We start from the raw sequence: 467,249 nt of genomic DNA, 5'->3' as shown, positions 1-467,249 counted from the left end.
TGTTTACCCATTATGAGAAGATATATGCCAGGCTAATGTATAGATGTATTTCAGCAGGTAGCACTAAGTTTAACATGTAATTGACATTTAATAAATGTTTGAGTAAATTCATACATATTACACAGTAGCAAATCAGAACATGGGGTACCACTGTCAAAAGCATACTAAATGTAACCAAAATTAAATGGAACTACTGAGGAGTATTATTTAAATGTATAGTGACCTATATCTTACGTTCACATACAGTACAAATCTGCCTCTCAGGCAGTAAGGCAAAGATTAAGCATCAATGCTACCTAGCCCTCTCTCTGAGAGACATGAAAATTATTGATCCTAATGAATCAGATTCCAGAGCATGAAAGTTGAAGTTCTTTAACAGACACACCATATCAATGGCAGTTGGGAAACAGAAGCAGGATGTTGTCACTTTTTCTTCAACTCAAAAAAGATTTATACATTGGTGTGCCTGATAAAATTTGACACTTAATGAAAGAAAGAAAATATCATGGCAGCCCATGTCATATATATGTCGGCATGGAACTATATCAATTTTCACCTGTAACCTGTCTTCTTCTATATCAAGTTTTGAGTAATCTAATTTTAAAAACATTGTGGAATGATGAGCTGTACATATGAGAAAAGAATAACACTTTAGGTTTAAATTCAAACAATCATTCTCAAACTCAACTACACATTAGTATCACCTGGATAGATTTTAAATCTCTGGGATGTTGTTCAGGCAGTGGCACTCTTTAAAGTTCTTCAGGTGATTTCAATTTAGAGTCAAGTTTGAAAGTATTGAGAGTAGTAGTTCTTAAACTTGGCTATACATTAAATACAACCGGGGAGATCTCCAGACGCTGGGTTGCAGACTTACATGGGAGTCTAAGATAACCGTGCCTGTGCCTAATGTGCAAACCCCGTGCTCCTGTGTTCCCTGTGTTTGGCCATTCGGCTCCAATCACATACTCATGTATTTTGGTAACTCCCGCAGGCTCACAAAATAGGTGAGCAGTGATGACACAGTATTCCAGATAAGAGGCCCACAGGAGATGATTCTGATATCCAAGAAGGTGGAATGAAATGGCAAAATTCTGGGTTTCATGACCCCTTTATTTGAAGAGCAGTCAAATGAACTTATAAAGTAGACAAGTAGAAGTATCAAGTATCATTGATTTGCTTTGATGGATGAGGGTTCCCTCAGGTACTAGGTTCCTGGTGTCCCAGGTCAGGCTAGTGACTTAGCCCAAATCTGTGACCAGAGAATATGAAAGACTTTACAGGACATTTCAAGCAGCCATCATTGTATGTCCAAATGATCCACTGCTTTGTCACGTCCACAAAACTCAAATTTCCACTGTCAAAATCAAGGAACACACCAATGAACAAGTAGTTCAGTTTCTCATAAGTAGGAACAGTGAAGTTTCATGTTGATTCACAAAACACTGCAAGGACACCGATTAACTAAATCAAAATACTCAAGTCAATCTCATCCCTTGCCACTGAAAACAGCACCCAGATGGCTCTACCACATCCAAAAATTCATGAACTCCCCCTTCTCAGAAGCCTTTCATTCCTCTTTCCTTCATTTGTTTTTGATTCTTCCAAAACTATATGAAAAGCCAAAACCACATTCCCTCAACCTACTTGCATCCACTTTATGAATTCCTGACACTAGTGAAAAGCTTGTCATTGATAATCTCTTTCAAACCCATCCTCTCACATCAGAAACTGGGCAAGCAATTGAAATGTATGAGTGATTCAAATCATGCAATATTCTGCTATGGGTTAGGTTAGGAAACTCACCTCCAGTCTCAAACCTCCCTCCTCCACAGCCTGACATTTCTCTCTTCAGGGCAATGTTGCATTTGACTCTCTGGTTTGGAGGCCACCAGAAAGGATCTTCCTAAAATTCTCACTACCTGCTTTCAAAATGGATGTCTGTCCTCTTAGCCCTATCTTCTGCTGTCCACCTTCGAAGAAGAAGGCCCTCCATATTCATTAAGGACATTAATCCTTACTCCACTGCATATTCCCTGCCGGGATTTAGGGTCTGTCTCTCATTCTGCATGTCAGCTTTTTCTTTTGCTTTTTTCCCTCATTTTTTAAGTTTTATTTTTAAACCTAACATTTTCTCCTATTTGACCTGTTGCATTCTCTACCTCCTACTGTTTTCACCATCAGGGGCACACTTGTTCAACTGCTGTTCATGTTTCCTTTTGATCCCCAGATCAAAGGTCCTCACTGGACTAATCAAATGGAAATACCTGCAGTTCCCAATGATACGCTCTTTAATACCTGGAGTGTATAAACGTAGAAATCTCTGCCTCAAATATCCAATGATTTTTCACATCTACTTGACCTTGAGAACTCAGATTGACCTTCAGCCTGAGGAATTTGTCCTGAGAGCCTGAATAATGGCTATTGAACTGATCTAGATCAGGCTCTGTGCCTCCATCTTAACACTTGTTGAACATTCTTCTCATAGTTCTTTTTTGGTAGTTACTGGGATAGTAGAGCCTAAAAATCCTAAGAGGCATGCTTGCTACCTTAGGTTTAATAGATGGCTGGATCATTTCTCCTGCTGTTCTGTGGCAGAATTGCATGACACATGATTTCAGCTGAAGTTCCTAATGGCACAGTTTCTAGGTCATCTGTCTCACCCTGATTCAGAGGGAAATACAGTCTCATACTTACCATCCAAGGTACATTCATACTGCCATATTTATGGAGGCTCTCTTGGATTCCTTGAATCTTCTTCCATAAATATCTCATCTGGTTTGAGAGCATATTCTGTAAAAGAACTATGGACTGTGGCAAATACATCCAAGTTTCAGAACTCCAATGGTGGGAAGGATGTAGGGATACTAGATACATATACTTCAGGGAGAGCAAAAGGATCATCACTTTTGCCTGTTTGCCCCCACTACTGATCAAAATTTAGGGGATTTCCAATTGCAGAACCATGCAATGTCAGGTTATCATTTGCCTGGTGAAACTGGTCAGCATCTTGCTTGGCAGGGTCAGTCTTCAGAACACATGGCATCTTCGATCCCAATATACTTCCAGTGATGCTTTTCCCCTAATTCCAATGCACTTTATCCCACCTGTGCCCACTGTTGGGGATATATGTAGCCTATAAGAAAACCTTTCTGCACTTTTGTAGTTTTCACAGCCAGTGGCTCTTTCTCAAGGGGAGGGCTTTATAGTACCTTGAGCATGATGACATCTGTCTCACCGATGGACTTCATGACCATTTACTTAATCACCCTGCCATGAGGAGCAGTAGACTGGTGTATTATTTTTTAAAGTCTATTTTGAGAAAGACAGAGAAGACATGATCAGGAAAGGGCAGATAAGGAGAGAGAGAATCCCAAGCAGGCTCTGCACTCTCAATGCAGAGCCCCGTGCAAAGTTTGATCTCACAACCTTGAGATCTGAGTCATGTTCAGTTAGATTTCTTGAGAAACTGAGCCAACCAGGCGCCCCCTGGTGTCCTGGTGTATTTCCTTCACAGCCTCCTCCTGGGTACCCAGTACCTGGCATTCATGAAGGAGGACTCAGGCACCCTCATACCCCTCATGTCCTTACTAAAATCCCACCTGTCAAAGTGTTCCCAGTGCCATCACTTACGTGCTGTTCCTCAGCAGCCTTGTCAACAGAGCAGTATTTGTGAGCCTCATGCTCTGGAGAGTCAGAACAGAGTAAACAGTGCAGACTCTGCTCCTCACTACAGAAAATCATCTTCGTCTCTTTTTGGCCCCACACATCTGCTCCTCAGAGCACAAGAATTCCCTTAGACTGGCTTTTCTGGCAATGGACAGCAGATTCTTCAGAACAATATTGGTTTTGTATTCTGTTTGGAGAGTTCACTGCACACCGGGCACCTGGAAGGGAATTCATCTCCCCTCTAGGAAAGGCAGAAACAGGACCAACAGAAGCTGTGCCCACAGGATATGGTGACTGGGTCTGTAAAGGAATTCAGGAAGAGTGGGCAGATGAGTTCTTTCATGATGGCGTCTGGGATATTGGACTCCAGGTTTCTGGGGGAAGAAAATCATATAGGTTATCTATTCTTCTTCCTTAGAGAAATAAAAGGTCCAAGCAAAATTTCACTCGGGGTGTTACTCTTATTACACTGGGTCTGGAGCATAATAGGTTTGATTTTGTAGAGGACACACAAATGGAAAACCAAGACTCAAGAGAGCTCTGAGATCTGTAGAAAACTGTCTTGGCTGCCTAGCCAAAACTATCCACTTCCAGCTCCCCTTCCTTTGCTCCTAAATTGAGAGAGGGACAGAGAAGAGGAGAGGGAGAGCACACACAGTAACCCCAGTCTTGCTGAGGTCTCATTTTTCACCAAAGAGATGGAACTGGAGGAGGTTGACATAATTTATAGCTCCAGTAAAGGGTCCCGAATGCTATTTAAAAAAAAAAAAAAATGGTAATGCTCATTACCAGTCATTGATTTAGTTCAGGGTATCTAAGCCTGCATTTCCATTACCTTATGTAATTGTCAGGCAATTCTCCTAGTATGCCCTTCTCTTAATTAGAACCCACGTGTCACATCTGTCTTTCCACAACAATTTCTGAATGTTAAGTTAATGAAGAGGAACTAAACATTGTTGAGTGGGGCCTGATCCTAAATACAGTCTACCTTCATAAATAGACTCACCATGTGAAATTTTCCACCCTCATATTTTTGTTATCTGTACCACTCTAATAAAACAAATGGAGAATTAAACAGAATGGCTATCTCTTCCAGGTCTTTAAGACTATTGCCAAACAGCCCTTCACATTGTGATAAGATATAATCTAAATGAAACAATAATCAGTACCAAAAACAAATCCTTCCCCATGAAATTTATTCTGCATAAAATTTGGGTCCTTCTGTCTATATCAGTCAAATACAGATGTTCTTCAAATTTCTCATATTTCTATATACTCACCAATATCACTTTTCTATTTACCCAATCCTTTCCTAACTTCTTGAACATCAAAGTCAAGAGAACTCATATGTTTCTTAAGAGACAAGCATTTACTTCACTTAAAAACAATATTCTCTTACAAATCATTGAATGCCCCATCTAGTCCCATATTATAGACTATTACCTCTCTTGTGAATCCAGGCATGCAGCAGAGTAGACCATCATAGGTACTCCATGTCTAATCAAACACTCCTAAAACCCTTTATAGCATCCACCCAAGTACAAAACTACAAGACAGGTACAGCTTGGCAACTACTTTCTTAGTCTTTCCAGTATGTATAAATGACTAACGGACGCATAAAATAACAGAACTAAAACTAATCATCATATTAACTCCATATTAACACCCATAATGAGGCTAATAGAACACGGATGGCTCTAAGTAGGCAAACATCACTTCACAGATACACCTCAGGTCCCTCATAGGAAAACAGGAAATCTGATTTGTTTTCCTTTGGGAAAGTCGCTGCAACCAGCCAACCCTCTTCTGCTACCTTGTGTACTCACTTATAGAGCATGCCTCTGATTTCACAGATGCTTGCTGTAGCAGTGCTGATAAGAAGTCAGCTTGAGGACCAGGGCTTCCAGGTGAGAGCTTTCAGAGGTCTCCACAGCCAGGTGAGCTCCAAACATATTCTCCTAGTTCTGGAGGAGAATGAGTCTGGCCCCTAGAATCTCCTTATAGTGAGTCTCTGAAGACCACCAATTTCTTCCAAGTGATAGCACTTCAGAGGTCTTCAGAGGGGTGTTCCTATGGATGATGGGATTTCTTCAAACCAGAGGAAAAAATGGATTTAACATCCTGGCTAATCTCCTCCTGGCTAATCTCCATAAACCCATCTCCCCAAATGTCATCTCACCAAGGGCCACCTGATTTCACAACAAGCCAACTGGTAAATGTGGTCTTCATATCTAAATTTCTGTACACCAATGGCTTTTGTTCTCAACTTGCAAAGAGAGAGGATTAGTTTCATCAGTTGGTGATTTCATCCAATGTCTTTGAAAACTGGTTTGAAATTGGTTTCGTGAGGTGTGTGCAAATATCTTCCTTTCCTCATGGAGGTAGTGCTTTGTTTCATTGATTGATTTACTGTTGTTGTTGTTTTTTAAGGTCAGACTTTCATGTAGAACATCTCTGGCCACCGCTCCAGGATGGATGTTTCTTCTGTCCCTTACACTCCAGATCAAGCCCCCCAAGGCCTCCCAGCTGCAGCAGGACAGGAGCACTCTGCCTAGTGCTCCCCAGTCCAGTTCAAGGGAGACAGTAAAGAATGGCCCCAGATCAGACACCCCCTTAGGTCAATTTCATTCATAACTTGCATTGCAACAGAACAGAAAAAACAACCAGGATGGATGGGAAAAGGACAGTAAAAAGAAATTTCTTCTTTTTTTTAAATGTTTGTTTATTTTTGAGAGGGAGAGACAGAGTGTGAGCAGGGGAGGGGCAGAGAGAGAGGCACAGAATCTGAAGCAGGCTCCAGGCTCCAAGCTGTCAGCGCAGAGCATGACCCAGTGCTCGAAGTCAGGAGCCCTGAGATCATGACCTGAGCCAAAGTTGGAGGCTTAATGGACTGAGCCACCCAGGTGCTCCAAGAAGAAATTTCTTTTTAAGGAATAACTGATAGCCCCACTCTATCAGAACTGGATCATTCAATCTGAAAACCTAGCTTTCCTGATGTATTTCCCACCTAACAATCAGCCCGGCGATGCATTTCTGGAAAGAGTGGCAACTATGACCCAGTCTTCAAGTCTTACAAAGTATATGTTTATATACATGTGAAGTGGATGATGCTCCAAAGTGTTCATATGCATGGTTTTTAAAAATCATCTTGAATTCCAAAAGCACATGCACTCTCTCACTGGGGCCCACTATTGTCAAAAGCACCCCTAAGGGCTTAATTTCTCACTGCTTCACCAATTTGACAGCGCCCTCCAGTGCTCCCGGCAGCATCGAAACATACGTCACTTAGGGCAATAATATCTCTTTACCCCAAATGGTCATAAAGTGTTGCCAGGAATGAGGATGTTAAAGGGATTTTGTTTTATTGTGGGTTCTTGCATGCTTCCCATGCTGGAAATGGTGGAGACACTGGGGGCGCCCACACTGGCCCAGGCACACCCCTGCAGAAACTGGCGCTGTGTGGGGAGGCACGGGGGTGCCACCAAAATCACTTGCCCTAGCCCTGCAGGTCCACAGAGAACATTAACCTTCTGCCCCTCAGGCAGCAGCTCTGCAGATCTGCTAGTTGAAACTCAGCAGTGTAACTGCAAATCTGCAGAATCCGTCAAGGTAGCCCTTACATTAGCAGCTGGATTCAATAACCAGGGGAAACTGGGTGTAGGTTAGGAAATGGCTGCCACCCTCTTTTCCCTCAGGGTAGTTTAGCCTAAGCCCCCTGGTATGTCAGAAAACCAGCATGATGTCCATGCCATTAAACCTGCAAAATATGAAAAGAGGACTCCTCCTTCTATTCCAGGTTGACCAGGCAGCAGCACCTACAGGGTGAATGCCCTGGATATATATTCTCTTTAATTCAACAGATTTCCATGTCAGTCAACATTTCAGATTCTCTGGTCAGAAATGGAAACTTTGGCCCTTAAGATCACTCACTGTGAACTTGAACTGAGGTCAGTGAATCTTTATTTTTCATGTTTTCTCAGTGGTGTGAATTGGCTTGGAGTGGTTTTGGGTTGTCAGGTGGAAGCATTTGTTTTTGAGTATTCATTGAATCCATAGCTAAGAACACACGAGATAGTGTGGGCCGAGTTTCTAATGACAGAATGTCATCACTTAATGAGTTGAACGATTTGTAGCCTATCTTATCAAATGATACCCCGAATTTCAGAACGTCTGTTTACTGTTTATTTATTTAGCCTTCGGAAATGCTCCACAGTACACCCTTGTGTGTATATCATTGTTTGTGAGAGAGATTGCTAGACGTGATGTTGCTCTGGTAAAGAACATGTGAATGCAAGATTTTGAGCGTTACCACTGCACTGTCTTCTTACGGAGTGGGATGGTCTGCTCGGCTGGATGGATAGGGATGGGGGACGCTGAGCAGGTTTCCTAAACCACCCGCTGAATGAGAAGTGTGTTGGGATGGACACAGCTCAGACCAGGGAAGGGGTGGGGCTACAGGGCTACTGAGGTTCTCTCACAGGGGCCCACTATTGTCCAAAGCAACCCCAAGGGCTTTATTTTCCTCCCAATGCTTCACAATTTCCCTGTTACCTCTGAGATTTTGGCATTTCCTCATTCTGCTCCTTTCTCAACTTTTTAAATAAGGTTCCTTTTTTTAACTATTGTCCCAGCCTTGCTCAATATGTATGTCATTCCCAATAAGGGAAGATTTTGGAAGGTTCTGGAAGGGAGTTCTGGCTGGTGATGTTTGAGAGTCAAAGGAAGCAAATGGTTCAAACCCCTTCACACACTATCATTAACTCCTTGCTTTTAAAGTGTGCAAACTACCCTCTTCCCTAGTTTCAGCAGCTTTCCTTAAATTGACTTGCCACACTTCCTAATGAATCCCTGTTGATGACTTTTGGGGTTCTCAAGTTCATTTGATAGCCTTGTTTCCTTCTTCTGTTTCCCCCTACACTGAATTTGGTACCCTACAGATCATGTAGAGGTCTTGGCTTGTCTGTACCAGTTCCTTCTGGACATCACTGCTCCTTCCCCTTTTCTTATGTAACACTTATTTTTAAGACCAAACTCTAGAATAATTTCCTTCCAGTAAATTTTTTACATTTTAAATAATGTGCTTCACTTCCTATCAAGTGCTTTGCAGCCAAGGACCTGTCCTGCTGTTATTACCTACAAGAATATATTAAAACAGAGCCAGGGGCGCCTGGGTGGCGCAGTCGGTTAAGCATCTGACTTCAGCCAGGTCACGATCTCGCGGTCCGTGAGTTCGAGCCCCGCATCGGGCTCTGGGCTGATGGCTCAGAGCCTGGAGCCTGTTTCCGATTCTGTGTCTCCCTCTCTCTCTCTGCCCCTCCCCCGTTCATGCTCTGTCTCTCTCTGTCCCAAAAATAAAAAATAAATAAAAAAATAAAAAAAAAAACAGAGCCAATGATATTAAAAAAAAATTGTTAGTGATATTTTGGGTGAAAGTTGCATCCAAATTCCAGCACGATTATAGACCTCTCTGATATATGCACTCTAATATATATATATATATATATATATATATATATATATATATATATATATTAGAGAGAGAGGGAAAGGGGCAGAGAGAGAGGGGGACAGAGAGAATCCCAAGCAGGCTCCATGCTGTCACTGCTGAGGGGCTCAAACTTACAAACCTCGAGATCATGACCAGTGCCAAAATCAGGAGGCTGACGCTTAACCAACTGAGCAACCCAGGTGCCCCTGATATGTACACTCTAGAGTAATTTTGTTAGTTGAACTTTTATTCATTTTAAAGTTATTAATTTTGTTATAAAAATTTCATTACATAAAGACTTTTTATTGGACTTAAAGAAAAATATAGCTGGGTGGAAAAAATAAAAGACAAAAATTAACCTACCATTATTCAAAAGTTCCTAGGAGGCATTTTATTTTTTTAATTTTATTATTATTTATTTTGTATACATGGTTCCACTTAATTATTTATTTATTTTTATTTATTTTCAGGAGTAGAATTTAGTGATTCATCACTTACATATAACACCCAGTGCTTATCCCAACAAGTGCCCTCCTTAATGCCTGTCACCCATTTAGCCCACCCCCACCCATCTCCCCTTCCAGCAACTCTCAGTTTGTTCTCTGTATTTAAGAGTCTCTTATGGTTTATCTTCCTCTTTGTGTTTTATCTTATTTTTGCTTCCCTTTCCCATGTTTATCTGTTGTGTTTCTTAAATTCCATATATGAGTGAAATCATATGATATTTGTCTTTCTCTGACTCACTTAACTTAGCACAATACACTCTAGTTCTATCCACATTGTTGCAAATGACAAGATTTCATTATTTTTTATCACCAAGTAGTATTCCATTGTGTATGTGTTTGTGTGTGTGTGTGTGTGTGTGTGTACATATACATACCACATCTTCTTTATCCATTCATCAGTTGATGGACATTTGGGCTTTTTCCATAATTTGGGCTATTATTCATTGCACTTCTATAAACATTGGTGTGTATGTGCCCCTTCAAATCAGCATTTTTGTATTCTTTGAATAAATACCTAGTAGTGCAAGTGCTGGGTCGTAGGGTAGTTCTATTTTTAATTTTTTGAGGAACCTCCATACTGTTTTCCAGAATGGCTGCACCAGTTTGCATTCCCACCAGCAGTGCAAAAAATGTTCCCCTTCCTCTGCATGCTGGCCAACATCTTTTGTTTCCTGAGTTGTTAATTTTAGCCATTCTGACAGGTATGAGGTGGTATCTCATTGTGGTTTTGGTTTGTATTTCCCTGATAATGAGTGATGTTGAGTATCTTTTCATGTGTCTATTAGCCATCTGGATGTCTTCTTTGGAAAAGTGTCTATTCATGTCTTCTGCCCATTTCTTCACTTGATTATTTGTTTATTGGGTGTTGAGTTTGATAAGTTCTTTATAAGTTTTGGATACTAGCCCTTTATCTGGTACATTATTTGCAAATATCTTCTCCCATTACATCAGTTGCCTTTTAGTTTTCTTGATTGTTTCCTTCACTGGGAGGCGTTTTATAAGTGCTAACTGCAATATTCACTTATAAGGTACATGAATGTATAAACAATGAAATGGATATGCAAAGAGATAATTGTCTTTTTGTTTTGTTTTTTGTTGTTTATTTGTTTGTTTTGAGAGAGAGAGGTAATCTCTCTGGAGAATCTAGCTGGAGCAGGGGAGGAGCAGAGGGAGAAGGAGAGAATCTTAAGCAGGCTCCATGCCCAGTGCCAAGCCCTGTGTGAGGCTCAATCTTATCACCATGAAATCATGACCTTAGCAGTAATCAATAGTTGGATGCCTAACTGATTGAGCCACCTTACATGCCCCAACAGGTAATTGTTTTAACTAGTGCCATCTTATTTTAGGAGAAAATTCAGAATTCCAGTCCACTTTTGTTGAAATCCAGCATTATTGCTTTTCTTGACCAAATTATGTAGCCTCTTGACATTTCCTGGTCAGTCTTTCCTGCTAGACTATGAGTGTCATGAAGTCAAGAATTGTAATTTTCATCTGTTACCCATGTAATTAGGACAAAGGTTAGAAAAAAGTATTAATTCAATTAATGTTAATACAAACTAGATTGTTATGAACTAAATATTAATTATAATCCCCAGGACACCACCAAGGGAAATAACTCAAACATATGTAGCAAAATAAACAACAAGGAAATTAAAATGGTACACTAGAAAACTTTTACCATCTGAATAGATGCAGTAAAATACATTTGACAAAATTCCGGAAACCATTAATGATAAGAACTTGTACCTGGCAAACTAGCAATAGAAAAGGAACTTCCTCAATGCAATAAAGGGAAACTTTAAAAAAACTACAGCTAACATAATAAAGATGAAATATTGAAGACTTTTCCTTGAAAAACAAGAATAAGACAAAGATGTAAGTTCTATTTTCTTTTTTTAGTTGGCTATACACCCAATGAGGGGCCTAAAGTCACAACCCCTAGTTCAAGAGTCACACACTCCACCAACTGAGCCAGCCAAGCACTCCAAAGGTGTAAGTTTTCACCACTTTTATTTAATAGCATACCAGATTTCCTAGACATTGAAAAAAGGAATAAAAGAAAAGAAACAAAGATAGAACAAAAATAAATCATTTTTAATTATAATTGGCATTATTGTATACATTGAAAATATAGAGTATTCAAAAAACTTACTAGAATTAGTGTATAAAGTCAATATATGTAAAAAAATTTTTTTCTCCCACTCTAACACAAAAATCATTTGTGTTTCTATAGACCAGCAGGAAAAATGGGGGAAAATGTAAAATTTTTAAAATAACATCAAAAAGCATGGAATACTTAGGAGTAAATGAAACAAAAGACATGTAGGCCCTCTACTTTTACACTAAAAATTATTAAACATTACTAAAAATAATCAACGAACATCTAAATTAATGGAGATACCATGTTCATGCTTTGGAATACTCAATGTTGTTGTCATTCTCCCCCAAAATAATCTATATGAATTCAATACAAATGTAGACAAAAATCTTGAAATCTTTATTGTACACATATATGTAAAAAAAATTGTGGGAGGGGTGCCTGGATGGCTCATTTGGTTAAGTGTCCAATTCTTGATTTCAGCTCAGGTCAGAATCTCATGATTCATGAGATCGAGCCCTGCATTAGGCTCTGTGCTGACAGTGTGGAGCCTGCTTGGGATACTCTTTCTCCCTCTCTCTTTCTGCCCCTCCGCCTCCCCTGCTCACTCTCACTCTCTCAAAAATAAATACATAAACTTTTTTTAAAAAATTCATTTACTGTGCTTGAGAAGAATTGTTGTGCCCTCCATAGATGCATTCTCGAAAAATTACTTTTTTATAAAAGCTTTTAGTAGACAGAAATGAGAGATAAACATTCTTAGGGCTTTGTTGCAGTAGTAAATCAAGAAGTTGGTTTGCAAAGAGAAGAGCTTCATTGTATCAATTTGGTCTTTGTATTAATATATTTTAGTGAAGTTGAATATCCATATAAATTAACTGACTGACGCTTATTACTTACCTCTGTGTAATTTTAAGCTTGATAATTATTTAAGATGAGAGTGTAGTGAACTGACATTTTCAGGAAGTTCTGTGAAAATAGGGTGCCATTCCTAATACACTCAAAATAATCACTCACTAAAATCATGTGTGATGCATTAATATGATTTGGTCTGTGATGCTATTAGGTACTTCTAGGCACAATGAAGTCTGATTATCACTGAGCCAGAGCACAAGGAGGGAGAAAACAAACTACATGTGGGGATGTCTCATCATTATCCAAGCCTTCCAACTTTGAGGTGAGTAAGGGATGTGTGGAGAATTTTATAGTATTTGTTCTCAAACTTGCTCAAATGTTGGAATCATCTGAGGACTCCTGGGAATGGTAATGCCTGAGTTTCTCTCTGAGAATTTTTGGTAAGTTGTTCTGGGTTATAATCTTAAATTGGGGAGTTTCAGGATCTCCCCAGATGCATCTAATTTGTAGTCAAGCTTAAGAACTACTACTCTAAACTAATACTGTTCAAACCAATACTTGACTCTACATTGAAATCACCTGAAGACCTTTAAAGAGTGCCACTATCTGAGCAGCATCCCAGAGATTTAAAATCTATCCAGGTGATTCTAATGTGTAGTTGAGTTTGACAGCCATTGCTTGAATTAAACCTAAAGTGTTCTTCTTTTCTCATATGCACAGTTCATCATTCCACACTGTTTTTAAAATTAGATTACTCAAAACTTCATATAGAAGAAAAAAGGTTACAGGTGAAAATGGAAACAGTTCCATGCTGACATATATATGACACGGGCTGCCATGATATTTTCTTTCTTTGATTAAGTGTCAAAAAATTTTTTGTAAGAATTTATTTATTAATTTACATCCAATTTAGTTAGCATATAGTGCAACAATGATTTCAGGAGTAGATTCCTTAATGCCTCTTACACATTTAGCCCATCCCCCCTCCCACATCCGCTCCAGCAACCCTCTGTTTGTTCTCCATATTTAAGAGTCTCTTCTGTTTTGTCCCCCTCCCTGTTTTTATATTATTTTTGCTTCCCTTCCCTTGTGTACATCTGTTTTGTCTCTTAAAGTCCTCATATGAGTGAAGTCATATGATATTTGTCTTTTTCTGACTAATTTCGCTTAGCATAACACCCTCTAGTTAATTCCACATAGTTGCAAATTGCAAGATTTCATTCTTTTTTATTGCCAAGTAATACTCCATTGTATACATATACCACATCTTCTTTATCCATTATCCATCGATGGACATATGGGCTCTTTCCATACTTTTGTTATTGTTGATAGTTCTGCTATAAACATTGGGGTGCATGTGCCCCTTTGAAACAGCACACCTGTATCCCTTGGGTAAATACCTAGTAGTACAATTGCTGGGTCACAGAGTAGTTCTATTTTCACCTTTTTGAGGAACCTCCATACTGTTTGCCAGAGTGGCTGCACCAGTTTGCATTCCCACCAGCAGTGCAAAAGAGATCCTCTTTTTCTGCATCCCCGCCAGCATCTGTTGTTGCCTGAATTCTTAGTATTAGCCATTCTGACAGCTGTGAGGTGGTATCTCATTGTGGTTTCAATTTGTATTTCCCTGATGATGAGTGATGTGGAGCATTTTTTCATGTGTTGGTTGGCCATCTGGATGTCTGCTTTGGAGAAGTGTCTATTCATGTCTTTTGCCCATTTCTTCACTGGATTATTTGTCTTTTGGGTGTTGAGTTTGGTAAGTTCTTTATAGATTTTGGATACTAACCCTTTATCTGATATGTCGTTTGCAAATATCTTCTCCCATTCTGTCAGTTGCCTTTTAGTTTTGCTGATTGTTTCCTTCGCTGTGCAGAAGCTTTTTATTTTGATGAGGTCCCAATAGTTCATTTTTGCTTTTGTTTCCCTGGCCTCTGGAGACATATTGAGTAAGAAATTGCTGCAGCCAATGTCAAAGAGGTTTTTGCCTGCTTTCTCCTTGAGGATTTTGATGGCTACCTGTCTTACATTGAGGTCTTTCATCCATTTTGAGTTTATTTTTGTGTATGCAGTAAGAAAGTGGTCCAGGTTGATTCTTCTGCCTGTTGCTGTCCAGTTTTCCCAGCACCACTTGTCTTTATTCTGTTGGATATTCTTCTTTGTTTCCAATTTTTAATACAGTTTTAAGACATTGCATTTTCCACTTAACAATACAGTGCTTATAAAGTGCAATGTTGTATTTCCTTTTCTTGTGCACATATTCCATATTCGAGTATCAAGAATGCCCAGTTTATTAACTATATCAGCTCAACTTCACTGCCATAGCATTTGTTACAAATTTGGGTCCTTCAAATGTTTTGTGTGGAACAATGCTAGACCTATTCTCAGGTTGGCCTAATCAACCTCTTCAATGGTGGGCCCAGAGGAGGCACCACCAGAGGGGGGAGCTTCACCACCAGGGAAACCTCCAGGCATTCCTCCAGGCATGCCTCCTGCACTCTGGTACAGCTTCATAATGATGGGATTGCAGAACTTCTCCAGCTCTTTCTGCTGATGTTCAAATTCTTTTTCTACAGTCTGGTTCTTATCCAGCCAGTTGATGATTTCATTACTCTTGTCCAGAATCTTCTGCTTGTCCTCATCATTGATTTTACCCTGAAGCTTTTCATCTTCAACAGTTGCTTTCATGTTGAATGCGTAAGATTCAAGTGAATTATTGGAGGACACCTTGTCTCACGGCTTCTCATCTTTAGCTTTGTATTTCTCAGCTTCCTGGACCATGCGCTCAATGTCTTCCTTGCTCAAGTGACCTTTGTCATTTGTGATGGTGATCTTGTTCTCTTTTCCTGTACTCTTATCCACAGCAGAGACATTGAGAATGCCATTAGCATCAATATCAAAGGTGACCTCAATCTGAGGAATGCCATGGGGGACAGGAGGTATGCCTGTGAGTTCAAACTTGCCAAGTAGGTTGTTACCCTTGGTCATGGCTCGCTCACCTTCATAAACCTGAATGAGCACACCAGGCTGGTTGTCAAAATAGGTAGTTAAAGTCTAGGTCTGTTTGGTAGGAATGGTAGTATTGCACTTGATGAAAACAGTCATGACTCCACCAGCAGTTTCAATGCCAAGAGAAAGGGGAGTGACATCCAACAGCAGCAAATCTTGAACATTTTCAGATTTGTCTCCAGAAAGGATGGCTGCCTGGACAGCTGCACCATAAGTGACAGCCTCATCAGGGTTAATGCTCTTATTCAGTTCCTTCCCATAGAAAAAGTCTTGTAGAAGTATTCCGTTGGATATTCTTTTCTGCTTTGTTAAAGATTAGTTGGCCACACATTTGTGGGTCCATTTCTGGTTTCTCTATTCTGTTCCGTTGATCTGAGTGTCTGTTCTTGTTCCAGTACCATACTGTCTTGATGATTACAGCTTTGTAATACAGCTTGAAGTTTGGGATTGTGATGCCTCCTGCTTTGGTTTTCTTTTTCAAGATTGCTTTGGCTATTCGCAGTCTTTTCTGGTTCCATACAAATTTTAGGATTGTTTGTTCTAGCTCTGTGAAGAATGCTGGTGTTATTTTGATAGGGATTGCATTGAATATGTAGATTCCTTTGGGTAGTTTTTAACAATATTTGTTCTTCCTATCCAGGAGCATAGAATATTTTTTCATTTTTTGGTGTCTTCTTCAACTTCTTTCATAAGCTTTCTATAGTTTTCAGTGTATAGATTTTTCAACTCTTTGGTTAGATTTATTCCTAGGTATTTTATGGGTATTGGTGCAATTGTAAATGGGATTGATTCCTTGATTTCTCTTTCTGTTGCTTCATTATTGCATTGATTTCTGTGCATTGATTTTATATCCTGTGACTTTGCTGAACTCATGGATCAGTTCTAGAAGTTTTTTGGTGGAATCGTTTGGGCTTTCTGTATACAGCATCATGTCATCTGTGAAGAGTGAAAGTTTGACCTCTTCCTGACCGATTTGGATGCCTTTCATTTATTTGTGTTGTCTGATTGCTGAGTCTAAGACTTCCAATACTATGTTGAATAATAGTGGTGACAGTGGACATCCCTGTCGCATTCTGGGCATTAGGGGGAAAGCTCTCAGTTTTTCCCCATTGAGGATGATATTAGAGTTGGGTCTTTCATACATGGCTTTTATGAACTCGAGGTATGATCCTTCTATCCCTATTTTCTTGAGGGTTTTTATCAAGAAAGGATACTGTGTTTTGTCAAATGCTTTCTCTGCATCTATTGAAAGAATCATGTGGTTCTTGTACTTTCTTTTATTGATGTACTGTATCACATTGATTGTTTTGCGGATATTGAACCCAACCCTGCATCCCAGGTATAAATCCCACTTGGTCGTGGTGAATAATTTTTTAAAATGTATTATTGAATCCGGTTGGCTAGGATCTTGTTGAGGATTTTTGCATCCGTGTTCATCAGAGAAATTGGTCTATAGTACTCCTTTTTAGTGGGGTCTTTGTCTGGTTTTGGAGTCAAGGTAATGCTGGCTTCATAGAAAGAGTTTGGAAGTTTTCCTTCCATTTCTATTTTTTGGAACAGCTTCAAGAGAATAGATGTTAACTCTTCTTTAAAAGTTTGGTAGAATTCTCCTAGAAAGCCATCTGGTCCTGGACTCCTTTTTGGGGAGATTTTTGATTATTAATTCAATTTCCTTACTGGTTATGGGTCTGTTCAAATTTTCTATTTCTTCCTGTTTCATTTGTGATAGTTTATATGTTTCTAGGAATTTTTCCATTTCTTCCATATTGCCCATTTTATTGGCATATAGTTGCTCATAATATTTTCTTATTATTGTTGGTATTTCTGCTGTGTTCATTGTGATCTCTGTCCTCTCTCATTCTTGATTTTATTTATTTGGGTCCTTTCCTCTTTCTTTTTGATCAAACTGGCTAGGGGTTTATCAATTTTGTTAATTCTTTGAAAGAATCAGCTTCTGGTTTCATTGATCTGTTCTACTGTTATTTTGGTTTCGATAGCATTTACTTCTGCTCTAATCTTTATTATTTCCTGTCGTCTGCTGGTTTTGGGTTTTATTTGCTGTCCTTTTTCCAGCTCTTTAAAGTGTAAGGATGGGTTTTGTATCTGAGACCTTTCTTCTTTAGAAAGGCTTGGATTGCTATATACTGCCCTCTTATAACCACCTTTGCTGCGTCCCAGAGGTTTTGGGCTGTGGTGGGTGATATCATTTTCCTTGCCTTCCATGTACTTTTTAATATCCTCTTTAACTTCTTGGTTAGCCCATTCATTCTTTAGTAGGATGGTCTTTAGCCTCCAAGTATTTTTTATCTTTCCACATTTTTTCTTGTGGTTGATTTTGAGTTCTATAGCATTGTGGTCTGAAAATATGCACGGTGTGATCTTGATCTTTTTTACTTGTTGAGAGCTGATTTTTGTCCCAGTCTGTGATCTATTGTGGAGAACATTCCATGTGCACTGGAGAAGAATGTGTATTCTGCTGCTTTAGGGTGAAATGTTCTGAATATATCTGTTAAGTCCGTCTGGTCCAGTGTGTCATTCAAAGCCATTGTTCCCTTGTTGATTTTCTGTTTAGATGATCTGTCCATTGTTGTAAGTGGGGTGTTGAAGTCCCCTACTATTATGGTGTTATCATCAGTGAATTTCTTTATGTTTGTAATTAATTGATTTATATATTTGAGTGTTTCACATTTGGAGCATAAATGTTTACAATTGTTAGGTCTTCTTGGTGGATAGACCCCTTAATTATGATATAATGCCCTTCTTAATCTCTTGCTACAGTCTTTATTTTAAAGTCTAGATTGTCTAATATAAGTATGACTACTCTGATTTCTTTTGTCGACCATTAGCATGGTAGATGGGTCTCCATCCCCTTAATTTCAATCTGAAGGTGTCTTTAGGTCTAAAGTGGGTGTCTTGCAAACAGCATATAGATGGATCTTGTTTTCTTATCCATTTTGTTACCCTATGTCTTTTGATTGGAGCATATAGTCCATTGATGTTTAGAGTGAGTACTGAAAGATATGAATTTATTGCCATTATGTTGCCTACAGAGATGAGTTTCTGGTGGTGTTCTCTGTCCTTTATAGTCTTTGTTGCTTTTGGTCTTTTTTTTTTTTTTTCATCTTTTCCCCCCTCAAAGAGTCCCCCTTAAAATTTCTTGCAGGGCTGGTTTAGTGGTCACAAAGTCCTTTAGTTTTTTGTTTGTCTGGGAAGTTTTATCTCTCCTTCTATTTTAAATGATAGCCTTGCTGGATAAAGAATTCTTGGATGCATATTTTTCCAATATACCACAGTGAATATATCCTGCCACTCTTAGAATTCTGGCCTGCCACGTTTCTGTGGATAGGTCTGCTGTGAACCTGATCTGTCTTCCCTTGTAAGTTAAGGACTTTTTTTCCTTTACTGCTTTCATGATTCTTTCCTTGCCACAGTATTTTGTGAATTTGACTATGATATGCCTTGTTGGTGGTCAGTTTTTGTTGAATCTGATGAGAGTTCTCTGTACTTCATGGATTTTGATGTCTGCCTTTCCCCAGGTTAGGAAAGTTTTCTGCTATGATTTGCTCACATAACCCTTCTGCCCCTTTTTCTCTCTCTTCTTCTTCTGGGATGTCTATGATTCTGATGTTGTTTCTTTTTAATGAGTCACTGATTTCTCCAATTCTTAAATTATGCTCTTTTGCCTTAGTCTCCCTCTTTTTTTCAGCTTCATATTTCTCCATAGGTTTGTCCTCTATATTGCTGATTCACAGCTCTGCCTCATCCATCCTTGCCATTGTCATCCATTTGAGATTGCAGTTCAGTTATAGCTGATATATATAGCTAATTATATATATATATATAAAATTACATATATATAATTTATATATAATTTATATATAATATATATAATATATATAATTTATATATTTTATATATAATATATATAATTTATATATAATTATATATATTTTATATAATTTATATATATAAATAATTATAAATATATATATAATTAGCTATATATATATATAATTATTTTTCATTTCATCCTGACTATATTTTACTTCTTTTATCTCTGCAGAAAAGGATTCTAATCTATTTTCAACCCCAACTAGTATTCTTATTATTGTGATTCTAAATTCTGGTTCAGACATCTTGGTTTAAGTCCCTGGCTGTCATTTTTTCCTGTTCTTTCTTTTGGGGTTAATTGCCTCATTTCATCATTTCCTTAATTTCATCATTTTGAAAGAAGAAAAGGAATTAATAAGGTAAAAAAATTAAAACTAAGAAATAAAAAACAACACACAAAAAACAAGTAAATGATGCTAGTTCCTAGTGTGTTTTGGTCTGCTTGCTGAAAAGAGCTTGATAGATTAGAGAAAAAAAGGTAAATATAAAAAAAGAAAAAAAGAAAAAAGAAAAAAAAGGAAAATGTTTGAAAATTTGAAAAAATAAATACAATGAAATAGAATAAAATAAAATGATGGAAGTAAAATAGAATTTGAGAATTTTACAAAACATATAGTAGAAAAAAATTAAAGAAACATATTTAATAAAAATGAAAAATAAAAATGAATATTTTATCTTTCTGTATTCAAGAATAGGGAAAGAAAAAGAAAAAGAAAAAAATTGAATAGATGGACCAGCAAACAGACTGAAATACGATTGAAATTATATCAGTTTCCCCTAGAAGTCAAACTATGAAGCACTTTATAGTCCATAAACTAAGCAGGCAGAGAGACTTATGGTGTTCCTGAAGAACGAGTTTGGCCCAGTTGTGTGGGGCTCAGTGTAACGGCTCCATTCTCCACTAGATGGTGCTGTTAGCTTACTGGGGTGGATTGTTGTGGCACTTGTAGGTGTGTATACACATGTGCGGGGGTTGGGGGGTTGTGAAAATGGCATCACCTAGCTTACCCAGTCTCTAGTATCAGAATTCTGTTCTCTCTGACCAGTAATTGCACTCCCCTCCTTTGTCTCCAGCTTCTGTTCACTCCCTGCTTTTACACTGTCCATGACCAAGCCGTCAGGTTGCAGGTGGCACCTCCCTCCTGAGTTTTATCTCAGATGGGGCTGTTTCCCAACCCCTCACTTCTGAGGGACTGTGGCTTTGACCTGTTCTGTCCCTCTGGGGGAGGGTCTCACCGAGCAATGGCCAGGTGCTGGCCGCACCCAGGAACATTCACGTGACTGTGCTGTTGCCGATGCCCAGAGACTGCAACTGGTTGCCAGCCCACCCCAGAAAATGTTCACACGATATTGCAGCAGCAGCATTTCAGGGATTATAGAAAATCACCACACACGTCTGGCACCAGGCTTCACCATAGTGAATGTGGTTGTTTTCCAGGGTCCACTGGGACCTTTGCCTGTGGGGTGGCCACACAGCCTCTACCAAATGTCCTCCCAGCAGGGGAACTGCCTCTTCCTGTGTGGCCCAAGGACCCCTTGGACCTTGCTCTCTGCTCTTGGGTATTCGCTCTTTCCACCAGAACACCACCAGGTATCTAGCTGTGGAGTTGCAGACTCTGCGCTCCCCCTGTTTATAGAGTCTTAATTGAATTTAGACCCTCTCCTTTCTCCTTTTTACTTTCTCCCTTTTTTTGTTCAGTCCCTTGTGTACTTTCTTTCCAGCTGCTTCTGGGCGGGGTGGGGGATGCTTTCCCATACTCCCCCTTCCCCCCACCACTCCATCTCCATCCTCTCTCCACAAGCAAAAACAGCTCCTTGTCCTCCGTGCCTCTCTCTCCCCTAGTTCACCTCTCCACACTGCATACCTGCCAAGTTCTGTGGTTCAGGTTGTGCAGATTGTTGTGTTAATCCTCAAATCAGTTTTCTAGGTGTGCAAGATGGTTTAGTGTTGATCTGGCTGTATTTCACAGACAAGAGAAGCAAAAAAACTTCCATGCTTTTCCACCGTGTTGGCCCTTCCAAGTACCAAAAAATTTTTAAAGTTTATTTATGTATTTTGAGAGAGAGAGAAAGATCATGCACAAGGTGGGTTGGGGCAGGGAGAGAGACAGAGAGTGAGAGAATCCCAAGCAGGCTCTGCACTGTCAGCACAGAGCCTGATGCAGGACTTGAACTCACCTGAGCTCAAATCGTATGCTTAACCAACTGAGTCATCCAGGCAGCTAATTTTATGTGTCAAATTTTATCAAGCATACCTATGTATTATTCTTTTTTGAGTTGAAGAAAATATGACAACATCCTGCTTCTGCTTCCAAATTGGCAATGACATGGTGTGTCTGTTAAAGGACTTCGACTTTTATGCTCTGGAATCTGACTCATTAGGTTCAATAATTTTCAAATCTCCCAGAGAGAGGAGTAGGTAGCATTGGTGTTTATAAGAGAAAATGGCTGCTTCTACATCAGAAAACATTTCTGCTCTCAGCTCAACTCCTGATAGAGGTGTGTTTTGGTCAAATTTCCTCATATCTCTTTGATTTTTTATTGCCCGTTTGAATAGAATTTTAAAAATATCTATGTCTTTGAGGTCTATGATTTTATAAGATTTAACTTTCAGTCACCAAATACATATTGGTCTTTGAGACTTCTAAACCTTTTGAGCTGTTAGGGGCTCTGAAACCTATGAGCAAGCTCTTTTGTTAAGGTGGGGAGGGAGTTTCAATTCAACATCTCCTTACTTGAGAAAATCTGAAAGGAAATATTAGTGAGAAACAAAATATGAGCAGAAAATCTAGGGAAATCTGGGAGAGGAGGGGCATGTACTTTGAATATGAAAAGGTAACAATGTAACAGTAACAGTGCTATGATTTCCTTCAATCCAATCATATTAGAAAGAAAAAGATCACTCCTTCACTCAGCATTTATCATGGCACTTGGAACTCTTCCTTTATGAGTCTTTCCCCTGACCTAAGTCCACTGCCAAAGGCATCTGGTAATCATGCATAACACTGCATTAGTCTAATCCTATGAAAAACAAAAATCACAGTCACAGAAAGAATGCAGCCTGCAAGAATCAAAAAGAATCAAGAAAAATCGTGTGATTTTTGTAGCCTTGTGCTTGGAAGATCTGTACAGTTTTGGAGAGCTAGGGTAGTCTAGGGATGCTCCTTATATGGAGGGAAGGGAACATTGCCTCATGAAGGTTCAGAGTAATCTGACACCCTTTCTCAATAAATTTGTACTAACATCATTCTTCAAATGATAGTAAGAACAAACTGTAGAGGCTATTATTTCTCTCTGGCATCCTATCGTTAAATACTGATATGTAATTCTGTATAGATCAACAAAAGTATCTTTTCCTAGAAAATGGGTACTAGACTATAGCTAATTTGTTCAAAATATTACCTATTCACTGGTATGCTTATATTTTCCAAAGCAAGTTTTCTATGGACTCTCTTTTATGTTACTCCCCCTTATATGTTCTAGATTTTAAACACCAGTTAGAATATCTAAACAATTTTAAAGATCTTATCCAATGTAATATATGTATGTGTATATATATATGTATATGTATATATATATATATATATATATATATATATATATAGTATGTATCCATATGTGTATATGTATATAGTTCCTAGTACAGTATTTCCGGCGGGGGGGGGGAGTTTTTCTTTCAGGGTACATTTGTTGATGTCTGGAAATATTTTTGGTTGTCACAGCTGGAGGTCACTACTAGCATTAGTGGGTAGAAGTGTCACAGATTCTTCAAACATCCTAAAAGACAAAGGACAGCCCCACCAGAATGAATGATCCCATTGCCAATGTTGATAGTTCTGATTTGAAAAATCCGTGGCTGGAGGATTAATAATAACACTTTTAACCATCCAGTAACTGGAGGCAACAGGCAACAAGTGGAAGTCATGCATAAATGGAAAGCTAAGAATGAAAATTAAATGCCATAGGCTTAAGGTTTCTCTAGGATTCCCTGATGTTATAGATGATTAATTTCGATTCCAATCTACGAGAGGACAATATTTTGACCTGGGATTATTGTCACTATGATTTGAGATGTCTGGTCTTTCAATGTGTAAATATATTTTCAATGCTGCAAATAATACATCTGAGGGCATTCTTGGATTACTTCATTGCTTATTTCCTTATTAACAGTTTGTTCTGGGTACAGAGGGGTAGCCAGGATGGAGACAGACTTCATTCCCACCCGCTGAAGGCTATCGTCAGGGAAGGAGGCACAGAACAGATAGCTACAGGAATTGTAGTTACAATTTGGGTTATGGCTATGAAGAAGAAAACAGGGGGAAGGACTAAGGGAATGGATAATGAAGGACAATCTAAGACTAGGGTGAGGAAGTGGCCTTGGAAGGCAGACTCCAAAGGGAATTAGGGTGTAGTGGGTGGAGATGCTAAAGTGGGAAGACTAGTGATAAATTCAAGTTACTAAATCCAGTGGGAGCAAGCAATAAACGTGGAATGAAGTAAGCAAGGAGCGGAAATTGAGGGTTTTTAGGTTTCAAAAAATATTGAGTGCATTTTCCTACCCGTTTCCCATTTTTTCCATTGGTTTGTTGGTATATAGCTTGTTTTTGTTAATACAATCTTCTCCTAAAGATCTCATTGTATGAACAGTTTTATTGTCTTCCTGCCAGTCCTATACTTTTGTGTTCTTCACTTCTCCCACCAATATGTTTATAAATTGTGTGGGCTAAGACTTCCATCTAATATTGTGTGGAAGTGGTGATAGTGACTATCTTTGTCCTTTTGTCTCATTTTAAAGAGAATGCTTCCAGGAATTCCCCCATTTACAATGGCATTGCTTATATTCATATAAAGAGTATGCTTTCTCAGATTAAAAATATTTCCTTTTAACCATGACTCTCTCCCTAATATTTTTATTGTGACAATACGTTGCATTATTTTTTACTTTCTTTAGGTCCTAGTGGTGTGTTTTGGAGTGTTGGGGTTCAGAGCCAATGGCGAAGAAAGATTTCTTGAGACATCTTCAGTGCAAAAAGATGGTTTTATTAAAGTACGGAGACAGGACCTGTGGGCAGAAAGAGCTGTACTGAGGTTGTGACAGGTGATTGATTATACATTTTCAGGTAGGGAGGGGGTTAGGGATAGCGTAAGTCTTCAAGGTATTTTGGAAGCAAGGTTTCCATGACCTTGAGGGGCTAGCTGTTAAGAAAGGTCATTTATGGGGCATTTATGGGACACCTGGGTGGCTCAGTTGATGAAGCATCTGACTCTTGATTTTGGCTCATGATCTCAGTTTTCATGAGTTTGAGCCCCCCATCGGCACTTCACGGGCTCTGTACTGACAGTGCGGAGCCTGCTTGGGATTCTTTCTCTCTCCTCTCTGCTTCTCCCTCGCTCTCTCTCGCTTGCTCAAAATAAAGCAATAAACTTTTTTTTTAAAAAAAGGAAGAAGTCATTAATTGCTTTTTTTTAATATGAAATTTATTGTCAAATTGGTTTCCATACAACACCCAGTGCTCATCCCAAAAGGTGCCCTCCTCAATACCCATCACCCACCCTCCCCTCCCTCCCACCCCCCATCAACCCTTAGCTTATTCTCAGTTTTTAAGAGTCGCTTATGTTTTGGCTCTCTCCCTCTCTAACCTCTTTTTTTTTTTTTTCCTTCCCCTCCCCCGTGGACTTCTGTTAAGTTTCTCAGGATCCACATAAGAGTGAAAACATATGGTATCTGTCTTTCTCTGTATGACTTATTTATTTCATTTAGCATAATACTCTCCAGTTCCATCCACGTTGCTACAAAAGGCCATATTTCATTTTTCTCATTGCCATGTAGTATCCCATTGTGTATATAAACCACAATTTCTTTATCCATTCGTCAGTTGATGGACATTTCAGCTCTTTCCATAATTTGGCTATTGTTGAGAGTGCTGCTATAAACATTGGGGTACAAGTGCCCCTATGCATCAGCACTCCTGTATCCCTTGGGTAAATTCCTAGCAGTGCTATTGCTGGGTCGTAGGGTAGATCTATTTTTAATTTTTTGAGGAAATTCCACACTGTTTTCCAGAGTGGCTGCACCAATTTGCATTCCCACCAACAGTGCAAGAGGATTCCCGTTTCTCCACATCCTTTCCAGCATCTATAGTCTCCTGATTTGTTCATTTTGGCTGCTCTGACTGGCGTGAGGTGGTATCTGAGTGTGGTTTTGATTTGTATTTCCCTGATGAGGAGCGACGCTGAGCATCTTTTCATGTGCCTGTTGGCCATCTGGATGTCTTCTTTAGAGAAGTATCTATTCATGTTTTCTGCCCATTTCTTCATTGGATTATTTGTTTTTTGGGTGTGGAGTTTGGTGAGCTCTTTATAGATTTTGGATACTAGCCCTTTGTCCTATATGTCATTTGCAAATATCTTTTCCCATTCCGTTGGTTGTCTTTTAGTTTTGTTGATTGTTTCCTTTGCTTTTTATCTTCATGAGGTCCCAATAGTTCATTTTTGCTTTTAATTCCCTTGCCCTTGGGGATGTGTCAAGTAAGAAATTTATTTCTTTTTAATAAAAACTCAGTCATGAGACCTGTGAGATGTATATCAGGGGACCATAAGCTTGGCGTATGATTGCCAACATATATCTTGGGGGGTGGGTGGTGATGGGGAGAGATAAATGAAGTTTACAAAGGAATTTTTACAGTTAAAGTAGACTTCCAAGATTGCAGCAGTTGGGATAATGTTAAGCTAAGATTGCCTTTTGCCCTGAGCAAAGTGTCATTGTCCAGGCAGCTGAGGTCCCAAAGGAAGCTCACTCTCAAGGACTTGTCAGTGAGCTGTAAGTTGTAAGGAAATTTAATTTTTCATTTGCCTTTGTTTCACACATCATTCTCCCCTGCACAATTTTGACCCTTAAATCTTCAAAGTTGCTGAGGGTGGAAGGTCTCTTTTTATGTAACTTCTTCCTGGTGATGAGGAGCATAGAGATGTCCCTAATTATGGGTCAACATTTGTCAGTGGGGGCTTATACTTGTAAGAGTTATGAAAGGCAGAAGCAGTTGAATCCCAGGGAGACTGAATGTATGTATCTTCCCGAGTAGAAAGCATTCTCTGTCAGTTTGAAGTTATGGCAGTGAAGGAGTCTCAGCACCAAGGGAGAGACATAGGAGAAAACAGCAAAACATAATTAGAATAAGAAAAAGAAAAGCCCAGATACAAGTCCTTTGATAGTTGACAAAAATTCTCTTCCAGTCCAGGAGTTTAACAAATCAATAAAGGAAAGAGAGGGGTGGTTTAGAGCTCTGATTTGAGTATTCATGTTGGATAGAAACCCAGAATTATTTCTGTGGTTGTCTGGAATGTACACACAGCATTCTGTGTTTATGAGGGCAAGTTCCACCTTATGCTGAAGCTAAAGCATCTAATGCCATTCTATTTTGTAAAACTGCTTTATGCATTTGTGTTACTTAGTGTTTATTAGGGAGATGTTATTTTGAGTGTCATCTAGGCCTTTGACTGTGTACAAATGAAGAGCTTCCTGTGCCAAACAACATCCTCTAATCCCAAAGAGGGAACAAAGATAGATACTAGGTGGTCATGCCAACGAAACACAGAACATGTCCATCGTTGTTTTAAGTGTGGAAGATTGGCTGGCTGATAATGGTTTTAATAACGCGTCTGTGCATCCAGGCAAAACCCAGAGGACAGCAGCCTATCCAGCCAGGGGGAGCTATGGCCACAAGTAAGAGCTGCATAGCCATTGGATCCCCTTAGGAGCCAGTCAATTAATTCTGGGCCTCCTTCACTGCAGTCAGGATATTGAAGGCCATTGGTTTTGGAGGGCCTCCTTTCCACGGGATTGTGGATGCCAGGCTGAATGCAAATAGTCATTAATTTTTAAGGCCCTATCTATTTGCTGAGTTATGTTTACAATAAAAAGATGGTCCATTGTCATTCTGTAGGGACCAAGGGAGATCAAATCTAGGGACAATTTTTCTTAGCAAGGTTTTTGTCACCTCAGTGGCCTTTTGGCTCAAATAAGTGAACTGGTATAAATCCTCTATTACCTTCCATTGGTTATTTTTTTGGGCATAAAGATTTTCCCCTCATTATTAACAAATCAGTCCTGTTCATTTTTTAATATCCTCATTCCTGCACTATGTGAATTTCTTGGTCTGAATAGACTGGAGTTATGGACTTTATTGGAGTTAAAACTGGTATAAGACTTAATATTTGCTATTTTGTGCTGTCTTCTGGGCTGCACAGTCTATAAAATATTGTTTCCTTTATATTCTAAGGTCATATTCTTTTGATGTCCTTTGAGGTGAACTATAGCTACCTCCTTAATTTGGTGTACAGCCACAAGAAGAGTGATAATTTTGGACCCATATTTGATTGGAGTGTTCAGGCTTGATTATAATCCCCTTTTCTTCCAAATTACCTCCTGGGCATGTAGGACTGGAAAGGCATATTTAGAGTCAGTACAGATATTAATTTTGAGGTCCTTTGCCAATTGTAAAGCACAAGTGGGTGTTATTAAGTCTGCTTTTGTGGGAGATATATTTTCTGGGAGGGCTTTGGCCTCAACTGTCTGAGTTAGACTGACTTTGGCATACCCAGAATTTCTAATCCCCTTTGGCCTAAACTATTGCCATCAGTAAACCAACTGTCATCTGCATTTTTAATAGGGGAGTCTTTTTAGTTTGGTTGCCTAGAATAAACAAGATCAGTAATCTCTGAGCAGTTATGTTCTAACATGGAATAATGATGGTCAGCCCCAGGCACAAGGGTAGCTGGATTTAAAGTTTGACAGTTTAATATTTAATTCAGGCATATATATAGGCATAGCCTGCTATTTAATAAGTCGGCCTCCTATCATCCATTGGTGGCCTTTAGTCTCTAAGACACTTTGGAACAGATGTGAACTCATTATTGTCAGGGACTGTCCCATAGAAATTTTTGAAGCTTCTTCTACGGGGGGGGGGGGGGCTGTTATACACTTGGCTAAGGCTTATATTTGCAATTGTACATCAATAGAGGTAGTTCGTGGGACAAATATGGCTAAGAGATAAAACCATCAAGAAGACCTCATTTTCGAGGCCTGACGCTAACAATATCCTAATTATAAGGAATCACTAGCAAATCACTTATCTCGAGAGACAAGGGCATCCCCAAGGCATCATCCCATCCAGTTATAAGGAAAGTGGGGTCACCCATTATCTCCACAAGTCCATAGTTAACCCAATGGAGTAGGGTATGCTCTGGCTTTTAAGGAACAAATTTATCATTCCAGCCACATAGAATTGGTCAAGGTGATAGTTGAATTATACAATTGTTGGAGAATACATCTCATTTTCCAGCTGTTCAAATAATCATATGTCCATAGGTCCTGTTAGTATCCCCACAGAATAACAAGCATGAAGATTGTCGATATATGAGCCTTTGTAGCAATTTCTCTGAAGTTGACCTCAAGTTGTCTAGCTTAGGCAAACAAGAAACACTCAAAGATAATCAGAACTAGAATTTAACATCGGCAAAGATGTGTTATTGAACCATAATTTTTCTCTCTATAAACACCATTATTTCCAGTGGTAGTCAAATCAAGACTAATTCATTTGTAAAATAAGTCCAGTTTTAGCAAACTTGGCCTAATTATTTACATAAGCTCAGCAAGAACACTGATTGGCCATATAGATCTTCTAAAATTTGCTTTGCTGGAATTTTTCATAAGGAATCTAGATTTAACTTTTAGTAGCTTCTCTAGGCCAGAAACCAAGCCAAGTACTTGCCACCAGACATGTCTGCAGTACCTGTAGATTTGGGCAAATTCCTCTTCACAAGGTCCCCATGATATTCAGACCTGCCAGGAAGTGACATTCTTTACTCACTTGGCATGGCTACTGGGTAAGCAACATATCAGGCCAACAATGGGGTTTTATGGCTCCATTTCATTAAGCCAACCTCAATTCCTTAAAGCTGTCTGCTCATATCTGGGTCTATGCATGTCTCTCTCAACTATGACATTACAGTCAAAGCCTTGGTAAAATAGTCCGTGTTTCCAGTGGTGTCCTGTTGCAAAGAGAACTGGTTATTATTAACTTATGCAAATAACTGTGATTGCCATGGAAGAAGAATACTCACTGAGACTTTTTGAATTTCAGAGCATTCAGGTAGAGAGAAAAGTTAAATGCTTCAGTTTGTTCACAAATATTTTGTCACATTTTTATAAGTCTTAGATATCCTAAGAGAAATTTCCTTAATCTGGATGAACAAACATTATAGAACCAGCAATGTTTCAAACAAAAGTCACAAAACTATAATCATATTCTGCAGTTCATTTAGTTCCATGTTACTAATTCCTGCTCAGTTTGAATGCAGCTTTTAGTTAGTTGTGGAAACTCTTACCCATTTCAGTTTTATGATCTTAAAGATATAAAAATAACTATAAATGATAAATAACTCAGAAATGGAGATAAGAGAGTTCATTATGATGCAGTTGACAAGGAAATTCAGTTATTTCTGTGACATTTAACATTTTATTTATTTAAAGTTTATTTATTTCAAGAGAGACACACTGCATGCAATCAAGGGAGGGGCAGAGACATAGGGGGACAGAGCATCCAAAACGAGCTCTGTGCTAACAGTGGAGAGCCCCATGTGGTGCTTGAACTCATTAACTGTGAGATTATGACCTGAGCCGAGGTCAGACACTTAACTGACTGAGCCACTCAGGAGCCTCTGTGACATAAAACATTTTAATAATCAGAATAGAGTGATGACCTTATACAAGAACATAACATACCAAATAAACAAGCCTAATTAGTCAGAGACTTCATTTGCAATCTAAATCTTGGGGAAGTTTGTTAAAATCTTGGAAAGTTTTAAAGCACATGCCTAAATAGGATTACAGATCATTGAAGACCTGATAACGTCACACCATAGAAACTGGTTTTTCTGGTCAAAGAAAACACAATTTTGTTTACATTTTCTTGCCAAGAGCAGACCAATGATCCAAGAGCTGATCCAATGATCCAAAGCAGAATTTTGAGCTCTTAGAAACCTTAATCTCCAATGAAAACTAAGTAGTAACCAATTGTGAACTGTTAAACCAGAATTCTTTGGAAGACAAATTTGTGAATCAATTAAGCGCAAAGCATGTTTTCCAATAGACCCAAATATCCTTAGTTTCTTTACAATAAGTCAAAAGTGCAAACCTATGTTCAGTAATCAATGCTTTAGCACTTTATCCTATTTGGAAAAGACCTAGAGGTCCAACTAATTCAATCCAATTTATTATCCAAGCAAAACTTTAAAGTTTCAGGTTATCAAAGACTATCTTAACAATCACCCATGAAAAATTTGAGAGAGGCAAAATTAGCCATTATTTTAAGTCATCATTTTGCTGACAAATTGCAAAAAAGATAACATGAGCTTATTTGACCTTCAGCAAACCTTGGTAGAATAAATGTTTCATTTAGATTAAATACCAAGATAGAATCCTTGAAGACGTATTTGGTGCAAAAAGGTGATTTTATTACGGCATAGGACCTGTGGGCAGAAAGAGCTGCACTGGGGTTGTGCAGAGTGACTGGTTATATACTGTGGAGTTGGGGGAGGTAAAGTCAAAAGGAAGTTTCTTAAAGGGATTTCCATATGCTAAAAAAGATTCACAGATTACTGGAGGCATAGCTATTGTCAGGCTAAGGTTGTTTTTCCCTCTAGCAAAGCATTATCATTAAGACAGAGAGTTTCTGAAGATTAGGCTATTGATAAGATTGCCATTTTCTTGTAATATTACTAAAATATTTGTAAACTGATGGAGATTCTATCAGTTTAACCCTTTGTTTTCTGTCCTCTCCTTTTTTCGTGGGCAGCAAGGAATGCCTGAGAAATGTCACAAATATCCCACCTGGGAGAAGGGGGTTGTGCTAGCTTATGCTTGGCCCTCAGCTTGCCTTATGGTCCCTCATCAAATCTGTTCCCATGTCAGTTTTACCTGGGGCACCTGTGAGGAAATCTGAAGTGTACAGTGTAAGTCCAAGAGGGTGTTTTTTGCTCCTTGACAGCAAGGGTAGAAGGAAGAGTCAATGGCACCAGTTACCAAGGATGGTATAGTAACTGGTGATAGGCCACACCAAAGGTGGTACAGAAAGAGGAGGAAAGAGAGGGGGAGGCAAAAGAGGCGAGGTGCCTCTAGAAGGCAGAGAAAGAGGGTTCCTGGTTCTAAACCTCACTGCTTGAACAGAGGAGCAGATGCCATTTGTTTTTTTCCACAAAATTGGAAATATGCAGTCCATGTTGAGCCAGAGAAAACAGGGAATTTCCCCAAAACAAAGGGAGTCTCAGCAGCTGCTTCACAATGTTGGCTAAAGTCCCTGTCCAAGGGAGACTAACCTCAGTTGGCTCCAGTTATAGCCATTCACCCAGGAAATGAATGAGGGAGAAGCCCCCACATCTAATAGAAGGAACAACAGTGAGAAAGTCAACATCCTTTTTGCTAGGAATGGCCTGTATTTCCTCCAGCAACCTGGCTTCTATCAGAAGGAGGCCTATTTAGATAATTATCATCCAATATATCGGGGGGGGGGGAGTTTACTGGTCTGGTTACTGACAAAATATATTCTGCAAGAGGCCCTTAGGTCCAGGTCCTGATTTACAGCCCTGAAGGCCTGGACCTAGGGAACCTCCATCCATTTGCCCTGTTTCCTACAGAAGAGATCCATTGATAGATCTTACAGAGGTCATGCAGTGTTGCAGAATATCAGTCTTTTTTTAAATTTTGCAATCTGAATTGTTTCCAGTGGTTTAAAAGACATTCTAAGGATGAGTACTCGAGAAATGAAGAAGAGAAGGTTCATTACCAAAAATCCCCTCCCCCCAACTCCTGGATGGTGTTCTGGCCTTCTGGAGGCACCTCACCTCATGCAAGATAGGAGCAGAGGTTCTGTGTGTCAAAAATGACCAAAGGTGTCCCTTGGATGAAAATCACTATTGATCACATTCTGCCATAAAGGCTCCATAGGAGGGATGCTAGAGTCTCCCCAAACTTCCCCATGGCATCCTAGGCCTGGTGGGTGCCTGGTGAGTGGAGTGAAATACCATTCGGTTCGTGTCTAAGCCTTTGCATGAAAGCTTCACTATTGCCTTGCTGTGAAGGTTATGCTGTTTTTTAACACATGGAAAACACTAGAAAAGTTTTACAAGGAAAAATTACTCAATTTTGTAGGGGACATTGACAGAAAACAGTAAAGATAGAAATCCATTTTGGTCTAAGTGACATTCCAGCACATGTAGTCTTTATAGCCAACTCCTTAGGAAACATTCCCCATTTGGGTTTTAATTGAATCAGATACTGGTTTTGGCTGGCTCCCAGTGGAGGTCTCTTGGCCAGAAGTAGCTAGACCAGAGATGTGGAGGTGATCACATTAGACCAATCAGGAGGACTCCTCACACAGGAGTCTTAAGATTGGCAGTTATGCTGGTGACTTAGGTGGCTGTCCCATGCCCAAGACAGACAACATTGTATAAGGACAGGAATAAAGAGAGGACATCAAGTTTCTGGATATTATTACCATTCCAGCCATGGAACTAACTTCCAGCCAACAGGCAGCCTTTCCTTTCTGTAGAGTAGCCAGGGCTAGAGGACTGCAGCCTGAGCAATGGAAATGAAAGTGTTCCAAGAAGACCATAGTCCTTGAAAAGCCCCTGAAATGAAAGTAAAGGAAGAGAAGAGAAAGCACTCACCAAGTTTGCACCAAGGCTCAGAGTCCAAATGAGAAGGCTCAACCCAACATTAGAATACCAAGTGATATTGTTGGAGTGTTGGAGTTCAGGGTTGACAGCCAAAAAAGAATTCTTGAGACATCTTTGGTGTGAAAAGGTAGTTTTATTAAAGCAGAGGACAGGACTCACAGGCAGAAAGAGCTGCACTGGGGTTGTGATGGGTGACTGATTATATACCTTCAGGTTTGGAGGGGGTTATGGATAGCTTAAGTCTCTAAGGTATTTTAGAAGCAAGGTTTCCAGGACCTGGAGGGGCAAGTTGCTGTTTGGAAAGGGTCATTTATTACTGTTTAGGAAAAGCTCATTCATGAGACCCATCAGACATATATCAGGGGGCCATAAGCTTGGAGTATGATTGCCAACATGTATCTTTGAACGGGGGGGTAGAGATAAAAGAAGTTTCTGAAGGAATTTTTATATGTTCAAGTATACTTACAGAATCCTGGGGTCAGGATAATGTTAAGCTAAGATTCCCTTTTGCTCTTAGCAAAGTGTCATCATTGAGGCAGCTGAGCTCCCAGGGGAAGGTTACTTTTTGTGTCCAAGGACTTGTCAATGGGCTTTAAGTTGAAAGGAAATTTAATTTTCCATTGTCCTTGTTTCCAACATCACTAGAAAATGACCAGCCTATGTTTGACAATAATGTGATTTGGTGTCTGATAATAAGCTTAATCTCATTAACTGAGTCCTTCAATTCCCTGACGTCCTTGCTGAACTTCCTGTGCACTTGACTTATCCATAGCTGAGATAAATGTTTACTGCTTCATGTAAATGTGTATATGTCAATTATCTCCAATGTTTCTTTTAATTCTGAAGCTTCCAGTTGTCTAAATGTTTAGATTTAGTACATATTATTGAACTGTTTTTTTTTTTCATTTTTGAGACAGACAGAAGCAGCCTGAGTGGGGGAGAGCCAGAGAGAGGGGGGAGAGAGAGAGAGAGAGAAAGAGAGAGAGAGAGAGAGAGAGAGAGAATCCTAAGCAGACTTTGCACTGTCAGCACAGTGCCCAACACAGGGCTTGAAATCCTGAAACCATGAGATCATGACCTGAGCCCAAACCAAGAGTTGGACTCTTAACTGACTGAGCCACCCAGGCACCCCTGAATTGGATTTTTTTTTTTTATTGTATATTGTCCCTCCAAACACACTGGAACTTTTCCCTTAACTTTTTGTTTGAGAACAAGCCAAGGTTTCTTTCACTGAGTGTTTTCTATTATTTCATTTTTTATTTTTTTATGATTATTTATCTTTGAGAAAGAGAGACAGAGTACAAGCAGGGGAGGGGCAGAGAGAGAGGGAGACGGAGAATATGAAGCAGGCTTCAGGTTCTGAGCTGTCAGCACAGAGCCCAACGCAGGGCTCAAACTCACGAACCATGAGATCATGGCCTGAGCCAAAGTCAGATGTTCAACTGACTGAATCACCCAGGCACCCCTCTATTATTTAATTTTCAAACTTCTCCTTGTCATTATTTACTAGTGTCTCTTCTAAATAATAGCCCCCATTTATCCTCTTTTTGTCTAAGATGAAATATGTATTTCATAACTGGTAAACTGAATCCATTGATGTTAATTCCAATTAACATAAGCCTTTTCAGATTGACTTCCCTCACTTAGTAATCTGCGTTTAAAGTCTCTGTCTACTGCCTGCTTGGCAGCGCATTTCATTTACTGTTAAGTAATAATGCTAATCCATTCGTGGTAGCCATTGATTTTAGGTGTGAAATCACAGGAAAGTATTTGAAGATATTTTCAGAGAACAGCTTTATTGTGTTAATCTAATCATTAGGGACAGCCTTCTCAGGACATCACAAAGAAATCCAGTGTCTTAGGGCTTTCCGAAGAAATGGGTGTGGGAATTTGTATTAAAAAAAAGATTGTAATCACTAGAAAGTTTACCAAAAAGTCATTCTTAAAAGAAACACTTTTCCAATTTTAATGGCCTTTTCAGATTCTTCAGATCAGGGTACTGTGAATCACAACAGCCTGTTGTCCTTCAGGGAGGCACAGCCTAAAGTGGCAAGACATGTGATGCCAACAAGGTTATTTCATTTTATTTTATTTTATTTTACTTTATTTTATTTTATTTTACTTTATTTTATTTTATTTTACTTTATTTTATTTTATTTTATTTATTTTTGCTTTAAATATTTATTTTTGCTTCAAATATTTATTTTTGAGAAAGAAAGAGAGAGAGAGCATGAGCGAGTGGGGGAGGGGTTGGAAGAGAGGGGGGCAGATGATCCAAAGTGGGCTGCACAATGACAGCAGTGAGCCCAATGCAGGGCTCGAACTCTCCATCATGAGATCATGACCTGAGCAAAAGTCGGATGCTCAACTGACTGAGCCACCCAAGCACACCTATTTTATTTTCAAGGTTATTTATTTGTTTTGAGAGAGAGAGAGAGAGAGCAGGGGAGGGGCAGAGGTTGAAAGAGAGAGAGAGAGAAAGAGAGAGAGAGAGAGAGAGGATCCCAAGGAGGCCCCACACTTTCAGCACAGAGCCTGACTTGGGGCTCAATCTCATTACCTGTGAGATCATGGCCTGAGCCAAAATCAAGAGTCAAATGCTTAACCAACTGAGCCACTCAGGAGCCCCAAAAAGGTCCTTTTAGAACAAAGTTTGCTGCAATAATTTTCAAAGCCCGTCTGGCAAGCACCAAAGTTAAATAAATAATAAAAATTTACTCACAACCACTTACAAATGTTCTGTCATCTAGAATCAGTGTCTGCTGCACATCTCCAGCATATTAAAAGCTTGCCTAAATGCCACTAGTTGAATTAATATTTTGAACAGAATTATTTGTTTTACTAATTCCAAGCACTGATTTTCGTAGCCTTTGCTTACTGTTTGCCATATGCTCCATTTCTTACCCTATGTTCTACTTGCACTCTAGATTGTGAGATTTGGGAAGTGGACTATCCAGGCATTTTTGGTTTGTTTGTTTGATTGATTGATTTTTTTATATTCCCTGAAAAATACCCTTCTCTCAATCACAAAATGTCATTTATCGTGGCATGTCTTGTTCTCTCCAATTTACTACCTACAAATGAAGTTTTAAAAGCCTTCTAAAAAAATGCTAAGAGATCATACAGTTTCTACTGAAGGCCATGCTTTGAAGGAAACACACATGAGATTTCCTGATTTATTTATTTATTTTTACTCTGGACTGTTTCATACTATTGAACTTTATCTACTTTCAAATAACTTGTTTCTTGAATTTCACTCATATGTGGAATTTAAGAAACAAAACAAACAAGCAAAGGGAGAAAAGAAAAGAGACAGAGAGGCAAACAAGAAACAGACTCTTCAGTATAGAGAATAAACTCATGGTTACCAGAGAGGGGGTGGGTGGAGGACGGGTCAAATTGGTGAATTTCTGGTTCTCCAATAAATTTATGTTGACATTTTAAGAAATGCAGAATTTCTTTTCCAAGGGTGCTGCATAGAAGCCATGTTGCACCCCTCCTAAGGCACTGGGGCCACATAGGCAAAAGGGCCTACATTTCCCTCCTCCCCCTTCTCCCCAACATAGACTTCAAGAAGCCACAGCAACAGATCCACAGCCTGAACTTCCATCCCTGTGCTTTCCGAGGTATACTCTAAAAGCATATTATTAATGAATATTGGCCTAAGTTAGAGGTTCTCAGACATCAATTACATTAAATCAGCACCAACACCAGCATCTTCCAACTCGTCAGACAGGCAAACTCTCCAGCCACACCCCAGACCTACTGAATCAAGAATCTCTGTGATGGAGGCCCAGAAGTCTGTGTTCTAACAAGCCCTACAGGTGATTCTGATCCACCTCCTAGGTTAAAGCGGTCTTGATGGTAATTGCCGAGAAGGGTTCTTGCCAGAAAGGAAACAGCACAGATGAGAAGGGAAGCTTCTCTTGCCCTCTCCCACCCAAATCCTCCTCTTCCTGAACCTGGACAGTTTAGGTAGAGATACAGAACATCGGTTCTGGGTGGTGGGGGCAGACAGGAACAGGCAAGGGAGCTTCCCGGAGGAGAAGACCGACAAGAAGGTGAGAAAAGTTGAGTTGTGTAACACAAGATTACCTTGCTTCTGGTTACTATTTGCTTCTCTTTCTGTGTAGTTTTCCTGAAGCCTTTAATCACACTTCTAGCCTCATCTCCACCCCCTGTTTGAAAAGAAATGGGACCAGCTTCAATAAGCATATTAATGTGGAACACACACACCCATGGTCACCTCAGTGGTGACAGTGGTGATCCCGAACGCCTTCAAAGAATAGAACCGGAGAACTACCTTCTGCACCTGGAGACCTGCCTCCAGAACACCTTGCCAGGTTCTGAGTTTCATTTCTGCTAATGAAGGAGGCTTCATATTAGTCCCGCAAAGGTCTATGAATACTGTAGAGATAGCGGTCTACCTTCTGTCTCCTAACACAACTGTGCACACATATTTTTGCTACTTGCAAAAAGTTCATAAAACATGCAACAAGAGGAAATCACATTAAATCACAGTAACCTACAATACACAAAGTTTTTAATAATTTTGTTAATATTTGTAAGTAATTTTTTAAATTTTGTGATCCATTGAGAGGAAATGTTATTAAGGAAATTAACCAAAAAATTGGGATTGGTTGGTAAGATTGTTTTTATATATATTGAGAGAGGGACTGAGGGGCACAGAGAGTGAGAGAATATCCCCATGCTGTGAAATCGGTTGCACTTTTTTGCTAGCCTCCTTGGGAAAATGCAGAATGACAAAAATTTCTAGGGGATAAATAATGTTTTGAAATATATTTCACTATTCCCTAATCACAGCAGTGTGTATTTCCTCTTGAAAAAGTCTGAGAGTGAGTGTGTGAGTGTGCGCATGCATGTGAGGAGAGAGAACAAAGACAGATATTCCCATCCCTCCCAAAAGATTTGTAATTTTTGAGGAGTTCTTGAACCTGGAGAAAAAAAGCAAGAAAAAGGCCATGTTTTTCAAGGCTGAATGAGATCCAGGGTTCTCTCTTTCTTACCTTTCATCATTGTGAGAAGCTGATTTGAAGTAAAGGCTGGGCTAAGCAGAAGTGAATATTGAAGAAAACTGTCCCTTAGTGGCTTTAAGAGGAACAGTACAGATGGTTATTTTGACTGTTACCTTTCACAGCTTTGGTTTATATAAATCAGTTGCTATAAGGGAGGCAATTCATCCCATTTCCTTTTGTTGCTGTTCCCTCCCTGCTTTTGAGAGGCTACTACTTCTCTCTGAGGGACAGAGGAGAGAAGTTCCCTCCCTAGAACCTTTGACCCTAGGAGGTTGCTTAAATGCCTATTTTCAGGAAAACTAAGATGGAGCCTGAGGGTGTATGATTAGTACTCCACTTAGGAATATTACACTCATGCTGTGGGGGCCGCATCTCCCAGAAAACGAGGAAGGGGGGGCAGGAACCTATGAGGAGCTCTGTTCTGTATGTCAGGTGCTTGCTCTCAAAGCTGGAACAGGGACTAATCTACATCCAGACCTCCCTAATCTAGGGAGCTATATTCCAAGGCACCTGACGAGCTATGGCTTCATTAAACAATGGGAACATTGAGTCCTGGATGTGTGCTTAACTGGGTGCTTGGTGATAAAGAGGATCCCAGGACTCATGAACTCACTTCTCCATGCTTTACGATGCCTAGAGTCCTCAGACAGCCCCATTAATTTTCCTGTCCTTCTGTGGCTCCACTATGAACCTGACAGGAGTACCTGATCTCAACTATATCTAAAGGCAGCTGACACCCTCTGTGACTCTTTTTAAAGGAGCCACAGGAAAGCTCCAGAGCATGAGGGAGCAATTATGGATTCATTCTAGGGGTTGTAGGAGCCCAAGGTAGCATTGTGCCCCAATCCACGCGTTGAGAGGTAAATGAAAGAGGTCACACTGTCTAAACCCCAGCTTTCAGATTGTGAGTTTGTTAGCTGAGACCTTTGCCCATTCTCTGCTGTGATTTTTGCCAGGTTGGGGTGCTGCAGGTAGTGACACTTGAGACGTGTTACTATTGTGGGACATGACCATGGTGGTGGGGGGTGGGGTGTCTTGGAACCCTGAGTGTGAGAAACGTATGAAATCTCCACCCTGGATTACATCCGATGTGTCTGTTTTCCAACATCAGTTTTCCCTTACCAATTTTAAAGTTAAAAAACCTTATAGGGTTTTTCCTGGCCCTTTCACTTACTACTGTCTCAAACGTGGATTTTCTCTCAATCTTATGCTAGATTTTTTTTGTTCCCTACTTAAGTCTCTACTTTCCTCTCATCCCTCTCTTTTAGCCCTTCTCTCAGATGCTCCCTCTCTCTTTTGTTGTCATCCTGTTCATGTAGTTAACAACAGTGCTAGTGAACACCTGTGCAAGGCCCTGGTCCAGTTTCTCCCCCAAGACAGACACTTTGTTTTGCAAACAAGGTAACTGAGGGGTCTCCAGGTGTCTGGGCTGGTAAGCAGTGGGTCTGGGACTCAAACTCATTAGCTGGGTCTCAGGAACTGCACTCTCCATGACAGCACTATATTACTCTCAACTGTCTTGTCCCCTTTGGGTCTTAATGAACAGCAGAAGCTTTGTGCCAATTCTATGAAATAGAATTTTATACCACCTGAGAGTAATTTTGAAATATACATGAAATGTTGTCTGTCGCTTCCTCTATCAGCATGCCATATCCTCTACAACTTGGCCACTGTTCCCCAAGGATTGTCTTCCTCCTGGATTCATGTGTACGTTCAGTTAAAGTAAGGGAAGTTTACTTTGTGTAGGCGCTGTTTGAACCTCTTTTTTTCTCTCTAGCTGCCCACAGTGTCACTGGAAGCCTTTTTGGCTCGAACTCCATTTCTCCTTGGCATTGCTTTCCCTAAGTTCCTCGCTAGTCCTGATGCTTCTCTTGTCCCACACTCAGTTTTATTTATTTACCTGGACATTACTTTCCTCTTCTTCTCTTCCTGTTAACACAATCCCACATACCTCCTGTCTTATTAGACATGATCTCCTTACATGTTTGTGGGATCAATCAAAACAGAAGAAACTTCATTCTAGTTATTTGCTTTTTTTTTAAGTTTATTTATTTTGAGAGAGAGAGAAAGAGAATGGGGTGGGGGCAGAGGGAGGGAGAGAGAATCTCAAGCAGGTTCCATGTTGTCAGCACAGATACTGATGCAGGGCTCAATTTCATAAACCGTGAGATCATGACCCAAGCTGAAATCAAAAGTCAGATGCTTAATACCCAGACACCCCACACTCTAGCTATTTTGAAATGAAGTCATGCCATAGGAATAGGACTGAACATTTTGAGAACCCTCACCTTTTGCCTTGTCCTCCTCCCCTTAAGATCTTACTTTTTTTTTTTATGTTTTTATTTATTTTTGAGTGAGAGCAAGACAAAGTGCAAGCACGGGAGGGACAGAGAGAGAGAGAGAGAGAGAGAGAGAATCTGAAGTAGCTTCCAGGCTCCAGGCTGTCAGCACAGAGCCTGATGTGGGGCTTGAACTCATGAACCACGAGATCATGACCTGAGCCAAAGTTGGATGCTTAACTGACTGAGCCACCCAGGCACCCCAGGATCTTACATTTTTATTGCTAGGTCTCACGCAAGAACAGCAGTTCCCATTTCTTATTATGGGATATTTAGATGATCAACTCATCTCATGTCATGAATGTGAAGAGCAAGAACAGAGCCCTGGAATGTGGGTAGAGACACTCCAGACATTTACACTGGGATCTGGACTGAAGGAGAAGGACTTCAGTGTGATTCTATCATCATGGTTCAGTAGAACAAGAAAGAGGAGAGGTGAATATAGGGACACAGCCAGTGGACCGTGGCAAGGACAGGGTCTTCTCCTTTAGAACAAACTCTTAATATAGACACTAGATGTTAGCAAATAAATGACATGTCTCTGAGCTAGCATCAAAAACCTTCATGATACAGGAGAGCTGGAGGTCACAGGAACTAACCTGATTGTCCCTTCAGTGTATGGGTGGCACAGGGACCATGAGAATAGAACACCACTGTCTGAGGGTGGGGCCAAATTTCTCTCTCTTCAGTCCACACTCACTGGTAAGGTCCAGAGTCCAGTAGTGTGATTTTTCCTCCATATCCTTGGCAGTGCCTGGCATGGGTCTGTTTTGTTGTTTTGGTTTGACTTTAATGTTAGCTATTCCCCTGCGTGTGTAGTTGGATCTCATTGTGGTTTTAATTTGCATTTCCTTAAATTTTTTTTTTCAACGTTTTTTTATTTTATTTTTGGGACAGAGAGAGACAGAGCATGAACGGGGGAGGGGCAGAGAGAGAGGGAGACACAGAATCGGAAACAGGCTCCAGGCTCCGAGCCATCAGCCCAGAGCCTGACGCGGGGCTCGAACTCACGGACCGCGAGATCATGACCTGGCTGAAGTCGGACGCTTAACCGACTGCGCCACCCAGGCGCCCCTGCATTTCCTTAATATGATGTTTAGCTAATGTAAACTAGATGTAAATTAGATGTAAACTAATGACGTTTAGCATCCTTTCCTATGCTTATCTGCCCATTGTGAATTTTCTGGGGTGAAGTGTCTGTTGAATCTTTTGCCTACATTTTAATTGGTTTGTTGCCAGATTATTCAGGTTTGAAATTTTTTAACAGATTTTTGGACAGAAATCCTTTATCAGGTATATAATTTACAAATATTTATTTTTATGGAACATGATGTTGGTGTTGTAGCTAAGAAATCTTTGTGTAAATCAGAGTCACAAGGATTTTTAATCTACATCTTCTAAAAACATTTAAAATAATTTTACATTTACATCTCTATGATTCATTTTGAATTAATTTTTACATAAGGGGTAAACTCAGTTGGAAGTTAAGTTTTTCTTGTATTTGCATGCTCCATTATTCCAACATCATTTGTTGCAAAAACCTATCTCCATTGAGTTGATTTTACACCCTTGTTTGAAAGTCAACCATCCATATTTGTGTGAGTCTATGGACTCCAGTTTATGGACTCTATTCTGTTCCATTGATCTATGTGTGTGTCTCTTTACCAACACTACATTGTCTTGATTATCATAGCTTTATAGTCAGTTTTAAAATTAGAAAGTATGAAAAAAATAAAATTAGAAAGTATGGTTCTAACTTTATTTTTTTTTCAAAAATTATTATTGCTTTTAGTTACTTTGTCTTTCCACATAAATTTTAATAGCAGCTTATCTAAACTACAAACATCCTACTGAGACTTTTGTAGGAATTGTGTCATATCTATCAATCAAATTGAAAGGAATTGACATGTTTCCTATGTTGAGTCTTCCAACTACACGCCCCCCCCCCAAAAAAAAAGATCTCTCTCTCCATTTATTTTGGTCTTCTTTGATTTCTTTCATTAGGACTTTATAGATTACACCATACAGATTTCGTATGTTTTGATCAATTTTCCTACATTTTTTTTTTCTTTCTCTTTCTTTCTTTCTTCTCCTTTAACATAGTGCAAGTGGTTACCTTTACTTTGGTTTTCAAATAATACACTGATGGCATATGGAAACGTGTTTTTGTTGTTGTTGTTTGTTGTTGTTGTTGTTGTTATTGTTTCTTTTATATAAACTTTTTATTTTGGACTTGAAGAAAAATTACATGGATACTTCTGAGAGCTCCTGTACACCCCTGAATTTGTTTTCTAGGGCTGGCATAGAAAAATATCACAAACTGAGGGGCTTAGAGCAAGAGAATCATATCGTCTTACACTTCTGGAGCAACTGAAATCAAGGTGTTCACAGGACCAAGCTACCTCTGAAACCTATAGGGAACAATTATTGGTTGCATCCTCCTACCTTCTGCTGTTGGCTGGCAATCTTTGGCATTCCTGGTGTGTAGATCCTTGCCTCAATCCTTGGTCTTCACATGGCTGACCTCCCCCTGTGCATGCTTGTCCCCTATCACATTTTACCTTTTTGTAAGGCCAGTATAATGTGGGGTGAGGACTTACCCTAATGACGTCTCTTTAACTTGATTTTCTCTGTAGAGACCCTATTTCCAAACGATCACATTCTGAGGTACTGAGGAATGGGATTTCAACATTGCTTCTTTAGAGGAGACACTTCAACCCAGAACAACCCAGCACCCAGGTGTCCCCATTGTTAGTGTTTTACATTGGCATGGTGCATGTGTCAAAACTAAGAAAAAACTGATGCTAGTACATTACTATCAATTATACTCCAGGCTTTATTTAGCTTTCATCAATTTCTCCATTAATATGCTTTATTTATTTTAGGATCCAATCCAGAGTACCATACCAAATTGAGATGTTAAGTCTCTCTATTGTCTTCTGATCTGTGGCATTTACTCAGTTTTTCCTTGTTTTGTTTTGCTTTTAAGTTTATTTATTTATTTTGAGGGGGCAGGGAAAGAGAATCCCAAGCAGCCTCTGTGCCATCAACATAGAGCCAACACAAGGCTCAATCTCACTAACCTTGAGATTATAAACTGAGCCAAATCAAGAGTCAGATGCTTAACTCACTCAGTCCCATCTTTCCTTGTTTTTAATGATCTTGACAATTTTGAGGTATGGTGGCCAGGTGTACTATAAGAGTGTCCTCACATTGGGGTTTGTCTGAGTTTTTATTTCATGATTAGGCTGTGGTTATGGGTTTGGGGAAAGAATACCACAGAGTTTAAGTTCCTTTTCATCTCATCATATAATGCTCTATATGATATCAACAGGCTTTTATCATTGATGAGTTAACTTTCATCACTTGGTGAAGGTAATTTTTACTTACTGTAGAGTTAGTTTTTCTCTTCCCCTACTCTATTCTTTGTAAGTAAATCACAGAGGGGAGGAAGGGAGGAGAGGAGGAGGGGAGGGAGAACTGCCAAATTGTCTTCCAAAGTAACTGGTACTGTTCATTCTCAACAGCACTAAATGGGAGTTCCTGTCACTCTGCATTGTCACCAGCATTTGGTGTTATCAGTTTTATTTTATTTTATTTTAGCCATTGTACTAGATACATAGTAATATGTAATTATGGTTTTAATTCCAATGTCTCTGATGATTACTGATTCAGAATATTTACATATGCTTATGTGCCATCCAGATATCTGCTTTGGTGAAATGTTTGTATCTTTTGCCCATTTTAAAAATTGGGTTAGTTACTTTCTTATTTTTGAGCTTTAAATGTTTTTTATGTGTATCTTCTGAACACAAATATTTTATCAGTTGTTTGCAAATATTTTCTCACAGGATGTGTCTTGGTTTATATTCTTACAATGATATCTTTCAGAAAGCAAAAGTTCTTATTTTGTATAAAGTCAGATTTAACAATTTCCTTTCATGAAGTGAGCTTTTTTTTTTTTTTTAAAGAGAGGTGACTTTATTTATTTATTTATACATGTTTGTTTATTTTGGGAGAGAAAGAGCATGAGGAGGGGAAGGACAGAGGGAGACAGAGAATCCCAAAGCAGCCTCCACACTGTCAGTGCGGAGTCCAACACAGGGCTCAGTCCCACAAACTGAACCCAGAGATCATGACCTGAGCCAAAATCAAGAGTAAGGCGTTTAACCGACTGAGCCACCCAGGTGCCCCAGAGCTTTCGGTGTTTTATCTAAAGTTGTTCTTTCTCCATCGAAGGGCCTTTATACTTTTGTGACAAATCAGCTGACCCTCCTGGGCAGGTCTCTGTTCCACCTTCTCTCTGGTTCTGATGATCCCTATGCCTATCGTTTTGTCAATACCACATTGTTATTGTCCTTCCCCTGACTACTGAGCAATTCTAGTGCTTCTTGAAATCTAATCATGTATTTGGATATTTTTATTTTTAAGATTGTTTCAAGCTATTCTATTGCTTTGGTGTACTATAATACACTTGATTTTTAAAAACTATTAAAATAAATTTTTCAGTAATATACTTTAGAGCCAGCTTATTTATAACTACAAAAGATTTTCTAGGGTTTTGTTAAAACTTACACTGAATTTATAGATCAAATTGAGAGAATTGTCATAACTGTATAGGTTGTCTATTCTATGAACATAGTTTATTTTTCCATTTGGATCTTATTCCTTTCCTCATTGCTTTATAGATTTCACTGTACTGATCTGCATATGTTTTAAGTTTATACCTAGTTAATGTATTTTCTTAAAAGTTAACAATTTTGTTTTTCTCTGCCTTATTTCTCTTAGCATAATACTCCATCCATGCTGTTGCAAATGATGATTTCATTCTTTTTTAGTGCTTGAGTAATATTCCGTTGTGTGTGTGTGTGTGTGTGTGTGTGTGTGTGTGTGTATACATATATATGTATACACACCATATTTTCTTTATCTGTTCATCAGTCAATGGACTTTTGGGCTCTTTTCATAATTTGACTATTGTTGACAATGCTGCTATAAATATCAGGGTGAATTTATCCCTTCAAATCTGTAGTTTTGTATCTTTCGAATAAATACCTAGTAGTGCAATTGCTGGATCATAAGGTAGTTCTATTTTTAACTTTTTGAAGAACCTCTATACTGTTTTCTGAAGTGGCTGCACCAGTTGGCATTCCCACCAACAGTGCAAGAGGGTTCCCCTTTCCCCACATCCTCACCAACACTTACTGTTTCTTGTGTTTTTAATTTTAGCTATTCTTGGGGTGCCTGGGTGGCTCAGTTGGTTAAGCATCCGACTTCGGCTCAGGTCATGATCTCGCCGTTCATGAGTTCAAGCCCTGCGATGGGCTCTTTGCTGACAGCTCAGAACCTGGAGCCTGTTTCAGATTCTGTGTCTCCATCTCTCTCTCTGACCGTCCCCTGTTCATGCTCTGTCTCTCTCTGTCTCAAAAATAAATAAACGTTTAAAAAAATTAAAAAAAAAATCTTAGCTATTCTGACAGGTGTGAGGTGACATCTCATTGTAGTTTTGATTTGCCTTTCCCTGATGATGAGTGATGTTGAGCATTTTTTCATGTGTCTGTTGGCCATCTGTATGGCTTCTTTAGGAAAATGTCTATTCATAATTCAGATGTCTTCTGCCCATTTTTTAATTTTTTGTGTTTTTGTTTTGTTTTGTTTTGTTTTTTGGTTGTTGAGTTGTATAAGTTCTTTATATATTTTGGATACTAATCCTTTATCAGATATGTCATTTCCAAATATCTTGTCCCATTCCATAGGTTGCCTTTTAGTTTTGTTGATTGTTTCCTTTGCTGTGCAGAAGCTTGTTATTTTGATGAAGTCCCAATAGTTTATTTTTTCTTTTGTTTTCCTTGCCTGAGGAGGCCTATCTTGTAAGAACTTGTTGCAGCCGATGTCAAAGAGGTTACTTCCTGTGTTATCCTCTAGGATTTTAATGGTTTCATGTCTCACATTCAGGTCTTTAATTCATTTTGAATATATTTGTGTGTATGGTATATAGCATATGATTTCACTCATATGTAGTGAAAGAAGTGAAAGAGAGAAACAAAACAAAGGCGCATAGGGGGGAAAAAGAGAGACAGACAGAGAGGCAAACCAGAAAACAGACTCTTAATTATAGAGAACAAACTGATGGTTATCAGAGGGGAGGTGGTTGAGAGATACATTAAATAGGTGATGGTGATTAAGGATTGCACTTATTTCAATGACCACTGAATATTTTATAGAAGTGTTGAATCACTAAATTGTACATCTGAAACCAATACTACATTGTATGTTAACTAACTGGAAAAAACGTTAATTTTATTGGGACATATCTGACATACAATAACCTATAAATACTAAAAATGTGCAATTTGAAGTTTTTCAAACAACTGATGACAACTGATATGAATTTGCAAACAACTGATAACAACTGATATGAAAGCTTCACCAAAATCATGGTAATGAATCTGTCCATCATCTGTGAAAGTTTCTTTTGCCGCTTGTTTTTGTTTTTGAGGTTTTTTTTTTTTCAACGTTTATTTATTTTTGGGACAGAGAGAGACAGAGCATGAACGGGGGAGGGGCAGAGAGAGGGAGACACAGAATCGGAAACAGGCTCCAGGCTCTGAGCCATCAGCCCAGAGCCTGACACGGGGCTCGAACTCCCGGACCGCGAGATCGTGACCTGGCTGAAGTCGGACGCTTAACCGACTGTGCCACCCAGGCACCCCTGTTTTTGAGTTTTGACTTTGGTAACAACTCTTAACATGAGATGTACCATTTTAACACATTTTAAGTATTGGTAATGATCTCTAGAATTTATGTGTCAAGTTAATTCACTTTTTGAAGCTTTTATAAATGAGGGCTTTTAACATTTTTCAAATACAAATTTTGAAGCTATAAATGGATTGTTAAAAAATTTTTCATACACAACTTTTTCACTGCAAATATGTAGGAATCAAGATGACTTTTATATATTGACCTTTTATCCTGCCACCTTGCCTAACTCACTTATGAGTTTCAGGATATTTTTAGTAAAGTCTTTGGGATTTCCTACACATAATCATGTCACCTGTGAACACATAAATTTTATTTTTTCCTTCCCAATGTTTTTCTTTTTTTCCCCCTCCAATCAGATTTATTGGACATAACAAAATTCTACATACAAAGTGACCTGGACCTGCTATTTCAAAACATGGTCCTTAAATATTTTGATAAATCCATCTATTGAGTGTTTCTATTCATTTCTCTAAAATGAATAGAAAAGTACTCAATGCAGATAATATACATGACCCGCCTACTGGAACTTTAATAGTTCTACAAGATAATTAATGTAGGTAAGATGCCGTCCCTATGACAAACTGTTGGAGAACTGACAGGAGATGTTAAGAGGCCATTTCACACACTGCCACTGTGATGCTGTCATGTTTCTTAATTGTAGTGCTCCCATTATCTGATTCCAGAGACACACCACAGGAATGTGGGGTATGAGGTTACCTTGCTGATTGCTAGGCTAGAACAGATATGACTCTAGCATGTGCATCTGATAGGGTCCCACAGAAGCCCAGATTAAGTCCTTGTGAATCTGTGCTCCAACAATGGAAGAGTTCTTCACTATGTCCTCCAAGTACTGTGCCAAGTATATTCCTCCATCCTGCCCACTGTCCTCTGGTCCAGGATCCCACAAGGTGTCCAATGTTTGTCATTTTGTTTTTTCTTGTTTTGCTGCACTACCTAGGACTTCCAGTATAATGTTGAATAGAAATTGTGAGAGGAGACATCTACTATCATCCTAAAATTAGAAGAGAAGAATTTGGATTCTCATTACTAAGAATGTTGTCAACTTGAGATTTTTCATAGAAACACTTCATTGAGTTAAGGAAGGTCCTTTCTGTTCCCAGGTTACTGGAACTTATTATCATGAATGGATGTTGTATTTTGTTGGATGCTTTTTCTGCTTCTATTAATGTTTTTCCTTCTTTAGCAAATTAATAAGGTAATTTACATGGATTATATTTGAAATGTTGAAGTAACCTCATGTTTTCTTGAATAAAGAAATTTCAACATGCTATATTATCTTTTTAAATATTGTTGGATTTGTTTTGAAAATGTTTTGTTGAGGATTTTTGCCTTTATGCTCAAGGGGGATATAAGAATTTACTTTTCTTTTGTTGTAAAGTTTTTGTTTGATTTTTGGATTCAATTATTTTCTCAGTTGTCTTTCTGTTTTCAACTTCACTCCTTTCTGCTGTAATTTTATTTGTTCCTTCTTTCTGTTTACTGTATGTATAACTTTTTCTCCCTCTAGTATCTTTTTTTTAATGTTTGTTTATTTTGAGAGAGAAAAGGGGAGCGTGAATAGGGGAGGGGGTACAGAGAGAGATCCCAGTCAGGTTCCACTGCAGAGCCTGATTCAGGGCTATATCTCATGACCGTGAGATCATGACCTGAGCCAAAATCAGGAGTCAGATGTTTAAATGACTGAGCCACTCATGTACTGCTAAAGAACTTCTTTTAACATTTTTCATGAGGTGGGGTTCCTGGTCCTATATCCTCTCAATTTCTTTTTATTCTTTCCATTGTATTTTAACCTGAGAAATTCTTTACTTCTCCTTTACTTTTAAAGAATCTTTCTAGGTCAGTGTTTATTTTCTCTCATGCTTTAAATATTTCATTCTACTCTTTTCTTGCCTACATGGCTCCTGATGAAAAGTCAGATGGATTTCTTGTCTTTGATTTTCTGTCAGCAAGGCATTTTTTCCTCTGACTTCCTTCAAGATTTTTTCTTTCTATTTGATTTTTTTAAAGTTTAAATATTATAATTTTAGTATTTATTCTACTTGGTGTTCTCTGAGTTTCCTGATGTGTGGTTTTGTGTCTAACATTTCTTTGGGGAAATTCTCCATCAGTATTCAAATATTGTTTGTTTCTTTCTTTCTTCTCCTTCTGGTATTCCCATTACATGTATATTATGCCTTTTGTACTTGTCCTACAGTTATTTGATATTCTAAGGGTGTTTTTTTTTCCTTTTTCTCCTTGTTTTTTAATTTTGATATTTCTATGGAGATATCCTCAAGCTCCAATTCCTCAACCATACCTAGTTTACTACGGAGCCCATCAAAGTCATTCTTAATTTGTTACTATATTTTTTTGGCTCTAGAATTTTTAGAAATACTTTCTTAGTATTTTCATCCCCCTGCTTCATTATGTGTCTGTTCTTGTATGTTGTCTACTGTTTCCATTAAACTCTTAGCATATTAATCATAGGTTTTAGAATTTAATTTTGTAATCTGATATTTCCACCATTCTTGCCATACGGGACTCTGATTCCAATGCTTCTTCCATCTCTTCAAGCTGTTTTATGCTAGTTTGTTAGTTGTAGTTTCTTGATGAAAAGCAAACATGATACACTGGACACAAGGGATTGCAGTAACTAGGCCTTCAGTAACGTGGTAGTAAGGGTGTGGGTGAAGAAGATGGATTCTGTAGCGCTATGATTAGGTCTGTCTTTTAGTGATCCTGTGTCCCTGGTCCCTGTGTCCCTGTGACCTGGAGGTCAGCAGTGCTTCTCAGTCCCCCACCTCTTGGATTTAACACAACAGTGTCTAGAGGGGCTGGAGTTAGGTTGTCCCTTTCCCAGGGAAGTTGGCTCTGGTTAAATAGTTTCTCCTTTTTAAGGAAGACAATCCTTTTTAAGGACAATCCTCTTTAAGAAGAACAGAATGCTCTGACATATTTCAAAATGATTAGTTTTCCCCTCCTCCTGCCAGAGCAGCAGCAATTTTTCCCCCCAATATTCACTGTGAGGACCTGGTAAAGTTCCTACAGGTGAAACTCATAAAACTGTCGTCCTTCCTATGAGTGAGTCCCCCTGGAGTTTTTAACTCTCAGACTTGTCCACACTGAGCCTCCAGCCATTCATCAACTACAGTACAGGTTTCCTACCCCAGCACCATGTCCCATGGACAATTCTGCTATGCTAAATTGAGACTCTCTGTATCTACCTATGCAACCCTCTCCAATTGGGGGGAGCAGCACTTTGCCCTCTGACCTCAGGGAAATTCTTTGATGAATTTAAGAGTTGTTGATATTTCAGTTTTTCAGATTTTTATTTGTTAGGACACAGTGTGGTTTCTGAGCTTCTCACATGTTGCACCAGAAACTGGAAGTCTATGCCTCTACTTTTCAAGTTTCATTTTATTTCTTCAAGTAACTCACTCATTATTTATACCTCTATTTTCATTATTTTTAGTGTCTTAGAGTTTAAAATACAGGCATACCTCATTTTATAGCGCTACACAGATACAGAGATTTTTTACAAATTGAAGGTTTGTGGCAACACTTTGTGGAGCAAGTCTATAGGAACCATTTTTCCAGTAGCATCTTCTCACCTCATGTCTCTATCACATTTTAGTAATTCTCAAAATGTTTCTAATTTTCTTATTACTATTATATTTGTTATGGTGATCTGTGATCAGAGAATATGACTCACTGCAAGGTCTGATAATGGTTAGCATTTTTCAGTAATAAAGTAGTTTTTAATTAAAGTATGTAGGTTTTGGGTGGCACCTGGGTTGCTCAGTTAGTTAAATGTCCGACTTCAGCTCAGGTCATGATCTCACATTTTGTGAGTTTGAGCCCCGTGTTGGGCTCCATGCTGACAGCTCAGAGCCTGGAGCCTACTTAGGGTTCTGTGTCTCCCTCTCTCTCTGCCCCTCCCCCTCTCATGCTCTGGCTTTCTTTCTCAAAGATAAATAAATATTTTTTAAAAATTTTAAAGAAGTATGTAGGTTTTTTTTAGACACAATACTATCACACACTTAACAGACTACAGTATAGTGTAAACCTAACTTTTATATGCACTGGAGAACTAAAAAATTCATTTGACTCAACTCTATTGCAATATTTGTTTTATGGCAGTGGTTCAGATCCAAACCTGCAATATTTCCAAGGTATTCCTACAGACATCTTTAAGTGATTTTATCCCCCCTTCAGTAATACTGTGACTCTTCAGATGTGATGTCAAAAGCTTATCATTGTCCTAATTTCTCTTTCCTGTGTCTTATGTCGTTGTCATTTCACTTTTACATATGTCATAAACACATAGTACGTTGTGGCTACTGTTTCTTTAAGCAGTTAGTTATCATTAAAGAAAATATGATAATACCTTACATTTCATCATTATTTATTGCATTTCCAGTGTCCTTCATTTCTTTGTGTAGATCCAAGTTCCCCCCCCCCATACACACACACACATGATCTGCTTTCCTCTGAAGAATTTTGTGTGTATTTTTTTTTTTTGTACATTTGATCCACTGGCCCCAAATTCCCTCTGTTTTTCTTTGTTTGGAATAGAAAATATCTTCTATTCTTGAAGGATATTTTCACTGGATATAGAATTGGGTGTTGACTCTTGTTTTCTTTCCATGCTTTAAAGATATCATTCCATTGTCTTCTTTGTTGCATAGTTTCTGGAAAACTTATTGTTATAATTCTTATTTTTTATTCCTCTGTATGCAATTTTTTCCCCTCCTAATACAGTGGCTGCCTTCAAGACTTTCTCCTTGTTATTAATTTCAATCAGTTTGAATAGGACTTGCCAAGGTGTGGGGTTTTGTGTTGGTTAGTTCAGTTTTTATTTTTTTCTGGTTGATATTTTCTGAATATCATGGATCTTTTTTTGATGACTTTAACAAATTTTGGAAATTTTTCTAAAATTATTTCTTTAAATGTTTCTTCTGCCATTTTCTTTCTCTTTGTCTTTCTGGGAATTCAATTACACATATATTATGTCTTTTAATATTGTCATACTGCTCTTTGCTCGTTCAGTTTTTATTTTCCACTCATGGTACTTCCTCTTTGTGTTTTCCTTGTGTGTTTGGTATTCGCCTATTTTTGTGGTCACTCATACTTTCCTTGACTGTATTACATGTACTATGAGGCCTGACAATGACATTTTCTACAGATTTTGTTCCTGGCTTATCTGAGTCTGCCTTAGAGTTTTTGTCTCTCCTGAAATTACCCATGATTCTTGCATGATGTCTACATATTTCATCAAAGACTTTAATATACTAATCATAGTTATTCTAAAGTCCTCATTTCATAGGTCTAACATCTGTGTTGTATCTAAGGCTGGCTATGAGGAGTGCTTTGTCAGTTCACGTGGATTTTTTTTTCCTTTTGATATGCCTCATCATTTTTTATTGAATACCTGATATATATGCAGGAGATACTGTGCTATGACAGTAGATACTGTAAGTCTTTTTCATGTTTTTTGGTGAGCACAGTTTCTTCTGCCAGGCCTTTAGTATGATGATTTGTGTTAATCTAGTCTATATTTGACATGGGTTTGAAGTTTGTTATGGCTATGGTTACCAAAGTAAGACTGTGTTAATGCTATGGGTTCCAGAGACCTCCAGTGCCTCTAATAGAGGTTTTCTCATCTTCACACAGTTAGCAAATTGGCTAACTCTTTGCTGTAAGAGTTATCTTTCTTGTGTTGTGCATTATGGGGTATTTAAAGGGATTTGTGGCCTCTACCCATTAAATGCCAGTGATATGCCTCAAGTTGTGACAACCAAAATTGTCTCTAGATAGTGCCAAATTTCCCCAGTTGAGTCAGGGGAGCCCTCAGTTGAGGAGTACTACTTGAAAGATATTCTGTTTACTTCTTGGTTTGGCTCTAGGTCCTCTTCCCAAAGAGACCCTATCTCTTTCATCTCTCTAGCTGTATTGCTCCCTACAAATATCTGTCTATGATCTTAAGGGGCTTTGCACACTTATCCTTGCTCACATTTGGTTTTTAGCAGCTAATTAAACTACTTTATCTTCACAGAGATTTCTATGGGCTCTGGTGGAATCTGCCCCAGATAAACATGAACAGGTCCTGTTTTGCTCTTTCCTTGTGCTCTTTATGCAGAATCTATCTTTGCTGTTTGACTCGCTACCTCAATTCTCTAACAGTTTCAACACAGGTCATTAATGTTTCATTTGTCTAGCATTTTTTCTTGTGGTAGGAGGGTGGCAACCAGCTTTCCAGCTCTCTACATTTCTAAGCTGAAATGGAAAGACCCCCTTATTTTTATCATGTCCCTGCATGTCCCAAAAATGTCCTTATTGGCTGGTAAGTTTTTTAATCTAGGAACGGGTCAAAGATGCCCCATCCTAGTTAATTTTCATATTTTAGTCACCTCCTGTATAATCATTTCGAAACATTTTCTCCTAAGAAACTAAGATTATTTGAATAATCCAGGATTGTTGTTTTGTGTAATTTCTCCTAAATGTATTTGTCTAACTTTCCGCCATGGTTACTTGCAGATTAAATGTTTCTGGGAGGGGTACTACAGGTGTGCCATAGTCCTTAAGTGGTCCACATCTATAAATGCATGAAATTCATGGCCATGGTTTGGTTACCTGGTTAATGTATCTGCTAAATATTTACCTTGAAAAGGTACTATTTTCTCTTTTGCATTTAGGAACAATATTTTTAGTAGAACTTTGTTGGTATACAAATACTCTCTTCCCAAAGTCTTAGTTATTTTAGCATCTTCTGATGATTCTTGCCAGATTCAATTATTGTTATGGTGTCTTTTTATTTTTTTGAGTTAATCTCTCCAGAAAAGGTAAGTAAGGGTTCAGTGCCATTCTTGCAAATCCAGAAGGTTTTTCCCATCCCCTTGTTAGGCTCGGAGTATTGGCTGTTGTACTTAAGCTAGTTCACTTTGATATCATAAAATGGGAATGCAAATGAGTACTGTATCCATATAATGTCCAGAAACAGAAAAAACAGATTTTTCTTCCATGTTTCTTCTAGAACAAGAAAACCTCTTATAGACTCTTCTGGGAGTCTTTCTTTCTCTTATTTCATTGGCCAGAATTGGAGCACATACCTGTGCTAACCAATCAAAGAAGAGAAAATAAGGGGAACCCATGATACCTTTGGACAAAAACAATGCCCCCTACTATGACTAGGGGTGAGCCAAAACCTCTGATGTCTTTGTAAGAGAGACAACATGGCTGACAAATCCTGAATTTCTAATGGAAGCTGAAAAGCAGGGCTGGAGGCCATGGCTGGAAAACAAGGACGCAGGCTCTCAGTCTGGAAGACTCTCCTTCCTCCTCACCGTCTTACTCCAAGCACCACCCATCCTGTTATCATGCATGTGTTTATTAGTGAGCAAAAGCTTATTTATTTTATTTCCGTTTATTTCCTCAGAAACATGGATTCTACTTTTGTGCGCTACGCCCCCAGTCTGCTTATCTGTTCCATCTGCAAGGACTATTTCACAGACCCTGTCACCATTAACTGTGGACACAGCTTTTGTACTCCGTGTCTCTGCCTCCTGTGGGAAGATGCACAGCATCCTACCCGCTGCCCTGTATGCAGGGCAGTATCTCCACGCATGGACTTCAAAAGCATTATTTCTGCTGAGGGACAAGCTCGTGCTAAAAAAGAATCAGTTGCCAAGAAGTTACCGAGGTCTGCCAGGCAGGTGTGTTGGATACACCAAGCACTGAAGAACATCTTCTGTCCAACTGACAAGAGCCTGCTGTGTTTGCAATGCTCTCATTCGCCAGGGCATACCACTCACATACACTGTCCAGTTTCACAGGTTGCTGAGCACTGCAGGGTAAGTACTGCCTCTGAATGCATGTGAAATGTGGAGGACTTGATATCTGATAGGCAATGAGCAAAAGTGATTTTATTTTTCTTCTCTTATGCCTTAAACAAGTAGAATTTGTAAACACCATCTGCCAGGCATGATTCTAAAACCTATGGATACAGCACCGAAGAAACTAAACAAACATCCTTGCTCCTCTGCAGTTTAAATTCTGTTAGGCTGGGGGAGAGGAATGATGATGACTTGAAGAGGGTGCTGGTGTTTCAGTGTAACTGGCCAGGTGGATAATCTCTAGTGGCAGTTGACAGTCATTGGCTACTTCTGCCATGATGACAATAAGGCTCTTCAATATGTTCTAATCATGCCATAGAAAACATGATGGCTATCATTTCAAAATTAATATGAATTAAGATCCATTTCTGAAAATGTTCCATGTTACGTATAATATCAGTACTAGATTCCTCGGATAATGGATTTCATTTCCAAATTCAGGAACTCTACTTTTGGTCAGCCTCCCAGTTTTGACTTACTTGCATTCCCAAAGAAACTCACTGACATCTCTGCTTCCTTTTTTATTTTTCTCATGTCTATCCCTTTATCACTTTTTGAGGTATCTGAAAATTACATATTTGTTTTTCTAGTGCTCAAATTTGTAGTTCTTTTACAGGAGAAACTTCTGATGCAAATGAAATCTATTTGGAAAAACAGGCAGAGAAATCAGAGAAATATAAACAAAGAGTACAACTTACTTAGAGTATGGCAGGTAAGTGGGAAGCCCTGTTTCCCATGGAACCAGCTTGGGACAGATACCATGGTAACTGACAGTGGAAGAACCTAAGTTAAATCATAATGTTCCCTGACCAGATGATCAGAAAAAGAGCTACATATAAGAACTGTATGAAAACATGACCTTCAGTGCAGGATTTCACATTGAGTCCATTGTATAACTAAAAGCCTTTTTCCTGATTTTTCTGGATAAAGCAATATGTGCCACTAATACATTATCAGGGACAAGAAAATGCACTCTCACAAGGCAGAATGCAATGATCAGTAGGATGGAGGTAAATACAGACTTCCGTAGGAACTTAGTAAACTTTGAATGTTAACAAAAGCTTCTCAAACCAGTAAAACATCAGTGTGATAAAATAAGTTATTAGAATTTAATTTCCTGGGTATTGATGGCAAAGAATTCTGAGGGACAAGAAAACTAAAGATGAGACAAGCCAGATAACCCATGGAATTGTTTGAGATCTCGGTGCTGGTCCTACTGATTAGTAGATAGGGTATGAAGCAGAACATAGTGAGAAGTGTGGCTAGAAATGTAATTGTAGCCAGGTCAAGAATACAAATGCCTAGGGGTGCCTGGGTGGCGCAGTCGGTTAAGCGTCCGACTTCAGCCAGGTCACGATCTTGCGGTCCGTGAGTTCGAGCCCCACGTCAGGCTCTGGGCTGATGGCTCGGAGCCTGGAGCCTGTTTCCGATTCTGTGTCTCCCTCTCTCTCTGACCCTCCCCCGTTCATGCTCTGTCTCTCTCTGTCCCAAAAATAAATAAACGTTGAAAAAAAAATTAAAACAAAAAAAAAATACAAATGCCTAGTTAAGGACTTTTGATTGTGTCATTTATTGATTCACAAAGAGGAACAGAGAACCTGATCTAAAGAAGAAAATGAAACCATTATTTTCAAAGAACTTGAGCAGTACTAGAGGAGACCTAGAGACCTATAAAAAGGCAATATTAGTGAATAATAATTCACTGAACAGGAATCTGTACATGGTGCTGTAGGAGTGCCAAAGAGTAATAAGAACATTAGCTTGATTGTTTAGGATGGATTTCTGATGAAACATTCATTCATATGAGGACCTATGGTATGTTGCTCACTGTTCTAGGCCAACAAAGAGATATATAACTGGACAAAAAGAGAAACAAATCACTGACCTCAGTAGTTTATAATCTAGTGAGAGAACTCAATCCAGAAATCTAAGAAGTAAAATTTAAGCTATATGACATTTATGAAGTCCTTGCAATAAAATGAAAGCAGAAAATGGGTATAAAGAGTGCAGGCTGGGATGTGCTGGTATAACCACTGCCAAGGTTACATCTGGGCAGAGATCTGAGTGGTTGTTAGAAGATGGTGGGAGATGAGCACCTGAGAATGCAGCTTCCCAGAGCAGAGGAGACAGAAGAGATTAGTAAAAGAAATGAGTAGTAAACAGGATCAAATGTGGAAAGAAGGTGAAGTACTATAAGAATGAATCATATTATTTCAATTTAGTAAAAATAGGCTCTTGGTTGGAACCTATTGTTGGAATGTGTGGTTCAGGAATGGGTAGGAGACAGAAGGGAAGACTCATTGCTTGGATGAATAGTTGAAAATTGCATCCCTGGGCACAGTGAGTTTGATCACATTTGGTCAATAAGTCTGGCTTTGATGGCAATGAAAGTGTTAGCATAGAAGCTGGATAAAGTCATTATAATAACGATATTTAGTTTTGACATTTCCAAAATAATTTGATAAATGTGTATATGTTTAAAAGCTGTGTGAAAAGAAAGGGAAAGAGAGTGTGAAAAAGTGTCTGAATGAGAGAATAAAATGGAGACAGGCTCATAGGACAAGGGAGAGAGAGACACAGAGACATGAAGGCAAGGCAAGAACTAGTATTGTGGGATAGTAATGTAGACCAGTAATATCTCCGAGAAGACAAGACAGGGGGACCAGTAAAGAGGAGGTGGGTTTAGCCCTGGTAGTAAGAGGCAGGCAGAGCCCAGCACTGGTGGAAGAGAGTGTGTAAGGAATGGAGGTAATTTAGAAAGATCACATGTGATGTCCTCTGTTTTCCTGAGGAAGCAAATTGTTGCTTTTTCCTAAGAGCAGATAGTCAGTTTGTAAGTACTAGCACTGAGAAGAATGGATTATGATTTTGAGATTGTTATGAATCCTGTAAAACAAAAAAATTTGATCTTAATTTTCTATTTTCACATGAAAATATGGAAGTTTGAGAGTAAGTAGTTGGAAGCAGTGGTGCAGGCAAACAAATAAATGAAAAGGAAGGAGGGAGGAAGGTAAGAAAGAAGCCAAATATGTGGTTTCTTAGAAGGAGAAAGACCTAAAAATGTATGTAGTACTTCTATGATCTGAATTGCTTCCTCCCCCAATTTGTATGTTCAGACTCTAACCCCCGTGATGGCAATAGGAGTGGGGGCTTTGTGAGGTGATTAGGTCACGAGACCACAGTCCTCAGTAATGAGACCAGTGCTCATCTAAAAGAGACCCTGGAAATGTCCCTTGTGCCATCTGCCATTTGAGAACACAACGAAACGATGGCTATCTAGGAAGTAGATTCTCACCAGATGCCAAATCTGCCAGCGTCAATCGTAGACTTCCCAGCACGCAGAACTGTGAGAAATAGTTTCTGTATCCATTAGGTACCCAGTCTGTGGCGTTTTTGTAAAAGCAGCCCAACAGACTAAGACCAGAACATTGGGCATAGCATGCAAACTGTAGATAATGAGAGAAGAGTAAAACTGTCCAGATACATGATCTAATGAAACCAATGTCACTTCAGGGTTTTGTAAATCTAAGGATGGTGATGATCAAGGCTGAATATCCTAAGGTGTACCAATACCTCCACAAAGAAAAGCAAAAACATTTAGAGAGCCTGGCAATTGAAGGCAAGATAATTTTTCATCGACTCCGGAGAAATGTAGCTAGAATGCTTCAAATGGGGAAACTCCTGAAAAGAATCTATGAGGAGCTGAAGGAAATGTGCCTCAAAGCAGATGTGCACCTGCTCCAGGTAAGGACTGAGGAAGGATGAACATGAGCCTGGCTGCAAATCATTTATATCCACTGAGATCCATATCCCTTTTGACCTCCATTATTTTTCTGGTTCCAAAGTTCAAATTCTGCCTCCTCTGTGCAATAGCAGGCTTTGCTCCTCCAGTATAACCCAGAGATCCAGGGTCACATCCACCTTATACAGGAAAAGGAAAACTATATAGAAATGTGAGGAACAGATCCAGAAAAAATCATCATCTCACTTTTTCTACTAAGAGTTTCTAACCAACTGCCACAAAGCAGCTTTTAAATACATAATTCAGTTTTGTATCTGGACTTGTCAGTATGTGGGATGTATCCATTCTTTCTCTTTTGAAATCGTAGACTTAGAGCCCACACACCCTTATAAGAACTTTGAAGAAACCCTTCGTGAATCTCAGTGTATATTACAACCAAAGAGCCATTGTTTGCTCTAAGAACATCTGCTTTAAATTTTATCATGATCATAATTTTATCATATAATAAATAGAAGACCATATAAATAGAAGACCAAATCTTATCTTTTTAAGGATAAGGAAAAGGGCAAATGATTTTACCAAGGAAGAAAGTGGAGATAGAGAATTTTCCTGTTCAGTCTCATAGCCTCAGACTAGACTAAACAGGGGAATATCTTGTGCTCAAAGCTAAGCCTTCCTCTTTCTCTTTACAGGATTTGGGAGACATCATGAAAAGGTAAGTTTGCCCCTCCATCCAAGTTATGGCATCAGTGACAGTGGTCAGGTTATTTCTGCTGAGATGGACCCACAACTTTTTATGACAAGTTTCTTTATGCCCTCATTTATTCCTTGTCTAAGACACTTCTCGGTTTTATATTGACCACTCTTAGGTAAAAGTGAGGGTTGAAGCAGGGTGTGGTTTCAGCTGCAAGGCTTAATGCAGAAGTTGCCAATATAACTGTTTTTCCTGCCTCTAATTTTCAAAATCCTAATTATTTGAGGATTATTCCACATATTCTATGGGAAAGGCAGATAAGCTCAGGGAGAGGTTCCTGGGTGGCTCAGTCTGACTTCGGCTCATGTCATGACCTCTCAACTTGAGGATTCAAGGGTTCAAGTTCTGCATTGTTTTCTGTGCTGACAGCTCAGAGCCTGGAGCCTGAGTCTGTCTCTTTCTGACCCTCCCTTACTTGTAGTCTGTAGTCTGTCTGTCTGTCTGTCTCTCTCTCTCTATCTCTCTCTCTCTCTCTCTCAAAATAAATAAACATTAAAAAAAAAAACAAATAAGCTCAGAGCGGCAGCAGGTGGAAGGATGATAAGAAGAGAGGGGAGGGAAAGAGATGAAAACCCCTACAGAGATTAAGCTCTATATATTAGGCCCTATTAAGCTCTATTTGACACCTATTGGGTTTCAGGAACTAAATGAGAACAGCTGTGTGCCTTCCATAGGGAAGGCGAAGGGAGAAAACACATTTGTGAGTGATCTATCTTACTGAGATTGAAGTGATAAGAGCACAGTAGCTAGTTATAAAATACAAGAACAACTACAACATCCCTCAGTTTGTGGAGTTAAACTCTGACCCTTTGCACCCAATTGTGAGGATTTTGAAGGAGCATCTTCAAGGGAGGCTTATGATAGGACTAGAGGGATCAGTAAGTGGTTCTGTTTCTTTGCAGGAGTCAGTTAGTGCAGGCGCACTTGCCCCAGCCTGTGGACCCACAGCTCAGTGAGTGGACAATCACCGGGATGTCTGAGAGGCTTAACAACTTCCGAGGTAAGAGGTGGCACCCTGGTGAGACCCCACTATTTCCTCCATGAGGAGATACACCTGGAGGACCTCTCCTCATTGCTCTATTAGTCTTTGCAGAGAACTGGGAAGCAGATAAATATGCAAACCCTTGTAACTAACCATATTTTATTGTTAGATACCTGAAGCCAGTCAAAAACAATTAAATATAACACTTATATGACAATTTACAGTGAGTTTAAAAAAATGAAGCACTGGACATATAAATAGTTATTTGTTGAGGGACGGGGAGAGAGAATCCTGAGCAGGCTCCACACTGTCAGTTTGATGTCAGCGCAGAGCCCGACATGGGGCTCCATCTGATGAACCGTAGGATCATGACCTGAGCTGAAATCAAGAGTCAAACGCTTAAACAACTGAGCCACCCAGGCACCCTGAAAGCACTTGACACATAAAACTGCATATTCATTCAGTGTATTTTAACTTATAGTTGTTAATTGTAGTTATACGTAGATGTTCAGATTCCTAGAAGCACCTTAAATTGTTATTTAAATGTTTATCTAAAAATTTAAGTTAGTGAATGTATTTGAAAAATCATTAGATTTTAGATTTAGAAAGGGATAAAAATGTTTATAAAAAACAGGTACAACCAGAAAACACATGGAACACATGATTTGCTGTGTGGATTCGTTGTCCCTAAGAAAGAAGTAGACAGTGAGCCTGGCTGACAGGAGAAGCAGGCATGGGATGGGATAGGTTGGATTCCAAGTCCATGATGCCTGAATTAGAAATTCAGTGAAAGGAACCACTTCTTAAAAAAAAAAAAAAAAAAAAAGGCAAATATGGATTTCCAATTTCTTTTCCCTTTGCTTGTTGACATGTTACATCTTTGTGTTTGGACAAAGTTATCACTATTTAAGACTAATAAGAATAACAGTATCATATTTTTGAAATGATATATAATATTTATTACTGTTACTATATTTATTTGATTTTGTGCAAGTTGATAAATGAGAAAGCTTAAGTGAGTGAAGGGCCATCTTGGTATTTACTTGGCATCAATGAGCAGGCTCCCAAATTTTCAATGAGCTAATGAGAATAAAACCAGATCCTGCCATCCTACATCTTTAAGTATTCTCAGAATTGTTTTTCATCTAGTTGTATGAATAGAGATTTACTTGCTTAGGCAAGAAGCCCCTTCTCCCGAATGGGTCTCTGGATTTCCAATGACACACACCCTGTACAGTCACTTGTGATAAAGGAGTGTTCTGGGGCAGTTAGTGTGGACTCTGCCATGAAAGATGTTACATGTTCCAGAATTTTACGAGGAATTACTAAGTGGTAAGTACCTTGAAACTGGCCATGGTGGTGTGGGAGTGTTCCCAGCAAACAAACCAGTTTTGTTTGGTTTTAGAGATTTGGTTGTTCAGCATTTGCTAGAACACTATTGCACTTGTCCCACAGAAATTTTAAACTCTGTTCTTTGACTTCACTGTTTTCATTTTACTTAAGTGTATATTACATTTGATGATAAGATAAGGAATTACCGTGTGCCTCTGTTTGAAGACCTGAGACGTTTGCAGTGCTGTCCCGACCATCAAGACCTGCCCCACAGTCCAGCGAGTTCACAGTATAAGCCGTCCTGGGCAGCTCAGACCTTCACCTGTGGCAAATATTACTGGGAGGTGGATGTGGGAAACTCTCAGAATTGGATTATAGGACTTTGCAGGGAATCCTGGACAAAACGCCATGACATGCTGCTCAACTCTGAAGGTATCTTTCTACTTCTGTGTGTCAACGTGGATGACCATTGCCGTCTCTTCTCTGCCTCCCCGCCACTGCGCCACTACATTCCAAGACCCCAGGGCTTGGTAGGGGTGTTTTTAGATTATGAATTTGGTATAGTAAGCTTTGTTAATGTTGCCAAAAGTTCCCTCATTTGTAATTTCCTTTCCTGTTCCTTCTCCTTCCCTCTCAGACCTTTCATTTGCTATGGACCCAAATGATCAGGAACAGCTCACAAACCTGACCAAGGTCTTAGCAATTTTAATAGCTGGGGAGGGTTCTATCCTGGTGACTTCTTGAGTGGGGAAAATCACTGATGCCTCATGGTCTTGAACTTCATTTTACCTTCAGGAGATACATTTGTTGTATTATTTTTTAAAGTGGTGACACTGTGAAGGATGTACATTTGTCTTTTCTATTTTATTGAAATAAAAGTACTCGATTTTATTATATTGTGTGGGATATGTTCACTTTTCATTTGCTATCTGGGCTTGCTAAAGGTGAAAGAATGCAATGATGTGGAAACTAGCTAAATGGATGAATGCAGAGCACAGAGGATTCTCCTTCCAGACAGTTCTTGTCAAAACTCAATATCATGTGGAATTCTCTTCTCCCTGAATTCATCTGGCTAACTTCCCCCTCCATAAGTTCTCAGTTTACTGGACTAGTTTAGGTCACATTATAACAAAGCTCAACAACAGCTTATCCCTTCCCTTTGTAAAACTCACAACAGAATTTGGATCTTCTTTTCTAATTTGCAAATCACTAGAAGGGACAGCCAATGTCACTCCTCTTCATAGCACATTCCAAGAAAGAAACACCAGTCTGGGGACATGAGAGATACAACAAAATATTTGGATAAATAAAGGAATGTGTCAGGGCACCTGGATGACTCAGTCGGTTGAACGTTGGACTTTGGCTCAGGTCATGATCTCATGATTTATGAGTTCAAGCCCTACATTGAGCTGGCTGCTATCAGCACAGAGCCTGCTTCAGATCCTGTCCTTCTCTCTCTGCCCCTCCCCAACTTGTACTCCCTCAAAAATAAATAAACATTAAAAAAGGAATATGTCAAAATTATTAAAAGCAAAGGCTATATATATAACCAACAAAGGTTAAGATAATGTAGACACAGTAAGATAGGAAGTGCTGAGAAATATTGTTGAATAAAGAAATGAATTATGTTACTGTTCAGATTCATGGGTCAGAAATGACTTTTAAGTGAAAAGATATAGATTGTATATAATTTGACTGCCTAGTGTTGCTGTAGGTCATTCTTGGTGATGAGCACAGTATTCCAGGAATGTAGACAATTTTTACCAGAGTTATACTTATACAGACAATAAGACCTAGAAGTTTGGATACTGCAGTATTTTTAAAGAAATTACATATAGTAAAAATATACATATATACATTTTGGAGGATGCATAAACCTCAATCAACCTCAGTTCTCAACCACATAAAATATCAAATGGCCAACAGTCAAATTTCACTTCAAAAAATGCTTCAGTCTTATATCTTAGAAGTTTGCAAAATAGCCAGACAGTAAAGTCAAACTCTCTAGGGATGTGAGGTACAAAATGATGACTATAGCTAACACTGCTGCACGGTATATGGGAAAGTAGTTAAGAGAGTAAATCCTAAGATTTCTCATCACAAGGAAAAAGGTTTTTTTTTTCTTTTGTGTAAAGAAGGAATTGATCTCTGTCTCTCCCCCTTCCTTTCTCCTTCTGTCCCTTCCTCTTCTCTCCCTACTCAAGATTCTTTTGGAAGAGAGGTAATATTCTGGCAATTAAATTCACTTCTGTGAAGATGTAGTAGTGAAGAAACTATCCTAAATTTCAAAGAATTGCCTAGGGATTATTTAAAGCAATATGATGATGCTCTCATCTCTTGGAAGTTTCCAAGAATTGCTGCATGCTTAACAGTTTGGTGTTGACCTCTGGCACTGGTCAAAATGGAATAAATCTCCAAAGTCTCACCCAGAGATAACAAGTAGACATGCTGAGCAGAGCACCAAAAATAAGGACTTTGTATGTGAGGACTCTGAGGCATTAAGAATAGAATGTGAAATGAGATGAGTTAACATTGGAATAATTAATTACCCATAATGGGGGTGAGTGTTAAGGAGTTCTTTTTCCTCTTCTCTTCCCTAGCATTGACTGGATGAAAGGAAGATCCACTTCTCTGAACTTCACAGCAGGAGCATATGGCAAAAGCCCCCAAAGAAACACCCCCTTCTAGCCAAAGGACCAGGAAGAGAGGCCCCTCATACATCAAAGTGTGGGAAAAAAAATCCTTTACTTCTTCCTTTTTCTCACCCAGCCCTGACGCAAGGTCAGCCCCAGTGACAAAGCTGCCATGAGTGGCAATAGGGGACCTTTGCCCGAAGAGAGAGCCTTTTTTTTTTCCTCTAGGGAAAGGGCCTCTGTTGTCCCAGTTCAGGGATTAAATCCCCTTTCTTGTTCTCTTTTCTGTTGCTTCTTTGACTTGAGGACATGCATAGGACCTGTCTGGGTGGTAGGATTAACTCTGGGAGAGGCTCCAGCTTTGAAGACTTGCTCTTAAACTGTGTAAGAAGTAGCCAGAGACTTCTAACATGGGCTGGATGTCCCCCACCACTGGCACAGTACTCTCCTGTGTATTCCACCAGGTCTCCCCCTAGTGTGTGGCTTGTCCTCTCGGGATGATGAGAACCATCTGCAGCCCTGACTGTGCACAGGTACTTCTCCATCAGCTCTCTGGGGAGGTTCTTTCCCTGACCTGCAGTGTTGTCCTCACAAGCATTCACTGCTCTGCACCCAGCTGTGGACTCCAGCAGTGGGGTCCTCCACGACCCTCTAGGGTCCTTCCTCTGTGCAGCTCTACCTTCCACAGTATTCAGTCTTGGGAACTCCAGCCACTTTGACATTCTTGACTTTCCAACCATCTCCTCAGTTCAGGGCGACCCCTGGGCTGTATGACCTCCTCCCCACTGTGCTACATCTGCAAATCTCCAGGGAGTGAAATGAGACCATCTTTGAGGTCTCCTCATTTGTTCCCTCTCTCTGTTTACTCTCCTCTGCTACTTATGAAACTTGGAAAAATGTTGTTTTATACCACATTTATGGCTTTTTCTTGTCTGGGGTAGAAGAGCAAATCCCATCCCTGCTACTCCATGTTTTCTTAAAACCCAAGTCAGAGGGGGAATTTATTAAACCACAGATTCACATTCTTTAATAGAGAACTATTAATTTTCTTTTATTTTTAGCTTCACTAGTGTGTATCTTTCATTGAATTTACTCATTTACTCTTGGCTGTCAGATTTGTTAACATTGGTGTTTGCTAGATATTTGTTTTGCTGAATAATCTTTGTAAGCCAGGTTTGGATGTTGTTGGGGTGAAGGGCTTCCACCTGAGTTTCTGGAGATAAGGCTCTCACCTTTTTTGTACTGCAAGGAGTGGACCCCATTAACAAGTGGTATGGGATGAGTGCCCCTCCATCACATCCCCATGGCAAGAAGTACCTAGTGGAAAGAAAACCTCTTCTGATGGGTTCTAAGTACAGATCTGACTCAAAAGAGACGGGAGCCCATGAGCTTTGGGGCAAACTGCTCAGTGATGGGCCAAGAAAGAAGAGAGGGTCAGGGAATTCCAGGATCATAGTCACAGTGGTCCATCCTGGCTCTGCTTTGCCTGGTGATCTCAGGTTTAGATCTTTTCACTCTGGGGCTGAGGATCCCTGTCTTCAGTCTCCTCCCACCTACCCTTTGTGTGTCGACTGTTTTAGAAGTGGCCAACCAGGACTGCCAGGCACTAACATAAGAGCCTTCCTGATTCCTTTGAGCCCTACCCATTCCTGGTGATGCACGAACGCTGCCCTATGCATGAAGAACCTTGAATGCCTCTCCCTGATATCACTGGCTTCTCTTCACTGTACTCTAAGTACAAGAAGCCAAATGCCCCTAGGCACTGTCCCTTTAAGAACAAATACAGCAAAAGCTTTCAAAACTCTCGGTGTCAGCCACCTTACCTCTCTGCACTGTCAGGCATTCCTTTCCTCACTGTGTTGGGCAGAAGAACCCATCTCCATGGCCCCAAATCCAGCACAGTGCTGGTCTACTGTGGGTGGTTAGGGCTTCAGGGACGTGCAATTCCTGGTCCCAAGGGAGTCAGGGAAAAGACACTGTCCTAACAGAAAATGAGGCTAGAACAGGAGAAAAAGTTTTTAAAAAGGTTATTGAGGGGCTTCCAACTCTTGATTTTGGCTCAGGTCATGATCTTGCGGTTCCTGGGATCAAGCTCCTCATTGGGTTGTGAGCTGACAGCACAGAGCCTACTTGAGATTCTCTCTCTCCCTCTCTCTCTCTGGTCCTCCCCTACCAGAGCTTCCTCTCTCTCTCTCTTTCTCTTTCTCTCTCTCTCTCTCTCTCTCTCTCTCTCTCAGAATAAATAAATAAACTTTAAAAAAATAAGTGATTGAAAAATTGAAGGATGGGAGCTAACTCCACCACCATCCCTGCTGTAGTTTCCTAAGTGTTTGGCAAGGGAAAGCAAAGCTGGGAAGCACATAATCTATATTGTACCATGTTTGACTGCAGCACCCTTGAAGGAACAAGTGGTCCTATGGCTCTGAACCAAAGTTGTGTCAGCACCAGAGGCATCTCCCTCTCCCCAGTGTGTACTACACCAGGAGCTGCAATGAACATGCAAGTGCTGATTATCTTTTCAAATTAATATTTTAATTTTCTTCAGACAAATACACAGAAGTGTAATTGCGGTGTCATGTGGTAGTTCTATTTTTAATTTTTTAAGGAACCTCCATACTGTTTTCCACAGTGGCTGTACCACTTTAACATTCCCAATAGCAGTCTACAGAGTTTCTTTTTCTCCATATCCTCCCCATCACATTATTAAATCTTGTCTTCTTGATGATAGCCATTCTAATATATGTGAGGTGCTATGTCATTGTGACTTTGGTTTGTATTTCCTTGATGATTAGTGATGTTGAGCATCATTTTGTATACCTGTTGGCCATGTATATGTCTTCTTTGGAAAAATGTCTATTCAGATATTTTGTCCCCTTTTTAAAAAGTTTTTTAAGTTTATTTATTTATTTTAAGAGAGAGAGGGAGGGAAGGAGAGAGCAGGGGAGGGTCAGAGAGAGAGGGAGAGAGAAAACCCAAAGCCAGCTCCTCACCATCAGCACAGAGCCCCAGGCAGGGCTCGAATTCATGGTCCGTGAGATCATGACCTGAGCTGAAACCAAGAGTCGGACGCTGAACTGACTGAGCCACCCAGGCTCTTCTGCCAATTTTTAGGTCAGATTGTTTTATTTGTTTGTTTGTTTATATATTTATTTGCTATTGAGTTGCATGTGTTCTTTATATATTTTGAACAATAGCCCATTCCCAGATATATTGTTTTTAAATACTTTCTCCCATTCAGTACATCGCCTTTTCATTTTATCAATGGTTTCCTTTGCTGTGCAGAACCTTTCAATTTGACGTAGTCTCATTTGTTTTCTTTTGCTTTGTTGCATTTGCTTTTGGTGTCAGACCCAAAAAATCATTTCTGAGACTGAGGTCAAGGAGCTTACTGCCTATGTTTTCTTCTAGTTTAAAATGGTTGCAGGTCTTATGTTCAAGTCCTCCATCCACTTTGAGTTTATGTTTGTACATGATGTAAGATGCTGGTATTGTTTCATTCTTTTGTATGTGGCTGTCCAGTTTTCTCAGCACCATTCACTGACGAAGATGTTTTTTTCTTTATATTCTTGGCTCCTGTGTTGTAACTTAGTTGGCCACGCATGGGTGGGTTTATTTTCATGCTCTCTATTCTGTTCTGTTGATCTCTGTGTCTATTTTCAACTCCATACCATCCTGTTTTCATCACAATAGCTTTGTGACATAGTCTGAAATCAGGGAGATGGATGCCTTTAGCTTTATTCTTTATTCTCAAGATTGCTTTGGCTATCCAAGGTCTTTTGTGGTTCCACACAAATTTTATTATTTGTTCTGTTTCTGTGAAAAATGCCATTGGAATTTGTATAGGTATTGCATTGAATCAGTAGATTGCTCTAGGTAGCATGGACACTTCAACAATATTCTTCCAATCTATAAGCATAGATTCTCTTTCCATTTATTTGCGTCTTCCTCAATTTCTTTCACCAATGGCTTATGGTTTTCTGTGTACAGATTTTTCACCTCCTGACTTAAATTTATTCCTAGGTATTTTATTCCTTTTGATGCACTGTAAATGAGATTATTTTCCTAATTTCTCTTTCTGATACTTCATTATTACTATATAGAAAGTACAGAATTTTCTTTTAATTTTATTTATTTATTTTGAGAGACAGAGAGAGCACAAGTGGGCGAGGGGAACAGAGAGAGGGAGAGACAGAGAGTCACAAGCAGGCTCTGCACTGTCAGCACAGAGTAGGACACGGGGCTCGAACCCACAAAACTGTGAGACCTGACCTGAGCCAAAACCAAGAGTTGGACAGTTAACCAACTGAGCCACAAAGGCGCCCCAGGAAGTTAACAGAATTTTGAAACTGATTTCATATCCTGCAACTTTACTGAATTTATTAGTTCTAACAGTTTTTTAGTAGTCTTCAGAGTTTCCTATGTATAATATCATTTGCGAATAATGACACTTTTCCTTTGTCCTTTTTAATTTAGGTACACTTTATTTCTCTTTCTTGAATAATTGCTGTGGCTAGAACTTCCAATACTATGTTGAATGAAAGGGTGGAGAGTGGGTTTCCTTGTCTTGTTCTTGATCTTAGAGGAAAAGATTTCAGCTTTTCACCATTGAGTATGTTACCGGCTTCAGCCTTCATAGATGGCCTTTATTATGTTGAGGTACATTCCATCTATACCTGATTTGTTGTGAGTTTTTATCAAGATTGGATGTTGAATTTTGTCACATGCTTTCTCTCCATATATTGAGATGGCCATATGATTTTTATCCTTCAGTTTGTTAATGTGGTATATATCACATTGATGAATTGTGGAATGTTGGACCATCCTTGTATCTCTGGAATAAATACCACCTGATCATAGTGTATGGTCCTCTTAATGAATTGTTGAATTCAGTTTGCTAATATTTTGTTACAGATTTTTGCATCTATGTTAAACACAGATATTTACTTGTATTTTTTTTTTTCTTGTAGCATCTTGTCTGGTTTTGGTATCGGGGTAATATTGGCCTCCTCATAAAATAAGTTGGGGAGAATTCCCTCCTCTACAATATTTAGGGAGGTAGAGGAAGATTGTTATTAGTTTTTCTTTAAATGTTTGGTAAAAATTACCATTGAAGCCATCTATCTGGTCCTGGACTTTTATTTATTGGGAGGTTTTTGATTATTGTTTCAATCTCTTTACTAATAATCTAGAAAGGATTAATCTAGTAATCTGGCATTCAGATTTTCTATTTTTTTATGATTCTGACTTGGTAGGTTGTATGTTTCTAAGAATTTATCTATTTCAGGGTTCCAGGTTATCATATTTGTTGGCATATAATTGTTCATATTATGATTAAACTCATTTCGTACTTCCTTCCTCATTATCCTCATCTGGAAATATAAATCGTTTCTCTTTATTCTACTTATAATTATTGTGAGGACTGAAAGAGTAATTAATTTAAGCTCCTGACATTCATGGAATTAATTTAAGCTCCTGCCTACACATGGAATGCTTTCTATAAATGCTGGTTGGTTTTTTATGATGTATCCTCACCAATATTTTGGTGAATTGTTAAATATTAAGAATTAATGTCAATTCATTTTAAGACACTTTCATAAAGTAATTCATGCTCAAGAACACATTCTTTCCTACTGATTTTCTGCAATATAAGGAAATGAAATACAAAATATTTACACGTCATTTCAATTTAGCTGGTTTTATTTATCTCTCTGCAATAAAAGTTTGCTACTCCTCCGTATTGTTGTATTTATCTTAATCTTTTTATGCTAATACACAATTAAACATATAAAATATAAGTGTGATTAAGTGTATGATGCTATTAAAACATATAGTACATTCATATGTATGCATATGTGTGTTCATATTGCTTCTGTCAAATGATCCATCATGCATCATCTGTCATTAAACTCCTGGGTGAGATTTACCACCCATGGGTGGGCTCAGTTATTCTCAGACTACCCTAGATATCCTCTCATTAACAAACACATTGCCAGACTTTTAATCAAACCTGTATATCTGAAATACTGATTCTATTTATTGTATCCTATAACTTCCAGTAAGTGAATTAAATGTAATAATATTCAGCATTATGTATATGATTCTGGATAAAAAATATAATAAAATACGTTTATTGTTATAATAGTTTAATATACCATTTCTTTCAATCTTTTATGATTTGATTAACTTTAGAACCATTTTTAATGAAATGGGTCTCTTCATTATTATCATTAGCAAAAACTTGCATGGGTACATATAAATTTAGGCTATCCGTAACTACAGGTATTTTCATTAAAATTATTAAAATTTCTAAAATATGCAGTCTTATTATCTCTGTCAAAGTTCTGTTTCAGTAAGTATTTTTGTGTCTAATTTGCTGAGCCTATCAATTTTAAAGGCAGCCTAATTCACATTTCTATTAAATAACACTCCTGAGTATTCTCATTTGATTTTGGGGGCGCCTGGGTGGCGCAGTCGGTTAAGCGTCCGACTTCAGCCAGGTCACGATCTCGCGGTCCGTGAGTACGAGCCCCGCGTCGGGCTCTGGGCTGATGGCTCAGAGCCTGGAGCCTGTTTCTGATTCTGTGTCTCCCTCTCTCTCTGCCCCTCCCCCGTTCATGCTCTGTCTCTCTCTGTCCCAAAAATAAATAAACGTTGAAAAAAAAATTTGATTTTGGTTACATTTAGTACGTTTTTTGACAGTGATAGAGCATATTCTTATTTGCTGCCTTTTAACATCTATGAATTTACTCATTTATTGAATGTCAATTACATGTTAAACTCAGTGCTACCTGCTGAAGTATATCTATACATTAGCCTGGCATATATCTTCTCATATAATGGGTAAACAAGAGGAGAGGGGCAATATTAGCTTGTGGACTTTACAGAGAGTATAAGGTCTTCTGAGTCCATACAATCAGGAGACCTCATTTAGTCCGGAAGCTTTAAAAAAGCGTTCCATGAAGAAGACATTTTAATGCTGAGACTTGGTGAAGAAACACACCTTAGCAGATGCAGAGCAAAGAGGAGAGAACTCCAGGTCTGCCAGTGAGAAGAAACCTGTGCTCTTGCTTTAACCCATGCAGCCGAGTAAACCAACTCAGGTATTCTTCGCCTCCAGCTACCTTAGAATCAAGTGAAAGGACACCACGTAGAATAAAGATAGCATCAACCTCTGAGAAAGATTGTTTTTATTTAAATACAATGGAAACAAATGTATACGCTTGTAATTATCAACCTTTAAAAATAGTCAATGGGTTGGATAAAGGGAGACATTGAAGACCATCAAGCAGGCACTTCGCTGAGCTGACGCTTGTGGTCACTTTCTGACATGTCCCTCCTCACGAGGGTGCAGAGCATAGAAAGGGTCGGAGAGGAAGACAGAAGGAACGTGAGAGGAAACTGCAGATGAGGGAGCAATTGGCCACGTTCACAAAGCTCACCACACCACACTCATAATCCAGGAACACCCCCACGTGGCCCAGAGGCCTTTCTACATATTGAGGCGACAGTGGGGAGGAGCTAAAGAGACGACACTGGTTGTCCTCTTTGATACAAAAGAGTAGAAAAATCCCCTCTGAGTCAAGCGCCATGTCATTCCTCATTGTCCAAGAATCATCGCAAAATCCAAGGGCCCAGTTCCGACAGTTCCCCACATCCACCTCCCAGTAATGCTGACCACAGGTAAATGTCTGGGCTCCCCATGCCAGAAAGTATTTTGATCTTGTTGCATTAGTGACAACGTCAGGATGATCGCGACTGAAGAGCCAACGTCTCAGATCTTCAAACAGCGGCATGTGACAGGTCGTTGTTTCATTTTCAAAAAAAATGGGCACTGCGGGAGGAAGGAAACAGTCCCATTAACATGGAGTGTTACCAATTCCTGATGGACGTGGGCTTTATAGCGTGTCTGGGTTTCTAGCTTTCCCTGGAAACAAGGGCCAGGGCAGTGAGGAAGCTCTAGAAATCTACTGTCTGCCAGGGCCTGTCTTCATAATGAGCAAATCATTAATGAGACAAAATAGAAGACATTTATGAATTTTCTTAAAATGTATAAAGAAGAGGGATATTGCTAAGCTCTGGTTTTTTTTCCTCTGAAACTTTTAAAATTGGGACATCATTAGTAATTGACAGTAACAGAAAGGAGTAGCCAACTTCTCTTCTCAGAAAATAAGAATAACTCTAAATAATAATAATTCCTAAAGAGTGGTCACTTTGCCTCGTATTTAAGTATCTTTTACCAATATATATCAAGATAAAATAACCGGAAAGAAAAATTCATGTCTTTTACAAGTAGAATGTTTGTGAGAATTTTCAGCAAATGTAATTTTTGAGAAGAAAATTATGCAATAAGTGGTTAGCTTACTTTGTGGGGTTGTGTAGAAGTATTCATTTTCTGTTCTCAACACTATTGATTTATACAAAGTATTTTTGTATTATGTGAATAAAGGATGTACTGTGTAAAGTGCGTTTATTGTGAAACATTCTAGAAAACAAAACTCTCTACTCACCTCACAGCCAGTAATCACCACATAACCCGAAACCTGGAATATACTGAATGTTCATGCAGATTTACATGTTTCATACAGTTAACACCAAACCTCAGCATGATGCACACATCAACTATCTTTTCCTATTGCTTACTTCCAGGTAGCTTATCATAAACTATTGTACTGGGGTTTTCTCCAGATATTATTTGTTGGTCCACATATATTATTTTTCCACAAAGGCAAACTGGGTTACAAAATGCCCAGATATGAAATCATCAGTCGTACAATGGAGCAACATAACCCATAGGCACTAGCTGAGGAGAACGTACGGCTATCCCACCAAAGGGCGGTCTATTACCAAGAAAATGGTTGAGTCTCTCTATCAGCCCCGTGATGGGCCATGAACTGAGCCGTGGATCCACAGGTTGGGGCATGTGCAGCTGCACTGACTCACTCCTGCAAAAAAGAACAGTCAGTTACTCTTTCTGAGTTCATTTTCATTACAATGGTTATATTTAATCTACGTCCCCATGAAGATGCTTCATTAAAATCCTCATAGTTAGCATCGTAAATGGTTATGAATGTAACTCCACAAACGAGGAAACTTAACAAATATCCATTTATTTTATGAAGAGCAAACTAAACCCAATTCTACCTCCTAACACTTTGATCCTGGCATAATATGTCAGGATCTGGTTCTTCACAGCCAAGCAGCGGTTCTGCAAAATGGCTGGAAACTGAGGACATTACAGAGGGCACTTTGATTTTTAATCCACACTGGTCACCACCGAGATGCTGTGTCCATATAAGCACAGCAAGGGGGTGAGGAGCTTAGCCCGGGCAGAGATTCTGCTCCCAGGTCCCAGCTTCCGTAAGTGCCACAGACAGCCTTTCCACGTGAAGCTGGAGTCAGCCACGTGCTGCGTGGGAGCCCAAACCCTACCTGGTCCTCCCCCTGCCCGCCCCGTGGCTTTCTCTCCCTTCTCCCACTTTATGCTTCTCGGAAACACCTATTTCTCCCACATAAGCCTGTCACAGCTTTGGGCCACATCCTCAATGTGTTCTTACGTTTCTAAGCATTAAAATCGCAAATGGCGCTTTGTCTACACGCAGCTTGTGCCCAGAACTGCCAACCGCACGCGCTTCCACAGAGCCCTGTCCAGCTCCACCTTACACAAAATGACAAACGCGTCTCTACCTTATGAGACATGGAAAAATAAATATATTATAAAATGGGTTCTATTATCATAATAAATTACGCTCCTATTTCAGCACCAATAGCCTGATTACTCTTAAACAATTCTCAAACTTTTAATATAGGCGTAAACTTACCTTTTTAAAGTGTTTTCAAAATGCTGCAAAGAGAAACAGAAAAAAAAAAAAAAACTCAGTATATGCCGCAAGATTCGCAGTAGAGACCTCATTACTTATTCCCAAGAGTGGGTAAGCCCCAATTCCAGCAAATTGTATCATGTACACGGAAACAGAAAGAGAAAATGAATTGTACAGAGTCTGAAATTTCTCATTTTTGCCAGGTCCACATACACATCCATAGTCTTCAAACAAGCTTCTCGGGGCTGTCCATCAGTAAGTGAATGTATATTGCAGCTTGAGAAGGAGGTATTCTCTAGGATTGTGTTTAACCTGCTTTTTCAGACTTGGGTTGCGACGTATGGCAAGAATACCCTTTGGACTTCTGCATCACCGAGACAGGTAAAACCCCTCCCACAGCATCACAAAGCATCACTGCCAACGCGTGACGGCAGACGAAGAGATTGTGGACGTTGTCCAGGCAGCCCCGTGACTCTCCTCAGCCCTTACCTGGAGCAGCTCCACGTCTGGTTTATGACACGTTTTCTTGAGGTCCTCATACATTCCTCTTAGGAGTTTTCCCTTTTGGTGCATGCTGTCCTCACTTGCTCTGAGTTGTTGTAAAATCTCGTTGCTTTCTTTTTCCATTCTCTCTAAATAACGTCTCTCTTCCTCGAAAAGCAAGTGGTACACCTTCCGATATTCAGCACGGATCATCTCCCTCCGCAGAGACACATAACCCTGCGGTGAGTGGATTGTTTAGATCACAGAGCAGGCTCTCCCTGTCTTATCATCTACTATTTCTCCTCTGACATTTAGCAATTGGGTACATTCTTGAAAACAGAAATTTAGGGACATCTTTCTGCCCCCTGATCCCCTTTTCTGCTCATTTGGTTATTTTTTGGCACTAGAAGCGAAAACTTGACTCTAACTCCTTCCCCCAAATATCTACGTTTTCTTAATAATAGGTACTTGTGATTTAATAATTGTCCTGCCTAATATGCTAAGAATCCTCATTACTAAATCCATTTCATCTCTTGTATGCCCAGATACTTCAGCTACAGACTAACTCGCTTTCTGAAAATAATAGCAAACATTACTTCCTAGAATAAGATAAGACCTTTCTAAAATGTTTGCTTCCACGTCCACAAACTGCAAGCAGACCAGAACCTTGTGTGTATGAGTGCAGCTTAACTCATCCTGCCCAAGGCTCTACACCCCCTTTCTTAGCTGACTTCCACATGTCCTTAGAGACATTGGTCAACAGACAACCACCTTCCAGTATTAATTCCTCTCTTCTCACTTTTTGTCACTGTATCTTTCCCTATTTTCCTCCCAACATTTAAACGTGGTTTGTTCATGCACATAGTTTTGAAATTAAAACAAACGTACTCGGTTGACCCGATGTCTTGGCTTTTGTGCTGTCATTTTTACTCCAAAAAAGCCTATTTCTTGTTCACAGGTATACATTCACTGGACTTGTTTATGGAACTCTCAATCATTCTTCCAATCAGTGAAATCTCTCTTTTATTCCTGTTTTAATGAGATTGCTCTTTATCTCCCCAGAACCTTCTTTGCTGAATCCACATGAGTTGTTACATGCATGTTACAAAGTTCTTTATATTTCATCAGTCCTTCTTGCTATAAGAAGGAGCCTGCATACCCTGGGCTTCAAGGAAATCCCTGTCTCCTGGTTTCTTTCTAACAATTTGCCTTCTCCAGCTACTCTTTCCCAGCTGGAGTTACTAATACAGGGATTTCCCAAGTTATCTTTCCATGTGAAGACTTTTTACTTTTCCTTCCAAAAATTCCCATGTGAAAACCCTCTGCTCCAATGCCTAAAATTTTCCAACAATTGTGAAATGCCCCTGTCCCATCCCAATCTTTCACGTAGACTCCAACCTTACACATCCAACTGCCTCCTGCACATTTCTTCTAGGATATCTCACAGGAACTTACAGTGGCACATTTCTCAAACTAACATTATCTTAACCCAAACCAGCCATGCCTCCTCCATTTCTAACCTTGGTGATGTTCCCATTTCAAATCAAAACCTGTCTCATTTTTAAATTTTACCCATTTAACATTCCACACTCACATCAGATTTTCTGGCATTTCTCTACCATAAAGGCTATCCCTTGAATCCCTCTACTTCCTGTTATCTGTGGTCAACTCTTTCCGGATCTTTCCTTTCAGGATTCCTGAACAGTCTCATATTTGCTTTCTTGATGTTCATTTTGAGGTCTTCCAGTCAGTATTGTCTTCACTTTGCAATCTAAATCAGCTTTCTAGAAAAGAATTGCGATAATACCTCTTCTTTGCCTAAACCCCTTCAGAAGCTTTTAATTGTATTCAATATGCTTCAACTTCTAAACGTATATTAGATGAACCTTCAACAAAATGGTACCTAATTATCTGTGCCTTTTTCTGTGTTTCACTTGTATCCTTCTCATTACACCAATCATATTGACCTTCTGTATTTTAAATGAGTTTTTTATTCATTTTACATGCAGCCCATCCACTTAACATGCTTACTTCAACTATGCTTCTCATAAATAGGTCACGCTTGATTTTTAGATCTGACTTCAAATATCTCTACTATCACTCACTTTCCTTGATTGTCTGCACAATGGAGAAGTACAAGCAGGTGTGGGGAAAACCTAAGTTTAGTTTGAGATGTGTATAATTACCTCTTCCTAAAAGCTATTTCCCTGAATAATCATATACCTTGATTTCTGACCTCATTTTCCCTGAATAATCATATACCTTGATTTCTGACCTCATTCAGGTATCTGCCCAAAGTGACCTTCCACATTGTCTTTTCTGATCATCATATTGAAAATTCAATTTTGTCAAAGCTACTTTCCTTATTTATTTTACTACTGTATTTTTCTTAAAAACACTTATCATGATGATTCATACTCTAAGTTTTCTATTTTGACTTGTTAAATACCTTTCCCGACTACCTCATGAGCTCCTTGAGTGCAAAGAAATCTGTTGCTTTCGTCTGTTTCTATATTGGCCTGGAACAGTTACTGAGATACAGTAGGCACTGAATATTTCAAAGAAAAAATATCCTTAAGGATACCTTGAAGTAATGAAGATAATTTTGCTATATCACCTTGTCATTCATACAGCTCCATTTTGATTCCTTCAAGGTTCTTTAATAGTGTTTGTTTATATTTCCATTAGGAAATCTTTACTTCCTCAGAAATATGGATAAACTTTGTTTCACGTCTCCTATTAGTAGGGTTTGATCCATATTTTTGAATCCACAAATGATAAATCTACCTTCCTCTCTCATTCATTAGGTCACATTTTGAAGTAACCAATGTTACATTTCCAGCCATCTCTCAACATTGCATCTCTTATTTGTTAACCAATATGAACTTTATAGGATCTCAACATCTTCAGGATTCTTCTAGTTCTAGGCTTCAACCTTCACATATTTATCTTCTTGATATCCTCATGAATTTACAATTTCAAATTGTCCAATCATTGGAATAATCAGATAATATCTTCTAGATAAAGATTTTTTTTTTTTACTTTTAAGAAACCCTGTATTTATCTCATGCACCAATTACTGTCTCTCATGATGATAGTGATTTTCCTATACCTGTTGATGTGTTATGGTGTTATCCAGGAAATAAAATCTTTTAGCTGGATGTTTTGATTTTAGGAAGAAAGGCTAACAAAATGACATACCTCCCTGTACGTGGTTAGGTGGAACTGGTTTGCTATTGATTACCCACTCATGGAAGACTATTAACATTATGATTTTAGCTCAAATTTTTATTGTATAATCACTGTGTGTTAAAATCAGGTACTAAAGGGAATCCCTTATTTATGTCCCCTGTTCTGAAGTTCCTGTTCTCTCTTTTTTGATTTCTCCAATTTTCTTGTGTCTTTTCCCACACGGACCTCATTTCTTACAGGAGCTTTTGCTACAAAAGGACCATGAATGTGAGCATAAGAAAAGCTGTTATTGAAATTTTCATCCCCTAACAGATGGAGAGGGGCAGGGAATGCAAGATACACGATTACTGAGAGGGTAAAGTACCAGTACCTTTCATTGCTAAGCCCAATGTCAAATATGGAGGACTTTTATAACCACAGAATAAAGCTACAGTTGGAAAGGGTGTCTCACCAGGGAGGAAACTGGCCCTCAAACTTTATGTCATCAATACAATTTTAATTAATTGAAAACTGTCTCAGATTTTAACTGTCCTGTTCCTAGTTATTATCTCCTAATATCCTATTATTTTAACGAAGAGACAGTGTTTCTAAGTCGACTCCATTAGTTGAGGCTTTGTACAATCATGGTTATCATGGACAATAATCATTCCTGAAACTAACATATTTGTCCACCTTGGTCTTACATTGAATTGTCACAGTTTCTGTTCAGTATGATGCACAAATAAAAATTATCTTTATTTCCTATCCTCTCAAATATCGGATCCCCCAGACTCTCAGCCATTACTTACCCAGTATTCCTCAGCGGTCCAGTCAGTGGAACAATGTCTGTGGGCCTCACGTTCCTTCAGCTTACAGCACAGCAAACAGAGCAAGTCCTTCATAACCTCACAGAAGAAGTTCTTTGTTTTCATGTGTATCTCACACATCTGTTTTGCAGAGCTCGGTAAGTGGTAAGGTCTTGCCCATCTGACAAGGAATACATGAGTATTCAAAACAATGTTGGTTTTAGAGTTCATTTGATGGGATGTTTCCCTGAACACAGGGTAGTAAGGAGGATGATAGGCTTCCTCCTGGAAGATAGAAAGATAAGGCATACAAAAGCTGTGCCCACAGCCTATAGTGACTGGGTCTATGAAGTACTTCACACATATGGAGCAAAGTAAATTAATTCTGGAAGATGTTGGAATCCATATTTATTAAGAGAGAAAAGAAAGAGAAAATTAGTTTGTCATGGGCTTTGAAAGAAGTGCATATTCAAAACTTTTAAAAATCCCAAGAGGCATAAGAATTATTTTCTTTGTGTATGTATGAATATCCTAGTATATACAGCAGGACATGCTATGTATTACATATACCAGATGATGAGGAACAGAGTCCTCATGATGTAACTTATTGATTTGTCAAACACGGCCTTCCTACCAGAGTTTCAACTCCCTTGTACAATTTCAGTTTTGTTTATTCATGTCCTCTTTTCTAAATGGACCTGAGAATGTAGTACAGATCCAATCACCAGCCACAGAGAGTGGGTCAGATTTCACCTAATGCAATCACCCTTATCCCTTTGCCAGGGATTCATTATAGGCCACTTGACTCTGTTTAGCTGATGAGATTTGAAGGAAATGCTATTAGGAGGATTTTGTAAAATGTTTATTGGCTCCTGAGAAGAAACATTAGGAAGAGTCAACTGTTTCATGTTCCTCTGGATGGTGTTTGAATGTGATGCATGCGCCTGTCATTTTGTGACCACAATGTGCACGTGCCTAGAGACCAAAGCATACACCCTGAGGATGACAGAGAAATGGAAGACCTGGGTGTGTGACAGTGTCATCAGGGCATGAAAGTAAGTAACTCTAGGATCGACCATCAATGCATGTAAGAAAAATTAAGGAAATAGAAAAATAACTTTACAGTCATCATAATTAATCACCTCTTCTGGAAAGAATCATAAATGGATATGAAAACCATTGGCTAAAGCAGTACTCATCCAAAGATTGTTTGTTAATAAGTTCCTCACTTTATTACCAACTAATATATTAAATCATTTATTGAAATTTTTAAAAGTATGTAATTTTAGTTACCATAAATTGTGACTAAATATTCAATTATATGGTTGCTGTTATCTTTCCCATCTGGAAGAATTTGAATGAGAGGGGCTGTATATATGGAAGGTTGAAAGCTTATTGTGGGTCCAAAATAGACATGAGGGGAGTTATTACTTTACTGAACAGTTATAAAACAAGCTTTACAATACCTCTTTTAAAAATAGGTAGCAATGAGACAGTGATGCCTACAGATATATTTATGAATAACAGTTTGTGGGAGGGGATTTATGGCTTTCTGTTTGATGAACACACAATTTTCAGTGACATGGAACATAAAGCCTTCCCTCAAACCCACCCATCTTGAGAAGATAGTTTGAGGGACAGGAAGAAAGTTGAAAGTTTAAATTTGCCCTGTGTAGAATGGCCTAGAAACTGGCCAAGAATCCATTCTAATATAATCATTTCTAGATGGATAACATTAATGATAATATTAAAGTGAATATTAAATGATAACATTAATGATAATATTAAAGTGAAATATTAAAGTAGAAGCTAATACTGTTTTCTAATTCTGGACATGACTCCTCTTACCTGGATTGCCTGTTTTAGTCTTCTTAACAATAGTAGTAACTTATTTTCTATTTTTACCAACACTTTACGAGGAAGTTGGACATAGCATGAGTAAAATAAGTTACTTGTCTAAAAGTCACACATTGAATAAATGATTGATCCCATACTCAAATATAGATCTTACTGACAGAAAATGAAAGAAAAAAAAAAACCCTACATTTTGGTGTCCAAGATGAACACTAAATCAAGAAACATTTACTCATCTCTGAACTGTACTGACAGTAATCTATTATAAGATATCATGATAGTGGAATTTAGGAAACAAAACAGATGAACCTATGGAAAGGGAAAACAAGAGAGAGAGAGTGAAACAAACCATAAGAGACAATAGAGAACAAACTGAGGGTTGATGGAGAAAGGTGGTGGGGGATGGGCTAGATGGGTGATGGGCATTAAGGAGGGGACTTGTGATGAGCACTGGCTGTCGTGTATAAGTGATGAATCACTGAAACCAATACTGCACTGTATGTTATCTAAATATAATTTAAATAAAATTTTAAAAAGAAAAGAAGATAAGATATCATGATAAAATACACAATATTCTGGCATTCAGTGGATCAGAGTTTAAAGGATGATATAAAACAAGTTTTTTTAAAACAGTAAATTCTTTTAATGAGAAATGTGTAATGTGCCATGGAAACAGAGAAAAGAGAACCATCTGATAGTTCACCTTTGGTGACACAACCATGCTGCACGCATTGATACTCAGTGCACACAAAGAAATGTACTTGTCTTAATGTCTAGCATATTTAAGAACATCCTCTCCTCACAGTCTACATCATTTTTATTTTCATTTATTTTTATTATTATTTTTTAATGCTTAGCCATTTTTGAGAGAGACAGACAGACAGAGGATGAACAAGGAAGGGGCAGACACAGAATCTGAAGCAGGTTCCAGGCTCCAAGCTGACAGCCCATAGCCCAACATGGGGCTCAAACTCATAAACCGCAAGATCACGACCTGAGCTGAAGTCAGACACTTAGACTGAGCCACCCAAGTGCCCCAACAGTCTACATTATTTTTAATAAAAAAAACTTGACCTACTTTATTATTTTTTAATTTATTTATTTTGGGAGAGAGAGAGAGAGAGACAGTTGGGGGGGGGGGCAGAAAGAGAGGGAGAGAGAATCCCAAGCAGGCTCTGTGCTATCAGTGCAGAGCCTGACATGGGGCTCCATCTCACAGACTGTGAGATCATGACCTGAGCCAAAATCAAGAGCCAGACGCTTAACCAACTGAGGCACCCAAGTGCCCTAAAGTTGACCTATTTTAAACTAAATGTTGTATAGTTTGTTTGGATCTTATCTACTACCTTCAATTTGAAAATTTCAAAGCAAGTCAATTTATCTACTCCATCAACCCTAAAACATTCAAGACATTAATGATTTTAAAAAGAGACTAATATTGTACTCATAATTCAATTGGACTTATTATCTAGAACTCCAGTTCTCTATTAAATGATATATACCTCAAGTCAACATGACTGTCAGCAGCAAATGATGACTGTGTTTTAAGATACAGATTTTTCTTGACTTACCATGGGGTTACATCTGAATAACGCCACTGTAAATTGAAAATATCATAAGTTGAAAACACATTTAATAACCCTAACCAGCTGAACATCATAGCTTAGCCTCACGTACCTATAAGTGCTCAGAGCACGTACATTTACAATTGGGCCAAATCAGCTAATACAAAAGTCCATTTTAGAATGAAGTGTTGGGGCGTCTCGGTGGCTCAGTTGGTTAAGCCTCCGACTTAGGCTCAGGTCATGATCTCACAGCTCGTGTGTTGGAGCCCCGCCTCAGGCTCTGTGCCAACAGCTCAGAGCCTGGAGCCTGCTTCAGATTCTGTGTCTCCCTCTTTCTCTCTCCCCCTCCCCCACTCACACTCTGTCTCTCTCTGTTTCTCGAAAATAAATAAACATTAAAAAAAAATTAGAAGAGGGGCGCCTGGGTGGCTCAGTCGGTTAAGCGTCCGACTTCAACTCAGGTCACGACCTCGCGGTCCGTGAGTTTGAGCCCCGCGTCGGGCTCGGGGCTGATGGCTCAGAGCTGATGGCTCAGAGTCTGGAGCCTGCTTCGGATTCTGTGTCTCCCTCTCTCTCTGCCCCTTCCCCATTCATGCTCTGTCTCTCTGTCTCAAAAATAAACGTTAAAAAAAATTTTTTTTAATTAGAATAAAGTGTCAAAAATCTGCTGTAATGTATTGAATACTGTACTGAAAGTGAGAAGCAGACAAATGGTTTAAGTGCATCAGAGGTCAATTGTCACGGTCACTGGCTGACTGGGAACTGCGGCTGCCTCTGCTGCTGCTCAACGTCACCAGAGAACCAATGTTAGGGCACATTGCTGGCCCGTGAAAAGACCAAAACACAAAACTTGAAGTTCAGTTTCTACTGGATGTGCAGCATTTTCTCATCACTGTGAAGTCAAAAAATCATTTGGTCCCACCATCTTAAGTTGGGGACTGTCCGTAAATTGATTTGGCTGCACTCAAGAATCCTTATTTTCATGTTCAGTGGATGCAGAGAACCTTCCCGTATCTAAACTTCCTCATAGGGAAAAGTAACAGTCTTCTCTAGGTCACTCCAGTTCCTAAACACTTGACAATCTCCCTCTGAAAACTGAAATCCAAGTCTGAAGCTGAGAACATTAAGAGACATTTTAAACACTCAACCTAACAATGAGTGTTTCTGGGATAATTCAGCACATTGAATCGACTGGCATTTTAAATAGACCTGAGATACAAACATGTACTTAAATATGCACATACACAGAGCATAACATGAACAGCTTGGTAGGCATGGATAGATGGCTTAGTATCTACAGAAAAATAATACAATTAGCATATATGTATTGCTTTACCTACCACACTGCAAGCTATCTGGTGCCAAATTATTTTCTGTACTTCACGATTATATATGAATAATCAACGCACACAAAAATAACAGAGGAAAAATAATCATGCTAACTCAAAAAATAAATACAAAGAGAAGAGGTTGCATCCTCATAATGGACTAAATTTAAAGTAATGAAACAATTTCTACTATTAAATTCTTTGGAAACAACCTAAACAGACAGGTGGATTATCATTCCTAATTTTAAGAGAAAATAACAGAAGTTGCTTTCATGAATATGAGTACTCACCCGTGGTTACTGGTAATGGTGATTTCCATTCTTGTTCAGTAAGTGATTCTGTTAAAGTCGGTTCAAGGATGAGGCGCTCATCTTTCAGTAGCAGTAAATTTCTGAAGCCAACTCCAACTCCAGCCAACTCCAAACACAAAGATTCTACGAAATAATGAACTCGGCCCTTTGCCTGATGTTTTATAGTCTTTGAAGACCAAGCCCATTTACTCAAAGTGCTTCAGTTATTGAATCTTGGGAAAGGTGTTGGGTTACATGATTCGATTTTTGCAGCCTGGTAAACACACCCTGAAGATTATGGCTGATTGGCAACCTTCTTAAACCAACTTATTCAAACTTCCACATTTGATCTCTAGTAAGAAGCCACACCTTGAGTTAACCTATGTGATCCATATGGGTCTGTTGTTTTTAAAATAAATGGATCCCCAAAATATATTCTTCCTATCTGCTTTTCAGAAACTATATTACAATCCTAATTGCACCAACCCATTACTACACACTGTATTTGGTTATCTGTGTGAATCTGTATGCATTCCTTTTTTTTATGTCAACAAGTAGTAGTTGTTTTTTGTTTTTTTCACTACTTTCCTGATATTTTTTCAGAAAGAAACTTTATCCACATTTGGTTTATCAGTACAGTGTGATCAAGCCCCTAGCCAATAATACCACTTGCTGGTCTGGCAGAACTATCCTTCTACTGTTTTATGGATCGTGTCAACCTCCACTGAACTAAAATTCTCTGAAATTTTATATTTTTCAGTGAGTCCTCCACAAAATTCTTCCCTTTAAAGGTTGTTTTCTTTTTGGAAACACAGTACTGTTTTTTTTGTTTTGGTCTAAAACTGCGCACACAATAGCTTTTGCTGGTTTTTCTTTAAGACTCTGCTTTTTTTCTTATTACCTCACATATTTTCTCATATACTCCTTTTAATATTCAATACATATGCATAATTGAAAGATTTATGATCTTTTGTGGATTTAATGATCACACAGTTGGTGTGCACTACATGATTGACTCCTAGAAGGCATCATACCCATTTTTTAAATGTTTATTTATTTATTTTGGGGAGAGAAAGAGAGAGCACAAGCAGGTGAGGGGCAGAGAGAGAGGAGAGTGAGATATAGAATCCGAAGCAGGCTCCAGGCTCTGAGCTATCAGCACAGAGCCCAACTCGGGGCTCAAACTCACGAACTGTGAGATCATGACTGACCTGAAGTCAGAAGTTTAACCAACTTAGCCACCCCAGGCACCCTAGGCATCATAAACATTTTTGTAAAAGAAATGCTATATTTTCTGGTAAGTTTAGGCAACTATCAAAGTTTTCTCCATCTTGACTAGACGTGCATCCTATTCAGTCTTTTAAAAACATTTTCATGTTTAGTCAATGATAGATCTTGGTGCTTCACCCAGGGAAGGATCTTAGAATGAAAACACTCTACTTTCACTACATCAAATGATCAGTTATCGCAAATCTGCTCTTCTAATGTAGGCCATGGCTAAAAAAGTGAATTATAGTCTTGAGATTCCAAAACGTTTTTCTTTAATATTATCTTCTCTTGGAAATTACATAAACACGTTTACCCTTGACACCCCTTCATTCTCTTGTCTACCCCTGCACATACAGCAGTATAGTAAATGCTTTTTACTTAAATGTAAGTTTCTTGAGGAAAAGATCGTGATCAACTTTTGCAGTGGTATTACCCAAAATATCACCAGGTCTATAGTGGGATGTGAAACCCTTTTTGTTGCCACAGTTCTATGGCCTGGGAGTGTGGAGGGGGGTTAACTCTGGGAGAAATCCTGCTTTCAAGGCTTTATTTTAAACAGTGTGAAGTAGGACCAGAGAAAAAAATTTCAAGTTTATTTATTTATTTTGAGAGTGGGAGAGAAAGAGAATGTGTATGCATGTGTGTGCAAGTGGGGGAGGGGCAGAGAGAGATGGGGAGAGAATCTCAAGCAGGCTCCGCACAGTCAGTACAGAGTCCCACGGGTGCTGGTTTGATCTCACAACCTATGAGCTCATGACCTGAGCCAAAATCAAGATTTGGATGCTTAACCAACTGAGCCACCCAGGTGCCCCAGGACCAGAGAAGTTTTTAATCTAGGCTGAATCTACCCCCCTGCAGTGGGACAATACCCTTCTGAGTACTCTACCCTATATCCTGAGTAGTGTAAGGACTTTCTGCTGTGGATGAGGGGAACATCAACTATTCCCAGCCCTGTGAGAGCTGCAGGTATTGTTTCGTGGGTTTTGTCATCTTTTCTTGATCAAGTATTTTCCTAATATGACTTAACTGATCTGCACTCAGCTATAGATTCTGGCTGTGTGCCCCTTTACAGATCTGTGTGTGTGTGTGTGTGTGTGTGTGTGTGTGTGTAGCTCTCCTTTCAACCAGTACTCAGTCCTGGGAACTCCAATCGCCTTGAACTCCCTGAACCCACAACTCCACTCAGGATTTCCTGTCTCAACACTGAGGTCTAGAAATCGCCAGGAGGTAGGCATGGATCTACACTGGATCACCTCATTTCTTTCTTCTTTCTCTGTGCTGCCTGTTGGCTAATGTCTGAAAGCTGTTGTTCTACAGCTTTTTGTGCTGTTAATGTTGTTATTAATTGAGATAAAATCGGAAAGAAATGTAAGTGATGAATCACTGAATTCTAATCCTGAAACCAACATTGCACTACTAAAATTTAAATATAAAAAAAGGAAAGAAAAACAAAACAAAACAAAAAACATTTTTTCAGAGAAAATAAATATAAAAATAGGAGAGGCAATAAGGTTCCCACTACTCCCTTTTGCTTAAACATAAGTCTGTGGGAAGACTTATAAACTAAAATTTCAAATTTTTTAATGGATATAGAGGGTTTATTTTTATAAAACATTTTTGAAAATGTATGTTTTTATCTTCAGTGAGTGTTGTTATTGTGTCTCTTTCCTTCTTTCTTTCTGTCTTTCTTTCTTTCTTTCTTCTTTCTTTTTCTTTTTAAGTGTTTTGATTTTTTGAGAGTGAAAGCACAAGAGGGGGAGGGGCAAAGGGAGAGAGAGAATCTTAAGCAGGCTCCACACCCTGCATGGAGCCAGAGGCAGAGCTCAATCTCACAACCGTGAGATCATGACCATGACGTCCTGACCTGAGCCAAAGTCGTGAGTCAGATGCTTACCTATCTGAGTCGCTTGACCCACGGAGCCACCCAGGCACCCCAGGTATTGTGTCTCTTTCATCAATATTGCCCATTTCATCTAAGCTGTCGAGTTAGTCGGCACAAATGTACTTCTAATATTACCTTCTTTTCATTAAGATGTCTGTTGATCTCCACCTCTTTTGATATGTTTTAGTGTCTTCTCTTTCCCTCTCCCCTCCCCCCTCCCCTCCCCACCAGGGTGTGTTTGTGTCTGTCTGTGTGCTTAGAGCTGCTAGGCTTGAGAAACAATGACTCCCTTTGATTTTTACTGTGTATTTATTCTCCTGAGTGAGTTAGGTAAGCAGGCTTTGGCAGTGGTGGAGTGGGGCTGGGGTCTTGCATAAGAGTTTCTGGAAACTAGGTTCTAGGCACTTACAGTGTTGTAAGCACTGGGCCCCACTACAAGGTGTCGGGGTATGTATGACAAGTATCTCCAATATACCCTTTATTAGGAAGTACCTGATGGGAAGAGAATCCAGTATGGGTCATCACTAAATACCAGATTCTACTCATAAGGGAAAGGAACAGGGAATGTACAGCTTTTTTAGGGTAAAAGGGGCAAATGTCAGGCCTTTCGAGAAGAGGAGGCCAGGAATCTCCAAGCTCTTGACCACAAAGGTCCATCATGACCCTGTCCCCTGTCTCATCTAGTGTCCCCTCAGGTGTGAGACCCTCCCATGCAGGGAAAGAGTACCCCTGGCACAAAGCCAGCTCCCACCTCCCTTGTCGGGGGCATCAGGAGCTCCAAATCAGACCTGTCAAGCATGTCAAGCAGGTACTGCCCAGAGCCTTTGGACAAGAGTTCTCAGATTCCTTTGAGTGCTGCCCATTCCTAGGGATTCCTGGGCCCTGTCTAAGGTGGGGGGGGGGGGGAGAGCTGGAAATACTCTCCCCAGATTTCACTGATCTTTCTTGGGTGTGGAACATCCCCCACTGTACCCCAAGTGCCAGGGGTCAGTCCCCCTAAGGAGAATTCATTCTGGAAATAAATGCGACCTAAGCCTTTAAAATCCTCAAAGGGCCGGCCACCTGATGTCTGCACTGTCACTACCAGACATGTGGCAAGGTAGGGACCCTGGTTTTGGCCCAAAGCCCAGCACAGCCCTTGGGTAAGGCCAGGGCCTGGGCTCCAGGAAGGTGCCATCCAGGGTCCCACGTGTGTCTAGAAGATGCAGAAGTTAGAGCCACTAAGGCCAGAACACGAGGGAAAAATCATTTTTCAAATAGGTAACAGCAGGGTGTGGCAGGAACTGCAAGCCACTTCTTCAGTCTCCCTGCTATAGCTTCTGGAATTGTTAAGAGAGCCTCCCTGCCTGTCCTGCTCAGTGCAGCGCCCTTGATGCCCTGTGGGGGGAGCGTGGCTCCGTGACTCCAGCACAGGCATGAGAGGCAGCCCTGGTCTCCAGCTTCTGGAATAGCCACCCTCTGGCCTCCAGCTCACCCTCTGCCTCCAGGCGAGGTTGGGGAAATGTTGGACCCAGAGCACCCAAACCTTGCCTAGAACCCCCCCCCCCACCACCATTGTAACCCCCCCAGACCAGTCCCCCCTCGTCCTGCAAATATCTCTCATCTCAGCCAGGAGAGTTGCTTCACCTCATTACCAAAACTTAATATATTAAGTTTTAAATGCTCATCTGATGGTAGTGATTGTCATTTTAATTTTATGTCTCTACGAATGAGGTTGAGAAGATCTTCACGTTTATTGCTTCTCCTCCTGTGAAGTAACAGTTTCAGATGTTTTTCCTAGGGGGAAGGCGCTGTCTCTATTTTTCTTCCAGATTGGAAGGAATCTTTACATATTTTGGATATTCATCCTTAACTAGTTTTATGTCTTACAGTATTTTTTTCTCATTTTTTTCACTTCCATTAGGGTGTCTTTTGAGAACAGATGTCCTTAAAAGTTTTGTAGTTAAATTGATCAGTAGTTACCTTGTTTAAATTGTGTTTTTTGTTTCTTCACCGGGAAATCCCTTTCTAACATAGAACCAAAAAGATATTTTCCTGTATTCACATCTTTTAAAATGATGAATTTGCTTTTTCATATTGAACGTACCTGGAATTAATTTTTGTGAAGTGTCACAGAATACTCACTGGGAAGTTTCTCTTTTTTAATCCATTGGCAATGCCTACCTATTCAGTCAAAAATCACACTTCCATATAACAAGTGAGTCTTAGGCTTCCTCTTTGGTTTCTGTGGGTTTCTTGTCCATCTCTGTACCAGTGTCTCACCTCTTAATTGTGTGTCGAGACCATAACATTTGTCACTGATATCTCAGAATGCCTAATGATGTTTTGACCCATAGAAGAATGCTGCTCTACTATTGCCAACATCCATATTTGTATAAAGTGTATATGCATAAGTATCTAGTATGTATTTGCATGTAATACATTGCGATCTTCTCATCACGTATTTCCAGAATTTGAAATACACCCAAAAAACAACATACCTAAAAATCTGATTACAGTGTCTTTTTTGAGTAATCTTCAGGAAAATAAATTAAACTCACTACTTTTTCAACTACATACATACAGTATTTTTTCAATGCTATGTGGTATCTGAATTTTCCAAGATAAAGAAAAAAAATTTTTCCTCTATTTAAGTAGTCAAGAATCCAGAAATATGACTATCCAACTTTGTTTTTGAAGTCCTCAACATTCTCTTCAGGATCTTAATCTCCACTATTATACTTTTTTCATTAAAGAACATTTAATCAATATTACTGAATCAAAGTGTGTCTAGTGATACTCTAGCTCTCAGGTGTAAGAAATTTACTCGGCCTTCGTATCTGTAAACCAGCCTCATTCAGTGTTTCCCAAAGTTTGGCATTCATCTGAATTACCTGGAATGACTGATAAACCACGATTTCATCCCCCCTCATGTAACATTTTTGATTCTGTAGGTCTTGGGTTTGAGCTCACAACTGGTATTTGAAACAAGGCTCGAGTGATTATGATGCTGAGGGAGCCGAATGAAATTTTGAGAACCGTGGACAGTCTCTTCTTCATTCCCTATTATCCTCAACATTTCATATCCTCTATTGATCTATGTCATTTTCAATGGTTGACAGAATTCCTTCTAATGGCTATTCTCAATTATTAGTCAGAAATGTGTGGAATCATATGTATTTCAGAACTACCTTTCAGATATGGACTATGGCAAACAGAGTATATAGTATGTAAACTGTAGCAATTATTGGGTAGTGTAGTGTAGTCAAATCCTGCTGCCAATAAGGCAATCATGTCACTCATTTATGAATTGGCTCACTCATCAAATATCTGTTAAATGCATGTTGTCTCCTAGACACTAGGTTACCTGCTGGGATAATGAACACTTTCTATATTTCTTGCAATTTCCACTACTAGAAAAGACACAGTCAAATATATTTGGAGTTCATATAAAGAAAGACCTATCTTGGTCCTGAGGGTCAGGGGAGATTTCCCCCTAAAACAGATTTTTATTTTTCTTCTGAGGGTGAAGTGAAGTGTAGGACATACTAGATTAAGAGATGGGAGAAGAAGTTTCAGAATGACATGGGCATTGTAGATAACCAAGTCTGTCTATGATGGGCAAACTCTGTGTTCCTACTTTACATGATTGAGCTGGAATCACACACTCGTGTATTTTTGTAACTCCAGCAAACTCCCAAACCAGGTGTGCAACCACAGCATGTATTCTAGATAAGTGGGCCACAGAGATGATTTTAATTTAAAGAAGTTGGAACAAAAAAAAAAGATGGAATCAAAAGTCAAGGAACATATACCAACTGGCCCAGAGATTTCTTTACTGACAAACACTGGGAAACTGGACAGGAGACTGTAACAATTATCCTTTCACACATAAAAGAAGAAATGTATCCTCAGATTCCATCAGTGGGCCATTCTTCCTTATCCAAGAATCCTTATAGACTCCTAGAGCTTACTCCCAACAGTGGCCCACATCCAGCTCTCAATATTGTTTTCCAGAGGTGAAGTCATCATCCATAATATGTCTTGATGTTCTCCACACAGGACAATAGTTAGATCTTTCAGAATTTAAAGATGCATCTTGACAGTCATGCCTACACCTCAAACTTCTCACACTATCAGTTTGATATCATGATCAGTTATTTCTTTATTGAAGGAAATCTCCACTATGGAAAGAAAAGAATATTCTAGTCAAAACCAGTTTAAAAATTCCCAGCCCATTTCTGAGTTGACTTAATATCTGAATTCATATAAACTATCTGTGATTTCAAAATTTAAAAGACAAAACATTCAAGCTTTTTGTTCTTGTGAAATATTTCTTCTCTTAGCACAAAATATTAATTTCTAAGTCATTTTGCTTCCAAGAATGCCCAGATCCAAGTTGACTCCACTTTAAAACCTAAAAAGGGGCACCTGGGTAGCTCAGTCAGCTACACATCTGACCCTTGGTTTTGGCTCAGGTCATGATCTCACGGTTCATGAAATCAAGACCTGCATTAGTCTCTTTTGTGCTCACAGTGTGGAGCCTACCTGGGATTTCTTTCTCCCTCTTTCTCTCTGCCCCTTCCCTGTTCTCTCTCTCTCTGAAAATAAATAAACTTTTTTAAAAACCACCCAATAAACCACCCAAAAAAAAAAAAAAACCCAATAGATTTTTAAAAATTAAAAAAATAATAATAATAAAACCAAAAGAAAAAAACCAAAGAACAGTTCTTAAAGGAATCAGGAAAAATACTAAGCAATTCTTCTACATATCAACAGTATTAATATGAGTCTATTACTAAAATGCCCCCCTCAAATTTAAACAACGATATTTTTCCCCTTGCAATTTCTCTTACAAATAAATCTAAATGATTGAGAACAGAAAGTTGTTAGTCTTACTTGATGGTGAAGTCATAGGTTATTCTGATAGAAAAATGTACATCATGTTTTAGTAAACTGTGTTTGTTACTGTTGAGATAAGTGTCAATTTTTGGTTACCTGTAACCCTAACTTTAACACTCCCAAATTTTACTTACTATTTTAATTTTTATATTGTGAAGGTGCTAATAAGTGCATCCGCTCTAATGAAGTATCAGTTTTGTTTAAAATCAGTTGATAGTAGGGGCACCTGGGTGGCTCAGTCGGCTCAGCGTCTGACTCTTGATTTCTGCTCAGGTCATGGTCTCATGGTTCATTTTCTGGGATCAAGCCCTGTGCGCTGACAGTGCAGAGCATGCTTAGGATTCTCGCTCTGTCTCTCTCTCTCTCTCTCTCTCTCTCTGCCCCTTCCCCACTTGCACGTGCGTGCACACATTCTCTCTCCCTGTCTCTCAAAACAAATAAATAAATATTTTTTAAAATAAAAAATAAAATCACTTGATAGTAAAAACAATAAAATGGATAAAGAAGACTAAGATATAGGACAAAAAAATAAGCTATAGTAGATGACAGGCATGAACGTATATTTATATACACATATAAGATTTCTGTGCATGTTTTGGTCTTAATATTTGTGGACTATTTATGTCACTTCATAAAGAGGGGCTCTTTGCAATAAGGCAAGAGGAACATATTCATTTTCCAAAAAAGGGGAGTGAGGGTTTTCCATTCAGTTCAGTAATTCGTTCCAAAATCCTGTTCAAGAAAGCACTCCTGCTATGTGCAAACTAGCCTTATATTGATAAAAAGAGAATATCTCCTCTACTTTGATACTCTCGGGGCACCTGGGTGGCTCAGTTGGTTAAGCATCTGACTTCAACTTAGGTCATGATCTCATAGTTAATGAGTTTGAGCCCCGAGTGGGGCTCTCAGCTGTCAGCACAGAGCCCACTTCAGATCCTCTATACTCTCTCCTCTCTGCCCCTCCCCCGGTCTCTGTCTCAAAAATAAACGTTAAAAAAGAAAAGGAAAAGAAAGTTGTTTTAGTAACAAGATACTTTAGTCAGAAAGGCACAGATTACAAGAATTCCATGGTTTTAAGTATGTTGATAAAATTATTTGTTTTAATATTATTAAAGTTTTTGTAGATAAATAATTGAAAGCAATTACCGTAACTAAATATATACTAGGCAACTAAAACCTAACTTCTATTGCAGCTGCTTATACATTGACCCAATGGTGACCTAATTATCACATTAATTACCTTACTAGTTAAATCCATGCTTGCTAGTGATATCAGTTCCAGTTGCCAAATATATTTGTATACTTGCAATAAATAAATAAAATTCCTGTAAGAAAGCTTTGTTGCATAACCAACAGGCATAGGCCTTTCCAACCCTCTTCCTCCTGTATGAAAGGGTTTTGGTGAGGATTGTTTTGTTAATTTCCTCCAAAAAGCATGCACTTCAGGACTTTGATCCAATCTATAGCTGCAGGGGTGAGTCCTGATTGGTCTGAAATATCAATCAATAATGTGACTAGCCAGTGATTGGTTTAACAAAGGCAGTTCACTAAGCTCATCTACTTTCATTTAAGTGTCAAAAACATCCAATCATGATTTCTTGTCTAAAATTACACTGCTACTAAATGTTGGAGCCAGAAATCCCACCTTTGACACAATAAAATCAGTAAGCCATTACTCTCCAAGACACTACAATAGGCAAAAGCAAGCAATCTGGGCTTTCTAAGCAACTGAATTAATTAAATCAACAAAAATTTTCTGATAAGCTTACAGTTCCAAGAACAGTCTGTCAGGTTGGGGATATAGTGGTTAGTAAAATAACATCATTATAAGAGATAATATTTTTTTTTAAATTGATGAAGAAATTTATACAACGCCACTCATCTGTATGTCTTCTGTCCCTCATCCATGATCCAGAAAAATGCCTTTATTGCAACCCATTGATTAAAATGCACAAAAATGTGCATACATAAGACAGTCATAAAACTAAATTTTCTCTTTGATGTTTTTTATTTCAAACAGAATCTGTCACCGAAATCAATTTCTGAATATGAGTGTTAACAGTATTAATCTTTGTAAAATTGGACCAGATTTCAACTTGAATCTTCTTACATGAATATACTAAGTTTTTTAGTTTGCCTTCCTATCTTTATTACAAACACACTTGCATTGAAAACCAATTGTGAAGGAGGAGAGAATGGCAGCATATTCTAAGTCCTTAGGAATTATTACCAAGCCTTCCTTGTCATGGTGAAAAGATTTAACAATCATATAATTATAATCAGCACCAGAAAACATATCATAATTTAAAATTTTTGTTTTGCAAAAACATTCATTCATTTCTGTTCCAAGTGAACACACTATCCCTCTAATTTCTGACATTTCTGCACAGTTACCAGTGTCACTTTAAGGCAAGCCCATTTGTTCTTGCCATCTCTAACTTTATGTCAGAAAACTGAGGTTTCTGAAATCATTTGCCAACAGTCAAATACAAGTTATTTTCCAAATTATCCAATGTGTTATCTACTTGTAAATTACCAAGTATTTCCTCTAACATACTTGCATATTGCCATTTGTAGAACAGAATGTAATATATTTATACAAAGAAAATAAGATTGTCCTAACTCATTTTTATGATCTACACAGAATAAAAAATTACAAGACTGGAAACTAATTTGTGAGTCTTTATAATCTATATAAACAGCCAAGGAATGAGTAAAACAACAGACCAAAACTTAAGCACCAAATTATTCCAAAAATATATAGCAAAATCAGATGACAAAGTAGCTTAAGTTACGAAAAAGATGAAGGAATGGAGTCATTTTTTAAATTTGAAAATGAAATGATTTCATAGAAACAAATGCAGTTTGCTGGTACATTAAACTTATGATACTGTATTTGCTTTATTTTGAGAAAAGGCAGGAACTCCTCTCATGTAAACTGTGTTCACCAAGGGAATAGAGCTATCGTCTCACCAATGTTTGCTGTAGAAGTAAAACTAAGTCATTCTTGCAATCATGATCTCCTGATAGCCAATTTAACTTTGATCAGATTGCTTTCACAAATCCTCTGTAGTTTTTGTTTAGAGATTACATCTCCCTAAACCCAGAATTCAGTATAATGATTCACATTTTGATATCAAAGGTCACCTTAGCCTCGGTAGACTAAGAACTTGAGCAGCACTGAAAGGATTTAGATGGCCTCCTGAAGATGAGAAACTATCAGATTCTAGATCACAAGAAAACACTGAAATTAACACTGAAGAGAAGGACCTACATTCAAATACTATACTGAAAGATAGTCAGATGTGTAAGCGGGAATGGGAGAAGAATGTGGGGACCCAGAAACCCAGACAAAAATTTGCCATGTGCACATTGTTTAAAATTAATGGCAAGGATAAACCAACAACAGGAGGGTAATTTCAGTATATGGTTTCTGGAGACTGAGAATGGAATTATTCTAATCAAGGACAGAAAGGTACATCTTCCATTGGTCCTGCCTACTGCAGAAACCTAATCAGGGAAGAGCTTCAGGGATCCCAAACTAAAGGCTTTGCAAGGGCAAAGTAAGTTTGTTTTGTTTGTAAGTCTGTGAAGTTGGCTGGACTGTGGGAACTCAGAAAGTTACCCATTTTCTGGTAGAGAGCCCAGAGAACACAGAACTCCTGACCCAATTGGGTGGATCTTCCCATAAGTATTGCTGAGACCATTTACACAATCATTAGATGAGCACACCCTTGTTAGTAGAAGAATCGGTACTTTTTTCTTTAAAAATAAGTAATTTAACTATCAGCAGGCTTAAGACTTTTCTAAGCGGGTGTAATATACCTAGTTAACAAAAATTATGTATGTAAGTCTTTCCAGTTTACTCCTGAGCTTTCAATTAATGTTATTGTTTTGACATTTACAAATTTATATACTTATTTTATTTATTTTATGTTTATTTTATATATAAATGGGGATATCTAGAGGGAATGTTCTAGATTTCATGTAGTTTTATATTTGGCTTGGCCCTAAAACTTAATTGGAAAATCTTGTTGCAGTATGGCAAAAGGGACTGAGGCTTAAAGATGAGAAACAGTGGGGTGCCTGGGTGGCTCAGTAGGTCATGTGTCCAACTCCTGATTTCTGCTCAGGTCACAATCCCAGGTTTATGGTATCGTGCCCAATGTAGGGTTCCTTGATTAGCATAGAGCCTGCTTGAGTTTCTCTCTCTCTCTCTCTCTCTCTCTCTCTGTGCCCCTCTTTCAAGTTTCTGAGCTCTCTCTCTCTCTCAAAAACAAAGCAAAACAAAAGAAAAAATGTGAACATAAATTTCAACTCAGAAGTGGGCAATTTTCCATTTCTGTTTCCATTTACATTGTTACATTGTTTACATTGTTAAGAGTGATTAAATTATGGGGGGGGCATATCCCAAGTGGGTTGTAATTTTCTCATTCATTGCTTTTCTCTCTCCTCAGAAACATGGACCTCCCCACACTTTAGGACTTCCAGAAATAACTCACGTGCTAAGCCTTGAAAGTGAGAAAGTTTGAGCTCCTGCTGCAGTTTCTGAACTGCTAGGACCAGATAAGTGCCCCAAGAACTAGAAATGGCGTTGTCTAGAGGCCAAGGTCACTGGTCCAAAGAAGACATTGTGAAGTTACTGGACCGCATGGAAACTAACCTTCCATCCAATGACAGCCACACATTCAAAACAACCCAGTCACAGATGGACTGGGAAAAAGTAGCTTTTAAGGATTATTCTGGAGAAATGTGCAAACTCAAATGGTTGGAGGTTTCTTATCACCTGAGAAAATTTCGCACTTTGACAGAATTAGTCCTGGACGCCAAGGAACATGTTGAAAAGCCTGACAGAAGCAAAAAACGTAAGAAACATCCGGACTTGCCCAAGAAGCCCCTGACTGCTTACCTTCGCTTCTTCATGGAGAAGCGGCCTCAGTGCTCCCAAAAATATCCCAACCTGAGCAACCAGGAGCTGACCAAGGTCCTGTCTAAGAAATACAAGGAGCTCCCAGAGAAGATAAAGCTCAAATATATTCAAGATTTTCAGAAGGAGAAACAGGAGTTTGAGGAGAAACTGGCTCAATTCAAGGATGACCACCCTGATCTATTCCAGAACCCCAACAAATCGGATGTAACCAAGAGGAGCCCAAACAGGGCCCAAAAGAAGTTTCCGAGTCACGTGCCAGAAGTGAAGTCTCCCCTAGGAAGCTGTTTTTCCAAGAGGATGATATTCCGTGGAGAGCCCCGGAAGCCCCCCATGAACGGATATGAGAAGTTCCACCGGGATTTGTGGTCAAGTAGGGAGCTGAGAGATGTGCCCCCAAGGGAGCGCAGGGTGGAGATTAGCAGGCGCTGGCAGCGAGTCCCGCAGAGCCAGAAGGACCATTATAAGCAGCAGGCTGAGGAGCTGCAGAAACAGTACAAGGTGGATCTGGATGACTGGCTCAAGACCTTGTCTCCTGAACAGTATGCTGACTACAGAGAGGCGACTTATAGTAAGCGTAAAAACATGAGCATGAGGGGAGGCCCAGATCCCAAGGTCAGACGGACAGATCTGCAGTCACCATCAGGAATGAGTCTGCAAGAAGGGCTTGGACAGGAGTCAGGGCTACAGTCTCCGGAGACAGAATCACCAGAGACCACTGGGGGCAATGCTCATGCCTCTTGGGGATCAGGAGAAGATGAGGAAGGGGAGGAAGGGGAGGAAGGCAGCAGCTCCTCAGACTCCAGCAGTGGGAGTGAATGCGAAGATTGTGAGTTTGAGGACAGTGGCTCCAACACATCTTCCTTAGGTGACTCCTCTGATGCGGACCCCAACTGAGTTTTGTTCAGCCACTAAAGGGCGGGAAAAAGAACTTCCCAGCAAAAGTCCAAGGCATCTGTGTCAATTGGAAGGGCTCTTCTCTCTGTCCCTTTTCATTTCCTTCCTTTTTGCCTTTCCTCCTCAATTCAGAGGAGGACTGGTTGGAAAGAGGGGATCTGGTGCAGTATTTTCTGGCTCCCCTCTGTACCCCAGATCTACCCCCTAGAAACTCCATGCATTGAGTGCTCTCGGAATAAACAATGAGATGACAGAGCTGTGAGGAGAACACTGGATTAGACTGTTTCCTGAAGTGAGACGTTTTCCTCTCATCTGCATGCCACAGCTGGCAGAGGACGCCTAGGAGCCTGGGTGACCCTGACATTTCCTGTGGAATTGTGCCTCAGGACTCCTGCACCTCACCTGTGATGAGGAAGGAGTAGGAGGCACATATGTGTATGTATATCGAACTCCTGTATCTCCATAAGGCTTACTAATATCAAAAAATAAAAATAGGGAACTCAAGACAGAAACATTCCTTAAGATAACTGTCCTTATTAAAGGGAGCATGTCACTGGCTGTGATGGATATGGACACTGTATTTCCAGAGAATACCAAAATTCTAAAACACTTAAAATGGCCAATGCTTGCAAAATATATATTGTTTTATTTTAGCCTCAAATATAACTTCGTGATTTTGCTGCCATAATGTTGCTTTCAAAACTTAGTTGACTAAGTTTTAAAATGTATTTTCTAAAAGTAGCCATGAGTTGATCATTGTAACGGTTTCATGATCAGTTAGTTCAGTTTTCTCTTCTTTCTACTTTTTTGAATATTTAGTTTTTTCTATGAGTAAAATATTGAAATCAGAAAAGAACAAATCTATATTTTTTTAATCTTTGAAAAACTTCATGATTTCATTTGAATGAGCGCCTCTGTGGACTCAAGGAATTATGATTTGGATCACCAATCCTCTAGGTGGTTTCTGCATTCGTTCCTGGCAGAAGCCTAAACTCCTTCCTCCTGCTCCAGGCACAGGTGAGTCTCAGCTTTAACATCCAGGATAGATGGATGGATGATGGATGGATAGATAGATGAATTAGATAAATAGATAGGTAGATACATACATACATACATACATGGATAGATATATGGAGACACAGACATAGATGTATATACTCTTCTCTTCTACTGGCCTTTCTGTGAATTCTTGTCTCAGTATTATATTGTTGTCATTATTTATCTTATGGTTATGTTTGGAAATGTATTTAAGGCTAGTGTCCTCTAATTATACTCTTTTCTCCCTGTATATTCCTGGATGTTTCCATATTGTGTTCTCATGAATATTAGTATCATAGAATTAGTCATATTGTTTTATATGAAAACCATTAAGGCTTGAGGGTTTAGGTAACCAGGTGCCTTAGTGAATTTTTGTTAAGGGATTTTCTAAGTAAATGATATTTAGAAAATAAAGGCAATAATTACAATTTTATACCTCTAATTCCTCCTTCTGAATGTGTTGGTTGGAATATCCAGAACAATGTTGAGTCAGAGAAATGTATGCCTGTCTTACTTCTGAATTTCAAGTTGATAGAACTTGCAATGACAATTATGCTGACTAATATTTATTTGAAGTAACTATAATGTATTCAGAAAATGCATGTTTACTTACATTATTGTTCTTCTTAATCCATAATGTTAATCATTGTTTAAAAAATCACTTATCTCATGTATCAGTGTAATTTTTCCATGGCTATATTCATACTGGGAATTGGGTTATTGAATTAACTAATTTTTTTAAGCTTTAATTTCTATTTTTGAGAGAGACGGAGAGAGAGAGTGGGGGAGGGGCAGAGAGAGAGGGAGACTGAGGATCTGAAGCAAGCTCTGTGCTGGCAGCAGAGAGCCCGATGCCAGGCTAGACTCACCAACGACGAGATCATGAATTGAGCTGGTCAAACACTAACTGAACGAGCCACCCAGGTGCCCCAAGTTAACTGATTTTAAGCCCACATCATATTGCAGACACCCACTTTTGAATACTGTGTTAAAGATGACTACAGTTGAGGCACACTTCCTTTCTTATGGATATTTACACAAGCTTCTGGGTATTTATTCACTTCACCAACGCTTTTTCATGATCTAGATTTGAATTCACTGTTTTTCCAGTTTAGTAAGATCCAAGTGGGTGTGGGAACAGGATTCATTAATTATTACATCAAAGCTGAAGGAATTCCCTAGGCTCCTCCCTAGAAAACTGAAACAAAATGTAGTTAGGGAGAAGTACCAGGGAGGAAAATCTCCACAGAACTGTTGCAGACACATAGACTGGGCTGGATTAGCACTTAGGCTCTTTCATTTTGCATAAATTGGACAAAAATTGAATGGGAAATATGAAGGAGTCACCTGTGTGCTGTCATGTGCCTGGAATCTGAAACACCAGAGGAAGGGCGCATATCTCCTCATATCAGTGACGCTTGGCCTGAGTCTCAAGGGAGCAAGTCAAAGCAAATCAAAGGGAGCCCAGGAGATTGTAGAATTAGTTGCTTCCTACATTTACCACCCTGATCATTGGGCATTCCTTTCCTTCAAGGACATAAACTCCTGGTTTCCCTTCACTGCTGTCTCTGTCTTGGACATCTGCATATTCTCATGTAGCCTATATGCCTTTCCAGCATGAACTCATCATGTCCCACGTGTCTATCTGTTATTCCCACATTAATTAAGTCCATATATTTCTGCAAAAGTCATATCACAAAGTAATGATCTCACTGACATCTCCATTACAGTTTTCCTCTGGCACACCATTCTTCAAGGGTCAAAGACAGAATTCATCCCAAACGCAAAACCTGCTCCTCTCTTGGGATGATCCCACCCATCATCCAATTGTCCAAATCCTTCCGTTCCATATTCACCGATGATCTTCTGCCTCATCTTCACCAGCACAGAGCAGGTGATCCATCTTCTCAGCACACAATTGTAAATGGGAGCTCCAGGAGGCCTGCCGAGCTCTAATGGAATTTTCCTAAATTCTCTTGGCCGGTTCAAACTTCTTCAGGCTCTACCAGTTGTCACACAGAATGAGATATGAAAGACTCAGATATGGCGCTGGGAACCACAGGGCAGCTCCAACACCTCGTCAGTGATTTAAAGTGCAAGCTTTTGGGGGAGGGGGCTGGGTGGCTCAGCTGGTTGAGCATCTGACTCTTGATCTTGGCATAGGTCATGGTCCCAGGGTCATGGGATCCAGTCCCTGAGTGGGGCTCCATGACGAGCATGGAGCCTGCTTAAGATCCTCTCTTTCTCCCTCTAGTCTTCTCCCTGCTTGTACAAGCGCGCTCTCTCTCTCTCTCTCTCTCTCTCTCTCTGTCTCTCTCTCTCTCAAACAAATTAATTAACTGAAGAGAAAGGTTTTGGACTTGGGCGGTGACTCAAGTAAGGCAGCCACTGGGAAGTGGGGAGGGAGGGAACAAAGGGCCAAATGATTTGATCTTTACTCATTACTGGTGGGAAAAAAACAGACAAAAACAAAAACAAAAACAAAAAACATGGAGGCAGGAGGATGTCTGGGGTCATCTTACCCTGGGGGAGGGGACAGGATGCTGTACAGAAGGTGGACCCTCCCCTATTCCTCTAGGGCTAAATGGTAGGGAACTCTGGTCATTGGGACAGCCCCAGTGTCAGCGGAGAAATCCTGACATCAGAAGGTCCTCAGAGACAGGGTGGGGCTCAAACTTCTTCAGAGCAGAGACTTGTTTCCCTTGTTAATCCACAGCCCCAGGATTAAAGGGGATTCTACATCCTCTCTGCACACTCCCCTTTGTGTCTATGAAAAAGGCAGTGCGTGGGTGAAAATGTGTGATCTGAAACGGACTGCACAGTTTTCAAGAAAATCATCTGAACCACCAACAGAGGAAGCTGGGGTTCCGTGGGGCCCACCTGTCGCCTACCCTGGAGGGAACGGGTCCCACTGTCCCCAAGGCTAAGGCTTCCCAGTTCATACTCTAGGCGCCTAGGGAGCAGTGGAGGGCACTGCAGTGGAGGGCACCCTGTCGCCAGGGTGAAAGAAAAGCCTAGAAGGCCAGGGTCCCTAACCCAGCACTGCAATTCGCGGAGATTCAAACTGGATCTGAAATCCCCCAAGCAAAGGCTGAGCATCTCTACCCTTTCCCGCCAGGGATGCAGGGCGGCGGCGACCACACCCACTACCGCGCAGGGCCGGCTCCGAAAGGTCCCCCCGCAGCCAAGGCCCCTTTGCACGCGGACTCTGGGGTGCTAGCTCGGCCTACTGATTCGTCCCGCTGAGGCCGGGAACCTGCACGGGGCGACTACGGGTAGTGGCGCGGTTTCCGAGGGAAAAAAAAAAAAAAAAAGAAAAAAAACATAAAAGGGAAGCGGAGCCTCGGGAACAGACCCAAGGGGCGACAGGACGGGGGTGGAAATAAGGGCCCACAGGAGGGAGCCCGAGAGCGAGCGGGGCCGGAGGGACTGGAGCGAAGACGCATCGCCAAGCGCTTCCAGCCTCGGGGACCCTCCGGGCTCTGCGCACCAGCCTTAGGGGGAGACGGGGTCCGCGCAGCCGGCCGCCTGGCCAGGAGCCTTTCTCTGGGTGCTGAAGGCAGGGGTGACGTAGAACAGGTGCGGGTGCGGGTGGTGATTGCATTCGGGTCCGAACGCGACCCCGGGACTTGGCTCAAGACCCGAACCGAAGCCGGGAGATCGCGGGAGGAATGCAGCGCGGGGCGTGGTCAAAACAAAGCGAAACCCACTCGAGTCCCTGATGGGGCTCCCCCCTCCCCATCCCCCCGTCCCTACGGAGCCTCTGCTCGGGATTTCTAAGACCTTGTAGAAGGCGCGGCCCAGAAGCGCGCAAGCTCCCTCTGACCTCATCCCACCCGCGGAATTAGGACGAGCTCACTGGTCCTCACAGCTCCTCACATTTTACACGAGGAAGTGATTGGGCTTCAGAAGGATTTCTCCTCCTCCTGGGCCCTTTGGGCGCTCGATTCCAGCTACTGGGTTGCGAACACGCAGGATTCCACCTTTGAGGTCCGGCGGGGGAGAATAAAACGAAAGGATAGGAGGACAGAAGCCACAGAGGTACTGTGGCCCCGCTGGCAACGTTTTTGATGCAAATTCTCTAACAAATACAGGGGAGAGAATGACTGGTTCCTCTAAGCCATAGGGAAAATAATAAAACTGCCAAACAGGGAAAGGAAAACAGGTCTGTTCTCCAAGAGGCAGATGCAGAAACCTGGATGGTCTCAGCTCCTGACGTCACCAGGTGTTCCTGAGAGTCCATACCTGCTGGGCTGGAATTTCCATCTCCTTTAGCAAAGGGCTGAAGATCTTGCAAAGACTGGATCAGAGAGAGAAAGAAGAGACGACAAGATATTATAATACGAGAGGAGAAAAATAAAACTGAAGAGACACTACACAAAATATGCAAACCTTCCTCACAAGTCTTCGCAGACTCTCCGGCTGATGGGAGGAGGCAGGCTTTCTCCTGCACATCTGCAAAAGCTGCACAATTGCTGTTCACTTCTATGAACACGTCCCTCTACGGCCAGCATCCTTCTTTTTTATATTATGTATATCTGAGCCAAGAGTCAGATTCTCAACTGACTAAGCTACTCATGCGCCCCCAGCATCCTCCTTTTCACAAAATTTATTTTACCAACTTGAAAATTGCAGAAAGTCCAGAATCCTGTAGTAGCCCTGAAACGCTAATACACTTGCTCTCTATTCTTTCCTTTTTTTTTCTGCATCTCCATTCTTTTATTCCCTCTGTATCTTTATTCTTATGTTCTTAATACGCTTTTACTGTAGTGACATGCTTTTTGTTAGCTTTTTTGATGCATAATTTACATATCATTTACCAAATTTAAGCATATACAATATTTTTGGATTAGTTTTTTTTTTATTTTTATTTTTTTAATATGAAATTTATTGTCAGATTGGTTTCCATACAACACCCAGTGCTCATCCCAAAAGGTGCCCTCCTCAATACCCATCACCCACCCTCCCCTCCCTCCCACCCCCCATCAACCCTCAGTTTGTTCTCAGTTTTTAACAGTCTCTTATGCTTTGGCTCTCTCCCACTCTAACCTCTTTTTTTTTTATTTTTTTTCCCCTCCCCCATGGTCTTCTGTTAAGTTTCTCAGGATCCACATAAGAGTGAAAACATATGGTATCTTTCTCTGTATGACTTATTTCACTTAGCATAACACTCTCCAGTTCCATCCACGTTGCTACAAATGGCCAGATTTTATACATTCTCATTGCCAAGTAGTATTCCATTGTATATATAAACCACAACTTTATCCATTCGTCAGTTGATGGACATTTAGGCTCTTTCCATAATTTGGCTATTGTTGAAAGTGGTGCTATAAACATTGGGGTACAAGTGCCCCTATGCATCAGCACCCCTGTATCCCTTGGGTAAATTCCTAGCAGTACTATTGCTGGGTCATAGGGTAGATCTAGTTTTAACTTTTTGAGGAACCTCCACATTGTTTTCCAGAGCGGCTGCACCAGTTTGTGTTCCCACCAACAGTGCAAGAGGGTTCCCGTTTCTCCACATCCTCTCCAGCATCTATAGTCTCCTGATTTGTTCATTTTAGACACTCTGGTGTGAGGTGGTATCTGAATGTGGTTTTGATTTGTATTTCCCTGATAAGGAGCGACGCTGAGCATCTCTTCATGTGCCTGTTGGCTATCTGGATGTCTTCTTTAGAGAAGTGTCTATTCATGTTTTCTGCCCATTTCTGCCTGGATTATTTGTTTTTTGGGTGTGGAGTTTGGTGAGCTCTTTATAGATTTTGGATACTAGCCCTTTGTCCTATATGTCATTTGCAAATATCTTTTCCCATTTCGTTGGTTGCCTTTTAGTTTTGTTGATTGTTTCCTTTGCTGTGCAGAAGCTTTTTATCTTCAAGAGGTCCCAATAGTTCATTTTTGCTTTTAATTCCCTTGCCTTTGGGAATGTGTCAAGTAAGAAATTGCTACGGCTGAGGTCAGAGAGGTCTTTTCCTGCTTTCTCCTCTAGGGTTTTGATGGTTTCCTGTCTCACATTCAGGTCCTTTATCCATTTTGAGTTTGTTTTTGTGGATGGTGTAAGAAAGTGGTCTAATTTCATCCTTCTGCATGTTGCTGTCCAGTTCTCCCAGCACCATTTGTTAAAGAGACTGTCTTTTTTCCATTGGATATTCTTTCCTGCTTTTTCAAAGATTAGTTGACCATACTTTTGTGGGTCCAATTCTGGAGTCTCTATTCTATTCCATTGGTCTATGTGTCTGTTTTTGTGCCAATACCATGATATCTTGATGATTACAGCTTTGTAGTACAGGCTAAAGTCAAGCATATATGATTTTATGTTTTGATAAATCAGTGGAGTCATGTTGAAAAGTAAAGGACAAACCAGTTGATATTTAGGTAACATCTAAAGGTTAGTATCACTTGAGAAGGAGCATATTTATGAAATTGGCTTGAAAACTTCATGTTTAATTAGGAAAATAAATGTGTATCACAAAGTAACAAAATAATTAGAAGAGATCTGTTGAGGTAATCATGAATCTTAGAAAATGCTGTTCACTGAATGTAATTTATGGATCATGTGGGGTTCAGAGGTCCCTGAAATCCATAAGGCAGAACATTATATATGAAGGAATATTTGGGAACATAGTGAAAGTGCACAGTTCCACATTTCTGACTCAAGAATGTATCTTCCTGCCCAGAGGTCTGTAAACATTATGAAACATGATAAAGGCATTGTCAAAGGAAAGATGCATTTCATAACACAAAGTAAAGATACTCCCACATCCGGGTCTCAGTATTGCCTACCCTTTCCCAACTCTAACCCCTTCTCCCATAGAGGTGACCACATCCTAGTGATTAATATATCCTGACACTAATTATCCTATTTTTGAAATTTGTGTAAACTCAATCCCATAACACATGCTCTTCTGTGTGTGATTTCATTTGTTTAAAATTATGTTGGTGAGATTTATCCCCCCCACCAATGCATATAGCAATCATTTTTTTAAATTTTGTTTCATAGTATTCCATTATATGAGAATACCATCATTTACTCATTCTACTACTGATGAAAATGTTCACTTCCGTTTGGGTAAGCATAAATGCCTCTGTCATGAAGAAATTGTGCATGTCAAAGATTATTTGTCTAGGACCACACAAGTTATCCAAAATATAATTGCAATATCATAGCTTCTCTAAAGTGAAAAATGTGACCATGAATATGATCATATGAAGGCAAGCCTAAGTGAGATGCTTCAGACTGTGTAGACAGCAATAGCACAGCTGATAGTAACTGTGTGAAAAGCACACACTTTCCTGGGATGACACATGATTTCAATAGAAGGGCACAGCCATTTTAACTCTACACAGCTGACCTTCTTGTAATGTGATTGCTACCCAACAGTGACTCTCCTCAGCCTTCAGTGTAGATGCTATTATTTTCTTCTTTAACTCACTGTTACCATTTCTACTTCTAATAATATAAAAGTGGTTTCTTTACATGTTCAAATACACTAGCCATGTAAACACCTTTCAAATAAACTCGCACCAGTGCGAACACCTCCACCTGTTAAGTGTAAAAACGTGAGCACATAAATCAGGTGTTCACCTTCTGCTCTGTTAATCCATAAAGAAATCCTTTTGTCTGTTACTCTTTTATTTGGCTTCTGTCCTTTTAACCTTTCTGATATATGTCTTGCATTCAGCATGGAATTGAGTTTTGCTTTGTGATTTAATTTGGCAATACCTTCTTTTAATAACAGTTAAATCCATTTACTTTTATTGATATGAGAATTTTGTGTGGTTTTAATTTGGGTATAGCATTTTCAATAGTTGTATGCACGTATCTGTCTTTCACTAACTTATTTGTATTCATTGCTTTTGTTCTGGTGTGAAGGTTGGATAGGAAGGCGGGATTTTGTTCTGATGGCTTCCTGATATAATTTGCTAAAGTAATCTTTTTCTTTAGACATTGTCTCCAAACTAAGACAACATTAGCTTGTATTCTCTTTCTTCCCCTCCCCATGCTCTCCTTCATCCTCCACTTTGATATCATAATACTAACATTAAGGCTTTTCCCTTTGCAGTAGTAAATATGCCTACAGCCTACACCCATGTCTGCACACAAAATCCTGCGACTCCCGGGCATTATAGATGAGGTGGTCCATAAGCTCGTTCTATGCAATGCCTTTCTTCCTCCCCTTCTTCCATCTTTCTTAGTCCTGTCATTTCTATATTATCAGAGTACCTACTAATTAGATTCCTTTCTGTTCATTTGTCCTGCACATGTTTTTGTCTTTGAGGCTAAATATATTCTGTGCTCACCACCACCACCACGACACTAAAATTAGAAGGTTTAAAAAAAAGTGCTGGAGAAAGCAAACAAAAATGTATCCTCCGGTAGAATCCAAGGCAGAGGGAGAACAAAGAGAGGGGATGAGAATGAAAATGTTCATTCTGGGCGGGGAGGGGAGAATACACTAAGCACTGTCTCTATGATAGCAGGATTTGATGGTTGACTGGGAACAGGTGGTGTTTATAGCTTTTAGTGGGAGGAGGGAAGCCCTGCCCCTTATAAAAAGCTGAACCGGCTCAAGAACCTATGATGTTTCAGAGCAATGTTTTGACCCACAGGTAGGAGTTTGAGAACACTTTTTAGCGTTTATTTCCCAAGAAAATATTTAGATATGATTTGCTGAGCGTCTGTCTGTATTGTGATGGATTTGAGTAGAACAGATACTGACTAGGTTAGTAAACAGGGCCAGAAGATTCAATCAAGTTGAACCAAGCCTTCCTATTTTACCTGCACAGCATCTGGTATTTCTGGAACTACGAGGTAAAGAAATTATCTGTACTTGGAGTTGTTGAGACTGGCCTTCTCCTCCTATATATCTAATCTTTTCTTGGACCTCAGTGTCCTTGTCCAGCTCAAATTATAATTAGCTTCCTGAATTTTCTCCCCAGGTCAGCGCTTTGTCCTGGAGGTGGTTAATTTGCTGGATTCACAGGGTACAGACCACTTCCTCCTTCAGCTCTTTCCATCCTCACTGTCCCCTACAGGTTGACAGCAGGGGGGAGTCTGCTGCTCTAGGTTATGGTTATGCTGCTGAGCTCTTTGCACCAAGCAGGAATCTCCAGCTTTGGGGGTGCCCATCTGTTACCAATTGGGTTTCTAAGCTTTCCAGTACTTAGAGTCTCTGGAAACACTGTTGCCTTTCTTTCATGCTGTTGGAGACAATTGGTGATTTTCTCTGTGTCCTGGGGGTCTTGCTCCTCTTGCTCAACCTGGGCTTCATGGGGTTACCTCACTCATCACGTTGTTTAGTCATAGATTTTGTCTTGTTCTCCTTCTTGATCTGCTGGCTCTTGTGGTGGACTCAGGTATTGAAAGTATGCTGTTGCTACTAATATCTTGCTTATAAGTCCTACTGATTAAAATGTTTCATGTGCACATGATTTAAAGCTATTTTAATTCAAAGTTACTTGACAGAGATACAAGAGAGCCTCCTTATATTTGTATCTTTGAATAGATACAAATAGAATAGGAAAACATAAATTACCAAAAACTAAACCTACCCATCAGCCATTTACCATAAATTGAAATGCTATGCAGCTGTTAAAATGAGGGGATACAAACTTACATGGGGTAACTATATGGTAAATTTTTAAAACATAATTTACTCATGTGACTGCTTTATTTAAAAAAAAATGCAACTATACATGCACATATCCTCAAGCAAATGGATACAGACATTAAGAAATAACTAGATTGAGTAAATAGTTCAGTAATTTGAATTTATGTAATTTTATGTTCTGTGGATATTTTGTTTGCTAGAAGCAGGCATTCCTGTTTTTATCTTATTTCTAACTTTGAGATAACTTTAGATTCACATGCAGTTGTAAACTATTGATACACAGAGGTTCCTAATGGCCTTCACCCATTTTCCCCCCAGTAGTAGCATCTTGCATGACTATGGTACATTATCACAATGTGGAAATTGACCTTAATACAATTCACAGGCTTTATTCAAATTTCACAAGTTTTTTTTTTTTTTACATTTTTTTTTAAATGTTTATTTTTTGTGTGAGACTGAGAGTGTGTAACAGTGTGAAGTGGGGAAGGGGCAGAGACAGAGACAGAGGATCCCAAGAGGGCTTTGAGCTGACATCAGAGAGCCCAATGAGGGGCTTGAACTCCCGAACTGTGAGATCATGACCTGAGCCAAAGTCAGATGCTTAACCGACTGAGCACCCCCCGGTACCCCCAGATTTCACAAGTTTTACAGTTACTCCTTTATGTGTTCACTTTCTTTCATCATATGTGTACGTTCATGTAACCATCAATACAATCAAGATGCAGAACATTCTACACAAAGATCCCTTGTCCTGTCCTTTATAGCCCCCACCAGCTCCGTCATTCTTCCTGTCTTTAACCCATACCACTGACCAATTTGTTCTCCATCTCTACAATTTTGCCATTTCAAGAACCTAATGAATGGGATCATATGTTCAAAACCTTTTGAGATCAACTTTTAATTTTTTTTTTAACGTTTATTTATTTTTGGGACAGAGAGAGACAGAGCATGAACGGGGGAGGGGCAGAGAGAGAGAGGGAGACACAGAATGGGAAACAGGCTCCAGGCTCCGAGCCATCAGCCCAGAGCCTGACGCGGGGCTCGAACTCCCGGACCACGAGATCGTGACCTGGCTGAAGTCGGACGCTTAACCGACTGCGCCACCCAGGCGCCCCGAGATCAACTTTTAAAAGCCTCATAATTTCTTTGGGAGCACTTCAGATTTTTGCAACTATTGCTACTTTGTTTCTGTAGCTGGTTTTTATTGTTGAGTAGTATTTCCTGGTATGGATGTACCATAGTTTGTCAACCATTCACCCGCTGACAGATTTAGGTTGTTTTCAGTTTAGGGCCAATATAAATACAGCGTATACACATTCATGTGTATGTTTCTGTGTGAACATAAACCCATTTCATATCTCTAGGACAAATGCCGAGAATTTGGTTGGTGGCTCCCCTGGGTAGCACATAGTTTTGTAAGAACCTACTACGCTCCTTTCCAGAGTTACTGTACCCTTTACATTCCTGTCAGAAATGTATGTGTGATTTTGTTCCCTTGCATTCTTGCTAGCATTGGTGTTGACACTTGATTTTAGCCATTCTGAAAGAATGGCGATTTTCATTGTGGTTTCAACGTGCATTTCCGTAATGGCTAAAAATATATGAATATGTTTTCCTTATTTACCATCTGTATATCATTTTCAGTGAAATGTCTATTTATGCCCTTTGCCTATTTTCCAACTGGAAAAGTTTCTTTAAAACTGTTTTAAGAATTCTTTATTGTGGATATAAGTCCTTTTTCAGATATGTGGTCATTTACATAAATGATTTCTTGCAATATGCAATTTGTCTTTTCATGTACAGCTTCTTCCCAGAGAGAAGTTATAATTTTGATGAAATTCAGTTTTACAAATTTCCTTTTTGGGGATTGTGCTTTTGTTTGTCAGGCCTAAAAATTCTTTACTGAATGCCAAGTCTCAAGAATTTTCCTCCTGTTTCTTTCTGAAATTTTTGTAGTTTTACTTTTATGTCTGTGACTTGAGTCAATTTTTGTAGAAGGTGTGAATTTAGGTCAAAGGTCATCCAGTTGCTCTAGCGCCCTTAGTTGAAAAGGTTTTCCTTTGAACTGCTTATCCACCCTTTAAAAAAAATCATTTGCGGGGGGTGTGGGGGTGTGGGGGGGTGGGGGGGTGCGGGGGTGAGGGGGGTGGGCTGGGGGTCTGGCGGGACTGGCTTGGTCAGTTAAGCATCTGACTTTGGCTCAGGTCAGGATCTCATGATTCATGAGTTCTGTGCTGACATCTCAGAGCCTGGAGTCTGCTTCAGATTCTGTGTCTCCCTCTCTCTCTGCCCCTCCCTTGCTCATACTCTGTCTCTGTCTCTCTCTCAAAAATAAATAAACATTAAAAAAAATTTTTTTTAAATCAGTTGGGCATATTTGTGTGAATCCATTACTTTTTAACAAAGTAAAAACAATATTCATCAGCTATGAAAGTTTAACCTTTTTTTTTTTTTTAGAAGACTTACTTCTGAAAACAGAATAAAACACTTCACTGGTCAACTCAGTCAATATGCATAGTACCCTTAAAAACATTAAGATGAAAATTAATCAAGCAACTGAAATGATCGCAGACTGTAAGTAATTAAGGCAATTTGAATTAATAGGTTTTTTCCATACATTCGAATGAGTTCAGAAAGGCCTGTGTTAGCCTTAAATAAGAAAAGCTTAGTTGCGATTCAGAGACTGGAAATGATGTGTTACTGCCCCCTTGTGGAAGCTTTCTTCCATTAAGGCTATTCTAAAAAGGAATGAAAGTGTGTAATCCTCGCAAGAGCCATTTTCTGCTTTCCCAATTTCTCAAATATGCAACTTTAGAGAGGCCTTTTCTCCCCCTCTTATAAATAGTTGTAGATATTTGCCTCAAGGAACTTCATTTGTGGTAAATCTGTTAAATGCGTGCCAGATAATCTGATTAAAATCTACACTAAAACCAAGCAGGGTGGTTTTTTTTTTTTCCTTTTTCTGTGAAAAATGAAAGTTGATTCTAAAAGTTAAAAAAAAAAAATCAGGGTGTCTTGAAAAACACACTTTGAAGGACTTGTACTCGAGATCACTTACTTTAAGAATGAGTCCTACTGGAGTTTGTATGTTGGGACCAGTGCTTCTCCAAATTGAAGTACACTTAGGTCACCTGGTGTGCTCTAAAACTGCTGTCAGCTTTCTGTGACCATCTCAAGTGACCTCAAGGAGATAACAAAAACAAGAAGAACTGGAAAGCCAGTTAAGTAGAGGCATGCAGGCAGCAATTTTGAAAAATCAGATATGATAGAAACAATGTATTAAGATGACCTAAGGGTCTTTCATGGGTCTATGGAAGTCAGTTAAACCTTAATATTGACAACCAGGCAAATTATACCTTTTGATGCACAAGTATTTGGAGAACTGCTTATAAACCCATATATCCCTTGCCCATTTTGCATATAATCCCTTGTAAACTAACAAACTTCAGAGCAATCTGAAATACTGTCTCCCAGGCTATACTCCTCAGTAATACAACAAATAAGGCATTTACTAACCTATTTTGAGATTGGCTTTTTTTTTTTTTTCAGTCGACATTATTATCACGTCAAAATGAGTAAATTCGACAATGAGTAAATCAACAATGAATCTGAGAAGGCTCACAGGCTGCTGATCTTGACCAAACTTTGTGTAACAGGTTATGGACTAGCAGTTTTCAGTCCTATCTGCATATTCACCTTGGGAGCTCTTAATTTTATCAGTACCCAGATCAGATCAATTAAATTACAGTCTCTGGGATTGGGATTTAATCATTAGCATGTTTAGGGACACCTGGGTGCCTCAGTGGGTTAAGTGTTTGACTTCAGCTCAGGTCATGATCTCATGATTAGTGAGTTCAAGCCCCACGTCGGGCTCTGTGCTTGCTGACAGCTCAGAGCCTGGAGCCTGCCTGGATTCTATGTTTCTCTCTCTCTCTCTCTCTCTCTCTCTCTCTCTCTCTCTCTCTCTCTCTCTCTCTCTCTCTCTTTCTCCTTCTCTCTCTCCTTCTCTCTCTCCTTCTCTCTCTCCTTCTCTCTCTCCTTCTCTCTCTCCTTCTCTCTCCCTGCCCCTACCCTGCGCTCACTCTCTCTCTCTCAAAAATAAAATCTTAAATTAATCATTAACATGTTCAAAGTTCCCTGGTGATTAACAATTTCATTTAATGTTTATTTTTGAGAGCGAGAAAGATAGCATGAGTAGGGGAAGGGCAGAGGGAGGGAGACACAGAATCCAAGCAGGCTCCAGGCTCTGAGCTGTCAGCACAGAACCCAATGTGAGGCTCAAATTCAACAAACCTTGAGATCATGACCTGACTCAACCTCGGACATTTAACTCACTGAGCCGCCCAGTCTCCCCTTAATAATTTTTTTAAAGTTTACTTTTATTTGAGAGAGAGCAAGCAGGGGAGGGGCAGAGAGAGGAGACAATAACAAGCAGGCTTCAACTTAGAAACCATGAGACGACCTGAGCTGTGATTAAGAGTCAGACACTTAACCAACTGACCTAATCAGGCACCCCAAACCTCCCTGGTGATTCTAATGTGAAGTCATTATGGTGCAAACCTAAGCGATCCAATATTTAGGGAGAAGCAGACCTCTGGAAATTAAAATTATAAGCAGTAGCATTGTCTTTATCCTCCATCTGGAAATCTGAAATTAATGTCAAAGTTGAGACAGAGAGTGGGGCGCCTGGGTGACTCAGTCAGTTGAGTGTCTGACTTCAGTTCGGGTCATGATCTCATGGCTCGTGAGTTCCAGCCCCGCATCAGGTCTGTGCTGACAGCTCAGAGCCTGGAGCCTGCTTTGGATTCTGTGTCTCCCTCTCTCTCTCTGCCCCTAACCCACTCACATCCTGTCTCTGTCTCTCTCAAAAATAAACATTAAAAAAAAAAAAAAAAGTTGGGACAGAGAAACCATACAAAAGTGATCCTGAAAATACCTAACATGAAAGGTTATTGATAGACATTTATATACAACCTAATGCATATGGCATAAGGTCAGTTTCCTTAAACCATTAAGAAACGAAACAAATAAATGAAAAGATATTGTGTGTTCATGGTTTGGAAATATTGTTAAAATGTCAATACTACCAAAAGCCATCTATAGATTCAATGTGATCCCTATGAAGATTTCAATGGCATTTTTTTCAAAAGTAGAAAAAAAATCTAAAACTTACATGAAACCACAAAAAATCCTGAATAGCCAAAGCAATCCTGAAAAAGGACTAAACAGTAGGGATTATACTTCCTGACTTCAAGCTATATTACATAGTTACAGTCCTCAAAATAGTATATGGTACTGCCATAAAAATAGACAAATCAACAGTATAGAATTGAGAGTTTAGAAATAAACCCAAGCATAAACGGTCAGCTAGTATGACAAGAGAGCCAAGAAAACTCAGTGGACAAAAGAAAATCTCTTAAATGGTGCTGGGGAAATTGGATATCCGGATGTAGGAGAATGGACCCATATCTTACACTACTAAGAAAAGCTAGCTGGAAATGGATTAAAGACTCAAGTATAAGACCTGAAATGATGAAATTTCTGGAGGAAAACATAGGAAAAGAGATCCTTCACCTGGATATTGGCAATGATTTTTTGGAAAACACATAAAGCACAAACAACATAAAAAACACGTGGGACTACCTCAAACTGAAAAGCTTCTGCACAGCAAAACCATTAACAAAGTGAAAAGACAGCCTACAGAATGAAAAAAAATATTTGCAAACCATTTATCTGCTAAGGGGTCAATATCTAAAATATATGAAGAATTCCTACAACTAAAGAGTAAAAAAATAATCCAATTAAAAATGGGATTTTTTTTATATCTGAAACCTAAATAGACATTTTTCCAAAGGTATACAAAAGGTAAACAAGTACATGAAAAGATGCTCAACATCACTAGTCATAGGGGGAATGCAAATCAAAACCACAATGAGATATTATGTCATACCTGTTAGAATAGCCATCATCAAAAAGACAAGATAACAAATGTTGAGGCACATGTAGGGGAGAAGGAACCTTTCACTGTTGATGAATTTGTAAACTGGTGCAGCCACTGTGGAAAACAAAATGGAGGATTCTCAATAATTTAAAAATAGAACTACCAAATGACCTAACAATTCCACTTCTGGGAATATATCCAAAAGAAAAACCACTCAAAAAGATATCTGCATCCCCATGTTCATAGCAGCATTATTTATAATAGCTAAGGCATGGAAACAATCTAAGTGTCCATTGACAGATGAATGAACAAAGGAGTTGTGGTATACTTAGGCAATGGAATTTTTTTTTAATGATTATTTTTGAGAGACAGAAAGAATATGAGCAGGGGAAGAGCACAGAGAGAGAGAGGGAGACACAGAATCTGAAGCAGGCTCCAGGCCCTGAGCTGTCAGCATAGAGACCAATGTGGGGCTCAGACCCACAAATGGTGAGATCGTGACCTGAGCCAAAGTTGGACGCTTAACCAGCTGAGTCACCCAGGCGGCCCAGGCAATGGAATGTTATTCCACCAAAGAAAATGAGGAAGTCCTGCCACTTACAACATGCGTGGACCTTGAGAATATTATGTTGAATGAAATTAATGAGAAAGGCAAATACTGTGTGATCTCATTTATAAGTGGAATCTAAAAACCCAACTCCTAGACAAAAGGATCAGATTTGTGGTTACCAGAGGCAGGGAGTGAAAGGAGGAGGAATTGAAGTAAGGTGGTCAAAAGGTATAAATTTCAGTCATAAGATAAATAAGCACTTTAGGACTGCAATGTACAACGTGATGACTATAGCCAACACTGCTGTACAATATATAAAGAAGAGAGAGAATGAGAGTTCTCATTCCAAAGAAAAACATTTTTTTTTTTTTGCTTCCCCGTTTTATTGTATCTATGTGAGATGATGGATGCTACATAAACTTAGCACTGTAATTTCATGAAACATGTTAGTCAAATCATTATGCCATCTACATTAAACTTCTCATAGAGTGATCTAGGTCCGTTATATCTCAATAAAACTTAGAGTGATCTATGTCGATTATATCTCAATAAAAGTTGTAGCAAAGGATAAAAAGTTATATAAATCTGTTTCAATATTTTTCAAAACATTGTTTTGTGCTAACCAATTTTTTAATATTTGTTTTTTGAGAGAGAGCAAGCATGCATGCGCAAGCAGGGGAGGGGCAGAGAGAAAGGAGACACAGAATTTGAAGCAGGCTCCAGGCTGTGAGCTCTCAGCACAGAGCTGGACACAGGGCTTGAACTCACGAACCGTGAGATCATGACCGGAGCCAAAGTTGGATAATGAGCCACTCAGGCGCTCCTGTGCTAACCAATTCTCAAACACGATGTACGTGATGTATTCTTCTGATTGTTAAATAAAAATGTATTTCTGTAAAAATAAAAAGACTACCTTTTGAGTAAAGCAAGTTCTTATCCAGTCTTGCTGGGGCCCCGGTAAACCCCATGCTCAGAGACCATGTATTTGATGACATGGTTTTTGTGTATAGGACAGATAAGAATTTTTCTGGATATCTTGTACCGAGTAGGAATCAAGATTTTTGAGTAGAGAATCAGGAAAAAAAAATCACTGTTGGTCCAAGAGGAATAAAAATGTACTCTGAACTTTCTTACTTGGATTCTGTAAACTTAAGCCTGTAATTTATTATGTCTTATGTAAATATAGTAAGTGTTAACATAGTAATTAGTCATAATATTGCCAATATATGAAAGGGAGAAAATGCTATTTTACCTGTAATACTTTTGGGGAAATAGAGACTCATGTATAAGTCTCAACTTTCAATTAATCTTTCAGGTTACTTTCAAATCCATTCCACTAAAAATACGTGTATGCTAATTGAGATATAATTTCTAATGTCTATAGAGGAAGAAAGAGGATGTTGGTTGAGTGTAGTTTCTGGTTAAGTGACTGTGTCTGAAGTTTAGGAAAACAATGACTTACCTTTTTTTAATCAAATTATTGAAATATAATCAACATATGATAAACTGCGCATCTTTAAACTGTGCAATTTGGTAAGTTCTGACCTATGTATACACGTCTAAAACTGCCACCCCAATCATGATAATGAACAACCATACCCAAGAGTTTCCACCTGCCACTTTTAAATCTTCCCAACTGTCCAGATTGCTCTTTTCTAGGCAACCACTGATCTGCTTTTTGTTGCTAGAGATGAGCTTGCGTTTTCTTTCTAGAATCGTGTATGAATGCATTGCATAGTAGACATTTCTTTTTGCCTAGTTCTTTTCACTCAGCATTTATTTTGAGATTCATCTTTGTTGTTACGTGCATAATTCTTATTGCAGAATACTACTTGAGTAGATGTAACATGGTATAACCATTTATTTGTTAATGAAATATTGTTTTCAGTTTGAATGATCTGTAAGGATAAAATGGGTGAACTTCAGGTCTCTGCTTGCTGACAGCATCCAATTAGAGCAAACCTCTTTTTCCTTAGATTCTAATTCGAATCCATTAGCCAAAGCTCAAATCCTATAATAGGTACTTTTTAATGTTCTGTTCCTGAGATTCCCTCACGGCTCCCCTTGGAATATGTTTTCCCTCATTGAAAGGATTTATAAACCCAACTTGTTCAACTACAAGTGTGTTCCTGGTGGTCTTTGGCTAAAGTTCCTTTCTAGGGTCTTTTCTATGTCCTCTAAGTTGCCTAATTTATTGGCAGAAAGTTGTTCATATTATTTTGTTACTATTTAATATCTGTAAAATCTATGCTGCTGTCACTGAGTTTACCAAGTTTATTGATCTTCTCCAAGATCAATAGGTTTGTTGATTTTCTTGTTTTTCTTTTCTATATCATTGGCATCTGCTAACATTATTTCTGTGCTTCTGTTTACTTTGGGTTTAATTTTCTTTCTTTTTTTTTTTTTTTTTTTTTTTTTTTTTTTTTTTATTCTTAAACTGAAATCTGAAGTCCTGGGTTTGAGACCTTTTCTTTTTTTCTAATTGCAGAGGATTTTAGTGCTAGACATTTCTCCCTCAAGTACTGTTTTACAGGCATCCCACAGATTTTGGTTATGTTGTGTTTTCATTTTAATTGAGCTTCAAACACTTTTCAATTTCACTTTATATTTCTTTTTTTGAATTATAAGCTGTTTAGGAATGTTACTTAGTTTCCAAATAATTGGAGATTTTCCAAATCTTTGATATTTATTTCTAATTCAATTCCAGTACGCTCAGAAAATCTACTTTGTGCAGATTTCCATCATTTCAAAGTTGGTTAGATTAGTTTTATGGCCTAGAACATGAACTACCTTGTTAAAGGTACACAACTGAAAAGAATGCATAAGCTGCTGTGGTGTGTTTCCCAAATGTTAATTAGCTCAAGTTGGTTGATAGTGTTGCTTCATCTTCTATACATATATTTTTAAATATACTTAATATGAAATGGTTCTCAAACTTTAGCATGACCAGAATATACCCAGAGGATTTGTTAAACACAGATTGCTTAGTTTCTAATTCAGTAGTTCCAGGTTTGGCCTGAGGATTTGCACTTCTAACAAGTTGCCAAAGTGTTAGTCTGGTGACCTCACTTTGAGAACTCTTTCTCAGTACTCTACCACATTTTCTTCTGTCTGCTTAGAGAAGGAATGAGCAGAATCTTGTTAAGTGTGAAAATTATAAAACTAATTTTCAGTTTTGTGTTGGTTTTTTTTTTTTTTGTGGGTTTATTGTTTTGGTGGGAGGAGATGTAGCTGAAGGAAGAATAACATATGAATGTTGGGTAGGCAAAGAATGGACTACATGATTATTTGTTGACATGTTTTTGGTTATCTAGTATTTGAAACCCTTGTCTATGTTCATGGAACGTTCCACTCTGTGATTATTCATGGTTTCAGAATTATTGTTAACTAGAGAAGCAATAAAGTCTAGATATTTATTTTCCCTGATGGTGAAAGCTAGGGCACAGACACATGATCTAAGTGTTTTCGTGATGGTGGTAAGGATGGTCTCCTCAACAAAGTGTTACACAGCAGTAGGGTTAGTGTGATCTGATGTTCTGCTGCTACAGCCACACTACTCTGCCTTATTGCTACTATGCCATCATTTTTGCCAACACTGGATGCCTTGATTTCTGCCCACTTTATTTATTTTTAATTATTTAAATTCAAGCTAGTTAACATACAGTGTAGTATTGGTTTCAGGAGGAGAACCCAGTGAATCATCATTTACGTACAACACCCAGTGCTCATCTCAGCAAGTGCCCTCCTTCATGTTCAGCACCCATTTAGGCCATCCCCCTGCCTACCTCCAGCAACCCTCAGTTTGTTCTCTGTGTATTTAAAAGTCTCCTTTGGTTTACCGCCCTCTCTCATTTTATCTTTTTCTTCCTTCCCTCCCCCTATGTTCATCTGTTGTTTCTTAAATTCCACATATGAGTGAAGTCATATGATATGTCTTTCTCTGACTTATTTTGCTTAGCATAATACACTCTAATTCCATCCACATTGTTGCAAGTGGCAAGATTTCATTCTTTTTGATTGCCGAGTAGTATTCCATTGCATCTATATACTGCATCTTCTTTGCTCATTCATCAGTAGGTGGACATTTGGGCTCTTTCCATAGTTTGGTTATTGTTGATAGCACTGCTATAAACATTGTGGTATATATGCCCCTTCGAATCAGTATTTTTGTGTCCTTTGGTTAAATACCTAGTAGTGCAAGTGCTGGGTCATAGGGAAGTTCTATTTTTAACTTTTTGAGGAACCTCCATACTGTTTTCCAGAGTGGCTGCACCAGTTTGCATCCCCACCAAGAGTGCAAAAGAGATCCTCTTCACATTCTCGCCAACATCTGTTGTTTCCTGAGTTGTTATTGTTAGCCATTCTGACAGGTGTGAGGTAATATGTCATTGTGGTTTTGGTTTATATTTCCCTGATGATAAGTCATGTTGAGCATCTTTTCATGGGTCTGTTAGCCATCTGGATATCTTCTTTGGAAAAGTGTCTATTCATGTCTTCTGCCCATTTCCTCACTGGATTATTTGTTTGGGGGAGGAGTTGAGTTTGATAAATTCTTTATAGATTTTGGATACTAACCCTTTTTTAAAGATTTTATTTATTAATTTTGAGAGAGGCTGAGAGCATACATGAGAGTCAGAGAGGGAGGGAGGGAGAGAGAGAGGGAGGGAGAGAGAAGATCCCAAGCAGGCTCCACACTGTCAGCACAGAGCCCAATGTGGGGCTTGAACTCATGAACCATGAAATCATGACCTGAGCTGAAATCAAGAGTTGGGCAGTTAACCTCCTGAGCCACTCGGGTGGCCCTGGATACTAACCCTTTATCCAAAATGTTATTTGCAAATATCTCCTTCCATCCCATCAGTTGCCTTTTAGTTTTGTTGATTTGTTCATTTGCCACACAGAAGCTTTTTATTTTGGTGAGGTCCCAATAGTTCGTTTTTGCTTTTATTTCCCTTGCCTCCAAAGACATGTCTGGTAAGCGGTTTCTGTGACTGAGATCAAGGAGATTGCTGCCTGTTTTTTCCTGTAGGATTTTGATGGTTTCCTGTCTCACATTAAGGTCTGTCATCCATTTTGAACTTATTTTTGTGTGTGGTGTAAGAAAGTGGTCTAGTTTCATTCTTCTGCATGTCACTGTCCAGTTTTCCCAGCACCATTTGCTGAAGAGACCATCTTTTTTCCACTGGACACTCTTGCCTAATTTGTTGAAGATTAGTTGGCCATACATTTGTGGGTCTGGTCACTTTAAATAATTTTTTATTTTCTAATATCGCCAGAGATTGTGAGCTACTATTGCTTTTCTGCTAAAGTTAGTCATTGCATATAGCTTGCAAAACAAAACCTGATCAATACCAAAGACATGGGCTGGTAATGATGTAGGTTACAGATGATCTGGTTCAGTTTTATTGCTTGTTTTCTGATTGGTCTTTTAAGTTCCTTGTCTTGCATAACTGTTCTGGCTATGATTTCCAACTCTGTTCAATAAAAATGATGAGAGTGGGCATCCTTGTCTTATTCCTGAGCTTACAGGAAAAGTTTTCAGCTTTTCACCATTGAGTGTGACGTTGGCTGTAGGCTTGTCATATATGGCCTTTATTATGTTGACGTACATTCCCTCTACAGTTGCTTTGTTGAGAGTTTTTATCAAAAATAGAAATTGAAATTAGTTTTAAGTAGGCTTCATTCCCAGTGTAGAGCACAACCCCAAGATCAAGACCTGAGCTGAGATCAAGAGTTGAACACTCACTTGACTGAGCCACCCAGGGGCCCTGTGTTTTGTCAAATGATTTTTCTGCATTTATTAAGACTGACCATATGATTTTTATCCTTCATTTAGTTAATGTGGAGTATCATCTTGACTGATTTGCAGATATTGGACCATTCTTACATCCCTGGAATATGTCCCACCACATCATGATGAATGATCCTTTTAGTGTATTGTTGAATTTGGTTTGCTAATATTTTGTTGAGGATTCTTACATATATATTCATCAGGAATATTGGCCTGTAGTTTATCTGGGTTTTGTTTTTGTTTTGTTTTGTTTTGTTTTTTGTTTTTTGTTTTTTTTGTAGTGCCTTTGTCTGGTTTTCATATTAGGGTAATAGTGGGCTCAGAATGAATTTGAAAGTATTCCATCTCTTTTATTTTTTGAATCGAGTGGAAAGGATAGGTAGTAATTCTTTTTTAAATGTTTGGTAGAATTTACCTATGAAACCATCTGGGTCTGGGCTTTTTGTTTGTTGGTAGGTTCTTGTTTTCGTTTTTTACCAATTCAGTTTTATTGGTAGTAATCAGTCTGTTCAAGTTTTCTATTCCTGATTCAGTCTTGGAAGATAGTATTTTTCTAGAAATGGATCCTTTTCTTCTAGGTTGTCCAATTTGTTGGCAAGTAATTTTTCATAGTAGTCTCCCATAATCCTTTGTATTTGTTATGTTGATTGTAACCTCTCTTTCATTTCTGATTTTCAGTCTTATTTTTCTTGATTCTGGCTAAAGATTTATCAATTTTGTTATCTTTACAAAGAACTAGCCCTTAGTTTCATTGACCTTTTCTATTTTTTTGAAGTTTCTATTTCATTTATTTCTGTTCTGATACTAATAACTTCCCTCTAATGACTTTGGGCTCTGTTTGTTATTTTTTCTAGTTCCTTTAAGGTGTAAGTTTAGATGGGTTTATTTGAGATTTTTGTTTCTTGAAGTAGGCCTGTATAGCTATAAAATTACTTCATAAAACTACTTTTGCTGTGTCCCAAAGATTTTATACTATAGTGTTTCCATTTTTGTCACCAGGCCTTTTTTTTTTCCTCTCTTCTTTAATTTCTTCATTGACCCATTGGTTGTTTGGTAGTATGTTGTTTAGCCTTGACATGTTCATGTTTCTTCCCATTCTTTTCTTGTAATTGATTTCTAGTTTCATACTATTGTGGTTGGAATAGATGATTGATAGGATTTCAGTTTTCTTAAATTTATTAATACTTGTTTTGTGGCCTAACATATGATCTATCCTAGATAATGTTCCATGTGAACATTGAAAAGAATACTTGAAAAGATTGTATGTACTCTGCTGTTTTTGGATGGAATGTTCTGAATATATTAAGTCTAATGTGTCATTCAAAGACATTGTTTCCTTACTTATTTTCTGTCTGGATGATGTATCCATATTGATGTAAGTGGGTGTTAAAGTCCCTACTATTATTGTATTACTGTTGATTTTTCCCTTTATGTCTGCTAGTATTTGCTTTATATGTTGAGGTGCTCTGATGTTCAGTGCATAGATATTTACAATTTTTATATCCTCTTGTTGGAATTATCACTTTATCATTATGTAATTCCCCTCTTTGTCTCTTGTTACAGCCTTTGTTTTAAAGTTTATTTTGTCTTACATAAGTATTGCTACCCTGGCATTTTTCTGCTTCCGTTTGCATGAAATATCTTTTTCCATCCCTTCACTTTCAGTCTGTATATAGCTCTAGATCTGAATTGCAACTTGTAGGTAGCATATAGATAGGTTATTTTCTTTATTTAATTTTAATTTTTAAATTAAATTAAATTTTTAATTTTTATTTTATTTTATTATTTTTATGTTTATTTTTATTTTATTCCATTCAGTTACCTTATGTTTTTTGATTGGAGCACTTAGTCCATTTACATTTAAAATAATTATTGAACATTTAAAATAATTAGCTATGTACTTACTGCCATTTTGTTGTTTTCTCATTGTTTTTTTAGTTCTTTTCTGTTCCTTTCTTCTCTTGGTCTCTTTCTCTTCTTATGCTTGCATTTTTTTCTCTTTTGTATGTGTGTTTCTGTATCTATTATAAATTTTGGGTTTGTGGTTGCCATGAGGTTCATATATAACATCATCTGTATATGGGATCCTGTCTATATTAAGTTGATAGTCACTTAAATTTGAACACATTCTAAAAGCAGTACATTTCTACACCTCCCTCCCCTCTGCCTTTTATTTATATGATATCATATTTTACATTTTTAAATTTTGTGTATCCCTTACCTAAATTGTGTAGATAAAATTGGTAACACTACTTTTGTGTCTAAATAAACATTCATATTAGCTTTATAAGTGATTTGATCTACTTCCGTGTTTGTTTCTTCTAGTGTAATATTTTTCTTTTCATAATTTTCTTCCATGTATAGCCTTTTATTTTGCACTTTAACATTTCTTTCTTTTTCTTTTTTTTCTTTCTTTTTTTTTTTTTTTACTGTTTATTTTTGAGAGAGAGAGAGAGCGTGAGCAGGGGAAGAACAGAGAGAGGGAGACACAGAATCCAAAGCAAGCTCCAGGCTCTGACCTGTCAACACAGAGCCCAACATGGGATTGAACTCATGAGCCATGAGATCATGACCTGAGCTAAAGTGAGATGCTTAACCAACTGAACCACCCAGGTTCCCCTGCACTTTAACATTTCTTGTAAGACCCATTTAGTGGTAATGAATTTAACTTTTGTTTATCTGGAAAACTTTCTCTCTCCTTTAATGCTGAATGATAACCTCGCTGGGCAGGGTATTCTTGGTTTTAGAATTTTTTCTTTTAGCACATTGCAGGTCAGAAGGGAGTAGCATAATATATTCAAAGTTTCTGCTGAAATATCAACTGATAGCTTTATGGGGTTTTCCTTGTACATCACTATTTGCTTTTCTTTTGCTGCTTTTAGGACTTTCTCTTTATTCTTAATTTTTCCATTATAATTATTATGCCTCTTGGTAGGGACCTTCTTGGGTTCATCTTATTCAGGGACTTCTCTGCTTCTTGGACTTGATTATTCCTTTCTGAGATTAGGGAAGTTTTCAGATATTTTTTTATTTCTGACAATATTTTCTTTTTAGTTGAAATATTATGTTCATGTTTTAATGTAATTATATATTTAGGATTAATTACCCACTCTTTTCTTTATACTTATTTTAAAATTTATTATTAAATATAATTGATATACAATTTTATATTAGTTTCAGGTAGACAACATAGTGATAAGTATAGTACCCATCTGTTACCACACAACATTATTACAATATTATTAACTGTATTCCTTATGCTGTACTTTTCATCCCTGTGACTTACCTATGACTGGAATTTTATACCTGTTAATCCCCTTCACCTATTTTACCCATCTCCCTCAACCACATCCCTCTGGCAACCCCAAGTTTGTTCTCTGTATTTAAGAGTCTGTTTGGGGGTTTTTTGTCTCTCTTTTTTTTTTTTTTTAAGATTTCATATATAAGTGAAATCATATAGTATTTGTTTTTCTCTGACTTATTTTCACTTAGCATATTATCTTCTAGGTCCATTCATATAGTCATGAATGACAGGACCTCGTTCATTTTATGGCTGAGTAGCATTCATTGTACATATATACCACATCTTCTTTATCCACTCGTCTATCAGTGGACGCATTTGTCTCCCTATCTTGGCTGTTGTAAATAATGCTGCAATAAACATAAAGATGCATAGATATGTTCAAATTAGTGTTTGCACTTTTTTTTTTTTTTTTTTTTTGGACAAGTACTCAGTAGTGGAATTACTGGATTTGATGGTGTTTCTGTTTTTAACTTTTTGAGGAAACTCTGTGATGTTTTCCATAGTAGTTACACCAATTTACATTCCCACCTACAGTACATGAGGGCTCTCTTTTCTCCACATCCTCATTAACACTTGTTATTTGTCCTCTTTTTGATACTAGGCAATACTAGGCGTTCTGTCAGTTATGAGGTGATATCTCATTGTGGATTTGATTTGCATTTCCCTGATGATTAGTGACGTAAAGCATCTTTTTATGTGTCTGCTGGCCATTTGTATATCAACTTTGGGAAAATGTCTAGTCAGGTACTCTGACCATTTTTTAATCAGATTTTTTTTTTTTTTTGGTTGAGCTCCCTAAGTTCTTTATATATTTTTTTATTTTAACCCCGTGTTAAACCTATCATTTGTGAATATCTTCTCCCATTCAGTTGGTTTCCTTTTTGTTTTGTTGATGGTTTCCTTTGCTGTTCAGATGGTTTCTATTTTGGTGTAGTCCCAATAGTTTATTTTTGCTTTTGTTTCCCTTGCCTGAGGAAACATATCCAGAAAAATGTTGTAAGGGTGATATTCAAAACATTACTGCCTCCATTTCTTTTTAGGAGTATTATGGCTTCAGGTCTCCCTTTTAGGTCTCTGTTTTAAGTTTATTTTTGTGTATGATGCAAGAAGGTGGTCTAGTTTTATTCTTTGATATGTAGCTGTCCATTTTTTCCAGCACTATTTGCCAAAAATATGGCCTTTTCCCCATTGTATATTCTTGCCTCCTTTGTGCAGGTTGACTATATAAGTGTGGAATTATTTCTGGACTTTCTATCCTGTACCATTAATCTACGCATCTATATTTGTGCCAGTACCGTACTGTTTGGATTATTATAGCTTTGTAGTACAGTTTGAAATTTGGGATTGTGATACTTTCAACTTTGTTCTTTCACAAGATTGCTTTGTTATTTAGTTTTTTGTGTGGTTCTATACAAATTTTAGAATTATTCTAATCTGGTAAAAATGATTTGCTATTGGTATTTTTGATAGAGATCACATTGAATCTGTAGATTGCTTTGGATAATATTGTATTTTTAACAATATCTATTCTTCCAATCCATGGTATATCTTTCTTTTGTTTGTGCTGTCTTGAATTTCTTTCATCAATACCTTACAGTTTTTAGAGGACAGGTTTTTCAGCTTCTTGGCTAAATTGATTCCTAGGTAATTTATTATCGTTGGTACAATTTTAAGTGGGATTGTTTTCTTATCTCTTTCTATTACTTTGTTATCAACCTTTAGAAACAACAGGTTTTCTGTATATTGTATCATGTAAACTTACTGAATTCATTTATCAGTTCTAATAGGTTTTTGGTGGAACTTTAGGGTTTTCTATATAGTATGTCATCTACAAATAGTAAAATTTTACTTCTTCCTTGTCCATTTGGATGACTTTTATTTCTTTTTATTGTTTTCCTGCTGTGACCAGGACTTTCAGAATTATGGTGAATGAAAGTTGTGAGAGTGGACATCCTTGTCTTATTCCTGATCTTAGAGGAAAAGTTTTTTAGTTTTTCACCATTGAGTATAACATGAACTGTAGGTTTTTCATATGTGGCCTTTATCATGTTGAGGTGTGTTCCCTCTAAACCAACTTTATTGAGTGTTTTTATCATAAACGGGTGTTGTATTTTGTCCCATGCTTTTTCCGCACCTATTGAGATGATCATGTGGGTTTTATCCTTTCTCTTCTTAATGTGATGCATCACATTTGACTGATTTGAGGATGATGAATTACCCTTGCCTCCCTGGAATAAAGCCCACTTGATCATGGTAAATGATCACTTTAATGTATTCTTGAATTCAGTTTGCTAATATTTTGTTGAGGATTTTTGCATCTGTGTTTATCAGAGATATTTGCCTGTAATTTTCTCTTTTGTAGTGCCTTTGTCCTGTTTTGGTATCAGGGTAATGCTAGCCTCATAGAATGAATAAGGAAGTTTTCCTTTTTATATTTTGTGGAATGTTTTAAGAAGAATAGGTATTAACTCTTCTTTAAATGTTTGGTACAATTCATCTGTGAAGACATCTGGTCCTGGACTTTTGTTTGTTGGGTTTTTGGTTTTGGTTTTTTGATTATTGGTTCAATTTTGCTACTAGTAACTGGTCTGTTAAAATTTTCTACTTCTTCCTGATTCATTGTTAGAAGCTAGCTATTTATCCAGCTGTTATTTCTTCAAATAAGTTTTCTCCCACCTTCTCTCTCTTCTCCTTCTCGAACCCATATAATGTAAATGTTATTTACATATGTTATTATTGATTTTGCTGCAGAGGTCCTAATCCTCATTCTAAAATTCTTTTTCTTTTTTGCTGTTCAGCTTAAGTGTCTTCCAGATCGCTGATCCATTCTGCATCCTTTTAATCTGGTGTTGATTTTCTCTAACATATTTTAAAATTCCAGTTATTCTTCAGCTCTGATTGGTTCTTTGTTATATTTTCCATCTCTTTGAAGTTCTCACTAGGCTCATCCACCCTTCTCTCAAGTCCAGTGAATATCTTTCGGACCATTACTTTGAATTATTTATCAGGTAGATTGCTTATCTCCATTTTATTTCATTCTTTTTCTGTGATTTTATCTTGTTCTTTTGTTTGGAACATAGTCTCTGTTTCATTTTCTCTCTCTGTGTTTATTTCTATGTTTTACATAGTTCAGCTACCTCTCCTGGTTTTGAAAGTGGTAGCCTTATGTAGAAGGCATCCTATGATGCCTTGGAACACAAAACCCCCTGGTCACCAGAACCAGGAGCTCAAAGGGTGTCCCTTGTGTGCTCTGTGTGTGCCCTCCTGTTGTGACTGAGCCTCAACTCTTTGGATGCGCTGTGGGCAGGTCTCTGTCCCCTGCATGGCTGGCTGAGAAGCCCTGCTGCAGCCCCAGCAGGTGTGCTGGTGGGTGGGGCCAGCCCTTATCCCAGCTGACTGCCATGATCAGCTGTATCTGCTGCTGGTGCACTGGTGGGCAGGGTCTGCTCCTGGCCCAGCTAGCTGAGAGGCCCAGCTGCAGCTACTCCAGGCACACTGGTTTGTGAGATTAGCTTTCCCATCCTTTTGATGGGACACTAGTCCCAGCGGAGGCCACCTGCCCAGTGTTGTCGGGGCAGTAGTCACTTTGGAGGGGTGCCAGTCCTGGTGAGGCTGCCTGCTAGGTGAGGCAGGGCTAGATGAGGCAGGGCTAGGTGAGGCAGGGCCGGCATGGTTCGGAGGGGTTGTCTGCTGAGGTAAGCAGATTGGGTGGGGCAGGTCTATGGGGGCAAGCACTGGTATCAAGGTAAATGGAGAGTGTCAAAACTGGTTCTGCAACCATTGGTAGTCTAGGCTGAAGAAGGAGAAGAAAAATGGCACCTGCCAGCACTCCTGTTTCCAGAGAAAGCTCCCACAGATCCCTGACTCTCCGGCACATGTCCTAAAATTGTCCATAAATCTCCTTCATGTATAACTCAGGTGCTATTCAAACTGCTTCTGCACTGGGTCACCTGCTGAGATGCATCTGCGGTAGGTGGTGACTCAGGATCATTCTACTCTGCCATCTTCCTTCTCTCACATGTTCTTCATCTATTCATCAGTGGACGTTTAGGTTGTTTCCATTTCTTGACTATTGGAAATAATGCTGCAATGAACATAGGGGTGCAGAAATCTTTTTGAATTAGTGTTTTCAATTTCATCAAATACTCAAAAGTGGAATTGCTGGATTGTATGGTAATTGTATTTTTACTTTTTGAGTTGTTTTAAATATAGGTGCTTCCCGATGCCTACAGAGCAAGTATCCAAAGCAATTTTTTATTTTATTTATTTTTAAACATTCACTTATTTAAGAGAGAAAGTGTGAGCAAGGGAAAGGGTAGAGAAAGAGGAAGAGAGAGAGAATCCCAATCAGTCTCTGTGCTGCTAGCACAGAGCCCAATGTGGGGTTCAAACCCACAAACCATGAGATCATGACCTGAGCCAAAATCAAGAGTTGGACACTTAACTGACTGAGCCACCCAGGTGCCCCCAAAACAATTTTTAAAATGTAAGGTAAATAGGAATTACCTCATTCTAAATTTTGTATTTATAGATTAGTTTTAAATTTGGTTTCACCAAAACTAATACATATAAGAAATAGTATAAAATTCATGAAAGCTGATTATCCACTAGGATAGTCTCTCTCCTTGGCTGTATTTTGCCTGGGGGCAGAGAAGGGGATCATGTGTCTCTTGAGGCCAATAAATTGCAAGGTCAGTCTTCTCTAAGCAATATGCAAAACACAGTGTTTTGTTATTAAGAAGCTGGCTTTATAGTAAGCCCACTCACCCCACCCCTTTCCTTCAAAAGATGGCAACAGGAATGACCAGAATGATGGAGCTGATATCTGTTAATCTTTCCAAGTTTATTGAAGTTTAGTGCTTCCTAAATCTTTTTGAAGAAAAAGTCATAAGAATGTCTTGTAATTTTTCATGCATTTTAAGTCCAGTTTTATGTGTTTAGTTCTAGGGGCCTTTTTCGTCTTCTGCAAGATGTAAGCTACATTTTGTTCCAGTGTAAAGTAACTTTTATAAAGTATTCTAATACCATTCTTATTTAGGAAAAGAGGCTTTAAGGAAAAGTAAATAGAATGTCTATATTGGTTAACAAATTTAGTGTTGTTGTGTTAGGATGACCTGTGTTTTATTATGTTTTTTAATGTTTATTTATTTTTTGAAGGAGAGAGACAGAGTGTGGGCGGAGGGAAGGGCAGAGAAAGGAGACACAGGATCCGAAGCAGCCTCCAGGCTCTGAGCTGTCAGCACAGAGCCTAAGGTGGGGCTGGAACTCACAAACAATGTGATGATGATCTGAGCCACCCAGGTGCCCCTCCTTAATAGTTAGGATAGATAGGTTGTTAAAATTTGGGTCTTTGTGAGAGCCAGAGAGCACTCACGGAAGCAGTTATTTCACATCCTTTTGAACCACACCATGGTTCTTTTACCCTTTGTCTCTTCTCCCCCATTTGACTTTACTTTTTCACCCTCTTTCTATGTGTGAGCCAAGTCTATAATAACTTTGCCACTCAATTATCTGAAAACCTCTTTCACTTACTCCTGAATAGCCTTGCTTGTCTGGGTCTAATAAGGCATTCTACATGAAAGCCAGTAGTAGTGAAAAGCCTGGCAAATGTCTGGATGACTTTCTCGGGTTGGTCTGAGATTTAGCAGAGATTAAGCACTGAGTCCCAAATACCAGTAATGCAGTTTAGAAACTGTAGGATTGAGCTTCGTTATGGCTAGGGCTTGCAGAATAGTGATTATTTAGTCATTGTGATGAATTGTATTGTCCTCAGTCAGTTTGGGTGCTCAAGAAGAGTTATCACTTAATTACAATGGAATGAAAACAAAAAATGTTAGTTTTTCCAATAACTGCATCCACTTCTAAAATTGTTGAATACCCTTTTCTTGCTGTTTTACCTTGTTAGGGACCCTTTGGACGATACTGTGGAAGAAGGCCAGGAACTTTCTTGGCCATTTTCTGTTTACCAAGCCTTCTTCATTTGTAGGCATATGGACGTGCTACACCATCACTAGGAGAGCCATAGTACCCCAGGCCTCCCTTTGGGATTGTCTGGTTCTTTGTGATGCTGGTGATCTCTGCTGATGCGGTGGTTTCCTGGTTTCTATGAATGTGGTTTGGATGTGTTTCCTTAGTGTTGTCTTACTTTGAAGGGAGGGGAGATTTAAAAGCTAGATCAAGTGGGTTTGGTTGCCCCTCTGAGTCTGAATTTTGTTTATAAGTTTAATGAGAAAACTTTGAAGGATAATAATGCCATCTGATTGCTAGTTTAGGAAGAAAACTCCGCTAAGTCAGGGATGGTCTAAACAGGAGTAATAATGGAGGCGGAGACCACTTAGGGGGCTGATGCAGAAGTCTGGATGAGAGATGATTGTGGCTAAGATTAGAATACTGGTGAAGCAGCTGGATTTAAGCTATATTTTAACTGCTGAGCCAGCAGAATTTACGGGTGGATTGGATACAAGTGTGAAAGAAAATAAAGAGTGAAGGCCCAGAGGTTCACCCAGAATCTACAAGGAAACCATTAAAACCACTGCCAAAGGTGAGAGAACTCATTGGTGTTCAACTGGGGCCAAGGATGAGAATGGGAAGCAAATGATGTAATCAGAGGGTAGCAACTTCAAAAAAGACACAGTGGAATAATGGTGCCGAACAAAGGTGCATCCTTCCTCTCTGACCCCGTGAGTCTCCATGGGACCCATTTCCACTTCCCCATGAAGTGGAAAACTATCTGGTTTGAGGAAAGTGGTATCATCCACTGAAAACAGGTGTCAGGTAGGATAGAATAGAGAAAGGGCTGGAAGGAAGATCAAAAATCTAGAGAGATTTATTCATAATTAAATGATACTGAAGGCACACAAGGATAGAGGCTATAAATGAGGCTGGATGATGCAAGTGTGTTGGAAGATCTTAGCACTATTAGGTAAAAGCTGTCATGGAAAATGGGCTGAAGGCACATGTTAATGATACAGGGAAAGAAATACTGAGTGGGAAAATTTGCTTTAAAGGCCAAATGATATACTTACCATTGCCAAACCTCTGTCTGGAATGTTAGCATCATGGTTACACACATGCTGTGTTGATGAGAAGGCATGTGTAGGGGCCCTGTCTCTGTTTTACACTTTAACTTGATGGGCCATTTCTAATTTCTACATTTACTGTGGAGTAATTGTGACATCAGAAGAAAGTCATCCAATCATGGTTTTCTGCTTTTCTTTTCAAATGTCTTCCCTCTTTTATTAGTCTTGTACCCTTTTCTCACTATCTGTACTACTTTTCACTTCTCACTTGCTTTATAGGTTATGGTATACTATATAATGTACTGACATTCTAGCATCTTATTTTAAGTTTGAAACTGATTTTTGGTGGTTTTTCCACCAGGAGTTTTGAAAATACTCAACTAGGATGTATCTCTTGTCACAAATCTCAGCCATCATGATATCAACCATTCTTTTATTTATTTATTTATTTTTTTGGAAAGTGAACCTTGTTGTCTGGATGACCAGACATCCTGTCACCTTGAGACATCATTAATGGCATACAGTCCATATCTGTATAGTTAGCATCTAGGTGATCCCTCTCATATGAAACATAAGACAACATCATCATACAAAACATGAAATGTGTGACAAAGCTAAATGTTGTTCCTTCTCTATCAAATTTTAATTACTGGTATGTTAATGACTCTACATGTACTACCTTATTAGTACATGTCACACTTTGTTTTCAAATCTCTCTGTGACTCCTTTGACAGGATTTGAGGTTTGAAGTTATAAGATCAGCTCTTTTAGGATGTGAGACAAGGGAGGGGAGAAAAGATTATATAAGAGCAACTTAACAATGAATTTGTATTTGTATCAACAAAAGGCCAAAGACTTGCTAACCCAGCTAACCAGACTTTTATACAATGGATTGGCAAGATAAAGATGGGAGATCCCACCCATTGAGGCAGCGAAGACGTTCAGAGTTAAGGTAATACTGCTTCTTCTTAGAACTGTTCACATTTAATTACATATTCAATATTTGCCTTCTCCTTGTATCCTAGGCTTTCTAAAGGCCAGGATCATATCCTCAATTTTTCATAATGTCTGGCATGCTATAACCTGTCAAATATTGGTTGAATAAATAATTTTAATTTGGGAAGATTAATCACATTGGGAAATTGTGCTGGTGAATACACTGATTTCTTCTAGTAGTCAAACTTTAATTAGTAATACAAGTTGAGGTAGGAGTACAAAAACAAATTTCTCAAATAAGTCCTTATAGTCATTAGTTTCTACCTTCTCTTTTGCCAACAAAGAGATGAGAATGATGTAGTCAATAGCAAATGGTATCATGGATGAGATAAATTATGTAAGTCCTTAAAAGGTATACGCGTAGCATATATTTGTGTATACCGACACATAAAATGTTTGATATTGTTTGTGACCTAGAGAAGACCCTTGTCACCCCACTGTTAAAACAGAGACTGGATATTTATTAAAATTCCAATACTTTTTAGTGATGAAAATAATTATAGATGTTCTAGGAAAATGTTTCTTAAATTATGAGGAGTACAGCTACTTCATTGGCTATTGCTTCTGTTTGAAGAACTTCATTCTAGTTAGCCATATACGCCTCTGCCGTGGTAGGGGAACTTGTTATGAAAATATCTTTTTGCAGGTGTTTACCTCTAAAATATAAAAGCTGGAGGCATCAGTTAAGGTATGTCAAATGGCTGGAAGAGCCTGGCTCTATCATGTTAGGGCTTTTTAGCAATATAGAAGTATTCTAAAAATCTTTTTTATTGAAATATAGTTGACATAGAGTGTTATATTAGTTGCAGATGAACAACATCTATATTCAAAGACTCTGTACAGTACTCAGTGCTCACCATGGTAAGTGCAGTCTCTATCTGTTACCATGCAGTGTTATTAAAATATTGATTGTATTCCCTGTGCTGTGCTTCTCATTTCCCTGACTTACAACTGGAAGTTTGTACCTTTACTTTCCTTCACCTATTTTGCCCATCCACCTACCTACCTTCCCTCTGGCAACCATCAGTTCTCTGTATTTAAGAATCGTTTTGGGGCGCCTGGGTGGCGCAGTCGGTTAAGCGTCCGACTTCAGCCAGGTCACGATCTCACGGTCTGTGAGTTCGAGCCCCGCGTCAGGCTCTGGGCTGGTGGCTGGGAGCCTGGAGCCTGTTTCCGATTCTGTGTCTCCCTCTCTCTCTGCCCCTCCCCCGTTCATGCTCTGTCTCTCTCTGTCCCAAAAATAAATAAACGTTGAAAAAAAAATTAAAAAAGAATCGTTTTGTTTTTTTAGATTCCACATAGAAGTGAAATCACATGGTATTTGTCTTTCCCTGACTTATTTCACTTAGCATAATACCCTCTAGATATGTCCATGTTATCACAAATGACAAATTCTTTCTTTTTAAACTTTTTAAATGTTTGTTTATTTATTTATTTATTTATTTATTTATTTATTTATTTATTTATTTATTTATTTTGAGAGAGAGAGAAACAAAGCATGAGGGGGGGAGGGGCAGAAAGAGAGGGGTGGGGGAGACACAGAATCCGAAGCAGGGTCCAGGCTCTGGGATGTCAGGACAATGCCCAATGCAGGGCTAGAACCCACAAGACGTGTGAGATTATGACCTGAGCCAAAGTCAGACGTTTAACCGACTGAGCCACCCGGGTGCCCCACAAATGACAAATTCTTTTTGTGGTCGAGTAATCGGTCATGATATATTTATACCACATCTTTATCCATTCATCTATGGGTGGACACTTGGATTGCTTGCTTATCTTAGCTATTGTGAATAATGCTACAGTAAACATAGGGGTTCACGTATTTTTTCAAATTAGTGTTTGAGTTTTCTTTGGGCAAATACCTAGCATTGAAATTATTGGATCATATGGTATTTCTATTTTTAATTTTTTGGGAAACCTCCATACTGTTTTTCATAGTGGCTGCACCACTATATTCCCACCAACAGTGAACAAGGGTTTCCCTTTCTCCACACCTTTGCCAACACTTGTTATGTCTTGTGTTTTTTACTTTGGCCATTCTGACAAGTGTGAGGTAATATCTCATGTGGTTGTGGTTTGCATTTCACTGATGAAAGTGATGTTCAGCATTTTTTCACGCGTCTGTTGGCCATCTGTATGTTGGCTATAGAAAAAATATTTATTCAGGTCCTCTGTCCATTTTTTAATCAAATCATTTGTGAGGTGTTCTTGTTGTTGAGTTACAAATATTTTGAAATCAATTAGTTGACTAAAGATATTTAGTTCAAAGTTAACTCTCAGGGATTCTACAAAAGTTCCAAGGGAAAAGTCTATCCAGTATATCTATCATCAATTACAATGCAATAAAAATGAATTTAGACTCGGGGCGCCTGGGTGGCGCAGTCGGTTAAGCGTCCGACTTCAGCCAGGTCTCGATCTCGCGGTCTGTGAGTTCGAGCCCTGCGTCAGGCTCTGGGCTGATGGCTCAGAGCCTGGAGCCTGTTTCCGATTCTGTGTCTCCCTCTCTCTCTGCCCCTCCCCCGTTCATGCTCTGTCTCTCTCTGTCCCAAAAATAAATGAACGTTGAAAAAAAAAAATGAATTTAGACTCTTTTGGCAACCTGTTAGGACCAAAGAGAGGTGGCTTAACTATGATCATCAAGGAATCAAACAGTGCAATGAAGATTGGAAGTATAACTGTAGATGTACTGTCTCCATTATTTACTCAGTAGACATGTTTGGTTTGGCTGCAAAACTGTTTTTGGTTGGATACAAGGAATTCAGTCATGAATTGCTAAAGATTTTCCTTTAGGATGAAATGGATGGATGCAGGGGTCCTATTTTGCAAACCTTCTAAACACTTCTAAAGAGAAATGCTACATAACTGATATGAAGGGGAGGGCAGGGAAGATGCCATTTGTTGAGAACCTCTTGTTCATTATGGTGCAAGGCACTTACAGTGGTTAATCTTATTCATTTGAACCTACAATATTTTAATAAGGTAGGGAAAAAACCCCAGGACAGAAAAAGAAACTGAGAATTATGGAAATTTGGAGCCTTGCTTAGGTACAGAGGACAAAAGAACTCAATCTGATTAGTTTTGATATTGATGCGTGGGTTAAGGAACTAATGGGTTATAGTGGAGCAGCCTGGATCAGAAATGTTTCCCAAGTGTATCCAGTTAGAACTTAGGACAGAATCTGGCAGCAGAATGATAAACAGGGAAGGAAAAGCAGTACTTATATGCACTTTGCTGCTGCTGAAATTCAGCAATTGAATGGAGGTGGCAAAGACACAGAAAGAAAGTAGTGTGAAAATTAACAAAGAGAAAGCTCATGAAAATAGAGTGGGAAGAACAGAAGAGGGAGCTTTCATGCTGTACTACTCATCACCAATTGCAGACCCTAACAGGGATAGACTTACCTTTCTAATCCTATTACTTGACCCAGCAGAAGGGAGAAAGGTCATTGCCCTCCCCAACAGCCCAGCCAATGAAATACTGTCACAATCCAGCCAATGAAAAGCCACTATACTTCAGACTCTCAGTTTACTCCAACAGACTGTTTGATTATAACAGCAATCATTCTCCCTCCCCCTTTGCCCGCCCCCAGAAAAGAACATTCTTCTTTGTTCTCTGGGAGCTTGCATGTCCTGAACTGGAACTCTACAACTCCCGAAATAACCCATATTTGTTAGTGAAATAAGTGACAGTTTAACTTTTAAGATTAACATTCCTTGGTGAGCAGATATGGGATCTCAAGAAGACCCCCCAATAACTCCAAGGCTAGTGAGCAAACAGGTGCTAGACCCCAAAGAGCCAGTTGAGCTCACTGCTTTCTTGCCGACCCTGGAGTTTGAGGGTAAGTTTTCTCCTGGGTTTGGTCTCTGCTTTCTTTGTGTTTGTAGTGATCTCTACAGGCTTCATTTGGGATCTACTTTGGTCTGGGTCTTTCTGAGAGTACTTGTTCAGCTTTTGGTATGCCTCCTCTTTGGAACCAGGCTGTGCCTTTTGGAACTCTGCTGATCTTTGGTGAGACTCCTTTTTGGAACCAGGGTGTTCCTATTGGAACTGTGCCATTTAGGAACTTTGCTTTTTGCTGGAATTCTAGTCATCAAAATGCTTTGAAGGGTCCCTTCCTTCTCGAACCCCAGATGGTTTTATGTTTTAAAACTGTGGTCCCTCCTCATGTGCATGTCTAACTAAATGGGCCAACTTAATCAAAAGCAATTTAGAACTTTAATGGCCATTATGAGGAACTTCTGATTTCCCCAGTTAGAAAGTCACAGCTAAAAGAAAAACAACAAAAACTGGGGTGCCTATTTCATTGGTACCTTGAGGCTTCCAAATGTTTTTTAGAATTCTAATTCTGCTTCTTTGTGAAATACTATTTCTAAGTTAACTGAAACAAACAATTGAAAGGAATCAAAATGGCTTCTGAGGACTATTTTCCCCCTCCCCCTCATTTGTACCCAGACACCTGTGCACAGGGCCTTACTCCAGTACCACTTTTCTCTATTCCTTTGTGCCAGCCTTTCCTCCTGTATATGTCCCCTCTTTCTTCTAATCCTTTTGCTTAAGTTCCTTTTTCCTTTGAATCCTTTCTCAGTTCTTCCTCTTCTGAATGTATTAAAATCAGCCCCTATAAAGTTAAGTTTTCTGAGGATCTGAATGAACTCCAAGTTTCTTATGAAGACCTGAATTTTAAGCTGTAGTTTCCTAAAGTGACTGAGGACCCCTTTAGGTTTGCTGAAGAATTTAGCATAGTTATTCAAATGTGCAACCTGGTTTCTCAGATTTATATCAGTCCACCTGCCTGTTGGTGAGGCCACATGCCCGTTGGTGAGGGCCAGGCCAAATATTGGATAAAACTAACTCAACGGGGACATCTTGAAAGGGATGTAGAAAAATAAACCCCTAACTTTTGGCAAAATACTTGAACTCTCACTGGAAATCTCCACCAAACAATTACAGTAGCTTTTCATAAACCTGTTGATGAGAACAAAATTCAGGTTTGTACACAAAAACCTGGTGAAACTGTTTATGTCTATTACAGTCCACTCCAAAATGTCTGTAAAGGAAGTTTTGGTCTTTGTTTTGATGTTGAATCCACGTGGGTAGCTTTTAATTTTATTAATGCACTGAAAGGGGATCTTTCCCTTTTAGTTAAAAGAAACTTGATGGAATGGGGAACTGTGTCCACTCCAGATTCAGGCAATTTGGCAAACTAGCTTGTTCATATCCCACATAAGTCACCTAAAAGAAAGATGGCTACAGTTCCAATTTTCAGTTCTGGAAATCAAAGGCTCCTCTACAGAACCAAAAACCTCCTAGTTTCTGGCAGCTTTGCAAAGGGCCAGGACATTGGACAAAAGGATTGTTACACATTTAAGCATTCCAGGTGCCATCAGCCCCCTAGCCAGTCTTTCCAATGTCCTCTTCATTCCCAGTAATGGCACACTGAGGAACTACAGGGACTCTTCTCAGTATTCCTTCCTAATTGGCTTAGAGAAACCACTCTCCAGTTTGGGAATGACTCTGTCTTTGTCCTTATTAACACCAGAACAACACTCCCAGTGCTTACCCCCACTGCTTTAAATCAGCCCCATCTCAGAGTACGAGAACAGTTCAGATAGTGGGGGTCTTTAATAAATGCCAACAGGTTCCTTTCTGTCTGTCTCTCCTTTTATCTAGGCCTTCGTGACATGCACACTCTTCTCCTTAGTTCCTCCACCACTATTCATTTATTGGACCAAGATTTCTTAGAAAATAATCATGCTGGAATTTCTTTCACCCAAAAAGAGGAAATCTAGAATTTGACAGTAGTAATCTAAATAAGCAACCAGGGAAATTAAATGACTCTTTGATATCTTTTATTTGCTCTGTCTCTGATGTCACTATAGCTGAGTCTGGAGACCATGATCATTTATTCTTCTTGGATCAGCTACCATCCTCTTATGGGCAAAATGTCTAAATGACAATGGTGGAGTCCAGTGTACTTCCCATCAAGACTCAGGTGGATCCCTCAAAACTTCTCAGAATTAATAAAGATTTATTAATCAATTTTAATAAATTAACCTACAAATAAAGAAGTCCTTCTAAGGCATTAGCTACATAATGTAAGATTGCAAGGCTCAGGGCCCCATTTCCCCTGCCCTAGTCCCTATTCCCTTCCCCTAGTCCTTATAATACTCCTATTTAACCTGTGAGAGAATGCAGCGGTAGAGGATGGAGATTTGTCCAGGACCTCTGAACAATAAATAACGTTGTTGTCCCTTGGCATGTTGTTATTCCTGACACACATTCCTACCGAAAGCAATTTTTTCACTATAATTGCACAGCATTTTTTAGTATTCCTGTTAATAATGAGAGCCAGTATCTCTTTGCTTTCACTTGGGAAGACTGGAAATACATCTGGACAGTAATGCCCCAGGGTGAGAGTCTTTTCTTTTCACAAACCTTAAAGGCTGATTTGGATGATGAAGTTTTCTGCAGGTTCTATTTGTTATGATACATAGGTGATTTGCTTCTCTGCTCCCCTCTCACACCTCTTCACAGGAAGACAGCATCCATCTGTTAAAACTTTTGGCCTCAAAGGGGCACAAAGTCTCCAAAGAAAAAATGCAGTTTGCTCAAACTCAGGTTCGATACTTAGGGTACCTGATCTCAGAACAAGGACTACATTTGGATCCAGGTAGGCTTCATGGCATCCTGAACTTCCCAAAACCTAAAACTAAGTGTTATTTATGAAATTTTCTTGGACTGGCTGTCTACTATTGAAATTGGACTTCAAACTTCTCTCTTGGGGCTCAACCTCCATATATTTTATTTGAAAATGACCCTATTATTTGGAAGGATCATGATGACATAGCTTTTGGGACATTAAAGGAAAGCCTAATTAAGTCCCCTGTCCTCAGTCATCCTAATTATCAACTTCTTTTTTCCCTCTTCGTATGTGAGGGGGAAAGCCATGCCCTTGGAATACTTACCCCAAAATACGGGGAGCACTATCAACCAATGGGGCATTACAATCAACAGTTGGACCCTGTAGCATGGGGATAACCCCCTTGCCTTAGAGTCATTCCTGCTACTGCTCTTCTGTTTTAAGGCCTTGGGAGAAATAGTCACAGGATCCTCTAACCATCCTGTGTTCCATGTAGCAGAAGCTCTTCTGAATTCTCATCACCCTCAACACTTCGGTTACTTCCCTTCTGGGTCATCATCCTGCTAACTGCTGCTTTATATGACCTTCTCCTACAATACCTTTAGTCCTGCTATTCTCTCCATCATGGAGGAAATCCCATGTAACTGCTTAATGCTGATAGATCACCTTTTGACTCCCTGTGACAATTTATAGGAAACTCCTCTAACCCGTGCAGATTTTTCATGGATTACTAATGGTTCTTTTCCTTTTTAATTTTTTTTTTACATTTTTTATTTATTTTTGAGAGAGAGAGACAGAGCACAAGTGGGGGGGGGGGTGCAGAGAGAGAGGGAGACACAGAATCCGAAGCAGGCTCCAGGCTCTGAGCTGTCAGCACAGAGCCTGCAGGACACGGGGCTCAAACTCACAACCTGTGAGATCATGACCTGAGCCAAAGTCAGACGCTTAACTGAGTCACCCAGGCGCCCCTACTAATGGTTCAATTTAAAGGATTAAAATGATAAATATTGTGTTGGGTATGCTATTGCAACTCCTTTGGAAGTCATTGAGTTACCTCCTTGCCCTTTGGCTATCTTGGCCTAATAGTTGGAGTTATATGCGTTTACCCTTAGCCAAGGGTAAAACCACATTTATACTCGTGTGCCTTTGGAGTATCTCATGACTTTGGAATGTTATGGAAACAATGAAGTTTCCTCACCAACAATGGGAATAAAATAAAAAATGGCTCCCACTTTCAAAATTTATTAGATACTATACTTCTTCAGGCAACTCTGGCTATTATTAAGCTTCCTGGGCCTTCCAGACTGGACCCCTAGAGTCCAAAGGAAACTGCCTCACTGATATTCCCACCAAAACACTGATCTCAAGGAAACCAAGACCCAAACCTCTCTCATTGTTGAAAGAGATGTTCTCTCAAATGATGATTTGGAAATATTGACAAGAGCAATCCAACAATTGGCCTCAGAGAGGGAAAAATATTAGAAATCTAATAATCGTTGGTTTAATAAACAAACAAAAATAACTCTGGTTTAGATCTAACAATCCTGCCTTGCCAGAAGTCCTAGAATTCCCACTACTTACCATTGTACATGCATTAAACGATTGGTCTACTGACAAACTAATAGTGTTTGGGAATGTTGGTGAGGAAATATTAAAAAGGCTGCAAAAAGTACCTACCTTGCTTGTCTCACCTGTCCAAAGTATAATCCAAAAAAAAAAAAAAAAAACCTATTCACACAAATGGGTTTCATACAGCATCCCTGTCTCATGGATATAAATGTGTTGTAATTATGGTTTATTTTCTCATTGGACCAAAGCTTTTCCCTTGTAGATAGTCCAATGCTTATTCTGTGGCTAAACGTCTGTTAGAAAAGATTATCCCTCCTTGGGGAACCCCTCTTAACCTTCATAGTGATTGGGGAGGTCATTTTACCAGTTAGGTGCTTCAACAAGTCTGTTGGACAGTTTTACAAATTCCATTGTGAATGCCATCTTCAGTCCTCAGGGTTAGTCAAATGCACTAACAGCACTAGTTGGCAAAATTTGTACAGACCCTCCAAATACCTCTAAAGCATTGCTGTTGGTCCTCTAAATCTCAGATCCACCCCCTTAGGGACTCAGAGACCCTCATCCTTTGTAGCACAGTGATGAGATGGTCACAGGATGTCCTATGTACTTGGCCCTTGCCTCCTCTGACTCACAGTTGATAAAAGGAGATCTACTTTAGTATTGTAAAGGCCTAGTTGCTTCTATCAAAAATAACCATGCTTTGGTAGAGCAATCTTTTCACCATGTACTCCTGGGAGACCTCAAATATTCTGCAACCTGGAGATTTCATCTATTGGAAGAGACCCCTCCAGAAAGGCCTCACTGGAAAAGCCCTTATCAGAAACTGCTAACCAACCCTTGGGCCATTAAACTCCAGGGAATAGATTCTTGGATTCACATGCAAAGAAAGCATCAAACCCTGACTGGAACTGCACACCAGCTGGTGGTGACATGAAAGTAAAGATTTGAATCAAAACAGACAACATCTGACGAGACAGCTTTCCCAGGATGTACAGACCAGGCCTGTAGCCCTTTTTCTCGCTGTTTGCTGCTGCTCAATCTCTTGTGGAAAGAAAACGCTCTGTCTGCATTTCACAAATTCTTGCAAAAGGAGGAAACCTGTTCTTTTGTTTATGGCCTTTTGGAAACAATCTTATCACGATCCCGTGAGCTTTCTCTGAAGGGTTAAGGTTCACAATTCACAAAAGTCTTTTATCTTGAACTACTGACTCCTGATTCCAACCCAGATTCGTGGTTTCTGAATGTACAACTTTACATCTGTATTATCGATAACATATTTGCTTCCAAACGGTTCGTTTTAAAACATCTTTGAAGTTTTGCAACAAGTTCATCAGCTACTGCTTCATATTTACGCCTGTACTGTATCTTCCAAAACACACTCAGTTAACTCTTTCAGTGTGCTCTTGCTGTATCCACTAATCTGATTTCATGGTTGTTTTAAGTGGGGGACTTCCAGGAAACATACATGACTTCAGTTCTGCCTTCCTAAGGCGGAACCTTGCTCCCCTAAATTGGAATAAGAGCCAATAAAGCTTTTCGTTGGCTACTTTCTGACCTAGAGTCTTGGTTGTGGGCAATCCTACAGTTTGGAATTGTCACGTAACTACTTTTGCTTTGTATAGTTATTTTAAGTGTTGCGTTTTGCTCCCCGTCAAACTTTTGCATAAACGGTGTTTTGAAAAATGCGATGCTAGCTCAGTGCTTCAGAGATGACTTCCAATGCTTATGACTTTGAGAAGATATGGACTTGAGCGGGGAAGTGCCTGAGAATTCTGCCTCCAAGTCTTTTCTGTTACCATGTGGTCTTTAGTGGCTTCCGACTGGTATGTTGTACTTTCCCTCGCACATGGGACATGACAACCAGGAAAAGTCCTTCCTGGACCCAAGGGACAAAACCACTAAACATGGAAAACCTGACTCTTGCTCAGTGATGCTTTGGAGGAGAGCTATTGGTCAAAGAGAAGAAATGTAAAAATTAATAAAGGTAAATTTAACTAAAATGGAGTGAAGAGGCCAGAAGAGGGAAGCTCTCACACTCTGCCACTCATCACCAATTGCAGATGCAGACCAGAAGAGCCAGAAGAGATGAACCTTGCAAGGGGATATACCCCAGCACAAGGAAGGAAGGAAGGTTTTCTCCTCCCCCAGCAACCGCTCAGCCAATGAGAGACCGTCATAACTCAGCCAATGAAAAGCCAGTAAATTTTAAACTCCTACAAAGTAAACTTTGTACTCCAATGGACTTGTTTAAAGCAGCCCTCCCAAGTGCCCCCACCCCTCCATAAAAGAGCATTAATCTCCTTGGTTCTCCTGCCTTGCCTATGGTTTTGCTGTAGCAAGGCATGTTTGGAATTGTAATTTTCTGCTATTCTTGACTCATTTTTGTTGGCAGATTAACTGTTTTATTTTCAAGGTTGACAGTTGAGTTATTTAGGAAACAATTAGAGATGTTTTCCCGGCAGCCACCCCCTCCCCATCCCCCCAGAGCAGACTGTCCCGGTTTTTACAGGATCAACAGAATGGAAGTTGCCTGCCAATGGGAAGGCTCTGTCTCCTCCCCTTGCAGGAATTCCTCTTTCCCCCCCGGGAAGGCCCCCTGAGGACCAGAGGGGCAAAGAGTTGTTTGGGCCTGGTTGGGAGGGTGGAGGCAGTGGCCAGGCTTTGCAGAAAGCCTGCGGGTGGGCGGGCTCTCACCACCTTTCCGGGGTGCTCTCTGTTGGTCTGCAGGCTAGAGGCCCGCTCTGGCCAGCCCCCTAAGCTCGGTCCTCAGGGAGGCATGGCGAAGTCCAGGGGCCGACTCTACCTTTGGATGTGCTTGGCTGCGGTGCTGGCATCTTTCCTGGCAGGATTTATGGTGGGTAAGTACGAGCCCCGTGTCCCCAGAGCCCCATGTCCCCAGCGCGGGGCTGGCGCTTCTGGCTCTGATGCTGGGGAGGAGACACAGGAAGCCTGGAGGCCCTGGCGGGGCTCCCTGAGCTGTGGCCAGCCCCGCGGAATTCAGCCCAGCTGGAACCCCGGTGGGATGACTTTGACCTTCCTAATAAAGTGCGACTGAAATCCACATTCATTAAAGTTTACAGCCAGTTGAGGATACTGCCAGGAGCTGTTAGGAAAGCAGGTCAGAGCTGTCACTATCTACCTATCCACAGGGATGAAAAGATGGTTTCATTTACAAGCACGCTTAACAAGCCAAAACTAGCAAGGAATGTGGACAGCACTGCAAAAACTGCCCTTCCTTCCTCACTTACTAAATAGATATTCGTGGAATGTTCCTTGTGTGTCAGGCCCTGTGCTACAAACTAGACCACCCCGAGGAGAATGAGAAAGACAGGCCCCGCGCCTTGATACAGAACATGTAGAAAGAGAAGTTCTCTCTCTCACATAAAACTAGTTTTAACCCACCCAAAATTACATTGCACAGCAGAATTTGAAGGATTTCTGCATTTAATATGAACATTTTTGTAAAGCCTGCCGTGAACTGTTTCTTATGCAAGCGCTATTTTTTGGCTTCTAATGTTTATAAAAGCTAAAAACAATTATGTCTGTATGTAACATGTATATATGTATATATTTCCCCCCCTGTTCCCCACTCCCCACCCCAGGCTGGTTTATTAAGCCCTTCAAAGAAAGCACTTCACTGGGCTATCATCAAAGTATGCGGTGGAACCTGGTATCTGAGATGAAAGCTGAAAATATTAAATCGTTTCTTCGGTAAGTTTGTCTTGATGTTTATTGCAGAGCGTTTAAAAACTTTTTTTTGCAGAGTGGGAAGTCTATTACAAGTGGTTATATTCACATAGGTAAACTTTGTGTGAAATTACATGATGCCACATTAATTTATGGTAGCTTAAAATGTCCCTTTAAACCACTCAGTGTACAATGTATTTGAATGTTGCAGGAGTGGGTTTTTCTTCCCTAACTTCATCTACAGAAAAAGTATCTGGTTGCTTTATTCTGAGATGTTTCAACTTCATGTAACTTTAGACTGCAGCTGAATGTTATTTCTTCCTCATGCTTAATAAGCAGTTTTAATGAACATCGCATTCTGTCAGGAAGACTTATACAAACTCAGATTTAAAGGAGGCGAGATAAAAGTTGCATTTTCTGTCTGCCACAAATTAAACGTTTGTCCCACGTTGCAAATAGAAGTCACACGGATAGGACAAAATGAGAGCAAAGGATCAGTGTAAATCCACCAGCCTCTAAGCATGGAGAAGAGTGACATTTGGGGGAGTGGTGATGAACTCCTTGAAGGCAGTCACCATGACATTTATGTGTCATTAAACAAATAAAAACAAAACCCAGCTTTATTGAAGTATCATTTACATAAAGTGAACTGCATCCTATAAAGCCTAAAATTTGAGAGTATTGACAGATGTGTAATATTCCCAACATACCACTTCTTCAATCGAGATTCAGAAATTTTTATATCATGCAATCTTCACTTTTAGCCCTAGGCAATCACAGATCTTTTTTTTTTTTTTAAGTTTATTCTGTGAGAGAGAGAGAGAGAGAGTGCATGAGTGGGGAGTGGTAGAGAGAGAAAGACAATGCCAATCCTATGAGGGGCTCTAACTCACCGAACCATGAGATCATGACCTGAGCTGAAATCAGGTTCAACACTTAACCCACTGAGCTACCCAGGTGCCCTCCAGTCACTGATCAGTTTTATGTCACTATGGCTTCTTTGCATTTTCTAGAATTTTATGTAAATGGAATCATACAGTATGCTCTCTTATGTGTGTGCCTGCTTTCATTCAGCATAATAATTTTGGAATTCATCCAGGTTGTTGCATGTATCCGTTCATTGCTTTTTACTGCCGAATAGTATTCCATTGTGTTCATATACTGTAATGTGTAGTTGTTGGACACTTGGGTTGTTTGTAGTTTTTGATTATTATGAACAAAGCTGCTGTAAACATGAGTTTACAAGTATCTGTGTGGACATACATTTTCATTTATCTTAGAATGGCTGTATTGGATGATAAACATGTTTAACTTTTAAAGAACATGCCAAATAGATTTCAAAAATAATTGTAATGTTTTACATTCCTACCTATTATGTGTGAGTGTACCAGCTCTTCCACAACCTGATCAGTACTTAGGACTGTCATTTTACTTATTTAAAAAAATTTTTTTTAATGTTTATTTATTTTTGAGAGACACAGCCTGAGTGGGGGAGGGGGAGAGAGAGAGGGAGACACAGAATTTGAAGAAGGCTCCAGGCTCTGAACTGTCAGCGTAGAGCCTGACATGGGGCTCAAACCCAGAACTGTGATTGTAATCTGAGCTGAAATCTGACACTCAACCAACTGAGCCACCCAGGCGCCCCAAATATTGTCATTTTAATTTTAACTATGCTAATATATATGTAGTGGTACCTTATTATGGTTTCAGTTTGCATCTTTCTTATGACTAGTGATGTAAAGCATCATCTCCTATGCTTATTAGACATATCCATATCTTTTATAAAGTTTCTGCTCACATATTTTCCTATTTTAAGTTGTTTTCTTATTATTGAGTGGTAGGAGGTCTTTATGTATTCTGGGTACAATTCCTTTGTCAGACCTGTACTGTGAATATTTTCTTCTATTGTATGGCTGGCCTTTTTTTGTTCATGGAGGTTTTGAAGGGCAGAAAACTTTAATATTGGTAAAGTTCAGCTGACCAATTTTTGGTTTTCTGTTTCATACTCTGTGTGCTCTCTAACTTTGCCTATGAGAAGTTGTGAAAATTTTCTTCTATGTTTTCTTTTAGAAGTTTTATAATTTTAGCTTGTATACTTAGGTCAATGGTCTACTTCAAGTTAATTTTTGAGTATGGTATGATGTAAGGGTTGGCAATTTTTTAGATACAAATATTCAGTTATTCCTGCAACATTTATTGAGGAAAACACCTCTATTTCTGCCTTGAATTGCCTTGACATCTTTGTCCAAAATCACTTGACCATATATGTGAGGCTTGGTTTTAGATTTACATTTTCTTCTATTGACCTCTATATCTCAACACTACACAGTGCTCGTTAGTGTAGCTTAATGATATGTCTGAAAATGAGGTAGAGTTAATCCTACAAATTTTTTTTTTAAATTGCCTTGACTATTTTAAGCCATTTGTATTTCCAAGTTAATTTTAGAATCAACTTCTGAATTCCTACCAAAAAAAAAAAAAAAAACCCTGCTGAAATTATTAAAATTGCATCAACTCAATAGATGAACTTAGAAAAGAAGCGGCATCTTTAAAATATCGAGTCTTTCAGTCTCTTTATTCATTTGTCGTAGGAAGGTTCTACAGTTTAACTTTTCACCCACGGAGAGATTTTTTACATTCAGTGTTTCTATATTATGATTAATGCTGCTATTAATATTTGTGTATAGGTTTTACATGATCATAGGTTGTCATTTCTCTTGCATAAATCCCCTTGCTAAGTTGTATGGTAAATATATTTTTAGTTTTAGAAGAATTTGCCTAACTGCTCTTTAGGGTGGCTGTATCATTTTATCTTTTGCATTGACATTATCATTATTTTTAATTTTACCCCTTCTGACAGGTATACAGTGATACCTCATTGTGATTTTAATCTGCAGTTCTCTAAGAGTTAATGGTATTGAATAACTTTTCCCATGTTTATTCATCATTTGTATACTCTCTTCAGTGAAATGTCTATTCATGTCTGAATTTTTTTCTATTAGGATAGGTTTTTTATTGTTGCTGCTGTTCTTTTGTTTTTCTGCTGTTGAGCTTTGAGAATTATTTATATTAAAAAAATTTTTTTAACATTTATTTTTGAGGGAGAGCGTAAGGAGGGTAGGGGCAGAAAAAGAGGGAGACACAGAATCCGAAGCAGGCTCCAGGCTCTGAGCTGTCAGCACAGAGCCCAATGCAGGGCTCGAACCCATGAACCATGAGGCCATGACCTGAGCTGAAGTCAGAGCTTAACTGATTAAGCCACCCAGGCAACCCTAGAATTCTTGATATTCGGATATTCTACTCTATTATTTGTCTCTTCATATCTTAACAGAGTCATTTGTAGTTAAGAAGTTTTTAATTAATGAGGTCAAATTTATCAGTTGTTCCTGTTATGGATGATGCATTTAGGTTCATATCTAAGAACTCTTTGACTAACCCTAGATCCCTTTTATCCTCTTTCCCCTGCCCCCAAATTTTATACTTTACATTTTACATTAAATTTGTGATTCATGTAGAGTTAATTTTTACATAAGACGTAAAGTTTGGCTGAGGTGTATTCTTGTGTCTATGGATGGCCAATTGTTCTAGCACCATTTGTTGAAAGGCTATTCTTCCATTTAATTGCTTTGCACGTTTGTCAAAAATTAGTTGGACTTATTTGAGTGAGTCTGTTTCTGGGTTCTCTATTCTCTATTACTTTGTATGTCTACTTTCTGCTAGTACCACATGGTCTTCATTATTGAAGCTATATAATAAGCTTCCACAATGTGTACAATAACTCTTCCCACTTTGTTTTTCCAAACAATTGTTTGAGCTATTCTGTATCCTTTTCCCTTTTATAGAAAGCATAGAATAAACATACTTCTGTCTGCAAAGGCATTGCTGGGATTTTGATTGTAACTGCACTAATCTTATAGACCAGTTTGGGGTTTTGACATTTTTCCCATGTCCAATCTTCTAATCCATAAACATAGCAAGTCTCTCCAATTATTTAGGTCTTTTTTGATTGCTTTTACCAACATTTTGTAATTTTCTGGATGCAGATCCTAGATCTGTATGGTTAGATTTATATCCAAGGATTTCATTTTCTTCAGAGAAATTTTAAGTCATCTTGTGTTAAATTTCAGTCTCCACATATTTGTTGTTAATATATAGAAACACTGTTGATTTTTATGTTGGCCTTGCCTCATGTGGCCTGTGGAAACCCGTGTGTTTGGAAGTTTTTTGTAGATTCATTGGGATTTTCTGTGTAGACAATTATGCCATCTTTAAATAGGGACAATTGTATTTTTACCATTCCAAACCATACACTTTTTACATGCGGATTTTTATTTGTTTGTTTTGTCCTTATTGTGCTGACTGGAATTCCAGTAGTATGTTGAATAAGAGTGAGAGCAAACATCTTTTTGTTTCTAGTCTTGGGGAAAGCATTCAGTTTCATAATGAAGTGTGACATTGTCTATACATTTGTTGTAGATGCTCTTTATCAAGTTAAGGAAACTCCCCTCTATTCCAAGATTGCTAGGAGTTTTGTTTTGTTCTTGTTTTTATTTTATCATGAATGGTTGTTGTTACTGTCAAAGGTTGTTTTCCTGCATCAACCTATATGATCATGATTATTTTTCTTTATCTGGGTTATTCTTTTGCTTTTTTACTGATTTTGGCAGGGTGGGGATCAAGTTATATCAAGAAGGGAGTCACAATCACTAGGAATGTGAAAATGTATATTTTTCCCATTAATTATGTAAATTTTTGCTTTATATATTATGAATTTCATTGATTAGACATATATACCTTAAGATTGTTGTGCTCTTAAGACAGAACTACCCTTTTTTTTTTTTAATTTTTTTTTTCAACGTTTATTTATTTTTGGGACAGAGAGAGACAGAGCATGAACGGGGGAGGGGCAGAGAGAGAGGGAGACACAGAATCGGAAACAGGCTCCAGGCTCTGAGCCATCAGCCCAGAGCCTGACGCGGGGCTCGAACTCACGGACCGCGAGATCGTGACCTGGCTGAAGCCGGACGCCCAACCGACTGCACCACCCAGGCGCCCCCAGAACTACCCTTTTATCTTTATGAAATATCCTTTCTTATCTTTGGTGATCACTATTTTTAAGTCTATTTTATTTGGTATAAATATTACTCCATCAACCTTCTTATGCTTAAATTTACATGCTTCCATCTACTTTTAATCTATTATTTTCTTTAGAATTCAAATGTACCTTCAACAGAAATCATTTAATTGCAACTTGATGTTTAATACATTTTGATAATCTTAATTAAAGTGTGTCCTCTGTAGGCAGCAGATAGTAGCAACTTGCTATTATATTCCTTTTGGCCATCTGTTGCCCTTTAATTTCAGTATTTAGTCCATTAACATATAATGTAACTATTGATATGGTTAAAACTTAGGTCTACTAATTTATTGTTTTCTGTTTGCTGTGTTTATTTTCCTTTACTTCTCATTTTCTGACCTATTTTTGGTAGTGGGAAGAGTAGTTAAAATTTTATTTCATTTCAATTTATCTTTTGGCTATCCGTCCTTGCACTGGGTTTTTTAGTAGATGCTGTAGTGATTATATCATGTATCTATAACTCTTCACTCAATTATTTTATTTCATTTTTTTATTGGAAAGAGAGAGCATGTGAGTGGGTTTCATGCACATCCCAACCTGAGGCTCAATCCCACAACTCTGGGATCATGACCTGAGCCAAAATCAAGAGATGCTCAACCAAACTGAGCCACCCAAGCACCCTACTTCTCTCAAATCTTAGTTATTTTTGGTACAGCTTAACATACAATATGAAAAACTCAGATTTCTATATTTCCATTCACCCTTTCCTCTATCATTCTTTATATTATAGCTGTCAAAAGTAGCATATGTGCACTGCAATATTAACCTTAAAAAACAATTATCAGTTTTTCTTTGAACATTATATGTATTGAAATTCATTTAAGAGCTGAGGTGCCTGGGTGGCTCAGGAAGTTGATCATTGGACTCTTGATTTCATCAGGGGTCATGATCCTAGGGTCATGGGATCAAGCTCTGCCTTGGGTTCTACACTGAGATCTGAGCTTAGAGCCTATTTGAGATTCTCTCTTCCTCTTGTGGTCTCTCTGTAAGATAAAAGAGTTAAAATAGTATTTTGTATTTAATTTCCAATGATCTTCATTTGTTTCTGAAAAATTTTGGTTTTGCTATGGTATTTCTATGTAGTCTGTGAAATTTTCTTAAGCATTTACTGTAATATGAACTCTGGTGATAACAACTATTCTGTAATTTTTTTCTATGTATAAAATCCTTATTTGATCTTAATTCTTGAAGCATACTTTTCCTGAATATAGATTGCTAACATGACCTTGTTTTATTCCTCTTTCATAACTTTAAATGCTTTTCATTGTCTTTTGTCTGGTATTGGCATCTGATGAGAACTTTATAGTCATTTAAATTATATAACGTATGTCATTTTGTCTTTAATTTTGAGCAGTTTTACCATGTGCCTAGTTTTCCTCAAATGTATTCTGTTTATGGCTCTCTGAGATTCTTGGCTTTGTTAACTTCTGTCTTTCACTAATTTAGGAAGGTTTTATTCACTGTTTCTTAAAGTTTTCTGCAGATTCTCTTTTCCCTTTCTGAGACTCCACTTAAACCCTAGAATCAAATAAAGTGTGTGCAGTGTGGTATATTTCCTCCTTATCAATTCTGTGATTTAATGAGGTCATGAAGTTCCATCTTCATCTCTGGGTGAACTAGAGCGAGCTGTAGTAATGAGGAATGAAAACAGCTACACTGTCGTCAAATTTGAGCTGATTTATGATTGAGGTGCATTAGAGATTAGGAAGCAAACTCAAAATGTCTGTTGAGGTGCTTGTTTAGAGATAAAGGAAAAGAATCAGGCAGTTAGGATGCATGTTGTTTAAAGAGAGACTCAGTCTTTATTTTTCCTGCAGTACAATATAAAGGCAAAATGTCTTATCAGTTGAGACAGAATGCTTGTATTTAAATTGTGTAAGTTAAAAGATGAGATATAATGTTAATACTATCGAACTCTGTCTGCAGCATATTATGAAGTTGCTGAAAAAAGTCACCTAGAAAGATGTCAGAAGGAAAACTTAGTAATATTTTTGACCATTAAAATTTGTTTATCTCTATTTTCCTTTAATGTGTAGTATAGCATAAGGTGATTAGTTATGTATAAATAGTTTATATAATTATATTTTTGGAGTTTGCTTTTCTTTCCTTTACATCCAACTGAATACCGAAGTTGCACATGAAGAATGATGACAAGAGTAGAAATAAGTGAAAAACATTGAATTAGGAACTCAACACTCTAATGAATGAGAAGTTTTGACAATTTTGACAAGTACCCAGAAGGTGTAGTACGTGGTAACTTTTGGTATGAGCTATAATAGTCGTGTTTTTTTGTTAAGACAAAAAAGGAAAAATATTTGTAAGAGCCAAGGGAGAGTAAAAACTAGTAGCAGATCTTCTAGCCCTGAGATATGTGGGGGCATGTGAAATAAAACAAATTGCAGGTGAGCAGGGTCCTCTGAGGAAACCAGTTACAGCAAGGAAGTCAAGCAAACATTCAGAGAAGGGGCTGAGGATACAAAATTGTTGATCATGGATGTACAGGGTTTATGATCAGTGAAGGAGCCTAGGAGGGAAAGGTGATCAAGATTGGGTTAGCAGTTATAATGTAATAAGAACAGTTTGATTTCTCCCTACCCACTTTCTTGTTGACAGTGTCTGACTGATGACTGTTGAGTGTTCCTCATCCTTCATGTATTCAGTAAGGGTTACTTCCTTCCAGCTCAGGAATCTCTTGATTGGTCCATAATCCAATTATTAAAACTCTTCCCTTTGGCAGTGATTCGTTTAAGAGGTATATACCCTATTATGATGAAACGAAAAGAATGTTTAGCTGGATCTTCTACAAAAAGTTTTCCTCTGTTAAAAGAAACACAGAAGAGGAAATAGATATTCCTGTTTGTACTTGTTTCTCCTGAGCATTACAGTATAAATATTTTATGCCTGGAACTGTACCCATCTTGGGGACCATAAGGAGAAATTTTAAAATAAACTAAAGGATGTTACACTCTGCTGCTCTTTTTGTTTTGTTTTACTTTTGCACTTCGGTATTTCATTTCAGTGAATTCTTTAAAAGATGGATAGCAGAAGTTGATGGCCAACCCTCCATCTTAATTTAAGGAAATACATTTTGTTCTTAGTTATAATGATATTATCTGCTCAATGTAGAAAATAAAACAATAATAAATTATATAAAGTAGAAATTAAATATCTTGAGCCTCACTGTTTTCATACATATAAAATAACTTCTTTCAAATAAAGAAAAAAATAAAATTGCTTCTTTCTATAAACACAATAATGCTTTTTAAAACATATTGTAAGATGTTAAATGTCTGTAACCTGTAGTTTTCATTTAATGATAAAGGGAAAGCTTCACAGAGGAGAAGATGCTGGAGGAGTCCTAATGGATGATGAGTAGTTTGCAAGTGGGAAAGGGGAATAAAAGAAGTGGTGACAGAGGGAGGTTCAGGTAGATGGGACAGTATTTATGTCTGAGAGAAGATCTTGTGCAAAGGGAACAGGTGGTCACTGCAGAAGGAAAATGAGTCTACCAAATGCTGCATGGTGGAGAGGGATGGGAAATGGAAAGGAGAAGGGTGAATCAGATGAAAAAGGACCCAGTACGCCATGTTTGAGTGTGATAATGGAGAGTGCAGGGAGCCATCCAAGGAGTTCAAGTAGTTAAATAATATGAATGATTTCAAATTATCACTATTTCTCAAAGTCAGACAACTATGACTTTCATATTTATTTATTTAATGTTTTTTTTATTTTTGAGAGAAGTACACGTGTTTGAGTGGGGGAGGGGCAGTGAGCGGGGAACACCCAGAATCCAAAGCACGCTCTAGTGTATGAACTGTCACCACAGAACCTGACACAGGGCTCGAGCCCACAAACCGTGAGATCATGAACTGAGCCAAAGTTGGACATTTAACTGACTGAGCCACCCAGGAGTCCCATGATTTTCATATTTCAGCCCCAGCATTTAATGGCTATGAAATTGTGAGCAAGTTATTTGCCCTCTCAGCTTCCTCATTTGCAAAATGAGGACAGTGGAAGAAGGGTTGTGAAGATTCAATGAGGTAACTCAGGTGAAAGTACCTGGTCACATGCCTGACATATAGTAAGTTTTCTGTAAATATCAACTTTCTTTTACTGCCTATATTTTTTGTTGTTGTTTGGTTGTCGTATGGTTGACTAAAAAGCCGATTTACAAAAGCATTATTATTTTACTGAAACTTTTAAAAATATGGTTTACACTCATGTGAAGTGAACTGATATAAAAACTACTTTTATGAGGCTACTTAAATGCTACAACCCATTTACCCTCAGAACCAAGAGAACATTGCCAAATTCACTTCAACAACCTGTATTGTATTATTGCTGGATAACAGGCAGGAACTAAGCAGTAGGCAATATAAAAATAAAAATGCATGGACTTTAACTTCAATAAAATCAATAAACAACTGAATAAATATGACAAGACTCTAGTAGAAGTATATGTTAGACTGCCCAGTTGGTCTCTGGAAAATATTATGAACTCCCCTTCCCCCAAAATGTCCTCTACTGATGATCAGCAAGAAGAAGCACCACTGGTATAGAGGCATGACCTTCCAAGGTGCCTTCTTATAGCTGCATACATGTATTTACCATGGAATATGTTCTTTTCTGGGGAAGTATAATGAGAAAATTATAGTGACACACAAATAGTTTTTATTGGCATACCTAGAAATTGGTATCACTACCTGTTTTTTTTTAAATCTCTGATGTAGAAATAATTTAGTATGTAAATGATGAGTGATACCTCTAGAACAGTCCTTAGCACATGGTCTGAATATAGATTTAACACCCACTTGTATTTTATTTTCATTGTAGTTCTTTTACAAAGCTCCCTCATCTGGCAGGAACAGAACAAAATTTACTTCTTGCCAAGAAAATCCAAACCCAGTGGAAGAAATTTGGACTGGATTCAGCCGAGTTGGTTCATTATGATGTTCTCCTATCCTACCCTAATGAGACAAATGCCAACTATATATCAATCATGGATGAACATGGAATTGAGGTGATGTGGAATTGCTGGTACTTGCTGTATTTTATGACCCCACTTGTTTATGTGAATTGGGATGTAGGGTCAAGTAAAAATAGAAATTTGTTAATAGTGCAGTGGAACTCATATTTCTTAGAAAAGTTGATAGGTTACAAACTAATTATTCAGTGTCTCCTGTGTGTTAGGCACAGTGCTAAGTCTTGAAGCCAGAATGAAGTCTAGGAACATGGTCTCTTTGCTTTAAGTAAGGTATGGCAGACGTTGGAACACATCGTTTTAAGTTAATACGGTAAGTGTTAGGAAGAGTATGGTTTCGGTTTTTTACACAGAAAAGGTTCACTTAGCCAGACACGGACTTAGAGAAGGGTTTCTGAAAGCAGGCCTCCATGATATGTGAGTTATGAAAGATCCAAAGGGGTTAACCACATGAAAAATCAAAGAATTCTAGGCAGAAGAGAAAATTAAGGCAAAGGTTTGGAGACCTATACTAGCTTAGTATTATTGAGGAACTTAAAATTTTTCTGTATTTCAAAAATGTAAAGTACGAAGTGGGCCACTGTAAGAGATAAACCAGGATAAATGTTTTGGGAACAGGTCATAAAAGGGCTTATACATTGTCATAAGAGGCTTAGAATTCAACTTCAGTCAGTGAATACCATTTGCAAGTCCTAAGCAATGGAAGGATGTGACTAGAGAGGCATCTTTTAGATAGTTTAGGCTGTCTTCAGATTAGACCTTGACTAGGCAAGAAATTCAAATTGGAGTCTTAAGTTAATAGTCCAGGTGAAAAATGATGATTCCCTGAATCAGGATGTTAGCAGGAATGAGGAAGGGGGATGATCTAAGAAACAGTTAGAAAGCCATATTAGTAGGAATTGATTAGTGATTGACTGGAGGCAGGAGATGAAGACAGAGTTCAGGGTGACTCCTAGTGTTTGGAATGGGTTGCTGGCTACTGACGCTGCTGGTAATCGCAGGGAATGCCAAACCAGAAGTCGGCCTGGGGTGAGAGATAATAAATTCAAACTTTGACATACTGAGTTTGGACATCCAATCTGAAATAACCATCTGGCCCTTAAAAATACAAGTCTGGAAATATGGGTATTATAAGTATATTGGTTAAGGTTAAAACTTTGAGAGTCAATGAAATCTTACGGGAAGGGAGTATAAAATGAGGCAGACAGTGGACTGGGGATAAAACACAGAAAATATCATTTACATGGAATTGAAAGAAAAGGAGTCACTGGAAAAGGAGGAGGAGAACCATGGGGATGCCACCTTCAAAGCCCTGTTTTTATATGGGAATTTCTAGTCACCTGAGATGGCATTAATTTGCAGAGTTGCTACTATTTTCAAGGTGATAATAATGATAAAGCTCTTTTTCATTGTTGCCAGTAGAATTTACCTGTTTAATTATTGAATCTAGTTTCAGAATGCTTAATCTTGATAGTGGGGAAAATCTGGAATATTTCTCTCCAACTTTACGTGTTTTGATTCTCACTAGATTTTCAATACATCATACCTTGAGCCACCACCAGATGGATATGAGAATGTTACAAACATTGTTCCACCGTATAATGCTTTCTCAGCCCAAGGCATGCCAGAGGTAAAATAAGACTTTTTTTTTTTTTTTTTTTTTTTTACTAAACTCTTTAAACCTCCCTTTGTTATTTAAAGCCTATGTTGAGGACTAAAACTAAGGAGAAGAGGCTAATCATACATGATCCATACTTTGAGATTCAGTGCTATGAGCACCCTGTGTAAAAATAGTTTAAGAAAAAGAAAAAAAAAAAGAGAAATATATAAAAATCAGAGCCTGATGAAGTGGATGCCACTCTGAAATGACAAGCTACTGAACATATCTTTAATTCAGTAATGTCAATAGATGTTTTTTTACAAGCTTTTTTCCTTTGTTCATAGTCTTTGTCATAGATTTATAGATTACACCACAGAAGTTATTAACTTAATACTATGCTTGAAAATTAAACACGGTTGGGATTTCTTTTTTCTTTTAAAAATCCCCTTTATTTCACCCATCCCCCATTCATCTCCCCTCTGGCAACCATCGGTTTGTTGTCTGTGTGTGAGTCTGTTTGTTTGTTCATTTTTGTTTAAATTCTGCATGTAAGTGAAATCATATGGTATTTGTCTTTCTCTGACTTCTCTTAACATAATACCCTATAGGTCTATCCATGTTATTGCAAATGGCAAGATCTCATTCCTTTTTCTGGCTAAGTAATGTTTCATTATATATATATACACACACACACATTATTTATATATAATGTTCATCTGTCAGTGGACACTTGGGCTGCTTCCATACCGTGGCTCTTGTGAATAATGATTCAGTAAACATAAGGGTGCGTATATTTCTTTGAATTACGGGTTTTGTTTTCTTTGGGTAAATACCCAGTAGTATAATTACTGGATCATATGGTATTTCTATTTTTAATTTTTTGAGGAACTTCCATGCTATTTTCCACAGTGGTTGTACCAATTTACATTCCCACCGATGGTACCTGAGGATTTCTTTTTCCTTTTGTGAACACTTGTTATTTCTCATTTTTTTTGATACTAGCCATATCTGACACATATGAGGTAATACCTCATTATGGTTTTGATTTGCAATTCCCTGATGATTAGTAATGGTGAGAATGTTTTCATGAGTCTGTTGCCCATCTGTATGTGTTCTTTGGAAAATTGTCTATTCAAGTCTTTTGCCCATTTTAATCAGATGATGTATGTATGTATTTATTTTTTGGTATAGAGTTGTATAAGGTCTTTACATATTTTGGATATTAATCCCTTACTGGATATATCACTTATAACTATCTTCACCCTTTTTAGTTTTGTTTATGGTTTTATTGACTGTGTAAAAGCTTTTTATTTTGATGAAGTCCCAATGGTTTATTTTTGCTTTTGTTTCCCTTGCCCAAGGAGACATATCTAGAAATATATTGTTAAGGCTAATGCCAAAGAAATTACTCCCTATGCTTTCTTTTATGGGCTTTATGGTTTCAGGTCTCACATTTAGGTCTTTAATCCTTATTTAGTTTATTTTCGTGTGTGGTATAAGAAAGTATCTTGGTTTCATTCTTTTGCATATAGTTGTCCATTTTTCCTAGCAACATCTATTGAAGAGACTGTCTTTACATTTTTGCCTCCTTTGTCATAGATTAATTGACTATGTAAGTGTGGGTTTATTTCTGGCCTCTATTCTGCTCCATTGATCTGTATGTCTGTTTGCATGCCAGTACCATGCTGTCTTGATGTAGTATATCTTGAAATTTAAGATTATGATTCCTCCAGCTTTGTTGTTCTCCTCATGCTTAGTTTGGTTATTCCAGGTCTTCTGTGGTTCCATACAAATTTTAGTATTATTTTTTGTAGTTCTGTGACAAGGCTGTTGGTATTTTGATAGAGATTGCATTGAATCTGTAGATTGCTTAGGGTAGTATTTTAATATTTTTCCAGTCTATGAGCATGGAGTGTCTTCATTCTTCTGTGTTATCTTCGGTTTCTTTTATCAGTATTTTCAGTTTTGGGCGGTAAAAGTCTTCCAACTCCTTGGTTAGATTTATTCCTAGGTATTTTATTATTTTTGGTGTAATTATAAATGGGATTGTTTAAAACATAGCTGGGATTTTTAAAATGACTTTAACTAAGGTGCCTGGGTGGCTCAGTTGGTTAAGGGTCCAACTTCAGCCTAGGTCATGATCTCGCTGTTCCTGAGTTTGAGCCCTGTGTGGGGCTCTGTGCTGACAGCTCAGAGCCTGGAGCCTGTTTCAGATTCTGTGTCTCCCTCTCGCTCTCTGCCCCTCCCCCACTGATGCTCTGTCTTTGTCTCTCTCTCTCTCAAAAACAAACATTTAAAAAAAATTAAAAATAACATGACATTTATTTCCTGTGGCCCAGTACATGCTGATAATCTCTTCAAAACAGAACACACTGGTTAAAGTGTTACATATTGGCTTTTTTTTTTTTTTAACTTCTCAAAGTATTGAAATATTTTCTAAAAACTTATACAGAATTAGCATGGATCTGTTTATTAAGCCCAAATCACGAAAGCTAACTTTTGATGATGTGGTATGGTGGAGCAAACTTATTGTTTGGTTTTCTCTTTAATTATAGCAGTATTACATATTTAATTTTTTTTTTTTAATTTTCCTTACAGGGAGATCTTATATATGTGAACTATGCTCGTACTGAAGATTTTTTCAAACTGGAAAGAGAGATGAACATCAATTGCAGTGGAAAGATTGTTATTGCAAGATATGGAAAAATCTTCAGAGGAAATAAAGTATTGTATCATTTGCTTTTCTAGAGGGAAGAGGATAGTATGTATCCTGTAAATGTAAATGATCAGCTTGTGTCATGTTTTCCAGAATTACCTCAATATACATATTAAAAGTTTTTTCCCCCTATTGGCCATGGTAGCATAGGAAATTCTGTTTTTTTGTTAACCTCCCATACCAAGAAAGGGAAATTACTTTTATTATAGAAACAAAATCTACTTTTCAAAAAATTTTGAAGGAAATTTTGTATGTAAGCTGAAAAATTAAAACTTCCTTGCATTACTCAGTTTCCTTGCCCAGACATGATCAATCGTAACAGCTTTTCTTAGAATATATGAATTCTGTGAAATATGAATATAAATATCTTTTTGTATGTACTAATTTTACATATATTATACATTTTTTAATAAAGATAGGATCATACAGTATATGTAGCTTTACTTTTTCACTCAGTTGTAATACAAAGGTACTCCTCTAAGCTAACGCATTGAAAGTTGTATAATGTGTGGCTAAGAGTCTAGGACTCTTGATCCATACCACATGGGGTCTAGTCTAGTCTATCTTTTACTGCAAGCAAGTTATTTAACCTTTCTCTGCCAATGTTTCCTCGTATATAAAGTGGAATTAGTGCTATCACTTTAGAATGCTTACTGAGATGAAATTATTTTGTTTGAAAGCACTTATGATAGTGACTGGTACTTAGCTAATTACAAATACCTGGCTTCTTATTAAGTAAATATCTCATTCTAGATAGGTGCATAATACTTTATATAAGTATTATGCATGCATAAGACTTGATAAGCGGTTTAACTATTCCCGTGTTGACAGATGCTTGGCTTGAATTTATTACTATTACAAATAATTACATTGTGAACATCTTTGTCCATGAACACTTGAACATTTATGTAAAGACTTTTGTAGTATAGATTCCTAGAAATTGAATGGCTGAATCAACATGTATGTTCTTTCAAAATTTTGAAAGCCATCATCAAATTGCCTTCAAAAAAGTTGTGACAGATTTCATTCGCATTCATATTGTAAGAATGATTTCTGAATATTGGAATGTGTTTTGGTTAATCAAGACTGATGGTTATCTATCTTTTGCTATAATACTTCTGATAGTGAAGAATTCAGAATCTTGCTTGGAAAGGTTTTCCTGTTTGTGGTCAGTTTGGATTGTTAAAAAATGTTTACAGAACACGATGGGCAATTTTTCACACACTACAACTATTTTGTATAGAACTTTAAATTAGTTTAGTTCCACAAATATTTGTATGATGTGCCAGACTGGGAGGGTGGGTAGTTAAAAGTGAATTAAGACATGGTCCCTTTTCTAAAACCACCCTCAGTCTAGCAGGGGAGAAAGATATTTTAAAGATATTTAAAATACTATGGCCCATCCTATAACAGAGATGTGTACAAAATAGAAGAGGCAGAAAGAAGGGAGACATTAATTTTGTGGTTTTAGGGACAATAGGAATGTTTAAAAGAAGAGACAGTCACTTATTTGGAGTTGTATAGAGTAAATGAGAGTTGTTTGCTCTCCCAGGGGAGAAATTGTATTCAAGGCATAAAGGATTGAATGTGTAACAGCATGACAGAAAGCAGTGCCTTAAGTTTCCTTACATTATTAAATTGATTTCACTTAGATGAATTAATTTACCAGTACTACTTTATGGATTGCACATTGCCCCCGCAGGTTAAAAATGCCATGTTAGCAGGAGCCATAGGCATCATCTTGTACTCCGATCCAGCTGACTACTTTGCCCCTGGGGTACAGCCATATCCTAAAGGATGGAACCTTCCTGGAACTGCAGTGCAGAGAGGGAATGTGTTAAATTTGAATGGTGCTGGTGACCCGCTCACTCCAGGCTATCCAGCTAAAGGTAATGGATGGGCCTATCATGGTCCACCTATTTTTACAAAAATATTACTAGCCCTTTTAGAAGACATAAAAGCAAACATCTATAGGATAACCTTAAAACTGAATGTAATTGTAATGTTTTGGATTACTGTCGCTAGGAATTCAAAAACCTTTCCCTCGTATTACTTTTTTTTTAATTTTAATTTTTATTTTTTTAATGTTTGTTTATTTTTGGGAGAGCAGTGGGGGGGGGGGGGGGAGAGCAGAGAGAGAGACACAGAATCCGAAGCAGGCTCCAGGCTCTGAGCTGTCAGCACAGAGCCTGACGTGGGGCTTGAACCCACGAACCATGAGATCATGACCCAAGCCAAAGTTGGCACTCAACTGACTGAGCCACCCAGGCCCCCCTCCCTTGTGTTACTTTTGTTTCAAATTTCCATGAGGTGTGGACATGGAGAGGGAAGGGTGGTTGAATTTCTCTTTAAATTTTTTTTTTTTTTTTTTTTTGAGAGAGAGATGGGGCACAAGCAGGGGAGGGGCAGAGAGAGAGAGAGGGAGACACAGAATCTAAATCAGGCTCCAGGCTCCAAGCTGTCAGCCCAATGGGGGGCTCAAGCTCATGAAGATCATGAGCTCAGAGATCATGACCTGAGCCAAAGTCAGCTGCTCAACCTACTGAGCCACCCAGGCACCTCAATTTCTCTCTACTTTTTTTTTTTTTAATTTTTTTTAATGTTTATTTTTGAGAGACACAGTGACAGAGTGAGAGCAGGGGAGGGGCAGAGAGAGACGTAGACACAGAATCCAAAGGAGGCTCCAGGTTCTGGGCTATCAGCACAGAGCCCAACGTGGGGCTTGAACCCACGAACTGTTAGATCATGACCTGAGCTGAAGCTGGACACTTAACCGACTGAGCCACCCAGGTACCCCTCTCTCTACTTTTAATAGAGGTCCAGAAACACAGGTCCCCATACCCAAAGTAACATTGCTTTTACCAAACTAGGACTTTGGTTTTCTGAATTGCTTACTGGTTTTATCCTTCTTTAGATGATACATTTGTATTTTTTTTAAATACCAATAAGTTTTTGATGTTGTTTAATATGTAAGATGTAAAACGTTTTGACATCTGTGTAACTACCTCCACAATTAAGATAATGAACATATCCATTATCCCAGAGTTTTCACTCATCTCTTTGTAATGCTTTCCTCTCAACCCTTCCTCACTCACTCCTTGCCAATTCCTAGGCAATCACTGATCTGCTTTCTGTCGGCATAATTATTTTGAGATCCATCCACATTTACGTCTGTGTCAATATTTCATTCTTTTTTATGCTATGTAGTATTTCACTGAGTACACTATAGCTTGTTTATTCATTTATTTGTTGATGGATATTTGGATTGTTTTTAGTTCGGGGACTCCTGTATATAAAGCTACTATGAACAGTTGTATAGAAGTCTTTACATGTACATATGCTTTTAGTACTCATGGATAAATCTATAGAAATGCAATGGCTGGATAATATGATGCATATTTAACCTTTGAAGAAATTTTCAAATTGTTTTCCCAAGTGGTTGTACCATTTTACACTGTAGCATCAGTGTGTGAGTATTCCAGTTACTGTACCCTTGCTACATTTAGTTTGGTTAGTCTTTTTGATTTTACATTCTAATAGAGAATCCTCCAACTTACTTTTTTTTTTTTCCCAAAGTTTTGGGGCCATTCTAGGTCCTTTCCATGTGAATTTTACAACAAGCTTATTTCCACTGAAAACGCTCCTGGGAATTTGAGATTGAATTAAATCTATATGTCAGTTTGGGTAGAATTGACATTTTAGAAGATACTAAATATTTTGATCTGTGCACATGACACAACTCTTCGATTACTTAGGTATTATTTATCTCAGCATGTTTGTAGTTTTATTGTACAGATCCTGTCTTTCACATTTATCCATATGCATTTTCTAGTTTTATGCCTTTTAAAAACATATTTTAAATTTCAATGTCCATACACTTATTGCTAGTAAATAGAAATGCTTTGTATTTGTAGAAGAAATACATTGATCTTGTGTCCTGCAAACTTGTTAAACTTAGTAGTTCTAGCAGATTTCTGTAGATACTATCAGTCTTTACACAGATGATCATGTTTTCTGAGAATACATTTTATTTCTATGTTTCCAGTATGGATGCCTTTTGCTTTTTAGTATACTGGCTAGTACCTCTCCTACACTGCTGAAGAAAGTTGTTTAGAGGAGATACCATTCCCTTTGTTCCTGCCTCAAGGAGAAAAAAAATCCAGTGTTTTCTTCTTAAGTCTGATATTGCTGTAGGTATTTTTTATAGATGTTTTTTGTCAGGTTGACAGAAGTTGTCAGGTTTGTCAGGAAGTTTACTTCTAATGTGCTAAGAGCCTTTATCTTAGCACATTTACCTAGGAATGTACAATGGATTTTGTCAAATGCTTTTACCGAGTCTTGAGATGATAATAAGTTCTATTAATTTTGTTAAGTTATACTCGTAAACTTTTGAATGTTAAACCAACCCTGCCATCCTGGGATAAACTCTACTTGAACACAGTGCATTATCCTTTTGTTAAGAATATCTTTCATGAGGGGTATTGGCGTATGGATTTATTTTCTTGTGTATTTCTATCTCATTTTGGTTTCAGAGTAATGTTGGCCTCATGGGATGAGTTGGGAACTAGTTCATCTTTTTTTAAATAGGAGTTTATATAGAATGGGTTTGATTTTTGCCTGTAAACATTCAGTAGAATTCCCTGGCAAATATATCTGGGCCTGAAGTTTTGTTTTATAGGAATGTTTTTAACTACAAATTCAATTTTTTAAACAGATATGTGGCTAGTTAGGTTGTCCATTTATTCTTGAGTGAGCTTTGGTACTTTGTCTCCTAAGGATTTTGTCCATTTCATCTAAGTTGTTAAATTTAATAGAGTTGTTCATAATCTTCTCAGTCTGTGTGTGTGTGTGTGTGTGTGTGTGTGTGTGTACATACATGTACAAGTATGCTGTTCTTTATTGCTGATTGTGGCAATTTTTTTTTTCTTTTTTTCCTGAACTGTCTTGCTAAAGGTTGATCAGCTTTATTGATATTCTCAAAGCACCAGCTTTGGATTGTATTAATAATTGCTACCATTTTTCTATTTCATATTTCTTACTTTTCTGCTCTGATCTTTATTATGTCCTTTCCCTGCTTATTTTTCCCTCATTTGCTCTTCTTTTCTAGTTTGTCAAGGTGGAATCTGATGTCATTTGATTGAAACCTTCCTTTGTTTCTAAGATGAGTGTTTAGTGCTGTACAACTATTTTGGCTGAAAGCCAAAGTCCCAGTGAGGTTGTAAGTCTGACCATGGTTTTCAGTCTTCCTTTAAAGAGAATATTGTATTACTATTTGAATAGGATCTTTATTATTCCCAAGATCTCATAAGTTCCCTTTAATTTTTTTTTCAGTTATATCTAGTTTCAGAATTTGGGACACATTTTCCAGGCAATTGGTTAACTGAGGCTTCTTTAAGAAGGATTCAAGATATCCTTGAAGAAATAAAATACTCTTCTAAAATTCAAGAGAAACACATGAAGTGTCAAAACAAATTTGGAAATTTTTAATCCCAATGGTTGATTTTACATTAAAATATAAATGATTTAGTTTCTTACTGTTGAATAAAATAGGCCATGTTAGGCAAAACAATCATTGGCTTGGGGGGAACTTTCAGTTTTTGATATAACTTCAAACATGTAATAGATCTGCAATAGTAATAAAAGAAATCTCTTTATACCCTTGGCTCAGATTCTTCACTTATTTTCAATTTACCTCATTGATTTCTGCAGAGTACACTTTTAGACTTGATGTCAAAGAAGGAGTGGGAATCCCCAAGATCCCTGTACATCCTATTGGGTATAACGATGCAGAAGTATTGTTACGGTATGTTTTTTTAACTGGATAGGAGATTAAGATATTTTGTACTTATATGTCCATTTTCTCATCTAAAATCAATGTAATCTAATTATGTTGAAAGTTAAGTCTGGTTGTACACCTGAAACCAATGTTATGTGTCACTTATATCTCACTAAAATTTTGTTAAGTAAAAATTCAGGAAACAAAGTAGGAAAATGAGTTAAAAAAAAGAAAAGTCTTGTGTCAAGATTCTCCTGAAGTAGGAATAACAGAGCACAGCAAGAAATGGCAAGAAACTATTAGTTTGCTACAAATGAAAGTCTCAAGTGCAAAACTGTTCAAAGATAAAAAATACTGATTGGAAATTTTTCAAGTAGTTGGATTGTCTTAGGTATTAATTTGATGTTTATACCTGACCTGTATTTTAAAAATATTATAATGTCCACTACTTATTAGATTTGTGAACTTGGACCAGCTACTTAATCTTTCTCTGATTCAGTTTCCTTGTCTGTGAAATGAGGATAGTAATTGTTTCTCCCTGATAGAGTTTTTAGGAGGAGGAGATGAGATCAAGTACATGAAGTATCTAGAATATAGTAAATATTTAATTAATGTTTGCTATTCTTGCATTCTGTTACTGATGTTCTTTTACAAACATCCAGACTTTTTTTTTTAAGATGTCTATACCAATACAATTAGTGATTGCTTTATGAGTACCTACTAGATAATCAGCGCCTCTAGAAATTAATTTATTCTCCTTGACACAGTCATGAATTTCCTATTTTCAGTATTTCTTAAAAAAAAAATCTTTAGTGTTTGTTTATTTTCGAGCACGAGTTGGGGAGGGGCAGAGAAAGACACAGAATCCGAAGCAGGCTCTAGGCTCTAGGCTCCAGGCACAGAGCCTGTGGTGGGTCTCGAATTCACAAATCATGAGATCATGACCTGAGCTGAAGTCAGTATTTTCAGCATTTCTTAATCTTAAGTCTTCACTAGTCAAAAGTAAAGAGGCCGATGCTTCTCATTTCCTCTCCCTATCTTTTTCCTTAAGCTGTCTTATCACAAACATATTAAATACTTTATCTCAATTATGGCTTTCTCGGTAAAATGTCAGTTCCCTAAGGAGAGGGAACGTTAGCGGTACCTAGCTCAATAAATATTTGTTTAAATTTTTTTTTTCAACTTTTATTTATTTTTGGGACAGAGAGAGAGAGCATGAACGGGGGAGGGGCAGAGAGAGAGGGAGACACAGAATCGGAAACAGGCTCCAGGCTCTGAGCCATCAGCCCAGAGCCTGATGCGGGGCTCGAACTCACAGAGGGCGAGATCGTGACCTGGGTGAAGTCGGACGCTCAACCGACTGCGCCACCCAGGCGCCCCAATATTTGTTAAATGTATGATGAAATATCTCATTGTCAGACTTCATGATTTCTTCTAAGAAACTGTGACGTCAGCCTTCTTTCTGTCATTTTCATTTTCTCTCGACAGTCACATGGGAGGAACTGCTCCACCAGATGACAGCTGGAAGGGAAGTCTTAATGTGGATTACAACATTGGGCCTGGCTTTGCAGGGCATGATTCCTTCAGGTAATTTTATATTACTTTAATAGACTGGAAAAGTTTTATATGTTTAATGGAAAAATGTCAAGATAACTGTTCTGCCAGGTAGCTTTTGCTTGTCTTTTTCTCATTTTTCATAGTGAACAATTGATACTTACAGGGGTGCTTGGGTGGCTCCAACGTTGAATTTTGGCTCAGGTCATGATCTCACAGTTTGAGAGAATGAGCCCCGCCTTGAGCTCTGTGCTAGGTGTGGAGCCTGCTTGGGATTCTCTCTCTGCCCCTCCCCATTAGCTCATGCTGTCTCTTCCTCTCTCAAAATCAATATATAAACATTTTTTAAAAATTGAAAAAAAGAAGTACTTACAGAGTGATGTACTGAATTATTATTCTTATAGTGGTATCAGAACATTTGTTTTATAAAGTCTTAAACATGACTAAATTTGAGTTTAGTGTTTAACATTTAACTTCCTTTTTCACCTTAAATTTTAGAACAATGTTTGAGATAACCCAGTATTTCAAATGTATAACATTTTGAAAGTTGCTTTAAGGGAAAGAGTACAAGAGAGGAGACAAAGGAGGGTAACATATATTGCTCACCTACTATGTAGGGTAAGCACATAACTATGGTAAGTCTCAATGCATTATCATTCTCACATGCACTATTGTAGAGGAGTGATCACAGAATATTTGTTCATTGAGCTTAAGTTATACAGAAAGGTTAAGTTGAACACTGGATCAAGGCAGGCAGGAAATTGCAGTTTAAAGAGATCATCTTGGGTAGAGTTGTGAAACAACATGGCATGATTACAACTTGAAGTAGTTTGATTTGCCTGAAAAAGAAAGGGAGATAGAACACTGATAAATCAGAGAACATATAGCTCTTTTTAATAAAATCAGTCTTGTTTGGTAACACGTTACCATAACAATGTGAAATTGGATTCTTAGTGGTTTTTAGTTTTTGTAAGAATTTTTCTCCAGAACTTTTAAGGTATTAGAAGTTTAATATTTTATTTTATGGGAATTTTAGAAATACCTTAAGTGCTTATTTATCTTTATAACTTAGAGCAGAGTTACTTTAATATAAGAGAGTTTATTATCTAATTTATTAATACCTTAACAGCAGCAGGAAAACCTAACATACACAATGAAAGATAAAGGCTGTTTGTTTGTTTATTGAGTGTGAGCAGGGAAGAAGGGCAGAGGGAGAGAGAGAATCTCAAACAGGCTCCATTCTCAGCATGGAGCCTGATGCAGGCCTTGATCCCATGACTAAGGATCAAGACCTGAGCCAAAATCAAAAGTCAGACACTCAACCAACTAAGCTATCCAGGTGCCCCAACAAAGGCCTTTCTGATTTAGAAACACAAACATGATGACACAGAGAACACAGAAAACCTACAGCTTCAGTTCTATAATTGTAGTTCAAGAGTAAACCAGAAGCATACAAATCCCCTTGTCTAGATATCAAAAAGCTGTTCTCTACCATGGGCACAAAATTATTAATTGAGCTCAAAATGAACAAATACACAAATAAAAATCTCTGTCATTTTTCACCCAGAAGAGTTCTTGACAATCTATTTACAGATATTCAACGTCGTTTTTCACTCAGATAAGCCGTCTAGATTCTCTGTCATTTCTCACCCAGAAGAGCCCTTGACAATCTATTATCCATTTACAGAGATTACCGAGTGACAAGACATGAAACCACATTCCTGGAGGGGGAGATGGGTGGGAGGATGGGCTAAACGGATGACGGGCATTAAGGAGGGCACTTGTTGGGATGGGCACTGGGTGTTATACGCAAGTGATGAATCAATGGGTTCTACTCCTGAAATCCTGAAACGAATACTATACAGTATATTAAGTAACTTGAATTTAAATAAATACATCTTTAAAAAACATGTACAAAAAAACCGAAAACATGAGATCAGTAGGAAAAAGAGTATATAGTTAGAGATGCACAAAAAAGAGACAAACCAAGGAACAGACTTAACTATAGAGAACAAACTGATAGTTACCAGAGGGGAGGTAGTTTGGGGAGAATGGATAAAACAGGTGATGGGGTCAAAGAGTACACTCATCATGATGAACACCAAGTAATGTACAGAATTGTTAAATCACTGTATATTGTATGCCTGAAGCTAATATAACACCATATGTTAACTATACTGGAATTAAAAAAAAAAAAAAAAAAAACTTAATAATAAAAAAAGCTAGAGGGGCACCTGGCTGGCTTAATTAGTAGAGCATGAGACTTTTGATCACGGGTCATGAGTTCAGGTCCCACAATGGGCATAGAGCTTACTTAAAAAAAGATAAAGTATAATTTTTAAAAAGTTGGAGATACAGATCATCAGCAGAGTTAAAATTCTGTCACTGCTTCTGATTTACCGCAGAGCCAAAAGAAGACATGTCTGGGTTTATGCTACCCACACCTGGTTCTGTGAGGTGAATCTATTGCACATCTCAATGGAACTTCCAAAAATGCTAAAGGATGATTTTTTTAAGTGAAACCATAATTATCCTACAGATATAAAATGAACATGTGTCAAATATTTCATTTAATTCATTAATAAGGAAGCCGCAAAAGAGTTTAAGATGGTTCAAAGGAAAACTCAATGATACAAAAACAGAATGCTGAAATGAAAGTACAGTACTCAATAGCAGACAAACTTGTTTCTTCCACTCTGAAGGAATGAACTAAATATTCACTAGACAGATTGGGTGTTTCAGTCGATGTGTTGTTTCTATAAATTAACCTCAATCTCTACAGAGTTGTGAAATCTTCTAATCAAAGACAGTGATAGGCAGAGGTAACTGATGGATGAGCTAAGGCCTTTCTTGCTTTTTCCTTAAAGGAGTTTATTCATTCATTTCACAAATATTTATTGAGCATTTACTATAACCTAGGTACTATTCAGCAGTGCACAAAACAGGCAAAATCCCCTCCCATATGGGGCTTACATTGTCGTTCTTTTTTTTTTGGAACATTATGAATTTGAAGTGATAGGACAAATGGATATTCTTTTAGAAACTTCTGGAGTCAATGGTATTAAAACTAGGAAGACTTAAGGATTAAATATGTGGATAGTCTATTTTCAGGTTTTGATTAAAATAGATTTTTTTTTCCGGGGTGCCTGGGTGGCTCAGTCGGTTGAGCGTCCGACTTTGGCTCAGGTCATGTTCTCACAGTTCGTGGGTTCGAGCCCCAAGTCGGGCCCTGTGTTGACAGCTTGGAGCCTGGAGCCTGCTTTGAATTCATTGTCTCCCTCCTCTCTGCCCCTAGCCCACTTGCATTCTGTCTCTGTCTCTCTCAAAAATAAATACACATTAAAAAAAAATTTTTTTTAAATAGATTTTTTTTCCTCATTCCTCATTTGTAACATTCGTATTTTCTTCATTTAATGACATAGTATCAATGGCTTGGGGTTTCTTACTAATCTTGGGCTTCTATTTTTAGATATACATGCTAAAAGTGTTTCAGCTTTTTTGCTATTAGTTTTTATCTATTTGATATTTTAAATGAACATTTAAAAATATTTTTTTATCTGTATATGCATTCAGAAACACAATATACTTCTGTGGGGAAAAACCAGAATCTGCAGCTAGCAATGTAAAGGTTTTGACAACCTCTTAATTCCTCCATTCATAAAGAAACATAAATTAGAAACTGCTGAGATTCCTCTATCTACCCACCCCCCAAGGGTTAAGATTTATTTTGTTTACTTCTGAAAAAAATGGCTCAGCATTTTCCCATATCATTTTGGGTACATAAAATGTGAATGGCTTTTTTGTTTGTTTTTCTATTTGAGCTTGATTGAATTTTCCTTTGAGTTATAATTTGGGAAGTTGTATTTCATGAACGGATATTTAAAACGCTGGCCCAAATCAGAATCAACAGTGATGGGCTAGAAAAGTTTCATCATACAGTTGTCTCATGCATTTTAGCAGGTGCTTCCCAAATTCCTATTTCCTTCCCAAATTTGCCATGTTTCTTTTTGGCGGCTCTCAGCCAGCTATTTAACAATGTACTGACTGAATAACCTTGAAGAAAGGTCAATAACCTTGAAGAAAGTTACCAGCAGGAATTAATGTAAATACAAAGACCTACTTAAAAAATGCTTATTTGTTCTTTAACACATAATTGGCTGTCTTATTTTTGTAATTCATACAGTATACTTACAAAGTTTAGAATGAATACCCAAGACATTTTGAATAAGTATTTTGGACTTTATTAACAATATAGCTTTGTGGGAGGAGTAATAAAAAATATTGACATTCTATTTTCAAAATCTGACTTCAAGCATGCTTAAGTACTTAGGAGTAAAATACATTAACCATTTGCAAATTGCACACATCAACAATATTAATGATTATAGGATTTAGGTTGTGGATGTATGGGAATTCATTGACTTATTAGAGTTTTCTGTAATTTTGAGATTTTTCATAATAAAACGTTGGAACAAAACTGTTAGACATAATGCTCTACGTGAAGTAATTTATTCCCTTTGTAATCCTAGGAAGGTTAGAATGCATGTTCATAACACCAATAAAATTACAAGGATTTATAATGTAATTGGAACAATCAGAGGATCTGTGGAACCTGGTGAGTATGAATTTTTTAAACACTTCATTTTCACAAAGATTAAAAGAGTAAGAGATAAAAACCTTTAGTCAATAATTCTTTATTTCCCTTGAGTGATTAGAGACAACTACATTTGAAAAAAAAAAATTGCACAACGCTAAAAGAAACCTGTACTTTATAAGTGTTGATTTTTTTTTTTCTATAGAAGAAACACAACCAAAAGGGAGTTTAATTTAAAGACACAAGTCACAAGTATTTGTAAGGTATTCAAAATTGTAGTTCTTTTGAACACATTATTTTCCAGACAGGTATGTTATTCTAGGAGGTCATCGGGACTCCTGGGTGTTTGGAGCTATTGACCCAACCAGTGGAGCTGCTGTTTTGCAAGAAATTGTCCAGAGTTTTGGAAAACTGATGGGTAGAGGTAAATGATGTTTCTTTGGTAGTTGATGACAAAACATGACTCACTTAATTTTCCTCTATTTTTAGGCACATGTGCCTAATTAATGTATGTTAACAATGATTGCAGGCTGGAGACCTAGAAGAACAATCATTTTTGCCAGCTGGGATGCAGAAGAATTTGGGCTGCTGGGCTCCACAGAATGGGCTGAGGTAAATATGGCCGGAGGTTCTTGTTCTTGATCAACAGGGAAACAAATACATGTATTTCAGGGTGATCACAGATAGATTCCAATAGCTAAAAATGATTTTAGTTTGGAGAAAGACTCAAAAATTTAAGAAATTTTGTAAATGGAGTTATTTTAGTAAATTGCCTTTCTGATTTCAGATATTTATTTCTTCTTTAGGTATGATTGATTTTCATTTCACACTGGTCCCAGATGCTTTATCTTTAAGTGTCTCTCCTAGACACCCTTCTTTCATCTTCCCTTAGCCTCCATATTGAGTAAGTTCTTTAACGTACAAGGTAAGGCCACACATTTTTGTCAAGACATGAACACTGTATACTTGCTTTACCTGCACCATCTATTTATCTTTGGGTTGATATTTTATAGAATTGTTTTAAAGCATGTCATATATTTCTTGTTATTGTCTGGTTTTAAAATACTTTCCTCCTGACTCCTCCCTGTTTATTTTGAAACAATGTGAATGAAATAAACGTGGGGGTGAAATCATATAGTTATTTCTCTGCTTTCTTATCTGTATATTCAATTGACATGGCAAAGTTTTGTTATAATTTTGGTAATTATCAATATGCATTTTGGAAGTAGACTGTTCATTTGGATGAATCAAATGTCCTCTAAGAAATGCAAATTCTTGTGAATGCATGTGTATATAAATACGTGACTGTTTCTCTAATTTTACCAACTTAAAGATCAAAAAAATCTCAGATATAAAATAAAACATGTACTTCACATTAATCTAAATAAATCGGGGTTAAAAGACAATTTCAACACTGTTAATTCATGATAATATTCAGCAGCATACTTTTCTTAAAAATAGTTAAGGAATCTTTATTTCTACTCAAAATGTTATAATGGAAACTGACTCTATCTATAGAAGAGACAGCTACTATTTGGCCATTATGGGCAAGGGGAGAGAGGAAATAGTCCTCACTTGTGCCATAACCACTCACAGCTTTACATTTTTTATTATAATATATTCTATTTATTTAATTTAAGTTTATTTATTTTGAGAGAGAGAGAGAGCGAGCATGCACATGCATACTCAAGAGCAGGGGAAGAGTAGAGAGAGAAGGAGAGAGAGAGGGGAAAGAATGAGAACATAACCCAAACTAGGCTCTGCACTGCCAGCATGGAGACCAATGCGGGGTTTGAACTCACGAACTGTGAGATCATGACCTAAGGCAAAACCAAGAGTCAGATGCTCAACTGGCTGATCCACCCAGAATTTTAAAATTCTTTTTAAATTTAAGTATAGTTGACATACAGTATTAGTTTCGGGCACACAAACTGTGGATTGATAATTTTATACATTATTCAATGCTTGCCATAATAAGTGTAGCTACTACCATCTATCACCGTACAAAGTTATTATAATATTATTGACTATGCTGTACTTTACATTCATGACTTGTTTATTATTTATAATTGGAAGTTTGTACCTCTTAATCTCCTTCACCTATTTTGCCCATTTTCCCACTCCTCTCCCTTCTTGCAACCACTAGTTTTTTCTCTGTATTTATTAGCCTTTGTTTTTTGTTTGTTTTGTTTCTTAGATTCCACACATACGTAAAATCATGTGGTATTTGTCTTTCTCTGACTTAATTCAGTTAGCATAATACCTCCTAGTTCCATCTATAGGTCCATCTACAATGTCACAAATGGCAAAATTTCATTCTTTTTTATGACTGAGTAGTATTCTCGTGAGTGTGTGTGTGTGTGTGTGTGTGTGTGTGTGTAGAGAGACACATCACATCTTCTTCATTCATCCCTTGATGGACACTTAGATTGCTTCCATATCTTGGCTATTATAAGTAATGATGTAATAAATATAGGGGTGCATATATCTTTTTTAATTTGTGTTTTTATTTTCTTTGGATAAGTACCCACCAGTGGAATTTCTGGATCATATGGTAGTTCTATTTTTAATTCTCTGAGGAACTTCCACACTGTCCTGTAGTGACTGCTCCAATTTCTGTTCCTACCACCAGTGCACAAGGGTTCCCTTTTGTCCACATCCTCACCGATACTTGTTATTTCTTATCTTTTTGATACTAGCTATTCTGACAGATAGGAGATGATATCTCATTGTGGGTTTCATTTGCATTTCCCTGATAAATGATGTTGAGCATATTTTCATGTGTCTGTTAGCCATCTGTATGTCATCTTTGAGCAAATGTCCATTGAGGTCCTCCACCCATTTTTTATTGGCTTATTAGGGTTTTTTGTTGTTGTTGTTGCGTTGTATCGGTTCTTTATACGTTTTGGATATTAATCCCTTCTTAGTACATAATTTGTAAATATCTTCTCCCATTCAGTAGGTTGCCTTATTGTTTTATTGATGTTTTGATTTGTTTGGTTTTTTGTTGTTTTGCTGTGCAAAAGCTTTCTATTTTGATGTAGTCTCAATTGTTTGTTTTTGCCTTTGTATCTCTTGCCCAAGGAGACAGATCCAGAAAGATATTACTGAGGCTGATATCCAGGAGATTACTGCTTATGTTTTCTTTTAGGAGTGTTATAGTTTCAGGTCTTACATTTAGGTCTTTAATAAACTTTGAGTTTGTTTTTGTGTATGGTATAAGAAAATGGTCTAGTTTCATTCCTTTGCATGTAGCTACTCAGTTTCCCCAACACCATTTATTGAAGAGACTGTCTTTTCCCTATTGCATATTTTGCCTCCTTTGTCATAGAGTAATTGCCATTAAGTGGGTTTATTTTTGGCTCTGTATTCTGGTCCATTGATCTATGTGTCCTGTTTTTTTAAGAGTTTTTTTTTTTTTAAGTTTATTTATTTTGGGAGTTAATTTATTTTGAGGGAGAGAGAGAGAATGGGAGAAAGGCAGAGAGGGACAGAGAGAGAATCCCAAGCAGGCTCTGCACTGTCAGCACAGAGCCCGAAGTGGGGCTTGAACTCACGAACCATGAGATCATGACCTGAGCTGAAATCAAGCCAAATGCTCTACCATCTGAGCCACCCAGGCACCCCAATGTGTGCCATTTTTGTGCCAGTACCATACTGTTTTCATTACTATTGCTTCTTAGTGTAGTTTGAAATGTGGGATTATGATATCTCTAGTTTTGTTCTCTTTTCTTAAGATTATCTTGTTTATCTATAGTCTGTTGTGCTTCCATACAAATATTAGGATTATTTGTTCTAGTTCTGTGAAAAATGCTAAGTTACTGGTATTTTGATAAGGATTGCATTGCATCTGTAGATTGCTTTGGGTACTATGGACATTTAAAAATATTAATTAATCCATTCCACCAGCATAGTATTATCTTTCCATTTGTTTGTGTTATCTTTGGTTTCCTTCAACAATACTTTCTACTTTTTAGAGTACAAATCTTTCACCTCCTTGGATAAATTTATTCCTAGGTATTTTCTTTTTGGTGTAGTTGTAAATGGGATTGTTTCTTTAAAATCTCTTTCTGCTACTTTGTTATTGGCATATAGAAACAACAGATTTCTGTGTATTAATTTTACATCTGGCAACTTAATCATTTATTAGTTCCATTAGTTTTTTGGTGGAGTCTTTAGGGTTTTCTGTATATAGTATCGCCATCTACAAGCAGTGACAATTTTCCTTTTCCTTACCAATTTGGATGCCTTTTTTTTTTTTTTTTTTTCCTTGTCTGACTGCTACAGCTAGGACTTCCAATATTATGTTGGAGAAACTGGCAAGAGTAAGCATCCTTGTCTTGTTCCTGATCTGTAGAGGAAAAGCTTTCAACTTTTCACCATTGAGTGTGAGGTTAGCTGTGGGTGTGTCGTTTGTGGCCTTTATTATGTTGAAGTATGTTCCTTCTAAACCCAGTTGCTGAGAATTTTTATCATGAATTTTGAATTTTGTCAAATGGTTTTTCTGCATCTATTAAGATGATGTGATGTTTTTTTTTTTATTCTTCATTTTGTTAATGTGTGTCACATTGATTTGCAAATATTGAACAACCCTTACATCCCTGGAATAAATCCCACTTGATCATCATAAATGATCCTTGCATTTTTGGTTTGCTAATAATTTGTTGAGAATTTCTGAATCTATGTTCATCAGGGATATTGGCCTGCAATTTTCTTTATTTCTATGTATTTATTTTTTTGTAGTGTCTTTTAGATGGTTTTGGTATCAGGGTAATGCTGGCGTCACAGAATGGGACGTTTTACTTCCTCTTCTCTTTTTTGGAATAGTTTGAGAAAGATACATATTAGCTCTTCGTGTTTGGTAAAATATATATGTGAAGCCACTGGGCTGGCCTTGTGTTTTTTGGGAGTGTTTTTGTTACAGATTCAATTTTGTTACGAGTAATTGATCTGCTCAGATTTTTGATTTCTTCTGATTCAGTTTGAGAAGATTGTATATTTCTAGAATTTTATCTGCTTCTTCTAGCTTGTCCAGTTTTTGGATATTTAATTTTTATAGTCTTTTATAATATTTTGTATTTCCATGGTGTTAGCTTTAACTTCTGTTTTGTTCATGATTTTGAGTCCTCTTTTTCTTCATGGGTCTGGCTAATGGTCAATCAATTTGGTTTATATTTTCAAAGAACAAGCTCTTAGTTTCACTGATACTTTCTCTAAGTTTTTATTTCCTTTATTTCTGCTCTGATCTTTATTACTTCTTTTTTTCTACTAATTTTGGGTTTTGTTTGTTCTTTTTGGGTTTTGTTTGTTCTTTTTCTTTCTTTAAAAAAAAATTTTTTTTAACGTTAATTTATTTTTGAGAGAAAGAGTGTTGTGAGCTGGGGAGGGACAGAGAGGGAGACACAGAATCCGAAGCAGGCTCCAGGCTCTCAGCTGTCAGCACAGAGCCTGACCCGGGGCTCAAACTCACAAGCCATGAGACCATGAAGCCTGAGCTGAAGTTGGCTCCTTAACCAACTGAGCCACCCAGGCACCCCTGTTCTTTTTCTAGTAAGGTTAGATTGAGATTTTTCTTGTTTCTTGAGGTAGGCCATAATGTATTGCTATAAAACCTTCTTCTTAGAACTGCTTTTGCTGTGTGCTGAAAAATTGAATCATTGTTTCCATTTCCATTTGTCTCCAGGTATTTTTTTATTTCCTCTTTGATTCATTCATTGATTTATTCGTTGTTGATAGCATATTGTTTTAACCTCAACATATTTGTGTTTTTACCAGTTCCCTTCTTGTTATTGATTTCTAATTTTTACCATTGTCATTGGAAAAGATGCTTAATAGGATTTTAATCTTAAATTTATTGAGATTTGTTTTGTGATATAGCATATGATCTGGAAAATGTTGCATGTGCCATTGTAAAGAAAGGTGCATTCTTCTATTTTTGGGTGGAATGTTCTGTATTTATCTGTTAAATCCATCTAGTCTAATGATTCATTTTGAAACCACTGTTTCATAATAGATTTTCTGTCTGGATAATATATCTATTGATGTAAGTGAGGTGTTAAAATCCCCTACTGTCATACTATTACTGTGGATTTCTACCTTCTTATGTCTGTTAACATTTGCTTTATATATTGCTTTATATGTTAGGTGCATAGATATTTACCATTGTTATATCTTCTTGTTGGATTGATCTCCTTATTATGTGATGCCTTCTTTGTCTCTTGTTATAGTCTTTGTTTTAAAGTCTGTTTGATAAAAGTATTGCTACTCCAACTTTTTTTTTTTTTTTTTTTTTGCTTCCTCTTGCATGGATATCTTTTTCCATCCTTTCACTTTTTGTCTCTGTGTCTTTTCATCTGAGGTGAGTCTCTTTTAGACAGCATATAGATGGATTTTGCTTATTAATCTATTCCGTCATTCTCTCTTGATTGGAGCATTTAGTCCATTTACATTAAGGTCCTAATTAATAGATATATACTCATTGCCATTTTGTTGTTTTCTGGGTTTTTTTTTAGTTTTTTTCTGTTCCTTTGTTCTTCTCTTGCTCTCTTTGTGATTTGATGGTGTTCCTTTAGTATTATGCTTGGGTTCCTTTTTGTTTTTGTGTATTATAGGTTTGAGTTTGTGGTTATGGTAAAGTTGATATATAACCTCTTATGTATTAGTACTCTATATAAGTTGATGGCTGCTTGGGTATGAATACATTCAAAAACACTAAATTTTTGACCCCTCCCCCCATTTTATTTATGTGATGTCATATTTTACATATTTTTCATACTGCCTACCTAAAATTCTAAATATAGTTGACTTTATTATTATTGTCTTTTTAACCTTCATACTAGCTTTATAAGTGACTCATTTACTACCTTTACTATATGTTTGCTTTTACCAGTAGAAATTTTTCCTTTCATAAATTTTTTTCTAGTATGACTTTTTCTTTTCTAAAGAAGTCTCTTTAATGTTTATTGGAAGGCAGGTTTAGTGATGATGAATTCCATTAGCTGTTGCTCATCTGGGAAACTCTATCTCTTCATCAATTCTGAATGGTAAGCTTGGTGGATGGAGTATTCTTGGTTATGTTTTTTTCTACCACTTTTAGCACTTTGAATGTATCATGCCCCTCACATCTGGCCTGCAAAGTCTCTGATAAATCAGCTCATAGCCTTATTGAGTTTCCTTTGTATGTAAGTATTTGCTTTTCCCTTGGTGCTTTTAAGATTCTCTTTATGTTTTGACATTTTAATTATTATGTTTCTTGGTGTGGACTTCCTTGGGTTTATTTTATTTGGGGATCCCTGGTATTCCTGGATGTCTCTTTCCTTCCCCCAGTTAGGGAAGTTTTCAGCTGTTATTTCTTCAAATAAGTTTTCTGCTTCCTTCTCTCTTTCTTCTCCTTCTGGGAACCCTGTAATGAAGAAGTTGTTGTGCTTAATGCAGTGATACCTTAACCTGTCCTAATTTAAAAATTTTTTTTTTCTTTTTGCTGTTCAGTTTGGTTGCTTTCCACAATCCCGTTTTCCAGCTCACTGATCTGTTCTGCTGCCTCTATTCTGCTGTCATTTTAGTTATTGTATTTTTCAGTTCTGATGGTTCTTTTTTATATTTTCTGTCTCGTTGTTGAAATTCTCACTGAACTCACCTATCCTTCTTTCAAGTCTGTTGAGCATCTTTATGACCATTGCTTTGAACTCTTTCTCAGGTAGATGGCTTATTTTTGTTTCATTTTGCTGAGGTCCAGCCCTAGCAGGTCCAGGGGTTCCCAAAGGATGAATGGCATCGGCAAAAATAACAAATGGACACAGACAATAGCAGTGTGTTAGACTGGTCGCTTTATTGTGGCAAACGTGGCATTTTCTGTGTTAGCAATTTCCTTGTAGAGTCCATCATCTATGTTTCTCAGCATTACCTAATTCTAAATATGTTTCTTTGTGTAATCACCCAGTAAGGAACAACATAGTTATTTTCTTGTAACATTCCCTCCTGCCCTTTTGCTTATTAATTTCTTCATACTATTTTCATTATGAATCTACATTTGTCTATAAAGCATTTGCTTTGCTATTTTCATGAAAGGTCATCTATCTCTCAACACCTCAAGTGGAACGTTTACAGGGCTATGACTTCTTAATTGTTCCTTTGAACGATTTGCAATACAAGGAACAAAAGTATTCTCTTTGGTCTGGGGTGCCGGGAGGGAGCCAAGAGGGCCCTGGGAACCCACGCCTTATGCGTTCCCAGAGAGACAATGTATACCTAGGAGCTAATGAACCATTCTGTACCTTAACCCACCAGGTCCAGTTATCATCTGGAATGCCTCCTAGGGGCCAAGTGGGTTTAGGGTTTGGAGTAACTTGGATCCATGGATACATTCCTTTGTTGTATGGGATCCATGGGTGGGGATTTCAAACCCATTTGTCCCCCTCCTTGGCTGGGAAATATATGGGGCTATCCTTCCTTTAGGTGGGGGACAGGCAGACAGGGGTGGCACTAGCTGGGTATAAGGTTTCATTATCCATCTTCGGATTCTCATGGTTTTTCCCAGAGGGAGTTTATATAATCCCTGAGTTTGCCCTCATGGGTTTATTTTGAATCATCAATGCTATTTAGACCATGGGGATGGCCATGATGAATAACAGGAGGGATTCTGGTAGCTTCCCATTTGAAGGGTCGCTGTGCGTTGCCCTCTGCCAACCACCCAGGCTGTGCCATCAGGAAGGCTGGATGGATTGGCTCCCGGCATCATTTAGTTCTTTTTTTGAGGTCTTGTTCTTTTGTTTAGAACATCTTCCTCTGTCTCTTTTGTCTGACTTTGTTTGTTTCTATGAATTATGTGGAATGGGTACCTCTTCCAGTCTTGAAGGAGGAGCCTTATAGAAGAATGTCTCCTGTGTAGACTATGTACTTGTTAGCTTTGGCTGGCTGGTTGGTGCTGGATGGGCATTGGCTGGGGCCCTCTACACAGAGGCACCCTGTCAGGTCAGCTGGAGCAAGTGTAACCCATGATTCCTGGAGTGCTTTGCACTATGGTCACCTTGGAGGGTCAGCTGAAATGAAGCAGACTCAGGCCAAGGGTTTTTGGGGTGCTCTACATTGGGGCTGCCTTGGTGGGATGGCTGGAGATGGCATGGGAGCAGGCCAGATATGACATGGTGCTTTGTGCCTGGGTCACCTTGATGGGACAGCTGAAGCTGGTGTGGGCTAGAGGACTGAGTAATCTGACCCTGGAGAGAGTTCTAGCAGTTACCCCCATTTGGCAGACATTCTATGGTTGGTAAATGGATTTCCTTCACTTAATAATCTAGTTTCCCTTTATTTTATTTTATTAAAAAAATTTTTTTTGTAAACATTCACTTATTATTGAGAGACAGAGAGACACAGAGGGTGAGCAGGGGAGGGGTAGAGAGAGGGGGAGACACAGAATCCGAAGTAGGCTCCAGGCTCTGAGCTGTCAGCACAGAGCCCGACGTGGGGCTCGAACTCACAATCTGTGAGATCATGACCTGAGCTGCAGTCGCTCAACCAACTGAGCCACCCAGGTGCTCTCTAGTTTCCCTTTAAATTACTGTTTGTTTTGTTTTTCTGTGTCCCAGGGTAGGTGACTCTGTCCATCGGCCCCTCAGTGATATCCCTCTCTACTCTAGGTTGCCACATCAGGTGGTTGTTCTCAATGTTACTGTGTGTCTGTCTTTCCTACCCTTCTTTATGTGGTCCCTCTATTCTTTGTCATGCAGAAGTTGTTCAGTCAGCCCTCAGTTCTTCTTTAGGAAGAGTTGCTCTGTTTGTAGGTGTAGATTTGGTGTGTCTGGGAACTGAGTTCAAGGTATTTATATGCGTCTATCTTGGACTGTGTCCTATTATAGTGTGTTCTTATGAGGTAGCAAGCTAGAGAGAAGTAAAAGGCTCTCTCAGCATATCCCATCTGTGTGATAGTAGTGTGTGTGTGTGTGTGTGTGTGTGTGTGTGTGTGTGTGTGTGTGTTATAGTGAGAGGAAGAGACTATCCTAATGGCTTTCCTTCTCTCCATCTAGTTTTTTTTCTATCCTCCTTTTGAAAATTATTTTTCTTTGCATCTCCTCTTTTAAAAATAGATAAATGGAGGGGCACCTGGGTGGCTCAGTTGGTTGCATCCAACTCTTGATTTTTGGCTCAGGTCAGGATCCCAGAGTCACAGGATCAAGGCCTGTGTCAGGCTGTGTGCTGATAGTGCTGAGCCTGCTTGGGATTCTCTTTCCCTGTCTCTGTGCCTCCCCTGATTGTGTGCACGTGCACTCTAAAATAAAATACTTAAAAAAAAAAGATAAATTGACTCTATTTCTGACTTTTAAAATTATACTTGGGTTTCCAGTCTCAGTAGCTCTCTCAAACTTCAGTGTATGTAAGGATTTCCAGGGATACCTTTTAGAAAATACAGATTTCCAGGCCTTTCAGAAATTTTTAATCAGTACATCTGCAGTGGGGTCCAAAATCTGGGAGCCTCACCCCTTCATATTCTAATGCAAGGAGTCAAGGAACCACACTGTGAAAATACTTTTTTTCTGAGAATCCTTGCTATTGCTATAAATAGTAGCTACACATATTTTTCTTTTTACTTGTGTTAATGTTATCAACCAACCAGTTATCTGCATTTTTTCATAAATTATGGCAAAGGCATAGATATTGGATTCATAAAGGCATCTGTAGACCACCTTTATACTAAATTAATTTGCTTATTTATTTCCACAATTGTAAATATTGTGAATTAAATAACAACTTTGCTTCAACTGTAGGAGAATGCAAAAACACTCCAGGAGAGAAGCATTGCTTATATCAATTCTGATTCATCTATAGAAGGTAAATCTTACTTCAGATTATTAAACAATGCATCATCTTTTCAGTCTGCAAATTATAACTAACTTGTAAACTAAGATTATTCTCGTCCTGTGAAATTCCTCAATAGTACCTCCATTTTCCACTTGGCCACAGAGAAAATGATTATGATTCAAATGAATCAGTATGAGTCATAACTAAGCTACTGATTGTAATTTCTTTAGTATGTTTGCCATTTGCCTATCTTGAATTACTACTTAAAACTCTAGTATTAACCATATTCTTCCTGTGGCGATATTAAACGAATTTGGCTACAATATTTCAGAAGAATGTTTTACGGAATATTCCACATAGAAACACTTTATGGGAGCAATTTGAAGTGAGTTCATACTACAGACTTTGCTTGGAAGCTGACATGCGACACTTGTGTCTCTAGGCTTTCTTTGTTACTTCTAGATGAATGTCAGAGCATACTTCCGAGGTACTGAAATGCTCTGGTCCAATGTCTTGATATACACTGTCGAATTGATGGAGTAAATGTGAATGGCATAGCCTTATCACTTCCTTTGCCAAAGCCCCCCTCGAAAGATACCACCTTAAGAATGATGCTATTTGATTTCAAGACTATACATTGTTTATAATTAGAAATAGTTAGAATTAGACTTCTCTTGGAATTTCACCTGGAAGTATTAAAATACATTGTATTTTATTTTTTCAGGCAATTATACTCTGAGAGTTGACTGTACACCCCTTCTTTACCAATTGGTGTATAAACTGACAAAAGAGGTATATAAATAGATGTCTTAATGTTTTCTGATGAATAGATAAGTGGATAACACTTGTTTTCTTAATTAGTGGTACTGATTTTTAAACTGGTAACTGATTTGTATAAGTAAGAAGTCAGAACAAAATCTTTAATACACTATATGACCTATGTATAAAAACAGCATTGCTAATCTTTCTAATAGTAGTTATTATTGTACACACTGTTGCCATGTAGAGGGTATACAGTTTCATTTGGCAGAGGAATTTCGATACAACAGAATGAGCTGGAATGGAGAAAGCCTTGGGTTCAAACCCTATAAAATGAATTCCAGCAGCATCAATGATAAAAGGACATGGTCACTGAATCCAAACACTTCGCAATCTAGAGAGGATACACACTTGTAAGTGAGGAATTACACGTCAGTAGAATATTGGATACTACAAACAATGGAGAAGAATTATGGAATAGAGAAACTGAAATCCTGGGGTGGTTGGGGAAGCATCAGAAGATGTTTACAGAATAATTAGTTCTTGGGTTGTAAAATGGAAGGGTGTGAAAGTAAGAGAGAAGGCATTCTCAGCAGAGAACACGGTAACCTAAAAAAGACGTGGAGACATGAAAAAAAATATTTCCTCAACTGTAGGTGGTTCAGGGTGACATACGTATAAGGTTTTGGTGGATAAATGGTAAGAAATGGAGCATGACAAATAGGCCAAGGTCAGAAATATGGTGATGGGAAAATTAGAGAATCTTTTTTTTTTTTTTTTTTTTTTTGAAGAGACCTGGAAGATCATTTCTTCCTTTTATTTATCTTATTTATTTTTAAATGTTTATTTTTGAGAGAGCAAGTGAGAGAGCACGTGCACATGCATGTGCATGCACGTGGGGCAGAGAGAGGGAGACACAGAATACAAAGCAGGCTCCAGGCTCTAAGCTGTCAGCACCTATCTGACGTGGGGCTCGAATTCATGAACTGTGAGATCATGACGTGAGCCAAAGTCAGATGCTTAACCGGCTGAGCAACCAGGGGCCACAGAGAATCTTTAACAAGGTTATACATTATCATATTTGTTCATTAGAAAGACCACTCAGTATCAGTGTAGTGAATAGATTAAGCTGTAGCAAGTCTAATAGCAAAATGGAAATAATTCTTACAGGAATTTTGTGAATATTATTGATAAAAAGTACTTTGCACTCTACTCTAAAAATGACATATATCTTTAATTTTTGTGTACTTCATTGAAATGGTTCATTATAGAATTTAGTTACCAAATACAAATCTTTAAAGTATGTTATCACTTAGATTACAACGTGAAGTAGGTGTCACTTCTCTGTAGGTACTATTTTCCACTCTCCCTTAATATTACCCTTTCCTTTTTCCCATTAAATGCCTTTAAAAACCAGTTTTCCCAAATGGGAGTGCTCTCATCATTCCCATCCCAACTCTCAACATATTGGGTAGCTTATGTTCTTGATACTTTTATTGGAATGGCCCATAAAAACATCTAAAGCAAGCTGTAAGGAAAATTCTGAGAGAATCCTGCTCAGGACATGCATTTATGCTTTGTGCTGTCCTCCAGAGATGGCTCCTGCCTTTGATATCAAGGATAGTTAATAATTTCAGGGCCAATAGGGAGAAGTTGAGGTCTATGTCCCTTTGTACACAGGCAGATGCTTCTCCACGGCCATACCAAAACCTGGTAGAAAAAGACTTTTGTGAACGGACTATTACCATTTCAGCAACCTCTAGAATGTGTTGGCAGAGGCAAACCATGCTGGTGGCAGGAGTGCAGGATGGGAGTGTTAGAGAGGGCAGAGCTTAGAGACTGGGCAGCTGCCCAATTTAAGAACTGGGACAAGGTGTTGAAAATACCCAAGGGTCAGCATTTGTGACAAGACAGCAGAGACAGAAAATATGCTCTAGGGGGTACAGGATAGAAGGACTCAGTTCTGGGTAGGGCTAGACTGAAATTGTGATTCCAGAAAAGGAGAGGGTTTTTCAGAGAGTTCGGTCTAAGCAGGATGTAGGAACTGGAGCAGGTTCTCAGCTATTGCAAGTTGGCAGGAGCCGAGTCGAGTAGAACCCAGTCAGTTGGCGGGAAAGGAGTAGAACGTCCCTGCTGCTGCAACATGCTGGTGGGCAAAGGAAGGACGTGGAGAGCCAGGACTGCCTTTAAGCTGCGGGCTCATGTGCAATGATGAGGCAACAACCCAGGCCACAGAAAATATCAGAGGAATTGATGTTTATGTTAAGATGGGGACCATTATCCCCATTTCCACAGCTGAGAAATCTAGCGTTTGAAGAGGGGAAGCAATGCACCATAGGTTATGATGCTTTCAGAGCCGCGTGAGGAGGGTATGCCTTTTTCTGAACAAAGCAGAGCTACAAACACAAAATGCAGGCAATACGTGTGTTCATGAGGATCTAAAACAGGCACCTCAGCCTTCACAGTCCACACTCTACCTTGTGGCCCTGCCGAAGATTGGAGAGAGCAGAGTGTAAGTTAATGGCCGTACCTTTAATGGGGGCAGTAAAAAAGGTTCTTGTATTCATAGAAGCTCTTAAAATCCCCAAAGAGAAATGTGAGGTTATGCAGAGCTTTTAAAACCCATCAGATTCCAACTTGGTTTGAATACAATTGGACTTTCCAAAACAGCAGTTTGTCCTTTCCCCTCGGGCTCTGCAAAACCAGGACTTACATGGCCCTTGTCAGGCTTAGATGCTTCAGCCACGTCTGCCACCCTGAGGCCTCTCTTTAAAGGTCTTTCAGGACAGAAGCAACTTACGTTAATCTTGTATCCAAGTTTTCCCCCAGTGACTTACTCAAGGACATTTAAACTGCTAAAAATTAAAGTGATAACATTTGTTATAAATCTGCAACTCTATTAAAAAAGTTTACCAAAATAAGCCAGAGATTTTTTATCTCACGTACATGGCAAAATTATCAATAGGCAGGCAACAAAAATGAACATGGATTTGGTTGTATTTTTTTGTCATTTGCTTGTTTTTCTATCAAGAACATGATATATGTCCATATAGTTAGAAGTTGATAACCTATGGTTTTATTATCGACATAAATTTAGTTGCTTCTGCCTCTAATTCCCAATATTTGATGTTTCTTTCCAGATATCCAGCCCAGATGATGGTTTTGAGAGTAAGTCTCTTTATGAAAGCTGGTTGGAAAAGGACCCTTCATCTGAAAATAAAGATTTTCCTAGGTGAATTACTTGTATATTTTCTACCGTTAGGATCAATTGTGAATTCCCCTTTGCCCGTTGTTTCTCCAGAAATGTAATTCTCAGCTGTGTCAACAATGTGAGTAGAAGAAAGATAATCCCAAAGAATCCCTGTGTAGCCTTCAATTTGCTAATGGGACAGAATAGCCAAGTCTTTGAATCTATAATAAATTCTACTTTTGCAAATGTTTAGCCAAAATTATTTTGCCACATTATCAGGTATTATTTTGCATTTTTGTATTAAATTTTAGATATGTATTCAATGCATTAATGTGACACCAAATGATAATGATGAAATATGGACTATTTGCTTCTAAGTTTAAGGGGCATTATGAGTCACTACCGAATTGTGTCTTTACCTGTAATGAATATAGAATGTATTAATTTTTTACTTCTCATTCACACAACAGTTTTCTTCAATTTTTTTTCTCCTGCAATACTATTTCTATAAACCAGCAGATGATGGTAACAGTTAATAGCTCCATTACATACTCCAAATAAGTCTTGTGAAAGTTTGTTTCCATTGTAAAAGTTTTACATGATTAAAAAAAGAAAAAAAACTAGAGTCAAAAAAAAGGTTTTAAAATACCTACATCTCAAAAACACATTGGAAGTATGTATTTTCTAATACACCTATAATTTTCTTCTTTGCTTACCATTTTATCATAAATTTTCCCATGTTATTGCATATATATTACATATGTATGTATGTAGTGGTTTCTTAACTACATGCAAAAAAATATATTGTAATTTCATTTTCTAAATAAGGCATAGATTCTTCGTGATCCTAAATACATTTTATCATGGCAGTTTTCTTACTATAGTTCTCTGAGGGTAGTGACCACATTTTATTTTTCTCTTTTTCCCCTCTATGTAAATATTCTAAAAGACTGACAATGTGAGAGAGACCACAGTCACTAGGCTGCTGTCTTCGGTGGCACTGTTCAACTGTGACTGTAGTCAGTGCAGATTTACAGGTTTAACGCAGCAATTTCCGGCATGTGACAGGAAAGTAGCTTGGGGTGGTGTACCTTCTAATTTTTGTAAATGTGCTGTGCAGTTCCTTGCTATTCCTGGGACAGGATTCATTTTTCTATTTCTTTAACTTCACATTTTTTAACTTATGCATTTATAATATCCTTGTGTGTGTATATACACTTATATTCTACATCTAGAATCAACAAGCTGGGATCTGGAAGTGATTTTGAAGCTTACTTTCAGAGACTTGGGATTGCTTCAGGCAGAGCCCGTTACACTAAGAACAGGGTAAGCCATTTCATTATTTTGGATACATAGCACTTTATCCAACTTCTTGTTAGGAATTTTAAACTGTTTAGTTGTTTGGTAGCAGGGCACCAGGTCATGTGGCCTGGGAAGAATTCCAGGGCTGGAGGCTGACTTCATGTCTCTTTGTAGATGGACTAGGAATTAATTTGGGTTATTCAGTGAATTTTCCTTGCAGGATTATTCAATGAAATGGTAGCTGGGAGATTACTGCCAAGTGCTTCGCTGGTTAGCAGAACCAAGTAGTGCACATCCCTGTTCTCATTCAGGCTTTATTGGAAAATCCCGTTCTCCTCCACTTTTCCTGAGGAAAATGTGCATGTGAAGAACCTGTTTTAGTCCCAGGGAATGCTAGGACACGAGTCTTTACTGTCAGTAGCCCCTCTTCACATCCTCACTCCTGCCTGTCATCTGAGTCCAGGGCTCCTGAGTAGGGAATAAAACAAGTTCCTCCTGATTTTTAAGTCGATTAACTTTTCTTATCAGTTTGCACCATTCCATTCAAACACACTGATGATCTGTATTTGAATATGCCAACACGTGCCATGTTTGCTTGTCTAGGTTATAAATTATGTGATAAACCAAACTGAAGATTACATCAGCAAACCCAGATTTGTTACAGATTTTAATAATTTTCAAATCATAATTGCAATACACAGTCTTGGTTGCCTAGAATACATACCTTTTGTAAATCTGATTCTCCAGAATCAGAACAGAGATGAAAGCAAAATAAATCTGTATCCTGATACTCATTAAACTCTTTCAAGGCCTGTTCACTTTTATATTCTGTCATCAATCTGAACACAGTTGTCTAGTTTCTAAGAAACTGCAGATTAAAAGCAGGACATTAGACAGGAGAGAGACTGACACAAGGATTCGCAGTAGAAATGTTAACCTTATAGCAAAGTAGCATATAGGTAAAACTAAACTTAGGAAAGGCAGACCTAAAGAGTAAAACAAATATTTATATAAAATACATCTATGTAATAGTTTACAATGGTAGCCCTTAACTGCATAATAAAGGTTAGATGGCATTTGGTTATACAGTTTGGGAAGGCAAAGAAGGTGCTTAAATGTAGATTCTATACAGATCTTAGCTGCCCAGAACCTTTCATTTCCAATCAGTTGATAGATAATTGTAAACTGTGTTAATATGCAATTTGAGTATGTATGCCTTAATTTCAGTTATCAGAAATACAATAACAATTTTGAAGTATTTTGAATGAAGATTACGTGAATGATAAATAACAGTAAAATTTTAAATTGGTGAATAGTTGGTGAAACTGTTAGATTTTAACTTTTTGCTTCATGATAAAACTCAGAGTTCCACATGGTTGTATTTTTTTTTCTGCATTTTTAAGATTACATAAATATTATAATTGGAGTATTTAATGTTTGTCTATATTCAGTACCTACCCATATTTTGTTTCCCCAGAAAACAGATAAGTACAGCAGCTACCCGGTATACCATACAATTTATGAGACGTTTGAATTAGTAGAGAATTTTTATGACCCTACTTTTAAAAAACAGCTTTCAGTGGCTCAGTTACGAGGGGCACTGGTTTATGAGCTTGCAGACTCTATAATCATTCCTTTCAATATTGAAGACTATGCAAAAGCTTTGAAAAACTATGCAACAAGCATCTACAATTTATCTAAGAAACATGACCAACGATTGAGAGACCATGGAGTATCATTTGGTAAGAATGGCTGGGTATATTTTATAATCTGAGTTAGAGCTTTCAGATATCGTCTCCGACTGTCATCACTGCACACTCTTTCATCCTAGAATACATCCTTGCGTTACTTAATTTTGATTTCTAGGAAAAAACTTGAAACACCGTTAAAGAATGTCATTTAACCTGGTATTTGTAGGATGAATTTGTTTTGCTAAGTTAGTGCTATGAACATTGGGTTGGTTAATATTTTCCCTATATTGCTGCCTTTAGAAATATTTTTGCTCTTAAAAGAACAATACTATAAAAATACAATACTGCACAAAGATGGGAAAATAGAGAAAACCAATTCCACTACATGTATAATTATTGTATACTTTTGTTTACATGGAGATTTTTTTTTACCTGGTTTAAGCATTGTTTCATTTTGTGTATTTTATATTCATTTTATATTCACATTGCCATTTTGTGGTTAGTTATGTACTATGCTATCTCCAACAAAGCAGGGATGAAATATAGTATGGTGCAAAGGACTGAGCATTGGGTCTAGAAGCAGTTACCTGGTTCAAATCCCGGTTCTAATATTTAGTCATTGTGTGATGTTGGAAAAGTTACATGACCTTTGTCAATCTTCCTCTGAGTGAAATGGTAAAGAATATAACGTTTCCAAGACTGCTGTGGGACATTCAGTTGGTTGGATATATAGACACAGTGGTGAGTCTTATAAACGTTACCTACTAGTACTGTTTTACTATAACCATTTTCTTTTAATCTGGGAGTAGATATTCTTAGTACATACCAAAATTATCAAGTATGTACTCAGTGTCTACTGTCTACTGTGTTATTTCCTGGGAGATACCAGAATGTTTAAAAAATAATCATTGTCCTCAAAGAGCACAGGCTCTCAAGTGAGGGAAAAGACAAAAATGCCAGGGACAAGCTGTTATAGGATGCTACAGAGAGTACTGTAGGGACACAGAGTAAGTAGAGAGAAGTCAGCAATGGCTTTGGAATATTGCATACAAATTAGTAATCTTCAAAGTCATGAGCAGCAGGTACTACGATCTAGATAAAGTGATACAAAGAAAATCTAGGAAATTGTATTTACATACAATTGGATTGGAGAGTCTCTTTAACGAGGCAAATGAAATCGGAATAAGCAGAGCTGACAGCGAGATAGACATTCACAGTTCTGTGGCTCACCAGCATCCTCTTCTTTTCCTAGATGCCCCGATTTTCTTTTGGTGAATTACCTTTTATCACTTTAAGTCAGGATCCAACCGAGAGAGAAAGCACAGTTACAGGGGAAGGCCACTCTTCAAAGTGACTTAACCTACTCTATTAATGCCCCTTTCCCCCCATATTTTCACCCTCTCCACCTCAGTGGCAATATTCCATCCACGTTAAACCATCTTGTAACTTTCTTATAAACATTTCTTCTACCTAATGTACCCTACTCCCTTCCCAATCAAAATTCTTCATTTAGTGCCAGGCAAAAAGCAGTCCCTAACATGTTTTAATGAATGAATGATGGATACGTAATTTACATGGTCTCCAGTTCTCTACTTCCTTCTACCAATCTAGTACTGTCCTATCTTCCTAACACTCTACTGAAATTGCTTTTGCCAAAGTTATTCACCTGTTACTAAATACCAGGCACACGTTTTATTTCTTACCCAATTTGACTATTGTGGTTCATTGGAAATTTAAAATTCTTTCCTCAACACTCTTTGGCTTCAAAAGTATCTATTATTAGATTATTTTGTACTTCGCTTTAAGAATAGCAACAATAATTAGAGCTTAGAGGATATCTAGGGCTAAAAAAGACCTTGTCTTTTATATTGAAAGTAACTATTGGGGCGCCTGGGTGGCGCAGTCGGTTAAGCGTCCGACTTCAGCCAGGTCACGATCTCGCGGTCCGTGAGTTCGAGCCCCGCGTCGGGCTCTGGGCTGATGGCTCAGAGCCTGGAGCCTGTTTCCGATTCTGTGTCTCCCTCTCTCTCTGCCCCTCCCCCCTTCATGCTCTGTCTCTCTCTGTCCCAAAAATAAATAAACATTGAAAAAAATAAATAACTATTTACTAGCTGTGTGACCTAACAGAAATCCTGTGGAGCAGTAAGTGCTTTCTCTGCCAAATGAATATTGTATTCCCTGTATCACAGGATTAATGAAGGAAATCAATGATTTATGCTAATGTTCAGTTTAGAAAAGATGGAAAATGATACAGGTTGTTGTAATAAAAAAATATGTTGAGAATATTCTCACTTCTTAGAATCTATGTTAACTAAAGAAAAGCTTGACTAGACCAGACCTGATCCTGTTTGAGTCCACACACACCAGCTTGTCACAGGTTGCATTTAAACAAGATCTTAAATGCACTGCTTAAAAAGAGGGGTTGGTTAACATTGATTTATTCTCTAATTATTGCAGGAACACAGCTCAATTTATAGCTGTATCCAGTATCTAGCATATAGAAGTTGTATTGATATATATTGAATGATTATCTACATGAATGGTAAATTAGGAGTTAAAATAATTATGTCCTAGACTCTTGAAAGTTCCTTTATGAAGAACCAATTTAGAAATGTTGTTTTATCCATTGTCTCTTTGTTACAATATTTTCTGATCTTCATGGATCTACAAGAAGGCTCAGTAGAAAAACAGTTTTAATATCTATTCAGTCCTGTCAGCCTGGAATGTGGAGGGCAGGGAAGGGAACATCTGAAATAAGAAGCATTTACTAATATACCTTCCACTTTTCTATTTTTAAAAGATTCTTTATTTTCTGCTGTGAAAAACTTCTCAGATGCTGCTTCAGATTTTCATAGAAGACTCACAGAAGTTGATCTTAACAAGTAAGTTTCAAATGTAAAGTTTCCTATTTTGAAAAGTAATCTAGTTACTAGAGTGAATCGTGTACACTTACCTAGGCAGGCAGCTCTAAGTCACTGCTACCCAAATTAAGGTCTGTAACTACAGCATCAGCATCACTTAGGAGCTTGTCATCAAACGTAGAATTCTGCACTTTAACAAACTCCCAGGATGGTCAGTATTCACACTGAAGTTTGAGAAGCAGTGCTCTATCTGGTAGACTAAAAACCCCTCCCAAGACAAGGGCCAGCCTCATGCCTTCAGGAGGCTGCATAAGAATTTTGAGTGTAATTCATCGTTCCGTGGGTAAATGCACTTGTAGTATATTTTACTAATGTCCCAATACTTCTATGACCAGTGTAGGAATTCTTTTACTGATAGAATTTTTGCCACTTTTAGATTGAAATATAATTTGAAACGTTCTATTCAAAGCATTATTTAACAAGCATAAACAAGCATAAACATTTACTTTTTCAGATCCAATTAGAGTAAGCTCTCCCACTACCCATATAGGCAGAAAGATTATCCTTCATTCTGAGGGGCTTCTCTCTCCTTTGGATTGTAGGAAAGCCCAGAGAATTTGTGTAGCACCCCAGGAAGAGTTGGCAGATGCCAAGTGTGAAAGGGGATTCCCAGCCCATGATGGGCAACTTCCTGCAGACTGGCACCCTTCCTGCAGACTGCTGCGACCTTCCTTCATTTGTTGTTGTTCAGCCTTTATTCTGCAACTTTCTTCCACAGTGGAACTGAATGGCTTATCAACAACTGATAGTACACCCAGTCGGCCTTTGCAGGAGGCCTGGCTGTCCTCCTAGAGAGAATTAAAACTTTTAGTTCTTTCTGTGGTCTTGAAAAACAAAACAAGCCATCTCCAGTAGGTCTCTCTTACTCTGAATATTAGGAAGATGACCCTCTTGTTATATGTAGCTTACATATAAAGCATTACTGTTAATATTTTCTTAAAAACCTATGTATTTTAGAAGTTTATTTTTCCATGCCTTATGCTATATTATTTTAAACTATAGTCCCATGAAAGAGTTACAGTTACCTATTTCTTGTTTTCAAAGTCCTATTGCAGTGAGAATCATGAATGACCAATTGATGCTCCTGGAGAGAGCATTCATCGATCCTCTTGGTTTACCAGGGAGGCGGTTCTATAGGTAAGGAAGCAACATGTGTTCCACTAAAGGATATTAAATACTCCAGTGTGACCAAAACCAGCATATCCAAAGTCTGCTTTAAACTGTTGCCATCAGATGAACGGAAGGTGAATATGTATGCTGAGAAGAATACGGGTAAGATTATGCATTAGAACAGTGTAACTTGTAGTATCAGAAAAATTAATTTCATGTTGTTTACTGCTTTGCTACAGATGTAAATGATAGTTGAAAAATAACCTGTAAATATAAAGGCTATTAGTATCTTAGAGCTTGTGTAGTTCAAATTTCTACATTAATTTCTTCTATAGGATCTGAGGTAAGTAGCTTGTCTAGCCTCTGAATCTTCCAATTGTAGGAAGCTTACCACCTCATGAGGAAGTCCATCCCATTTTAAGAGAGGTCTACTTTAATAGAATTTTTTCTTCATAAGATCTTTTTCCCTGTAATTTTCTCCTTCTAATCCTATCTACTCTCCAAAACCAAATAGAATAAATCTAGATCTATTTCCATGTAACATTTTAGGTTTTTAAAGATGGCTGCCATGTTCTGAAGAAATATCCTTTTTGTTTCTGTATTTCTATGTCAAGTTTTCTTTCAGTATCTTGGCTGTGTGCTTGGGCAGACTCCAGTTTCTTAAGATACCTCTTAAACTGTGGTTCCTTGGTGAAAATTTACGAGGCTGTTTATCATCAGATAACCTATGCCAGAGATAGTTCTATATGTTAGCTTTCTTATAAATATTAGTGACTAGTATTAATATTTAATTAGAAGCACAGGCTTTTTTAGAGCCCTGCTCTGGCTCATACTAAGTAACCTGGGCAAAATACTTCTCTAAAGCTCATTTTCCTTAGCTGTTAAAGGAGATAACTGCTTTCACCCCACAGGTTTATATATTTCAGGCATGTGGAAGATTGAGCTCAGAGAGGGATATATTCAGTAAATGGCTGCTATTTTCAGAAAATAATTCATATAAATAATAGCAGCCATCAGTTAAGTATTTACATGTCAAATTAAAAGCGAAAAGCAAAGCTACATGTTAATCCTCTCCTGCCTGTATTTGTATTTTATAAGCAAAATGTCTCTATTTTGTCAAAATGAATTCAGCCTTGTAGAATAAAAAGGGACAGTGATCCTTCAGCATTCCCTTCTGTAACCCATACCCAGCCATTTGCTAGTCTCTAAAGAAAATGTTTTATATACACATGTGTATATGTATGTGTATGTATACGTATATATATTCATCCAACTATATTTATATAAATGGGCCTACACATTATTTTTCAGCTTGTTCTTTCTTTGTAACAATTTATCTCCAAGATCCTCCCATGTCGGTATATATCCAGCGTGCAGTGTTCCACTGTATGGCTTATATGTGTAATTTTTAAAGTCCTTGTTGTTTTTATTTACTATTGGGATAAATACTTTGGATGCCCCCGTGTCCTATTTGAACATGTCCTAATATCTAATGAGTATGTGGATTTAACACATTTTAAATTTAAGTAACTGCCACACTGTCTTCTAAAAAGACTGCACTATATTTTGAAAATATGCTTAGAACTATTACCTGAATATTAAGACTATATTCCAAAGCCCAGGCAGTACAAGAGCAATGCAGGAAGACCCTGAACTCGCCCCCTCCCATGGACACACTTGAGCTACAACTCTGTGTGAACCACATTTCCTCCGAAGGAGACCTGAAGACTAGCTGAGCAACCCCTTCATTATCAAACAAGAAAAAGGCTTGACTGAAGATGGTAGGAGAGTCTGAGAACTAATTCTGCCATAAACCTGGCCCAAGGCACACAACCCACAATTGGGAGGGAATTTATAAACCCAGAACCTCTCCTTGGGGAATGAAGGGCTCATACTTCAAATAGGACTCACCAGCTTTTCAGACATATGCCTGAGATGAGCCTCCAAAACATCTGGCTATGGAAACTAATCGTGTGCTCACATTCAAGAGACCCAAAGGGCTGTGGAGAACTGAGGCACGGCTCTTGAAGGGCTTAAATGGACTCACTTGCCACAGGATCCAGTGCACAAGCAGCACTTTGAAAAGCAGACTTCACGTGAAACATTCACTTGCTAGCTTTAATGCATCATGTGGAGGCACATGCTGGACTGTTCTCTGGGATGGAGGCTGGTGGGTGCCATCTTCACATTCTTCCTCTGCTGAGCTCCAAAGTGCCAGTATCTCCTGGAAGGGAGCCTTTACACTTACATTTTAAAGCTGCTGCCCAGGGATGCCCTTTGACTGGCTCTGGAGCCAGAGGGTCTTATATTCCTGGGTCCCATGGTACTGGGACAACTGGGAGATGGTTCTTGGCTAACTACCACCTACAGTGTACTGCACAGATAGTGGACTGAAACAGGACTTTTTGTCCAGGAGCTCTGGCCTCAGGAGAAAGCTTCTGGTCTGGCATGTATCTAGGAGTCTGTGGCTGAGAAGCCTCTTTGCACTCTCCCCCTGCTTTCCCCACCTTGATGGCATATCCCCAAATGGAGTTTGTACCTTTGTCCAGCACCCCGGTTTTTGCAGCTGCTGCAGGGGACACCTGTACATTGTGTGGCTCTGGTGGCCAACAGGGCAAGGCTGATGGGTCCCACAGGACAGTAATCAATGGAGAAGCAGCTACCCCCAGGGCACAGCCAAGAGACAGCAGATCCAAGAGCTCAGTCTTCCAGTGAAAGAGGTCTTAGTTTATCATCATGGCTACAGCCTGAGGGGCAGGCTTCTAATTAAAACACACATCTAAGGATTAGTTATCAGAGGCCTCAGAGGGCAGGTGCTCTGTGCTCTCACTCTGCCTGTTCCAGAGCACCAACACCTCTGGGAGGGGAGTTCTCACACCCTGGTGTGAGACCCAGACCTCAGGCAGCAGCTTTCAATCATCCTGAATTTAAGTGGCAAGAGATTCCCCTTTGGTACACTGACAGGTCTTGGCACACCCTCAGCTACCAGGAGCTCTTAAAAATAGTCTGCTTGGACAACCATAAGTTTGAGAAACAAATGATAGGGCAAGGTTGAATGAAAAGGTTTATTTTCAACATTGGGAGAGGTGGCTGTTTCATCTAAAGCACAGAAACCAACAAAGAGGAAAAAAAAACAGGAATATGTTCCAAATAAAAGAATTACGATAAAACCTTGGAAAAATACCTCAGTGAAATGGAGATAAATAATCTACTTGATAAAGAGCTCAAACTATGGCCATGAATATGCTCACCAAAATTGGAAGAATGGATGAACACAGAAGTTGGGGAAAAAAAAAAAAAAAGTACCAAATAGAAATCACAAAGCTAAAGGATACAATAACAGAACTGAAAAATTAGAGGGGTTTTCCAGCAGACAAGATGAAGCAGAAGAAAGGATCACTGATCTTAAAGACAGGATATTAGAATTCACCCACAGCGCAGGGGTGGGGGGAGGAGGAGGAAGCTTAAAAGACTTAGAGGAAAACATCAACTAACATTCACATGACAGGGATCCCAGAAGAGACAGAAAGGGGCTGAAAACCTAGAAGAGGAACCCAACATCCAGAAACAGGAAGCCCAGAGAGAATTCCAAATAAAATGAACCAAAAGAGACCCACACCAAAACACTAATTGTCAAAAGTTAAAGACCAGGATAAAAGCAGCCAAGAGAGGAACTTTTATTATATACAAAAGAACCCCCATACAATAATTAGCAGATTTTACAGCAGGACTTTGCAGGCCAGAAAGGAGTGGCATGAGAGAGTGCAAGTGCTGAAAGAAAAAGACTTCCAATCAAGAAAGAATATACACTCTTTCAAAGTTATCTTTCAGAACTAAAGGAGAAAGAGTATTCCAGAACAACAAAAGCTAAAGGAATCTGTCACCATTAATTGGCCTCCTAAGAAATGCTAAAGGGAGCTCTTTAAGTTGGAAAGGTGTGGATTAGTAACAAGAAAACAGGAAGAGTGAACATTTTACTGGTAAAGATAAACATTAGCGTAAAAGTAATGGTATGAAGGTTAAGACAAAAGCAGTAAAAATAACTATAATAATTAAGGGATACACACAAGTAAGAGGAAGTAAAACCTAAACCATGGTGGTAGGATGGGTAAGAGTAAAAAGGCAGAGCTTTAGAATGCCTTCAAAGTAAAACTGTCATATTCATGAAAGTCTACTTTAAATTGGTAGTTCTATGTAAGGCTCATAGTAACCACAAACCAAACAGCTACATAGGCATACCTCTGATCTACTGCAGGTTAGGTTACAGAGATCTGCAATAAAGCAACTTAAATGAAGTTTCTGGTTTCCTAGTACATACAAAAGTTATGTTTATACTGTATTATAGTCTATTAGGTGTGTGAAGCACTTCTAAAAACAAAGTACATACCTTAATTAAAAAATACTGTATTTCTAAAAATGCTAGCCATCATCTCAGCTTTCAGCTAGTTGTAATCTCTTCCGCTGGTGGAAGGTCTTGCCTCCAAGTTGATGGCAGCTGGCTGATCAGGGTGGTGGCTGCTGAAGTTTGGACTGGTTGTGGCTAAGTCTTCCATTCAGGTTTCTCTGTTGTGATGCTGTTCGACAGTTCTATTTCAATAGTCAATTCTCTCAAAGCCTGCCGCTGCTTTTTAACTAAGTTTATGTAATATTCTAAACCCTTTGTTGCCACTGCTGAATCTTCACAGCATCTTTACCAAGAGAAGATTCCATCTAAAATTAACGACTTTCTTTGCTCATCCATAAGCAGCAACTCTTCACCGATTAAAGTTTTGTAAGATTGCAGCAGTTAAAATATAATGATTATGAAAATTAAGGCCAGTATCTGATGAGCAGAGAAGCAAAAATCTTCCATAAAACAGTAAATGGAATTCAACAATATACTAAAAGGATCATTCACCATGATCAAGTCAGATTTTAGAGATACAAGTGTGGTTCAGTACCCACAAATCAATCAATATGATAGACCACCATTAACAAAATAAATGATAAAAATCACACAGAAAAAACATTCGACAAAATACATCTGTTCATGATAAAAATTACCAGTGAAGTGGGTTTAGAGGGAACATGCCTCAATGCAATCAAGGCCATTTAAGATATACCCACACCTACCCTATTACTCCATGGGGAAAAGTTGAAAGCTTTTCTTCTGAGATTAGGAATAAGACAAGGATGCCCACTCATGCTCTTTTTATTCACCATATATTGGTAGTCCTAGCTGCAGCAGTCAGACAGGAAAAAGAAATCAAAGGCATCCAAACTGATAAGGAAGAAGTAAAACTGTCACTATTGCAGATGACATGACACTACATACAGAAAACCTAAAAACACCAAAAAATTAGAACTAATTAATTCAGTAAAGTTGCAGGGTACCAAACAAATGCACAGAAATCTATTCTGTTTTTATATACTACTAAACAAAGCAGAAAGAGAAATTAAGAAAACTCATTTACAATTGCATCAAAAAGAATAAAATATCTATGAAGAAATTTAACCAAGGAGGTGAAAGACCTGTACTCTGAAGAGTACAAGGGAGCACAAAACAAGCAAACACAATCCGTATCAAAATATCAACAGCATTTTCCACCAAATTAGAATAAATTATCCTAAAATTTGCATTGAAACAAAATGCACCCTAAATAACCAAAGCAACCTTGTGAAACAAGAACAGAGCTGGAGGTATCACAATCCCAGATTTTAATATATACTACAAAGCTGTAGTGATGATACAGGAAGAAAAATGGACATATAAATCAACAGAACAGAAGAGAGAGCCCCATGCTTATGTGATTAATAATGTACAAAAAAGGCAAGACTGTGCAATAGAGAAAAGACGGTCTCTTCAATAAATGGTGCTGGGAAAAATGGACAGCTACATACAAATGAAATGGAACTACTTTCTTATCACAAAAATAAACTCAAAATGGGTTAAATACCTAAGTAAATTTGAGAGCTAAAACCATTAGACTCAAAAAACAAAAAAAACAAAAAACAAAAAACAAAACCCCAGAAACAATAAACTGGGAGAATAGCACACTGAAAAGCTTTTGCACAGCAGAGGAAACCATCAATAAAACAACAAGGAAGTCTAAAATGGGAAGGGATATCTAAAATAAAGAACTGCTACCACTCAACAAAAAAATTGATTAAAAAAGGGCAGAGAACCTGAATATGTATTTTTCCAAAGAGAAAAAGACATGAAAAACAATGGTCCCCACCACTAATCATTAGGGAAATGCAAATCAAAACTAAAATGAGGTTTTCACCTCACAATGTCAGAATGCCCAGTATCAAAAAGACAAGGGGTGGCAAGGATGTGGAGAAAAGGGAACTCTCATACATTATTAGTGGGGATGTAAACTGGTGCATCCACTACAGAAAGTATGAACATTCCTTAAGATAGAAATACTACATGACCCAGTAATTCTATTACCGGGTATTTACCCCCCAAAAAACAAAAATGCAAATTCAACTAAATATATGCATCGTTATTTAATACAGTGTTATTTACAATAGCCAACATAGGGATGCAACCTAAGTGTCCACTAACAGATGAAGAGAGAAAGATGTATACACGCACACACACACACACATACAACGCCAACAGTAACCATAAAAAAGAATGAAATCTTGCCATTTGCAACATGGATATACCTAGAGAGTATTAAGCTAATTGAAGTAAGTCCGAGAAAAACAAATCCCATATGATTTCACTTCAAAACAAATGAACCAAGAAAAAAATTGGTGGTTGCTAGAAAGGACAGTGGGGGGGGGTGGCGGGGAGTATGGACAAAACAGGGGATTAAGTGGTACAGACTTGAAGTTATAAATAAGCCATGAAGACGAAAAGTCCACCACAGGGAAACAGTCAATTATATTGTAACTTTGGTGGCAGATAGTACCTACACTTATTGCAGTGAGCATTCCTAATGTATGTAACTGTCAAATTACTATTATACACCCCAAATAACACTGTATTGTCAAATGTGTTCCAATAAAGAATATAATAAAGTCTAAAACACTATAAAAATAACCAAATTGTGACAGAGACAAAAAGTGAAAAAATATAGTTGGAAAAATGGTGCCAAAAGACTTGCTTGATGGAAGGTTGCCACAAACATTCAATTAAAAAACAACGAAAAATGTACTGTCAGGCACAATAAAATGAGGTAAGCCTGTAGTAGATACAAGAAAGATAAAAGAAAATCTAAGCATACCTACCATCAAATCACAAAGGGTGAGAGCAAAATAAGCAACAAGCAAGAACTACAAACAGTAAGAAAACAATTAACAAAACAGCAATATGTACATACCTATTATTTTTAACGTAAATGGAATAAATGTGCAATGGAGAGACAGGGTAGTTGAATGAATAAAAACACAAGACCTGTCTATATGATGTCTATAAGAGACTCACTTCATTTTTTTTTTTCTGAGAGCGAGTGAGCGCAAGCGGGGGGAAGGGCAGAGAGAAGGGGAAACAATCCCAAGGAGGCTCTGCACCACCAGCTCAGAGCCCAATGTGGGGCTCAAACTCACGAACTGTGAGATCATGCCTGAGCCAAAGTCAAGAGCTGGATGCTTGACCAAACGAGCCACCTAGGCGCCCAGAAGAGACTCACTTCAGATGTAAAGACCCACACGGACGAAAACTGAAGGCATGGAGAAAGACATCTAATGCATAATGGAAACCAAAAGAAAGGAGGAATACCTATCCTAGTATCAGACAAAATACTTTAAAACGAAGACTGTAATAAGAGACAAAGGAAATTACATAGTAATAAAAGTGTCAAACAAGAGGATATAACATTTGTAAATATATCTGCACCCAACCATATAAATTAGGCATTAACACACATCAAGAGAGACAGGAATACAAGAGGAGGAGACTTTAACGCCACACATCAATGGCTAGCTTCTAGACAAAAAAAATCACTAAGGAAACTTTACCCTTAAACGTAACATTAGGCCATATGAAATTAAAAGATATATACAGAATGTTCCATCCAAAAGCAAACCACACATTCTTGCAAGAGCATGTGCAATGTTTTCCAGGATTGGTCATATGTCAAAAAATAAGTCTTGACAGACTTAGGAACTATTAAGCATCTGTTTTGACCACAGTGATATGAAACTAGTAATCAACTACAAGAAAAGTAGAATATTCCCAAAAAGTGGAAATTAAACAATGTTCTACCAACTATAGGGCAGGTCATGAAATCAAAAGATAAGAAAATACCTTGGGAAAAATGAAGAGGGAAATACAGATGGCAAATTGTATGGGATATAGCAAATGCAGTTCTAAGATTGAAGTTCACCAGCAATAAACACCTACCCCAAGAAAAAAGTAAAATTCTCAAGCAACCTAACATCCCACCTCAGTGAAGAAAAATGATAAATGAAGCCAAGTTAGTAGAAGGAAGGAAATAAAGAGGAAATCAAGGAAACAGAAATTAAAAGGTCAAAAGAAAAGTTCAATGAAATGAAGAGCTGATTCTTTGAAAGAAAATTTATAAACCATTCACTGGATTCACCAAGAAGAGAAAGGGTTCGGACACATAAAAGAGATGTTACAACTAATACCACAGAAATACAACCATACAAGACTATCAACACTATTATGCCAACAAACTGAAACACCTGGAACATATGGACAAACTCCTAGAAACATACAGCCTTTCAGAACTGAAGCATGAAGAAATGTATATGTAAAAAGAAAGGGAGGATACTGAATCAGTAATCCTCAATCTCGCAACAAACCAAAGTCCAGGACCAAACGGCTTCACTGGTAACTTCTCCAAACACTGAAAGAAGAATCAGTACCACTGGTTTTCAAATTCTTTCAAAAAACTGAAGAGGGAACACTTCCAAACTCCTTTTAAAAGGCAAGCATTACCCTGATATGAAAATCAAACAAGAATGCCACAAGAAAATTACCAGCCAATATGATGAGCAGAGAAGCAAAAATCCTTCACAAAATATTAGCAAACCAAATTCAACAATATATTAAAACAAGATCACGTACCACAATCAAATGGGATTTATCCGAGGGATATAAAGATAGGTTCAATATCCACAGATCAATGTCATGCCATATTAACAAAATGAAGGATAAAGTCTTACATAGAGGCAGAGAAAGCACTTGACAAAAATTCAACATGCATTTTTATTAAAACTCAAAGTCATGTAAAAAAATGTAACTTAACATAATAAAGGCCACATATGACAAACCTCCAGCTAATATCATACTTAAGGGTGAAAAGCTGAAAGCTTTTCCTCAAAGATCAGGAACAATATAAGAATGCTTACCTAGTCTTGCCACTTTTTTCCAACATAGTATTGGTAGTCCTACTGAGAGCAATTAGGCAAGAAAAAGGCATCCATACTGGAAAGAAATAAAACCATTACTTATTTGTAGATGACATTATATATAGATAAACCTAAGGAATCCACTAAAAAACTGTTAGAATGAATAAATTCATCATATGGTGAAGACACAAAATATACAGAAATCTATTATATTTCTATACACTAATAATGGCCTGTCAGAAAGAGAGATTAAGCAAACAATCCCATTTCCAACTGCATCAAAAAGAATAGAATACCTAACAATTTAGCCAAGGTGAAAGGCCACAGGGGTATTAGATGTCAGGTCAATGATTCGAACCAGGTTTATACAATTCTTAGTATCTATCTGTATTTTACTATACTCTGCTTTTACAGTTTTCCAATAGAGGACACGTATACTTATGAATAGCTATAAACTTCATGTAGAATATCTCAAGTCATATATAGGTCAGAATATCAATGTTTATAAGCAGTTCAGTATGTAACACTGGCTCTAAGAAAGATCCATTTGAGGCCATGTTAAGATTTAAAAGCCAAGAGAAATAAATCCTGATGTAGTTTGGATAATCTAAATGATTTACATTATAAATTTCTATTTGATCGTTAATATTAACTTACATAGAGTTTCATATTGTCTCAGACAGTAGATTTACATCTTAAAGAAGCTGTAGGATTTTGACCTAATTCCTTATCATGGTATTCAATAAAATATGTCCTTTTCTGGAAAGCAGCATTCCAGAGGAAGAGAAGTAGCTTGATCTCTTCAGGTAGTTATAAGACAAAATAAAAAATCAAATGCAAAACTTTCCTTCTAGATTACAAATTAAATGTGTCTGTAGGCAATTCACATGGACTTCATTCATCATCCTTACATTTATGATATATTGGCAACACACGCTTTTTTAATTATTGATTTTTAATGTCTAAAGAGTATCGGAACAAGTGTCATTCTTGTTGAATCTCTGAAAAAGGCAACCCACAGATAATTTTTTCTATCTCTTCTCACTCTCAGTAAACATATCCATAAAGCATACTTGTTTTCACTGTTCGGGTGTCTTGGCAGTCAGACAACTGATGTACACAACTTATGAGAACGAACCCATTTTCTTCCAATTGGTACGGGTAGCAACATGATTTATGAGAGTAATCTTAGTGAATGCATATGGTCAACTTTATTTAAAATTATACTGTTACATAACTATCTTAAATTAATTATAGGTCTTCATTTTGGAGTAAAAAAGTGAATGCCAGGAGGAGACACAGTATTCTTAAGATGTCATCTAAGGAAAGGGAATGAAGACAGAAGTGTGTAAAATGTAACGTATGTACATATACCCTTTAGCTCAACCTGCCCTATGTTGTTGTTTTGTTTTTTTTTTTCTATTAGGCACATCATCTTTGCTCCAAGTAGCCACAACAAATACGCTGGAGAATCATTTCCTGGGATCTATGATGCTATGTTTGATATTGAAAATAAAGAAGACCCTCAATCAGCCTGGACAGAAGTAAAGAAACACATTTCTATTGCAGCCTTTACAATTCAAGCAGCAGCAGGAACCCTGAAAGAAGTGTTATAGGAAGGTCTCAGCCAAATGGCCATTAAAAGTGTTACTGAAAGTCTCAGGATAAAATCCTTCCTTGTTTTTTGATCACTTATGAAGCCAGAGTATTCAATAATCTTGCTTTTCATGTCCTATTTTGATTTAGACTTCCATTCTGTTCATCTGTAAAGAGTTTTTTGGCTTTTTAAAAATTCAAAACTTCATCACCAAATCATTAATCTAATAAAAGAACTCCAGTCTTGGGGCAGAAAGACATAAAGTAACTGAAAATTCCCACAAATAAAATATGACAAGGAACTTGGAGCTCTCAGACGTTGCTAGTAGAAATGTAAAATGGTACAACCATTTTGGAAAACAGTTTGTTAGCTTCTCACCAAGTTAAAAAATACAGTTAACCCTTGAACATGGGTCTGAACTGCACAAGTCCACTTATACATAATTTTTTCTAATACAGCATTTTCTTTATGATTTTAACATTTTTCTAGTTTTACTGTAAGAATACAGCATATAATACATATATAAAAATATGGGTTAATCAACTGTTTATATTTTTGGTAAGGCTTCTGCTCAACAGTAGGCTATCAGCTGTTAAATTTTTAGGGAGTAGAGTTATATGCATATTTTTGCCTGCCTGGTAGATTGGCACCCGTAACCCTCACACTGTTCAAGGGTCAACTGTAGTAACCCTTGCAAGTTATTGTTTCATAAGTTATGTTTTTATCATCTTTAACCAACAGCTGATAATTAGAACAAGTGATTATGTGCCAAAGCCATGTAATTAAGCAAGGATGTTACATATATAATGAGCTTTTTTAAATTTTTTTCATGTTGATTTTTGAGGCATAGAGAGTGCGCGAGTGAGCACATGAGCAGGGGAGGGGCAGAAAGGGGGAGACACAGAATCTGAAGCAGGCTCATGGCTCTGAGCTGTAACCAAGAGCCCAACGTGGGGCTTGAACCCACGAGCCATGAGATCATGACCTGAGCCAAAGATGGATGCTCAACTGACTGAGCCACCCAGGCACCCGTGAGCTATTTCTTAACGTTTTCCCTTACGAGTACTTTACCTATAAGATGTACAAAGGTAGAAACAGAGGGAAAAGGAAACACAGGAGATAAAAAAAATAACCAGAAAGCAAAAAAGAAGACAGCAGTAGTTAATTATAAATGGACTGAATTCACCAAAGGGCACAAAGTGGCTGGATGCAAAAAACACCTAACTATATAGCTGTCTAAAGGAAACTCATTTTAGTTCTAAAAACACAGACTCAAGGTGTAGGGACAGAGGAGGATATTCCGTGCATGTAGATACCAAAAAAAAAAGTAGGCATCACCATATTTATGCCAGAAAAAATACACTTCAAGCCCCAAACATTAAGAGACAAAGAAGTCACTAATGATAAATACATCAAGAAGATAAAACAATTATATATCTAACATCAGAACATCACAATTAAATGGATTCAACAGTCATATACAGAACATTCCAACCAACAGCATAATCCACGTTTTTCTCAAGTGCATATGGACATTTGCCAAGGCAGATCACATGATAGGGCACAAAACAAATCTCAGCAAATTTAAGATTGAAATAATACCAACTATCTTTTCTGACCACAATAGTGTAAAATAGAAATCAGCAAGAGAAAGCTAGAAAAATCTACCAATATGTGGAAACTAAACATACTTCTAAATAATCCAGGAGTCAAAGAAAAAAAATGGAAATATGACACATTAAATCTTATGGGGTGCAGCAAAAGCAGTTGAGAGGAAAGTTTACAGTATAAATGCATATATTGAGAAATTACAAAGATCTCAAACAGCCAGTTGTGAAAGTTACTCTAGGAAATGTAAAAAGAACAAATAAAGTCTAGACATAGCAGAAGGAAATAAAAGCAGAAATAAAAGCTCTTTCAGAAAAAAGCATCAGTAAAACCTAAAAGCTGGTTCATCAAAAAGATAAACCTGACAAAACTTTAGCCAGACTTAGAAATGAAACTAATCTTGGGGTGCCTGGGGGACTCAGTCATTAAGCATCTGACTTCAGCTCAGGTCATGACCTCATGGTGTGTGAGTCTGAGATGCCCACGTTGGGCTCTGTGCTGACAGCTCAGAGCCTGGAGCCTGCTTCAGACTCTGTGTGTCTCTCTTTCTCTGCCCCTCCCCCATTCACACTTTGTCTCTCTCAAAAATAAACATTAAAAAAATTTTTTTAAAAAAGATCTTACAACTGATACTACAAAAATACACAGGATTGCAAGAGACCATTATCAACAACTATATGCCCCAAAACAGGTAAAAAGGATACATTTCTAGAAACAACCTATCAAGACAATGAAAAAGAAACATAAAACATGAATAGACCAATAAGGAACAAGAGACTGAATAATTTAAAACATCACAGTACAAAAAATAACCCAAGACCAGATGGCTCCATTGGCAAATTCTAATAAACACTCCTAGAATTAACACCATCTTTCTCAAACTTCCAAAAACTTTAGGTATACGGAATATTTTCAAACTCATTTAAAAGGCCAGCATTATTCTGGCGCTAAAGCCAGAAAAGAACAAAAAGTAGAGACCAATACTGCTGATGAACACAACTCTCAACCAAATATGAGCAAACCTAATTGAAGAACACAAAAAGCTTATACATCTTGACTAAATGGGATTTATCCCTGGGATGCAAAAATGGTTCAATACGTGTAAAACAAATGTCATACATCACATTAATAAAATGAAAGACAAAAATCACGATCATCTATGCATTTAAAATGCAACATCCTTTCATGATAAAACTTCAGGCACATTGGGTATAGAATGAACATACCTCAACATAAAGGCCATGTATGACCAACCCACAGCTAACATGATACTCAACTGAGAAAAACTGAAAGCTCTTGCTCATATCCAAATCAGGAAGGAAGAAGTGAAACTGTCCCATTTGTAGTTAATATGATTTTTGTCTATGCAACATCCTAAAGACTCAAAAAAAAAAAAAAAAAACAACTAATCAGGGATTTCAGTAAAGTTGCAGGACACAAAATGTACAGAAATAAGTTACATTCCTATACACTAAGGATGAAACATCTGAAAAAATTATCCCATTCACTGCATCAAAAATAATCCTTAGAAATAAATGTAATCAACGAAGTGAAAGAGTACAATGAAAACTGTAAGACTGCTCAAAGAAATTAAAGACAAATGGAAAGACATCCTGTGTTCATAAATCAAGAGTATTAAAATGTTCATATTGCACAAGGCCATCTGCAGATTCAATGCAATCCCTATCAAAATACCAATGGCATTATTCACACAAATAGAAAAAACAATCCTAAAGTTTGTACGGAACTGCAAAAGACCCCAGACAGCCAAAGCAATCTTGAGGAAAAAGAACTAAGCTGGAGGTATCTCCTGACTTCAAACTATACTACAAAGCTACAGTAATAAAAACAGCATGGTATTGACACAAAAACTGACAGAGACCAACAGAACAGTGAGCCCAGAATCAAACCCCCGCTTTAACAATCAATATTTGACAGGGAGAAAAGAGCATCCAATGGGGAAAGGACAGTCTCTTCAATAGATGGCTGTTGGAAAAACTGAATAAACACTGAGCAATGAAATTAGGCTCCTATCTTATACTCCTCTCGGAAAATAACTGGGAATGGATCAAAGACTTCAACATAAAACTTGATACTATAAACCTAGAAAAAAAAAATGGGAGACGAAGCTCTTTAACACTGGTCTTCGTAATGTTTAGGATATGACCCCAAAAGCACAAAAGCAAAACTCAACAAATGGGACTACACCAAAGTTAAGTTTTCACAGAGCAAAAAAAAAAAAAAAAAAAAAAAGAAAAAGAAAAATCAAGTTACAGAATGGGAGAAAATTTTTGCTAATCATCTAGCTCATGGAGTTAATATCCAAAAAATATAAAGAACTCCCTACAACTTGGAAACAAAAAACCCAAATCCAAAAAATGGCAGAACTAAACAGACATTTTCTAGATATCCACATAGCCAAAAACACATGAAAAGATGCTCAACTTCACTAATCATCAGGAAAATACAAAATAAAACCAACACGAGATCCCATACCTATTCAAATGGCTACCATCAAAAAGATAAAAGTGTAGCAAGGATGTGGAGAAGAGGGAACCCTTGTGCACTATTGTTAGGAATGTAAACTGGTACAGCCTCTATGGATAATAGTGTAGAGTCTCCTTAAAATTTTTTTAAAAAGAGCTATCATAGGACCTAGTAATTCTACTTCTGGGTATTTATCCAAAGAAAATGAAAACACTAACTCAAAATGATATATGCACCCCTACATTCACTGCAGCATTATTTGTAATAGCCAAGATATGGAAAGAACCTGTGTCCATCAACAGATGAATGGATAAAATGTGGTGTGTATATACACACTGGAGTAATAATTCACCCATGACAAAGACATCCTGCCATTTGTGACAACATGGATGGAGTTTGAGCACGTTATGCTAAGTGACAGAAGTTGAGAGAAAGACAAATGCTGTATGATATCACTTGTATGTGGAATTTAAAAAGGCCAAAGTTGTAGAAACACAATAAAATGGTGGTTACCAAGGGATGAAAGTTGTGGGGTCAAGAACAGATGTTAAGGGTACAAATTTACAAGGAGCAGTTACTTTAAACCAAGGAGTAGTTAAGCCTTAGAGATATAATGTATAGTACAATAAAAATAATAAATTGTATTATAACCAAACTTAATAAGAGACTAGACCTTAATTATTTCAACTACCGAAATAATTATAATTATGTAATACGCAATGTGATAGAGGTGCTAATTATTGCTACAGGGGCAAAATCATATTACAACATATACATTGTATACCTTAAATTTACACATTATATGTTAAATATATTTTTTAAAAAAGTCATCCTAGCAGAGGGATGGTGTTAAGAGTCCTTAGCACCTAGCATGGCACCTCCTTAAGTACTTAAGAGTTTCAAATATACTGGTGCGTGGCTGGCTCAGTTGGATAAGCATCCAACACTTGATTTTGGCTCAGGTCATGACCTCATGGTTCAAGAGTTCCAGCCCTGTGTTGGGCTCTGCGCTGACAGTGTAGAGCCTGCTTGGGATTCTGTCTCTTGCCTTCTTTCTGCCCCTTCCCTGCTTATGCACACATATGCGTGCACACTCTCTCTCAAAATGTTTTAAAAAAATGTATTCCATATAATGGAATATTAGTCTTGAAGGAAATCCTGACATTTGCAACCACATGAATGAACCAGATACTCTGATAGTCTAATATTCTGAACCTGATGTTAGGATATTATGCTAAATGAAATAAGGTGGTCACATAAACACAAATATTGTATCACTTGCATGAGGAATCTAAAGTAGTCACACTCAGGGTAGCTCAGTTGGTTAAGCATCTGACTCTTCTTGATTTCAGCTCAGATCATGATCTCACGGTTAATGAGATCAAGCCCCAAGTTGGGCTCTGCTCTGACAGTGCAGAGCCTGCTTGGGATTTTCTCTCTCTGTTCCTACCTCACTTGTGCACTCTCTCTCAAAATAAATAAACCTTTATTTTTTTTTAAGTATTTTTTTATTTATTTTAAAATAAACGTCCTCTTGTAATTTGATGGGACATCTTCCCTGACTTTTCACAAATGAGAACCAATCCAGTTTCACAGAACTGAAAGAATGAATTCATTTGCCTAACACACTAATAATCTTAATGCATTGTTTTTTCACTCCAATGATGTGTTTTGCCTAAGTACATGGCCTTTAAATCACACCTACATCTAAGTATACAGAGATGCAGAAAATTGTCCCAAAGTCCAGATGACAATAAGGCTAAGTTTACTTACATGCACAAGCCTTTACAAGACAAATTCATTACCATGAGCCTATTACTTTCATTCAGTCCTGCAGACTCCATCCCTAATTCTTGTCAATTACCCATTGGCCCTTTAGAGGTCCTTCTCAGATAAGTCAATGGCTCCACCGATTACTGTGAAAAGTGAAAGCTCATTATCTTTTTATGATACTTTGGTCGTTTGATATTAAATAAGAAAAGACTAATAAATGGTGTTCTAAATTTACGTTTTGCACGGTGACTTAGAGTTTAAGGACTTAGGAGTCAAAGTCCCTGATTTTAAAATCTAATTTCACCATTTGCTACTTATGTGACCTGAGGCAAAGTATGCAGTTTTCCTTTGCCTCCGTTTCTCCATTAGTAAAATAGGGATAATCGTATATATATTCATATGAAGGTGTTCTAACTTTAAGTGAAAAGCTACTAAAAACACTTAGCAAAGTGCTTGGCACACTAGCTGCCAAGCTATTGAACAAAAACTCAGCTATTGTTAGGTCTACAGGCTAAATTCCTAAGCTTCAATCACAAAATTTGTGGTCTTCTAACCTAATCAATTGAATGATAAAGTCTTGTTATTAGACACTTACTTTTCCTGATGGTTTGAAATTACCTGCCTGAAAAACTGATCTACAATTCCACCTGAATACATTCCAATTCTAATTTTCGTTATCCTGTTAGTAGCTTTCTGCTCCCTTAAATTTTTTTCTCCCCTCTGTGTCCAATCCAGTCTTCTCCTGCAGGTATTATGTTTTGTAGGGGAGCATGTGTGTGTGTACTGGAAGGAATCCCTAAGACATCAAAACCAGTCCATGTTGGCCTCTAAATATGAAGTCTGCAGTCTGGGATCAGTCTGTTACTAGAATCCAGCTTCCATTAATAATTGTAAGAAACCCATTAATTCTAATAAGCCCAATGTGTCAAACATTTAAAACTTGTGGATTTTATTTATTGACACAATCTTCACATTTTCTTCCCTTAAGAATATATCATGCCTTGGGGCGCCTGGGTGGCGCAGTCGGTTAAGCGTCCGACTTCAGCCAGGTCACGATCTCGCGGTCCGTGAGTTCGAGCCCCGCGTCAGGCTCTGGGCTGATGGCTCAGAGCCTGGAGCCTGTTTCTGATTCTGTGTCTCCAGCTCTCTCTGCCCCTCCCCCGTTCAAGTTCTGTCTCTCTCTGTCCCAAAAATAAATAAATAAACATTGAAAAAAAAATTAAAAAAAAAAAAGAATATATCATGCCTGATTAAGTTGTTTAAAGAAAGAGTCTGTAGTTAACTTATGTGGTTTCTGTCAACCCAGCCTTCCTTCCCTGTTCTTCTGGCAAAACACTTTTTCATACACAAGACGCATCACAAGTGACTCAGGTGGCATACACTGCATATTCAGGGTGTAAGAGTGAATGATTCTTTACCGGACTTCATTATCTCAGTACCTGTGTACTCCTACTTCATCATACTCACGGGCAGGGTCTGTCACTGCTTTTTGAATGAACAGTAAGGTACCCTAACAAAAGTTCAAAATGCTATCCATTTTGCATCCTCGAAGTTAGCCAAATGGAATATTCACATTACTATTTACTTATGACTTTCAAATCCTAAGAGGCAGACAAGACCTCACCAACCTTAAGCTTCAGAACTTACCAACAGCCTGGACTATTTTACCGGGATGTCATCAACATTCCTTGGACTCAGCAGTCTTCTGTGAAAATCACAACCTTTTTCTATATTCCCTGTCCTGTTCACAGTTAGGAATTATGCAGAAGTTTCACTCTCTAGTCCCTAATAAATTTCAGTTCAAGATCCTAAGTCCCTTAACTTACCCCTCCTTTCCTGCTGCTTTTATTCCATATTTCATGCCTTTATCCTTTCTGGTCTTTCCCTTCAACCATTTCCAATTACACCTTCTTACCAAACTGATATTTCTAAGTAAAATCCAAGCCTTATTACTAAATACATGGAACAACCTAAGTGAAGACAAAAGGCAATCAACTAATTCTGAGTCTGTACAAGAAGACTAAAGGAAAAACAAAACCAAACAAACATAAGCACCATGCTCTAGTTGATGACTTTGTTCTCCATGTGAAACTAGGTTAATAATTCTGAAACTGCTATACATGCGTACCTGAATTGAACAATTAGAGTAAATGGATAGCAGATGGTTGAAGTTGTCAGAGCAAGTTACAAATAAGCAAGAGGAGGAAGCTAAAATAATGATGTGGTAATGGATTAGTGCTGGAGATAGGAGTATGAACTCACGTTTAGGTTAATATAGGTTAGGTTAATATAGGTTAATATAGATACAAATGGTTACTACGTTTAGGTTAATATAGGTTAATATAGATACAAATGGTTACTTGTAGAAATATTTATAGATATGTGCATAGACACAGGTTGGCATACACACCTAAGTTTCCTTGCTATCAGCTGAGTGTGCCTAGAAGCAAAGACAGCTTAGTAGCAATGAGTGGACACCTAATACCATTCTTCAATAAACCAGGGATCCTTGGAGAAATGGCTGACTGGAGCATTCTGAAGTGCCTGAAGGTAAGAAAGTGCAAAACAAAACAAAACAAAACAATAGAAAACCCCACAATGGAAGGACAGTAATAGGATAAAAAACAACAACAACAAAAAAACCCAAAAACCCACATGAGCCAAGTAAAAGGTCATGATAAACAAAACTGGAACAATCTGAGAAACAAAACAATGTGATACTAGACTATAACTTAAAATATGAAACAGAGTCCATAATGCAATAAATAGAAGATGAAATAAATTAGGAAGAGACAAATTTCCTATGCACAAAAATTCTAAATAATTTATATAGACACTCCACCCTCAAAAGGTGGAATATAACCCCCCACTCTTCTTTAAGTGTGGACTGGATGTAGTAACATCCTTCTGAAGGACAGAAAGGAATTAATAGTAATTTTACAGTTAAAAAACCACAAAACCTTAGCCAGATAAACAAAATGTTAAGACATGTTGACAGCATGTACCCTTGATATCACCAATGAGAATGACACTTTACGTCTGTGGTTTTCCTTCTCAGTACACATTCAGTTCCCTAAGAAAATCACCAGACAGATCCCAAGTGAGGGCTATTCTACAAAATACATGACCACTAGGTTCTCCTCAAAACTGTCAGGGTTTTGAAGGAAGACTGAGAAACTGTCAAAACCAAGAGAAGCCCAAGAAGACATGACGACTAAATGTAATGTGGTATCCTAGATGGGATCCTGGAACAGAGAAAGACATTAGGTAAAAATTAAGGAAATCTGAATAAAGTATGGACTTTAGTTAATAAGAACATATCAATATGGGTTCTTAATTCTAACCAATATTATCATACTAATGTAAGATGTTAATTATAGGGAAAACTGGGTGTGGAATACATAGGAACTCTCTGTACTAGCTTCACAATTTTTCTCTAAATCCAAAACTATTCTAAAACAAAAAATAATTTAAAAAAATTGTAAGTTGGTAAGAGGGAAAAAAGGCAAGACTGATCACACTTCCACGCTACCAGTACAAACTTTATGGTTTGTACTAGTTTCTGGAACTAGTTTCGCATTTAGTAGGTTTCTGATTTTGTAGGTCTGAGGGTGAGGACCAAGAATTTGCATTTCTAACAGATTCCGAGATACAGTGATCCTCTGGGTCTAGAAATGATACTTTGATAGCCACTGGCCTAGCCTAGAAGATGAAAGTCAAAATTTCAAATGATCCCTTGCTATCTGCCCTATCTTTACAATCTTATCTGTCTGTCCTATACAGGTATCTTATGTCACAGACACTTTAAGTTATAGAATTGCTTTAAGCAAGTCTCATACTAATGGAGAAACAAAAGACAAATTTGATGCTGTTTCATTATACATTTTATCTAACACGCAGATATGCATTCCTATCTATAAGCTCCATACAAGATACATATCATTTTCAAAATAACAATGGAAACTTGTTTTGAAACTGAGGATTATGAAAATTCTTTGGAGGCTGCTGAGAGACACAAGAGACCTAACAGTTGTCAAATCACAAATGAGAAGTTTTTAATCCAGCTATTATTAAAACTAAAACCACTCAGACATAAGGACTACATGTTTTATTTCATAAACTTATCTTCTAACACAACATACGTAACTAAACATCTGTTTCTGGTGACCAAACACAGTGTTACCAATTTTCCATGCTATGTGCCAATGTTTCATGGAAACTATTAATACAACTGACACACATAAGCCCCACAGAATAGTTAAAAGACAAGCACAGAACACAAAGCCAGGCTGCTTGAGCTTGAAATCTCTACTCTCCCTAACTCACTAGTTTTGACTTAAGGCAAGTTATTTCACCTCTGCAATAAATCACTTTCCTCCTCTGCAATATAATAACAGAACCTACCTCACAGAGTTATCATTAGGATTAAGTGACTGGCCCATAACAAGTGCTGCATTGCTTCTTGATACTTACAAAAGCCAATCAATATGCCAAGCACTGTACTAGAAAATGGAATGGAGACATAATGGTTGGTCAAAACATACTCAAGGTTATATTCAGTCTATAAGAGGATACAGATATTAACAAATTAATCACATAAAGTATGAATAAATATGGACTGCAAACTGATGGAAAGGATCACAGTGTTTTAAAAACATTAATACTACTGCACTCATCTAGTCTCATTTTTGGGGGACGACAGGAAAGTACTACAGGTTCAGGGATGTTCCCGTCTTCCAGGCTTCATAGTCCTTTTACTTCAATTAAGAAAGTCTTAAAGATAATTTAACAATTCAATCATTTGGACAGTATACACCTGCTTTGTCAAGAAGAAATGGAAATCAAATTATTTTGACACAATTTCTAATTAACAAACACATTTAAGGGTGGAAGTTTTATTTCACTTTAATGGACATTAAAAGTGGTCTACTAAATTGAAAAACTAAGAAAAGTCATTAATTAGCATTTAATTAAAATATGCTCTTTAGAGAAACTGTTCTTGAAAGAATTCTTCACAACTGAGAACTGTGTAAAAACTTAAAAACCAAAAATAACAAGGCAACTGGGTGGCTCAGTCGGTTAAGCGTCTGACTTTGGCTCAGGACACGATCTCAGGGTTCCTGAGTTGGAGCTCCTCGTCGGGCTCTGTGCTGACAACTCGGAGCCTGGAGCCTGCTTCAGATTCTGTGTCTCCCTCTCTCTACCCCTCCCCACTCGCACTCTGTATCTCTTTCAAAAATAAACATTAAAAAAAATTAAAGAAAAATAACTATGCAGAAGAAAAACACAGCAAGCCCAGTACTTTAGAGATAATACCACCTATATAGAGCCCCAGGCATCTATACCTACATTAAAAAAGGCAAATCATGCAACAACTCCATAAGTTGTAAAATACTTAGGCTGTAAGGAAACAGGTTAAAAAAAAAAAAATTCAACTTCCTATCTACCCAACAATGAAAATAAATGAAGGGAAACCCTATTAACAAAACCTAGAAACAGACTAAGCTTGCATTTCAGAACTGATGCCATAGAACTATGATAAAGGCAAAGAATAAAAATACCAAATATAAATGCCAGATCAAAATAACTTGCTATGAAATGAACCAAACTCTGTTTATGTTGACAACTTAAAAATACATGGCTGTTAAAAAGAAAGTTAGAGTACATACCCAAATGTCCTAAACGGATACCAGCACTCCTTAATGAGCTTTTAAAAATTTACTGTGGGTGTATGCATGTATGCCTTTTTGGGTTGTGGAATGGCTGACTTCTTTTTTAAAAAGCAATGGGTGAGAGCAATAACCCAAAGTCATCTTAAAATATTTGCAAGAACTCTTTAAGATTCTCTTCACCCTTAGATGGTTAAAGAATTGTCTAAAAAACCATGTTATAAGAATTAAAATCTCCAGGGGGAAAAAAAAAAAAACTCTAGGATAAAATTATAGTAAAACTGATCATTAGTCTTTGCCAGTATACGGGTACAACAAGAAATTACACAGCTGACCTATATAAACATTTCTCTATGGTAAGAGGATTTCAACTTATATTTACAATGGTTTATAAATTACTGGCTACAATGATCATAAAACAAACTAGGATAGGTTTTAAGAACTACCCTTTCAAGTGTTCCACTAAATAAAAGACGGTCAAGATCAATGTTCTACTTTAAGTAATAGCATTGTACCAAGGTTAATTCTTAGTTTTGTACAAGTTCTATGGTCACGTAAGATTTTAATATAAGGGGAAGCTTAATATAGGGTATAAAGACTTATATAAATACTTTTTTTGCAATTCTTCTATAAATCTAAAATTATTTTCAAGAAGTTAAAAAAAATAAAAGCTCAACTCCTAGTAACTTACAATCTCTATACTAGCAAATGTGCTAAGTAAGAAAAATAGTACTATCTCCCATGTTGAGTTTAACTGTTAGTTACCAAGTGCATAGTAAAGTTAGTTTTGACTGCTTTGCTACAGTAATTTTTTGAATGCTGAGAAAGATAAAGTATATTTCCAGAGAAACAAATAAACTCAATAAAATTTTTTGACAGATAAAACATATTCTACTTAATTATAACTGTGTCCCTTTATGTATGAGTCTAAGATAAAAATATCATTTAGATTTTTATTTGGGTAACAAATCTGATGTTCATACGAATAAGAAAAGAAATAGAATGGTCACTAATGTAACCAGACTATTCTCTCTCTCTCTCTCTCTCTCTCTCTCTCTCTCTCTCTCACACACACACACACACACACACACACACACACACACACACACAGTGTCAGTACTCTGAAACTAACTCTTGGGTGACTAATCCACTTGCTTTGAATAATAGCTCAATTGCATGTAACATATTAAGATATCGTTTAGGGAAAAATAGCCTCAAGAAGAAAACATTAACAAAGGTATATTAATCCTTATCTCAAGTCAAATCAAGTATCAGCCTTTCCCTTTAATAAATAAGATTTCATGTCTTCAAATAAACCCAAGTTCCTAAATTACAAAAGATAATTTTAAAAAATTTAAATACAACCCCAAGTTGTATATGCTCTATTTTTGTCCCAACTGTACTGCCAAAAATTTCTGGCCATGGTAGTTTCATTAATACCATGTGTCATGAAAGCCTGGTTGCCAGATTTTTCGTCTTTATTTGTAACAGTGCTAAATCATTCAGTAATTACATAACCACCTTCAGTAGTTATTTGCTAAGGGTAGTGGAGTAAGATATCCTAACCCTCTATTAACCTATACTTCAAAAACGGTACTTTTGTAAATTTTTCTTTGTAAGAACAAAAGAAAAACACTCAAGGGGATTGGGAAATAATCATTTTAATCTACATAAGCATAATTCACACCCAAAATGCTTAAACTGTGCCAAAGTTCTGGCCTTCATAACATTTCTTAATTTTAGTTTTCTTGGTGAACTCTGCACTGCCTCAAAAAGTAAATTATCCTTTAATGGGTTCAATTGGCATAAACAATCTAAGTCTGTGATACCTGTATCTAATGAAGTATAATATATAATCAACATCGTATCACCTAGAATTGTCAAGCTGTTTATGAAAGCCTAAAAAAACTCCAAAAGAATTAAGCTACTTTAGTTAACATGTAATAGGTATTTCTCATAAAGCAAAGCTTAAATATTTAGTTTTTTGATACTCTAATGTATTTCCATAAGCCTTTAAGTCTACAGTTTTATAGATACAGTTTTCCATCAGAGGTGGAAAGTTATAGATATATTTCTCTTTACATGTAACTAATTAAAGATTTTAAGAGGGTGTAGGCTACAAATCAAGTACAATTTAGTCATAACACCATACAAAGACCTTATAAAAAAAATCAGAAAAGAGATGGTTAACATTATTGCTTGGTCTTAACAGCAAATTTTAACCAAATTGATACCTCTCTACTCTTATCTATAATGTTTCTGATACATTTATATCATAGCGCTTGGCAAGTAATAAAGGTACTGATATGATGTTTTAATTAGTTGCAAACAAATTCCAATTTGTTAATCAATGTATATATGTCCTCTTTAACTAGTAAAACTACACTACCTCAGAATTAATCCTTCTAAAGCAAGTAACCTTCCCGAGAAGGCAATGCAGAGCTTCATGTCTTCCTTAAAGATTTTCAAGTATTATAGGAACACAAACTCATGGAAAAAACTAATTAAAAATCGGATATTCCATCTTGGCTTTACTAATTATGGGATAATAGGAACAGATGTGAACCAAACAAATGTTCCTTTACACTTGTCTGCTAAACATAATATCATACCAAGAAATACTGAAACTGCTGTTTTCTAGCTTTTCAAGTACAGGACACAACTACAGTTCTATCAAGTGAGGAGAAACGAATAATCAACCTTAGGTAACTCAAAAAGATGGGAGGCACAAAATGATAACCTGACTTTGGCTTTTAAGAACCTACCGTTGACCCTGAAATGCCAGACTCAACAACAATGACGACAACGACAGCAACAACAAAGATTACAGCAGCAAGCCAACATTTTACCACATACTAAGAATTCTGAAACAGGCAATCATTTTTTCCCCCGTCAACTCATTCTGTTGAATCTTCTTTTTGTTCTTCCTGCTTTTTGGTTGCAGGCAGTTCAAGGCTTGCCCACTGCATAGGCTCAGCTTTTCTCATGGTGATCTCAATCTTTGTTGCAGTCATAGTTACATAACTTCGTGTCACATCAATCACCTGCGACAGAGCAGAGACAGCTATGGTAAGCCTGGATGTTTTGTTTTGTTTTGTTTTTAATTTATTTTTTTAAATTTACATCCAAGTTAGTTAGCATATAGTGCAACAATGATTTCAGGAGTAAATTCCTTTGTGCCCTTACCCATTTAGCCCATCCCCCCCTCCCCCGCAACCCCTCCAGTAACTCTGTTCTCCCGTATTTAAGACTCTCTTATGTTTTGTCCCCTTCCTTGCTTTTATTTTTGCTTCCCTTCCCTTATGTTCATCTGTTTTGTATCTTAAAGTCCTCGTATGAGTGAAGCCATATGATATTTGTCTTTCTCTAATTTCGCTTAGCATAATACCTTTTAGTTCCATACACGTAGCTGCAAATGGCAAGATTTCATTCCTTTTGATTGCCCAGTAATACCTCATTGTATATATATATATGTATATATACCATATCTTCTTTACTGGATGTGTTCTTTTTAAGTCTTAGAGGAAAGCAGTGGTCCTGTCTATGTTAACAATCAAAACTCCAAGCTTCTAAGGGCATTTATATACTTAGATTTAAACTTTTTAGTAAGAATGAATGTTAAGTTATACACCTACTTTACACCGATTTCCAAAGTACTGCCTTTTTACTGCACCAATGGGTATTTTAAAGTATTAAAAAAAAATCTGGATTCATTAATACTTACACCCCATAATTTCACATTTTGATGAAATTCTTTCTCTCCTTCAAATACAATATGCACATTTAACTGAAAAATAATAAAGTTAAATAACTGATCAAATCCAAGTTGAAGGAATAGGATTTAAAGCAATGATTATAAAAGTAACATACTGATATAAATCACTTAAAAAAATTTTTTTAATGTTTATTTATTATTGAAGATAGAGACAGAGCATGAACATGGAAGGGGCAGAGAGAGGGGGGAGACACAGAATCTGAAGCAGGCTCCAGGCTCTGAGCTGTTAGCATGGAGCCTGACATGGGGATCAAACTCACAAACCGCAAGATCATGACCTGAGCCGAAGTCGTCGGATGCTTAACCGACTGAGCCACCCAGGTGCCAGTTGATATAAATCAGTTAAGGTATTTAAGAAACTGCCAATATTGTTATTTTTTTCTTAAATTTGAGGAAACCATTCACAGAAAAGAAAAATTAACTTAAAGTTTCATATTAAAAACTAGGTACTATATTATTTGATAAATCTTCAAGTACTACAGTACTTTCAGAATGTTTCAGAACTAATTCTATTACGCAGAAATTTTCATTTAAAATAGTTTGACAGTAATTTCAAACTATTTTTTCAAATGGAAAAGATTTAAAAAGTTTTAAAATCAACAATATATATAATGGATTTGATAATACATGAAAATAAAGAGTAATATATGAGACAATTTTTACTCAAAATTATTTCGTATACTTACCAATGTACTATTTGCTACTACTTGGCTAAGTTCTGGGAGTGAATTTTTAGCATATACTGAAATGGTGACTTCACCTCCAGTCTGATGCCAGTCATGTCTACATGGAACGACTTTTTTCCCCTGTAATATAAGAAAAACCTTATGAATTTATTATGTGCCATATGACCTCTAAAAATGAGTAATCTGACCAAACAACTGAGAAAAAATAACTATGTGCAACTGAGCCCTTAGTGTTTTTAAGGGCAAGCAACTTCTAAAGTTCTCACCCAAAAGCTTAAACAATAAAATCTATCACAATACAAAGAATCTTTATAGTTTTACGGCTGGAGAACATGCTTATTCTTCCCTTTTTTTTTTTTTTTCTTTTGGAACCATAGCATTAACATACATTGAAAAAGACAACTTAAGAATTCCTACTAAACTTTATCCAAGTTTAACATTTCTGAAATCCACTAAGCAGTCATAAAAACGTTCTCCAAAGACTAAAATAAACCATTTGCTTAATGAAATAATCCAGACATCTTAACCTCATGCATAAAAGCCTTCCATTTATTTTCTATAAATTGGAATCTGACTACAAATTGAAATTTCCAATTTCTACAAGTGGAACTAATTGACTACTTACAACTATCCGCTACTTGTTTCAAATAATTATTTTCCTCCCATAATAACATGCAGAAAAAAGTGGGGATCTGTGAAAGTAATGTTTTGGTTATTATTATGGAAATAACTATTACCTACCAGTAGAACACTGTGCTTTATCAATGACTATTTTAAAAAGAGACAAATTGTAATTTGTTTTATAAATGAGAGCAGCATAGCCACATAATGCAGGAAACCGTGAGACACTACTGTTGAAAAAGTAGTATTTACGTTTTGGTACAATTATGCTAACTGAATTTAAAGTACTTATAGCACTTACATTTTGTGCCCTAAGCTACAGCTTATACCAACTTAATACTTGATAACTGTGTGCATGAAAAAATAACAAAAACATTATTTCATCAAGGGTTATATTATGAAGACTTCTACGTATAACAGAAAACATTCTATGTTTTCAAGCTAAAACCTTTAAAATTTAGGTCCTTGGGGAAAGTACAGAGAGACTTAAGTCTTTCTGCTAATAAAATATCCCTGGAAGTTTTGTGGCAAGACGAATCATTATAACCTGAAGGATATATTTACACTTCCAAAGCATATGTTATTAAAAATCAGAAACTACAAAAAAAGAAAAAAAAAATCAGAAACTACAGAATATTCAAATGGAGAATGAATAAATCCCTAAAACATTCTGAAAATTTACAATTTTTTTGTAAGTTAAAGGACACATATAATGAAAAGGCTGATTGTGTTAGTGGGGTTGTTAGTGCCAATACAACATATAAAACTAATTTAATACATTATAAAATACATTACAGCAGCCAACACATACTTACTGAGCAATAAATTGTTTGCTTGCTTATAATTTAATGGGATTTAGACACTTAATTTGCACAACCTAAATCTTTTAATAAAGCTATCTAGGGAAGTAGGAACTAATGCTTTTTTTGTTGTTGTGATAAATTACCTTGTAGCAAGCAGAGGCATTCAAGACAATTCCAACAAGTTTGCCATCCTCCTCTTTGGCCACTAGATGGAGTGTTTTTGCATTGTAAATAGCTGAATGAAGTTTAAAGTGGCCAAAAGGGAATCAGAAGTCTAAGTGATCAGTAACTCAAATGAACTCAAAAGTGATTTTTGAAAAGCAAAAAGTGGGAGCAGGCTATGGAATTACAGAAACACATTCTTCAATTTTGGCAGGCTTTAAAATTTCACAAAAACTGGCACGCTTGTGTCATTGTACATAATGGCTACTTTGATCAAAGGGCGGTGCTCTGGGCGCTTGACTCAGATTAACTTTAATTTTCAGGAATATGAAATCTTTACTGTATGAGACAGAAAAACTTTCTTTTACATCTGAAGACAGAATAATTTTTAACCTTTTTAAAATGACTCAGATGAATACACCCCAATGTGTTATTTTGAAAAGGCTACTTACAGCATCCTTCTTAGTCCACACGTGTTTCCCTGTTGTACAGCCCTCCTGGGCTAAGAATGTATTGAAATCTGAAGTTTTTCTTCTACAACAGCTCCAGTATTTCATCCTTTAAATTACCATAGAAAAACTTCAGAAATAAAATCTTACAGCTACTTAAGTCTAGAAGTAGTACAGCGACAGTGTGAATTTAAAAGAGAAGTAAATGTGCAAGTTTAGTATTCTAACAAAGTGTTTAAGGTACTAAACAGTTAAAACTATCAGAAGACTAATCATTTTAAAACAGAATGCCATTTATTGTAGCAATTTTGGAGCTCCTGACTAAAGATGCTCAAAACCACCAGAAAATTCCAAACCTGCTTTTCACTAATTGTTCACATTCCAGTTTCCTCATGGAGCTACCAAAAAGTGGTATAACCAAAGATTTTAAATCCCATTTTAATAAACCAGGAAAGTGAAAATATGCAAACAAACTAAAAACTAACATTTACACAACCTGTGATGGTCAGTCCTAAAGTAGGTGATACCCACTATTATTTACTTGAGACTAGAAAGATAAAAATTATAATAAAGCTTTGGGTTTGAGTCTTGCAGAATATGGAAAAAGAGTGGAAGACTTTAACACAGTACTGCATGTCTATAAACTTCAGCATAATACAGAAAGGGAGCTAGATCTCAATTGAGGGTTACGGAAAGTGTGAGGTTTCCTGGATGCCACAATGCCGGTGTCTTGGTGGCACAGAGCCAAAATTCTCAGAGTCCTGTAGTGCACAGAACAGTTCTTCAAACTAAACACTATTCAGCCCAAATAGAGTATCCCACTGAAAAGTAAGGAAATAAGGAATAACATGATGTTTGGATCACAATGGCCACTTACTGTAATATTGTTTCAGTTTTCTTATGTGTAAAAAGACAAAATCCACATTCTAGGTGACTCTAAAGATGTTGACAATGTAAATAAAAAACCTGATAATGCTGCACGGCAAATAATGCTTACAGGCATATTAACTTTTCTAACCTCTACCATAAAGTTTTAATTAGTCATGTATTAAGTTACCCTTCATGAAAAATAGGTACTCCAGAATGATATACACAGACTTCATCTAGACTCTGCAGGCCTTGATATGTCTAAAAGAGAAAAAAGAAGAAGAAATTAGCTTCGTATCTCAACGTTATGTTTCATCAACATTTGTAGTACTGGTGACCTCTAAGAACTATGAAAATGCTCAAGAAATAACAATTATCTAGAACATTCATAAATTCACCCCAGGCCGCCATTCCAATAAGGAATGGAAAATAATTCCTTTTTGGCTATAGTTAAGTTTTAGTTCCCTGTGAAAAAGGCAAATAAAAAGTAGGCAATGGGATACATTAAGATGCTCTCAGACTTTCAGGTATGAGGTCACATTCAAGCATATTCAGGTATTTAAGTTTATAGAACAATACTGAAACCAAGGAATTAGTATTCCCAACAGAAATATAGTTAAGGCACGATTTATGTGTATAGGAAACTCTGTGTGGACATTACGACTTAATAAGCAATTCTGGAAGGTCTAGGAGTTTTGCTGATTTCTTATCCCTAGGAAGGGTAAAATGAGCTGCAGACCTATAAATATATCCAGGGTTTGTCTGGAAGATCCGGGCCCCACTGCTGCTGTAGGTGAAGGCCCTACAGATGAATTCACAAAAAGTTATGTTAATAAAACACAGATGCAGCCAGTAGTATATTTTCTACGTTGGTATTTATAGCAACTACCTACAAGTACAGAAAATAAAATTCTGTATATTTACTTTTTGTAAATCCAAAGTACTGGGTTGACAAAATGCACATCTCCTAAAGATATTCCATAAGCACATAAAGCAGTATGTTAGATTCTGAACTTACCACTATTGCCCCTTCATTTCCTCCCTGCTACTCCCAACTCCTACTCTTCTTCCCACCTTATTTCATGGCACCATATCCATTCAGTCTCCCAAAGCAGCAAAAAAAAAAAAACAAAAAAAAAAAAAAACACCAAAAAACCCCCCAAAAAAAACACCTCTCCTTCCATCCATGTTTTCTATCACAAAATCCTATCAATTTAGCTCGAAAATACCTATCAGTTTAATTTGCTAACCTTCCTCATGATCACTACCAGATCTTAGACAATGAGACTACACTAACAGGTTCTAATTCATTTACTATCTAATTAAAACATGAATCACTCTCTTATCTGCAGTCATCTACCTCATACCTTGCACAGTTATCAGTTCCAGGTGGTTTGTACATTTAAATGCGCCTCTACATATGAGGAAATATTCACGGCTTTAAAGTAAGTAGATTTCTTAAAAACAACGCAAAAAGTGCTAGTCAAAAATAATGGACAAATTGCATTTCATTAAAATTAAAAAGATTTTTTATCAAAAGCCATTATTAGGATCATGAAAATGTATAGTGTCCCTCTCCAACAAAGTACTTCTGAATGAAAAATAAAAAAGAATTCCTAACATCAGTAAGACGAAGTCAACTAACAGAAAGAAAAATAGGTATAAGATTTCAGACATTTCACAAAAGAGGATTTCCAAGTGACCAATTAACAAACAAAAAGGAACTCAACGTCATTATCGGGAGAGTGCAAATTAAAATCACAATGGGAACACTACACACTAACCAGAATGGCTAAAATACAAGACTGATACTACAAAGCGTTCCTAAGATGTAGAACAAATGCAATCAGCTTCATATACTGCGGCAGGTGTGGAAACACAACTATCTTGGAAAACTATGAGGAAATATCTGTCAAAACTGAACATATACATGCCCTATGATCAGGGAGTTCCTTTTCTAGTCATATACCTAATAGAAATGTACACACGTGTTCCAAAGTCAGGCACAAAAATGTTCATAGTAGCATTAGTCAAAAAATGTAAAGGACAAAAGAAAGGGTAAGCTGAATGGCACATTCACACGACGGCGTATTTTAAAACAATGAAAATGAACAAACCACAGCTATATGCCAACAAAGAGAAGTCTAACATACATTTCACGAAGCAAAGGAAGACAGGCACAAGAGCACCTCGTCTGTAATTCTATTCACATTAGGCTCAAAAATAGGCAAAACTATACTGATAGAAAAATGTGGTTACTTTTGGGAGAAAATAATAGCTGGGAAAAGATACACTGAGGGGCTCGGTTTTGTGAAAATCCCTCAAGCTATGAACTTACTTACTTTTTAATGTTATTTTTTCAGTGAAAAAGATCGAAAGTTTCTTTAATGGCCTCTGTAACCTACAGTAAGATCTCACTTGTGGGCATGGTAAAACTGTAAATGCCCTTAAAGTTCTGGCCTCTCTGTCTCTCTTTTAACCTCAACACACCAACAAATTTTGTACCATGATTATTAACTGTTTATTGTTTCCTGAAACTGCTATCACCTCTGCTTGAGACACACTTTCCCTTTTGTCCATTTACAGGACTGGCACTCATTCTTCAAAATTCAACTGAGATGTTTTCTCTCTCATCTTACTGCAGTTATCCTATCACTTCCACTGTCTCTCCCCCACCCGAGTACTCACTCTTTTTTACCTACTACTTCTACCCTACATGTATGTCAATACATTTCCATTTCCATCCCTAAATAAGCAAGGTGATCTCCAACTTAACATGAGGGAAAATTACAAACCTGCTCCCCTAATCATGTTTTCTCCTTCTTGGTTAATGGTGTCACCAGTCACCTAGCTGCTGGAGCTCGAGGTCCCCCTCACTTAAAGTTCATTAGCAATTCCTGCTAATACTTTGAAATAGTATTCATTCTGTGTGATTTGTCATGAGCCAGGCAGGCACTGTTCTAAGCATTCAAGATACAGCAAAGAACAACAAAATTCTTTTCTCATAAACCTTACATAAGAGGAGAAGGGAAGGGAAAGTCAGCTGGGATAGATCAGAAGTAAAATACATATGCAAAAAAAGTAGCATGTTATAAGGTCATTAGTGCCCTGGAGACAAAAGGGCAGTGAGAGTGAAGATGCTGGAGGGCACATAATTTTACATAGAGGGGTGGGGAAAATTCTCACTGGGATGTTTGAGTACATCCCACATTTAACTACTTCTAAAAAATACTCTCCACTCCCACTGCCTGGTCTTCTATAAATGCATCCTAGCTGGTTTTCCTTCTGCCAATTCCCCTATTATGCCAATATATTTGCCACGTATCAGCCAAAGAGATCTTTTTAAAATTCCACCTTAAAATAGACAATGGCTTCCCAGTATGCTTAAAAAGAAAAAAAGAAGAAAAAAGCCCAAACCCATCATTATGCCCTAAAAAAACTGCCATAATCTTGCCTACCTCGCTTACTCCTACCTTTCACACCACTGACCAAGTCCCACTGACCTTTCTCATAATTCCTTGAATAGCCAAGCTTTAAAAGCTCTACATATACTGCTCCCATATCAATTTCAAGGTTTATATCACTCACCTGCTACATTACTTAGATTTCTGATTTAGTGTCACTTCCAAAAGGATTTTCCTAATAGCCTTATTTAATACCTCTACTTGCCTTGTCCACTGTATTTTCTTCATATCTATCTAAATTCGTATTTAATTACCTACATGTTACCCTTCTCCCTAAATTACAGTATAACCTCCACAACAGGAGAAATTTTTGCTTCACTTAATACTGTATTTCTAGCCCCTAAATCAATGTCTGGCACACATTTACTGTGCTCAGTAAATGCTGACTGCATCAGAATGACTTATTCCCATGAGTCTATCAGATATGGTGTTTGTCAGAGACAGAGTCTCTTATCTGTGTTCACAGCCCTAGCCCAAGCACACTGACCAACACACAACAGGCACCCAAAAGTTTGTTCAATCAGTAAACTGCACTCTCTTCTTTGAAAATTAAAATTTTTCTTTCATGACCCAACACAAATTTTACAATATATACCTTTGAACACCCTCCATTTTTACATGAGGTCCCAATCTTAATTTCATCACTGTCCTCTTCTAAAACAAAGAAAAGAAAATCAAATTAGAAACATTAAGATAGATACTTTGGCGTTATTCTTAAGTAACCTCTTTCATAAAATAAGAATTTGAAAAAATAATCTAAATTTAAAAAACACTTATTTTAAGACAATTTTAAGTTATTTTCTAGGTGACCTTTCAGGTAATTATATTTAAAAAACTAAGAAGAAATCAACTATTGTGATTACGTTTTGCCTATGTCCCCAAATAATACATGACACGCTTCTATCCTATACCGCAATACAACATCCAACATCTTGACCTTGTGAAAGGGAAATCATGAAAAAGGTACTACTTTCCCCCGTGGTATGGAGTGTAGGTCAGAAAAAATTGAATATATTTTATATCATGCCCAATGAAACATGTACAATTATAAAATAAATTTAACTGTTAAAAAAGTGATGAATCATGGAAGAAACAAATTTTTAATTAAATTTTTCATTTTAATACAGACATTATGGAATAAACCAATTCATTCTGAGGTATTACTGGTATTTAGAAAGCAAAATAAATTCTTTACTACAATATGTTACCTTTTCTTTCATTTATATTCAGTGAACTACACTGTCTCTTTTATCTTCTAGATAACTGGTTAATTGTACAGAAAAAAAATTATAAAATAAAATCTTACCTTTTTTATTTTCTTCATTCCCTGATGACAGTTTAAGTTTATCAAGTGCTTGTTTTAGGGAGGCAGATATTTTTAATTCCAAGTTTGTCATTGGTTCATCTGGGCTGGAGAATTTTTAAACTTTATTACCATTAGTGATGTATCAAAACATTATTTTTTGTTTTGTTTTGTTTTTTTACTAAAAATAAATACACTAAGAGCCTATTTATAAAAAGAAGCCAAATGCCTCATGAATCAGGGTTTTCACATTAAATACTATTTTACAAATAACTGCCATAGTGTACCTACACTTCTAAATTTTAAAAGGAAAGTTGATATTAAAATATTAAGTCTCAAATAATCATGCTATTGCCAACACAGTAAATTATTAATCAGTATCCATAATGGGAAGGAAATAAAGACTAGGATTCCAAGTTTGCCAAGAAGGGATCATGAAGTACTTTTACATTCCACACCAAGCAAAATGTTGGGCATAAGCCTAACAGGCAATAAATATGTACCAAGTGAATCCATATTCCTACCAGTGGAGATAATTCATTTAGTGTGGATACTGGTATATACATCTATATGTCCATATACAATTCTATCACAAGACAATTCTAGTAGGATTAAAAATCAATACAGTGCCCCTTCATAACGATTAAGTGTTGTACGTACAATTTAAGGCCATTCAATAAGTATTAAGAATATTTACAAAAACAACAAAAATAGAAATGCTAGGTTATGCATTCCACATCCTTATTGAAAACAACTATTATAAGTAAGATGTAGAAGTATTACCAAAGTATGTAAAATCCTGTATTCTCATAATTTCTACAATATCACCAAATGAATTTAGGACAAAATACTTAATTTCTATTAAGTAAATTAGTAGTCCACTATTTAAAGAAAACATTAACTCATACTGTCAATTACAGCAGACACTACTGTGATACTTAAGAATGAGTCATACCAAAATTGTCTTTTTCTCATAATCTTTTTTTTTTTTAATTTTTTTTTTTCAACGTTTATTTTTTATTTTTGGGACAGAGAGAGACAGAGCATGAACGGGGGAGGGCAGAGAGAGAGGGAGACACAGAATCGGAAACAGGCTCCAGGCTCCGAGCCATCAGCCCAGAGCCCGACGCGGGGCTCGAACTCACAGACCGCGAGATCGTGACCTGGCTGAAGTCAGACGCTTAACCGACTGCGCCACCCAGGCGCCCCTCTCATAATCTTTTTAACTGGCAAATCAGTCAGCCAGGCATTTGATAAACTCTCTCATGATTATGAATAAGGTGAAGATGGAATAATAATAATTCTAAGTAGTTTGGTTAAACGAATAATTGTCACAAAGTCTCTCAGTCTTCTTATCTTGGTCCAGTATTATTCAATATGCTATAAATTTCTAAATAAATTTACCTAAATTAAATGTAAGATCAGGAAAAAAAAATTATGAAAAACATTAAATCTATGGTGTGAATAAAAATATCAACTGGAGCCATATTTGAGGCCACAGAATCATCTGTTTTTTGAGTCTCATATTTTGGTTCTAAAACAACACTCAAGTGCAACATTAAGAAGGCCTGGGGGCGCCTGGGTGGCGCAGTCGGTTAAGCGTCTGACTTCAGCCAGGTCACGATCTCGCAGTCCGGGAGTTCGAGCCCCGCGTCGGGCTCTGGGCTGATGGCTCGGAGCCTGGAGCCTGTTTCCGATTCTGTGTCTCCCTCTCTCTCTGCCCCTCCCCCGTTCATGCTCTATCTCTCTCTGTCCCAAAAATAAAGAAACGTTGAAAAAAAAATAAAAATAAAAAAAAGAAGGCCTGCTGTAACAGCGTTAGCCAACACACGTGTATGAGCGTGTACAACAGAGTTTAGCTGATGAGGTGACTACAAAGGACTTGTGTAATCTACTGCAAAATGAGCAAGAGGTATTTTAAAAGTAGTTTAACAGATCTGCGTCTAAATCAAATAAATAAAAAGTTTGTAAGTAATAACATTATCAGTTTTCAGGCATCTGAAAATAGGAGTGACTAGGCTTGCTCTAAGCGACAAAGCATGGACAAATTAAAAAGACAGGATTTGGCTCAATATTAAGAAAGAATACACACTTAGTAACAAAATGGAATGCTTTACAATAATAAAAGTAAATTCCTCTTCACTAGAATTATTTGAAAGGAAACTAAATATCCTTCTGTCAAGAATGTCCTAGATGCTCTTCAAGAAAACAGCACAAATGGATAGGAAGGCCTCTAGGTTCTTTTTCAACCCAAACCGATTCCCAGACAACAATTTCTTTATACTACAATTTGTTCTTTATACTTTTATGTATCTTTTATACTACAAATTGTTCTTTATACAACAATTTCTCCATACTACAGTGAAAAAGCCATGTTAAGTCACAAGAAAGATGTGTGGCTCTTCTGCTCTGGACAAAATTATGACGACACAGTGAACACATATGCGATGGAAATTTACTGTGTACATGTCCTCAAGGTAAAGGGGAAAAAAAATGAAAAGTATACTTAAGGGAACATCAAAGTGATCTACACAAGAGCTATAAATGATATTATATAAAATCATAAAATACCAGGATCAAATGCTATTATTTAATTGTGACAAAAATTACAACTGTATAAAGTTTACCTTGGCCTTTTTATTGCTTCTACTGGTTTAGGGGCTTGAATGATGTGCTCCTGAAACTTAGGCTTCAATTCAGAAAGTTCTTTCTTCTCAGTAGTCTTGACTTCAGGTTTGACTGGCTCAGGTGGTTTCTCACTATTATGCCTACCTTTCGTACAGCCCTGTTAGTGACAGATGAGAGTTAGCTTATCATGGGTTTCATATGCCCTGACAAATTAGTTTTCAATTCTTTATTAATAAAATCTCTTGTATGCTTTCTCCACTTTCATTACACAGACTTATTTTAAGAAACTAAAACTAGAACTCCAAATTTGCAATTATTACATCTGAATGCATTTTTTATTAACTTGTTTTATTTTTTATTTTTTAATTGTTTTTTTATTTATTTATTTTTAATTTACATCCAAATAAGTTAGCATAAAGTGCAACAATGATTTCAGGAGTAGATTCCTTAGTGCCCCTTATCCATTTAGCCTATCCCCCCTCTCACTACCCCTCCCGTAACCCTCAGTTTGTTCTCCATATTTAGGACTCTCTTCTCTTTTGTCCCCCTCCCTGTTTTTATATTATTTTTGTTTCCCTTCCCGTATGTTCATCTGTTTTATCTCTTAAAGTCCCCATATGAGTGAAGTCATATGATTTTTGTCTTTCTCTAATTTCACTTAGCATAATACCCTCCAGTTCCATCCATGTAGTTGCAAATGGCAAGATTTCATTCTCTTTGATTGCTGAGTAATACTCCATTGTATATATATACCACATCATCTTTATCCATTCATCCGTCGATGGACATTTGGGCTCTTTCCATACTTTGGCCATTGATGATAGTGCTGCTATAAACATGGGGGTGCATATGTCCCTTTGAAACAGCACACCTGTATCCCTTGGATAAATGCCTAGTAGTGCAATTGCTGGGTCGTAGGGTAGTTCTATTTTTAATTTTTTGAGGAACCTCCATACTGTTTTCCAGAGTGGCTGCACCAGCTTGCATTCCCACCAACAATGCGAAAGCAGCAATCCTCTTTCTCCACATCCTCACCAACATCTATTGTTGCCTGGTTGTTAATGTACATCTGAATGCATTTTAAAAGAAACCTTTGAATTATGCTTCATGATTATCTATTTACAGTATATCCATAGCATAAACTTGTTTTTCTACTTACTACCCACGCAACCTTGAGCAAGTTAATCTTTTTAAGCCTCAGTTTCCTCACTAGTAAAATGGAGATTATGGCACTTAAGATATTTTTTGAGAGGATTAAGTAAAACAATAGAGTATTTGTCAAATCTGGCATGTGGTAAATTGTCAACAAATGCTAGTGACCTTTTTCACATTCCATGGAGTCATACATGCATTGTAACATCCTTAAAAATCATACAGAACTTCAATGGCATGTCATTTCATTAACAGCTTTTGTTTTCTTTCTTAAGGGCATACAAAATAAATGGCACATCTTGGTGCATGTTAGATTTGATAATAATATATTGTTCCTCACTAAAAATGCCTTAAATTGTTACCTACCACTTCTTTATTAACGTACTTTAAAGACCACTAACACCAAGGACAAACCTAAATTGACATGTGGGTAATTAGTATCTTGAAACTTTTATTTCTGAAACAGACAAATTCCTTATTTTAAAGGCTATCAAGGGAGGTGAGTTCCACTTTAAAAGAAAGATTCTATCTGCAAGTTAACAGACTACTTAATAGGTGTCCAAAAATCAGACTCCTCAAATGTGGAGCTTCACATTGTATGTACGTTCTCAGGAGATAATCTAGGAAAAAAGTGAATACTTACTGCAATGCTTAAAAAATCAGAAAAATCAGTTGTTCTTCTCTTACAGCAAGACCAACCCTATGAAACATGAGAAAAAAACTTAAAATTGAATTTGCACAGAACCACCACCCACTAAAAGGGTCTACTTGCACTTATCTCCTTGAATCTCACAGTGACTGGCACATAGACAGATTTCACAGTTGTAAAGTGTTATAAATGATTCATCTAATCAAGTGAAATGATTTTTAGTCTTTGATTTAAAAAAAAACCCTAATTAACCAATGTTAGAGGTGATTTGTGTTTTGAATGATCACAAAAGGAAACACCTTAAAATAGGGAAACAAAAACTGCTTCTGGTTTCAAGACTAGTAACTGAGTTTTAGAACAGAAACATTTTATAATTTCTAAAAACATCCTATTTTTTTAAAGGATCTGGAGAGTAAGTGAGGTGCTTTACTTTAAAAATCTGGTAAGTTAGACAGAGATGATTATCACAATTCAGCTTCTAAAGAACTCACTAGCTGTTTCCCAACAATAATCAGTCTATTTTCAGAACACCATAGATTGATTAGCATAGCAGCCTAAGAATTGTTAGGTCTTTGAAGGTTAAATGATCTTTTCAGTGACAAGCATAAATACACAGAAATTCTAATGCCGTGTGTGATTTCTAAACAAAATACTAAGTGGCTTACCAAAAAATGGCTTTAAGCTGTCATCCGTAATTCCAAAGTAGTACAGAGAATAAGAAAATAAAAATGCAGCAGTTTCAAAACGTGGGATGTTTCAAATTATACTAAGGGCTAGGATTTGCACATACCCATTTGGGCCTCACTGCTTTTCTCAAGATAATGTATGAAGAATTTGGTAGTGATTTTTTCCACACTATGCACTTACAGATTTTTTTTTTTTAAAGTTTATTTATTTGAGAGAAAGAGAGTGAGCACACATGTGCGAGCAGAGGAGGGGCAGAGGAGGAGACAGACAGACACAGAATATCCCAAGTAGCTTCTGTGTTGCAGGCTCTGAACGCATGGGCCTCGATCCCACAAACAGATCTTGACCAGAGCCAAAATCAAGGGATGGATGCTTAACTGACTGAGCCACCCAGGCACCCCCAAAATTATTTTAAAGAAAATGTTAAATATGCTATAATTCAAATTTTCCTTTATTTTGAAATTATCTTTTACTCTGAATTGAAATATAGATGAAAACCTACTATAATGCTGAAATATAGAATTTAATTACTATTGATAATACAGTCTTCAGAAAAGTCATTCTACACGAGAAAAAGATTTATTGTCTTGCACAAAGACTTACAGCAGATATTCTGGGGAGACCAGGATATATACATGAAATAGACAAGCTATTCCCAAATATCAATCTTGGATCTATCACAGTCCCCAGTAAAAAAAAATGAAGGATAAATTTAAGTATGTAAGTATAAGGTTGTTTCTTAAGAGAAATTGTCTCTTTTCTTTGTGCCATTTCTAATTTGAATATTAAAATGTTCTTTCTAACTTCTTATTTGCCAATAAACCAGCAACAGTAGACATTACACTGGGTTATGTATTTGTGCTGTGAAATCCAAGTCTTTGGATTTCAGGTCTTCAAGAAATGTTTATAGAGCTCTTATGAACAGTAGGATTGAGAAGGAGAGAAACAAAATTACTTCAAAGTGAGATCATTAAGATTAATTCAACAGGGAGATTAACAGCTGGGTAGTAAAAAAAAAAAAGAACAGCAAAGTTGACAGGCTATTTCTGGAATAAGAGTTCACTTTAAAAACTGGTTTGCAGGAGCAAATGACACACATAAATGGAAATATTTTGTAGAAGCCATTGGCACAAAGATGACATTTAAGGACACAAACGAATGAACTAAATGAGAGAAAATAGGAAGCCCAAAACAGAAGTGAAGTAGGTCTATGGTTAGGAGATAGAAAAATATAGAAGAAAGAGAAAAACATACACTAAGAAAAAGTAACACAGAATAAACGGCAGTCCAGTAAACATAAAATACCCCCACTCCTCCGCAAAAGTATTTCCACAGAAGCACAGTTTCCAACCCCAAAGAGTTTTCAAGAGTTTTCAAAGAGGCCAAAAAGACGTAAGAAGGAAGACTCAGGTCTCAACTTGCCCTATTCTGTTTTCCTCTCTTAGAACTAACCAGAGTGACATAAACTTGCTACATGTTTATTTACACTCGGCTATCTAACAGTTAAATACCAAAAGTGTCCACCTACTCCCTGGAAGGTATAATTAGAAATTCAGGCGCGTGGGTGGCTCAGTCAGTCAAGCGTGGGAGTCTTGACTTAGGCTCAGGTCATGATCTCACGGTTCCTGGGCTGGAGCCACGTCCGGCTCTGCACTGGGAGTGCGGAGCCTGCTTGGGATGCTCTGCCTGCCCCTCCCCCACTTGTGTTCTCACTCTGCTCACTCTCTCTACCCTCAAAATAAATAAGCTTCAAAAAATTCAAAAGGCATCAACAATATTTAAACACGTAAGACTGTTTATGTTCCTAAAAACAAAAGTACACCAACACCTAAAACCACGGCAGCCACACTGCAACATTTTCTTTTGAGATACACGTTATCTATGGAGATAAATGTACCATGTTAACATAAATTTTAAAAAATCAATAAACCCACCAAGAAAAACCTGATCAAACAACATTCTATTATCTAATTCTCCAGAACATTAAGAAAGTACAGGTGGAAAACAGTTGACATCTGTCTGTCCTGCAACTGGCACCCTTTACTGCTAAGAATCTTCCCTCAAATTCAGAGCTGCTCTTTATTAGATAGCAGCTGCCCAACAGACTGAGAAACTAAGATTCAGTACAACTGCTTTCACTTCCCCTCAAAATTGAAAAGTGAAGAAATAAAGGGTATAGCAAATGAGAGCTGGGATGAAAAGAACCTAATTTTATACTTGGGAAAGACTTTAAGACCACCACCTACTGTCTCTGCCTTTAGACTTGCTTAAAGCACCCCAAAATGGTCATTAAGAAAGCAAAAAGTCACAAGCTGAGCTGAGGAAAAAAGATGAGAAAATAGTTAGTATTACACCTCTAAATTTAATATACAAATATGAAGACACTGAAATATACCAAGTTCTTACCTTTAAGGCATCATGGAAGACTGGAACACCTGGGTGGTATGTGCAAGCATCTGGTCAAAAACAAAGAAAGAAAGGAAAAAAAAATAACTTTATAATGAAGAAAAATCATTATTTTCTTCAGGTGTTAACATTTTAATCATTTTTCCAAATGCAGGTAATACTTTGCTTTTCCTTAAAAATTCACAAAATGCTCAAGTTAGATGCATGGCACACAGTGCTTACTATAATATTGTATTAAAACAGTAACAGTTCAGGGCACCTGGGTGGCTCAGTCGGTTGAGCATCAAACTTCAGCTCAGGTCACACACACAGTTCCCGGGTTTGAGATCCACCAGGCTCTGTGCTGACAGGCAGGAGCCCGGAGCCTGCTTCAGATTCTGTGTGTGTGTGTCTCTCTTTCTGTCCCTCTCTGGCTCATGCTCTGTCTCCCTCAGTTTCTCAAAAATAAATAAACGTTAAAAAAATTTTTTTTAAACAGTAATAGTTAAAATTCTAATTCAAGAGTATGATAGTTACAGATAAAAATAATAGACTAGTGCAACTATAACAAACTGTATTCTATTCCTTTAATCTTTGTAGTTAAATTTGTTTAATACCAAAACTTCAAGCTCCAAGATTTTGACGGTCCTCTTCCAATTCTATTTACAAAAATGCTATCAAACTTAAGTGTGCTTATGTGCACTGATCCATAAAGACTGCTGAAGAGATTCTCTAAAAAGATATTTTGGAAGGACAAGTTCAAAATTTTAAAAACTGAAGCAATATCTGATTGCTAATTTAACTTTCCTAGACAGGTGTCAATATCTAGATACAAACTTCATTTAAAAGAGTTTTAAGTTCTACAGTCTATTTTCAGGGTTGTCACTGATTGTTATTCTGTATTTCCCTCCCCTCCCCATTACACCATCAATTTCTACTAACTCTTTCATGAAAATGGGCTTACTATAGATGGCAATATACTGTATTACATTAAAAAGTCAGATGATAATAATAATAAACAATTATTTCCTGACTAGACACAACCATGAGCTTAGAAAAAAACAGGTCAGCTCCACACCTGTGCAATTTTCTTATAAGGCTACTTTGCCCCACCTTTCCTTGTCTGCTTAGCTTTCAATTGCCACAGCCTCTGATTCCTGGTGTTGCCTTAAAGTGATTAATTCCTGGTACTTACAGAAATCCTCCTACCCCTACAGTAATAGCCAATATAGTTTATTAATTAAGGCTAGTAGTGGAATTAAGGGCTGAAAAAGGAGATTCAAAGTAGAAATGAATAAGCAGAGGGATATGAAGTTAAGAACAGAAGCAAAGAGAGAACAGAGTATTTTCAAATACCAAACATATAGATGGAGGCATAAAATGCATACCGTATAACACGTTAAGAGGCATCAATCATAATAATGGTCAGTTTGGGCAGAATGGTAGCAGGTGTGAGTCAGGTCTTAACCATACACTTAGTAGGAACACAATTTGAAAATCACTGCTTTCAAATGTAAACAACAAGCAGATGGTCATTGGCCTGTCTAGCCTTTACCAGGTTTACCAGTTTTGCTCAAAGTTAAATTTCATGGGTAAAAAACAACATAGTAGCAGTTCAGAGTTAAGGAAATGAAAGTATTGGGTCTTGGGTCTGACCTATGCTCAAATTCTGGTTCTGCCCTTTAGCAGCCAGTTCAGTTTACATACATGGCTTAAGTAAAAAACTGTGAAGTGGTGCTTTGTACAGAATAAGTGTTTAATATGTGAAAGACACTGTGTCTCCTTTAAACATTAAGTTAGCTTGTGTTTCAAACTAAAGCCTTGTACCAGCTTAGGCGGCTTTTTATTTTTGTCAATACAAAGGTCAAACCTCTCCCATTCTATAAAACTTTCTCCTAATCAACTCCACAGTTTGCTATTAGCTCTTATCTTCTACTTCCTATCTCCATTTTCTTAACTTTCCACTTAAATCAAGCAACTTACTTGGTCTCTAAGCCCCATTTTGCTAAAGCAGCTAAATTTTCAGCAACCTTATTGGCGCTCCCTGATGAATTTAGTACTGGTGACCACACAATGCTTGAGTGTCTACTCTGATTTTCCCACTCCCCTCCACTCCCATCTCCTTTTTAGGCATTATACCATTACACACACACACACACACACACACACACACACACTGCTGACTTCCAAAAAATGGCTTTATCTCCCCCTTAATTTCAGGCTCGTATATAACATTCCATAAATATATTTACTTATTTGGGAACATTATAGTCGCACTCAACAAAGTATCAGTCTTTCCTCTTCATTTAATATTAAAGTAGAATATGTGTAGATACTAAGATAATTTACTTTTTATGCATGCTGCCAACAGCAACTGATTTTAAAACCTCTTTTTCCTCGATTTTGTCATCCACTGAAATCTCACAATTTTCTCTTTGAGTAACGTATTAATATCATAAAAACGCTGGGGCTCCTGGGTGGCTCAGTCGGTTGAGCATCCAACTTAGGTTCAAGTCATGATCGTTCATTCGTGACTTCGAGCCCCGCATAGAGCTCTATGCTGACAGCTCAGAGCCTGGAGCCTGCTTTGGATTCTTGTCTGAGTCTCTGTCTGCCCCTTATCGGCTCACATGCTCTCAAAAAATAAAAAGTTACACATTTTTTTTTAAAAAAATCATGAAATTGTCATGACAGTATCATGATTATTACACCAAGACTGAAAGACTAGATTCCACTTTATCCATAGAATCCTGCCAAGAGTCTTATTTTAAAGTATGTCACCAATTCACGTGTGCACCAAGTAAGTGCTCCAGACATCTCAGAGGTGGAAAAGAGTGTCAAAGGCCTCGATTTTAATTCTCTTCATAATGCAGGAACCACGCTGCTACCATGTTGAACCCGGCTTCTCTATTAAATAGGTCTAATAATACATACTTCACAGGGGTGTCCTGAAGATTAAATGAGATGATGATATAAATGACAGACCAACATCTGGGGTATAGAAAACATGCAATTACCGCTAGTTCAATTTGACAAAGTGGTGTCACTTCCCACGACAGTCAAGAAACCAACTCACTTTATCCCAATCGCCACTCAAAATTCAAATTCATGGGCTGTTCACCTAGTCCAGCCACTAACTTTCACTTTACATCCTTAACTGTACACCTAGGAACAATCACTTTATGCCAACACTTGGCATAAATAAACTCCGGAAAAATAGACTAATACGGCGAGCTGAACTAAATAAAATAACTCGCCCACAACCCAACCCTCCCACCCATCTCTGGCACGCACACGCGCACACACACACACACACACACACACACACACACACCAACCGCTAAGCGAGCTCTGTAACACCGGGTTAACTTTGGCTTCCCCAAAGACACGGGTGGGGGCGGGGGGATAAAGATGTTCTAAATTGCACGCGAATCCGCGAGCGAGCGGACCACTGGGAGACACGTGGGGGCCGGGAACGTGGGTCCGTGGGTCCGCGTGGCTGCAGGGAAAGGGTCGGATGCCGTTGCCAAGCGGCCCCGCGCACGGGGAGTAGGGCTAAGAGGGCGGCCCGAGGGGACCCGGACGGGACCCGGACGGGGGCAGCGCGGCAACGGCTCGCGGGCGGACCCCGGGGTCGCCCTTGGGCCAAGGGCGTCCCCCCGGGTGAGGTGGACCCGGGAGGGAAGGCCGGCGGCGCGTTCTTCTTACCGTCGGAGTTGGTCTCGGGGTCGAAGCGCTGACCGCAGCCCCGGTTGTAGCACAGCAGAGCCATTTTCTTTCCCCACCGTTACGGGTCGGATTCAAACACAGGGACGAGCAAGAGGATGCGCTTACAACCCCACTGGCGCAACGACCGGTCTGACGGCTGGGGCGGCTGCCGGCTTCCGGAAACGGCCGGTTCCGCTTCAGGAACCTTCGCGAATTTTCCGGTCGCGCAGGCGCGCAGAGAAGATGGAGGCGGAGGGAGCGGCGGGAGGCCGGGCAACAGCCCGGACGCCGTGGGTCGGACTCCGCAGGGTGGCGGCGGGGCGGGGAGCTGGCGTCCGGATATTTGAGGAGGAGAGACCCTAAAGGCTGAAAGCGATGCCAAACGAGGGGCTGACGTGCTCGCTCCAGATTTCGTCTCTGGCTGCGGCTCTGTCGTGCCGCCAAGCGGCCGCCCAGCGGGTTTGCCCCAGCACCGCAGGCTCCTTGCTTTTGGGATTAGTACAATCACGGCATTGTTACGTTCGCCCCCTAGCTGCTGCAGAGTAGGGGCAGAACCCTGCAGTATTTCCGAGTCCTCTGCCTAGAACGTGGAAGCTTGGCAAACGACGAGAGGATTGGTGGACCATTCTCCCTGGGTGATTGTGTGTCCGTTGTCCCGGTCTCTGCAGCACTGGAGAAGCGCAGGCATCGGGAGCAATTGTGGTAACTGAGGTCAAATCACTTTGAAAATACAAAGCATCTAAAATCAGAATACCGAAAGTACTGATCCGATACAGTGCTAGAAGTGGTCACTATTGCTCTAAGACCCAGGGGATAAAATCGTTGCTATTTCGTGTGAGCCTCCATTTGATCAGTGTGCCCGTACTTAATTCTTCTATCCCGAAGCTGATTTCATCGAGTGCATTATAAAAAACAAACAAACAAAAAAAGCGTGACACTAGCAGGCACAAGCTAAAGATACTAGTTTCAACTTGTATATTTCCCAAACTTGGGGTATTAGAAATAAAAGCAAACACTTGATAGCAGGTATACTGACAGTCTTAGAATAGTAATATCAGTGTTAAGTAGAAGTAAAAAGCTATGCAATGTTTCTAGTGATCTCAAAACTTTGGGCTCAAAATTTTCTCACCCTCGTAAAAAAAAAAAAAAAAGGTTACCTTCGCATGATCCCTTCCTCTTTTTATATTTAGAAGTGTAAATTTTTGCAGTAATCTCAACATAGAGATATACAACGTATTATTCTTCGTTTAACCTAACCTGAGCATTTTTCTGTTTCATAATCATCATAAATAGAGTTGAATAAATCGGCATTATGACCAGATTTCCCTCCAGTATAAGTTTTGGGACGTGGCAGTACTGGGGTAAAGGGCGTAAGTCTTTTAAAAAAAAATAAATTTAAGATTTTAAAGATAAGTATAGCCAATTGTTTCCAGTAGGTGGCACCAACTTTCAATTTCACCAGCCCGTGGATTGGAGGAACAGACCATAGGAATTAATCTTACACAATTAGAGAGAGGGAGACGTTTACAAAGTTTTAGTTGTGGTTAAATTCGTGGTCTGAGTGTCCTACTACCAGTGCAACATTATCAAGATTATTGTTAAGTTCTTTCAAATACTTTTAATGTTTACTCTCACTTTTTTCAGCTACAACATTTTATAAACAGAAAATAATAAATACAGTAGGTAATTCAAAAATGCAGAAATCTATCAGGAACAAAACCAATAATTCCATCACCCAGCAATAAGTACCGTATCACTAAAATAGCTCATTGATAAATTTATTTCCAGTCCCTTCCCTGCCAGGCATCATACCAATAAATTATTGGTATGAATGTTAAACAAATTAAAAAGCAACAACAACAAAAAAAACCCCAAAGAATTGGAGTCATAATATACATGAAAGTTTATGTTCCTCTTTTGGCTACAAAATTAAATCATTCTTATTAAGAGAACAGAGACAGGACATTCCACTCCATTCCCACACTCCAGTGCTGACTACCACAAATTGTTGGAGAACTTTGTGGTGGTAACACTGCATAATTTATATAGCTTTAAATCCAGGTCCCATTTCCTCCCCCAACAGAAACATACTGTTGCACAGAATCTTGCGATTTTTCCTGTGTTATGAAAGCAATGCTATATATAGGATTGTTAAGAGTAGACTTTTGGGTCGCCTGGGTAGCACAGTTCGTTGAGCATCTGACTCTTGATTTCAGCTCAGGTCATGTGGTCTCTCTCTCTCTCTCTCTCTCAAATAAACAAAATAAAAAATCTTAAAAAAACAGAAAGCTTTGGATTCAGACAAGCATTCAGATCCTAGCTCCACAATGTACTAGCCAGTAATCTTTTCAGGAAATCTCTTTGGGCTTCCATTGTAGACTTGACCCAGCTATCTATCTACAGCAGGAAGTCCAATCTCAGGGCTTGAAAAGTGATTTTGAACTTATTTGATTAGTCATGTAATATTGAACATGTATATTTATCTCCATTTTCTCCTCAGATCCCACTAAAACTGTGGTAAAGGAATAAATATATTAATAAATGAAAGTAAGAATTAAAAAATATATAAACCCACAAGGACAAGTTTGAATAGGGTATTGCAACAAATAATATCAACACATTTTTTTTTTTAATTTTGTCTTTACTTTGGCATTTAGGAACATTTGTGTATTTCTTCAAATTGTTCCCTGAATACTAGTACTTAATTATCTCTTACTTTTTTCTTAGGCATTCCTGCACACTTTGCCAGATTGGACTGATTTTGACTTTTAGTTGCTTCCTATAGGGCAGTCAATGAGATTACTACTCTTCTTTCTTCCTTCCTTCTCCTCCCATTTTAGTTGTTAGTTTTTTCTACTTTGTTGGAAAATGCAGCGTTTGCATATGAGTCTTCCATCCAGATATGTAGCTTTATTATTTAAATATATTTATTATTAATATATTTGTGTGAATATATAAATATATTTATCAAATCTATGTAAATGTATTTATTTATAACGAATAAAAAATATTTTCACTGGTCACTACTAGTCTCTCAGCTGAGGTTTCCTGGCATTCTTGTCAGATGAAGCTTATTTTCTAGTAGAGCTGGGCAGGAATCATTTCGATCTCTTACATGTTTCAAATAGCTTCTTCTATAGACTTGAAACTTGAAGGAGTGCTTGAGTGGAAATAAGAGTTCATACTCTTAGTTCATACTAAGAGTTCAGAATTACTTAGTTCATACTAAGTTCAGAATTTACCTTAGTTCATACTAAGAGTTCAGAATTACTTAGTTCATACTAAGTTCAGAATTTACCCAGAAATACTGAACTAAATTGTGTGTGTGTGTGTGTGTGTGTGTGTGTGTGTGAGAGAGAGAGAGAGAGAGACGAAGCCCATGTGGAATCAAATGTAAAACAAAATGAAAGAGAAAAACCTCACTGTGGCAGTACATGTTTTTCTTTTTCCTTCTCTGCATCAATCAAACTTTTAGAAATGTCCTGAACTTATTTCACTGCGCCGTAAATCAATATAAATGTCCTACAACAGTATTGCACATTTTGTGGATGATTCTTCCAAAGTTTGGTTACTTTTTTTTCAAAATAAATGGAATATCTTTATCTGAATAGTTAATAAAATTTGGGTTGCCAAAAACCCTTCACCTTTTGAAGTCCTTAGACAATTGCAATTAAAAAAAGAAAACAAAGATTACAAGTAAGAATTACATTGAAGTTTATCCCTACAAAGCAAGGGAGGAAATATAAATAAATAATAAGAGAGACTAGAGATGATTATCTTGTATATTAAAAATCATACATGGGGCACCTGGGTGACTGGTGCACCTGGGTGACCTGAGGGTCCAACTCTTGATTTCGACTCAGGTCATGATCCCAGGGTCATGGGATACACACCCCTGCATTGGGATCTGCACTGAGTGTGGAGCTTACTTAAGATTCCCTCTCCCTCTGCTCCACTCCCCCGCCTAGCGCTCCTGCTCTCTCTCTCTCTCTCTCTCTCTCTCTCTCTCTCTCTCTCAAAATAAAAACAAGCAAACAAACATACAGTGATATTTATACTCTAGAGTGCATGCACACAGTTATTTGAAGAATACAACTTTTCTAATGTTACCCCATATTTGAATTTCACTATAGGCAGCAATCCCAACAGAAGTAATTGTGAAGTATATTTTCTTATAAGTTCTCATTTACTTATATTTTTACCTTTTAATTTATATCTAAGATCATGTCCTTATTAGTTTTAATAACCTAACAAAACGGGAGGTGAGATTCATAGATATTTTGTGCTCCACCTCACATTCTTGTGGCCCACCAGTTTCCTCCAGTCATTGTGATGTAACCTGACATCTCATTCATCTGTATCACATACCTTTCTTTGTCTGGTCCCATGTTTCTCTGGCGCCAATATTTGAGATGCCTGTTAGCCATTCTGATGCATACCAGACTTGGAAGTGGGAGGAATGAACATGCAGTGGTGCAGTCCTTGACCAGTTCTTAGATGGGGACTAGTGGATAAAAGTTCCTGATTCTGTGTCTCAGGTAGACAGTTCTGAAGTGTATTCTATAAGGCTTCTTAGAGGAATTGACCCCCAGCTACTCACTGCAGTAATAAAACTCCTCAATAATTTACCTTAGGTATTAAATTTATTCTTTCTCTTGTTTTCCCAGTTTCCCACTCCTCTTCTTTGGAATAATTTCTTAAAATAAACTATCTGTTTACAAGCTTTTGTCTCCAGCTCTGTTTGTGGAAAGGACCTAGGCTGAAAGAAATGAAAAGATGTGCAAATTAAATCCTCAAAAAAATGAAATTTATCATATCTCAGAAATTTATAGAGTGACTGCTTTCTATTACTAGGGAAAGAAGAGACAACTTTATAGATCGAAAGTTTGAAGCTATTGTTGATTAAGAATTGATTTCCTTGTACAATAATTGCTGGCATTTCCATAAGGTTACATTTCCTACATTTCCATTACATTTCTATAATGCTGGCTTTTCCAAACAATTTCAATTTTCATTAAACTTTGGCTCTTTAGATGGTGCCTATGAGTGCTAAATAACTTGTCCAGATTTGAATAACTAAAATTTAAAAAATTTGTTGCTGACTCATTTATTTGTTGCTCACTTTTCTATAATCTTATAAGTACAGAAATAATTACTAAGACTTCCAGTTCTACAAAATTTTATATGCATGGTCCTGATTTTGGAGTATTATACATTTTTTTTCTAAAGAGCCTATTTTTGTGACAAAATCTTGTATATCTTCTTTCCTTCCAAACTATGAGCTTATGCAGTTTATCAAAGTGGATAACAAAGATCGTTTTTAAAGAACATTAAGACCTATAAATTCACTTTATTTTTTTTAAATTTTTTTTAACATTTATTTATTTTTGAGACAGAGAGAGAGCATGAGCAGGAGAGGGTCAGAGACAGAGGGAGACACAGAATCTGAAACAGGCTCCAGGCTCTGAGCTGTCAGCACAGAGCCCGACGCGGGGCTCGAACTCACGGACCGTGAGATCATGACCTGAGCCGAAGTCAGAGGCTCAACCGACTGAGCCACCCAGGTGCCCCTATAAATTCACTTTAGATTCCAACTAAAATGTAAGATCCTTAAAAGCAGGGATTTTTGTGTCTTTATGCATTCTTATATCCTGAACGCTTAAAAAATGACTGACATAAGATAGACATTTAATAAATATTTGTTGAATAAATTGAATAAATGAATTTATATGTGCTCAATAGGAAAAAAAACCTAAAAGACAATAAATTCAAATTTAAAATATGGTCAATTACAACTTAATTTTTTCTTTAGTCTGTAGAATTTGGAGCAAAATTGAACAAAATTTTAAATACAGAAATTCATTGAAAGAGATTTATATTATAATTAACAAAGCAATATTAGACTCCAAAAAGATACGAAGTCCATGTAGATTGAAAAGTAAGTTTGCATGAAAGCAGCAGAAGGAATACTTTTAGAGTGATATCTCTTTCTAAAAAACAACTATGGATAATTCTGGACTAAGTCTTGCAAAACTTAGGCATTGTTATAAATATTTTTCCACAAGATGGCAGCAAAGATTTATTTTAGAATCACTGGACACAGTAGTCATCCCAAATGATGTATGTCTTTAAAAGCTACAATGTGTAAGGGAAGTGGGGGATTCTTTTTCGTTATTCCTTGGAGGTACCACTGCATTAGAAAGGTTTTATCATTGGTACCTAGAGTTTCTGTGACTCTTTACACATGCCCCTCTCTGTCATACACTCCACTGCCATTTTTTTACATCCAGATTAATTTTAAATTACAAATCTGAACATGTCATTTCTTAACTAAAAAAAAAAAAAAAAGACCAATAATTTCCTAAGCCATATGAAATAAAGAATAGTATTTTCTAGTTAATTCACTCAACCTATTCAGTAACTGTATTCTATGTGCAAGTTGCTATGATAGGTACTAGGAATAGAAACATGAATAATGCTTGGGGCTTTTCATTTTATGAATTACAAACATGTAAAGATAGAGCTGCAACAAAGCACTTACCTGGAGAAAACTTTGATTTGGGGACTGGTGAGGCTCAAAAAAGAGATGAAGGTGAGAGATGTGTTTGTCCATGGGGCATTGAGGACTGGAACTCAGGGAAAAAATCTGGGCTTAAGAGAGCAGTTTGAGAATCAACATGCAAGTATAATTGAAGGGCATATAAATATAACTGGTGAATTTTTTATTCACTCCCCAATTTAAAAATTCATTCATGATAATTGCAAAACAAACATATTTAAAAACTATAGAAATGATTAATGTTAAATTCACTAGAATATATATATTTATTTATATAATTTATATATATACAAATTATTTATATTATATATATGTGTGCGTGTGTGTGTATATATATATATATTCAGATTTACATATAAACACAACTTAAGGGGTTCCTGGGTGAATTAGTCAGTTAAGCTTCCGACTCTTGATTTTGGCTCAGGTCATGGTCTCATCGTTGCATGAGTTCAAGCCCCACGTCAGGCTCTTTGCTGACAGTGTGGAGCCTGCTTAGGATTCTCTCTCTTTCCCTCTCTCTCTGCCCCTTCCCTGCTTGTGCACTCTGTCTCTCTCAAAAGTAATTTAAAAAACTTAAAAAAATGTAAACACAACTTACATGCACATACCCTGAATATTTGTCTATGTATATATAACAGATCACAATAAGGCCATCATACACAACCTGTTCTTGTAACTGCAATTCACTGAATAAGCTGAGTTGGGGAAGGTGGAGGATGGGCAGATGAGACTGAAAAAGACTGGCTGTATGAAAGGAAAGGAAGCTGTCTAAGAACCCAGAGAATAGGGCCATGTATGACAAGGACTGAACGACTTCTAGGAATGGAATAATTTAGTGTCAAGTTCTACAGAAATGATTAACTGAGAAGAGAACTAAGAACAATCGATTGGATTTGGCAATTAGTATCCTGGATCTGACCTCTGCCAGAACAGCTTTTGCTTGACTGCTATGTGACAATGAGGGATGAGAAGCAAGGCATGGGTGGCAGTTGTGAACTTTTCCTGTGAGAAGATTCACTTGAAATGCAAGAGAGTAAAGCATGAATATAATTTGTGAAGAGATAACCTGGTGGACAAAGAGAGGTCTAAAATATAAGAAAAATAGGGAATAACCCATAAAACAAGATTCTGGAAGTGGTCAGATGTAATAATAATAATAATAATAATTAAAAAAAAAGCCTAGGTGAAGTATTTGTTTATACACAAAAAGAATTTTGTTTTGCTTGTTTTTCCCTTTTGAGTATAGTTAAGTTTTTAGGTGTAGGAGTGAGAGTTCAATTCAAGGATCTTAACACTATGGTCTCAATCCTTTACTGAGACCACACTTCATGTGGCTTATACATGAACCAAACTAAATTTTATTTCCTCTTGCCCTGGTGTATCTATCCAACGATTTACTTATTGCTTTGTTTACTTCATTCTCTCTTCTCCAACCTCTTCTTGTTGAAAGTTTCCACATTCTTTTTTTTTTTTTTTTTTTTTTTTTAAGGTCCATAACGAATTACACTTCCTACTGGAGCTATCCTCACCACATGATCTAATTCAAGTGTGACTTTTCACTATCTGGAACTTACAAGTTAGTCAATGTTATCTCCAAAAACACCACCAGTATAGACAGAATACTGGAGGAAAGCAAAGCAAATATAATTGGGGGTGGTAGTTCAAGAAGAACCTTCCGGGTACATAATCTTTCCTGGTCTGACAACATAAGAGAATCTTACAGGTAGTGAAAGGGGTTCTTTGCTTTTTTTTTTTTTAATTTTTTTTTAACGTTTATTTGTTTTTGAGGGACAGAGAGAGAGCACAAGTGGGGGAGGGGCAGAGAGAGAGGGAGACACAGAATCTGAAGTGGGTTCCAGGCTCTGAGCTGTCAGCACAGAGCCCGACGCGGGGCTTGAACCCACAAACAAAGAGATCATGACCTGAGCTGAGGCCAGACACTCAACTGACCAAGCCACCCAGGTGCCCAAAGGGGTTCTTTGCTTTTTAATCTGGTTCAGTAGTTTCAGAAATTATATACAGTTCTCTTAAAGTTTAATTCAATCCACTGCTTTTTAAAGCACAAACTTCACTTCTATTATTAAACATAAAATGTAAATTAAATTTGTCAATGAGGAAATGTTTATTTAATTTTTGCTTTGTTTCTGATTAAGTTTCCAAAAGGTGGTTTGAAAATTTTATTAAACTGTTTTCATGTGAGTTTTTATCAATATATAAGAATAAAATTAAGAAGTATAATAAAAAGCACTGACTATTGATATAAAAGTCAAAGACAAATAATGAGAAGAGCCAGGATTTGCAGTAAGAAGGCCCGGCAGTGCAAATGTATAGTGTTGTGTATGTCACCTCTCAGGTCCACATGCTTCCTAACCTAAAAATAGGGTATTAAAAAGTATCAGTTGAAAATACTTTTGTAAAAATGTGTTGTGAACCACAAAGTCTTGTGAAACTATTAGCAAACTTTTTTAGGAGCATTCACATAAAAGGATATTGTTTTTAAGAAGATTTATTATAATTACAGTAGACAATTATCTGTAAGTTTCACAAATTTTGATGTCCACATTGACACCTTTGCTTCTCAACACTAAGCACAAGTTGACAAATGTTCCTCAGCAAATGCCTTTGTTAAGTGAAGTAATAGTGAATAATTGGCTCTATCTTGAGACCAATTAAAATAATTTCATTTTTGGGACGCCTGGGTGGCTCAGTCAGTTAAGCATCTGACCAGCTCAGGTCATGATCTCACAGTCCGTGAGTTGGAGTCCCACATGGGCTCTGTGCTGACAGCTCAGAGCCTGGAGCTGGCTTTGGATCCTGTGTGTCCCTCTCTCTCTGCCCACCCCCACCCCCTCACTCATGCTCTGTCCCTCTCTGTTTCTCAAAAACAAATAAATGTTAAAAAAAAAAATTAAAAAATAAAATAATTTCATTTTAGTCTTAAAAATCAGAAAGACTTAATTACATGTCTTAAATATAGATATAAAATATTTTGATCTGTTTTTAGCTAATGAGTATTTAACTTTAGATTTTGATCCTAAAATCATTTTTCCTTTTGTTCATGTGTATAAAATATTTTAATCAGAATTATTACACAATTGATAATTTTTCTGTGTGAAAATATTTGGGGGAAAACAAAAATGTGTTTGGGGACTAGATGCCATTATGTCAATTTAATCTGTTAATTTTTTCTCCACAGAAAACTGTTCACAATTTTGCCATTTTCATTTTAAATTTACTGACATTATTTTTGCTAATATTTTTTTTCTTATTATGTTCTTAACATTTGATCCATTGATTGTTTTTTGCCTATATAAAATATTATCATTTGTAACGTATCCTACTAGAATTTTCTTTGGTGGCCATTATTTCTACCAAATCCAATGTATTTGCATCAAATTGAATATATCCCAATGTTACACCTATGGTTTTATCTATTTAAAAATGTATTTGTCTTGCTTATTTGTACCAGTCATAGTCATCAAAATCTTAAATACTGAAAGTTTATGTTCGTTTGTTGGCTAATCTTAGGGAAAAAATATATGGCTTTCAGATAGTTTAAGATTGCGCTAATGTCGAAGGCTGATTTGTTGTATGGATAAGCCAATTCTTTCTTATTTTTGAAATAATTTTGTGTTTTATCAATGTTTCTATTTGATTTTGAAACTATATAGTGTGCTTTTTCTTTTCTTAGAGTCTGCAAAATAAGTTAGCTTAAGAGGTATCATTTAAGTTGATACTTCGAAGTCATATATTTGGTCAATTATCTGTGGTCCTGAATAATATATTCTAAGGCTTTTTCCATTTCCTAGAATAACTAAGGCAATACAAATTATTTTGTGCGAAATATTAGTGATAAAATACTCATGAGTTGGTCGTGAGATATTTCAATGAGGAATTCATAAAAATCAAAGCAGAATATATTTGAGAACTGAAGAGAAAAATATTGTAATACAAGAACAGAAATTTTAAATAAATATAGTTTCAGGAAAAATGTTCTAATACTAAAATCATGCTATGAAATATCCTCCCATGGGAAGTGTGAACACTTCAGTTATTCAAAACCAGCCTGGAAACAGCATTAAAAAATGTACCCTTGGGAGTAATTTTATACAGTGGTTGAGTTGACTCGGATCCTAATAGGCCTTTACCATATCTGCTTGGTATGACTTAAATAAAACAGCAACTTTTACAGTATTTGCCATTGGAAAGTAGAAATTTAAAAATAACGTGACCAGTGCAGGTAACATGATTCTTTTAATAAAATGCAGTCACATTTTACTAACCCATCAAATATTAGGAATAATGATGATTTTCAAAGAATTTTGGAAATAAAAAATGTTATGAAGTGTTGTCAGGCTCTATTACACATTTTTATTCGTACATATTACTTCTCTGGAAAAATAATTCTATAAGCTGAAAAGTGGAAAAGCAAGGGGGATAATATAAGAAGAAGAAAAAGTAAATAACAGGAAAAGCAGAAAACATCTGCTAAGAACTCGGAAGGACATCAGACTTTAATGGGACCAGTTCCAGCATATGTAAGAATGTGTTTTTATTCATTGGTAGCGTGCCTTTTTTAAGGTCTAATATAAAGAATACTTCATTGGTTAAACTTTTGAGTATATGATCCATAATATTTCAGTTCATTTTTGTCTTTGGAAATATGTAAATATGTCTGAAAATAACTATGTAAACTACAAGTCCAGAAGTTAAGAGTAGTTCGATCAACATATATTTCCATAATAGAGTATTCCCTATTTATTAAAAACTGTCAGTCTGATGCTCTTTAAAAATAGCAAAAGTCAACAAAATAATGTCTAAATATATGCATGTTTAAACTTAAGTTGAGCTATCTAAATATTATATCATAATTTTTAAGAAGAGCTGGAACACAGGATCATTCTGTTCTTTTATAGTCATTACTAAATATGACAAGAACACTTCAGGGCTTATCCTGGTTCAGGCTCATTCCATTAAATAATCCCCACAAAAACTGAGATGGGTATTTTATTATTCCAAGTTTTCAGATTATGCAAATGAGGCATAAAGGAGTTAATTAACTCACCTAAGTTATCACAGCTGGCAGGTTGCAAAGATTTAATTCAAACCCAATCATTCTAAATCCAGAGCTCATGTTCTGGGGCTTTGTATAAAGCATTTAAAATAAGTTTACTTAATAGTATTTGGGCATTATAGAATTAACATAACAGAGTACTGATATATTTTGTAGTAGTTGTGTAATTAATTGCTATTTCTTCTTAGTAAGTGTTCTTTTGTAGCTGTAGTTAAGTCTTACTTTCACTCCTAGATGCCTAATACAATGTCATTACATAATTCTGTGGATACCTGATGCATATTTGTTGAATAAATTATGTCTTACAATTTCACAGAGGAAGTTGCTCAGACAAAAGGAGAGAGAGCAATATTTGAAAGCTACTTTTATTTTATGGAGTAAGTTTTTTAAAATTTTTAATTAAATTCTGGGGCACCTCGGTGCCTCAGTCAGTTAAGCATCCGACTCTTGATTTTGGCTCAGGTCATGATTTCTTGATTCCCTGGTTCAAGCCCTGCATCGGGTTCTGTGCTGACAGCACAGAGCCTGTTTGGAATTCTCTCTCTCTCTCTTTCTTTCTGCATGCCACCCGCTCCCACCGCTCAAGTTCTGTCTCTTAATGTCTCTCAAAAATAAACATTAAAAAAAAATAATTTCTAATTTTGTGATGATTGAAGATTCACTGCAGCCTTAAAAAAATAATATTGAGGGTTCCCATGTACCCTTTACCTGGTTTATGTTCACATGACAATATTTTGTAAAACTATATAATATAGATATGATGCTGAGGAAATTGAGAAACAACCAATTCATCTTCAATTTCCCCAGGTTTATATGTATTCATTGCATGTGTGCATATTGTGCATATGTGTTTGTATGTGTGTGTGTGTGTGTGTGTGTGTGTGTTTAGTAGTATGCAATTTTGTCACATGTATCAGTATCAGTTCAGGTAACTATCATCCCAATCAAGATACAAAACAGTTACATCACTACCAGAGTACCTGTTATAACTTTTTAAATGCTCTCCAGCTCCTCTGCCTTCCCTAATCCTTAACAACCACTAATTTGGTCTCTATCTTTATACTTTTGCCATTTCTAGAATGTTATGTGTGGAATTTTAAAGTATGAAATCTTTTAGGATTGTTTTTTTTTCCCACTCAGCATAATTTCCTGGAGACTTATCCAAGTTGTTGTATGTATCAATACTCATTGCTTTTTATTGCTCAGTAGTATTCCACGGTATGTATGTGCCACAATTTGTTTAATCTTTCATCCGTGGAAGTACATCTGAGTTGTTTTCAGTGTTTAGTTATTACAGGTAAAGCTTCTATGAACATCTGTCTATAGGTTTTTGCATGGACATAAGTGCTCATTTCTCTGGGATAAATGTCCATGAGTGCAACTGCTGGGTCATATAGTAGGTGTGTGTTTACCTTTATAAGAAAACTGCCAAATGTTCCCAGAGGCTGTGCTATTTCACATTGTCACTGGCGATGTATGAGTGATCCAGTGTCTCTGTATGCTTGCCAGCATTTGGTATTGTCACTATTTTTAATTTTAGCCATCTGATAGGTGTGTAATAAGATCTCATTGTACTTTTAATTTTCATTATCCTGATGGCAAATCATGTTGAACATCTTTTTACATGCCATCAGTTTGTCCTCTTTGGTTGTATATAGATGGCCAATTTTATTTTATCCTTTGGTGACATGTCCATTAGTAGTTGTCTATTTTCTCATTGGATATTCTTTACAGTTGAGTTTTGCTAGTCCTTTAATAATCCAGATACTTATGCTTTGTCATTTTTATATTCTAGATACTAGTCCTATGTGTAGTTTGCAAATATTTTCTCCCAGACTGTAGTTCATCTTAAAAATCTCTTAATGGAGTCTTCTGTAGAACAAAAGTTTTTAATTTTGATGAGGTCCAATTTATCCATTTTTATTTTATGGATTGTCTTTTGTTTCTATTTAAGTTTCTCAAAGTTAATCCTAAAACTTTATTAAATTGCTTACATAGTATGTGAGTTTTTATCAATATAAAAGAAGAATAAATTGAAGAAGTATAATAAAAAGAAGTTGAACATTAATAGTCATATATAAACTGGGTATTGAATTTATAAAGCAGTTATTAGGTTTAAGATGGTCTTCAAATGATCTAGAATATACTTTATTAAATATCTTAACATACAAATTAGATCATAATGTTAAAAAAGTCTTATAGACAATAACCCGATAAATATGTGCACAAAACATTCATTTAGGAAACGCTGATCTTAGATGTTTCTATTTAAAAGCTGGCAGCATAGTCTTTTGAAAATAACAACTGCCTAAACATATCTGTAGACTTTTGAAAAAATGGGTGTACATAATTTATCTACAGTATTGCTTTAGTATAATTATTTTATTTTGAATGATTCACATAGAATCCTTGTGATCTAGAATCTGAATTCTCATTAGTACTATAATGTCCTTCTAAGATACAATGCACTTTCTATTATTTTTTCAACAGGTATTCACTGAATACCTACTGCATGCTAATATTGGAAATGACAATAAAATCAATGGTTGGTCCTTGCCCTAGAGCAATTTATTAACCAACTTAGAAAACAAACATTCACATTAAATTTATAATATCAGTAGCTAGCATTTATCAAAAGCTTACTATTTTCCAATTCTATTCCAGGTTCTTTACTTGTATTCCATCATTTGCTCATACAAATAACCTTATAAGGTAGGTACTATTATTTTCTCTCTTTTACAGAAGTAACTAAAGGACAGTTTGAATAACCTGCCCAAGATCCCACAGCTAATAAAGGCAAAGTTACCATTGAAGCTAGGCAATATGACTCACAGTCTGTGCCTTTATCTTTTCTCAATATTGTTTCCTAAGAAGGGAAATAATACCGTGAGGCTGACTGACCAGGGCCAACCTTTGTGTCAACTGATTCTGCAGTTTACATTTTACCATCTATACCCTTTTGCCAAACCAATCAGTATATTGCCACAACCATTTTTGGAAATTATATATTTGGGGAAATTATTTGGTCATTATAATGGCCACGTTTGATTACATATTTGGGAAAACTCCTACTACGGAAACATCTTCAACTTTATTTTGGGAGTCTTTTTCAGAACCATTGTCCCTTCTTTTGAACTGCTGTTGATTGGACTGGTAAAAGCATTGCATTTGATGTGGAGGTTTTATTTCCTGACTGGCCATGTTGACACATACAAGGAATCAGGACAACAATGTAGTAGGTGATCAAATAACCCTACTAGAGTTGAAAGTTATTTGGTTTATACTAATATATTTTAAAGGGTACTTCTATACTCAAGTCAAATTTTGATTGTTGACACTTTTTTATTTAAAAAAATTTTTTAAGGTTTATTCATTTCTCAGAGACAGAGCGTGAGCAGGGGAGGGGCAGAGAGAGAGAGGGAGACACAGAATCTAAAACAGGCTCCAGGCTCTGAGCTGTCAGCACACAGCCCGATGTGGGGCTTGAACTCATGGACTGTGAGATCATGACCTGAGCCAAAGTCGGATGCTTAACCGACTGAGCCACCCAGGCACCCTGATTATTGATATTTTTAACATTCATGAATTTAGGAGTAAAAGTAGTTTTTTGTTAGTAACTTCAGAAAATTGTTAACAGGACTTGATGAATTATTTTTCAATAGGTGTACTTTTACTATTGAGTAAAACATTCCAAATATGAAATTCAGTCAACCCTTTCCCAGAGATGAGTCAGTAATTTGGGCTTTTTCTTCCTGTAAGTCACTTAATTTACAGCATATCACTATAAATTTATAATTGCCTGTCCCCATAACAACTAAACCACGAAAACCAAAGTGCATACTAATTCTTTGCTATTTCATTAATTAATCTAATCAGAAAATTTTAGTGAAGGCTGTTTTTATTTTATTCAGGCATGCATTCTCTCCACATCTTAACATTTTGAAATTGAGGTACATTGTATAATCCATGCTGAAAAAATTTTAAGGTAACATCACTCATTATTGGTTTGTGATGTTGCCATTTTCATTACACTATTGGGTTTTTTTGTTTGTTTTTTAGTGTAATTGATGTACAATTTACATTAGTCCAGGTGCACAACTTAGTGATTTGACAAGTTTATATATTATGCTATGATCACTACAAGTATTGCTACCATCTGTCCCATTACATCGCTATTACAATATCATTGACTGTCCTCTGTATCCTCTACTGTTTATTCCCATGATGTACTCTTTCCATAACTGGAGGCCTCTCCCCTTCACCCATTTTGCCCAACCCCCACTCCTCTCAACCATCAGTTTTTCTCTGTATTTATCGTTCTGATTCTGCTTTTTATTATTTTTTTAAGATTCCATTTATGGCCAGAATCATGTGGTATTTGTCTTTCTTAGTCTGACTTATTATACCTAGTATAATACCCTCTAGTTCCATCCATGCTGTCTCAAATGGTACAATCTTATACTTTTTTATAGTGGGGTAATATTCCATTATGTATATATATCACATTTCTTTATCTATTCATCTTTTGATGCACACTTAGGTTGCTTCCATGTCTTGGCTACTGCAAATGATGCTGCAATAAATATAGTGGTGCATATATCTTCTCAAGTTAGTGTTTTTTTTTTTTAATTTTCTCTGGGTAAATACCCATTAGTGAAATTATTGGATCCTATGGTATTTCTTTAAAAAATAAAATAGAACTTGTGGAACTCCCATACTGTTTTCCACAGTGTCTGTACCAATTTACATTCCCACCAACAGTGCACAAGGGTTTCTTTTTCTCCACATCCTTGCCAATACTTGTTTCTTGTCTTTTGATTTTAGCCATGATAACAGGTGTGAGGTGGTATCTCCTGGTTTTGGTTTGCATTTCCATTATGACAAGTGATGTTGAGCATCTTTCATGAGTCTCTTGGCCATCTGTATGTCTTCTTTGGAAAGATGTCTACTTGGGTCCTCTGCCCAGTTTTTCATCATAATCCATATTGAATCCCGAAACACTGGTAAAGCAGTAATTTGCCACATGGTCCTCCCTGCCTGTGAACTTAACTATGTGTAGGTGAATGTTTATCTAATTATCGATTCAGCTAGGTTACTTGCAAATTGATAACCAAACAGAAGATTGAATTTTAATTTAATTTGGAACCATAATTGCAGCCCAAAATTCAGAAAAAATTATTACATTGGGATGCAACACTGAAGTGAAAAGCATTAGGTTCAGAAGAGCATAACATAGATCTGCAAGATGAGAATTTATAAACTGAGCAAATATTTGTTGCTGGAGCATTATCTTCATATTTTTAAAGCATCAACCAAGTGACTTATAATACCTAATTAGAGAAAAATACACACGGATATAAAGATGAGTTTCATTTTCTCATTGAGACATCTGAAAAAGGATTGCTGGTCATACTCCAGACAATGCAATTAAGGATGGGAGAAATTGCCAAATCCCTTGGAACAGAACGCACAATTTTCAAAGCTAGGAAAGTTTGCTGTGATGATTCATACATCATGAATATCTATGTCTCAGATACTGAGCATGTAACTTTCAAAGGCTTCCAGCTGACTTCCAAGAGAAGCTGTTAACTTCCAGAGATACATAAGTCTTTTAGGGAGAAAAGGAAACCTTCAATTTAACTAAATAGGAAATGTAGATGAAATCTTGATATTCTTTGATACGCCAAAAATTATAAAGTCAATCCTAAATGTGCTAAAGCAGTCAGGATCATGAGCATAGAATATAAAAAGCAGTATTTTTCTGTTATGTAACTGCATATGCCTGGAAGCGATTCAGGAGAAGATTTGGATCCTGAATTATTAAGAACATTTGTATATTCTCCAGGGGCAGGAAGCCTTATTACATAGCTGATGTCCAGAGGCCTCTAGCCTATAAATAGGATGTCTCACTTGTCTCCTAAATTCTAACAATGAGCTAAAGGAGGAGAGCAAGAGCTAAAGGAGGAGCAAGAAGGAGATGCTAAGAGGAGAGAAGTGAATAAATGGCCTCTAATATTTGAGAGTCTGCCAGAAGAGACAGCAAAAAGACATTGAAATAAGGTAAGCAGAGAGAAGGGGATGGGGGAGCCAATGGAATGTGCTATCAAGGAGGCCAGGAAAAATTTATGTTTCTAGAAGGAGGGAGTGACCAACCGTTAAGTGCTGCTGAGATCTCGAGTAGGGTGAAAGCTGAACCATGTCCACTGAATTTAGTTACAGGCAGCTAATGCAGACTGAAGGAAAGTGGTTCTCATGGAATAGTGGAACAGAATACAGGTTAGATTGGTCTGAGAAGTTAACGGACAAATAGTGGAGACTAAAATTAAATAACTCTTCGTGTAAGTCTAAGTGTGTAGAAGACATGAGCTGAAGGAGCCCTTAGGGTGAAACCTTTTTAAAAATTTTTAGATGGAAGAATTTAAATGTAAAGTTATCAGGAACAGAATAATTCACTGTGGTTCAAACTGCAAGTTATGACTCATTAGTGTGTTGTGACAGTAACTTAGTGAGTGGGGACCAGCATTAAAGAAAAAAAAAAAAGAAAAGAAAAGAAGACAGAATATCAGCATATCATGCATGATAAAATAATCTTATCTTAAGAAATTTTGTTTAGGGGGCGCCTGGGTCGCTCAGTCGGTTAAGCATCTGACTTCGGCTCAGGTCACAATCTCACAGCTTGTGGGTTCCAGTGGTCAGCTAGAGCCTGGAGCCTGCTTCGGATTTTGTGTCTCCCTCACTCTGCCTCTCCCCCACTCATGCTCTGTCTCTGTCTCTCTCTCAAAAATAAATAAACATTTAAAAAAAAAAGAAATTTATTTGTATAAATTGTCTACTGCAATCCACAGTAAGAAATATTTTGTATATTTATACATGATACATCTTATATATATTGTAAATATATTATATATATTATATATGACACTTATAGTATACATGTATAATATGTATATATTGGGCTGCAATGTAATATATATTTCTTATTGTGGGCCACAACAAAACTTGTTGTGGGTTGCAGACACTCTGAAAGCTAAAGTATTAAATGTTGGCACACATTCTGGAGAATGTGAGAGGGAGGGGACACAGATTACATGTAGAGGATCTGGCCTTCAAGAAGAGGAGAAACATGTACTTTTTTTTGTATTAGGAAAGCAGGAGGAGATGATTGGTATAAATGCAGGTTAGTGATATACTTGGCAGCAGAATGCTGGAAGGAAATACTTTTTGATGCCTCCGATCATTGTAGTTTAATACAGTGGAATCATCTGCTGAGAGTAACGAGTAGAGAAAAAGTATCATGGTTTGTAAATAATGGATGAAATATGAAATATTTGTTATAGAAAGTAGATCAAGATGATTAGAGAATGATACTAAGATTGTGTATTGGGGGGTTGGAGGGAGGGGAGGGTGGATGATGGGTATTGAGGAGGGCATCTGTTGGGATGAGCACTGAGTGTTGTATGGAAACCAATTTGACAATACATTTCATATTAAAAAAAATAAGATTGTGTATTTTTTGAATTCGTAGGAGTGTCAATCCATTTAGGAGTGTTCAGGTATCTGAATGTAGATACAGACACAGGGAATAAAGATTGTTGGGTTCAGGGTTGGGGTTTTTCCCATCGGGGGCTTTGAGAGAATGAATGGACAAGGGAGGTTAGTGTATTGGTACCAAAATAACAGAAATTAAAGATTGTAGATCAATCAAAAATATAAGGAGTTTGATATTTTGGAATAAAAGTAAAGAGGTCAGTGGAGCTGGAGGCTCAAAGACACTGAAGAATAGCGAGAGTTGAGGCTCCTGAGCAGGCATGTGGAATTTTCACCAGAGAGTGAAATGTTTGTGATTTTGGAAGTGGAAATTATTTCAGTGATAATTTGTCAGTGGAGACAGTATGAAATGTACCATTAATGATAAGGAAGTCATGGAACCTTTAAAATAAGATGTTGGGTAGATTGTCCACATGGACATTGAATTTTCTGAGATGATGGCAGAAATCAAGGAGAAAAGGGATACTCTGAGCTAGGTACCAAAATCTTGAGTGAATGAGATGAATTGGCCAAGAGGTTGGTAGATGAAAACAATGAGGAATGGGAGTTTTTAAAAGTGTATGGAAGAACTTTTGTGGAGCAAGGCAACAATGAGAACTCAAGCTCCACATGTAACCCATGAACTATCAAAGAAGATAGTATTGCCCAAGAGCATCAGCTCTGGATTCAGACTGCATGGACTCCCTTGATGGTTTCATCTCTCTATATAGTTCTGTGACATTGAGAAAGTTGTTTAATCTCTCTCTCTGCCTCAGTATCATACCTCTAAAACATGAATAAAATTACCTACCTTGTAGGACTGCTGTAATAATTAAGTGAAATACATTTATGAAATTTATATGAAATAAATTCATGTATAGTATAGGTTAGTGCTTGTACACAGGAAATACACAATAAATACACCAACAAATACACTTTACTGTCATTATTGGCTATTATTTTCTAGAATGTTTGAACAACCTCTGTTTCGGAGAGCTATAAAAGGTTTCTCAATAGTCACCTAATTTTTAAAAAAAATCTCAATGTTTATTTTTTTGAGAGATAGAGAGAACACAAGCCAGGGAAGGGCAGAGAGAGAGGGAGACACAGAATCCGAAGCAGGCTCCAGGCTCTAAGCTGTCAGCACAGAGCCCCACGCGGGGCTCGAACCAACGAACCGTGAGATCATGACCTGAGCCAAAGTCGGACACCCAGGCCCCCTCACCTAATTTTTTAGTTAAAGTAATGTTTGAGGAAGCTGGTAGTGTTGTAAGGATTTACTGGTTTTATAGAAAGAGTTCCAGAAAGCCTAGTGAAATTATTTTGGAGGCAAAGAAAGTATGAGTGGATGCTAGATGAGGGGACAGACATACTAAGAATCATAGACATGAGAATAGAGCTAGGGACAGCTTAGAGAACTTGTGTTCACAGCGACACTGCCACAATGACATACAGTTCACACTGAATTCTCACAGAGGCTGGGATAGAAGGCATGGATATGAGGCCAAAATGCATTTAGTACCGAGAGTTTTTGGATAAAAGAAGGATATTTTGGCCTTACAGATTTCATACATATGTGATCTGGAAGAAAGATCTTATAGGTGTGGAAAAGGTGCAATATTTCCTTTCCTTCTAGTGCCATCAGCTACAATGAGAGCAACTGTTACTAGCAACAATGGGTAAATGAGCACAAGCCACATGGTCTCTCATGGAAGTAATAGAAGATGCACATTGGCCATAATTCCCAAACTTATCCAACTGGTATAATTCCCCCTCACCCCAATCACTGTTGTTTCTCTATTTTCACAAAAGTCATTATCATAATCTTAAACTAGTACATTTTCTGTACTTATTTGTTTTGTTTACTTGAATTTGAAGACCATGAGAGCAGTGATTCTATCTCTCTTATTTAGTATGGCATCTACAATGCCCAGATAGTCGCCATGTTGTCAAATGGAGACTATGCCTTCTTTCAGTTCAGGAGACTTATATACACTAATACATGGAGTTACTTTGCCTTATAAAAGTATCATATTGCTGTGCAGTGCCTACTGCTTGATGTAATTTGCCATTTGGAATTTCTCTTTCTTATGATCCAAAAAATGGAATCATGATGAGTCACTAAGCACCAACTAATGGTTTTGTTGTATAATAGTGTAAATAATTGTATTCTGTCTAAATTTAGAATTATTTCTGTGAAACTTCACACATTTTTTCTTTCCCTTAACTCCTCAGCAAGATAGAACATTTGGTTCATCCAAAGTGCCGTGCTTGAAAAGATGCAGAGGAAGTTTGACAACTTACCAATGCATTCCTCACTACACTGGCCTCTGCACCCCTCTTTGACTTTCTTTCACAGCCCTCAAGATGAAGTGAAATTTGTTGCAGGATTATAAAGATCCAGTAGATTCACGAAGAACTCAGAATCTTTGGCATTTATTTTTTGCTGGGAACAAATGGTCAATTGGAAAACTATCCTCAGCAGAAATGAATAGACATTACGGAAAGCACAATTTTCTAAATAGCAATAAAGTGGTAACTTCATATAGACGTTTGCTTTAATAGTCCTAAGGGATGGCAGGTGTTTTTTGACAGCAAAGGCCAGATTCAACATATTTTAAATTAAGCATCTACTAAGATTCTTCATCATGATTCATAGTTTGTAAAAGGATTATAATAAATGTTGACATTTCTATCTTTTGTTTTATTCTCTGCTCCTTTTCAGCTTACTTTGTTGAAATTTCTTAAGGCTTAACCTGGGCTCTGCTAAATTATCTTTATTCACTCTTTACCTGTTCCAATTTCAACCTGTATATACTGTTCATATACTCTCCTAAGATCCAGATTCATATATCCAATTGTCTTCCTGACATATCCACTCAAAAGGGCTGACGTTCTCTCAAATTAAACAAGTGCAAGAAGAGATTTATTGTTCCTTATTCACCAAACCCAGTTTCTTTGTCTTTTCCTCACTCTATTTGGCCCCACCATCCACTTACCCTGTCTCATAAAGCAAAAATGTTACTATTTTTCTTCATTATTTCTATTTCATTAGGAAGGCCAGTCAAATCTACTTCAAAGGTATGTTTGCCATGTGCCCACTCCTTCCACCCATCTACATCAAGTCACCCATTAACCCTTTCTGTATTACTTCAAGTGTCTCCTGACTGTATTGCCTTCAGTTTCAGAAAAGCTTTCCTTCCCAGAGAAAGATCACGTCTCTTTTCCAATTTTTTGCTCTCATAAAGTGTAAGGTAGGGCTCTCATGAGCCTGGCCTGGGTCCTACGGGCATCCCAGAACCAGGTACTAGACCAGGTGGAAAAACACTGCTCTAATTCGTCAAGAGCAGCTATGTGGAATTCTGGTTCAAGTGGGGTCAGCCCTACTCAATCCACAGGGACAGAGAGATGGGAAAGATAATTCCCTAAAGGAACATCAAGGCACTATTTCCAACAGAAGAGGAAGTAGATGTTGGGAAGGCAAAAATAATGCAGTGTACCACTTTCACTGTCGCCTTCCTGCAACACGTTCTCCGTGTATCAGATCAAATGCTTAGTTTTAAAACTCAGGTTCTATCATTTCACTACCTTTCAAAACTCTGTTCATGGTTATTCTTGCATTTAAAACACATTTCTAACCCCTTGTAATGGCTGCCAAGTCCAGGCAGTATCTGGAACCGGCCCACTGTTCAGTCTTATCTCATGCTACTTTCTCCTTCACCCACCACACTCTTCCATGAAAGTTATTTTTATAGCAAAATTATTTTCCCACATCAGGGCATTTGCACTTGCTGTACCTCTACTTGAAGGTATCTTTTGCCCATTCTTGCTATCCTGTTCTTCTTATCCTTCGTGTCTCCGCTCAAATGTCACTTACCCAGAGAGGCTTTCTCTGCCTACACACCCCTACACTCTTAGTTTTCTATTGTGGAGGTTATCTCTTTCTTGCATATGCTTCTCACAAGCTCTAAACATTAGTGGCTTTTGTCTATCTTCCCAAATGTCATAAAAGCTCCAGAGGAGAAGAGCTATGTTACCTTTTGTCATCACAAACTCAAAACTTCCCACAATCTCTCTGGGTCAATATAGTCTGAATCACTGAATCCTTAGGGCTATTTCTGCCATTGTTCATTTTGTATATTTACTTACATGTCCCTGGATACCTGCAGTGCTGCATCAGCTGCTATAATATCTAATTGTTTTTGCCACTAATCCTCTGTAATGCTTATTCTATAGCAGCATTAACAAAGTTGTTTAGTCAATTACTTAAATATTTTTCCTATCTTTAAAAAATACCTTTATTTATAAATATATATTAGTCTTATCTGTCTTCCTGTAACATTACATTACATTCCTTCCCCGCAAGGGAACAGATCTAATTTTATCCATTTTTAAATCAATATATCCTCCAGTTACTGTGTCACGTAAGCTTTATTTTTCTGGTTTCTTTACATTTTCAATACCTTGTAAGGTCTGAATAGGCTATATTTACAGTCTAGACCATAGCTCATGAAAATGTAAGATAAAGTGATAGCATAGGTTTTAAAATACCACATGTAGAAGGAACAGAATACAATGTTTCCGTTTATACCTTGGAATAAAGTCAACTAAGAAGCACATCAACTAGCAGTATTCAATGTATGGACAATATTTATCTACAAATATGTCAGGAAGAAGAGGCTAGTGATATTTTTTACTGGACTAAACAGTATAATTACAAGATTATAATCATATAAGGCTGTGCCCATTCCCTTTTTTCAGGCATAAGACTTTATCACATACTTTTGGCATATAGAGTGTATAATTTTTATTATGTGGTGAAACAATTATAGTAAAGATTGACTAATCAAATGTTTTTAAATGAGGATTAAAAAAATTGCCTGGCATTAAAAATGTTTAATGATAAATCAGAGTATAAATTACTTTTTAGAAGTGGATTATGGATTAATTTATAGTTTTTTTGACTTAAAATTTAATGTAAAGGCTATTACTATAGTGTAAATTTTTTTTTAACTTTTTTTCAACGTTTTTTATTTATTTTTGGGACAGAGAGAGACAGAGCATGAACGGGGGAGGGGCAGAGAGAGAGGGAGACACAGAATCAGAAACAGGCTCCAGGCTCTGAGCCATCAGCCCAGAGCCCGACGCGGGGCTCGAACTCACGGACCGCGAGATCGTGACCTGGCTGAAGTCGGACGCTTAACCGACTGCGCCACCCGGGCGCCCCACTATAGTGTAAAATTTAACATTATCATTAACATTTGTATGATGTACATTCTTCAGGTAGAAATCAAATTGTTGTCAGGGGCTTGGCAACAGACATGTTGAATCAAGTCCAGCGTGCCATGGTTCTGTGGAAGGATCAATAACGAGTATTCTCAACAATGTACCAAGAATTGTTACAGGCATGGAGTTAGGTACAGAAATCAAGGGGACAGACAGGTATTGCAGAGAAAAAAAAAGGTGCTCAGCTTCACTGATATTGAAAATATTTTTTATATGGTAGATTTTGCCAGGCATTTTGTGTTTTAAGCACCTTTCCACTCCTTTCAAAAATAGTCATAAAATTATTAGGAGGCAAATCACCTGTTTGCAGTCATTACACCTAAATTCTTACATGGATCCTTACTTCCTTTCATACAGTTGTGCCTAGGATTTTTCAGATCTTGTCAATGACAGTACTACAGGGCTATCAATTGGTGTTTTTAAGAGATCTTCAAGAGAAAGTAAAAAAAAATAAACAGACTAATTTAAAAAAAAATTTTTTTTTCAACGTTTATTTATTTTTTTGGGACAGAGAGAGACAGAGCATGAACGGGGGAGGGGCAGAGAGAGAGGGAGACACAGAATCGGAAACAGGCTCCAGGCTCTGAGCCATCAGCCCAGAGCCCGACGCGGGACTCGAACTCACAGACCGCGAGATCGTGACCTGGTTGAAGTCGGATGCTTAACCGACTGCGCCACCCAGGCACCCCTAAACAGACTAATTTTTAGAGCAGTTTTAGGACTACAGGAAAACTGAGCAGTACGTTTAGAGACCTCTCATAGATCTCCTCTCCCCTACAGAACTTCTATTATTTTTCATTATTTTTAATGTTTCTTCAATTGTTATACTAGAGGACTGACAGCATTCAAATATGACCTCCATAAATAAAATTTACTCTAAGCATCTCTAGAGCTACAAGCTTTACAGTCATGATTAAAAGTGTCTTCAGTATCAAATAGTGGCATTTGTGGTCAAATCCTGTTTCTGTTGCTAGTTTAGCTATGGAAACTTGAGCAAGTTTGTTAACTCTCTTGAGCCTTAATTCTATTGTCTGTAATGTAGAAATAATAATAACCACCTCATGAGGTTGATGTGGGGATTAAATTAGATTATGCAAATATAGCATTGATACAATATCTATCATAGTAAAGAGTGGGTGCTATTATTTTTATTACAAATGAACAAATGTCATTTTTTTATAGCAATGTTATGGAATTTGAGAAATATTTAAGGAAAAGTTTAAGGATACTTAATTTATGGCGGAAAAGTAAAGTAAAAGGTAAAGGAGAACCCTGGGCTTTGGAGTGAAATTGTTCAAATCTCAGTATCACTACTGAAAACTGGGTGACTCTGAACAAGTAGTTCAAATTACCTGATCCTCTATTTCTTAAACTTGAAAATGGAGATACTGTTACTTATATTTAGTCTTGAGAATTAAATGAGATAATATATCTCCCAAAGTGTGTTTAACATCATTGGCCAAAGCATCTGATTATACTTCCATAAGAAACATGCATATACATAGTAACCTTTTCTGATTGTGGGTAGTGATAAAATAGAACTATGAAAAGTGTGAGCTATTTGATATAATTCATTTGGGTGCTCAACAAAGCTTTTTATTTATTTATTTTATTTTTTTAATTTAATTTTTTAAAATTTACATCCAAATTAGTTAGCATTTAGTGCAACAATGATTTCAGGAGTAGATCCCTTAGTGCCCTTTACCCATTTAGCCCATCCCCCTTCCCACAACCCCTCCAGTAACCCTCAGTTTGTTCTCCATATTTATGAGTCTCTTCTGTGTTGTCCCCCTCCCTGTTTTCATATTATTTTTGTTTCCCTTATGTTTATCTGTTTTGTCTCTTAAAGTCCTCATATGAGTGAAGTCATATGATTTTTGTCTTTCTCTGACTAATTTCACTTAGCATAATACCCTCCAGTTCCATCCACGTCATTGCAAATGGCAAGATTTCATTCTTTTTCATTGCTGAGTAATACTCCACTGTGTGTGTGTGTGTGTGTGTGTGTGTGTGTATTTATACACACACATACCATATCTTCTTTATTTATTCATCCATCAATGGACATTTGGGCTCTTTCCATACTTTGGCTACTGTTGATAGTGCTGCTATAAACATGGGGGTGCATGTGTCCCTTCGAAACAGCACACCTGTATCCAATGGATAAGTGCCTAGTAGTGCAATTGCTGGGTCATAGGGTAGTTCTATTTTTAACTTTTTGAGGAACCTCCATATTGTTTCCCAGAGTGGCTGCACCAGCTTGCATTCCCACCAACAATACAAAAGAGATCCTCTTTCTCCACATCCTCGCCAACATCTGTTGTTGCCTGAGTTGTTAACGTGAGCCATTCTGACAGGTGTAAGGTGGTATCTCATTGTGGTTTTGATTTGTATTTCCCTGATGATGAGTGATGTTGAGCATTTTTTCATGTGTCAGTTGCCATCTGGATGTCTTCTTTGGAGAAGTGTCTATTCATGTCTTTTGCCCATTTCTTCACTAGGTTATTTGTGTTTTGGGTGTTGAGTTTGATAAGTTCTTTATAGATTTTGGATACTAACCCTTTATCTGATATGTCATGTACAAATATCTTCTCCCATTGTGTTGGTTGTCTTTTAGTTTTGCTGATTGTTTCCTTCACCGTGCAGAAGCTTTTTATTTTGATGAGGTCCTAGTAGTTCATTTTTGCTTTTGTTTCCCTTGCCTCCAGAGACATGTTGAGTAAGAAGTTGCTGTGGCCAAGATGAAACAGGTTTTGCCTGCTTTCTCCTTGAGGATTTTGATGGCTTCCTCTATTTTGAGTTTATTTTTGTGTGTGGTATAAGAAAGTGGTCCAAGTTCATTTTCCTGCATGTCGCTGTCCAGTTTTCCCAGCACCATTTGCTGAAGAGACTGTCTTTATTCCATTGGATATTCTTTCCTGCTTTGTCAAAGATTCGCTGGCCACACGTTTGTGGGTCCATTTCTGGGTTCTCTATTCTGTTCCATTGATCTGAGTGTCTGTTCTTGTGCCAGTACCATACTGTCTGGATGGTTTCAGCTTTGTAGTATAGCTTGAAGTCTGGGATTGTGATGCCTGTCAAGAAAGCTTTTGACAAATTTCTATACCAAAATTTACCTACATATAAAATTCCTAACAGATTTCTAACTGTGATTTTATCATAATTGACTTTACTAAGGTATTGTAGGTAAACAGAAATAGCCATATCTCTGTGCAGACAGTCGTCGTGCCATACACCCTCACCCTTTCCCTCTATCTTTATTCAAAGGGCTCCATAGTTCTCAGCTGTACGATCTTGGGTTAGTTACCTATCTTTGTATGTTTTCACAATTCAGCTATAAAATATTTATTATGGAAGCACACTTAACAATGCAATTACATATAAAAGATGTGTGTGTGTGTGTGTGTGTGTGTGTGTGTGTACATACACACAAAGCTCTTGCATGGCCCCTGAAGGTGAACAAGTTAACAACCAAAGTATAGAATTTAGTAGGGAGTCAAGAGAGAAGTGTTCTCTTCTCCCTGAGAGTGGAAGGTTTTTTTTTTCTAGCTTTTGTGCTGGAGTGTTAAAGACAAGTGCGTGCTCTGCTTGGGAAGCTCTCTGTTTAGAAAGGTCAAACAGATCTATGGCAGGGCCAAGAGTAAAGGAGATATGGAATAAATTTGTAGAGTTGATCCTGTCTAGGATTTAAGAATGAGAGTTGAAAAGTTTATTGCTTTGCAGAAGAGAGTAAACAGAGCTTGTAGAAAGCTTAGCCAAGAATTAAGAATGTGCATACAGGTGGCATCTTTGACCTCATATTTCTTGTCTTGAGAGAATAGGAGAAATATTTGAGGGAGTCAAATTTGTGGCTAATGATTACCAAAGCGGTTGTAGGTTTTTTCCCCCACGGGATCCAAACTAATTTAACACTTTTAATGACAATACTTATAACATACGTTGGTTTTTGCTCTGTTTGCTTTGTTTTGTTTTACAAACAGCACTAAGTTATGAAGCAGTGTAAAATCAAAGTTCCGAGAGACTTAGAGGCAGATGAAGAGACTGACTTTTAGGTAGGTTAGCATCATTTTAGGCAGAATAGCATCCCCAATTCTTACCATGCCTCATGACAGAGCTTGGGTGAGTCCACGGTTTTCCCTGCTGACTGGTCTTCTCAGTACACCATGATGAAAAGCAGTAGATGGAGTTCTATGCTGTGAAGTGCAGAAATACATCCAAATAATAGTTACATAACAGTAAACAGTAAGATTTAAGTAAGCATTACATTTTCAAAAAATGTTTTACAAGTGCTGGTGACATTTGAAGAGTGGCCAACCACAGGTGCTTTCTGATGGATCTTTTTTTGTAGGACGTGGAAGCAGGTGATGGGGAGACTTCTACAGGAATGGGGTTCGTGAGAAGACTAGGTCCTCTCCCTGTCTTTTGAGCATGCTAGAAGTTTCTATCCTTTTCTGTTTGGAAGCTATACATTAAAAGATATAGTTCTGAGTCATTCTAATAAGATAATCTTTGTATTTTCCAATCAGTTCAACTGTTTGATAGTATTGTAAAAATACAGCTATTTAGTGAGCCATGCAGTTTCTTCAATGCTGAACATTTTTGGTACTATCTGACAAAAATATTAAATGAAAGGCATTTATATATTTAAAATATATCTAACATGTATTTACAAAAATCTAATACTTGTTTAGATATGCAGAAATAAATACATGAGGAAAGGAAGTGAACCATAAACTCATTGACAAATCATGAAAAATGACTGCTTCACATCAGTGCATATTGCCCAGAATATGATTTTTTATTTCTTAAAGCACAGTGATACATAAATATAAAGGGGAACAGTAAAAGAAAAAGCAAAGTATTGAATGCTCTGTAACTGCGAGTTTCATAACCTACAATGACAAATACTAGAATAGTTGCTGAGGGTAGATCATTGGCATTTCTTTAAGTGCCTAAAGAGCATCTTTTACTGGGAAGTAAGTGCTTCCAGTATGTCATTGGATTTATGATTATACTGGCTTATTTCCACCTAGTATGTTTACATGGCACTTGAATTTCAGTTTACATTTAGTAATGTGTTTAAAACATTTTCATTTATTATCAATCTGATTTTTCTGGGCCTAGCATTTGTTGATAAATGCAGGGGAAATTGCATATCAACAACCTGCAACTTTGTCAGGGTCAGACAAAATCAGTCCTCAAATGTTCCTGCTCACGCTGAACAAAGCTGCATTTTTGGTGATGCGGGTGATTGATGTCTCTAGTCACCTGACAGCATATTTTATTTAGAAAAGATTATGTCCTCCCTCCCCAGTCTTGACCACATGGTCAATTTTTAACTAGGCTCTTTTGAGAATCCTTAATTTCCTGATTTTTTTTCTTCACGTCTTATCTAATCTTCCAATGTCCAACCTAAGGTAGATCATAAAAGTGTATATTTTTAATTTCTATTCCCAATATTACAAGCATTTACAGATATGGCCATTAAATTGGCCTGATTAACACTGGGTCCAGTTTTATCTCCCTTACTAAGAAGGTCAGTTCTAAAGAAATCAAAAGGAAACTAAAATGTACTGACTGGCATTGAGTTGATATTTAATATATCTTTTTAACCAATTCTACCTGCATGATACCTATGAAATTCACCTACTTCTATTTTTTCCACTGCTTTTACTCAAATTGAATATTCCAAGTATTTTTGGATGACTGGCTTACTGGAAAAAAAAAAAAAACCTTAACAAATTGTCTTATGTCCAGTGTAGGTACATGAATTCATTTTAGATGTTGCTCTCATATGGATATTTCTTTTTAAAAAAAAAATTTTTTTTTTCAATGTTTATTTATTTTGGGGACAGAGAGAGACAGAGCATGAACGGGGGAGGGGCAGAGAGAGAGGGAGACACAGAATCGGAAACAGGCTCCAGGCTCTGAGCCATCAGCCCAGAGCCCGACGTGGGGCTCGAACTCACGGACTGCGAGATCGTGACCTGGCTGAAGTCGGACGCTTAACCGACTGCGCCACCCAGGCGCCCCTCATATGGATATTTCTAAGCTATAGTTCTTATCATATTATGCTTTTGTTCAAAAATTTGGAGTGGCTTGTCATTGTCCCACGGTAGATTGCAAAGAGGAGTGAGCATATTTAAGTGAAAACACAAGATGATGCATTATGATATGGGAGGAACAATATTAAAACTTTACTTGTATTATTATAGTAATAAAGAATATATACTTTATAAATGAGTAAATACATTTAAAAGTGTGGAGTGAGATACTTTCTAATAAAAGTACATTGTTATTAATATTGGAAACCACTAGTGTTTAGAATGATACCCAGGTTACTTAGCAGGCATTCATTTTCTCTAGAACCTTTACCTTAAATATCTCTTTGCACTGTATTATCATTCAGTCTTTATGATAGTAAAACTGAGATGATTTTACCGCAGAAAATCCCTACTTTCCTTCTGCCTAGAATGTGTCCTTCTATCTGTAGGCTCTAATCTTAACCATTTTTCAAATTCCAGCTCAGAGGCTAATTCCTTTGTAAATATTTTAGTAGTTAGAACAGCTTGATTATAAATAACAGAGAACCACTCAAATTGGTATGATTAATAAAGGAAATAAAGGCTCGTGCCACTGAAAAATTAAGATAAAGGGAAGGCTTCAAGTGCATTCATCAGGCCCCAAAGTCATTTATCTGTGATGCCCTTGACTCTCCATTCACGTGATTGTTCTCCTCAGGATGGTTTCCTTAATGGTTACACAATGTTGCAAGGATTCTAAACCTTACATTTGCATTCCACATCATGTAGAGCAAGAAAGAGAGAACTGCCTCCCTCCCCCCCCCCCTCATTTCAATAAAAGTCCTTGGCTTTACACTGAATTAACTTAGGTCATCTGCTCACTCATGTGGCCAGAGAAATGATGATTAGTTTGGGTCAGCCAGGGCCTATTTTTAAGTTAAGCTAGTCAAGGTCTACCCCTGGAACTGGCAGGTCATTAATTTCATGGCTGCTTCATAATGGAGATAAAAACAATATATTCTGAGTAGGTAGACAACAATGTCCACCATAAGCCTTAAGTCATTTACCAGCTAAAAGTAGACTCTTCATCTCCTGAATTACGATGACACTTTGTTTATGTACTGTCTTTCACTCTTATTTTTCCCTTGTGTTATTGCAACTTTCTTTCATATTTACCAGGCTTTAAGCTGCTTAAGGGGCAAGTGCCTATATCTGATTCATCTTTTTATCCAACTTCCTCCTGTCTAGCATCTGGCATAGTGCTTTGTTAACTTATTATTATCTACAACAAATGAATACATAAATGAAAAATAAGCACATGATTGAATGATTGTGTAAAATTGTTACCTTGAAATATAGGTTTCCTTTCATTAGAAGATTTCCAAGCAGGTGTGCCTGGGTGGCTCAGTCACTTAAGTGTCTGACTTCAGCTCAGGTCATGATCTCATGGTTTGTGGGTTCGAGCCCCATATCAGGCTCTGTGCTGACAGTTTGGAGCTTGGAACATGGAGCTTGCATCAGATTCCTTCTCTCTCTGCCCATCCTCCACTCGTGCTCTGTCTCTCCTCTGTTCCTCAAAAATGAATAAATGTTAAAAAACTTTTAGAAGGTTTCCAAGCAAAGTGTGGTTCAACATATTCAGATATGGAAAGGAAATATTCATTAGAGAAAAGCTGGATATAATTATCACTAAGAAAACTTCCATTTCAACAGCTTATATATTTAAGATTTGATCTTCTGAGAGAAGGAGTATCTTTTAAATGTCTTCTTCTCAATTACATATGTTTTGTAACCCACAGATAGTCCATGAAAAAAATGCTACTTGTGCAGAATAAAACAAAGGAAAGTACAAAGTGATTGGGAAGGATGGCATGTTAGCCTGCCAAATATTATGCTTCTCTGAACAGGAAGAAACTTGACCTTGGACATTTCTTGCTTGCATTTAAATGAATAATAATCACTTAACACTATTACTAGACAAATTAGTTGGCCTTCTTTTGAAAAGATAATTTCTTCTCATCAGAATTTTAATTAAATGAATAAAGTGTTTTTAAGGTTTTTAGTTTTTGAGCTTCCAGATTCATGTTGGATGACGATTTTGTTTCATTTAATATAGAAGCTATAGTTAATGAAAATTATTTTTATATGACTTTACTTACCAGAAAACTCCCCCATCCCAATGCTTCATTCAAACACTGAATATTAAATCCAAACTGATCTCAAGACCCACAGACACCATGGCCTACCTGAATGAGTACTCCATGTTGGTGGCTTACCATCAAAAACTGAACCCATGATCTGCCCCCATCAAAACAGCTTCTCTTCTGTTAGGTGTCTTGGTAAGTGACTTTTTCATCCACAGAGTTGTTCTTTTCAGAAACCAGGGAGTCTTCTTTGACACTCCCTCTACCTCATTCACTCATATCCAATTCATTATCAAATCTTGTCAATCCTGGAGCAGCTGGGTGGTTCAGTAGGTTAAGTGTCCAGCTCTTGATTTTGGCTCAGGTTATGATCTCACAGTTCATGAGATTTAGCCCTGCATCATTGGGCCCTGTGTCACTGCTGGAGCCGGGCCAGCTTGGAATTCTCTCTCTCCCTCTCTCTCTCTCTCTCTCTGCCCCTCCCCCATGTGCTCTTTTTCTCTGTCTCTCAAAATAAACAAACTTAAAGAAAATCTTGTCAGTTTTACTTCCCATATTTACAAAATGTGTGTCTTGAATGCGTTCACTTCTCTCAACCTCTATTGCTACTACTCCAGGCCGCCATTATCAATTGCCTGAACTTTGAAAAATAGCCTCCTAACTCGTTTTCCTGTTTCTAATCTTGTCATTCTTCATTCTAGTACCCATACTTTCACCAGAGTGTTAAAAAAAACCCACTAAAAGCAATTAATAGCTTTCCATTGCTCTATAGATAAACATAAATTCTGTAAAATTTAGGCAATCTAGCTCCCACCTGTTGATCAATCCTTATCTTTGACTAATCCCTCTCTCTTCCTTACTTCACTCCATCCACACTGACTGGTTCTTGAAATACACAAAATTCTTTTGACTCCATGGCCATTGTACATCCTGTTTCCTATATGTGAGACATTCCCTTTGCCTCCCCCATCTCCCCCCCTCTCTCCTTCCCTCTTTCCCTCTCTCTCTGTCTTTCACACACACACACACACACACACACACACACACACACACAATTTCTTCCTAGCCTAGCTAACTCCTACTCATCTTTCAAGTCTCAGATTGAATGGTATTTTTTATTTGTTACAGAATCTTTCTCAGAACCTTTTATCAGATTAGGCTAACTCCTCCTGCTATAAACTCTAATAGCTTTCTGTACTTTTATGTAACCGCATGTATAACAATCACATTAAATAACTTTTGCAATTATTTGTTAAATATATGTTTTCTCCTTTATATTATAACTACTATGATGGCAGGCACTGTGTCTTTTCTGTTCATCATTGTATCCCTACTACCTAATATAGTTCCTAACCTTTAGTATGAATTCAATAAATATATGTTTAATGAATGCATAATAAAAGAATGCATAACAGAAGAAAAAGATTTGTTGAATGATTCTATTTGTCAAAGCATAGCTCAAAACAAAGAAAGATAAGATGTGGCCACCGAGGAAGGGAAAATGTGAGGCAATAAGTCACAGTAAAAGTGTTGTCCACTTGAGTTTTTAAAAATGAGGTCTATAACATCACGATTTTTCTCTGCCTTTTACCTTCCAGGCACTGATCTTAACTTTGCCTTGTTTGTTCATAAACCAGCATTCTTTTCTAGCCTTATCCTCTCTCCAAATTAATCTCTATGTCACTCACAAATTTCTATTGATTTTTTTCTTTGTAATATCACTACACTTGAAAAAATCCCATTGGCACTACCATATTGCAGAGCACAATTATCTTATCCTTCGTCCTCTACAAAAATCTCCTAAAATATCTTCCTACCCTCAATCCACATAGCACTGTGATGCCAGATTAATCTTTGCAAAACAATTCTCTGTTCATGTTACCCACAGGTCAGAAGTCTCTATTTGCTCTGTCATTCTATAAAATAAATAGAGGCACTACTTTGGCATTCTTCACCTTAATCCCAAATTTTCTGTCTCTTAATATGAACACTCCATATATTCTGCATATAGTCTCGCCTCCGCAATTTTGTTCATTCCTTTCTTTCCTACTTTACTTGCTTTTTACTCCAAAATATTTCCTGACTACTCCCATTGACAACAATCTCTCCTTTCCCTGAAGTTTGTTCTCATCTACATTCTGGGATAATCACGTAATACCATATCATAGTTTATATCAATTATTTTTATTTTAACATAACCTAACTAAACTGTTAATCATTGAGAACTTTATTATAGCCTCATCATCCTGGATAGTACCTGGTAATGTAATTGCAGTCTCTTGTAACTCACTGTAGTGCTAACATTTAGAACAGAATTTAGTACATAATACAGCTTAATGAATATTTATTGCTGCTGATGCATATTACTTAAAGAAGGAGAGGTTGGCAGGATGAACAGAATGTCTTGTGAAATGCCAAACATGCAGAGTATTGCTAGTAGAGAAGCTAATTGAATTCACCAGCCTTGAGATTCCTAACAGTTTGTTGGTATCAGCATTAGTTGAATTGTTCCCTGATGCAAGAGAGTCTGAGGCAAGAGCATTTCAGTAAAAAGAATGGCATGACCAAAGGTTCCAGGGAGGGGGAGGGGTGGAAATATGTACGAAAGATGGACTCATTCGATAAGAAGAAGAGATTGCTCACTCCGTGGAGACCATTATCTTGTAGGGAAAAAAATGAAGCTGTGTTTATGTGACAAAAATATCTTGAAAATCTGAATAAAAAGAGTTTTTCTTCTTATACCAAACTGTCTTTTTTAATTTTTTAAATATTTATTTATTTACTTTAGAGAGAGAGACAGAGACATAGAGAGAGAGAGAGAGAGAGAGAGAGAGAGAGAGAAGGAGAACAAATGGGGGAGGAGCAAAGAGAGAAATGGAGACAGAATCTGGAGCTGGCTCCAACCTTTTTGAGAAACCGAGAAAATTTTGGTCAAGAGAATAATAGAATTGGAGTATTTGTAGATATTTAGCAAACTAGGTAAGAAAAACTATACAAACTGAAAACCTGAGCCCAATCTCCTATTTTTCCATCCATATGTCAAATAGTGGGGTCATTTGCTGACAGATAAGTGAACTAATTTTTGATATTGCTGTACTATAAATACTGTTGTTTTATAAATCCAAGCTGTTGCTTGTATAATTTGGGTATTTTTTTTTTCTTTTTAGGTGAGATGGTGGTATTGATCAATAATAAACTAGAAAGGAGTAAAAAAGTTAAAATCCATGGTATTCAATACTTACTATAAAAATATCTTTTATATTCTTAACTTTGGGGATGAAAGGAGTGTCTATAAATACAATAATTATGAAAGACTATTTTCTGGTTAATCGATGTTTAGCACATCTAACTAATATAAATTAGCTTCTTTTTAAAAATTTTTTTTAACATTTATTTATTTTTGAGACAGAGAGAGACAGAGCATGAATGGGGGAGGGGCAGAGAGGAAGGAGACACAGAATCGGAAGCAGGTTCCAGGCTCTGAGCCATCAGCCCAGAGCCTGACGCGGGGCTCGAACTCACAGACTGCGAGATGGTGACCTGGCTGAAGTCGGACGCTTAACCGACTGCGCCACCCAGGCGCCCCTAAATTAGCTTCTTAATGATAAGCCAATATCTTGTTCTGATATTCAGAGGAACATTTGAAAATTTGATATACTCTGTTCCTTCGTCCTTAATATAATTTTATTTACATATTTACGTACTTTTTAGATGTTACCAGGTTAATCTGAGTTAATCTTGAATATTAAACTTTGCACTCTGTAAATAACGTGGTTATGTTTTAAGATTGTTTTGATTCCTTTTGGTTTTTATTGGTCCTAGGCCTTCGCTGCAGGATGTACTAAGTAATGAAAAAGCCGGTTATGGAAAGTATGTAAACAGGTTTTCATTTTGTTTTGGTTTTGCTTAAAGTGTGAGCTTGGGGTCTTCCAAGGCATTCAAGTTACCATGCTGGTTGCTTTTCCATAGATGTAAAGTTTCTAAGATAGTTACCCACAGAAGTGTTCACATCATCTTAATATAGCCCCATCTTCCCCTGTAGTGACCAATGTTACCTGTGATGACAAACTTATATTTGGTATCCGTAGCTTAATTATTCATGCACTCGTCATATTCAAGAATATAACCAAGTAGGGCAAAGCAAGGGAGTAAGGTATATGGGCCCATAATAGTCCCTTCCCCAAATTCAGCATTTTTCTTTGTGATCTGGTGACCTCTTAATCACTTTTCTTATTTTCTTTTTATCTATCTATCGATTGAGAGAAAGAAAGCGTGCACAGGTGAGGGAGGGAGGGAGGGAGGGAAGGAGTGAGGGAGGGAGAGAGTGGGGAAGAGATAGAGAGAGAGACAGAGAGAGAGAGAGAGAGAGAGAGAGAGAGAATACCAAGCAGCCTCCACATTGTGGAGCCCAGTGTGGTGCTCAAATTTATGAGCCCTAAGATCATGACCTGAGTCAAAATCAAGAGTCAGACACTTAACTGATTGAGCCACCCAGGTGCCTTCACTTTTCATTTTGGATCAGGAAATGGTGACATTATAACATCATTTGTGTTTAGGTGGTAATAACTATGTATCTGAACTGTGGTCATATGAAGTTGACAAGTCCCTTCCTAAAAGATGGGATGGTGACAAAGCGAAGCAACCTTGGGAAAATCAGAGACTTCCCTGGCAGACGAATGAAGTCTTCCATGGCCTCCTGCTTCCAAGTATAAGAGTGCCGGAAGGTAGAAAAAGTGTATGATTTCACTTTTTGTCACAAACACTCATTGCTAGTTGAGTAAAATCATTTATTTATTTATTTATTTATTTATTTATTTATTTATTTATTTATTTATTTATTTTGGATTGATTTTAACAACTTGGGAAAGCACTGGAAATATACATTGCACTTCTAGTGGTCTAGCTGGTATTGCTCTAGTCTGGAAGGTTGAATGCATCGAATGCTCATTTAAAAGGACCTAATGGTCCTAGAAAGATGGATCACTGTTTCTGGTTGGAATTACATTTTAATAGAATTCTGACAAAACAATATGCATTTTAATAAGTTTTGTGAAATGGCAACACTGTCAACATACAAAATAAATATCAAGAGTGATAGTAGTTTTTGAATCAGCAAATGTAACTGGAAAGTTCTGGAATATTGTGAGGAGCTATAGAATGTATAAGTCAGGTCCTGGCTTTATGTCTACAGTAGTAAAGGAGGTTTTGAGATTTATAGTCAAGATCTCAGAAGCATGAGATACATGCTATTAAAAATAGTTATCTGAACTGTGGGGTTAGGTTATATAGGGAAGAATGCAGTGAACAGACCACAAAGTGGGAGATGAATTGCATGTAGATTATCATGACACACAGAGTTGTGGTCTGAGAGTAATGCTATAGATTTTCTACTTTTCCTGCTGTATCTCCAATATTTCTACATATGTCTAGATCAGGAGTTGGCAAACATTTTCTATAAAGGGACAGATGGTAAATATTGTAGGCTTCCTAGGGTATATGGTCTCTGTTGCAAATACTGCCACTATGGCCACAGACTATGCATGATAAAATGGGAGTGGTTGTGTTTCCACATGACTTTATTTACAAAAATAGGAGACAAGCACACTAACTATTGTTTGCTGACACTTTGTCTAGATTCTTACTTACCAAGTCAGATCTTGCCTGGATCATCACATTAGCCTCCTTCTTATCTCTGAAAAAAGTATTTATATCTTTATTCATTTGTTCAAGAAATTCTATAGAACAGGTAATACATATGAGACACTGTATCATACAAATCATACAACGCAGATACAGTTGTGAAAAAGATAGATGACTTTCTTTTCTCTAGGAATCTAAGAAACATTGATAAATAAAGAATCAAGTAAAAAAGCTAATGAAAACTTATTTTAAGAATTATAGGGGCGCCTGGGTGGCTCAGTCGGTTGAGCGGCTGACTTCGGCTCAGGTCATGATCTCACGGTCGTGAGTTCAAGCCCCGTGTCCGGCTCTGTGCTGACAGCTCGGAGCCTGGGGCCTGTTTCGGATTCTGTGTCTCCCTCTCTCTGACCCTCCCCCGTTCATGCTCTGTCTCTCTCTGTCTCAAAAATAAATAAACGTTAAAAAAAATTAAAAAAAAAAAGAATTATAAAGGAGCTAAATACCATGATATGAAAGAAATTAATTGGAGGTAGGAGATCAACTTTAAATAGTGGCCAAGGAACGCTTTCTGAAGAAGGTGACATTAAAGCTGAAACCTGAATGACGGGGAGAAACAAAACAAAACAAAACAAAACAAAACAAAAACCCCAGCCATATCACAAGGGTGGGGAAAGAGCATTCCAGGAAAGAGAAATAAAAAGTATAAGAGCTCTGAGGTGGGAAGATGCTTGATATGTTCTGAGAATAGAAAGGAAGCCTATGTGCCTAGAATGGAGGAAAATAGACGTATAAAATGAGGTTGGAGATGGAGACAGTATCCAGAACGAGAAGGTCCTTGAAGGTCATGGTCATGTGTGTGGAATGTTTTCTAATTGCAATGGGAAACTGCTGAAAATTCATTATCAGTGAGGTAACATGATCTTATGTATGTTTTACAAGAATATTCTGGCTGCTGGATAATCAATGAAAGGGGAGGTATCTGCAATGGCTCAGATGAGTGATTCTGAGAGCGGTTGTAGTATAGAGAGTGACAAGAGGCTGGATTGGATACGCATTTAAAATAGAAAAATAGGGATTGCTAATATATTGGATATGGAAGTTAGGGGAAGAGAGGAGTCAAGGATAACTCCTGATTTTTGAATTGAACATCTAGGGGGCTGGTGGTGATATGTACTGAGATTGGGAAGAGGGGAGAGAAATGGATGGGAGGGCAGTGAATCACGAGTTCTGCCTTGGCTAAGTTGGGTTTGGAATGTCAATGAGCATTTAAGGAAAAATATAAAATAGGATATAGGATATGTTTGTACTTCAAGGGAGAGTTCTGGACTAAAATTTTAATTTTGGTGGCAGTAGCACATAGATGGTATTTAAAACTTTGGACCAGGCATCTGCTTCTGGCCACATGGAATAAAGACCTGGATATACCTGTACACCTTAAACAAACAAACAAAAAGAAAAAAATGTTCAAAAAAGTAGTTTTCAGACATTGAACAACCAGCATCTGAGAGAAGGAAAAAAAATGAGTCAATCCTACTATTGATCTAACTTATTGCCTTAAGAGAATTTCTAGGACTCAGTACAAGGAGAGGGAACCCAAACAGAGCCTCACAGTTTTCCTGAGTTGAGAAAACAGAGTTGAGAATGCAGAAAGAAATTTATAGTGCAACAGGCTGGGCAAGAGAGCAGTGGATAGTAGGACAAAGCTCTAGAAACTTAAAAGGATTCCCCTCATTTTCAGCTGATTACTGAGTTCTGATCAGCACTTGAAGTGAGCAAACGCCCCAAGCCTGGAGAAAGAGTAACAGTCTTTGATACTTCCTCCTCCTTCCAGCAGGTAGAACTTACAGGGGAGAAACTGGCAGATACTTCATCATGTGATTAAAGTCAACATTGTCATAATAAGACACAGTGATATCATGGATCCATTGATCTAATGTGATGAAAATCACACCTTTCCTTTGTGGTATTACTTCCAAAAGTCTATAATGCCAGTGTAATTATGAGAAAACATCAGACAAACACAAAGTGAGGGGCATTCAACAAAGCTTATGACCAGTGTTCTTCCGAAGTGTCAAGGTCATGAAAAATAAGGAAAAACAAGGAACTGTCATGGACTGGAGGGGGCTAGAGATATAACAACTAAGTCCATTTTTGTACCTTGGAACAACGAAAAAAGTGGACAATCATGGAAAAGCTGGGGAAATCCAAAGTACATTTGCAGCTAATAGTACTGTAGTGATGTTAAATTCTCACTTTTAATAATTATACCTTGGTTCTATGCGATAGTAACATTAAGGAGAAGCTGAATGAAGGGTATGAGAGAACCCTCTCTACCATCTTTGCAACTCTTCTGTAAGTCAAGAATTATTTCACTGTAATTTTTATAAAAGAGCAAAATTAAGTAAGACTCTGGAAACAATAGAGCAGAGCACTGACACATCACTGGTTGCAGCCTCTCTGATTATCCACACACAAGAAAACCTCAATGATATTCATTCAGTCCTTTGATATAAGTGTACTGGGGTAATACAACAGGCCAAGCACTATGCTATGATTGGTTTATAGAAGAAAATGAAAGATATGTGTTATTTTAGTTGCCAAAGGGAATTAAGAGTGTTATAATTATGGGTATTGTGGGTACAGGGATATTGAAAAAGTTTGAATTTGCAATGATGATGAAACTGAGTTGGGGCTCATCCATAAGTGTCATTGAATCATCTTCAAAATCTGATTGTCTTCAAAGTTGATGTGTAATGGGAAAACCAAGGTTTCATAGAAAAATAGCAAAATTACAACTGAATAGTTATAATCTTGTATACAACTAAAATGCTTCTAATTTCTGATGTTTGTTCAATAATCTTTTTTTTTCCTACTGGTGTTTTATGATCATATGCATTGTAGGCTTTTTCATTGCCTGAGTGAGTTTTGGCTTGATCGGAGTCAGGAGCATAGAGAAAGCTTCCTAGGTATAGGCTGAATGTTCTTGATGTATTGATCAGTATTCATGTTGTGAAATCAATATCTGTGGGTTTTTTTCTGTAACACTTCCAATATTCCTATTCTGTGCCTCCTATTAAGGAACATACGCAACAGAACTACGTTTCTACCTTTTCTTCATTCCTTTGTGAAAGGTAGTATTTAAAGAGATTATTAAATATATTAAAATAAGTACTCTGAATTTTGAAAGAGTGAAGAAAAGGTATTTATAAGATTTGTATGCCTCTGGAGTCCTCCTGGGATTTTTTGCTGGCAGCATAGCCTGTAAATATTTAATATTTTCCAGAAATTATCCTCAGAGGCTCAATCCATTAACTCAAGTGCATGCTACAAAAACAGATTTGTATACTATCGACAGCACATGAACAGAGGAGGGAAAGAAAATGAAATGGTTTTTCTATCAAGTACCATGATTTAGAAATCTCTGTGTTCTATGGATTCAGCTCAGTGCTTAGCAATACTGCAAGTTCTAAATTTAATTTGTTGAAATTAGTGAGTGAATGAATAAATGAATATATCAACCAGGGTTTCATTTAAAGAGCTTAAAGCATCGCAGCCTTTTCTTTGTCTCTGGCAATGTCCTTGGCAAAACTATTACAATACCTGGTGCTGTTCAACTATTTCGGAAATGTTTCCTATATACCAGTAGATGGCAGTCCCTCTTTATTTCTCATTTCTTTATTGAGGAAAAAAAAAAAGGAAGCAAGGGACTGCAAAAGAAAGGGATGGAAATAGAAGCAGATAAAGATAGATATTTAAATGCAGCACATTGTGTTTAATTTTTATGAATGGATTTTTAAAAGTGAATTGTTAGGAAGTAGGGAAAATTAAAAAAAATGTTTTAAGTTAATTGGAAACAAGACATCAAACACAGTTGACTTTGTGCTAGCTCATCAAATTTCATACCAATGTGTTACATTTTGATTAAATGACAACTGTATTTCTTTCTGAAAATAAGCTCATCAATAGCCATGTGGAATATGTGGTTTTCCATGTAAATGTCAGCCAGTTGCTTGTCATGCCGAGTACTCAGGTGAGGCAGGCTTCAATTATTAAGGTTTTTGGGCTGCACTTTTGCTATCAGCTTGCTGCTTTGGGGAGTGCTTAGGGAAAGCCCCAAACTATTTTTTATCTCCAAAATGTTTAAAATTTGTTGAGCAGCTCAGGATGCTACAGACATCCGGACAAATGCATGCCCTAGCACTGAAACATAATATGGAAAACTGCCCCAACAGGAGCTCATTAGACATTTCCACAGAGATTACCAATATGTGAAACACATTGATGCATTCAAATTGCATTTCTGCTATAGTAGTTGCCAGGGAGCAAACCGAGATCACCAATTTCATTTCCTTTAGAAAGTATCTTTATTTGAAACCTAAATCATGGGTTCTAGAATAATTTCCTCAACCTCTTCCCCTCATTACATTCATCATTTCTCCATCTACTCCAGACCTCTCACCCTGACCTTCTCCCAATGGGAAAAAAATTACTAACTCCTGGAGAACAATTCAGAATTTCAACTACTGGGTCCAGTTTCTATTTTTTTTTTTTTTTGTATCCTCCTATTTTGTCCACTCTACAATTTGTCAACAGGTAAAACCACCACAACCTTAAATGAGTTCTAATTCATATAACCTTTGTTAACCAGAGAATACAAGTCTTGGTAAAAATGCATTTGTCTTGAAAAGGTGTATCGTCTCATATATTTCTCATAAAATTCATTCTTCTCAAAATGTAAACTGCTATGTGGATAGTTTGACAAATTTTATATTGCAAAATTGTGCTCAGATCTATGTCTGTATTTAGCTGCTATATTTAGGAGATATATAAAACCAACTACATAGCTATAGTAGAACTAGGAAATGACAGGAATGATATAAACAAATTGCAAAAGACACAGAAAAACACTTCCTGTTCACAATGAATGTATGTGTTTTCCCTTGACCTGTCTGGAGATAATAGTCAGAAGGCAAACAATAATAGTCAGAAGTCAACCACTACAGATGCAACTCTTACAGTTTTTGATGTTTGAGTATGTTTCCCCATTAGAGTTTGAAATGGTTGAGGGCAAGAAACATTTGCATTAATTTATTCATATAATCATGCTTTTGTCAATCACTTATTGCATACTTAATATGTGACAGGTTGGGGATAAAAATGACAAAAATGCTGCAAGTGCTGCCTTTAAGAAGCTTACAGTAAAAAAAAAGCCTACAATATGTAAAGGTAAAAGAAACACATAAAAAATAGGGTTAATAATCATAGGTTCCATGATAAGAGCATGTATTGACTACAGTGGAATCACAAAAGATAGTGCTTTTCCGTTTGCTTGGATGTAACGTAGAGTGATGGAAAATTCCATTTGAGAGGAACTCCTGAGCTATTTGGAAAAATGTATAGTTCATCAGATTGACAGACTGCTATGTAAAATATTCTATACAGTTGGACCAGTGTGGAAACGGGTATAGGGTTGTTGATTTGCAAATTGGAAATTTGCGTGGGGCAGTACAAAAGATAAAGCTGTAATTATAGGTAAGGATATGGTCAGGAAAGCTTTTAATGTCATGTGATGGAATTTGGACTTTATAATGTGGGTAAATGCAGTCAGGAATGAATTTTATGCATGGAAGTGACAAAACCTATATATATGTGTATATATATATCTACATATATATCTATATATATATATTTTATTTGGTGGTGAAGCAAGAAAGGAATTCATTTCAGGGAGCCTAACACCAAGAAAATAGCAGGCTAGTGCCTCAAGACTGTTTCCCAAATGGCAAAACTACTTCTAGGTTTGTATAAGGAAAATGTGAGACAAAGGTCAGTGGGTATGTTCAAGTAGGCAAGCTTAGTGGACAGACTCAGGGATGGGAATTTGGCAACAGGCAGATCGATTGGAAGACTTTGCAATAGTTTAGGCAAGAAGTGGAGGATGAAATAACCCCAGGAAGATAGGTAACAAGGTCAGTTTCAGATACATTTAGATTGGGGTGCATGTTGGGTTTCCAAGGAGAGACAAATGGCCGCACATGGAATCGAGGGAAATCTAATCTCTAGATTAGAACTGTGGATTTGGGATCTACCCATGGGTCTATCCATGTAACTGATAGCCATGTATATGGAGTTACTGAAGCTATATATATGGATGAATCATCTAGAGAGAGAAAAGAAGGGAAGAAAGGATACAACATTGGGAAATGTAACATTTGAAGTGTAAATAGACAAAAAGGAACTCTAAGATGAAAAATATAAAAAGTCAGGAACGGCAGATAGAATGGATTTAAGGAAGTGAAGGTAGAAACAAGCAGGCAACATGACAAATGCATCAGAGGTAAAATAGGGTAAAAATTGACAGAAGTCTATTGAATTTGGCAATTAGAAAGTAATGAGAATCTTTTACATGGTGGTTTATATGGAGTAGCAGAGTATAAGCCTGATGGTTGAAGAAGGAATGGAAGGTAAGGAGAAGGAAATAAATATGTAGCTTTTCCTTTTAAAGAACTTCTCTATAAAGAAAGAGATACACCCAGAATCTTTCATAGGACCTGGTAGTGAGTGGGTGTTAATGTGTGTCTTTGGAAATGAAATTACCAAGTATACTTTGTCAACACTACAATCTTATTTGCAGACATAGTGAGCCATGTGATATCCATAAACATTCATGTTCAATAATTGGAGGTCATTCTTTTAAGACACAGGTGGAACAGCCTGTGTGTAGTTTGGTCAAAGATTAAAGCTCATGTCCTTTATGGGGACACAGAGTGGAATTTATAATTCTACCTTGAGGAATGCTCTGATTTCACCACAAGGATGGGGTTTTTCCTTGCCTAGTATAGTTTGGTGCTGCAGCTTGGGAACAGGCTTCCATGGACTATCTAAATAAAACATGAATGAGAGTGTAAAGACTGGATGGAAGTGAGGAGGGCTATTAACTCATAAACTGTGAGAGCTGGAAGAATCCTCAGAGATCATCCGATCACAAGTTTTTCAAAACTTATTGTTTTATTAACAGAATCTCGTTTGACCAAATAAGTTCACATGTGTAATTCTAATGTACAACACTGATAAAATTGGAATTTAATTAGTATAAATTTATCTTATAAATTTAGATTTAAAATAGTCTGTTTTGATGAACACAAATGTCTAAAAATCTGAACATGCAAGTTGTAATTATATTAGTTACAATATCCAATTTTATTTCTATATTTTGCTTTGATTGTACTGTTCAGAGAAAATCCTGGATCACACAGTAAGTTGTTATGAATGGTAACTATTTTTTAAAACAGATCATTTGGAACCTTAGGACACTCATCAAATAGTCTATCTAGAAGGGCAGGGAACCTTAACATTTGTCTATTCATGCATGGATTGTAATTAAGACTATTATGAAGCACCTTCTCAGTGTATTACAATGTATGAAGTCCTTTGAGGCTTAAATTTAACTTCATAAAGGCTGACTCTCTCATAAATCTTTTACTGAATGATTATTGTACAATGAGCTACAGACATGGAGATGAATAAAGACACAGCCTTTGCCCTTAAGAAATTTACAGTGAAGAGGGAAAATTAGATTCATTAAAATAAAAGCATCAAAACATCAAAGGTGGACTAAAAGAAGCATGTGGCAATGTATAGACTACAGTGGAGAAACAAAAGAATGACAGAGTAGCTCTGTGAGGTTATGAAAATGAGTTCTATGAAGCTTCCTGGAGGAGGTGACACTTTTACTGTTGTGATGGATGGGTAGGATTTCACCAGGTTGGCAAAGGTAGGGAGAAAACTAGTAGCTGATAAAGGATATTTTGCCTACATGATTGAAAAGATCTCCCACCATTTTGTAACAATTGCTGGGAGAGTAAAACCTTGGTTTGTGAGTATAATTCATTCCAGAAACATCCTTGTAATCCAAAGTACTGAATATCAAAGGGAATTTCCCCATATGAAATAACAGAAACTCAGATGATTCATTCCACAACCCAAAAATGTTCATATAAAAATTATTATAATACTGTAATATAATACAAAATAAAGAAAATATAAAATATAAAGAAAAATAAATTAATCTGCACTTACCTTTGAAAACCTTCATGACTGGTATGAGGGAGACAAGAGAGAGGAGGGTTATTGTGTAGGACAACTTTCACTATTACTAATGGAATCACTGCAATCTATTGGCTCAATGGAATCTATTTCTGCATGGGGGCCATTGTACATGCTCACATGGATGTTGACTACAGCACAGTATTAATAAACTCTTGTCATATACTGTATTTAATGAAATTGGCAATAAGGCAGCAGAGGAGAGGGTATATATCTGCAGGCAGCCTGACTTTGAATAAAGCAAAGCATTCCTAAGCTTACTCTTGTACAAAAAAGCAAAGGACTGTCCATAGGTGCTTTGAAGTGACCAAAAATACACTAGTTCCAGTTGTGGGCACCTTCCAACGTTCTGAAAAATCACTGATTTCTGCCAAACACTGTAGCCTGGGACCAAGCATTCAAGCATGGGATGATCATCCACAATCCCACAGCAAGTGAGCGAGAGAGAGAGACAGAACCGTGGGCTCAGTTGTGATCATTTGACATTGGCCTCACATACTACTTGTATTGCAAGACACCACTTGTTTATCAGGTTAAAATTTATTAAAAATGTTTGCTCGTCTTGAGGAACACTCACAGAACAAGCTACTCGCAACCCAAGGTTTTACTGTATTTTGTCAGAGATACAAAAGTGAGTTAACAAATATGGACCAAAGAGAAATGCCCAAGCATTGAGTGATGTTTAATTGTGTATGTTGTCTGAGTGCTTTAGCATGGACTCTGTATGTAAGCAGACATGTACAGGCTGGGATTGAAATAAAAGGTCAATATTACAGCCTAAGCTTTATAGCTAATGACCTACATATAAAAATTCGTATGTAAGTAAACAGAGAAGCAAACTAAACATCATTTTCCAAGTTTATACAAAGATACATTAATATACCGGAGATCAGAAATAGGTAAAACTTTGGCTTATAGTTCATTTTAATGTTCACTTACTCATTTCTAGTTTAAGTATTTAAAAAATGGAAATATTTGAATATTTAAATATTTAAAGAGATATTTGTACACTCATGTCTATAACAGTGTTGTTATTCATGATAGTCAAAAGGTGGAATCAACCCAAATGTCCATCAACAGATGAGTGGATAAATAAAATGTAGTATATACATACAATGGAATGTTATTCACCCTGAAAAGGAAGGAAATTCTGACACACACCACAACATGGTTTATGAGCCTTGAGGTCATTATTCTAAGTGAAAAAAGCCAGTCACAAAGGACAAATACTATATAGTTCCATTTATCTGAAGTAGCTAGAGTAGTGATACTCATAGAAACAGAAAGCAGATTGGTGGTTACCAGGGACTGGGGGAGGGGGAAAATGGGGAGTTAGTTTAATAGGATATAGAATTTGGACACTGCAAGATGAAATGTTCTGGAGATTGATTACACAACAACGTGCATGTACTTAATACTACTGCACCGTGCACTTAAAATAGCTAAGATGGGAAACTTTTTAAAAATGTTTATTTATTTTTGAGAGAGAGAGAGAGAGAGAGAGAGAGAGAGAGAGAGAGAGAGAATCAGAGCATGAGTGGGGGAAGGACAGAAAGAAAGAGAGGGAGATGCAGAATCCCCAGCAGGCTCCAGGCTCTGAGCTCTCAACACAGAGCTTGATGTGGGGCTTGAACTCATGAATCATGAGATCATGACCTGAGTTGAAGTAGATGCTTAACCGACTGAGCCACCCAGGCACGCCAAAGATGGGAAATTTTATGTTATGTGTATTTTACCACAATTATATACACACATAACTAGAATAAAATACTTATAGAATCCCTGCAGCCCCTCTGGAACACAATGTAAAAGTCATGGATTTATTGGCTTTGAGGTGGAACTTTAATTCAGAGCACCTGACCACTTTGCCCACGTGTGCCTAGCGTTGGGGGTGGAGCAGGTCTAGGGCTTTTTCCACCTGACTCTAAGTTTAGAGTTCTTTCACAATAAAATACTTTGTTTTTATCCTATTTCTATAGGATGAAATAGAAAGCCTATTTCTATTAGTGGCACACATACAAAGAAAGGAGATTAGTACCTATTATGTCTGTGTTGATCTTTGCTTTGTTCTAGCAGATAGAAAAAATACCATGTTTGAGTATGCATTTTGAAAAGAAAGCTAGAAAGATACAGATCTAAAAGAGATATTTACACTTAAAAGGTGCATTAATTTATTCCCATACAAATAATTCAAACAAATAGGAGTTTCTTTTAAACTTGGATGTCTTAAATACCATATGATTTCACTCATATGTGAAATTTAAGAAACAAAACAGAAGAACATAGGGGAAGGACAAGGAAAATAAGATAAAAACAGACAGGGAGACAAATCATAGGAGACTCTTAAATACAGAGAACAAACTGAGGGTTGCTGGAGGGGTGTTGGGTGGGGGGGATGGGCTAGATGGGTGATGGGCATTAAGGAGGGCACTTGTTGGGATGAGCACTAGGTGTTATATGTAAGGGATGAATCACTAACTTCTACTCCTGAAACCATTACTACGCTGTGTGTTAACTGACTGGGATTTAAATCAACAAAAAAACCACTTCGATGCCTTGATTTTTTTGTCTTATTATGGGTAGGGCACAAATATATTTGTTTGGTTTATCTTAGGTTAAACTGTGGACATAAACTGCTATTACAAAAGGAACAAACAAAAAAATGAATTTTATATGAGGCCTGACTTAATTATTGTACAAGAGGTTTTATGGCATTTTAGAAATGAGTGGCACCACTTTCTACAATACTGCATCTTGTAAAACTAAATGGCAGAAAATTAAAAACAGATTGAGAACATGTTTAAACTTAAAAAAAAAACTCTTATACTCCAACACATTTAACCAAATATAGATTCACTCTGGGAAAACCTATAACCACTGCAATTTGCTTAAGTTGTGTTCACATGCCATCACATAACCAGAACAAAGCCTGCGATTATGCAAGTAGTAAATGTAACAGCATTCCTTAAAGATCAATTGTACATGTCACGGTATAATAGTATGTACTTAATTCATTTCATAGTTATATCCACAATCACATTTGGATTTGGAAAGAAATGCAAGGTTTTTTTTTTATAGTAATTAAGTACCTGTTAAACGTATTAGAATGCATGAAGTGCTTTGAGGCTTAAAGCTAACCTAATAAAGGCTCCTCCTCAAATGGTTAATGGAAAGACTAGATATCATTAGCATATATTCTGTGGTAGCTTGGTGAACAACTCTCTCAGTGCCTCTCCCTCCCTCATTTTATCTCTGCATTTTTTTGTTTGTTTTTTCTTCTCCTATCCTCCTGCTTACTATGTTTTACCCACCTATCCTTTCATTTGTTACTCATGTACTAACTGTACAGTTGGTTTACAAATGTTCTCTTTGTTCTCAGTGAATGAGTGTGTGAGACAATGAAGTGTGTGGAGAAGCTAAGGGCAGGAAGAGTGACAAATGGTAGATTAATTCCGCAACATGGCTGAGAAGACTGAGGCTTTTGATTTCAGCTGTGGTTTAAATATTGGGAATTGAACAGAACACTGGGAATAGATGTTCACAAAATGAATTTGAAAAGAGGCATTAAAAAACCAGATATTTATTTTAGCCTGGAAAATGTAATGAAGAAATACGAAAGCAATACTTTACCAAATGTAAAGAGAAACACTCAATCCCTGGTTTTTCTAGAAAAATTAATCTCAACAAGGAACAGATTTGAGAAATATATATATTAATACATCTGATTCTAAGATTATTCTATATAGCCCATGCTTCCTCAAAATCAAACATCTATTTTTAGAATGTAAGTTTCCTGACAGTATGATAAATCTCCAGTTCCCCTGGGGTGGTTTAGGCTAAGGTATTTTGGTTAATGGAAAGTTTGTGTTGACTGAGGCTTACCAAATAGCTCATATTTTTCACTGGATCCTAATGTTTTGACACTCATAACAAATAATTAACATTTATTAAGTGCCTCCAATAATTACTGATCCCTTAGCAGGCCTTCAAAATTGAAAATACAGGATCAGGATTCTTCAGGCCTCTGTTTGGTATTCCATCATTTTTTAAAAGCATCCCAAATTTAATTAAAGAATCATTAATATATTTTTAAAGAGGCCTGCTTCACTGGTACTTGCACAGTGGCTTTGTAACACACTCCTTATTTTAATGATGCAGTACATTTGTAAAACACCTTGTACATGCAGCTCTGAACATCTTGAACGCAGGCTCTTAGCTTGTTCCTCTTTGAATCCTCAGAATGCTTCTCTGCATATAGTAAACTATTTTCAAAAACACTGAATTTGTGACTTTAGGCTTTTCTTTGCAACAGAGGAAAGAATCTACATTCCTAAAAGGCTACTTGCTAATGATATTTTCTCAATATGATCTGTGTCCAAACAGGATCAAGAAATATTTGGTCTCGGGTCTTTGGTCTTGGTGGCTCCCAAGTTAAGCATCCCACCCTTTGATTTTGGCTCAGGTCATGATGTTGCAATGTTGAAATGGAGTCCTTCATCAGGCTCCATGTGTGGAGCCTGCTTAAGATGATCTCTCTTTTTCTCTTTCCCCATCTGCCCCTTTCCCTGACTCGCTCTCTATCTCAAAAAAAGAAAAGGAAGGAAGGAAGGAAGGAAGGAAGGAAGGAAGGAAGGAAGAAAAAAGGAAAGAAAGAAAGAAATATTTGCTCTCACTAAGAAAGATATTGAAAATGAAACAAAAAAACCCTTATCCTACATTGCTCTAAGCTGCTGAAATCGCTACATTTGAAGTTTCTGGTTCTCAGCCTCAGAAATACTATAACATGGTTGAGGACAATTTAGATAAAGCACAGGCAACTTTTATTAGTAGAGATCAGAAATTATAAGCTTTAATTTGATGGACCTTAGTTATAAAAGAAATCTTATATTTGAATTGGATAGCAGACCTAGTGAAGAAAATAATTTTGACTTATTTTCTTCTCATAGGTACTTAAGTGACATGTGAAACTGCCCTTCTAAGCAACATAAAGACAGCAAGAAAATATTTACTTTCCTTGATTATATTAGTTCTACAATTAGGAGTTGTGTTGGAATATAGCCAAGTAGGAATCAGTTACTTAAGTAAAAATCTATACATACTCCATTTCTTATCATGATTACATGAGCTTCTCTCTTTTGTTTTTTGAGGAGAGAACAGCCCAAGATATTCAACTATTTATGAACTTTTTGGTCAATCACCCAGAAACATAATATTTATATATGAAGTTTGTGATAATCAGTAACCTCATAAAATATGTTTGGTATATGTTATTGTATTTGCTTACTTAGTCAATATTTCTTTTTATAGAAAATTGAATTTAGTTACTTATGCAGTAAATGAATTTATTAGCCTTAGGAAAATTAACTTACCGCTCTATAAATGAACTCCACCATCCTGTAATCAATTCAACACAATGTGTGGGTTCTCTGGTTTAAAAGAACATTTTGAATAGCTCTCCTCTGTAGCTGCCAAAAATTAGTGTTGGCTTTGACAGATTTAATTCAAATACAATCGTAAAGCCTGGAGCCTTGTGTGACAATAGCTTAAAATATAAGACTTTGAGTTAGAGAAGATAAAATCTTGGAGTAGTAATCACCTAAGAGTAAAAACAAACAAAAAAAATCATGAAGACAATGGATAATGTTAAAATTGACTTATTTACTTGAATAACTCAAACTTGAAAGAATAAACTCAAGACAAATGAGAGTACATAACTAAATTCTAAGAGATGTTAAAGGCTTAACCACGAATTAGGTTGAAAAGATTTTAGTTAAATCTATGAAGGATGAAGTCAAGATCAAGGTAGGGAAATAACACTAAACTTCTGAGTTTGCATTAAGGGAAATTAATCTGCTTCTTGACCAAAACATCTTTAGATGCTACCATCAGAGAAGCATTATTGGACTAGATAAAATGAATTATTCTGGCTAGTATAATAAATCTGCACATGTAAGTAATTTGCTAAATATTTGCAATTAGATGATGACATTTACAACATTTAAAAAAAATTCTAACTTTTACCATCAAACATGCCGTTACAGAATTTCCCTTTCTTGTTTTGGGCAATCCCATAAATTTCTGGTCACTTTTGGGTAAAAAAAAAAAAAAAAAAGAAAATCCAGTCCAGTCCAGCACAGTTTAAATCATGTGAACATTTTAAGCACCTATTCTTCCCTTTGCATAATAATGGCTAACCCTCAGTCTGAGGGTCTCCATGTGAAGAAGGACATAATCAACTTTTTCATTTCTCTCTTGCCTTTTTCTAGGATCAGGGGTGGGGAAATGGGCAGAAGTCATTTTACTTAATTAGTGGTCTTGTAATCCTCTTGGCTTTCAACGAGATGGGTAATGGCCGGCATCTAAATGGTGACTTCTTCATGTAGAACATGTATAAGATCACTGGGGATTTTGGAGAAGGTTTTCCCGCTGAAGAGTTTCATAATGAGGAACCCGATCTTTTCAGATCTTCCTCAGAGACTTATGATTATACTATGATAAAAAACAAGAATACATCCTGTTTGTGTGAATATCATTATAAGTAGTATTTATTTAATGGTTGACAGAATTACAGTTCCTCTCTTTTTCTCATAGATATATAAGGGCCAATAGAGTGTATGGACATATGCGGCAAAAAGAAATGAAATTCATACATAGTTCACACCTAAGACAATTTTTGTTACTATGTATTTTGAAGTGCTCAGCACGGAAATAACTTTCCCCTCCCCTCAAAAAGAGCCTACTTCTCAGGAGACTGAGAACACTTCTTCCATTTAAAGACAAATCCTTTACTTTGAAAAATAAAATAGGATAGCTTATTAAAAATTCAGTTTGCTACATCTGATTGAAGATTCAGTCCAAAGCCAGTTTGAAAGACTTGCATTTTAATTTTCATGTCGTAGTTTTTAATTATGTATTTATTTTATGCAGCTTTTAGTGTTCTGACATAGTTAAGCAATTGTTGATAGGTGTGTTGAATTTACTAAGACTTCCTTCCTTACTGAAATGATCTATTTCTGTTGAGCTGCCAGTTAAAGATGATCTCACACTTGCTGACACATTATTAGTGAAGGGTTGTTAAAGGAATGTTATTTCTTTATACTGTTTATTTTGCTTCTTCATATATCATCCTGACCTTATTTACTTTGCCCTTTGCACACCTTTTGTTTTCTTTGAGACGGACATAGAATAAGTGTTCATAAAATCAGTTATGAATTATGGGGGAAAATCCAAATACGAGTTAGCTGTTTTACAACTAACAGACCTTCTCTTCTAAAAATATAAAAATTAAAATTAGAAAGCCCCCTTTTTTGGTCAAAATTTTCTCTTATTCATGGCGACTATTTTGTGTTTGAGCTACTATATACTTATAAAATGCTCTGTTAAAATTTTTCTAATACTTTATTGTTATAACAATGATTACAATATATCATCTAACTGAAATTATTTTTCAAGTTTTTAATCTACTTAGTGACATCTTGAAATCATTTCATTCATTTATTCATCCTTCTACTTTTTTTCCTAAACACCTGTCCTATGCAAGCATTGAACTAGATCCCGGAAGATGTGCTGGCAGCTTCGAGTCTGAGTGTGGAGATAGAAAAGGGAAAAAAAAAATGTAAGTATAAACCAGAAAATTAGACATTGTGATGAGTGTCTGAAGAAAATAAGCACAAGACTCTTAACAGCACTTAGTACATTGTAAGTTTGTATGGCAAACTCACCAATCATTTGATGTCAAGTATACGATACACACATACATTCTCACCCCCTTAATAAATCACTATAGTTAAACTTTTAAAAACTGGGGCGCCTGAGTGGCTCAGTTGGTTAAGCGTCCGACTTCGGCTCAGGTCATGATCTCACGGTTTGTGAGTTCGAGCCCCATGTTGGGCTCCGTGTTCATAGCTCAGAGCCTGAGCCTGTTTCAGATTCTGTGTCTCCCTCTCTCTGACCCTCCCCCATTCATGCTCTCTGTCTCAAAAATAAATAAACGTTAAAAAAAAATTAAAAAAAAACTTTTAAAAACATTCAGTCAAATATAGCCTTTCAATTTTGACATCTGTATTATTTAAAAATTATCCCAGAAGCATCAGTATCACCTGGGTCTTATTAGAAATACACATTTTCAGGTCCCACCCCAAACCTATGGACTCAGACACTCTGGGGTGCTACTCAGAAGTATTTTAACAAGTCCTCCAGCTGACTCTGATGAGCATGCTCATGCTAACATTTTGAGAACTACTGATTTAAACTTTTTTCTGGAAAGCCTCCCTAAACCCTCCACAGTTGAGTCTAAGTATATAGGCTTCCCATGTGTATTTCCAACACACGGTCAGCAAGCTACAGCCCTCGGACCAAAACCAGCCTCCAGTTTGTTTTCTCTAATAAAAGTTATTGGAGGGGTGCCTGGGTGGCTTTGTCAGTTCAGCATCCGATTTTGGCCTAGATCATGACCTTGTGGTTTGCGGGTTCGAGCCCCGCATAGGGCTCTGCACTGATGGCCTGAGCTTGCTTTGGATTCTCTGTGCCCGCCCCCTCTCTCTTCTCCTCCCCCTACTTGTTCTGTCTCTACCTCTCTCTCTCTCTCTCTCTCTCTCTCTCTCAAAAATAAACTAACAAAAAGTTATTGAGGAGGGCACTTGTTGGGATGAGCACTGGCTGTTGTATGTAAGCGATGAATCACAGGAATCTACCCCCAAAACCAAGAGTGCACTGTATACACTGTATGTTAGCCAACTTGACAATAAATTATATTAAAGAAAGTTATTGGAATACAATCACATCCATTTGTTTATATACTGTCTATGGTTCTTTTAAGCTGCTGGGTGAATGCTGATGAGCCTATTTCCTATCTGCTTCTTTTCAGGAAAGAAAAGAAAAAAAAAGTTGCTTCCTGCTCCAGTACTATAGCATAACACTTGTCACACTAAATGACCATTAGCTGTTTACTTACTATTTTTTTTTATTGCCAGCACTTTTCTGAATTCTAGGCTGCTTTTACAATAAAACAAAGTTTCTGTCCTCACAGAGTTTACATTCTGGGGTGGATGGAATAGACAGAACAAATAAATGTAATTTCCGTTAATCAATAACAGGCTTGGAATTGTGGATTGTTCACTATGGTGCCTACACCAGTGTCCGGTCCACACTGGACATTCAATAACTGTGAAATAAATGAATTACCAATGAATAAGTGAATGTATGCCACAAAGTGACAGGAAAGGCAGTTCTGCTTGTACATGACAGTCAAGAATGTAGCTGAGCTGTCTTGGAATTATTTCACTCTTCCTTACTCATAACTGATATCCTGAGATTCTGCATTTAGTGAGCCTCAAACCTCATTTGGTGTTTCAGATTGCACAAAAATTGTTACAGAATTTAGAAAATATTTTTAAAAAGTAACTCAACTCTAAAATTTAAAGGAATACATCCTTTAAGGAGAGCAAGCGGGGGTTCACAAATGTGACAAGTACAATGAGTCATGACCATTTCTGCAACTCCAAGAGTTGGGAATCATCACATTCTACCTTGCAATGGTTTTGTAAGATATAAGCTATAGATATGATATGAAAGGATACTCTGGGTCTCGGTTGAGTAGTTCATTATACAAAGCACCATGATAGCATATGTGAAAAATGTTTATCTGTACTGGGTGTGTAGCGATTTTACTTTATGTTGTTTATATCAAGAAGAAATTAGTCTCACATCACTACCAATTATATATCAATCATCCTGATGGTAAAATTCTGATGTAATGTATTACTTTGTTCATAGGCAAATTCCATCTGATATGGTCAAATAAGGAATTGTATTTTACTTCATCTGTATAAGGGACAATGAAATCTGCTACAAAAGTAAATCAAGGGCTTGAAGTGGTTAGTGACTTTCAGATGGAAATAAGAAAATTACAGCCAGCTGAAGCTTTCTTTGCATTTGGAACCAAATATTAAGTCTACCTATGATAATGATATCTAGCCAGTGAAGGGGCCAGATTATTCATGCCTACTTTGATTTGGTTTACTATTAAGTAAAATTGAGATGTTCAATGTGTTTTCTAAGTGACCATTTCTAATTATGTGACTAGATAATCAGCCTATTCACAAAAAAGCTCCAGTAGCAACAAACAGACTCTGGTGTGAGGGGGCTAGAGAGATTGTGTGACTCAGTCCCTAATCAAGCACATGGGTGTTCAGCACAAAGCTGAATATATAAAGTACATATGAAGTGCTTAGCACAGTGCTCGGCATACAGTAAACACTAAATAAGTGACTGCCATTATTATTACCCACAATCTGAAGAGTGAACATTAGAGAGGGACATGTCCTCTGATTCACAGGTAAGAGATGTCACATCTAGAAGGTCGTCTCTTCCTTCAGCAAGAAAAGACTTATGGAAGTGATATCATTTGAGGTAAGTCATAAATAATAGTTCATATCTGAGAGGTAGAAACAGGAGCAAGTTCAGAGACAGAGGCAAGCTAAGTGCATGCTTTTGCTGCCCTCTGCCTTCTCTTACAATTACTCATCCTGAGTAGAGCACCTTCCAAAGACAACTGAGCCTGGGAGAGGAAAACCAGGTTTTCACTTTGCTGAGGTCTTGGCAGAAGGCACATCTGCAGGACATTACTCTTATCTGGGCCTGCCTACGACTTGCATCCTAGAGAGAAAATATCGTAAACAAATTAGAGCTCTGTGCTTCCTGAAAAGAGGTTGTTCCACTGAGATCTGTGGAGCACTGAGAAGAAAGCTAGCATCTTTCCATCCACATTTGTGGTCTTATAACAACCTACTGGTCTCTCAGGTCCCCATGTTGCTCCCCAGAAGTCAAGGAGTTTGGGAGGGTTCTCATTATCTCTTCAACTAGAAAGATATTAACCTTTATAATTGAAGAGAGTAGAGGGGTTTTCTATTGAGGACTGAATAGGTGACCAAAAATCTGAGTACATGTCCTGCTCAGAGGGCCAGAGACTGCAGGTTTCCCACCAATTGTGGCATTGGCATCACCTGAGCTGAAAGCAAAGGGAAAGGAATGCATTGGAGAAACAGAGTGCCCATGGAAAGTCATGGGTAACCATTACTAGAACATAAAACTTCAAAACTTCTAAACTGACAAGGGAAAATGATAACAGTAATTGGATTAAATAAGTAAAGTTTGAAAAACATAAAATGAAAAATATAAAAAATATAAAAGAAAAATATAAAAAAGAAAACAACAATGCATAATAAATAGAGGCATTATTGAATGAATTGTGCTGTATCTGTGCTTTGGAAGTTTATGCAAAATTGGAGAAAATTAATACAAGTTATATAAGTTGACCTGGAGATATTTCTATGAGGTATTAATGAGTAAAAGAAGCAAAATGTAGAGAATTATATATAATTTGATCACACTTTTATAAAACTAGCAATGGAAAATCTAGATAATTATAAGTTGGTATGCATGAATATATTTGATTGGTTTATGTATAATTATATGAGCATGAAGAAAAATGTATAGTAATAAATACTAGATTTCTAACGTGAATTACAGGGTAGGAGGTAGGGAGGGCTTATATTGACAAGAGATAATGTAGATAAGAGGGGGGATGAGGGAGTCAAGTAACACAGGAAAAGAATAATCAACAGTAATTTGATCAAATAAGTAAACAAAACAAACTATAGTAAAAATTGCATACAAGAATGGGAAACATGTTTATGCAATTAAAATCATTAGGACAAGTCAGTTAAACAAAAAGAAGTTAGAATAAGAAGAAATTTAATAATCACACTTGAGTGTGCATGTGTGTGTGTGTGTGTGTGTGTGTGTAGGCACAGGAAAAAAACATGGAGAGATAGAGAATATAGAGAACCCTGCACAGAGACAGCAATTCATTTTTTTATGTCCATGGAATATTTTTAAAATCAGTCTTCTGCTTGCTGACAAAGAATAAATGCAAACATTTTATTTACTTTAAAAAATTATTTTTTAATTAATTAACTAATTAATTTATTTATTTATCTATCTAACATTCAAGTTACATAGCATATAGTGCAATAATGATTACAGGAGTAGATTCCAGTGATTCATCCCCTACATATAACACTCAGTGCTCATCCAAATGAGTGTCTTCCTTAATGACCCTTGCCCTTTAGCCCATCCCCCTACTGACAGCCCCTCCAGCAACCCTTAGTTTGTTCTCTGTATTTAAAAGTCTCTTATGGTTTGTCCCTCTCCTTGTTTTTGTATTCTTTTTGCTTCCCTTCCCTTATATTCATCTGTTTTGTATCTTAAATTCTTCATATGAGTGAAGTCATATGATATTTGTCTTTCTCTGACTAATTTCGCTCAGTATAATACCCTCTAGTTCCATCCAGGTAGTTGCAAATAGCAAGATTTCACTCTTTTTGATTGCTGAGTAATACTCCTTTGTAGATATATACCACATCTTCTTTATCCATTCATCTTTCAGTGGACATTTGGGCTCTTTCCACACTTTGGCTATTGTTGATAGCACTGCTATAAACATTGGGGTGCATGTGCCCCTTCAAAACAGCACACCTTTATCCCATGGGTATATACCTAGCAGTGCAATTGCTGGATTGTAGGGTAGTTCTATTTTTAACTTTTTGAGGAACTTCCATACTGTTTTCCAGAGTGGCTGTACAAGTTTGCATTCCCACCAGCAGTGCAAAAGAAATTCTCTTTCTCCACATCCTCACCAACAGCTATTGTTGCCGGAGTTGTTAATTTTAGCCATTCTGTCTGGTATAAGGTAATACCTCATTGTGGTTTTGATTTATATTTCCGTGGTGATGAGTGATATTGAGCATTTTTTCATGTGTCTGTTAGCTATCTTTTGTCTTCTTTGGAAAAGGGTCTATTCACGTCTTTTATCCATTTCTTCTCTGGATTATTTGTCTTTTGGGTGTTGAGTTAGAAAAGTTCTTTACAGATTTTGGATACTACCCCTTTATCCGATATGTCATTTGAAAATATCTTTTCCCGTTCTGTTGGTTGCCTTTTTACTTTTGCTGATATTTCCTTAGCTGTGCAGAAGTTTTTATGTTGATGAGGTCCCAATAGTTCATTTTTCCTTTTGTTTCCCTTGCCTCCAGAGACATGTTGAATAAGAAGTTGCTGCGGCCAAGGTCAAAGAGGTTTTTGCCTGCTTTCTCCTCGAGGATTTTGATGGCTTCCTGTCTTACATTTAGGTCTTTCATTCATTTTGAGTTTATTTTTGTGTATGGTGTAAGAAAGCGGTGCAGGTTCATTTTTCTGCATGTCGCTGTCCAGTTTCCCCAACACCATTTGCTGAAGGGACTGTCTTTATTCCATTGGATATCCTTTCTTGCTTGTCAAAGATTAGTTGGCCATATGTTTGTGGGTCCATTTCTGGGTTCTCTATTCTGTCTCAGTGATCTGTGTGTCTGGTTTTGCACAAGTGCCATACTTTCTTGATGATTACAGCTTTGTAATATATCTTGAAGTCAGGAATTATGATGCCTCCAGCTTTGGTTTTCTTTTTCAGGATTGTTTTGGCTATTCATGGCCTTTTTAGGATTATTTGTTCTAGCTCTGTGAAGAATGCTGGTGTTATTTTGATGGGGATTGCAATGAATATGTAGATTGCTTTGGGTAGTATTGACATTTTAACAACATTGTTCTTCTAATCCAGGAGCATGGACTATTTTTTCCAATTTTTTGTATCTTCTTCAATTTCTTTCATAAGATTTCTATAGTTTTCAGTGTATTGATTTTTCACCTCTTTGGTTAGGTTTATTCCTAGGTACTTTATGGTTTTTGGTGCAATTATAAATGGATTGATTTCTTGATTTCTCTTTGTGTTGCTTCATTTTTGGTACATAGAAATGTAACCAATTTCTGTGTATTGATTTTATATCCTGTGACTTTGCTGAATTCATGGAACAGTTCTTGCAGTTTTTTTGGGATCTTCTGGGTTTTCCACATAGAGTATCATGTCGTCTGTGAAGAGTGAAAATTTGACTTCTTCCTTGCCTATTTGGATGTCTTTATTTCTTTGTGTTGGCTGATTGCTGAGACTACTTCCAATACTGTGTTGAATAACAGTGGAAGAGTGTACTAACAGCAACAAAGACACCACCAGAAACTATGGTACACCACCAGAAACTCCAAGTCTACCAGCTACACAATGGCAATAAATTCATATCTTTCAGTACTTGCTCTAAATATCAATGGACTAAATGCTCCAATATAAAGACATAGGGTAACAGAATGGATAAGAAAACCAGACCCATCTATTTGCTGTTTACAAGAGACCCATTTTAGACCTAACGACACTTTCAGATTGAAAGTAAGGGGATGGAGAACCATCTATCTTGCTAATGGTCACCAAAAGAAAGGCAGAATAGCCATACTTATATCAGACAATCTAGATGTTAAAATAAAGTCTGTAACAAGAGATGAAGAAAGGCATTATTACCATAATTATGGTGTCTATCCACCAAGAAGTTCTAACAATTGTAAACATTTATGCCCCAAGTGTGAACACCCAAATATATAAATCAATTAATCATAAACATAAACTCACTGCTAATAATACCATAATAGTATGAGACTTCAACACCCCAACACCCCACTTACAGAAATGGACAGATCATCTGAACAGAAAATCAACAAGGAAACAATGGCTTTGAATGACACACTAGACCAGATGGACATAGCAGATAGATATATTCAGAACATTTCATCCTAAAGCAGCAGAATACACATTTTTCTCTAGTGCATATCTGGAGATGTTCTCTAGTGGAACATCTCCAGAATAGATCACATACTGGGACACAAATCAGCACTCAATAAGTACAAAAAAGATTGCAATCATATCGTGCATATTTTCAGATCAAAATGCTATGAAACTCAAAATCAACCACAAGAAAATATTTGGAAGATAAGAAATACTTGGCGACTAAAGAACATTCTACTAAAGAATGAATGGGCTATCTAAGAAGTTAAGGAGGAAATTAAAAAGTACGTGGAATCCAATGGAAATGATAATACCACAGCCCCAAACCTCTGGGATGCAGCAAAGGGAATCCTAAGAGGGAAGTATATTGCAATCCAGGCCTTCCTAAAGAAGGAAGAAAGGTCTCAGATACACAACCTAACCTTACACTTTAAAGAGCTGGAGAAAGAACACAATATAAAACCCCAAACCAGCAGAATATGAGAAATACTAAAGATTAAAGCAGAAATCAATGCTATCAAACAAACAAACAAACAAACAAACAAACCAGTAGAACAGATCAATGAAACCAGAAGCTAGTTCTTTGAAAGAATTAACAAATTTCATAAATCCCTAGCCAGTCTGATCAAAAAAGGACAGGACTCAAATAAAATCAAGAATAAAAGAGGCAGTATCACAACCAACACTGCAGAAATGTAAACAATAATAAGAGACTATCATGAGCCAATAAATTATGTGCCAATAAATAGGGGAATCTGGAAGAAATGGACAAATGCCTAGAAACATAAACTACCAAAACTGAAACAAGAAGAAATAGAAAATTTGAACAGACGCATGACAAGTATTAAAGAAACTGAATTACTAATCAAAAATCTCCCAAAAAACAAGAGTCTGGGGCCAGATGCCTTTCCACGGGAATTCTACCAAACATTTAAAGGAGAGTTAACACCTATTCTTTTGAAGTTGTTCAAATGAAAGGAAATGGAAGGAAAACTTCCGAACTCATTCTATGAAGCCAGCATTACATTGATTCCAAACCCAGATAAAGACCCCACTAAAAAAGGAGAACTGCAGACCAATTTCCTTGATGAACATGGATGCAAAAATCCTCAACCAGATACTAGCCAACCAATTCAACAATACATTAAAAAATTATTCACCACAACCTAGTGGGATTTACACCTGGGATACAGGTCTGGTTTGATATCCATGAAACAATCAATGTGATACATCACATCAATAAAAGAAAGGACATGAACCACATGATCCTCTTAATAGATGCAGAGAAAGCATTTTACAAAGTACAGCACCCTTTGTTGATAAGAATCCTCAAGAAAGTAGGGATAGAAGGATCAAGATCATAAAAGCCATATATGAAAGACCCACCGCTAATATCATCCTCAATGGGGAAATCTGAGAGCTTTCCCCCTAAGGTCAGGACATGTAAACACTTTGAAGTAGAGATTTTACAGATCATGCTCTCAGATAGTTAATCTAACAATCTAGAAGTTCTTAAAAATTAGCTACTTGGAATTTAAGAAACAGTCTCTGCAACATGAATTCAAAAGTGAAATGACAAACTAGAAAGTTATCAAAGGAAAATTCTTTACACTAAAACCCATGGGACACAGTTAAATCCATTCTCATAGAAAACTGTACATTTTTAAATGGCTTTGTTATTAAAGAAGAAAGACAAAAAATACAATAACTTAGTATTTATCTTGATAAATCAGGCAGAACAAACAAAATATGCTAAAACAAAGTAGTGGAGACAATACATAAAACTACTATCTGAGAAAATAAAATTTAAAAAGCTGTAAATAAATCTGAAAACAGATTCTTTAAAAGATTAATAATATAAATTGTAAGCTCAGTTAAGGTAAAAGTAAAAAATATACATTAGGATGAAAATGGAGATATAATGCATATACAAGTGAGATTTAAAGAATTATAAGAATACTCTAATTTGAAAACCTAGATTATGTAGATGTTTTCTTAGCAAAAAGATGAATTACCAACACTGACTCATGAATAAACAGAAACTTGAGAAATGAGTTATTGTAAAATAGATTAGAAAAGAAATTTTAAAATGTGTCTCTAAATAAGGAACCACAAACAGAGTTTCAAAGATGAGTTTTCTCTAAATTTTAGAGGATAGTTTTAATTTATTTAAATTACATTAAGAAAATGAGAGCTGTTAAATCTGTTGTATAAAAATAACATTAATATCAAAACATTAATACACAAAGAAAGAAAATATAGTTTAATGGTACTTTAAATTATAGATGAAAATAAAATTATCAATTGGAATTTAGAAGTGAGACATTCATAGACAGGATTGCAGGAATATGAGGGTGAGTACAAAATCAAGAAAAACACAATTCATGATGCCAAGATAATAGTGGAGAAAACCAAATTCATATCACCCTAGATCCTGAAAGTTCTTTGATGAAATTTAGCAGATATTCTTAATGCTGACTAAAATAAGAAATTACTTCAGTAGGATAGTGTTTACTTATAAACAATGAGAAGCCCATTTTCTTATTATTCAAATTAAAAAATACATTTTAGCAAATGTAATAAGAAAAGAACATTAATTAATATTGGAAGAAAATTATCCAAATTTTTGCTAAAAATTGAAATCTAAGAAATCTAAAATTTTCTAGTCACTTTAAGGAGAATTTTCAAAGTGGTTATGTACCTTAAAAGTGTACAATCACCAATACCTATTCTTTATATGTGATGCAACTAGCTATAAATGGAAATGGAATTATCCTATTCAAAACAGCAACAAACACTATAAAATAATTAGGAACAATCTTAAAAAGACCAGTTTGAGACCTATATGAAGACATCCATAAAATATTTCTGAAGGGAACTAATCAAAACGTAGACTAAAGGAAAGATGTACCATGTTCTTAATGGGAACACTTAATATCATGAAAGTGAAAATTCTTCTTAAATTAATATATGAATTACAAGAAATTTTACTTAGAGGTTCTAAAATATTTTCTTTGGAATTAGACTGAAGTAATCTATACTTTTCCTAAAAGAAAAATATTCAAGAACAAAATATTGGCTTAGGGATGTGTGAAGAAATTAGTAAAACAGAAAAGAAGTTTTAGTTATAGGCTACAGCATGTGTATGTGAACGTATGCAAGGTAAAGTAACTATTTCTGTTCACTGCAAAATGATGATTTATTTTTACCAGTAGTAGTATTAAAAATGTCTCTCCTGGAAGACAAGAGAGTTTGATCTCCTCCATATTCTTTTTCTTTCTTTTCTTTTCTCTTCTTTTTTTTTCTTGAGAGAGAGAGAGCATGTAACTGGGGGGAGAGGGGAGAGGGAGAGAGAGGGAGAGAGAGGGAATCTTAAGCAGGCTCCATAGTTAGCACAGAGCCCGCCATGACCTGAGCTGAAACCAAGAGCCAGTAGCTCAACTGACTGAGCCACCCAGGCGCTCCGTTCCTCATACTGTTATGCATAAATACACAAACACACGGAGACAAATAAATAAATAATCAGTAAGTAAAACAAAAGAAAACGAAACTCTTAGGAAAAGTGTTTGTAGAATATTTGTATAATCTATACGTTTGAAGTCTCTTAAAATAAGATGGTATATTCAGAACCCAAGAAGCAAAAGTACACATTTATATTTGATAGAGAAAAATTGGAATTTCAATAAACATACCATGAGTGAAGTCACATATGTGATTGATTAGACGAAAACTTCAGTGTACATAAAACATAAAGCCTTTAAATTCACAGTATATAACCAACTCTTAAATTTGATAGCATAAAGACAAACGACAATAAAAATAGGTAAGGGATTGGTTAAATACACAAGCCACAGAAGAACAAATTCAAATGGCCAATAACCATAGGAAAAGATTTTCAGACACACTAACAGAAAAATGCAAATGAAAATGATACTGAACTCTTTTCATAAGTCATATTGGCAAACAAATCACCTACAGACTGGACCGCAGCTGAGTCCTTCTTCAGATGAGGCCCCAGAATTTTCTCTATCCACCAACCAGGCCAGAGGAACCATTTTGCTGTCATAGGTGCAGAGATCACACTTGGAAAATAGTATTTCCTGGAAATTCCTAGCAACTTGCTGCACAAAACTGAGTACCTAAGAATAATTAGTAGCTGATTTCAAGTGTCTTTATTGTTCATTATCTATATACAGCCTTCACAGTTCTTATAAGAGTGAATATATTAATCTGCAGACATAAATAATCTTGTCAGTTAACTCAGTATTACATCAACAAATGATCACTTGGAATTTTTTTTTAACAGAAGTTTCTTTGGGTTGAATTAGTGTAAATCTATCTACTGAAGCCCAATCTTTAGAATATAACTTTTAAAACCCTACACAATCTGCACTCCTGCCAACCCATCTCCGTTTCCTCCCTGACTTCATTTACTGTCACTTCACCCTTCCTCCACTTTGCACCATCTACAGTGTCGTCTTCGTTTACTTAAAAAGCATGAAACTTGCCCTCACTCCAGACATTTACACTATCAAAAGGTTCTTCTGGAAATGAGCACCTGGTAGCTCCAAATTTATACTTCTATGACATGTACATAGCAGTTTAAACAACTTGTTGTTTGGAGAAATATGAAATGATGTTAGACTAAGTATATTCACTTATTCATTTAGTTTTCAATCATTGAATATACACTTATTGAGTTTCTATTTTGTGCAACAGAGGCATCAAGTGTCAAAAGCTCGAGGAGAATATAGGAAGATCTTATTGACCTCAACTTACAAAAATACTGAAACTCTAGGCCCAGAGAAGTCGAGTTGCTGGTCTAGTACAAAACTTCCCAAATGACAAAGCAAGGGCAAGTTCTCCTTGTTCCCATTCTCCCTGCTACACTTGTACTAATGCTATATTCTTAAGAATTTACCAGAAATTTAACAAATTAACAGATCAAAAAATCACTATTGGTGTCATTTTAGGACTAATTAATATGTTTGCATAGTCAACATTTGTGTCACTCAAAACTCACTAGCTTTGAGGAGGTAAGGGGCTATATGGAATTCACTGACAATATCTTTCCATAATCAAAAAGAAAAGCATTCAAACCTTATCACATGCTCCTCCAAATTTGCTTACAATGTAATTTCATCCTTGTTAGCTCTAAGTATTATTGAAGGGAATTGAAACTGACAAGCCTCCTTGGTAATAGTTTATGAAATTACATTAAACATTTATTGATTAGCAAACCAAACTTTATCCCGCATTTCAAAGTAAATCATTCAAAAGTCTTATAACTAACAAATGTAGCACAGAATGTAAATCTTCTAATTCATACATTCTAAGCTTTAACATGTGAGGAGATAAAAGTCTGGTGTACTCCACAAATGACAAAACCTGTTACAGATCAGGTTCTTGCCAATTTCCATGCATTTCCATTGAGCTGCGGGGAGAGGGAGGGAGGGGGACTATGCAACATAAATCAGGCATTTGTGCAGCAACTGTAAGATAGGAGTACACATATATATCTTTAAAAATGTTTACTTATTTTTGAGAGGGGGGAGGGGCAGAGAGAGAGGAAGGAAGACAGAGGATCTGAAGTGGGTTCTGCACTGACAGCAGAGAGCCCCATGAGAGGCTTCAACTCACTAACCCAAAGATCATGACCTAAGCTGAAGTGGGATGCTTAACTGACTGAGACACCCAGGAGCCTGACATAGTACACATATTAATAGATTGAGATGTTTTGTTTTCCATCTTAAGTATATTTAAAGTAAGTTATAAATAACATGTACTTAAATATTGTATTTGCAGTAACTGAATTAACTCCAAGATATATTTCAGATATGGAAGAAGGTGGGTAAATTTTTTAAGAGAGCAAGTCAAAGGTTTTGTAATCTGTCTTATTTTTTAAAACTTGTTCTGATTTCAGTTGGCCAATCCCTTTTACTAAAGAATAAGGAAAATACTGATAAATACAAATAAAACAATATTTTCTATTGACAACACCCCCTCTCTCATTTTGGCAAGACTATAGTTCTTTAAAACTCTTAATTATCATCATTCATGAGTGAATTACCTCTAGAAATTACATAGTTATGAAAATTGGTGTCAGGCTTCTAACATATATTCAATGTGAAAAGACCTTACTATGGAAGTCAGTTATTTAGGAGGTAGTGGTTCAAAATATTAAGTTTATATATACTTATGCATTCATTTATTTAGTAAATATCAATTAAATATCCATAAAAATGCCAGGATCCCACCAGGTGTTGGAGATACAAGGATTAAACAAAAGACTCATCTCCTGTTCTAATGAAGCTTAAAATATCAAATTGGTAAATTGGCAAATGTAATATAGTAAGATAATTGGTAAGTCCTCAGCTAACCAAACAAGATAAATTTTGTGGTCTTTACTGTTGAGTCCATTAAAAAAATGTTATACACCTATTTTGTAGCTGTCATTTTTTTCATTTATTATATGAAAGGGGAAAAGCCATTTGTGGTAGATTTTATTGTCCAAAAATGTTCAAAGAAGTATTTCTAGTCTTCCATACTCTTCCAATGCTTGCCATATCACCATCAAGACTAGGGATCTATTTTCTTTCTCTTTCAACTTGGAAGGGATGATATCTGTTTTGACCGTAAAAGTATGGTAGATATGATACCATGCAACTTCGAAGATTAGATGTAAAAATTATATCGTTTCTGCCTGCATCTCTCTTAGGACCAATCACCATGTTATGAGAAGCTCTGGTTAAGCAGCGGGTCATGTGTTCAGTTTTTTTTTTGTTTTTTTTTTTTCAACGTTTATTTATTTTTGGGACAGAGAGAGACAGAGCATGAATGGGGGAGGGGCAGAGAGAGAAGGAGACACAGAATCGGAAACAGGCTCCAGGCTCTGAGCCATCAGCCCAGAGCCTGACGCTGGGCTCGAACTCACGGACCGCGAGATCGTGACCTGGCTGAAGTTGGGCGCTTAACCGACTGCGCCACCCAGGCGCCCCTCTGTGTTCAGTTTTTGATTGACAGCCCCACTGAGGGTCTCCGCAGGTAGCCAGTATCAACTAGGAGATGTGTGAGCAAGCAAGTTTTCAGATGCATATAGACACTGAAGATGCTGAATGGAGCAGACAGTAGCTTTCTCTTTCCAAGCTCTACCCCAAATCGCACATTTGTGAGTAAAATTCTTTTGGTATTTTAAGCCATTAAGTTTGAAAATTTTCAAAGCAGAAATAGATAGCTGGCTCAAAGTTTCTCCATATCTAAACTTTGATTCATTTCAGTAAAATAATTCTGAGAGTACTATATAGTGCAAGAACGATGCTCCTTGGAAATTGACATCTACTACTTCCCTACATTTATCTATTTCTCCAAAATTGCCTCCTGTTATTCATATATACTGTTTATATTCTAGTGAAATATAATCTCTTACTTTTACTCTTTACTAACTCATTGCATATATATATATATATATATTTTTTTTTAATATTTATTTTTGGAGGAGAGAGAGAGAGAGAGAGAGAGAGAGAGAGAGAGAGAGAGAGAGAGATCGTGAGCAGGGGAGGGACAGAGAGAGAGAGAGGGAGAGGGAGAATTCCAAAGAGGCTCCGCACCATCAGAGCAGAGCCGGTCACAGGGCTTATTCTCACCAACCGCATGCTTAACCAACTAAGCCACCCACGCACCCCTCATTCCAGAGATATTTAGTGAACACCAACTATGTGTGCAGCGTTTTGCTAGACACTCATTTCCCCTGAACACACTATGCCCCCTCATAATTTCACCTCTTTGTACATACTATTCTATCAGAATAACTTTCTGTACCTCTCTGACATCCTTCAACCTACTTCTATAACCATCTCAGATGTCACCTCTATGGTGAAGACTTTCCTTACTCCACTGGTAGTAACTCTATTTTTCTTGTATTCAGAGCACTATGCATATGTCTGTCATTGCTCTTACACACAATTATGATTCTCAAGTTTAGTCTAATTTCTTTATTAGAGTTTGAGCCTCTGGAGGCCAAGAACAAATATCTTTAGGAATCTTCTGCTCTCTGAACTTTAGTGTCAGGGACATATTAGTTTTATAATACACAATGGTTGAATATTGTTTTTTTTTTAATTTATTTTTGAGAGAGAAGAGAGAGTGTGTGTGTGCGTGTGTGTGTGCGTGCATGTGTGTACACTAGCAGGAAAGGGGCAGAGAGAGAGGGAGAGAGAATCCCAAGCAGCCTCCACACTGTCAGCCCAGAGCTCAATGCATGGGGCTTGACCCCATGAATCATTAGATCATGACATGAGCCGAAATCAAGAGTAGGACGCTTAACCCATTGAGCCACCCAGGCACGCCTGAATATTGTTAAATAATATTTAAATATTAAGTGCTGGAATTTTTGGTGCTTTTATCTTAAGAGTATTTTTAGTATTTTATGAAAGTACTGTTGTACACATGATAATACCAATTATGTCATTAGTTATTGGAGGTACTGAGCTAATTAACAAATTTCATATATGTCACCATGAATCTAGCAAATAGTAATAGTTTTTGTCCACAACTAGCCTCAGCTGATTTTAACAACTTGACAGAGATTAAAGATTTTGTTGCTTATTTCTAAACTCCAAATATTTTTTTAGCTTTTTGATCACTCTAACATGATTCCATAAAAAATTTTCTTTAACTTATGAACTGCAACAATGAAAATAAAAGTCTCCTTAATGTTCAACTAACACACATTTTTCAAGAAGCATTCAGAACATTTTCTGCTTAATAGGATGTTTCATCCAAGTAAATTGGTATGATTGTTAATGGTACTTTTCTTTTTAATCATAAGAGTTTTCTGTACTAGGAACTGAACTGTTACCATTTACTGAGCTACAGTTCACTGGAAACAAGAAGGAGATGGAAGGCCTTTTCTTTGATCTTCCTATTTCAAAGCTCAAATGGGGGAAACTTATATACTTTTTAGTTACTTTCTAAAAGGGTTCATTAAGAAATAATGTCATAAAATCAATGACGTTAGTTTCAGCGTTGTGAACACGACCATTACCAGATACAAAGGGAACCTAAGGACTCTTTAGGAAAAGTTTCCTAAAATGTGAGTGCTACTTGGATGGGAGCCTCTGGGGATGAGAAGGAAAAAGTACATAAAACAACTAATTAGGACTATGCAAAATAGCCTAATTATGTGGACTGAATCAATCAAATGGTGCCCTTAACACTCTGAAAAAAATCTGTTTCTCAATGTTCAATCATTGAAGCTGTATTATTTGCACAGAACAATAAGTGGTTCACTGGGAAAAATATTTCAATGGCTCTTCCATATTGTTGTTTGGTTTCATGTGTCTTAATTTCTATCCCAGAGACACTTTGGGAATATATTATAAATAAACACAGAGATATCTCACTGAGAAGATAGCTCTAAAAAATGAGGCATTTTTCATAAGTAAAATTTTTATGCAGACTTAATTTGTTCCCAAGTAGAATAGATGCCTATGTATTGTGATTTTAGGGAACTCTGATAATGACTCTTACTTTTTCCCATGTTTGCATACCCAAATTTAATATTCTCTGGTGGCTGTATTTGTTTTCTTTTTTTTTTTTTTTATGAGAAACATACACACACACACACACACACACATATATATATATATATGTATATATATATATATATATATATATATATATATATATATATACATATATATATATCTTGACATCTAGATTGAGAATGTGAGAGGCACCTAGGTGGCTCAGTTGGTTATTGGTTAAACATCTGACTCTTGATCTCAGCTCAGGTCTTGATCTCAGGGTCATGAGTTCAAGCCACCCCCCAACCCCCACCCCTAGCAAACACAAAAGATTAAGAATGTGACTATTCCAAGGAAAAGAAATTGATAGTGACTGTGGGTCTTATTAAGTTTTGAGTGGCTAATAATACCTTTTTTTCTAGAAACAGATTGTAGCAGAGTGGACTGTGGACCATGGAGAAGAAAAAGGGGCACTTATAGACAAGTTTGCCCATTTTATCATTTTGCTTGGGACCAGCCCCATTCCCAAATAAGTAAAACATCCATTTTAAACAGTGAGCTATATTTTGTTTCTCAGAGAAATACATCTAAAATATATTATGAATCCTCTTGATCTATTACAGAGAGTATACTGCATAAAACATAAACTTTCTTCATGATCTAGAGTCATTATTTTGTTTTTATCTAAATTATCTTAGATTGTGATATTTTGTCATAATTCTGTTGTCCCACTTCTTAATGGCAGCTGTCCCAGCTCTGTCTATCCCTCACTATCTCTACTCAATATCTCTATCTATCCCTTACTATCTCTACTCAGAGCTACTCAGTAGCTCTATATGTTCAGAGTCACAACATCCTATGCCTCAGTCCTGAGTGTAGTATGTGGTCGCTGTTACTTGACCTCTTTAAGTCTTGTTTAGGTGGCTAATGGCAGTACTTCCTAAAGGGACAGTGCTGAGAACAATTAAAACTGCACATGAAACATAGAGCTTTTAAGCTGCAACTCATTCAAGTGTCTATGCTAGATTAGAAAGATTAACAGATGCCAAATGAAACAAATTTTCCAGGACATTAAGCCAGTAGTTTGAATTTTGAGGTTATAAAAATCTTTCCAGAGGGTACATTGATAACTTTTCTATCATAGGATGTTCCTAGGAGGTTGGAGGTACTTTTCACTAATATTTAAGTGTAAATGCTGTTTAGGAGAGAGAGAATTAGGATGCTTGCCAGAAGAGTGGGTAGAATTATAGTTTTCCATACTAAAATCAAAGAATAAAGTATAAGATCAATCAATGTATAATTATCTCATGAGGTGCATTTTTCTTTTATCTACCTACACAGTAGCCCTTTGGTGTTAAAGCCTGTGTTTGGTTATTACACTGGTATCATGGACTACGCTTTCTACCATGACAGGTGCACAGCTAGCACAAAATCGAGGGGAACAAAAGTGTGAAAGGGAAATTCTCTTGCCTTAGATACTGTGGGGCTGCCCCTCCACTGGAGTCTTGGGAAGTGTCCATGGGATTTGCATTCCAGAGCATCCTTTCCTAGTTGAAGGACTTTGGGAACCTAAAGGGAATTTTTAAAAGGTCAGCTTTTAGTTGCTTACGGCCTACCTCTCCTTCCTCAGACAGTTATTGCTGACACTCAGCACAGTCATGGAGAATATACAATTAAGAATCCTGCTCGGCAAGTCACCTTTAAATTCCTATATTTTATTTGTCCCCTAGCATCTATATGGAGTGCTACCATATTGGAACCTTGAAGGCATATGATCTTTATTATAATGGCCACTCTCCAAGGAAATATATGCTCTAAAATAAAAGGCAGGCCACTGTGACAAAAAGTATCAGGACTTCCACTCTCCCATTAGATCACTATACATAATCTTCAAGGCTCATCTTTTCCTGGCCTTTATCTTCTGACTAAAAACCATTAGTGGAGAACAATAGCACATTTATAACCCAATTACTTGGGGTTGTTTCATCCCGAACAAATAATTCGGGGGACTTATAAATAGTCAATTAGACTTGGAGGGGAGGAGTTGATAGTGAGTGAATCAGAGTTTATTAATATTCCTTAGGAGCAAACTAGAGGGTGAGCCTGACACCCACCTAAGGACAATTTTGTTCTAGGATCACAGCTTCTTATCTGAAAAGTTCTCAGGTGGTTTGGAGGGGAGTATTGTTACAGTGCAACTGGCTTTTGAGAGTTACATTTGGCAAAACTGAAGTAATTAAGGATCACTGGCATTTTGTTAAGCTATTCAAGGGAACTAAAGAACCACGCTGATGAGAAAACAATGCTTGCTTGTTTTGAATCCCAATAAGACTGCCTCTTTGTTGTAATGCTTTCCACAGAAACCTCTTGGAAAAGTATATGATTCCATTCCTGACACTGCCATTCTTCAGAAGAGATCAGAACATTTAAGCTATGGTCTTCTTTAAAAAATAAACATTAGATTTTGCTTTTAAGAGAAAATAAAATAGTGGGCGTATAAATATTGATAGCTTCTGGGCATATTCAGATGTAATTTTTAAAGACATTTGGTTTAGACACTCTAACCTTAAGTCTGATGGTATTTGATTTGACAAGATATTGACCAAAACGATCCCTGATTCATCATCGTTGACAAGGAGTAGCCCAATGAAATAGGCTAAGCTCATTTTCTCTGAAGTCAATCTTTGTCCCCTCCCTTCTTTTTCGGAGCTGATAATTATCAAGAGTCCAAACCTTAAAACTCCTCAACAAGTAGGATGGTCTTGACACAAATACTGCCAAGCAGTTTAGGGTCTATTTTAAACCTTCAGACACATAGTGCCACTTAGATTGATATTTTAATACCAAACATCATTACAGAGAACACTCACAAAATAGCAAGAATTATTATGGATTGAGTTCACTGAAGGAATTGGAAGTCAGGTCAATGAAGAAACACAAGACGTGGCCAGGGAATGTCTATTTCACATTGGCAATTTGTTCTAACAATTCGGCCTTAGATATAATGTTCAGCGATTTCATGCACACCCACATAGTAATGCTAGTAATTTGTCATTATATCAGGAAAGCAGCCCAAGTATGCTTGCTCTTACGATATTACTTTTGTGGTGTCACCATGACACATTCTTATGATCAGTAGTTTTCTTAAATTTCATTTGGATTAAACTGACATTGCTATACATATCTTAGGGAAAAAAAAAAGTCTTCTGGCCAACTTTTTTAGAGGTTGAGAAAAATCGACAGATTATGTGCAAAGACTAGCGACAGTGGGGATATCAAAGAAATAGTGTTTGAAAAAAGATTTGAAAGACAAGACACATAATCGTGCAAAGAGGTCTAGTAATAAGTAATTGTACAAAAAGAATGGTATTACTCATGTTATAGTTTTTGTGGAGTTAGCAGAATGAATGAACACCATGAGCAGGGCTGGTCAAGAATGGCATTAAAGAAGTGGGGCTTCACTGTGTAGGGTTAGTGAACAAGGGAAGAAATAAATGACATTCTAGACAGTGAAATAACTCTGTGGGGAAGGATGGAGGGAGGGATGTTCAAGGACTGCACTGTAGATGAAAGATTCATTTTATGCTGGGAGTGAAGTGGGAAATAGGGTTGAGAAAATAAGAAGATCAGATAGTGAAAGGCCTGCATTCGTTTGTGAGGGCTACAGTAACAAAGTTCCACAGACGGGGTGACTTACACAACAGAAATTGATTCTCTCACATTTCTGAAGGCTAGAAGCCCAAGAACAAGGTGTTAACAGACCTGGTTTCTTCGGAAGCCCTTTTCCTTGATTTGCAGATGACCACGTCTTCACATGATCCTTCCTCTTTGTGCATCCTTCCCTGGTTCCTCTTCTTGTTTGTTCAAGGTTCCTCTCCTTATGAGGACACGCATCAGGTTGCACTAGTGCTCACTCTAACAGCCTTGTTTTAACTGAATCACCTCTTTAAAGCCCCTATCTCCAAATAGACTCCCATTCCGAGATATGAGGGGCTAGGGATTCAACATATGCATTTTGGAGGGCCACAAGTCAGTCCATAGGAGATTTGCATGCCAAGTTGAGGGGAAGGTTCCATAGAGACAGCTTTAGTGACCTGGGATCTAGTTCTGACTGAGTCAGTCCCTTTCTGTGTGGCCTTGTGTGCACTGTGACACCCATTCCAGTCCTACACATATATGGAGTTGAACTGGAAAATCTCCAAGGTTTTCCTAACTAAAATTCTATATTTGGGGGAAATTCCTAAAAATATGAAAATAGATCATCTAGCCATAAGTCAATTGACATCATGAGTCAGCTTATTTATAGTCAATTAGACCAAGCATAGCTTCTACAAAGCTCTTCCCAAACTCTTTTTAGGACCAGTGGTGTCTAATAAGATACTAACAGATATTTCTCAAAAAGTATTAAGGTCATAAAAATTCAGAAAGTTTACAGAATTAGTTTGATGGGAGGACTTTGTTAAAGTTTTAGATAAGCCAAGGCATTTTGTGGAAGCTACAAAACCCCAGTACAGGTGCATTATCCTTTTTTCCTAATGGAACATTAATATCTTCCAATTTGTATAGCATTTATAAAGAATAAAATCAAAGTTGTTTTATTGGACTAGTTAAGCTTATTATCTGCAGCCTTGTTTTTACTCTTTTATAAAAGAGTCCTTTTCTGAGAACATTTGAAACAATTTGGGAAGTAGTCATTATAAGTGCACTTAAAAAATATTTCAGATGAAAGTTCAAGCAAGTGAACAAGAGACGAGGAAAGAGGAGAGAATAAAATACTCTAGCTCCCTTAATTCTCTTGATCTTATAAACAGTATAAGACTTCTTTTTATGTCATAGGACAGCCTGGAAGAATATAGAGAAGGCTCATGGGGCTGCAAGGGCTCCCACTTTATCTTTTCTGGTCACTTGCTCACTCACAGGATTTGAAAGCAGTGTGTGTGTGTGTGTGTGTGTGTGTGTGTGTGTGTGTGTTCTGGACTCAGGCAAACCAGTTCTGAAACAATTCAAGCCTGAGAACGTTAATCATGCTTGTTCCTACCACATTCTGCCCCTAGGTCATTTGAAATTTGGAAAACATAGTGTTTAAGAATTAACTCATTTACTCACAGTTGGTTCTGGGGCTAGTCAATGAGAACTAGCCTTAAAAAAGGAAGGCCCAACTCCTTCTCAGTGAGTTCATGGAGAGCCATACTCAAACATCTTTTTTTTTAAATGATAATAATTTCAGGAATAGAGAATTTAGTGATTCATCACTTACATATAATACCCAGTGCTCATCCCAACAAGTGTCCTCCTTAATGCCCATCACTCCTTTAGCCCATCTCCCCACCCAACACCCCACCAGCAACCCTCTGTTTGTTCTCTATATTTGAGTCTCTTATGGTTTGTCTCCCTCTCTGTTTTTATCTTATTTTTGCTTCCCTTCCCTTATGCTCATCTGTTTTGTATCTTAAATTCCATATATGAGTGAAGTCATATGATATTTGTCTTTCTCTGACTGCCTAATTTAGCTTAGCATAATACCCGCTAGATCCATCCACGTAGTTGCAAATGGCAAGATTTCACTCTCTTTGATTGCTGAGAAAACTCCATTGTATATATATACCGAAGCTTCTTTATCCATTTATCTATCATTGGATATTTGGGCTCTTTCCATACTTTGGCTATTGTTGATAGCACTGCTATAAACATTGGGGTGCATGTGTCCTTTTCAAACAGCACCTGTGTCCCTTGGATATATACCTAGTAGGGCAATTGCTGGGTTGTAGGGTAGTTCTATTTTTAACTTTTTGAGGAACCTCTACATTGTTTTCCAGTGTGGCTGCACCAGTCTGCATTCCCACCAGCCATGGCATCCCTGCCAACATCTCTTATGGCCTGAGTTGTTAATTTTAGTCAGTCTGATTGGTGTGAGGTGGTATTTTTACTGTGGTTTTAATCTGTATTTCCCTGATGATGAGTGATGTTAGGCATTTTTTCATGTGTCTGTTAGCCATCTGGATATCATCTATGGAAAAGTGTCTATCAGTATTTTGTCCATTTCTTGCCTGGATTACTTGTTTTTGGGGTGTTGAGTTTGATAAGTTCTTTACAGATTTTGGATAGTACCCCTTTACCTGATATGTCATTTGCAAATATCTTCTCCTATTCCATCAGTTGCCTTTTATTTTTATTGATTGTTTCCTTAGCGTGCATAAGCTTTTTATGCTGATGAGGTCCCAATAGTTCATTTTTGATTTTGTTTCCTTTGCTTCCAGAAATGTGTTGAGTAAGAAGTTGCTGCAGCTGATGGGTGCCTGGATGGCTCAGTCAGTTGAGTGACCCATTTTGGTTCAGGTCATGATCTTGTGGTTCGTGGGCTCTAGCCCCACATTGGGCTTTGTGCTGACAGCTCAGATCCTGGAGCATGCTTCAGGTTCCGTGTCTACCTCTCTCTCTGCCCCTCCCCTGCTCACACTGTCTTTCTCTCTCTCTCAAAAATAAATAAACATTAAAAAAAAAAAAAAACAAGAAGTTGCCGTGGCCAGGTCAAAGAGGTTTTTGCCTGCTTTCTCCTCAAGGATTTTGATGGCTTCCTGTCTTACATTTAGGTCTTCCATACATTTTGAGTTTATTTTTGTGTACGGTGTAAGAAAGTGGTCCATGTTCATTTATCTGTATGCCACTGTCCAGTTTTTCCAACACCATTTGCTGAAGAGACTGTCTTTATTCCATTGGATATACTTTCCTGCTTGTAAAAGATAAGTTGGTCATACATTTGTGGGTCCATTTCTGGGTTCTCTATTCTGTTCCATTGATCTGAGTGTCTGTTTTTGTGCCAGTACCACACTGTCTTGATGATTACAGCTTTGTAATACAGCTTGAAGTACGGGATTCTGATGCCTCTGGCTTTGGTTTTCTTTTTCAGGATTGCTTTGGCTATTTGGGGTCTTTTCTGGTTTCACACAAATTTCAGGATTGTTTTTTCTAGTTCTGTGAAGAATGCTGGTGTTATTTTGATAGGGATTGCATTGAATATGTAGATTGCTTTAGGTAGTATCAACATTTTAACAATATTTGTTCTTCCAATCCAGGAGCATGGAATATTTTTCCATTTTTTTGTGTGTGTCTTCTTCAATTTCTTCCATAAGTTTTCTATAGTTTTCAGTGTGTAGATTTTTCACCTCTTTGGTTAGGTTTAGTCCTAGGTATTTTATGGTTTTTGTTGTAATTATAAATGGGATCGATTCCGTGATCTCTCTTTTTCTGTGCATTGATTTTATTATATCCTGTGACTTTGCTGAATTCATGGATCGGTTCTAACAGTTTTTTGGCGGACTCTTTTGGGTTTTCCACATAGAGTATCATGTCATCTGAAAACAGTGAAAGTTTGCCTCCTTCCCAATTTGGATGCCTTTTCTTTCTTTGTGTTGTCTGACTGCTGACGCTAGGACTTCCAATACTATGTTGAATAACAGTAGTGAGAGTGGACATCCCTGTCATGTTCCTGACCTTATGGATAAAGTTCTCAGTTTTTCCCCATTGAGGATGTTATTAGAGGTAGGTCTTTCATATATAGCTTTTATGATCTCGAGGTATGGTCCTTCTATCCCTACTCTTTGACAGTTTTTAACAAGAAAAGATGCTGTATTTTGTCAAATGCTTTTTCAGCATCTATTGAGAGGATCACGTGGTTGTTATCATTTCTTTTATTGATGTGATATATCACACTGATTGTTTTGCAGATATTAAACTATCCCTGCATGCCAGGTATAAATCCCACTTAATCATGGTGAATAATTCTTTTAATGTATTGTTGGATCCAGTTTGCTAGTATCTTGTTGAGAATTTTTGCATCCATGTTCATCAGGGAAATTGGTTTGTAGTTCTCCTTTTTAGTGGGGTCTTTGTCTGGTTTTGGAATCAATGTAATGCTGGCCTCGTAGAATGAGTTTGTAAGTTTTCCTTCCATTTCTATTTTTTGGAACACCTTCAAAAGAATAGGTGTTAACTCTTCTTTAAATGCTTGCTAGAATTCCCTTGGAAAACCTTCTAGCCCTGGACTCTTTCTTGTTAGGAGGATTCTGATTACTGATTCAATTTCTTTTTTTTTTAAATTTTTTTTTTTTTCAACGTTTATTTATTTTTGGGACAGAGAGAGACAGAGCACGAACGGGGGAGGGGCAGAGAGAGAGGGAGACACAGAATCGGAAACAGGCTCCAGGCTCCGAGCCATCAGCCCAGAGCCTGACGCGGGGCTCGAACTCACGGACCGCGAGATCGTGACCTGGCTGAAGTCGGACGCTTAACCGACTGCGCCACCCAGGCGCCCCGTCAATTTCTTTAATACTGGTTATGGGTCTGTTCAAATTTTCTATTTCTTCTTGTTTCAGTTTCCATAGTCCATATGTTTCTAGGAATTTGTCCATTTCTTCCAGATTTCCCAGTTTGTTGGCATGTAATTGCTCATAATAGTCTTTTATTATTGTTTGTATTTCTGCAGTGTCGGTTGTGATCTCGCCTCTTTCATTCATGATTTTATTTATTTAGGTCCTTTGCTTTTTCTTTTAGGTCAGTCTGGCTAGGGGGTTATCAATTTTGTTAGTTCTTTCAAAAAACCAGCTCCTAGTTTCATTGAACTTTGTACTGTTTTTTTTTTTTTTTTTTTTTTTTTCGATATCATTGATTTCTGCTCTAACCTTTATTATCTCCCTTCTCATGCTGGGTTTGGGCTTTATTTACTGTTATTTTTCCAGTTGTTTTAGGTCTAAGGTTAGGTTGTGTATTTGAGACTTTTCTTCATTTTTTATGAAGGCCTGGATTGCTATATACTTCCCTCTTATGACAGCCTTTTCTAAATCCCAGAGGTTTTGGACTGTTGTGTTTGTATTTTCATTGGCTCCCACATGCTTTTAAAATTCCTCTTTAATTTCTTGGTTAACTCATTCTTTACTAGGATGTTCTTTAAAATCCAAGTATTCATGGTCTTTCCAAATTTTCCTGTGGTTGATTCTAGTTTCATAGTGTTGTGTTCTGCAAATATGCAAGGTGTGAACTTGATCTTTCTGTATTTGTTGAGGGCTGCTTTGTGACCCAGTTTGCGGTCATTTCTGGAAAATGTTCCATGTGCACTTGAGAAAAGTGTGTATTGTGCTGTTTTAGGATGAAATGTTCTGAAAATATCTATCTGTTAAGTCCATCTGGTCATTCAAAGCCATTGTTTCCTTGTTGATTTTCTGTTTAGACGATCTGCCCATTGCTGTAAGTGGGGTGTTGGGGTGTTGAAGCCTCCTACTATTATGGTATTATTAGCAGTGAGCTTCTGTATGTTTGTGAATTAATTGATTTATATATTTGGGTGCTTCACACTTGGGGCATAAATGTTTACAATTGTTAGAACTTCTTGGTGGATAGGCCCCATAATTATGATAATAATGCCTTTCTTCATCTCTTGTTACAGACTTTATTTTAAAATCTAGATTGTCTGATATAAGTATGGCTACTCCAGCTTTCTTTTGATGACCATTAGCATGGTTTTCCTTCCCCTTACTTTCAACGTGAAGGTCTTTAGGTCTAAAATGAGTCTTTTGTAAGCAGCATATATATGGATCTTGTTTTCTTATCCATTCTGATGCCCCATGTTCTTTTTATTGGAGCATTTAGTCCACTGACATTTAGAGTGAGTACTGAAAGATATGAAGTTAGTGACATTGTGTTGCCTGTAGAGTCGGTGTTTCTGGTGATGTTCTCTGGTCCTTTGTACTCTTTTATGCTTTTTGTCTTTTTTGTTTTGTTTTGTCTTTTCTCCATTCAACAGTCCCCCTTAAAATTTCTTGCAGGGCTGTTTCAGTGGTTGCAAACCCCTTTAGTTTTTGTCTAGGAAACTCTTTATCTCTCTTGTATTGTGAATGACAGCCTTGCTAGATAAAGAATTCTTGCCTGCATATTTTTCTGATTCAGCACATTGAATATATCCTGCCACTCCTTTCTGGTTTGCTGCGTTTCTGTGGATAGGTATGCTGATGACCTGATTGTCTTCCCTCATAGTTTAAGGACTTTTTTCCCTTTGCTGCTTTCATCATTATTTCTTTGTCTTTGTATCTTGTGAATTTGACTATGATATGCTTTGGTGATTTGTTCACATAAACTTTCTGCCACTTTTTCTCTCTCTTCATCTTTGGGGACTCCTATGATTTAGATGTTATTCCTTTTTATTAAGTCACTGAGTTCTCTGAGTCTTTTATCATGCTCTTTTGCCTTTGTTTCCCTTTTTTTCTCTGCTTCCCTATTCTCCATAATTTTATCTTCTATATTGCTGATTCACATATTTCATTCATCCATCCTTGCCATCCTGGCAGCTATTCGAGACTGCATCTCAGTTATAGCATTTTTAATTTTATCCTGACTAGATTTTACTTCTATATCTGCAGGAAGGGATCTATGCTTTTTTCAACCCCAGCCAGTATTATTATTGTGTTTCTAAATTCTGGTTCAGACATCTTACTTATATATGTGTTGATTAGTCCCCTGGCTGTCATTTCTTCCTGTTCTTTCTTTTGGGGTGAATTCTTTCATTTTGTCACTTTGGAGATAAAATAAAAAATAAAAATTCAAAAATGGAAACCAAAACATAAAATCCAATAAAGCAAGCTATGTTCTAGGTGTATTTTGGTCTGCTTGTTGAAAGGAGTTTGATAGAATAGAGAAAAAAGGAAAAAAAAAAGTATGAAAAAAATTAAAAATTAAAAAAATACAATAAAATCATATAAAATGAAATTGAATAAGAAATTAAAATAAAAATAACATAAAAAAGAGAAGAAAAATAAACTTTCTCTGTATCTGAGAATGAGGAAGAAAGGAAAGAAAGAAAAAATAATAATTTAAGTAAAAAACAGAAGCAAAGAAAATGAAACCTGAATGAAGTTACATCCAGTTTCCCCTAGAACTGATACTATGAAGCCCTCTATAGTCAGTACACAGGTTGAGTGACTTGTTCTGGTCTTCTAAGGGATGTGCTTGGAGGGCACAGTTGGGCGTGCTTGGTGTAACAGCTCCATTCTCCACTAGGTGGCACTGCTTTGCTTACTGGGGTGGATCAGCGTAGCGCACACGCATATCTGCACATGCCTGTGTGCAGGAGAGGTGAAAATGGCTTCATCCAGCTTCCTAGTCTCTGACACAGGAACTTTGCACTGTCACTGACCCACGATCAAGTACCCCTCCTTTGTCTCTGGCCTCTGTCCACTCTCCGCCTCTACCCTGTCCATGTCTAAGCTGTCTGCCTGCCAGGCCTCACCTCCCCCTATAGTTTTATTTCAGATGTGGTTGTGTTTCAAAACCCCATACTTCAGAGACCCTGCAGCTTGGACCTGTGCCAACTCTCTGGGGGGAGTGTCTCATTGAGCAATGGCCAGGTGCCGGCTTGCCTCAAAAAATGTTTGATCACACAATGGCAGAGGTTCAGAGATTATGGCAAACTGCAGCACACAACCTGCAGAAGGTTTTGCCACACTCTGGTGTCTTTGTCCCAATATCAGCAAATGTAGCTGCTGTCTGTGGTCTGCTGGGACCTTTGTCTGCCAGAAGGCCATATGGCCTCTACCAAATGCACTCCAAGCAGAGGAACCACTTCTCTCCATGCAGCAGTTGGACTCCTCAGACCCTGCTGCCTGCTCCTTGGGATTCCCCCTACTTCCTCACCAGAGAACTGCCAGGCACTGATCTCTGAAACTTTAGACTTTGTGCTCCCCTGTTTATAGAATCCTGGTGGTATTGAAACCCTCTCCTTTCTTCCCATCAATGGTTTTGGAGAACAGATTTCTTGTTCAGTCCCCTGAGAGTGTTTTCACTCTTTTTCTCTATTTCTCTCCAGCTACTTCTGGGGGAGTGTTTTTCTTGCACCATCCTGGGGCACCACACTCTGCCCCTTTCCCTTTTCCTGCCCTCTCTTTGCAAAAACAGCTCCCTATCCTCTGTGGGTTTTCTCTACCAGTTCACTTCTCCACACTGTGTTCCTCCTGAGTTCTGTGGTTCAGGTTATGCAGATTGTTGTGCTAATCCTCAAATCAATTTCCTACATATTCAAAACAGTTTGGGGCTGATCTGGCTGCATCTCAAGGATGAAACAAGCTCAGGATCTCCATGCTGCTCTGCCATCTTACCACCTCCTCCTATACTCAACCATCTTTAAGAGACAGACGCAACATACAGCAATTTCCAAGTTTCTTGAACGATATCCTACTCTGCATGTGTATGCTTTGCACATGACACAGAGTCAGAGAGACACGAGACAAGAGAGTATTCTCTCTTCTTTTCAGTAGACTGTTTTTCAAAGTAGTTTTAGGTTTACAGCACAGTTGAGCAGAAAAGTATAGAGAGCCCTCACAGACTGCCTGTCCCCATATGCATATAGCTTCTCCACTATCAACATCCCCACCAGGGTGGTACATTTGTTACAATTAGGAATCTATATTGACACATCATCATCACCCATAGTCCATAGTTTACATTGGTGTTCACAGATGGTATTGTACATGGATTTTAGCAAATGTATAACAACATGTATTCACCATTATAGCATCATATAGAATGGTTTCGCTGCCCTAATAATCCTCTGTGCTCTGGGCATTCTTTTTTTACTAGTGTTTGCTGGTATGGCAGTGGACACATTCTGAGAAATGTTGTAAAACAACTGTGGCTTGTATGATTGAATAGGTAAAAAGCCTTGTTTCTGCTTTATTGAAACCAGCAAGAGGAACTGATTCAAAACATATGCTACTTTACTGTCTACTACAACTCCCTGACAGTGGACCATGTGTCTCACTTTATACTTTGATAGTACAAATAAACTATTTAGGTGGGTTGGGAGCTTAAGAACCTAATTTATTGCTCACTTATATTCAGTAAGTATTTAAAGGAAGGTTTACTTACCTTCTCTCCCAGGAATGTGGGAGTGTGCAGCATGGAGCCACATAAGAGTTTGTATGTTCTCTTTTTAATTGAATATCATGAGAACTTTAGTTTTAAGAACACAGGTGTTTCACCTGAGGCTAGGTAGTTTGTGAGGTATGAGCACTATTTCTGGAGTGTGAGGCATGTGTTGTGATCATGGAACATGCTGAAATAAAATAAAGGCATGAATTTTCACCTTCAAACCTGAATTCATAGAATTTCAGAGTCTAATTCTGACAAATATACTAACATGTATATGGGCATTTTTGTTTTATATGAATATCAAACAGCACCACAGAAAGATAATAGCCTTCCTGAAATATACTGAAGGCCTTTGCAGTAGCTATGGAATATCTTAAATAAATTTCAATTCCAAAGAACGGTAATGGGGAATATTTTGTCAGTATGGTTCAATCTTAGTTTTCAGAAGGTTCAGAGAAGTAGAAAGATAAGAGCACTAAACGTGGACATGGGCATGTGAATACTTTCCCTAGCTACCTGATGCGGAGCAGATACTAACTCCTTTTCAGTTCTCTGTCTTTATGAAAGGAGGAGGTTGGATCAAATGATCTTTATGTCTTTCTATTCTTTTTTTTTATGTTTATTTATTTTTGAGAGAGACAGAGAGACAGAGAGAAGGAGAGAGAAAGACAGACAGAAGGAGCCAGGGAGGGGCAGAGAGGGAGGGAGGGAGAGAGAGAGAGAGAGAGAGAGAGAGAATCCAAAGCAGACTCCAGGATCCAAGCTGTCAGCCCAGAACCCAACATGGGGCTCGAACTCATGGACTGTGAGATCATGACCTGAGCTGAAGTCAAATACTTAACACTTGTTTGTAATTCTATACCTTAGACAATAATAATAGGACTTGTGTATCTGATCTACTAAAAATCTTCTGTCTTCCTTCCTTCTATCTTCCTTTTATTCTCCCTTCCCTTTCACAAATATTTATGACACTTGTCTGCCATGTTTTGGTCCCTATGTTGGGTGATGATGGCATCATGATAAATAAGACAAGGTCCTTGACTTTAAAGGGCTTTTAATTTAGTGAGAGGGGCAGACAAGTGGATTGGAAATTATAATACTGTGTGACAAGAGGTGTGAGGTGATAAACACCATGGGAGAACATAAGGGATACCTAACCTCATGGAATTATCAAAGGCAGATGTTAAGCTAGTTTACAACAGAAGGGCCTGGCCACTTAATAAAAGAGTGAAATAACTTCTGAACAGTTTGGTAAATAGCCTCTCCCTGCGCTCCCAATTGTTTTTCCTGACACTGTGGCCATTCAGGCTTCTCTCTAAAAGATCTCCCTTCTACACTTTTTCATGAACCTGTCAGTAAGGGTTAATCTCTGAACACTGTCAGCCTTCCATGATTATTTTCCAGCATTACAGCCTATGTCCATTCTGAATGCTCACCAGTGCCCAAGCCACACTTGTTAAATGTTTTGAATATCACCCTTGGTTCATTCACTGCCTCTTGAAGAACTGAAACATGAAATATACAAAAAGGGTGAGTGTGGGTGAAAAAGTGTTCCAGAGGGACATCAATGTGTAGACAGGTCCACTGGTGAAAGAGAGAGGCTGGGAAGTTTAATAAATGGAAAGTAGTTTAGTAGATCACTAGTGGCGAGTACTAAGAGAGAAGTAGTGGGAGAAAACTCTAGAGATATGGGCAAGATCCAGGTTATAAAGTGCTTTACAAGTCAGGCTATGTAGTGTATGCTGAATATAGAAGGATGTTATTTATATATTTCTGAAGATGGGACTACTGTGTTTGGTGGAGTTAGGAATGCCAGGGCAAATACTACAGAAAAGTCTAGATATCAGTATTGTATAGGTATCTACTACCTGTGATATCTGTGCCAAAACTGGTGTTATAAGTAAGGCCAATTTGCTATCCCCATACTCACAGAACTCTTTCCAGGGCATGCTAGAAACATCAATGTTTACTTCAATACCAGAGAAATAGCTATATGCAACACAGGCCTTTTCTTCCCATTCTATTAATCATTCTAGGGAGAAAGGGAGCTGGCATCTAGGAAGCACAACAAATTATCTTCAGATTTTAGTCATTTTGAAAATTGCATTTAATAGTGTTTTGGGGAGTGACCTACAAGGGCTTTTAAAAGGTTTTTTTTAATGTTTATTTTATTTTTGAGAGAGAGAGAGAAACAGAGAGACAGCACGAGTGGGGGAGGGGCAGAGAGAGAGGGAGACACAGGATCCAAAGCAGGCTCTAGGCTCTGAACTGTCATCATAGAGCCCGATGCGGGGCTCGAACTCATGGACTGTGAGATCATGAGTCAGCGCTCAACCGAATGAGCCACCCAGGCACCCCTACAGGGGCTTTTTAGACTGATATTTTTAACAACCTAGATATTAGTAGAGTGTAATAAATGTTTAATGGTTGCATGAGTGGATCAATAAATGAATGAGAGGTGGTAATTCTAAGGTATAACGTGGAAATATCTCTTCCCTTTTCTAAATGTTTCTCTACCCTTGGAGGAAACGCCATGAGCCTGATCCTCCTAGCTTCTTTTTTCAACTTTTCCACTCTTTGTGAAGAGGAGTGACTTAGCATTACTGGTGAGTTTTGGAGAAGTAACTAGGTATGTATTGCTCAACCAGTCTTTGCTATAGCTCCTGGATTCAGTTAGCACTAGAAAGCACTAGAAAGTATGTTTTCTGTCCTATTTCTTGGGCAGGCTCTTTGCTCTAGGGAGAAGGGGTGGTGGGAGTGACTTTCCTTGTTCCAACGCTTCCATGTCTTAGTAGCAAAGTTTATCTACCTTTGGGATTTGTTATTAGAAAGCCTGCTTGCCAGCATATATTAGTCAGACTTTCCAGTCTCAGTCATAAAAGTGGTAATTTGAACTCCATTTTCTGGCTCTTTTGTCTTATATTTGTATTGGTTCAGAGATCAGGTAGAAGATAAGAGGGCTATTTATTAGGCTTTTTTTCCAATGCAATGATGAGGTCTTCTCACTCAAGCCATAGGAAAACATTTTCCTGCTAAATTTAGAAAGAAAATTTGCTCACATCTTAATATGAAACATATTTACTTTTCATTTCATGCAGTTGTGTATCTTTTTTATAAATGCTTAAGATTCCTTAGGTTATGTTTTTGTTTATTCTGGTCTCTATTTCTGATTTTTTCTTTATTATTTCCTTTATCCACTAAATTTCAGTGAAGTTTCTTATTTTTCTAGTTCCTTGTGCTGTAATGTTGTCATTTATTTGAAGTTTTTTTCTTAATACAAAGCATCATGGCAGAAATTTCACTCTAACATCTGCTTTTGCTGCATCCCAGAGGTTTCTGGATGTTGTATTTCCTTTTTCATTTTGAGACATATTTTGATTTGCCTTTTGATTTCTTTTTTTAAAAGTTTTTATTGATTTGAGAGAGAGAGAAAGAGAGAACAGAGGATGGGCAGAGAGAGAGAGGGGGACAGAGGATCTGAAGTGGACTCTGTGATGAAAGCAAAGAGCCTGATGGGGGACTCAAACCCACAAATTATGAGATCATGACCTAAGCTGAAGTCAGACACTTAACCCACTGAGCCACCCAGGCAGCCGCCAGTTGATTTCTTATTTGGCCCATTGCTGGTGCAGTAGTGTGTTGTTTAATATTTGCATATCAAATATTTAATATTTACATTGTAGAGTTTCCAGCTTTATTGTTGATATTTAGTTTTTTACCATTGTGGTTAGAAAATATACCTGGTGATTTCAGTCTTCGTAAATTTGTAATATTTGCTATGTCTTTTTGTATGTGATTTAATCAGGGGTTCTTCTGTGTGTGTTTGAAGAAAATGTGTATTCTATTTTTCTTGGATGGTATGTTTCATACATATATCTTTTGGAACCATGTATTCTGAAGTATACTCCAGGTAAAAAATGTTCTTGTTGGGAAAAAATAATTTTAGTTGAGGGGACTCATTTAAAATAAAGAGAGCATATCAGAGGTGGGTGGGGGATGGGTGCAATCGATGATAGAGATTAAGAGTACACTTATGATGAGCACTGACTAATGGTGTATAGAGTTATTGAATCCCTATATTGTACACCTGAAAGTAATATAACACTCTCTGTTAACTATACTGGAATTAAAATGAAAATCTTAAAAAAAAATAAAGAATGGTAGTTTTGAACATTGACTCTGGAAAGAGCCATGTGTTCAAACCTCTGCTCTACTGCTTATAAGCCATGTGACCTTAGAAATAATTGTTTTCTGTGCATTTCAACTTCCTTAAGTATAAAACAGCATGATCTTAGAGCCTGTCTCATTAGATTGGTCTAACATTATATATGTAAATCACATATAGTAGAATATGGCACATAGTATGTACTACATGTGTTTGTTGTTGTTATTGATCCAGAAAATGAACCTGAGTTTGGAAAGACAGTCTAACTCTCCCTGTCTAAGCACTTTCCAGTTTTTTTAATGACCCATTAGTTACATTCAACCATGGTAGTAATTAATAATCTAAAACAAATTCAGTTTTCATGACTTGGTCAGGATGGTCATTTGGAATTTGACTTTATTAATCTTACCAAGATAAATATAAATATTGATGTTATATGAGTGGGCCGGGTCTTATAAAATAACATAAGGTATTTTTGCTTTTCTTTGTAATAAACTTAGTTAAGATATAAAATGAGAAAGTGACTCAGTTATCTGTCAAAAAATCATACTGTAACTATATGACCAGTCAAATTTTAGAGTTTGTTTCATTAGCACACTATTATTAATTTTTCAGTGTGTCTTTCTGTCCTTTGTCATAATGATGTGCTAGTGATGCTTCTTATGTTACTGAAACATGAAAAAAGTTTTTTGCAATATCTTGTATTTTCTATGTATTTTATGACCTTGAACTTCTTTGGCATCTGCTCTTTTCCTGGCAATGTTTCTCCATTTCTGTGATAAGGATATTGTTGCCCTGCCAGTGTGATTATTAAATAAAAGCAAAATCACACCCAAAAAATTCCTGTTAAATCATTAATGGCTTAATGGCTTTCTGTGGTTGTATATTTTCTAATTCAAGGATTCCAAATATATTTTTCTACCCAAAATTAGCAACCAAGGCCAAATATTTCTTTCCCTAAAAATTCTGAAATAGTAACCCTTGAACAAATTTGTGTTTTCCAGTCTGCAAGCAGTTCAGAGAGGCTTATACTGATATTTATTAATTATACTGTTTCAATATATTCTCAGAATATAAATATCAATAAATACAGAGGTAATGAAAAGAGTCATTAGAGAATATTATATGAAACTATGGATAAATTTGAAAACCTACAGGAAATGGGTTGTGTTCTAGCAAAATATAAATTAATAAAATCAATTCAAGAGAAGAAAATTTAATAGGCCAACTGTCAAAAAAGGAAAATAAAGAGAAAAGCATTGAAATGGTGATTAAGGAAATATCATTAAAAATGGAAGCTATGTAACTAATAAATAAATGACGAGTTCTAGGTTACTGAAGTTCAGAGGGAATGTACAACTTCCCAATTTTATGAAGCCATCATAACTTTAATATTAAAACCTATAAAGAAGGTAAAATCTAATTTATTGCTACAAAACAAATTTTCTAAAAAAGAATACTCAAACACATTGCCAAATAAAGCTATCATTGTTCCCAAGGATTATACTAGCATAACTCATTTCCTCAAAAAACTAGAGAAAAATGTATACATTTATATCATTAAAATACTGAAAATATACTTTAAAAAGAAATTCAGAAGACTTGCCTAATTAGAACCCCAATAAACAGGAATATAAGGAAATTATATAAATATGATAAATATTATCATAATCTAAAGCAAATATAAATATAAATATAATTTGTGAAATGTTAATAAATACTTTAATTACAATTAAAATTGTAATTAGAAAGGGATACCTGCTAGCACTGTGATTACTCACTATTATACTGAAGGATGTAAAATATATACTGAGAGAAAAAAATCAAAAAATATTTATAAATTTTGGAAGAACAAAAATTATTTGGTTTTTGTTGGTGAGTTGATTACATAGCTGGCAAACCTAAAATATTCTAGAAAAAATATTCAACAGAAAAAGAAAATTGGGAAAGTTATTGTATAACAAAGTAAACAGGCAAATAGTAACCATTCTTGCTATAAATAACCTGACGAGTTAGGAAAAATCCCATTCATAATCTAAACAGAAATCTATAAGGTATTTAATAAAGAATATGGGGAAGGAAATGAAGAAAATTACAAAAACAATAGCAAACAAATTATGTGAAAAATAGGATATTCTTGAATGAAAAAATTTAACATCACAAAAAAATGACAATTCTCCAAGTTATTAGAAATTTAATACAACAACAATTTGAATCCTGATGTGAGTTTTGAAAAAAAAAACTGGTAACTTAACTTGAAGTTTATATGTAATACCAAATATCAGAGAATTTAAGGAAAGTATGAAAATAAAAAAGAATGGTCAGAATTAGTTATAAAACTATAGTAATAAGTGCATATGATATTGCCATGGAAAGAGAAAATAGATCAGACAAAAGGAGAATAATCCAGAGAATCCTGAAATAAATTCTATTATAAAGAAACAATTTTTTAATAGAAAAATATGGGCAAACAATGAAATGGCCAGCTAACAAATGAGTAATTTTATTTGGCTAGCAAGAACTGGAAAAGATTCTCAAGTTCAATATCAGAGAAATAAATGTCAGGTCAAAAATGAAATAGTACTTTATTCTACCAAGCTGCCAGAATTAAAATGTACTTTAAAACCAATGGCTAGCAAAAACAAGTGGAGCAATTTTATCATTTATCACTGGTGAAAGACTTTTCTCATTTTATTGCTTTACTGAGAAACAATCTGGTACCATATATATATTTTTTAAATTACATTTTTCTACAAAGCAACCCCCTTCCTAGGAATCTATCTACTGAAAATAAAAACATAACGTATAAGAGTGTTTTTGTGGATTTTTCTAGAATCGTTGCTATTGGGGACAAAATACTGGAAACAAAATTAATCAACATCAATAAAGGAATGGTTGAATAAATTACACAGACAGAATTTCCCTATATTTATTTGGTGGAATTTTCTCAAAATCTATGGAGAGAGATATGAAAAATCCTGAGAAGACTGTAACGTGATGAATTTTTTTACGAAGACAACAATGACATCAGCAGGATGGTGGCCGTGAAAGCCAGAATCCACTGAGGAGTGTTTAACAACTCACCTGCCAAATCAGCTAAGCCCTGAATATAGATGGCATTGCAGCATTTGGCCTTTGCTGGTGGTTGATGACAAGCAGGAGGGATGGGTGTGGGAAGAGTCTTTCCTAAATCTCAAGCCCTGAACACTATACCCCACAAGCAAGAATGCTTCTAGGATGAACATTGAAGCCTATGGCATGGACCTGGGTTGAGCCCCACACTTGCAGATCTAAGTGCTAGCGGCAAACATTCAAACTAGCACTCTGAGGGCTAACGTGAAGAAGGTTCCCTCTGAACAGCAGTTGAACGTGGGTCCACTGGTCCTGAAAGATGGGAAAATGTCATTCTAGAGGAAGGGTGATGGCCTCTGTTGCCCTCAGCTGACAGAAAGTATTCAGATTTATATCCCCATATCAAGAGTTGGGGAGATGAGTGCTGCCAGGCCAACTTGAGGCCATTTGATTATTTAGAAGATTCCTGTTTAATTTTCAAATATTTCGGGGTTATTCAGCTACTATTACTGATTTCTAGTTTAATTCCATTGTGGCCTAAGAACATAATTTATACAATTTCAATTTTAAAAATTTGTTAAGGTGTGGGGCACCTGGATGGCTCAGTCAGTTAAACGTCTGTTTTCAGCTCAGGTCATGATCTCACGGTTTGTGAGTTTAAGGCCCACTTCAGGCTCTTTGCTGACAGCTCAGAGCCTGAAGCCTTCTTCAGATTCTGTGTCTCCCTCTCTCTGCTCCTCCCCTGCTCATTTTCTGTCTCTGTCTCTCAAAAATAAATAAACACCAAAAAAATATATTTTTTAGTTTGTTAAAGGTGTATTAAAGTATGGCCAAGAATGTGACCTATGTTGGTTGAATGTTCCATGAAAGTTTGAAACAAATTTATGTTCTGCTGTTGTTGAATGGAGTATTTTATAAATGTCAATTAAATCAAGTTGATAATGGTAGTTCTTTTCATGTCATTTACATCTTTATTGATTTTCTGCCTGCTTAATTCATCAGTTACTGAAAGAGGGATGTGTATCAAAGTCTCCAACTCTAATACTAGATTTCTGTTTCTCATTTTAGTTCAATCTGTTTTTGCCTCATATATTTTTATGCTCTGCTGTCAGTGGATGCATGTTTGAGATTATATTTTCTTAGAGAATGAGCTCTTTATCTGTGAGAGTGGTCCTTGTTCTGAATTCTTTTTTAACTGAAATTAATATAGCTACTCTAGCTTTGTTTTGGTTAGTGTTAGCATGGTATATCTTTTTCCATCTTTTTACTTTTAACCTGAGTCTTTACATTTAAAATGGGTTTCTTGTAGATAAAATTCAGTGAGTATTATTTTTTCCATTCTAATAGTCTTTGCCTTGTAATTAATTTATTCAGCCATTAACATATGAAGTGATTATTTATGTAATAATCCTCCCTTTTTCCTATTTTTTTTTGGTGTTTTTATTTCTTTCAAGTTTTTATTTAAATACCAGTAAGTGAACATACAATGTAATATGAGATTCAGACGTAGGATTTAGTGAGTCTTCACTTACATAAAACACCCAATGCTCATCACAAGTATCCTCCTTAATATCCATCGCCTATTTAGCTCATCCCCACCCACATCCCTCCAATTCTCAGTTTGTTTTCTTTAGTGAAGAATCTGTTTGATGGTTTGCCTCTCTCTTCCCCCCCCATGTTTATCCATTTTGTTTCATAAATTCCACATATGAGTGAAATCATATGATATTTGTCTTTCTCTGACTGATTTGTTTTGCCTTGGATAATATGCTCTAGTTCCATCCACATCATTGCAAATGGCAAGAGTTCATTCTTTTTATGGCTGAGTAATATTCCTGTGTTGTGTATGTATATGTATGTATGTATATGTTTGTGTGTATATACATGTATGTATGTATATGTATGTGTATATATATGTATATATATACACATACATATACATACATCTTTTTTATCCATTAATCAGTCAATGGACATTTGGGCTCTTTCCATAATTTGTCTATTGTTGATAATGCTGCTATAAACATTGGGATGCATGTGTCCCTTTGAATCAGTATTTTTGTATCCTTGGGCAAATACCTAGTAGTACAATTGCTGGGTCATAGGATAGTTCTATGTTTAACTTTTTGAGGATGTTCCATACTGTTTTCCAGAGTGGTTGCACCAGTTTGCATTCTCACCAACAGTGTAAGAGGGTTCCTCTTTTTCCACATCCTTGCCGCCATCTGTTGTTTCCTGAGTTGTTAATTTTAGCCATTCTGACAGGTGTGAGGTAATATCTCCTCATAGTTTTGATTTGTATTTCCCTGATGATGAGTGATGTTGAACATCTTTTCATGTGTCTGTTAGCCAGCTGTATGTCTGTTCATATCTTCTGTCCATTTCTTCACAGGATTGTTTTTTGGGTGTTGAGTTTGATAAGTTCTTTGTAGATTTTGGATACTAACTCTTTATTAGATATCATTTGCAAATATCTTCTCTTATTCCATTGGTTGTCTTTTAGTTTTATTGATTATTTCCTTTGCTGTGCAGAAGCCTGTTATTTTGATGAGGTCCCAATAGTTCATTTTTGCTTTTCTTTGTCTTGCCTCAAGAGACGTATCTAGTAAGAAGTTGCTACAGCTGATGTGAAAGAGATTACTGCCTGTGTTCTCCTGTAGATTTTAATGGTTTCCTGTTTCACATTTAGGCTTCCATCCATTTTGAATTTATTTTTGTGTATGGTGTTAAGAAAGTGATTCAGTTTCATTTTTTTGCATGTTGCTGTCCAGCCTTTCCAACACCACTTGTTAAAGAGACTGTCTTGTTTCCACTGGATATTCCTTCCTGTTTCATCAAATATCAGTTGACCATATAGTTGTGGGTCTATTTTTGGGTTTTCTACTCTGCTCCACTGATCTATGTGTTTTTGTGCCAGTACCATACCGTCTTGATCTCTACAGCTTTTTAATAGCTTGAAGTCCAGAATTGTGATGCCTCCAGCCCTGCTTTTCTTTTTCAAGACTGCTTTGGTTTTTTGGGGGGTATTATGTGGTTCCATGCAAATTTTAGGATTGTTTGTTCTAGCTCTGTGAAAAATGCTGGTAGTATTTTCACAGAGATTGTATTGAATGTGTAGATTGCTTTAGGTAGTATAAACGTTTTAATAATGTGTTCTTCCAATCCATGAGCATGGAATATTTTTCCATTTCTTTGTGTCCTCTTCAATTTCTTTCATAAGTGTTCCACATTTTTCAGAGTATAGATCTTTGCCTCTTTACTTAGGTTTATTTCTAGGTATCTTATTGTTTTTCGTGCAATTATAAATGGATTTATTCCTTGATTTCTCTTTCCGCTCCTTCATTATTGATGTATATAATTGCATCAGATTTCTATATGTTAATTTTGTATCCTGCAACTTTTCTGAATTCATATATTAGTTCTAGCAAGTTTTTGGTGGAGTCTTTTGAATTTCCTACACAGAGTATCATGTCTTCTGCAAATACTCAAAGTATGAATTGTTCCTTGCCAATTTGGATGCATTTTATTTCTTTTTGTTGTCTGATTGCTGCAGCTAGAACTTCCAGAATATGTTAAGTAAAAATAGTCAGAGTGGACATCACTGTCTTGTTCCTTACCATAGAGGATATACTCTCAGTTCTTTCCCATTGAGGATGATATTAGCTGTAGGTTTTTCACATATGGCCTTTATGATGCTGAGGTATGTTTTCTTTGCCCCTACTTTGCTGATGGTTTTTATCAAGAATGGATGCTGTACTTTGTCAAATGCTTTTCTGCATCTATTGAGATGTATATGAGATCATATGGTTCTTTTCTTTTTTTACATTTTTAAAAATTTTTTTAAAAAAAATTTTAATGTTTATTTATTTTTGAAAGAGAAAGAGAGAGTGGAGGCGGGGCAGTGAGAGAAGGGAGACACAGAATCGGAAGCAGGTTCCAGACTCTGAGCTGTCAGCACAGAGTCCAACACGGGGCTCAAACTCACTAACCGCGAGGTCATGACCTGAGCCGAAGTTGGACACTCAACCGACTGAGCCACCCAGGCGCCCCTATCTTTTCTTTTATTAATATGGTGTATCACATTGATTGGTGAGTACGGTAAAACCTTGGATTGTGAGTAACTTGTTCTTCAAGATGAGCAAACATTTCTAATAAATTTTAACTTGATAAACGAATGTCTTGCAATATGAGTAGTATGTGATGCCAAACGTTACATGATCACAACTGAGCCAATGGTTCTTCTCTCTCTCTTTCTTTCTCTCTCACTGTGGGATTGTGGGTGATCATCTCCCATACTCAGATGCTCGGTCTCAGACCATGGTGTTTGGAAGAAATCAGTGATTTTTCAGAACATTGGAAGGTGCCTGCAACTGGCAGTGTATTTTCAGTCACTTCAAAGCACCTGTGGACAGTCCTTTGCTTTTCCAAAGCTTAGGAATGCTTTTCTTTATTCCAAGTCAGACTGTCTGCAGATATAGACACCATCCTCTGCTGCCTTATTGCCAGTTACATTAAATACAGTATATGACAAGAGTTTTTATTAATACTGTGCTGTAGTCAACATCTGTGTGAGTGTATACAATGGCCCCTATGCAGAAAAACATTGAAAAGAAAGGTAGTAAGAAGAAGAAGATTATTGTGGTGGAAATTAAGAAGGAAATCATCGAGAAGTATTAATGAGGTATGAGAGTGGCCAAAAGTCCAAGATTTTACGAGAAGTCTACATTTGCATCTTGTTTGCAGAGGAGGGGAAGAAAAAGGCAGAGGAATCCTTCACTTCAAATGAAATTAGGAAGATGTGTAAAATGTGGGAAACAGTGTAAAATTTTGTAGAAAAACACCACCTGAATAAGGCTGTAGCAGTGCGAGTGATGAATCTGTTTAACGACAATGCAATGTCACATTTCTGAAATCTTCAAAAGGAGGCAAAAGTAAGTGTCATTGGATAGGTTCCTTGTTAAAGTTGAAAAGGAAAAGATTCTATTGAGCCAGTATATAGCAGTGATTCTGTTAGTGATAGTGAAAGTTATCATGTGCAATAACCCTCCTCTCTGTTGTCTCCCTCACACCAGCCACGAAGGTTTTCAAAGGTAAATGCAAGTTAATTTATTTTGCTTTATATTCTGTATTTTATTATTTTGTATTATATCACAGTATTGTAATCATTTTTCTTTATATTTTGTATTTTCTTTACCATTTTATATTACAGTATTGTAATCATTTTATATGAATATTTTTGGGTTGTAGAATGAATCATCTGAATTTCCATTAGTTCTTACGGGGAAATTCACTTTGATATACAAGTGCTTTGGATTACAAGCATGTTTCTGGAACAAATTATGCTCATGGACCAAGGTTTTACTGGGTTGAATCACCCTTGCAACCCAAGAATAAATCCCACTTGATCATGGTGAATGATTCTTTTAATGTACTGTTGGATTTGATTTGCTAGTATGTTGTTGAGAATTTTTACATCCATGTTCATCAGGGAGTCTTGGTCTGGTTCTCTCTGTTTTTAATTGAACATTTTATATAATTAAATTTTTTACCTCCTTCCATAGCATATCATTTATCCTTTAACAAAAATTTAGTGGTCATCTCAAAGTTTACAGTATACATTTTAAACTCACCTAATCCCTCCTTAAATAACACTATTTGGCTTTTCTGAATTGCAGGTAACTTAAAGTATTCCAAATTCCTCCCTCCCATGTTTGTGATATTGTTGTCATTCATTTCACTTACCCATCTGCTATAATTACTCAATATAGTTTAACATCTGTTGCTTTAAATAGTTATCTTTTAGATCACTGACAAATAGGAAAAATAACACATTTATTTTATCTTAATTTATTCTTTCTCTGATATTCCTCTCTTTTCAGTGTAAATGCAAGCTTCTGCGAGGATTTTCCTCAGACCTCATCCTGAGAACCTGGTAAGTTTCCTGAGAAAAGGCCTATGCAACTGTTATGAGCACCTTTAAGACTGAGGCCCCAGAAGTTAGCTTCTCGCTCTCAAGCTAGTCCACTCAGCCTCTGGCATTTAATCAAAACTACCATTTAAAAATTTTATCATTTAATGTCTCCAGCAACTTTTGTTCCAGATAAAGCAGGTCATGGTTGTTGTATCTCTGCAGACGTGCCTGTCTCTTCAGATTCTGGAATGGCAGTTTGCCCTAAAACCTCAGTTCTCTGATGAGTTCAAGAACAACCATTAACTATACATTTTGCTGTAACTGTAAATACTGAATTCTTGACTTCCTGGCTCTTTGTATATCAAAACTTTCACGGATGGGGCGCCTGGGTGGCGCAGTCGGTTAAGCGTCTGACTTCAGCCAGGTCACGATCTCGCGGTCCGTGAGTTCGAGCCCCGCGTCGGGCCCTGGGCTGATGGCTCAGAGCCTGGAGCCTGTTTCCGATTCTGTGTCTCCCTCTCTCTCTGCCCCTCCCCCGTCCATGCTCTGTCTCTCTCTGTCCCAAAAAAAAAATAAATAAACATTGAAAAAAAAATTAAAAAAAAAAAACTTTCAGATATTTCAGAAAGTAAAAAATGCAAGTTCCAGTTAATTTTATATAAAACATTTATCTTAGAATAAAAAGGGCAACCATTTCAGAGAAACGAAACCTCTCTGTGTTTGTATATGGGCTTATACGTCTTTCTTTGAGGAAGATCAGTGTGATAGAATGCCCACAAAGTCATTAATGCTGGTCATTGCATGTGGTTGAGACATTTTCATATTGTGTTTGTTAGTTTTCTTATTACAAAAAGCATATATCCCTTCTTTAGATTATTATTTTTAAAAAGTTGTGCACTTTGCCAGAAGCATTTACCATTTGTATTCATGAATAATGATGATAAACCTTTATAAAGAGGAGGGTTCTAAATGCCAGGTAGGAAGTATGACCTTTATTTGAGAGGCAAAGGGGTGCTCCTGATGAATTTTGAGCAGAGAAATGATATAATTTGAGTTCTGCTTTTAGAAAACTTATTTAGCTCCTATGTGTTGAACAGGCTAGGATATAGAGGAACTCATTTAGGGGGCTATCCAAATTATGTTAACAATGATGTTTTCTATTTGTACACTGCTTTAGAATTTATTGAGCACTATAATTTATATTAACTTACTTATTTCTCAAACTTCACTGTAAGTGAGGCAGATTAGAGAGTTTTACCTTATGTTTGGAAATATGGACAATTGTTCTAAGTAAATTAGACAGCATGCCTTGACCTCTGAGTTAGTATGTTTGACAACTGGGGTGTAAAGCCAGAAATTTTGTGCTCTACTTTGTCATGTATCTTCTGGACAAAACTAAACAAAAATAACCCTGTATTTTTATAAAGCTTAGAGTTTATAAAGTGTTTTCATGGAATAATCTTAATGAAGTGGCATTAATATAACTGAAAACAAACAATCCATACCCCAAACAAGCACACAAACAAAAAGGATGCTTGACAATATGCCTGATAATGAGTTTAAAGCAATGATCATAAAGATCCTCACTGGGCTGGAGAGAATAGATGAACTCAGTGAGTATTTCAATAAATAGATAGAAAATGTAAAAATGAACCAACCAGGGTTGAAGAAAACAGTAACAGAAATGCAAAATACACCAGAGGGAATCAATAGTACATTTGTGAATGTAGAAGAATGGATTAGTGGCCTGGAAGACAAGTTAGTGGAAAGCACCCAAGCCGAACTGTGAAAAGAAAAAAGAAAATATAATTAAAAAAAATTAGGCTAGTTCAAAGGACCTCTTGGATAACACCAGGAAAAAAAGTCCACATTATACGGATCCCAGAAGGAGAGGAGAGGAGAGGAGAGAGAAGCAGAAAACTCATTTGAAGAAATAATAGAAAAAAGAATGCTTGAGAAAAGTGAATAAATGAAGGAAAGTAGGAAAACAAACATTGTGCTGCATGACTTTTATTACACCATTACTTTTTTTGTGGTGGCTAGTAAATCTGTATTTTGCAGATGAGGAAATGGAATCATAAGGATGTTGAATGACTTGCTCAAAGTTACATAGCTTTTCAAAAGTCACTTCTAAGATATAAACCCAGACTTGTCTGATTCCTAAGGTAGAGGAAATCATAGCTATAAGGATAATGGTATTGATGGCTATTGTGTTGTTGTGATACAAAACGAGATAAAAGCCAAGCTTACTACAGCTATTGACAACCAAAAGGTCCCTTTGGTTATACACACTGAAGTTTTCATATTCTTTAGCAATGGAGTGGAGAAAGCCAAGAATCAAGCCTAGGACTTAAAAAAAAAAAGGATGGAACTAAAAGTCAGTTAACTGTCTAACAAAGGCAGGTTTCTTATACTGAGATGAGGGACATGGTTTGGAAAATCCAGGACCCTGATACATGGTATGGAATTTTTATGAGGATGCTTTCAAATGTTTTTATATTCTGAATCCTCTGAACCTGTAGACAAAGTCCACCTTCCTGATTAAGAGCCAACATACCCTGAAGAGTCCAGTTCTAGCACCTAGAAAGAGAATAGACATCTTGCTTTACCTTTAACTTTTATTACATCATTACTACCCCATATAGTAGATATTAAATATGCATTTTGTAGATGAGAAAATCCTATATGTGATTTTTTTTTTAGGCCTGATTCAAGGCAATTATAAAGCTTTAAGCTTGCCTGGCAGGGCTTATGGGGGAAAGCTGCCCACCCCATTTCAGACTTGGTACACAGCCAGTACACTGCAGTTTTCTGGAAGTCATTGTAGTCAAGGACTCAAGCACTCTGGTCCAGCCATGTTCATATGTATATCTATATTTGAGCCAAAGAGCCTCCACCAAGACTTATTTATTAGGGGGCTTTGGCTGAGGCACTTTTTTCCACTTTGACTGAGTACCTCTTTACTGTTAATCCTTCCTCCTCTGCCTATCCCTTGTCTATAGATCCATAAAGAGGTAGTAGTCTTCTGTTAGTAGTCCCTGGACAGTAAGACAATTCCCCCTGTCTGCACTGCATTCACCTAACACCATCCCAATGCCATTTTGTGGGGAAAAAATTCAACACTGGGGAGCTAACACCTCTTTTTTGCCTCTTGTGCTTACTGCTGCAGTAAGTAAATAAAGGCTTAATTTTTACTTTCAGTTTCTCTCAGTGTCCTAACTGACCACCACTAAACCTGATTGCATGACAAAATTGGCACAGACAGCAGAAATGTCAATTGCACGAAATGTCATTCTGGAATAGCAGGAGTAAAAAGCCTGAGGGTTCACTGGGCACCATTGGCCATGCTAATGTAGCTTTCTTGAGGAGTGCTAGAAGATTGTTTACAGAAATTTTTCACTTCTAAGGAAGATCACTCATCTTTCTCTTTAGCCCCTCACTCCCTAGCTGAATTTGCTCAGTGGCTCAAACTAGAAACCCAACCAAGGGTCTCAAAGAAAATTATGGAAGCATTTCCCTAGCTATTGCTTATGGTCTTCCTAAAATGGGACCAAAAAGTGTCAGATAACTCTCTTGCTGAGTTATGTCTAATGACTATTGCTATCTTTGTGCAGATCCCTGGTGTTAATGGATGTCCTGTGACAGAGCAGGTTACTCATAATTGTGTGTCCTGTGAAAACTCATGTAAAGCCCTTTGGAATTACTTTGCCTAGCAGCCCAAAGAAACCTTAGAGATGTGATTAGTTTGTCTCTTCATTGTCTCTACAATGAAGGGGGTCATTTGTTAAACTCAGTGAAGGATAGGGCACCTTCTAGGGTATGTTACTATAGTCTCCCCTTCAGAGTGTCCCATCAGAGGCCACATTGCTTAAGGGGGAAGAGAGAGCAGGGAGAAAGGAAGAGTGAAATACCCAAGATCCTCTTTCCTCAGATGGTATTATTTTGAGATCAAAAAGTTTGGTTCACTGTGACAAGTTCCCTGCCACTGATAAACATGTTTGGATTATCCTCACAGAGGCTATTACGGTTGATGGTTTCTTGGGTCTACAGTGAGTGATTGAAAACAACTCTGGTCTCTGATGAGACCATTTACCAGACTCAGATTGCTACGTTTGTCCATGCTGCTCCTGCTAGTTAGCCAGCCTAGTTAAACATCCTCATGAGGTCAAGCCAATCAGTCCATGACACAATATGAGTCTTGACTGGCAAATTCCCCAGCATGGAAAAAGTGGTAATGCCAAAATAGCAAATCTTGGCCACCAGAAAGAGTAGCATAAGAGTAATAAACAGACATGGTTTACTAGATGATGCAGGCCAGGGTTTTCCCAAAAATATATTTGCATTCGGTTTCTTGAGAAAGGGGTCTTAAAGAAGGAGATTGATGGGCTCCCTATAAACAAATTTGCAGCTGGGTACCCAGCCACAGAGGTGACTAACAGGTGCCTTGCTCAGTTCTGCATGGTAATGACCATGTGACTGATTCAGATGCTATCTTCTAATGATACCTCTTCTGGTGAATCTAGAGATGAATTGGAGAGCCCCATCAAGATTTACCTGAACTTCTCAGCTTTTAAAAATAAGACAAAGGCTTAGGTTAAGGTGTTCTGCCTCATGGGATTATTAGGGGTCCTATGTAAAAATTAGGGTTCTATGAGAAGGTGGGGGAGAATTGTACTTCTTGAGCCTTTGGATACAGTGCATAGGTGGCTATGGTCTCTGCAATCCTTGACACCAGGATAAGGAAAGAACATGTAATGAATTCTGGTTTTAGGCCTGAGACCACCATCACTGGAACCCTTGCCTAAGCCTGGCTAGGGACAAGTCCATTTGGGTCCCTACAAACCTCCATTGTTATGTATCCCACTACTGAATGGTATAGTTGTATTGTCTATGTGCATTATTGCTCATCTCAGCTCCCATACCTTGATGGAATTAGCTGCTAATAATCCTAATAGAATGATTGGGATCATTTTAGTTGGGTGTGTGGAAAACTGTGACCCTGCCTGACTACTGTCCCTAGTGTTAGTCTTTCTCAAAAACAATTATCCGTTGCTTATGGGACAAAAACAAATAACTGTCCTCATTGCTGAGTTTAAGGAAATCAAAATCCTCTGTAAGACTATTTCTGCATTTGAGAGTTCCATCTATCTTGTACATATGGCCTCTAGTACCTGAAACTCATCTTTGAATATTGGTAACTAGTGCCATAGTGTCACACCTTTGGCACATGCAGTACCAGACAATGTGACTATTGCCCCAGCCAAGGGAATTTGATGTATGGCAACTGATAACCATAAATGCTTTTTTTCCCCCAACATATCCCTCTATCACAACCTTGGTCAATTTAACCTTATGGGAAATTAGTTGCAATACAACTTTAATGTCCTTTCACAAGTCTACATAACTTTTTTGGCTACCTGCCATCACTGGGTAGACTGTGATCTAGAAAAAACGTTCCTTTTCCAGAGGGAGTACTAGACTTATTGATGACATCCTCCTGGTGGGCTCAGACAAAAGCACTGCCCAATAAGGACTGGAAGCCCTATTGATCCACATGCAGCCACACAGCTGGGGCATTAACACAGATGAGATACAAGGTCCTAGTACCCAAGTCAAGTTCCTGGATATTAGGGGCATGCTTTCCATTCCAGAGGAGATGACTGCTAGAGCATTAGTTATCTTTGCACTGACAGATAAAAAAGAGGCCTAGCAGTTAGTATGTCTATTTAGCTATTGGCACTCTCATAAACCCTGCATGTAGAACTTGATGACATCTATCTACCAGATTAGCAGAAAGGCTGCTTTGTGTGGACACCTGACCAACAGTATGCTCTGGAGACCCTCCAATGGGCTACCTAGGCTGCCCTTTCTTTTATTCCCATTGATCCACATTTACCATTTGAGTTAATGGTCTTAGCAACCTCTCAGTTCACCAATTGGAGTTATAGCAGAGGGATATCACTATGGACCAGCAATGCTATTGGGATTTTGGACCCTTAAGCTCTTGAAATAAGCTAAAAGCTATACACCCCTTTTGAGAAGCAATCATTGGCTTCTTATTACACCTTGGTGGGTACTGAACACATGACCCATGGCCATGAAGTAGACTCACAGTCAGAAATCCCAGTCATTCCATGGGTCTGAGCAGGGGCCTCAAATTGTGAAATGGTGGCTTTGGGATTCTCAGAAAATGGTACACACAGGAGGGGGAAAAGCCTGGCCCACCTGGGGTCTTGCAACGATGAAAGACCTCAGACACTATGGAAAGGTCTCAGGAATGCTCCTCCACCCCATAGGAATATAGTTCAAGGAGCTCTGTGTCTAGTGGCTCAGTAGAGACCCAAATATAGAGACTTTCAGGACCATACATGGGCTTGGTTCACTGATTGCTCCTCCTGATTAACTTTTACTAGGATTGAATGAGATGCAGCTGCCATCCAACTTGACAGAGACCTGTCTCTTACAGAGCATGGTGAATGATGCTTAGGATAATTGGCAGAGCTAGGACACATGGGTGGCTCAGTTGGTTAAGTGTCCGACTTTAGGTCAGGTCATTATTTCATGGTTCATGGATTTGAGCCCTGCATAAGGCTCTATGCTGATAGCTCAGAGCTAGAACCTGCTTCAGATTTGGGTTTCCCTTTCTCTCTGCCCCTCCCCAGCTTGTTCTCTCTCTCTCTCTCTCTCTCTCTCTCTCTCTCTCTCTCTCTCTCTCTCTCTCTCTCAAAAATAAATACACATTTTTTTTAAAAAAAAGGATAATTGGCAGAGCTTCATGCAGTATGGATGGCTATCCAGACCACCTCAGCAAATGAGCCATGCTATATTTTCATTGACTCATAGGCTGTGATTAATGTCCTGGCTGTTGGTTTAGGCCACTGGAAAGTCCTGGACTGGCATATAAAATAAGCTCTTTTTGGGGGATAAGACATTTGGATCAAAATGTGTTTTGTTCCGAACAAGCTTTTTTGTTATTCATGTCACTAAAAAGACCACTGTATTGATAAAGGGAAACATAATCAATGAGCAGACCCCTTTTGTGAACTAAATATGAAGAATGAATTGTTTTCTGCCCCAGAGCCAGCAGATGTGCAAGCAGTTGCTTCCTGAGTCCATGAGAAATGGAAAATGGAAATTCAGCCATCATCCTAGATAGGACCTAGGCAGATACGAACTACCACTATTAATCAGAAGATACTGAAATAGTGTGGAAAAGCTGGCCTGCCAGCTATATCCTAAGTAAGGCTAAAAATACTGCCCAAGGACCGCTCTCTTGAACCAACAGGCCAGGGTCTTCTTTATAGATAGATCACTGTGGGCCTCTCATCCCATGCAGAAGGTTCTACTGAATCTTAATTTTGTTTACTTTTTCTCCGGGTTTGGCTTCACCATCTCTGTTTTCTTCTGACTCAGGCCCATTATCTAGGCCCTAGAAAGCCATTTTTTTTTCTTGGTTTCCCTGGGCACATTGCCTCTGATAATGGACCTGATGATGATAATGGATTTCTAGCTCAAGGTGCAAACAATGGGCCCAATTATGGAGCATAATGATGAACTCTCCCTGCTCCATAAAACTTCCAGGATCCAGGGATTGCTTAGCATTTAAATGGACAATTAAAGGACACACTTAAGAGGTACATAGGAGAGGATGGGGTAAGCCCAGCATAGACTACGTATTTCAGGTGAGTAGTCTGGACTCTCAATGCAACAACTCCTCAAAAGGGTACTTTTCGTATCCTTCTTTGACCAAACTGCACAGCTATTCCTTCAATTGTATACTCTTCCTTCGGGATTAAAGATACCTTGGACTCCATGGGGGACTTCCATGCCACTGACCCTTTACTGAAGACCCAAATTGGTGGAAGATTAGGATGGCAATTAAACAGCAAGGGGTGGGAGACAGTTATCTCTTTCTCTATTTACCCCCTGGAGACAGAGCATGGGTTTTTGCCTATAAGGATCATGAAGATATTGACCATTAATTTAAGTTCTCTAGTTCAACATTTTCCTTAAGATGACCTTGCCACTTGGCCCTGAGTAGCCCTGCAGAATGGATATAAGTACAGTAAAACCTTGGATGACAAGTAATTTGTTCTCCGAGTGTTCTGCAAGACGAGCAAACATTCCTAATAAATTTTAACCTGATAAAAAAGTGATGTCTTACAATATGAGTAGTATGTGATGCCAAATGTCCCATGATCACAACTGAGCCAATGGTTCTTCTCTCTCTCTCTAACTACAGGACTGTGGGTGATCATCTCCTATGCTCAGACGCTTGGTCTTAGACCATAGTGTTTGGCAGAAATCAGTGATTTTTCAGAACGTTGGAAGGTGCCCACAACTGGAACTAGTGTATTTTTGGTCACTTCAAAGCACCTATGGGTAGTCCTTTGATTTTTCATATAAGAGTAAGCTTAGGAATGCTTTGCTTCATTCTAGGTCAGGCTGCCTGCAGATATAGCCTCTTGCCTCTGCTGCCTTATTGCCAGTTACGTTAAATACAGTACATGACAAGAGTTCATTAATACTGTACTATAGTCAACATCCACGTGAGCGTATATAATGACCCCAATGCAGAAATAGATTCAATTGAGCCAATAGATTGAAGTGATTCCATCAGTGATAGTGAAAGTTGTCCTACACAATAACCCTCCTCTCTCTTGTCTCCCTCACACCAGCCATGAAGGTTTTCAAAGGTAAGTGCAGGTTAATTTGTTTATTTTTCTTTATATTTTGTATTGTATTATTTTGTATTATATTACAGTATTATAATCACTTTTATGAATATTTTTGGGTTGTGGAATGAATCATCTGAATTTCCATTATTTCTTATGGGGAAATTCACTTTGATATATAAGTGCTTTGGATTACAAGCATGTTTCTGGAACATGGTTTTACTGTATATAAAATAAAAATTATACTAAACCACAAAAGGATCTAAGCCAGAAGGTTTACTGGAAGGTTTCCTTGCCCACAATAGGAAAAAACTGCCCAAGTTGCTGTTGATGGGGAAAAATTCTCCCAATTGATAGCATATGAACATCTTCAATCTAGGAGCTCAGATATGGGGAAAGGAGAATTAGGTATTTAACTCCCACTCTTTTTGTTCCACAGAGTAGCTTGTGTTGGCTCCTGCATCACCGAATTCATTGGTGTATCCATATAGGTAGCTGCCAGCACCATGGATTTGATGAGCTATCAGACATGTCACCCCCTGCCTAATCCTACAGATAAAAACATCTGATTTCTGTACTCCTGAATATCACAAATGGACATTTCTTTAATCATGTACCTTTCTGGTACCCTGGGTATAGCAACCTTATTATCTGGATTTGATGTATTGCTGCATTTGAACTCTGATACTGCAGAACAAAATGCTTGCCACTTCTGTCAACTCCCTCCTGTCAAAGATTGTGGCAAATGAAACATCTGGAGGAGGGGGCATGGGATCCATTATTGGGGCCATTTTGTTTACAATGGTGCTCCTGCTATGCATAGATGTAGTTATTCTTTCGTTGTCTAGGTCATCCAATTAGAAGAGTTATGTGAAGCCTGTCCATGACCGTGGCTGAGGTCATTAGTGATACCACCTCAGCTTTGGAGGAGCCTATGTGCATTGGCCTTGGTAGTGCTGGACAATGGCACAAGCCTCTACCTCTTGTTGCCAGCAAGGAAGGAGTGTGCCACTGCCAAAGTCTTGTGCTGCACCTGAATCAAGGAAACTGACAAAGTAGAACAGTACATTACGAGGCTTAGTGGGAGGCTTCCTGCATCTCTAGAGTAGACCCTAATGGGCTATGAGGCATCTTTTTCTGGTTTGGAAATGGTTGAGGCCCATGACTGTGTTCATTACTCCTGGTAGGCTCGATCATCCTGCTTGGGGTGATTTTGACTGTGGTTCTGGTCTGCTGTTGCCTCAGATAGATTAACCTGTTACGGTCATAGCCCCTCGGTGTTCAAATCATTTGAGTCCTTGTCAGGGTAGCCTATGCTACTCTCTCAAGTAGCATAAAGGATCAAGAGATAAAGTTGAGGAGTTCATCTCAAGGCCAAAATTCTAGGTAAGATTTTTTAGGCCTAACCCCAGGCAATTATAAGGCTTTTCTTGGCAGGTCTCGTGGGGAGAAGCTGCTCTCCCCACATCAGATCTGGTGCACAACTAGCACATTGCAATTTTCTGGAGGGAGCTGCAGCTGAGAATTCATGCACTTCTGGGGTAGCCACCTTCATATGCATATCTGTATTCCTAGTAGAGGTGCCCCTACTGAGACTTCCTTATTGGGGGTCTTGGCTGAAGTACTTTTCTCACTTTGATGAGTAACTTTCCCTTTCTAGCCAGTCCTTCGGTCCATAAAAAGACTGGAACCTTTCATTCAGGACTCCTTGGCAGTAAGATGATTACCCCAGGCTGCTTGTATCTATCTGACTTCATCTAGTACTGATTTATAGGGGGAAAAGAGAACACCAGAGAGCTGGCACTCCTTTTTGCCTCCTGTTTGCACTGTTGTGGTAAATGAATAATGGTTTGATTGACATTTTCAGTTTGGATAATTGTCCTAATTGAATACCTCAACAACTGATCACATAACTTCCTCTACCCTCCCTTTAGGAAGACAATACTTCCTTCCCTCCCAAGGCAATATATGCTGTCTTCAAGATACACCCCATCTCCCCTCCTGACTATGTCCTACAGCTGGGGTTAAGTTGCAGCATCACCCAGCTGGGGAGGTGATGATCCTGATGAGGGGGCAGAGGGATTGTATATACCAGAGTATCTGTGAGAAATAGCCAGCATGTACCAGCAGGAGCTGGAAGAATACATGTGGGGCTGGATTTGAAGTTGCTAGATCAAAGTGGTTGAAAGATAAATTTGGATAGAAAATAGTTTATTGCCTTGAAAGCATTCTCCTGACATACATAATGTAACACTCTGGCAAGAACCCAAGATCATGTACATTGCTACTAGCACAGTGGCTAGAGCATGCAATAAGCAAATGCCAACACTTGGAAAGTTGCAATGTCATGGAGGAAAGTAGAGAAAGGGATTGGCATGGAGGAAAGTAGAGGTAGGAATTAAAGGCCTTGGGGAAGTGAATGTGTTGGGAGAGACACACTGTGTGTGGCCATAAGAACTTCCAGATTATTATATTTCATGAGAAGACAAAGAGGACACAGAATTTACCAAGACTGTGTAAAAGAATTTGCTGATGCAACAGACACAAGGCTCACTACACTTGGGCAGTAGTGGCTCTCTTTTTAGATGTGGGCTGGTGGCAGGACAAGCTCTGACCCGAACTTGGATCACTGAGAGAATGGAAAGGACAGGCCTCTGTAACAGTGGAAAACAAGAATTGGGACTTAATTGCCAAAAGCCAGGGGTCCATAGGAATTGTAATGAGCATTGGGGGTAAAGTGGCAGCTGAGGGGCTGATATTGAAAAAGTTCTGAAAATGGTTAACAGAATGTAACTTCCCTACAACAGACTAGATGGGCAGCTGTAAGGGTCTTACTTAGCTTGTATTAGCAGAAAAAATCCAGGATAGATTGCTGGGAGGCTGAGGATTGTCTCCCAAATAGAAGATCAAACTCCCTAGACCAGTATCCAACCCTGGGTTAGCTCTCATTGACAAAGATGTCCTGTCCCTGGGGGAAAGGACTCTGCAATGCCATGGCAACCATACATAGTGATGTCTTTCCCAGTGTTCCTCAAAGGAACCTATGGCATTTTATCAGCTAATAGTTCTCTGGGGGAAAGAGAATAGCTAAACATTTTAAGGATTATAGTAAATAGAGTCTCCTTAATATTTGATATTTGGAGAGCTGAAGCAACATCATGACATTCCTGTTAGAGTGAGGGCATATAAGGTGCAGGTGATGAATGAACTTTAGAAAGTTCTGGCTTACAGTGGATCCAATAGGTCTATTCACACACCAGGTTATAACCTCTTCAGTCTCCAAGTGTATAATCTCCTATCTAATTGTCATCCCCTCTGTCCTCAAATGCACAATTAGGATACATACTTTGCAGTAGATAGCACACCCCCTCTTTTGGTTCCTAAGACTCTAAGGTAATAATTATTATAATGAGGGAGCCTAAGTGGAAGCCTCCAAAATTCACACAAACACAGATAACAAATAAAAAATAATACTGCACCCAGGGGTGGGAAGTATAGGGAGTGGGAGTAGTAGGTGGGATTAGCCCCTGGCGGGGGGGCTACTTTTGAGGAGCTAAAGAATTTAATGATGATTGTCCCCATCATATCCATGTTTAATTCACCAGAATGTCCCCTGCAGAAACAGAATAGACCCTGGAAAGTAAGTGTAGAATACCACAAACTCAACTAAGTAATAGCCACATATTTCAGTGGCTGTGCCACATATGGAATCTTTGCTAGAGCAGACAAAGATGGCTTCAAACTCCACTTCGGCGTCTGCTTGAAGGGAAGCCAAAGTGCAACAGGGAGGGATTGCAGAATATGGTGATTTCTATTCTCATTTCAAAGGGAAAATCAAGGCAGGTATAGTTTAGAATTAAAAAAAAAAAAAAGAAAAGAAAAAATAAAAGTAAGTATGTCTCTCAATCTTTCTCCTGGCCATCATTTCATTTTGCTGTTAATTTTAGAAACAATTCACTCTCAAACACATACACAGACAGACAGACAGGCAGACGATAGGCAAACCAACAGACTTTCTATTACAAGCTAAGTATTCATGACCATCCCTAGCTTCTGGGCATCATTATTTATGAGATGCGGCATGCATGATGTATCAATACTAACCTGTGAGAAAAACATGAATCCTAAACAATTTCTAGAATACTGAGTGCATCCTACTTTCTTTCAACATTTTTTCTTAGACTTACCTGCGTGTATATCACATTATCATCTCAATATATTTTCTTTATAATGTTAAGGAAAAAAGATATGCTAACACAAGGTGCTCTCTGTGGTCAAGGTGCCAAAGAAAAACTAAACATCTAGAGGCTTTTGGTGGGGACCAAAAGGGCATATATGTGTTAATCATAAAGGATTCTGACATCTGTCACTTATTCTATGAAAGAACATTTGGGCTGTAAGCATAGTGGACCTCTTGTATTTCTTCATCCAGAAGCACCCTGCCACCACATTCTTTATCTAAAAAACTATGAAATTATTTCATCTTTGTAGAATGACTGGATTTTTACAACTACATGTCTGTTTCACTATGGATAACTTTAATTTGGTATGTTTCAGATGATGCTCTATTGAACTCTTTGTTTTCTTCTCTGTCAGTGACAGTAATCAGGGCTGTGGCACAGGTTTTTGTCAGGTGGTTCCTTGAACAAAGGTCCCTGAAGCAGGAGCACATGGGGGTTGAATTGTCTCCATGAATCCTGACTTGATATTGGATCAATATGAGAAAGGGATGCTCTTTGGTAATTTATCTACCCAGAGATGGCAACTTTTCCTAATTCATACAAAAGCATTTTATATACTATTGGTACTTTGCCCAATTGGTTCAGGTAGTCAAATTGTTAATTGATATTTCTCTGTTTAACAATAAAATATATGTTAGGGTTTGAGGGTCTTTACTGTACAACTTGAATACTTTTATATCAATGGGTGAAAGCTTATCAATTTGAAAAGGCATGTTTTCTTAATCTTGTCCTCTTTGAAATAAACTTACTTTCAAATGAAGTATTACCTCTTAATTTCATAATTTCTTCCTTGGGAAATTTCCACTATTCTAGCTTTAGTCATTGGTAATAACTTAAAATTTTACAAGCAATTTGCTCTTTTTTCTTGTGAGTTAAGCTAAATACACACCCATTTTTAAAAGCTTACATGTTCTAAGCTTGAGGGAAGATAGTATCCACTTCCTTTTGACAAAAGGAAGAAGAAATATTTGTGTATTAATAATAAAGGAACCTGACATTTGTTACTTTTTTACTTCCCAAAGCCCTTAAACACCAAACCCACTACATAACTAGAATGTAAAGCTGCTTGAATGCAGATTTTTACGTGTTGGTCCATAAAAGAGGGCTAGTACATAGTAGGTACTCAATAAATACTCGTCATACAAATGAATAACATCATGCCTCAAACCTGAAAAAAAATTCTAACCTTTAGAAATCATATTTTCATTACCATTTCTGATTTCTCATATAAAGACAGACTCAAGGGGCACTTGGGTGGCTCAGTTGGTTAAGTAGCCAACTTTGGCTCAGGTCATGATCTTGTGGTCTGTGGGTTCAAGCACCGTGTTGGGCTCTATACTGACAGCTCAGAGCCTGGAGCCTGCTTCAGAATTTGTGTCTTCCTCTCTCTCTGCCTCTGCCCCCACTCACACTCAGTCTCTCTCTCTCTCTCAAAATAATAAACACACATTAAAAAAATACAGACTCAATGAAGCAAACTTTCCATACTATATATCAAGAGATCCAGGCAATGCACCATGGCATCCATTGCACAGAGTGCTATGAAGAGAAAATGCAATTATATGTAATAATAATGTATGTTCCAGGTACTATATACAATAGTATCTATAATAATGTACGGGACATTATACGTTTTTAATATATGTTAAAATATATACAGTAATGATTTATATTTCATGTATAATCATGTATAATTAAACTTATACCTCATTTCCTCTTCCCTAATTTTTTATTGTAGTAATAGTTCATATCCATTTGAGTACCATTAAACAAAATGAGCAAATTTTTTTTCTATATCTTATATCATACTTTTTCTGCAGCACCCAATGTTTTGGATGCTTTCCAGTATTTATTCATTAAACAAGTCAGAAGAGTAGAATGAGTTACAGATAGTCTCTGACTTATGATGGTTCAATTTACACTTTTTTTGACTTTCCATGGTGTGAAAGTGATACACATTGGGTAGAAATTGTACATTGAATTTTGATATTTTCCTGAACTAGCGATATATGGTCTAATACTCTTTCCTGATGCTGGGCAGTGGCAGTGAGCTACAGCCCCCAGTCAGTCAGGCCATCATGAAGGTAAACAATCTGTATAGTTAAAACCATTTTGTTCTTCACTTTCCGTAAGTATTCAATAAATTACATGAGAAATTCAATGCTTCATTGTAAAATAGGCTTTGATGGTTGTGCCCAACTGTAGGCTAATGTAAGAGTTTTGAACACATTTAAGATAGGTTAGGCTAAGCTACAATGTTCAATAGGTTAAGTGTCTTAAATGCATTTTGTACCTACAATATTTTCAACAGGTGATGGGTTTATTGGAGTGTAGGTCCATCATAAGTTGAGGAAGATTTATACTTTTTAAAATTTAAGAGAGAGAGAGAGGAAGGGAGAGAGAGAGAGATAGAGAGAGATAGATAGAGAGAGAGAGAGAGAGAGAGAGAGAGAGAATGATCTAGGGAGGGACAGAGATAGAGGGAGAGACAGAATCCCAAGCAGGCTCCAAATCATCAGCACAGAGCCCCATGTGGGGCTCAAACTCATAAACCGTGAGATCATGACCTGAGCCGAGATCAAGAGTTGAACGCTTAACCCACTGAGCCACCCGGGTGCCCCAAGATCTATACTTTTAATCACACTTTAATGGAAGCAGAATAATAAATTGGTACATTTGAAACAAATTCCTTTGCTATTTTTTTCTTAGAAAATTATATACTATGATTCCTTCACATTATCTCCAGTTAGCATTACTCAGATTCAAACTTCAACACTATAAACAAACAAACACAAATAAATACCTATATTAATGAAGAATAATTCAGTTAGATGACCTACATTCAGGAGTTCAAACTAGGGTTGAAATCATAAACATTATGTATAATCATGAAAATGTCCAGTTTTTACATGGGAGAAATATGGATGGTGTATTGGCTATATATTCTGGTTATTATCAGCACATATACGGAATTCTATAAATCAGTATGTCAATACTATGTTAAATATTAAGAATATATTGAATTAATTTTAGTAATTTCTGTCACGTTAATATTAATAATGGATCACGTTTAAATCTTGACAGTAAAGGATTAAGATAATGATACCCAGGGGCGCCTGGGTGGTTCAGTTGGTTAAGTGTCTGACTTCAGCTCAGGTCATGATCTCACGGTTCATGGGTTTGAGCCCTGCATCGGGCTCTGTGCTGACAGCTCAGGGCCTAGAGCCTGCTACTGATTCTGTGTCTTCCTCCCCTCAGCTTCTCCTCTGCTCACCCTGTGTCTCTCTCTCAAAATAAAGATTTAAAAAAATTTAAAAAAAAGATAATGATATCCAAATTAAACAGTGACTATTTTATCTTGTCCAGAAATAGAAAACTGATTTGAAAATGTATTGCAGGCTGAGCATTTCTTCCTCCTTGATCTGTTATAAAAAGGACGTACTACAGCACCAGAAATGTAAGCCCATTAAAAGAGGGAACAAGATTCAGTATCTCAAATGAGGTAACAACTAAACAGAGGCAAATTTGGATGTTTAAAAGAAAATGAATCTATACAAAGGTAAAATTATACCCTAACTCTTGAAGACTTTATTTTCCAAACCAATCCTATCTTCTGCTATGACCCAATATAAAAAAAGCCATTACTAATGCATATATGTATTTCAATAAGCTGATTTGACTGTACATGTTGCTTTCAATGAAATCCTAATTTTAATCTGAGGGCACTATTGTGTTTTTAAGGTTGAGATCTATAATAACATTTATATTTTTGTTTTTGTGAAAAGTATTTCAATGGTCTAATCTAGAGGAATATTCTTTTCCCAAAACTTAATGAAAACTCTCATTCAGTGCTGTTGGTAATACAAACCAGTACAGCTACTTTGGAAAACGGTTTGACAGTTTCTTAAAAAGCTAAACATAATCTTACCATACAATGCAATAGTCATGCTGGTATCTAGTTAACTGATTTGAAAACTTATTTCTACACAAACAACTTGCACAAAAAGGTTTATAAAACCTATATTCATAATCACCAAAACATGAATGCAACCAAGAAGTCTCCAATAACTGAGTGGATAAATGTGATATAGCCAAACAATGTGGTTCTATTCAGCAATATAAAGAAATTAGCTATCAAGCTGTGCAAAAACATGGATGAATCTTCAAGGTATATTTCTAAGTGAAAGAAGTCAATCAACAAAAGTTACATACCGGTATGCCATTTGGGAAGTGGCAAAACTATAGATCAGTATCAACTACTACAGATCAGTAGTTGCCAGCAGTTTGGGAGGAAAGAAGGTTGAATAGGTAAAGCACAGGGAACATTTTTAAAAGAATTCTTTAAATAGCCTGTATGATTCTGTAATTGTGAATACATGACTTACATGACACTACACATTTCTCAAAGCCCATAGACTTTTATAGAACAAAGAGTAAATCCTAATGTAAGCAAATAATCATATAGTGATATATCTATATAATATAAAGAGACTTATTATAAGGGATTGGCTCACGTGATTATAGAGGCTGAGAAGTTTCAAGATACACAGGTCATAAGCTGGAGACTTGGAGACCCAAGAGAGCTGAATTGTAGTTCTGGTAGGTTTGCAATCCAAGAAGATCCATGTTTTGGTCTGAGTCCACAAGGCTGGAAAATACCAATATTTCAGCTCAGGCATGGAGGCAGGAGGAATTATATTTTAGTCTTTCTGTTCTATTCATGTCTTCAGTTGATTGGATGAGGATCACCTGCATTAGGAAGGGCAATCTGCTTTACTCAGTAGATCAATTCAAATGTTAATCTCATACAGACAGATTTTCACAGACACATTCAGAGTAATAGCTGGCTAACTGGGCATTCTGTGGTCCAAACAAGTTGACACATAAAAATAACTACCACATAGGCTGTAACAAAGGAATCTAATTACATTACAAATGTATGAAATAACCTCGTTGAGCAGGTAGAGGCAAAACGTGCTGATCTAAGTAGCTTTGGAAATGAGTAGAGACTATAAAACTACAGGAAAAAGAGCTGAACATAAGCACCATGCCTTTGGTTAATAAGATTCTTTCCCATGAAGTTACAAGTTAATAATTCTGAAACTACTGACATGCCTACTGGACTTGAATACTTACGTGTTATAGATAGTGGGTGGTGGGAGTGTATCTTGTGCTACCATCAACTTATTACCGGTAGGTTCCAGAAATAGCACCATTTTACAAAGAAAGGAAGTCAATTCATTTGAAAATTATAGTAAGATTGCCAGGACCCAGGTTAAATAATTTGTAGTCACACTTTTCCTGGCTGAGTAGTATTTAGCTGTGCAGATGCATTCAGCGAGAAAACAGATGAATTCATTAAGATTTGGGTTTCTGCTAGATGAGTGGCACAGAAAGACAGATGAGGAAAAAAGGAAAATAATGAGCTACAAAACACTTTTTAAAATAGTTTTTATATTTTAGTTGAAAATCAATATATCTCCCTTCCGATTTATACATTCCTTTGGAATGCCCTTCCATTTCACATATTTTGATTGTAGGGAAAATCATAGAGCAAAATGAAAATTTACTTTTTAAAAATTAGATTCCAGTTGGCACTGTTTGATAATTGAGAAATCATTTTATAATTCTGGTTAATTTTTACTTTTTTTAAAAAATGAAAACTATATTTTAGCTGCACTTACTTGAAATAAAAATGAATATATTAAAGTATTGATCTGCCTGGCTAATAATAAACTTCAAGCCCTTGAATATCATTTGTAAGGTCTGTGATTGCAAAACTTTTTATATTTGGCTTGAATGTATTTTAGTTTTTTTAACTTAAAGATCCTACTTTGAACTGATTTGAATAAAACTGTATGGAATTACATATCATGACATCAATTTACATTAAAATAAAGAATATAAGAATACTGTTAAAACAGAGGTAAAATATTCTGACCTATGTAGTAACTCAGGGAATACTTAATTCTGAATCACATATAATTGTACATATATTGCTAGATATAACAAGAGTTGAAATTTTGCTTGTGTCAGTGAACCAGATGGCTGGTCATTTTTCTTTAGTTATGAGGCAAAGTTAAGAAACAAAGCTGTCACAAAGTGTTTCATCAGCCCATCAAACCACAGACTCAAGAGTGAAAATTTTCATTATGCATAATGCAAGACACCTAACCATTCTTATTTCACTGAATTTCAATAGATATCCAATTCAGAAAGAAATAATTCAGAATATTATGTGATTTTCCTTGTGGCTCTAGAGGATGCCAATATCAATTCAAGGCAATAATCATATTATGAGTTGGTAATATATTGTGCATGTTTATATGAAAGATTTTCATTGCAGAATGCACCGATAACGTAGGGTTTCAACAAATCTGTCTTAAAAAAAATCCTCTATGACTATTACAATGAGATGTTCTTAAAAACTCTCCAGCTATCATGTACTAATACTTCGGACCCTTTTATTTATTTAATTTTTTTTTTCAATGTTTATTTTTGGGACAGAGAGAGACAGAGCATGAACGGGGGAGGGGCAGAGAGAGAGGGAGACACAGAATCGGAAACAGGCTCCAGGCTCCGAGCCATCAGCCCAGAGCCTGACGCGGGGCTCGAACCCATGGACCGCGAGATCGTGACCTGGCTGAAGTCGGACGCTTAACCGACTGCGCCACCCAGGCGCCCCTACTTCGGACCCTTTTAAAGATCAATCATATTGTCTAACTCCTTTAAAAACCAACCATACTGTCAACTATATTTGGTACATGCAACTATGTATTGATAGGTTATAGTTAATTGCTGAGCAAAAATGAGAGTTGTTTGTGGCCACTGTACATTTTAAGTAATAGGAATACAATGTTTTTTGTGATGAAAGAAAAATTAAGAAGGTAGGAAAATATTTATGAGATAAGCTGAAAAACCATCTTAAGTTATTGGTTGGAATTTAGGCCTAACGTGAATAGGAAACTTGGCTACCTTTTTCACCATTTGGCCCAAAGTTGGGCATATTCAATGGTCTTTAAAACACTTATGGATTAAAGATATAGCTGAGTTGAACATCAAAGAATTATTATAAAGAGATTACTTACAAATTTGGAAAAATGAATATTAAAAGCATATATCTGAATATTCAGTAACCTAGACCCTAAATTAACAAGTTGATTTATTGTTCTATCCAAGTTAAGTATGATCTAATTCCAGACTTTATCTCCTACATACATTACATACTCATTGCCTAATTTATCTAATTTTTTTCAATTATAGATGTTACTTGCTTTCAAGTCATTATTATTTTTTCCACTGAGCTTTTGTAAATTATCTTTAGAGGATTGTAAGGGTACACTGTAGACAGAAGAACATGGGCCAGTCTACATTTTTCAGCTGTTATAAAGGATTATTACCGAATCCCATTCACATTTAAACATTAGTGTGCCTTCATCACTGTGATTTACATTCTTCCATCTGCCACCTTAAGAACTTGTAGAATTACACCTTGTAATATATATTACTTTGCATATAAAGAAACTGAGGCTCATAAACAATAAGGATGTTCCTCAGACCCCCTAACTACTAAGTGGTGGAACCAGAACCCGTGTTTGTTTGTTGCTTGAGTTGGGAGTCTCTTAACAACTACTGTGTTCCACTTTTGCTCTAGCTGGTGACTGTGGCTATTTCTTCTAAGCCTTACGTTGAATATCTCTGAAAGCTGGACCCATTTTAGGAGCATCTCTGAAGCAGAAGGAAGACTGGCTGGTCATCCTCCATCTGGGGTAGGTTTTTTTCTATAACAGGAACTGTTACTTCTTCAGGGGAATTACTCCTACTAGGGATTTGCTAATGATCATTTTGGCTTGCTTAGATTTCTAACATGCCCACTGCCTTTCTCCTTGTGCCAGGCCAGATCTGTGGGCCACAAGCAGCTCCATGATACTCCTTAATGTATAAATACTATAATTAGTTTGGGTTTTAATTATGTGGTGGCTAACACCAGAAATAGGAGGAAGGGAGAGAGGGAGAGACAGATTGATTGATACATATAATGAGGCAAGGCAGTTTAAATATGCAGAATATTGCATTTATCAAACCTTTTTTTTAAAGTTTATTCATTTTTGAGAGAGTGAGAGAGCACGTGTGAGTGGGGGAGGGGCAGAGAGCAAGGGAGAGGGAGAGTCCCAAGCAGGCTCCAAAGTCAGCTCAGAGCCCAATGTGGGACTCAAACTCACAAACAGTGAGATCATGACCTGAGTGGAAATCAGGCGTCAGACACTTAACCGACTGAGCCACCCAGGTGCCCCTCAAAACTTTTTATTCCCAAAGACGTTATAAGAAAGACAAAATTTTTTTTTGTGCATTTATTTTGGTTTTTGATAATCTGAAATATTACAAATACTTGTGGTAATTAATAAAAAATAGAACCACAGAGGTAACAGGAACATTTTAGTAGTAGCTTCCAAGTGGCCCCTAATGCCAAGTTAGATTTCAAAGTCTTCTCATACCTCATGATTCTGGAAAGGCCCTCATCAGATGGAGAAAAGTGATTGGTAACAAATGGTTTGCAGAGTTGTAAGAAGCTCCTTGGAGACTCAAAAAGTATGTATGTGAGTACAATATATAATTCCACTGAAATTTCTCCAAACATTATACCAACTTTATATGTAATTACTCTCTACTCTTTGTTAAGGACGCTTGCTTGCAGACAGCTCCAAAGCAAATCTTGGGTAGTACCAAAAAGGTGTTCAGAAAAGTGATGATCAGTAATGACAGTTTTCTTGTTTTCTCACTTTTTATGTTCTCTGAAAGGTAAAATGTAGAAAGCAATTGTGTGTTTGTCTTTTCTACTTACTGGTGGACTCTTTAATCCCACCAGACTGAAGTTGGAGTTAGGAGGAAAAACCAAGATTCTACTTACTACCTGTGGGGCATTTCATCTTGCAAGGTATCAGTGTCCTCGTGTGTAAAATGGGGACAGAAATATTAATGTTGCCCACACAGGTAGAGTTGGCAGCATAATATAGTGGTCAAGCATAGGTTTTTTTCAGTTGAACAGATAAAAAAAAGTCATCATTCTTTCTAGATGTGTGAACTTAAAATTAATCCATTTGAGACTCAATTACCTTATCTGAGAAAATGCAGTTAATATAAACTGTTCCATATTATCATTGGGAGGATTAAATATGATGTTTGTAGGGTGCCTGGCCAACTGCCTCACTATAAAATATCAACTTAATAAGTGGTAGTTGTTACTACTCATGTTAATAATGTATACCTTTATGAAGAGTAACATTTTATACAAGTTTATAACATGTTAATCTTATTTTTTCATAATTAAGGATTACATAATTTATTAAAATGTTAAGTACTTCTAACTTTACAAAAAAGGAGCTATAAAATTGGTCAGATATTTTGGAATGATGGCCCACTATGTAATTGATACACTGGTATTTCTGGATGAAGAAAAACTTCCAGATTTGTAGCCAAAACAAGAAAAAGGTTTTTCCTGAAAATTTAGAAAAACACAAAGAGGAGTGCATAGGTAAAGACTGACATACTACATTTTGATTTTAATAGTATGTCTTCTCAGGATTAATGACTTCAAAAGTTGTGCAGATTTAATGAGACAATATATGTAAATGTCCACCATTTTCTTGCCATGTAATAACTACTCAATAGATGTATGTTGCTTTCCCCTACAGTGTAAATTGCTTGATGGAAAGTATTATGATTTTTTCTCTGCTTCTCAAAACTAGTGCCTATATAGAGTAGATGCTTAATAGGGGTTTCCCAAAAGTTACAGTTCATTCACTACTAAATGGATTATAGTTAATTTTTAAAAATTTATTCAGTCACTAGTATCTACTGTGGGACAGGCACTATGCTAAATGCTGGAGACTCTAAAATGAGCACAACAAAAGAGTTCCCACCTTTAAAGAAAACAGAGCCTACTGGGTAAGCACAATAATTGTAATACATTTTAAGTAGTTAGGTATGGCTTTAACATAATAGTAATGTGAATACATATAGTAATGTTAGGAACAGAAAAATAAAAATAACACTGTTTTCCAAAGTATTAGATATTTTTAGGAAGTTTACTTATTCCAATTAACTTACACTTTGTTAATATCATAATGTGAAATATTCAGATTACTTAAATATATTTTTGGGCAAAAATAATAGTACTCTTTTAGTTACTTCTAACTAAAATGTTGGCAGCATCAATAATGGTGAGTAAAAGAAATCCACAGAAATCTCTGTGTCCTAAACTGAACACTCCATGTTGTAGAGGACTATCATGGGGCTTAAATAATTTGTTCTATTGTTGTTTCTTTTCTGGAGCTCCAAGTCATTTGCTACTCTACATTGTATGGACTCCAACTTTTTGGCCCTTTGGCTTTAGCAGAATAGAAAATGCTAGTTGGTTTTATCTTTTACAGACACAAATTCTATTTTTTTCCAAAGACATTTTTCATAGACATTCTTTTTAAATAATTCAGATATATTGATTACACTCTTTAAGATGCTGCTTTTCTGACTTGTCTTGAAGACCATGCCATAGTCCTTTTTTTGAAATATTGTCTTGCTAGCTCTTTCGAGACAAATGAGTATTTTCTTTTTTTTAAATTTTTTTTTTCAACGTTTATTTATTTTTGGGACAGAGAGAGACAGAGCATGAACGGGGGAGGGGCAGAGAGAGAGGGAGACACAGAATCAGAAACAGGCTCCAGGCTCTGAGCCATCAGCCCAGAGCCCGACGCGGGGCTTGAACTCACGGACCGCGAGATCGTGACCTGGCTGAAGTCGGACGCTTAACCGACTGCGCCACCCAGGCGCCCCGACAAATGAGTATTTTCTTAAAAGAGATAGCTTTTGTTATTCATAATTCCTAATCTTAAACATATATTATTTAGTCATAATATTAATATTTAACTTAAGCAATTAATTCTTTAGAAGTTTTTTTAAAAATCAAAGTTCTGAAAATCTAATAATGAAAAATTGTCACCTGCTCAAACTTTCTATTTCTCAAAACCTGTCTCTGAAGGAAATTCTATTAACTCTTTTATTGTGTTTTTCCAGCAACTTCCTTTTTATCTTTAAATAAAATGCTTATCTTGCTCTTTCCTGACTTATCAATTTTGATTATCTTCTGACTTCCACCTACAATTGTTGAAGATAAACTATTCTGCACCACTTGCACATTTTGTGGTAGATTTATTGTTTTGCTGGACCCAATTTTTACACCTTGCCCTGTTCCCACTCCTTGGAAGTTTCTTTTCATACCTACTGTGAGCTTGCTATACAAGCTTTTACTCAGGGACTTTAACAACAGTGATACAAAGAGAGGCTTGAAAACACATTGGGACATGTGTACCTCCACTCTTGGATCCCTGACAATGCCATGAGATGAGCCCTGTTTTGTTTCAGGGTGAGAGACTTTGTACATCAAAATCAAGTGGTCCCACCTCCAACCATTCTTGACCTTACAGCCCTCAGCTGCCCAATGGCTGACTGAAGATATTAGAGCAAACTCAATTTATATCAGCAGAATCTTTCAAGCAACCTGTGGACTCATAAGAGGTTTTTTTAACTATTAAGCTTTAAGATAAAATACATTCCTTCTTTTCACTTTCAGAATAAAATTTTAACAGATTAGTCTGTCTTCTTCCTTTCTCTCCGTCATTTGTTTGAGCCCTCTTGTCTCAGGCTTTAAGCTGAAATTGTTGTTTTCTAGATGTGATTCACCTCGGAACTTCCAGTTGCCAGTCTTCTGGATTGGATATTCTTCCATTTTCTGCCTTTTATCCTTTTTGGTTAATTTCCTTGTTTTGGAGAGCATATTCTCCAATTCCACCCCAGGAAGTATGTATGTGATGTACATATTCGGAGTACTTATAAATCTGAAATTGTCTTTATTCTATATTCAACTCATTTGATATTTTGATTTTTTTCATGGTAAGTTATTTTTCTCCAAAGATTTGAGAGTATTTATCCTATGTCTTTTAGCATATATACTGCTATATAGGAGTACAAATATTATTTTTAATCTCATTCCTTTGTATAAAATTTCTTCTCCAAGACTTTAGAAGCTTTTTAGGATCTTTTACTCTGGATTTCTTCATTGCAGCACAACATAATAAAGTGAGCACCAAAATAATAAAGTGATTTTGTTTAGGATGATATTTAGAAAACTAGATCTATCCATCAAGAAAAGTAGAACTGGATTGATATTAATAGATCAAGAAAGAATCTAATGGAAGATCTAAATGAGAAAGGTAAAAATATAAAATTAATAAATGAAAAAGAGGAGCATGCTTTTGGGATCTATGAGTTGGGAGCAACCTGAAATTTCAACAGCATAAACTTTTAGATAAATACATTGAATTTGATAACACAAAATAAGAGATTTTTGTTCACTGAAAAAAAACCACAGACAAAGTTAAGAGAGGATATATATGGATAAGAGATTTGCAATGTTTAAGATGAAATCAGAAAATCAGCTATCTAAGAAATCATGCACTTCACAACAAAAATCAGTAATCTCATTAGGAGAATGGGCAAATGATATGGAACAGATAATTTAATATGAACACTAAAGATCTAAGAAGTAGCTTAAAGAGATGTTCAAAATTATTAGTAATCAGGGAAACTAGATTTTTCAACTGCACTATGATATCACTTACAGCTATGATATTAGTCTAGTAAAATTAAAAAGCTGAATACTGTCAAATACTGCTAGGGTTGTGGGGATACAGAAACTGTTACACTGTGGTAGTGGTGGTTTAGAGTGGTGTAGCCATTCCAGAAGCAGCCAAGATAAGCACACAATACTATTTGCTCCAAAAATGATAGTCCTTAATAGCAGCATCTAACATATTGGTAAAAGAGCACCAATAAGCATGCCTGTGGAAGGACAACTTGTATTGGTGGAGAAACAGAGGCAATGTGGATTCTCATAAGTGGGGTGGGTAGGTAAAATACAGTAACCACAAAACATGGGCTATTATGCAGAAGTTAGGAGCAATAGATTCAATGTACACATTACTACTTAGAATTAAGTATCTAAAAAAACAACATTTTATCAATCTAATCAATCATTCATCTATCAACATCTCTTTCATCTTCATGCCTTTTGTATACAGCTCACACCTCAGCACTTGTCCAAGGAAATTGGTGTCTGGAGTTACCAAAACCCTTAGATATACTACATGGCAGAACATGCTTTGAATTCTCTTTTTTCATGTACTTTAGATGGACAGTTAGTGAATTTTTAAAACACACGCAAGCACAATTTTACTTTTTGCATGCTTCATAAAAATCCTATTTTTATTTGAGCTTATAATATACCATAACCCAAGACCATAATATTTCAAAAAATATTTAACGGGCATTTTCCATATACTAAGGACTATGGAAAGCTCTGAGCATAAAACAATGAATAAGACACATTAACCTTGGCTTCCTGAAGGTTAAATAATAAATTAATGTGTGTGTGGGCTGGGGTACAGTGTATGAGTACTTATTTATGCATAGCCTCATTCAACAAGCATATTTTTTTAGCTTTACTGAGGTATAACTGACAAATAAAATTATGAGATATTTAAAGAATACAAAGTGATGATTTAATGTAAGTATATATTGTGAAGGGATTCCTCCCATCTAGTTAATTAACACATCCATCACCTCATATATTTAATTTTATTTTTATTGGTGAGAAAATTTATGTTCTACCCTCTTAGCAGTTTTCAATTATACAGATTATACAGTAACATATTGTTAACCACAGTCACATTATATATTAGATCTGATGGCAACCACGTTTTAAACCTATTTTTATGAATTCCACTTTTTTTTTTTAAGAGTTCACATGTAAGTAACACTGGTGTTTGCCTTTATTTGGCTCGTTTCACTTAACATAATGCTCTCCAAGCTCTCCCATGTTGTTGTAAATGACAGTATTTTCTTTTTTAAGGACTAAATAATATTCCATCGAATCTACGTACCACAGTTTCTAGATACATTCACTCATTGATGGGCACTTTGGCTGTTTTTGTAGCTTGGCTACTGTAAATAACTTTACAATGAACATGCCAGTGCAGATATCTCTTTGAGATAATAATTTCCCTTTTTTGGGGTGCCTGGGTGGCTCAGTCAGTTAAGCATCCGACTTCGGCTCAAGGCATGATCTCATAGTTTGTGGGTTTGTTGACATCTCAGAGCCCAGAGCCTGCTTCAGATTCTGTGTGTGTCTCTCTCTTCCCCTCTGCTGCTCACATTGTCCCTTTGTCTCAAAAAATAAACATTAAAAAAAATTTTCACCCTTTTTTTGATATATACCAAGAAGTGAGATTTCTGGATTTAAGGTCATTCTATTTTTAATTTCTACAGGAAACTCCATACTGTTTTCTATAGTGGCCACACCAGTTTACATTCCTTCTACTAGGTTACAAGAGTTTCCTTTTGTTCATATCCTCACCAACATTTGTTATCTTTTTTTTTTTTTTGATAATAGACATTTTAACAGGTGTGAGGTGATATCTCTTTGTGGTTTTGATTAGCATTTCCCTGATGATTAGTGATGTTGAGCACCTTTTCATGTAACTGTGGGAGTGTCTTTGGAAAAAAAGTCTATTTAGGTCCTTTGAGTGCTTTTTAATTATTTAATATTTTGCTATTGAGTTGTAAGAATGCCTTGTATAGTTTATAGATTAACCCCTAATTGGCTCTGTGACTTGCAAATGTGTTCTCCTATCCCATAGGTTGCCTTTTCATTTTGTTGATGGTTAACTTTGATGAGTGGAAGCTTTTTAGTTTGATGCGGTCCCACCTGTTTATTTTTATTTGTGTTACCTTTGCTTTTGGTGTCAAACCTCCCAATTTTTTTTTTTTTTTTTTTTTTTTTTTTTTTTTTTGGCTAAGACCAATGTCAAAGAGGTTACCACTTATGTTTTCCTCCAGGAGTTTTTTGGTTTTAGATTAAGTTCAAGTCTGTAATCCATTTTGAGTTGATTTTGGGGTATAATATAAGATAGGGGTCCATTTTCATTGTTTTTTAATTTTTTTCAACAGTTTCATTCTTTTGCATGTATCTGTCCAACTCGCATAGGAGATGAAACTTGTCAATCAGCCTGGCCTGAGCTCCTGGTTGTATCTCAAAGCTTTGTGATGGTCCAGGTCATCTTCTTTGTTCTTAGTGGTTCTCAGTGGTTGAGGGTGTGCCAAGACCAGACAGTATCCCAAGCGAGGATCCCATTCGGTGCCTGGATGAAGTCTGATCGGAAGCCGGATCCTCAGGCAGCAGCTGGGGACGAATGTACTCACTCCTCTTCCAGTGAGAAACAAGGGAATAGGCACTTTTGCTTGCCTTTCTGCACTGGGCCCTGGCGTATAGCCATGGCTGCTGCTGTGCCTGTTAAGAAATGCTTCTTTGCACTGGGTGTTGTATGGAAACCAATTTGTCAATAAATTTCATATATAAAAAAAAAGAAATGCTTCTTTGATTGCTGTGGTCCTGTGGGACTTGTGAGTGAGAGTCAAGTGTTCCAGAGACCTAACTCTTAGGCAGCACCTGCAAAAACTAGGGCTCAGATGTGTGTACAAGCTCCTTCCAGGGACATACTGGCAACATGCAGCAGGCTGCAGGGAGACAGCATGACAGGTGTACATGGTTTCATTGTCCCCAGGGAGTATCATGGCCTGATGCTAAGTATGTACTAATTTAGAAGCCTGACCCTCAGGCGGCAGTTTTCAAAGTATGCAGATGGACCTCTTTCAAGGAAAGACTGGGAAAATTGGGATTATGCCTGCCGTATCTGTACTGGGTCCTGGGGTATAGCCACCAGTGACTCTATGCCTGTTAACAACTGCTTCTTTGTTTGCTATAGTCTTCTGCATCTCCAGGAAGAAACCCCCCTGGCTTTTAAAGCCAGATGTTTTAGGGGCCCATTTCTCAGATGGGGTCTTAAAAGTTGAAATAAATCCTTTATTTCCAAAGGGGAAGTTCGGAGTTGGGAGTTCCCTCCAGATTGTAGGTTGCTGTTCTGGGGGTGAGACCTATGGTGAGAGTGTTTCAGCCTTTCCTACCTGTTTTTATATGGGCATTTTCTCACTCACCCGAAATGTAGGAGTTGTTCAGCTGGTTTCTGGATTTCTTTCAGATGTAAGTGCTCCATGGGTAGTTATCCATTGGGTGTGTCTGTGGGAGGAGTGGAATTCAGAAGCCTGATATGTCACCATCTTTGTCAACCTCTTGATGCTTTTATCCCTAGAATGAAAGAAAGCAAATCAGGAATACTGATAACTTTCATTATTTACTACACATACCAGTCAGTTTGACACTATTTCCATTGTACTTGAGTGCTGCATTTTATGAAGAACACAAAGAATGATAGTGTTGTGTCATAAAGCAAAACAGGAGAAAAGTTCAATTTTATCCTTCTTTTGTTAGGCAATTAGTATAATGTAGCTGGGATTAATTTGGGTACATTTATTCTTACACATACATGTACCTACAAACACAAGTTATAAGATCTCCTCAAAGAATAAAACTGCTACTTGGCTTCTTCAATAATAGTCTTACAATCAATTTAATTTCATTTAATGAAGTTGAAATTTTTATTTTATGCTCTCAATGCTTATATTGTAAAATGAATCATTAGAAATAATCTCTAAGAAACAGGAAAATTAGAAAAAGAAGGGAAAACAGAATAGTCATTTTCCTTCCTCCCAGATACAAGCAGAGATAACATTTAGGTGTGTTTCCATCCAATATTTGTTTCAATTAGCACTGAAATAACTCCCTGGTAGCTTATTTCTATATTGTTCCCATAAGCATTTGAGCAAAACTGGTTTCCTTAGGGCTTCTTTAACCTCAAGGATGTCTCTATAGTATAAGAATAGAGAAAGTGACTTGGTGAGTCAGATTTATCTGATTATGATTTTGAAAAGAAATCTTGCTTCCATATAATATCTCATGTATTAGAAAGTTTAGAAAGTTTTTCCTAATACTCATGGTAGAAATTTTGATGGTTAGTCCTTATTCAGGCTCTTTTAGAAAATGATAATAAAGCAGGGTAATTTGCAGCAGTTAGGAATGTTAGGGAGCACAACAGAGAATGAACTTAGGTCTTTAATTAAATGACTGGCAGTAAGTTCCATAAAATTTGATAAAATACTTGTTGAATGTTGGAAGAAAGAAAATTCTGCAATGAAGGAAAAGATACCACCTATCAAGCCACTGTGCCTGATGATGGTGTTGTACTTCAATAACTAGGCAAAGTGGGTTGGGTTCATCAGCTAATTCCCTTTAGTGCCAGAGAAAGGGACCTCATGGAATACATTTCTCCAGAAGGCTCTGCTCACAAATAGTGACAGGATTTTCATTATGTCCCTTGAAACACTGTGGCCTGGAATTTAACAGCTATCCTTATCACCTTCTAAAAATAACTTAGGAGAAGTTACCCTAAGATACACATAATGATTCAAACTCAGTTCATGGATGGCTGATCTCTAATGAGTCATACTCCTAAACTTATCAGCAGGACTGGCTTCCTGGGGGCATGACCTGTGCAGTTGTACAGGTCCTATTGGTGAAGGGCTGCATGTTTGATTTAATGCTCAGCTATCTTCCATCCTGAAATTCTTAATAATTTTTAATAAGGGGTCCAGGATTTTTTAGTTTTCACTGCCTCCTGCAAATTATGTAGCTTGTCCTGTACACCATTTAGTTTTACACAGTATCTTCCCAGATAGAAATAAAAATGTGTACTTTCTTGAATTGCTGAGAATCATTAAAAAAAGATAAACATTTTGTAAGATTGGTAGCATATTGATGGTGATACTTCATTGCTTCTTTTCACTCTGGGTTAGTATCAAAGGAATGTAATGACATTATGATCTCATGTTCTTTTTAAAAAAGGGTACTCTCCTCTTTTTTCTCTTTTTTTCTCTCTGTCACCCCATCAATTCTCATCTTTATTTTTCTATTCCATCTGCTTTGCTTAAAGCACATAACATCCCATTTCATTGCATTGTGTAAAATGTTTATCATACTAAAGATATTATATTGTTATTGAATATTGGAAAATAAAAAAAGACCATTGTTGAGAATTAAATAGCCCAAATGTATTGCCCATTACTGTCCTCTTATAACCTTTCTCATTTGCACTGCTTTTGTATATTCTAAAACAATGATATTAGGAAACAAATATAGCAACAGTAATTATACTTAATTTCTAATCTTGATTTGACTAGAACATAGAGATCATACACTCTCACTAAACAATTCTCACAGAGCACATATTTATACTGTATCATAAATTAACTTTACCAGGCCAGATAAAGCTCCAATTCCTGCCCTTACAAGCCACAACAATCAGGCTCATGTGTTTACAGTTGAAGTTGAATGCAATACTATCTCCTCTCTTAGGGTAACTCTAAAGTATGTGGAAACAATTCTTCTCACTGGCACCTCTCCTCTAGCCCCATTCTGCTCTGCCTCACAAAATCACTAAACTTGACACTGACACTCAGAGTACAGCCAGTCTTACTAATTAACCATTTCTGGTTTTACTTATTCTCCCTTTGTATTCTCCTTACTGACAATACTAGAATCTTCCTTTATCCAACTTAAACATTGGACTTCAAAATTTGTATTTTAGGGTAAGACAATTCAGCCCATAACAAAATGAAACCTCAGAAGATTAGTAGCTAAAGGTCTTCAATTCCGCAAAAATGAAAGTTGGGCTAATTGATTTCTATTATTATCCAATAGTGAGAAATATATTAGTGCTGAAGCATAACAGTTGACCATGTTTTAAGTCTTTAGTCTTGAAATTGCCAAAAAATTTGGGGCCATCAAAATCGGTGGGTACTAGAAAATGACAAAACGAGGGACATGTTTGATCTTCGTGAATTTTCCTTAGTTAAGCCCTTACTAAATTACATCAACCAGTCCCAAAACCTGATATTCCTGAATGAGTCCATTTAATGAACGAAAACACTAGAGATGTGTTAAATTTTAAAGATACTATATGTCTATTCTCATTTACTTTGACAAGGTCAGATAGATATTTATTCTGTGACACTGGGTTGTTGGATAGTTTATACGGCCTGATACTTTTCTAAACTTTTATCAACCAGAGAGTAGAACTCAGTCCCATTGACATCACTCAGCTTCATCTTCCTCTTTGCCTGCCTTCTTGAGTAATTCCTCCTCCCCCCCTCCAAATCTCCATGCAATAACAGCCTCCCTGATTCCTCCCTCTCCAAAAAGAGAAACATATGAGCAAAGGGCTGAAGTAGGCGATTTTACTTCATATCCACCTTTTTACGTCCTGTCTATCCTTTCAGTTTATACTTGTCTGACTTTTTACCTATGATAAAATGTAAAACTCCGTAGAAGTTTTATATTCCTTTTCAAGTCTCTAATTTTACTTTGTTCCTCCAAAATATCTTCGTATTAGTTTGGGTTCCCAACTGCAAGCAAAATTACCAATTCTGCTTCATATAAGAAGAAAATAAATTCATTAGTATGGCATTATGGAGATCACGCAAATTTAAGGAATAACCAAGAATTGCTGAATTGTGCTATAAGAGTGATTTACCTAGAACACAGTGACTGGCTCTGTTATCAGTGAACAGATACTGTCAAATTATATCTTACTCCATGCAATTGGACTCAACTTTACTGCAACTACTATAAGAAATTCTAATTGACTAAGATTTTGTGCTACTTGCCCAAGATTCAAATTCCTGGGTGGGAGCATCCACTTGGCTGTGATTAGGTGACATACCCATTCTCTAAACTGTGATGTCCAGCTGCTAAAGGTATGTGGCTATGAAGCACTTGAAATGTGATTAGTCTAAATTAAAATGGGCTATAACTGCAAAATACATATCAGATTTTGAAAACTTAACCCCTTCCCCCAAATCAAATATCTCATTAGTAATTTTTATGTGGATTGCATAATAAATATAAATATTATTATTAGAAAATCATTTTGGGGACGCCTGGGTGGCGCAGTCGGTTAAGCGTCCGACTTCAGCCAGGTCACGATCTCGCGGTCTCTGAGTTCGAGCCCCGCGTCAGGCTCTGGGCTGATGGCTTGGAGCCTGGAGCCTGTTTCCGATTCTGTGTCTCCCTCTCTCTCTGCCCCTCCCCCGTTCATGCTCTGTCTCTCTCTGTCCCCAAATAAATAAACGTTGGAAAAAAAAATTAAAAAAAATAAAAATAAAATCATTTTAAGATTACTTTTACCTTTCCCTTTTTAAAATGTGGCATAGGGGCACCTGGGTGGCTCTGTTCATTGGGCATCCAACTTTAGCTTAGGTCATAACCTCACAGTCTGTGAGTTTGAGCCCCATATCCAGCTCTGTGCTGACAGCTGAGAGCTTGAAGCCTGCTTCAGATTCTGTGTCTCCCTCTATCTCTGCCCCTCCCCTGCTCATGGTTGGTTTTGCTCTCTCTCTCAAAAATAAACATTAAAAGTTAAAATAAAATAAAATGTAGCTTATGAAAAATTTAAAATTACATATGTGGCCCATGTTTGTGGCTGGACTTCTATTTCTAGCAGACAATCCTGCTTTGGAGTCTTCAGGTTTAGGGGAGATAATATCAACCCCCTTGGGGATTTTACCAAAAAGAAGGAGGATTCACATCCATCCAGAGTCACTCAAGCAAGGTTGTCTCATATTCTGGTTATTTCTTTGTTTCTCCCTGGAACATGATGAAACTTCAGTACATAGATTTTCTCATTTATGTGAATTCTTTTGCATACATTCTTGCATGGGAACCTGATAAATTCTCATTGAATGTCTGCAGAATTTGGTAGCTGTACACATGTGGTTTTACAGAGTTACTGAAATGTTTTTGGAATCCAAAATTATGGTGAGGTTAATTTAAATACTACTTTAAAATAATCAGTTAGAAATTGAGAAGTAAAACTGTCCTCAGAACACCTAGGACCATTTGCTTCCATTATTTCTATTTCTATACTAGAAGGTTGAGGAAAGAGTGCTTGATTTGCACTAGGCAGTTTCAGTTATAATATCACTTATTATTCTTGACAGCCTTGTCATACCCATTTTACAAATCAGCTAATGAGATTAGAAGAAGTTTGCTAACTTCTTAAGATACCCAACCCCTCAATTGGTATGACTGAAATTTGAACCCAATTTTACCAGATGCCCCAGCTTAGTTTAGGCCTTTTCCACTAAACTATGTATCCATAAGAATGGAATTTAAATTTCTGTTGTTCAGTTTTTACATTTTTTAATGGTTAAAATAAGTTAATTTTGAAAAAATCCATCTCCTATCAAAAGCTACATGACTATCATGTAAAAATTTTGCTAAGCAACATTCTTCAGTAAATTAAATATACAGAGCCAGAAAATGCTATGTCTTCATTTCTCTTGTAAATAGGTTTTAAATTAGGCACAAAAGACACAGGAAAATATAATTTGAGTATTATTGAGCCCCCAATGCCTGAATATATCTTAAGATCCCTTGAAACTCTGAAACACAGCTGGGCAATGTATCTTGGCATAATTTATTTTTTTAAAGCCACTCACACCTGGTTGTATTTTCAACATATTGGGTTTTGTGAATTTACTCTTTTGCAAAAAGCACTTATGCCTAGTCAAAATTCATTCTACTCTAAATGAAGAAATCCCTAAGGTTCCCAAAGAATATGGCATCATAGCAATGGGTTGTGCTATGATTAAAGCAAATTATTTTTATATGACATCCATTTAAACAGTATAATATCCATTTCATGTTCTGGAAGTAATTTTTAGTGAGTATTTTGCCATTTCCATTAATGATGAAGTAATGGAGGACACTGATGGAGGCTTAAAAATGTCTGGATTCAAATTTCTCATTAATAAAGCATTTTAAAGACAAATAGCACTATGCCTGTCTTTGGCAAGGGAGGATTTCTTACCTTGGATATGAGGTCACCTTTCTGTGCTTTACAGGTTTTTGGTCCTATAATAGAAATTGAAAAAAAAAATAGACATCATATGTTTAAAATCAGCATTTCCAAAAGTATATTCCTTGATTTGTTTATTTATTTATTTATCCAAAAAAAAACCCCACAAAAAAACAAAACAAAAAAACCAAACCACAAAAACCTAAGTGGCTTATTGTTGGTTTGGATTCTTTATTTGCAAGAGCAAAAACTCTAATTCAACGTGTTGTAACCAGGAGGAGAAGAGACCAGCCAGGTTTAAAACCCTCGGTTCACTTGTTTTTTCTGACTCTCGGGTCTTTGCTTCTCTCTGTGACACGACTACAGAAAGCTCTAAATTGCTCTTCTTGGTGTTTGCAAACATAAAAGGCTGTTCCTCACCAGCTTGAGACAGAAGATGCCACTGAGGGATTTGAATGACCCAGCTTGAGTTATAGACCCATTCCTAAACCGGTCCTTACGCCATAGAATATTTGGGGAGAGAGATCTGTTACCAGAAGTAAAGTCTGGGAAAATAGCGTTAGACAAAACTGTAATAGGAGTCAAAAACATCTAAACAGATTTCTGACCTGTAGGCTGTCTCAGAATCTTTAATATGCAATATGAATGATGGATCTGTGGACAAGGAAGGTATTTGACATAATGTTTTCTGAATATATGTGAATATGGAAGTTTCTTTTTAATAGGACATCATGTTAGATGAATGTGTTATACAGTTGGAGATTTAGTCACACAATAATTAGCTTCTTCAGTTTCTGTTATCAAATGGTCTTCATGAGCTCTTACACTGCTGAATGGATGGTTTGACTATAAAGTGTAATGCTATAGAGTGAGTATAGGAGTGTGGGTAACATTAACTGTCAATCAAAAATATCTCAAGAGTTTTCAAGTTTAAACAGTCTCTTTGGTAAGTTTGTCTCTCTGGGTGTAAGGTTGAAGAAGTTGTATTATCTCCCTCATCTTCTCAAATTGGACAGTTGGCTGTAAGGGTAAAAATGGGCTTGCTTATGTTACCTGTTGGCAACAGGGTCTGTGTTCTTTCCTCTGGACTCTTGCCAGCCTCTGCTATAGGATGACTGGTCTGACCCATTGGTTCCTTGCCCTGGGGTTTGCTAAAACATGGCTGGTTAGCTTAGAATTTATTATTTGGGCAAAGTTGGGCTTTTGGGCCTTCATTTGTTACTTGACTCCACATAAGCTGTTGCTAGTGCTACATACTCATTTTTATTGAAATGTTTTGTTTTCAGCTCCTGGCCACAGCTGTCTTTTCCATAATGGAGTATTCTCGCTATGTCATTTTTGTCATGTCATTCTATGAAAGATCACTGGTTCTTTATGTAGCTACTTTCCCATATATCCCCTACCCTACCCACCTTGGGGCATATGGGAAATTCTGGAGCCTTTTCACACTAGCTCAGAGTTGAAGGTAGTTGAGGAGTATAAACTTAGGACTTGTTTGTGCCCAGCTACACTTATTGCTATTGTTTATCCTGAAGCTTCGTCCTCATGTTGGCACATCAGGGAAGCTTTGGACTTTCCTTCAAGCTATCTAACAAAGCCTGAGATCTATCCCCACTCCCCAACTATGTGGATGCCTTGACATGCATCCCTTGTCTGCTTCCCCTATTTGAATCCCTCCCCCTTTGCTCCCTCTGCCAGCCATAAGGGACTTTCTTATTGGTGTTTTTATATGTAAAATTAGCTCAGAATTTTAGGAATCCCTTTTCTCTTGTGACGAATCTTTATTCTCTACACCGTTGTCTAGAGAGATTTAGAAAAAATAGTGAAGTCAACCGTGATTTAAACCTAAAGAAGGACCACTTAGTTGTAGGTAGAGTAATTTCTCCCTGAGAGGACCAATGCCATTGACTCAGTGGGTTGGAGGGTACATAGTGAAGATTTATAGGTTATGAAAGCACATATGAAAATATTTCTAAAGAATATCATCATCAGTATAAATTTTTTGTAGTACAAGCTTTGGGGTATGCTGACCTAGTCCAAACTCTTAATTAACTAATGAGAAGAGACAGCCCAAGAGATTTTGCAATGTCAAACAAGTCTTTAGTGTCAGGGCTAAAACCCAAATCTCCTATTGCCAGATCATCTTGGCCTCCACTTAACCTTTTCAATTTATCTTTTGGATATAGTCATTCATGAAATTTTGAATTAGCAGCACCACACAGATATTACCATCCTCGACCTTTCCTAAGATTCCAACTGGAAAGAATTGGAGAGAACACAAAAGCTGAGAAGTCTTTTTCTCTAGGTAATAATAGCTAATGATTTTAAAGTACTTGTGTGCAGATCTACTTCATGCTCTACTTGTATTAATGCAACCATTTCTCACAACAATCCAATAAAATAAGAATTATTGCCCCACTTTGTAGAGAAGGAAACTGAGTTACAGAGAAATTAAACAACTTACCTCTGTCACGTAACAGGACACAATAAAGCTGAGAATTTAACATAGTCCTCCTCTGGATTCTGTTTTGTCCACTACATATATTGCCTCTCACAAACCTTTGGAGGAGCCATCTCAGACTTCCTCTGACTGCAATTTCCATTTTTCAAGGATCTTCTGGTCCAAGAGAAGGTGCAATAGAAAAATGGCTATAATTAATTCCTGTATTCAATCCTGGAAGTGTTTTCAACAACTCAGGTAGGGAAACAGAGTTCTAGGTTCAATATCATAGGGATTTCCTGTTATTCCACACCCCATGATTCAAACCAATCTGAATAAAACTGCATTTGGGAAGTTGGAGATAATATTAAAGGGGAAGCTTAAACATTCAACATAAATTCTCTCTCTTACTATTGGTTTGTGACATAGTCTTATAACATTCAATTATCATGGTTTGAGAAAACCTTTTCATTCCTCTTAGCCCCAGTCCCTGAGAGTTCTCAGTTCAGTATTTCTGCATGGGTAATATGCAATGCCATGCAGGGAATCAAGGCAGCTGAGATTCTTCATGTGCATATTGTTAATAGCTTGTTAATTGCTCCTGACAACAATCTCCAAGAAAGCTCCTGTTTGCAAATTTTTCTGAATTATGAATTTCAATTGTGGTCAGGTGTGAAGATCTAAAATAGCAAGCCAGTTATGGGTACTTAACATTTGGGAGTAAGTATAATCAATCCCTTCCCAAGGCATGAGCTCATCACCAAGATGCTAAAAATACAGCTCAACTTTGTTCCAGCTGTCCAATCCTTTTATTTTTCACAACTGTCTATTTTGCAGGAGCCTTCCAACAATGGAGATAGATACCATTTGATAACAGATTATGAAATGGCTAAAGAGAAAATTTGTGTGGTAGTTAGTGTAAAGGGCTCTGACCTTGGATTTGGTCAGACCTGGCACAAATCCTAGCGCAACTTGTTATTTCCCTTGTGATGATGCTGTATCTCATGCTCATGACCTATACAATGGAAATAATATCTATTTCCCTAAGGTTTTCCTGAGAATTAAAGGCAACATTATTAGTCTACTATATGTCTACTATAAGTCTACTATAATGTCTACTATACATTAATTTTATTTTTAATATAATATTTACTTTTATTTGGGTTTATAAGGGTTTTCTTTTGTTAAAGCTCTAGTTACTTTTCTCCCAGTTTTATTGAGATATAGCTGACATACAACATTGTATTAGTTTAGGGTGTACAATGTGATTTGATATATGTATATATTGCAAAATAATTCCCACAGTAAATGTAGTTAACATCCATCATCTCACAGTTATCATTTTTTCTTGTGATAAGAACCTTAAGATCTCCTATTAGTAGCCTAAAATGTTGGAGATGTATAGAATCAAAAGTCTAAATGCAGACTTCTTTACAATGAAGAAAATTACAGATATTGTCACTGAATTAACCTGATTAACTCTCAGCTAGGTAGCCCAGGTTTGTTGACTTGTGTTTACCATATTCCAAAATCCTTCAAATGGTATATATGTTCTCAAGGCTTATTGTTTTTTCATTCTTTCCCCCCACCCCCCAATGTCAATGGTAGGCAGCAAATGTATTTTGTTTACTTCAATGTTAAAATTTATTAGATATTTTAAGAGTAGTGGTTTAATGGACAAACTGTATGAACATTCTATGAAGTAGTATTTCAGAAAATCTGGAGAGACAATTACCCTAACTAAAAGTCTACTATAGCTGTAAACCTCTCAAATACTTACTATACCTAAATTAATAAATCCCTAAATCTTTTCTTCTTCATGAATGTCTTCCTATCATATTACATAATGTCTATTTCCTATAATAACTATTTAGTGCTTTTTTTCCCAACTGAAATACTCTATCTTATGCTATACAGGATCTCAAAAGTGTTAGCATGTGGAGGTAAGATATATCTTCAGAAACCTGTATCATCTTTGGCTCTTCTCTCTCTCTCTCTCTCTCTCTCTCTCTCTCTCATTCCCACTATCTACTCGCAAAACTAGATTACATAGCTCTTTCTACGTCTGTCCTTTCCTGTGTAACTACACCATTTTTTTCCCCACCCAGGACAATTATTTTTCCGTAGATATTTATTGAGTGACCATATATAACTCATAGTTATATATTCTGTGACAAGTATGAATAAAAATTGATCAATGCCCTTGAGAAATTATAGTATAATGAGGGAGATAAATGAATAAACAGCTAATCAAAATTCAGTGTGAATAAATGTCCTTTTCTTTCTTTCTTTCTTTCTTTCTTTCTTTCTTTCTTTCTTTCTTTCTTTCTTTCTTTCTTTCTTTCTTTCTTTCTTTCTTTCTTTCTTTCTTTTTTCTGCTATGGTACCTGATCAGCACAAATCTATTAAATTTGCAATGTATCCATTCCTGGAATGGGGACATCAGTGAACAAAATAAACAGAGCTTTTGCCCTTTATAATTTTCTTGGCTAGTGACAAAAACAGAAGTTAAGCAAATAATTACAAATACTTAAATAAATATTTACAAGATGCTCTATGTTCTATAAAATGGAAGAACATAGCATATATTAGTTATTTAACATTTATTTGTCAATTAAATTTTGAACAATAGTTCACAAATAGTTGTTTCCATAATGTTATTTATGACTGAGTTTTAGCCAAAGTTAACACGTGTATGCCCAAAGACATTTCCTCCTATTAAAAGCATTAATTTTTAGTTAATGTTGATTACTCCATGGGCGTAAACTTGTAGACTTTTTCCTTTTAAAGTTCTGATTAAATTTTTCATCTCCTTTTCTTGGCACAGGAACCATTTCATTGGGTCTATAAATGCCACAATAAATTCATTTTCTTTCATATAGCATTAGTCCTTTACAAGTGCTCTGGTATTATGTAATTTGCGAACCTTTTGATACAACATAAAGGAAAAATACTAAGTATTTTCAGTTCCTGAGTAACATGAATGGTGTGTAGCAGGTTTGCAGTTACTGTTGAAAATTACACCCATTCTATTTTGATCATTTCCTATCAGGTTCCAAATTAACACTGGAGTACTGATTCTGTTACTTGCCAGTATGTGACTTCAGGAAAATCAATTTTCAGGGCTTCAATTTCATCATTAATGACATGGGCATGGTTAAACCTGCCTCACTGAATTGTGTTCATATTCGAAGACTTGATTATCTATAAAGTCAGGCACATAGTAGGTGGTTAGGTTCTTTTTTATCATTACATTTTCTACCATATGATAAGAATCTAATAATTGGCACCCACTTAGAAAGAGGAAAGATACAGAATGGTATTCCTTTGTGTGCTGCAGAGAGCACATTTTAATTGATTTTTATTGGTATATAATTTTTTCACAATTTATAAGAATTCTGTAGAGATTATAAAGAAGTTGACTCAAAAGAATTATTCCTGGGTCATAATCACTTCTTAGAAAACACAAAATTTGAATGGATGTTGAGCTTCCTTTTTTCCTTCCTTCTTTCCCTCCCTGCTTCCCTCCCTTCTTCCTCTCCCTCCTCCCTTTTCTCTTTCTTTTTCTCTTTCTTTCTTTCTTTCTTTCTTTCTTTCTTTCTTTCTTTCCTTCTTTCCTTTTTTTCCTTCTTTATCTTTGAGAAGGAAAACTATTCTCTGTATAACCATCTATGACTTGCCAAAGCCAGCCTTTTAGTTGTTTCCAACAGAAAGCATTCTTTAGAAAGACTCCTTTCTAACTACTAACTCATAAACTCTTATTAATCCTAAGAATATAAAGTAGTGTATAAAGGAAGCAACTGTCATAACTCTGTCTTCGAATTGAAAAAAATAAATCTATAATATTTTTACAAAACTTTTGGAGATATATATATATATATTTGCATAAATATTCATATCTTAATTTTAACTTAGCTTTATGTGCTACATAGTTTTGCAATTATTATTTTTAGTGGCTGCTCATTATTTCCTTGAGTTTGTACCAAGATATATTTAACTGATGCCATTTTGTTAGATGTTAAAGTAACTTCTGTTGAGTTATTGTAACAAAAATACATATTGAACATTTTTACATATAACTTATTATCATAGAACAAATTCTTAAAATTTAATTGTTAGCTCTACAATAAAGAATATTTTATAGATGTCCCACAAATATTTGTTGAATAAATGCAAAAATTAATGAATGTTGTTTAATATCTCAGATTAATATTACTAGATTATCCTTCAAAAATGTTCAATAATGTTTTCTTCCACTATATACACTAACTTCATCTTCTACCCTTTCAAAGTATTGGTTTTCTTCTTTTCTTTTTGTCTTGCTTAACCTTCCTTCCTTCCTTCCTTCCTTCCTTCCTTCCTTCCTTCCTTCCTTCCTTCCTTTCTTACATGGAGAGACAGTGGCAGTTGAAAATTGAGAAAAATTTACCACTATAGATTAACTGAAATGTTTGGAATGAGATAATTAAAAATAAGGACCCCAGACTCAGGCAGCCTATTTTTTACTAGTTTTAGTTGTGTTACCTAGACAAAGCTATTTAACTGCCCCATGGTTTATTTTCCTTTTCTACTATGTTTTAATAATAGTAACTCACTTATTGGGTTGTTATGAAGATAACAAGGACATGTCTGTTTATATAAGCACTTAGTAACTGTTGACCGCAGTTATTATTACTTTTTACTATCTATTTATTACTCTGGAGTAAACTCTGTGAAGGCAAGAACATTATCTAGGTTAGTCTCTGCTGTATTCCCAAAACCTACAGGCAGAACCGACACATTTCTCACAACTATTTGTTGAATAAATGAAAAAAATAATGAATGTTGTTTAATATCTCAGAGGTCAGCATTATTATCTACTTCTGACAGACTTGACTGGATTTTTTGTGAAGTAAGTTTCTTTGATGCATCCCAACTAATTATTTACTCTCTGTTGATTTATAACTGACCCTCTGTTTCCAAGACTAGGCCTGAAGTTTGATTTACAGTGTGATTTTGCACTGGCTACCTCAGTTCTTGGAGTTTGAGTATGGCTCCACAGCATAGAAGTTGGATATTGTCAAGTCATTGAACTCAGTTTTTCTAATATACAATGATGGTAAAAAGTTTTACATAAAAATTTATTGAGAAGACTGTCCTCATCACAGTGATTGATGTTTCTCTAAGGAGGGTTGAGCAAATCATTTCAGACAGAAAGAATATTCTGTTCTTAAAAGCCTACTGTAAAAGGGATACCAGAACTTCCTTAAATCACCCAAACTAGTGCTTAATCATCCTGTCAGGAAATTCTTTTGCCCGGAGGTGGTTTTGGCATACCCTTTATCAAGAAAGTATTTTCTTAGTAGACCACCCTCCATGTGTATGTTCTGAGAATCCCCCAGAAAGGATTTTTGTAAATTCGGAGGGATCATGGTTTTTTTGAGATACAGAACCTTTCTCTAAGAGTGGGGCGACCACATTCCCCTAAGGAACCATTCATCTATTTCCACTCTCAAGTCTCACACTTCTTATATGGAACCTAAATCCTCTTAATGCAATTTAAGCCAATTTCCTGAGGTATATCTCATTAGAGATGGAGAACAGCTGGCCACTATTTTCTATATAATAAATCTTCATATGCTTTAAGATAGTTTTAATTTGCCATTCTTTTCCTAAGCAATCTCTGCCTTCATTGTTGTTTCCCCTCCTGGCCTTTCATCCCCCATAAGCCTTTTTTTTCCACCCTAATTTAGATCTGTTTAATCCTCAAACATTACCAGCCAAATCATCAACTAAATATAATTTTTAAGATGCTTATCCTTATCTCCCACAGAATATAATGACAATATAAAAACTAGACTTAACTAAAATATTTTTCTTATGATTGTACCACATAAAGTATTTCTTACTATTTTTAGTGTCACTATGCACTAATACAGATTTCACAGTGAGTAAGAATTTTGTACTAAATCACAAAGCATGATCAGTCTTACTTGCCTATAAATAGAAAGCACAGTAAATTTTAATGTTGACATCTTTAATTACTTTTCTTTATAATATTCCTCACATAGTGACTACTTTTCTCATTGTTGTGTGATCCAAAAATCATCTGTCACTGCTTTAGAAGAATATTCAAATAATTAATATATAGTTTTGTTATTGGAAAGAAAAATAACTGATATAACTGATAACTTTAAATAAAATTAGGAAGTGATTTTCTTATCTTACAGACACTGCCTTAATTATTTTTATATTAAGATCCAATTAGCATACTAATACTTTGAGTACTTTCAACATAATGGATAACGTAGGCTCTTTTGCTTACATGTCCTTAATTAAGTCCCCCAATGTATTAAGAGGTAAACATTCTTCTTTGTCTTTCACATATGCAAAATTGATACTAAAAGAGTACAAATTTCTTAACCACTCTGGGCAAACAATTATTAATGAATACAGTGAAAAAGAAAGGGTTTTGTTAAAGTTCTATTATTAATTGCTGGTGCTGAGAGATGACCACCGGTGTGGATGATAAGAAAGCAAAAACAATTGCTTTGTAGTCATCAGTACCCGCTGAATACTAAATAATTTTTAGATTCTTTTGTTCTTGCCATGCGAGTGAATGATAAGGTAGTCATTCTGAATCAATCTTAGCACTTAAATAAATCAATAGATATACTATCCCTATCCCTCTGAAGTTACAAACTTACTGGGGATAGAGGAGCAGGTCCCTCCCTGTTTCAAAAGACAGAATTAGGAGAAAAACACCATAATGGGGCCCTTGTGGGTGGTAACTTTGCTAGTTATTGCTGTGCAACAAACCACCATAAACTTTGTGGTATTATTATGCTCATGATTTCCATAGGTCACAAACTTGGAATGGGCAGTGCAATAATGGTTTGTTTTCCTTCCATCATGTCTTAGACTCTATCTGAATGGGTCCAGTGTTTGGGAGCTGGAATAAGTTCACTTGTTCACTCACAAGTCTGGTAGTTGATGCCAGCAGTTGGTTTCGACCTTGCCCCAGGGCTAGTGTCTTGACTATCTGAATGTCATCAGGGATTCCTTGACCGTGTGGGCCTCAAGGGAGTAGAACTTCTTACGTAGCAGTTTGTAGGGATCTGAAGGTGAATGTCCAAACTGAGAAGGCAGAATTCGAAAGGACTTTTGTGACCTGGCCGCATAGTGTCACTTTTGCATTTTGCTAGTTAAAAGCAAGTCACAAACCCATGCAGATTCAAGAAAGAAATTCGACAACATTCTTAGATGGGGAAGTATCACATTTCTAAAAGAGTACATAGAGTGGGAGATATTATTGTAAACATCTTTGGGAAAAAAAATCTGCCACAAATATTCTTGGCAGACTGGACAACTTGGATCACCCCTTCCACTAAGGACAACTAAAAGTGGGAGAAAAAATCTTTCTTTTTCTTTTTAATCTGTTTGAAAGCTGACGTGCTAATAAGATGAAGAGTATTAATAAGACAACTTGAATAAAAAGAATCAGAAAAACATCATACATAGCAAATGGACATACAGGACCTGTAGATGTTTTAGAAAATAGTTATATAAGTTAGAACAACGATACTAAATGTTCAGGAAAATAAATGAGAAGATTGAGATTTTTAGCAGAGAATAGGAAATTAATTACAAAACAAATTCTAGAACTTAAAAATATAATAATTAAAAGCAGTCATTCAATGGATGACTTAGTAGCAAACTAAAAACAATTGAAGAGCTGGCTGGAAAATAGGTCAGGAGAAAGTCAAAATAAAGTACGGTGAGGCAGAAGTATGGTAAAAACAAAAGAAATTGTAAGAGGCATAGAAAATGTAAGAGAACATGTATCAGTCCAGTAATTGGAGTCACTAAAGATGAGAGAAAGACAAATGGGATAATGGCTTGAACCTTCTCCCAAACTGATAAAATAACATCAACCCACATATTAAAAGTATCCAAAGATCACCAAAGAAAAGAAATGAAAATAAAGCTATGTTATGCAAATATGCCCAACTGCATTTTACAAGATAGGAAAACAATTAACTGGAGGTAGAATAGCCTTTTTAACAAATGGCACTGGCTCAACTGGACATCTGTAGGTCAAAAACTGAACATCAATCTAAACCTTACAATTGTATACAAATATTAACTGAAAATGGATCACAGACTTAAGTGTAAAAACATAAGACTGCAAAACATCTTAGAAATAAAAAGGAGATAACCTTTGGGAATTAGGAGTAGACAAAGAATTTTTATACTTGACAGTAAAACTACAAATGATGAAAGAAAACCGGTAAATTGGATCTCATCAAAATTAAGAAATTTCATTTGTAAAGTACCCTGCTCAGAGGCTTAAAAGACAAGTTAGAAACAGGGAGAAAATATGTGCAGACAATATATATGAAAAAAGACTAGCATCTAAAATATACTAAAAAATTCTTGAAACTGAACAGAAAAAAAAATAACCCAATTAAGAAATGAGTAGGAGATATGAACACACATTACTGAAGAGGAATGAAGTGACTAACAGGTGCATGAAAAGATACTTAACATTATTAACCATTAAGGAAATGCAAATTAAAACCACAGGTAGATATCACTACACACTTAGCAGTATGGCTAAAATAAAAAAAAAAATAGTGACACCAAATGCTGATGAGGATGTAGAGAAACTGGATCACTCACACAATGCTGGTAAAAATATAAAATGGTATAGTCTCTCTGGAAAACGATTTAGTAGTTTAAAAAAAATATATATATATAGTTATCATACAACTCAGCAATTAATATCCTAGAGTATTTATCCCAGAGAAATGGAAACTTATGTTCACATAAAAACCCATATAAGAATGTCCATAGCAGCTTTATTTGTAAAGCCCAAATTGGAAACTATCCAAATGTCCCTCAACAAGGGAATGGGTACATATAAACTATAGAATACCACTCAACAATAAAAACAAACAAAAACAAACACAAAAACAAAAAAATAGAAAACAGTGATAAACACAACAACTTGGCTGAACACTCAGGGAATTGTCCTGAATGAAAAAACCCAACCACAAAAGTTACAGACTATATGATTCCATGTATGTAACATTCTTAAAATGTTAAAATTACAGAAATGGGTGGCAGAGAAACAATTATCACATGTAAAGACTAGAGGTGGAGGAGTAGGGGTGGGAAGAAGTGAGTCCAATTATGAAAGGGTAATACTGGAGATTCTTGTGGTCATGGAACTGTTCTGTATTTTGACTGTAGCGATGGTCACATATGCAAACACAATGAAAAAAAACTAAATACACATATCCACATGTGCAAATTAGTCCATATAAAATTGGCAAAATCTAAATAAGAAGAATGGATTGTATCAATGTGAATTTCTTGGTTGTGAAATTGTTCCATAGCTATGTAAGACATTACCATTTGGGGAAAGTGGGAGAAAGGTATATGGCATCTCTTGGTATTATTTCCCATAACTACTTGTGAATCTCAGTTATTTCAAAATAAAGAGTTACACATAGAAAATAAAGTGAAATAGCACAGGCATATTATAATATAACTGAACAAATGTACAAGATAAAATTTTAAAAGAAGTCTTAGGAGAAAGAATGATTACTTTCAAAAGAGCATCAATTACATTGGCAGCTTCCCCATAAAACAAGGGAAGCCACAGGAGATTAGAATGATCTCTTTAAATTGCCAAAGGAAAATCAGTACTGATTCATAATTCTATACCCAGAACCCTTATTCCTGAAGAATGAATAGAGACAGTATCAGATAAACAGAATTGGAGAGAATTTATCATGGGCGTCACCGCAATAAAGGATTTTCTTTAGCAAGGAGAAAAAAAAAATCCCAAGTTGAAGATCAGAAAAGCAGGAAGGAATGAGGAGCAATAAAAATGGTTAAGGATGTCATGAAATCTAAGTGATTATTTACTGAATAAATGTTTGGAGCAAGTTTAAAATATATGTAGAATCAAAACAAAGGACAAGGATGGTTTATAATTTAGAGCAGGATAAATGGAATTGTCTGAGCCAGGTAAAATTACCCATTAACGTTCAGCTTTGACAAATAAAGGATGTTTCAGTTTAGAAAGCAGGAATCAAGAAACTAAATCTAGCACAGGGCTTTTTTATGTATTGTCTTCAAGTGATTTTTACAGTTTTTTAAATTTTATTATTCTTTTTAAAGATTTTATTTTTAAGTAACCTCTACACCCAATACAGGGCTGGAACCTACAACCCTGAGATCAAGAGTAGCATTCTCTACTGACTGAGCCAGCCCTGTGCTCCTGATTTTCACACTTTAAATCATTATTAAAAATATTAAAAACTAAGAAGAGTATGACAGAGACTTTATGTGGTTGGCAACGTCTAAAATATACTATCTAGCTTTTTATAGGAAAAGTTTACTGACCTCTTTCCTAGAGCAAAAACTAAAAGAAGAATGTTTTCAAGCTAGTAGAAAGAAAATGAAATGATAATGAAAAAGAATCTCCCAAAGGAAGACAAACAGAGAACACAGAACAAAGAGAAAGCACTGAGTAAAATGGGAGAGAGATTTAAATACATTGGTAATTATATCAAAGATAAATGAAATAAATGCTGTAATTTTAAACAGAGGCTATTAGTTTATATTAGATAAATATAAAAACCTAATTATATAATACTTAACAGCAATACATTTTAAACATAAGGCTCAAAGGTTAAAAAGTAAAACAGTGATAAAATATATAATATGCAAATACACCCGCCCCCACCCAAAAGCTCATTTATATTAAAACAAGACGTCAATTGAAAAGTATTAATAGGCATTGCAAAAGGCATTTCATAATAAGCAAGCCTTCAATTTGCTGGGATGATGTATCATTCCTGAAAATGTATAAAGCAGTCTCTATCACTCCATCTTAAGAAATCACAATTAGTGGAAGGTTTTAACACACTTCCTTTTAAATTGATACAACAATCAGGCAACAGTAAATATATAAAAGATATGAACATGATAAATAAATTAGGTTTAATTTACATTTATGAAATATTGTACCTAACAACTGTAGTGTTCACATTATTTATGATTACACACAGAACATTTCTAAAATTACCACATATGTTTATAAGAAAGTCTTAGCAAATTTCAGAGTATTAAAATCCTGCAGAATATGTATTTTCTATTATGTAATTAAGCTATAAATCAATTACCAAAAAGATAACTAGAGAATAAGTCCCAAATCTCTAATGTTGTGAAATTGGCAGATAAACTGCTAAAACAAACAAACAAACAAGGTTTAATAAATCACAGTGGAAATTAGACAAAAGGAAAACTGCAGACTGATAAACAGTAATTTTCAGAATAAATTGTGAAATGAAAAGAAAGTGAAGAATATATACATATGCTCATTTGTGCAAAAAGAAACAGAAATTAAACTAATATGATTGGTTCTCCAGAGAAGGGGTGTAAGGCTAGAGAAACAGAAAAGGGGTGGCATGGAGTGGGGTGGGGGGGCATACTTTTCTGAGTGAAACTTTGTACAGTTTTGACTATTAGAGCCAAGTTGTGTGTGTGTTTTAACAAATTAGATCAACAGGGGATTGCAAACAGAAATAAATGAATCAGATTATATTTCAGGGGTTCCAGGATGGCTCAGTCAGTTAAACTACCGACTCTTGATTTTGGCTCAGGTCATGATCTCAGGGTTCATGAGTTTAGCCCCACATTGCGCTCTGTGCTGACAACTCAGAGCCTGGAGCCTGCATCGGATTCTGTGTCTCCCTCTCTTTCTGCCCCTCCCCCACTTACACTCTGCCTCTCTCTCTCTCTCTCTCTCTCTCCCTCTCCCTCAAAAATAAACATTTTTTAAAATTTCAAATATATAAATTAACCACACCTGTAAAGAATAAAGGAAAAAATTGCCTCAAGGAACTCTAGAACCAATATTGTGACTATTTACCATTAAGCTAAAGATGACTCAACATGCAAAAATAATGCATTTATTAATAGGTTTCTTTTTCATTGAGGTATGGGTTAGCAATTCTCAGGTTAAATATGTATCCTAAGATTGAGAAAATACTTTGGTAGTAGGAGCCAGATTTCTATCAGAAAAGGGAATCATAAAATGGGAATGTTTTTGTGACATTTAATTGAAATTTGTTCCATCACCATGAATTAACTTATCTTTAGATTGATGGACAGATAGAATAATTAGATTGATAGAATAGAACCTAAATTTAAAGCTTTTTATTTTATTTGAGAGAGAGAGAGAGAGAGAGAGAGAGAGAGAGAGAGAGAGAGAATGAGCAAACAGGGAGAGAGACAGAGAGAGAATCTTAAGCAGGCTCCACGCTCCTTGTGGAGCCTGATGTGGGGCTCAGTCCCACAACCCTGGGATCATGACCTGAGTGGAAATCAGAGTCTAATGCTCAACTGACTGAGCCACCCAGGCGCCCCACATAGAACCCGGATTTTTAATTCTAAGTTCTGTTTTCTACTGGAACATGGCTAATTCCTGGGCTGGACATGAGAGAGTCCATGATGAACCTGGAACATCTTGTTCCAACAGAAAGTAAAAAAGTATTACAAATGTGTGTGTGTGTGTGTGTGTGTGTGTGTGTGTGTGTGTACATAGGGCATGTCACAAGGCACAGAAGCTCATTTGAAGGGAAGGGCTACCTACCACTTATCAAATCTGGATAAATTCTGAGTATCAAAATAAATAATTATATTGATGAAATTAAATTTAGAGAAAGGCCTTTTTTCTTTCTTTTTTCATGTAGAATGCCAACTATTAATTGCAGAATGGCTGATGGGATTAAAAAAGTCAGCATTTTGCAACCACTATTGTAATAATAGCAAATGCTTGCTAAAAGTAGAAGAGGGAAGTCTGATGAGGAACAAGATATTCATACAATTTCAAAAGCATCTCCCAACAACATACATATAATTTTGAAAAGGAAAATAGTATTGTTATAATGTGAAAACCTAGAAGATACCACCTTTACAAAGTGTTTAAGATTAGCATGTCATGGGACAAATAGATAACATGTGCCTCTTGCTTTGTTGTGGTCAGGACACAACATCACTTCTGTGGTTGACATTCTCACTAAAAATGCATAAAATGAATCAAGTCATGAGGAAACTACTGAGAGACAAAAATTGGAGGACATTCTATGAATTAAATGTGTATGCTCTTCAAAAATATCAAGGGCATGAAGGCAAAGAAAAACTAAAATATGTTTCTAGCTTAACTCTAAAGAGTTATAATAATTAAATGCAATTTTAATTAGATGTTTAGTTTTGCTGTAAAAGAAATTAGTAGGTCAATTGTCAAAATTTGAAAATGATCTGTAGGGTAGATAAAGGTACTGTATTAATCATACAGTGTTGTATAAGAGCATGTACTTATTTTAGAACTGAAATACTTAGGGGATAGGGGGCATGATGTCTGCAACCTGTACTCAAAGCCAATGTGGTAGAATAGTAACATGGAGAATGTGAGTGAAATACATGTGAAACTTGTTCTTACTATTTGAACATTATTTAAGTCTAAGATTGTTTCGAAATAAAAAGTTAAAAAAATATTTTATATCTATTATAGAACACTCTGTTGGCAATCTATACTGGTGCACCTACTTCTATTCTCTGAAGGCTGCTTACTGGTAACGTGCAGTTCCTTGGTAAGGACCTTTGTCTGCCTGCAGGAGCATTATGGTCCATCTGGAAGGAAAGCCAGAAGTGCCAGAAAGTTAATGGCACTGAAAAAAGCCCTTACCCAATGATGGATTAGAATATACAGTGGATAAATACCCAACACTCTTTGACTCTGTGTTAGGTCTTGAGGTACATTTTAAGTTGTCTCCCTGAGTTCACTTAAGGAATTAAGTTCTAGTAGCCCATACTGCTAACTTGCTTAATAATGTATCCCCTAGTGGCTTTCTTTCCTGTCTCACTTCTCTATCCTTAAGCCAGATTGCTGGGGTTTTCTCTCAAATACATTCATGCACTTGAATATTTGTTTGGGAGTCTGTTTCTGGGTAAACCAAAGTAAGACATTTACTAAAGGACATGATTATAAAGAGATCCTCTGTATTGAATACTAGAATTTAGATCATATATTGGCCCTATGAACATATATGTCTACTGCTGGTGGTGACTAGAGTAGGAGTAATTTCTGGTATACTGTAACATCATGATTACTAAGATCCTTACCTTTAGTGAATTGGGATGGTAACTGGGTGACAGAGAACATATTGGCCCATGCAGTATATCTAGCATTTGGCAGATACAGAGCAATAATAATTATAAGGATTGTGGAGTTAGTTGGTTATTATTAACCAACATTGAAGCACTGAAGGAATAAAATGATAGGCTTAGGACAATCAACTCAGAATACAGGGTAAACATCAGAAGGTCTTTATGGCAACATTTAGAGACCCTCATGTCCTGCAAGTGGAAAGCCAACTATATCAAAAATAATGTCTGATTCTGAAAGTAATGAAGTACATAAAAGACAGAACTCACAGTCTTGGCAAGGCTATAAAGGGGACTCTGAGATAGGTTGAGATATTTGGGTGGATGTTCTTGACAGCTTTCTCTCCCTAGATTCCATTAAACACTTTGGGATTATAAATCACCTACTTCCCCTTATAAGATGATAGCAGCCCCTTGGTAGAGAAAGGCAAGTTTGTATTGACTACAGGACATGCAAAGTTGTTACCTGATTTATTATGTATGACAAGAGAACTTACCAGGTGACTGTATGCTCAGAGGATATTCTTCTCACTACAATGATAACAAATCCCCAATGAGAAAGTAGACTTTGTTGGAAAGTTTTATGATGGCTATATAATGTAGATTAGTGTTATTGGTAGGAAATGCTATCATGGAGCCAATAGTGATGGGTTTTTAAAATAGCAGCACTAAATTGCAGAAGGCAAAGTAAACATAATTAGTACACTTTGCAAAAAGGATCGATCTTGACACACAGGGTTCTATGGCAATGGTTAAAAGATGATTGTATGCTTATGGTGAGATAGATGTAGGGGTCAATAAGGATATTGGTTGAAATATAGAACCAAATAGATTAAAGTGGCACTACAAAGGTAATAGAATAGTATTTTTCAACTGGCCTTTGCCTCACAACATATATTAAAACTGTATACATGACATATAGCGAATGTTTAGGAAGGCATACAAAAGTGCTATGCTTTATTACTATTATTTTTTGTCCACAATACACAAATAAATAGACCTCTATTCATCTTCTAAGAGCCCACTATTGAGTGCGCACTTCAGTTGGTCTCTTCTGAATGGAACAGAAAATATTCAGACAAACTGTTCCTCATGACTTCTATTCTTCGAGCCAACAGAGAAATAAGGGACACCAGAGTCTATTTCTGAACCCAGTTTTTCTCTTACCTCAATGTCTTTTTTATCTCACTATATTGAGACAGATATAAAACAGCATTTCCAAATTTGTGTTACAGTTTTTTTCTTCTTTTTAAATGAGTCATACATAGCTGATACAGTTATAATGGTTTTCAATTCCTTTCAATTCCTTTCAATGGTTAAATTACTGCTAATGGTGATTCAGAAAGAAAAACTTCTTGAGACATATCTTAGTAATTTTAAGAAAAAACTGCTTATGTACAAGCTTACACAGTCAACAGGCATAAAGAAATAAAAAATAAAAAGTAGCCAGTAGAGGGGTGCCAGCGTGGCTTAGATGGCTAAAAGTCCAAATTCAGCTCAGGTTATAATCTTTGCTTCTTCACTTTCAAGTGCACACGTGCAAATGCACACCTGCTCTCTCTCTCAAAGTAAATAAACTTTTAAAAAAATAGCCAGTTAATATTTCAGTCATGTGTGTATGTGTACTTCTTCTTTATCCATTCATCCATTGATAGACATGTTATTTCTATACTTTGGCTATAGTGAATAACTCTGCAATGAACATGGGAGTGCAGATATCTTTTAAGATAATGATTTCCTTTTTTGGGGATATATATACCCAAAAATGAGATTGCTGGATCATATGGTAGTTCTATTTTTAATTTATTTTTTTCTTAAAGTTCATGCATTCATTCATTCATTCATTTAGAACAAGTGGCGGGAGGGGTTTAGGGTGGGGCGGGCAGATTGAAGGAGAGACAGAATCTCAAGCAAGTTCCACACCATCAGCACAGAGCTTGCTGCGGAGTTTGAAGTCACGAATTCTGAGATGGTAACCTGAACTGATATCGAGAATTGGACACTTAACCAACTGCACCACCCAGGTGCCCCCTATTTTTAATTTCTTAAGGAACTTTCATACTGTGTTCCATAGTGGCCAAATACAGTTCGCATTTTCTCTAACAGTGTGCAAGGATTTTCTATTCTACACATTCACACCAGCATTTGTTATCTCTTATCTTTTTGCTAATAGACATCCTAACAGATGTGAGGGAATATCTCATTGTGGTTTTGATTTACATTTTCCTGATGCCTAGTGATGTTGAGACCCTATTCATGTACTTGCGGGCTATCTCCATGTCTATTTATGTTCTTGTTCTTTGCCTTTTTTTTCCTTTTTTTTTTTTTTTTTTTTTTTTTTTGCTTTTGAGTTGTAGGAGTTCCTTGTACATTTTGGATATCAACCCCTTATTGGATATAAGATCAGCAAATATTTTCTCCCATTCCATAGGTTGCCTTATAAATTTTGTTGATAGTTTTCTTTGCTGTGAAGATGCTTTCTAGTTTGATGTAGTCCCACTTGTTTCTGCCTTAGTTGCCTTTGTTTTTGGTGTCAAATCCTAAAACATGTTTCCAACACCAATGCCAGGGAATTTACCTCCTGTGTTTCTTCTACGAGTTACATAGTTATAGGTTGATTTGTGTGTGTGGTATAAGACAGAGGATCAGTTTCATTCTTTTGCATGTGACCACCCAGTTTTATAAGCACCATTTGTTGAAGAAACTATTCTTTCCCCATTGTATATTCTTGACACATTTTTTTTTTTTTTGGTAAATTAATTGACCATGTATGCATGGGTTTATTTTTTGGCTCTCTATTCTGTTCTATTGATCTATGTGTCTATTTTTATGCCAATACCATATTGTTTTGATTATGATAGCTTTGTAATATTGTTTGAAATCAGGAAGGGTGATGTTTTCAGCTTTGGTCTTTTTTCTCAAGATTGCTTTGGCTATTTGGGGTCTTTTGAGGTACCATACACATTTTAAGATTGCTTTTCCTGTGAAAACTGCCATTTGAATTTTGATAAGGATTACAATGAATCTGTAGATTGTTTGGCTAGTAAAGACCTCTTAGCAATGATACATTTTCTAGTCCTTAACATAGAATGTCATCCTATTTTGGGGGGGGTCATCTTTAACTTCTTTCATCTGTGTATTATAGTTTATAGTGAAGAGATCATGGAATTCCCTGGTTAAATTTATTCCTAAGTATTTTATTCTTCTTGACACTATTGTGTCAAAATAGGATTGCAGGATTATTTTCTTAATTCCTCTTTCTGATAGTTTGCTGTTGGTATATAGAAACACAACTTATTTTTGTATATTGATTTTGTGACCTGAAACTTTACCGAAATCATTTATTATTTCTAACAGGTTTTTTTTGGCAGTTTTTAGAGTTTCTTTAATATATAGTGCCATTTCATCTGCAAATAGAGACAGTTTTACTTTTTTCTTTCTTATTTGCATGGCTTTTATTTCTTTTTCTTGTCCAATTGCTCTGTCTAGAACTTCCAATACTATCTTGAATAAAAGTGAAGAGACTGAGCATCCTTGTTTTGTTCCTGACATTAGAGGTAAAGTTTTCATTGTTTCATCTTTGAGAGTGATGTTAGCTGTACGCTTGCCATATATGGGCTTCATTATGTTGAGGTGTATGCTTTCTCTACACCAAGTTTGTTGTGAGTTTCTATCATGAACGAGTGTTGAATTTCATGAAATTTTTTTTGCATCTATTGAGATGATCATATGATTTTTAATCTTCATTTTGATAATGTGATGCATCATATTTTCATTTGTAGATGTTAAACCATCCTGTAGTCCCTGGAATAAATCCCACTTGATCATGATGTATGATCCTTTCAGTGTACTGTTGAATTCAGATCACTAATATTTTGTTGAGGATTTTTACGTCTATGTTCATCAGGCATATTGATCTATAATGTTCTCTTCTTGTAGTATCCTTCTCTGGCTTAGATATCAGGGTAATACTGGTCTTGTAAAATGAGTTTGGAAGTATTCCCCTCTCTTCTATTTTTTGGAAGAGTTTGTGAAAAATTAATGTTTGATAGAATTCACTAGTAAAGCTGACTTTCCCTTGTTGGGAGGTTTTTGATTGCTGATTTAATCTCTGTATTAATAATTGGTCTATTCGGATTTTCTGTTTCTTTCATGACTCAGTCTTGGTAAGTTGTATGTTTCTAGGAATTTATACATTTCTTTTAGGTTGTCCAATTTGCTAGCATAGAAACGTTCATAGTAGTCTCTTGTGATCCTTTGTATTTTGGTGGTATCAGTTACAATGTCTCTTCTGTTTTTAATTTTAGATATTTGAGTTCTCTCTCTCTCTCTCTCTTTAGTAAATTTAGCTAAGGGTTTGTCTATTTTGTTTACATTTTCAAAAAAAGACAACACACAGCTCTTGATTCCAGTGATCTTTTCCATTGTCATTTTAGTCTCTATTTATTTCCACTTTGCTCTTTGTTATTTCCTTCCTTCTGTTAACTTTTGGCTTAGATTGGCTTTTCCTAATTCCTTAATATATAACGTTATGTTGTTTATTTGAGATTTGTCCTTTTTATTAAACATTTATCTCTATAAACCTCTCTTAGAACCTCTTTTGCTATATCCCATGAATTTTGGAATATTTTTATTTTCATTTGTCTCAAGATATATACTTTTTAAATTTGTCTCTTGATTTCTTTGATTCATTGGTTGGTAAGGAGCATGTTGTTTAATCTCCACATTTTTGTAAATTTTCCATTAACTGGGATACCTTCATAGTTACACATACTAAACTGACTCTATACCAGGTCAACATTGTAACTTTCTTGACACTTTAGATTGTACAGCCATCCTAGTTCAGTAGAATTTTGAAATGTGATTTATTTGCTTTTGCTTTAACACTAGATGTTAATATGTGAACAATTTATACCTGACCAATACTATTCAGGATTGCAATCTCAATTCTTTTCAACAAATATTTATTGAGTGCTCACTATGTTGCAGAGATCCTGTAAATTGGGATACCAGAGTGAACAAAATACCCTAAAATCCCTGTACTCTTACAGCTTAAACCACATGGTACTTTATATCCTTGCATCAAAAAATAAATTCAATAAATAAATGAAAAAGAAGCCTAGATTTTAACACTTGAAAGACAAATCAGTCAATTTAAATATGTGGGCCTTATTGAGATATTGATTCAAATAAATACATTTTAAAAAAAAAGCATTCCTGAGATAATTGGAAATTTGAACATGACTGGTTATTTGATGCTATTACGTAATTGTGGGTAATTTTAGAATATATAATGCATTTATGCATTGCACTTATGCTTAGAAAAATATTACTGTATCTTTTAGAGATAGATAATAAATTACTTTGAATGAAATTATTTGAAGGCTGGAATTTGCTTCAATAAAATATGAAAGGTAAAAGATAATGAGAGTAAAGATGAAACAATAATGTGCATAAGTTGATAATTGCTCAAGCTGGGTTATGGCTGCTTGGGTGTTCATGATATTTTGCCAATTTTTGTATATTTTGAAATTTTCCAAATCATACCCAGTTATTATTGAAAATAATATTTTGTTGTTGCTTTAATTTATTTTCCTTTGAATATTACTGAGGGTATATATTTTTCTTACCTACCACTTTCACTGAGCCTGAGGAGATACATAGCAGATTTGTGACATCACATTTTTCTCATTTGTATTTTATTCACATGTTCCTAATTTTTAGAAAAACTGTAAACAGTTTAGCTTTTTTTCATCATTACTTAGAGTAAAATTCAAGAATTTGTCTGGCAACCACTGAATATAGAACGTTGTGTGCCTGGGGCATGCTCAAATTTTATATTTCTGTTGCAGTCCTTCTCTGGGTATGTACTGACAAGCCTTTTGTTTTCTTAAGACTTTCTAAATATAATTCTCAGCAAGGAGTCTAGTGAGGAGCCAGATTTCAACAAGTTTCTGAGCATTACTGAATTATTTTCCCCGTTGGCCTATTGAGAGATTGCTTTTCAACAACCTGAGGCTTTGTACTCATACCTTTTGGAATAAATTGTTCTGACTCATTGTCTAGTTCTACATGACACCAAGATAGTAGAGATGATATAAGCAGACTATTCTGGGAAACAGGTAAGACGGACCTCTTTTTCTTTTCCCACTTAGAAAATTTTGAACTTCACAAAGATCATTTTATTCATTACATTTTAATAAAACCATAGAATTAATTTCCATGTACTGAAAGGTTTACTAATTCAGCATGTCTTATCTTTTTCTTAAGTGGCAATTTATGAACTTGTGCCAGGCAAGATAAGGTTAATGCACAGTCATTGATACACAAGAGGGAACAATTACAGATGTTGCCCTGCAGAACAAGAGAAATAAAAATCTGGACAAATTATGCCACTAGATTATAAATCTAAACAAGAGCAGAAGGGGAATATATAGTCAGGAAGCAAAACAGAAAGTGTGGGAGGCAGATAGGAAGGATGGTTTTCTGTTTGGAATGAAACAGAAAAAAAGTAAATAGTTTAATTGAAATAAATAATATATCCTCCTCTTCAAGTTGGAATTATTTTCTTCCTCTCTGCTTATGAAGCAGGAATGAGATGTGACAATACGAAAAATGCTAACAGTAATAATAATAATAGAAATACTACTACTACTGATAAACATTTATTGAGTACTGATTTAAGAGCCTAGAATTATATTTAAATTTTTCTCACATTTTCTACCATAATTATCATTCCTCAGGAGGTAAATACTATGATTATGTCCATTTTCTATATGAGGAAACCAAGGCAAAAAGAGGTAAAGCACATCTCTGAAGGTTACATAATAAGAAAAAGAGCACAAATTTGAACCTGGGCAATGTCAGTGACTCCAGGGTCAGCACCTATAATTAACATGCTCTATTAAATAATTGGATAATTATACAAAAATGCCATAAAAAGCAATTACACCAAAATATGTTACTTTAAACAAAGGAGAAGTTTAGATTCAATCAATAGGTATGAAGAACATGTTACAAGTCAAGTTCTACACTGGTCACTTCACATATTTTTCTGACTTAATTCCCATAAAATATTTTGTAAGTATATTCTGTAAGTATATGGTGGCAGCAAATAAGTAATAAGGCTTGGTTTTTTGTTCCTTTTCTGAATCAATGATATCTACATGGTCTTTCTCTAAGAAGCTATCAGATGATTTATATTGTTCTTTCTTCTAACTTGCTTGCAATTTTTTTACCTTTATTGACATTTAGCACATTTTCATTTTTTCACAACCATTGTCGCTATCTAGTTTCATAACACTTTCATCACCCCAAAAGGAAACATTGTATTTATGAAGCAGTCTTCTCCATTACCCCCTGAACCAAGCCGCTGGCAACCACTAATCTGCTTTTTGTCTCTGTGGATTTGCCTATTCTGGATATTCGTATAAATGGAATCATACAACATGTGGCCTTTTGTGTCTGGTTTCTTTCACTTAGTCTAATGTTTTCAAGGTTCATTCATGTTGTAGTATGCAGAACTACTTAATTACTTTTTATGGCTGAATGATACTCCATTGTATGAATATACCATGTTTTGTTTATTTATTCATCAGTTGTTGGACATTTAGTTCACTTACTTGATTTCCTTGATTTGGCTACAGTGCTGCCATGAAGATTCATGTGCAAGTTTTTGTTTGAACATCTGTTTTCAATTCTTTTGGGTATATACTCAGAATGGAATTGCTGAAACACATGGTAATTGTGAGTTTAATTTATGGAGAAATGGCCAAACTGTTTTCCACAGTGACCGCATTATTTTTCATTTCCACCAGCCATGTGGGAGGATTCCAATTTTTCTACATCGTCACTGACATTTGCTACTTTCTTTTTTTTTTTTTTTGTAGTTATCCTACTGTGTGTGAAATGATATCTCATTGGAATTTTGATTTGATTTGCCTAATGGATAACAATGTTGAGCATCTTTTCACCTGCTTGTCCATTTATATATCTTCTTTGGAAAAAATATATTTAAGACATTCAATTCATATTTGAATTGGGTTGTTGGGTCTTTGTTGTTGAGTTGTTGGAGTTTTCATATATTCTGCATATTAGATTGTTAACAGGTACATGGTTTGTAAATATTTTCTCCTAGTATGTGGACACTTTAAACTTCCTTGATAATGACCTTTGATACACAAAAATGTTTTATTTTAAGGTAGTCCAATTAATCTACTTGGGGATGCATATTATAATTATTATAAATTCTTAATGGATTAACATTTTTATCTATAGGTAAAATTCTTCTCTCTTTTGTAATAATTTTTAAAATTTTAAAGTTTATTATTCTAATGTTTTTATAGTGACCCCAACAGTCTTTTGGTGCCTTTGTGCATGAAATATCTCTTTCCATTCTTTCATTTTTAATCTACTAGAATCTTTGGAACTTATGTGAATCTCTTGGAGACAGTATATAGTCACGTCATTTCTTTAAATCCATTCTGCCTATCTCTGCCTTTTTATCCATTTAATGGTGAACTTTAATCCATTTATATTTATAATGGTTACTGATAAGGACTTAGTTCTGCCATTTGCTATTTGTTTTCTTTAAAAAAATTTTTTTAATGTTTATTTATTTTTGAGAGAGAGGCACAGAGAGAGAGGGAGAGAGGGAGGAGCACAGAGAGAGGGAGACACAGAATCTGAAGCAGACTCCAGGCTCTGATCTGTTGGCACAGAGCCTGACACAGGGCTCAAACTCAGGAACCAGGAGATCATGACTGTGCCAAAGTCAGACACTTAACCTTAACCAACTGAGACACCCATACACCCACCCCGATTTCATTATGTCTTACATATTTTTATTTTATCATTCTTCCATTAATGGTATTTGTGTATTTAACTGACTTTTCTAGTGTACTGTTTTGATTTCCTCCTCATTTCATCTTCTATCTATATCTGTGTATTTATTGTCTTAGGGGCTATGAGTGTTACAATTAACACCCTTTGTAAATAAAAATCTAGTTTGAACTGAAAACTACTTTGCTTTAATAGCATACAAATTTCTGCTCGTATGCAATTCTGTCTCTTCCCCTTGTTATTATCACAAATTACGTATTTGTACATTATGCTCTCACTAACATGGGCGTATAATTATTGTCTTATGCATTTGTCTTTTTTTTTAAGTTTATTTTGAGAGAGAGAGAGAGACAGCATGAGTAGGGGAAAGAGGGATAGAGAGAGAATCCCAAGCTGACAGTGCAGAGCCTGATGTGGACTTGGACTCAAGAACCAGAATGTTGTGACCTGAGCTGAAATCATCAGATGCTTAACCAACTCAGCCACTTGGGCACCCTATTCATTTGTCTTTTAAATTATACGGAAAAAAAGAGGATTTACAAACCAAAAAATACAATAATACTGGTTTTTATATTTAACTATATAATCACCTTTACTGTTATTTATTCTTTCATATGGCTTCAAGTTACTGTCTAGTGTTCTTTCATTTTATCTTGAAGGATTACCTTTATCATTTCTTGTAGAACACGTATAATAGCAACAAACTCTGTGTGTGAGCTTTTGTGTATCTGGAAATTTATTAACTTATCCTTCATTTTGGAAAATAGTTTTGTTGGAGATATAATTCTTGATTGATAGTTTGTCTTTAGGTCTTTAAGTATGTCATACACTGCCTATGGCCTCAATGGTCTCTCCTGAGAAACTGACTGTTACTCTTATTAAATATCCCTTCTACTTGGTGAGCTGCATCTCTCTTGACGCTCTGAAGTTTCTCTTTTTGTCGTTGGTTCTTGAAAGTGTGATTACAACGTGTCTCAGTGTGGATCCTTTTATATTTATCCTATTTAGAGATTTTTGAGCTTCTTTGATATGTAGATTAATTATTTCATCAAATTTGGAAAATCTTTGACCATTGTTTGTTCAAATATTTTTTGCTTCTTTGTCTCTCTTTCTCCTGGGATTTTCAAAATGTGAATGCTATTAATCATGGTGGTATCTCACAGGTCCCTTTGTCTCTGTTCATTTTTTCCCATTCTTTCATCTTTCTGCTTTTCAGATTGGATGATCCCAATTAACCTATCTTTGAGTTTGCTTCTTTTTCTTTTGACTGTTCAAAACTGCTGTTGAACCCCTGTAGTGAACTTTTACTTCAGCATTGTACTTCTCAGCTCCAGAATATCTATTTAGTTCTTTTAAAAAATTTCAATTTATTTATTAATATTCTACATTGGTTTATAGATTAGTCTATTCTGTAATGATTCTCCTATTTCCTTTGATTCTTTGTCAATGATATTTTTCAGCTCTTTGAGCATATTTAACATAGTTGATTAAAATCTTTGTCTAGTAAGTTCAGTTTCTGGGCTTCCTCAAGGATTGTTTCAGTAATTTATTTTTTTCTGTGGATGGGCTCTACTTTCCCAATCTCAGATTTTTGTTGTTGTTGTTAAAATGGAAAATTCGAATCTTAAAATGGGATAACCCTAAAATCAGATCTTCTTTCTGCCATCCACCCCAGTTTTTCATTGTTGCATATTTGTTGCCTGAATACATCCATTTATTCAGTGGTTTTTCCAAACTATTTTTGCAAAGACTATATTTTTTGTCATGTATTTTCACTGAAATCTCCATTCCATTAGCTTAACACTCAGCCTAGGGCATGATAGAGATTTTCTCAAACTCCTGGAACCCAAAAAGAAAAACAAAACAAAGCAAAAAATGTCCTCTTGTTTATTGTAGATGGTTTTTGAGCTATGGAAATTCTTTCAGTGTTTAGCCAGGATGTCTACAAATCTACTTTAGGTTTTTCCTTCTGCCTATCCAGCATCTAAAGGTCAGCCAGAAGTGCAACCATAGGGGCCTCTCAGGTTTTTACGGAGCATGTGTTCATCACTAGGCATGCATTTGGCCCTGTAGTTTCTTAGTAGATGCAGAAGTCCTTGGAAGCCCTCATTTTTCCATCTCTCTCCTCAGCCTCATTCTTCGTAAGCTGTTAAGTCTGTTTGTTACTTGTCTGCATCATTCTTCCTAGGCTAAGTCTGTTAAGTCTGTTTGTTACTTGTTACTTGTTACTTAAGCCTGTTTGTTACTTGTTACTGTTTGTTAAGTCTGTTTGTTACTATTTGTTAAGTCTGTAGTTTCTTAGTAGATGCAGAAGTCCTTGGAAGCCCTCATTTTTCCATCTCTCTCCTCAGCATCATTCTTCCTAGGCTGTTAAGTCTGTTTGTTACTTGTCTGCTTCCTAGGTTTTTAGGTCTATTACATTTGCTGTCCTTTGACCCAAGGTGGTTTTGATAGTATATGCTTTTAAATACTTTGGAAAATTCTGCAAAAAGGCTACTCCATAGCTGAGAGAGTTTCAAGGGAGGAGAAATAAAGACAAGTCTCTGAGTCAATCCCTCAGCAAACCACCAATCAGGTCAAAATATACAACCACAGTGATCCACAATTATTTCAGGACCAGGTTTATATTGACCCATCAGGTCACATGAGGAATGTAGGCTGCTGTCCAAGCAGCTGCTGCTGACCTGGATGGAGAATGGTAGGCAGATAAGCAAAAATGTTACAGCATTCCCTAAGTTTAATTTGTGAACTTGGAATAAAGAAATATATCATAATGTGGAGGTAAGAACTAAAGTAGATAATTATGATCAGTTGCCAGTATTTCCAGTAAATAGTAAGTGTTCAGTAAGTGGATACTATTATTACCATTGCTTATGAAAAATATGTGTTTTTTCTTGTTTTGGTTACTGTGTTATAGACAGAGAACAGAGTAACTCTTGTTTTTTAATGTTTACTTATTTTTGAGACACATAACATGGGAGTAGGGGAGGGAGGGAGGCCAGAGAGAGAATCCCAAGCAGGCTCTGCAATATCAGCACAGAGTCCAATGTGGGGCTCAAACCTATGAATTGTGAGATGATGACCTGACCCAAAATCAAGGGCTGAACACATAAATGACTGAGTCACCCAGGCACCCCATAAACCTAGGTTTTATTACCTGCTAAATGGGCATGATAACAGCAACCTACCTTATGGGTTATTGTGAAATTAATGTAACATTAAAACACTCTGTACCTGATATATAGTAAATACTAAGTATCTACTGCCTAACACAGGATATGAATAAATATTCATTAATAAAAGTGAATGAAACACTAAGAATATAACGACTTCTATTGCTTTTTAAAAAGTGAATCTTTCTATATAACAAAACTAGTGTGAACTATAGTCAATAATTTGATGCTTTCGGCTCTGTGAAAATATTTTTCAGGTGTTCTCATGAGCTGTGAATGAAATCCTTGGAGAGTACATTCAGCTCTGCAGCTTAGAAGTAGTTAAGTCAGTAGTCCTCACAGAGATCATTGTGCAAATTTTCATGACAAATCAAGGAAACTAATTTCCTGTGTTGACTGAATCTACAGTAGCATTTCATTGTAACTACACTTCAAACTTGAACCTCTTTATTATACTGTAAATGAAAGTTCAGGATGTAGATTCTCTGTTCTCTTAAAAGGTATCATTTTTGCCTGCAGTGTAGATGTAAACGTTCGAAACCCACAACACAACTTTTAATTAGCTAAATTATCAGGGAGGGATTCTGCAAAATAATGTTTCTTTCTCTGGAGCATACAAAACAGCCTCAGAGCACAATTTACATTTCTGTATTCCCAGAAACATGAATATGCTTTAGCAGTTGTGTAATACAACCTAGCCTGTCACTTAACTAAATTGCTATGGTGACAAAATATTTAATGGGTAGCTAATCTTTAGTAATAAATCTGTAGCATCTCTTTTCCTTTTTAAATTGTCAATAAGAATGCATAAAGTTGCTGCCATCTAGCTCATGTATCATATTGATATTCCATTTCTAAAAATTCCAGACATAACAACGCCATCATAGTGATAACTAAGGAATGAGAGTAAAAGTTTAGTATTATCTACGATATTTTACTACTTATTATTATAATTTTATATTCACTGGTTTTTATACGCTGCAGTTTTTGAGTGTTTCTGTGGAAAAGGAATTGCCTTTTACTTCATATAGCCTCAATAATTTTGTTTTTGGCAGCATTTAGTGAATCAAATTTAAAGTGTGTTATATACCAAACATAGAGTGCTAGTTACTGGCCACACAAAGTCAGGCAAGACATACTCCTTGTCAATAAATTGTTGTGGCCTAGTTGAGAAAAGAGGCTTATAAATCAGTGATGACAAGTGTGGTAGACAAACTTTAAGATGAGTCTCGATGATACCCACATCTTGGTGTTCATAGCCTTGCATAATTCACTCTCTTTTGGTGTGGGCAGGGCCTGTGAACTGTTTCTAACTAATAAAATATGGCAAAAGTTATAGGATATGACACTTGTGATTACATTATGTTATATAGGACTCCTTGCTAGTAGACTTGCTCTAGAACCTTCCTCTCCTTGCTGCTTTTGAAGAGGCAAGAAGTCATGAACTGTATAGCTACAAGCAAATAAATTACACAACTAACCCAGTGATCTTGGAAGCTGATCTTTCCTCATGGAGCCTCCTGATAAGAACCCAACCTTTACTGACACCTTGATTGAATCCTTGCAGAGGCACCCAGCTTAGCTGTGCCCAGAATCCAGACCATCAGAAACTGTAGGATAAATGCATGTTGTTTCAAGCTGCTAAGTTCATGGTAATTTATCATGCAACACTGAAAACTAATTCAATGATTCAGTGTTAGTCTCATAATTACACTGTTTGAGCATAGGTTTTGTGCATTAAATCATATTATAGGACCAGTAAGAATTTCTGGAGAATGTCACCCTTGGAGTAAAATGAAATGGATTTTAGCCAGAAGAAGTACAAGAAAATTTAACTTGGAGTTGTCTAGAGGAAAGAGGAATAACATTTCAGATAGAAGGAAAACCCAGTGTGAAGTCACAAAGGCAAGAATGTAACACTGTTCAACTGTATATTTTTGTAACATGGCTAAAATTTTAATATATGTTTTAGTGTAATGAGAAATGAGAGCTAGTCAGGGGCTAGAGATTATATAGAACTTTCTTTCCTGGCTAGATTTCCAAACATATGATGCAGAAACCTTTAATATAATTTAAGCTGGGGAAGATATGATCAAGTCTATGTGCAAAACCAATTTTGCTTAGAACATGTAATAAATGATGAGTCAAAAGCCAATCCTAGTTCCAAGAACAAAGATTTCAAGAATAAAAAGAAACTGGCTCCTCCCTCCTTTCTCCTTTATTATGACCCCTAAGTACTTCCACAAAAACCCCACCTCCTTGTATTGAGTCTATTTACCTGAATCTCTGAGACTATGTTTCCCATGGGCAGCAACCATGGCTTACTCAATTTTGTTTCCCCAGAGGCTAAAACAGTACCAGGTACATGGTGTATATTACTACACCATAAATTGTTTTTGTGTTAAAAAATTGTTGTCTTAACAGAACATTCAGGCATAATTCTTGTGAAGTTGAAAGTAAATTTGGAATAAGTAAGAAAGAGATCAAAATAAGGGCAAGGATTTTTACTTCAGGAAACATCCTCAAAGCATATCTGGAATATATCATAAGATATTAGACTTTCCTGCTTTTTACAAGCCTAAGATATAATGTGTATACTGTCTTTATAGGCTTACATAAAGCATTGTGTTTTGAGAATCAAAAAGGCAATAATATTGAGTAAGAAACTTAAACAGGCACATTTTATACAACAAGCTTTGGAGTTCATTTTAGGCTGTAATTAGGATAGGCAAATGGGATTAGAACAATAATTAGCACGTATGCTTTTAAAATAAAATTGCATCATAGACTTTTAGAAAGTCATTGTGGTATATTGGGCCTTACCCTACTTTAAGTCATGTTGAAACATTCCTTTCTAGAAAACTCACATGATAAGCATCATCCTTCCCTCATTTTCTTTCTTTCCAAACCCACTGGTAGTCTTGCCACTTTTTCTTTCACATCTAAATTATTGTGCTACCTTCCTGGTTGATCCCATTGTGTGAAAACTAGACTAGTACTGTGGAAAGAGGATGAATTTTAAGTCAAATGGACCCAATATTTAAGCCTAGTCTTCTATCCCTTTTTCAAAAGCGTAATTTCTTTAAGTCTTCTTCTTTTTGTGAAAAACAAACAGAATAACTTCCTATTTGTAAGGATTATTGGGAAGATTAACTAAATACATATCTCTAATCACAATAAATCCTTGGAGATTATTAATTATGTTTTATTCCTTACCAATTAAATAAGACCAAATAAAGTAGTTATTTACTGAGAGGTACCATGGGATGGAGGAAAGAACATGACCAGTTGGGCCTAATCTACAGTCCTGTCTTTATTTTCTACTTGCTGTGTGAATTGGGCATGTTACTTAATCTTTTTGAGATTAAGTTTATTCATCTGTAAAATTCAGGTATTGTGAGAATTTAATTAAGAGTAAGAAAATGTTTATGTCTGGCACATAGCATACACTAAGTAAGTACTTTGTGAACATCTATGCCAGGGATTATTCTAAATTCTAATAACGATTTTCAAATGAAAAACTTCTATATGATTTCAAGAAGTTAAAAAAACTAAATGCCCAAGCAACCAGACTATGTCAAATAGATCTTTTCTGTTTCTCATTTTATTATATCTTTCCTGAGAATTCATGTAAATCTTCTGATTTAGAAAATTTCAAGTACAACCCGGGAACAGCTTCAAAAAGGTAACCAGAGCATGAGAATTCTAAAGTGGGAATCAAACATTGTTTAGAAATAAAGTTACTTCAAAGGGCCAACATAAGTGTTCCACTTCCTATGGGATAGAAGCAGCAAAGCATCACGGAAAGAGTGGGATCTATGGAAATAAGTAGCTTTCATATCAAACCCAAATCTCATTGTCTTTATAAAAATGGAGATAACATTCCTATTTTGCAGGGTTGTTATAAGCCTTAAAAGATATGAGATGTGGCACTTTAGAATACTTACATTCTAACTCATTTCTCCTGTTTCTTTCTCTCTATAGAAGAGATAGGGATATCCATCTACCATAGCTTGATTATAGCCAACAAGATCACCCTGATTCCATGGACCTAAAAACAATCTTCTTATGGTAATGAATTCAAGTTAGAGAATTTTCAAAAGATAATACTTGCTGGGAAGTTGACATGAATCTTTAATGCTTCTTAACATTTATATCATTATTATAAATTAAGATTGACCATCTGCTTTAACAATCCAATCTCTTCTCATGAATTGTGTCTACCACTGAACTTGGCCAACTCTGAAAATACAACTGAATCTCTTGATCCTCAAAAATAGAAATTAAATTTTAGACAGAAAAATCTACTGCCACAATTTATTGGACTATCTGGCATGTCCTTAATAAATACTGAAATAATGGATTTTACAAGTAATATCTGCTTATGATGCCATGCCTAAGAAAGCCAGATAATGATTCTCTTGACATTCACCCATTAGTATACTCAAAAGTATTTATTAAGCTTCTACTATATGCTAAGCATGCCTAGGTATTAAGGATAGAGTATTAAATAAAAGACAAAAATGCATGCTCTCATGCATTTAAAATTCTGGTCAGGGGAGCATATATCATATTAACTGAATTTAACCACATAATAGAAATTGTTTTTTTATGGCACATTTTCTTTTTGTAAAATTAGGACTATATACACATATCTTTGACACTTTTCTAGAGATTTTAAAGAGGAACTTAACCATAGATTTATCTATAGAACAAAGATAGTGAAGCACTAGCTTACTCAGTAGATGTTTTGGTACCTAATACATAATAGACACTGAACAGGAATGCTGAGAATGTGAGACCTAAAAACACATATATTACCCTCATGTAGTGTGCAGACTGGTGGGCAGAACAAACAATTAAACATTTATAAAGTTGAGTGAAACTAGTCCTACTATTAGCTAATCTTGCTGGATAAAACACGGTAAGATGGGAAATTTGAGTCTTTTAGGTTACGATTCTATGTTCATTAAAATACAGTCTCTAAATAGTAATAAAAGTAATAGTATCATTAAAAAATACAATAATAATAATTTATTCTCTGTATATTGAGAACTACATGAAATGTGATAAAAGTTGTTTCCTTGAATATATAAAAAATACTGGTATTATGTACTTTGAAAATCTTTTTTGGCTGTGGTCCAATCTAAACTTGTCAAAAGTCAGGACTAAGCTTTCCATCATCACCATCATCAATTTTCCAAAGTTCTAGAAACAAAATTATACACATGTGTAATTTTAAACTTTTTTGACTATGGTAAATTTGAGAATAATTTAACTGTCACAGCAGGAATCATGGATAATATAGAATAAAAAAAATGAGAACAATAAGATACCATCATTACTGATAAGTACAGTCTAAAATTAGCTGATGTAGTGATTTCAGGCATGAATGCACAGCTGCACCTTATACCTCTGAGAATTGTTTGCCAGAATCCAGTTTCAAGGAGCTCATTTTTAACTATCAGTTTGTGCAAACTTTAGTCATTGCTTCTTAAGATTTATTTTTCCCATATCAATTTTAAACTAATCAGTAATATTAAAAGACTGTATTAGTTATTAAATATTCAACCTTAAAATATTAATTACTATTGAAGTAGATGTTTTTGAAAACAGTTTGCATGGTTTTAAGTGTTCTATCAGGTAATACATGGTATCTCATACAGTGGGTGAGCAAGAAATGTTTTTGAATAAGTGAAAAATATTAGTTCTCTCCCCTTCCTTCTTTTACTTATTATATTTCTTTTTCCATCCCTTTTTCACATATTTGTTGAATAACTCTTTCTCTCCAGCTCCCCAACATTCCTACCATGGTGAACCCAGGCTTGAAATTTAGATGAAATTAAGTGTTTTGTGGAATAAAAAAAAGAGATCACTTTCCTTCAGGGAATTTTTAAAACCTAAATCTGTTTTTAAATCTACACACACACACACACACACACACACACACACACACACACACACACAATATTTGTATATATTTTTTAAAAGTAAGTACCATCTCTACTCCTGCTCAAGTTCACTGCCAGGTTAAGAATGCATGAAAATCTACAGGATTCTATGAAAGTAATATGTGGAAAGAAACAATTGCATGGAGATGAAAGCTAACTTGAAAGAGATTTGGCATTTGAAGTTTTATCCTACAAAGGTATTAGGAAGATGGTTATACTGAGAGACAGGATTGTGAAAATATTTGAACATTTAGAGATTCTATAGATGCAAAATGGAGGAGGAATATAGAAATCATGTAAATAAGTAGCTCAACATAGTCGTGTTGGAAACAGACCAAAGGATCCTGTGAATGAATTTCTATCTCAAAAACAGTGACAATAAGTTACTGAAAGGGCAGGCCTACACCGGCCGACTCCATCTTGTTCTGTGTCCTCCACCTTGACCACGCCTCCTCCCCTTGAGTAACCTCCCGCTCACCCGTTCAAACTTCCCAATCAAAACACGCCCGGTGACCTGAGTAACAGGACTCCCACCCTTCCCCAGCCAATTGGCCAAGGCCATGACCCTTCCCCAGCCAATCGGCTGAGGCCACAGCCATTACCTCACCAACTGCCCCTAGACCCCAATAAAACCTTTGTGCTTTTGAAACTTGCTCTCTCTCCCCGGCATCTCACCACTGCGTCCGTGCAGGTAGGGGATTGAGCTGGAGCTAGCTCGAATAAAGGCTCTTTGCTTTTGCATCGGACTCGCCCCCCTGGTGGTCTTTGGGGATCATGAATTCTGGGCATAACATTACCATCTGTATATTGTTGTTTGGATCATATTTTGTGAAGTCTCAACCAGACAAATATTTCACACTAAGTTCTTATCATGGGTGAATCTCTGGGGTAGACGTTCATCAGTAATATTCACATGATGGAAAGATCACTCACTTCCTATTAGAAACTCTAGCTGTGCCACTTGTGACTTTGGACAACTTCTAGATCTCATTTTATCTTAATTTCTTCATCTCTAAATTGACAACAATAATTCTGCTAATTATATAAGCATCAACTTTTACAGTAATTTTTTTTAGATATGTGTTTTTAAATTTTTTAACTCATTCCCTTTGAGCCAAAAACAGAGATTGATTTTCTAATTAGATGATATGTGATAAAGAGAAAATAGGTTGTCTTTAGTCAAGTTCCTCTGATGATTTTCCTTCAGAGACGAGGACAAAATTTTAAACTCATTTTAAGAAAGTACTGTTTAATTATTAAAATATAAAGTACTTTGAATCAATTTGAAATTGCCCAGAAGATTTGTGTCCTCTTAAAAATAACATGGTTTTTTGGGGGAAGGAGAGCTAAATATCAGTTCAGTTGTGTAAAACCTTCCACAAAAATAAATGAGGTTAATAAATAACGACATTTTAAGTCAATATATAGCTCAGAGTTGAAATGAGTTGTGCTCAAGGAAGTTTAAGATACAGTTGTAGGAGAATAGTTTTTGCCACCCCAAGACAACACATTAAGAAGGTATATGCACAAGAGAAGTTCTGAAAAATGAGTAGAAGTTACCCTTTTGTAAGAGACATTTACATGTATAAGCAACATTTCCATTTGTAAGGGTACCTTGCAACACCAGGAAGAGAGGGATAATTCTAAACCTCTAAAAACTATTATCAATGGAGAAGCCACAGGCTTAAATTTGCACAACATCTTAACTCTTTCACTGCGCTTTTCCTGGTAATCTTCCACATTGACTGTCTCCAGCCAATATTTTCTTTTGTCTTAAGCTAGAGATTGTATTTTAGGTGATGATTTTGGCCGTTTCAGGGGGTTACTTAGTTTCCTTGCATCTCTTCTATGTATATACAAGGTGTACATGTTATTAAACTTTTGTTTTTCCCCTGTTAATATGTCTCATGTCAATTTAATTCTTAGACCAGCCAGAAGAACCTTAAATATTAGAGAAACTTTTTTTCTCTCCAACAGAGGCATAAGACATGAGAGTGAAGGAGCTCTACATGTCTGGAAAATAATGTATTGTTTCTGAATGGGGAAAATACAGTAATGGAAACCAATTAGTCCCATATTGTTTTCATTTCACATTGTTTAAGGAAGGAAACAGAGAAAACCAGAGTCACTCCATGAGCAACTGCTTGTTATGAATAGCCAATACATGCAAATATTGGCTCAGACAGTACTGTGACCAATGCAAATCTCAAAACAGAGAGAGTATAGGTTATAGATAACACTCTAAGAAGAGAAATCCTGGAAGTGATGACATGAAAGGATAAAGACAGGAATTACTCTAAGAAAAATGACTTAAGAAGATATGTGGATGATAACAGGGACATTTAAAAATTGCAAAGAAGTTATTTCTTTTCCAAGATTTACACTTTGTATTGACATCTCATTTATCACAAAATTTTGACACTCTATATGGTCCATTTTAGTGCTTAATTTTCTGGACTTTAAGTATGGTATTGATACTTATGCTAATATTCTTATAAATATTTAATTTTTTCTTAAAATAAGTAAAATTGACCCTGATTGAATGTTTGAGGTCTGGTTGATTTGCTTCTGGGTCTTTACCTTGAATTTCCATACAAAACCACAGGAGAAGCAATAGTACCACTCCTGAGTTGCAGAACAGATATCATGGAGAAGATTAAAATATAAAAAGAGAAAAAGACAAGCCCAAATTGGAGTCATTTTCCCCCAACTACAGCAAACCAAGACTTGTAGTTTCAGTCTATCCCCAGAATGTGACCTTTTAAAAATCAAGAAAATCCGAAATTTTCTTATCAGCCCTAGTGAGGTAATCTGCATGATAAAGACTCTGCCATTCCCCCCCACCCACCCCCCCCCAAAAAATAAAAGATGTTCTGGCCCAAAACAATCTTTCCTCTTCTTTGCTGATAGCTTTTTGCCACATCCTTTTTCATAGGAAAACCTTCCATTGAGTACAACTCTTTAGAACATTTCTCTATTTGCTAGATAGGGTGAATTTGCTACCCAATTCATAAATCACGTAAGTAAGCCTATTAGATCTTCAAATTAACTCAGCTGAATTTTTTTTTTTAACAAAAACATCCAGTAGGCAGGTTTATAGACAGAAGTTTATCAAAACAATCAAATAATTCTCCTCTTATAAATAAAATGTTATGTAATTATTTAGTGCTATTGTTATTATTTTCAGATTTTCTACACATAATCCCAATGAGTAGTTAATTTTTCAAACAATTATCATTACAGTGAGATCAACTTTTTCAAAGTGCATCACAAGATAAAAATCATATTCTCCGTTGAAGAAAGTCTTGGAAAACACTATATTAGACTTTCATTTAATCATATTAGGGGTACCTGCATGACTCAGCTGCATGTCCAACTCTTGATTTTGGTTCAGGTCATGATCCCAGGGTTGTGGGATATAGCCCCTCATTGGGCTGAGTGTGGAGCCTGCTTAAGATTTTCTCTCCCCCCCTCCATCCCTTGCTCATGCATGCTTTCTCTCTCTCTCTAGAGTAAAATTTTTTTTTAAAGTAATCATTTGATTGTCTCATGTGATGTGATTTTATTTGGTATTCCGTATTTGCTTGGAAAGGATGGAGTTGACGTTCAAGATTTTTTTCCCCTGTAGGGACCAAGGGCAGGCCACCCCGAGATGGCCCACTTTGACAGGAACATTATTTTGAGTTGAAAGCAAACAAAACTGAGAAAATTTAGCAAAAGCTTTTTATCTTCCTCTCTTGTCTGTTTGTACCAGGAAGAAAGCTATTAATAGAGGTTTCTCTTTACCTAAGAAACTTCTCTAAATGACAGGTCAATTTTTGTTTTCCAAACATTTCCTCTCATGTTCCTATGAACAGTCTTTCTCTCCTTTGTATCATGAGACCCCTACCCCTCTCCTTAGCTCATGTAAGCCTCATGTTGCCTCACTGTCAGGAATTTCCCTGTCTGTGTAGCTTTCTCCTACTTACGCTGTTATTTGATTTTCTCCGGTTAATTTGTCTCATTCTTATTCAAGCTGGAGGACTTTGAAGGGCAAAGGAAATTCTCCTTTCCCAATAGCCCCTTGTTCAGACATTCTGCTCACTCTCTATGGACATGTACTATAAAATTGATCTATTTTTCAGAGTTGTGTTTATAAAATTATGGCAATATTTCAAGTCCTTATTGATATTGAGAACATACCTAAATCTTTTATATCCAATCATTTTCAAATATTCCAAGGTTTATTATATTCAAAATTGATAATAATTTTTTTTCATAATTCCTAGTGTCACCAACTGGACTCCTAAGACCTGACCTTTATTGATCATCTGCTTGTACCCATTGGCCTTTGTCTCACATTCTTCCTAATTAATACCAGTTTAACAAAACTTTTTTATGTGTGATATCACTAACTTGAATGGAGAATGGCACTAAAATAAGAAAAAAATTGAACAGCTTTTAAAATAAAGTTTAATTTCACAGTAGCTTATTTACAGTAGAAAATGTCTATCTATAAATGTATCACAGAGAGATGTTATTCCAGCCTATCAAAGCAAGATCTACAAGTTCAGAATGGGTAAGAAATAAAATGTTTTCTTTATTTTCCTCCTTCCCTCCCCTTTTTCCTCTTCCTTTTTCTGCCTTCTGTTCTTTGCAAACTATTATTGAAAACATACTTGATGTCTTAATTTTCTTAGGTGCCAGAACTTAAAAAGAACAAATTATGCACACTCATCTCTCTAGGAGCTTATAAGTGGTGCTGTAAAAATAAGCGCAATAGAAAAACAACCTTAGTAACAGTGGCCTCTTTTATGGTATAATTTCATGGATGGCAAAAATGGCTTTCCTGTTGCAGTAGTGTTTCCTGATGAAAATAACAAATGCTTTGGAGTCAGGCAAGCAGGAGTTTGAAGTTTGGCTCATCCATTTACCAGCCACTAACCTGATGCAAGGCTCTTAACTCTCACTGAGTCTCAAAGTTCTCATTTGTAAAACGAGAGAATAATGACTCCTAGAAATTCTTTGAGAATTAAAGATTGTTTAGAGCACATAGTCCAACTTTTTTGCATCTAGTAAATATTATTTTTATATTTTAGTTTATTAATACTTGCAATTCCACAATAAAAACTATAGAATGTTAAGGGCTCGTAGGAGCTTATCCTTAGAGATAACCTAGGTTTAGTTTACTGTGTTAAAGTTAAAAACAACAGTAACCAAACCAAATAAAACAAAAACTTGAGGCTTAACACGGGCAGTAAAATCCATTGGGATGGTGATTAGTTTAGGGTCATAGAAGTTGAAAGTCAAAAGACTAAGAGTACAGTGCTTATATAAGATTAATATTCTTTTCCTTAAGACTTTATCTGCTTTAAAAATTCAAATTACCTTAGAGAGAGATAATATCTTAAGTCTACTTAGTTATAATTTAGTGTTACTGTTTATAGACTCACTAAAACATTTCCTGAGACAGTCATAACTTTTATATTTCATATAAAATTAGAAACTGTAGATAAAGATGGAATATACCACATATTCTAAGGAGGAAAACCTAGCAGAAAGAAGGATACATATGGATCACCAGAGGACAGAGGGAGAATCTCTGTTAGGCATTTTTCCTATGGTATTGCAATATCTTTTTTTCCCTTTAATCCTATGATAATATTATGAGGTGAGTGATATTATGTCTGTTTTAGAAAAAGATCTGACGTTCAGTGAGAAATCTGGAAATGAGCAATAGAGTCTGTATTCAAAAGTGTGTCAGTTTGACTCAAATCCGTTAGCGGCCCCACTATATCATGTCTTCAGCCAAGGTTGGCTTCCTAATGAACAGTTCTGCCTAAGCCCAAATTTGCTGCTCCACCTGGTTGTAGTCCCAACATAAATTTATAGACCCTTCTTTCAGCTAGAACGAAGCAGAAACTCTTATTAAAAGAACATAACCAAAAGAAGATTGGAGCATACACTTTAAAACAAACAAAAAAAAATGAGTAAAAAATTTTTTTTTTAATTACACCTAATGCCTAAGAAAAAATGGACTAGATATTTACTTCTATAGCTATCAGACCAGAGCTCCCCTAAGTTTTGTCTCCTTTATATCCTCTTCTATCCCCACGGACCTCACTAGAGGCACATTTCTTTGGATTTATAATAGCAGTCATTCTTACATTAATGTAGCACTTTATGAGACATATTTATATCTATTTGCCAGTTCTTTGGGCTCTAGTAGCAATCTTCAGAGGCAAGATGGCAGGTAACTGAGATTTTTTTCTTATAGGCTTCCAGACATGTTAAGAGTTTTAGCAAGAATGGCAGAAAGGATGAAGACAACAGGGGGGCTTAGAGGTACGGCATAGTCAATTAAAAGGGCAATTTGTCTCCTGCGTAACTGCTCACAGTGGGTCTTGATGGAATAAAGTGAATAGGGAAACTCTGTATAGGCTCTACATTCAGGCCTCAGTCATCCAAAGTGTTTATTCAACTTTATTGTCAAAGATCATTATTTATTTTGTCCTTACTTCTTTTTTTTTTAATTTTTTTTCAATGTTTTTTATTTATTTTTGGGACAGAGAGAGACAGAGCATGAACAGGGGAGGGGCAGAGAGAGAGGGAGACACAGAATCGGAAACAGGCTCCAGGCTCCGAGCCATCAGCCCAGAGCCTGACGCGGGGCTCGAACTCACGGACCGCGAGATCGTGACCTGGCTGAAGTCGGACACTTAACCGACTGCGCCACCCAGGCGCCCCTATTTTGTTCTTACTTCTAAGGAGTAAACATAGTTATCATCATCATTATCCACAATCATAGATTGAACACATATTTTTTAATGTAGGGAGGACACAAAAAGAAAAGTAATAGTTGCCAACCCTAAGGAGGTTAATAGATAATAGATTTAACCAGGGCTCAAGCTCATCTTTCTCATCTTGTATCTTAGTGCACCAAACCTGACATTTACTCAATGCTTGTGAAATACTGTATTGCCATTCACTGTATATCCTGATTTGTCTCCCATGATGCCTCAAAATGTGGGAGGATTATATGTTTTTGCCTATTTAAACCAAGAGTAGATACGTGATTAACTTTATTCAATAACATTTTGGCAGATGACATGTGTTATTCCACGAAACAGACTTTAGAACCAGTATTTAGCTCAAAATTCTCTTTACCTTGAATTTGTGATCATGGAAGAATAAAATGAGATTAAATTTCCACCATACTGAATCAATGAGTGACCACTGTGAGCAGAGCCTTCTTATAAACCTGCAAAAGACATACAGTATAAGTAAAAAGATATATTTTAGTGTTTTAAGCCATTAAATTTCAAGCTTTTTATTATTGTAGCATAACCTTACCAATCTTGACTGATGAAGTGTCTAATGTTTGTTGAATAAATAAAGAATGAACCTGCTTTCATTTATTTATTTTTTCCTTTTTTTTACCTTATGTTTTTTATTTTATTTTATTTTATTTTATTTTATTTTATTTATTTTATTTTTTATAATTTAATGTCAAAGGGCTAATATACAATGTATACAGTGTGCTCTTGGTTTTGGGGGTAGATGCCTGTGGTTCATCACTTACATACAACACCCAGTGCTCATCCCAACAAGTGCCCTCCTCAATGCCCATCACCCACTTTCTTCTCTCCCACATCCCCCTCCCCCATCAACCCTCAGTTTGTTCTCTGTATTTAATCTCTTATGGTTTTCCTCCCTCCCTCTCTGTTTGTAACTATTTTTTCCCCTTCCCTTCCCCCATGGTCTTCTGTTAAGTTTCTCAACTTCCACATATGAGTGAAAACATGATATCTGTCTTTCTCTGACTGACTTATTTCACTCAGCATAATACCTTCCAGTTCCATCCACGTTGCTGTAAATGGCATGATTTCATTCTTTCTCATTGTCAAGTAGTATTCCATTGTATATATAAACCACATCTTCTTTATCCATTCATCAGTTGATGGACATTTAGGCTCTTTCCATAATTTGGCTATTGTTGAAAGTGCTGCTATAAACATTGGGGTACATGTGCCACTATGAATCAGCACTCCTGTATCCTTTGGATAAATTCTTAGTAGTGCTATTGCTGGGTCATAGGGTAGTTCTATTTTTAAGTTTTTGAGGAACCTCCACACTGGCGGCTGCACCAGTTTGTATTCCCACCAACAGTGCAAGAGGGTTCCCATTTCTCTACATCCTCGTCAGCATCTGATGGTTCCTTAGTTGTCAATTGTATCCACTCTGCCCCTTGTGAGGTGATATCTCAGGGTGGTTTTGACTTGTATTTTCCTCACGATGAGTGACATTGAGCACATTTTCATGTGTCTGTTGGCCATCTGGTGTCTTCATTGGAAAAGTGTCTATTCGTGTCTTCTGCGTATTTCTTCACTGGATTATTTTTCGGATGTTGAGTTTGGTAAGCTCTTTATAGATTTTGGATACTAACCCTTAACCCAATATATCATTTGCAAATATCTTTTCCCATTCCGTCAGTTACCTTTTAGTTTTTGATTGTTTCCTTTGCAGTGCAGAAGCTTTTTATCTTGATGAAGTCCCAATAGTTCATTTTTGCTTTTAATTCTCTTGAGCAGGAAATTGCTGCAGCTGAGGTCAAAGAGGTTGTTGTTTGCTTTCTCCTCTGGGGTTTTGATGGTTTCCGGTCTCACATTTAGGTCTTTCATCCCTTTTGAGTTTCTTTTTGTGTATGATGTAAGAAAGTGGTCTAGTTTCAAAGAATGAACCTGCTTTCAGTGTCTAATGTTTGCACATGACTTGTTATTTCTGACAGAAGGTTAAAAGTTGAGTACTATGCAAATAATATATAAATGCTAAATTTATAAAATATAATTTATAAATTGCTATTTATAAATAATAATTCTACCTTAGGATTAGGGATAGCTTCATTGAGTGGTTACTAGGCAACCTGTTTATGCAGGGCTACAATAAGAATATGAAACAAAAGGAATTCAGTTAATAATTGTCTAAATGTTTACTGAGTTTCTATTGTGAGTCATACATTTTGTTTAACATTTCCTATTAGTCAAACATAAGATATGTTAGTCTGCTGAGCAGTTGTTTTTATCTTTTAATTTTATTTATTTTATTATTGTTATTTTAATAGAGAGAGAGAGAGCATAAGTGGGGGAGAGGGGCAGAGGGAAAGAGAGAGAGAGAGAAGGAGAGCAGAGGAGAGGGGCTGAGGGAGAAAGAGAATCCAAAGTAGGCTCAGCATGGAGCCTGATACGGGGCTGAATCCCATTACTCTGGGATTATGATCTGAGCTTGAATCAAGAGTCAGACACTCAATTGACTGAGCCACCCAGGTGCAGTTATTTTTAAATTTTTCTAGAGAGCTGGCAGGTTAATTCAGCAGCCTTGGCATTTGGGGAAGAGACTGTATTTTAATCCATTCCATTCTCTCCTTCCTACACAAGGGATATTTACATTTAAAGACATTCTGATTATCAAAGCAAATTGGATCATTAAAGCTTATATATCCATTGATAAGGGTCAACCAGTTCCTTTCTAGGGCAGAAGTTCATGAAATCAAGAAATCAGGAAAAGTTAGGACTGGGAAGAACTGGTGGAATGATTGATGGTTCTGAGACATGTGGTCAAGAATGGCTCTGATTGTGAATGGAACTGAAGTAGGGAAAAAGCCCAGCAGCAGAAAATTAGATAGTGTGGAAAAATTAATACATTTAACATTTTAACTTCCAAGACTGGAGTCTGTTGAGCTAAAGGGAAAATGGAAGTTCATTTTCCTTGGGAATGGTGAGAAGTAAATGATTCTGGAAAATTAAGAAGGCAAGATGAGTAAGGTGGTTCTGTTGGAAGTGGCCCTGGAAATCCCTCACATATCTTTGCTTAGGAAACTAGGATAGGTGGTCTCATGGGTTAGCCTTCTCTTTGGTCAGGTTCCCCTTGGCAGACAGGATTTCCTGGGCATCCCTGCAGTTAGAGGCAGGGACGGTAGGCTTGACCAATGGTATCTTTGCCAGGAATCCACTAAAGAAGATTATTAATTACTTAAGCAATTATTGGAATATTTCAAAGGGATACAAAATACAGAAGCTGTGGAGAAGCCATCCAAATTACCTACAGATTATCAGAGCTCCTGACAGTCAATCTGCCCCACAAAAGTTAGATAACACTGCATACCATATTCAACTGATTGCAAATTCAAACTATTACTCATTTTTCTTAGCTCTTTTAATTTTATCTCCTTCAAAGATCTCTACTGATACCTTGAACTGGGTATAACTTTTTTCAGTAAACAATCATAAAATTTTAAATATAGCTTACCTTCTATGTCCTTCACAATTGCATGAAAAGTCCTAAGATGGTAGGCCTGTTGTCCTTTCCCTGCATTCCTCTCAGAGCTCAGCATAATGCTGCGAACACAATAGGTGCTTCATTAATGTTAATTGACTTTAATTTTATGCTTTACATATTGGGTTATAAATTTACGATGTGAGAAACATAGTTGGCTATGTAGCTAACATACGACATATTTTTCTTGAAAAATTGAAATATATTCTGATCGTCAAAATTTAATTTAAACTTTTACGTGCTACTGGAAATCAATCTTTTTGAATTTGAGTGATACAGAGTGCTACTCAAGAAAACTTCTTAGGTAGCCATGATTTAAGTAGAAACTTTTTTCGGAAACAAAATTTCTCATCATCCTTTAAAATGATAACTTTAGTCTACTGGCTAATATGTATCTCTCTCTATACTTATATGCTTCCTGGAGTCTCTGTACTTGTTAGCAGAGCAACAAAACTTTATGCCCTTTCATGTCCTAAAAATCAGAGAAACACCCCAACGATATGTTGAAATGATAACCCCCTTTTGTTTGATCCTGGACAGTTGCTGTGGATGTAATTGCTGTATTTGCTCTTCTTGACTACAAGCAGAGCATTGCAGGACAACAGTCATTTAAATACTATAAGCTGAAAATAACATGGTTAGGAGCCATGTTTGATGTTCATATGTGGTTTCTTGGCATCGCATGTGCAGATCCATCTGTTAGATGGCAGAGCGCCTACATACAAGGTAGTGTGCCATTTTCTTCGGGGGTAATAATGCTAATTAGGAGTGGTTTTCAGTGGGCAAGTTGCCTAATGTTACAAGTGCTGTCTCTTTGTAGAGTCTTCTCTTTTGTTTGTATATTGGCACATTGCATATATAAGCCTTTTTTTTAATTTTTATTAAAAATTTTTTTAACATTTATTTATTTTTGAGAGACAGAGACAGAGCATAAGTGGGGGAGGGGTGGAGAGAGAGAAGGAGACACAGAATCTGAAGCAGGCTGCAGGCTCTGAGCAAGCTGTCAGCACAGAGCCTGATGCGGCGCTCGAACCCACAAACTGTGAGATCATGACCTGAGCCGAAGTCGGATGCTCAACCAACTGAGCCACCCAGGCACCCCATAAGCCTTTTTAAATCAATATACGTCCTGGATTTTCCTTTTCCTTTTCTTTCTTCTTCCTTTTTTATCCTTTAGCAGGCAAAGACTACTGGGACATGGGCTGTGAGTATAAAATTGAGGGACATATTGAGTGGGCATATTTAAAGGATACTAAGAGTAATGTGCACTGATCAGCCTCATTTTGAAAGTAAATTACCAATGGAATAAAATATACTTTAATAAAGGCAAGAAAGCCATTTTGCTTTAGATTACATTTTTCTTTCTTAATGATTTTGGAATGTTTGCTGTAGAAGCAGTACTGAAACACATATAAACAGAACCGGCTATTACCTGCATAAAAACAAGAGACCAGTGAATAATCAATAATCTAATTAAATTATTATAGGCACCAAATTGATCAGGTGAAAGTATAACACACTGGAGACCAGATTCCTAGACCATAGGCCAAAAGGTCGGGAAAAAATTGAATGAAGTGTCACTGAACTAGGGAAAGATAATCATAAAAGCTGCTACAGAGAATGAAAGCTAAATAGTACTGAAACTACTTGTTTATGTTCATGAGTTTTAGAAATTAAATTCAACTCAATGTAGATTTATAAAGCATTTATTTATGTTGGATGTTGGTGGTAGGGAGGAGATTAGGATAAACCTTAAGTCTGTCTCTGAAGGAACATATAATCTAATGAGATAAGTTAAAAAAGAGGCAGTTACTTTTGATTCAAGGCAGAAGGATATACATGCTAAATAAATGGTGAAAACAACATGTTCTAGAAACATAAAGGTAGAAATATTTGTGATTATTTCATTGTGGAAGGCTTCCAAGGAGGAGACCATGTAGAAGTTAGTTTATTAAGGTAACATTGTATTCCAATAAGTAATGAATAAATGGTGGTAGGGAGGTACTAACTTAAAGGGCCACTATAAGTAAGTAAATGGAGGTTGAAGTTTGCTTTTGAAAATGGGTAATGAGTCCATTGTTAAATCTTGGAGAGTCAGCGCCATATGAAATCTTGAAAGCAGTGGTGATACACTGAAGGTTTGATGTGAGTACTGGAGGATCGGAACATTTATTTTAGAAAGTTAACTTTGGCAGCAGCATGAAAAAGGTTTTGGAGAGGTGAAAAACCCCAGTTAAGCCATCAAGTTAGAAGACTATTATAGGAAAAAGTTATTGTGACAGAATCCCTTTTCTGTACTAGCTGCCACTTTGAAGGTGTAAGTCTCTTTAAAAATCATCCATTTAAATTTATGTAGGCAGAATATCTGGAAACAGAAAAGAAATATGAACTAAAGGTACAAATTGATTAGCTAAATATATCTTAATGGACGACTAAGAGCTATAAATGATACACACCTTATACACCCACAGAATGAGAAAAAAAAAGAAAAGCTTTATATCAAATATAAATAGTGATGATATAAAAGTCAATGTATGAAGCTACATTTCTTGCTATGGTAACAACCACAGTATGTGATTATATTTCTTAATTTTTTTTTTCTTTGCAGTAAATGGGGAGTAAATATTTTTGAGCATGTGAGCATTTATCCTGCTTTACTTCCTGGAATAATTTACACAAAGGATTTATGGAAGAGAAGAGATATTTTTAAATATAGGCAAAATACATTTTGAAAAAAAATCCAAACACTCAACCATTAGAAATGAGATAAGAAGACTTAAGAACAAGCAGTAGTAATTGTAGGTCTGATAGCTGAGAATGAGAAAAGGCTCTTTTAACTTCAGTTTTGCTTTTACATTTTAAGATAAAATTTGTCGATGACATCAGCCCCTTCAAATGTAGATATATTGCCTGAGGGAGCTTGTCTGACTCTGATGTTGCCCAATGGAGACTAGAAGGGAAGGATTAGATAACAGGTGTGCTTGTTTTAGCAATGTGTCATTCTGTGAAAATTCAAGGTCTTCCAGTATTGTTAATTAATAGCTTCATGAAATCCCATCTCAGCCTTCTTCCCACAGGCTTTGCTCCTTTTTGCTTCCTTACACTCATTTGAGGTAAGCCAAATGCATTAGCATTTGAAGCATGGCAGAAGTGTGCCCAAGGAGAAGCCTATTTGGAATAAGCAGATTTGAATTACGAGAAACAAGAATTGTTATTATGCAAATCTTCTATTAAAATCACCCTAAAATTGAATTTAAATTACACTTTTCCACACAGAGTTGGCCACTGAAAATGAAAATAGATTTGAAATGCACTGGGCACTGAAAGCTCTCTGTGCCTTTGCCTCTTCGGCCAGAAGAAAGGTAATGGGTAGCAAGATCATTTAGCGACAGGGACAAAAGCACATGAAAAGAGTTTAATATGAAACAAGTGGCCCTAAGACCATTAGCAGTTCATGTAACATCTTAAAGCACAAATTTTTTCTACACATTTAGATAACAATTGCCTTATTACATCGCTACAATGCCTTCTTTATATAGTACAGTAAATAAGTATAGTAATATGAAAATTACAGTCTTTTTAATATGTTGATCAAGCCCACTTAACTGGCCTCCTAAAAGAAACAAATATCTTATTCCTGAAGGCATTCCTTATTATTCCTTATTCCTTATTCGTCTCATGTTGGGAAGAATCCTCATTCTAACGGCAAATCTTTCCATTGTTATGAAGGGCAAAAATAAAGGTACTTTATTTAGGTGGAAGTGATGTATATAAAATACTCTTTAAATTTCACTGTTCTTAAACTCATTGGAATTATGCAAATATTTTAAACTATAAATTGGATGCAAGATTTCTTTTAATTTCAGTTAGATACAGATAGCATGTTTTGTCTAAGGAAGACGCAAAGTCTTCCAGGGTGTAATCTACTTCCTGGAAATAACTCTTTCTCTGGTCATCTAGGAATATGGCTTTGAGAAAAATCTAGTCAATGAAGTCTTATCTGGTCTATTAGGGTAGGAGAGAGCACCTGCAATTTGCTCTAATTCCTTGCAAGTGGAAGCAATCCTTGTCTTCCATTGATCAATGATCCTATAATCAGTGTCACTATTGTGGAGGACATGCTTATTTGGGACCTCAACATGGGAAAATAGTGCGGGAATAGTTGACATTCCACCACTCTTTATTTTTTTGTCCAGGGCAGACATTAATAATCAACCATAGCAGTCTTTTCCAATGAGTCAGGGCTTGGTTTCAGGTCCTTTTTAACACAAAACTCTAGACAGGCTGCACTAGTCATTAAAATTTTCCATGAAAGATAAAGGCTCTGTGTGTGTGTTTCACATATACTTAGACTTTAGAATTAAAAAAGCTGGGTTCTGGTCCCAGTCTGCCACTTGGGCAATCACTTAGCTTCAGTTACCTTCTTTTAACCTGTTTTCTCATTTATCAATTGGGGTTTATGCCTTTTCAGATTATACATGAACTTAAATGTCCTAGAACTCGTTAAGCTGTAAAGTGCTATTCAGATATAAAACGTGTATTCATTTTCTGCTACTGGGAGGGCCTAACACAATGTTTACCTTACACTAGTGTCTTTCACATTCTCTTCTCATCCTTATTTAAGAATGTGACTAGAAGCTCTCTGTGAACTTCTGATCCCTTTCTTTCTTCATACAAAGAGAGAATTGTAGAAAAGTTTTCCCAAATGTTTTATGAGCTCCAAAATTTAATAACATTCCAAGTCTCCTCTCAATTGCTGTTGTTGCCCGTAATATTACATAATTAATTACCCACAGGACAATGGTGGAGATTCCAACATCTCTAACCATTTCAGTTCTTTCTGTCTACAACAGATCCACATCTTGTTTCGGAAGATGTTTGGTGTTTGGAGAGTAGTGACTACTCATGCACATGTGGTTTCAAGTTGGCCCATAATAGTGAAAAATAAGATAGATAGTGGTATCTGAAGGAATATTTTAAGGCCTAACTGGGATACCCAACTTCTAAGGGAGTTTCAACAAACAGGGGAGTTATTAGTTCTCTTTATAATATCATATCCCTAATTATTAATCTTATACCCCAACAGCATTTATTTTCTATCTTAACACAGTGGCAGTAATGCAAATAACCAGTAGTTTGAAAATATGTGATTTGATTTCATCCCCAATAGAGGGAAAGATGGTTTAATTTCAGGTACTGTTTATTCATTCACTAACAGCTACTGAGAGTCTTCCAAATGCCAGGTCCTGTGTCAGGAAATGTGCATAGCTGCCCTCTAGAAGCTTATGGTCTGATAAGGAAAAGAGACATGCATGCAAATTGAATGCATGAATGAAATATCTTCTATGAAAACACTAGAGATAAATTAAAGACACTTTGGAGTATGGCAGAAAAGAGCAACTAGGTTTTATCTTTTCTCTTTCCACATCAAAAAAAAAATTGTTTTACCATCCATGCTCTCAAATTCTCTCATTGACAGCTGTACTAACTCCTTTAAGTAGATGCTCTAGGAATATTGAGTGACTAGGAAAGCATCTCTTTAGTCATGACTAGGGGACTCTGTTTTGATCAAAGGTTGGACTTACTAATTCCAACTTTTGGAGGACAACATTATATTTATTACTCAGGAACTCCTTTCAAAATGTCTTGGCAGCTTCTCAGTCAAAGCTAAGAGAAAAACAAGGCTATTCTCTTTAACTGGGTCTTCCCTTTCAAGTCTGGGTTCCTCCTGAGAGAAATGCCTCATTTTCAGGATGCTGGCTCAGGGTATGACCTCACTATTCAGGTGTGATCCTGTTTTCTTTCGCAGCATAGAGAGTTTATACTTAAATTTCCGTGAGCAGGATTGCCACATAATACACTACCATATGCAGTTATCACATAAGAATAACTCTATAATCCAGTTATCATATCAGTATTCCCTTCCTCCCTCCATTTATAAATATGCAGTAATTTCCTGATTACTCTTGTCTCCATTGAAATTTCCATAATACCTGGTTTCCTGACACTAGCTGTATTAAACTGGCTAGCAACTTGTTTTCTTATCTGGAAGTAAAGGTTCAAAGAATTTTCACCATACAAATGAGTGTGTCTTTACACAGAGACAAATATTCACACAGCAGAGACAAAGCAAACATGTATTTCATCTTCTAGGCAAGATTTGATGTATATTAGTGTCAAGGAGAAGTGAGTAGAATTGTTCCAAAGATCTACTGGTCCTTAAGAAGGATAACAACTTGTGTCATCTGATCTGTTTCCCACAGCAGTGACACTGATTGCATAGTGTCCCGTTGCCTGAGACAATAGTTGCCTGTTTCAATAGCTGTCAAATCCTCCATCTTATGTGTCTGGTTGATTGTGGGGGTGACCATTTTTGATATTAGACAGGTATTTGGGGTCTGAGTTACCCCAAAAACCTGAGGATTAAATATTTAGAGGCTAAATTTCAGAAGCAAAGTAACCTAGTACTGCTTTTAAAAAATTACAGTATAAAGCTACTCAATACAAGATATTGATTTCTAATTCAAACCAAATATCATTTTCAAATTTAACCATTAAAGCCAAATTTCTGTGTGTAGCCTGTAATATTTTTGAGGCCAAGAAGTTATAGCGCAGTGTTTTCCTTATAGCTCAGCTTGTTTTTCTATCAACCCCACCCACTTGAAAGAATACCACCCAACGTAAAATTAAAATAGAATTGGTAATAAGAGCAGTATAATGAACAGAATAAAGTTGATGAGTTGGGAACATAGTTGAGGCTATTATACTTATCAACTGAAGGAAAACTTACATTTCTTGGAAGATATGCCTATATAATCAGCATATAGCCTAGGAGAGAAAAAAAATTAGCATTCTCTTCACATTATCACTCTCCAAAAAAAAAAACAGCTTTAAATTAACTTCACCTGGGTCTATCCCCCACCCACTCTATCTTTATCTCTCTCTGTCTCTGTGTCTTTCTCCAGCTCATCCCCTTACACTTAAACTCTATCATCCACTTTTCTCATCTCCAAAGTTGGAATACTCTGTAATAATAGATAGTGCCCATGTTTCAAGGACAATGTGAAGATTAAATTAAGTAAAAGAAAGGTATTCTGTGAAGTCTACATTGATATACAAATGTATTTCTGTTATTTCCATTGCAGGAGTGTTTAGATATTATAAGATACACAAAGGACAAATCTTACTTGGCAGCTGTCTTATATATCCAAATAAATTTATTTATTATGTATTTATTGAGGGATTTATAGCCTCTAGAGAATTTTCATTGTGAGACTGCTGCTTTTGAATTTTCTTTTGTTCTTCCCCACCCTCCTCTCTGGTTAGTTGAATTCTCCATAGACAAATAATGCCCTTGTCTGGGTAGTCAAGATGCAATTGAGTTCTCCAGGGATTTCTATAGTATGGATTCAGAGCTTAGGGAAATACAACTTAAAAATGTGAATATTTGTTAACAAGAGAGTTATTTCCTCAAGATTCCTCTCTAGAAATGATGGCTATCTTAAGGTCTACCATATATTATTACCTTTTCTTCCTGTATGTTTTTCTATGCTTGGGGTCCATTTTCTAAGCCTAATGAGATTGCAATAATCTCTAATGTTACTTTTATGTCTGGTACATTGATCTCTACAATGTTCTGATTTTGTTTGGTGACAATGAAATTATAGCAATAAAATTAAGTGTTTTAGTTTAAACACTGCTAAATGGTACAGTTGAGAGTTTAATTTATGGAAATTATATTTGTGTCATTTTGAAATGAATTATATAAATGAAGAACTATTTTAGAAATAACCATCTATTGTAGAAAGGCATTTAGGGGCAGTACTCTTCAAATATGATTGAAAAATACTCAAAGACACTAAAATATATACTTACTTGTATAAAATTTTCTTTCTTTTTTTGTTTTTTTCAGATGGCTTATCAGATAGCCTTTATCACATTTAAGTGATGTACACTCATAAAACTATTAACAATATATCTAAGGACCTATGACATGAACTATATGTGGATATTTGACTAGGAAAATACAACAGTTATTTGAGTTTAACAAACTGCAGAGAAATGTATAGTACTTGCTGTAGAGTAACAAATCTTATCCAGTCATATCCAGAGATATCTATCTATCTATCTCTATCTATCTATCTCTATCTATCTATCTATCTATCTTATTTATTTTTAATTTTGAGAGACAGAAGTCATGTATAGGAGAGAGGGGTAGAGGAAGAGAGAGAGAGAGAATCTTAAGCAGGCTCCATGCTCAGTGCAGAGCCCAACCCAGGGTTTGATCTCACAATCCTGGGATCATGACCTGAGCTGAAATCAAAAGTCTGACCCTCAACTGACCAAACCACCCAGGCACCCCCAGAGACCATTATTTAAAAGTTATACCATGCGAACCACTTCTGCTTTTGTATTATTTCCTCACAAAACTCTGATAAAAACTTTCTAAGTTTCATGGCCGATAGTAGGTAAGGATTGTATTGAAGAGTAAGAAGTCTTTGAAATTGATAATAATACACATTTACAAATTTGCTTATAATAAGTAAAAATGAGTGTAAGATATCCAATTTTACCTTGTTATATTGGAGGTTCTCAGAATAGGTGCTCTCAGGTGTTCACATTTAATCCAAAAAATAACAAGAATTGATTAGTCATTGAGTTCATGCTGGGCCAGAGACTTTATTGTAGGAACTTAGTTTTGAAATAAAGCTGGGCAAGAAATGCTTTTGAGAAATTAAAAAAAAATATTTTGACAGATTTTCTTTGAGAAATGAGAATATCTATTATCAAGTGACAGAAGTGAAATGCAATGCCTAACCAGATAGATCATTTACTTATAATTGTTTTCAATATTTTTACTTTGAATATACTTACACGGAAAGTTATTTTTCTCCTAGTAAAATTCTGACTTAAAAGGAACTTTGCATCTTAAATGTAAAAAAAAAAGTCCCCATACTTTTGAACTCCATCAACTGAAATCCCAACACTTATATTTTATTATATTTTCATGATAATAACTTTGTTAAGCTGTAATTTTTCATGTATTATTTCACTATTTTATGTGCCAGTGTTTTTCTGAATATTGTGTAAAACACTCTATGGGGCTATACACATATTTAATGTACACTATATGTGATGTACGTTTAAGGAATGCAACATCATCAGAGAGGTGGAGGCTATTTTCAATAACCATTTATATTAGTTGACTATTGTATGTTTAGGAAACAATAATAAAAGAGGAGATGGCGACAGGAAATATAGATAAATCTCTTGAGGAGTTTTGTTGTAACTCTCTTAAGCTATTGAATAATAATTACAAAGTAGTAAATATAAAGTAGATATAAGTTAATCTATGGAATAAGATCATAATCACAATTGAAGAGAATGAAACAAATGTACCATTAAACTCTCAACAAATGGTGCTGGAAAAATTAGACAACCATATTCAAAAAATGAACCTTGACCTTTATCGCATACCATATTAAAAATTACCACAAAAGACCAGGTAGCACAGACCTAGATGTAGAACTTTAAAACTATAAACTTCATAGAAGGAAAACAGGAGAAAATCTCTGTGTACCTAAAATAAAGATTTATTAGATACATAAATAAAAGCATGATCCATAAAAGAAAAAAAAATAGCCTTCATCAAAGGTGAAAAATCTATTCATCAAAAGATATTGCTAAGAGAGTAAAAAGGCAAATCCCAGGTTAGGAGACAATATTTGCACAACTCATTTCTTATTGAAAATGAACCACCACCAACAACAAAACACAATAAAAAAAATGGACAAGTCTCTGAACAGTCATTTCACCAAAAAAAAAAAAAAAAAAAAACACACATATGGTTAATAAGCACATTAAAAATAGGGGTGCCTGGGTGGCTCAGTCGGTTGAGAGTCCGCCTTCAGCTCAGGTCACGATCTAGCGGTCCGCGAGTTCGAGCCCCGCGTCGGGCTCTGGGCTGATGGCTCAGAGCCTGGAGCCTGCTTCCGATTCTGTGTCTCCCTCTCTCTCTGACCCTCCCCCGTTCATGCTGTGTCTCTGTCTGTCTCAAAAATAAATAAACGTTAAAAAAAATTTTTTTTTAAATAATGCTCAATACACTTAGTCATTAGAGAAATAAAAGTTAAAAACCCAACACATCCCAGTATAAAACTGGAAAAAATAAAATAAAAACATCTGACAATTCATAGTGCTGGTGAAGATGCTGAGTAAGCAGAATTCTTGCAAACTGTTGATATGAATAATAAACGGCACAGCCACATTAGAAAATAGTTTGGCAGTTTCTTATAAAGTCAAGCATGTATTTACCATAAACCCAGCAATCCCAAAGCTAGGTATTTAACAAAAAGAAAGGAGAATATGTAATCATCCAAAAACCTGTATATGAATGTTTATGGAAAACTGGAAACAACTCAAGTTCCTTCCCTGATGAGTGGATAAACTATGGTACATCCATAGAATGGAATACTACTCAGAAAAAAAAAAATAGATTGATACTCAACAACATGGATGGATTTCAAATGAGTTCCATTAAATGAAAGAAATCAGACACATAAGTGTATGATTCCATTTATATGACATTCTAGAAAAGGCAAAAATATATAAATGGTAAAAAAAAAAATAGTAGTTGCCAGATGCTGAAGATGGGAAGGTATTGATGACAATAGGGCATAAAGCAATTTTTTCGATGACGGAAATGTTCTGTATTTTCATTACAGAGGTGATTACATAACTGTATGCATTTGTCAAAGCCCATAGAACTGTATGTTTAAAGGTGTGAACTTTACTACATGTAAATTATTCCTCAATAAACCTGACTCCCATCCCTTCAAAAACAACCCTACTGGGTTATCATTGGTTTATCTAGGGATAGAACTAATTATTTTGATAATTAGTGAACCATTACACTTGGAAACCAAATAAATACCAAATAATTGTTGATAGGAAAGTTTCTATTCATGGACCTACTCCAGTTAATAAATATAAAAAGGAATAATAAACTATTTTGTAACCTTTGGTAGATCTAGTCATTGATCATCAATGCTTACAACATCATATAAAGAGAGACACCAAATATAATTGCTTCCTAAAGAATATATATCCTCTAGGTAGTGGTCTTGCCAAAAAGCAAAACAAAACAAAACAAAACAAAAAAACAAAAAAACCCCTGAAATCTAATCAAGTCTTTTTATACAACTATCCAGTTTATGGGAAATGTGGAGAAGAGAAGAACACATTAAAATATACCTTGTAGATACAATCAGCAAAAGCCAGACTATGGAAACTAAAGTTTTTCCAAAGTAAACTATAAAGAAAAGGGGAAGAAAAAGGATGGACAGAAACTATAACTTAAAAGAGACATAAAGGATACATTTCAATGTGTGAAACTTGTTTGGATCCTGATTCAGACATACAAGTGAAAAAAAAAAAGATATTTAAGAGACAATGGGAAATTTGATCACTGTCTAAATATTTCATGACAAGATGGTCATTTTTAAAACAATGATAGCGATGTAATAGCATTTTAAGTTTTTTTTTTTTTTTCATTTGGAGATAGACATTGGGTTATCCATAAATGAAATTATATGATTGATGTTCTGGATATGCTTCAAAACAATTTGGAAATGGAGAACTAGGTCTACGGTACAGAAAAAAATAAGATTGGCTGTGAGCTGATAAGTGTTGAAGCTGAGTGATGATGGTTCTAAAATTTCCTTTATATTATTCTGTCTCCTTTTGTGTATGTTTTACAATTTTTGTAATGAAATATAAAAAAGCAAAGAGAAGAAAGAAAAAGAAGAAATACAGGAAAAGAACAGGAAAAGATGGAAAAAAGAATAAAAATGCTCCTGCTGATGCTACAAAAATATTGCACTTCATAGATTACAGAACATTTTCACATTCAATGTTTCAGACCAAGGAGATGACTTAACTCTCAGCTTCTTTCCTAACCACTTCTCTGCCAGGCACAGGATATCTACGTAGCTTGAGACCCAGGTCAGCATGAACATATAAAAGATACTCAATAAACATTCATTACAGAGTAAAATAAAACAGTACAAAGAGAGAGACTAAATTTAAGTAAATATGAGAACAATTCTTTTTTCTGAGACACATAAGAAGTGAATGAACACACGTAAAGTTTGAGGCAGTTGCGAGAGTGGTTCATTGACCTGCCCAGTGTGGAAATGGTGGTTGTCTGTAGATGGGCGGGAGGTTGCCTGGGAGTGCAAGAAGGAGTTTGAGAGGAGTGGGGCATTTGCTGTGGGCAATGGGCTGTGGAGTCACTGGGAGTATCCCAGGAGGAAACAGAAAGTAATCAGTGTTGAGGCTCTTTATAGTTATTACGTTTGTCTTATTCATAAAGAGTCTCACCTCACGGAACAGGTTCTACCACTCTATACTTTTTTACAGCTCATTTTATTTGATGTGTCTACCAGTGGTGGGGGTGCTCTTTTTTTTTTTTTAAATCTATCCTTCTGTGCCAACAAACATCCAGTTTCAATTTTTTTTAATGAAACTTTGGATGAGTCCCTTGCCAAGGATACAGTTGTTAAAGCTGTACCAGACATTGTTAAAAGGCTGTGGGAAAAGACAGCAAAATACCGACCAAAGATGGCAAAAGATGGCTGCATGGACAATTATGCAGATATTTCCACTGGAGGTTAGGTTTGCTCCATGTATTAACTTTTGTAAAAAAAAAAAAAACAAAAACAAAAAAACAAAAAAACAAAAAAAACACAAACTAGTGCATTTGGGAAGAAACAAGTAAACAAAATAAAACAGAAAGAAACAAACCTTAAAAAGCCAGTAGAGTCTGGCAATATCTATTATTTCAATCCGAAATGGCACATAAATTATCCCGAAGGGACGCAAGGTTACTTGGGGGTAGTAGTTACAGACTAGGCTTTGGAATTGGACAGATAAACTCCTAAACATTTACCAGCAGCACAGTTTGGGGCAAGTCATTTAGATTCTTTGAGCCCTCATTTCCTTACCCAAACATGAAAGCTACTGCAGGTCAATGAGGGGAAAAAACTGGAAGGCTGGGGAATAAGCCAAGTCCCAAATCACCTCTATTTCTTGCAAGGGAACGGGACCATTTCACAACAGCAAAGGTAGCATCAAAACTGTACATGACTGGTATTTGAGTGTCAGTCCAATAGCCATTTCAATTTGTATTAAATGTTCCTCAGACTCCATTCCCATTTTTTAAGGACCAAATATTAGATATAGAATTTATGGATAAGACTTCACCTACAAATTTCCTCATTATAAAATGAGGATTACTGTGAGGATTAACATCGTTAAAATGGCACTTATATAGTGTACCCTATGTGCATACTACTTCAGTCCTCAATAGATGTTACTGTAAATATCACAACATACATGCTGCTGCCAGCCTTAATCCAGTTTGGTAGATTTTGTATCCATAAGTGATTACAAGGACATCAAGAAGAGCTTGGACAACTTTTTCCTGAAGAAATTTCTCCATCACTTTCTGATATTCCTTTCACATGAGACTAGGCATTCCCATTCAAAAGCTAAGAGGTAACACAGGGATATGTATGGATCTTTCCCTGAGAGCAAATTTTGATGAGGAAGGAGAGGGTACAAAGATTGGGGATACTCTGCCCTTAAGGGAGTGGCAGCCCCTTCTCCCTGCCCACCATTCTCCCCAGAGAAGAAGGCAGGGAAGGAAAGGCTATTAAGGGAAGCTTGTTGTCTAGTCAGTAGTGACGTCAATGCATTTTCAGAGATTGGTGAAGAACCATTAACTGATTAACTGACTGGGATTATTTTAGTTGCTGTTTCAGCAGACTGAACCAGGAACTAACCAGATGCACCTTGTCTATTGTGCCCTTTCCATGATGTAGGCACTCTTCCTTGCTTTGCTGAGAGAACAGAAAGGCATCAGCAGAAATCCTGGAAATTAGTTTTCCAAGGATGTGTTAAAACTTGCAGACTAACTGACAGATTAGACCAGAAGTAAAAAAGAAAAACATCTCCCACCCAGATTTGTCCCCAGATTTAAACTCTCAGAGTTGGACTAACTTTGAAACAGATTTGAGTCCACACGCAACCAAGATGTCAATCAGAAAATATTTCACCAACTTGTGGATTCTGATTCTAAGAGGGGCTGAAGTAGATTTGGCACCACCCTTGTCAAATCCTATTTCATGAATATTGATTAGATGCCTGCTTCAAATTCCTCTCCTTTAACAATGACACATATAGTAAAAGTGATAATCACTGTAGGAAGATATACAATTTTTTTTTCCTCAGGATATAAAGGGCAGCATTGCTATATATATATATATATATATATATATATATATATATATATACCACTAATTAGTTGGATAAAATTACAAATTCATCAGAATTAAAATGTTCTCTACCGGTAGAAAATGCAATTCACCATATGGTATTGGAAATATGCAAGAAAGGATTTTCCTGTGCTATTTTTTGCAGTTGGAGTTTGGCCTTAGATTATTTGTGGGTTTCCAAGTATTTGAATTATGCAAGCTGGTTGACTGAGTGGCCTCAAGCATTCAGGAGACAAGCTTTTTCAGCTCATAATAAAAAATGAGTTTCTTTGCAAATGTATATCGAAATCTGCAGTTTCAATTTTCAGCAATTTTGGGGAATGTAAGAAACTTTTTTCAGTTAAATTTATATGCTCAGAGTTGCTTAACATGGAGATTACCTGAGGCAAGGAAAAAAAAAAAGAGAGAGAGAGCAACATGAAGATAGAAATCTTGAAAATGGTCTTCAAATTAAAAAATAAATTTAAGAATAATGCCAAATGGACCTATTTTGGGTACTTGTTTATCTTGTTATAATTTTAAGCATGTGTCTTTAAGCCTGAAATTAGCAAATGCCTAATGCAGAGAATATATGATGAACAGAGCTGTAGACATTAAAAATATTCCAAGAACATTTAGCATTTCTTAGTGAAGGCCTATTCTATTTGGTAGCCTATCAAAAGTTAAAATAGGGAATGATGAGTAGAAATGTATTTCCTCATCTCTTACTGTTATTTCTACAAAGTCTACACTTAAAATATTCACCTAAAATCTTGCTCTGAAATAGCATTTCCTATGTCAGAGTTTTATATTTCTGAGTTAAAGTTCTTAAAGCTCTTTGCATGTCTTGCTATGAAACATTGCCCTAGGTAATGAAACCAAGGCTTTGGGGGTCTCATTCAGGTTAAAAAAAAATTTTTTTTAAACCACTTGTTTGATTTGGGGTCATATATTTGATACAAATATAGTTATTGCCTTGAGGTCACATTACCTTTTATCTGTGGGTGAAGAATTACATAAATAATACTCAGTTGTATCTTTAGAATGTATATATTGCCCATGATTACTCAGCAATAATAATTGGCATAATGTTTAGACTTCTGAGTAAAAGTATGTATCCATTTTTTAAGACCAAAGGGACTATATCAATATCACTTAGGTTTTTCATCCATTTTACCAAAGGGTGATCCTTGTTCTGAGAATTGCATTTTCTAGCATACATCGGACCATTTCTCATGCTCTCAGTAAAAACCCTTCCCTCTGCTTTTTACTTTACTTTTTATTTATTTAAAACATTTTTAATGTTTATTTATTTTTGAGGGGGGGGTACAGAGAGAGAGGGAGACACAGAATCCAAAGTAGGCTCCAGGCTCTGAGCTGTCAGCACAGAGCCCAACAAGGGGCTCAAACTCAGGAACCACAAGATCATGACCTGAGCCGAATTTGGGCGCCTAATTGACTGAGCCACCCAGGCACCCCTTTTTACTTTACTTTTAATCAAGCCTGAATGAAAGATGTGATGACATAATAGTCTCTCAAAAAGTCATAGAATTTTCCCTGAGTATAACTTCAGTTTTATATTAGTTAGGGCTCTTTAGGTTTAATGTGACAGAAAATTCAACCCAAGCTGTTTTAAGCAAAAAGTCCAATTTTGGCTTATGTAATTGGTAAGTTCCCAGGGTGGTGCTGCATTCAGGGGATCCTGACTGAGCTCAAAGTCTTCTGAGAGAACCTAGTCTGTTCTTTGTTACTCTTCTGGCCACTTCTTTATGTGAACTCCCTTACACTGTCAGTGGTGGCAATGTTCATACCAACTCTAGTATACATCCACTTCACTCACGTCCTGTTGGAAATAATGTGTGCTTTTTATCTCATGAGTTTCAGCAAAAGTCTTCTTGGTCTTTGGTTTTTTTGACTGAGTCATATGCACATCCTTGAAACAATTGCTGTGGCCAAAAGAACACAAAGCACGGATGGGTTCAGATCAAGTAGGACCCAGTTCGGGGGTTACAGTTGAGGTCAATTTCTTCAGAAGTTCTTGGCTGAAAATATGTGAGTGGTGGCAATTGCCAAAAGAAAAATATGTTCAATTGCCAAAACAACATATATATTCAGGCAGGCTGTATCTTATACATTTTTATAAGCCATATTTTAATTATATTACTTTCAATATGTTCTGTACTTTTGGTTTTGGTTTGTCATAATGCAAAGACTATTTATAAAGAATTTTAAAATACCCAAGTGGTGATGTGTAATAGTCTGCTTAGACTGCCGTAACAAAATACCACAGACTGAGTGGCTTTAAACAACAGAAATTAATTTTCTTACCATTCTGGAGATTGGAAATAGAAGGTCAAGTTGCTAACGGGATTAGTATCTGGAAGGTTCTTGCCTTGGGTGGCAACTGGCCACCTTATCTCTTGTGCTCCCATGGTTTTTCCTTGGGTGTATGTGGTACATGTGAAGAGAACGAGAGAGCAATGGAGCTCTAATTCTATTAGACACTAATTCTATTAGATCAGGGCCCTGCCCTATGACCTCATTTATTCTCTCCTTAAAGGCCACATCTCCAAATATAGCCACATTAAGGGATTAGGGCTTCAGCATATGAATTGGTGGGGGCATAAACATCCAAACCAAAACGTAGCGTTTTTTGTTTCTTTATGTTGTTATTAATTTTTAGATTTTTATGTCCAGGCTAAACAGTGTGGTGGTCAAAAAGACAAATTCTGGAGTCACCTTACTTTGACCCACCACTTCCACTTGTGAAGTTCACTTGAGCATTTCACTTCGTACCCCTGGGTTCCAGTTTCCTTAACTGCAACATAATGGGGTACAGGGTTAGTGAGGGGAAGGGTGACATAAAGGGGATCAAAAGAATGCCTATCATGATGAGCAGTGTGTACAGAATTGCTGAATCACTGCATTGTACACCTGAAACTAATATAACACCGTATGTTAATCTTACGTCAATAAAAAAATAAGAACAGTGCTTATCTCCTTGGGTTTTAGAGGATAAATTTGTACCTAAAACCGTTCCTAGCACATAGAAAATGATTAATACATGTAATTTTTTTCTTTTTCTCCTTTTCTTTCTTTTCTTCCTCCTCCTCCTCCTTCCTGTTAATGTGTAAAATGTTTGATGGGCTTTTCAAAGAAAAGTGTGTATTCTTTTACCAATGATGCTTTAAATAAGAATCAACTAACTCACCCTTATTAATTATATTTTTAGAGATATTAGTGCTATGAATTTTGGTACTTTTGCTTTATATATTTTGATTCCATATCGTTTTGTACCTGAAGTACCATGTCGGTTTGGGAAAATAAGAAAAGGTTAACAGCACACCAATATCCCCTTCTTTCTTCTCTCAGAGATGCTCACGATGAAAGTATCATCCTGTGAAGTCTTCTTTATGCATGCTGGTAATCAGATCTGATTCACACAATAATGCTAATACTAGTGAAAATGTAACAAAGTTATCTATGAAACAATTTTATGTGGTTATAATTATTGTGGTACACCAAATAATGGCTCTCTGATGATGTCTATGCCTTAATATCTGGAATCTGTCATAGGTAATTGGTACATGATAAAAGAGACTTAGCGCATGTAATTAAAGTTATAGACCTTAAGACTGGGCAATTATCCTGGATTATTTAGGTGGGCCCAATCTAATCATAATTCCCCTTAAAAGCAGAACTGAAATGGCTGGAATCAGATGCAACAGAAAGAGGTAGAAATGATGCTATCGAGGGAAAGTTAGGGAGATTCCAAAAGAGTGAGAAAAATATGATGCATCGTTGCTAGAGTTCTGAAAGATGGAAGCTATGTGTGGGAACTGGAGAGTTGCTTCTGGTAGCTGAGGGACACCCCTGTGTGACAGCTAGCAAAGAAATGGGAACCTTTGTCCTATAACTATAAAGAATTAAACTTGATCAACAATCGTAGTGTGCTTGGGGGGGGGGGGGATTCTTTCCCAGAGCCTTAAATAAAGAATGCATCTATAGGACACATTGATTTTAGCCCTGTAAGACACTGATGTCTGACCTAGAGAAACTGCAACATAATACATTTGTATTGTTTGAAACTGGTATCTGTGTGGTAATCTGTCCTGGCAGCAATAGAAAAGTACATGCCTGGTTTGCCTATGTTGCTTAATTTTAAACACATACAGAATTGTGGGACCATGGCTAGGTAGAGAATGGAATATAAAAATTGAGAAGTTCCATAAACAAAATAACATCTCCACATGTATTTCTCAAAAAAAAAAAAACCTTCACAAACTAACTCTGAAATCAGAATGTGGGATAATGAGGGAGAAGGAATTTAATTGGGTACTGAGTCTAACAGTATCAGATTTCCCCTAGGGAAGAAGGCTTGCCAGTGCCTTGTACTAACTGTATCTTTTTATTTATTAGTAACATTGGGTATTAGAAAGATTTATGTTTTGTGTGAATCTGATTTGCCAATTAAATCATTTATGGTACCACACGGCTATCACCTCTTTTCCAGGGGCTGCTGTCATTTGTTTCATACAATAACATGTTACATAAATTCACAGTAATTTTGTTAATATTTAAACCTCAGTTTTTATTCCTATTGACTTTATTATCTATATTTTTTAGATATGCCTTTATCCATCCTTTATTATTGACATTTCCATGTCCCTATTTTCGGATGTCTCATGTTGCCTAGAGTTGATTTTTCAATGCAATAGTGTCTTTTTCTATTATTGAGTTTTTACCATCTACATTTACTAGTACAATAAATATATTTTGCCTAATACTGGCATCCAATTTGTTTTCTGTTTTAATATTTCCTTGCTATCGCTTTGTTTTGAATCTGTAAATTCATTGTCATTGCTTCACTTTTTGTTTCCCTCTCCTTAAGAAAAATGTGAGGTTTACAGTTTTTTTTTTGAGGCATTCATCTTTGTAATTTTAAGTAAAATATGGAAGCCATTGTGTACTGGATCTTTTTATTCTAAAATTGAAACAATGACTATAGACTCTGCAAGGCAAGATGAAAGAATTTTCTCATGACATTATATTATGAAGTACATTTGGCATAAAAATTATTTTACTAGAGATGTAATCTGAGTAGAATCTCTTGACTTTCATATTTATTATTAATGTCAGTTTACTGTAAGCTATTTTTTCTAAAAAAAAAAAGTGAGAACAGTTTGCAAGGCAATAATATGACATGGAGTTTCCATTGCCAATATATTGACATAATACCTCTTTTCTTATCACTAAGCAAGAAGCAATAACAATGTGGTACTATGCAAGTTGGCTTCTTTTCAATGCATCAAATAAGAGACAGATTCTGAATTTACTTTGGCATTAACGAAATGTTTCTAGACTATATGAACAGACTGGACTGATTTTAATGATTCTTAGTTTCTCAAGGATCAATCTCTCAGGTGATGAGTTATCAGAAAATGTGAAAAACCTGGGCTAAATTATGATCTATAAATCCACTGCCAGAATATTGTCTTTAAGGAAGTAGTTTACATAAATTTTTTTATAGATTCCACCTGCTGAGTTTAGGAATTCCAAAGGAGGGCACTATAATTTAATAAAAGTAACATTTCAGAGAAAGTCTAAATAAAATTCCAAACCACAAATACTGCTTAGAAACCTTCATTGTTTCCTCATTGCCTATAAAAATTTAAATCCTTAATGTATTTGTAAGATTCAGAAGATGTGGCCTGTTACAGTCACATTCCCAATTATTCCCATGTACGTATTTTTGAGTTCCAGCACATCAAACGACCTACCATTCCCTGTAATACATTTTCATGCCTCTCTACTTTTATCCACACTGTTTCCTTGGTGTAGAATGCCCTTTTCTTCAATCCTCCACGTGGAGAAGGCCTATACATCCATTAAGAGCCAACTCTATGAAGCCTTCCTGCCTTTTACTCAAAAATAATTCACCTTTTTCTTTTATGTATTCATATCATCTTTTATATGCTTCTCTTTTATGCACATATCGGTTCTATGTTTCCCTCATTGCAATATAGAGCAAAAGATATGTGTAGCTCTTGTTGGTCTCCATCACAACCAAATCTTTCTTTGACATATATTACTTATTTAATTTACATTGAATAAATGAATGCATTGTGTTAGCACCCTTCACTGTGTTCTGTGTCTCAGGAGCTTGAACTTTTTTGGTTTCATCAATTTGTTCCATTGCTTTCTGACATCTACACTGTTTCTCTGATTAATGAATGAGTAGTGGGAGGAGTTTTAGGTCTCTATTTTTATTGTCTATCTTCTTCCCTGCAGGTGTCACTGTAGATGAGCTGTGTCCTGCTACTGAAGGCCATGACTCATGTTGCATAGCCCTCTGCTACAGGCTTTTTTGTCTCCAGTACTTACACCTTCTGTCTGCTTCATCATGTTCAGTGGCAAAATATCCATCCTGCTGTGGCTAGCTGAAAACAATACACCTTTGCTTAATGCTCATGCATTTGCGAATAGTCTCTTTATTATAGATAATTACCCCATTTTAAGTGTGCCCTCACTTTCTTGTTTAGATCTTGACTCACACAGTAATTGATACAGGAAGTTGTCCCAAGAAACAGACCTTTAAAATGGGTTTGCAACATCATCTTGCTGAAGAACAATGGGGTCCTAGAAGTCTGTGCCTCATGAAGGTGTCACAGTTATGGAGCTATCATCAGTGATAGCATGGGGTGCAGTGCAGATAAAGAGCAAGGTGTTGGTATATAAACTGGCTATGGCACTTACTAACCTTGGCAACCACAGTGACTACAAAGACTGCTGTACCAAAGCTAATGCTGAAAACATGAGAGCACACAGGGAAGAAAGAAAAGTTGAAGATTTCCATTGCCCAACACAGAAAAAGCAAATGGGAAATTAAAAAAAAAAAACAAACTTGTCAGGGTGCCTGGGTGGCTCATTTGGTTAAGCGCCCAACTCTCAATAGCAGCTCAGGTCATTATCTCAGGGTTCATGGGTTCTAGTCCATATCAGGCTCTGTGCCGACAGTGGAGTCTGCTGGGATTCTCTCTCTCTCTCTCTCTCTCTCTCTCTCTCTCTCTCTCTCAAAATAGATAAACATTAAAATAAATAATAAATAAATAAATAAATAAATAAATAAATAAATAAATAAATAAAATCTGTTATTGCAGCTTTGAAGGAGTCTCTGATCTCCTGCAGTCACAAGATAGATATGAAAGAAGATAAAGCCTAGGGCCTGACAGAGTTGAAACTTTAATGAAATAATCTCCCAGTAATGTCTCTTATGTTAAGGTTAAAGAGCTGATATGGAACCAGTGAGACCCTGAGAAATGGTAAATGCATAGTTTGGCAACCACAGATGAGACTGACAAATTTTAAGTCACAGAATGCAATGAACATTCCTTGTTAGGGAAAGCAACACTTCCCTCCTTAACCTGCTTAAAAAAAAAAAAAAAAAAAGGAAAAAGAAAGAAGCTAAAAAGATGGTTTGAGTGAACTAGTTTTTTCAATCTCAAAATAGCCTTTCAATGATTTTATATAAGCCAGTTACTTCACAATAGCATACACATACTTCTCAGGACATCTGGATTTCCACACATGAGAGTTAGAGCCAACATAGTTTGGATAGTGACACACAAGGCCTGGTATGCAAAGAGATACACTATATACTGAAAGACTTTTAGGACCTTACCAATTTATATCACTAGGAGTCCAGGAATCATATATTTGAATGGATTTTTAAGGTTATTAGACCAAGGAACAGGAAATATAAGGTGTGACCAGGCTGAAGTAATTGAAACTGGTGCACACCCCCAGGGGCATTAGCATCCTTAAAACTTCTATAGAGGCTGTCCTCTGTAGTGAAGAGACGTTTTTGGAGACTGATACAGTGGAATCGGGCTTCCTAATTTCACTAGGAATAACAGGATTTGAGAATGGAGTGGGCAGATGTATTACCTAACTCTAAGGGATAGGTGGGCATAGTTACCACAATAATCTACAATGGACAGATAACTAGAATGTTTCACCCATAAAGAACTGTCACATTGACTAATTGATCATACTGTCTTTAGGAATGAAATTAATAAGCAGATAACTAAGGTGCTTCTTGATATATATGTATACAGACAGCTAATTCTGACTGTAGTCATTATTTGTGTGGTGTTATATCCCATAAAGTTCCCAGAACACTCATTTAGGAGACACTGAACTACTGCTCCAAGGGGAAATACAAGGTCAGGTTCCTGCAAGCCTCTGTTCACAACGTTGTCATTAATCAATCAATATATAAACTTGTTTTATGTGTGGTTTTGTTTAAATACACTTTAATATGTATTGATTCCTTATAACACTGAATTCATGGTCAGCACCACTGTAATTTGTGTATGTATGAAACTTCTCTAACACATGCATTCTCTTCATCAGCCTTATTGTGCTTAAGAACACTACTTAGCTCTATATTTGGAACACATTTTAAAAGTAAAATCATGAACAAAAAGCATAAAAATGGAGAAAATGTGGCATGAAATAACTGTGAAAGGATGCTTGTTTACTTGTGAGCTGAAACATGAAGGCAGGGAATCACCTTGTTCAAACTCAGCTAGGAACATGGACTTCAGGTGATTCAAGATTTTCCCCACTATGCACATGTTTATAAATTGCTGGTAAAGTCAGTGAGTACTGACTTTGAGGTTACAAATACATTTTAACAAGTAGATGGATTCAAAAGTATGGAATCTGTGAATAATGAGACTTGACTGTGTATGAGTGCATGCACACACACGTTCTTTAAGGTCTTATGGGAAGAATCCTGATTCACTTTGCCATAAATGGGATTCAGTCTCCTTCCCACATCTTGAAATTAAGATGTTTCACATATAGGAAGGCATCAGTTGAGATGGAAGATATGTCCTTTTGAAGGAAATCACTGTAAGCAATGATTCTTCACATAACTTTCCCCAGAAGAGTCTATAGCCATTTACCAAATGGCTATGCACTTACAAAATTCTAGAATTAAGTGAAATTTCTAGATTTTTCAGGGCTTAATAGATAATAGTTTTTAATTGATGAAAATTCTCAATGCTACTGTGATCAACCAGTCATAGTAAATGCTTAAAAAAGTCAAGTGATGAGTCCACATCTGTCCTATGCTTGGTTCAGTGGGACTGTGAATACATTTTGTGGTTATTTTTTCATTCCTAGAATTCTTATAACAAATATACATATGGGGTAATTGGCAGGACCCCCACACTGGTTTCCTAGCCCATGTAGTGAGGGCTATTATGATAGAAAAGGCCAAGTGGAAGCACCTGGAATCATTCCCCTCTTTACAAAGTAGTAAAGAAATAGCATAACTGTGGCAGGCTATATTTTATTTTATGCTACCTTCAAAGATTTGAAAGATGTAGTCTGGAGAGTCCTTCAACATTCACATTCCACTCACCTGAAGAATAAACAGATTTTCACAAAATTAATCATATAGTGATACTAATTGCAGCTGTGCTATTAGATGTGATTTTGTTACTGAAATAAACCAATAAATCTCCTGGCACCTGGAATACACGTATTGATCTAGTAAATGCCACCCCCTCCCCCATATATCAACAAAGATAATCAGAACCAGTTTCCCTTCACATAGCAAAAACAAAAATATTTCACATTGTTTCAAGACCATGTCAACATTCATTTTCGCTGTCATAACAAATTCCAGAGGGATCATGATCACCTTGATATTTCACAGAACATTATGCTAATCCATTTTATTGATGACAGTAATTGAACCTGATGAGTAGAAAATAGTAACCACCTAGTTGCATTAATAAGAAAAATGGATGTCTGAGGATAGATGTAACCTACAGAAGTTTAGGAGCCTGCCACATTGCTATAATTTATATGGGTCTGGCAGCCTGGTACACATTTGCTTACTTATCTTAAAACGTGTCACACTGATGGACCTGCTACCTCAAAGCATGGTGGAGGAGGAAAATTTCTTTTGGTATACTTTTTTGGATTTTGGAAATAATATACACCATTCTGGTGTTTTGTTGTGCCTCATTATCCTGGTAACCTGAAAGATTGCTAGTTTTGAGTGGGGGGAGGGGCAGGAAAGAGCTTTGAATCAGGTCAAGACCTGATGCAAGTTGCACAACCACTTGGACTTTATGACTCAGCACACCTAATGAAATCTGAAGGCCCTACAGCAGAGAGAAATGTTGTATGCAGCATTCAGCAAGCCAGAATGGGAGAATCATGGTGCAGATCTCCAGGATTTCCATCTAAGGCTATACTTTCTTTGGCTAATAACTATATTCCTTTTGAAAATCATTTTGTGGCTTGATACTGAGCACTCACAGATACTGAAAGCCTGTTCAGAGGACACAAGAGACTATATTACCTGAGTCATCCATCATATGCTAGGCATTATCCTATCTACTGAATAATAAAATTGGATGTATGCAGTGGCACTCCTTTGTAAATTAGAAAATAGTTTAGACCCCAGCAAGTGCAGAAAGAACAAATAAACTGCTTAAGTAGGGGGCTCAGACTCTCATGCTATATAGCTTTGCAGCTTTTATCTCAATGCATATCTATTGCTTCAAGGTAATTTTCCTACAACTTCTGCTATGCCAGCACCCATTGGATATGGATGACCCCTGTACTCCCTACCTACTTAGGGGTTCAAAGCAATCCTTTAAGTCATATGCCTGTATTTACTTGTATGAAGGAGAGATGGCCCAAGACTAATCTATACCAATTCATCAAAAGTTTGAGAGGTTGGCAACTTAGAACAGGATTGGAATATTGTGTTAGTCAGGGTTCCCCTGAAAAACATAACAAATAAAATATAGATAGATATAGATATGGATACGGATCTACAGATACAGAGCTATAGGTATGCATAAGAGAAGATTTATTATAGGAACTGGCTACATGGTTATGGAGGCTGAGAAGTCCCACAATCTGGTGTCTGCAGGTTGGAGAACAGGAAAGGCAGTGGTATAATTCAGTCCAAGTCTGAAGGCATGAGAACCAGGGGAGTCTGCTGTTGCAAATTCTGGAGTCCAAAGGTCCAGGAGTTCTAATGTTCTAGGACAGGAAAATATTAATGTCTCAGCTCAAGAAGGAAAAAAGAGAATTTCTCCTCTTGCCTTTTGTTCTATTCAGGCCTTCAACAGATTAGGTGATCCACACCCACACTGGTGAGGGCTAATATCTTTATTCAGACCGAATAGACTGAATCAAATGCTAGTCTCTTCCAGAAACACCCTCACAGACATACCCAGAAATAATATTTTATTAGCCATCTGGACATTGCTTAGCCCAGTCAAGTTGATACATAAAATTAACCACCACAAATACTGATAACAATGATTTTATGAGAGATATGTTGATGATTGACTTGAAATAGTCACAGAGTATCAAGATAATTCACATTCAGTATAAATGGACCCATCTACCACACAGAAGGGTCTCAGTAATTATGTGGACAAGATGACCTACCTTTGTGGATGTCAGAGTACTTCTCTTCTAGCTACTCCAGTGCTTATTCTAAAGGCCCAGTTAATAAGTGCTGTGATAGCAAAGATTAGACTGACAGTATGGAATTCCCCTTATTAAGGGTGATCTGATTTTCAACACTGTTGAGTGCCCAACTTATCAATAGTAGAAGCCTATGCTAAAGCCCCATCATTCCCTGGAAGAACTAGTGGCCAATAGGCAGATTATTTGATCCCATTTTTTCATAGGTAGGGGATAGGAGGAGAGACAGCAATCAATGTTCTCAAGACTAGGCATATATTCTCTCTGTATGGAATTTCCTTACTTTCCTCTGTGGTTCTGCCAGCACCACCATTTGGGGACTTACAAAATGCCTTATCCATTGTCATGATATCACACACAATAGTGTCCTTGACCACTTGTTGGGTAACCACCACCCTTGCCCATTAAAGCCTATTGGTGCTAATGGCTCCCAGCTGTTGCTATCTGCAGGGGGTACTTCACCATACCTTATTCAATTTTCTAACTCTACCTATAGTTTTATAAATGGTTTCCATGTCATACACTTCACACCTTAGTTTGTTTAGGTGTGCCAATTCCATTATCCTAGGATGCTAACTGATTCATTTATCAATATTTATAAAGTGAAATTAGCAAGCAATTATGGAAGGCTGAAGTTTCTTCAAAGTGATTTTCTTTACACAGCTCTAACACTTTTTCAAACCTTTGAGCTCAAATGAAAATTTGACAATAGAATGGTAAGAAATTAGAATAACGTCTTAATTATGGTGCAATTTTTCAGTCTTTTTCCATGTTTCAAATGCTGAGTGGTTTGCTCAGCATACTAGCTCATCTGTTTTATTCTCTTTATTTTTTTCTATCCTAGTTATTCTACTCTTCATCTTAAAAATCATTTTATTCCTCCCACCTATCCTCAATCCATTGACTTTTCCTACATTTGCTGATAACATCAACCTTTTGTACCCAGTAATTGATTTCTGCTAACTCTGTTGTAGCATTTTGAGTTTTGGGGGGCCTGATTCCTAATCTAGACAGAAGAGATGCTTGGTCAGTCTGACCACAAAGGAGAAACAGAAGATAATTGGCGTTTCACTTAAATCACTGTCTTCTTTCAAGATTAGGGATGTTAAAGTACAATTTCTTTAATTTTATAATTTTCAGAGGATAGAGAGGAAATTATTAAACTTAAATGTTGTGTACAGGACTGATCAACTAAAATGAGTATTTTTAAACATGAGTCTCATCCTTTGTGGGATTTTTCAGTTTTAATCCATTATTATGGCAGAATAAATTTGATTTTGTGGTCCCCTTTTCTTCTTCCTTCCTGGAATGTGTTTATTATACTAAAATATAAGTAAAAAATAGCAAAAGGAAATCATCATTTTTAATACTAAAGAAATATTTTAGCATTTTCACCTACTCCCCTCCTTGAGATAAATAGAACTACCTATTGTGTTGAAAATTTAGGAAATTCTGCTGTAAACAATAACTCTGGTTTCATCTTGCATACTAATTTGTTATGTAGGTAAGGAACTGCAACCTTTCTGTCTCAATTTTATCATATTACCAAAGATAATTACAATCATCCTTTATTGCAGTTTTTAGAGAAAATACATTCATGAGAAATGCCTTGATTACTTTCAATTAATCAATTAACCATAAATATTATGAAGATAGATAGCTCTTAAGTTCAGATTATTATGGCCTATTATTGCTAATATGTCCTAGTTGAGGTTGGGAAGCAATAATATTAATTTGGGATAGGCGGCATAATAGCATCAGCAACAACAATTTATTGAGCACTTATGGCATTATCTCATTTCATCCTTTTAAATAAGACATTAAGGTGTTTTTACACTATTTTTAAAGTTGAAAAAATTAGGGCTTAGTGATGGTAACAGGTGGATAGAGAGTGTGGTATCCTGTGGTATAGGCTGGCTGTGTCACTCACTAGCTTTGAAAATATGCACACATCACTTTAATCTCTAAAAGTTACAATGCACTGATCTGTGACAAGAATAATTTAATTAAGTCACTTTTAGGTACCATTTCAATTTTAACATTCCCATATTTTAGTTTTTACTATACATATATAAGTTATCTCCCTCTACTGTGGCTGAATTATAATAGTGGACATGTTCGTAAGTATAAAATCATTAAATATACCATTAATCTTAATTATCTATTTCACTACACCTATAGAGTAATGAAAAAATTTTGTTTAGTGTTATCTTTCTCAACTAAAGTACTTGAGATGTTGATTTTATACCATGACTATTTTTTTATAAAGGAAAATCGAAGAGCAAATAAACAGCTTTAAATGGGTTAACAAATTTTATGGAACTCCTTTTACTAAAGCAAAGTCACCAAAGTAATAAAGACATGGTCTCAAGTCATTAAAGAAAATCATCTCATTTTTTATGAATGATCAAATGATTCTGCTAACTCATGGAAGAGTAGGCATCAATTCTTCTGACAATCAGTTATGGTACTGACCATCCAGAATTTCTAATAATTTTTGGTTGCAAATGTAGAAAATGTTGAAATAATCTATTATTTAAAACCTATATTCTGAAAATTTTATTAAATATATTATATTGGACATTATATTGGACCTCATATATATATATATATATATATATATATATATATATATATATATATAATTAAGTTTATAAAACTTCAAACTTCTTAAGGATTATTTGTCTCCAAATTAGGTACCATTCATAGTTGATATATAGTTATGATATCAACAGAAGCCCTATAATCCATTTCAGTATTTACTGAAATATTATAGCATGTTGGATGTTTTCTCATGTGCTTTTGATAGGGAAAAAAAAAAGACACAGGAAACAGGAACTAGCATTTTTGAGTACCTATTAAGTGCCAAATGCTGTGATAGTTAATTTACTTCTAATGCATGTAAATATTCATATTCTTTAATTGTTAATTAGTATTTTCCATAGGAAATATTTTACTTGATAGGTGATTAAATTAAATTAGACACTACTACCAAGACTGAAGTTCTGTATATAAAACATTAGCATACAGACTATGTATCAATTCAATTCCAATCAACAAACCATACTGAGTACCTTCTAATAAGTTGAATCCCACATAGTGATAATTTGGGATTCCAGGGTATGGTAAGGAAGGATCTTCATACAAATGTTATGATTATTTAAGAACCTTAGATTTTCAGGAAAAATACCAATTTTATTATTTTAATAGGCAGTTGAAGTCATCTCCTTTGCAAAGCTCAGCAATGACCTCAACCTCATCTTTGGAGTTTCCATTCATGTATTCCTTCTTTCTGTCTCCAGTTTCTGACTCCAAAAAAAAGATAGATGTCCCTATCTTAAGGCAACATTCTCTTAAAAGTCCTCTAATACCTTCACTTCTTAGTACAACTCTGAAGTCAGGCTGTAATAGTAACTTCTCCAAAAATTGGGTTGTTTCCATGTACTCCAGGGAATCTGTGTGTTCATTCATCTCTGAAGTTCTCTGGAGGCATTTTTTGTGTCTGTATTTAGTTACAATTCAACTCTTGGTCACTTATGTTAATTTTTCCTCTTCCTTGCTTCTGTTCGATTTTGCTGAAATTCTGCCACTTCTATAATTTCAAACATTATATTATTCAGTATATTAAAACAGAAATCTTAGGTCACCTTTATATGATCAACAGTGCTCCTTCTCTCACAACATACCATGACAACCTACTTCCTTTTATCTTCACTCATATACATGTGGGGTTTTCTCATCATTTTTACTTCCCTATTTCTATGTCCCTTAACTTTTATGTAACAGGTACAATGGTAGACATTCACTATGAATAAGGCACATTTACTTCTCTGTAAAATGTGGCACATAAGCAAATAAATAACAAGTTTATAGACACCACAATGTAGAACGACATCAAATGTACTCTAGAATCCGAAGGAAGAAACAATTCATTGCCACCTGGGAGCCTTGGAGGAAAACACAAAGATAGCATGACACATAAAGAAGTTCTTGAAGGAATTTGCCAAATAGAGAGAGTTATGAATGGAATATTTCAGGCAATAAAAACATGAACTAAGACAATTAATTAATAGGATCAATACCTATCCATTCAGGTAAATTGTAAATCTTGATGGCAGCTGTGAAAATTCCTCTAATTTATCTTTCACATAAAATCTACTATGAGATCCTTTAGCTGCTTTCTTAAAATATCTCTTACCTAAACTTTAAACTTTCGTCTACACTACCCCAAAAGACATCTTTCTAAATTATCTGATTTTTCTTCTCAAAATCCTTGGGTGGTCCACATTGTCTAATAATGGAATGCAAACTCCTCAGCATATTGTTTGATGTTTTTTGGCTTCATCTCTGCTGAAGCAACAATTTTAGCAAAGTGAAACAAGTAAGGAAGACTTTATTTGAGATCATTTCAATAGGAGAGAAAGGTCAGTCTTAACTCAATTCCACTGAAGCAAAGGGCTGTGGTTTTTAAGAGCTGGGGTTGGGGTAAGGAGACAAGGGCAACCTATGTTTACTACTTGGCATTACACAAAGGAAAGGTAAAGTTTCTTGTATCTTCATGACAGGAGATATTTTTACAAGTTGGAGTAAGACATCTGCCCAAATTCAACTCCTATCTGCCCTCCTACAGAAAGTGGGAAATAGGGATGCTATCCTCCCTGATGATTACATTTGAAAAAGACAGCTTCCAGGTCCTTGAAGAAGACATTTCTTGGTTGAAAAACTGGCAAGAAGCTTTTAAAAAGATTTACATGTCAAAGGGACAGAGAAATAATTTACAATTATAGGCTTATAAAGTAAATGCTCTACACTGGTGAAAGAAATTGGAAGATGACACAGAGAAATTGAAGGAGACTCCATGCTGATGGGCTCGAAGAACAAACACTGTTAAAATGTTTTATTACCCAAAGCCTTCTACATATTTAATGCAATCCTTATCAAAATACCAACAACATTTTTCATAGAGCTAGAACAAACAATCCTAAAATTTGTATGGAACCACAAAAGACCCAAAATCACCAAAGCAACCTTGAAAAGGAAAAGCAAAGCTGGAAAGCAAAGCAAAGCAAAGTCACAATTCTGGACTTCAAATTAAATTACAAAGTTCTAGTGATCAGGACAGTATGGTACTGGCAAAAAATAGACACATATATCAGTAGAACAGAATAGAAAATCCAGAAATGAAGCCACAACTATATGGTCAATTAATCTTCAACAAAGCAGGAAAGAATATCCAATGGAAAAAGACAGTCTCTTCAAAAAAACAGTATTGGGAAAACTGGTCAGCAATATGCTAAAAATGAAACTGAACCACTTTCTTACATCAAACACAAAAATAAATTCAAAATGGATTAAAGACCTAAATGTGAGACCTGAAACCATCAAAATCCTAGAGGAGAACGCAGGCAGTAACCTCTTTGACATCAGTCATAGCAACTTCTTTCTAGATATGTCTCTGGAGGCAAGGGAAACAAAAGCAAAAATAAACTATTGGGATTTCATCAAGATAAAAAGTTTTTGACCAGTGAAGGAAACAATCAACAAAACTAAAAAGCAACCTACAGAATAGGAGAAGATATTCGCAAATGGCATATCCAATAAAGGGCTAGTATGCAAAATTTATAAAGAACTTATAAATTTCAGCACCGCAAAAATGAATAATCCAATTAAAAATGCCCAGAAGACATGAAAAGACATTGTTCCAAAGCGGACATCCAGATAGCCAACAGACACATGAAAAGAGACATTGTTCCAAAGCAGACATCCAGATAGCCAACAGACACATGAAAAGATGCTCAACATCACTAATCATCAGGGAAATACAAATCAAAACTAAAATAAGGTATCACCCCACATCTGTCAGAACAGTTAAAACCAACAACACAAGAAACAAGTGTTGGTGAGTATGTGGAGAAATGGGAGCCATCTTCCACTGTTGGTGGGAATGTAAACTGGTGCAGCTACTTCGAAAAACAGTACAGAAGTTCCTCCAAAAAGTAAAAATAGAACCACCCTAAGATCCAGCAATTGTACTAGTAAGGTATTTAACCAAAGAATATAAAAATACTGATTTAAAGTGATATATGAACCCAAATGTATACAGAAGCATTACCTACAATAGCCAAATTATGGAAACAGCCCAACTGTCTATTGACTGATGAATGGATAAGATGATGTGGTGTATATACACAATGGAGTATTACTCAGCCACAAAAAGGAATAAAATCATGCCATTTGCAGTGACATGGATGGAGTTAGAGAGTATTATGCTAAGTGAAAGAAGTCAGTCAGAAAAAGACAAATACTATATGATTTCATTCATGTGTGGAATTTATGAAACAAAACAAATGAGCAAACGGAAAAAAAGAGAGACTGGCAAACTAAGAAACAGACTCTTAACTAGAGAGAATAGACTGACAGTTACCAAAGAGGAGTGGGAGGGGGGATGGGTTATATAGGTGATGGGAATTAAGGAGTTCACTTGTTTTGACGAACATCACAGGGTAATGTATGGAAGTGTTAAATCACTGTATTGTACATCTGAAACTAATATTACACTGTATGTCAATTAACTGGAATTTAAATAAAAACTTAAATAATAAAAACAAACAAAAATAGCAAGTTGCCAATTATAATTGAGTCCAAATCTTTTTTTTAAGCTTTTTTTTTTAAGTTTATTTGTTTATTATGAAAGAGTGAGAGAGCTCGGTCAGGGAAGGGGTAGAAAGAGGGGAAGGGAAAGAATCCCATGCAGGCTCCTCATTGTCAGCAAGGAGCCTGTTGTGGGGCTCAAACCCATGAACCGTGATATCGTGACCTGAGCCAAAGTTGGATGCTTAATCAACTGAGCCATCCAGGCACCCCACAGTCCAAATCTTGTAATAAACTTTAAAGGACATCTAATCTCTCAACTTAAAAAAAAAAAAAGTAAATGCTCTAAGAAAAGGGGGTTCAGAGGCTATTAAGGGTGTCTTCAAGGCCTCTCAATCTCCACTTTGCATTAATTAAACACAACTAGCTACCATTTTCTGAGTATGCCACATGCTCTCTTATTTTGATGTCAGCATTGTATCAAATCCTTTTCTTTGAAAGGTAGAATCCTATTCGAAAGTTTTCATTGCTCTTAAAGTGTTACTATACCATAACATGGCCTAGAACATGGTCTTGAACATGGCCTAGAAGTCTTGCCTCTGTGGTCTTGACCAGGTTTCAGATTATCTTATGTTACCCTTCCTCAATACTCTGCTTTACTATAGGGTTTTGGTGGTTGTGGTTTTTAAAAATCACTTTGAATGTGTTCTATTATCTTTTACCAGAAGATCTTTGTATGTGCAATGATCTTTCTTGATCTCCTTCTTTACTTTGCCTAATTAATTCCACCAAGCTTAAGCTGCATTTCCTTAGAGTAAATTTTAGTGGGTCTTACATGTTTTTTCAGACCCTCATTCTTTGTCTTCATATAATATACTTCAGTTTGCAATTATATGTGCATTAAGGGAATTAAATTTTTTTAGTGTTTATTTATTTGGAGAGAGATAGAGCATGTAAGTGAGCAGGGAGGGGCAGAGAGAAAGGGAGATAGAATCCAAAGCAGGCTCCATGCTGTCAGTGCAGAACCCCACAAACCATGAGATCATGACTGAGCCATCCAGGTACCCTTCCATTAAGGAAATTATTTAAATCATTTCTGTCTCCTGTATTAGTTTTACTGTTTGGGATTCTTTCCCTCTCTCTCTGCCCTTCTCCCACCCTGTCCCTCTTTCTCTCTCTCTCTTTCCCTCCCCCCCTCAAAATAAATAAGTAAACACTAAAAAAAAAGAGTAGGAACTCTTGACTTATTTATATTCATATATATCTCATCTCTGAGAGAAATTCTTGTTAAGTAGTTCAAGTAGAAAAAATGTTCAATCAATAAACATTTAGAAAGCACTTCCAGTACAGTGTATTATCTGTTGACCTGATTATTTAGAAGCACTGTGGAACTTTGAAAACAAAATTGTTTTTAAAATGTATACTTTAACAGTATATACTCAAAATCACTTAAAACATAAAAAAGTACTCAATTACTGGTTAATGTTTCTTAGGTTACATAAGAGAAATTTAGAGAATATTTATGACTGAGTGACCACACATGTAATAAACAAAAAGTCTAGCCAAATAGGTAAAGGTTATAATTAAATTTAAATTTGTAGGGGCCCCTGGGTGGCTCAGCCAGTTAAGTGTCTGGCTTAGGCTCACGTCAGACTCTCTGTGTCTCCCTCTCTCTCTGCCTTTCCCCTGCTCATGCTCTGTCTCTCTCTCTCAAAATAAATAAACATTAATATTTTTTTAAATTTAAATCTATATATTTATTCTTTATGATCATGATCATAGATTCAGTGTTCATTATTGGCAATTTAGTTCTAGATAGTTAGATGGATAGAGAAAAAGGAAAACTGTTCATTTTTATGTTTAATTTCCCAAGGATGCAAAGTTTACCTCAATACTAATGGTGACCAAAAATCTAAAATGTGCCTGTTTTTGCTGAAACCATAAAAATATCTTCATAATGGAAAACTGAGTTTTGACACATAAGCTATGCTAGAAATAGATCACTTTTAAGATAATTAGTTTGCAAATAAGCTTGTCATTTTTTAACTTAAATATAGCTCTGTATCTATCTGGTACAATTTTTATTTGTTAGGGAGATTACATATTTATTGGCTCTTCCCCACAGTTGAAGAAATAAAAATATATCAGCTATGGCAGATCTGGATGCAAATATAATGCCAAATTTAATTTTTATCACAGCCTATTGAGAAGATAAAGCTTAACATAAAAATAGTGTACTAAAAAAGAATATATTTCTTTAAAAGGTAGGTAAGTTTAATCATAAGAGAAAAGAGAGATCACCACAGAATATAAATTTCAGAAAGATTTCTCAAAATGTTTGAACTAGATTTTGCAGCATGGGAGAAACAAGTGAATTGCAAAGAAGTACTTTATAATAGGTTGGCCCCAAAACCCCCAAAACAAACAAACAAAAAACCCAATCCAACTACAAGCTAAAATAACTACAGGGTATTGCTGGGAAACTACACTCTGTATTAGAGAACTTCCAGTTAGTATGTTGTGCTCAAAACATCACAGAATTAAAATACAAAGAGTGTCACAACTTTAAATAAATGTGGCTTTAAGGCACAAAGGCAAGAATCTTCCTCTATGTGATGAATGTTATTCTGCATTCATTGGTTTTTTTCAGCCACTGCTTTGAAAATTGATAATACCATTTAGATGGGAAAATTTTTTTCTTACCTTTCCTTTTGCTTTTCTCTTCTCTTTCCTATCTATTTATTTCTTTTTAATTTTTTAATGTTTGTTTATTTTTGAGAGAGAGAGAGAGCGCTTGTGTGAGTGAGTGGGGGAGGGGAAGAGAGAGAGGGAGACAGAATCCAAAGCAGGCTCCAGGCTCTGAGCTGTCACCACAGGACCTGTGTGGAGCTCAAATCACTAACTGAGATCATGACCCAAGCTGAAGTCAGATGCTTAACTGACTGAGCCACCCAGGAGTCCCAGTTATCCATTTAATTGAAAAGTGTGTTTTATTCCACTTAATTACAAAAGTTTTGTAGACATAGTATAGGAAATTATTTAGCAAATCCAGAAATTTGTAACAGAGAAATTAAAAATAACCTGTAATTATGCATTTCATTAACCATTGTTATTGTTTTGGTATATTTCCTTATAAACGTTTATGTTTAAAGTAAGGATATTTACAGTTTCTGAAAAAGAGGAAATAATTTATGTCCCTCATCACATAGCTTTTCTTCGATCATCTGCAGAGCATTAAAATAAACATACACACATGCATGCACACACACATACACACCCACCCCTACATAAATTACTTTTTTTCTTGTATGTCTCCCAGCTGCAGTGCTTTAGGTTTGAGGATTCTACATGAGAATGCCAAGTTTCAGTATATGTTTTCTTTTATGCCTAGTCATGAGATGGGTAATGTCTGAACATATGTAAAAAGGAAGGGGTCATAAGGTGGAACATGGGGCGATGGCTATCTAAGAAAGCAGCGTTCCTATACAGACACTTGGTTGACATAGAAACGTCTTTCAGTTAGGATAAGTGAGTTAAGGTGATTGAAACCAAAGCTTACCTCTTTCTTGATTTGTGTTCTGTCACAAGTTGAATTAAACAAAAAGATGCCACTAAATCTTGCCCCTGATGGACTCTCTTTACTGACACTGATGAATTGACAACTGCTAGACTAAGTTTTCAGTGTTAATGTATTTCATTGTTTAGTATTCATAATGTTTTGGTGTGGCTTACAGAGATGGTACATTTGAGAATGCTGCATTTATGTTATCTTAACCTAGATGTACTATTGTTTTTCCTTTTATTCTTTTTTTTTTAATTTTTTTTCAACGTTTATTTATTTTTGGGACAGAGAGAGACAGAGCATGAATGGGGGAGGGGCAGAGAGAGAGGGAGACACAGAATCGGAAACAGGCTCCAGGCTCTGAGCCATCAGCGCAGAGCCCGACGCGGGGCTCGAACTCCCGGACCGCGAGATCGTGACCTGGCTGAAGTCGGACGCTTAACCGACTGCGCCACCCAGGCGCCCCTGTTTTTCCTTTTAAAGAAGAGTTAGTTTAATGGCTTTTTTGGATGAAAAATGCTTATCCATTCTGGATAATGGAAGGTTTTTTTTCTTCTAAGTCATATACAATCATAATTATGATTGTTTTAGTTGACTGAAAGATCAAAACTATGAAGATATTCTCATTACCAGTGTTTGAGTACCTGGTCTCTACCATTCCTAAAGAGAGGTAATAGTTACTTCTCTACTCCTAAACATCTTTAGAAAATTAATTGCCTTTTTCTGGTTTAGTGTGTAAACTTACTGGCTTCCCACAGGATTAGATTTTCAAAATATTTGAATGTAACAGTTTTCTTTCAAATATTTTTAAGGTCTCTCAAGTACCTAAGAGTTTCTGGTTCTTGAGAAATAAAAGAACAAATGAAACTCCAGACTAAAAATTGACAAATTTTATCAACATTGACTTTTTATTGCCTTGTTTATGAAGGTTAGGTTATAACCACCTGCTTTCATCATTCATTCTACCAAGGTCTTCATTTTTGGTCCACTTTCCACAGTATTCTGTTTGGATACCTTCTAAGCTTATTTAGATTTCTGTAAGCCCCCTTAGGGGTGTGCTAAATAATTTTTTACTCTATGACATTGACATTCGCTTTCCACCTCTCTCCATTTAGCTCTCTGGATAAGAGATTGAGCAATGTTTCATGTTTTTTAGATTCCAGTTGGTGCTGGTCAGTGGAGAACCTAGCAGGAGATTTGGATGGAGGGAAAACAGTGGAATCAATATATTTATTTTCTTAGCTCCATCATATCTAGGTCAACTCAAGCTAGTTATTTCACTTACATTGATAGATAAAGCCTTTCTCAAGATAACGCTTTACCAATTGTACTGCACTCAATAGTTTTCCCCCCAAATTGACGTCATCTCCATGACTCCAGATGTGACCTAATTTGGATGTAGGGTCTTTGAGATGTAATTAGCTAAGATGAAATCATACTAGAATAGAGCACACTCTAAATCCAATGTGACTAGTGTCCCTTAAGAAGAAAAGAGACACAGGGAAAGAAAGACAGAGAAGATGGGCATGTGAATATGGAGACAAAGATTAGAGGGATGTATCTATAAGCCAATGAGCATCAACGATCACCAGTAACCTCCAGAACCTAGAAAGAGACAAGGATGGATCATCCTCCTGAGCTGTCTGACAGGCATGACCCTGTTGACACCTGGATTTCAGATTTCTTGCCTCCCACATTGTGAGAATATATATTTCTGTTGTTTTATGTCATCTGGTTTCTGCTACTTTTCTTTTGTCAACCTTACGAAACTAATATGATCTCTTTCTCTATCAGAATTCACGTTAGTTCTTTCTTCAATATCTCTTTGGGCCCAAGAGTGGTAACAGCTATACTTCTGATTAACCTACTCTTCCTTCTGATTTCCTTATATTGCTACTTTTGTAATTTTACAAGAAAACCTTCCTTAAATGATTTTAAGTGTGCTGTTTCTTTTTTTTTTCTTTTTTTTTTAAATTTTTTTTTTCAACGTTTATTTATTTTTGGGACAGAGAGAGACAGAGCATGAACGGGGGAGGGGCAGAGAGAGAGGGAGACACAGAATCGGAAACAGGCTCCAGGCTCTGAGCCATCAGCCCAGAGCCCGAGGCGGGGCTCGAACTCCCGGACCGCCAGATCGTGACCTGGCTGAAGTCGGACGCTTAACCGACTGCGCCACCCAGGCGCCCCTTAAGTGTGCTGTTTCTTAAGGCAATCCTAATTGTTAAGTAATTGGTCCTACAAGTGGCCAAAAAAAAAATCAACTTAATACATATTTGGAGACGATGTTGGTCCATACTTTCAAGTAACAGAATAATTTTCTCGCCTAGAGAAAATGAGTCATGTTTAATCTTTATTTCTGGTGGCAGCATGACTTGAGGTGTAAGTAAAGTTATAATGTACAAGTAAAGGGGCCAGCTTTGGGAGACCACATGACAATGGCAACCAATCATTGTAGCAAAATTAGTGATTATAAAAATTGTGCAATCACATCACTTATTGGGTTAGTCCTATAGATCACACAGAACTACAAATAGAAATTAAAAACTATTAACATGTAACTCAGAATATGTGTTAAAAATCAGCAGTGCCTGGCTGGTTCAGTCAGTTAAGTGTCTGACTCCTGATTTCGACCCAAGTCATGGTCTCATGGTTTGTGAGTTCCAGTCCTACACTGAGCTCTGCACTGGCAGTGCAGGGCCTGCTTGGGATTCTCTCTCTCTCTACCTTTCTCTCTGTGCCTCTCCCCTCTCTTAAATAAAGTTAAAAAAATAAAAAATTAGAAAGAATGCCTCAATGGCAACTTTAAAGGAATATATTCTCTCTCATGAAGACCAAGTCCAGGAGCTGACTGGAAGGACTATAGACTTTGAAATACCAATTAAATGCTTAATTCCACCAGGTCTCTTCCACTAATAGATGAACAATGTTGAACAAGCAGCAGAACTTGAGACATGGTATTGTTACATGTTGTATATTCATGAATGAGGTTAAAAGCTTTAAACCTTAGTGTTTCCTTGAATGTCTTTCATCATTGCAGACATTTCGCCCCTGTGAAGGAATGGTCTTCTGTATTTAAAAGCACTTTGGGGCACCTGGGTGGCTCAGTCAGTTAGGCGTCCAACTTCGGCTCAGGTCATGATTTCATGGTTTGTGGGTTCGAGCCCAGTGTTGGACTCTGTGCTGACAGGTCAAAGCCTGAACCTGCTTTGGATTCTGTGTCTCCCTCTCACTTCGCCCCTCCCCCACTCTCACTTTGTCTCACTCTGTCTCTCAAAAATAAATAAATGTAATTTAAAAAATTCAAATAAACACTTTAGAGGGTACACCACATGTAGAAGCAAGCCTTGCTTGGGTAATTGAAGCCTGGGTGCAATGGGGGCTTTTAGATGAGGCCGTAACGCCAGAAGGTTCTTGTCATGCTGAAGAGAAAGGTATCTGAGAACTCTGAGAAATAAGCACACTGAAATGGATCTATTATAATAAATCTGCTCAACTACTCCTAAACCACACTTTCCATCAGTAAGAGAGTTCATGCTCTTCATTAAATAATTCAGAAATATATTGGTCAGGGAGTATCAATATCACTAAAAGAGGTCTCTGGTGGTTTTCATATGTAGGTCATAAATAAAATGAGAAAGAAAGTAAAAATTGTCCTCTGATGGAATTGAATTCCATGATTTCAATGGGAAAGATAGAAAATAATAGAGCTTAATGATATAGAATGATAGAGCTTAATGGGATTGTTTATATGCCATAGACAAGGTAGAAGCAAGTTATAAAATAAGCCACAAGGATTCCACAGGTACCAGACTGTTTTGACATAGAGATTTATGACAATTACTAATGGATCCAGAATCCTTAAAATAAAATGGGCAGCTATATATCGTCCTGTCTAATACATACAGGTGAGAATTCTAAATCTTCTGTTCAGAAATCGAATGTAACCAATATTGTAGGAATACCTCATCTTGTGTTTAGGCTTATGCCAGTTCACAGTTCTGGTGCTGCTTAGAGAAGAAGGCAGAGTTCCTTTATGGGAGAACACTACCATATAGCCACAGGATTAAGCCATTAATTTTCAACAAGACTTACCCGAGGGGACATTGGTTGTACACTAGTGAAAGAAAACCCTCCAGACATTCCTGGAATTACTTAATATTGACACTGCTTTTGTGCTTACCATCAAGGACCCCAAATGCCACAAGCCACGAGTGGGTGTAGTCAAGTGACAACTGAAGAGTTGACCTAAGTCAGTCTAACTGAAGTTTAGTTGGACCATGGATGCATGCTGTGGTTATTTAGGCAGTCCCAGAAAGTGGTGAATAAATGAACTGGGTTACTGGCAAAATCTCTCCACTTGTCACTGAACATTATGGTGAGGATGGGAAGAGAGTGAAATTATTATTATAGTGAGAAGGGTATGAAAGCATTCTATATGAGTGTCCTGCCAAGATAGTAAACTAAAAGCAATACTACATCCCTTGGAAAAACTGCTGAGGGTATGGCCAGTAAGCTGAGAGATGTGGTGATTCTTATCATATATACATTTAACTTGCCTGTTTGGCCAGTGAAAAAACAAAAAGGGTACGGAAAATAACAGCAAAAAAACAAACAAAAAAAACCCCATAAGCATGTGCTAGCTCAATTCTATCTGTGGTTCTGGATATGGTATAACTTCATTGGAGAAAACCAATTCTGTCCCTGATACACTGTATACTAATATTGACTTAGAATATACATTTATCTTTTTGATTCCCATCTCAAAGAGAAATAAAAAAGTAAGTTAAATTCATATAGAAAAGTGAAGCATTTAGCTTTAGCCTCTTTAGTCAGAACTATCATCCTGGTTTCCATCATGTTTTTATCCTACCTTGTTATCTCAGAGAATATCACAGAAAATGAGACAGAAACCACAACTTCCAAAATGAACTATGACTCATGAAAAGATAAACTTTAACAACCATGTTATTAAATGCAAACCCTCTAAGGTCAATTTTAAAAAACAATTTGCTTTAACCCCAATAATTCAGATCAAGAGAGTTAATAACATAACATCCTAAAATAGTGACTCCACATGGATTCATGTATTTCAAATATAGACACCTTAGTCCTCCAGCAATTAAAAATTCTGGGGGTGCCTGGGTGGCTCAGTTGGTTGAGTGTCTGATTTTGGTTCAGGTCATGATCAGAGTTCAAGCTCTGTGTCGGGCTCTGTGCTGACAGCTCGGAGTTTGGAGCCTGTTTTGGATTTTGCGTCTCCCTCTGCCTCTCTGCCCTTTCCTCATGTGTGTTCTCTCTCTCTCAGAAATAAATAAACGTTAACAAAATTTTAAAAAATATTCTGAGCAATCAGTGACCAAAAATTAAAGGCACCTTTGACTGATATGTTGATTGTAGTCTTAACAAAATTTCAAGCAGACAACCCAGCTGAGACATGCCTGGAACCCATGAAAATTGTGAAATAATAAATGTGTGTTGCTTTAAGTTCATAAGTTTGTGACAATTTGCTATGGACCAGTTTAAAACTTATAATAGGTTTTGGTCTCAGAAATGAGGTGCTATGGTACAAAGACTTAGAAATGTGCATGATTTTGGAACTGAGCAAAAAAGTGAGGCTGCAAGAATTTGGGGAAGCATGATAGAAAGCCTAAATTACTTTGAACAGATTTCTAGTAGATATCTAGACTTAGAGGAAATTGCAGTGGTGGGGGGGGGGGGGCTCAGCAGGAAGTGAGGGATAAATGATCAGAAATTTAAGGACCGGGGGAAATCCTTGTTATATGGTGGTAGAGAGCTTAGCACAATTCTCTCCTGCAATTGTATGAAAATCAGGACATTTAAGTGATAAATTTGGTTACACAGCTAAGGAGACTTCCAAGAACATTGGTGAAGGGGAAACCTCACTTCTCCTTAAGGCTTATAGTAAAATAGGAAAGGAGAGAAATAAATATAGGGAAGACTATTCAACAAAAAAAGAAAACAGGAGTCAATAGTTTTGAAAATTCTCACTCTCTCCAGATGGAAAAGATGTCAACATGAAGAGATCTGGCTAGGAAAGCATGCTCTAGAAGAAAGGCCAAGATGTTAACTGCACAGCATTTTGCTAAAGCCTCAGAAGACATAAAAAAAATAAAAATAAAAAAAAATGAAAAGGTCAGAATAGTCACATAAAGGGCTCTTTCATAAGATTGAGGGTTTATCTCATAAATCTTTTCAAACTACAGCACCTCTAGCAAGCTTAAGGGCATGGTCCTTCAGCCATCCCAGCAGAAGTGAAAAATAGAGACGCTACCTGAAAAAAACTGTAGGTGTGGCTTTTGTCTAATGGAGTAAACCTCAGTGAAATCCATGGGATATCTACAAAATTTTTGAGAAATTTACTTCAGCAAAACCTGCCAGCTTGGACTGAAAGTGAGAGAAAGGATGCAAAATGAGGAAAGACTATTGAAGCCCTCAACTTGTACTGGAAGCAATTAGGCTGATAAAATTCTTCTGCAAACACATAACATCTTTTGTTAAAAAAGGAAGTAGGACTCATAGGGCACAACCAAGAGCCCAAACAGAGCTGAACGCCAGGAAGGATTATTCCCAGACTCTGAAACCTAATCAAGGAACTACGGCTGGAGTTTGCCTGGCTGGGTGCCAGAACTGCTATGGACCAGTGACTCTTTTTCAACCTTATTTTTTCTCTATTTTTGAACCAGTAAAAAACTATAGCTGTTATCCTCTGCTTGTCTCACTAAATATACTGGGTGTGTTAGAAAGATAATTTTTTCCTTTAGTTTCTCAGATCCACAGGTGGAGAGGAACTATAGTCTACGAGGTATACTTAACGGATTACAGCCGGAAGTCTCATCTGAACGTGGACCTGATGTTTATGACAAAATCATGGACTTCAAGCAAATGTTGTAAGAGAGTCAGTCTGTAAAGAACTTTGGGAAAGTGCAAATCTTTTGCATGTGGAAGGACTCTGGATCACCAGGGGCTGGATGGTAGCCTGAGGCAGACAGCTTCCATGGTAACCCATAATCACTCCCACCTCCTGATGTTCACACCTTTGTTTTTCTGGTTCTGAGATGTAGGGGGCCATGTGCAAGGACTGAGGAGAAGCATTTGGAAGTTAAGAACAGCCCCAGCTGATATCCAAGAAAGAAATGATGACCTCAGATAACAGATGAATGAGCTGAGTTTATAAACCACCTTAAAGAGCCTGGAAATGGTTTCCCCTCAAAAGCCTCCCGATAGCAGTCCAGGCTGACCAAATTCTTGATCTGACCTCTTGGGACCCAGAGCAAAGAAACTAGCTCATTTACCAGACTTTTGACCTACAGAGAGGTTAAATAATAAATTTGTGCTTTCTAAGACACTAAGTTTGTGATAACTTTTTATGGCAAAAGAAAACCGAAACACCAGTGCCTAGTTAAGAAAAGGAAGGGGAAGGTAAGTATAAAAAACTTAAATCTTGATATAAAATAAAATAAAATCAATCTATATAACATACTGTTAAATCAATAAATACCACAAATCTTATTGTTGAAACATATGGAAATAAATTTCAGAAAAAAATAGCTAAGTGTATTAATTTTTTTAACATTTATATATTTTTGAAAGAGAGAGACAGTGTGGAGTGGGGGAGGGACAGAGAGAGAGGGAGACACAGATCCCAATCAGGCTCCAATCTCTAAGCTGTCAGCACAGAGCCCAATGTGGTGCTTAAACTCATGGACCCTGAGATCATGACCTGAACCAAAGTGGGACGCTTAACCAAGCCACCCAGTCACCCCCCAAAAATAGCTAAATGTATTAAAGGTGATGGTCTCAAAAGATCAAAACTGGAGTGATAGGATGTTTTATTTGGGGCTGATGATTGCTATTCATTGGAAGGTTTTTAATATTATTTGGCTTTTAAATGGATGTGTTCATAATCAAATTAATACCTTTTTGGAAATATATTAATAAGGACTATCAGTATTTCATATACTTTTTCTTTTTAGAATATTTTTTTTTCAAGTTTTAAAAAGGGCTAATTATTACTTTTTAATAAGGACAAAGTCTAAAAATTTCTAATGCTCATATAGTCAGTACCATACTTTAAAATGACATAACGATATTTGCTTCTGTGCTGGAAATTCAATGAATATTGTCTAAATTCCACAGACATATAATTTGAAATCTCCCTTTTCTAGAATATCTGATGATATTATCCAGCACCTAACAGATAGTATGATAATTTCTCAAGAAATATTACTTGAATATTCATCACTGTCATGATCTCGTCATTATCTCATTATTCTCACATACAATTAAAACTTGTACTGCACTTCTTTGAAGTACTTTCCTTAAGGAACTTTTCATATTTTGCCTACTAATTTTTGTACTACCGGCCTGTTTAAGTTGTTAGTGCGAGCTTCTTCATTTAGATAAGGAAAGGTAGGGCCAGAAAGGTCAAACAACCTTTTCGAGATCACACTGAAAAGCTGAGATGACAAGCCCAAGTCATCTGACTGCTATCCCAGAGGTTTTTCTGGCATATCACATGAAACCTCCTTTTAGTCAGAATGTGCCTCATTACTACATTGCATTTTACTTTCAGTAATGAAATGTGTTATACAAAAATAATTGAAAATCTGGTCAATCTTTACATTACCATGCTGGTATTTCCACGTACCCCTTGTCATAAACTATATAATCAACTCAGCAAGAATAATAACTATGGCAATCTCCCCTCCCATCCTCCAAATATTTTGCTCCTCTGTCCATTAATAATAGTGATTTTTTATAGCAGGCTGTGAACTGGCAAACCATCGAGAGTACTAAAGTCAGATTTTTTTTCCTTGTCTGTTTTTTTATTTCATTTCCTCATTTCTTTTTTATGAGATTGGTTTATGTTATTTGATTTCTCATTAAATTTTATACTTGTGGGTTTATTTTATGATTTCTCAGATGTGCCAAGACTCCCTTGCTGCAAGTGATAGTAAAAAGATGGATAACTTTGAGGAGACAGTTTATTTGATAAAAAAAATTGTGTCTATATGCTTTTCTACCTAGAGCATTCTGCTTTATTTATTGTTTTAAGAATAACCTGAGGATCTCTATGCTCTAAATCCTGTTTGGGCTCTTTTTGAACCATTCTTTATGTCATCTATGTACCAGCAAATAAAATTCAGATTTATAAATGTTTTTCATTTCAAAGTTTACTGTTTATGACTAGGACTTATATAAGTAAACCATAGCTGCATAACTACAGTGGAAGTTAATTGGGTCTCTTGGAACATTGTTATTTTCTTAATAAAACAAGAGTAATAATATTAACCCTCTATTCTTCATAGGGCTGTTGTGGGAGTCAAATGAGCAAATCTTGATGAAAATGTATGAAAATGGGAAAACACTGCTATTTTTATCATTCTTCTCTTTTATATTGAAGCATGGTCTACACAGTGGCGATCATTACTTGCATGTGTGGTTGTTCACAATGTTCAGCTTAATCCTATCTGGCTTTTCTTTTTCATGGTGCCCATGGAAGGTGTTTGGTTGCATTTTATAACAATAAGCATGGTAGTTAACAAGGCCGCTATAGTTTGTAACTCAGTATTTTAGAAACACAAGGGGAATTTGAAACAGGTTTATACCAGTGATTCAGTGGTTCACTATAGTACAGTGACCTCTGGTAGAGCCATTGAGTTATAGCAGAGAATCTATTTACGTACCTTGTAAGATCAATAGGTGAATAAATAAAAACATTGTGGACTTACACTTTTAGACTTTGGAAAATTTATGTAGGTGCTGTGTAAACAGTAAAAATATAAAAGTATTTCTCAATGCTTAGTAATTTGGGTAGTCTGTTTTGTCAAAAGAAATAAAATGTAAAATACAATAACGTAGGATAAAGTCATTTTGCATTAGAATGTGGCTTTTCTCTTTATAAGAGAGATTCTTACCTTGGGATCCATGAAATTCTGCAGAACGGTATGTTGCTCTTTGTATGTGCTGACTATTTCCAGGGAGGATCCATAGCTTTAATTCAATTCTTTAGAGTATGAAGTTCACTATTCTACGAACTGGGAACAATTAAGTTACACATCACCTGCTTTCTTTTCTCAACATGTGAGACAGAGGGAACATTATGCGATTAGTTAAAAATGACAGTAGTATGACTTCCAGTACAACATTGAGAAAAGCATTCTCCTAATTCTCTCCACATTGAACTTTGAACAAAATATTGTTAAAAGCTATAAATATTCAGAAAATTGGGAAAAAAAGAAAAAAATCAGGTTGTGATGGGAAGATAAAATGTAAGAAAATTAAATTAACACTATCAAACATTTGTAATCACAGTGAGATGAAACTTCTGGGAAATGATAGGCCTATATTCCAATTTCAGCTCTGATACAGACACCTTATGTGGCACTTTGTTATTCCAGAACTGTTTGGATGCTAGTGACAGAAACTCAACTTTACCTAACTTAGGTCAAAGAAATACTTTCCTTTTTGATCAATGATATAATTTGTATGATGCTAAATCCTTTAAGTTAGTTGACACTTATTTTATGGCTCAGAATATAATTTATTTTGGTTAATGCTCTGGGGTACCTGAAAAAAAATGGCCATTTTGTATTTGTTGGGGGGGGAAATTCTACAAATATCAAGTAGGTCAATTTGATTGATAGCGTTGCTCAACTATTCTATATCCTTAGTTGACATCCTACTTCCACAAATTACTGTAAGAAGGCTATTGAAATTTCCAATGTGGATTTCCGGGTAGTTTTATTTCTCTTTATATTTATATTAATTTTTTACTGTATATCGAAGCTCTATTGTGTAACTGTGGATTTGTCTACTTCTTCATGTAATCCCATCATTTTGGATTAATTTCTTTTATAGTTCTTCTATTTGGTATGTAAATGTTTAAGGTTGGTATGTCCACTTAATGAATTAACCACTTTATCATTGTGAACCGATCCTCTATGTCTCTGGTAATATTCTTTGATCTGAAATCAACCTTCATTTTGATTAGTATTTTTCTGGTATATTTTTTTCTGTTCTTCTAATTTTGATATATTGAAGGTGTTTGCAATTAAATTGGGCTTCTTGAAGGGATACATAGCACAGTTTTCTACTTTAAAAAAAATCCAACAGCTGGTGCTCTCCTCTTAACTGGGTACTCTGACTGCTATAGTTTAAGTGATTATGGAGGAGTGATGTCAGCAAGATGACAGAATAAGAGGTCCACCCTTTGTGTTCCTCCCGCAACAATCTTTTGGCAGCCAGTTATGGAATAATATGCCTTTGTGGGAACTCTGGGATCCAGATAGGAAACTGAAATTCCAGGGGAGTCTAAGATGAAGGAGGGCCATTTTGAGAAGGCAAGTCCATGTCCAAGAATCCCAGCTACAGACCTGCAAATGATGTCATCCCATGTGGGTGATGCTACAGCCCCATTTGACTATTATAAAAATATAAAACTCACTGTAAAGGTAAATGTATAGTCAAATTCAGAATACTCTAATGCTCTACTGGTGGCTTGTAAAACATTTTTAGCTCTGGCATAAAAGATAAAAGAGAATAGTATTAAATAGAACTATATATACAATAATTTATTAATGGATGTACAACATAAAATATGTAAATTATTATACTGATAGCATAAAGTGTAGGCAAGGTGTAGTAAAAGTATATAGTTTTCATGTGCAATTGAAGGTAAGTTGTTATCAGCTTAAAACAGTTATATCTAATGTAACAGGTTATATGTAAGACTCATGGTAACCACACGCATACACACAGGCACACACGCACAACGCACAATCTATAGGAGATACACAAAAGATAAAGACAGAAGAGTTAAAATGTACCACTACCAAAAATAAATTATAAAGGCACCTGGGTGGCTCAGTCGGTTAAGTGTCCAACTTCGGCTGAAGTCATGATCTCACAGTTTGGGAGTTTGAGCCCCACATCAGGCTCTCTGCTGTCAGCACAGAGCCTGCTTCTGATCCTCTATCTCCCTCTCTCTTTGCCCCTCCCCTACTCATGCCCTCTCTCTCAAAAATAAACATGTAAAAAATTTTAAAAAATAAATCATAAAGGAAGATAGTAAGTAAGGACGCAAGGGAAAAAGGAATAACAAATAGAAAACAATTAACAAAATGTAAATAGTAAACTCTTATCTATTAATACTTAATTCAAATGCAAATGGATTAAATTTTCCAGTCAAGACACAGAGTGGTTAATGGATAAAAAACAAAATTCAGCAATATGCTGGCTACAAGAGAGTCACTTTAGCCATAAGGATATACACTAAAAGTGAAGGATGGAAAATAGATGTCCCATGTAAATGGTAACCAAAAGAGAGTAGGAATAGCTATCCATATATCGGATAAATAGACTTTCAGTCAAAATCGGGCACAAGAGACAAAGAAGGCCAGTACATAGAGATAAATGAGTCAATTCCTCAAGAGGGTATTAGAATTAAAAATATATATGCAACCCAACATTGGTGTAACTAAATATTAAAGCAAATATTAATAGAACTGGAGGGAGAAATAGACAGCAATACAATAATAGTACTAGACTTAAATACTCCACTTTCAACATTAGATACGTCATTCAGACATAAAATTAATGAGGAAATACATATACAGTTATTCATTTCAACAGCACCAGAGTACACATTCTTCTCAAGTATAAATAGAAAATTCTCCGGGATTGATCACATACTGGGCCACAAGCTAGTATTAATAAATTTAAGAAGATTAAAATCATAACAAGTATCTTTTCTGACCACGGTACAAAAGTGCAAATCAATGAAAGGATGAAAATGGAAAAATTCACAAATATATGGAAATTAAACAACACACAGCACACACAAAAATAAAGACACAATGATCAATGGAATATAATTAAGAGCCTAGGAAAAAAACAGGCATTTATGGTCAATTAATCTCTGACAAAGGAGGCAAAAATATATAATTAAGAAGAGACAGTCTTTAATAAATTGTGTTGGGAAAACTGGACAGCTACATGCAAAAGAATTAAAATGTACTACTTTAACCATACACAAAAATAAACTCCAAATGGAAAAAAAACCTACATTAAAACCTGAAAGCATAAAACTCCTAAAAGAAAACATAGGTGGTAATCTCTTGGACATCAATCTTAGGAATATTTTTCTGGATCTGTTTCCTCTGGTAAGGCAAACAAAAGCAAAAATAAACTATTGGGACTACATCAAACTAAAAAGCTTTTGCACAGCAAAGACAAACATCAATAAGATGAAAAAGCAATGTACTAAATGGGGAAAATTTTTTAAAATGATATATCCAAAAAAGGGGTAATATCTAAAATATATTAAAAACTCATACTTGATGCCAAAAAAGTAATCCAATTAAAAAATGGAAAGAGAACTTGGATAGACATTTTTCTAAAGAAGACATACAGATGGCCAACAGATATGTGAATAGATTCTCAGCATAACCAATCATTAGGGAAATGAGATATTATCTCACACCTGTCAGAATGATTGGTATCAAAAAGATAAACAAACAAACAAACAAACAAACAAACAAAAACAAGTGTTGACAAAGATGTGGAGAAAAGGGAACCCAGATGCACTGTTGGTAAAAATATAAATTCGTCAACCACTGTGGAAAACAGTATGGAGGTTCTTTAAAAAACTAAAAATAGAAGTACTATATGACCTAGTAGTTCTACTTCTCAGTATTTACCTGAAGAAAATAAAATAGTAATTAAAAATGATATATGCACCCCTATGTTTATTGCACCATTATTTACAAAGGCTAAGATATGGAAATGGGTAGTGTCTACAGATTGATGAGTCAATAAAGAAGATGTGATATATATACATTGTGGAATATTACTCAGCCACAAAAAAGAAAGATCTTGCCATTTATGACCACATGGGCAGACCTAGAGGGTATTATGCTAAATGAAATAAGCCAGACAAAGACAAATAACACAGAATTTCACTTACACATAGAATATAGACTTTCAGTCAAAATCGGGCACAAGAGACAAAGAAGGTCAGTACACAGTGATAAATGAATCAATTCCTCAATTCCTCATTTATCACAAACAAATGAACAAATCTAAAAAAATGTAAATCTAAAAAACAAATCTAAATTAAAATCTAAAAAACAAAACTGATGAACAAATAAACAACAAGAGAAAAAGAGAAACGGATCCTTAATATAGAGAACAAACTGGTGTTCTCTTTCTTACCAAAGAGAAGGTGGTGGGGAGATGGGCAAAATGAGTGAAGGGGATTAAGAGGAACAAACTTCTAGGGATAAAATAAGTCATGGGGATGGGAAGTACAGTATAAGGAATATGGTAAATAATATTGTAATATACTTATCATAATCATTTTGTAATGTACATAATTGTTAAATCACTATGTTATACACCTGAAACTAATTTAATATTATATGTCAACTGTACTCCAATTAAAAAGAAAACACACTCTTGACCAACAAGTGGGTCAAAGAATAAATCAAAATGGAAATCAAAAATTATTTTGAGACAAATGAACATGGAAATACAACATATTAAAACTTACAGAATGCATCAAAAGCATTTCTAAGAAGTTTATAGTGAAAAATACCTACATTATGAAAGAAGAAATACTTTAAACAACCTAAGTTTATACCTCAAAACTAGAAAAAGAAGAAAAAAAAGGCTCAAAGTTAGCAGAAGGAAAGAAATAACAAAAATCAGAGTAGAAATAGTGACATTGAAACTAGAAAAGCAAAATAAATAATGAAACTAAGAAATGGTTTTGGAAAAGGATAAGCAGAACTGACAAAACTTTAAGTAGATTAACCAAGAAAAAAAGAAAGGACTCAAACAATATTGTAAATGAAAGAAATTAAGGAACCATGGGGGGAAAGCTTTATGATAATGGATTGGACCATGATTTCTTGGATATGACCAAAACTGTAAAGAACAAAATACAACTTCCTTTCATGATAAAAACAGTTCACAAACTATGAGTAGAGGGGAACTTCCCCAAAGTGACATAGAGTATGTGTAAAAATCCTACAGCAAACAATATTCTCTATGGTGAATGACTTCACTGTAAGACCAAGAATAAGACTAGGATGTCCTCTAACCACTTCTACTGAATATTGTGTTGAAGAGTATAAGGGCAGTTAGTCAAGAAAAAGAAAAAGACATCACCCAATTGAAAAGCAAAAAGTAAAATATTTCTATTCACACATGACACAATATTATATATTGGAAATCATAATCATAAAGACATCACTAAAACTATTAAAATAAAAAAGGTTGCATCATACAGGATCAATATACAAATATCAACTGTATTTGTCTACACTAGCAATGATCTTTCCAAAACAAAATTTAGAAAACAATTGCATTTGCAAAATCTTCAAAGAGCAAACATATTTAGGTATAAATTTAATGAAAGAAGTGCAATACTTGTACACCAATAACAATAAAACATTGCTAAAAAAATACTTGAAGACATAAATAAATGGAACGACATCCTATATTCATGGGTGGAAGACTTAATATTATTAAGATGTATATTTCCCCAAATTGACTTAAAGATTCAATCTCTATCAACATCAAAGCTATAGTGGGTTTTTTTTTGCATAAATTGTTTTATTTTTTATTTTTTAAACATTTATTCATTTTGGAGAGACGGAGAGAGACAGAGTGCAAGCAAGGGTGGGGCAGAGAGATAGGGAGACACAGAATCCTAAGCAGGCTCCAGGCTCTGAGCTGTCAGCACAGAGCCCAATGTGGGCTCGAACTCATGAACCACAAGATCACGACCTTGATAACCTGATTATAAAGATATGACATATACATTATATATATGATATATATGTAATATATTAATATATATACATATATTTTTAAAAGGAGAACTTATATTTTCTGATTTCACAAGCCACCACAAAGCTACAGTAATCAAGATGTATTGGTATAAAGATAGACATATAGATCAATCAATGGAAGAGAATTGACAGTGCATAAATGAACCCTTACATTTACAGTAAATTGATTTTTTTTTTTTTACAGGGATGTCAATTAAATGGAGAAAGAATAGTCTTTTCAACAAATGGTTCAGGGACAACTAGATATCCAAAGGGAAAAGGATGAAGTGGACCTTTCATCACCTCACCCTATATATAAAAGTTTAAAAAAATGGGTAAAATACCTAAATTTAAGAGTGGAAACTCTACAACACTAGAAGAAAACATAGGAGTAGATCTCCATATCTTGCATCAGACATGGCATCAAAAGCATAAATAAAAAAGATAAATCAGATTGTATTCAAATTAAAACTTTTGTGCTAAAAACATACAATCAAAAGAAAATAGCAACACAACTCACAGAAGAAAGTATTTGCAAATTGTATATCTGATAAAGAACCAGTTTCAGAATACATAATAATGGAGGTAAATTCACAATTATAAAATGGGTGTAGGATTGTATATATATTTCTCCAAAGAACATATAAATGGCCAAAGGGTGTATAAAAAATGGTCAATGTTATTAGCCATAGCTAAATGCAAATCTAAACCACAGTAAGCTACCAATTTGTAACCACTGGGACACCTATAATAAAAACGATAAAAAAACAACAAATGTTGCCAAGGACATAGAAAAATTGGAACCTTTATATGTTATTCATGGGAATGTAAAATGGTATAGCCACTTTGGAAATATTTTGGCATTTCCTCAAATGTTAAAAATTGTGTTGTAATATGACACAGTAATTCCACTCTTAGACATATACTTAACAGAAATGACAACACATAGCTACACAAAATCTCACACAGAGATATTCATAGAGCATTACTCATAACAGCCAAAGAGTGGAAACAAGCCAAATGTCCATCA

At 36.8% G+C, this 467,249-nt stretch overlaps 5 protein-coding genes, 7 long non-coding RNA genes and 2 pseudogenes across 20 annotated transcripts; 5 read left to right on the top strand and 9 right to left on the bottom strand.

Moving 5' to 3' along the window:
- Window positions 1-15,000: 15,000 nt before the first annotated feature.
- LOC111556645 lies at window positions 15,001-37,631 on the bottom strand (annotated as a pseudogene).
- TRIM77 (tripartite motif containing 77) lies at window positions 37,135-62,980 on the top strand. Its single transcript, XM_003992640.2, has 7 exons — window positions 37,135-37,311; window positions 54,823-55,237; window positions 55,896-55,991; window positions 58,793-59,023; window positions 59,714-59,736; window positions 60,678-60,775; window positions 62,261-62,980. The coding sequence occupies exons 2-7, from the start codon at window positions 54,827-54,829 to the stop codon at window positions 62,752-62,754; spliced, it is 1,353 nt and encodes a 450-aa protein (XP_003992689.2). The 5' UTR covers window positions 37,135-37,311; window positions 54,823-54,826; the 3' UTR covers window positions 62,755-62,980.
- LOC123380237 lies at window positions 47,993-53,912 on the bottom strand (annotated as a pseudogene).
- An 8,911-nt stretch (window positions 62,981-71,891) lies between the features above and the next one.
- Window positions 71,892-75,236, bottom strand: LOC101090384 (tripartite motif-containing protein 77-like). Its single transcript, XM_023239345.2, has 4 exons — window positions 75,030-75,236; window positions 74,541-74,563; window positions 73,567-73,664; window positions 71,892-72,553 (listed from the first exon to the last, which is right to left on the bottom strand). The coding sequence occupies exons 1-4, from the start codon at window positions 75,234-75,236 to the stop codon at window positions 72,060-72,062; spliced, it is 822 nt and encodes a 273-aa protein (XP_023095113.2). The 3' UTR covers window positions 71,892-72,059.
- A 15,731-nt stretch (window positions 75,237-90,967) lies between these two features.
- On the bottom strand, window positions 90,968-131,274 carry LOC109491926. The gene is made up of 5 exons (XR_002736182.2): window positions 131,154-131,274; window positions 114,493-114,597; window positions 111,601-111,723; window positions 103,177-103,231; window positions 90,968-91,351 (listed from the first exon to the last, which is right to left on the bottom strand). It is a non-coding gene; the product is annotated as an uncharacterized LOC109491926 (long non-coding RNA).
- Window positions 96,193-98,729, top strand: UBTFL1 (upstream binding transcription factor like 1). The gene has a single exon (XM_006936859.4). It carries the CDS (start codon window positions 96,658-96,660, stop codon window positions 97,891-97,893), a length of 1,236 nt encoding a protein of 411 aa, XP_006936921.2. The 5' UTR covers window positions 96,193-96,657; the 3' UTR covers window positions 97,894-98,729.
- Window positions 107,508-207,825, top strand: NAALAD2 (N-acetylated alpha-linked acidic dipeptidase 2). Of its 7 annotated transcripts, XM_045038624.1 has the most exons (22): window positions 135,729-135,981; window positions 138,678-138,813; window positions 143,080-143,210; window positions 143,955-144,063; window positions 154,010-154,196; window positions 155,686-155,787; window positions 158,356-158,481; window positions 160,176-160,362; window positions 164,183-164,276; window positions 165,738-165,836; window positions 170,333-170,418; window positions 170,702-170,821; window positions 170,927-171,009; window positions 181,158-181,221; window positions 181,916-181,983; window positions 185,091-185,182; window positions 186,376-186,466; window positions 187,920-188,184; window positions 190,934-191,015; window positions 192,099-192,191; window positions 192,288-192,326; window positions 202,900-203,138. In XM_045038624.1, exons 1-21 carry the CDS (start codon window positions 135,870-135,872, stop codon window positions 192,289-192,291), a joined length of 2,331 nt encoding a protein of 776 aa, XP_044894559.1. In that variant the 5' UTR covers window positions 135,729-135,869; the 3' UTR covers window positions 192,292-192,326; window positions 202,900-203,138. The 7 variants fall into 7 exon arrangements, with proteins under 7 accessions (XP_044894560.1, XP_044894561.1, XP_044894558.1 ...); XM_045038625.1 differs by lacking the exons at window positions 135,729-135,981; window positions 138,678-138,813; window positions 192,288-192,326 and adding exons at window positions 107,508-107,743; window positions 111,000-111,116 and having other exon boundaries at window positions 202,900-207,825; XM_045038626.1 differs by lacking the exons at window positions 135,729-135,981; window positions 138,678-138,813; window positions 192,288-192,326 and adding exons at window positions 107,900-107,916; window positions 111,000-111,116 and having other exon boundaries at window positions 202,900-207,825.
- On the bottom strand, window positions 184,845-197,515 carry LOC123380450. Of its 2 annotated transcripts, XR_006586216.1 has the most exons (3): window positions 192,080-197,515; window positions 187,167-189,422; window positions 184,845-186,910 (listed from the first exon to the last, which is right to left on the bottom strand). It is a non-coding gene; the product is annotated as an uncharacterized LOC123380450 (long non-coding RNA). The 2 variants fall into 2 exon arrangements; XR_006586215.1 differs by having other exon boundaries at window positions 184,845-189,422.
- Window positions 207,826-216,252: 8,427 nt separating the features above from the next.
- On the bottom strand, window positions 216,253-238,465 carry CHORDC1 (cysteine and histidine rich domain containing 1). Its single transcript, XM_003992634.6, has 11 exons — window positions 237,947-238,465; window positions 234,260-234,309; window positions 231,161-231,217; window positions 229,365-229,522; window positions 226,741-226,844; window positions 226,030-226,088; window positions 222,161-222,231; window positions 221,107-221,212; window positions 219,069-219,188; window positions 218,332-218,394; window positions 216,253-217,651 (listed from the first exon to the last, which is right to left on the bottom strand). The coding sequence occupies exons 1-11, from the start codon at window positions 238,008-238,010 to the stop codon at window positions 217,505-217,507; spliced, it is 999 nt and encodes a 332-aa protein (XP_003992683.1). The 5' UTR covers window positions 238,011-238,465; the 3' UTR covers window positions 216,253-217,504.
- Window positions 238,466-242,178: 3,713 nt separating this feature from the next.
- On the bottom strand, window positions 242,179-270,489 carry LOC123380448. Its single transcript, XR_006586212.1, has 4 exons — window positions 269,763-270,489; window positions 266,490-266,585; window positions 244,488-244,597; window positions 242,179-242,705 (listed from the first exon to the last, which is right to left on the bottom strand). It is a non-coding gene; the product is annotated as an uncharacterized LOC123380448 (long non-coding RNA).
- LOC111556600 lies at window positions 254,452-293,558 on the top strand. Its single transcript, XR_002736181.2, has 3 exons — window positions 254,452-255,639; window positions 291,846-291,920; window positions 293,172-293,558. It is a non-coding gene; the product is annotated as an uncharacterized LOC111556600 (long non-coding RNA).
- LOC123380449 lies at window positions 290,438-369,588 on the bottom strand. Its single transcript, XR_006586213.1, has 4 exons — window positions 369,439-369,588; window positions 363,611-363,761; window positions 352,021-352,154; window positions 290,438-290,794 (listed from the first exon to the last, which is right to left on the bottom strand). It is a non-coding gene; the product is annotated as an uncharacterized LOC123380449 (long non-coding RNA).
- Window positions 333,742-362,942, top strand: LOC111556599. Of its 2 annotated transcripts, XR_006586211.1 has the most exons (5): window positions 333,750-333,769; window positions 334,559-334,611; window positions 343,269-343,286; window positions 355,161-355,275; window positions 362,692-362,942. It is a non-coding gene; the product is annotated as an uncharacterized LOC111556599 (long non-coding RNA). The 2 variants fall into 2 exon arrangements; XR_002736180.2 differs by lacking the exon at window positions 343,269-343,286 and having other exon boundaries at window positions 333,742-333,769.
- Window positions 369,589-411,098: 41,510 nt separating the features above from the next.
- Window positions 411,099-421,279, bottom strand: LOC123380268. The gene is made up of 3 exons (XR_006585797.1): window positions 421,156-421,279; window positions 414,339-414,427; window positions 411,099-411,294 (listed from the first exon to the last, which is right to left on the bottom strand). It is a non-coding gene; the product is annotated as an uncharacterized LOC123380268 (long non-coding RNA).
- Window positions 421,280-467,249: the final 45,970 nt, after the last annotated feature.

This window comes from Felis catus, chromosome D1 (assembly GCF_018350175.1).
Source record: "Felis catus isolate Fca126 chromosome D1, F.catus_Fca126_mat1.0, whole genome shotgun sequence".
NCBI lineage: Eukaryota > Metazoa > Chordata > Mammalia > Carnivora > Felidae > Felis > Felis catus.
This window is presented reverse-complemented; position numbering and strand designations above follow the sequence as displayed.

Bases quoted from the DNA above. Each gene is read 5' to 3' on its own strand.
- CHORDC1 (XM_003992634.6), bottom strand. From the start codon at position 238,010: ATGGCTCTGCTGTGCTACAACCGGGGCTGCGGTCAGCGCTTCGACCCC. The intron at 231,218-234,259 runs GTAAGAACTTGG...CATGTTTCATAG, and splicing joins TCTTCCATGATGCCTTAAAG to GGTTGGTCTTGCTGTAAGAG. The intron at 219,189-221,106 runs GTAAGTAGCCTT...CTTATATTACAG, and splicing joins TGTGGACTAAGAAGGATGCT to GGGAAAAAAGTCGTTCCATG.
- TRIM77 (XM_003992640.2), top strand. From the start codon at position 54,827: ATGGATTCTACTTTTGTGCGCTACGCCCCCAGTCTGCTTATCTGTTCC. The intron at 55,992-58,792 runs GTAAGTGGGAAG...ATGTCACTTCAG, and splicing joins ACTTACTTAGAGTATGGCAG to GGTTTTGTAAATCTAAGGAT. The intron at 59,024-59,713 runs GTAAGGACTGAG...TTCTCTTTACAG, and splicing joins CAGATGTGCACCTGCTCCAG to GATTTGGGAGACATCATGAA.
- NAALAD2 (XM_006936857.4), top strand. From the start codon at position 135,870: ATGGGATCTCAAGAAGACCCCCCAATAACTCCAAGGCTAGTGAGCAAA. The intron at 138,814-143,079 runs GTAGGCTTCATG...GTTGGTCTGCAG, and splicing joins AGGACTACATTTGGATCCAG to GCTAGAGGCCCGCTCTGGCC. The intron at 170,822-170,926 runs GTAAATGATGTT...CAATGATTGCAG, and splicing joins TGGAAAACTGATGGGTAGAG to GCTGGAGACCTAGAAGAACA.
- UBTFL1 (XM_006936859.4), top strand. From the start codon at position 96,658: ATGGCGTTGTCTAGAGGCCAAGGTCACTGGTCCAAAGAAGACATTGTG.
- LOC101090384 (XM_023239345.2), bottom strand. From the start codon at position 75,236: ATGATCCGTGCTGAATATCGGAAGGTGTACCACTTGCTTTTCGAGGAA. The intron at 74,564-75,029 runs GTAAGGGCTGAG...TTCTCTTTGCAG, and splicing joins CAGACGTGGAGCTGCTCCAG to CATTTTGAAAACACTTTAAA. The intron at 73,665-74,540 runs GTAAGTTTACGC...TCTTTTTTGCAG, and splicing joins TTTGAAAACACTTTAAAAAG to GAGTGAGTCAGTGCAGCTGC.